This window comes from Malaclemys terrapin, chromosome 2, assembly GCF_027887155.1.
Source record: "Malaclemys terrapin pileata isolate rMalTer1 chromosome 2, rMalTer1.hap1, whole genome shotgun sequence".
Taxonomy (NCBI): domain Eukaryota; kingdom Metazoa; phylum Chordata; order Testudines; family Emydidae; genus Malaclemys; species Malaclemys terrapin.
Genome location: NC_071506.1, coordinates 245,947,436 through 246,475,077, shown reverse-complemented (window position 1 = coordinate 246,475,077; position 527,642 = coordinate 245,947,436). Strand labels below are relative to the sequence as shown.

General features: G+C 41.7%; 2 protein-coding genes across 4 annotated transcripts; both read left to right on the top strand.

Annotated features, from left to right (window-relative positions):
- The first annotated feature begins 245,256 nt into the window (after positions 1-245,256).
- MINDY3 (MINDY lysine 48 deubiquitinase 3) lies at positions 245,257-319,604 on the top strand. Of its 3 annotated transcripts, XM_054020584.1 has the most exons (15): positions 245,257-245,581; positions 250,944-251,023; positions 256,266-256,323; positions 256,753-256,926; positions 261,446-261,497; positions 263,481-263,595; positions 266,269-266,342; positions 266,860-266,939; positions 278,576-278,646; positions 281,489-281,569; positions 308,850-308,922; positions 310,059-310,131; positions 314,361-314,448; positions 316,820-316,891; positions 318,528-319,604. In XM_054020584.1, exons 1-15 carry the CDS (start codon positions 245,485-245,487, stop codon positions 318,675-318,677), a joined length of 1,338 nt encoding a protein of 445 aa, XP_053876559.1. In that variant the 5' UTR covers positions 245,257-245,484; the 3' UTR covers positions 318,678-319,604. The 3 variants fall into 3 exon arrangements, with proteins under 3 accessions (XP_053876559.1, XP_053876560.1, XP_053876561.1); XM_054020585.1 differs by lacking the exons at positions 245,257-245,581; positions 250,944-251,023 and having other exon boundaries at positions 256,287-256,323; positions 256,737-256,926; XM_054020586.1 differs by lacking the exons at positions 245,257-245,581; positions 250,944-251,023; positions 256,266-256,323; positions 261,446-261,497 and having other exon boundaries at positions 256,837-256,926.
- A 20,064-nt stretch (positions 319,605-339,668) lies between these two features.
- On the top strand, positions 339,669-515,664 carry ITGA8 (integrin subunit alpha 8). The gene is made up of 30 exons (XM_054020579.1): positions 339,669-340,016; positions 340,497-340,621; positions 356,797-356,897; positions 360,588-360,711; positions 365,952-366,013; positions 369,274-369,319; positions 370,723-370,848; positions 372,514-372,558; positions 374,286-374,329; positions 375,366-375,422; positions 375,626-375,678; positions 381,852-382,057; positions 391,008-391,199; positions 409,691-409,736; positions 418,357-418,464; positions 427,812-427,867; positions 428,322-428,476; positions 430,728-430,865; positions 431,277-431,344; positions 432,117-432,264; positions 440,307-440,399; positions 450,432-450,511; positions 455,505-455,585; positions 462,945-463,050; positions 464,938-465,096; positions 473,468-473,593; positions 480,349-480,462; positions 492,096-492,197; positions 511,038-511,160; positions 513,258-515,664. Exons 1-30 carry the CDS (start codon positions 339,670-339,672, stop codon positions 513,342-513,344), a joined length of 3,318 nt encoding a protein of 1,105 aa, XP_053876554.1. The 5' UTR covers position 339,669; the 3' UTR covers positions 513,345-515,664.
- Positions 515,665-527,642: the final 11,978 nt, after the last annotated feature.

Genomic DNA, 527,642 nt, shown 5'->3' with positions numbered 1-527,642 from the left:
AAAAAGAAAAGCTAGTCGTTGAATGGTTTTTGAGGAAAAAAAATACAGAGAATAGAGCTGGTGCATAGTAATATCTGTCAAGAATCAGGAGGTAGCCATGTTAATCTGTATCCACAAAAACAGCAAGGAGTCCAGTGGCATCTTAAAGACTAACAGATTTATTTGGGCATAAGTTTTTGTGAGTAAAAAAAAACCTCACTTTTTCAGATGCATGGAGTGAAAATTACAGATGCAGGCATTACATAATGACACATGAAGAGAAGGTCATTACCTCACAAGTGGAGAACCAGTGTTGACAGGGCCAGTTCAATCAGGGTGGATGTAGTCCACTCCCAATAATAGATGAGGAGGTGTCAATTCCAGGAGAGGCAAAGCTGCTTTTGTAATGAGCCAGCCACTCCCAGTCGCTATTCAAGCCCAAATTAATGGTGTTAAATTTGCAAATGAATTTTAGTTCTGCTGTTTCTCTTTGAAGTTAGTAATGTCTGTAGTGAATATAGACTGCTACAGATAAGGGAAAATCAGGAGGGCTTCCTTTTCATTGGCCACCAACCACACATAGATAACATGGAGTTATGGTAAAATGGTCAAAAATTCAAATACATTGGTAAAGGTGGGCTTCTTGAATGGTTTCTACTCTCAATATCACTTGTTTTTATTTGCTGCAAGTATGAAATCCAGAGAGTAAGAGTTTACAAAGATTAAGTGAAAACCTGAAAGCCTAGCATTTATAGTGCTTTGTATTTTAACATGTTCATATTGCTAGGCAATCAGTGTGGGAGAAATTATGTATGAGAACCATGTTAAAAATAGTCATCCACTGCTTTATGAGACTCTTTTCATTTATCACTGGCCATATTAAACCCGTTTTGAAGATTTGTGATGAATTTCACATAAGACCTGCACATCCACACACCTTTGGCATTTTAGAATTATAAAGGCAGTATTAACACTTTTGTAGATTCAAAGTAAAACTTTGTAAGAGCTGTATTTAAAAGCAGTCTTCACTATGTCCACATCAAACGATTATGCTGTAGTATTATTTTTATTTCCTTGTCTGCTGCAAAACAGGACTTGTAATCCTAATACCATAGGGCTAGTTCATCCAAACCAATGTTTAGTAAATAAATGGGGAAAACAATTCAGTATCCAGCACTGTCTATACATGTCATTCTGTATTCACAATTTAGGTGGTATACAGCTTTCTGTAATGCTGTTGACTTTTGTTTCCTCTCCCCAGTCTGACAATCAGGCTATTACAAATATTTGATTAGTTGCCAAATATTATGCAACTTAAAACCAAATTCCAAAGAATTTTGAAGCATCAAAAAATCGGGTATATGGTACACCAACAGCCTGTGATAGCATGAGTTAAAGTTGTAACATGCACAAAAGGTTTTGCATGAGCTCCCTGTTTTAAAAAAAGACAAACTTTTTTTTTTTTCGTTTTGGCATAACTTTCAGAAACTCTGAGCTGAAGAAAATCTGGTACAGCTAAAATCCTCAAAGGGCTAAATGAGGCTTCCCTCCCCCACTCCTTATCAATCCCCTATTGGAGCAGAAGGCATCCTCCTGTTGAAGTCAATGTGCAGGATGCGGTCCTCATTGTATTCAGGGCGCTGTTGTACCAGGTACATTATATAATTGGATGTGCAAATGACATCTAAGTTGTAGGTATATTAGGAATCTTAGATTCACCATGGTTCTGCAGCACAAGGGGGCAGGCCAGTAAAATGCTATGCACAGGGACTTCACATTTTTTCTTGAATATTACAGAACAGACACAGTTCTCTCCATCATGACCTGGAGAGTAATGGTGTGGTGGGGTCATGGACAGTTGGTTTTCATCTATGCAAATTTTATACAATGGTTGTGACTGCTACTACAATACATGTAGCTATGGTAACAGTTGAATGCCAGTGCTCCATGCCCAGAGAGCAAGTTCCATTCTCCTGCAGCCTGTGTGGAGAGCTTCTGCTCATGGTTCAATTACCCACCCCAGGCTATACAAATGGGTGCAAAATTCTCCCATGAAGGCTGATCTGGATTCCTGGACAGCAATGGTGTTAGCCAATAATCTACAGGAGAGTTGAAATCTAAAATTCACATGACTAAGGAGATTCTTCTATCCAGTCTATAGCCTGGATATATCACCCAGTTCCGGTCACTTCAAGGAAATCAGATTTTGATATTAGGATCTTTCTGGCAGTCAGAATTAGTAAAACAACTGAAGACTCAAATCTGCAACCAGGAGTGTTCATCACAATGGAGTTATAGATCACTTGGGTTTTTTGCTATTTAATCCTTGCTCTTTATCCCTCAGGGATAGGAACAGTAATAACCAAAGGTCTTCACTTATTATTCTATGTCAAAGCAAAATGTAATTACAAATGGTATGTGTGCAAGTGCAACCACGCACACACAAACATTTGCACACATTTTTGTGCACTGTCACCTCAGTACAAAGCTATTCATTAACTGCACAAACAGCACACAGCTATTCATTAACTGCAAGCATAAACAGATATCTCTGTGAAGAATGCTGAGCTACAATTTTCTGGGTGTAAAAAGTAGAACAATGTGGACTTGAGACAAACAAAAGTAAAGACTTACTTGAATTTATAATCTGAATAATTTGATTATTTTAGAGGTAATGGAGCAGAGAGAGTAACTATTCAAAGCAGCAGAAATTTTCTATTTTGCTCATCAAAGAAGCTTAAACAGTTCAACTCTAATACTGTCTTCTGATCTAAATGTCATTTCTCTTCTCTCATTTCATTTGCATTTGAAATATGTAAACTGCATAAACCACATGACAAATAATATAGAGAAAAATGAATTACCACTTTCATACTTTTGAATCAATAGACACTGTAGGATCAAGAGTCTATAGAATATATTTCCAGTTGTTGAACCTGATTCTCTGACAAGTCCCCATCTACTTTTTGTTCTGTCTGGCCGGGCAGGAAGCTATAAACCAGTAACTGCAGTGGTATCTCTCTTGCAGTTTTATTGATGATGATTAATATTTTTGGGAAAAGGGATTTGCAAACCTTTGTGTGTTATGAAGAATTTGTCTTTATCATTTTCTGCTTTTTTTAGAAGACTGTAAATGAGTAATCTCAGAGGTCCTTACATTTCTTGGATGCTAGCAGCAAATTAGTGTTAGTGCAAATTCTCTTAGCTGACTTGGGAGTTATTTTTTCAAGATGTGGATGTAAATCTGCTCTATCCTGGTGACAACTTACTATCACAGCCTCCCTTTAGGAACTGATGTAGGTTCACTAGTGCCATGTGATCTTCAAGTGAAAGTGCCTTAGCACTGCCTGTTTATACTCCTGCTAAGATGAAGGAGAGAAAGAGAGGCATAAAGAACTTGAGATAAGATTACAATATTTGAAAATGGGATGATCGTGCATGCAGCTTGCTTCAATTATAATGGGTCTCTACTACAGGACAACAACAGGTTTCTTAAATGAGAAATTCAGTATATTTTTTAGTAAACCAAGATACACTATCCTATACAGAACCAAAATTATTGTTGTACCCACTAAAACATATACAGTTGCACTCACTATTGTCTCTTACATTGTTTTATAGTACTAGGTGGAAGAATTTTGGAAAGTAAGCTTTTTTTGCTTTTGTTGGTTTCTCAGCCCTGGGGCAGCTTGACTCAATAGCATAAAACTAAAAGTTTATTTCTATTAGTGATCAGAGAACACACAGTGAGAGCAAATAAATAGCAGTCATTTCAGCCTGGTCTTTTGGACATAATTCTTTAGATATACTCCAAGAACTGCACATAAATGAAATAAATTTGCTACCGTCTGTGCTTACAATTAGCAACAAAGTTACAAATATCTTAACAGATTTTTGCATGTATGTAACTGGGAGCATCACTTGGACCCATTCTGTTTAAATTAACTGTAAAAGGAAATAAATCTTTTACAGTTACTTGCCACCTTTTAAACTTTGTCTCTTTAATGAGAGAAACTGAGAACAAGAAAGCTCCTTAATGAGAGAAACTGAAATTGAGAAAGCCACTCCAAGAGCAGAACTAAAGCATAAAGGGAAGCTAAACTGGCCTTTTGGTGACTAAATCACTGGGCCAAATCATCTCTCCTTTTAAGTCAATTGCTAAACTCCCGCTACTTCTGTAGGAACAAGATATGTCCCTTGGGGCCTCAAACTACAATCCTTATTAAGGCAAAAACCCTTTGAAGTCCATGGGATTGCATAGTTTAATAGAGGGCAGAATTTGGTTCAGTTTATTTTTATTTGTTTGTTTGCTTTAATTTAAAGCATGTTAAATCTCATTCATTTAAGATGGTGCTTTACTAAATCCTAACACCATTTTAGTCTAGAAAAGATACTGTAAGTAGTGTGCTTCTATATTTAAAGCAAAAAATTTCTTAGCAATATGGGGCTAGATCCTTCATGCATTATCCTGCAAACTAGGCCCGTTGAAGTCTATGACCAGGATGAAGACTTCACTATATTCAGGACAATGTTGTATCAGGAACATTATTTAGTAGAACACACAATCTAATGGCACCTGAATACCGTAGGTATTTTAGAGACAACTGACATTAATATTAAACATACACTATATTGCCCAAAATGGAACAGATGGCTCTGAATTTGGTTAATGCTAAATCAAATGAAGCTCAAATTTTAAACAGAAGGCATTTCTACTTACTAAGAGTACCCTCAATTGTATTTTCATTATCACAGATGCATTCATGTGGGTCTTTGCTATACTACACTTTGCACTAAGGGCTTGTGCACATGGCAAGTTAGCACAGCAAGCCAGGGTGTGAGTCTATAGCACACTAGCTTGCTGCATGCTAACTCAATAACTCACCGTGTGGAGCCTGCTACCATTCCCTAAAATTTTCATAATGCACTTTGATGTAGATAGTGTGTTTGAAACAGCAGTATGTCAAAGCGTATTATGGATCCTTTAGTGCCTGTAGCAAGGTCCACATGGTGAGCTAGTGCATGGCAGGCTAGTGCATTGTTTATTCACATGCCTGGCTTGCAATGCACTAACTTGTCACATAGATGATCCCTAAGATAACTCGATCCAGAGAGATACATAGAAAACAAATTTAGGAATTTATCATCACGTGATAACTTTAGTCAATTCCCCGTGGGATAAAGTCTTGAACATCAGGGCTCCAATCATCTCTGTCCTGAGCATTTTATATGTGGTGACCTTAGCTCCACCTACTGTGCATTGGTTCATTTTTCCCCCCACAAATGTAGTCCTGTTTTTTCTCTTAGGCTTCTTGATCTCTCTGACTTTCACTTACCCATTATTTTACCTGTTTCTCTAAGTAATACTAAGCATACATCTTTCCATGCTTCAGTGTCCAGCTTTTAGGTCATGCTCCATCTTCTTGGCTTTTGCTCTATGTCATGGCTCATGAGTAGGATGACCAGACAGCAAATGTAAAAAATTGGGACGGGGGTGGGGGGTAATAGGAGCCTATATAAGAAAAAGACCCCAAAATCGGGACTGTCCCTATAAAATCGGGACATCTGGTCCCCTACTCATGAGATACAGGGTTCAAAAACTTTCTTTTAAAGGAATTAGGGATCTTACCTTCTCCAGTCTCTCTCCAGCTCTCCATTGAACCTTGATCCTTTCCCTCCCCCACCCCATTTTTTTTTCCAGTTTGGAATACACAGTTACATATCAGCTGGTCTAGCAGACACTCTCAGATTGTTATTGCTCCTCATCCATAGCAATACACTTTTTTTCTTCCTCCTTTACTGAAACTATAAACTTGGATTATGCTCTTGGTAAACTGATTCAGCTTCAGGCTTATGTACATTAATAGAGAATAGCATAGGCGCCAACTTTTCCCGGTGCCGGTGGGTGCTCGCACCCCCGGCCCCGCCCCAACTCCACCCCTGCCCCAACCCCATTCCAACCCCTTCCCCAAAGTTCCTGCCCCAACTCCACCCCCTCCCTGCCCCTATTTGACCCCTTCCCCAAATCCCCGCTCCTGCACTGCCTTTTCCCTGAGCGTGCCGCTTTCCCCCTCCTTCCCCCTCCCTCCGAGCGCTTGCCATTGCAAAACAACTGTTTCACGGTGTGAAGTGCTGGGAACTAGGGGGGAAAAGTGGCGTGGTCAGCGAAGGAGGCAGAGCGGAGGTGAAGGAGAGCGGGGGCTGCCGGTGGATGCAGAGCACCCAGCAATTTTTCTCCCGGTGCTCCAGTCCCAGAGCACCCATGGAGTCGGCGCCTCTGGAGAGTAGGGGTGTCAAGCGAGTAAAAAAATTAATCGTGATTAATCGTGATTAATCACACTGTTAAACAATAATAGACTACCATTTATTTAAATATATTTGGATGTTTTCTACATTTTCAAATATATTTATTTCAATTACAAAACAGAATACAAAATGTACAGTGCTCACTTTATTTTAAACAAAAAAAAAATAGTATTTTTCAATTCACCTAATACAAGTACTGTAGTACAATGTCTTTAGCATGAAAGTTGAACTTACAAATGTTAAATTATGTAAAAAAAACTGCATTCAAAAATAAAACAATGTAAAATGTTATAGCTTGCAAGTCCACTCAGTCCTACTTCTTGTTTAGCCAGTCACTCAGACAAACAAGTTTGTTTACATTTGCAGGAGATAATGCTGCCCTCTTCTTGTTTACAACGTCACCTGAAAGTGAGAACAGGCGTTCGCATGGCCCTGTTGTAGCTGGCATCGCAAGATATTTATGTGCCAGATGTGCTAAAGATTCATATGTCCCTTCAACCATCATTCGAGGGGACATGCATCCATGCTGATAACGGGTTCTGCTCAATAATAATCCAAAGCTGTTCAGACCAACACGTTCATTTTAATTATCTGAGTCAGATGCCACCAGCAGAAGGTTGATTTTCTTTTTTGGTGGTTTGGGTTCTGTAGTTTCCGCATCAGAGTGTTGTTCTTTTAAGTCTTCTGAAAGCATGCTCCACACCTCTTCCCTCTCAGATTTTGGAAGACACTTCTGATCCTTAAACCTTGGGTCAAGTGCTGTAGCTATCTTTAGAAATCTCACATTGGTACCTTCTTTGCGTTTTATCAAATCTGCAGTGAAAGTGTTCTTAAAACGAACATCATGTGCTGGGTCATCATTCAAGACTATATGAAATATATGGCAGAATGCGGGTAAAACAGAGCAGGGTACACACAATTCTCCCCCAAGGAGTTCAGTCACAAATTTAATTAATGCATTATTTTTTTAACGAGCGTCATCAGCATGGAAGCATGTCCTCTGGAATGGTGGCCGAAGCAGGAAGGGGCATACGAATTGTTAGCGTATCTGGCACGTAAATAACTTGCAATGCCGGCTACAAAAGTGCCATGCAAATGCCTGGTCTCACTTTCTGGTGACATTGTAAATAAGAAAAGGGCAGCTTTATCTCCTGTAAATGTAAACAAACTTGTTTGTCTTAGCGATTGGCAGAACAAGAAGTAGGACTGAGTGGACTTTTGGGCTCTGAAGTTTTACATTGTTTTGTTTTTGAGTGAAGTTATGTAACCAAAAAAATCTACATTTGTAAGTTGTACTTTCATAACAAAGAGATTGTGCTACAGTACTCGTATGAGGTGAATTGAAAAATATTATTTCTTTTGTTTATCATTTTTACAGTGCAAATATTTGTAATAAAAATAATATACACTTTGATTTCAGTTACAACACAGAATACAATATATATGAAAATGTAAAAAAAAATCCAAAAATATTTAATGAATTTCTATTGGTCATCTATTGTTTAATAAGCAACAGAGGGTCCTGTGGCACCTTTGAGACTAACAGAAGTATAGGGTGCATAAGCTTTCGTGGGTAAGAACCTCACTTCTTCAGATGCAAGTTTAATAGTGTGATTAAAACAGCAATGAATCACAATTATTTTTTTAAATTGCAATTAATTTTTTGAGTTAATCGTGTGAGTTAACTTTGCTTAATCAACAGCCTTATTAGAGAGTGTTGCAAAAGTTGCACAACACATATCTAGATCTGTGAAACAAGCCTTCCATGAACAGTAATATGCAGCACATTTACCACAACATTTAAAAACCCTGTATTAAGCAGAAAGATCTTATATTTAAAAATGTACCATTGATTTGAGAAAATAGTGGCAGAAAGTTGTGATATGGCACCTAATTTCTTGAATTCCCTTCCCCCAAGCCCATGTCTTGATAATAAAGATTTTTCCAAGGGATCTCTCATTTGATACCTTCCCTTTCAGACAGCATCAGAATTCTTTTCTGGGGACCTTCTCTCCCCCCACCTTCCCACAAATCTTATTTTTGGTTAAGAAAGATGCCAGGCTGCTGGCTCTGGAACTGGAAATGAATCTAACTATGAATCAGATTTCTGTTTAAGAAATAAACCCTGCAAGTTTGCCTGTGTTGTGAGGAACCTGCCTTTATCTACAGTTATTGCTTTTCCTTAGCGGTGGCTAGGGAAGAGACTCTTCTCTGAGTTTCCCATGCCTCATCCCAGCTTGTGGCAGATTAGTTTTACAGCTGCCCCAACTCATTTAGGAGTCATTTTTCTTCCACCTAGAGGATATAATTCTGCTGTATTCTGCCTGCAATTGACTCTCGCTGCCTCACTTTTGCCACTGTCCATTCAGCACTACTTAATGATCCTGATCCTGAACTCCGTGGGCACTGACCATAAGTTGGGTGGAGAAGGGACAGAGTTTGAGATTGATTAATAGAAACAAAAGTGACTGCCCTTTCAAATCAGACAAGAGTGAGCAATTTCTGCTGGCTTGCTCAATCTGGGATACAGGTATAGTGTGTGCCATTTATAAACAAATGTTTACAACTGCTTATAGGAGAGAGAAACAGTTTTCAGAAGCCAAACAATACGTCTCTCACTGGCTATAACACATTTTCTGGCTATTAATCAGCACAACTTCTGTTCTGAAAGGGAAGGAGAGAACTAGTGGGGAGAACATATATACTGAAGGTGTTCATAGCAATGCTGCAGAGAATAGCTGTAGTAGTCATAGGAATCTCAAGGCTGTCTACAATGGCTCCAAAGGGGCTATGGCAGCAGCTGGAGATTGTTAAATGCAGTGTGCTCTGGACACGCCCCTTCCCTGCCACACCACAGCACAATCCCTAGCTGTAAAGTGTCGTATGAGGACCAAACGTCTAGCCTTGAAAGAAAAGATGTGCACTTACTGTATTGGGACTGTTATAGCTGTGAGAAAAAAGGGCTAACATTGATGGTTCATCAAAATAACCAGCTTGAGCTCATGCTAACAAACAAAAGGGTTTTCTTCTATTGAATGCTCAATTTAAAAGGGCATGATAAACATAAAGCCATGTCCAAAAACATTGTACGTTCTGCGGTTACAAGTAACTCCTGAAATTATTATGGAGAAAAAAGTATTTTTCTCTCTTTTCAGTTGACTTGATGCATTACACAGAACTTTGAATCATTAGTTAGCCCCTGATCCCACCAATGTCCCATGTGGGCAGCCCCCTGTTCCCATGCGGAGCCCCACTGATGCTAATCGTGCTTTGTAGGGCAGGGGTGGGCAAACTTTTTGGCCCGAGGGCCACATTCGGGTTGCAATACTGTATGGAGGGCCAGGTAGGAAAGGCTGTGCCTCCCTGAACCCTCCGCTCCGTTACCCAACCCGCCCCACTCGCCGCTCCCTTACCAGCAGCAGGAGCTCGCAGACGCAACACCCGGCCAGAGCCAGCTGCGCTCCCCATGCTGCCCAGCAGGAGCGGCGGGCCGACTGTGGGGGAGGGGCGACAGCTGGGGAGGGTCTGGGGACTAGGCTCCCCGGCCGGGAGCTCAGGGGCCAGACAGGATGGTCCCGCAGGCTGTAGTTTGCCCACGTCTGCTGTAGGGCAAAGGGGCCTCTCCATCTAGAGTAATTTGCAGTATTAGTGGTGTTAGCCAGTTTTCCCTAGTTCTCTGTTTGGATCTTTCACACAGCAAAGGGGAAATAAAAACCTAAAAATATTGTAAAAGGAGACTGTAAAACCACAGAAAAGCCAGGGGGCTTAAGTTGAAGGTGTAGTAACAAACTATCTTAACTGTTTTTATAAGTGAGTGGATTGAAAGATGAGATGGGTGAGGTAATATCTTTTTTTGGACCAACTTCTGTTAGTGAGAGAGACAAGCTTTCAAGCTACACAGAGCTCTTCTTCAGGTCCGGGGAAGGTGTGCTCGAGTGTCACAGCTAACAGTAGGGTGAAGCAAATAATTTAGGTTGTTACGCTTGGAGTACCTCCCCCGACCTGAGGAAGAGCTCCCTGTAAGCTTGTCTCTCTCACCAACAGAAGTTAGTGCAATAAAATATATTGCCTCACCCACCTCATCTTTCACTATTGCTTCTTAGTTGTACATCCAGATGAAGGAAGGCCAGGACAGCTCTCTTTTGGAAACAGTCTCCCTTTCAAGATTTGGTTGCTGTGTTATTTTGATTTATTGCCTTTGCTTACCTTGGGCAACATACCAACTCTGATGCTGCAATGTTTCTGTTATTAACGGGTGCTTTTACCTTAACTCTTGATAATAGATCAATCAAATAGGTTGCATTTTAAGAGTTATGTAATGTGCTGGTCTGTCTATTAGATAAACTAGTTCAGTCATCATTAAGGGAAGATAAGTATTCAATTGCCCAAAGAAATTCTGGCTCTCTCACCTGCCATGTGGCTTGTTTAGTCAATTACACCTGTGCAAATTGGGTTTAAAAAGTCTGCCTAATGAGAATTCTCCACTCACATGCACCAGTAGTGACAAAAGAAGTGAAGAATCTGGCCCTATATCTCTAAGTGACACTTTCCTGAGCAAGACACAGTAGGGGAAATTCATCAGAGATAATATATGGATTTTTTATGTTTGGTTTTATTTTTGTTTCCTGTGTGAAAAATTATATTATTAACTTAATATAAATAAGTCCATTACTTGGGTGTCAGCTTGCTAGAAATATAGGACTCCAGAGCCATATTCTGCTATCTTTACTCCTGCTGAGTAGTGCCTCCCCAATAAATCAATGGGACCACTTATGGAGTAAAGTCCAATGCAATAGACTAGATTCTTGGGTCTAGCCAGAATATGCTCTCTGCAGCACCCTTGGTGGTAGCTTGCAAGGCTGTTCTAACCCCTACCTAGCAACAGTGGCTCTTGGGGGAATCTCAAGGAGGGCTTTGGAAATGCCTCCCTTCCATCAGCCTCTCCACTAACCCCAGGGGCTGGGAAAGCACAGCATACATTAGAAGGAACAACTTTATATTAAATATTAAACTTTAAATATGGCAATAAGTAAATAAATATTTTTTTCAAATTGCACAATTTTGTCAGCAACTTTTAAAGCTGATTTGTACTTCATCTATGTTACCGGGGTTCTTTCAACCCAAAGCTCTTGGTAACTTCTACTCTGTGCGAGGTGGTGTCAGGAAATAAATCAGGGGAGACATGGCTGTCCGACCGATAGATGGCTGGCACAAACAGGACAACACAAGAGTGCTTTCACTTAAAGCTAAACTTTATTTAGTCTCAAGCACTTACACACGTCCACAACAGGTTAGTAAAACACCCCCAACCCTTGATAATTACCGAAGCTGAGTGTGGCTCTTGAGTGACACAGCGGCAGATTTCCGGTGACCAAATCTTCCGTCTGCTGGTGGGGACCGCAAGATGTATCCAGAGGGAGAGTCCAAACAAGTCCCAAAAGAGTCCAACTACCTCAAACTTTCCCCCCTTATTTATACATTAGTAATGGAATGACATGTTCCTTAAAGAAAACTTGTAAAGTAAGCAGTTTCAATGGTCAAGCAAGAGGTTCCTTCTGCTTATTGATTAACCAGGTGTGGGTTTTTCTAGAGTTTGCAGCCTTGAGGCCCCAATAGACATTCCTAGGGCACATCCTGCTCTCCTAAAATGCAACTTCAACACAATTCTTATCAGGAAGGACACGGGGTCAAGCTGCCCTTTCTGTGGCACCCAAAACCTCTCCCCCTCCCCTCCTGCCTTGGTCGAGCTGAGGCTGCTGACTAGGCTGCTTTTAGCAATAAGCCATAGTGGTTTCAGGCACTTTACTGGTTTGCCAAAATCTCCCCGTACAATCTAGACTGCCTGATGTGTGACTAACAAATAAAGTAATATTAACCTGGATGTCATGAGCCTAACAGAGATAATATACCTCATGACACCTACAAATAGATGTGAACACTAAAGGAATATATAAATATTAAGGAGCAAGAAGCCATAACACAACTTGAGAAACCCCATAATGAACTGGATCATAGTCAGAGGAACATTTAAAAAAGAAAATCTTCCAGCATATAAATAGGATGAGAACCAAGATAACAGAGCACAGGAGAGACTTACCAGATGTTCCAGGCAAGTTAAAAAGTCTCTATGATCAATATTATGAAAAGCATCTGAGACATCTAACTAAATGAAGATGTGAAAATATCTGTAGTACTGTTTATACTCCTATCCATTCTTCCACAGAAAGACCCTATTAAGTCAAGGTAAATTGTACCAAGTGCCTTAAAGTAGTGCCTGTCTGTTCTAATTTTATTGATATAGCAAGCTGAGACTTAGGGTAATAGTGATTGTAGCACCCTATTAGGGATGAAACTGATAGGAAAATGCAATTGTCGCACACAGCTTGGATTATTTTGATGCTAAATAAATATTTTTCTTACACTATTGTTACTAGAAAGGGAGTCAGTGGCCCACTACCATTGTTTTCCAAATAGACAACACTTGTGAGCCTTGGCTATAAATGTCGCAGTTTAAATGGAGTTCCTCTTTAAAATGCATTTGTCTGTCTGCAGACAGTAGGAGAATAAATTAGTTATGTTTAGTGCAGCGTTCTGACAATACCGTTTCAACAGCTCTGAAAATAGAGTCACTTCCACACTTTTATTAGTTTGTTACCATTCAGTACAACTTGTCATTTTGCTAAACTATGTTTGGTGGCTTTTTCCTTCATACAATTTTGTGGGAATTTAGTGTTCATGAAGGATGCCTGATTAACAGCCCTGGAGATTTTACTCTATTTATCCACAGAATAGCTACGCTATGAGCAGTGACAGTTCAGTCTCTGTAACCGCTGCCCCAGCAAGGAGACATAATGCTGACCTAAAGGGACCACCCTCATGGAGCATGAAGGTAGTCCAGAGTTAGACTCATGTCTATGCAGTCCTTGTCCTCTCTGCAGAGGCTGCCAAAAAGGCAACCAGTCAAATGCTAGTTGTACTGATTAGAGCTGTAAATCCTGGACTCTGCTTCCTGTCTGCCACTGTCTCACTTCATGACCTTGGGCAAGTCACTGAGTTTCTGTGCCTCAGTTTCTCCATCTATAAAAAAGTATGCTGCAATGCTTGGATGAAAGGAGCAATATAATGTAAGGTATTATTATTATAGGGTGGACATTTAGCCATCAATCCAGGAAAGCACAAACACATGAATTGTCCCACTGAAATTAATGGGCTATTTATGTGCTTAAAATTTAAGCACTAGCTTAAGTGCTCTGCTGGACTGGGGCATTATTCGCTGAGACCATTACATTTATTTTACATAGGTCACTGAAAGCTATCATAGCGTAACAGCTCTTGGTTGCACCTGGGTTGGGTATGCCAGACTGAATATCCCTTCAGTCATGCTCAGTCATTAAATCCCCATAATATAATTTAGTAAAAAAGGACACTATCAAATAATTTAGGCCTCAGATACAGCCTTATCATACAACTGTTTAGGCCAAAATTTGCAAAAATGGGAGCCTACAGTTAGACTTCTGAAGTGGGATTTTCAAAAATGCCTGGGCGATTTAGGAGCACAAGTCTTAGTGACGATAGAATGTTAGTCCTAGTGTAAAAAGTACTTCAGATTCTAAGGAACACATTTGCAAAATAATGAAATTGCAGTTGGCAAGTTTTGCTTTCTTTGTTTGCACCTAAAGTTCAAGATTTGCACCAGCAAATCTGAGCACTTGTACCTCTAGCAACTGGTTTCCAGGTGCAAATCAGTCAGAGGTACAAGCACTCACAACTGTACATGCAATTCATTTTGTAGTTGCAAAAAGACAGATTTTTCAAGCATAAACTAAACCTGGTAAAAGGGATACTGGTCTGTAGCCTTGCTGAAAACGTACTTATTTTGTTTCTTAATTAAAAAAAAAAATGTTTTTAACAACAAAAGCTACAGTTTTGGTGGGATACACAAAAAGGAAGAATGTAGATGTCATGATGCGTCTAAAAGGGTATTTCAAAGAATGAAATGGTACAAAACTAGCTAACATTAACACATACTACAATGCTGTGGGGCAACAACAATCATAATACTAAATATGTAAAGCAAAATATAAGTGCTAACTAATTCATCCTTTTAACACCCTGTCAAGTAGGCCCCATAAGTGTTGCTATCCCCATTTTGAAATGGGGAAACAAAGACAGAGAAGTAGTCACATCCCTAAAGCTACAGAGGGAGTAAGGGTCAGAAACAGGATTGGAGTGGAGGAGTTCATGGTTCCCGGGCCTATCTTTAGGCCACCTTTATTTTCCGCCAGATATTTAGGATTAAGTGGATTAGCTTGAATGAAAAGAAAGCAAGTAAAATATAAAGAAAATAGTCATTCTCCCATTAGGAATCTAGGTATTTTTGACACTTTGAAAAACACATTTTTAGTATATTTTTTCATAAATAAGATTATTTTATTTGGACTAATATAAATGTAATATTCCGACTTCTGCATTATGCTTCGGTCTTTTAAACCAGTAAACCAGCTGAGAAAACACATTTCCTTTCTGTGTGTATCAAACCTGATCATAATAGGGAAAGATGATGGGCCAAACTGACTTCCGTGGAGTAAGGGCTTGTCTACACTTGAAATATGACAGCAGCAGAGCTCCCCAAGAGGCAGTAGCTAGGTTTGTACGGGGAGATTTTGGCAAACCAGTAAAGTGCCTAAAACCACTATGGCTTATTGCTAAAAGCAGCCTAGTCAGCAATCTCAGCTTGACCAAGGTGGGGGGGGGGGGCAGGGAGGAGAGGGGTTGGGTGCCACAGAAAGGGCAGCTTGACCCCGTGTCCTTCCTGATAAGAATTGTGTTGAAGTTGCATTTTAGGAGAGCAGGATGTGCCCCAGGAATGTCTATTGGGGTCTCAAGACTGCAAACTCTGGAAAAACCCACACCTGGTTAATCAACAGAAGGAACCTCTTGCTTGACCATTGAAACTGCTTAGTTAACAAGTTTTCTTTAAGGGACATGTCATTCTATTACTAATGTATAAATAAGGGGAAAAAGTTTGAGATAATTGGACTTGTTTGGGACTTTTTTGGGCCTTGTTTGGACTCTCTCTCTGCATACATCTTGCGGTCCCCACCGGCAGACGGAAGATTTGGCCACCGGAAGCCTGACGCTGTGTCACTCGAGAGCCACACTCAGCTTTGGTAATTATCAAGGGTTGGGGGTGTTTTACTAACCTGTTGCGGACGTGTGTAAGTGCTTGAGACTAAATAAAGTTTAGCGTCAAGTGAAAGCACTCTTTTGTTGTCCTGTTTGTGCCAGCCATCTATTATCGGACGTCTGTCTCCCCTGTTTTATTTCCTGACACCACCTGGCACAGAGTAAAAGTTACCAAGAGCTTTGGGTTGAAAGAACCCCAGGTAACAAGTTGATGGAAGACTTGTTCCATCAACCTAGCACTGTCGACCCTGGGGGTTAGGTCAGTGTTAACTACGTCATTCAGGGGTGTGGATTTTTCACACCCCTGAGCAATGTAGCTATACCTGATGTAAGTTCCAAGTGTAGATAAACCCTTACACAAGGGATGATTTGGGCCCTTTCTATCTTGTAGCATTTTGATCTAAATGAGATTGAATTTATTTACTGGCATTTCTATTGTGCTCATCACTGGTACACCTCGGTCCCTCCTATTCTCTGTGTGGCATATCACACTCTAGTCTCCTAGTGCCTGTGATGCTTTAACCTGGTTTCGTTTTTTGGGTTTAGTCTATGGGTGCTAGGGTGACCAGAAAGCAAGTGTGAAAAATTGGGATGGGGGTGAGGTGTAATAGTGCCTATATAAGAAAAAGACCCAAAAATCGGGACGGTCCCTATAAAATTGGGACATCTGGTCACCCTTGTGGGTGCTGAGTGGTGTTGGTGGCCTGTGAGCTACAGAAGGTCAGAACTTTGAATGAGACATAGCCCTTGTCGACACTGAAGGCAGGATTCTCTGTTCTACTCAGGTGACTTTGCACTGTCTAAGTGACCTTAAAGGAACCAGACAGGGCCAGTGGAGAATTTCTTGCTGGTGTCAAACAGGCAGGGATGGTTCTGCTGCCTTTTACACAAGCTGTGCTCTGAACTCCAGTGTAAGTAGCATGAAGGGGCATGTTGGGTGTGGATGGGACAATGGAGGGGCCTGGCAGGGCAGAGCTAAGCCAAATCTGATATTCCACTGTTGAAAGGGCTGATTGACCCTGAATCGAGAATCATCACTGTCTGCCTTCAGCCACCACATGCTGGTATGTTAGAGCTGTGCGTGGATGCAGTGGAGGATCAGAGCCTGGGTGTTTAGCTACCAGTGAAGCTGCACTTGTGTAAATCCCTAGTGTAGGCACAACATACACCAGTGCGGTATGATTTATACAGTTTCTACTGGCATAAATTGTACTGCACCACTAGCTACGCTAGGAGCTTGCCCTGGTGCAGTTTCACTGCTGGCGTACAAACTCATTGTAAGGCCTAATGTCCTGACTGCTTGTAAAGATAAAGATCTCAAGGGATCAAGCAAGTGTGCTAAACTTGCTGGTCAAATTCTAGTTTATATAGATTTATAGATTCCAAGGCCAGAAGGGACCATTGTGATCAGCTGGTCTGATCTCCTGTGTAACACAGGCCAGAGAACTTCCCCCAAATAATCCCTAGAGCAGATCTTTAAGAAAAACGTCCAATCTTGATTTTAAAATTGTCAGTGATGGAGACGCCACGATGACCTTTGGTAAACTGTTTTAGTGATTAATTAGTAACTGGGGGGTAGCTACCTTATGCCTACCTAAAATTCCTTCTCATTTGGATAAGGTATTCTTAATTCCCAGTCTTAAAGTATTAATTAACATTCCTGTGCACTGTTAAACAGCTGCTGACTTCCAGTCCAGAGGTATCTACATTTCAGTAGTGGCCACATTATGTGGTAATTTGTAAATCAATTTGGCATCTTTCTGGATGAAAGAGGCTTCATAAAGGTAAGGCCATTTTTAGCATCTTAAAATGAAAATCTGGTGGGAAAATAGGAGTGTTTTCTCTTACACGAGAGAGCGAACAATCAGATTTTATTTTTTTGCCATGTAGAAATTCAGACTATTAGTGGCTCAAATGCTAATTATTATATCTTTTTTCTTAAACATCAGGTTTTCTCTATAGAATAAGAGGAGACATTTTTACTCTTATCCCTCCAGCTCATTCTCACGTGCTCTTTTCTTTGTATGTCAGTGGTTTTTGTTTTTTCTCACAATAATCCTTTTCTTCATTCTCTTTTTATAAAAGTCTGAATTTCAGAGGTCTGAGCATTGGTGAAAGCTAACTGAGAGGATTTCCTAGATATATTGCATACAGATCAGGGGTTTAGTTCCTGGCCTCGTAACAGATTGAACATGAATAGTGTTTGCCTTTGGTAACTCCCCTGGCCCTGGGTATTTTTATCACTTTTTCTTCATATAATCTCTCCTCTCAAAGGTTCTCAAGCAGAGGAAACAGAAATAAAATATCTTTCATAGTCTAAGAATGCTTGATGTGGCCCATTGATAGTATTGCCTTTGGGCATGCACTGTGAGAGATTAAGTGAATTCTTGGACCTTGCCTCTTATATGGCTAGCTCCCCAGCAGCACACAGTAATGAGGTAATATTAATAATCAGAGGTAGTTGCATATTGAAAGACATCTTCCACGAATTTTTGCTCAGATTTTAACAAGAGTCTGTTTTGACCAGGACCACATACGTTTTGTGCTCACTTTCGGAACATATGTATGTAATTGGATTGTTCTGCTATGAATGTTCAGGAAGCATGATCCGGAGTATCACCAGAAGGTGCTGAATGCCCTCAATTTGCATTGAAAAAATGGAAACTGAAGGTACTCAGCTCGTTGCAGGATCAGACCTAATAAGTGAATTTCAAAGCTGTGAGCATACGTATTAGAGCTGGACAGAAAATGTTCTTCTTTTCGACTGTGAATTCTGATTTTTGTCAAAAAAAAAAAAAAAAAAAGAAAAAAGGAAATCCAAAGAGTATCTTTTTGCAACACAAACTCAAACTTTTCCATGGAAAGCAAACACCTTTCATGGAGTCAATTTTTTTTCTTGAAAACAGCCTTGGCACAAATTAGGCACTCGTTATGGGCTTGATGTTGAAATTTTGGAGTAAGGTTCTATGGCCTGTATTATATGATCATATTGGTCACTTCTGGCCTTAAATTCCATGAATTATTTCAAATCACTCAGCTTCAATAATAATACTTTGCAGTTATATAACACACTTTGCCTCTGTGTGCCTGTGTTTTCCCTCCCACCTTTGTCTGTCTTGTCAATTAGAGTGTAAACTCCTTGAGGGAAGAACCGTCTCTAACTATGTGTTCATACGGTGCCCAGCATAATGGTCCTCTAGGTGCTACTGTAATACAAATAATAAGTGGCGTAAAGAAGAATGGGAAACAGAACCACATGACAGTTAAAACACAGATCTTTAAAAGTGTTGCCTAATGTTAAGTGTCTCTGTTCTTGGGTGTACAAATTTAGACTCCCAAGGCTGATCTGCAGACACTCAACATGGCTGAAAAATCAAGCGTGTTAAAATTGCGCATCCAAAATTCATGGCATCCAATAATACGGAGGGACTATTCTTGAAGATTTTGTTCTAAGTGACTTACCCAAGGTCAGATAGGAAGTCTGTGCCAGAGCCAAGAGTAAAACCTAGATCTTCTTACTCCTAATCCAATGCCTTATCTCCAAGATCATACATCTGAGAGCTATGGGAAAACAACTATAAATTCTTGACTCTGTTCAGTCAAAATTGTCCTCTGCTACAGCCTTCAGGCTCTGGTTCAGGAAGGCACTTAAGCATGTGCTTAAGTCTTTCCCTGTGCAGGATAGTACTTAAGCATATGCTTAACTTTAAGCACCTGCTAAAGTGCTGTCCTGAATAGCGATGCTTTCCTGAAATGGCGCCCCACCAGTGTTTCTCCTGAAATGTTGCTCGACTCTCAGAGAAGAGCTGCATATGCATCGCTCCTTTATCATTTTGCTCGCCTCCTTTTGAAGGGGTAGGCCAATTCTCTCTAGTTTCCTTCCTTATTTTCTTTCTTGGTGCATTAGCCCAATCCCTATGAGAGCTTCACAGTGGACGATTACAATTCAAGTTTAACATTGCAAGGTAGGGTACGCCTTCCTCACCTCTTCTAAAGGATCAATTAAGGAGTGGAGATAGGATCATCTAAAGGAGACCCATCCAGTCTCTATCTCAGTTCAGGGCCTCAAGAGGAGTGATTTAAAAACCAGGAAAATTGGTGGCGATCATCATGGAATATTTTTCTAGCCGTGGAGGACAACACCAAAATATATTTGATATGATGAGCTACTTAAGACTCTCACTCATAAGCGCTGACTTTTGTTTTGAAGAGGCATGTGTGTTTGCGGGGAGGGCTCTGTCAGTTTTGGGGGGAGGCTATTTTCAGCATATTTATACACTTCTTTCATATTTTAGTTATTGAATATGTGTCTACCATTGGTATCTTAACAATTTAATCATTTCCAAAATAGTAATGCACTACATAATTTACGTCATCATGAATTACAGCAGGGGTTGGCAACCTGTGGCACGCGTGCCAAAGACAGCACGCAAGCCGATTTTTAATGGCACGCTGCTGTCTGCCGGAGTCCCGGCAGGCAGCAGCGTGCCATTAAAAATCCTGCCCAGCCCGGCCTGGCCCGACCCGCTCTTCTCCGCCCTCCGCCCTCTGCCCCCCTACCCCCTTCCATGGGGGCAGGGGGCAAGGGGCAGGGGGCAGAAGCTTGGTCCTGCCAGCTCCCCTGCCTCTTCCCGCGGTGTGCTGGGTTCCTGCCCCTCCTCCTCTCCGTCCCTCTCCCTGCCGGCCCGATCAGCTGATGGCCCTTGTGAGGGAGGGGGTCGGGAAGGAGCAGAGCCAGCATGCTCGCTGCTCCAGGCGGAGGCAGAGAAGAAGCGGGGGCAGGGTCTTGGGGAAGAGGGGTGGTGGAATAGGGGCATATCCCCTCCACCCCCCTGCCTGGACCCCCCCCCCACACACAAACCCCGCAGCACTCTGCCCTGACCCCCCCCACATACACCCAGCCCTCTGCCCTGACCCCCCCCACACCCAGCCCTCTGCCCTGAGCCCTGCAGCCCCACACACACCCCAGGCCCCTGCCCTGAGCCCTGTACCCCCCTCATAGACACCCAGACCTCTGCTTGACTCCTTCACCCCCCCCCAATGACCCCAGCCCTGACTCTGGCACCCCCACACATCCCCATCCCCCCCAACCCATGCCCTGACACCTGCACCTCCCTCACATGCCCCCAGCCCTCTGCCCTGACTCTTGCACCCCCCCACATACCCAGGCCCCCCACGCCCCATGCACCCCTCACATCCCCACCCCCACCCTGAGCACCAAACGGGAGCTCCTGCATCCCCCCCCACACACATTCCCACCTGCACCCCTTGCACCAAATGGGAGCTGCCCAGGTAAGTGCCCCACACCCAAACCACCTGCCCCAACCCTGAGCCCCCTCCCTCATTCTAGCTCCTGGCCAGACCCTACACCCCAACCCCCAGCCTGCTCCTTCAGCCCCAGCCCTGTGCTCAGTGCACTCCCACCCTCAGCTCAGTGCAGAGAGAGGAAGAGAATGGGCCAGATCCAGGGAGAAGGTAGGTACCCACTGCATGTGGGCAGGGCCGGGACCCCAGACCAGCAGCGGGCTGAGCGGGTCCGGCAGCTAGGATCCCAGCTGGCAGGAGCCGGTGGATGAAACCCCTGAGCGGCAGTGGCTTGAGCCGCTCAGCCCACTGCCAGTCCGGGGTCCCAGCCATCAGCCCTGCACAGCCCACTGCCGGTCTGGGGTTCTGGCTGCCGGACCCTTGCCAGCCGGGGTCCCAGCCGCAGGCCCCGCTCAGCCTGCTGCCGGCCTAGGTGAACAGAACCCCAGACCAGCAGCGGGCTGAGCAGGCTGGCGGCGTAAGATCAACATTTTAATTTAATTTTAAATGAAGCTTCTTAAACATTTCGAAAACCTTGTTTATTTTACAATACAACAATAGTTTAGTTATATAATATATAGACTTATAGAGAGAGACCTTCTAAAAAACATTAAAATGTATTACCGGCACGTGAAACCTTAAATTAAAGTGAATAAATGAAGACTCAGCACACCGCTTCTGAAAGGTTGCCGACCCCTGAATTACAGTATATTAAAATCAATGCACTCAACTACAAACTGCCTTTACTAATGTCCCAGTTTAATGACATTATGTCTCACTGTAGCTGTCTGGATGAAACTGTCAGCAACACTGTGGCTCATGTGCTGGCAGCCCCTATGTTTTTTCGGTGGGTGCTTGAGCCCGGAGCACCACAGAGTCGGCACCTATGCTCTCATTTGCCTTTTTTTTCTGGAGAAACAAAAGGTGACTCTTAAAGAGAGTCTGTCGTAACAGCCCTAAACTTTACCAAGACTAAATTACACAGCAAGACTCTGCCATCTCTAATATCTAAAATCTGTGGCATCATTTTTCAGTATCAAGCCATCATTTCTTCAAAAAGCTTCCCACAGGTTTGTTAGGTTACAAATACGCTTTTATAATTTCTCCCAATAATAGTGTTCATGTTGACTAGGATCTGGTGAGGTCATGTGACTATCTTATTACTCATGTGAGATTCTGCTTTTCTGTACTGGAATCTCAGCTATGGCAAGTTCAATCTCCATAGTGCATTTTACTAGATTTAATTTTAAAAAATTGTACTAAAATGAATTTAAAAATTGCAAATTAGATTAAAAACTCACTATACTGTTTTTCTTTACCCTTAATTTATGTCTAAAGGCACTTTCTTTCACATGTGTTTTGCATTACCATACCACAAGGTATGCAGTTAAGCAATCTGTTAACTATGGAAGCTGGGTCTATGCCATTTGCAATTTAACAGCATTTGATATAACTGAATTTGACATTTATTGAGGTACAGTTCTACTAGTATCTTTAATTGGTAACATCTTTACCATGTTACTGGACCTTCTTTTACCTAACAAAGATATGAAGATCTAAAAAAGATATTTTTACATGGCTCTTCTATAGTGCTTTCTGTTCAAGTATTTCAAAGTGCTCTTCAAATATTGGTAATGTTAATGCTCCCTGTGAAGTGGGGTAGTCCTTCCACTTCACATATCGAGAATCTGAAACAGAGGGATTAAGGCCTACATTTTCAAATGTGGCCTCTAATGTGGAGAATCAATCCCTGGATCTCCAGCCTTCTTGTGCTGTGCTTTTACAACAAGCTATGCTTCCTCTTAATCAAGGAATAGCTTGCTTGTTCCATCTAAGAAACTGAGCTCTAATCGCCAAATCCTCAGCTAGTGTAAATGGGTGTAGCGCTGCACCCTAAACTCTCAAATCAAATTCTTCTGGTATTTTTTTTTTTTAGAAAAGAATACATATTTTGGACTCCTAAATATTTGTGGCTTTTTTAAAATAACCTTTATGTGATTAAAGATTTTTTTATAGTTGCATCAAAATAAATCCTCAACAATTATATGAGAATCAAAGAACAGAGCAACCAAGGATGATTTACATTTAAACTTCCAAAGCTGAAAATATTGTGATGCATGTTGTTGAACATACACTTTTAATACTGCAAAGAAATGCATTCAAACAGTATTGCAAACTGTATGTGGGGCTGGGATTAGATGGGTAACAGAGAAGCAGAGAATTATCCACAGACCAGGTGTAGTATAGGCATAGATATCCGGCATGTTCACTATTACATGTCTTCAGCTTGGAAGTACATAAACTTACATTCTGAAATGGGAATGCAAAGTGACATATAAATAGCTTTATTATCTCACAGAAACATTTATTTTTAACTCGTAATTTGTTACTGTTCATTGCTTCAGCTTCATGCAACCTCTGTAGTAAGGTTTGTAAAACCTATCTCTGCTCAGAAAGCAAAACTTTAAAAAGAAAATTAATTATCCTTTACCACCAACAAGATTGGTTTCCTTAGTAAAACAACTATTTTGTATCCCTTTGCCTAACCTCTATTCCTCCTTCCTCTGTGGTGTCTGTTACCAGAGCATCCCATTTGCAGCCGTGAAAGCTGATGAGCAGTCCATGCGCTGGCATAGCATTGCTCAATTGCAGAATCTCCTATCTAATGTTAAAAGTGGGTCCAGGCCTCCTTGGCTAGGGGCTGATAGCTGTAATATGCAGTCTTGTGTGCCGAGTGGATGGAGAGTGGGGATAATGGGAGAACAGATTAAGTGTGGGGGGAGAAAACTTCACCGAGGGAAAAGAAGTGATGTGATGCTAAACGCCTCTTCTTCTGAAAATGAAGCCTGTTACCTGCATGTGGGTATATACATGTGGTATATGTTACCTAGCGTGGATGCAGTGCTGCTAAAGGCTGGATGGAATTCAGTGCTGCTGCTATTTGTGATTATGTTGCTGGCTAGCCTGCAAAGAAGTTATAAGCCTTCTTACGACTGACAGGCCTGCTAATAGATACTTTTCTTTAGCTCAAATGATAGAGCCCGGTGTTGTTTTGGCACCAAAAGTCCTGGATTCTTTACCCCAGGACATGTGTAGTTTAGCTTGTGACATTATTTACACTACAGCTGGCTGAAATTTTTCACTGAAACATTTTTTTAAAAATTGATGAAAAAAAGCTTTTCAGTCAAAACATATTTTTGCAGAAACTTTTTATTTTGGTAGAAAATGTCTGTTTTTTAATCCCCCTGATGGCAAAATGAAAAATCTTCAATAACATTTTTAGTTTTCAAGAACTTTGTTTTGGTTCTTGAAAATCGTTCAGGCTTCAGGAGAAAGGACTATTTTTGTTACATTTACCTATGAAAAACAATTGGAATTTTTCAACAGCTCTAGTGTATGAAGCCAGAGACATGTTATCTTTTTGTTCTGTGTTTGTACAGCACCTAGCACAATGGGGTCCTGGTCCATGACTGGGACTCCTAGGCACTATAGTAATACAAACACAAATAAAATAATAATAATAATTCATAGTAAACACATTTACATGTACATGTACTCTTGGCCTGGAAGCTTCAGTGTGCTTCTTCATCCAAGTCTGCTTATACAGCCTATAGTACTGCTATGAAATTACACTGTAAATTCAAATGAACTGATTATGATAATTACAATGAATACCAAAGCAATTAATAATGATTAACCACTTACATTAAATGTCACCCTCTATATCTGAATTACAAAAGGATTTCTGGTGATTACTTTGCTTGAAGAGAATCACCATGACCACAGAAAATTTTCAGATGAATGCTCCAAAGCTTAGTAATTAATTAGCATAGGTCAAAAGGCCAGGAACAGAGGCAACCGCACTAGGACTTGGGGTTTTTCATTTATGGATGGCACTGGAGGCATGTGCTTCCTCAGTCTGTTTATTTTTTTGGAATCAAGATTAGAATCAACATGCAAAAGATCATCCCTAGCTCTCAGACTAAGAAAAGAGGGTGGAAAGACTTTTTGCCACATTAGGTTGCTGAAAGCTGAAACTAAAGCGAACATAATTTTGTTTCACTTTTCCCTATTCTTATTGCCAATAGGTAGTGTTAAAAAGCACTCTGCTTTGTATTAACAAGCTGCTGTCACAAACATCCTTTCACCCATTCCTTTTGCAACTGTCTGCAATGCTGATGGAGGCTCCAGTGTGTGTGTGTGTGTAGCTATCTATAGATAGAAACATACACATACACTAATAACAGGGAGGGAAAACTGAGACAACAAGAGCAGTTTCTTATATCTAAGATCATCTAAAACAGGATAAAGCTTTGGTAGTGGGGTCAGAAGGGAGGTGAGTATGTAAACATTCCCCAGTGAGAGAGAGTCTTTGATTTATTGTTGAGTCTCTAAGAATCAAATTGAAATGGGTCCCATTTTGCTTTTTGCAGGCCCTGGCATCACACCAGGTCCATCACCTTTCAAAGGACTGAAGGAAAAAGAATGGTAAGTTCATTGCTCTGCACAGCAGTTCAATACATCTAACCACAAGATTATTGAAATTCTGTTCTCTTTCTCTAGCATGATTGTGGAGTGAAGGAGGGACATGCAATCGCTAAATCTGGAATAAGATTGAGTAGTTCTGATAAATGTAAATTATTTATCACTCATTGTCCATTTTATAGGCTCGATGATATTTAGAATTATATTACCCAGCATCATCATACTGCTTTCACTACACTTGCTAGTACAGAATACCACTTGCTGAAGGGAAAGAGGAGGAAAATACAGCATCTGACTGACAGAGCATTGTGGAAGCAGAGAAAAGAACTGACAGAAGGGAACTGCAATGCATGATGGTTGTTAGCAAGAGTCAGGCTTCGTAGAAGGGAACTGCAATGCATGATGGTTGTTAGCAAGAGTCAGGCTTCGTTAGCAAGAGACAGTCTTTGTTAGCAAGAGTCAAGCTAGCTGTGACCCTGATAACCCTGATAACGCGAGATTTGTAGAAGCGAGGATTGTGTGAGGATTGTGTGAGACGGGTGAGAAAGAGCTGTGTAAGAAGTCATTGTGACCTCAGTATAGATAAGGTGTAGAAGACCTTGTGTAGATAAGGTATAGAAACTAATTGTATGTAGGCAAGAGTCAAAACAAGTAAGGAAATGAGATATCAAGATGGCCTATGTATAAACAAAATGCAGCTGTCCCTCATTATTTCTGTAATGAAAGGTATAAATGCTTGCTGTAATTAGTTACCAGAGAGAGACCTACTTGCTCTCTCCTCTGCACATGTGAGAGTTAATAAAGCGTCTGACTTGCTGCACCTAAACAAAAATAGTGAGAACTCAGTTTTTCTCCGACAATTTGGGGGCTCGTCCGGGATGGCAACGCCCACTGAGGCAACGGCAGCTGCTACGGATCGTTCCCCTTCGAACCCCATGGCGCCACAATAGAGGTAAGAGACCTTTTGAAATCTCTATTGGGGTGTCGGAGGAGGACTGTCCGTGGGGCCGTCTGCCCCTGTTGGGCTCACGCCATCCGAACTTATTGACTGTGCAGCAAGGTCAGATGCTGAGCGGCGTAATAGGGGAATTGTTTGCCGCCCCCTGTAAGCATATGCTAGGTGCATAGGGTTTGCACCTGTATTGAGGAGTTGTTACTGCCTCAAGAGGGGTTTTTACCGCCTCAAGTGATGCATCAAGGTACTTGGGAATAGTACCTGGAGGTACTCAGGAGTAGTACCTGGTATAAGGCCTTGGTATGTTGGAGTGTGTGTGTGTGTGGTGTGTGTGTGTGTGTGTGTGTACACAGTGTGAATTGAGTGTTACCGGAAGACGCCCAGAGTACTCTGCGAAGTCTTTTGGCTCGTGACCAGAACTACTCTAACGCAAGCCCGGTAACTAGAGGATCTTTTAGGAGATCCGACCCATGTAAGTTGACTCGGCCTGGCATCGTCCGGCGAGGAGGCTACCTGGGTCTAGGAGTGTGTGCACCCATCTTCCCTCCCCTTTTCCTCTCCGTGTGAGCCACTGACAGTCTGACCATCTCACTGGATGCAACAGAGTAAGCGGCGCTTTCTCTCTGAGATTAGCCGACGCTCTTTGCTGAAGGGAGGTGTAGGGGGTCATGGCTATCCTCGTTAGTCACTCCTGTGTGAATACCCTGTAGGGAGAGATCCTTAGTTTATGAGCCGCTAGCGCGGACAGGGCATCCTTCCCCCTTTGAGTGTGTGATTGGAAAATCGGTGGGGGACAGTCTAAGTCTTCCCTTTCACCCCCTAAGGGTACCCCAGCTTATTTCATGTACGTACATTATGGCCCGAAAACCTGCAGGTATTTAGATAATTGGAATCTTTACACGCGTGCAAATCCATCTAAACAATGTCCACTAGAAGGTACCTTTGATTTAGACAAACTTAAATACCTTAAAGAAACTCTGGCTTCACCAAAAGCCTCTGATACACAGTGGGAGCAATTTGTCTGTTGGTGGGAGGAAGCAACAAAGAGACTCCACGAGTCTCGAGTGCGGAGTCTAAAGGACTCCCAGGAAAAGTTAAAAGCCCAAGTGCAACATTTACAGCTTAAATGCAAGGCATCCAGCTGTTTAACCCCTAGAGCGATTCCTTCTGCTCCTGTGTATCCTAATCCTGTTCAAGCAATTCCTTCTGCTCCCCTTTATCCCCAATTAGTTAGGTCTGACAGTGAGGAGGAAACTGCTGAGGATATTTTAGATTTCTTCAGTAACATTCAGCAGCAGCAGCCCGTGCTGCCTCCTCCCCCTGCACAGCATGGGTCTGCTAACGAATCTCACCCGGAAGTGCCAGTTTCACCACTGCATGTATCAGCTGCACACATTGTTCTCTCTTCCCCTGGGAGAGAAGCCTCCTCTTCACCACAAAGAGGTGATTCTGAGCCTCCCAGTAGCTCCCCTGATTCTAATCCCTCTGAGGAAAGTACCCGTTATCTTACTAGAAGTGTGGCACATGCACTCCAGGTTCCTTTAAGAGGCCTGGAACTATTTCTCAAATGCGTACTTTTCTTGGCATGACTGGGTACTGTAGACAATGGATTTTAGGCTATGCAACAATGATTAAACCCTTACAGGATCTGACTAAGTCAGGTACCCCTGAGCCTCTTCCTTGGTCTCCAGAGGCTGAACAAGCTTTTGTTGCTATCAAGCAAAGTCTGTCCAGTGCACCAGCCCTGGGACTTCCTGATTATGCTAAACCATTCACTCTTTTCTGTCATGAGCGTAATGGGTTTGCTTTGGCTGTATTAACGCAAAGGCACGGAGACAAACACCGTCCCATTGCTTATTACAGTACTGCCCTAGATGCTGTGGCAGCTGGATTTCCCCCTTGCCTGTGTGCTGTAGCTGCAGCAGCTCTTGCTGTTCAGGTATCTGAATCTATTGTCTTAGGATCTCCTTTGATTGTTGCTGTTCCTCATGCTGTGGCTGCTCTCTTGTTAAAATCTAAGACACAGCATCTATCCACTTCTCGTCTTACAAAATATGAGCTTGTCTTGTTGTCTTCATCTCATATTACTTTGGCTCGTTGCCCTGTTCTAAATCCTGCCTCCTTGTTGCCTGGGCCCAAAGACGGAGACCCACATGACTGTGTGTCTGTGACATCGGTTCTCTCTTGTCCAAGAGATGATTTACTAGATGTGCCTTTGCAAAATCCTGATCTTATTTACTTTGTAGATGGTTCGTGCTTGCGAGATTCTAAGGGCAAATTGGTTGCTGGTTATGCTGTGTATTCTGCACATGCTGTTATTGAAAGTGCTTTCCTTCCTTCTGTGTTTTCTGCTCAAGTGGCCGAACTTGTGGCTTTAACTCGAGCCTGCATTCTCGCTCAGGATCAAGCAGTTACAATCTATACAGACTCTCGTTATGCTTTTGGAGTGGTACATGATTATGGGTTGCTCTGGAAGTATAGAGGTTTTCTTACATCCACTGGTTCTCCTATTAAGAACAGTCTGTATGTCTCTGCTCTTTTAGATGCCCTTTTATTGCCCAAAGCTATAGCTGTCGTGAAATGTACAGCTCACCAGACCCCTCATGATGAAGTTACCCGTGGAAATGCTTTGGCAGACTCTGCAGCCAAAGCAGCGGCCCTTTCTGCACCTCAGGCTGAATATACTTGTGCTTTGATTGAACAGCCTCCACTAGCCTCCCTTGAGGATCTGGCCAAGATCCAGGAAGCAGCACCGGCAGCTGAGAAACGTTTATGGAGTACTAATGGCTGTATTCTACACCCTGATCATCTTTGGCGTGCCCCAGCTGGTCGCCTGGTTGCACCGAAGATGCTAATGCCCTATCTTGCTCGTGTATACCACGGAATGGCTCACGTGAGCAAAGGGGGGATGGTTGCTGCAGTTAACCGAGATTGGTGTGCATTCAGGTTCCCAGTCATTGCACATCACTACTGTCAACAATGTGTGATTTGTCAGCAGCATAACATTGGTAAAGCTGTTAAAGTTAGGCAGGCAGCTCACCCTCCCCCTTGGGGACCTTTTGTAAATATTCAGATTGATTTTATTCAACTGTCTAAATGTTGTGGCTATGAATATGTATTGGTTTTGGTGGATGTATTTTCAAATTGGGTTGAAGCTTTTCCCTGCAGGAAAGCAGATGCCAGGACTGTTGTGAAACTTCTGCTTAAAGATTTTGTACCACGATTTGGCATCCCTGTGAGTATCAACAGTGACCGTGGAACTCATTTTACTGGACAGATTGTAAAGGAGTTATGTGCAGCTTTGCAGACTCAACACAACCTTCACTGTCCCCACCATCCGCAGTCTGCTGGGACAGTGGAACGCCAGAATGGAATTCTGAAAAATAAACTGGCCAAGATTTGTGCTGAAACAAACTTGAAGTGGCCAGATGCCCTTCCTCTGGCACTAATGAGTATGAGGGCCACTCCCAATCGAAAGACTGGACTCAGCCCTCATGAGATTCTGACAGGGCGCCCGATGAGACTACCAACTGCGCCCCCACTAACCCTAGCTCAGATGGACATTCATTTAATGGATGACACAATGCTTAAGTATTGTCAGGCACTAATGAAATGTGTTAAGTCTTTCTATACACAGGTGAAAGAAGCACTACCCAAGGATCCTGTGCAGCCCTGCCACTCGCTGGAACCAGGAGACTGGGTCTACATAAAGGTCCATCAGCGAAAGACTGCCTTGGCTCCACGCTGGAAAGGCCCTTTCCAAGTCCTGTTAACCACTAACACTGCTGTGAAGTGCCAAGGACTGCCCACCTGGACCCATGCTTCGCACTGCAAAAAGACCCCTCCGCCTGGAGAGGATTCTCCAGCTGCTGATCAGCCTATTTCTCCTGCTAACTCTGCTGTGCCTCCTGGACAGCAGGGAAAGAGGACAAGGTGAAGTGCTAGTAACCTCTCCCTTGTCCACTGACAGATCTACTGTGCCTTTGAATTCTTTTACAGGAATCACACCAGTACAGGGTGAAGTGCTAGTAACCTCTCCCCTGCACTGTGGTGAATCACAACTGTTTTTGAAGAAGAAAAGAAGAAACACTCGCTCTGCTGAAACCATCAAAGTCCAGAACTTTCTAACTACAAAAGACATTAAGAACTGGCCCTGGTGGAAGAAACGAAGTATTGTTTATTGGCAAGGAGGGAACTGTGGGGAACGTTCCTGGGAATGTGGGGTCCAGTGGTGGGGTGGATTCTTTCCAGGATCAGGGCTTTGTGCTTATGGACAGGTACCTTCAGGATGCACTGCCCTCCCTAATTGGCTTTCAGATGATGAATATAAAAAAAATGCCTTGCCACTACAAAGACTACACCCACCACCACTAGTCCCTTGACCCTTGCCACCACCACTGTAACTTATCCAGATACAAACAGTACTACACATTCCAATGATGAGAAATTGGGCCAACTAGAGAAGGCCATAGGCCTTGTTTCTGGAGCACAACTAACCCAGGTACAGGCTGGAGTTGGTGAGTTACATGTTATCTCCGCCCTTAGTTCTATGACCCAGAAGTTACTGACAGAGATGGTATTGAATATCACTGAGGCTGGGAAGGCATTGCAGTGGGATCTAGCATGCTCAGAGATTCAGGATTTCTTGAATGACCAGCTAATGGCCATTCGGAATGATCTAGAGCACCAGGCTTGGCCCACTGCCCTTACAGACACGTCAGGAGTGCCATCTGACCTGTGGCCATGGAGACATACTTGGAAACTTTCTGGGTGGAAGTGTGGACGTTCTCAGTGCTCCTTCCAAGCATATGGACCGGTACAGGGGGTGTGGGCTCCCACATACCGTATCCTGCCAGGTCCATGGGGAGGATGCATATGGGATTGGGTAATTCATCGAGACATCTGGGAAATCAGACCACCTGGTATGCCCAATCGATTTTTAGTTAGTGCTCCTAGGATTACACCTGACATTTGGATCGGGTTAGGTAACCTGTGGACATTCTGCCCATTAGAACCCCCACAGCTTCAGTGTACACGTAAACTGAAGCCAGGAGAAGTCGTCACTGTCTAGGACTACGTTTGCTGGGAGGGTAGGGGACAAGGAACTACCCTGACAGGACACTTACTCTTCCAAGCTAATGATAGCTGTGTGTATGTTAATGACACCATATCACAAGACATACATTTTAATCTCACTACCACTGCAGGCAATCATATCATTTACTGGCCTGCAGATAGAGTTTTTCAAGTAGCCCTTAGGTTCCAGATACCCTTTAATTGGACTAGCTTACTATCTGATAGATTTCAAAATTTGCTTTCATTGTTACCTGAGATTCAGAAAATCTCTGAGGTACAAGGGCAAATTCACATGCTTCAAAATGTATATCAAGTAGAAAAGTATGCCTTTCACACTGCTTATAGAGTATCTACCTTATGTACTAAATATGATGTATTGTGCTTTATGACAAAGGCTGTACAACAACCCCATTATAGTATTGCTATGGGAATGTTATTGCTTGTATTGTTATTAGTTAGTTTAGGATTATGTTATTGTTGTTGTAAAAGACGTAATAATAGTAATACCTTTCATGTTCATGCTAATCATGCATTATCATTGCATCCAATCAAAACCCCTAAGGTTGAAGCATCTGATTTAGAATCTGAAGTCCAGGACTTGATGCAAATAGAGATTTGAGAATGTTTGTTGTACTAGAAGTACAAAAGGGGGGGGTTGTGGAAGCAGAGAAAAGAACTGACAGAAGGGAACTGCAATGCATGATGGTTGTTAGCAAGAGTCAGGCTTCGTAGAAGGGAACTGCAATGCATGATGGTTGTTAGCAAGAGTCAGGCTTCGTTAGCAAGAGACAGTCTTTGTTAGCAAGAGTCAAGCTAGCTGTGACCCTGATAACCCTGATAACGCGAGATTTGTAGAAGCGAGGATTGTGTGAGGATTGTGTGAGACGGGTGAGAAAGAGCTGTGTAAGAAGTCATTGTGACCTCAGTATAGATAAGGTGTAGAAGACCTTGTGTAGATAAGGTATAGAAACTAATTGTATGTAGGCAAGAGTCAAAACAAGTAAGGAAATGAGATATCAAGATGGCCTATGTATAAACAAAATGCAGCTGTCCCTCATTATTTCTGTAATGAAAGGTATAAATGCTTGCTGTAATTAGTTACCAGAGAGAGACCTACTTGCTCTCTCCTCTGCACATGTGAGAGTTAATAAAGCGTCTGACTTGCTGCACCTAAACAAAAATAGTGAGAACTCAGTTTTTCTCCGACAGCATTGAGCAGATGGACAGATGAACTGATTGCATAATTTAATCTTGGTCACTTACTGCATAGTGGCCTTTATGAAGAAAGAAACACTTTTGTTTTGTTTTTCTCAGGGATGTAAACAAAGTGACACTAATCTGCCATGATTGAGATATCAGTTTGATTGGTTAGCAAGAATGAAGCAACCTTAACCAAAAGGGCAGTGCAGCTTGAGCTCTGGTGGTGTTTAGTCTTCAGTAACAACCCGATGTACAAGCCCTGAAGTGGTTAGTTCTGATTTGCGTTTGTGGTAAGTAAAGGTTAGCATTTGGAACCTGGAAGATTCATCCAAGTTTAGAGAGTGAACCCTGCAAGTGAGTGTGGTACAACAGGGCTCTTCAAATACTCTCCAGACTGCTGGGGACTGTACAGCAGTGACTGACATGCTATCAAGCATTTCCAAAAGTACTGTCTCCAAGACTCATCCTTTAGTGAAAACTCTTAGTCCAGGTTGGGATGGAGAGGAAAGTTCTGTGAAGTTCCCTTCCACCAAATCATTCGATCATCAAAGGGAGGTGGAGGATTTGCTCCCCGTTGCAGAAAAAGAGATCTGCACACAGACTGGGTGGATTTGCAGGGCCTTCCAGGGCAGCCTCTGGGGCTACTCCACTCCCTGGTGGTATAGTTCCAATGGAGCTGACTGCCAGAGCTTCTTCCTGCTCCTATCCCTGGAGTTCTCCCCTCCCCCCTCCGCTTAAGGGGGCCCACAGTGCAGGAGGGCACCAAGTAAAAGTTAATCCTGCCTCAGGCTGATTACATTGACTGCAGTTTGCCAAAGACATTGATATTTATCTCCATTGCCACTCCCAGCCATTGAAAAATCATGAGTCAGGCCCCCCCAAACATGAGAATTTGAAAAAATAATACATTTTGGGTTCTTTTCATTTACCTGTTTGTTTCTGAGCTTTTTGGGTGCCCTCAGATCCTGTCTCCAAGCTTTTCTCATCCATCACGAGGGCTGGAAACTGACTTTTGTAGTTTGTTTATTTATTTAGTAATGAAAGCTGAGGCTCTCACATAATCACATGACTCCAGGAGTTGGGCCTTTAAGCAAAAGGACCAAATATAGCGAGACTCGTGATACTTTGGTGGTAACACTGGGGATTAGGCGTTGACTGTTCATTTTAGAGGCTCCTTTATTACTACCATCCACGCACCCCCAAACACACACACACTCCTGCACCAGCTCGGAGCTGCAGGCCTGTTCTCAGCAAGGGTTCGCCTACCACACAAGCAGCTGTGGTCAGGCCAATAGAACCAGCTGCCCACCCTCCCTCTGCTCCCATATACACATAGTTTTAGGCCGCATTTTTGAAGAAACTTGCTTGTGCTCTCACACAGCCCCTTGCATGGCTTTGTTTGCATAATCAGACTCTACATTTGCACACCCTAGTAGGCCTCTGTGTTCCTGAATTTGGCAGTTAGATACTTGATTAATGCGTGCACACATCTGACTTTTATACAGCAAAAAACATTGCCATGGAAAATCGCAACTGTAATTTTAGAGGTTGCTTTTCTTATTATCTGAGAAGCGTTTGCAGACGATGCTACAGTGGTGGGTGCTACTACAAAACCCTAAAATAGAAATTATAGTTCTCCCAGGCTAGTGAACACGGTGTGCATTCTACAGATGAATAGACAATTTGATCTACCAACGTCCTTGTCATAAGCACTAAATTAACATTACCCAAAATCATTTCATAAACCATTTGGGCTATTTTTAATGACATGGTACTACTGCATGATGCTATAATGCGGGAACCCAATTTGGGAGCACTTTAGGAACTTCTGCTCTCATGGCTGCTGGAACTTGAAACTAGAGCTGGTTGTGAATTTTTTGACAAAACATTTTTTCCCCCACATCAGAAAATGCTGATTCATCAAAACTTCTTGCAGAAATGTCTCCATTTCAATGGTTTCCTACCTCCATGATGGAATTTAGAGAATGAGATTCAGAGCAGGCACTTGAACTTGGTCCTCACACATTCCAAGTAAGTGCTGTAGCCACTGGACTATTGGCAGGTGGGGGTTATCTTTTTTTCATTAAAAATTTCAAAAGGTCTCAGTGTCGTTCCAATGCAGAATGAAACCAAATGTCAAACCATCAAACTGGTTTCATAACAGATTTCTTGTCTTCTGGACAGCCCTACTTGGACCACATTTCCTTGATAAACTGGGGTTAAGGGAAGAAAGTGCAGTGTTCCTGTCCTGTTGTCTTCTGTTGAGAGTGCTGGTAGAATGACTCTTTGGTACCACTTCTGTAGCCAGAGATATATTGATTGTGGTAGGGGGTGGTAGAAGCAAATGTAGTTTCATATGATGACTTCCAAAATAAAGTGGTGTCAAACAAAAGTGGTCGATCTGAATTGGGCTTTGTCTGGCAGCCAGGCTTATCCCAAAAGAGCCTATGGTTAGATACTGGGGTTTTAGCCGCTGCTCTAATAAATGAACACACACACTTGTATGTTTGCAGTGTAGTGAAGGACTTGTGTTTGCATAATAATCTGTTTATTTAAGAGGCCATGTTAGTAAGTCATAAACCAGAAAGCCCTGATTTATCCTATTGATGATAAATCTTGAGGCTAGATCCCTGGCATAGTGAGTGAGCAAAGGGTTTTGGATAACTCTTCCTGATTGGATTAGGAAGCTGACTGGGGGCCTAGTCCTTCTCTCATCAAAGTCAATAGCAAAACTTTCATTGCCTTTAGTAGGAACAGAAATGGACCCGTTATGCTGAAACTGAAAGGCTATAATATTTTGAGCTTGAGAGCTTGTTTTTCTTTGTGGTTTGGGTGGGATTTTTCTGTGGATTTGAATGGAAAGTTTTACCCTAGCTCTTCATTTCAAATGAAATGCTGTACAGTAAATACAGCAAGAACACCAATTAATGCCAAGATATAGCAGATGGTTGTGGAATTACCAATTAAATCTATAATTACTGTAAATTCATGTATTATGATTTTTATAAGAAATTATGAAATGACAGTATTGCCCGTCAATGAATTATTCCACCTGGTCTGAAATTACTGTGAATACTCTAAAGCAAAACTATTTAAAGAGGATTAGAAGGACCTATTCGAATTCAAAGCAAAAGATGACAAAATATAAGAATTGACATTTCCAATGTCTAATTGTGAAATCGCTCTGTGTTTGGGTTCAGTGAGATTCTTGTTAAGCTCATTAAAGTCCTGTAAGGGACCATCTCTCCACGCAGAGCTGATTGCATGAAGTCCCCATGAGATGCAATCTGACTGCTAGCCCACGTCCTTACTGTTATGCAGGTCTATCAGTCAACCTCTGGATTTAGAGAGGGGTAAGACTTTCAGTGAGAATGAAGGAATGATTTCTTTCCCTTGATTGTCTGTAGAGATTTTTGCTAGACTATCCTCTGTGCTAAAGGAAAGTAATCTCTGTGGATACTCTGAGGGAATGCCTAGTGAGCAACACAACGTGCAGTAGGTACCTACTGTGGAGTGTGTAGCAATGAAAACAGAACATGGTGGGAATGTATAACACCCACACTGCAGGGCTTTAAGTTATACTCCATGCACCTGATACATGAAGTACAGAGATAGGGTTGAATTGCAAAGTTTGGATTTGGATACACACTTCTAAATTTGGGTGTGTTTGGCTCTGGGATTTTGTTTCAGTCTTCACAGAAGTGGGAGCTAGTAGCCAGGATGTTCAGATGTAGATCTGAACTTCCCCAAATGTTAGTGGGATTCAGATCCTGGGTGCAGGCATGTATATTAGAGCTAGAGCCTTTTCCATGCCTTCATCATCTCTCATCTTGACTATTGCAATCTCTTCTTCCTGTCCTTTCTCTCTAAATCATTTTCTTTGCTCACCAACCAAAGGTTTTGGTCTATTACTAGATGGAAATGGCAGAATTGTCAATAATAATGCAGAAAAGGCAGGCATGTTCAATAAATATTTCTGTTTTGTATTTGGGAAAAAGCCAGATGATGACTTTAGTCCAGCAACTCAGAACAGTGGGAGGGGGTAGGGTGAATAGTTAGGCAAATTTGCTCAGGTTGTAATACCTGCAGAGAGCTACCACCACTTGGAGAGAATCTTGAATATACTGGTTCAAACTGGATTCTCCAGGGACCAACAGACAAAGGAAGGATTTATAGATAAATTGAGTTAACTGGCACAGGACTTGTTTTCTGATCCACCGAATGGACAGGTCCTTTGGTCCAAGGGGGACCCCAATCCTTAGGGAAGGGTTGGAAAGACTTTGGCCTATTGAGACCCCATAAGGCTTGGGTTCTGATTCTGAGCTGAAGCTGTAGATGCATCAGGCCAGGTATTTCCAGCAGAGACAGGGAAGTGTTAGTACCATTATACAATGCATTGGTGAGACCTCACCTGGAGTACTGTGTGCAATTCCAGTCTCCCATGTTTAAGAAAGATGAATTCAAACAAGTGCAGAGAAGGGTTATTAGGATAACCCGAGGAATGGAAAACTTACCTTATGAGAGGAGACTCAAAGATCTTGGCTTGTTTAGCCTAACCAAGCAAAGGCTGAGGGGAGATATGATTTCTCTATGTAAATACATCAGAGGGATAGATACCAGGGAGGGAGAGGAGTTATATTAGCTAAGCGCCAATGTGGATACAAGAACAAATGGATATAAACTGGCCATCAAGATGTCTAGGCTCAAAATTAGGTGAAGGTTTCTAACCATCAGAGGAATGAAGTTCTGGAACAGCCTTCCAAGGGAAGCAGTGGGGGCAAAAAAAACCCTAATTGGCTTCAAGTCTGAGCTTGATAAGTTTATGGAGGAGATGGGGTGTGACAGGACTGCCTGCAATGGCAAGTGGCCCATCAACAACTTCTAGTAGCAAAAATCCCCAGTGTCTGGAAATGGGACACTAGATGGGGAGGGCTCTGAGTTACTACAGAAAATTCTTTCCCAGGTATCTGTCTGGTGGGTCTTGCCCACATACTCAGAGTTTAACTGATCATCGTATTTGGGGTCGGAAAGGAATTTTCCCCTGGATCAGATTGGTGTTTTTTCGCCTTCTTCTGCAGCATGGTGCATAGGTCACGTGCAGATTTAAACTAGTGTAAATGGGGAAGTCTCTGTAACTTGAAGTCTTTAACCCGTGATTTGAGGACTTCAATAACTCAGCCAGAGGTTAGGGGTTTATTACAGGAGTGGGTGGGTGAGGTTCTGTGGCCTGCAATGTGCAGGAGGTCATACTAGATGATCACGATGGTCCCTTCTGACCTTAAAGTCTATGAGTCTATGATGAACTTGTGATCACAGGAAAAACTTCTCCGTGGGGTTTGACGGACTAATCACCAGCCAGAGGTCTTGTTGGAGTTAGGGGTGATCTTATTGGCATGCGTGTAGGCTCTTTCTGTCAGTAAAGAAATGAGTGTATCTTTCTGGCTTACTAATGTAATTCAGAGGTATCTTAAAATGGTGCTTTGCAATTATAGCACTCTGCATGTCTCTTTTATCTAATACGTTTTCTCTGTAATGCTTTTACCTTAAGAATAAATGTGTTCACTTAGAAACAGCTGTGTGGTAACTTAACTGTGGCAATTGTAGTGTGTACCATCTCCGAGGAGGGAAGAGAAGCAGGCCTGCTTAGGCAGGCTGTCTGTTACTGTGGACATCACAGTGTTGTCAGGGGATTGTGCAGCCTGGAAATACTCTGGTCACAAGGGAGAGAGATGCCTATCTCCATCCAAGACAGGTGATGGCTGAGGAGCTTGGAGCCTAGAGTGGGTGCCCTTGCTGGAACAAGAAGGGCAATATAGGTGGAGTTGCCCTGAACTGTGACAGGGCTTATGATAGGGCTGTCAGCCTGACTTTGATCCTGGGCAAGGTAATGGAATGGCTGATACAGGACTTGATTAATACAGAAATAAAGGAGGATAACATAATTAATGCCAATCAACATGGGTTTATGAAAGATAGAGTTTGTCCAACTAACTTGATAGCTTCTTTTTGAAGAGATTACAAGTTTGTTTGATAAACGTAATAATGCTATAGTAGTATATTTAGACTTCTAGAAGGCGTTTGACTTTGTACTGCATGACATTTTGATTAAGAAACTACAACAATACAAAATCAACATGGCACACATTAAATGGGTTAAAAACTAGCTGACAGGGCTCAGAATGTAATTTTAAAGAGGGAATCATATTGAGTGGGCATGTTTCTAGTGGGGACCTTGGCCTTAAACTGTTTAACATTTTTATTAGTGACGTGGAAGAAAACATAAATTCATCACTGATAAAGTTTGCAGATGACACGCAACCCGTGGGAGTGGTAAATAATGAAGCAGGCAGGTCACTGATTCAGAGCTATCCGGATCACTTGATAAGTTGGGGGCAAGCAAACAATGTGTTTTAATGCAGCCATATGTAAAGTTATACATCTAGGAACGAAAAATGTAATGGAGAACACTATCCACCATCACACCCAAGTCTTTTTCAGATTTGCTGCTTCCCAGAATAATCAGATGAATATGAATTCCTAGTATGGCACTGTGGCCAAAAGAGCTAATGTGATCCTTGGATGTATAAATGGGACTGTCAAGTAGCCATAACTGGTGAGACTGCTAGTGGAATACTATGTCCAGTTCTGGTGTCAACATTTCAAGAAGGATGTTGATAAATTGGAAAAGGTTCAGAGAAGAGACATGCGAATGAATAAAGGATTGGAAAACATGCCTTTAGTTATACACTCAAGGAGCAGATTTGATTAGCTGGCACAGCTACATAGTACAATGAACCAAACCAGCCGCCACAGCTTCATTTGAAAAGAGTAAAGCTGAATGCAAGTTAAATTGAACAAGTGGATCTTTGTTAAACCCTGTGTGTTGCTCTGACCATGTGACTGAGTTGCATTCAGCTTAATTTAACTCCCCACATTCCCTATTCTACAGGTGTCCCCTCAATAGCAGTCCCTCCAGGGAACATGGGCACTCTTACTTCAGTTCCACTGATCTTGTTAATCAGCTGAATATGATTAACAGAAGTTGACTAAATTCTGGAATCAAGCAGTTTTCTTCCCCATTTTTTTTTTAAATTGACTTTGTGGTATGTTCTGCTCTCCATTGCACTTCTCCAACCACACTGCGAGTAGACATTGTTGCTTTGTTGTGCTTTGTTATGGCTATTTGTTTGCCACGTTCCTCTAAAAAGGGTTTTTCCTCAGCTCATGTACAATTGGCAGCCTTAAATACAAAGAATTTTGAAATCCTTGGGTCAGATCCTCACCTGAGGTTAATTCAGTTGAGCTCTGCTGATTTATACCTCTGAGCCTCTACCCCAAATAGAATAGCTTTAGCTTGAATCTCTGTTACTCAGAGACTGTTTCACAGCTCTGCTTGTATTAAGCGACCACATATATTCTCAGATATTTTCCTTTTTGGGGGGTTGATGTATTTTTTCAATCATTTTCCCCCTTGTTTGTTTTTCCCCCTTCCTTCCTAACATCAGTGTTTTTCTCCTTTGTGTGTGATCTGTTTTCTTATGCTTCCTTTTAATTCCCTTTTTGACTCATTTCTCTGTCCTTCCTGCAGAAAGCTTCTTTTTTTTAATTAGTAGGCAACATCCGACCATCTTTTTTGCACTCCTGGTTACCACAGCACTCCCTGCCAGAGTAGGCACAATAAGCTGCAGAGAAAAACAAATGTCTTTCTTGCCAATGAGTTCTCTGAATCTATTCCAATTGCACAGACTGCAGGGGTTAATTTTCTTTCAGTCTTCTCTCAGGCAGGTGGCAGGCAACCACAAATGGGAATTTTCACATCATGCAGGGCCACCTTCCTCTTTAAAAACTCTGTAGCCAAAAGAATATGCAGTGAGGGCCTGACAGCACTTACCCATACTAGCAGCCTCATGAACAGGTTTGCAGGATCACACCCCAATTTGCCTTTATCCCTCATGCATCCTTCTGAATAAAATGAACCTCTTTCATGCTGACCTTGAGCAGAGCTAGAACCAAATCACAGAAAACAATTAGCCGGTAAGAAGATTGATATTCTGTGACTTGGTTGCCACTTGACTGCAGGGTGTCTTTGGCGTTTAGCTTCTCTTACGTACTTTTCAGGCAGAGCTTCTCATAGTAATTGCCTCATCTATCAATTACAATGGCTGCCTTTTTGTCTAAGGGTGCAATCCTGCAGATATTTACTATGGTGAGTAGTTGTGTTGATTTCAAGGGCTTGGATTTCCTTCCTATTCTATGAAAGAAACAAGGGTGGAATTCTCATTTTGAAACTGTACTTGCTCAGGGACCATAGAGTGAAATACCGAGTCTAAGGGGCTTGATAATCTGGCTCAGTTGGTCCAAGAAGCAGCAGATGAGAGATCTTGTTTTCCTGGATGCCTTTTGAGGCTGAATCCAGCAATTCTCCAAATAGCCAGGGCCCTTTCAAAGGAAGAGCTACCATTTTACTTTTGAGGGTAAGTTACCCCCACACCAGACTGTAAGCAGGAAGCTAGATGGGCCTGGCTGAAGCACTTGTGGTTTTAACAGGCAATTTAAGTAAAGCAATCTATAGCAAAGAAGCATTCATTATTCTCATGTTTTTAGGGAATATGGCACATGTGCTGCTTGAATGTCTGCAGTCCATTCCTTAGCTGTCTTGGACATGTATGTAGAGTAAACGCATCCCCTGTCAAACAGGCCAGTGAGCTTGATACTGCTAAACACCACCTCACTTTTCCTGTCCAGCACGGCCTTAGGTGAAATGACAGAATCTAGGGGAAGAGCCAAAGTTTCAGCAGATGCAGCCACTGACTAATACTTATTCTGGATTCTGTCATGCACGATTCCTGGCTTTCTGCTAGAAGTAGTTTGTTTATATGTATATACAGTACATTTTTCACTGAATCCTTGGCATCTAATGACTGACTAGATTCTGTCATGCTCTGAAGGGCTGGCAGGAAAAGGAAGATGTAGCAGGTTTTTCCTCATGTAACAAATGATTCCTGTATCAATTAATTGTTTTTTTTTCTCTTGTGAGGGTTTATGGCATAAGGTTTTTTAAATGTAGGAAAATTCAGTCCTCCTGAGAAATCCAGTGGAGGAGAATTTCTAGATCTTTGGCTCTCATGCTGAATGAGAGGAAGAATACTTCCTCCCCACACACTTTCCAGGATCCCATTGGAAGAGCAGAGAGACAGAGAATTTCCTTTGGGGGACTTGTGCAAATACATCCTTTAAAATGGGGCAAAAGAATGGAGCTGACTCATTTGGTGAGAGAGGCTCCTTGGTAGGAACACAGTTGCTTTGTGGGTGGAGAACAGACTGGATGAGGGCCTGGTTGAGTGTAGGATCCTGCAACAGCACCACTAAGCAAACAGGTGATAAAAAGCCATCAGACAAGGACCCAGATTCACCTCTATGGATGCTGAGTTCCTCTTTGGTCTCTGCATTTGGCTGCTTGCCAGTGAATACCCAGCTCACAGAGCAGATCCTTCTCTCCACTTGAGAAAGGGACACGTACAGATGAGGGCAGAACAACCGTACTGTGCCAGTGCAAGTGGAATACTGTGTCCCTCTTTGATTTCAGTGTCTGTTGCCACTGGATCTCCTTATCCCCCAAGGAAAGCTCTACTTCTTGGTGAGGAAGAGCACTCAGGCCCCATTCCTGAAACCAAGAGTCTGTTCTCAGGGATCTGAGTTCAGGACTTGGGCTAAAGTTTTCACTCAGGGAGGAGGGCTGGGGAAAGAAGACTTAAAGGCACAAAAAAGAAAATAAATCCCTTCCAAACAAGATCTGGCATGGCTGGTTTGTGTCCTGAGGCAAGACAGGAGAACAGCCAGAAAGCCTGCAGAGAAAGGTAGATGAGAGGGAAGACTTATGAAGGCCACGAAAATGCTGTTCTGTGATGAGCGTCACCAGTCAACAAGACTTTAGCAAAAGGCTTAACTGCATTGGTAGTAACAATCCCAGAAGAGTAGCAGGTCTGGATGTGGGGTTTTATGAACAAACCTAATATTCCTTTGTTTCAACCTGAGTTCCTCCCCTTTGAAATGAGATACTGGTATATCTCCATGATAACTTTGGTGAGTTAGTTTTAAATCATATTATAAATTAGCGAGCCAATTCACCAGCCTGTGTGGCAAATAAAGCTCCCCAAAGTGGCAGAATTTCAATCCCTTCCTGCAGGGGTGGTATTTTTCTCAAAACCAAAGCAGCACAATACAAATCAAACAGATAAACCAGGTCCCACTGCCTGGGCCCTGTCTGGTCCTTTCCTCAATCCAGGGTCTCTTGCAGTTCTCTCTCCCAGCTGAGCTGCTCCTATTAGGCTTTGGTTTGAGGTCCAGATGACCTGAAGGCTGTTGCCTGATCCCTGCCCTTAGACCCATCACCTTGAAGGAATCAGTCACAGGTATGGCTAAGCCTGCACCCTCTGACATGGGTATAGTGGGAACCTCTTCAACTAAACAAAATCAGTGAGCTGGTAGGTAGAGACTGAGTCAAAACTCCTTCCCAGAGAGACACAAATATACAGGCATTGGTGCCATTGAGCTTGCACTCATGGTGGTCAACTGGAATTTTGCTACTGACTCTAATGAGAACAAGTTCAGACCCTAGATTTGGATTTTGATGGGGGAGAAAAGGGAATGAAAAATATTTGTAAAGGGAATGTGTCTGCTTGCTTTAGCATTCACAGAAAAGAGAGCGGATACATTAGCATTTGTCCCATTAGACAGTGCTCAGGGAAATAACGATTCATTACTTCAATCTTATATGCATTAATTGTACATTTTTTACATTAATTCATGATTAAAATGTGTAATCCCATTTAATCTGTCTAAGCTTTTGCCCAAACAAAAAGGGAAGGCTTGTAACTAAGGGAGTGGAAAATGTATGTTGTGTGAGGGCACCAATATGTCAGTGCTGGCAGTTTTTTCTTCTGAGCCTGACGTGCCAACATCTGCCAACAGTATTTAATAATAAAATGCTGGCATGAGTGACATAGTAGCAGGAAATGACATTATTGCCCACTGCCCATCTATGGATACTGGGGGTGGGGGAGAGAGACATGTTAAAACATGACCTCCAATACTGTGTGTGCATCCATTTGCCCTGTAAATCAAGTAATTGCCCACTTCAGTACCTCTTGTGTGTGCAGTTACCCAATTTCTGAGTGTGAAAGCCCTTTTGCAAACACTAACAACTGCACACATAAATGTTAGAGGCCATCTCTGGAAAACTGGCCCTTGCTAATACATATTCAGATTTAAAATACATTATAGCCTAAGTGTGGAAGATGTGTGATCTCAGGATTTGGCAAAGGAGCAGGGAGTATCCAGAGGCTTTACTCCTGTTGAGTTTCTGACTCCTTGTGCGACCTAAGACTAGTCGTTTGAAGGTGTTTTGCTCCTCGACTAATACAGCAAAAAAGATGTAATGGGAAACCAGATGCTGCATCAGAGCTGAGATTTGCTAGGTAAATATAGTCCTCTCAAATGGACAACAGTTTTCTTGTTTAAGTATGCACCGACACCATCATTTTAGTTTGGAAGTGTCAGGTCAGTTAAGATTCTTTGTGGGACAGGATTCTTTTCATGACCAGGGCTTTAAGCAAGTTCCTGAGAGGAAAATATCAGCTCGAAGGCTTTGCCAAGCTACCGAGTTTCATTTTCCAGTACTCACCTGTGAAAAATTCTGTGTTCACAAGTATTTGCAAATCTGATTCTGAGCAAAAGCTTGCTGTTTCTGTGAACAAACACAACTTTTTGCAATAAAATAGCGAAATCCTATAAACCTTAGCCAAATAGTTAATTTTCATGACACTTCTGCAGACAAATATTTACCCTTCATTACAAAAACAAATCATCCTTATAACAGCAAAATGACAGCTGTCTGTGCATGGAAACTATTTTATTAGTTGACATGAAAATCATAAGGCAAGAATAAAAGATGGTTGCTGAAAAGATGGGTTTACTAGTGGTTTGATTTACCCTACTTTCCTTGCAATGATACATTCATTTGTTATATTATGGATATCATTGACATGATAAAATTACAAGACAGTGGCTGCTTTCTCTGCCAACAGATATCCAGATACTAACCAATGGGCAGAGACCCCATTTTATATTTTGATTGGCTGTCTATCTAATCACCACCAAAACTGAGTATTTAACTGAGACCTTTGTCCCACTGGAGAATAATACCTGATTCACAGACAGTTTTGTTATGTTAGCCATAGGAGACCATGACAGTGTATCTGTGATCAGCCATAGCCAGTGACCAGAGTTTGGTGGTCACATCCTACTCAACATTTGTCCATGCTGCAGACACATGTCACAGTTGGAAATCTCTCCTTGGGAGACTCCTGAGACTGGAATGAGTGAGGTGATGTAAACAAGGGACAAAGTGGATTGGCAGAAGCTTGCACAGTACAGACACAGGCTCCTGCCCCTGCGACCAGCCCCCTTATGTTCACACTCACTACATGTTCATGCATACAAAATTCACTTGCTAATGTGACAAAAATGAAAACTCATGTTTGTCCTTACTTGATTCCAGCCGATTCTGATAAGTTTCTCATTAATGCAGCAAGTTTCCCTTACGCGACATAATCCACTTTAGAAAAGGTGCAGCTGCAGAAAGGTTAAATAATAAGGGATCCTATATGCAAGCAACATTCATAGAAAATTACTATTTTCTAGTAAAATATTCTTCTTAAAATGTTCACGCTGTCTCCCCTCCTCCCATTTCTTTGAGTAATGTGTCGCTGCCTCACAGTCAATAATGGTTCTCTTCGTCTGTCCCACACACGAGGTAATTTTTCTTCTCCTGCGTCACAGATTTTCAATTCAGATTAAGCCCTGACGGTTATTTTGTGTCAGGAATTTTATTTTCTCAGAACTAAGCAATTTTTTTTGGCCACACACTATAACTGTAACTAACTATTTTTTCCATGATTGACTAGTAATGCTGCAATTCAGTCTCAGCATCCAGCTCTACATAAAAAGTGGGGGGAGGGGTGTGTGTGGAAAATCTGAATTAAAATGACAAACTATCATTCTGTCTGTGACCTCCTGTTGTTATATACTGGGTATAAATAGTAAGCATGCTCTGGCATCTTATGTTTAGATTGAGCTATTTTATGTTGCTTTCCTCTTGCTCCAATTTAGTTAATAGCTGGATTCAGTTACAAATCCACTAGTAAATAAACAAACACCTTGTAACGGATTACAGCATTCTCAATCCACAGGTTTTTAGACTCAGTCTATCAACCAATAAAAACAGCCAATATTGCATATTAACTTCTGTTATGTTCAAATGTTTTTATTGGTTAATAGAACTGCTTGTAATGTCACCATATACACTACCTACTCCTGGGTATACAGCATATAGCAAATAAATAAACTGTCCAAAAAAAGACATTTGTATTGAATGGTCACTGTTGGTTTCTTCTCATACTGCCCTCAGATACAGAAGCTGCCCTGGGAGATGAATGTGCCAGGATAAGTTATCTGAGGCTCATAAAATCTTTTTTAGAAGATTGAAATAAAGTCAGTGCTTGCAGAAGACAAATCAATTGTGACATTTCTGAATAGAGTGCGATGCATTTAATTAGCACAAGACATACTGGCAAATGCTGAATTACCCAATAAATCACTGAACGCTGGAACCCATACAGAGCTGGGAATCGGCTGTCTTATGAGATGTGCAGCAAGTGATAATAGGGAGATCTGGCCATTTCTCCCCATTTTCTGCTAAATTTCTTCCATTTTGACATTTGCACACCAGGCCTTTTTAATTAGTTCAAAGCATCAAAAGAGCTTCCCCCACCTAATCTAAAAAGCTGTTCAAAAATTGAATTTGCAAAAGACTTTAGCTTTTGTTGTTTGGTATGCTCCAGTTTTTTTGAAGCCCTAAAAAGATGGTGGAAGTTTAGACTTGTGGGGATGGGGGAAATCTTAAACACAAGAAAAATATATGAGACTCCTTACCAGTTACAGAATTGGGCCCTCTTACAGAAACTGACATTGGCCTTCCTCCCTCAGGGCCGCTTTGTGTGATATGCAGCAGCGAGTTCAGGTTCGTTGCACTCAGATGGCAGCATGAGCAGAGGCTACATGTGAGAACACGGTTCAGCACTAGGCATATAAACGTGGAAATAAATCTCAAGCTCTTTGCCATCCACTCTCTTACAGTAAAGAGGTCAGGACTTAGAACAGCAGCGGGGTTACATGTCTGAGTATACATGGGCTCAAATGCAATCAGGACGCACTGTCAGCATGGCTATTACTCCTGCTGTGTGGCAGAAGTAATTTGGTAGCTGTTCAGCGACATGTTCATTAATGTAGGATCGAGCTGTCTAAGTATTTACATGGGCCCCATCAATTTAGTAGCTAAGCCCCTCCCTTTCATCTCACTTTGCTATGCACCACTCCATGCAAGTGCTGTGCAGGCTCAAGCCTATTGTCATCAAAACATAGTATACCTGGCAATACGGATATTGTTGCTTCAGAGCTTTTCCAGATTCACAGGGACAGAGCTAGGTCCCATTAACTTTCAATAAGACTTAAGGTAAAATTTTCAAAATGCCTACGTGGTTTTGAAGCCTAAATACCATTTTTCAAATGTGACTTATGCACCTGTCACTTTTGTAAATAGTACTTAGTCTCCTAGTCACTTAAGTGCTTTTGAAAATGTTTATCCTTAACATTTATATTTTCAAATGTTGTTTTACTACTAAATCAGCTTTTTAATTGCTACAACTTCAAAATGTATTTGTTTAAATTATACAATTTTGCCATTGCAGAAAATCTAAGCAATTTGCGGTTATCTTTAGGAGGCCTGTAAATCAAGTGAAAAAGACATAGATAGTTGTACACCCATATTTGCCTGCAATTGCACATGCAGTTTGCTTCAATGACAGAAAATTGCATGTGCAACTGTACGTGTGTATTTGTATGGATGCTTTTGCACCCACAAGTGTGCCTCTGTGTTTTTAGAATATATCATTTAAGTGCACAGTCAATGCACAGTCCTATAGTCTGCAGCCAGCATAGAGAGAATAAGCAGAATATATTAATTATATATTATAATTTTATAATATATAAAGCAGAATGTGGTCCTGTCTCAGGAAAAAATCCAGTATTTTTTTCTGAAGCTAATATTTTATGTTAATTTGAATCACTAATTTTTCACTAATATATGAAATGAATACTGTAACTAGTTTCAGTGATTAAGCCTAACCTCTCCATTCCTTTTGGGTAAATATGAATATACAGTACAAAACATAAGAATAAAGCATTTGCTAACTTATTTTATTCTTATAAGTAGTTTATTCTCTTTTCAGTGTAACACTGTGATGTGGATGTATTTTAAACCAGTAGTTGATGCATCCTGAGTTCAGGCTTTTTATATGATCCTCTTCATCACCCTCAGAAAATAGGGTAGCAGTGGGTTCTTCTTGGCTGATCCTTTGGTCCCTTCCTGCTGCTACCAATCCCCTTCCATCAAGGGATGTGCAGATCTTTTTCTGATGGTTACACGGCTTCCAAATTGGTGATCAGTTTTGGGAGATTGGTTACTTGGGCTGAGATGGAAAGACAAATCTGATAAAATTGATAAAAAGGGAGTTTGCATTTCTATTTTATTTTTTAACATTGCCAAGCTCCAATTTTGCAGATGGAATTTAATTGTGGATGCAAATGAGTAATTAAACACCTCAGTATATGATATGTGGACACAATCAGATACTCAGACAAATACCAGCATTTGTATTTTCAGTAAATTGCAGCAGAAAAATTAGAAGCCGTTTCTTACAATCAGATCCTAGTTTTTTAAAAAAACAAACACAAAACACGTACAGTTATCCTGGTGAGGTGTGCAAATGATATAAGACACAAATGTTTCTATAACCTTTGCACTCCTTTAGGCCTAATCCCCTAAAGTGTCTTCTACCAGTAGGTGCTCAGTAGTCTGCGGGAATGAGTCCTACATCAGTAATTCTTACAAGTGGGCTTCAGTCTGTTGAGGGACCGGTCCACGTTTAAAACTCAATTAGGTATGAGGCAATAGACTACACTCCCTTTTATGCCATGAGTGGGACTCATCTCCAATTTGCCTATTTATGAGGTGCAGTAAGGCCACAGAATTGAAAACAGAGGTAATTTGTATTCCACTTATTCTCTGTGTGGTTTTGCTAGTTCAGAATAAAAAGAGGAATAGTAAAATTAGTCCTTCCCTAAAGAAGATGTGAAAATTAACTCTATGGTAAAAGTACCATTTCCTGGCCAATGGGAGCTGCAGGGGCGGTGCGCGGGGCAGGGGCAGCATGTGGAGTCCCCTGACTTCCCCTACACATAGGCGCTGTTAAGCTTCTTATACCTTGCCTATCTCCATGGTATTTGAGCACCTATGAGCAAACCACAGACTCCTGGAACTGGAGACCCATTGCTATTCCCTGGCCCTTAATATGCTACAAGGAATTGTTTTCAGCAGCCAGATTATGTGGTTGGTTAGAGAATCAAAAAATTAGATAAGAAAAGGCTTTTTAGATAATATAAGAAAGTAAAATAAATGAATATTCTAAGCTCCTCTGGAACAATGGAACACTCAACAATAAGAGTAAAGCTCATTTGTTCAGGAGACAGAACTTTTGCTGGGAATGACCCCAGACCAGGGTTGGGCAAATTTTTTGGCATGAGGGCTACATCTGGGTATGTAAATTGTATGGCGGAGCCTGAATGCTCACAAATTTGGGGGTTGGGGTGCATGAGAGGGTGAGGACTCTAGCTGGGGGGTGCGGGCTCTGGGGTAAGGCTAGGGATGAGGGGTTGGGGTTGCAGGAGGGTGCTCCGGGCTGGGACCTTGGGGTTTGGAAGGTGGATCAGGGCTGGAGCAGGGGGTTGGGGCATGAGGGGGGAGGGCTCAGGGTTGCAGGCTCCAGGCATCGCTTATCTCAAGCAGCTTCCAGAAGCTGCGGCATGTCCCCCCCCCCCGGCTCCTATGTGGAGGCGTAGCCAAGCGGCTCTGCGCGGCCCTGTCTGCCGGTACTGCCCCTGGAGCTCCCATTGGCCACAGTTCCTGGCCAATGGGAGCTGCAGGGGTGGTGCGTGGGGCAGGGTCAGCGTGTGGAGCCCCCTGGCTGCCCCTACACATAGGAGCTGGAGAGGGGACATGCTGCTGCTTCCGGGAGCTGCGCAGAGTGGGGCAAGCCCCAGACCTCGCTCCCCGATAGGAGCTTGAGAGCCAGATTAAAATGTCTGAAGGGCTGGATGTGGCCCCTGGGCTGTAGTTTGCCCACCCCTGTCCCAGACTGTGAAATGAACTCTCCCAGGACCTAACAACCATTACTTTCCACTTCAAGTGCAAGACACATTTCTTTGACCTTGCCTTCTCTGATATAAACACACAACAGGTGTATATTATATAATAGTTTACTGTGATGGTCTAGACTATTCTGGTCATCACTTTTACAAGACTATGATAAATTTTGTACAAAGTATGCCTTTTGAGATATCACTTGAAAACTCATAATCTGCTGAATATTGTTGTCCTGTTAAAATGTGTGTATCAACTTTGTATGAGAAGTTATTAGATTCTACTATGTATCATTGTTATAACATGCTCCAAGGTTAAGAGAAGCAGGTTCAAACCAGTTTTTCAGAGATAAAGACACACTAGCACCCCAAAAAGGGGTTAACTAGCGATCATCAGCTTAATCAGTTATTCTTCAGCAATGGGAAAGGGTAAACAAGGAATTTAATTGCATCACAAGAATGTTTCAACCCTTACATCCACAAGGGACTATGTGTCACATACAACCCAATGGGGGGTAATCCTCAAAGAGGGGAGGGTGGTATAAGAGAGGGAGACAGAGAGACAGTGACCTCCAGCTCACCTCTCCTCCTCCAGTCTATCTGCTCATGACATCAACAAACACCTGAAGGACTTTGAACTAAGGAAAGGGTCCCTGGCTGAAAGGAAATCCAGTCTGTTACCTATTACAACTTGTGGTAAGAGAAAGATACTTGCTTTAAATCTTATTAGCTTGTTAAAGTTTAGGAATTAGTTTGTGTTTTTATCTTTTTATTTTCTTTTGTAACCAGTCATGACTTTTGTGAATTATCATTTGTAATCACTTAAGATGTATCTTTCTATAGTTAATAAACTTATCTTATTGTTTTATCTTAACTAGTGTGTGTCTGGATTAAAATGCATGGGAAACTCTATTTGGGATAACAGGGCTGGTGCATTATCATTTTCCTTTGATGTAATGATGGACTTTCTATGAGCTTGCATTGTCCAGTATTGTGCTGGACAGTACAAGATGCACATTTCTGGGGGAAAAGTCTGAGACTCGGAATTTGAGGGTGTTGCCTTGTATGTAATTCATGAGTGACTGGTCAGAGTTTTCATGCGTTTAGCTGGAAGTGAATTTAGATGCTGATGATGTGTGTGAGCAGAAACTGGAGAGGTGATTGTTCACCAGCAAAGCAGTGTGAGAGGCATCCCAGGTTGAATTCCTAAGGGGACACTGCTGTTCAACAGTCCAGAGTGTACCCTAGGGAATGTCACAACTACACCCTACCAAAAACTCCTCTGCACCTGCGTCTCCCTCTGGAGATAGAATGAGAGAGAACAAACCACATGTGACATACATGTAGTCATGTGGTTTAATGCACTCTTGGAAGGTGCTCAGGTACCACAGTGATAAAAGCGATATAAAACCTATGTAAACAGAATAGAATATAAATGGACAGCTAACAGAAAAGCTCCCAGCTTGGGGTTTAACGCAGCCTCATGGTGTGGAGTTCTACTTTCCAAAGCCATCCTCACCACCCTCTCTTTCCCACGCAGCCACTCTTTTAACCCTTTCCATCAACCTCCAGGCTACTGTAACAAAATATAGCCACATACACAGGAGTGGTGCCAGGGTTTTTGCCGCCCTAGGCAGCAGCGCTCCTCCTCTGAGCATTCTGCGGTGAGGGTCCTTCCGCTCTGTGTCTTCGGGGCATTTAGGCGGCGGGTCCCGGAGTGAGTGAAGGACCCGCCACCGAATTTCCACCGAAGACCTGGAGCGGAAGGACCCCTGCCGCCGAATTTCTGCCGAGGGCGGCAAAATGCCGCCCCCCAAATCCTGCCGCCCTAGGTGACTGCCCAGGGTCGCCTAGTGGAAGCGCTGGACCTGCACATACACAACAACAATACAGTCGTCAGCAAGGCCTGAGCCAGGACCCCTGGCACCAAAACCACAGCCTTCCACCACTGGATCTAAAACCAGCTGCATGAGCTCTTAGACAGCCATATTTTTTTATGTAGATTTCTAAAATAGCTAAAAGGCGCCCGGCCAGAAGTTCTAGGTGACCTGCCACTAAAACATCATGCAGAATTATACAGGCTTCAGTCAGTCTCATCCCTCAACAAAATCCAACTGTAATTAAGTCATGAATAGCAAGCCAAACACATTTCACTGCAGATATTATACCTTTGTATCTCCATCTCCAGTGCCCCTAGAAAACCAGATAAGCCTTGCAGCATGTCGTTTGTTAGCAGATTTGCGCTATTTTGCACCAGAAGGGGGAGGGAATTTTGAAGTTAAGAGGGCTCTGCTGCACAAGGCACTGATAGCAGCCCTCTCTCAATTATACCTAAAGAACTTCAGGTTGAGCACCTCTGCTGACCCCAGCTGTGGCAATGTAGCATGGGGAGAGAGACAGCCTGTCAAGCAGGAAGGTCACAGGCTACTTATGGCTTTGTAGGTTAGAATGAACACTGTAAACCCTACCCAAAAGTCAGCCAGTAATCAATGCAGATTATGGAGTACTGGTGTCATGTGCTCTTGATAAGTCCCTCTGTTCACCAGGTGGGCAGCTGTCTTCAGTTCCACTTCCAGATTTTAAATAGATTTAAGATGGCACCATGTAAAGTGCATTGCAGCAGTTTAATCTTGAAGTGACAAATGTATGGATGACAGTAGTATGATCAGCAGCCAAAAAAAAAAAAGAAAAAGGGGGGGGGGCTGCAATCTTCTAGCCAAGCATAAGTGGTATAAACCTTCCTGACCACAGCTGCTACTTGGTCTTGTAACATTAGCTGTTGTGAGCAGTATGTGCTATATAACTTGAGTTAGCTGAAAGGATTTGCCCCAAACCAAATGTAGATATCTAAGCCACTGATTTTCAGGATCAGCTGGGTAGTTTAGGTTTCTAAGTCTGAGGCTGGGTTCTGATCACCTTTATAGCAGTATAAATCAGGAGTAACTCCACTCACATCAATGGAGTTATTCAGCTTCACAGCAGTGTAAATGAGATCAGAATCTGGCCTTTTGTTTGTAGCAGTGAGTGATTGTGTGTCCAGATAACTAGGGGTGCAGAAAATTGCAAGTGGAATTTTAGAGGCTCTTTTTGATTGTTTGCAGAATATTAAGCAAGGAGGGAGATATTTGCACCACATTGATTTTGGGCCAACCTCTCTTGAAGGTCCTGATCCTACAAGGTGTTCCACAAGGAGCTGGAGTCTCCCCTGGGTTTGGTCCTTGGAAAATTCAGGCCCATACATGGATCCTGTAAAATCCTTGCCTTATTTTTCAATAGTAGACTGCAGTTTGCATGCTGTGTTTTGACTTTTACCTCCTTGTGTGAGTAGTTGTGAGTTTTAGTGAATGTTTTCTGGATTATACACATGCCTCCATAATCATCAGAATCCCTAATTAGTTTTTATATCTGCAGTGTTTTTATATTAACAAAGATAAGTGAAGCTTTAACTGATTCTATTAAGGCTTATTTATTTTATATCTCCTATTTATTGCAGCTATAACATAGTCAGTACCTTTTTTCCTTTCCATTTCCAAAGTGGGTTGGCATTTGATAATATATATATTTTGGCTGAGAGGAGAGCAAGTTAACAGGCTGATGGCATTTTAATTATTTTATTGAAATAGCTTTGGCCCAGAATGCTTGTTGGAATTTACAAATGTGCGTTGATTTATATTTTTCTTTGTAAACCAGGCCCAAGAGGCTGACTAATTAGAATCATGACTCAAAGCTACAAGGGGTTCTTATTGATTCAGAGCATGAAAAGACTAGAATGATCAAAAGCAAACATCCATCTCCCTCTTCATCTAAGGTTCAGGAGGTTAAGTGCTATTTGTCTCAAATCCCTGGCATTAGCTCCATCTTTGTAATGGAGAAGACAATTAACATCTATATCCATTCAGTTTTAGCATGTACTATATTATTTAGAAAAAATGTGCTTTTCATAACTTAATTAAGCCACCCATAGTAAACTATTGCCGTATCCTTCTTCATTGGGTAGTATTTTGCTATTTCCTCCTGTCTACTTATTTAAAATAAAAATTCATAGCATATTAGCAGAAAAATGCTGCAGAGTAAATACACAGTTTATGTGCTACAAGGCTAATTACAGTGCAACACAACAGAGTGCAAGTATACAGTGCAACACAAGTGATGATTTACTTGGGACCAAATCCTGAAGTGGCATCCATGCCCGGGTGATGCCCTGGTGAAGCAGAAATGCTGAAATGTTAATGCATTAATGCACTAGTCAGAGGAGAGTCCAGGCAGGGACATTCTATGTCCATGCTGGGGTGCAGAAAGGTTTCTACTTTGGATTAGCTTTCTAGTTGTTCAACTGTAAAAAGGAGGGAAATGGGTGTGTTGGGACATGGCTAGCAAGTTCATGCACATGGTGAATCCAGAAGAACCAAGTTTCATTCTGGAGAAGAGTTGCAGGTTGTACCCATTACTGCCCTCCAGGAGCCAGCCACAGGCAACCAGTTTTAAAATAATCCTTGAGCCTTTTGTGCTGTTAGGCAATACTGCATAATACAAACAAAACAAAGCCTTTAAATCTTCAACTGTGCCTCACGCACGTAACCAACCACACTGGCTCTTTGGGATTGATAAAGGAATACCTGGAAAGGCCTTCTTGTTAAAGTAAGCTAATTACCTTTCAAAAGGAAAGGAAGCACAGATACTTTCAGTGACTATTCATGACAGCCCTGCTATTCTTGTCCTGAGGTTGAACAATACCCAGTGTCACCACAGTCTCTCAGTGACACTCACCTGTAGGAAACAAAGGGAATCTCAGTAATATTGCTTTGAGGGTCCAGTAATAAACCAATTGTAGTCAGTTTTGCCGAGTATTGCCAACAACCCTGTGCCTGCTATGTCAGGCTGTGCCAAAATATTCATTACCAGGAGCTGGAAACATTCACACCCTCCCACACTTAGAGACTGAATTGAAGAAGTTTCATATTGCAGAGCTACTGAATGTACTGACTATAAAAACAAAAAAAGCCTCACACAGGAGACTGGCTAATTCAGGGTTTGTTGTTTTTTCAATGGGATACAGAACCTTTCCCCTCTAGATTGATGGTTCAAACGTGGCTCAAGTAAGCAATGATTCCAAGTCGTTACTATCTGATGGCTGGGAGAAGTAGGTTGGTGGTTTCACTCCAGTTCCTACTGGTGGAGGATTCCCATGTCAGCCATCACCCTTATTGGCAATCTCAGCAAAGAGACTAAGGATTAAGGCCTTGAATCTGCAGGGTACTAAGTGCCCTCAACTTCTGTTGACTTCAGTGGGAGTTGAAGATGCTCAGTACTTCGTAGGATCGAGCCTTAAGTGGGCATGGACACTGAATTGCTCTCTCATCCTCATAGATTACTCTTCAAGATCAGGACTGAGGCCAATCAGTGCAGCAATAAGCAAGATCCTGAACTGTCACTGCCCTTGTCATCCCTAGCGTATAGATCAGCAGATCAACCCCAATGGAAGCCAAGAACCATTAACACTTTTCACACCCACTGAATTCATTTTAAAATGTGGAAAGGAAGTGTCGTCATGTGCTTAGCACAATGATTTTGTCAGGATGTGGCCAACATTCTCTCCCCTTCAAAAACTCCTGCAATCCCACTTAGTCTTTGTACTACAATGACCGAAACCCCTGGGGTTGCCTTTATATCTGTCCGTATAGTTTTATACTGTACCCATATGTGCCTTTAGACTGTAAACACCCTGCACAAGGTCTCTGCTGGTGTCTGACAATACCTATTGTGAAGCACTGTGCACAATTACATTGCTACATAAATAACTTCTCAGAAAAATAAATAATTGAAAAGGCACAGAAATTTTTTTCAGCCAACTGACTGATATAATTTGCTAGAAACTATATGAGAACAGAGTATTTCTTGTCTAGGGGGACAAAATTGCTGAAATGTATTTGTTAAAAATTCAGGAGTCCTGTAAAGAGAGAGAACCTATTAATAAGAATATATATTAAAAAAAACAGCTGCAATACTACAGAAACAAACCAGTGAGCCTGTTTACTAGATGGAGTCAGACCTAATTGTATTTGTATCTTTAGAGCTGTATATGTCTGTAGTTCCCTCCCTACTAGTGGAACTGCTTCTTTAGTGCACTATGTAGAAGAAATCCTTGTTTTTGAACTAAAGAGTTTTTTGATGGACTGAGGTTTATTTTCCCTTTAGTTTGTGCGCTGCTGAAAGTGCTTGGCAGTTACTCTTCCACAATTGGGTTATTTTGTCATTTTCAGGTGCTGTCATGATAACTGGTGGGTGACATGTATAGGCACATTATCTGCTTTGACAGGGACACTGAGCCACAAGGGTTTCCCAAGGAGATAATGCAAGACAGTGTGAAAGATTTGTCACTCCCTAATTACACTGGCTCAGATGAAGAGCAATGGTTTTGGGGTTAAGACAATGACCTGGGAATCAGGATAGCTGGGTTCTGTCCCCAATTCTATCACAGATTTCCTATATTACAATGGGCAAGTCATTTAATTTCTCAGTGCCTCTGTTTTCCACTGGTAAAACTGGGGTAATATTAACATGTCCTTTCTCTTACCTTTTGTCTGTCTAGTCTATTTGGATTGTAAGATCTTTGTGACAGGGAGTGTCTCTTGCTATGTGTATGTACAGTGCCTAGCACAATGGGGCTCTGATCTCAACCGGGGCCTCCAAGTCCCATTGTAATTAGGGCTGTCAAGCAATTAAAAATGTATCATGATTAATCGCGCGATTAAAAAAATTAATCGTAGTTAATCGCATGATTAATTGCACTGTTAAACAATAATAGAATGCCATTTATTTAAATATTTTTGGATGTTTTCTACATTTTAAAGTATACTGATTTCAATTACAACGCAGAATACAAAGTGTACAGTGCTCGCTTTATATTTATTTTTGATTACAAGTATTTGCACGGTAAAAAAACAAAAGAAATAGTATATTTCAATTCACCTAATACAAGTACTAAAGTGCAATATCTTTATCATGAAAGTTGAACTTACAATGTACAATTATGTACAAAAAAAGTGCATTCAAAAATAAAACAATATACAATTTTAGAGCCTGCAAGTCCACTCAGTCCTACTTCTTGTTCGGCCAGTTGCTCAGACAAACAAGTTTGTTTACATTTGCAGTACATAATTGTTGTATCCACCAGGCAAATATTAACAACTTCAACAGAACTTTATTTACAGTGCAAGTCTCTTCTCCAAGCTGTAGCTGCACACACTCTGTAACTCTCCCAGCCTCCTCAACTCCTCCCCCCTCCTTCCTGTTTCCTGTCCTTTCAGACTCCCAACAGCCAGTGCTCCCAGTTCTAATAATTACAAGCAGCATCTAAACACCACATTCCCTCCTCTCTTAAGAAACTTTCCAAATTAAAATAAACACTGTTGTTCTAACCCCAGGAACAAATATGAAATAAGACACTATACTGTTGGCAGGAATATTACACTGAAAACACTGTAGATACTACATAACATAGTCTTTAGTCCAGGCAGGTGGTCGTCTGAGTCTGACAGGCCGTCTCTCAAGCCCCGGTTCCAGTACAATGTCTTGTTGTGTTGGTTCTACAGTGAAATCATCCAATGCAGACTGGGTATTGGCATAATCTCCTCTTGGTGCATAGGCAGGTGCAAGATAAGAAGTATTCCATACCCGCCCATCAGAAAGTCGATAGGTGTAAGGTCCCTTCTTCTCTATGATTTTAAGAGGAGCTGTGAATTTATGGTCCCCTTTGCGTAAGATTCCAGGTTTTCGTATTCTAACAAAGGAACCACACTCAAACTTTGGTTCCTTAGCACCCCGCCGTTTGTCTGTGAAAGCCTTAGACTTTGGTTGGTTCTGTTCAACTGTCTTTCTCACATCATCCTTGTTTGGGGCATCAGGTCATGCCTTTAACAATCCAGCAATGTTCAGTTTAGTAGTCATCTGTTTCCCATGAAGTAACTCTGTGGGTGATCTTTGCGTTGTGGCATGTCGTGTAGCCCGGTATGCTTGCAAGAAATCAGTAGTGAAGGGTATCCACAATCACCCTTCCAGTTTAGCTGTTTGCAAACTCTCTTTCAAACTTCTGTTAAACCGTTCGATTTCTCCATTGGCTTGAGGGTAATATAGGGATGACCTCCTGTGTAAAATGTTCCTCTCTGCTAGAAAAGTTTCAAACTCCAGGGAAGTAAATTGACTACCATTATCTGAAGCCAGTTCCTTGGGGTTACCTTCCCGGCTAAAAACTGAAGAGAGAAACTTAATTACTGTAGCAGAAGAAATTTGCGATGTTACCTCAGGCCATTTGCTGAAATAGTCTATTAAAGTGATGGCATAATGACAGTCAATTGGTGCAGTGTCAAAGGGTCCTACAATGTCAATTGCCACTTTTTCCCCTGCAGATTCAGGAAGAGGAACAGGCTGTAATGGAGGATTACATGTCACTGCTGTCTTATCATGCATTTGGCAAGTGACACAGGATTTTAGGAGTGCTTCAGTTTGAGAGTCCATCCCTGGCCACCAATACAGATCCCGTAGTCGTTGTTTGGTTCTGACAATTCCTTGATGAGTATCGTGTGCCAGGTGTATGAGTTTTTACTGTAATTCTTCTGACACAAGTAGCCGGTGTGTACCTCGTAGCACACAGCCATCGAGCAAAGAAAGTTCATCCCGAACTCTAAAATAAGGCAGCAAAACTGGGTCAAGGTTTTTAGGGTTACTAAAAAGGCCCAATCTTTTTGCAATGATTGCACTGAGCTACTTTTGCTGGACATCCTATGTAGCTTGCAAGATGTTGTGGGGATCCACAGCGAAAGCATGCTTTTACTGTATTTTGCATTCGCTGATTCAGTGGCTTTTCATTAGTTTTCCTTTTGCAATTGTTTGTCTGCAGTGATAGTGAACTTTTCTGCAAAGGAGTCACAGCCTGGACTGGGTCTCTTGTACCCTGGCTCATTATTTTGGCTTCAGCTGTAGCTGACTCAATCTGAGTAGCAATGGTTATTGCTTTTTTCAGTGTAAGTTGTGGTTCTAGAAGTAAGCGTTCTCTTACATGAAGAATTGTTGTTTTCTCAATGAGCTGGTCTCTAATCATCTCATCTGCCATATTCCCGAAGTCACAAGTTACAATCAGACTCCTCAGGGAAGCCATATACTGCATGATAGTCTCCCCTGGTTTCTGCTCACTCTGGTGAAATCTGTAGTGATTAGCGACTACATTCACTTTTGGCACAAAAAAGTTCTTTAATGCAGTGAGTGCAGTCTCATATTTATCATCTGCAAGGGGAAAAGTGTAAAATATACACTGCCCTTCTGCTCCTACGCAGTGGATTAGCAGAGCACGCTTTCTTACTTCAGAAATCTCTGTTGCACTGATTGCAAGCAGATAAGTCTCAAACATACGGATCCAGGCAGTAAAAGCAATTGGAGGCTCACCTGGGCTTTGCAGAAAGGGTGCAGGTGGGTTCAGAGACAGAAGATCCATCCTCATCGCCAAAATGTTGTATCCACCAAGCAAAGTATTAACAACTTCAACAGAACTTTATTTACAGTGCAAGTCTCTTCTCCAAGCTGTAGCTGCACACTCTGTAACTCTCCCAGCCTCCTCAACTCCTCCCCCCTCCTTCCTGTTTCCTGTCCTTTCAGACTCCCAAAGCCAGTGCTCCCAGTTCTAATAATTACAAGCAGCATCTAAACACCACAATAATGCTGCCTGCTTCTTGTTTACAATGTCACCTGAAAGTGTGAACAGGCATTTTCGTGGCACTGTTGTAGCTGGCGTCGCAAGATATTTACATGCCAGATGCGCTAAAGATTTATATGTCCCTTCATGCTTCAGCCACCATTCCATAGGACATGCGTCCATGCTGATGACGGGTTCTGCTCGATAACAATTCAAAGCAGTGCGGACCGACGCATGTTCATTTTCATTATCTGAGTCAGATGCCACCAGCAGAAGGTTGATATTCTTTCTTGGTGGTTTGGATTCTGTAGTTTCTGCATCAGAGTGTCACTCTTTTAAGACTTCTGAAAGCATGTTCCACACTTTTCCCTCTCAGATTTTGGAAGGCACTTCAGATTCTTAAACCTTGGGTTGAGTGCTGTAGCTATCTTTAGAAATCTCACATTGATATCTTCTTTGCATTTTGTCAAATCTGCAGTAAAAGTGTTCTTAAAATGAACAACATGTGCTGGGTCATCATTGGAGACTGCTGTAACATGAAATATATGGCAGAATGTGGGTAAAACAGAGCAGGAGACATACAATTCTCCCACAAGGAGTTCAGTCACAAATTTAATTAACACATTATTTTTTTTAATGAGTGTCTTTAGCATGGAAGCATGTCCTCTGGAATGGTGGCCGAACCATAAAGGGGCATATGAATGTTTAACATATCTGGCACGTAAATACCTTGCAATGCTGACTACAAAAGTGCCATGCAAACGCCTTTTCTCACTTTCTGGTAACATTATAAAGAAGAAGAGGGCAGCGTTATCTCCTGTAAATGTAAACAAACTTGTTTGTGTTAGCAATTGGCTGAACAAGAAGTAGGACTGTGTGGACTTGTAGGCTCTGAAGTTTTACTTTTTTTTTTTAGTGCAATTATGTAACAAAAAAAAATCTACATTTGTAAGTTGCACTTTCACAACAAAGAGATTGCACTACAGTATTTGTATGAGGTGAACTGAAAAATATTACTTCTTTTGTTTATCATTTTTACAGTGCAAATATTTATAATAAAAATAATATACACTTTGATTTCAATTACAACACAGAATACAATATATGAGAAAATGTAGAAAATCCAAAATATTTAATAAATTTCAATTGGTATTCTATTGTTTAATAGTATGATTAAAATGGCGATTAATCACGATTAATTTTTTTAATTGTGATTAATTTTTTTGAGTTAATCGCGTGAGTTAACTGTGATTAATCGACAGCCCTAATTGTAATACAAGAAAATAAGTTAATACTAAAAGGTAGTCAGACTTTCCCTATTGCATCCTCCTTTTTCATGGCTCAAATATTCATTTCCCCCTTGTGAGATCTTATATTTATTAGAGGAAATAATTTTCAAAACATTAAATGTTAATAAACTAATAGTGTGGGTTGGGTTAAACCTCATTTAAACTGTTATGACCCCTATCCTTCATGTAAGATAGCTGTCAGTGAAGCTAAGCCATCCCACCTACAATAAAGGGTGTATGCTTGCCTACCCAGTAATTTTGACCATGTGGGCAGAGGGTTCCACAGGGTTTTGTCTTTGGGTAGGGGTGTGTGTGGGTGAGTGGAGAAGCAAGACAGAGATAGACTAACACAGCCTGAATAAGTGGCTGGGAGCACAACCCTGGAAAAACCTAGAGAGAGAGATTTTGGGAGGTGCTGGCTGAAAGAGTTTTTGAGGCTGTAAGCGAGGATACTGTCTCCTGTTGTTTGGCGCCTCCTGTGTTTAGGGAAACAGGACATTATGAATTCTTTGTAAATAAACAAGACTGCATCAGACGTACCAAACTCCACCTTTCATTTTTTCTTCTAGCTCGAATAACTCTGAAATTCGACTAGTTCCTCAGCTCAGCTCAATAATAATTTCCATCAAAACACTTGTAACCTTGTTTCCATGGACTTCAGAAAAATTGTTTTCTTTAAATAATCCAAGGGAAAAAATCACCTGGAAGAATGCATAACATTATTCCTCATTGATGTCAGTGAGAGTTCTATGCCGGGAAAGGATACAAGAATCAAGTCCTATCAGAAAGTTTGTCCTATCTTATTGTTACGTAGAACAATCCCTAAAGGAAAACTACAGTGTAAGAGAAAATCTTTTCTAATCACTGTGCAATGACTATCAAACTTTTGAAAGCTGCCTGTGATGGGGCATACAGGCCCACACTGACAAGGAGGGGGTTAATGAGGGTCTGGGGACCCGACTGACCCCCACCATGCTACACCCGCAGCAGATGTCAGGAGTGGAGAGTGGAGTTAAAAGGAGCAGGCCCAGCTCAGTTAGGAGCTGACCAGGAAGGAGAGCAGAGCTCCTCTTCTCTGTTGGTGAGAGAAGCCTGGTTCCATCCAAGAGTCTGAGACAGCATGCTTCCTGGATGAGCCTCCTGGTAGATGGGATGATTGGGCTCAGGTAGACCAACTAAAGGACTGGCTGCTTGAAGTAGAAGGGTGGGGTCCTAGCGAAGACTCCTTGGATTACCCTGTTTTGAGTTCTTGGCATTTTTCTATTTTTGGACTTTAAATACTGCAGAAGAGTTAGAACCCAAATGTGCCTTAGCCAGAGCCCTAAAACACCCCTACATGAGAGGGGACTCTGTGACAGGGTGAGTAGTGCCCTGTTGGGTCACAGTGGGCACTCTGGAGACAGGCACTGTCACATTGCCTCTTTAGTAAAATGAACTCAGCTGCATCCCCCTCCTTCTACAAGCTGGTCATGTAGGGTTAAAGGCCTCCACATCTTAATGCACACATCCTGCACACTCCGGGCCCCTATGTCAGGTAATGCTGGGGTACGCTTTCCTTTCCTTTCTTACATGCTGTGATGAGAAGTGAAATGGTTCATTATGTTGACATTTAAAGTACTATCACTGGCATCAGAGTTAGCAGCCATTGAAATGGATGGCACCATCCTCACCTCAGAGCTCTTGGTAAACTCAGGCAGAGACCCCTGCATTGGCTATGCATAGGTCACATTTTGAAGGTTTTCTTTGGAGTCATAACATGTGGAGCCTTACTTTTTTTTAATTTTTAAATGAAAGCTGAGACCCTGGAGAGGAACTATGGGCTTGTCTGCATGCTCCTCTCCTCCGTCCCTGACTTGGGAGACACTGTAGTACTGAATGAAACTGGAACATGCAATTGTGGCACTCTGTACCTCAGAGTAGCACTCTGGCACCCCCATATTCACCATGGTGATATGATTATGATATGTTTTGTACAAAGTATGCCTTGTGAGGTATCATTTTAAAAGTATTGACCTGCTGAACATTAATATCCTGTTGGATTGTATGTGCTATATTGTATGTGAAGTTATGAAGTTTTGCTATGTGTGTGTTATTGAAATATGTTGTGAGGTTGGGTACACCCACAACCAGCCTTTCAGATACAACAATGGAGTAGCCAGACGGGCTGATGGCCCATTAAAGGGAATCCACTTTGCCAACAGCCATCCCAGAAGACTTCTCAGAGAGAGCACATGGACAATGGGGAGTGCTTGACCAATGGGGACGGGCCCCCACGTCACAAGCATAGATCTTTCCAGCAAGCTGGAAGAAACTTTATAAAAGAGGGGAAGTGACATCATCACCTTTCTCCTCCCCCACCTACGCTGGAAACAACAAGAATGCTGGAAAGACAAAGAATTGAACAGAGAAGACTGGTCCCAGGCTTAAATGGGAAGCCTGTGTATTAAGAACTGTAACCTACCTGCAACATCCAGTGGAGTGAGAGAAACTGCTTGATCCAAATACTGCCTAGTGTAATAAGGTTTAAGATTTAGACTGTGCACTTGGTAACTATCTCTGACCTTTTGTGCCTACCACTTGTAATCACTTAAAATCTATCTTTCTGTAGTTAATAAATCTATTTTATATTTTACCTAAAACAGTGTGTTTTGGTTGAAATGCTTGGGAAATCTCAGCTCAGTTTACAAAGGTTAGTGTGTGTCCTCTCTACATAGAGGGAGGGGTGGACTGGGTAATGAACTTATACTAGTCAGGCTTATGGGGTTGCAAAGCTGTGGAGCTGTGGGGAATTGGCTGGAGCTGCTCTGTTGTTGGTTCATGAGTGGCTGGGAGAAGCATTCATGTAACTCATTTGGGTGTGTCCCTGCCTGTGCAGTCCCTGTAACTTGTTAACAGCATCGCAGGGTGAGAGGGATACCCCAGCTTGGTGGGACAGAGGGCTCAGCAGTTCCACAGTCCAAGTTGCACCCTGGAAACCCCGTCACAGCAGTGGAAAGAGGATCTAATGTAGACAGGTTCAGAAATCATTTGGTAATAAGTGCTGTTCATGCCGAACACTGTGGAGTGCAATTGGCAGGGCTCCAGACATCTCAGAGAGCCTTGACATTGTGACCAAGAACTCTGGGATTCTGGTCTGCTGAGCCTGTGTCCATACTAACCTTTTTTCCTCTAAAATTTCCTATCCTTTGTAATAGAGGTAGCACTGCGGGTAGCAATGGTGTGAGCTCTATTGTAAACACAGCTTCCATGGCCACCAATGTTTTCAGCACTTTGCTATTTAACCTTGCTAGGAGCAGGCCTGTATGATAGGGCCCTTAAAACAAGGGTGCCACATTGTGTCTGTGCTAGAGCTCCCCCTGCTGGTGGAGCTGAACCACTGGCAGCAGTGGTGGGAAGTCAGAGGGAGAGATGCTGTGAGAACCTGAAAATGAAGACAGGATCTCTAAAGATGTGCCCATGTTCTGTGACTTATTTCTCCTGTAATTAAGGATTAGGCCAACCTAGGGGAGGTTGGATGGAGTTTTAAACCTAGATATGTTTTATTTTAGTTAAGATATTTTTGGTCTGAGGCCTTGGCCTCCTTGGGATATTTACTCTAGTTTGTTCTTGGAGACAAGAAAAATAAATCTCTTGACTGATACTGATTGGCAGAATGGGCAAAACCATTCTTGGAGCACTCGCTCAGAAGCATACAGAAAATGCATCACTAAGAGGGGTTTGCAAGATACTTACTGTGGTCAATAAGTTGCATGAGAGGAAAGTGTGATAACGAGTTGGGATGAGAGGAACAGGAGACCACAGGTATCATTTAGGGGCAGGAGGTGACACAGGCTGCAGTGAACCCCAAATTCAGACAACCAGAGAAAGAATCATGGGGTGGGGGGAGGGGTGGAAAGCATGGAGATCTGCTAATTGGTTTCCTTATTTTTCTTGTTGAGATGAAAAGAAGGAGACATGCTAGCAGACAAGATGAGAGATGAGACCTTAAAGAAGCAGCTGCTCCAGGAGCTATGCAAAGAAAGTATATTAATTATAAGAACCTCAAAGACCAACTGAGGGAAGTGTTAATGCAACACAGTCAGGCAGAGCAGTTAGCTAATGAGTCACAAGCTGTGTCTAGAAGCAGTGGGGTACATCACATACCTGAGACCCAGACAGACACACTGTGCCTAGAAGTAGAATACAGACAAGAACAGAGAGCTGATCCAGAGAGAGGAAGAAGCCAGGTAACATGCAGGCAGTGACTGGAAAGGGGAAACCAGACCCAGACCAGTTTAGAGAGAGAGCTCATAGCAATGTGGTGGGTAAACTGGCAAATACAGCCTTTCCCCCTCCCCCTCTTGTGAATGTGTTTAGCACTTCAGATAACCTAGACTTCTCTTCATATGTTAGTGTAATTTACATTTCACAGATAGACAAGGTGTTAGCAAGGGGAACACTTCACTGAGAAATATCTCTTCTCTGTGCCCATTCAATTATGGAGCTTGTTCTCCATAGCTGAGCATTTTATTTTACATTTTAAATGTTAACATCACTCATCACTTATTCAGGTGTTGAGACTGGAACTTTGGGGTGCTGAGTAATTCTGAAAATCCAGTCCTGATGTTCTCCATATATCTCATAGGGAGAGGCAGTATGATCTACAAGACTGTCCACAGGGCTGGGAGTCAGGCTTTCTTGAGTTCTAAGCCTAGCTCTGCCCTAGCTTGTCATGTGTCCTTGAAACAAATAACCTCACCACACATCAGTAATGTGGGCCTCATAATGCTTATGTTACGATCCCAGAGGGGTGCTGTGAGAGGTAATTAGGTAACATCTGTATGACACTTTGTACATGTAAACCACTAAGTAGTGGACTCAATGAATCACCACATTAGGATCATGCTGTAATTACCTCCAATAGGGTGACCGGACAGCAAGTGTGAAAAATCGGGACAGTGGGTGGGGGGTATAGGAGCCTATATAAGAAAAAGACCCAAACATTGGGACTGTTCCTATAAAATCAGGACATCTGGTCACCCTAACCTCCAATCAACGCATGCCATCTACTGATTTCAATGGGAGTTCTACCCCACATAAAGGGCTGCATGTGGCTCATATTTTGGCATGTTTGCCAACTAAAAGGCCCAAAACTGAATAGCTATGATGTTACAGATCAGGATTAAGATTCATGGAGAGAGCATCATGGTGAAATTTGCAAAGCACCTTCTTATTCTGTGAATGATTCTGGCCATTGCTGTCTTTAGAAGCACTACATTTTGCCATAAATTAAAAAAAAAGTTTTAAAAATGTACAAACAGATGAATTGTGAATGTTAACTGATGACAAATTAAAAGTTAGTGGGAATATAGGAGGATGTTACTAACTAGCTTAAATGGCAAAAGTTTCCACATATGAAATGATGCCAAAGTGAGTGGGTGACAACGGAGGTCCAAACGCCTGCAGAAAATAGTAATGTTAATATTACTTACCAAACATTTTAAATCATATTCCCCATTTAACCATAATCCTCCATTAATTGATTTCCACTGCAAATAAACTGACAGAAAGAAATGGATCATTTTCAGCAGCTGTTGGATATTAGTGTATATTATTCATGGACAGGTTTTCTTTTCAAGATATCTCTTGTTAGAGAGGTACTTATATGGCCCCCATTCCTATAGTATACTCACACACAATAAATCTATTTAAGTATTGTTGTCCCCATTTTACAGATGGGGCACTGAGCCACAGAGTGATTAAGGATCACAATGAATGCCTTAATCTCAGTGATGAAGTCCTGTTGACTTCAGTGAGAAAACCTGGGTGAGTAACTGCTCACTGTTGGTCATAGGCAGTGCACCAGCTGACACTAAGTGACTGTGCCCAAAGTCACACAAGAAGCCTGTGGTACCAGAGGGAATAGAACTTGGGGGTTCTGAACCCACCCCTAGGGGCTTAACCCCAAGGCCATCCTTTCTCTTGCCAGAGACATAAGAGAAATGAGTTGGTAAGGACTGCGTCTCTTCCTTTATATGTATTTAGTAAGAAAACATGATTAATAATCAAAGGGGCTTAGACCTTTGTGTTATTTGCAAAATTGAGTCCAGGATCATCCACTGGTGAAATGAACAAAAAGGATGCACCATGTGCAATGATTAAATAAATAAATGGAGATATCCCATCTCCTAGAATTGAAAGGGACCTTGGTCATCAAATCCAGCCCCCTGCCCTCACTAGCAGGACCAAGTACTGATTTTGCCCCAGATCCCTAAGTGGCCCCCTCAAGGATTGAGCTCACAACCCTGGGTTTAGGAGGCCAATGCTCAAACCGCTGAGCTAGCCTCCAATTATACCCAGCTGTGCAAAAAGGAAGTAGTTTCACCACTGCTGTATCATTCCCTCTGCTCCATGTGAAATTCCAGGAAGGAGGTAACGTTGCCTCTCTGGGTCGCCTCCAAGCAGCTACTGCCAGAGAAAGGCAGCCCAGCTCCTGCAGGAGTAGGGGTGAGTAGAACAGCAGTCATGCCTGTAGTCATCCATGGCTCCTGACCCTTCCTAGTGACTCTCCAAGATCTACAGAATTGGGAGGGAACAAAGTCTACAAAATCCCTGGCTCTCCAAATGCCTCCCACTAGAGTAAATAGTTTAAAGACAACTCTACATGGGATTTTACTGTAGGAAGGGGGAGAGCTGATCCCAAGAAATTAAAATATGGAGTAAATCCTTGATCGCTAAATCTCTGATCTTCTCTTCAGAGATTATGGATATAGGCTCAGATCTAGAACTGAGTGTACAGGCTCAGGGTTCCACATGTGAGGACTGAGTCATAGTTTGTAGATAAATGGACACTTCAAATGCAGTCAGCTGGAAGTCTAGTTAGTTTTTTAAAAAATAGTTTAAAGTGGCATCTGATATTAGACCCACCTCTGAATTTCTCTGACATTTTCTGTGGTTTTACAATCATATATTTCTGGTTTTCACATTGAAATGATTGGGAGTTATATGGTTAAAATCTCCTTGTCAGTTTTGACAATCTTAACCAATCTCAAACTGAAATGATAGAAAATTCTGTTTGTCTGTCATCTCTATTGTAGAACTATTAGGTGTTATTTTCACAGGAGTAAGCACACTGAGCCAGACCCTCAGTTGGTGCAAATTCAATGGAGCTATGGCAATTTTCACCAACTGAGGATCAAGCTCAATATTTGTAGCCAAAATGTGACTTTTTTAAGGTGACAGTTCCCCTTTTAATATATGTTCATTAAAAGAATATGATTGCACCTATTTATTGCACAAGAAATGCCATTATTAGAGAAAGTGGTTTGCTGTTGATTTCTACCTTGTACTTCAAAAGCATGCATGAACTGTCCATGGTGTTGAAAGAGATACTTGGCAAAGCTATGAAATATATTGTAATCTTTATTATCAGCTATATAGTAACACAAAAGCAAAGTTTAATGGAAGAAAATACAAAAACAAAAACAAACTCTGGCTATCGTGTGAATGGAAAAATGTTTTCAGATTCCCTGAACACATTCCACATTGGTTGGATGACATGACATTAAAACTGCTGGCACACTTGGAGTGAGGCTGCTTGTTTTTAGTGAATTGAAATTCAGAACCATATTGTGTGAGCTGTGATAGCTGCTGAGAATTTGCAGGGTTGGTTTTAAAAATTTTTTTTCCAGACCCATTTCTCTGTCCATTTATTTTCTTCTTCTAAAAAACAATAGTATCAACCTCCGCTAGCCACACAAAAGTGCAGCAGGGCCAGCAAATTTGGCAGCACAAGCAAATTCAGTGGCATAAAGTTGTGTTTAAAAACTACATGCCATTTTATTGTCCATTCACTGAAGATAGCCTTCCAAAAGACAGACCCTCCGATCAGGTTGGTGGGCTGTCTGTTGTGCTGGACCATACTAATGATTCGGGACTGCATTTCTTGGTCACTAGAGGCTGAGCAGAGGATGTCTCTTTGAAGTGACACTGTTGGACTCAAGTACAGGGCAAAGAAGGATTTTTGACTGAGTCACTAACTGCAGCTGATTATGAGAGAAACTACTGATCTACCCGACTCACTGTTTTGCATGACATTTCTTAAAGTATATTCCATTTTTTTGTTCATTGGCACTTTTTCTTGTGTTACTTGAATGAGAGAGTCTGGAAAAAAATAATTAAGTGTATCCTGAATGGCTAAAGATTGCTCAGCACAAATAGAAATCTGACAACTTTCCATTGCTTGTATAGTCCGAGAAGATGAAATGTTGTTAGCTAATCTTAAAACAAATTTGAATGCAAGATTTTTATGACTTAAGATGGTTTTTGGTTTTGGGTGTTTCTTTTTACATTGGAACTTTCCATCTCTAACAGCTACAACACTTGCTGTCCTGGGAAATATGTATATTTATTCTAATGTGCAAAGAGCTATAAAATACCTGTGTATGCACAGTCATAGTTGAGCCTGTGTATCAATATCCATGTGTGCAAGGCAATGCTATACAGTTCACTAATCATTTTTCTGAGCTTTCATGCAGAAATAGATTATATGAAGAAGCTGTATTATAGGTAGGCTCTTTGTGTGTAGTTTCAGAAGAGCCCAACTTGGAGCCTATATAAAACAATTCACAACTAGGTGCAGGGCTGTAACCAGGGTGGGGCAAGTGGGGCAGCCGCTCAGGGTGCAAAGCCAGGGTGAGGGGCAGAAAAATGGGGCAGATGAAAAAAAAGGTAGGCAATATAGCCCTGCAGTGGGACTGGGATCTGTGGGTCCCATTACCATACCATGCCACCCTTACTTCTGCACTGCTGCTGGTTGTGGCGCTGCCTTCACAGCTGAGCATCTGGCCAGCAGCTGCCCTCAGAGCTGGGTGACAGGAGAGCAGTGGTTGCTAGCCAGGGCATTCATGTTGTTTGCAACGCAGGAGGATTGTGTTTTTAATCCCACTCCTGTCCTGCCCTGCAGTACCCACTCCCACATGCTCCCACATTGTTTGTTGAAATTTTATCCCACTCCTGGTATTATGGCAATGGGTCCTGTGGGTTTATAATTGGAATTATCAGAAGACAAATTGCTTTCCTTCTTCCTTCTTTCTATTTAGAAGGAGAGTTGTGTTTATAGATAAGTGCACATTGTAGTATGTTACATGAACATTTGAACATCCTGAGGTAGAAGGCTAAAACTATAACAGTTTGCACCAGCTGAGGTTCTGCCGCTATATATTTGTATAAAATAAAAGCAACAACAACTCTGATGTAAGAAAACCCAGAGGAGCTCCTTGCATTGCCTGTAACTAAAGTCCCTTCACTCCTATCAAAGTAAGGAGGCTCAAAAATGGCTGCAAAAAAAAAATGATTATAACCCCTCCATGTTCTAACATTTTTTACTTGCCAATGGGAGAAAACATGTTATTACTATGTTTGGGAAACAGGTTTTAACAATAGTAGATACATGGGTTTTGAACATGTTATAACATATTTTTGTATCTCTGTCCCTACAGGGGGGAAAATCATTATAACATATAGTCAGTGAAGAGCTGCAGAAGGGCATCTGTCTGAAGAAATCTGTCTCCTTTCTCCAATCTGGTAGCTTTTGCCACCACATGTTCTGTGGCCTCTCAACGCTAGTGCTACTGGCCCCTGAAAGAAGTCACACTGTGAGGTACACAAACATTTTGTAATATAGTAGTTCAACATGAAGTGCTGACTGCAATCTCACAATAGAAGTTGTAGTGTTCCCACTGTATACTTAACTAAATTGTAATTTACAAGCCTCTTACTTTCATGCCACAGGCTCAGAGCACGGTGCATGATCGCCATTGTATTTCTGATTTATTTTTCATGCGTACGGGTATATATATAAAATCTCCCTCTATTTACACACAGGCTTCCTAGTTTTAGTCCTGGATTATATAGTGCAACTATCAGATTGGGAGTTAATATAAACATATATCACAAGTGTGATGTTTAATTCTCTGAGCACACCTCCTCCATCATCAGAGGTGGCTTTCGTAGTGCTTCCACTACAGCCATGTAGATTTCAAGTCTCCTGACAGAGCGCTGGAGACCTGGTGGCTTGGATCTGCACAAGGCCTAGCTGTACCCAATGCTACATTTTTTCACTCTCACAAATACCGACATTTTAAGTTTTCACACAGAAGCTTTACGTTTTCAAGCCCTTACACAGCAAGGTTGTCAGGGGGCTGGTTTAGTGCTCTGGGCTGACCATGATGCTCCAGGATATAATGCCTAATAGTGAGAATCCAAAGGCTGCTCTGCCCAGAAGCTACAGTTCAGGGGTAGAGTCACCTAGAGGTGCACCTAGTGGCTACACCTCCTAATAGCTACACTTTGTGGTTGCATCGGCTGCTGGTGACGGTGGGCCCACCCTACTCCACTGGGTTCTGTCCCAGGGTCCTTCAAAACAATGGACCCTGACACAGAGTTCAGGTCCGAATACCCCCCAAAGCATTCCTGGGGTCGTTTCCTACTCTCGTTCCAGTCCCTCTAGCGTTGTCTCTGGGGTTGGACATGGGGTCCCATTTGTGTTCCCTCTGGTTTGTCTCTGGAATCTCCTTTGCTGGCAACAGCAAGTTGTCCCCTTTGGTTCCCACAGTTGGCTGGCTTCCACGCTGTGCAGCTAGGAGGCTTAACCGCCGTAGCTGGGAGTCCTGGCAGCTTCCCAGCAGGAGGCTGCTGCATACAACTGCTCTGCTCTTCAGTTCACCCAGACTGAGCTGAGCTGCTCCCTTTTGAATGTTCTGTCCACTGGGAGCATGCCCAGCAGGAGCCAGGGGGCATAGCTTCATGGGCCCAGAGCCGTTCATTAACCCTCGCCTCTCCAGTGCGGGATTGATACACCCAGTCACAAGGATGCACCAGACTCTTGTACTCTATAACAGCTGTGGTTGGAGGCTACACATGAGTGTTAGTAAGTTTAAAGAGTTGGGGGGCCTTATCCAAAGCCCACCGAAATTAATAAAAAGCCTGCTACTGACTTCACTTCACTTCACACTCCTCTTCACTGAGGAATAATAAATCTCAGTTGCTCTACAGGCTGCATCCATACTCAGAAGGGCAAAGGGTAAAAAAAAGTAGTGGGACAGGATGTTTCTAAGGAGACATGGGCTTAAGCATGGTCCTCATCCTACTAATGGGTAACTTAGCTATGAGGAACTGTTCCCCTTTTAAGTCTTTCTCCTGATCTGAAACAAGAATAACTTGACAGCTGCTGTTCATTAATAAATATACTGAATAGCATTGGGTTAAAGAACAGATTCCACATTAACATTACTTTTTGAGATCCATCAGTTAGCTATTTTTAATCTATTTAATATGTCCTACATTGATTTTGTATAGTTCTAAATTTTTAAATCAGAACGTCATGTACTAAATCAAAGACCTCATAGAAATCTTAAGTATAATAGGTCAACAGTTATCTTTATCAACCAAGCTTGTAATCTCATCAAAAATAGCGTCGATTTTCTTTGTCAAGACCTAGTTTTCATAAAACTATCTTGATTGCCATTAATTTTGCTTTCATCCTTTATTTCTTTAATGACTACTGCAGCTTTTCCATGATTTTGCCAGTGTCATGCTAACCAGCCTAAAGTTACCCATGTCATCCTGTTTACCCTCTTTAACTATTGCCCCAATGTTAACATTTCACCTGTGCTTATGCATGCAATACTCCATACCTGCACTGTGCAGAATCAGGTACTGGTCAGAATTACCTGCTTCTGCATACAGATGCCTTTTGGGTATGCCAAAAGTGCACATGTACATTTTATAAATATAGCGGAGCCAGTCAATTTTGAAAATGTAGCCCTTTAGGTTTCATTGAACCCACTGGCTTGTCTCTCTTTCTTTGTCACTGGGACTGGGCAGCACATTTTGATGTATATGTGCATTAGTTAATATTGTACAGTGTTCTGGAGATGAAAAAATTATGTAAGTGCTAAGTATTATACAGCTTTACATAATGTTCATGGTTCAGTACAGTCAGTTAAACGTAGGTCATCTGGGGCAATGAAAAAACTCATTGACCAAGCATATAATCCTAGTTCAGAACTGATAGCCCTGGTATGACAAGGTGGGTCTTGGTTTATCGAAAACCTAGAGATAAATTGTAGTTAGTTTTTAGTCAATATAGATGCTTTATGAAACACATCAATTTCAATTTGGTAGCATGACAAGATAAAAAGTTGATATGCGATGGCACCCTAAGCAAATGAATCTAACGTTGCTACATAGCAACAAGCCTAGAATTGTAAATGTAATGAACTACTGAAATTGTCTATTTACTGAAGTTTGTACTCTAAAATTACAAGCCATCAAATCAGCCTATTCTCACTGAATCCAGCCACCCTGATAGTTGCATCATTCCCATTCAGTCCATCTGGGCTGCTAAAGTTATCTTCTTCACCTGTTGATCTTTCTCCCTCCACCCTTTTGTATCACTTCACTGACTCCATTTAGCCCATTTCTTCCAATTTAAACTTCTTGTCCTTGCCTGAAAGGTACTCCGCCATGCTGCTCTGTCTTGCATCTCTGATCACATGTCCTCTGCCACAGATGCCAGTTTTGAGGTCGCATTGTCTCCTCCCTGTCTGGTCTTTAGGCACATGGAATGCCCTTCCTGTCCCAGTTTGCCAAGCCACCTCCATCTTCTCATTCAAAGTCATTCCTGAAAACTCACTTTTTCTGCAGTTCTCTAGATGAAATAAGTTAATAATAATTTTTAAAATATAAAGTCTCCGTTAAGATAGATAGTGCATTTTGTCTCTTGTGTAATTGTTTTCAGATTGTAAACTCATTGGGAATTATAAGCTCTGTACTTTCTTCCATAATTTTAATCAAACAAAAGTTCATGGCTCAATACAGGGGTAACTGGGTGAAATTTATTGGACTGTGATGTACAGGAGGTCAGACTAGATCATTTAATGGTCCCTTCTGGTCTTAAACTCCGTGAATCTGTGTATCGTACAAAGTCCCAAAGATTTGCAAAATCTTTCCTCTGCATCATTCAAACCACTCCCAAGCACCCCTTTCTGCATCATTACTGACAAAAGACAAAGTACTTCAGAAACAAACTAACAAAATGCGTCAGTCATTGTCCCATTTTGTGTCACTGTAGCTAGTTTGTGTCTTTCCTGGGAAAAGGATCTTCATGGTTGTATAACAACTAGTACCTTATGGACATTGTTACAATATATATATAATACATATAATTAAGGCCCTACTTGAATTGTGGGATGATGGTCAAATAATTTCAGCTGAGTTGCAGACAAGACATGGAAAATCGCGGAAAAGTAATAATGGACCTTTAGTAATTGCTGTAATTTGGACAAGCCAGAAAAGACCTATTTGTTTAAGAAAAATTTGCTGGAACAATATAAACGCTCAAGTATTATGTTATGCATGTAAATTTTTCTGATAACCAGACAGTTTGCTGCAACTATATTACAGTAATTAACGTGCAGGGCTGACAGCCCCAGCCACCCAGGGCGGACAGTCCCAGCTCCAGCCACTATCAGCATGGATAAATGGGATTCTCCTGTTCTAATGTGGGGCAAAGGGTGTGTTGCAAACCTAAAAATGTATGCAAAATTGTGAACTGTGCAAAGTAAGCTAATTGAAACCAAAATTGGGGTGGAAGCCTAATATTGTGGCAACCACAATTTCCGCAATATTGCAAATTAAGTAGGGACTTATATATAGTAATAATGTGGGCGGGGTCTGTTCTTTTGTGACTTGTATGCATCAGATTCAAAACTACCCATATATAAAACCTTCTCATATGGGTGGGAAAGTAGGGATTGTCATTTTTTCAAATAACACTTATCTGTCGTTGTGACACATTTTTTTATTTTTAAAACTACCTACCTTATGAACCTCGTCATAGTCCTGGCAGTGACTGCAGTGATTTGACTCAAGTCTCATTAGCAACAATGTTTTGCCATTAAACCTCACTTGCCTTTTTCTCTCCCCAACTTCTTCAACGAGAATGAGCTATGGGATATTTTCAAAATGTCAATGCAGTGGGTTGTTGATTTTGAGAACGTCAGTAAAATCTATCTTTCTGAGATATGTATAGGGTCCCCATTACTGTAGTATCTGAGCGCCTAACAGTCTTTACTGTATTCATCCTCACATAAGGTGACCAGACAGCAAGTGTGAAAAATCAAGTCGGGGTGGGGGGTAATAGGAGCCTATATAAGAAAAAGACCCAAAATCGGGACTGTCCCTATAAAATCAGGACATCTGGTCACCCTATCCACACACCACCTCTGTAAGGTAGAGAAATGCTATTATCCACATTTTACAAATAGAGAACTGAGGCCCAGAGAGCAGAAGGCACAGATTTTTTTAAGGTGTTTAGGTGTTGCTCTACTCAGCATTGCAATGTCTCACTGACTTAGGATTCTAAGGGCCCTTTTGAAAATGAGACTTGAGGCTTGTTTGCACCAACATTTAGTTTGTGGCAAAATGGGACGTGAATCTATCCCCACTAGCTTGCCATGCCGTGTCCATGTGGATCTAGCTCAGTGGTGGGCAGCCTGTGGCCTGTGGGCTGGATGTGGCCTGTCAGGGTAATCCGCTGGCGGGCCACGAGACAGGTTGTTTACACTGACCATCTGCAGGCACGGATGTCCGCAGCTCCCAGTGGCCGCGGATTGCCATTCCTGGCCAATGGGAGCTGCGGAAAACCGTATGGGACACAGGGACGTGCTGGTCGTCGCTTCCCCGAGCTCACATTGCTCTTCTGCTGGGTGGGGTTTAAACTTAATCTTCAAAGACAAGTCCAGGTGAACAGGTAATCATTCTCATGTGGTTGCCAATCAGTGCTAATGGCCAGAGAGTGTAAGTACCAAGGCAGAGTACAATTTAATACTGCTGCCAACTCATTCAGATTTCCCTTATGGACTTGGCTACAGTATAAAATATTCTCTTGTGGTCGCCTCCCTGAAAGGATTTTGTCAAAATTATGTCAGAATGGAGTCTCTTTTCTGGTCCAGATAGCTGTACCAAAGCATTAAGTGTTATTTGGAAAAGCCTAGGTAAATTTCAAATTGTAATATTCTGCATGGAGGCCTTCCATAACAGCTACATAACTGACCATAATAGGAAGATAGTTTACAGATCCTCTGTGATATATTTAATTGACTTGGTGTCATGTTATTCTTGTAATATCTAGATGCTCTTTGTAGAATGCTTGCAAGACCTGCCATCCTAGATAAATGCTCATTGCAGAATAAACTTTGCTTGTTCTTTGACTGTGCACAAGATGTAAATTGAATGGCTGCTTGGAACACATACCCTCTGGCTCAATCAATTCTAGAGTAGAAACTTTGCTGTGCCGAGATAATCTAAACAAGGGGTAGGCAACCTATGGCATGTATGCCAAAGGCGGCACGCGAGCTGGTTTTCAGTGGCACTCACACTGCCCGGGGCCTGGCCACCAGTCGGGGGGGGCTCTGCATTTTAATTTAATTTTAAATGAAGCTTCTTAAATGTTTTAAAAACCTTATTTACTTTACATACAACAATAGTTTAGTTATGTTATAGAAAGAGACCTTCTAAAAACGTTAAAATGTATTACTGGCACGTGGAACCTTAAATTAGAGTGACTCAATGAAGACTCGGCACACCATTTCTGAAAGGTTGCCAACCCTTGATCTAAACTCTTTGCATAAAGTATACTTGATCATACAAAAGCAAAGATATAGATCCCAATTCTGCAAACACTTAACTACATGTGTAATTGGATTCATGTGTATTCCCATAGGCTTCCATCAGATTTGGAACAAGGCCCTGCCTTCTGGTCTTTCTGATTCTAAGTGATTTTTTTTTTTTTTACAGCCCCAGCCATTGCTCTCAGCTGTATCATAGAATCATTGAATATCAGAGTTGGAAGGGACCTCAAGAGGCCATCCAGTCCAACCCCCTGCCCAAAGCAGGACCAATTCCCAGCTAAATCATCCCAGCCAGGGCTTTGTCAAGCCGGGCCTTAAAAACCTCCAAGGAAGGAGACTCCACCACCTCCCTAGGTAACGCATTCCAGTGTTTCACCACCCTCCTAGTGAAATAGTTTTTCCTGATATCCAACCTGGACCTCCCCCACTGCAACTTGAGACCATTGCTCCTTGTTCTGTCGTCTGCCACCACTGAGAACAGCCGAGCTCCATCCTCTCTGGAACCCCCCTTCAGGTAGTTGAAGGCTGCTATCAAATCCCCCCTCATTCTTCTCTTCTGGAGACTAAACAATCCCAGTTCCCTCAGCCTCTCCTCATAAGTCATGTGCTCCAGACCCCTAATCATTTTTGTTGCCCTCCACTGGACTCTTTCCAATTTTTCCACATCCTTCTTGTAGTGTGGGGCCCAAAACTGGACACAGTATTCCAGATGAGGCCTCACCAATGTCGAATAAAGGGGAACGATCACGTCCCTCGATCTGCTGGCAATGCCCCTACTTATACAGCCCAAAATGCCGTTAGCCTTCTTGGCAACAAGAGCACACTGTTGACTCATATCCAGCTTCTCGTCCACTGTGACCCCTAGGTCCTTTTCTGCAGAACTGCTACCTAGCCATTCGGTCCCTAGTCTGTAACAGTGCATGGGATTCTTCCGTCCTAAGTGCAGGACTCTGCACTTGTCCTTGTTGAACCTCATCAGGTTTTTTTTGGCCCAATCTTCTAATTTGTCTAGGTCCCTCTGTATCCGATCCCTACCCTCTAGTGTATCTACCACGCCTCCTAGTTTAGTGTCATCTGCAAACTTGCTGAGAGTGCAGTCCACACCATCCTCCAGATCATTAATAAAGATATTAAACAAAACCGGCCCCAGGACCGACCCTTGGGGCACTCCGCTTGAAACCGGCTGCCAACTAGACATGGAGCCATTGATCACTACCCGTTGAGCCCGATGATCTAGCCAGCTTTCTATCCACCTTACAGTCCATTCATCCAGCCCATACTTCTTTAACTTGGCGGCAAGAATACTGTGGGAGACCGTATCAAAAGCTTTGCTAAAGTCAAGGAATAACACATCCACTGCTTTCCCCTCATCCACAGAGCCAGTTATCTCATCATAGAAGGCAATTAGGTTAGTCAGGCACGACTTCCCCTGCGTGAATCCATGCTGACTTTCCTCTCCTCTAAATGTTTCATAATTGATTCCTTGAGGACCTGCTCCATGATTTTTCCAGGGACTGAGGTGAGGCTGACTGGCCTGTAGTTCCCCGGATCCTCCTTCTTCCCTTTTTTAAAGATGGGCACTACATTAGCCTTTTTCCAGTCATCTGGGACCTCCCCCGATCGCCATGAGTTTTCAAAAATAATGGCTAATGGCTCTGCAATCTCACCCGCCAACTCCTTTAGCACCCTCGGATGCAGCGCATCCGGCCCCATGGACTTGTGCACGTCCAGTTTTTCTAAATAGTCCCGAACCACTTCTTTCTCCACAGAGGGTTGGTCACCTTCTCCCCATGCTGTACTGCCCAGTGCAGCAGTCTGGGAGCTGACCTTGTTCGTGAAGACAGAGGCAAAAAAATCATTGAGTACATTAGCTTTTTCCACATCCTCGGTCACTAGGTTGCCTCCCTCATTCAGTAAGGGGCCCACACTTTCCTTGATTTTCTTCTTGTTGCTAACATACCTGAAGAAACCCTTCTTGTTACTCTTAACATCTCTTGCTAACTGCAACTCCAAGTGTGATTTGGCCTTCCTGATTTCACTCCTGCACGCCTGAGCTGTAGTTGAATCCAAAAAAGTTCTCTTTATAGTAGTTGGAATTAAACACTCTAAAGACATTTTGTTAACATCTGTCTGCTTCAGTTTAAGGAGAGGAAACTGATTCATCAGAGGAAGTGCTGGCAACAGACATATAAGAGAGCTGAATTTCAGCCAGAATCAAAATCACAAAAATTCACTATTTTGCTCAGAGGAAAGAATTTTATCATTAGCCATGCCAAAAGCAGCATTCAGTGACAGAAATGGATAAAAGGAAGCATTATCTTAGCCCAACATCTAGTTAGTCATGCCACAGGTTTGCAAACTTTCCTATCCTCGGCCTGATCCTGGAAAGGCTAGAAGACAGAGCTGTATTCCAAATTCAAGGGAAGCATCTCCGATTGTGGTGTACTTTTGAGAACTTGATATCTGAATTCTCTAGATTCTGAAAGGAGAAATGTGAAGCTAGGTGTGCTAACAGGGACCAGTATTTTTAGCACATGCAGTCCAAAATTCAGGACAGTGTCAAATAGGTGGCTGAAACTTCAGCTCAAAGACATTTAGTAAGAATAAGATTGTTGATTAAAACATGCTTGAAGATGATAGACAGCCAGCTTCATTGTAGAACTGTGAGAACTATAGGAATTCTAACAGATAGAGAGAGCACTGGACATACTGATTTTTAGAGGAACTTACTATCTACGGTTTTAGAGCTAAATGATAATTATCCAGTTTACATCTGCCTTTATAATTGGTTACACACCAAGAGATCTTTCCAAATCCCAATGGGAGGATTTGGAGGTAAGAGAGACCTTGGGGTCCCATTATCATTAATTTTTTTTTATGATTTATCATTAAAACCCACTCAGATCACATGGTAAGAATTTATCTTGTTTAGTTATGTTGCAATGATTCATTATGTATTTGCTTTAGCAAGTATGTTATCCTTATATGTATCTTACAGTGGCTTAGCAAACTGTATTGTACATCATTGCTCATATATTTAACTGAGTTGTTGTGACAAAGCATGAACCAAAACTGTGGGTCTGAAAATGTTTGCATGTGCATTTTTGGGTGTGATAAGTGATGGAGTGAGGAGTTTGGGGATGGATACATTTATTTGTTAAAGGGTCTCAGATGGTTTGGTTTTTTTTATTTTAAATGTATTCTGCTGATGTAAAAGTATATTAGATCCTGTTAGTGAAGCTGGGAGAAGGACTCTCTCTCAATGAAATTTACCATGGTGCACAAGGTCAGGGCACTTCTGGAGCCACGCTGGAAGACTTTTATGGTGCATGTGTTTGCACTGGCTCACTGCAGAGGGATGAATTTCATCCTGTGTTCAGTGTTCTTCCTTTTTGTGTGTGCGAAATGGGAAAATACAGCTCTATATATTTTTAAGTAGACACAAAGTTGAAGCTCAAAATGGTAAATTTCATTTGTTGTGAAACATTCTCAAACAAAATAGCTTCCACTCCCAGCCTGTGTTAAGTGCTATGGTATTACAATGGAGTACAACAGAAAGTACTCTTCATAAAATCCAGTCACTTCCATGTTTTCACTGTAAAATTGTCACAATATAAAACCTTTAGCATCTAAACAGTTACAGCATTTTAACTCTTAGGGTACTTCTGCACTAGCAACTGTACACATGTCCATGCATCTGGCCATAACCTCCCTGTTGGCCACAACCCTAGAAGCATGTGTCTGAAGGCAAGTAGAGAGCGAGTAACCTGGCATGCCTAAGGGGTGTGGGTAAGTACCTGTACCCAGGCCAGTTTGCAGTGTGGACTGGGGTAAAGGGCGTGTACCAGGTCTTGAGTTTCAATGAACCCTTTTCTTCCTGACCCTGACCCAATCTACTAAGGTCCCTGTCCCCCTGTTTTCACTGGTAGTGGCATTATGCGCTGGCCACATCAGACCAGTTTTCCACTGAACTCTTTCCAGATCAATACAGGTGAACATGGAACCTTCCTGGGCCGCCAACCACAGCCAGCTGCAGATCAGTGTGTAGTCAGGGTACACCATCCTGGAGCGGCAGAAACATACACTGGTACTGGGAGCCGGGGGCAGGCAGCCATTCAGGGGGCTCTGGGTCAGTGCCAGGAACACATAACACACTTGTGGCTCCTGTACAGGAGGGCAAAAGACTCCAACAGTTGTTCTGGGAGGGCTTGTTGTACATGCACCTTCTATATAGGGCTTGACCAGGTGCTGTCAATGACAGAGCCTGAAGTGGCTCATGATCCCCTCCTCAACCCTGCCAGCCTCATTGTCCCATGGGATGCTGAGGAGGGCCGGGGTGAGGAGGCAGCAGGGATGGTGGAGGATGCTCCGGAAGGCCCAGAGAATGGAGCATGTGAATCTGAATGTCTACCCAGAGGAGCCAGTTGAGGAAGCCCCCGTTGAACAGGAGCCACAACAGGAAACAGACCCAGAGGCTGGTAAGTTACAATGGACACCCCCCACACACATTCCCCTCCAACAAATCCTCGTGCTCTGGTGCTACAGTCCTGATTTTAAATTCTGGGGCATTTGAAATACTGTGCATGCACTCTTCCTCTATAGATAGTAGGCCATGTATTGCTGTGTCTCTGCGAGTTTGAACTGCTGGTGCTGAAGCCCTGGGATTGTCACACCCCATCCCCTTACCAAACTCCTCCAACTTCCCCCACTTCTTCCAGCCCTCCCGCCCCTCTCAACTGGTCCCTAAGCAAGTCACTGTTATAAATCAATGATTTGATTGATTTCTGATGGACCTCTCTTGGGCATTTGGCTAAAGATAGGTCTTACAATAGATTATTAACAACAAATCTCTGTGCACGTTTCAGCCAGCAGTCAGGCAGCGATGGTCCTGGGGCCGTGCAAACCAGGGGAAGACAGGAGGGGGGCTAGAAAGGTCCTGTTGGGGATGGGACAGTTGTAGAAAACTTACAGTCGGTTGTCAAAAGTTAGTAACAGCTGCCTTTTGCCTCTTGGACGATTACACAGTTTCAGTGCTTCTCCCACCTCTCTGATCTTTACTGTCCCCTTACAAAGGAGAGCTAAGTGGGATGGAGGAGCAGGTCCAGAGGGGGAAGGGAACAGAACACAGTCACATGAGCGGGACATGGGTGGTTGTGCCCAATGATCAGGAAAGGAGTCGGTGGTTAGAACAGGAGTCGGAGCTCAAGGGCAGAGACCAAATGCCAAAGCCAAGGGTCAGAGTTGAAGTCAGGAATCGAAGAACCTGGTTACCTGGAATGAGGCAAGGTGGGAGCAAGAACGGGTTCAAAGCTGGGAACAAGCAGCCAGCCATGGGCAAATGCTTTGAGCAGCCAATGAACTGCTGCTGGGTTTAAGAGCCAATCTAACAGTAGAGCCTATTCGGCTGCCTACTACAGGCCAGCTGCGCTCGTTAGGTTGCCTGGAGATTGGCTCTGCTGCAGGCCCTGCTTCCTGCCAGAATTTAGGTGCCTGAGGAACAGTTAGACACAGCAGTTCATTCTCCCTTGGAAGACTACAACATTTTTACCATTCCCATCCCTGGTCTTTCCCTACACGAGCCACGGGGGGCATAAGGAGGGGAAGAGAAGGATCGGATCTGGTGGTTGGATAAACACAGTGGTTTCCCTTTGCTGTGGGGAGCAGGCTTTTCAGCAGGAAAAGACACTGATGACCTGGCTCAGGGAGCCAGAGGCACAGCATAGGAAATCAGAGCATTCCCTATGGAGAGGCACATTGAACCTGGTGGCTAAAGGAGTTCAGGGCCTGCCTGCTGCCAAGGCCATGGAACCTGTGCATGAAGTGCCATCTCCTCCTCTACCGCCCAGGGTGCTGCTGAGCTGGAGGATCCTCTTTCAAGGATTCCACACACATACCAGGAGGAGAACATGGAGTCTGAAGGACTCTCAGGACCTTACCCTCCCCCAGCACTTAAATCCCTCGGGGGATGACCCCTCCAGCATCCAGGAAGGGAACAATGAGGGAGTCCTGGAACCCCGTTGTGATGTTGCCCATAAGACTTTATGGAAATATGCTTATGAATGTATATATGACATAACTGGAATATCTTTTATGCTACATATGCCATATAACATCTCTCTGAAAAGGTTATGATCTACTAAATCTATTCATCCTATTTGTATGCATGCATCATTTTTGTATTCAAAGTTATGAATATTAGCTGTGTACTTGCCTGATTTTTAAGTAGCCTTAGTAAAGCATTTGGTCAGCTTCTTGAGAAAGGAATGTGCAAATTAAGTGCCCAATCAAGAAGCACTTAACAGACAATGGATCTTGGAAGGCTCCAATCCACATAAGAAGTCTACATGAGGACGTTCAAGGTAGCATGTAAATCATGGCTGCTACCTGTAAGTTCTCATAGACTCATAGACTTTAAGGTCAGAAGGGACCATTATGATCATCTAGTCTGACCTCCTGCATGATGCAGGCCACAAAGCCGTCCCAACTCCTTTCCCTTGACTCTGCTGTTGAATTCCCCAAATCCTGTGGTTTAGAGACTTCAAGTAGCAGAGAATCCTCCAGCTAGCGACCCCTGCCCCATGCTGCGGAGGAAGGCAAAAAACCTCCAGGGACTCTGCCAATCTACCCTGGAGGAAAATTCCTTCCTGACCCCAAATATGGCGATCAAATATGGATAAAAATCAGGCAAGTTCTGAGTCATGCATGGACATGTGACTTGCCCATGTGACTCTAAAACTCCATCTTGTAGCTGGAATTCTACACAGGGGGAGGAAGGGGTATCTACCCACAAGAGAAAGTCTATTTTAAACCATGGGGAGACCCCTCTATTTTGTCTTCAGCTGGCTCAAGAGATAGACTCTCCACCCCAAAGGATGCCTGAAAGAAACTGGAACAAAGGACAGTAAGTACAGGGGGTGTGAGTGATTGCTGGACCCAGACTAGAAGGAGACTAGTCTGTAAAAGGAAGCTTACTGGAACTCCTCTGAGAGTGAGGTTTTATCTGTATTCAGTTTTCTTACTGTATTAGGCATAGACTTGCAGGTTTTGCTTGGTAATTCACTTTGTTTTGTCAGTTACTACTTGGAACCACTTAAATCCTACTTTCTGTATTTAATAAAATAACTTTTTACTTATTAATTTACCCAGAGTATGTATTAATTCCTGGGGGGCGGGGGTGGGGGACAAACAGCTGTGCGTCTCTCTCTATCAACGTTATAGAGGGCAAACAATTTATGAGTTTACCCTGTATAAGCTTTATACAGGGTAAAATGGATTTACTTGGGGTTTGGACCCCACTGGATGTTGGGCATCTGAGTGTTAAAAACAGGAACACTTCTTAAGCGGCTTTCAATTAAGCCTACAGCTATTAGGGGACTTGGTTCAGACCTGGGTCTATGTTTGCAGCAGGCTAGTGGGTCTGGCTCAAACCAGGCAGGGCACAGAAGTCCCAAGCTGCCAGGGCAGGAAAGCAGGGGCAGAAGTAGTCTTGGCACATCAGTTGGCAGCCCTAAGGGGGTTTCTGTGATCCAACCCATCACACCCGCCAAGTGCCCAGCTACCCCAAACCCTTCACAGGAGATGTCCTTGGTTTTCCTAAGAGTGATTTTCCACTTACTCCCCCCCATCATTCCCTCTTTGTCAGGAGGAGGCAAGGAGACGGGTAATATTTGCCAGGTGTTCCTGGATGAATTCCCTCAATGTTGATTTTTGGTTGACTTTTCTTCAAAAAAAAATTTCAATTACATGTTCCACCTAGTACTTCTAATAAATGCTATAGTTGCTTTGACTTGTGTGTCAAGGCCCCTCCTTTCTAAATATACTGAAGTGAAGATGTTTTCAGGTTCAGTATATGAAACTGAATGGAATAACTGTCTGGTGCCTGGATACTGCAAAACACTCTTCTGTCTGTCCTTCACCCCTACACCAGCTGCAGAACAATCCCCGGTCCCAGGATATACAGGAGGGATGGGGAAAGTGCCCTTTGTGTTACATGCTAACAGAAAGCACTACTAATTTTCAGTGCAACAGAATTCTACCATACAGAAAAGAGGTAGATGAACATCTTTGTCATTTAGTTCACATGCAGAAAATTAAAACAATTCCAGCAACAATACAGGCAATGACAGCACCTGCCACTACCCTGTGCACAAACTGCCTCTCCTTCCCCCCAAAAACCTTAACCAGGTTCAATCATAGCATGGATCAGTGCTGCTAGCACTGCTAACCACGAATGGTTAAAAGTAAGAAGGGCTGCATGCCCCCCACACAAGCAAATCTTCATAAGGTCCTTAAGAGAGAGACTGAGTACACCCGATAACAGGTTTGTAGACAAGCGTGACTAGTGAACACAAAAATATAACCCAATGACCATGTTACAACTCAGCTGCCACTCTCCACAACACAAACCCCACCTTAAGGAGATAACCCAGTGGTGGGACCCTGTCATAGTTGTCTTTAATGTGTGCAATATCACAGGAACAAATGGCTAATGACCTTCAACTACAGGGAAACAAAACCCTCCCAAAGCTAAGTAGCATCACACGGATGTACCAATGTTCCCAGTGTGCATTTCCAGCAGCTGTACAAGGTGTGAAGGTGGCCTTTGGCCCAGTGCGGTGTCATCCTCTGTCTTCCTGATTTCCCTTGCTGGCTGGGAACCAGGACCAGTGCGCATGTGGGTGGGATCCAGCTGTCTGTGCAGAGTTTGCAAACCAGACCTATCCTGAGCCCACTCAGGACAGAAGCACTTCCCCTTCCCCTCACTAACATTATGGAGAGTGCATCAGGTGATGATTATACAAATTGCGTTTGCCACACTGGCATCCAGACAGGTGCATAGGCAGCGCCAATGAACTTTCAGCCTACCAGACATGCCCTCCACAGCCATTCTGCAGCTGCTGAGCTTGTAATTTAATTCCCGCTTTTCCAGGGTTATTGCTGTCAGGGTCTGGTCCAGCTAGTAGCTATTATTTCCCTCTCCAGGCATCAGCCACCAGGAGCAAGTCACCTTCTCAGCTGACTTCTTCCCAGCAGCAGTTCCCACAGCTACCAGTGCATGCTCCTGCTTTGCCAGCAAGTTCCCCGTGTGTCCATCTCATGTATGGGTTACTTGCAGTCACCAATCCATGGTCCTTTGTGGCTGCCAACAGAGCTGAAGCCCCTTTGGCTATTCCTAAGGTTCCTACGACAGCTGTTTCCACTTCTCACCCTCAGTCAGTACTATTCCTCCAGCAGTCAGTACTGGAGCTCCTCTTGGTTGTTCAGGACCCCCAACCTGCTTGGTGGTCCTGCCCCAAGGACATTCTATGGTGGCCAACTCTAGTTGGACATATTCTGGGAAGTCTCATCACATGATGGAATGGCTTTAAGGACTGAGCAATTCCAAAACACGTTTACTGTGTAGTGAGCGGTTTGCCTGCAGTTCATCCCCCAGTGGAAAATAAGGACCAGTGTGTGTGTGTGTGTGTATCAGATTTTTCATGGGCACAAAAATTTCAAGCACATTACATAAACGAACAATATCAAGAAATCACCAGTTGTAATCGTGTGAATCTAATTTTTAAAAGGACAATGGGGTTTAGGCTACTTTACTTTTAATGCATGTTTAAATGGTTGTGTCTGTGTGTGCATGAGAATTCCATTATTTAAAAATGACTAAAGAAAATAGCATACCATAACCAAATGATGGAGACAGCAAAAACTCATTCATTAGACTTAACAAAAATGAATAAATGTTATTGCATGGAGCTTATACAAGTTGGGTCTCTTGTAGCTGAAGATCTTTGTTCATTGTTTCTTTATTCTTAAACCTGGACTTAGTCTGGCTTCTTGCTGCTTTCAGCCAGTCTGGAGAGTTTTTGACCCATTCATAATAATCAGTGCAAGACATTCTGTAGTTTAACTGCACTTCTAACTCTGCTTGCTCAATACTTTCACTTAATCCTTTCTTTTTTCCAAAGCTGACTCATACGCTGAAAATCCTTTCACAGTATGTGTTTGAGACTAGAATTGAAAGCATGAAAGATACGAGTTTAAAAATTTGGTTGTTTTCCCTTTGCTTGAAAACTTCCCCCCATTTGTCCTTTTTTTTTTTTTGCTATCAAATGCTGCGATCATCATATAGCTCATCAAAAATCAATCTCAAGTCGAAGAACTTTAGCCAACTTCTCACTATCAAATCATTCCACTTCCTTCTCCAGTGAGAGGATTACATTTGTCTGAAAACTAGTACCTTGAAATCGTACCATTTCTCAAGGCATGTGATCCGTCTTGACAATGCCTATCTGCTTCCTCCTCACATTTTCTACTACTACACGGAGAGATTTAGTGCAAAATAGTCTGAGCTGATTGTCCATAGAACTTGTTTTTAGCTTCTCTTTAGTTTAGAATTAAAACCCTCCATGAAACAGTCTAGTTCTGTGCAGTTGGCATCATTGCATTCTAGGTTTTTGAGTGCCTAATAAAATATTGACATCAGGTTATGCAGGAAGTAAATATAACAAAGAGGAGGAGACTCCTGATCATCTTTACTGAATGCTTCCCATAGAATCTTGGCACATTCTTCCCCCCCTCCAATCAAAGTATACCTTTAATGCAGGCCAGGGTAAGACTTATTCTATTGCAGCAGATGGGACAGCCACTTTGTAGGTACATGACATAGATGTTCCTTATTCTCAATTTCTGCAAAGAGATTCAGCTTCTGATAAACTGACCTGTGTTTCCCAAAATTATCTAAGGCATTATCAGCTACAGAAGAAAACACACAGTTTATACTAAAGCCATTTTCTTCTATAACGTTTGACATATGTGCAGCAATGGCATCACTCATCTCATTGTTACCATGGTAAAAATCAAGCCATTTTTAATCCCTTCAGTCTTTGAAAAATAATGAACAGTTACTGGGAAAATCTTATTTTCCTTCTTTGAGGCATCCGTTCCAATTAAGGAAAAAAAAAAAACAAACACACCCAATTCAAGATCATTAACTAAGAGCACCTGTGATTTCAGCACCAGAGCATTTTCAATAATGCTAGTTGCTTTTGCACTTTTACAAGACAGTTTTGTTTGCAATTTCTGAATCCACTAGAAAATTTGGAAGCAATTTGTTATCACAGTCTTGACTAGAATAAGGGCTTGTCTTCATAGAAACATAAAATCATAGAATATCAGGGTTGGAAGGGACCTCAGGAGGTCATCTAGTCCAACCCCCTGCTCAAAGCAGGGCCAATCCCCAACTAAATCATTCCAGCCAGGAATCCTAGTGGGAAAGTTAAAAGTGGGAATATTTTCTGTGGTGATGTGCCCAGACAGAGAACTGTGTGCACTACAACCTCAAACAACTTTTCTTATAATCTCAAAAAAAGTTTCCCTCCCCTCCCTCTCATTACTAAGATTTCAAAACATACCACAGAATATCTGCTATACTATGAATACTCTCTTATACTATCCTAAATAATTGAAACTGAGCAGATTGCCATAATAAAGGCCCAATGTAGCTTTTTGTCAAGTGCTCCCTACAAGGTACCTCCTCCCTTCAACTCCCACTGAGGCCAAAGGAAATCCCAGGTGCTGAGCACATCAGAGAAGACTCCCAGCATTTAACAGGATCAGGTTCTAAATGAACCAATTACCTCTTGGTGGTGCAGTCTCATTGCATTATTATTCTAATTGTTTATTTAATCACTAACTTGCAAAATTCATTAATTCCTCCTGGATCTACCTGAGATGGGAATCAATGAGTTTCCTCTGTAATTAAGAAGAAATTGGATAAATAGAAGGAGCATAGTGTAAAGTGAGCGAATGATCAAATACCACCTGTTTAAATGCCTCATCTCAGAAAGTAGGGCCAGATCCACAGCTGTTACAGATCATGTTGCTCCAGTACTTCCATGTTGACCGTCTTAAGCAAGTTTTGTTGCAATGTGCCTGTGATACCCCTCTGAAAGATGCTATATGAGAGTATTCTTTCATTGTTCAGCAACTAACAGTTTTATTACAATAAGGAATAAATTCAAAAGATTTAGCGGGGGTGGTCTATGGAAAAATAATGTTTGAATAAATATTTGCTAAACAGACCATTCTGGATCTCAGGGGATGTGGAAAATCTAATACAGAGGTAATAGAACAGTATGGAACTGTGGTGACGACGCAGGAAACAGAATGCTAGGTTTGTTGGTAGCTAGAGAGCTTTACAAGCTTTTTGCAAAAAACCTCTTAGGAAAACTTTTTCTGGGGTTTTTATTTTTTTTTTGCTTTGTTTACAACACTTTTTAGTGGTTACATTTTATGCGCATAAAAAGGCCAGGCATTATACATGCACATAAGATAACGAACCCATCTCTTGAGCGCGTGAACACCAGCTGCGAGGAAACAATCAAATCAGCCAAATAAGTTTCCCAAACATAGGCGCTAGAACAAGGTCACTCCTGCCTCATTGCCAAGGGAACAGTTTGCCGTTCTTCAAGGCTTGTGATTAGGGAGCAACACATTCCTACATGGAACCAAATTCAATCCTGGCAAAATGGATGTAAGTCTATTGAAGATTCCACAGTGATGAGTGACCTTATAAAAATCTAGATAGATACATGTAAGTGGTGCTTCCAAAGCTGAATTTTACTCATTGTCTTTTAGCTTCAGGTTCATTTCAAATAACAGTAACCTTCCATTCAAGGTGTCAAAGTCAGACTCAGGACTCACAATTTTTCAGACCACTCTGTTTATTAGCAAAAGCGCTCTGCTAATACACCCAGAAAATGTGAGTCCCATACAAGGCTCAAACCACCTTATTTATACAGATAAAAGGGCGCGAAATTAACAAGATTACAAAGGGAGCAGAACTGGTAAGTTTACCTGGGGCTAGACACATATCTCATGTCCTTATTAACTCTCACCAATTTCCTGTTAATGTCCCACCATCTGCTTAAGTGGACCCACTGTTAAATACCTTAATGTTCCTTTTCCTGACAACTTTATCTCAACATTCCTCATTCCTGCTTAAAGGAACATACAGCATTCCTTTAATTCATTCTACTTCTACAATATAATATCTCCTTCAGATCCCTCCTCGAGACTCATTGCTGCAATGCCCACAAAAAGTGAGTTAATAGTAGTGTTAATATACAACCTCTAACTCGTTCCCTTCTCTATGCATTGCTCAATGCATCTTATTTTAATCTTAGAGCCAGATCATTTTCTCCTGTGGGAAAGCCTATTGGGTCAGAGGGGTTCTGAGGAAGGAAAGGTCCAAGGACATCCCTTTGCAGAGATTCTCCACATCCTCTTGTTGCAGAAGCAGGGTTTGTCTCCGCCATGAAAAATATTGCTGGGCTCACATCAAATCCAGATCTGTGGGAGGGCAGAGTCCTCTGCATGGCGACCCTGTATCTTTATACTACGATTGTTCCCTGACAAGCCCTCTCCTGATTCCACAGTAGCACAGCTCTATTGGAGCCATACTTACCAGGCAGCACCTCCTAATAAGCAGTCCCAGCAGCTGTCCTTTGGGGGAGGGGGAGCTGAGTAGGAGACTCAATGAAAAAGATCATTCAGCCCAAGCCCATTGGCCTTACCCTTGAAAATAATGAACACCCACAGCTTCCATGGACTTCATTTCTGAAAAACAGGCCACTTACTTAGATGACTAATTATGGATTTAGATATCCCACTTTAGGTCTCAAAGAGAGAAAAAGTTGGCCTGTATGTTGATACAGAACACAACTAAGGACAGACAGTTAATCAAGTCTTATTCTTTTGTAATGGTGAAGAAACAAAAGTATATTTGAGGTGTAGTAAATATACCCTCTGGGTAAGTTATAGCATCTAGAGTTTCTGAAAACTTAGTAAAGTCATAAAATTCATAAGTGGCCCAACCATTACCACTATACATGTGTGTAAAGTAAAAGTGATTTGCTGTCATTCACACCCCCGGTTACAGTGTAGATGTACCCAAAATGCTCTAAATCTGCCTGCAAACTCAGATTGTCTTGAAATAGGCTGTTCCTTATGGGGTGCTGGATAGTGATGGTGGTCCACATTTGAGCAAGGAATTTCAGAGATACAGACCCCTCTCTACCCTTTCCCAACATTTTACAAAATCAAGAGCTGCTTACAACTATTTTGTGCATGGCTGGGACTCAAACCATGTCTCCAATTATTTTCCCCCTTAGCTTGGTCAGCCAACATTTACCTCCACTAGTGCATGTCACCCACTACCTCTTTGGTGAAGCAATAGTGAAAATGTTATTAAAGGAAGAGTTTGACTGTCTAGACAGGTATGTACGAAAACTCTCAGGCCAGAGAGATTGACGTGCATGTGAAGCAAGATTAGATAAGAGGGTTTCCAGGCACTTTCAGATTACATGGGTGGCTCTAGGGGACATGCTGTGGTCATTGAAGTTGGGCTACATGCATGCAGTGTAAATTCAAACCTTATCCTTGGCAGGAAGTTGAGAATGACGTGTAGGCATTTTGCAACAATCTGTTTGAAATAATCGCTATGGAAGGTGTGAACTGCCTTGGTAGGCCTCAGTAGGGTGTTAATTCTAAAGCCTAACAACTATTTAAATGTCAATACTTTCAGCTATTTCACTGCTGGTGAGAGGAAGCATGAAATAAAGGAGGTCTTTAATATGCAAATCTTCTCATCTCCTGAGTGGAATATAATTATAGTGTCACCTCTGGGTGGAGTATGGGTTGTAGACAAAGCCTTTGAGAGTAGCACCACTTATTTCCAATCTGACCGCCTCCCCCCCAGCTAGTATAGGAGTGGTAGAATCAAAGTCTGCCTTGAAGACAGAATCAAAGTCTGCCTGTGACAACACAGAAGAAACACTGTATTAGCAGAAATAAGTTAAAGGACATCAGTTCTAATCATGTGAATCATGAAGTTCCAGTTTGTCCAATGCATCTATCAAATGCTGAGTGATACAAGAATAGTTATGTAGAATATGTTTACAATGGAGGGTGTAATTTCCAGCTCAAGGAGCCATACCAGTGCTAACTCTGATTGAGCTAGGATGCGAACAATAGAAGTGTAGCCACGTAAGCATGAGTGGTGGCAGTGCCTCACACCATTGCAGCTACACTTCTATTTTTAGCATGCTACCCAAACTAGCTCTGATTGAGCTATGTCTCCATGAGCTGTAAATTACACTTCCACCTCAATGTGTAAAATTATCCCTAATGGCTTCTAGAATGATGATGTCTTAATGAGACAGGAAGGGGAGAGTTAGCTGGAAATGGCTGTGGGGGAGAGAGGGTGGGTTGCAGGGTACAGTGTAGGAGAGATGCCATTTTTCTCTCACATGCTTAAAGTTGTTGTAACTAACATGGAATAAAAAACTGTCATGATTTTGGGCCATAGAGCATGTCTGTAATTTCTCTCTCTGGCCAGTCAGAACTCTACCCTCCAAATAGTTCAAAGCACAATCATTATCACTATTCTGCTATAAAAACATATAAGATGGAGGAGGAGCTCTTAGGAATCACATAGCTAGTGCCTCAGCCACAAATCTATGTGATAACTACAACTGTCTAAATGAACACTAACTCCTACAAAAACACTTAGGAAATTCCCTGACAAAAAACTTTGTTTCTTGTGCCTTTCCAGAATGTTGAGTTCATTAAAACTCAGACCTCTGAAAATCAGGAAATAACATTAAGGTAAATTCAGACTTACACTTCTAAACCAGGAAATATGGAGTAAAAGTACAGGCTAAAACAACCTTAACTCTGCCATCTTTGAGCAAAGTGCCAAGATACCCATGAAACACATAACTCACATTCATTCTTGACAGATAGTCCACATCGCTAAGGGAATAGGACACACAGCAGTTGTAGAACAGACTCTAATGCCCTCTTGGCTAAGGCAAAACTTGTGTTTTGGTACACTGGACAGGAGCTACCTACACTTGCTGTACACTCAAACACTGAGCCTACTCCACAAAAATTAGCCCACACCTGCTATATTTTACAACCCCTTCACTGTTACACATAGGTTCCATCAAACACCACACTTTCATTTATCCATTTCAACACCCACACACTGCTCTTATATCCCAACTTACTGCTGACAGTCTCCAGGGCAAGAAGACTCCTGGGCTGCTGGGCACCATCACTGACGCATGCTACACAACTCAACACTGAAATGAGGCAAACTGCATTCCCCAACATACACATGCACCTGTTTCTTTTCATCACACACACAGGGTGAGGGGCAGGCAGATGCACTCAGACCCCCACACCCTGGGGGGGCAGGATTCCCCCAGATCACCTCATATCACAGTCACAGCTCTGCCAAGCTTCCCTAGCTAATCCCTCTGGCATTCAATACAGCTACATCTAACTCAGAGAACACAGCTGGAGTGCACACAGTGGCTATTGCCAGCACTGGGGGTCAAAGTTAAGGTTGTGTTGGCATTTACCTTTACTCTGTATTTCTTGGTTTTCAGAGGTTTGAGTTTTGATGAACTCAGCATTCTGGAAAGGCATGAGACATCATCAGGCAACCTTAACTGTGTGTTAAAGTTTTTTGTCAGTGAACTTATAGTTTGGGGGATCTTTGCTGAGCAAGCTTAATTCACAAGGTCAAAACCTGTTTTGCCAAGTTATGGCATTCTCATTTGCATAAGCAACGTGCCTGCCCAGTACTTTGTGAATTTTGAGAGTATTGTGTAAGAGGTAATTAAAGCAGTCTGTTTCTACAGCACGTTCTGTCTGTTTCTTCTTTTCATTATTAGATGTGATGACACATTTGCCTGTGTGGTTTCCCACAGATGGCACCGAAGTTTTGCTATCAAATGGTAAGAGTAAACCAACTGTCATCTCTGATCACAGCTTTCCATATTGCTCCCCTGGTGTAAGAATCTTGTTTTAATAAAGGATTCTTTAAAGTGACACTGTTCACAGCAAGAATTGAATCTGAGAATAAAGTTTATAACTTTGAACTGGCAGACTTAAAGACACTATTAAGCAGTTTTATGCCCAAAGGACAGATTTTATTTTCTTAAAAGGGCTTTACAACAAACTAATACAATTGGAAATATTAACATGATTTTATCTTTTCCTGGAAGACAATGGGGCTTTTTAAAATATAAACATTTCTCTGTAATCCTGAAAAAACAAAGATAGAGAGGAGAGCTCATTGAAACACTTTTGATACAAACACAAAAAAGCTTTTTGATTAAATAGAATTTTTTGTGAGAATTTTCATTTTTGTCAAAATGTTTCAAAACAAACAAAACAAAATTCTGTGAAAAATGTTGACACAACCAAAAAGGTTTCATTTTCAACTATTGTTTTGTGGAAAATAAAATACAATTGTGAACCAGCTCTACTGAAGAGTATTATGCTAGTACATTACTATAAGAAAGTAGGAATGCCCATGAAGTATATATATATTTATTTATTTCAGAAATTCACCAGTTTAATTTTCATGGCCAAGCTAAATAAAATGCAAAATAAATAATGTAAATAGCAAAAATGTTTTAAAAAATTATTTCCTTTATAATGATCAGAAGTGGTGACATTAGTAACCCAGATAAGGAAATTTAAAAATGAAATTTGTGGCCTGATTCTAATCTCACATTGCTTAAATAAGAAAACTGAGATCAGATTGAATGATGCCAAATTCCATCCTGAGGTAAGTGGGCTTAACTCCACTGATTATATCAAACTAGTCTTGGAGACCAATGAGTTTTGATCTTGTATTTAGAGATCTACCTAGTGTTCCTGCTTGCTAATTCAGGTACAGAGCAGAACCGAGAAGTCTACTCAGAGCAAATGATTTATTTGCAGATTAGCCATTTTTTCTATTTGAATTGGACAGATTTGTCTGATATTCAAAATTGTTCAAACATATTTGTGCCTATGGTTTCTTTGAAAATTGTTTTAGCTGCGATTAGTCACCTTAATCATAGGGTATTGTTTCTACTACCTGATTGGACAAGTGAGAATCTCATAAGAAAAGGGAAATCCAAGAAATATCTGAAGCCCTCTGGCACCAACCTTTGTTTTATCATACATCTGCATGAATATCCATGAGACTTTTGCTTTCTGTTATGAATCTGATTTTTATTCCAGAAAATATTTGTCAATACTCCACTCACCCCAGTGTTCTCCAAGCTCTTGTATAGAGAGCGCAAATTTACTTCACTAGAAAAACTGTCAAAAAGCAACCAATGGAGGCTGTCTATGGCCTGTAACCCAGTTTTAAAATGGAGTGGAAAGCCTTCAATATGATAATTCTGGTACATAATAGTTCCATGCTGACACTCACTGTAGTGACCTGATATTCTTCTTTCTAGCTAGAGGTCTCAAGAGACTGATTAAAAGGGGAAATCAATCCAGGGCTTCACAGTAATTTCACACTTAAATAGGATTTCTTCCACTCCTTCTCATAATTAGAATAACTGGCATTTTTCTATGTTAATAAGCTACTTTTATATCTTGGTGCGGGTTTCTTGGAGCATAATGAACTCCAGCATGAACTGGTTTGTTAATGTATATTGCTCTTTCTAGTTGTATAGATGCAGATGGTCTCTCAATCACATTTGAAAGGCCAACCTGACTAAGGCAGTATTTGGCACTGAATTTTCTCATGTGCAAATGAAATATTTTTTAAAGGTCATGGTAATTTTAAATGTAAAGTCTGATGAACTCAGCAATTCAGTACAGTATGAGTTTGGGATGTATGTATTAACTCAAAGAAATTCAATTACAAAATTGTTCTCTAGTATGGTGGTCTTTAAAAACTTACCACTTTTATCTTAGATGACACAGAGGGCTTATTTCAGGTGTTTTTAAAGGCCACTACCACGGCAGCAGGAAAAAGCAGAGAGACCAGTTCACCTTCTGCTACAGCAATCCAGCAGGCAGTGCAAGAATTCACAGACAGGACCAGAGCATGTCTAGCAAAGCTGTACTTTGAGCTGGTGCATAGTATTAGGTACTGATTGCAGCTTACGTGCAAGGTAGCTGGGGGAAGGGAGGGACATACAAACACCCCCCCTAACCCAGATGGACTTCTGGTGCACGGACTTCCATGTGTGCCAGCAAGAGTAGTGTTCTCTTGAATATTATGAAGGAATTCTGCCCTGTTCCTTGCCCCAAGAAGAGGCTATTTATACATAGCATAATCCCGCACAGCCAGGCAGAGAGCAGGAATTAGCCCATCTAGTGCTTAAAAAATAACCCTGTCTCCAAAACATGACACAGTAATCTTGTTTCTACACCATAGAAATAAACATCTTGTTTTAAAAATCAAATACACATCCTGAGGGCCTTGTTAAATTGCTGGATGTAAATTGCAGTTGGAACTGACTATTAAAGATCTTAGTAGGGTAGGTTAAACATCTACTCAATTTATTACAATTTTATTTGTACTTCAGCTGTAACTGATACAATTAAGCCAATCAGAGCAAGCGAATCAAATCTAATTTACAATCTAATGGACTAAAAAGGAATGAACAAACACAGCAGTACTGGATTCAAATGATTAAACATGTCTCTGAAGAGACTTTTTTTATTTCAGCCTAGAAAAATCATGGTGCTTATTCTATAATTAAGCACTTAGGGATGACGTAAACCATTTGAACATTCATTCATTTTTCATATGTTTTCATAAAAATGCTAAGCAAAGCGTGTGAATTTAATGAATTAGATTCCGTCAGAACTGGATAAGTTTACTTATAAAACCATTTAGTTTATATCCAAGTTTGTGATCAGATTGATATGACAATAAGAGACATTAACAGAGACCCCATTTCTAAAACTAGAAGAAAGTTAATTATGTGAATTTTTTCATTCCCCCCCTCCCTTTTATAACTAAATAAATTAAGGTCAGCATTCCGTGGTGATGTAAATAGTTGTTTCAGACACACACATCATATTCAAATTGATTAGAAAATGAGTTTAAGTGTGTATAGAAGGTAAAGTAATATAACCAACAATAATTTGGCTTTCAATAAAAGTATGCAAAATGAAATTAGGGAACTGTCTCCACTACATTATAGCCATGAATCAAATCCTGTTCTCAGTTACATCTCTATAAATCCAGAGTAACTCCTCTATCGCATAGACTATGAAGAAATCCTTAGTGTATAAGCTATTTACTCAAGTGTTGGAATGGAAGGGGATTTAGCCTAATTAAAAACCAACCAAACAAAATCCCCTTTAAATCATTAATAAACTGAATATCTAGCATGAGATAGTGGTCTTATACAGAAGCCCCACCCTTACCCCAGAACCACCTTTTTTGTGACAGTGTTGTTCTTATTTACCTTTTTTACTGTAGGGACACACTTCTGTAAGGATTTTTTCCCATGATCCCCTTTTGGAGGTAGCAATGGAAGATTACAAGGAAGGGGGAGCAGCTTTAGCCCCACTATTTTGTAGCTGGCTATTCCTTGTTCTATCTCTCTCTCTTTTGTCTTGTAAGTATTCTTAGCTCAAGTTAAATTTTCCCTTTTTTGTTCCAAAGAAGATGACATACTCTCAAATATAGGTAGACTTAAAATGACATAACTTTCAATGTGAATGTTTTTATTACCTGTCAAGACCAGAGAGCAGCTTTCTGCGTTTATTCTGCCTTTATCGCAAACACGTAAAGCCTTATAAAAGATGCTGCTCCCTGCGCTGCTTTAGGGGCTTGGCAGGGAGCTAAGTCCTGCAGAAGAGAAAAGAACCAGTTTTCGGTCAAATCTGGGAAAATAGGAAATTATTTTAAAAAATCAGCTAAAAATTGCATTTCTTTGTAATCTTTACAGCTACCTGGAAAATAAGTTAGGATTTTTAAAATGTGACTTGTATTTTAAAAGCAATCTGCTTCACCTTTGAGCACTTCTCATTTTATTTGGCTTGTGTTTACTTAGATTATAAACTCATGGGGCAGGAGACTGTCTTTTGGCTCTGTGTTAGTATAGCACCTTGCACAATGGGGTCCTGGTCTATGATGGGGCTCCTAGGTGCTACCACAATACAAATAATAAATAAGGATTGTGTTGCCTCCAGCACCAACACAAATTGCCTGGAGTAAAGAATAAGTCATGTTTTTATTGGTCCTTTGCATTCACAAAGTATTTTGCACATATGGCTGCAGAGAAGAGGGAATAATTCCTAGGGCCCAGGCAGATTTTCTTTGAATTGATACCTTTAGTATCAGAGTGAGTACAATATTGGGACTTCTCCATGCTGCATAGATGCCAGCTTTGTGTCTGAAGAGCTTCCTGTGATCTATAGTCTGTTCCTTTCTGTAACTAGAGTATATATTGGCTTTAAAAAAAACAAATGTTCTCTTTTGCATTGAGATGTAAAATTTTAAACTGAGCAGATGATAATGGTTAGCGCAGTGGGGAAGGTGCGGAAAGAAAGGTCAGAGCAGTTGGGCAGAATAAAATGGAGCAGAGGCGGGAGCCCAAGACTTCTCTCAGCCACTCTGGTTGAACATACTTGGTTTATTAACCACAGAGAGTGGGAGAAGGTCCTTTATGTTTGCTTAGGACATTGTTATGTTTGAAAGTCTGAGAACAGATTTCTAATAGAGTATTCTTACTATGCACATTTTGTTTAAGAGATGAGGTTGGTGATGCAAGCTTGTCTTTGCTAGGTAGGGGACCCTTTCTATTACTTCTTTCATGGCACTGCTTTATTTAAGCAATAATGTTGATTAACCTATTCCTGATATTCTCACTTAGGCCTGGTCTACACTATGACTTTAATTCAGATTTAGCAGCGTTAAATCGAATTAACCCTGCACCCATCCACACAACGAAGCCATTTATTTTGAAATAAAGGGCTCTTAAAATCGATTTCTGTACTCCACCCCGACAAGTGGAGTAGCGCCAAAATCAATATTGGCATTTCGAATTAGGGTTAGTGTGGCCGCAATTCAATGTATTGGCCTCCGGGAGCTATCCCACAGTGCACCATTGTGACTGCTCTGGACAGCAATCTGAACTTGGATGCACTGGCCAGGTAGACAGGAAAAGCCCCGCGAACATTTGAATTTTATTTCCTGTTTGCCCAGAGTGGAGAGCACAGGTGACCACAGATAGCTCATCAGCACAGGTAACCATGCAGGCCGATAATCGAAAAAGAGCACCAGCATGGACCGTAGGGGAGGTACTGGATCTGATCGCTATATGGGGAGAGGATTCAGTGCTAGCAGAACTTCGTTCGAAAAGACGAAATGCCAAAACTTTTGAAAAAAATCTCCAAGAGCATGATGGAGAGAAGCTGCAATAGGGACTCAGATCAGTGCCGCGTGAGAGTCAAGGAGCTCAGACAAGCCTATCAAAAAACAAAGGAGGCAAACGGTCACTCCAGGTCAGAGCCGCAGACATGCCGCTTCTACGCTGAGCTGCATGCAGTTCTAGGGGGGGCCGCCACCACTACCCCACCTCTGACTGTGGATTCCGAGGCGGGGATAATCTCATCAGCTACACCTGAGGATTCTGCAGACGGGGAAGAGAAGGAGGAGGAGGAGGAGGACTAGCTTGCAGAGAGAATCCAGCACTCCATTCTCCCCAACAACCAGGATCTTTTTCTCAGCCTGACTGAAGTACCCCCCCAACCCTCCCAAGCCAGTATCCAAGACCATGACCCAATGGAAGGGACCTCAGGTGAGTTTACCTTTTAAAATATAAAACTTGTTTTAAAAGCAAGCATTTTTTAATGATTACTTTCCCCTGAGGACTTGGGATGCATTCGCGGCCAGTACAGCTACTGGAAAAGTCTGTTAACGTGTCTGGGGATGGAGCGGAAATCCTCCAGGGACATCTCCATGAAGCTCTCCTGGAGGTACTCCAAAAGCCTTGCCACAAGGTTTCTGGGCAGTGCAGCCTTATTCCGTCCTCCATGGTAGGACACTTGACCACGCCATGCTTGCAGCAAGTAATCTGGTATCATTGCATGACAAAGCCTGGCAGCGTATGGTCCCGGTGTTTACTGGCATTCAAGCAACATCCGTTCTTTAGCTCACTGTGTAATCCTCAGGAGAGTGATATTGCTCATGGTAACCTGGTTGAAATATGGGAATTTAATTAAGGGGACAGAGGTGGCCGTTCCTACTGGGCTGTTTGCCTGTGGCTGAAAAGAAATCCTTCCCTGCAGTTAGCCAAGCGCAGTTGGGGGGGGGGGGGGAGAATTGGCCCAGAGCTTTTTGCGTTTGGCTAGCAGGGATCTTCCCTGATACCAGCCACGCGGTGGGGGGAGGGATAAAGCGATCATCTAGAGAATTGGATGGGGGCGGGTGGTTAGTTTGTTTTTTGCTGCTGAAGGTTAACAGGAAAACTGCAGCACTCAACGGGCTTTGCTTGGTATGTGGGAAAGGAGGGTGCAGAAGCCGAAAGACAATGGCTTACCTTGGCCGCATGCAAGCCGAATTCTGTTGCCTGGACCTGCGTCTGTGATCTCTAGCAGCAAAGGCACAGGCACTCAATATTAAGAGGCAAAATGCGACCTTGCACAGAAATCACATGTGCTATGTAAAGTGAATAGTGTTGGTCACTGTGAAAGAGTATAAGCATTGTTCTGCAAAATGTACCTTTTTAAAAAATTCTCTCCTTTTTTCCCTCCCTCCAGCAGCTGCAAATTTTTCAAGCCTCCCTCCTCCGTCCTGAAGGCTATCTTAGATAAGGCGTCAGAAAAAGAAGACGCGAGATGAGATGTTCGCAGAAATCATGGAATCCACCCGCAGTGAAAGAGCTCATCTGAATGAGTGGAAGGACACGGTTTCAAAGTATAGGAAAGAAGCCAGTGAACGTGAGAACAGGAGGGACCAACGTGAGGACAGGAGGGACCAACGTGAGGAGAGGAGAGACGCTCGAGATGAGAGGTGTCAGCAGGAAGATCAGAGGAGGCAGGATGCAACGCTGGGGCTGCTGCGTGAGCAAACAAACATGCTCCGGCATCTGGTGGAGCTTCAGGAATGGCAGCAGCATAACAGAGTGCCGCTACAGCCCCTGTATAACCCTCCCTCCCCCCTCACCATGTTCCATAGCCTCCTCACCCAGACGTGTAAGAACGCGGGGGGGGAGGCTCTGTACATCCTCCCATTCCACCCCAGTGGACAGCCCAAGCAAAAGGCTGTCATTTTTTTAACCTTTTTTTAGTGGCCTTTTCCTTCCTGCTGAACAACCCCCCCCCCCAAAACCCACCCGGGTTCTCTCCCTCTTTTTATAATCAATTAATAAAGAATAAATGATTTTTAAATGATAGTGACTTTATTTCCTTTGAAAGCAAGCTGGGGGAAGGGGGAGGGTGGATTCCTTACAGAGAATGAGTCAATAAAGGGGGTGGGTTTTCATGAAGGAGAAACAAACAGAAATTTCACACTGTAGCCTGGCCAGTCATGAAACTGGTTTTCAAAGCTTCTCTGATACAGAGCGCTTCCTGGTGTGCTCTTCTAATTGCCCTGGTGTCTGGCTGCACGTAATCAGCAGCCAGGCGATTTGCCTCAGCCTCCCACCCCGCCATAAAGGTCTCCCCCTTACTTTCACAGAGATTGTGGAGCACACAGCAAGCAGAAATAACAATGGGGATATTGGTTTGGCTGAGGTCTGAGTGAGTCAGTAACGATCACCAGCGACCTTTTAAATGGCCAAATGCACATTCTACCACCATTCTGCACTTGCTCAGCCTGTAGTTGAACAGCTCCTGACTCCTGTCCAGGCTGCCTGAGCCATGGCATTAAGGGGTAGGCTGGGTCCCCAAGAATAATTATTGGCATTTCAACATCCCCAACGGTTATTTTCTGGTTCGGGAAGTAAGTCCCTTGCTGCAGCCGTTTAAACAGATTAGTGTTCCTGAAGACGTGAGCGTCATGAACCCTTCCCGGCCAGCCCACATTGATGTTGGTGAAACATCCCTTGTGATCCACAAGTGCTTGCAGCACCATTGAAAAGTACCCCTTGCGGTTTATGTACTGGGTACCCTGGTCCTCCGGTGCCAAGATAGGGATATGAGTTCCATCTATCGCCCCACCACAGTTAGGGAATCCCATTGCAGCAAAGCCATCCACTATGACCTGCACATTTCCCAGAGTCACTACCTTTCGTAGCAGCACCTCAGTGATTGCTTTGGCTACTTGCATCACAGCAGCCCCCACAGTAGATTTGCCCACTCCAAATTGATTCCCGACTGACTGGTAACTGTCTGGCGTTGCAAGCTTTCACAGGGCTATCGCCACTTGCTTCTCAACTGTGAGGGCTGCTCTCATCTTGGTATTCTGGCGCTTCAGGGCAGGGGACAGCAAGTCACAAAGTTCCATGAAAGTGCCCTTACACATGCAAAAGTTTCGCAGCCACTGCGAATCGTCCCACACCTGCAACACTATGCGGTCCCACCAGTCTGTGTTTGTTTCCCGGGCCCAGAATCGGCATTTCACGGATAGAACCTGCCCCATTAACAACATGATCTCCAAAGCACTGGGGCCCGCGGTTTGAGAGAATTCTGTGTCCATGTCCATGTCCATGTCCTCATCACGCTTGTCGCTGCACTGCCATCGCCGCCGCCTCCTCGCCTCGTTTTTCTGGTCCTGGCTCAGCATAAACTGCACGAGAACGCGCGAGGTGTTTACAATGTTCATGACTGCTGTCTTGAGCTGAGCGGGCTCCATGCTTGCCATGGTATGGAGTCTGCAGTGTTCACCCAGGAAAAAAGGCGCGAAATGGTTGTCTGCCGTTGCTTTCATGGAGGGAGGGGTGAGGCTGTACCCAGAACCACCTGCGACAATGTTTTTTGCCCCATCAGGCACTGGGATCTCAACCCAGAATTCCAATGGGCGGGGGAGACTGCAGGAACTATGGGATAGCTATGGGATAATTACCCACAGTACAACGCTCCAGAAATCGACACTAGCCCCGGTACATGGACGCACACCGCCGAATTAATGTGCTTAGTGTGGCCGCATACATTCGACTTTATACAATCTGTTTCCAAAATTCGAATTATATAAATTCAGATTAATCCCATAGTGTAGACATACCCTTAGTCAAAATACCTGTTACCTTCAGCAAGAGGCTTTCTTGAATAAGGATTTGTTGAGCCAGGTTTATACATTGTGACTTTGCTGCTGAACGATAAATGCCAATGAAACATTGAGAGACTGGTTGGAAACTGACTCACACCAAAAAAAGTGAATTCTGTAGACAAGTATTTCAGCTTTAAATGCTGGAGCAGACATTTAACTGCAACATTTGCCTACAGATTTTTGTTCCTTTGGTTTTATGCAGATGTACAGCTGGGTGTTAAGCAATGCACTTGTAGAAAACACATGTCAAGGCAAAACCAAAATGTTTATTTTCTAAGTAGCAGACCGATCTGAAGTCACGATGAATAATTCACTTAACATGATTACTAATTTATTTATCTTTAAAAAATGAGTGCAATTAACTCTGTGTTTTACCTAACAAACATGGGTTTTTAAAAACCTACTTTTAAAATAATTTTGATAATCAGTCAGGAAAATAACCATGTAACAACTACTGGGATTACAATGGACAACAGCCACCTGAGGGTCTGGCTTCCAACAGTCAAGAAGTTAGTTTTAATTTGCAACAAACGAGTGGGGAATAAAGTTCAAAGGTACATGTCACTATGGTATCTAAGTACTACACAGCAAAGCTGCAGTCAGGGCTCCATTTCAAGCCCCTTTTTTAGTTCCCCATAAGTTTGGTTAGGAAAAATGGGTATGAATGGAAACTGCCAGGTTTCTTCAGAAATAAAAATTACCATGGGAACATACATGACAGATACTTTGTGGATTGAGTGCTGTAAGGAGAGGAATGAAAGGCGAGATAGGGTGAGTAAGAGAAATACACTGATGAGGGAGTGACTTAGATGGTTTTCTGTTGGTAGTGGTGTGAACTATATTTGGATATTTTCTGGGTATTTATGAAATTATGATCTTTGTGAAGAATATAAGCGTTTGTTGAATCAATCTCTGCTAAGGCAAGGGTGGACAGATGTTACAGTGCTGATTTGGTATAATGCACATCACTCATCTTCATAAAAGCTGTGAATTTCTGAGATACAAGCTAAGGTCTATTGTCATTTACTAACTATTGGGTATTTATCTGCTGTATTGGCAAACTACAATGACTGAACATTTCACACAATTTCTGGATAGTACAATCAAAAGGAGAAGTGGTCATCACACAGGTGAAGGAAGCGCAAACATTAAGCAATCCCAAGATATAAAGAGGTAATAACGGAATGGTACCATTAACACAGTTGGGTGTCCATATTGGGATAAAGGGGTCCCTTTCACCTTTAAAGGGATGAAGGCCTGGTGACCTGCTGTTATAGAATCAAAGAGATCTTCAACACAGGACGGTGGATATTGTTCTCTACATTACACTGGATTTACAGTTACTTTGAAATATCCACAAACCCTGATAGTACTATCCTTTTCTAAACACTACAGCAATTAGTTGCCCATTCACAGTATACAACAGATGAAAGAATTCCTGACATGACTAGTTCCAAATCCACTTCAAGCTTTGGCATATGGTACTATCTTTGCCTTGCAATATTTGGGCTGGCTGCCCGACTTCATGGCTACTTGTACAGTGATGTCTTTCATGCTATTCAACTTCCCCTTGAAAACAGAAGCGTATTGCTGTAACTCTGCTGTTTAGACATGTTTCACCTTTCACTATCATGAATTTCTGGCCAGTTCCCCTCGAACTTTTCATGCCACACTCAGTGCAGCAGGGATAGCAGTCTCTCTTCACTACAGGCAAAGTGGCAATCTAGTTTCTTTTCCATGGAGCTTCAATCTGTAAATCCAAAAGCAGCAACATAACCTCTGCATCCCCCATGAATAATGCAGCACAGTTTTGGTAGCGACCAGGGGAAGGTGACGGTGTTAGCTATGTTTCAAGTGGTACTGCAGTGACTTCATCCAAAGTGACTGTCCTTCCCAGAATGGAATTATTCATTTTCCAAGGGAATGTACAATGTTTTGTCCTGAGTGATCATCTCTGTGTTCTCCATGGTCAGGAGCGCCGCCAGCTTTTCTGCCGCCCTAGGTGGCGGAAGGTCCTGCCCCGAAATGCCGCCCCCCACAGAGGCGGCGGAAGGTCCCGCCGCCGAAATACCGCCACGGTCACCGCCCCCCAAATTGTAGTGCCCTAGGCAACCGCCTAGGTCGCCTACTGGGTTGCGCCGGCCCTGTCCATGGTCCTGCTACAGGGGATGCAAGTTATTTTTCTAGCCACACCTCATTGGCCCCTTTTACCTCCTCATTTTCTACATCCATGTTCTTCTGTCTGCACATGTGTTTCATGTGTCATCTTTTACCATGGTACTGTCATACCAAGACTTTACACCAATATAGTCCATCTGAATGACCCTTTAAATCCCATTGGTAACATCCTAGACTACCTGACACTTTGCTTGAAAATTCCACTCTTGTTCACTTCTGTTGTGAAGATGCAGCTAAGACTTCAACTACTTTCTATAGACAAAAGCAAGGGATTTTTCAGTGAAATTAAAAGATAGTAATGAGACAGTAGAAAGTCTGGACACTCATTCTGAAAATTCTAGTGCTCCCAAAAAGTAAAGACTCCATAATGGATTAAAGGTCTGAGGGACTATTCAAAGGGAACTTGAGGGAGGCTGCAATAGGATAATGAGGAGGAAGAAGCATTTTCAGTGATTCAAGAGATCAGGATAAGCTTACAAATGACCAAGACAGCAAATCATTTCAGGTTAGCCATCACTTATCCTAGCACACTCCTGTTTAACTTCTAGCTTTTCTATGCATTTTTGATCTGGCTACCACTTAGTATATCTCTGAAAGGACTGAATGTACACACCTTAGTGAGTAATTATAGAGACTGCATATTAATGGTTTAAAATATCCATTTTGATGATACACAGTGGATAAATTTGGACTACATATGGCTCCTTATGTAAAAGAGACATTCTTTTTCTTTTAGTAACACATTGTCTGCTGCGTTTGCCTAGCACTCCCTACCATATGCTCCTTAAAACAAGCTGTTGCATTTCAAGAATTGTCCCTAGTAATTAGTATGAAATTTTTTTTTCTAACTAAGCTAAATGACTTGGCATCCATACAGACTTATTTACTTTTGGCTAATGATTTCCATTACTCCTGGTCTCCCCTCCTCCTTCAGTCAGCCCCGTCCCTTCACCTTTCAGCACAAAAGTGTCCCTTTTACTTTCAAAAATAGCCTTCCTTTCCAACCATCTTCTTGTCTGTCTTTTCCCATCATCTCTATGCTCTTTGAACATGCCATTTGTAACCAATGACTCAATAGATTCCTTCCGGGATCCCCTTCAGTTTAGATTTTGCTGCCTTCCCTCTCATCCATACTTGAACCCTATAAAGGTCTCTGATGACCTATTTGTAGCTAGGTCTCAGAGCTTCTTTTCCATTCTCCTTAATCCTTCTCCTGTGTCTGATCCATGGAGCTTCTGACTGATATTGGACAACTGAGGATGGATCACTGGATGATTGCCTGTTCTGTTCGTTCCCTCTGAAGCACCTGGCTTTGACCACTGTCGAAAGACAGGATACTGAGCTAGATGGACACATAAGTATGGCCATTCTTATGTTCTTAAATCACTCTTTCCCTCTCAACTATCATCTTGGCTTCCATGTGTTATGTTCACACCATACTCACACAGAAGTTAGATAAAAAATGTAAATACTCTTGCTGGAAGTTTGCTACCTAACACTGTATTTATTAGAATTCAGAACAATAACATACAAGAACCCCAAAACAGAAAGAGAAAACAAGCTGCTTCCTAAGGCAGCAAGGCACAACTCACTTCAGCTTGCTTTAAGCTGGCTGTTTCATAACTGACTCTGCTCGCATCCTTTGCTGGAGAGCTCCTAGCCTGCAACTATGACCAGAAAACACCCCCTGCCCTTCCCTACCTCACACTCAGTGATAGTGTCAGGAGCGGCGGCAGGGTTTTTGGCGCCCTAGGTGAGGGTCCTTCTGTGCTCCCGGTCGTCGTCGGCAATTCTGCGGGGGGGGGGGAGTGGTCCTTCCGTGCTCCTGGTCTTCGGGGCACTTCGGCGGCGGGTCCCAGAGCGAGTGAAGGACCTGCCGCAGAATTGCCGCCAAAGACCCGGAGCGTGGAAAGACCCCCCGCCGCCGAATTGCCGCCCCCCCAAATCCTGGTGCCCTAGGCAACCGCCTAGGTCACCTAAATGGAAGCGCCGGCCCTGGATAGTGTACAACTCCAATACAGTCCTCAATACACCACCTCATGGCCTTCTGTTCTGGTTTTCCTCCATCCAGTATGTCGTTGTCTCCTTTGATGGTTCCTTCTTTCCCATCTTGCCCTCTTTTAGGCTGCTCTGTAGGGCTATTATATATCCTCAATCTCTTCCTCTCTCCCTTCACCTTATCTTTGGGCCACCCCATCGGCTTGAAGGTTCAGCTATCATCTTTATACCTATGAGTCACAGGTTGCCTCTTCACCTCTGACCTTCTGACTTCTGTCCAGGCTCCCATCTCTGGTCTTTACAACATATCCTGGATGTCTAGCCACTATCTCAAATTCAACATGGTGAAAGCTGAGATCCTTTCTCTTTCTTTTGATGTTGACAACATAACCATCCTGCCAGTCACCCAGGCTTTCACTTCCTTGGTATGATTTTTTTACTCCTCCTCTTCATCCCACGTATTCAGAACCTCATGTATTCAGAACCTCACCAGCTCCAACAATTTTTTTCTCCATGTCTCAAAACTCCTTTCTGACCCTGTCAAGGCTGTATCCCCACTTTGAACTTTAGGGTACAAATGTAGGGGCCTGCATGAAAACTTCTAAGCTTAACTACCAGCTTAGCTCTGGTCCGCTGCCACCATCCCAAGAATTCCCATGCCTGGGAAGCCTTGAGAAACCTTCACCAATTCCCTGGTGAATACAGATCCAAACCCCTTGGATCTTAAAACAAGGAGAAATTAACCATCCCCCTCCTTCCTCCCACCAACTCCTGGTGAATCAAGATCCAAACCCCTTGGATCTTAAAACAAGGAAAAATCAATCAGGTTCTTAAAAAGAAGGCTTTTAATTAAAGAAAAAGGTAAAAATCATCTCTGTAAAATCAGTATGGAAATTAACCTTACAGGGTAATCAAACTTAAAGAGCTCAGAGGATTCCCCTCTAGTCTTAGGTTCAAAGTACAGCAAACAAAGATAAACACTCTAGTAAAAGGTACATTTACAAGTTGAGAAAACAAAGGAAAACTAACACGCCTTGCCTGGCTATTTACTTACAAGTTTGAAATAGGAGAGACTTGTTTAGAAAGATGTGGAGAACCTGGATTGATGTCTGGTCCCTCTCAGTCCCGAAAGCGAACACACTCCCAAAACAAAGAACACAAACAAAAGCCTTCCCTCCCCCCCCCCCCCCAAGATTTGAAAGTATCTTGTCCCCTTATTGGTCCTTTAGGTCAGATGCCAGCCAGGTTACCTGAGCTTCTTAACCCTTTACAGGGAAAAGGATTTTGGAGTCTCTGGCCAGGAGGGATTTTATAGTACTGTACACAGGACAGCTGTTACCCTTCCCTTTATAGTTATGACAGACCCATTGGCTAAAATGCTTGCATAGGCCTTCATTATCTCCCATCTTGACCACTGCAGGCTCCTTTGTTTCTCTGACTTCTCTGATTCCTAACTATCCAAAACACAAAAAATAAAATCATCTTCCTTACCTGCCACTTAGACCATGTTACTATCTTCTTTGAATCTTTCTCCACTAGATTAAATAAATCTATTGGTTTTATACTGCTGCCCATCACCACAGTATCTGAGTGTCTTGCATATAAAACCAATAGCAACAGTAAAGTCCCTAGGGGACTTCATGGAATTTCTGGCACCATCTCCCTTTTCAGAGTCAAAACTGTGTTTGGAGCATGTTTTGTTTAGGGAAGGAGCATTGAGAGAGGCTTAGTAATAAAAGGGGCATTTGAATAGTGAGTATTTCTTATGGTGGAAAGGCTTTCTTAAAGAGGAGATGGTCAGATTCTGGATTTGCCTAACCTCTCCTGGAAAATTCTTCCATAGCTGGATCCTCTCAACAGAGAATGCTGTGTCCTCAGCTCTCACATGATTCATCCTGGGCTTTAAGATTTGCATTGTCCCTGAGGAGCACAGCTGGCGTGGCAGTTTATAGATTGAAATTTATTGTTTATAGTTGGGGGCTTGATGCATTAATTGTTTTGAAAATTGGGACCAAGCCTTAAACTGGTCTTGGAAGCTGACTGGGAGCCAGTGGAGTGCATAGACCTGATATGCCTGTGGTGGTCTGAGCTATAGAGAAGATGAGCAGCCGCCCTGTGTACCAGCTAAAGCGTGAGCCTCATCTTCATGTTCAGCGTCAGCTATAGTAATACAGCCTGCAGTGCCGAATGACTGGATCTCTGTGGCCAGGTCCTCATCGAGGAAGAAGGGACAAAATTTCCTAGAAGCTGGAGGTGAAATAAGGTATTTTTGGAAACTGATGCTACCTGGTCACCCAGCTAGCCCGAGTCCAGAGACTCTGCCAAGCTTGCCACTCACCAGTTACCCCGAGGAGCTGCCAAGTCAACCATGCGCCAGTTACCCTGAGGAGCCCATGGTGTGTGACCCCCTTGGAGGACGCCGTCCGGACCCAGGTACCTCTAAAGGGGGAGGTAGGAAGTAGCCTGGGGGCTGCAACACCGCCAGAGCCAATGTCAGTGTGTTGCGGCCAGGATCCCCACTGACACAGCAGCGGGTCTTCTGCCATTGCTAAGGCCCCGGGTTGGGACGCAGTGGAGTGGGTGGTCCTGCGTCCCCTCTGCCACCCACCTTGCTGGTGGCAGTCTCCCCCTCTCCCAGGCCGCTCGGAGCTAGGAACCTGGGGTTTGCTGTTCAACTGTTTGCTCAGCCCCTGAGATACTGACTGTTTGCCGCACAGCCAGGCTAGTTCCCCAACACACTTGACCGAAGTAGCGAGGCGGTCTGGTTCCCCGCTGCCCCGGAGGAGGACGAGCCCCGGCCGAACCTCCGTACACATGGTGGAAAATGCAAGCAGTGACCTCCCGATCCTTGTGAGAAGGGATCTGTGCCCGAGCGACCATGGATATCGAAAAGCTTATTAAGTTCGTAGCTGAAAGCCAATAACAGCAGCAGGCCGCCCAGCTCCACCAGCAGCAGCTGGTCCAGCAGCTCGGGACGGAACAGCTGATTTTGGAGCTAGGACACCAGAACCGGGACCAACAGCAGCAACTGCAGCAGTTGGTGACTTTGCTGTCCCGTCCTGCGGAGCCCCAGCCTGCGGGTGCCACTGGACCACCCAGCCTAGTCCCTCCCATTCGGTTGACAAAGATGGGCCCCAACAACAACCCAGAAGCCTTTCTTATGACTTTTGAAAGGGTGGCATTAGTCGCAGGCTGGGCCCAAGACCAATGGGCTACCATTTTGGCCCCGTATCTGACCGGGACCGCCCAAACCATATATCGGGGCCTGTCCACGGACACGGCACGGGACTACACTTGGGTAAAGGCGTCAATCTTAGATGCCTTGGACATGAGTCCGAAGACCTTCCGTCAGCAGTTCCAGAGCTTGGCCTACCCTACAGGGGCCCGACCCCAGATGGTAGCCCAAGAGTTGAGGGAAGCATGCAAGCGGTGGCTACAGCCTGAAAGGCAAACCCCAGATGAGCTCATTCAACAAATTATTCTGGAGCAGTTCGTCCATATATTCCCATCGTGAGGGAGGGCTTGGGTCCTCCACCATCGGCCTATGACCTTAACTGCTGCCATCACACTGATGGAGGATTTCCTCACTGCTGAAGCACCAGTGGTATCAATCATTTGAGCTGCCCTGCCAGGATTGGAGCTCCCTAACCCAGAGAAAAGGGGGGCCACCCGGATCGAACCACGAAATCCATCATGGGGCCCGGAGCCCCGACCCCGACCCGCTGAGATCCTGGTTCGACAAGCCCCAGCCCCTCAACCAGATGCCCGAGGGATCAACCAAAGCCCTCCCAGGGGCCAGGTGGGAACACTGTCCCATCCTGGGTGCTCGGATCTCAGATCCTGTTTTTCCTGTGGGAAATATGGCCATTTACAGTGAGACTGCACCGAGATGGATTGCAGCTTCGGCCAGGTCTGCACAGGAGAAGCCCGTGCCCGACGCCCACAAGCCGCCAAGATTATGGTGCCCGTGGTTGTTGGGGATTGCCCAACCTTGGCCCTAATTGATTCGGGCTGCGGCCAGACGCTGGTTCGTCAAAGGCTAGGCCTCCAGGCTGACCCACACCTGGGGACGATCCATCTACAGTGCATTCACAGCAACGTACAACTCTACTCCAGTGCCCAAGTCACCATGGATGGGGTCACGCGATTGATGGTGGTCGGCCTGGCTCCTCGGCTCGCCTACCCGGTGATCCTGGGGCGGGACTGGCCAGACTTCCTGGAAGTCCTCCACTCAAATGCCGACGAGAGGCCCGCAGCTACCCCAGTATTGGAAGGGAGCTTCCCTGAGATCCAGTCAGAGGGGGAGGAGGCACCAGACCCCAATGGACCGGAAGAAGAGCCCAAGGACTCCCCTCCAGAAGCTGCTGCTGAACCCCTGCTTCACACTGACTTTTGTCGTGACCAAAAGGCAGATCCCACCCTCAGTCACGCTTATGAGCAACTAGCCACGGTCGATGGGGCCGTAATTGACCCGCACCGGGCGAAGCAGTGGCCACACTTCGAACTGCGGTAGGATTGGCTCTATTGGATAGAATGGGACCTGCGCACTGGAGAACCCCAGAGCCAACTACTCGTGCCTCAATGTCACCAGTGGGCAGTAATGAAACTTGCCCATGACATCCCGGCTGCCGGGCACTTGGGCCACGAGAAGACTCTAGCCCGGATACTGACATGCTTCTTCTGGCCCGGCGTGCATCAGGAAGTAAGGAACTATTGTAACTCCTAATCAGAGCGCCAGCTAGCCGCACCCCCTGCGGACACCTAAGGCCCTGTTGGTCCCCATGCCCACCATCAAAACACCCTTCGAGCACGTGGCCATGGACCTGGTGGGGCCTCTCTCAAAAAGCACCGCAGGATTTCAGTATGTGTTGGTCCTAGTAGATTATGCTACCCGTTTCCCAGAGGCAGTGCCACTGCGGAGCATCACCGCCTGAACCATTATGGGTGAGCTCGTGAAGGTCTTTGCTTGTGTAGGCCTGCCCCAGGAGATTCTCACAGACCAGGGCACCAACTTTACCTCCCAACTGCTGCAGCAAGTGTGTGGGCTCCTGGGGATCAAGCAGTTGCGTACCTCTATCTACCATCCACAAATCGACAGTTTGGTTGAACGGTTTAACCGTACTCTAAAAGACGTTGTGCAAATTCCCGCCAGAAGAACTACGCCAATGGGACCAGCTACTTCCGCCTTTGCTTCTGGCGATCCGGGAGGTGCCCCAGGCCTCTACGAAGTTTTCCCCCTTTGACTTGTTGTATGGCTGCCGCCCATGGGGGCTCCAGGACCTGATGCACGAAGCCTGGGAACAAGCTCCATCACCAACCCAGGGCCTCTTGAAGTACATCCTCCAGCTCCAGGAATGCCTCACTCAGGCCGGGGCACTCGCCCAGGAAAACTTAAGGGCCGCCCAGGAGGCTGAAGCACGAACTTATAACCGAGACATGCAGAGCCACGACTTTAAACCTGAGGACCGGCTCCTGCTTCTCCTGCCCTCGAGCGAGTCAAAGTTACTGGCCCACTGGCAGGGCCCCTACGAGGTGGTTTGGAAGGTGGGGCCCATCACCTATGAGGTCAACCAACCAGACCGACGTAAGAAAACTCAGCGGTACCATGTCAACCTCCTGAAGCCCTGGCGGGAGCAGGAGGGCTTATTAATTAATCCCTACCTGCCGGAGCCAGAACTGGGCCCCCATGCCACCCTGACCCAGGACACTGAGGGGCCCCAGGTCGTGAAGACCCTCATGGATGAACAACGCAAGCAAACCCAGTGCCTCCTGCAGGTGTTCCCGTGAACCTTCACTGGCCAGCCGGGTTACACAACCCTGGCCTATCATACCATTCAGACAGAACCTGGGGTAGTGGTCCGAGAAGCGACCAGGCCCTTGCCGCACCGAATGCGGCAGATTGTCGAGGAAGAGGTACAAACCATGCTAGAGCTGGGCATAATTGAACCCTCACAGAGTGAATGGCGTAGCCCAATAGTGCTAGTACCCAAGCCCAATGGGACGCGGCGCTTCTGCATCAACTTCCGACGCGTCAACGCTATTTCTAAATTTGACACGTATCCGATGCCTCACGTAGATGAGCTGCTTGGCCGGTTAGGGGAGGCTCGCTTCCTCACCACACTTGACCTCAGCAAGGGCTACTGGCAGATCCTCTTTGACCCCGCTTCGAGGGAGAAGACCGCGTTTGCCACCCCAACAGGTTTGTACCAATTCACCCAGATGCCCTTCAGCCTCCATGGGGCCCCAGCCATGTTTCAGCGGCTGATGGACTGTGTCCTCCAACCCCATTGAGACTATGCGGATGCCTACCTGGACGATGTGGTCATCTACAGGTGCCACTGGGAGGATTGCTGGTAGCTGCAGTCCTGAGATCCCTGCAGGCCGCCGGGTTGACAGCCCACCCAAAAAAATGCTGCATCGGATGGCAAGAGACTACTTACCTGGGCTACACCATAGGGGACGGACAAGTGAAGCCCCTCGTGGGAAAGGTCCAGGCCGTGGCGGCCTGCCTGCCTCCCACCACAAAGTGTCAGGTGCGACAGTTCTTGGGGCTTGCCAGCTATTATCAGCCTTTCACTCCTCATTTTGCATCTGTCGCCACCCCTTTGACCGGCCTTTTAACCAAGGACAGCCCTCGATGTGTGGTTTGGACCCAGGAATGTGAAGACACCTTTCAGGAACTCAAAAAGAGTCTATGCCGTGAACTGGTCCTCTACAGCCCAAATTTCAACAGAGACTTCATCCTCCAAATGGACAGGGCCAGTGCAACTCGTTAGGCAACCTAGAAGGTCGCCTAGGGTGCTAGCATTTGGGGGGCGGCATTTCGAGTCCTTCGGCGGCGACTGCAGTGTCCGGATCTTCGGCCACCCTAGTCGTCGTCGGCATTTAGGCGGAAGGAGCTGGGGCACGGGGGCGCGGGGAAGGCCGCCTGCAGCAAGTAAGGGGGGGGCAGCGGCACGCAGGGGAACTCCCTGCCCCAGCTCACCTCTGCTCCGTCTCCTCCCCTGAGCACGCCGCCCCACTCTGCTTCTCTCCCTCCCAGGTTTGCGGCGCCAAACAGCTGATTGGCGCCGCAAGCCTGGGAGGCGGGAGAAGTGGAGCGGTGATGGTATGCTCGAAGAGGAGGCGGAGTAGAGGTGAGCTGGGGTGGGGAGCTGCCGCACGGCTCCCTGGGCCAGGGGGAGCTGCCGCGGAGGGGGGGAGCTGCCGTGGGGGGGCGCCTTAGGGCGGGGTGGGGGGGGAGCGGAGATCTGCAACAGGGCTCGGGGGAGGGGGCGCAAGGTGGAAGTTTTGCTTAGGGTGCGAAACAGCCTTGCACCTGCCCTGCAAACGGATGCCTCGAAGGTAGGACTGGGCGCCGTCCTGTCCCAAGAAATAGATGGGGGAAGGCCATCCGGTTTATATATCAGCCAGAAATTGTTTCCGCGGGAGAAGAACTATGCGGTGGTGGAGAAGGAGGCCCTTGCAGTGAAATGGGCTTGTGATGCCCTATGTTACTACCTTCTTGGAGCCTCGTTCACCTTAGTCACCGACCATGCCCCGCTTTAGTGGCTGAACAAAATGAAAGACAATAATATGAGAATACAGCGTTGGTACCTGGCACTACAGCCCTATGACTGTACAGTTCGCCATAGGGCAAGCAAGGACCATGCTAATGCTGACTTCCTGTCCTGCCTGGGAGGTATGGAAGAGTCTGGCCTCGACGAGCGGGAGCCAGACTTAAGGGTGTGTGTGTGTAGTGAGGCGGTCTGGTTCCCTGCCACCCCGGAGAGGGACAAGCCTCTCTGGACACCAAAGTGGGCAGATCCAGCGAACCCTCCGCCCGCCCCTCAGGGGTCAAGGCGCAGGACAGGAAGTATAAAAGCCCAACCCCAGAGCTCACTAGGAACACAGCCACCGGAGAGGCCAGACGCCTGTGGCATAGCTCCCAGTTGGGAGGCCACGGCAATCAGCAGCCAACCCGAGGACTGGCCAGACCAGCCAATGCCTGCTGCTAACCCGAGCCCAGAGACGCTGCCAAGCTTGCTGCTCGCCAGTTACCCCGAGGAGCTGCCAAGCCAACCGTGCGCCAGTTACCCCGAGGAGCCTATGGTGTGTGACCCCTTGGAGGACACTATCCGGACCCAGGTACCTCTAGAGGGGGAGATAGGAAGTAGCCCGGGGGCAGCCGACCCTAGTCTGGCTGCAACACCGCCAGAGCCCATGTCGGTGTGTTGCGGCCAGGATCCCCATTGACACAGCAGCGGGTCTTCTGCCATTGCTAGGGACCCGGGCTGGGATGCAGTGGAGTGGATGGGCCTGCGTCCCCCCTGCCACCCACCTTGCTGGTGGCAGTCTCCCCCTCTCCCAGGCCGCTCGGAGCTAGGAACCTGGGGTTTGCTGTTCAACTGTTTGCTCAGCCCCTGCCTGAGGGCCTGAGCTACTGACTGTTTGTTGCCCGCCCTGACCCAGGGCCTCGGCTCACTCATGTTGAACTGTTTGCTCAGCCCCTGCCTGAGGGCCTGAGCTGCTGACTGTTTGCCGCACAGCCAGGCTAGTTCCCCGATACACTTGACCGAAGTAGCGAGGCGGTCTAGTTCCCCACCGCTCCGGAGGTGGACAAGCCCTTGCCAAACCTCCCTACAACCCCAAACCCCCAAAATGGTGGTACTTCAAGCATTACTGTAGAGTCTGCGGTGACTTTTCATTCAAGTGATGACCACTGTACTATACCAGATGGAAAGGGTGCTTCCTTCCCTGTGTACCTGTTAATGGAGAACTTGGTTGAATTGACTTTTATTCTAGATTATTTAAACTTTTCAAAATGTGTTTTACGTGGGGTATACTTCAAAAAAATGTTTTTAGTATGTACATATAAAATTGCATACTGTTGTGGTGTATAGTACATATGTTGATGGTATCCCTTTCCCCAGCATTCATATGTCACCCATCTTTGGGTTTAAAAAAAGATGGAACTAACAAAACACGCTTGTCAATGTTCCGGCCACTTTGGGTATATCTACACTGCAGCGGGGAGGTGCGATTCCCAGTGCAAGTAGACAGACTCCACTAATGCTGGACATTATGGCGTGGGCAGCGGCTTGGGCTGGCTGCCTGAGTTTGGACCCAAGGGATCATATGGGCATGGCTTTGAGTGGCTAGCCTGAACCGCTGCCCGTGCTGCAATGTCCACACTGCTATTTTCAGCACACAACTTCGAGCTGAGCTAGCATGAGTCCGTCTACCTGCGTAGGGAATCGCACCTCCCGGCTTCAGTGTAGACATACTCTTTGGGTGTATGTTGTATCTCTCTCCCCATCCCTTCCTTTCAGTATTCTTGGACTGTAAACTTCTAGGGCCAGCTACGTCTCTATGTTTCTAGAACATGTAACACAATGGGACCCTGGCCTGAGATAGGGCTCTTAGGCATTGCTGCACTACAAATAATTAATACAAGAGGAACAACCACTGACTTTGCACAAACCCATAGGGTTTAATTGCTTCAGTTTAAACAATGGGTTTAGCACAGGGAGAAGGCACAAGCTGTAAAAATGCACTAGAAGACTGGCAACTGTTTGCTATTAATACTAATGGATTAATTAGACGATAAATTTGAGACATTGTTGCCTGGAAAATTTTCTTTCCTGAACCTACGCAGTGAAACTCAACAGGATGAACGAAATGGTTGTCAATGGTTACCCTGTAGATTTTTGAAGAAAGAAGTTACCAAAAAAGTATTTAGATGAAAACATGTTAAATAGTAGTGAAATTTACATTTGCAAGTTTTAATGTAGTGAAGAGTTAACTCAATAGGTGTAATGTTTTAAAACAGACCAGATGGATAATGCTATATTTTATTGGAACAATAAGTTATAGCATGCAGGTCTGCTGGATTAAAAGGTCCCTTTGAGCCTTTATTGAGCCATATTACTTAAAAAAAAGGATCTGGGGAGTATTTAAGCCATATGGATTTTTTTTTCAGAGATGCACATTTTGTTTCTTGGGTAGAATAGTTAAATTCTGTGGACGTATGAAAAGTTTGAACAACAGTAACTGATCTACAGAGAACTGACTATTGGAAAATGGACACAAGGCAGGCAAAGGAAACAACATCAAAATGCTCTGTAAAGGAGTTTAAAGCTGTGTAGTATTGACTCAGTGCTTGTGGGAACTTTAGCTGCCTTTCAGGCTAATTGGCAACAGCGAATGATGGAGTGGAGTAGTTTGAAAATACTGTCAGTGTGACTTCAAAACAAAGCACCAGCAACGTCTACAAGAGCAGTCACATTCCGCTTATCAGATGCAGTGGACTGTCTGTCCAACCGACAGCAGAATGCGTCTGTCGCAAAGTGGGCTTGATTGCCAGGAATGGATTCATAAGCTGTAAACCTAACATTTTAGTTTCAGAGAGCCCAATCCTGCTGCCACTGAAGTCTCCAATGGGGCTGAAATTCAATGGGAGCAGGACCCCCTTACACCCACATGGTTCTTTGCAAGATCAGGACCTTGGATTGTAAGCTTATTGAAGCATGGACTATGCCTTCTTACCTTGTCTGTAAAGCTCCTAGCGCACTAGTGCTTATCAGTAATGAATATATCACCACATTTTACCCAGTGTAAAAAGTTATGGAATTGGTTTGAACTGGAGTGAGCTTGTATTGAAAATACTCCTGAAAAACTTTATACTGGGGTTATCCTTGAATAGTGAAACAGCCAAAAATTTCCCAGGTGGGATTGGGACACCTGATCAGCTGCTTTCCCCCAGTGCTAAGCTGCTGTTTTGCTAACAAAATGCTTGCTAGCCTACATCCTTTATTCACATTGCATTAAAAAGGGAACCAGATGAAGAGGAAGGAGAAATACCCATGCAGATGTTCGAGGTGGTGGTGAAAAGTTGAGTTTTGGCTCTGATTGCTAAATCGTTAGTTTTTATTAACTTAAGGGTATTGGTGGAACAGATGAGCCGGTAGGAAGAAACAAAATGATTGAAGCTGCTTGTGTTTTAAAAAAGAACCAATATATTCCCTTATGATTGCAGGAGTTACTTGCATACGTCTTTGCAAACTGTGATAAAGCTGGAGGCAAGCCATTTAAATCTGATGTTTGGCTGTCCAGATCAGCACGAAGGCAGTTTGTTGTGCATAGGAAGGATGGTCTCATGGCTAAGGATGGTCTCATGAGAGATGGGGTTTGAGTTCTGGCCAGCCACAGACTTCCTGTGTAACCTTGTGCAAGTCACTTAATCTATCCTGTATCTCAGCTCCCCATCTGCAACAGGGGGAAATAATATATCGCTCACTCACTCACAGGGGTGTTGTGAGGATAAAGTCAGAGGTGCAGTGCTCAGACATTATGTTGATGAGGGCCACCTAGGGTATCTAGAGAGAGAAGTGCTGAGGATCCAAATGGAGGATTTGGATGGCCTCTAAAATGCCCATCTATGAATATTGGGTGTGAGGGGAGTTCTAATCCATGCCTGTGCCTTCTCCAGCTCTTCCCCCCTCAGGTGCTGCTCATCACACAGGACCAGGATCCTCTGAGGCGCTGAACACCATCAAGTCCCTTGGAGGAGCAAAGGGCACTCAGAGCCTCACAAAAGGGGCCTACATTTACTGTGCTGTCTTGACAAAGCCCTTCTCTGACCTTTCCCACCAATGGGTATAGGTGCTCAACTGCTTCCTTATTTATAAATATTCATCATGACGTAATGATTGACTCCTTCATACGGTAGTGGCTTGTCACGTAAAAATGGATACGTCTTTAATCCCTGCTTCACTTCAGGTTACTGCATTGTTATGCAGAAGTGGTGCCAGCCCATTGGGGGCCCCAAACAGGAATATTTTGGGGCATCCCCCCACAACACATAATAAAAAGTGAATAGGAGGCCCCCTTTGAGCTGCTTGGGGCCCTAAGCAATTGCTCAGTCTATTTATGTCTATTACTGGCTCTGGTGGTCTGTTATATGCTCTCAAATGTACACTGTCTGGGGACCCAGAGCCATTGTGGCTCTTGGTGATGAGTGTGTGGCATAAATGTCTGGGTGGATAAACTGAAAAATAAACTACCAAGGTATGACCAGTCCTGGACAAACAGCACAGTAGCCGTGGCAATGTGCAATTCAGCTTTTAAACATAAATTAAGGTCATTCAGATTTGTTCCTGCTATTGTCTTTTGTTTTATACTTAGATTGTCAGCACGTTGGGGCAGGGACCATTGTTTTGTTTTGTGTTTGTACAGCGCCTTTCACAATGAGGCTAGGACCCCTTGCCCCCTACCTGGGGTTCCTAGACACTACAGCCATACAAACAATTAATGAGGATGAGATAGATTCAAGCTTTTATAATAGCAAAGATTACACTTGTTCAGGCTCTTCCTGTCAGTAAACAGGCTGGATTAAAGGCTGAGAAGAATTGTGCCTGCTAATCCTTCAGTCTGTCACAAAATGCCTTCTCACTTGCCCTTGTCAGCTTAGTTACATTGTACAAAAAGCAAATGTAAAAGTGTGTGTGTGTGAATACTTTTCCAAAGTCTCTGGCCCACTTCCTTAATTTGCCTGTAGGGAACAGAGATCACCACACTAAAGTCCTTTTTAATCAATCCAAATGAGTTAAGTAAGGGGGGGTGGGAAATCAGTGTCAAACATTATAGTGTCTAACATTGGCAATATAATTATGTACCTACGGCAAAACTGCAAATCACTTTGATGGGAGTAGGCTCAGGCTGTTAATGACTGTGCCTTTCAGGTTTGCCCATGAATTTCGGTATTTTCATTTAGGAGCACAAACATTTCTTTGCGTCTCGGTGACACTTGTGCTAGTGTAATTGTATGCCCAGGTGTGGGGGAAGAATGGGACTTTTCAGATACCTGACACAGGTGCATGGTTTTTCTGCAGATGGAGACTACTGAATTATCATAGTAATACTTTGCCCTCTGGCCATCCAAGTTCAGATTCTACAGTACTTAGCTCACACGTGGAAATCAATTTAATGCTCTTATCCTAGTCCCTCTTGGACAACGACCCGCATTTAAAAGCTCATGTTGAGTTTGGCACTGTGTTTCTTGTAGATTCAGTACTGGGAAAGGAGGTGAGCTGTAGATTGGGTAGGAATATCTGCATAGCACTTGTCCTTTCCATGCCTGACTCCAGTCCTTCGCTTTTATGAGCACCAAATTTATACGCTTTAAAAAAATAAGTTAACATAAGGTCCCTGTCAACCAATCGTAATGAGCGTTAGTATTTTGATACATGAAGCAGCTGGTATCTCTTACTAATATTTCATTAATATGAATACCAATTATAAATATTATTTCTGTGCACTTTGTGAATTCACAATTGGAAGAGTTGATCTAAGAAAGCATTTTAAATGCTAGCATTTCCTGATAAGTCATAATGTGCCTTTTGATATGACAGTCAGGTGGGATGCTACATACATACTAGCTGTAGATATTACAGGCTAGGCTAAGAGCACTGTCTATCACTGCTTGATACTTCCCATTATGAGACTCTATTTTCAGTTGCTTATAATTTTGTCAAACTTTAACTGTTTTGAGTGAAACTTTCCATACTGGCTGTTTGTCTCAGGCTAAATGTTTCTGGAAAATTTGAGCCAAAAGGGCATAGCTATTTCCAAGAATGAGGCTAAGGAAAAAATACATTGTATTATCTGTTAAATTGCAGTGAAGTTTTCTTTGAACACCTCTAGCAGCCCCAAGCTATGGAGAAGGCACTTGAAATTTGGCAATGGGTGGCTTTTATGTCAGGGATGTGCCTTTTGCTGACATTGTGAAAATCTGTCCAAATTTGGCCAAGTTATAAACCTTTGAGAAATTGCAGTTCACACATGCTCAGTAGAGAAGTCTTGGATTTTAGCAGTGTAATTCCCTCAAGAATTCCAGCCGCACTGTGTATGCTCCCACCTGGGGCTGAGCAGCATGTTCCTTGCAGGTGCAGCTCTGGGCTGCTGCGGGCTGTGCCGTGTCTGGGCACCTGAACTAAAATCAGGAAACTTGTCTCTCCTGTTCTCTCAGTGCCCCCTGCTGGGCCCAGGAAGTGTGGAGGAGGAAACTGTCTGATGCAGAGGGGATAAGAGCTCGACTTGAGGAGGGGTAGTGGGGATAGAAATAGTGGATTGGAACAAGGACCCTAAGGATGGCGAGGGGGCAGAAACTGGGACTGGAGGAAAGGAGCGGGAGGGGGAATGGGAGCTTGGGGGAAAATTGGGGCTGGCTGGGCAAGGAGACTGGGACCCAGGGAGGAAAGTGGGAGGGGTCAGGGAACCAATAGATGGGGGGAGACATCAGTCTAGCTGGGCAAGGAGACTAGACTGAGGACCCCTGGGGTTGGGGGGCAGATTTGATAAGAAGCCAGGGGGCAGGGAAGAACTGGGACTGATTGGGCAAAGAGACTGAGACAAGGAGCTGTGCGGGGAGGGAACAGAGATAGTTTGAGGAGTCCAGAAAAGAAGATTGGGACTGGAAGCAAGTGAAGAAGGGAAATATGGGGGGAAGGAGTGAGAGATGGAGCTGAGTGGTGGAGAACTAGGAGTGTGTTAGCAAGGACATTGAGACTGAGATGGGAATCCTAAGGAGTAGAGACTGGGGCTGGCTAGGTGAGGAGAATGGGACTGGGATGAGGAGCGAGGGGTGGACAAGAGGCAGGACTGGGATATGGACACATTGTGGCAGAAGGTATCATGCTTGGGGGCAATGGATAGATGAATCTGTGCCACTAGAGCACACTCCCCTCCACAGCCTGGCATGGAATCCAAGATTCCTGCATCTGTCCCGTTCTTCTGCTGTCAACATATATGTATTAACTCCACTGGCAAAGTGTATGTCTCATCCTGTCCTAATGCTGGTCTACACTGAGGATGACAACCTACTACAACTAGTTAATCCATTAGCTCAAGTGGCAGAGGTCTGTATGATGGATCTGAAGGTTCCAATCCTGCTGATGATCCATGTGGGTGTCAATTTGATGCTGCAGGATAGATTTTGTTGGTTTTTCCCCCCAGTTTGCTTTTTTAAAAACCTAGGTAATCAAATTATATATATATGTATTATACACATACACACACACACACACACACACACACAACATTAAAAGATCATTATAAAGATTGCAAAGTCAAGAATTCAAAAGTTAGGAAATGCCAGAATTAAGGTTGTCTGTGAAACCTTAATTTGCATCACTTGTGCATATGCATAATCACATACTATTTTTTTTCCAAATGACCCCTTACTCACTCAGTGCACCTTAATGTTTGTTTAATGTGTTTTGTGTGTAAAATATGTATATAATAATAAAACATTTCTGTTATCTTTGGTAGACCATGAAATTAGTGTTCTGATAGGACCTATGTTTCTCCTTTAAATTTTATTAACATGGTTGTGCAAATGTTTCATTTTATTTTAAGAGAAGAACCAAACAAAAAACAAAAAAAAGATAACGTTCTCTTCTTTGTTGCTCTTCTCAGCAGTAGACCTCTTAAATGGAAAAATGCAACCCTCTGTTCAAAGGATCTGCATGTTCCCATCCTAGATTTGCAATTTACCTACTTTAAAGGTGTATGCTGCTGTTTGTTGCCACTTGAAAAACAAATGCAGAGGTGTTAGAAATATTGTCACAGTTGTCTGAGGAAGGCCATGTCAGCATTTCCAGAAGGAGAGGGGAACAGCAGGAGTTCTTCAAATGTAACTTTAATTACAATACCCAAGTAACTCAGCATAAGCAGAGCATAAGTTACTGCTCCCTGTGTCTGATGCACCTGCCAAGAGGAATTTCAAATTCTTTTAGATATGTGTCTAATAACTGGTGTCATTCCCTTAAGGCACAGACCTTCTGCTCCATATCCTCTTCCTCTTATTCACTCCTGATTAGACTACTAAAAGACATAACAAATGCTCTACAATTAATAATGTACACAATGAAATAAGATTAATGAAATGCTTTATAAAATAGCTTCCTCAGTGACAAGGCTAAATACTGCAGTTCACAAGTTTTGAACTTGGAAATTCACAAAATAAATCATTTCTGTTTACTCATGCTGGGAGTATGTAACTCACATAGTAACAGTAATCTTCAGCAGATAGGCAGATTCAACGTAACTGGAACAAAGGAACCAGCTTTGCTTGCGATTCTTTATCAATGTTCAATAATTTTTCTATTTTGATTTGTATACGTTTTCAAGGCTATTCATGAGTGCATAAAAATGTGGAGTTGGAAAAATATTTCACTTGAAATCAAAGTTGCCTCATGCCCATGAGTAACATGTGTTACAATTTTCAAAGCTAGTTTTAGCGCAGCTATAATAGCCTGAATGGAGTCTCAAAATATTTTATATCTGGGAGCTTTTTCCCCTCTCCTCCATTTTCACTGATTGTTGAGACTATTCCAGGAACACCTCCCAGGCATGTTACTGTAGAATTTCCTGTGGGTGTGCGATAGTCTTCCACTGCGACTGTTATTTCTGTAGGAGTGTTGGGCAGCAGTTTCAGATCAGGTGGCAGATAATATGCCAGTCTTAAAATCCGCTTCTAATCCCACATACATGTTATCAGTGGCACTGCTCTCCTGAGTGAGGTTGACAGGATTAGGTCCTACGCAGTGGGGTATTAATATAATGGAATATATAGTGTAAAGGTGTTAACATAACCCTATTGCTGTCCAACATTAAACAGTGTTAAACAAGGACTGAGGTGTAGTATACAGAGACTTCAGCCTGGTTAACCATGGCAAAAACACCAGGAAAAAAAAGAGTATATTTTATACACACAGAAAAGAAGGAAAAACAGTGAAATCAGTTGGAATGTAAAGTTTTAAATAAGGATTTCATTTTAACGACATCCCTTGTTCCCTTTCCCTTTAGCTGGAGAGAGTTTTTAGAAGGAAACCCCTTGTTCTTTGACAGTCTCTTAGATGATATCAAAGATAGTAACAACTGTCATAGAGTTTAAGGCCCACAAAGGACCACCAGATCATCTAGTCTGACCTCCTGTGCGTTACAGGCCACCAACAACTTAACATCTGCACATTAAACCCAACAACCGAAATTAGGCCAAAGCATTACAGCTCAAAGATGCTAGACTATTAAGTGCAATGGGCAGAGAATAGGAGGGACCAAGGCACACCAATGCTCAAGGCCCCAGAAAAGGCAGGGGAATGATTAAGTAAGACATACCAGATAATCCTGGGAAGTGACCCACACTCTGCACAGAAAAGCAAAAACACCCTAAGATCCCTGCTAATCTGACCTGGGTAAAAATTCCCCACATATGGAGATCCTTCTGGGCAAAAGAGAAGAAGTTAGTTGAGATGGCTGGAGTTGCTGTTGTTACTTCTGTTGTTAAAGTCCAATCCTGTTTTATCTCAGGTGGAGCTGGCAGTGTGGTGGTGTCATCTGGATCCCTCTTTCTGGCCTGACAGGCAGGGCCGGCTCTATAGTTTTTGCCGCCCCAAGCAAAAAAAAAAAAAAAAGAAAGAAAAAGAAAAAAGAAAAAGCCGCGATCGTGATCGGGAACTCTGACACCGCCGCTTCATTTTTCGGAGGCAATTCGGTGGTAGGTCCTTCCCTCCGACACGGACTGAGGGACCCACCGCCGAAGAGCCGGAGGTGCTGCCCCCTTCCAGGGGCCGCCCCAAGCACCTGCTTGCTGGGCTGGTGCCTGGAGCTGGCCCTGCTGACAGGATTTGGACAAAGAAGATCTGGGGTCCCACGAGATGATGGGGGTGGTAGCCATGATAGTGAAGCTTGCTCCAGTAGCCTCTGTCTGTTCTTTTTATTTCCCCAACCCCAAAGTGTCTCTTTCTTTAAGAACCCAAAAAGAGAGTGATGGGTGGAATAGCCCATCCCCTATTTTGTTCACCAATTAGGCCTAATATCTGACACACCAATTCTGGTTCATTAATTTCTGGTTCCACATCTTCTGCTTTTACCAAGCAGCATGATTCCAACATAGTTCTCGAATCATATCAGCGTGGCCTTTTTCAAGTGGACAAATTTAGTCCTTCTGTCTCCTTTTTGTACCTTTTCCCATCAATATTTCTTGTTATAGGTTATTGTGACAACTGATGAATTTACACTCACTTACAGTTGAGCTCACAATTAGGTAAATGTGTAGGTCCAATTATCACAACAGTGTGCATTGCCATATATCTTGAGACATTTACAGCGGATGCTATTAAAAAGTTGACATTTGCTAACTGGTCCCACACTGGGTTATGAGATACCCCAGTTTTTCTTATTCTAAGTAATAGTGACCTGTTGTGCACAAGTCTGATCGAAGCTTTGCTATGAGACAAGATGGTACATGCTATAGCTTAGAATTCAGTGAGCATGGAAAAGGGGCAATGTATCAAATGGGTGATTTTACGGCGCCTTCATTTTAAAAGGGCAAAAATAAGATTTGGACTTGATGACTCTTTTTGGCCAAACTGATGCTCCCAGAGCAGACAGTATATGAGCAAGCGGTAGAGTAGCAGACTGTTGCTTTTTCTGATTTTACATCCATTGCTGCTTAGTTGTATAGTTCCATTTCCTGTCTCTTTTGCTTCTGCTTTCCTTTCCAAGAATGGAATTTTGTTTAAATTTTGTTGATTTGCCTTGAAATTTGGGTTGCAACAAAATTTTCTCGCTCAGTGGAAAAGCAATGGGAGGCTTTCCCCAGAGAAACTCTGGATAACATCCAATATCAATTAAGGGCCCCATTTGCTCATTGTACACTCAGTCCCTTAGGCGAAGCGATGATGAACCTCACCACTCCAGGAAGAGCTCTGTAATGAATTCTGCAAAGATCTCCTTTGCTACCTCATTGTCCCGCAAATCCAGTCATTTCTACTGACTAGGCTCCTTGCCTAACCACAGCAATGGTTGCTGAGACAAAAGGAGAATGCTCTCCTGTTGTACTCTATTTCATTTGATGCCCATGTACCCAGTCCAATTCCCAATGAAGGCAATAGAAAGACTTCAACTAACTATTTCTCTTTTCAGGTACAGATGTCTTCAACTAAGACTACAGTGGGATTTGACTGGACCCTTAATCCCCGGGGCTTCATTGACATCCCTCCACTTCTTGGATCCTGGCACCAAAATGTTGGTCAAAAATAAGTCACCATCTAAGATTTTAACCCCCAAGTACCTTAAGTAAAATGGGAACTAAAATCAGACAATATCCTACAGAAGCCACCCCACCAAAACTGCTTTTAAAATACTTTTGGGGGATATTTTTCTGCTGTGTGGGAGGAAGTGGTGCTGGGACGATGAATCTGCACAGAGACCTGTGTGCCACTGAGCCTGATTCCTTGTACATTGTTCTGCAGCAGAGAGTTAAGCAGGAGCGAGGGCATTACCAGAGAGTCTGCCAGACCCATTGGCTATTTGCCCCAACAGAGTGTGCGGGTGTGGGTGTGGGTGTGTACGTGTGCGGAAGGGACAGAATATCATAAGTGGTGTGGTAGTTTCTAGTACCCTGTGGCTAGAATAACAGCCATCGGGCAGCTCTGCTGTCACACCACACCAGTGTAACTCCTGAGGATTTGGGCCTATATCAACAGAGTACTTACAGCTAGAGCTCAGTGGGAAACAGCTAACCCATCCCACACAAATTTGAGATTTTGAAAGCTTTTCCTGTCCTGCACTGAAAATTAAAAAAAACAAAACTATTAATTAACTTAAATTTGAAACAAAACTAATCATTTTAACCTGAAAAAAGGTGGGGTTTTTTGTTTTTTGTTTTTTGGTTTTTTTGCTTAGAAAATGTCAAAACAGGACACTTTGACAATTTCAAAACTCTTTTCAATTTTTTTTTTAAATGGGAAAGTATCTCTCTGTTCCCCCACCCTCCTCAAATTCCATGTTGGACCTGAGAAATTCTCTTTTGCATTCTTTCTGTCTCTTGCTCTCCTTTTCTCTCCCTTCCATCCTCCCCATTCAAATGCCATCCGAGACTTGAGAAACCTCTGATGAAATGTTCATCTAAACCTATATAGTTCGACAAAGAATTTCTATTTTGAAGGAAAAAGTTTTGTCAATTTTTTTGACCAACTGTATTTTCACTATGAAAACAAGCAAAAATATGTGTAAACAACTCATGACCCTTTTAAATAAGAAGCAAACACTGGGCAACATGTAAACAGATCAGTTAGGAGCACCACAGTCTGTATTAGAAAAGCGTGCACATATTTGTAGTCATAATCCTCCATTTATTTCTCTTTTCAGGTACAGATGTCTCAGGCCTCAGTGCCTAGAATTAATTGTGAGAGACCAGTTACTACTTCGAGCTATTTGATCTGTTTCTAGCTAGTATATTATTTTTTCTATGTTGTTTACTTGGGATTTGCAGTATCTGAAGTTAGAGGAGATGTTAATTCTGATATTTTAACATTTGAATTGTGAATCTGAACAAAAAGTCACCATTTGAAAGTTGTTTGTAGTTCAGAGATAACAAAATGTTGATTTGGAAACAGCAAATTGTTTTGATAATGTTGAAACATTATATGCATATATGATATTAAATGTGTATATATACAATATTCAATATAATATGTACATATAATCATCTAAATGAAATTAATTGAAATGAAACACATCAGCATTATCAAAACAAAATGCTTAGACATTATTGAAATTAGTCAAAATGATTCATTTCAACTTTTCTCCTACAGAAAATGTAGTCAAAATCAACACATTCCTGCAAAACACTCATTTTTCACAAACCTGCCTTTTCTGGCCACAAACTGGACCTTTGAAACTTTTTCAACCAGCTCTACAGAGCAACCTAGCCGATGAGCGTGATGCTCTAACAGGCTGCTACTCACTTTCAAAACATTGCCTAGGCTCTGGCGCAAATGGGGAAATGGCTTGTCTCATCCTCCTATAGAAAGGAGCTTAGGGAAGGGGGAAGGAGCAAAGTAGAGCAGTATATATGTAAGCATGAAAACAATTCATTCCCTTGCATAGGTTAGAGAGAGCTGGGTTCCATCCCATGAGAGAGAGAGTCTTCTGTTAGAAATATATGAATGAGTTTGTTGGGATAACAGTACAGCTTAGTGAGCTCATGGGAGTATATTCTTCTCTTGATGCCTGCACATATTCCTATTAGCACTAATGGGTGTTACTCACAGACTTGAAGAGGGGAATCTATCCCTTGTCTGAGAAAGGCAAAGGCCTCAGTCAGTTTCATTATCATTCAAACTGATCCTGGCTTACCTCTTCATTTATCAATCAGCTGAGAGCCCTGATTTCCTTTCTCCTGGCTCACTTGAACAGGAAATAGTGTGCGGTTGGCAGTGCTGAGTTGCAACACTCCAGTGAGTTATTCTGTCTAAGGGGGTGCATTGTATTGCTCCTGTTGTGCCAGGCCCCTCTGCCAGGTGGTGCACCAGCCTGGTCCAGGTGCCTCTCCACCTCTTCTCTGCATCCTTGGGTAACGTGCATCCTTGTAGGCTCATGGTGCAAGCAGTTACTGCCCTTTCCTGAGTATGGGGATTGAAATTCTAATGTGAGGCATACAGGGGCTAAGGGAAGTCTCCCTGTGAGCCCCCCTATGCACCCCAAATGCATTTTTTTAAAATCCTTTTGGTGGTTCTTCAAAAACAAACAGGTATCTGTGACTGACCTGTATGGGTCACCATGGCATGAAAATAACTCGTTTTCTTGGCACAGTTCTAAACTGCAGTATTTATCTGTAAGCAATTGCCCTGTGTATGACCTTTTCAATGGCATTGTGGCAGCTTGAATGTATCTGAACTAGACTAGGCACAGTTGTGAATGTCCTGATCTGGCACTGATTTCAATCCACCTTTCTTGAAAAAAATGCACTCCAGATTAAAAAAATGGTACCAAATAAGGACAAAGAAGTGGCATTCCCGAGGAAGCATGGGTAATGGAGTTATGGCCTCTGTGATGCTTTCTTGGCATTCCCAGGACCATGAGTCACCTTATTACCCACACCTGCCTCCAGCAAGAGGACTAGGTGGTGCTTAGCTGGGTTTCAGCTCCCTGATGTTGCCAGTCTGTTAGCCTCCCTAAGCACTGTCCTTATGGCTCTGCCAGCCCTTACTTTGCCTTGCAGGTTAACAATAGGTGCACCAACCCCCCCTGGAAGCTTTCCACCATAGAGTCCAGCCACTAACCACTGGAAACTCTCAGAAATTACCAGGTACATGTTCCCAAAGAAACAGTGCACACACTAGCTTCTTTGGTTCAGCTCAGGATCAGCTCCAATATAACTCCACAGCACTTAGATATAGTTATAGTGAAAACAATGATAAATGTATTAGTAAAGGCTAAGGTCTAGCAGATAGTGAATAAGGACAATGAAGGAAACAGAAATGTTTTATATATAACAAAAAGTATAACCTGCTTTCTAGAGTCTAAACTTAACTTTAACAGGCTAAACCCTTGTCTAAAGTTGCTTTAGGTGAGATACACTATCTCCCAGAATCTCCAACCACATGGTTGGGATCTACCTTTCATGAATGCAAAAAGTGACTTCCATGACCTCCATGACAAACTCACAGCCTTAGCTATGGCTCTTGCCACAAGAAACTTGCGGTGTTAAATGAACGTACAACACAACACTCAGGGAGTGCCTCAGGGGATGGGTGCTACTTTCTAGGCAGCTCTACGCATCTTTCCTCTTCCTACATACCCCGATTCAGCACGTGAGTAGGATGTTGTGATTAATTTGAGCAAGATTGTTGTCAAGCTTAAGATGAATACCAGTATTGCCAGTGTTAGTCCTAAAACTTCCGGAAGCTTTATAAAATGAGCTTTGCAAAATTATCTTTAAAAAGCAAGCTTTGCAAAATGAAGCTACAACTTGTGGTCAAAAGACACCTACAACCAGACAACATTTTATGCTGACTCTTATATGGTATAATAGGTCATGCCCCTGGGTATGGCTTATTAAAACCACTTTTGGAACTTGTGGTTAAGAGACGCCGCAGCCAAAGAACTAATTTCTATGTGGGTTTGATGGGCTAGGCCTTTAGGCATAGATCAAGATAACTTTACCCACAATCAAGCCAATAGCCCATTTAGAGGTAAGTTACCTAAAAAACTAAGAAAAACCACAGTCAAGACAGTGGGCTATATAGAAATAAGCTATCTCCTTAAGCATAACTTATAAAATTAAAACAATAATTGGCTACAAAAAAATAAGTAAGCATAAATTATACAGCCAAAGCGATAACACTAAATTTGGCCTAACCTGATTGGTTGACCTGCTTCAAAGCACGGCGGGCAGATGAGAGTAAATGTGTAAAACCTCAGGAGGGTGTGTGTGTGTATCTTGGTCTAAGAAGTTATTCTTTTTGATCGGTCTGACCCGCACCCCCTGAACCGAGGAAACCTGAACTGCACCGACTATCTGCACCTGGCCAATGCAAAGAGCGCTCGACTAAAGGGTAACGTATTCTCAGCAGGGTAAGGTTTTAAAGAAAAAGTCTGGTAGCATGCAGAATAAGGTAACGGAGTAAAAAAATCTGGGTTGCTTGAGCTGTTTTAATCTCAAATTGTGCTGACAGTATAGTATTAAAAATGGTAGTGTTGGGATAATTTAATCTCAGGTTATATTAATGCTGCAGTATTAAAAATAGTAGTAAAAGTTGACTTGTACTCGTGCTTGTTTGCAATATAATTTGTCATTTATATTAATCCTTATTCAATGCTGGTCTTTAATTTTTCTTTTCCTATTCTGTCTGTGTTGCATTTATAGCCGTAAGTCATTAAAAGCCTATCTTAAGGAATAATCAGTAGTTTTAATTTCTTTATAAGGACACCACTTAACCTCATTACATCTGTGTTGGGTAGTGGGAAGTAGCGATCACCCAGAGCCCCATTTAGGCCCTGATGTGTGTCCCCTTCTTCCTATATCTCCGCAGATATTATTTGTGTGCCTTGGAGAGGAAGTACGTCTTTGGGAAGAATTTGAGTGAAGCAATTTGAATGCCAAGGATGTTTATCATTTATTATTACTTCTGATGCTACTGCCACTCATCTTGTACTGGTACTGCTACTACCTTTTTATCAGTGTAGCTGCTTCACATGCCAAAATCCCATGAACATTCGTAGGAATCCCACATGTGAAATGGCTACACAATTCAGCTCCAAGTTTCTACAGTGGGTGCCTTTACAAGAAAACTTCAACCATTTTGCACAAGCCCACCTATCTGGAAGTTTTGGGCATAAGGGACACTTTGTTCTCAGCCTGTATTAAACTGTATTTTAGAAAAATAACTTTTAAATGCCTGAGCCTACTGCTGGCAACAGCCATTTTGCAAAAGAAACAAATGGTTTCATTGGGGACAGGGTGGGGGCACATTATAAGTATGTAAGGCACTTTCCAATCTGCCTTAATAATCAAAATCTGAACTTTAAAATGTAATATTTAAATGTTATCAACATTCTGTTCTAGAATGCTTATCACAGTGGCACCATCTGGTGGATCACAAATGCTGTAAGGCTTAATCCTGCCCTAGAGTGTGTGATGTTGACAAGGGAGAGAGAGTGTAGACAACCCTCTTCATGCCCTTAAAAGGGTCCTGAACTACCAGAGGCAGTATTGGCTTGTATTGCCAGGCCTGGCCCTGCATTGACTTCTTGTGATCTTTCCATGTGTTCCCAGAGAAAGGAACTAGGATTAGGTGCTGTGCAGTAGAACCAGGTGTGGTGATGTCAGAGCAGCTGAAAGATCACAAAAATGCAGTGATCAGTGTCAGTATGGGGCTCACAGCTGGACATACCATATCCTTTAAAGCTGTCCCGCCGCACCAGCCACTCGTTCACCACCTGTCAGTCGCCTTCTGCTGCGACCTCTGCACATCAGTCTCTTAGTAATTTTTAGCTCTTTATAGGCTGGACAGAAACACTGCCCCATCTCAAGTGATTTCAGCTCTCAGTGGTTTTTAGCTCTTAGCAACTTTTAGCTGTTAGCAGGCAGGGCAGAAGCACAGTCCTATCACAATTGATTTCATCTCTGATTGGGTATTTAACATAACAAAGAAGCTCCCAATGAAGCCTGTTTAGCTCTATTCTTTGAACAGTGGGGAGGAACAGGTTAAACCAGTCTAGGGAGGATCCTTGAGGGTATACAGCCTCCTGGCTGGGGATACCTGTCCCCACCCCTCTTACTTTTATAGGGCTCATGACATTCGAGCCCCTGGCTTAATGAGGTTCTTTCAACTGATGGTGACACCCTCATTTGGGACAGTTTGGGACAGGTTAAGCACAGTCCTTAACCATATTGGTAACCATATTTCACTACTCCTACATTCAGTACTAAGGTGATTTGTACCCAACACCAGACAAAGTTGATCACTTTGGCACCACTGTATCTGCTGAATATGTAAGCAGAGATGAAGCAAACTGTATTTACACAAACACACCCAAGTCTCTCCCCCTCCCAGCTAGGTGTCAGGGGAGCATTCATTCAGACCCTGCTTACATCAGCAAAACAGAAGAGGGGAAATTCACTTGTGATGCAGTGGGCCAATATAAGGCCCATGGAGGGGCTAAATGTGGTTGTGCTGGAGAAGCTGCTGCAGAGGGGTGTCTGTGCACCCTGATGTTCTTTGGAAATGGTCTCTGCACCAGTCCTACATAAGCCATTGTGGCAGGCCAGGGGCAGGGCCATGAATCCAGTGGTTCCAGAACCCTATAGAACTAGTGCAGAGGCGCTGCACCAATAAGCCCATAAATTAGACTAGCAACTTCACAGCAGCTCTGTCTCCTCACCTTGGAACTGAGGGGTGGATTTTAAATCCCCAGCTTCTCCACCCTCCCGCACACCAAGGCAGTGTCCTGTTTCTTTCCCCTCCCTCCCAGCGCTTGCGCTGCGAAAGAGCTGTTTTGCGGGGCAGGGAGGGAGGGGGGAGGAGGGGGAATACGGTGTGCTGGGGGAAGAGGCGGGGCCGTGGCGGCAATTATTTCAGGGCCTAGGGGCGGCAAAATCATTAATCCGCCACTGGGTGGGGGCAGATGCCCATCAGGACCTTAAATATTACAAAAAGTGGGTAGGTGTTTGGAGATCCTATAAGTGTCCAATGCTTCCTTTTATATGCAGATGTATTTAAATAGTAGCTGTATCTGAAATACACAGACACGTTTTCCATAGTAAAACAGCAATTGCAGAGAAGCATAGAAAATTGTCTTGCTTTTTTTCCCTTTGACTTTTTTCACACACAACATTTTCAGTGACTGTTTATAAGTCTTTGAGAAGAACCAAACCCTGCTTATTAAAATGTGTATTTCTGGAGGGACACACATTCCCATATAACCTTCCTTATGAAGCTTCTAATTAACCAATATGCATCACAATAAAGAATCTAGCTGTCGCCAAAATCAACACTTTTCAGTTATTAATAGATTAAAGAAAGAATGTTAATTTCTTCAAGCTCCATTTGGTTTGGTCTCATTACTTCACAAGGCAGATGGTTACAGGGCTAGACCTGTCAACAGTTACTGAGAGGAAGACTACATTCAAGAAATGCCAAGCTGAAGCATGAACAACATCTGAAAAATGAATTTGGAGCTGGCTGTTTACAACTCCCAGGCAAGCACACAGACTTATTCTGCAGAGAACAGGAGAAATCATGAATTGGTTTAATTTTAATTGATTTTCTCACCTCCATCTCCTGCAGTTCCAGGCCTTTCCCCCAAAATAACAGCAGCATATGCCTCCAGCTGTGAGAGGGGTAGCTCTTTATTCTTTTTAGGTGGCCAGTTAATTGCCTTTCTCCTCATGCAGTTAGAGCTTGCTCTCTCTCTCTTGCATTTGCTGAGATCATGCCAACTTGGAAGAGATGGTACATGGACATACAATTTTCCAGAGACTTTCTTGTTGCAGTGTAAAGCAATTTTCAAGTTCTGAACAGTGAAACTGTTATATAGGTTGGGGCTCACATTTTGTCTATGCATGGCAAAACACACGCTTACTCCCTGATAGGACTTGCTTTTACATCCTGAGTCAAAATACAAGGCTCCTCTTGGGGTCTAAAGACACTTTTTCCTTCTTTGGGTGTTGGAAATAAGTGTAGGAACTAGGGAAGGGTGCAGAATGGTAAGTATTTTCCACTAATATTTTCAAAAGAAATGGAAAATGTATATTTTTTTTTCAAAAGTTTTCCCCAAAATTAACTTTTTGGCAAAACAAAATGAACAATTTCAATTTGATTCAAAACTAAAATTTTGGATTTTCATTTTCTCCCAATTTTCCTCTTTCCTGTTTTTCACATATTTAAGTATTCTTCCGGCCTTGTCCTTATTGTCAACAGTTTGGGTGTGGTGTAATGATCCTAGGCACCTATAGTGTCATCCATTGTTGCAAACCTACTTATAGAACTTCTGTTTAGTGGTTATCTTTACATGACTCTCCAACACTTTGATTATCTAACAGCACCAATAATAGTGCTGTAAGTGTCCAGAGGTACATTGGATGGTAATGACAGGACAGGTGGGAGCAGAAGGAATCCTATCCATTCAAGTGGCATAACGGGCAGCAGGTGTAATGCTATATTTATATTCAAAGGCTTTTTTCAAAATTTCTCTGACACCGTCCCTCCCAGTTCTCTTTCCCACCCTCTAACCTTATTATTAGAAATGTTTTTCATGGCACTTAAGACTCTACACAAGCCAAAACACAGGGTAAAAGGAAAGACAAGATTTTTCTCTCCTCTTTTCTCATTTTGCAGAGCCTGTGTGTATTTCAAAAGTTTTTCTATCCTGGCATCCCTTTGTCTCCTGTTCTCTCTACTATCCAGAATCCTTTAGATATAATGTCTGCCAAACACACCAGTCAGTTTACATGGGTGGGAAATTACATGGGTGAAAAACAGGAAAATGCCCAGGCCAATGATGTAAGTCACGTAGATAATAATCAGAGTGGTAGGATCCGTGACCAAGGGATGTTAAGAAAATGTCACCTAATCAGGAAAAGTGTTGTGTGTGATTAAAAAAGGTAGCATGTATATAGCATGAAATATGCCAGGTATGGATAAGGGTGATGAAAGATCAGTTAGATAACATATGCGACAGCAAAGATAGGGCATGTGGAATGTACAGGTCATGTAAGTGTATAATGGTCGACAAATAGTGCTAGTTACTGACCACAGTGGAGAAAGGACGGATCTATGCACCCAAACAAGTATGGACTTGATCATGATAGAAACAACCTTACCTGTGCCTTAGGACTTGGGTAACTGGTCACTATCCTATCCTGCTCTATTTGTTTTATTTGTGCTTTATGCTTGACTAAGGTGGTGATATATTGTCATAAAAATGACTCAATAAAACTTTAATATTCTCTAAGCTTAAAAATTGGGTGTGGACAGTGCTCTTTGTCCAACAGTACTGGGTGGAAGCCACTGCCAAGCTGCTGAATTGCCTCAATAAGAACTCTGGGGGGGTAAATGTGAGGGGCTGCTCAAATTATTAGAGGCCTAAGTTTTGGGAGCTTAAAATAAACAAACCTTTTACCCAGATTCATGGGGGCATGGGAGGGTATGGGTACTGATGGCAAATTTATCATATCCAAGAAAAAGTTGCATTCTTTTTTGGAATAGTAGGGAGAAAAAAAAAACAAAATAGTGATCTTTCTGACACGCTACAAGAATCCAGTGGCTTTAAGATTCATAGATTACAAGGTCAGAAGGGACCACTGTGATCATCTAATCTGACAAGCTGTATAATGCAGGCCATAAAACTCCCCCAAAATAATTCCTAGAGCAGATCTTTTAGCAAATCATCCAATCTTGACTTTAAAATGACCAGCAATGGAGAATGCATCATGACCCTCTGTTAAAAATTTTTTATTCACTATTAAAAAAGTATACCTTATTTCCAGTCTGAATTTGTCCCACTTTAACTTCCAGTCATTGTATCATGTTATACCTTTCTCTAATAGATTGAAGAACCCATTATTAAATATTTGTTCCCCACACAGATATCCACAGACTGTAATCAAGTCGCCCCTTAACCTTCTCTTTGTTAAACTAAATAGATTAAGCTCCTTGGGTCTATGACTAAAAGGCATACTTTCTAATCCTTTAGTCATTCTCATGGCTCCTCTTTGAAGCCTCTCCAATTTATCAATATCCTTCTTGAATTGTGGGCACCGAACTGGACACACTATTCCAGCAGCAGTTGCACCAGTGCCAAATATAGAGGTAAAATAACCTTTCTGGTCCTCCTCAAGATTCCTCTGTTTATGCATCCCAGGATCGCATTAGCTCTTTTGGCCACTGGGAGCTCATAGGCAGTTGATTACCCACTCCCCAAATCTTTTTCAGAGTCACTGCTTCCCAAGATAGAGTCCCCCCATCTTGTAATTATGGTCTATTTTCTTTGTTCCTGGATGTGTATATTTACATTTAGCTGTATCAAAATGCATATTGTTTGTTTGTACACAGTTTACCAAGTGATCCAGATTGCTCTGTATGAGAGACCTATCCTCTTCATTATTTCCCACTCCCCCAATTTTTTTTTATTTTCTTCCAGGTTGTGGATAAAAATATTAAATATTGTAGGGCCAAAAACCACTCCCTGCAGGATCCTATTGGAAACATATGTGCTTAATGAATATTCCCCATTTACAATTACATTTTGAGACCTATCAGTTATCCAGTTTTTAATCAATTTAATGTGTGCCATGATAATTTTATATTCTAGTTTTTTTAATCAGATGTCATGTGGCACCTTAAAGAAGTCTAAGTATATTACATCAACACTGTTACCTTGTAATCTTATTTTAAAAATATATCAAGTTACTTTGACAGGATTTATTTTCCATAAACCCATGTTGATTGGCATTAATTACATTACCCTCCTTTAATTCTTTATTAATTGAGTCCCGTATGAGCGACTCCATTATCTTGCCCGGGATCAATGTCAAGCTGACGGGCCTATAATTACCCAAGTCATTCTGTTTACCCTTTTTAAAAATTGACACATTAGCTTTCTTCCAGTCTTCTGGAACGTGCTCAGTGCTCCAAGACTTATTGAAAATCAATATTAACAGTCCAGCGATCTCCTTAGACAACTCTTTTAAAACTCTTGGATGCAAATTATCTGACCTGCTGATTTAAAAATGTCTGACTTTAGTAGCTGATGTTTGACATCCTCCAGAGATACCAGTGGAATGGAGTTTTGCAAATACAGAACAGAAATATTTATTGAACACTTCTGCCTTTTCTGAATTAATATTGATGATTCTACCATTTCCTAGCAATGGACCAATGCCATTGTCAGGACTTCTTTTGTCCCTGACAGTTGTAGATGGAAGTGGTAAAATGGTAGACCCAGCTGGTAACAATCACAGGGAGGAATTCCATTCAAAATGCCAGAGTCAAAAAAGAATTGCTCCTGTAAGTTTAAGTTTTGAATTTGTAACTTTCCCTCAAAAGGTAAATTTTCTCTGGATGTTCAGCAAAGCAAGCGGTGTAAGATTTGAGATCCAGCTTGCTACCAGAAAATGCAGAATGTCTAACATATGTTAAAATTAACCTTACTCTACTTTAGCGTACGCTGGAGACTTGGTAACAAGTGAACTGGTGGATGAGTAAAGGCACCATACTGTCTGCTGGATTGAACTGTTCTTGCCCTCAATCTTTGCCATGTGTGCTGTCAACCCTAACTTTTCCTTCCCCCAGCGCGGCTTGGTGGCTGTATTTCCTAACCTGGTGATTGGATGGATGGTTCAGATAAGGTACTAGACTGGGCCTCAGAAGGCCTGGGTTGTATTTCAAGCTCTGCCACAGACTGACTTCCTCCCTGGATCTCTCTCTGCCTTAGTTTCCCACCTTTATAACAGGCATTCTTCTGTATCCCTTCTCCACACAACCTGTAGTGAGGAGAAATCCATTACCATATGTGGACTGCTCAGATACCATAGTGATAAATGCTGTAGAAAAGGCAATGAATAATAGCTTGTTTTGATTTGTTCCCTGCGTAAATGTCCCATTGCATTTATCTGCTTGTGTGCTGGGGAACAGAGCAGTTCAACAACAAACACTAGCAAAGAACCTCCCCCCTCCTCCCCTTTGTGGTGCAGTGGTACAAGATGCTCTTAATTTCCTGCTCTACTAGGGTGTCTGCTGCCAATTAGCCTTACCCCCCAAAATAAGAGGTGCTAAAAGGGAAGTGGTATGGCCAGCCTGCCTGTGGAGTGTGCTGATTCATTATTCTTGTAGAGCCCTGGCCACAGTTTAAAGCTGCCCACCCTGAATGTCTCTCCCGTTTTTCATCAGCGAACAAGACATATAAATGAGTTAGCCCCTAAATAATAATGGATCAGTTAGGACTTTCTCTGGACAAATACCAGGGACCTTTAAAAATAGACTTGCATGGAAGCAGGGCCGGCTCCAGGCACCAGCTGAGCAAGCTGGTGCTTGGGGTGGCAGATTGTTGGAGGTGGCATTCTGCCCAATCCTAGGGTGGCACGGCCGCTTTTTTTGTTGTTGTTGTTCTTGTTCCGCTCCGGCCGCTCTGTAGGGGGCGGCGGCGTGGGGAACCAGAGCACCCCGCAGGGCAGTCCTCTTTCTTCCCTCCCCGCCGACCAGAGCAGAGCCCTCGCGGCAGGCGGCAGGAGGCGACGCAGCAGGAGGGGCCGCGTGGCAGCACCCCTGCTGTAGCCCTGGCCGCCCCCTTCTCTCTCTCTCCCGCCCGCTCCCTCCCTCCCCCCCGCCCGAGCCGGTCCCCCTGCACCCACGCTCCGGCCGCACCGCAGGTTTTTTTTTGCTTGGGGTGGCCAAAAAGCCAGAGCCGGCCCTGCATTGAAGAATTCTGGGTCAGAAAAAAATGCTTTAAATGTATAAGACAACTTCTTATAACAGCCAAGTCATGGCTGACAACAATAAAATACCCTGTTGCTAGATTATTCTTAATGTAGTGAGTGGCTTTGGAATACACATCCCTCATCACTTATTGTAGTGTATTTTATGTGCAGCCCCTGTATGGCACATTGATTTGTTAGATCCTTAAGGCACCTGGGTAGGTCTTAGTGATGCGGAGAAGAAGAATGGGCCAGTGATAGGGGCGCTAGCCTGGGATTTGGGAGATCTAGATTCAGTTCCCTGCTCCTCTACACCCACCAGGTGTGGCCTGGGGCAAGTCATCTAGTCTCTCTGTGTCTCACTTCCCTGTGTGTAAAATGGGGTGATAGCAGTTCCCTACCTCAAAGGGATGTTGGTAGGATAAATACAGCAATGACTGGGAGGTGCCACATAAGTACCTAAGATAGAAAGATAAATTGGGGTAGAAGTGCAAGAATCATACAAGCTCATCTTTCATGAGTTCTCTTGATTGTTTGCATGGCACTGGCTTATGATTACACAGAAAAAATGCTTTGCCATTGAATCTCTGTTAATAAATTTACAAAAAAACCACAGCCCCATTCTGCTCTGGATGAAGTCCTGGTCCCATCAAAGTTAATGGAAGTTTTGCCACTAGCTTCAGTGGGGTGGGGAGATTTCAGTGGGAGTTTACCGAAATGCAGTTTGCAAAGTTTAGATTACCCATGAAGAGTCCCTAAACCTTCAACTGCTCTGTAAAAGCACTTGGGCCATGTCTATACAGACAGCGCTGCAGTGGTGCAGCTGTACGGATACAGCTGCAGCGCGTCTGGTGAAGATGCTGTATGCCGACAGGAGAGAGCTTTCCAGTTGATGTAATAAAACCCCCTCTGTGAGTGGCAGAAGCTATGTTGGCAGGAGAAGCTCTCCCACCAACATAGTGCTGTGCACATAAGTGCTTATGTCAGGTGTAATTTATGTCGCTCAGTAGGGCTTTTTTTTCCACATCCCTAAGCGACATAAATTATGCTGACATAGGCTGTCATGTAGTCATAGCCTTGATCTGAAACTTGCTCAGAAAGGGACTCTCCTCATAACGTTTTTGTTTGTTTGTTTAAAATAGAGGTTGAATGGGCTCTCAACCGTGGAGTCTAAAGATGCCACTTGCGCTGCACTTTTGACTTTATATGGTTAACAGCAGCACTATGTGCAACTGACATGGTCTGCCACCCAGTGGATCTTGGGCTTTATAAGGGATGTGCCGTGCCTCTCTGCAGAGCATCACAGAAAGTAAGCTTAGACAGCACGGCAGTGATCTCTAGAGGGGCTGATCACTTTCCTAAATAAATAGTCTCTTTCATTCCAACTTCTGATCCTAACTGTGTTCCCTCAGAGTCCTTCAGAATGCTAACTAGTCACTGACAAACATTAGTTCATTGAACTTGCAGCCCCTTCATCATCCTGCAACAGCACGTACTCTTTCTGTAAACCTAGGTCTGCTCTTAGCTGTTTGTTTCCTTCCTAATGGAGCCTGACCACGAATCTTAATAACTTACTTCTGAGGGAGGGGACTCTCGGAAGAATACAGGTACTTCTCCTCCCAGCTAAAGGAACAGTGATATTAATGCCACTGTATACTTTCACTTGGGATGAGCTTAAAATATGAACCAGTCCAAACTTCAGCCCTGTCTCCAAAACACCCCTCCTCCCACCCAAATAAACACAAACTATGTTAAAGATTCTGATGGATTTGGATCAGGAGACACCTTCTCTTTTCACCCCTCAACAGCCCCATCACACTCTATGCTACCTATCCTATCCTGCACCCCACTCTCAACCTTCTGTGGGATAGCACCGCTCTGGCACCCACTTTTTGCTGGCTTCCAAATGTGGGTATTTTTTAAAAATAAAGACGCTCATTGAGAAAAACTGAGAGCAAGTCTGGTTGCGGAAGTTAATTTTGTCTCTTTTCTCACCTCCCTCTTCTCCAGCCCACAAAAATCAAAAGGAATTGTATATTTATTTAGTTTGTGGCTGTGCCCAAAATATACTCAGCATTTTCCATACAGAGGAAGATATTACCCCTGCTATGCATAGGTTAAGAGTAGGAAGAAAAGGGTAACAACATGCCAGCAGAGTGATCACACAAACAGTGGCACTTGGCTTATTGTTAACTTATAAGTTTGAAAAGTGTTGTCTTGAGGTTAATCACATTCAGCAACTACCAGACCTCTCTCTTCTTCCCTCATCTTCCTTCCCCCCAGCAATCTCCTGCTTCAGTTCTGGGGTGTTTACACCTCTCCTTCTACGTAAATGAGCAGTTAACTGATAATAAATTAGGAGAGAATATAATTCCCTGCTTTTATTGTAGGCGTAATGGAGGAAGTGAATGTAGAGGGGAGAAGTCTGAGAGGAAATGCCGAATAGAACATGGAAACCAACTATTCTGTTTATTGGAAAGACTGAGGGCAGGTCTTCACTACAGGGGGGGGGTCGATTTAATATACGCAAATTCAGCTACGTGAATAGCGTAGCTGAATTCGACCTATCGGAGCCGACTTACCCCGCTGTGAGGACGGCGGCAAAATCGACCTCCGCGGCTCCCCGTCGACGGCGCTTACTCCCACCTCCGCTGGTGGAGTAAGAGCATCGATTCGGGGATCGATTGTCGCGCCCCAACGAGACGCGATAATTCGATCCCCGAGAGATCGATTTCTACCCGCCCATTCAGGCGGGTAGTGTAGACCTAGCCTTAGATTCAAGAGCACCTATGTCTTGTGTGACGCAGGGAGCCCCCCAACGCCAGCTGGCAGAGGGCAGCCCATACCATAACTTTCATTGGTTCTGACACACTCATTGCCCCAACTCACTATTGTCATACTCTGTATCTAAAAGGGATTGTGTAAGGTGCCATATGCAAACTCGTAAACATGCTGGTTGATAATATTACTGGATGTATGTACGGGCGGTGTTTAAAGAATTACAGAGATGTGCTGGAAATATGTTCCTGGAGTGTGTTTAGCAGGCAGTGCCTAAGCCCACCCTGTCCTAGACAAAGGAGCATTTTTCTCAGGTTTGACTGTGTCTCCAATATAAATTAAGCAAGATGTGACCAAAGACAATGAGAAGCATATTTACATGCAAGGTAAACAAAGGCATCAGGAGAGCAAGTGCAGGAAGATGACCACTTAACAGTCTTGACAGGGGGTGGAAACTGCACCCCCAGGAAGCCTTTCTGCCTTTTGAAACAGGGCCAATGAACTTTGGGAAGATATAAGCAGAGGCAAAAAGCCGTTTTGTCATCCATCACTGAGGGGCAATAGGGCACAGCACCCTCTGGGCCTATGAAAGTTGGGTCCCCTAGTCTGGAGCCAGGGATGCTGATAGCTTCAAGTAAGGAAACTGCTTAGGCAAAGCTTGTAGCTTGCTAGAATTGTTTTAGTCACCAGAAAGCATGTTTTGTTTGTTTTATTTGTAACCTTTCCTATCCTTTTCCTCTTACTTAAAATCAGTTAAATTGTTGCTCTTTGTTGTAAAACTTGCTCTTGTTTTATCACAAAATTGTTTTGGTGCTGTGTATTAAACCGAAGTGCGAGTCCTGAGCCAAACTAGCAGGCTGGTGTGTTCTGTCTCTCTGGAGGCACCGAGCTTCGGTTAGGGTCCAGTAAGGGGGACTGGACATTGTAGGAGAGACAGTTTTGAGGTGGTTCTGGACAGGAAGGGCAGCTGGTATCACCCTGCAAGGAATAAGTAGGCTGTGTGAGACCATTGTGCTATGAGCAGGTTGCTGGTGTCAGGGCTTGGAGCCAAAGCAACCCAGCACAGAAGCACCCAGGGTTATAGGGCAGGTGGTGACACAGGGTTTGTCTACACTGCAATTAAAACCCCGCAGTTGGCCTGTGCCAGCTGACTTGGGCTCACAGGGCTTGGGTTAAGGGACTATTTAAATGTAATGTAGACATCCGGGCTTGGGTGGGAGCCTGGGCTTTAGGATCCTGTGAGGTGGGAGGAGAAGCTAAGAGTATTTTTCTAGTTGCATGCTGTAGTGGGGCGGCCTGGCTTCCAGGCGCCCCAGGAAGCGATGAGCCAGAAAAGCCGCCAGAGTGGGCGGAGCCACCACGGCCTGTCCCCGCCCCCCGGAAGTCAAGGGGCGGGACAGGAAGTATAAAGGCCAGGCCCCAGCGCTCAGTAGCTGGCCGGCAGCGGGAGAGGACAGACGCTGGTGCCTGAGCTCCCGCGGACCTGAGCCTGCCGAGAGCCCGGTATCCAGAGGAGGACTGGCCGAGCCTGCCGAGAGCCCGGTATCCTGAGGAGGACTGGCCGAGCCGGCCGAGAGCCCGGTACCCTGAGGAGGGCTGGCCGAGCCTGCCGAGAGCCCGGTACCCTGAGGAGGACTGGCCGAGCCTGCCGAGAGCCCGGTATCCTGAGGAGCAGTCTGAGCTTCCCCCCGCCGAGGGCCCAGAGGGAGCGACAGACCTACCTGGTGCTCGGGGCCCGGAGGAGCCCATGATCTGTGACCTAGCAGACGGAACTCAGGAGGAGCAGGTACCCATGGAGGAGGAGATGGGAAGTGGCCCGGGGATAGCAGACCCCGAACCCATGTCAGTGTGTTGCGGTCAGGATCCCCACTGACTGCGCGGCAGATGGACTGCTGCGGATAGGGCCCCGGGCTGGAACACAGTGGAGTGGGTGGGCCTGTGTTCCCCCCCTGCCACCCCGCGCCGGGTGGCAGTCTCTCCTCCTCCTTGTCCAAGGGGCCTGGGCCCCTGACAGACTATCCGTTGGCTGCCCTGCCCTGACCTAGGGCCTGGGTTAACCCAAACTGACCCAGCCCCTGCTACAAGGCCTGGGCCACTCACTGACTATTGGTGTGCTGCCCCGCCCTGACCCAGGGCCGGAGCTGCTGATTGTGTGCTCAGTCCCTGCACAAAGGGCCTGAGCCCAGAACTGTTAATTGGCCGCTCAGCCCCTGCACAAAGGGCCTGAGCCCAGAACTGTTAATTGGCCGCTCAGCCCCTGCACAAAGGGCCTGAGCCCAGAACTGTTAATTGGCCGCTCAGCCCCTGCACAAAGGGCCTGAGCCCAGAACTGTTAATTGGCCGCTCAGCCCCTGCACAAAGGGCCTGAGCCCAGAACTGTTAATTGTCTGCTCAGCCCCTGCACAAAGGGCCTGAGCTCAGAACTGTGAATTGTCTGCTCAGCCCCTGCATAAGGGCCTGAGCCCTGAACTATCAATTGGGTGCTTAGCCCCTACCCAAAGGTCGGGGCCCTGAACTGTTATTCGCTTTGTAGCGGGGCGGCCTGGCTTTCAGGCGCCCCAGGAAGGCACGAGCCCCACCCCGGAACTACTACACATGCATAATTGGTTTCTTTGTTTCATTTAACTCTCTTTTATATATTGTATTCAATTTACCAATGCCAGTGAATAACTCTGTAAATAGCTGTTCTATTTCCAGATCTGCAGAATCCTGAATAGTCTGAATTCTACCAATTAGATTTAGTGCTAATATTTCTAAACCTAAAAGAGAAATACCTTACCCTTTAACTACTACAAATGTTATGTCTTCTAAATTATCTTTAACTTCACAAATACCCATAACAGGAATTCTTTCACCACTATAAGACTGTAAATTAGTATGCATTTGTTCTCTTACTACAGGTTCTACTTTTCTTCTGAAATTACCGTAGCTTGTGCACCTGTATCTCTTGTATATGAAATAAATGCTCCATTACTAGATAGTGTAACTGTCCAATCCTTCTTGTAGCTCAGAATGACTGTTTCAAAATACCCAGAAACAAATTTTCTTCATCTGTAACATCAACTCTGTATTTCTTATACAGTATCTTTTCTAAGACTTCTTTGAATTATGAACTAAATGCATGTTTCTAAGTTTTTCCAGACTTCTCTGTTTATAAACTTTGTGAAATGATTCTGTTTCTTGCAGATATGACAGTTTTGTTCATATGTTGGACATTGTCTAGGTTGGTGCCTCTTCCACATGTAGAACATTCTTATGCTTATATGTTTTAACTTCAGTACTTTCATCCTATTTCCCTCCATAGACTTGTTTTTTACTCTCTTATGTCTTTCTTAGTCACATCAGTTTGTTTTCTTTCTAAAATGTGCAATCATTTTGAATAAACCCATCAGTTTGGCAAATCCTCACTGCTTCTTCTAGATTTAGATCTGACTCTTCCAGCAGTCTTTGGGAAGATATCTTCTATACCCATCACAATTAGATTTCTTATCATTGATTCAGATTCTGGAAATCACATGCCTGACTTCTTGTCTTTAGATCTGTTAAAAAATATTCAAAAGTCCCTTCCTCCATTTGATTTCTTGAATGAAATAGAAATCCTTTAAATCTTTCATTTCTTTCTGGTAAACAGTATTCCCCAAATTTTGTAAGACAAACTCCTAGTCAGCTCATTCTCTAACATAAAGCTCAAATAAATTATATAAAGAAATTGCTTCAGCGCCCGCAATATTCAAAAAGATGGCAATCTTTTGTTCATCTTCCTTATGGGTAGATCCCGATGCCCTCAAAAATAAATCAAATTCTTGTTTAAACCTTTTCTAATTTTCTGCAGCATTTCTTGACATTTTTAGAAATGTGGGAATTCTTAATTGAGCCATCTTATTTCATTCAAATGTGTTTTTTTAGTTCTGAGCAACCCTTACTTCAGGTGCATGGGTGTTTAACTTCTTCCAGTTCCTTTTATCACTTCCTTCACTCCTTATACGATGTGTTGTTTTACATTCAAGTAATCCACTAGTCTTAGTAATAATTCATTGCTAGTAATTTAACAACAGTCTTTATTAGATACATAGTTAACAGAGCATCTTAACTCAGATCAATCTATTAGCCTAACCTAAAATCAGCTGCCTCCTCCCACTGTCAGCTCCTGAACCCTGGAGTTTCTACTCATTCTCTTAAAGCCACAGTAACAACACTGTGCTAATCATAAAATGGCAAAAAGAAGCAGATTATGGGAAAAAACAGTCAGCAGGGGCATATCCTGTTTATGACTAAGATGCCAGACTAATTTCTTTTATATCAAGTAATTCAAGGAAACAGACAGCATCTTCCACCGGGAGGACAAGCTGACAGCATGGGGGGAGAAGTAGATACGCTGGAGGATAGGGATAGGGTCCAGAGTGATCTAAACAAATTGGAGGATTGGGCCAAAAGAAATCTGATGAGGTTCAACTAGGACAAGTGCAGAGTCCTGCACTTAGGACGGAAGAATCCCATGCATTGCTACAGGCTGGGGACTGACTGGCTAAGCAGCAGTTCTGCAGAAAAGAACCTGGAGATTACAGTGGACGAGAAGCTGGATTTGAGTCAGCAGTGGGCCCTTGTTGCCAAGAAGGCCAACGGCATATTGGGCTGTATTAGTAGGAGCATTGCCAGCAGATTGAAGGAAGTGATTATTCCTATTTATTCGACACTGGTGAGGCCACACCTGGAGTATTGTGTCCAGTTTTGGTCCCCTCACTACAGAAGGGATGTGGACAAACTGGAGAGAGTCCAGCAGAGGGCAACGAAAATGATTAGAGGGCTGGGGCACATGACTTCCGAGGAGAGGCTGAAGGAATTGGGGTTATTTAGTCTGCAAAAGAGAAGAGTGAGGGGGGATTTGATAGCAGTCTTCAACTACCTGAAAGGGGGTTCCAAAGAGGATGGAGCTAGGCTCTTCTCAGTGGTGGCAGATGACAGAACAAGAAGCAATGGTCTCAAGTTGCAGGGGGGGAGATCTAGGTTGGATATTAGGAAACACTATTTCACTCGGAGGGTGGTGAAGCATTGGAAGGGGGTACCTAGGGAGGTGGTGGAATCTCCATCCTTAGAGGTTTTTAAGTCCTGGCTTGACAAAGCCCTGGCTGGGATGATTTAGTTGGTGTTGGTCCTGCTTTGAGCAGGCTGTTGGACTAGATGAGCTCCTGAGGTCTCTTCCAACCCTAATCTTCTATGATTCTATGACTTGTCTTATGAATGGTAGCTCACAGCTAACCTGGCTGTAAATCGCTGTAAGGACTGTAAGAGAAAAACAGAGTTCTCACTCTCTTTGGTTGGGTGCAGCAAAGTCAGATGCTTTATTCTCAAACAATTGCATAGAGGAAGAGAGTGTACTAGGACACAGGGTTTCCCCCTCCTAGGCAGGTCTCTCTCTAGGTAAACAATTACAGCAAGCATTTATACCTTTTGTTACATAGAATAATGAGCAACAGCTGCATTTTGTTTATACATAGGTCAGCCTGATATCTTATTTTTCACATCTATTTAGACTTTAGTCTACATTCCATATTTATCTACACAAGGTCGCAACAACTTCTCTCACAGTTCTTTCCCACTCACCTCACACAATCCTCGCTTCTACAAATCTCGTGTTATTAGGGTTACAGCAAGCCTGACTCTTGCTCACAGAAGAGACTGTATGCATTGAAATCCCCTTCAAATCCCTGTCAGTTTGTGCTCTACTTCCACCGGCCTGTTGGTGAACATTGATCTACAAGTTATAAAAGTATCTAGTTAAATAAGTTTAGGTTCTAGAATGCATGTTATGATTTTATTTTATATGTAACCATTTGTTTTCAATACTTCTTCTTGTTATTATTAGAATCTTTATCTTTTGTTAAATAAACTACCACTTGATTTCACTACAAATTTATTTAGGTGCTCTGTGTTAAGCAGAGTGGTAATCTAAAGCAGTGGCTCTCAACCTTTCCAGACTGCTGTACCCCTTTCAGGAATCTGATTTGTCTTTCATACCCTCAAGTTTCATACCCTTAAAAACTACTTGCTTACAAAATCAGACATAAAAATACAAAAGTGTCAAAGCGCACTATTACTGAAAAATCCCTTATATTTTCACCACATCATTATAAAATAAATCAATTGGAATATAAATATTGTACTTACATTTCAGTGTATAGTATATGGAGCAGTATAAACATGAAATTTTAGTTTGTACTGACTTCTCTAGTGCTGCTTATGTAGCCTGTTGTAAAACTAAGCAAATATCTAGATGTTGATGTATCCCTTGGAAGACTTCTGTGTACCCCCAGGGGTACACAAACCTCTGGATGAAAACCACTGATCTAAGGTGTAACTGGTAAGTTGGGGTGTTCTGTTCCTTTGGAAGTAACAGATCTGTGGACAGGGACTGGATACTCCAGAGAGAGGCTCAGAGGGCTTGCGGGTTGGAGTGTGTCGATCGCTAATCTGTAAAGAGAGAGTGGGGCCTGTGGAGGCCTGAAGGGGAGTGCTTGTGTTGCCTGTGACCAGTGGAGTTGCGGAGCTAACCCCTGGCAGGCACAGACAAGGCTCCTCATGCTAAGGGTTGGTGATAATCAAGTGCCTCCCAGTCGTGGGTACCTGGGAGGCATCACAAATTTATTTGAATTTGAACAGGACACTGGCATTAACATCACTTCAAAAAGGGCCATGGCCGGCCTGGCCCCGCACACCCTCCCCAACCCATTTATTTATCTGCTCTGGCTGTCAGGCTCTGGGATCTGTGTGAAGTTGGGGTTGGAGGAGCCTTGTGCTGCCACAAATTCCTGCTTGATGCAACAGAGAGTCCTGTGGCACCTTTAAAACTAACAGATGTATTGGAGCATAAGCTTTCGTGGGTGAATACCCACTTCTTCGGATGCATGTCATGCATGCGACAAAGTGGGCATTCACCCACGAAAGCTTATGCTCCAATACATCTGTTAGTCTTAAAGGTGCCACAGGACTCTCTGTTGCTTTTTACAGATCCAGACTAACACGGCTACCCCTCTGATACTTGACTGCTTGATGCAGGCCCCATTCCCTGGGCTAGGCTGGCAGAGCCCATTATGCCCCTGGCCGCCCTCACAGGGGTATTTCATGTTTGTAAGCCTTGGAAGCAAAGCATTTTTATTACACGCCAACCTAAAGCTGCATGACTTCAGACTAGCCCCTCTCCTAATGTGAAATAACTCTACAGAAGCCCTTTGTCTTTTCTCCTGACACCAGCCTACTTTCTTTCCTATCCACAGTTTCTGCCAAAACCTGTTCAGGAAATATAAGCTTTTGGCACCTTGTGACCCCCTTTAGTTCACCACAAACTGAATCATGCTGTACAGTTCAGCTGAGTAATAAAATATAATCTGATTGGCGGGAGGTATTAGAGTGGGCCACATCATTACAGATCCTTTTTTAACCCAGTTTAACAAGTTGCTCCTGAGAAGTTATTTATTCTAGCTGTCAACATTCTGTTGTTGAGATGCCAGCGATCAAATCTCTTTTAGATCCCAATCCTATTCTTCTCACTCCTACCTCACGAATTTGCACCTCATAGAAGCAATCTCACTTTTCGTCAGCAAAGTGACTGGTTGGAGATTAATCATTTGTTGAAAGACACAACAATGCATTTTTGGTAATATCAACAGCAGCTATTAGCATGAAATAAATATAGAATGAAGAGCAGACATGTTTGAATCACGGGGCGATGAAACACATGAATTGTTGCTGTGTTGAGCACCTTGTAACCCCCATTTAAAATGAAAACATATTTCACAATTGTGAAAATCCACCAGCACATTTCAAGGAGTGATGTCACAGCAGCAAATTATAACACTGACACTCATGCTCTTATAGTGGCTCTGAACTGCTGGTTGAGAGCCAGAGTGAGCTCTGTTATCAAGTACGAAGAGTTATTTTATTGTGCCCTATTGGTGTTGGGAATGGTGAGGTTTAACAAGCACACAGAAAACTAAAGGGGGTGGAGGGGAAAACTGTACTGTCTGACGTACGTCAGATAGGTTCCATGTCAAAATGTACAGTCCTCTCACTTCAGTCCCAGAGGCTCTCGTCCCTAAAGGTTTGTCTGCTGCATTCCATTATGGTCTGGTGTTCTCTCCCTGGTGACTGACTGCCAGATCAGGGAAGGGCACCATCTGACTGGGCCTTCTCCAGGAGCTGGTGGCTATGCACCCCTTGTAGGGGGAAGATCTGATTTGGCTAGGCAAGATGCAGAAAATATGTGTTGTTTTTAGTTTAGCTGATGGAAAAAATAAAATAAAATAACTCCCCCTAGAAAAGCTAAGGAGTCCTGGACTAGGCTGCAATTCCCAGGAAGCTCTAATTTAATATGTTATTGTCTGAAGGTAGAAAGAGCTTAGGGAAGTTCTCCACAAATCATCAGTAAGTGCTCAACTCAGTATTTAAGAATCACCATTCTAGGGAAACCCCAACTGCTGCAGGAAATGGCATTAGTAATTTGGTTGGCAGGAGATTTCCTTCTGAGTCACCACTGAACCAATGCCCCAGCAAGACACTAGGGTAAGCCATGCTGCTGGGGGTGCTCTTGTATTCATTAAAGATCCCATGGTCAATATTTCCATTAACCCTTATGCCCAGTCAAATTTTCACCAAGGTAATTGTATTCTTCCTACATGAATTCCACTGCACTTTCAATTTCATATGTTAATTCTCATACCCTGTTGTAAACATTTGTGCAATGCTGCTATGTGCTGCAAAATTGCTGCCATGTTCTATATCTGCATTGGTTGCATTTCAATGGAGGGTGAAGTGATCAGTAAAGATCTCCTCGCTACTTTTACAGAAGTATTCTGGGGCTTAATTAATTCATGTTTGAAAGACACTTGGAGATCTTCAGATGACAGACACTATTGAAATTCAAAGTATTAATACAGATGTTGTTCATCCATTTTTTAAATTGTTGGACGTTTAATATTTTGGACTCAGAAACAGTAAGATTAAATAAATTGGGATAATATACATTACACAGAATGCAGAGTTATTTGGTTAAAAATGTTTGCATCTAACTGGCCATTTGTCAGTGCAATTACACAGTTAGCATGCACAATTTCTGTAATTGTGAGTGCAAATTGGGCATGAGGTTGCATGTTCAATTTTAAATGTGGGCAGCTAAAGTTTCTCTGCTTAATTCTGATCTTGTATAAATCAGAAGCATTCTCCTCTTAATAATAATTTGAATTCAGTTTAGTTACTACCGTGTAAGTTGGATCAGAATCAGGCCCTCAGTCTTTTCAAGGCTTTCACAAAAAATGTGAAAATGCTGCCTCTGATGGAGAGAAAAAGCTTACAGAAAGTTAGGCATCTAATTGACCATTTAACAATTAATCAGTTTGTTCATGGAGTCAGGGTAATTGCATATACCCCAGTGCACATGGGTTTTAGATTTCAGGCAGTAGATGATACCCTTTCTAAGGGCTCAATCCTGATCCCCTGAAGCCCAGGGGAGTAGAATCAGCACCAGTATTAGACACTTCTTATTTGCTGAAAGAAATGGCCTCCTTTCTTCTACTTGTAATGTCACCTTTTCTCCGGGCAAACATAAGATCCTATGTACCATAAGATGTATATTAAAATGGCTGCACCATCATGCTCTGTGGCACTGTCTCAAACATATCCAGAGCAATGCACTGAGCGGGCAAACCCAGCCCTTTCTCTTTACCCCTGCTTCCCATGCATGTGTTCCCTGCTTGTTAGCCAGAGTCTTCATCTCCGGCAACCACTTCATTGCAATTTTCATTTGAACGAAAGATAATGCTGTAAATAAAGAGTGAAAAATAAATTGCATTTTTTAAAAGAAAACTGACAACTTACACAAATGAGTGTCATTTTCAAAAGTTTCCTAAACAAACAAATAAAAAGAGTGTGACAGACACATCTCTGATGAGATACCCAATTTGTCAATGTAGCGCTTCTCCACAATTCTAGCACTTATATTGTCGAGGGGAGATTCGGCCTTCCCTCTTTGTTTCTTGTTATGCTGATTCATTGCCCTTATTTTGGAATCTCATAATTTAGAGGCTGACGCTTGTGCGCAAAAGTGAAATATGTTCCTTTCTGATTTCCTTTGCTTGGCCTGGCTTTCTGCAATGATGTGAATAAAGTGTGTATTGTGCATATATATAAAATCTATACTATCCCTCTTATCTGTTCCTCATTACAGAAGGAAAGTTCCGTACTTTGGATATTCATTTCTTTCCAGATCATAGTGAATCAATGCTGTCCCATTTCTTTTTATGGTTATTTATGACTGTGTGGAACAGACCCTTGAAACTTAAAGCCATTGAGTCCTCACTCCACTTAAAACATTGATTTCCACATTGTTTGGAGTTTCTTCCTTTATGGACATTTTTATTCGTAGCTTTTATTTCATTAATAGCTTCCATATGAATGTTATAAAAGAGTTGGTTTTTCCAGCCCAGTGAGAAGGAAGCATGACTTTTCTTCCCTCAGGAATGTTTCTGAAACAGTATTTAAAGATGTAACCAATTATTTAAACTAATGGTTTAAATTATGGTAGCTATTTTTTGATATTTGTGCACACTGAATTGCCTTTCTGGGCATCACTGCTGTGCTTTCCTCAATGAAAATTACATTAAAATTGCAACATTGTTGTGGAATTTCATGAAATTAAAAAAAAATCAATGCACAGTTTGATTAATGTGATACAACCCATTTCCAGGAGCACTTTCCTTTGTTCCTGCCTGCTCCCTACTAATCTCCTCCACTGCAGGGTTGCACTGTTTTGGGGAATCTTTTCCCTGCATGCCTTTCTGAGGGCTGGTCCTTTTTATCTGCCAGGAGAAGTCAGCGTTAGTCACAAAGTGGCCATTTCATAACTGTCTGCTGCCTTTTTTCCAGGCGGTAAGTACTCTGAATTCCTACTATGTTTTCCCTTTAGCTTTTCCTTTCTTAATCTTGAGGAGGTGGCCTGTTCTCACTACGAGGCTTCACAAAAGCACTATCATTTGAGGAACTCTTTGTCATTATCCTTAATTGAATTTTCTGTACTAGTCCCCATAAATCTTACACCTGAAAAGCTTGTCCGACTCTTAAAAAAAGGCAGCATTGTCACAAAACCCGAGGAATTGAGGAGAATTTTCCCTTATTAATTTCCTTCATTTTGTGCTATTGCTCTCATCCTGCTATTTTGAAATCAGAATACATCGAAGTGTCAGAGCCCTGAATCGGAATGTCAGGACCATACACATCCACATGGGACAATCCTTATGCTGGTCTATAGCCTTATGTTCTTACTCAGGCCAGGGGAGTTCTGTCTGAATATCGCCCAAGCAGGAATTCCAGGATTTGACCTGTGGGCCACAACCTTCATCATGATTTGTGCAGCAGTCTATCCCTGCAGGTCACAATGCAGAATCAGGGCTGTTGTTTCTAAAGTGCTTTGGGTCCTTTAGGATAAAAGACTGTGATCTGTAACTGTGAGGTATTATTTTATCCAGGCTGCCTTAAGCTTCCTCCATAGTGTGGCTCATCGTGTGGAGTCTGTACTCTTGACAGTTATCTGGGTGAGATTCAAGTCATGACTAACATATTGCAGAAAGTAGTTTTCCTTTTGGCCTCCAGCTCCACTTCATTAGGAGACAGTTTTTTGTTTTCAATAAGAAGAAGGAAAACTTCCATAGGTGAGAGCTGTTTTTTGCAGACGTGAAACCTGGGAACACCACTGAAAAAAAGTGATTTAAAAATTAGATTAAAATTAAATTTGCTAGAACAATTCAAGAAATGATCAAAACAGCAGAATGAATCACTTTTGCTTTCCTTTTTAACATCATGTTAAATGGAAGATGAGTTAGCAACATGCCTGGTGCTAGGAAGTTAGACTATGTTCTTTAAAATCCCCTTCTTTGAACCACACCAAAGTAATTGGATACATTTCCATTGGACTGGATAATGCATGAGTAACACTAGCAATGCTCCCTTAAAGTGCCTATGCAAAACGAACGAGGTTTACTTAACATATGGACAATTATTTCCCCTATTAGTTTTGATCAATTGCTTCATGGTCACATTCATTAGTCAGTCTAATGTGAACCACAATTAGATTTTATGCTTTTAAAAGATAAAGCAGAATGCCAGGCCATTAATTAAAGGGTCTGACTCAAGTTGGTTACAAGATGGATGTTACATCCCCTTTACTGGTGACCCAACTCAGCAAAACAGAGCACTTTAGTTCTGAGTAGCAAATACTCTGGCACTAATTGAATGCAAACTTCTGCTCTCCTTCAGAGCAGTTGGAAAAAAGAAAATCATTTCATGTGTGCTTTCTTAAATGAGACATGAAATCCTAAGGAGAGCCGTGTGAATAGAGCTAGATTTACATAGGGCAAATTGTAAGCATGATCAAAATGTTGGAGATAGAAAAGGCCAATTAATTTATGTGCTTCTATTTGTGGACAATGCTATTTCTCTCAGGATATGTCTTCACAGCAACATAGGCCCGTACTCCAGGGATGGAGCATCCACGGAAGAAAATTTGCAGGCGATTAGCACCCACTGGCAGCCAGTACCCCCCTCCTCCCAGTGCCTCCCATCTGCTGGCAGCCCAATCAACTCCTTCCCTTCCCTCCCTCCCTCCCTGTGTCTCCCACCCACCACGATCAGCTGTTTTGTGGTGTGCAGGAGGCGCTCGGGGGAAGGGGATGAGGTGTGCTCAGGGGAGGGAAGAGGCGGGGTGGAGTGTGGTGGGAAAAGGCAGGGTGGGGGCTTGGGAGAAGGGGTGGGGTGGGCACAGGGCCTGGGGCAGAGCAGAGGGGGGAAGAAGGGGTGGGTGGAGATGGAGGGGGGGGTTGAATACCCCTGGGTCCTGGAGGAAGCTGGTGCCTGTGCTTCACTTGAGGGTCAAGCCTTACCCCCTTTGTATCTACACTGCAATTACACTAACCCGGGGCTCAGACCCTGCAGAGCTGGAGGGTACAAGCTTGAGTTAAGCTGGGCCCCAAAGTCTGAGCACTATTGCTTGGTAGTGTAGATGCAGGCCCACTTGACTCGGGTCCTGGGAATCATCCAGAATTATCCCACAATTCTATGGGACAAGTTCCTTAGTCCTCTCTATGCCAACAATCTGCAATCTACTGTATTGAAAATGGAATTCACCACCCCCCATTGTGAAAATGGCAGCAGCTCAGGTCACCGTTAACCCATTCTCTTCCAATCACCAATCTACAAGCACACTATCTGGGAGCCTCCTAGGTTTGCAATGGAGAGCAAACCGATCAAGGTTTTTGCAAAAGCAAGCTGCTTCCTGGGAACATGCAGGGCGGGAAGTAAAGTTTTCCCACAAAATGTGCACCATGGTCCTAAGGCTAGAGTGGCCACATTTGGGGGGGGGGGGGGGGGGAGGGAGCTAGGCACTCTGGGATATGGTTATTTTGACTCGGGTCTGCGCACTGCAGTGTGGATGCCAAAGCCCTAGGTTTGAACATGGGTTAGAAACAGGGTGACCAGATAGCAATTATGAAAAATTGGGGCAGTTTGGGGTTTTTTGGGGGGGGAAGGGGTATAGTAGCCTATATAAGACAAATCCCCTAATATCGGGACAGTCCCAATATTATCAGGACGTCTGATCACCATAGTTTAAAAAGTCATAACATAAAGTTAAAATACAAGGTAGATGCTCAAGCCCAGAGTTCCCTAACACGGGTCAGCTGACTCAAGTCCCACTAACCCTGGACTTACATTGCAGTGTAGACCTACCCTCTGATACCATAAATAGGTTAGTGTCTTGTTTTCAGTCCCCGAATGCCCAGATCTCCATTTATTTCTAGCAACAACCCCCAAACCCTGTACCTGGGAAATCAAAAAGCTAATTACAGTCTCTGTAACTGAAAACTACCAGTCAGAGAGAACATTATCACATATTCCCAGAATAAAGCTGGGTCTGTGCAAATGTAAGAAAACTGGCTATATCCCATGTATTACTTATTGCATCATTGATTAACACCTTCACTCCACCAGGATCCCGAGCCTTAACTGCCAATTAGTCCACTTTCCTCACAAGCACCCCTGTGCTTTATGGCACAAAATCCTGCAACACATTCAGAATTCTCTTTCCAAGCCCTCCATAAGACTCACCACTTCTGGGACGCTGACCACTGATGCAGTTGAAAGCAGCTAAGCAGGTGGCAAACTACACTGTGCACACAACTACTCTATGCAAAAATGTGCTTCTATTGTTATCTCATTCTCTTGTCCTCCAGCCTTTATCCATTTGTTTCATCCCCCTGGTGAATCTTGTCTTTAACTAGATTAGAAACCCTTTGAGGCAGGTATGGTCTGTACACATCCTGCAAAATGAGGTCCCGATCAGGAACTCTTATACCAATAATAATAATGCTAAATTATTGCAGACCAAATCCCATAAACTTTCTTGATTTCTACTCAGTCAAAATTCCTGCTTTCTGCAGTGAGAGATTTTCCTAGGTAAGAACAGAGAAATGACTTTAGTCTTTCTATCCTGGGAAGCAATGACTCTGAAAAAGGTCTGGGGGTCACGGTGAATAACACTGCTTTACAGCCAAAATGTTTCTGAAATAAATGTAGTCAAACTTTACTAATTCTGGGTCACTGAGAACGAAAATGATGCTTAAAATTGTTATGCTTTTGGGTCAGTATATACGACCCTTGACTTGGGAATGGTGGAGGATAAGTGAATTATAAAGGGAAGGGATCTCAATTTAAACCAGAAATGACTAAAATACATCTTTGACTGGATCTATGAATAAATCTATGACTGGGTCTGGACAGTACTTGCTTTTTAGGCAAAACAATGAATGATGCAATCTGAAGCTGGTATTGCGTCATACATGATATGAATTGCATCATATTATTCCTGGAAGTCATGGATGATGCAATCATAACGAAGCTTACATCACTATGCTGAACAAATTGACCTATATCAGCTCTAGAAATCATACAGTGTCGTGCTCTCTTATTTGTCAGTGTTTGATTTTGCAAAGGGACACATTTCTGTTTAGCCAAAGTGAGCAGAGATGCCTCGTACTTGTGTGAACACTGCAGATAACTTCTGCTATGTTTGTGGTGAAGTGACTTTTGCATCACAAAAGCGCAGTATAACCACTATGGTTAAGAAGGCCTATCACCTTTATTTTGGCTGCAAAATTGGAGATCAGAACAAGAGGTGGGCCCCACACATATGCTGCAAGACTTGTGCAACAAATCTTCACCAGTGGTTGAACAGGAAAAGGAAATCTATGCCTTTTGCAGTGCCAATGATTTGGAGAGAGTCAACAGATCATACCAACAATTGTTACTTCTGCATGGTGCCTCCAGTTGGGAAAGGTGTGTCAAAGTTAGTGGCAGTTAGTGGCAATACATTTTCTCGGAAACAACAAGGCAGACAACTACAGGTTGTTGGTGGAAAACCTCCTCGAGGCATACAAAAGCCTTGGTTGCAACTTGTCACTAAAGATACATTTTTTGCACTCTCATTTAGATTTTTTTCCACCAAACTGCGGAGCAGTGAGCGACGAGCACGGTGAGCGATTTCACCGGGACATTGCAACAATGGAGAAATGCTATCGGGGCAAATGGAGCCCATCAATGCTTGCAGACTATTGCTGGACAGTGACAAGAGATGCTCCATTTAAGGAATACAAGAGACAAGCCAAGAAGCGCCGAGTAGACACTGAATAGGACTAAACTATGTACATAATAGTTTTTTGCCTTTTGTTTCATAATAAATTTTATTTATATAACCCTTTTGCTGATTTTTAAAGTGTTACATAAACAGGACAGGTGAAATATTATCATGTAAAGCAACCATAAACACATGAAAAGACCTAGGTTTACAATTTATGATTAAAACTCTACTATCTACACAATATACAGACATAAAATGTAAAAACTTAAATATCTTAGAAACAGCAGCCAATCAGTTGTTTTAATTGTCATATTTGAATTCAGCACATCAAAATACGTAATAAATAGCACATTTTATCTCTGAAGCAGATGACTTCTCAAAAATTGTAGACCAGTGTAATCAGCTGAACATGAGGTCCCAGTGCAATGCTGTGGCTAAAAAGGCTAATGTGATCCTTTGATGCATAAACAGGGGAATCTCAAATAGGAGTGGAAAGGTTATTTTATCTCTGAATTTTGCACTGGTGCAATCACTACTGGAGTACTGTGTCCAGTTCCGGTGTTCACACATTCAAGAAAAATTTTATAAACTGGAAAAGTTTCAGAGAAAAACCACAAAAATGATTAAAGGATTGAAAAACATGTGTTACAGTGATTGACTGAAGGAGCTCAATCTATTTAGCTTAACAAAAAGAAGGTTAAGGGGTAACTTGATCATATTCTGTAAGTACCTATATGGGGAACAAATATTTGATAATGGGTTTTTCTATGAAGCAAACAAAGATAAAACATGATCCAATGGCTGAAAGTTAAAGTTAGATGAATGCAGACTGGAAATAAGGTATAATTTTTTAACAGAGAGGGGGTAATTAACCATTGGAACAATTTACCAAGGGTTGTGTTGGATTCTCCATCACTGACCATTTTAAAATCATGATTAGATGTTTTTCCTAAAGATGTGCTCTAAGAATTATTTTGGGGAAGTTCTGTGGCCTGTATTATACAGAACATCAGACCAGATGATCACAATGGTTCCTTCCGGCCTTGGAATCTATGAATCTTTAGGACTTGATGAACATCTCTGAAATAACCAAATCTCCATGTCAAAGGTGTGGTTTATATACATTGTTGCATATCTTGTGTGTTAGCCCCATTCAATGCAAGCAGACTGTGTGGACCGTTGAAGTTCGGCTGGCAAGGATTTCACAAATATTTTAGTAAAACGTGGTTCAGGGGCCTTGATGAAGTTTGAAGAGTTCTCTGATTTGAATGACCTCTGTTTTCCAATCGTTGAATCTCAACCCCAAGGCCTTCTAAAACTGAGTTATAATTATTATCGGAACAAATAGCAATGGGACATTTCTAATAACTGAAGAATTTATGAAGAATCTCACTTCTGATGAAAAACCAGAACTTTGATCTCACTCTTTAGAAGCTTGTGCTACATTTGTATATCCACTAACTTAATCAGGCTACTTTCTTGGGGTTGATTTGAGGTTACTGGTCTATTCAGGCTAATTTCTCATTTTAATGCTCAGATGGGAATTTCAAAAACACCAAAGTGAGCTAGGAACACAAGTCCCATTGAAAGTCTAAGGGAGTTAGATGTCTAAGTACCCTCTGAAACCTGGTTTTAACATCCACCCTGATCTTTTCCTGTTAGCAATACAAATTTGATAAGCAACCACAGGGGCCTGCAGTTGAGACCACTAGAATGTAGTATGTTAAGAACAGCCCAGTGATTAGGGTGCTAGTCTGGGAACCTGAGTTCAATTCTCTCCTCTGCTACAGACTTTATGACCCTGGGCAAGTCACTTAATCCCTCAGATCCCGATCTGGAAAATGGTGGCAATAACACTTTCCTATCTCCCAGGGATGTTGTGAAGATAAATTCATTAAGATTGTGAGGGGCTCAGATGTTATGGAAATGGGGGCCATAGGTAGATAAGTTCTGCTGTGATAAATGGGGATTTGGGAAATGGTGAGGAGTGAACTATAAAGTGGATGGCTTTAACTGGTAAATCCTTGTGTTCAGGATTGTTTTTTTAATACAGGACTTGTAGCTGCTTTCATCTGGTGTCTTTTGGGGCTCCTTTCCTTTTCCATCAATTTGAAATAACGAGCGTGCTATCAAGTAACTTAAATGCAAGAAAAGGCTGCTTGTTGCCAGTGGGGGGAAAATATATTGCAGTGCTTGGCAATAAGGTCCTGCACTTATACCAATCTTCTCAGTATGTAGCCGCAGAAGCTTACTCAGCAGCAAGAGAGCCAAAGTGCACATAGAGAACATTTTAATTAGTTTATGGTTCATTATTAATAGGAAGCCCACAGTAAATAACGTGTAATTTGTAAATACACACAATAGCCTATTTTCAGTCATTAAGATAGATGACATAAAAGAAAAGAAAGAATAGCACCTGGAGTATGAACAAATGTAGAAGGCTAACTTACATCTGGCAAAGGTTTCACTCAAAGGTTTACCTAGCGATTCCTCTTGCAAGTGCTGAGCACCTTAAATACCTGCTGACATCCAGGGGGAGTTTTGGATGGTTGGTGCCTTTCAGGATTGTTCCCTTGCCTTGGTTTTATGATGGTGGTTTACTAAATCCTAGGGAAAAACTTAACAGGGTACATGTCCTTTAGGACAAGTAGTAAACGTAGAGAGTAGTAATGCAGCAAAACCTGACACCCAGAACTGGACACAATAGTCCATCTGAGGGCTCACCAGGGCTGAATAGAGTGGGACAATTATCTCCCATGTCTTACATACGACACCCCTGTTAATACAGCCCAGAACATTAGCCTTTTATGCAACTGCATCCCATTGTTGACTCATATTCAATTTATGATCCACTATCACCCCCAGATCCTTTTAATCAGTAGTACCCCTACCCGATTATCCCCCATTTTGTATTTGTGCATTTGATTTTGTTCCAAGTCATTAATTAGCAGAGCACCCGGCGAGTAACCTGGAGGATCAGGGCAAATGTTGCTCCAGCCATGATCATGCTACTTGTAGGGGCGACATGCAGAGTTTAGCAGTAGAGCTGGTTGGGGAATTTTTTGATGAAGCTTTTCTTCATCAAAAAATGCCAGTTGTGAAGGGGGTCAGTTTTGACAAATTCCTCAGGTCAACAAATTTTGAAAAGAAAAATTTTGACATTTTACAAATAAAAAATTGCGGGTTTTTTTAAAATAAAAAGGTGAAAATTGAAATGAAACTTTTAAAATCATCAAACTGAAATGTTTTGATTTACCTCAGTAGACTTTTTTTTAATTTTTGGTTTGCAAATCATTTCAAAATATTGCTTTTCATCCCAATTTGAAATGGATTTTTAACCAGAATCTCAAAAATGTTCATGAGATGGGAAAACCATTTTCCACTCAGCTCTAGTTAGCACTGAGATGCAGATTCTTCCCAAAAGGCGCCAAACAACCTCTTTCTATACCTGTATTGGTGAATTCACAGAGTTTTGTTTCTTTTGTTTTTTTAAAAGCCCAAAATGTATCTTTAAAATAAGAGGAATTAAGGGCCTGATCCAAAACTCATCAAAATCAATGGGAGTTTTTCCATTGGCTTCAGTTAGCTTTCCAAAATTTTCAGATCTGTAAACATATAACTGCACATGCAGTAATACTTACAATACTTAGTCCTGCCTTGAGTGCAGGGGACTGCACTAGATGATCTCTCGAGATCCCTTCCAGTTCTATGATTCTATCATACAGAGACAACTAGTCACTTACATGTGCAACTATTATAACCGTGCACACAATCATAGTAATTGTGCATACAGATTGTGCCCCTAATCTTCCAAACATTTACACATCTGAGTAACTTTACTTTTCTAAGCAGTCCTGTTGAGGTCAGTGACACTACTTGTGTAATGTCGCTTGCATAAGTGTTTCGAGGATCAGTGTCTACGCATGTGCATATCAGAAAATGGAGGTCTATTATATAAGACCTTTATAAAAAAGATATTTATATAGTTTGGATTGCAACTTCAGACCAAATATTTTTTTCTACCTTAACAGAGAACACCAAAAGGAAAAAAATTGGTAGCAGTTTAAATTCATTTGGGATTTTTGATGTATTGCTGCCCGCCTGCTGATTACACAATCTGCCGCTTCCTAATTTATCACTCTAATATTAGAGCTAGTACAAAGCACCAGTGTGCAAAAGGTAAAAAATAATTATAAATTATACTGACCAGCTCACATGAGTGTGAGTGTAAGCAACAGCAAGGTGTTTCTATTTATCACCATTTGCTCTGATAGGGCACCATTCATTTCATGTATCAGCTGTTTCCTTTCAATTACTTCTTCTTGAGAAGATAGACAATCAGCATTATTTAGTTAGAACTGTGTTTGCCTGAAAGATTTCGTAAAGCCCTTGAAAAGGAAGCAGTTGTTGGGTATATGTGGACTAGATCTAGAATTTCTCTCTCAGTTTTGTTTGTGGTTTTAAAAAATGTTTAAAATGTGTTTATTTTATTGTTACCAAGCAGATCACTTTATACTGTATGCTCAAAAGCAATATAGTAAAAGCACTTGAACATTTTTTTTTCCGTATCTCAGTGTATTGAAATTTTGACTGGAATAACTACCAGTTTGACAATCCTCTGCCAAAGCCCTGCTGCATAGAAAACTGATTACACTGGTCTACAATTTTTGAGAAGTTGTCTGCTTCAGAGATAAAATGTGCTATTTATTATGTATTTTGATGTGCTGAATTCAAATATGACAATTAAAACAACTGATTGGCTACTGTTTCTAAGATATTTAAGTTTGTACATTTTATGTCTATGTATATTCTGTAGATAGTAGAATTTTAATCATAAATTGCAAACCTAGGTTTTTTCATGTGTTTATGGTTGCTTTATATGATAATATTTCACCTGTCCTGTTTATATAACACTTTAAAAATCAGCAAAAGGGTTATATAAATTAAATGTATTATGAAACAAAAGGCAAAAAGCTATTATGTACATAGTTTAGTCCTATTCAGTGTCTACTCGGCGCTTCTTGGCTTGTCTCTTGTATTCCTTAAATGGAGCATCTCTTGTCACTGTCCAGCAATAGTCTGCAAGCATTGATGGGCTCCATTTGCCCCGATAGCATTTCTCCATTGTTGCAATGTCCTGGTGAAATCGCTCGCCGTGCTCGTCGCTCACTGCTCCACAGTTTGGTGGAAAAAAATCTAGATGAGAGTGCAAAAAATGTATCTTTAGTGACATGTTGCAACCAAGGCTTTTGTATGCCTCGAGGAGGTTTTCCACCAACAACCTGTAGTTGTCTGCCTTGTTGTTTCCGAGAAAATTTATTGCCACTAACTGGAAGGCTTTCCATGCCATCTTTTCCTTGCCACGCAGTGCATGGTCAAATGCATCATCTAGAAGAAGTTCACGAATCTGAGGACCAACAAAGACACCTTCCTTTATCTTAGCTTCACTTAACCTTGGAAATTTTCCACGGAGGTACTTGAAAGCTGCTTGTGTTTTGTCAATGGCCTTGACAAAGTTCTTCATCAGACCCAGCTTGATGTGTAAGGGTGGTAACAAAATCTTCCTTGATTCAACAAGTGGCGGATGCTGAACACTTTTCTTCCCAGGCTCCAATGACTGTCGGAGTGGCCAATCTTTCTTGATGTAGTGGGAATCTCTTGCACGACTATCCCATTCGCAGAGAAAACAGCAGTACTTTGTGTATCCAGTCTGCAGACCAAGCAAGAGAGCAACAACCTTCAAATCGCCACAAAGCTGCCACTGATGTTGGTCATAGTTTATGCACCTCAAAAGTTGTTTCATGTTGTCATAGGTTTCCTTCATATGGACTGCATGACCAACTGGAATTGATGGCAAAACATTGCCATTGTGCAGTAAAACAGCTTTAAGACTCGTCTTCGATGAATCGATGAACACTCTCCACTCATCTGGATCATGAACGATGTTGAGGGCTGCCATCACACCATCGATGTTGTTGCAGGCTACAAGATCACCTTCCATGAAGAAGAATGGGACAAGATCCTTTTGACGGTCACGGAACATGGAAACCCTAACATCACCTGCCAGGAGATTCCACTGCTGTAGTCTGGAGCCCAACAGCTCTGCCTTACTCTTGGGTAGTTCCAAATCCCTGACAAGGTCATTCAGTTCACCTTGTGTTATGAGGTGTGGTTCAGAGGAGGAGGATGGGAGAAAATGTGGGTCCTGTGACATTGATGGTTCAGGACCAGAAGTTTCATCCTCTTCCTCTTCCTCATCTGACTCAAGTGAGAATGATTTTGGTGCATCAGGAACCGGCAGTCCTTCTCCGTGGGGTACTGGGTGTATAGCTGATGGAATGTTTGGATAATGCACAGTTCACTTATTCTTCTTTGACACACCTTTCCCAACTGGAGGCACCATGCAGAAGTAACAATTGCTGGTATGATCTGTTGGCTCTCTCCAAATCATTGGCACTGCAAAAGGCATAGATTTCCTTTTCCTGTTCAACCACTGCTGAAGATTTGTTGCACAAGTGTTGCAGCATATGTGTGGGGCCCACCTCTTGTCCTGATCTCCAATTTTGCAGCCAAAATAAAGGTGATAGGCTTTCTTAACCACAGTGGTTATACTGTGCTTTTGTGATCAAAATTCACTTCACCACAAACATAGCAGAAGTTATCTGCACTGTTCACACAAGTACGAGGCATCTCTGCTCACTTTGGCTAAACAGAAATGTGTCCCTTTGCAAAATCAAACACTGACACTGTATGATTTCTAGAGCTGATATAGGGCAATTTGTTCAGCAGAGTGATGTAAGCTTCGTTATGATTGCATCATCCATGACTTCTAGGAATAACATGATGCAATTCATATCATGTCTGACGCAATACCAGCTTCAAATTGCATCATTCATTCTTTTGCCTAAAAAGCAAGTACTGTCCAAACCAGTCATAGATTTATTCATAGATCCAGTCAAAGATGTATTTCTGGTTTAAATTGAGATCCCTTCCCTTTATAACTCACTTATCCTCTGCCATTCCCAAGTCAAGGGTCGTATATACTGACCCAATAGCATATCTTGAAAACTAGAGCCAATCAACAATTTTAAGCATCATTTTCGTTCTCAGTGACCCAGAATTAGTAAAGTTTGACTACATTTATTTCAGAAGCATTTTGGCTGTAGAGCAGTGTTATTATTTCTATATTGATAGTACCTCAAAGTCCACAGCCCCTTGTCTTAGACACTGTACAGACAAATAACACAAAAGACATCCCTCTGCCAGAGACTGATCCAGCACCCACTGCAGTAAACAGAAAGGCTTCAAATGACATCAAGGGCCATTGGATCTGCCCCCAGAGAACTTACAATCTAGGTGTCAGACAGGATCCCACCTGTGGCATAGACAAACAGGGTGAGGGAGGATGAGACAGAAGTCTCAGCTCACCACTTGTCAAAACTAGCTCTAAGTGGTGGAAATGCTGATGCCACAAATGTACATTGGTGGATTGATATATATATATATATATATATATATATATATATATATATATATATATATATATCCATGGTATACTCACATCTTGAATACTGCATGCAGATCTGGTCACCCCATCTCAAAAAAGATATACTGGAATTGGAAAAAGTACAGAAGAGGGCAACAAAAATAATTAGGGGTTTGAAACAGCTTCCATATGAGGAAAGATTAATAAGACTGGGACTTTTCAGCTTGGAAAAGAGACAACTAATGGGGGATATGATAGAGGTCTATAAAATCATGACTGGTGTGGAGAAAGTGAATAGGAAAGTGTTATTTACCCCTTATCATAACACAAGAACAAGGGGTCACCAAATGAAATTAATAGGTAGCAGGTTTAAAACAAACAAAAGGAAGTATTTCTTCACATAACGCACAGTGACTCTGTGGAACTCTTTACCTGAGGATTTTGTGAAGGCCAAGACTATAACAGGGTTCAAAAAAGAACTAGATAAATTCATGGAAGATAGGTCCATCAATGGCTATTAGAGGTGTCCCTAGCCTCTGTTTGCCAGAAGCTGGGAATGAGCGATTGGAGATGGATCACTTGATGATTACCTGTTCTGTTCATTGCCTCTGAAGCACCTGGCATTGGCAATTGTCGGAAGACCGGATACTAGGCTAGATGGACCATTGGTCTAACCCAGTATGGCCATTCTTATGTTCTTATGATAGTAGGTTGTTCTTAATGGAAACAAGTTCCCTCCAGTACTTTGGGCTTCTCACTTTAGTGTATCCCACATTATACAGACAGTGGAGACACTGAGGCAGGACTAAAGATCAATAAATCCTAGTTTTCCTACATCATAAAAACTACACTACCCCCCACTGAACTTTTCTGTATTGCGAATCACTTCGTCAGCTGAGAATGCCTTATTTGACTCCAGAGGTCAGTAATCTCTCTCCGTGAGAAAAGATTAGTCTACTTCATGGAGAATACTGTCACCCACATAAAGCCAGTACCACTGAACATCAAGAGTCGCACACTGAACACAGGGTCAATAATATGGTACCTGTCTCCTCAGAAGTCTGCCCATTCACATAACAGGAACATTTCAGGACATTTGAACTTCCAATTCAGTTCCATGCTCTATTTTGCTGATGTACAAGAGATCATCAACACTTGATTTGAAGGGAATGATTTACCACTCACTTTGAAGTATGCATTAGTCTGGCTACTACTTAAGAAGCCGTTGCTTGATGCCGCTAGCATCACAAACTTATTAAACTTGAGAGGAAGCATGGATAGGGCTCTGGCTGAGGCCTTCAGAGACCTGAGTTCAAGTTCCTGCTCCACCACAGACTTCTGTGTGACTTTGGACTTGTCACTTAGCCTCTCCATGCCTCATTTCTCCATCTGTAAAATAGTACTTTCTTACCTCACTGGGAGGTTGTGTGGCACTCTGATACTATGGTAATGGAAGCCATATACGGGCCTAAGATAGCTAAAACTACCACCCAGCAACTGGCTCCCCATTGGATGCCAAGGTAAAGGTTTTTCGGGGACAGATTTTCAAAAGGTATTTAGGTACTTAAAGATGCAGATAGATGTCTAGTGGAATTTCCAAAAGATTCTAAGCAAGTTAGCTGCCTAACTCCAATCAAGGTCAATAGAAATTGGTCACCTAACTCACACAGGAGCATCTGTAAATCTCAGCAGGTATCTATTTGCATCGTTAGACACCTAAATATCTTTGGAAATCTGACCTTTGGTCCTTATCTACAAGTCCTACGAGGATTCTCAGCAGCTGGTCCATAACTGTGGAACTCACTTCCAGGAGAAATTACAATTCTATTCTACTTAAGTTCTTGTACAGTGAAGCAGGGCTGAAGATCTGACAAGTATTAAAACACAAAACACTGTATTTATTCAAATCTGGATTCTTTTTAACTTGAGGGTCCGTGAACAAATTCCAGTGAAATAACTTCTTCATTAGTACTCATCTTCCAACATTTTATTCATTGTCAGATGAGGAAGAAAATGACATCTGGCCTTCCTCAGACAGCAAGGAACTTTTCTGAGAGTCTGAAGATTCATTCTTTTAAAAAATCTTTCAATTTACTCCACTTTATAGGTGCCATTTTCAAGTAATAGAGCCTTTGCTCTTAGACACTGTACAGACAAAGCTGTTGCCAGTGGAGGATAATTTAGATAATCACTAAGAGCCCAATATGCACTTCAAAGTCAGAACAAAGCACTTTGGATGAGCAGAGAACACTTTTATAGCTCTTCCTATGTAGAGGGTCTACCTATTGTCTGAACATTAGCAATGTGCTTCTGAGATGGGGATCTGTGTATCCTTCCTGTGGCTGAATCCCATACAGCCTCAAATGACAGAGTGCTCCTTTAAAATAAATAAATCTGAAAGTGACATTCAATCTGCAAGTTCAGAGACTAGACTAACTCAAAGCATCTTGCTCCATGCAGTAAATGTTTTCCAAAGAAGCTAAAAGCAGCATTGTCCCCCATAATGATGAAATCCCCAAGATTTATCCTCTTGAAAGGTTTCAACCCTAACACTGATAATTACACTGACACAATGGCCCAAAATCTATCTACACTTTCCACTGTAGGAGTCTTGCAGGTAATCTCCAGTTCTACAGATACTCAACCAATCACATCATTGGATCTAATCTTCAAACTGGGCGTGGGTCTGAGGAATGTGAGAACTATCTTTTATGGGGCACAGAACATCACCTCCTTCAGGCTGAAATCGGAACTCCCACCACCTCCAGACAGAGAAGGTCCATTGCAGTTCTCTGACAACCTACAAGAGAAGAAGCTGGAAGAACAACCCCAGCATCAATGATGAGAAACATGAGCAGTCGCAGGTAGGTTTGGTGCAAGGAATTCTTACAAATCTACATATGATCCATGGAAGAGGCCAATAAATCCTACTTTTCTTCCATCATAACAACAGCTACACTACACTACACTGAACTTTTCTGTATTGCGAATCACTTTGTCAGTTAGAATGCCTTATTTAACTCCAGAGCTCAGTATCTATCTCTCTGAGAAATGATTAGTCTACTTCATGGAGAATTCTATCACCTACATAAAGCCGGTACCACTGAACATCAAGAGTCGCACACTGAACACAGGGTCAATAATATGGTACCTGTCTCCTCAGAAGTCTGCCTATTCGCATAACAGGAACATTGCAGGACATTCAGTTCCATGCTCTTCTTTGCTGATGTACAAGAGATCATCAACACTTCATTTGAAGGGAATGATTTACCACTCACTTTGAAGTATGCATTAGTCTGGCTACTACTTAAGAAGCCGTTGCTTGATGCCGCTAGCATGACAAATTTATTAAACTTGAGAGGAAGCATGGTTAGGGCTCTGGCTGAGGACTTCAGAGACCTGAGTTTAAGTTCTTGCTCCACCACAGACTTCTGTGTGACTTTGGACATGTCACTTAGCCTCTCTGTGCCTCATTTCTCCATCTGTAAAATAGTATTTTCTTACCTCACTGGGAGGTTGTGCGGCACTCTGATACTATGGTAATGGGAACCATATACGGGCCTAAGATAGCTAAACCTACCACCCAGCAACTGGCTCCCCACTGGATGCCAAGGTAAAGGTTTTTCGGGGACAGATTTTCAAAGGTATTTAGGTACCTAAAGATGCAGATAGATGTCTAGTGGAATTTCCAAAAGGTTTTAAGCAAGTTAGCTGCCTAACTCCTATCAAGGTCAATAGAAATTGGTCACCTAACTCACACAGGAGCATCTGTAAATCTCAGCAGGTATCTATTTGCATCTTTAGACACCTAAATATCTTTGGAAATTTGACCTTTGGTTCTTATCTACAAGTCCTACAAGGATTCTCAGCAGCTGGTCCATAACTGTGGAACTCATTTCCAGGAGAGATTACAATTCTATTCTACTTAAGTTCTTGTACAGTGTCTGTCACTATGGTATGTGATCCTGTGGTATCTAGAACTACCACAAAACCTACTGCATGAAGATCGACATGTCAAACCCTCACCTTTGACCTAATCTTTCCACAACAAAACAAACCACAATCTACAATTGACTAATCAATCAAAAAGTCACGAACTGGTGAGGTAGGAGAAAGATACCCAGGACCCTATTGTCTTTACTTGTAGAATGAGTAAGGTGCTTGGATACTATGGTGATGTAAGTCATGATTAGACAGAACCCATACTTTGAGATCTGGGTTTGTGAAAGGGCACAATCTGCTAGACATTTTCCTGCACTAGTTGTGCACACAGTTCTGCTAAAGTTTTCATCTTAAGTACTTTTTTCCTCTAAAGGGCAGCATCTGGTCTTTAGATTATTATCATAAATGCTTTCTTTTGGGGTACAGGATGTACAGTATAGGAATTGTTCAAAAAGTAAACCTGGAAAGTATTTGACATCAGGAAAAATATCAAAGGAAAGAACATATTAATAAAACATCTGCACCATAAAAACTAGAATATCATCGTTACTCTTCAAATTGGTTGAAGAGTAATTATCCCCAAGATGTTCTCGTACCTTCCCTATCTTGTTTGCAAAAGTATGACAAAATGAATAGGTAAATGCATTAGAGCTAAGATGCCAGTAAAAAAGGGGAGAGAGAATTAGAATTAACTGTTACCAAACAAATGCAATGTGTGTGCATATACATGTGAGCCTCTGAATGCACAGTGAAGGTGACCTCTGACAGCCCTGTTTGATAGAAAAGATTAAAATTCCAATCTCGGATATCATCATTACCTACTTTTAATAAACCATTCAAGCCTAGTGGAAAAGTCCAGGTGATTGTTTATGCACCTAAGTGCTTTACCAGCTGAAATCATGCTGGGGTTTTCACTTAGATGATTAGACAGAGTGCTTATTAACAAATTTTAGGGGCAGGGGAATACTTTGTGAACAGGCTGAAAAATGTTCTTATGAGAATCTTTATTTTAAAGACAGTCATTTGACGATCTCCTTAATAGATTTGTACTTTGTTCCATGTAGGATGTCCACATCCTAACTACAATCAGGAATTAAGAATACCTCTGCATCTAAGTGGTCTAAAGGTAGCGCAACAAGGGAAGCTAAGTTTTAGGACCAGACTTAGTCTTATCTTTATGTTCCCTAGGTTGGCTAGACTGGGAGCCACTACAGACAGCACATACACCATTTGGGGAGGGAATGGCACACGCTGCTCTTTGAAATGCCCCTGGCTTACTGAAGATGCTGCATTGGTGGGCTTACCAGGGAGACATATTCCCCTCCATTCACAGGAGGAGGGTCTCTTGTGGGAATGTTGGGGACAATATAAAGTGAGGATCCTGGAAGACCCTTCCAATCCCCTCATCTCCCAAAAAGATGAATATTCTGCTGTACATTGTGCTAAAACATGACATTTAGACTTAAGCAGTTTAAATAGTCCCCTGAGCTATGTTAAAAGTACTGAACAGCTGTATGGATAATTAAGTAAAGCTAATTAAAATAAATTAAATTAACTAGAAAATCAGTCCACGTGTTTATTCCTGAAAGTTTTGTTGTTGTGTAGGAGTTGGAAGTGCTAAAGTTTGAGATCCTGGAAATCAGCATGTCTCAGGCCCATGAACTTTGTCCAACACTGGTATTTTGAATAATGATGGGCTCATACCTCTCACCAGGGGTTCTGATCTGAGGTTGTAAAACCTGTCAGATCTTTTATCCTACTTCAGATTAAAGACAAGGGGTTTGATTTCCTTCTCTCACGCTCCAGCGAAAATCCAGAGTAATGCTGCAATGTCAACAGTTTCCCATTAATGTATTGTTATTGTATTAATGTATTATTAGTGAGTGTTGTAAAAGAGGAGACTCTGACACGCCATTGCCTAAGATTTCTCCCACATGCTGTACCAATAAACCCCTCAAATTTCAGTGTGGCAAAAAAGAAAGGGCCTGATTCTGATGTCACTTACACAAGGTTTAAAGCTGTGTAAGTCATTTGACTTCCTTAGAGTTACTTTTGACTTCCACCAGCATAACTTAGATCAGAATCAAATCCAAAAAGAGCAAATATAATTCACAAAAAGAAGAACAGGAGTACTTGTGGCACCTTAGAGACTAACAAATTTATTAGAGCATAAGCTTTCGTGGACTACAGCCCACTTCTTCGGATGCATATAGAATGGAACATATAATGAGGAGATATATATACACACATACAGAGAGCATAAACAGGTGGGAGTTGTCTTACCAACTCTGAGAGGCCAATTAATTAAGAGAAAAAAAAAAAAAAACTTCAGTGTAGCAGCTGCACAGTATATTCACTAAGGGCCAAATTGTGGCTCAGCTAGCACAACAGTGCGGAGGTGAAAAGGAGGGTACAAAAGGCCCTTTTTTTTTTTGCCCCTTTCATTACAGATAGGAGCATGGGAGGGGAAGCAGATGCTATAGAGCTGCTATGTCGCCCCCTTGTGCAGGTGGGTGGGAGGCGGCAGTATGAGTCAGGGTCAGGGTGGCCTTACCCTTCCTTCCTCCAATGCACCAGCCGGTGCACCTGCACTGGTATGCAGGGGAATGCATGCTGCCCTGTGTATAGACCTGGCACGGTTTATTCCCTCTGTGGAGCTGTGGGGGAACTTTCTGAGTTACAACTCCTGGGGCAGTGCAGCCATGGGCTTGTGGCAAGCCAGGAATGAACCTAAAAGCAGCAAAAGTACAATTAGAAGCTAAATTTAAGTCCCCTAAGTTACAAGGGGTTTGCTTTTGTTTGCTAAAAGGGATGTCAGCACAGTAAAAAAAAGACTTTTTTAGAATAAAAATGAGCAGGTAACTATATGTAAATGGTAGGGTGACCAGATGTCCCGATTTTATAGGGACAGTCCCGATTTTTGGGACTTTCTTATATAGGCTCCTATTATCCCCCATCCCGATTTTTCACATTTGCTGTCTGGTCACCTATATAACACAGTCCTCATAGACTATGAAATTATTTTCATCAGGCAGCTGTAAGGAATATTTCTGGGAACCAAGGTGAATTAAGGTTTGACCTTTTTAATACTGTCTTTCTTGACACTTTCTCTTATATATACTTGTTTTCAGCTTTCAGAAATGAACTGCATTGATCCTGTTTTTGGAGATCAGTCATTGTGGTAAACAGCAAGGCTCCATGATTTATGACTAGGCCTGCTGATAGCACCTTAGAGATGTCTAACCACCTGCAGATTGAGAACTGGCTTTAGGAACTAGGGATTCAAACATTTCAGGTAAAGCTCTCCCAGACACACTCATTTGTGAGATGAAAGCAATCATAATGAGAAAGTGATCACAGTCAGGGCCGGTGCTACCATTTAGGCAAACTAGGCGGTTGCCTAGGCGCCAAGATTTGGGGGCACCAAAAAGCGGTGCCCCCAAATTTTTTTTACATCGTTCCTATGCCCCCTCCCCGAGCACGCGGTCGCCGCTCCACTTCTCCCGCCTGTTTGGCGCCGCAAGCCTGGGAGGGGAGGAGAATTAGAGCGGGGGTGGCGTGCTCGGGGAGGAGACGGAGCAGAGGTGAGCTGGGGGGGGAGCTGCCGCACAGCTCCACGGGGGGGGGAGCCGCCACCGGGGGGAGGCGCCTCAGGGCAGGGTGGGGAAGCTGACGCGGGAGGGTACCTTAGGGCGGAGGGGAGGGGGGAGCTGCCGCAGGGATGGGGGGGGCCACAAGGTGGAAGTTTCACCTAGGGCGCGAAACTTCCTTGCATCAGCCCTGATCACAGTCAAATAAATAAGAAAGCTGATAACTGCCCAGTTCATGATAAACAGATTTTTCTGGTCTTAGAATTATTCTTTTCAGTGTATTCATTAACTCCTTGGACAAGAGGCACAAGTGCAAGATTTCTAACACCACAGACAATGATGTGAAACCACAATTCAAACAGTGCTCTGAATTTCTCAGAATTGACCAAAATTGATGGAAGAGCTTTCAGTAAGTTTTTTCAAAACAACCAAATGTGCCACTGCACTGCTTATTCTCAATATGATTTCATACCAGCCATGCTATGGGGTGAGATACAGTACTTATGCCTTTGTTGGTCATACTAACGGGCAAGGGTACAAAATAAAGCAAAAACTGTAATTATGTATAGTAAGTCTGATTAATATAGTTATTTACCAACATATTTTATTAGCATAAAGGTACACTCTTCCCCCCCCCCCATGCACACACTGCTTTATGTATGGCAATAAAAGATACTGGGCAAAGTCCTCCTGTCCAATGGGAAAAGCTGCCACACACATGGCTTTAGGAACTAGGGATTCAAACATTGGGATTCAAACTCCATGGGTGCTCCAGGGCTCAAGAACCCATGGAAAAAATAGGGGGTGTTCAGCACCCACTAGTCACAGCTGTTGGATGAGGCTCCCAATCAGTTGTTTGGCAGCTGGCAGGAGGTGCCAGGGGGAGGGCAGCGAGCAGTGAGCAGCAGGCCGGGGCCTTGCGGGAAGGGGCAGAGTGCGGGCAGGGCCTCAGGGCAGAGCGGAGGTGGAGCACCCACCAGGAAAAATAAAAGTCAGCGCCTGTGCAAGTGCCATAAAGGGAAAAGCCCCAGCCCCAACCCTTAAACTCTGAGTAGTTTTCACTGCAAAATCCCCTCAGACAGGAGCAGGATTGTTTTGTGGCCACACAGAGAAAACAAGGGATACAGCTATGAAATGTCACAGAACTAAGGGCTCCCCAGGCAGATCTGTGCAGTGTTCCGGCCTCTGCTTGCACTGTCCTCTCTCTCCCACAAGCAAGTGAAACTTAACTCTCGTCTTCTTTAAAATCCAGCCAGGCTACTGGAACAAAATTGCATCAAAACGCTCAGGTCAGCGGTTGGTTGGTGGCCAGTGCAGAGGAAGGAGGAGAGGTCTAAACAGCCATCTCCCACTAGGGCTTGCCCCTTCTTTGCCGCTTCCTCATCCTCTTCACCACAGCTAGCCAATGGTGGGAGGATACCAAAACCAGCGTTGTCAAGAGAGGCAGCCAGAAAATGGAAATCCCTTCCTGCTACACATTTAATGTATTTTTTTTAAAAAAAATTTGTCCTGAATCAGGACGAAAAGTCAAAAATGTGACATTTTTTGTTGGAAGGGATTTCTAGAAAAAAAAACGCTCTTTTGGGAAAACCATAATGGATTTTTTCAGCTTGCTGGTTGGCTGCCTGGAGGGCACTTATCAATTTCACTTTCTGCCCGCAGAACAAGGCATCAGCTGTCATGTCAGTGTTCCTGATGGAAAACCGAATTGTTTTCTGCAAAATTGCAATTTTCCATTGAAAATTTTGATTTGACACAAAGGGCGTTTTCTGCCGGAAAACCATTCAGATACAAAATTATCAGTGAGTTCGAGTTGTCAACCCCTCCTACACACAAGCCTGAAAGAGGGTCTGGTTAAAGGAGTGGATGAGGTTTCAAGATTCCTGTGGCTATACCTGGCTCTGCCATTAATTTCCAGGGTAACCTTGGACAAGTCATTTAACTGCTCTGCGTTTCAGCTACGAGTGTGTACAGTAAGAATAATAATACACGTTTACTTCACAGGGATATTGAGAAGTGAACACCTGCCCTGACAATTTTTCTCCCTTTTCCTATATGATATCCTATCTCTTGCATTTTTCCCTCTTTACCACCCCTTATTTTAATCTACAAATGCCCAGTCTCCTCCTGCTCCCCACATTTCCCTTCAACCCCCACCCAGCTCCTCACATTCCCCTATGCTCAGCTCAGTCTCCTTCACCACATTCCCATTCATTTCTCCCTTATGCCTCATATCCTGTGTCCCTCCCTCATTTTACCTCCTGCCTCCACCCCCCACAGCCTCCCGGGCTTAGTCATCTTCCTTCTTTCTTTACATGGTCCCCTGTTTCCTCATATCTTCCTATCCAGGCCGCCGATGAAAGAGGAGAATCATGGCTTCAATCTCATTTCAAACAATGGGAGTTGACCCCCTTTCCTAGAGGCAGCCTCACTTCCGCGTACAAAGACTGAAGGGCAATTGGTGGCCATCTTGATTAAAGATAGCTTGTGTTCAGCCCCATATAAAGCAATGGGTGATGACAAACATTTTGAATAATAAAAAATTTGTGAATTTGATGTCAGAAATCATGAGATTATGGGAAATATTAAAAAACCCTAATATTATGAGAGATGGCAATTCTGGTAGAAGTGAGCAATCTGTTGTGGTGCCTGATTTCCTTATCCCATACTCCCAGGCAGACTTATTTTCCCTGCATAGCTTCATAGAGGCAGTGACAATTTTGTTCAGTCAGTCTCAGTGTCCAGGATACAGTAAGCTTGATGTAATTTTTAAATCATTTTTAGCCGCTCTCAGGTAGGTAGAGGCCTGCAAAGATACTGTTGCTGGCTAATGGAAATAGTCCTTATTAGCTCAAGTGGCAGAGGCCTGTTTTTTGGCACTCAGGAATTGCATGCCGAGTGGCAGATGTGAGAGGTTAGATGGTGACGGCATGTACGCTGTGATCACAAAGTGGTTAATTTGTAAGCTGATTGCACAATGCATGCAACCACAACCCATGGCACTGCTTGGGAGTTAAAGTGTAAAGCAGATCCTACATTTACTAAGGTTTGTTCTTAGTGCAAAGATAATAGATAACTTTGGGTACTGTGACAGAGTAGGATCTGTCTGCATCAAATTGTGAACTCCATTATGTTCTGGGACTTGCATTTTTGTACCACATCTACCATTTTGGGTTCTGTGTTGAAAAAACAACCTGTCCCTGACAAGGTCAATCCATTGCGGGCATTACCTTGCATAGGAAGAGCATGGGACACCTTGGCGAGGACTGTCTGTGTAAGAGAGCCATCAAGATCATTAACTTTGAATGAGACTCTGTGATTGGCCCACCTGAGGGGACAATGGTTTTCTTCACATGGGACTTGCATGGCTGGAGTTGGAAGTGACTGTGGTGGTAACTTTGTCTTTGCAACTTTCTCTTTTTCAGTCTGTTTGAATCTGTCTTGTGTCACTGATCTTTGGTCTATTGCACTTATAATCAAAAGTTTTTCTCTTCTATTTTTCCCTTGGCTGGCTCAGTCAGATCATACAGAATGAATTTTTGAAGAAGAGAAAAAACTTCCAGTCTCTGGAATGTTAAAAAAAAAAAATGAAAGCACTTAGAACTATTATATGTTGTTTGCAGTTTTGTCCCCCTCCTCCTTTCTGAGGTGGAAATGCAACTGGCATCCTCCGTGGGGAAGAAGCATGCCAAACAGTGGAACATGTGAGACAGGATAGTTCTCTGCATCTTCCTTAGTGGGCTGACATGCTGGCGAGGAGCAACATAAAAATCACTCAGCTCCTCTTCCATCTCACTGGGTCTGCATGGGGGATGTTGAGCATAACTAGGGGGAAGTGCCAAGCAAGGCACTGTGCTCTCAATAGGATGCTGCTGTTACAGATAATACTTTAAGTAACTTATTGTTGTTTACCCCTTGGCAGAGGACCAGTGCAAGAATTATGCACCACTTAAACAGCTTGTAAGCCCTCAAAAAAAAAAAAACAACCCTTTGAGGGACTTAAGTGGTGCATAAGTCTTGAGCTGGCCCTCTGCACAGGATGAAGTTTACCTTCAATGTACAGAGTAGGAGGACAAGGCAAAGATAAGGTGCTATTACCTTTTTGGGGGTGGTATGAAGGAATTCTTGATCTTGACATTGCTACTCCCAGAGAGAAGATAGGAGGAGTCAGTCTTGCTACATCCCAATGCTCCTTACTGAGAGTTAAGATACATGGTTCTCCAGAGGGCCCGACGGCCCATCCATATGCACCAGTGCCCTTACAGTTGCTGGGGACAAGGAGGACCTCCAGTGATGGAGAAGTTATCAGACAGCTAAAGACCAGGACCTTCACACTGCTATGCAACCTGGCTTTCATTTTTAGACTAAGAATAAAAAGGACATCTCAAACTAACCAGACAAGTATAAATCTTGTATTATAACATGACCTTTAATACACTGATGGATGACTTTTAAAAATGCTTTAGAAAAATAAATGTGTACCTATGTTCTTTAAATATAACTATAAAGCAAATGACTACTTTACCATTAAGAACTGGTTTACACAGTCATGAAAATAGCCAAATAAAGTAAAAATCTGAGCCAAGTTATTTAAGGCTCAGGGAGAGATCTGGCATTCAAAATCTGTCACCAGGTTTGAGAAGTCTAGTTATACTAACATCACTGATTCCTGAAAATATTTTGCCATGTGTTTCAGTGTGATATTTTCATTGGCTTTTTGTTAACTACCAGCTCAAATACAGATTTAACCCCACTGACTGTGTCTGTCCAAGCATAAAGATGTGCAAGTCCATGATTTTCGTTAAAAGTAACAGTTTTTTTTCTCTTGGGACGACCACTGCATCAGGACAGTCATATCTCAAGCCCCATAAGAGAACTCCATGCAACTGGACAACTGTGATATGAAAACCACTGCTCTAGATAAAACGCCATCCATAGAACAATGTGGTCTGAAGCACCTCCAGAGAAAAGCCCCTGACCCTACCAGCAACATGAGTAGGTAGAGCCCAATTACTATTGAAATTCCATCAGACACCTAGTTTGGCTGATAATTATATTGCCATTGAGAAATGGTAAGGTTTGGGCTCTAACTATTCACAATGTATATATTTTATTGTGAAGTTTATTATCAATGGGATAGGTGTGTGCACTCCTTAAAATAAAGGAGAGTATAAATGTGCCTTCAGTTAAATGAGGTTATACAAACACTCGGTGTAACTGATAACACCTGACACTGCTAGTGCAAAGATTGTAATTGTATAAATATGAAAACTGACATTGATTTAAAATGAGCAAAGGTTAAATGGTTTGGTTTTTTATACCAACAGTACTAACAACATGCCTTTTCTCAATGACAATATAAAAACATCCTTGTGGGGTTTTTTTCATCATATCCACTCACTATACTATATGAATCAGAATAAATTGTCAAGTTCAACAAAGCACCACCCACTGATTTGACCAAAAGGCTGTCAATTCATGTGTGACAGCCAGATGCACCAATCTACACCTTCATTTACACTTTGAAACCCTGCCCCCTCTGCCATCTTGGATACTCTCGCTGGTGAATTAATTCCTTCCTTTAAAATCTTAAAAGATGACAAAGAAATACAAAAAAATTCCACATTTTTCAGATTTATGACTCTGCAAATGAAAGAAGGAACAGAAGTAATCTCTCCATTTGTCAGCCTGTCACCTACATGAAACTGACAGAGCTGCTATTGCAGGCAAATCCACAGGTGTAAAGCAGACACTTTTTTCACAAGAATTCTTGTCATTAATTTAAAAATCCCTTAAGAATAAACAATATATGAAATGGTGCGCAGTGGAAGGCTAGTTTCATCTGAGTGAGGAAGGGGCCTTAAATCATAATTCACTTGAAGTTCCACCTCTTACCAACCCTGATTCCTTTGTCACTCTGCAGTGATCCTAAAACTAGCATATTCTGTGTAATACTCAGATATAGATACATTTGTTTCTGAAAAATATGCTAGGCTCAAATTTTTTCTCGCTTACTCCAGTCTTCCACCAAGATAACTCCACTGACTGCAGTGATCCTGATTTACTGGGATGAATGAAAAGATAATCAGGCACGGATCTAGTTTCCAAAGAGCAGAGCTAGAAAATGAGATGTAACAGAATACATTGTGGCCTTAAGACAAATTGTTCTGTGTTCTTTAAACTTTTGGGGATTGAGGACACAGGTGCAGCTTTCTCAATACACCTCTACCTCGATATAACGCTGTCCTCGTGAGCCAAAAAATCTTACCGTGTTATAGGTGAAACCGTGTTATATTGAACTTGCTTTGATCCACCGGAGTTCGCAGCCCCGCCCCCCCACTGCTTTACCGTGTTATATCGGATGGCGTTATATTGAGGTAGCGGTGTATATAATGTTTAGACAGTTATGCTGTGTCTTTATCCACAGCTTTTACTCCGTATTAAAGATATACTGAGCCAAAGCTGCTTTCATGTATATCCATACAATCCAATAAAGTCAGAATTTGGCCAATTATCTTTAACACAGAGCAAGAGATGAAGATGAAAATACATGTATCGACTTTATGGGGTTGCATATTATAGATATACAAGTTACATATTCCATATATAGAATAGACAGACACACATAAGTAGAAATCAAGAATTGTGTACAGTACTGCTAGACATGGGTCGGGAGATGCCTGTACTCATTTGCACTGAATCAGTACACCATTGATTTACCTCAGTTTTCATGGCTCATTATCCAATTTAGGATTCCAGGCTATATTTCCATCTTCAGTCTTCTACTCTCTATCTGCTGCTGCTGCTTAGCCCAAGTCTAGTGACTTGCTGTGACAATGAACATTCATGATTAACAGCAGAGATGGATGAACTACAAAATTCTCAGAGGTTTAGTGTGAATAAACACCTACAGGACTGGGGACAGAATTGTGCCTGGGGGTAAGCAAGTGGATCCCCATTAACTTCCTTGGAGTTGTACCTGCCTATCCAGATCTGAATTTGGTTCTATATGCTTATCAAATCAATCTAAACCAATGTGGCCTGCAAAAAGGGTCTAGAAATCTCATAAGAACAGGCTCTCCTGTAGCACTTGAGCTGCTTCCTAATTTTAGACTGTTCTTGTATCATTACAGGACTTTCCCGTGGTATTTTCACTCTTTAGAATCTTCTCCCAGCAAAAAATAGCAAGTGCAGATGCATATAAAATACAAAACAGTAGGGGAAAACTTATTAGAAATGTACTTTTTCAAACCTCAAAATGGTTCTTTGTAGCAGAGTTCATTTAGGGGAATTCAGTAAGGCTTGTGTCTGTTTAATTTTTTTCTAAATATTCCACCATCTCTAGTAAAAAAAACAAAAACAAAGCAAAAAAACCTTCCCGCTCCCAAAAAATCAGTAATGTTCTTCATTCCCTTAATACTGGCAACTTATCTGCAGTATACTGTTCTTCTAGAAAAATATGGCACTATGTAAATGATCAGGAAGTCTTCACTTCTCTCAGTCGTTCTGCTAATCATTTTGTTTTAACTAGTGCTGAATAAAGAAATGCTGGAAAAGAGAACTATTACAGTGCAGGTCTGCTCTAAAGAGCAGCTGTTGTGAAAAGTGCATTGCAGGCTTCTACATTTGTTGTATCCACAATATTCATATCAAATGTGCTCAGTTTACAAGTGAAAAAATGTGGGGAGGGATTCTGTGAGGCCTGCAACCTCAACCTGATCTGAAAGTTAAGCTGTCTTCTCTTGTGCATCATCACTAGTAATAAAGACTCTGAAGGCCAAATGCTTCTCTCAGGCCTGGTCTATACTACAAACTTAGGTTGATGGCAGCCGCTTTATGTCAACCTAATAATGAGTGTGTCTACGTTACCAGGTCCCTAACTTGCCTGTTACTTAATTACTCTACCTCTGTGAGATGCAAGCGCTTAATATGATGTTGATAGACGCAGCGTTGTCTAAGTTTACTGAATTGGCCTCCATGAAGGTCCCACAATGCTCCACTGTGATGGCTCTGGTGATTGTTTTCAACTCTGCTGCACAGCAGCCACATACACAGGAAGCAGCCCCTCCTATCTTAAAGCCCCGGGGACTTTTGAATTCCCATTTCTTGTTTGATCAGTGTGGAGCGCTCGCCAGCCCAGCTGATCATGGTGACTCAATGCCCCAAATGCGCTCCAGTATGGAGTACACAAGAGGTGGTGGATCTTATTGGTCTGTGGGGAGAAGAGTTTGTGCATGGACAGTTCCGATCCAGCCATAGAAACCTGGACATCTACAAAAAGATCATGCAGGGCATGGGGGACAAGAGCTACACCAGGGACAAGCAGCAGTGCCATGTGAAAATCAAAGAACTTGGGCAGGTTTACCAGAAGACAAGGGAGGTGAACAGTTGTTCTGGTTCTGCACCACAGACACGCCACTTCTAGAGTGAGCTGCTTGTGATTCTTGGTGGCGACCCCACAACATGAATAACTCACAAGAGTCTGAGTCCTGGGCCACCTCAGGCAACAACAAGGAAGACATTGTGGACGAGGAAGAGGAGGAGAATTGGAGTCAGGCGAGTGGGGGATCCATTCTCCCCAAGAGCCAGGAGCTTTTTCCCCCACTACAATGGCCTGCAAACATCGCTGTATTCCCAATCCCCCTCCCACAAACATTCCAGGAGGTGCGGGGCCAGGGAGGGGAGGGAAGGGGAAAGGAAAGGGGAGGAAATGTGCAGTATCTTTTCCACTCAACACCAGGGGAGGGTACTAAGAACAAAAGGTGGCCATTCAAAGACCTCCGATGACAAGACTTTTGTGCTTATATGGACAAGCTGACTTGGTTTCTCCCTCCCCAATTTTATTACACCATTTGCCCAAGGTTAAATTATTTTCCTGGTCTTTCAGTTTCTTTATGTTTGTACAATAAAAGTCAAGGTTGCAAGAATTAAATACTCTTTATTTATTCCAAGCATGGGAGTTTGGGGAGGGGGGAAAGGAGAGGTACAGAGAAACTGATGCAATGGAGGGGATGGTATGGGAAAGCACAACACAGATAAGTGGCACACATTACTTGTGGCTCATTACGGAAACAAGTTTTTAAAGCCTCCCAGAGACAGAGAGGTCCTCGCTGGGCTCTTCTTATTGCCCTGGTATGTGGCGGCTCAAAATTAGCTGCCACCTATCCGCCTCCATGCCCCATCCCTGGGGAAACTTCTCTCCCTTTGCCTCACAGATATTATGGAGCACACAGCAGGCAGTGATAACAGTGGGGATATTGCTTTCACTGAGGTCTAACCTCGTAAGCAAACTGTGCCAGTGACCCTTTAAATGTCCAAAGGCACATTCCACCACCATTCTGCACTTGCTCAGTCTATTGTTGAACCACTCCTTACTGTTGTCCAGGTGACCGGTCATGAGCCACGGGAGCAAGGGATAGGCTGGATGTCCCAGGATCACTATTGGCATTTCTATTTCATGAATGGTTATTTTGCGATCCTGAAAGAAAGTCCCTGATTGCAGCTTTCTGAACAGGCCTGTGTTCCTAAAGATGCACATGCCATGCACCTTTTCTGACCATCCCACATTAATGTCAGTGAAATGCCCCCTATTATCCACCAGCGCTTGCAACACCATTGAAAAGTGTCCCTTTCGGTTTATGTACTCTTTGGCAAGGTGGTCTGGTGCCAAGATAGGGATATGTGTGCCATCTATCACCCCACCGCAGCTAGGGAACCCCATCCATTATATCCTGCACATTTCCCAGAGGCACTACCCTTCTTAGCAGAAGTCGATTAATGGCCCTGCAAATTTGAATCACAACAGCTCCCACGGTGGATTTACCAACTCTAAATTGATTCCCCACTGTCTGGTAACAGTCTGGTGTTGCAAACTTCCACACAGCGATCACCACTAGCTTCTCCACTGTCGGAGCAGGTCTCATTTTAGTGTCGCTGCGCTGCAGGGCTGGGGAAAGCTCTGTACAAAGTTCCTGGAATGTGGCCTTCTGCATCTGAAAGTTCTGCAGGCACTGTTCATCATCATCATCATCATCATCAACTGCTTAATGATGCAATCCCACCAGTCACTGCTTGTTTACCAGGACCAGAAACAGCCCTACACAGTCTTCAGCTGCTGTGCAACTGCCAGCAGCAACCGGGAATTGTTTTGTTATATGGCTTTTGTTATCCAATACATTATCTTAGAGTGCAGAAGGGGGCAGAATTAAGGTGGCACAGGCAACTTAATTCTGGCATTTCCTACTTTTGAGTACTTGCAATGTTACCATTCTTTTAAATGTAGGGGTTGGGTTTTTTAGGTGTGTTATATATCTTGTAATGCCCAAATGCCCCAATTAGCATCAGGGCTCCACTGTGCTAGGATCTGTACATGCATATAAAGACAGTCCCTTACCTGAAAGAGTCCTACCCTCTAATCAAAGACAGGTTACTAAAAGTAGAGTTCCTGAATAAAAAGGTGCCATTTTACATAGTCATTCTCCGGAGTTAGACCTTCCTTTTTAATAAAGCGGTTAATAGGTGTCAAATGGTCTTTTAGTACATTATGAAAAGCAGCAGTAAGTTCAGACAATTGCTTACAGCAAAGAAATATTTATTTAGTACTTTCTGTTATGATAGAATATTGAGATCTGCTCTGTTCAGAGATTAGAGATCTTCCACTGATTTTATCAAATGAGATGTTAGAGTCTTAATTGACAATTCATGGATGCAGTCAGTTTTTAAGGGATGTTGATAAATTAGAGAGGACTCAGAAGAGCCACGAGAACTATTACAGGATGCCTTAAAGAGATCTTATAGTAGTAGATTCAAAAAGGTCAATCTATTTAGTTTAACAAAGAGAAGATTAAGGGGTGACTTGATTACAGTCTATAAGTATATACATGGGGAATAAATATTTAATAACGGGCTCTTCAATCTAGCAGAGAAAGGCATAACATATCCAGTGACTGGACATTGAAGCTAGACAAATTCAGCCTGGAATTAAGATGTAAAATTTTGACAGTGAGGGTAACTAACCATTGGAATAATTTACCAAGAGTTGTGCCGGATTCTCCATCACTACCAACTTTTTAATCAAGATTGGCTGTTTTTCTAAAAGATCTACTCTAGGGATTATTTTGGGGAACTTCGATGCCGATATTATAGAGGAGGTCAGGCTATATGATCACAGTGGTCCCTTTTGGCCTTGGAATCTATGAAGTTATGACACAAAAGTACTTCTTAATATAACTTAATGACATACACCAGTACACAAGAAATTGAAAAGAGGAAAAACTGAATCTGTGCTTTTTTCCTGCTGAGAAGATAAAATGAGTAAAGCTTTAATTTTCTGAGTAAAGTTTTTTTCAAAGTTTTGAGAACAGGGCACTAGATAATTCGCTATTTTTACTCTGAGACTATTATTTTTATCCTTTGGTTTTAGTGGAGTTGGCATGCTCATAAATCCCACCTTCCTCTGGCTGTTATTTCTGTCTGGTAAATTATTTTTTTATTCACAAGGCAATAAAAGGTCACTGGGAAGAAGAATATAATATTCACTCCCATAAAATAAAGTTAAACAGTATTTAGCATTTATATCTTTCCAGGGTGGTAAACAAAATATGGTTTATTTGACTCAATGAAGACCTATGATACTGAAAGAGATAAATCTAATGACTTGTTTTCAGAGAGTATGATAAATCTTTCAAGGCAAATCTTCAGTAATGCCATGTTGTTACCGTGGAAGTCCATTGTAAATTTATACATAGGTGCCCATGGAAAGCACAGTACTTTTGGACCTCACCTGCCAAAAATATTCATGAGCCGTACAAGTGGATCTTTTAGCAAAAATCTCTAGCTGTACAGCTTATCTTGTAAGCTGTTTACTTGGTGTAAGCAAAACATTGTTTAATAAAGTTCAGCACTAGATTGTCAGCAAAATTGTAGGAATAAAGGACAATTTCCATCTTTCATTAAACTTCATTAGGATTGAGGGAGCACAGAAGGTTTCTGATTATTATTCTCAGGCCTTAGAGTTGAACTCAATGAATTATTTTTTTCTGGGAAATTTAATTCTGCTCGGAAGGAAAAAATCAGAATAATTGGTTTAAAAATACAGTAATTTTTTTTAAACTACCTGTTCAATGTGTAATTTAAATGTGAACAAATAGGGGACCTGTGGCAAAAATAATATGTGAACATGTAATTAAAGATCTGTATCATAATGCATACACAAAAGAGGGATGGATTCAGATTACACTGGCAACCTTAATGCTGACATTTCCTAACTTCTGAGTGCTTGACTTTGTAATGTAAACATTTTAATGTAGCTTTTTATGTAATTTCGTAAGGTGGTTTTTTCCATTTGTTTGTTCGTTTTTTGAAGCAACTCAAAGAACAGAAATGCTCTCATGTGGAACCATGCTGACCCCTACAAGGTTCATGAGTGGGGTTGGGACCCTTAGATCCACAACACAGTCTTCTAATGCTTACACTAATGGGTTAATTGGTGACAGTAGTAAACTGTTATCTTCTATGTGGACTAGCCACTAGAGGGGGACGAGAGACACACATTTTTCCAGTGGGATTCTCAGTCACTGGCTAGACAGTAATAGTAGAAGAATGCTGAGACTTGGGACTCTTGGGTTCAATTTCAGGTTTTGGAGTGCCATTAAAGGCTTCCTGCCCCCACTCCCTGGCTCCTACTCAAACTTCTGCTCATTCCCCCCCCCACTCCACCCTTCGCTCCTCTCACTCCCACTTTGCTTTTCTCTCCCTCTGCTCCTCACCTCTTTGCATTTTACTCAGTCAACTTCCTCCTCCATGCTGCCTGGGCACCAGCAGGGTGTCATTGAGAGCACAAGAGAGACAGTCTCCCTGCTTTCATATCTGGTGCCCAGCAGCACAATGACCTCCAGCTATCAGGAGTAGCAATTGCAGGGCAAGTTCTGCTCAGCCCTTGCACCCAGAAATGGCCTACTGTGGACGTGGTGCATACACTGTCTGATCAGCACATAGGAGCCGTGTTTAGATTGAGTATGCTCAGTTCAGGCAGAATCACAGAATAATACTTCCAGCCTCTAAGAAACCTCTACTGAGCATGTGCACACTGATTTTTCAGAGGTTTATAAACTGGCCAAGTCTGGGAGGACAAGACACATCCCTCACATCAGTGCAAACCCCAGTTAAGTTCTTGCTGGAGATTCTCAATGAAATAGTTGCAAGAAATTTTTAACATCAGCAAAATAGCATATTTTTCCTCCTAATCTTGTTCTTGGAAATAGCTGAACTGTTTTTGATTAAACTTAAAAACAAATCAATCAATAAAAAAATTAAGCCTAAGGCAGATACCTGGCATTGGAAATTAAGGTTTGAATAGTTTAAATTTGACAAAGTTATAAACTACTTAAAACAGGGTCTTAAAATGGAAAGTATTAGGCAAATTTATTCTAAGTGTCACTGCTAGCTCTGCATGTAATAATGACCAAATTTCCAAACTCAGGATCCTTAAATTAGGCACCTAAATTATAGTGGCCTGATTTCTGTTGGTGCTCAGCACTGATAACTCCCACTGAACTCAATGGGAACTGCCAGTGCTAAGCATCCCTGAAAATCAGGCCATTTTCCTTCAGGTGCCTAACTTTAGAGTAAATAATACTTAGCACTTTAATCAGATGTTAGTATATCACTTTGAATGAGAAATTCGGGTATTGGCGCAATGGGACTACTTCCATGAGGAGGATGAGCAGGATTCGCTCATTATCTAGCTAAGTCTAAAAGGAAGCTTTAACAATTACAAATCTATGTGTTTATAAATGTAAAATCAGTTCTTCCTTCACTTCGCTGGCAGATCTTGAATTCAGGGCTTTGTGTTTCCTCTGCAACAATAGGACATCTGGGCCAGAACCATGCAGTCAAAATTGAAAGCCATACTCAAGCAAAATTCCCACTAATTTAACCATGTAAAAGCCCCCAATCACACTAAGCAATTAATCTTTTGCCAACAGTTTTTCAGCATTAGAACCCCTGAAGTGGTATTGAAAACTGTTTAACTGCGAGTGTATACAGAAAAAAAACTGTTTTCAGCGCAGCATCTCAGAGTGATTGAGACTTGGTGGAACTTTTTCCTTCGTGCTGTCTCAGTCTCTAAAATCAAATATAGTCACTATTTATCCTTCTGCCTACACATCTCCCTGCCTTGGGCTTCTCAAGTGCCACCTTGTAACTTCAGAGCTCCCATAAATCAGGTAATCTTATGCATTCAGTCCTAGAAGTGCCAAGATCTCATTTTTTCCCCAGTAAGATTTATTGGATCATGATTTTTCATGGCTTCTGGCACCCCAAGACAGTGGATATTTATATTTTTCATCCCAACGTATTCACTAACACTTCAAATCAATGATCATATATTTGCATTTGTGTTCCAAAACTATCATTTCATGACAATTTCCCCATGCCTTTGTATGCACATGGTCTGAGAGTGCATCTACTTTATCAACATGGTTCACTGCATTGTAGCTTTTTGAAGAAAGGCTTTTCTTGCCTTATACCTTGAACATTGTCTGTTTTGCATTGTACTGATTCTTTGAAGGACTTGACAATCATAGAATTGTTGGATTGGAAAGGTTGGAATATGTTGGAATAATAGAGCTCCCCTACTGGTGTTTCTATACATATGGCAAGTTATAGGCTATGAAACACTTGCGGCTGTATGACATGCCCCCTGAGTGACTGTGAGCCTATCCTTGTTCTATATCTGTCTCTGTAATTACATGTTACAACACATGTGATCACTGAAGTGTTTATTGATTATAAACACTTGTATGTTCAAAGACCTTGACCAGAGTGCAGCACAAGTCATGGATCCCAGATCTTAATGAGTAAAAGCAAAGAGGTGAAAGGTTCCCACATCCTAGCTAATCTAGCTGTGTTTATCCAGCAGAATTCAGTCAACCTCTTCTGAGGATAGCGCTTGTCAGAGGTGCTGACTTTGAATGACAAAGTCTTCGCATAACCTTCAAACAAAGCCTCAGTTCAGGCCAATCACAGACATTCAAGTGAGTCCCAGAGCAGCAATAAATGTCTCATATTCATCTTTCACTGTACAACAGTTTGGAAGAAGGGCCTAAAAGCAAATCTCTCACATACCACTATATTATATTTTAATGCTTATGATTTCTCTCCAGCCTGCATCCTATCCACTTAAAAATAATTGTTTTTCTGTGTTCCTTATTTTATAAATTTATAATACAGGTATATAGAGATATACCTGTCTCTTAGAACTGGAAGGGACCCTGAAAGGTCATTGAGTCCATCCCCCTGCTGTCACTAGCAGGACCAAGTACTGATTTTGCCCCAGATCCCTAAGTGGCCCCTCAAGGATTGAGCTCACAACCCTAGGTTTAGCAGGCCAATGCTCAAACCACTGAGATATCCCTCCCCCCTAAAGTTCATCAAAGTCATGTGCTTGTGGGGTAATTATACCTGTCAGAGACATTTTCAGTCTAATACAAATCAAGAAAATTACTTCTCATGGCTTCAAATTTCATTGTTAATTTTTCCTGGCAAATGTTATAATTAAATTACACCTCAAAATTCACATACTGTATTTTTATTCTTGAATAATTTGGAGCAAATTAAAGAACAGGTATTTTTAACATTAAGGTTGATTTTCCCCCCTCAAAACCAGGAATATATATATATATATATATATATATATATATATATATATATATATGTGTGTGTGTGTGTGTGTGTGTGTGTGTGTGTGTGTACTCAAAAAACATGAAACAAAGTACATACAAAATTGAATTATTAATGGAGATTCACTATGTCCTAGTAAGGAGGAGAGGATGCAAGATAAAATATTGGTAGGATCTGATAAGGAACAGTCAAATGAAAAGGAGTCCCATTCATTTACATCACGTAATGGCAGACAGCTAAAAAGGGACAAGTTTTTAAAATGTTTATATACAAATACTAGAAATCTAAATAATAAGATGGGTGAACTAGAGTGCCTCATATTAAATGAGGATATTGATATAATCGGCATCACAGAAACTTGGTGGAATGAGGATAGTCAATGGAACACAGTAATACCAGGGTACAAAATATATTGGAAGGACAGAACAGGTCATGCAAATGGGGGAGTGGCAGTATATGTGAAAGAAAGCGTAGAATCAAATGAAGTAAACATCTTAAATGAACAAGTATCAGAGGGGTAGCCGTGTTAGTCTGGATCTGTAAAAAGCAACAAAGAGTCCTGTGGCACCTTATAGATTAACAGACGTATTGGAGCATAAGCTTTCAGGGGCCAATACCCACTTCATCAGACGCATGTGGTGGAAATTTCCACCACATGCATCTGACGAAGTGGGTATTCACCCCCGAAAGCTTATGCTCCAATACGTCTGCTAGTCTATAAGGTGCCACAGGACTCTTTGTTGCATCTTAAATGAACCAAACTGTACCATAGAATCTCTATGGATAGTAAAAGCATGCTGAAATAATAAGAATATACCATTAAGGATATACTACTGACCACCTAACCAGGACGGTGATAGTGACTGTGAAATGCTCAGGGAGATTAGAGAGGCTATAAAAATAAAAAACTCAATAATAATAACTTAATAATAATATGGGGATTTCAACTATCCCCATATAGATTGGGTACATGTTACCTGAGGACAGGATGCAGAAATAAAGTTTCTTGACACCTTAAATGACTGCTTCTTGGAGCATCTAGTCCTGGAACCCACAAGAGAGGCAATTCTTGATTTAGTTCTAAGTGGAGCACAGGATCTAGTCCAAGAGGTGGATATAGCTGGATCTCTTGGTAATAGTGAACACTATATAATTAAATTTAACATTCCTGAGGCGGGGAAAACACCACAGCAGCCCAACACTGTAGCATTTAATTTCAGAAAGGGGAACTACACAAAAATGAGGAAGTTAGTTAAACAGAAATTAAAAGGTACAGTGCCAAAAGTGAAATCCCTGCAAGCTGCATGGAAACTTTTTAAAGACAGCATAATAGAGGCTCAACTTAAATGTATATCCCAAATTAAAAAACACAGTAAGAGAACCAAAAAATTGCCACCGTGGCTAAATAACAAAGTAAAAGAAGCAATGAGCGGCAAAAAGGCATCCTTTAAAAAGTGGAAGTTAAATCCTGTTGAGAAAAATAGAAAGGAGCATAAACTCTGGAAAGTGAAATGTAAAAATATAATTAGGAAGGCCAAAAAAGAATTTGAAGAACAGCTAGCCAAAGACTCAAAAAGTAATAGCAAAATATTTTTTAAGTATATTAGAAGCAGGAAGCCTACTAAACAATCAGTGGGGCCACTGGACGATCGAGATGCTAAATGAACACTCAAGGACGATAAGGCCATTGCAGAGAAACTAAATGAATTCTTTGCATCAGTCTTCACTGCTGAGGTTGTGAGGGAGATTCCCAAACCTGATCCATTCTTTAGGAGACAGATCTGAAGAACTGTCCCAGATTGAGGTGTCATTAGAGGATGTTTTGGAACAAATTGATAAATTAAACAGTAATAAGTCACCAGGACTTGATCGTATTCACCCGAGAGTTCTGAAGGAACTCAAATGTGAAATTGCAGAACTTCTAACTGTGGTATGTAACGTGACGCCAATTTTTAAAAAGGACTCTAGAGGTGATCCCAGCAATTGCAGGCCAGTAAACCTGACTTCAATACCAGGCAATCTGGTTGAAACTGTAGTAAAGAACAGAATTGTCAGACACATAGATGAACATAATTTGTTGGGGAAGAGTCAACATAGTTTTTGTAAAGGGAAATCATACCTCACCAATCTACTAGAATGCTTTGAGGGGGATCAACAGGCATGCGGGCAGGGGGCATCCAGTGGATATAGTGTACTTAGATTTTCAGAAAGCCTTTGACAAGGTCCTTCACCAAAGGCTCTTAAGCAAAGTAAGCTGTCATGGGATAAGAAGGAAGGTCTTCTCATGGATTGGGTTAAAAGACAGGAAACAAAGGGTAGGAATAAATGGTCAGTTTTCAGAATAGAGAAAGCTAAATAGCAGTGTCCTGGGACTAGTCCTATTCAACATATTCATAAATGATCTGGAAAAAGAAGTAAACAGTCAGAAGACAAAATTTACAGATGATACAAAACTGCTCAAGATAGCTAACTCCAAAGCAGACTGCGAAGAGTTACAAAGGGATCTCATAAAACTGGGTGACTGGGCAACAAAATGACAGATGAAATTCAATGTTGATAAATGCAAAGTAATGCACATCGGAAAACATAATCCCAACTATACATATAAAATGATGTGGTCTAAATCAGCTGTTACCACTCAAGAAAGAGATCTTGGAGTCATTGTGGATAGTTCTCTGAAAACATTCACTCAATGTGCAGTGGCAGTCAAAAAAGCTAACAGAATGTTAGGAATCATTAAGAAAGGGATAGATAGTAAGACAGAAAATATCATATTGCCTCTATATAAATCCATGGTATGCCCACATCTTGAATATTGCATGCAGATGTGTTCGCCCCAAAGTTTCAGAAAAGGGCAATGAAAATTATTAGGGATATGGAACAGCTTTCTTATGAGGAGAGATTAATAAGATTGGGATTTTTCATCTTGGAAAAGAGACGACTAAGAGGGGATATGATAGAGGTCTATAAAATCATGACTGGTATGGAGAAAGTAAATAAGGAAGTGTTATTTACTCCTTCTTGTAACACAAGAACTAGAGGGTCACCAAATGAAATTAATAGGCACCAGGTTTAAAACAAACAAAAGGAAGTATTTCTTCACACAAAGCACGGTCAACCTGTGGAACTCTTTGCCAGAGGACGTTGTGAAAGCCAAGACTATAACAGGATTAAAAAAAAAACTAGATAAATTCATGCAGGATAGGTTCATCAATGGCTATTAGCCAGGATGAAAAGGGATGGTGTCCCTAGCCTCTGTTTGCCAGAAGCTGGGAATGGGCGGCAGGGGATGGATCACTTGATGATTACCTTTTCTGTTTATTCCCTCTGGGGCACCTGGCATTGGCCACTGTTGGAAGACAGGATACTTAGATGGACCTTTGGTCTGACCCAGTATGGCCATTCTTATGTACTTCTATCTTTGTTTATAGGCCATATTCTGGCCTCAGTTATACCAATGCAAGAATGGATTAGCACGGATATAATTAAGAGCAGAATAATGATCCTTGTATGTAAAGTAGGTTTATAGGCATAAGGCAGTAAAGGTCTGTAACTATCTGATGGTCACAGAACAGATGTTTGTATTCTGCCAAGGAATTTCAGTGATAAGCAATGCCTGCCAATTATTTCCAGTTGAAATTAGCCCAGTTTTAAAGTGAATTATCTGTTGTTGAAGCAGCATTATGTGAGCCCTGCTGCAGCCTGAAGCAAAGGATTACAGGGTACTACTTACCCCTCATCAGTAACCCAGTGTCTGTCAGGAAGTGCAGGATTGTTTACTGGTTCCCACTGCCCTGTTGGAGAAAGAAATCTTGGTGCCCTGCAGCCCCCTGTAGAATGTGGGAGCAGTGGTCATTCCTGATGCCTCGTGTATCAAATTTCTTGATCTTAAAGGTACATTGCAAGTCTCATCTGTCCTCAAAGGCTTTTCCTGAGACAGAGCAATTGGGGCCAGCATGTCAGGAGGGATTTGATATGGGTGTTGGTTCTGCCTTGATTAGAATTGTTTCTGTACAAGTACTTTACAAAAACTATTAGAGGCTCTTAGTAAGAACATTTTTAAAAATCAAAATAAATAAAATAAACAGAACCCAGACTTATGGCAGATTTGGAGTTTGGTGCAAACATTCTCTACAGCCATAGGATGAGTTCCCTGGCTCTCAGAATGCCCTGGAATGTAATTTTAAAATGAAATAGATTATAACTTGCCAGCAATATCTCTGTGCTCCAGCATACAAGGCATGCTCCCTCTAATGATCCCAATTTATATATCCATTTCAGTGCTGTGCAAAGTGCCAAAAAAAGTTACTTGGCCAGAATTCCACCCTGTAAAGAGCAATATAATACTCTAGCAGTTTGACTGGATATGCCAAATTCTTCCCTCAGTTACTCATGTAACCTTATTGATTTCAATGGGGTTGTACAGGTGTAACTTAAAGTAGCATGTGGCCTTATTAGTGTGGCCCTTCGACACTGCAGCATTCTAGCTCTATCAATCTGCCTCTAGCATTCAGTCAAGTAAATGTAGCTGTATACAGCATGTTGAGTTTTAGAAAGGGTTAAATATGTTAAGAGACTTGTCTTAGCTCTTATTAAAATTCCATGTGGGCCAGATTCTGCTCTCACTTCCACTGCTGTAAATCCAGTATAACTCCACTGAGGTGGGTGGGTTTATTTTAGATTCACACCAGTGTAACTGAGCAGAACCTGGCTCAGTGTTGGGGCCTTCTGCAGACAAATGAATTTAAGTTTGGAGTGGCCTGACATGGGAATTCCTCCACTACAAGTTTGTTCTCTTCTTCATTTCTGCTGTATTTCTTGTCAAACAACACTTTTTTTTCAGCCTCATTGACTCCTACACCTGCAAACCCAGCTGCTCATTGCTACCTTTGACACCCTTTCCCTACACTGAGACATGGAAACTGAGATATATTTCCAGAGCTTTAGGTACCATACACAGGGAGTGTGTGTATATATATACTGATATATATAAATATATATATACACACTCTGACAAAGTCAGTCCTGACAGATATAAGAGAGTGGGGGAGGGCAGATATATCAGCTCTAGAATGGTGAAGGCCCTGTTCTCTATGAGCTGAAAAAGGGCTACCTCAGGTTAACTGGAGACACCTGAGGCCAGTTAAGGGCTGTCAGTGACCTTTGAAACCCCCTCTTCTGGTGAGAAAGGAAAGGGGAGAGATGAGAGACAAGTGGTAGCAGCAGGAGCAGGAAAGGTTTTCCGTGGGGGGAAGGGTATCTCTCCTCCTTACAGGGAAAGAAACTAAGATAACAGCTGCTTGAGGAAACACTGGTAACTAGGAGCCAGCATAGTAGGGTAACACCCCAGAAGAGAGAGCAGGGAAAAGTATTTATTTGCCCTGTGAATTTGGGGATTTCTTTTGTTTTGCTTGAGAGAACTTTTTGGAATTACCTAGAGGCTCACCATATAAATAAGGGAAGATTAAAACCTGAGTGAAGAGAGAAACCCTCCAGAGTCTGATTGGTTTACTCAGGCCCCCTGCTACCCATGGGAGAAACACTGAGGCAAAGGAGTTGCCCTGCCCCTCCACACACACACACCCCCCAGTGTTTTTTTTACCCAGAATAGAAAATGTTTTTGTTGCCTCCTCCCCAAAAAAGGTACCAAAAAAAAAAATAAACCCCCCACAAAAAACTGTCAAGCAAAAAATCAAAAACAAAGCAACCCCCCAGGGGCTTGACACCCCCAAAATCCAATGATTTGGTGCTCCTGAATGTTGGTGCTTTGGGCAACCACCCTGTTTGCCCACCCATGATTATATAGTGGCTATCTCTAACTGCAGGGAATAACAATGTGCAGCAAACAGAGGTTCAGAGAGCCACTCACATGCATGCCCGTTGTAAACCTGATGGAAATGTGCTGGTGAAGGGAGAGATTGAACTAGTATGATCTAGTTGCTGGCATGAGGGCTGTGATTCTGTTACTAGCTCTGCCACTCACCCATTGTGTGACCTTAGGGGCAGATTCTGGATTGTATCTGAGCCCTGCTCAGGTGTAGCAAGGGCAGAGGGTAGAGGGGGGACCATGGAGGAGCCAGCTGTGGTTCCTTGATCCAGAGATGCCCTGCCCCAGCTCACATCTTCCGCTCTATTCCATGCTGATTAGGCCTTAACTGAAGTATTGTGTCCAGTTCTGAAAAGATGTGGACAAATTGGAGAAAGTCCAGAGAAGAGCAACAAAAATGATTAAAGGTCTAGAAAACATGACCTACGAAGGAAGATTGAAAAAATTGGGTTTGTTTAGATTGGAAAAGAGTAGACCGAGAGGCGACATGATAAGTTTTCAAGTACATCAAAGGTTGTTACAAGGAGGAGGGAGAAAAATTGTTTTTCTTAACCTCTGAAGATAGGACAAGAAGCAATGGGCTTAAATTGCAGCAAGAGAGATTTAGGTTGGACATTAGGAAAGACTTCCTGTCAGGGAGGTTAAGCACTGGAATAAATTGCCTAGGGAGGTTGTGGAATCTCCATCATTGGGGATTTTTAAGAGCAGGTTAAACAAACACCTGTCAGGGATGGTCTAGATAATACTTAGTCCTGCCATGAATGCAGGGGACTGGACTAGATGACTTCTCAAGGTCCCTTCCCGTCCTATGATTCTATGAAAATGGCAGAGTAGCAGCATTAACTAACACCACTGGTATAAGTACCTCAGAGACCTTAAGTCAGTAGAGGATTGGGTGTAGCGGAGCCCTTCTATGCCTTGCCCCTGAGACACCTTTTGTGTCCTATAAAGGGAGCTCAGGCATATGTGGCAATGGAACCAACTCTAGTAGCTCTCTGCCGCTGAGTTCCCCTGCATAGTGGGAATTCTCTGCTAGCCATCCCTAGCCATTTAAATCCACTTTGCAGTGCTTACATAGAGCAAAGTGGACTTGGAGTACCTGAGACTCTGGCCCCTTACCCTTTCAGTGGTTAACTTTACCCATAGGCAAAATGGTGACATAATAGTGTATTTGAGATCCGTGGATGAAAAATATCAATAATATTCAATCTTATGAGAACAATATGAGATTTTTTTTTTGCCACCCCATATCTGCCTAGGTGAGAAATTCTTTCCCATGGATAGCACTGTACAATTGGCTTGTTGCATTGTGGACGCCCCTTTGCCTCACTTCCGGCTTATTGAGTATTGGTCATTACCAGGGGCCCAATCCTGGAAGACATTTCTTGTGTTTGGGGAATTTCAAAAGCAACAGAGAATTATTTCACTAAAGAGCTGAGGTGGTGGGTGAGATTTTGGGGGAACATAAAAATATTGTGAAATGGTAAAAAAATAAATAGCTTTTTGCCATTTTCGAATCAAAAAGATTTTGCTTTTGTGAAACTTCTTTTTCTGCACACTTTGCCCCACTCCTCATGCGTGCATGCAAGCACACACAGGTAGAATATGGAAATAGGGCAAGTAGACACATAGTCTTTCAGTTACAGAAAGAGAACGCTTCATAGACTGTAAGCAAGATAAAATATCCAGGGACCCATAAAACAGCCTGCAGAGCAGAAAAAATTTTCAGTAGCTTTTGCAACCTTTTATCAGGATTTCTCTTAAGAAGCAATAGATCTCGAGGAAAGAGGTAACTATTCCAGCATTCAGAAAATGTTACCTTGCCCAACTTAGACCCTGACAAAGCAACACAATTAAAGTACCCTATAAGCCAAAAAGGAACTGGAAAATGGACTTAGATTCCTTAACAGTAGCTCGAACTAGATGAGCATAGTGAGAGTTTTAAAAATTCGCAGTAGCACAGCCTTGTGGTCTGTAGGGAATTTTAGCCAGTCAGACGCACCTTCCCCTCAGGTCTCAGCAATTGGCAACAATTTGTGTAATACCCTAAAAGAGAGAAAGCTTTCACTTTGTGACTGATATAGTCCAATATTTTCTTCCTGAATATCAATTTTAAAGTACTAAGCAAGATTCAGTGGTAATGGGATTGGATGGGTAGTAAGAGACCATAGGACCCTTGCTGAAAAGAGAACCAGGCAAGATTTGTATGCAACAGGTTTGTTTCACTTAACCATATGGGAAAACTCTATAGAACTGAATATAGGTGAAACCCAATAGGGTTCTATAGAAATTGAATAAGGTTATATTCAGTAATTACTGTAAAGACCTATAGAATTTAATAGAGAATTTCCGCTTTTCTGAATCTTCTTGTCTATAATAGGGATAAAGTTTTGTATTACATTCGATAGTCTGGTTCAAAAATATAGCTAGATTATCATATAACATAATTTCTATGGATCTTTCCCATACGGGTAAATGTAATGATAAAATCTCAAAAGAAAACAGACTAGCTTCTGTTAGTAACACCGATATCCTGTCATCTATTTCTAAGCAGAACTCTCCACAGTTAGATGGATAAACCAAGTGGTAGGTCCATAGTACTTCTCAAAATTTACACTATGGGCCCAATCCTGAAAATGAGCACTACCAATTGAAGCACTGTGCTCATGTGGAACTGTGCATTCAGGCACCCAACTTGCAGGATGCAATTCCCAGGCCCCACATGGAAGTACAATGTTTCCAGCTGCTGCTGGATATATATAGCTGCAGCTCCCTGCTCTCTTCTATGTTGATTTGGGAAAGGTGGATTTGTTCTGTGATCATATCCACACACCACACCCCTGGCATGCTCATATTTCTCCCTGTTTCATTGCCTTGTGAAGACTTAATTTCTTCCATGGTGGGCATGATGATGTGATGTCTGTCCCAGGTTGGGATCTCAGAGCCTCTTTGCCACTAGTGCTATGAAAAAAGCAGCATTTCTTCTGCAGTTGGCACTAATATGTCCACCTGCATGGGTTTAGAATTGTGCCACAAGTTACATCAGTGTTTGAGTAAATGATACATTTTTAGCCAGTTTGAATCAGAGCAGCTGCTCTGAGTTGTGGATAAAGCATAATCATGGCACCTTTTGCAGGTCTCTGTGAGACAGGCCAACCTGAACTAGTCAGGCTGTTCTGATACGTTTTGTGACGTGTGAAAACACATGCATGTGTGTATGAGTACAATAAACAGGCATGTCTCAACGTGCAAGCAATCGATTTTATGAGATAATACCCTGTAACAAATGCCCACCCTGTATCTGAGTTCAGAACTGAGCCCATAGTGTGAATAGAGCCTTAAATTATAGTTTTCAGCAGGGCTGGTGTTTCCATTTAGGCGACCGCCTAGGTCGCCTAGGGCGGCAGGATTTTGGGGGCGGCATTTTGCCGCCCTTGGCGGCAATTCTGCGGCGGAGGGTCCTTCCGCGCTCCGGGTCTTCGTCGGAAATTCTGCGGCGGGTCCTTCACTCACTCCGGGACCCGCCGCCAAAGTGCCCCAAAGACCGGGAGCGCGGAAGGACTCCCTTCTGCAGAATTGCCACCGAAGACCGGGAGCACGGAAGGACCCCCGCCTAGGGCGGCAAAAACCCTGGCTCCGCTCCTGGTTTTCAGCAAGAGTTATAGAATGGCTGCTGTGAAATGTACAAACCACTTTGATGGAATTTTCTCAACCTTTTAGGAGCCTTTCGATCAGAGTCTTAAACTGGTTTATGTTTTTCATTATCTTGGAAATCTTTTTTTCCATAATTTTGTGCCTCTGTTTTGTATTTTGCATCTGAAGAAGTCCTCTTGCTTTTACTCTTTGCGTTGAGGAACAACTATGTTTTTATACCTTATAAAATCTTATAACATAACCAGCATATGGCCAGGAAAAGTTGAATCATGTAATGCAACAGTTTGAAAGACAGAGAACTTGTTTTAAAAATAACATGCCATCATCCTTATTATATTTTTGAGATACATCGTGTAACTGAGAAAGTCTTGCGGCCAACAATATTTACTTCTCTTCTGAGGAGCTGCTTTTTTTTTTTCTTGTCCTGGATCAAAATGTTTTCAGGCTTAATAATTCCTATAAAATGTCACTTTCTCCACTACAAGCTACTCTACTGTATCATTTTCTTAGGACCTAAGATTTACATTGTACACTCCAGCAGTAGTACTTTGTAAATCACTTCAGTTCTTCTTCAGTTTGTCTCAAAAATGTGTTCTTCCTCTCCTAAATCACTTATTTTTAAACTACCAAGTCACAAAAGTAACTATCATGTAAATCTTGAACAAGGAGAGGATTTGGTTGTATTTGCTTTATAAACTTCTAGTATGAAAGGAAAATAAACAATGCAAATCTAAGCATGGGCTGGAAGGATCAGCAATTTTACAAAAGATAAATTAGCAATGGGCAAAACAAGGGCAATCCTTTCTTTGATCTTTGAACACCTTTGTGCTGAATAGGTTTAAATCACTTTTCTTATTACAAATTTTTTCAAGGAGTAAATTGTAATAACTTGATAAATGTGGTCCAACATCTTCAGCTTCAACCGTATTGGGAAAACCCTGCATGGGAGCTAAAATACTCACCATGCTTTACTCAGCTTTCACCTATACCTGTTCTACACTGCTTTGGTGTATTGGAGAAGCTAATACTGATTTAACCAGTGTGACTCACAAGAGACTCGGGTCCAATGAAGGTCTACTCACAGGGGCCTAGTCTAATTCCCTGTGAAGTCACTTTGAGTCTTTCTATTGACTTTAGTAGCACCTGGACTGAATCAAAGGTCTCTTCAAGTGGTTCAACGGGGGCAATGGGAGTGGCTCTCTAAGGCACTGATAGGGAGCTTGGACTTAATGGTGGTTTGGGTGCTGTAAGTATCCATTTCTGCACTTCCGATGCTTGGGTTTCTCTTAAGAGGAGCTTTGAATTTCCTGCGTTTCCAAAAGTTTGGGGTTGTTTTAATAACGAAAAAGTTCTTGTATTACTTTCCCCCTAAGTTAGTGTGTACTCCCAGCTTTCACTCCATCTTAATGACAGTTTCATTTTCATGGAGCCTGCTCTAACTTTCATCAGCTGGCAACAGTCTCCTAGATACAATACTCACCTGGAGTGAGCATGATCTCCATTTCTTCCTCTTCGCCACCCCCTGCCCCCTCCCCCACATCCACAATGTGCCCTGTGCAGATCCTGGTCAGGGCCAGTTCTAGGGTCCCATTACTGGGGGGGATGGACATGTTGGTATTTGGGGGCCCTAGATGTCACTATTTAAAAAAAAAAAAAACTTAAAGGAGTCCAGGGGCTAATTAAGCCCCTGGAAAGTCTTGGATTGTAAGAAGAAGAACAGGAGTACTTGTGGCACCTTAGAGACTAACAAATTTATTAGAGCATAAGCTTTCGTGGACTACAGCCCACTTCTTCGGATGCATATAGAATGGAACATATATTGAGGAGATATATATACACACATACAGAGAGCATAAACAGGTGGGAGTTGTCTTACCAACTCTGAGAGGCCAATTAATTAAGAGAAAAAAAACTTTTGAAGTGATAATCAAGCTAGCCCAGTACAGACAGTTAAGAAGTGTGAGAATACTTACAAGGGGAGATAGATTCAATGTTTGTAATGGCTCAGCCATTCCCAGTCCTTATTCAAACCGGAGTTGATTGTGTCTAGATTGCATACCAGCACTCCCAGCTATCTTCGAGACACCACTGACTTCCTGAGGAAACTACAGTCCATCGGTGATCTTCCAGAAAACACCATCCTGGCCACTATGGACGTAGAAGCCCTCTACACCAATATTCCACACAAAGATGGACTACAAGCTATCAGGAACAGTATCCCTGATAATGTCACAGCTAACCTGGTGGCTGAACTTTGTGATTTTGTCCTCACCCACAACTATTTCACATTTGGGGACAATATATACCTTCAAGTCAGCGGCACTGCTATGGGTACCCGCATGGCCCCACAATATGCCAACATTTTTATGGCTGACTTAGAACAACGCTTCCTTAGCTCTCGTCCCCTAACGCCCCTACTCTACTTGCGCTACATTGATGACATCTTCATCATCTGGACCCATGGAAAAGAAGCCCTTGAGGAATTTCACCATGATTTCAATAATTTCCATCCCACCATCAACCTCAGCCTAGATCAATCCACACAAGCGGTCCATTTCCTGGACACTACTGTGCTAATAAGCGATGGTCACATAAATACCACCCTATACCGGAAACCTACTGACCGCTACACTTACCTACATGCCTCCAGCTTCCATCCAGGACACACCACACGATCCATTGTCTACAGCCAAGCTCTAAGATATAACCGCATTTGCTCCAATCCCTCGGATAGAGACAAGCACCTACAAGATCTCTATCAAGCATTCTTAAAACTACAATACCCACCTGCTGAAGTGAAAAAACAGATTGACAGAGCCAGACGAGTACCCAGAAGTCACCTCCTACAAGACAGGCCCAACAAAGAAAATAACAGAACACCACTAGCTGTCACCTTCAGCCCCCAACTAAAACCTCTCCAGCGCATCATCAGAGATCTACAACCTATCCTGAAAGATGATCCTTTACTCTCACAGATCTTGGGAGACAGACCTGTCCTCGCTTACAGACAACCCCCCAACCTAAAGCAAATACTCACCAGCAACCACACATCACTGAACAAAACCGCTAACCCAGGAACCTATCCTTGTAACAAACCCCGATGCCAACTCTGTCCACATATCTATTCAAGTGACATCATCATAGGACCTAATCACATCAGCCATACCATCAGGGGCTCGTTCACCTGCACATCTACCAATGTGATATATGCCATCATGTGCCAGCAATGCCCCTCTGCCATGTTCATTGGCCAAACCGGACAGTCTCTACGCAAAAGAATTAATGGACACAAATCTGACATCAGGAATCAAAATACTCAAAAACCAGTGGGAGAACACTTTAACCTGTCTGGTCATTCAGTGACAGACCTGCGGGTGGCTATATTACAACAGAAGAACTTCAAAAACAGACTCCAAAGAGAGACTGCAGAGCTAGAATTGATATGCAAACTAGACACAATCAACTCCGGTTTGAATAAGGACTGGGAATGGCTGAGCCATTACAAACATTGACTCTATCTCCCCTTGTAAGTACTCTCACACTTATTATCAAACTGTCTGTACTGGGCTAGCTTGATTATCACTTCAAAAGTTTTTTTTCTCTTAATTAATTGGCCTCTCAGAGTTGGTAAGACAACTCCCACCTGTTTATGCTCTCTGTATGTGTGTATATATATCTCCTCAATATATGTTCCATTCTATATGCATCCGAAGAAGTGGGCTGTAGTCCACGAAAGCTTATGATCTAATAAATTTGTTAGTCTCTAAGGTGCCACAAGTACTCCTGTTCTTCTTTTTGCGGATACAGACTAACACGGCTGTTACTCTGAAACCTCGGATTGTAAGGTTGAAGAAAGTAGAATTTGGCTACAGTGTCAGTATTTTGTCATTGTCACTTCCGCTGATAACACCAGATAACTTTGTATGTGGCCATATTTTGGCCTTTCTAACAATAATTTCGAGCCCTTTGAAGATTGTTTGTGGGGACAAAATTCCTGGTAGTACTGGGCCTGTTCCAGGTGCAATGAAGGATGTGTAGGCGCTGACTTTGCTGGCTCTCTAGAGCCATTGGCAACTCTTCCACAGGAGAGGCGGGGAGCCCCAGCAGAGGCCTTCCTTGCGTCTGATTTCTGCTCCCTTTACACTGCCTGAGTGATGCAAAGGGAATGAAACAGAGCAGAAAATCTGTCCCAAAACAGTGATCACGGCCCCAGGATGGTTTTGAAATATGGTCAGGGCCGACTCCAGGCACCAGCTTGGCAAGCAGGTGGTTGGGGCGGCCACTTCGGAGAGGGGCGGCAGGTCCAGCTATTCGGCGGCAATTCGGCGGACGGTCCTTCACTCCTGCTCGGAGCGAAGGACCTGCCGCCGAATTGCCGCTGCAGATCACAATCGCGGCTCTTTTTTTTTTTTTTTTTTTTTTTTTTTGGCTGCTTGGGGCGGCCAAAACCCTGGAGCCGGCCCTGAATATGGTCAACCCTCAGGCTGAAATGGTTGGATACCACTGATATAGGGCATCTGCTCTCCAGCCTCTCTCCCTTCCTATCACCAATCGCCTTCTCTTGCCCAACTCACAGACCCTCAAATGCACAGAATGGCTGCAAGGTACTTCAAATGGCATCTGAGGAGGGGAGAGCATGCTGCAGTGGTAGCTCTACCTCCTTCTGCTCTTCCCAGCTCCTTTTTCGTCCCCTTCCGCACCTCAGAGTGGAGGGCAATGGATACCCCATAATACTGAGTTTGTGGCATCGCATTTCCATGGCAACAGACTTTTGTTATATCACAAACACAGGCTTATGATTTCAGAGGGGGACAAAGCTGAAGGAAAAGCTGGCCTGAAAGAAAAGCAGCTCTTCTCAAATGCAGAAAATAAGGGAAAGGAATATGGCCAAATAAATAGCTGCTTTTACAAATGCTCTTTTTCTTTCAAGTGTGCTTCAGTGTGAAAGTCCCCCTTTAAAAGACTCAGTATTCTGGGTAATGGAGAATTTATTCAGAAATCGACTCTTTCTATTTCATTCCTTCTGGCACCTCTGAAGTGCAAGGTTGGATAGCACAAAATAGAAATTCTTATGAGCATGTTCAGCAGTAACGGATGGTTATAATAATGGTCCCAAACTCAGTAGTACAGTTATTCTATGATATTGGGGTTTTCCTGGCATTAAAGGGATTAAGCTGCTCTCTTAACATTGAGAGCTTCATGTGAACCTATCAAAAGTGTACCTGTAATGCGGTTTCTTAACGATTATTTAAGATGCATCCAGAACTCTCAATTTAAAAGAAAAATGTAAACAAAAAAAATTGCTGTGTTAAACAACTTCAGGGCACGTTAATCAGAAGGCTCAGTTTTGGTTCACTGTTGCTTAAAAGAACTTTAGAGGCAACTAAAAGGAATTTTCCACCTTATCTACACTAAATGAGAGGACAAAAGGGAGGATTGTCCAGAGTACAAACGATGACCTATAAGATTAAAAAGAAGTCTCTTTGTTGCAATTTTATCATCACTTGTAAGTGACAAAGTACCAAAAGACAGGGTTGTGGCAGCAGCAATATATTTTCTTCAGGGCAGTAAAATCATCAGCGAGGTGGCTGTATATGTGTAGCACTGCTTGAATATGAAAGCAATTTTCTGTAGCCCTGTGGCTTAATTCTGTTGTTTTCGTCAGGAACGAATATTCTGGATCTCAATTTGCAATGACTGATAATAATGGTCATGACTTGACAAATGGATGAGCAAGCTCCCCAAATGATTGCTGGTCAAGGCTCCAGTACCATTGACAGCAATATTTGCATTTATCTAAAAAGAGATTAAATGCTAACGGGGCTTCAGTACATTTGTCTGCCTGGCATCTGTGCATGGCTTTCCCATTAAATTAAAAGTGGGGGTGGGGAAGATGGGGTAGGACAGTATGGGAAGGGAATAAAAAGAAGATGAAGAAAAAAAGGAAGGCATATTGCATACAGAATGCAACTTTAACCTCCCATTTTCTAAAGACATGCACTATAGGGTAATGTCAACTGGAGGTACAGGAGTACAAATAGCAATATATCTGCACTATCAATTTATTCCTGGGTAATGCAAATCACTGAATGTTCTGCTACTAATCTACTAACATATCTTTAAAAAAAATCGGATTTTGCACCCACCTAGTATCCATTCTTAATATCTCCTGAAAACCTCTTCCCATATGTGGCGTTAGGTTTTCTTGCAGCAAGATCAAACCTTCTAGCATTGGAGGGCTGCATAAATTGTAACATATATGTAATCTGATTAAGATCATTGCATTTTCTTTGGCTGGTTTTGGTAGAGACAGATGTCAAAGCAGTGAGAGACAACATGGTGCAAATTTATGGTGAAGTCAACTGGACGACTCACATGTTGGAAGTAGGCCCTGAGCAACTCGCTTAATCAGGCTTCTATGATATCTGATAATTATTTAAAATGAAATTGTAAGGGATTAATATGATGCAATATGATTAGCAAATATTATGATTATGTATCTGATTCTGTTGTGAACCTTGATTTCAACAGACATTATATTTGGAATAAAAAGCAATTGTGTGTGTGTGTGTGTGTGTGTGTGTGTTATTTATTTCCTGCTACTGCAAAAAAATGTAAACTGCTGAAAACAAATCAGGGAAATGTTCTTGGAAGTAAATGTCAATATTATTCAACAACATTTTTTAAAAAAATGTGAATCCTTCCAAGTCTAATAATATGTGCCTGGTTGATAGATCTGTTGTGTCGCAGGAACGCTGCTCTGCTGGAGTTGAAGATTGTCGCTTATTGGGAAACTGCAAAAAGATTGCATACTTGGGGCCAAATTCTACCCTTGGTTATGCACTTGCTACTCTCATCCATAGAGTTCAATAGAAGATGCCAATTCTTACCCAAGGAGGATTTGCCGATAGTTGTCTGTTAGTGTTTTCCTTGAGTAACAAACTGTCACCACTGTTAGTTATCAATGGGGATGATATACAGGATCTTTTGCAACAAATAGGCAAGCTGTTATTTTTTGAGCTGAAGGAGAACTCCACTGGCTATGAGCAGACAGCAGGCTGGAGAGTTATTGGAAGGAGACATGATCTAGGCCACCCAGTATATGAGACTTGTTGGCTAATATAAGAAATCCTCTTGCCTGACCTCCATGAGTGAGCATTATATTCTGTCCCCTATGCCCACACTAGAAATGTATAAATAACAAATAGCTGAAAACAGCTATCACAAACAAAGCTGTTAGGCCAAATATAACAAAGGAAACTGACTAAGACCCCAGTCCTGCACATTGGTCCATGTGGGAGGATACCCCTATTTAAAATCAAGGCATCATATAGGCAGAAAGTGCATTTTTGCTGATCAATATGCAGAATCAGTGCCTAACTGACCAACTGCCTATATGAGGTAAATAGTGAAACTTCTCGTGCACAAAGTAAATAAATGGAAAGAAATTACACATTTTTTCCTCTAATTCCTATCAGTTACAGTAATCTCTGATACTGCTTGTAATAGTAGTAGTCTTAAAAAATTACAGAACGGATTTTCATGTTGACATTGTCCCTGAAAGTATGAAAATGAATAATGAATCAGCCCAGTATTTCTGTTGTTTATTTTTATTCTGAATTCAATTTACAGTAGAATCTCAGAATTATGAACCCCAGAGCTATGAACTGACCAGTCAACCAAACACCTGATTTGGAACCGGAAGCACACAATCGGGCAGCAGCAGAGACAAATACAGAACAGTACTGTGTTAAGTGTAAACTATTAAAACTATAAGGGAAAGTTTAAAAAAAAAAAAGATTTGACAAGGTAAGGAAATTTTCTGTGCTTGTTTCATTTAAATTAAGTAGTTAAAAGCAGCATTTTTCTTCTGCGTAGTAAAGTTTCAAGGCTGTATTAAGTCAATGTTCAGTTGTAAACTTTTGAAAGAACAACCATAACGTTTTGCTCAGAGTTACGAACATTTCAGAGTTACAAACAACCTCCATTCCAGAGGCATTCGTAACTCTGAGGTTATGCTGGCTGTGAAGGGACACGTCCTCACTCAGGCAGATAGGAGACTAACAGGATCCTCTGGGCCTATTCAACGCCAACTAGGTGCACCTGCACAGCTTGTTCTGCCTGGAGAGGGGAAGCTTAAAAGGGAAAACGTGCCATAGGAGGGGGTGGTGAACAGGAAGAGGGCTGCCTCAGGCAGCTGAGACAGGCCCACTGAGAGGGAGATAGCAACAAGTCTCACTGCTTCCGAAGCTGCAAGACCCAGCCTCAGAGCAGTATGCCCCACGAGGAGGGGCTGGAGGTAGAACCCAATTTAGACTAAGCCCAAAGGACTGACCCAGCAAGCCTGCCTGGTATCCAGGTCACCCTTACCCCTCTTGATTTTCCTATGGACTCCCCCTCCCATAAAGGAAGTAAGAGGGGGAGAGGACTTTTCTTTTTTTGTTTTCCCTAAGAATCCTGTGGGCATCTGCTGAGGGGGGAGAGAAAGGCATTATAAAGGAACTGAAATGGGGGTCTGGAAGACACTTGCAAGTGGGGAGGGATAGCTCAGTGGTTTGAGCATTGGCCTGCTAAACCCAGGTTTGTGAGTTTAATCCTTGAAGGGGCCATTTCGGGAACTGGGGATTAGTCCACTTTGAGCAGGGGGTTGAACTAGATGACCTCCTGAGGTCCCTTCCAACCCTGAGAGTCTATGGCACCCCACTGATCCATGTATTTTATGATAACTCTAAGCTGTCTATGGGCCACAGATTATTGTAAAGGTAATGCATACCTATATTTAGAATTTAGCAGGGAAGTTGAAAGTCCAGATGGGAGGTTGGCACCAGTTAAGACATGGGAGACAGTTTGGGACTGAGGGATACACACACTAGATGGATGTTCTGCTATAATGCTGAGCAGTGCAATAGTTAACAGTTGACATTTATTTAAATTGACATCACTAGGCTTCAGGATTAGCTCATTGAGATGTACGGTGGCATTTCATATCTCTTTTAGTAGTCAAAAATGGGGATTTTTTTCAGGAACAAATTTCAAAAAAGTATCTGTTTTTTGTGGGGAAAAAAATCAAAAGCAGCTCTAGTTAGAGCTTTAGTTCAAGGCTGCGTGCAGACCCAGACTACATTGCATACATTCAGTTCTCAAATGGAAGTTTTCTTTACAACTATAAGGATTAAAACTATTTTTTGTTTTTAAAGGAAAACTTAAGGTTCTGTAGTACAACAATGCAGCAAAGGATTCATTTTGCAGCAAATTCTACTGCCATCCAATTGCAGAATATACTGGCCCCTATGTATACTCATGTCCTTATCTGACTACTTACATTTCTTAAATTTCCTCACAAGTGACTTCCTCCATGAGGAAATATAGCTAGTCATAACCCAAACCCATTACTGGATTATCCAGATAAGTCTCAGTAGGACCAGAGATTCTAGGAGGGAGTTCCAGAAAGATCAGACTATAAGCAAGAAAAATAAGTCCATTATTCACCAAGATATTGGCAGTCTGTCTCTTCATTCAACTAATTGAACACTGCACACGAAAACTACAGTACTGAAAATATACTGTATCAGGGATGGCATATAGATCTATGAACAATTTTTCCCTTCTGTCATTGCCAGAAGAAACCTCACCGCAGAACACAAAAACACCAACAAAAAAGCCTTGCCAAAATATCACCTCAAGCAGGAGCAGCTTTAACTTGCAATCCTCAATATTATGGGTGAAACTTTCAAAACTAAGCAAATTCAAAATGGTGTATACACAAGCTGCATATGAAAATATACTGTGCACATACAAATCAGGACTTTGTGCATGCACTTGGCCAGTTAGTCACTTAAGTAGCCATATGCACTTGCATTATGGTATTTAATAAATATTATTGAAATAATCATATTTATTACAGTAGTATCTGAGGTCAAACAAAAATGGGGCCCATGGGCAGTTACAGGCAGAATTGCTTTCTTTTAGGGAAAGGCATGTATATTCCCATTGATTTCAAGTTGGCCCTTGAATCTTTAAGATTGTGGCGCTTCTCATCTGTCTTCTGTGAGAAGAGCATAGGACAGGGGTTGGCAACCTTCGGCATGTGGCCTATCAGGATAATCCGCTGGCGGGCCGCAAGACATTTTGTTTACATTTTCCGTCCGCAGGTATGGCCCCACACAGCTCCTAGTGGCCACAGTTCACCATTCCCGGCCAATGGGAACTGCGGGAAGTGGCACGAGCCACAGGGACGTCCTGGCCCCACCCTCTTCTCAACAGAGCTGACACAGCAAGTGAGGCCCCATCCTGCAGAGACTGGCAAATGTATTTAACGTCATGCACTCTGAGCAGTTCCACTGACTCCAATGGCACTCCTCATGTGTAAAGTTTAGAATGTAAATCTGTGCAGGATCAGGGCCCTACAGACCCAAACTCATCTGTGATTCTGATGGGAAGCTATGCACTGCAGTAATTAGTACATAATCTCTTCAATGAATTGTGCATTCAGGAACGTTTTTCATACACTAAGGTATTTCTTTATTCCCCCAAATAATCAGCACACACTTTCCTTGAATTCTCAATGAAAACAGTGGTCCAAATCCTCAGTTGGTGTAAACTGGCATAGCTCCATTGACCTCAATTGAATTGTACCAATTTTCACCAGCTGAGAATCGTGTCCCGGTATGTATTATATTGTGTTTACTCACGCTTCAAATTAGGCCATCTGCTCTCCTAGACACTCATAACGCTCAGAAAATGCCCTGGCTGAGGTGGTGAGCACTGTCGTTGGTGGAGAGGGAAAGAGAGAATTTACCAAGACAGACAGAGAAATGGAAACAAGACTTTTTTTAAAAAGTATTTGGGTACAGATTTTAAATGCTTTCCTTGCAGTGGCTGGGGACTGCTTTCTGTCCATTGTAACCTCGTGTGGCTTGTGGGCTTACACAATCTATTTTACACTTTAGTTTTGCCAAATTATAAGGGGTTTTTATTTCAGATTCTTTTGTGATTTTATAGTTCCAAAGCTGAGTCTTAACCTTTCAATCTGCTTATTAATACCCATGTCATGGCTCTTGTTGAGAAAAAGGTTTAGTGTCACTGTCCTCAATCAGTGTCCTTTCATTAAGAACCATGTTTTCCTGACAAAGGATAACAAATGGACACTGTTGGTCCCTAATGTGCTTTTTGACTACAGAGCCTATACCATTTCTCTGAAGCAATGGCAATTATTTGTCATTTTAATATGACTTGGCAAGGAGATCCAAAACCATAGGACCATTATTCATCAATATGTATATTTTGTGCTTGCATTAATATTAGAATATCATTATTATTATCCTGACATTGTATGAGCTAGATACAATTACCTCTTGTAAAAAAATGTATTAAACTATGTTCAGCTATATTCATATAGCAAGGCAAAAGCAATTTAAAGACCTATAACATTTCTGTGTTGAATGCTGCAATTTATTATGATTAGTGGTAGAGCACCTTTATCTTTTGTACTAATACAATTTATATCAATATTTCTCCACCACTAATTGGAAGTAGTATAACTATATGTTACAACCACCATCAAAAGGTACACCAGAGTTTCATCCATTCTCTTAGTTCCTAAAATGTTGTGACATCTAATATTTCTATCATTCTACAGATTAAATTAACATGTGATAAAAAGGCAATTTTTATTAATATTGGAGCATTAACAAAATGCCACGTGTCTGCAGTCTCTCTCCTGTGCAAGAATCTCTGACCTGGGTTTCTGAGTAGTACTTGGGTTCAGGGGTGTGGAAGTTGCTCATTATTCTTCTAGCTGATGCATTGTGCTTATTTAGCAGGATTTAGTTTAGAAATTTATTACATATAGCCATGGAGGAACAGCTATTGTTCTACTTCTATGTAGAGAATTGTATGAAAAATAGTGGGGAAAACTTTCCAGTTCTATTTTATACCCTTTCTTATTTATCACTCCCTGAAAAACAACATTAGCCTTCCCTGCCCTAGAAAGGGTGGCAATGTAGTCTAGGGGCTAGAATTCTGGAAATGGAGTCAGGAGTAATGGGGAAGTCTTCTTTACAGAGTTAACTCGAGTTACTCCTCTTCAGTTAGTTGAGCTCAAGTGAGAGTAGCCAAATGGTGAAATAACACTTGAGCTGCTGTGTCCACATTGGTATTGCAATCATTTGTCTATAATGCTAAAAGTCCTGGGACACATCCCATGGTTCTTAGTACTGCAGAAAGTTGAGCTATTCTCTGAATTCTTCCCAGTGAATTGTTAGAGAACTTAACTGTCCTTTCTGGACACATGATGTGAGTTGTGAGAAGCACACTGGAGGACTAGCAGCATTTTAGTGGAGCTAGTTTGCACCCACACTATGGAGTGGGTTTCTTAGCAGCTGATGTGTTGTGTTCACTTGAGTTTTAGCCTATACCCACTCTTAGGCCAGCCAGCTCGAGGTAAAAGCACCCCCACACTTGAGTGGGGTAAAAGCACCCCCACACTCAAGTTAGAGGCAACACTTGAGTTATAACTCAAGTTAACTCTGCAGTGAAGCCAAACCCACAGATTTACTGTGTGAGCATGAGCCCCCTTAACTTCTCTGTGCCTCAGTTTCTGATTCAGTAAACTCAGGATAACACCCACTTTGTAATCCTTAGAAGAAAGGAGCTGTTCAAATGCAAAGTATTATTATTAAGGCTAAGATTTTGTCATGGATATTCTTAGTAACAGTCATGGACAGGTCATGGGCAATAAAGAAAAATTAATGGAAGCCTGTGACCTGTCTGTGACTGTTACTAAAAATATCCATGACAAAATGGGGAGCTCAGCTATGGGGTCCCACACCCACCCATGGTGTCCAGGAGCTGCAGAGTCCCCCCAAGGCCTACAGCAGCTTGGAGCTCAGGGGCCCCGCGCCACCCGTAGTAGCCGGGAGCTGCTCAGCTCAGAGACCCCGGCCACCTGTGGCAGCTGGGAGCTGCGGAGTCCCCCCGCCGCCTGCAGCGGCCAGGAACTGCAGGATCCCGCTGCTGCCTGCAGTGGCTCGGAGCTCCTGGGGGCCCCTGCCGCCTCAGGCAGTGGGGGTAACCCACAGCTCCTGGCTGCCACGAGCGGCAGGGCTCCCTGCAGATCTCAGCTACCACTGGCTGAAGTCATGGACATCTCTGGAAGTCACAGATTCCGTGACTTCTGCTATCTCTGTGACAAAATTGTAACCTTAATTATTATTAATTATTTGGGTGGGTTTTCCTCCCCTTTGCTCTTTTCTCCTTCAACGAAAAATTAATATTCCCTTTTTCCGCACACCCTGGAGCAGCATCGCCTCCCCATGTGTGTGTCTCTCCTGTTCGCTGTCCCACTTCCCCTCTCCTCCCTCATCTGATGTTGGGGAAACACTGTTCACGCTTCTCACATGACGCCAGTCTGCTCCTCAGCCTCTGGTTTGTTTGTTTGTTTATTCACACCTAACCCAAGCTCTAGTGACATTACCAAAGTTATAATGAGTAATTTGTGTAGATCCCCAGATCAGGCTTACACACAGAGCACATACTCCATGCCTTACTGTAAATAATCTTTACCCCATCCCTTACTCAGATTAACCTCTGCTCTCGCAAAACCCCTGAAGCTACTCTAAGTTGCACTGGGGATTTGAGGGGGCAAGGAAGAAGGAGGAGGCAGAAAGCTACCTTTGTTCCCACCCCTCAGGTGCACCAAGTGTGGCTCTGGTAAACATGAGGATCAGGCCCTTGGAATTTAGCAACCAAAATAATTAAGGCTCTGGAAGAACTGACTTATGAGGAAAAATTCAAAAGGACTACAGTCTGAGCAGTATGCATAAAGATTTGGAGGTGCTGATCATTGCTAGGTGCTCTGTATCTGCCTACAGTATACCCATTGAGATGCACTTGTAACACTCTGTTGAGCTTGGGTTGCCATTCTTTGGCAGGAAGAAGGGTGTGAAAGAGAACTTCACATATTGAGGTGTAAACAGACTTGCTGTTGCCTCAACCCCATCTGGAGATAATCTTCAAAGAGGGGAGAATGGTATAAGAATAGATAGATAACACACACAAGACAAATTACCCCTCTCTCCTGCTATCCTCTCTGCTCACTGCAGCAACAACACCTGAAGAAACACAGAACGTGGGAAGTGGTCCTGGCCTGAAGGCTTCCAGCCAGTAAACATAGTAAAGAGCATTTGGGGAGAAAAACCTTTGCTGGCTAATTGGGTATTAATTTCCGTTTTATCTTTTTATTTTTCTTTTAAACCAATTCTGACTTCTATGCCTCATTGCTTGTAATCACTTAAAATCTATCTTTATGTTTTATTGTTTTACCTAAACCATTGTGTTTGGATTGAAGTGTTTGGGAACCTCCACCTGAGATAACAGGATTTGTGCATATCATTTTCCACTGATGAAATGATTAACTTTCTATGAACTTGCATTGTCCAGAAGGGTGTTGGGCAGTACAAGACACATTTTCTGGCATAAATCTGGGACTGGGAGATTGCTGGTTTCACCCTGTATGTTAATTCATGAATGACTGACCAGAGCATTCATGTAATTCATCTGGGAATGATTTTATATGTTAGAGGCTGTGTGTGAGCAGGACCACGAGTGGTTGCTCTTACAGTGAAGCAGTGTAAAAGGCACACCAGGTTGGAGATTTGAGGGAACACAGCTGTCCATCTGTCCAGATTATATCTTGGGTAATGTTACAGATGTATAACACAATACATCTGTAAGCCAGCTGCTAAAGAACTGAATGTGAAGTGCTCATACAGATTTCAAATTGATGTGGTGAGATGAGACTTCTGCTTTTATGCTAAACTCTGCTCATTTTATTGTTAATTTACCCCATCGACAAATAATAACTCTGTTTGCCTGTTTTGTCTCTTACATCCAGCCTGACACCTAAATTTTGAGCTCTCTGGTACAAAGAGTGTCTTCTTTACTTGTTTATACAGTGCCTAGCATAGTGGGACTCTGATCTTTGATTAGGGTTTCTAGGCACTACCATAAAAGAAATAAAATGTACTATTATTATTTTGCAGTGGCATGAAAAGCTTTTTACAGCTGCAGAGGATTCCATTTAAGATCATTTCTCTGTTTGGGGTTTTTCTTTTTCAAGTTGCAGTGTAAATATTTATATCTTTGGAGGTCAATGACTGGCAAAATAGAAATGAAATCTGCCACACCTGTAAAACTCAAATACATACTGCGGCATTGAGAACATCTTCAAACTTGCTAGCCAAAGTACATTCACTGTCCTCAACCTCCACATTCCCTGGGGAAGAGAGAGAGAATTCTGTTTTTAGCTTTTCTAAACAGCAGCAAAGTCTAATCAAACTGAGTTACTTCATTTTATAGTATGTGTTGCCTTATGATGAGGTCTGCTGTCCACTGGGAGCTTAACCCAAATCGAGGATATTTCCCATAGAATTTCTGATGGTGCTGAAATCTCAGCTCCAGTGGAAGTCCATGTCAAATAATTTTTAGCTGAACTGTAGCCCTCCAGATCTTCAAAGAAATTCAGTCACATGTCAATCAGAACAGCCTGGCAGAATGGGAAATTTTCCAACCATAATCGGAAAGATTTTTTTTAAATGGTCCTAATATCTATTTTAAAAAAGATATTGTTTATTGCATAAGAATGATCTTTATGTGCTTTCCATTATGTAAAAAGGAAAAAAAACTCTACAGTTCTTTTGTCAACAAAACTCCTGGTGTTCGCTCCCATTTACTTGCATGAGGACAAGTTTGGGCCTGATTTTAACACACAATTTTCTGAGGACTCAAGTTATTTAGAGATGCTAGGGCGATTGCCAAAGATTGCTGTTTGTGATTATGACCAAGGACACCTTGTTTTCTCCCTGGTGGAAATCAAATAATTACAATCCACTCCACGGTTACTCTGCTACTATAATAGTTGCTTGTTGAGTTTCCCTCTTCAGTTCGAGATACTGTATTTTTAATTAATCTTACAGACTTCTAGACCATCATCAAGGATCTGAAACTGAGTTCTAACAGGTATGGAACCCTGTTGTCTAAGGAGGAAACATCCAAACCACATAGGCTTTCAATTTTATATATTTTATTACCTGAACAAAATTAAATAAAACTATACAATTAGCTGATTGATTAAATAATATCAAATAAACCAACAGTCCCTTAGAAGCTCTATGTAATAATCTGAGAAGGCAATAGTCTTGTTTAGCTATCAGCCCCAAGTCTCAATGCTAACCCATATATTTAGGTTCCAGCCAAACAGCTGATACAGAGAGGGTCAAATCACTTCCAGGTTGAAGCCAATGTTGAGACTACTGCTCTGATGCTAAGAAAGGTAACCTGTCCAAACTGCTGGTGATAGTGAATCTCTTCTCTCCCAACATAGGGTTACAATGAAACATTTCATTACAGCTCTAGATGATGAGACTTCTTTCACTTCATATTCAAATGATGAAGTTAGGTGAAAATAATAGGAACTCTCAGGATCAAACATACAACTCCTAACTCATCAGATATATGCATGTGATGTTTTAGACACCAAGTTTGTTTAACCTATGGCTGTCTTATGTATGTGGGAAACAATTCTATAGGTTTCAGAGGGGTAGCTGTGTTAGTCTGTATCAACAAAAATGAGGAGTCCTTGTGGCACCTTAGAGACTAACAAATTTATTTGGGCATAAGCTTTTGTGGGCTATAACCAACTTCATCAGATGCATGGAGTGAAAAATACAGTAGGCAGGTATAAATATACAGCACATGAAAAGATGGGAGTTGCCTTACCAAGTGGGGGGTCAGCGCTAACAAGGCCAATTCAATTAGGGTGGATGTGACCCATTCCCAACAGTTGACAAGAAGGGGTGAATATCAACAGAGGGAAAATTACTTTTTGTAGTGCTAATGAGGTCAATTCAATCAGAGTGGATGTGGCCCATTCCCAACCCATCTTTTCACGTGCTGTATATTTATACCTGCTTACTGTATTTTTCACTCCAAGCATCTGATGAAGTGGGTTATAGCCCACGAAAGCTTATGCCCAAATAAATTTGTTAATTCTATAGGTGCCATTCTAAATTCTGTGGATTTTAGCCAAACACAGACGTGCATGCTCTCGCTACCAGCCATCTGTTAAATGTTAAAAATAAGTGCAAGAATGCTGAGGTAGAGGTATCCCTGTACTAACAAAGATCCGAAAACAAAACCCTACAGGTTGACACTTATGCAGGATGGTTATTGTGATGCTTGTGGCTTCATTCAGCTTCAGGAAGCTGGTATGTGGTTGAAAAGATAAGCCAGTGATTGGCTCTGATGCTTAACATTGAAGATTTGCTGAGTGGCTAGAGGTTACTTCCTTGTAGATGTCAAAGTAGAGACACATGTTGTTGGAGTCCTTTACCTCGGTGGCCAGGCAGAAGGGTGCAGGAAACATAGGCTTCCTTGTCAGGCATGCTGGCATTGCATAGCCAGAGACCAGCAGCCAAGGGCCATAGGAGCAGCCACTGCAGGCAAACAAGCCAGAAGCAAGCTTCTTCCTTTCAGTTTTTGAAGATAAGAGGCTGGTTGGTTCCCCCCCTTTGGAACGCCTCTCATGATCTTCTTGTGAAATCAGAATGGGGCTGCTCTTTTCTGAGGTCACTGGCATCACCAATTGGGGTCCAATTAGGTCACCTTTATGCAAATGAAGAACTTCACCATCCCAGTAACTTTGGGCTCAGAAATTCCATGGATCCAACAATATACCCAATCAGCAGATCCATAGGTATTTGGAGACATTTGAAGTCATGGATCACTCTTCTGGCATTATTCCAACCCCCTAAAAAGTCCAAATTCAAAAATAATACTAAAAATGCACAGCTAGCAAAAAGCTGGAATTGAAATCTTAAGAAAATCCAATCTGGCATTCACTCAGCTATGCCCAGAAATGGACAGTGCCTGTTTTACAGACATAGACTTATAATTTCCCCTTTATATTTGGGTACTCAGTAGCTCAACTTTGAACAGTATTTTTTGACACACACAATCTGGGAGAAAGGTTAAGACTTAAATTCAGTAACAGTAAAAAATATTTTCCTCCTGAAATCACAATTGTGGTGTTCAGTTTTTATATGCAGTCCTATGTGCCTCACAGTGATAAAAGTGCCAGATCCTAAGCAGCTGCTAGGGGTCAAATCCTCCACTATTCAGTCTTAGGAAGACAACTTATGTACTTAAGAGTTTTGCTTAAATAAGGAATGAAAGCCTGATCCTGTTCCCATTAGAGTTGATGGGGATTTCACTATTAATTTTAGAGATCAACCACTGAGTAAGAGATGTAGTACTGGACCTGGAGGTGTGCAGCATATTTGTACTAAAATGCAAAATACAGGCAACTCAAGGGCTTCTACATTTTATTAATTGCAATACAGACTCTTTTCTAAGAAAACCCTTTCACTAAGGCATGCAAATGGTTTCAATCCGAAATAGGTCATTTTCCACTGAATTTTTCAAGCCAAAATTAGGTCATTTTAAAAGCAAGGAGGTCCATTCTTTAAGAAAAGATGCATCTTACTTTTGCAACATGCAAACATTCATATTTTTGGTGAAAAAAGATTAATCAAAATAACAAAGTGCAATCTGAAGGCATAAAAGCACAAAACACAAACTGTAAATTTAACGCTGCCTCAGTATTCACCTCTGTGTTTAGTAGTATTAAATCAGTTTCTTAGAACAGGAGAATTTCTTTCACTAGCTCTCCTGTTTAACTGGGCAGGTGGATTAGCTATGGTGGATTGATCTAGCGGACAGCACATAAGAACAACTTCTACTGAAGTAAGTGAAAGGGTTGCCTGTCTTACTGTAGTCAGTATTCCAAGTCATCTTTTTAATTCCCATTTTAAAACAATTGGTGAAATCTGGGCTCCACTGGAGTCAACAGGAGTTTGGCCATTGATTTCAATAGAGCCAGAACTTCTGATATATCTGAATTTGTTGAACTGTTTAAATTGTATGCTGGAAATAAAGAACTGGGAATGCAAGCATTAGTGAAATCTACCCCCAGTTTAGAGGGTGTAATTAGACAAGTGTGGGCTATTTGTCACTTTTCTGTAAATAAGATCAAGATATAAACTGTTTAACACAAATCACTGAAATACATTTCAGACTTTAAAGATGAAGGGGTGTAAACACTTCTAAGAAAAAAACCTCTAACTATGACAAATTAACACATACAAAGTCATAGTCGAAATTATTTTCAGGAATATTTTGTGCAGTTGAGGATAAAGTTTCTTTAAAAGGAATTGTCAATACTTTCTAAAATGGACCATAAAAATAACATAGACCTCCTTTTGATCCTCATGAGTATACTTTATTTGTCCTTGAAAAAATATATCCAATGTACCTTTCAAAATGATTTATTGTGTGTTATTGTTACAGTGTTCAATATTGTTCAATACTGAACTATTGTACTGATTACCACTCTCCCACTCTGCTTTAGTTCTATCATGTGCTTTTATTTACCTCCTGAGGCAAAAACATTTTAATTGGTTTAGTGAAGCTTGAACTCTCTTTTATCAATGACAGGTTTCATCAAAATGGAACTAACCCAGGAGCTGTATGTATTCTCCAAGTGTTGAAAAACAATGATTTGTTTGGGGGTTTTAAGGTTTAAAACTGAACTTTTGTAGTGTAGATTATTTAACAATCACTTAAATAACAAACAATCTCTTTTTTAATTCGGCGAATGCTTCTCCTAAATATCCTGGGCTAACTTCTCTGTGGTTTAACTTCATTGAAGACAAGTAAATTTGGCAAACTGAGAATACAAATTCATACTGTGATGTGTACCAAAATTCCAGAATGCAATGCAAAATGGTTTATAGTTTTGAAACTTATAAAAAGAATGAATAATTTATGCATTTTCTCCGAGTTTAATGGGCTTCTTTCCAAATTATCATTAAACAAAACGTACAGAGAGAGCACTGTGATCTGATATGCAATAATGTACTATTATTTACTATGGTAAAAACTCTTCTCACACAAAAATGTATCCTTTTAAAAGGCATCTGATTTTCATAAGGGCTTATTTCTCAGGACTCAAGTGACTTATGAACAATAGAAACTGTCTCCAGTCCTCCTATATGATTAAAATTGTTTGGGTAGGCCTGTACGACACCTGCAGGTCCTCTTTATGAATCTTAACTTTAGAAAAAGAAGTACAAAACAGCAAGACCTAATTCCAAAGTATGTGTATTATTGTAACATATATTTTAAATATAACATTAAAACAAGGCAACAATCTGGGTGTTGGGGAGAAGAGAATTTATACTCCCAACCTGAGGGCAGGTCACAGGGTGACATAACAGTACTACTGCACTCTCTGTTTGCTCCACAGAGTCTGTGGCTCTGTCCTCAGTCCAATCCAAGCTTCCTATCGCCTCCCCAGTTTAAAGTGATCCAGTGAGCAGCCCTTCTTCATCACACAAGGGAGAGACTGTCAATATCTGTCTGAGACACCATTTGCGGATGATATATAAAACCCCATGTGCACTATTTAAAAGTTCCCAGTCCTCAAATATGTTTTGCAATTGGTTCTTGAAAACCATTCCACATCACAGTGTTTTGTTGGCAGGTGCTGGGCTATGTAAATAAGAAAAAACATCTTTAAAATGGTTATAGTAAACCATTTAAACCTTAGGTTTTGGGCTTAACCTGACTCATTATTATTTGTATTTGGCACATGTCCTACCATCCATGTTAAATACAGGAGAGTGTACCAGGGTGGACACCTGCTCCTGCCTGGAAGGGCCTGAGATAGCCCAGGGAACAGGCAGCGTGAAGGCTGAGCTGATTGGGGGAAGTGGCTGCAGCTGGGGCCATGCTCCAAACAGACTCAGCTGGCCTGTATAAAGAGGCTGGGAGCCAGGAGCTTAGGAGTCTCTCTCTGCCTTCAGAGGGAGAAGGGCTTGGCTGCAGTGAGCTAGACACAGGGTACCTGAGTGGAGCAGGGCTGGGGAGCTCTAGCCTGGAAAGCCCAGGCTGTGGCCTAGTATTAGGCCAAGGATACTGGGGGTTGCATAGGGCAGCCCAGAGCTAGGCCAAGGCAGCAGGTCCAAACCCCCCTTGCCAGTGATGAGTGGCCTATACTGCAGTCTGCCCCAGGGAGCGGGGGCTAGTTGGTGACTGGCAGTGGCCTAGTACTGAGGCAAGGTGGGGATAGTGGGTTCCCCAGGGAGGGGAGACCCAGATCTGTGGGGTAGTGCCAGGGGGCAGTATCCCAGTAATAGGGGCACCAGGTCCTGGGAGAAACAGAAAAGGACAGGTGGATCACTGGCCTGCAGAGGGTGCTCCAAGGCTGGATTGAGCTGATTCCCTGAAGCAACCAGTAGGGGGTGCCGCAGGAGTGAGTCCACACCCTTACAGAGAGGAAGATATTTTACTTATTAATGAGAACCATACTGGCTAGGAAGAGCTAATGAAGTCTCTATTGGAAATGTTTATATATAAAAAAAACTGTAGCATTTTAGTTGAAAAATGCTCCAAAATACATGTGAACAAAGCACACATGCACATTGCTGGAAGGTATCCAGCTGCAGTGAAAAGGGCCAGGTTTGCTCACACCCATTTCTGAGCTATAACCTAGTGTGACGGAATACACCTTTGTGTTCACACTCTACATGCTAGTGTAATAATTTCTACAAGATATTCCTTCTAAGGCATCATTTGAAAACTCATAATTTGCTGGTCAGTATTGTCTGATTAAAATACGTGTGGTAACATTGTATGTAAAGTTATAAGAGTCCTCTGTATGATGTTATTAACATGTTCCAAACCCCACAGCCCTGCCCAAATAGAAGTCAGCAAACAGATCTGTCCCAAACAAAGGAATGTGTGCTTGCCTTAATTTGCATTTAAGCAGTAAACAGAGTCATCAAGCAGGAAGGAAAAACAAAAGAAGCTCAAACAGGTGGAAAAAAACAGTTGGGTATATCCTTCCACATACACTCTTTGTCTCATGATTTTCAGCAGGAAATGTTTTTCAAGAGGGAGACTAAAACTATACAAAGGAGGAGCGAGCACCCCAAAGCACCCCTGTTTTGCTCCCTGCCCACCTCATTCTCCACACCTGAGAAGACAAAAGGAAACAGCTGTTGGACTCTGGGGGAGGGGTCCTGACTTGAAAGTTTGGTCAGTAATCTGCTGGAGTATGTGGTGAAAAACTTTGCTTGAATCCAATATAGTTCAGTTAGGCACCAGAGAGCATTTTATCTTTATTTTTCTTGTAGCTATTTCTGACTTTTATGTCTCATTATTTGTATTCATTTAAAATGTATATCTTTGTAGTTAATAAACTTGTTTTATCTAATCCAGTGTGTTTAAATTGAAGTGTCTAGATAACTCCATTTTAGGTAATAAGATAAGTCCATTATTCCTTTAAGGGAATAATATACTAATATATTTGTATTTATATAGGTTCTATCCAGGAGAAGGCAGGGAGGTACAGGACATACATTTCTGGGGGGGGAATGTGTTGTGGTCACCCTTCAGGATAACTAACGCTTGTGAGAATCATAGTGTAACCCAGAGTGTGACTGGCAGGCTGCAGTTACACAAACATCTCTGGGAGTGACCTGCATGCTTGTGGCTGTCTGTGAGCAGTCCAGGTTGGAGGCTACAGCAGCAAGGCATTGCATGGCATCCTACATTAAAGGGCAGGGGTGACACAGCCCCCTTCCCTTCCCCCCCGCCTGGTCTGGATTGTACCCCAGTGTGTCACAGCTATGTACACCATTTCTAAATTAGATGATGATTCCAGTTTACTACTGGTCTGCTCCTGTTTCCATCAAAATCAAAAATTTACATCAGACCCTAATTCTGTTCGGAAGTCTAGAACATTAGTTTGTAACTGGGATGATATCAGAATTTAGCATGTGCTTAGGTCCATCTCTCTTCAGCAAAGCACTTAAGTATGTGTTTATGTCCCACCAAAGTCAATGGAACTTAAGCATATTAAACTTAATCATGTTCTTAAGTGTTTTATAATAGGGACAGACTCATGCATGTGCTTTGCTGAATTGGGGCCTTGGAACCTAAACCAAAAATGAAGCTCAAAATAGAAAACTGCAAAAAAAAAAAAAAATCCTTTTTATTTCATGAAATCTGATGCTACAGGCCAAAGTTCAGTACTTTATTGCCAACTAAGCTCCTTTCTTTAATGACAAACAGATTCTACCCTAACCCTAAGACTCGTATTCTAGATAGGCACCATGATTCCTTATAAAAAATAATAACTTGCTTTGATCTCATACCACCAAAAAAAGTGGAAACCAATTTAGACATTATGATTTACAGTGGGTTTTTTTTCAATTTTATTCAATGTTGAATTATTTATATATAAAATATTCATTTCTTGATTTATTTTTTTGAAATGGTATACTATTTCTGAAATTCTTTATTCCTTTCTTTCTATTTGTTTATTGGTTGCAATAAATTCTTATCCTTTCTCTTTTCTTAGTTTACAAGGTAAAAAATTTACTTAATGCCTTATCTTATGGGCAAAATAAATGGAAGTTGATGGAGTATATTACTGTAATTTATACGTCTTCACTCGGGACTATGCTTGTGAATGTAGTCCCCTTGCGAGACTATAATGTTTTTTATAACTATCATTTATTTCTGAATAAAATTATATGAAAAAAAGAAATATATAACCTTGAAAAAGAGAGCTCCCTAAACAGCAAAACAAGAAAGTTAAATGCTTCTCTCCTATCTATGGAGGCAGTAATTCTGTCTGGAATCAGACTTTAACATGGAGGATACATACTGGTACATACCGGGGAACTACAGGCCAGTCAGCCTCACCTCAGTCCCTGGAAAAATCATGGAGCAGGTCCTCAGGGAATCAATTCTGAAACACTTAGAGGAGAGGAAAGTGATCAGGAACAGTCAGCATGGATTCACCAATGGCAAGTCATGCATGACTAACCTAATTGCCTTCTATGAGGAGATAACTGGCTCTGTGAATGAGGGGAAAGCAGTGGATATGTTATTCCTTGACTTTAGCAAAGCTTTTGATACGGTGTCCCACAGTATTCTTGCCGGCAAGTTAAAGTAGTATGGGCTGGATGAATGGACTATAAGATGGATAGAAAGCTGGCTAGATCGTTGGGCTCAACGGGTAGTGATCAATGGCTCCGTGTGTAGTTGGCAGCCGGTATCAAGCAGAGTGCCCCAAGGGTCGGCGCTGGGGCCAGTTTTGTTCAATATCTTCATTAATGATCTGGAGGATGGCATGGACTGCACTCTCAGCAAGTTTGCAGATGACACTAAACCGGGAGGAGTGGTAGATACGCTGGAGGGTAGGGATAGGATATAGAGGGACCTAGACAAATTAGAGGATTGGGCCAAAAGAAATTGAGGTTGATGAGGTTCTACAAGGACAAGTGCAGAGTCCTGCACTTAGGATGGAAGAATCCCATGCACCGTTACAGACTAGGGGCCGAATGGCTAGGCAGCAGTTATGCAGAAAAGGACCTAGGGGTTACAGTAGATGAGAAGCTGGATATGAGTCAACAGTGTGCTCTTGCTGCCAAGAAGGCTAACTGCATTTTGGGTTGTATAAGTAGGGGCATTGCCAGCAGATTGAGGGACGTGATCACTCCCCTCTATTCGACATTGGTGAGGCCTCATCTGGAGTATTGTGTCCACTTTTGGGCCCCACACTACAAGAAGGATGTGGAAAAATTTGGAAAGAGTCCAGTGGAGGGCAACAAAAATGATTAGGGGGCTGGAACACATGACTTATGAGGAGAGGCTGAGGGAACTGGGATAGTTTAGTCTGCAGAAGACAAGAATGAGGGGGGATTTGATAGTTGCTTTCAACTACCTGAAAGGGGGTTCCAAAGAGGATGGATCTAGACTGTTCTCAGTGGTGCCAGATGACAGAACAAGGAGTAATGGTCTCAAGTTGCAGTGTGGGAGGTTTAGGTTGGATAGTAGGGAAAACTTTTTCACTAGGAGGGTGGTGAAGCACTGGAATGGGTTACCTAGGGAGGTGGTGGAATCTCCTTCCTTAGAGGTTTTTAAGGTCAGGCTTGACAAAGCCCTGGCTGGGATGATTATTTGGGAATTGGTCCTGCTTTGAGCAGGGGGTTGGACTAGATGACCTCCTGAGGTCCCTTCCCTGATAGTATATATTCTATGAAATTTCTGTCTCCGGGCTTGCCTTCACTGTAGTGTTAGCTCAACCTATAACTCGAGTGTTGCCTCTAAGCAGGCTCCTGTCCACACATACACATCTCTATTTCAAGTGAAGTGGTGCTTTAAACTTGAGCTAGCTAGCCTGTCAGGGGATATGGGTTGGATCTCAAATGCTGCAGACACTCTAGCTAGTAGTAATGCAGTGGGATGAAGCTACAGGCTTGAGTTAGCACAGTTCAGCAGCTGCTACACCACTTACTCTGTGCTGCTATTCAAATCTCACGGTGTAGCTCCAGTGTTGTTTCACAGGGTGGTCACTCTCATCTGAGCTAGGCTATTTCAAGTAGAGTAACTCAAACTAAATTCTGCAATGAAGACAAGCTCTCAAAAAACACTGACACCAAACTTTCTTCAGTAGCGGGAATAATTAGATACCAGAGACAGCTGAATGTAGGGTAATATGCTTATTAGTATAGGAAGACAATCCAGGCACCGACAACAGGATTGACATAATTTCTATATATTGCCCCTACAAGGCTAAACATTAACTGAGATAGATGGACATAATGCATAACTCTTTCACAGATTGGCCTACAGACTTATGCATCAATTGAATGATTCTGATTAGATTGTCCAAATGAGATAAAAGGCTTGAGATTAACATATGGTTGAAGTGACCCAAGAGCAGGTGAGACAACAGGAAGGATTCCACATTTATCTATATTGGAAGGTACAAAACAGAATAAGGGTCAAAAGAAATGTCCAGCAGATAAGGAGGAGGAAGAGAGATGAACATGAGGAAGGAGCTGAACAAAACATTTTCTTATTTTGAGAGACCATGTATTGTCCATATGCTGACAAGTCTGTGTTGACTTCCTTTACGAGAGACTATCTGGAGCTGGTCAGAGAAACTTCAATGGAACCATATTCCACTGGAATACATACTTCTCTAAAAATCAAAAAACCACAGAGAACTGAGTCAATTTTGCCAGAATTTCATTTAGAAAAGAAACAGTGGGGAGTGGGGTGAGGGAAGAATTCCAATGATGTCAAACATGCTATTTTGATATTTTTTTGAATGAAATATTTTGATTTTTCATTTTGAAATGACTTTTCATTTTGAATTTTATTTTATATTCTAAGTCAAAATCAAAACTAAACATTTCAAATTTGTGAAATGGTCTTGGATGGCCTGAAACAAACTTTTTTTTGTTTTAAATTTTCCTTCACAGAGAATTTCAAAATTTTCAGTTTTCACTCTGATATAGAACAAAGTCAAATTTCAAAATCTCAAAATTCTTCATGATCTGGAACTTCCATCCTCTGCACAGCTCTGATAATATCCATTTCTTCTCAGTCTCCTCCTTTTCTCTAGGTGCCATGACCTTTATATTGTAGGCTTTGAGGGCCATATTCTCTGACCTGCTCTTTTCCCTTTGTACAGCTTCGGAAATGCAAAGGGGGCAGTATCTAGACCTAAATGTCCTCTGCTGGGTACACTCACAGCACATGGCAGTCCCTAGCTGGGGTAGAGCTGGCTCCTACATTCCCCCTCCTCACAGTCTGCAATGCAGGGGATGTGTTGATGGCAAGGAGAGGGCATGTCAAGAGTGAGAAGGAGTTGCTGGAGCACATCGCACTCTGTCCGTACTCGGCTAGCAAATAGTCTCTTGGGGATTGTTGCCAGGTGGTGCAAATTTGAGCAGTCCCCAGGACAGAGATCTGGGAGGCCATAACCAGTTCCTTGATGGACCCTACTCCTGCTGAGCACAGCAGAGAATCTGGCCCTGAGTATTTATTCCCACACACGTGCTCTGTTTTTGGGGGGAGAGCGGGGAGAGTGCATGTTCCAAAAGATGCTACACAGTGCAGACATATTGCTGAACTGCAAAGAAGACTCAAAAGATTAATTTGTTTTGTCAGTATGTCATTTATGCAGCTATTACAAACACATCACCTTAAAGATGCAAAACTTAGGGTGAATATTATAACTAATTACAATATGAAGGATCAGGCTTATATGATGCAGTAAACCTGGTATGTCCAAAATTTATAAACAGATATTCTTTTTATAGCACTACCTGAGAAAGGAGCTATGGAGAGAGCATGCATGAGTGATATTGTAGCACAAAAGCATGTCCACAAGCAGCTATTGGCAGGCATTTGTTTTTCCTCTACAACTATCCATGTTTAGAGTGAAATTGTGTAGTGGGGAGAGAGGAAAGAAGGAGGACATCGCTGGAAACTTTATTTCTTATAGATTTTGCTGCCCAACACGTGGCTGGGGAATACAGTGAACCCACCCTAGGCACTTTGTAAAAAGCTGATGCCACTGAAAGTATGTTAATGTGAATCAAGGCAACACCCTTGTCTCTATGTTTTTGTTAGAGTTAATGGTTAAGAGGGAGAGATAGATGGAGTTTGAAATTCATCCCTAAACTCCCCATTCTGTACTAAGTGTTGTAGAATACTATTTTAGGATGCATAGGTCAAAATACAATACAATCTGTGATGCACTTCACTGCCACTCAGTCTCATACTATTCAATAGAAGGTATTTCAGCTCCAGCTATTTCCAGTCACCCAACGGAGTGTCTGAATGTCAGGCTCTTTCTCATCTGGTCTCCAAAGGACAGCTATCTCGGAGAAAGATTGCCATAATGTCTGAGTTTTGTCTTTTCACTCTTTTTCCTTTAGAATAGTGTTTGCAGTGGTAGCTCTGCAGTTACAGTTGAATAGACACTTTCCTTATAAGCCTCAGTTTCCAGGTGCTTCGACAGTTCTGAAAACAAAATTACCCTTTGGGCTGAAATTTCTCATGCTTGCTCTCAAACCAATGATGATTTCATTTGGAATGTCTGGTAAAACTCTGCTTGGTTGTGACACATGATGTTTCACACTATAAGATCACTTTGATTTTTTAAAATAGTTCAAGTGTTTCAATAAACCCTTTTCACCCTTTAATAATTAATAATAGAATAGTAGAAACTGTCTGGGGGGGCAGACTTTTATCCTGATTAAGAGTGAAGTTCTCTGGAATTTGCTTTTATACAGTGTCCTTTATTTGAAGATGTCAGAATGTTTTTCAAACATCAATTAAGCCACATAAAACACCAGAGTTCAGTAGAGAGCGGGATGTCTGTGGATCACTTCACCCACAAGTGAAACATACTTCCCACTAGGGTGGAACCTGATTGTTGTTGTGTTATTGTGTTGCTATTAAACAACTATGAGCAACAGTTTGGAACAGGAAGTGAAGAACAACATATTCAGTTGAAACTACAGGAGAAATGCAGGTAGACAGAATATTTATGAATACAATGGAATTTTACACAAGACCCCTAGTTGTATTAAAACTGTTGTGGAGAGGAAAGTGATATGATTTTTAGACATACATTTTCAGAGAAATGAACTTGCATTTGTGTGTCTAATTGGCAGAGCATTACTGTCCTTATTCACACAGAGTAATTGTGATGGCTGTGACTGCAAGTCTAAATTAAACATAAAATTGCATACACAGTTTTTGAAAGTTTCTGCCTGAGTGATCACAAGTGATTAGCTTTGTCTCATTTGAAAGATGGATTTGACAATAGAAAACACACTGGATACAAATGAGGAAACTAGGAGTCTGGGTATCCTTAGTGCTAAACTCTATTATATTGTCTTTAAAGCAAGGTATACTGGATATTGGACATTGAATAAGGTTGGTCACATTAGAGTTACAGAAGAAAAGGAAAGAAGTTAATCACATACAGAAAATATTGAAACTAGTATTCTAATTTCTTTATAAAATGCCAATACGTGTGTATTGCATGTTACAAAATACATAGCTTAGAGAGGTCCCTGCCCATAAGCAATTTACAATCTACATAGATTGTAGATAGATACAATACAGACAACAAAAAGAAGAGGCATAACAATAGAAGCTAACAGAATCGTAGTAAATAGGTATAGAAAATTGGGCAAAAACATGGGTTAATTGATTTGAAGGAGAAGAGGGATGATATTTGCTTCCCAAGACAGAGGCTGTTCCATGCATAGTGGGCATCATGAAAAAAAGTCTAGGAGTCTAGTGGGAAATGGTATAGGGTACTAAGCAGATAGGTCTGGGCAGAGCTTAGGGCCAGAGAATAGATAAAGGAGCAATATAAGTAGGATAGCAGGGTTCAGGTTGTAAATTGAAGTGTGTTCCCCTTTCATTGCAGTCCTAGGGCATCCTTCCCTGAAAAGCTTTTTTCCAAGAATACCTGATACTCTGTGAAGTCCAGTGTATTTCAAATGGCAGGAGAGCAGTGCAGAGAAAGAAAATCTCTTTCAGAAGCATTTTAATGAGGCCCAGGGCTATGCCGTCTCTGGCAGAGATGATTTTTCTGTATTCAAAGACGTGAACTCTATTGAAGGACATCATCACACTCCTTTTGGTCCAATGGCAGAATTTTAACAATGGTCCCCCACAAGAGACCCCTCTCCAGTACATCCTGTAAGGGGCCCCACTAAAAAGGCCTGATGCTAGTCTTAGACTTAGTCTATGCTGCTACCAAGTTTTGCCGGCATAGTTATGGTGGTTAGGAGTATGAAAAAAATCACACACACCCAGCCAACATAGCTATGCCAGCAAAGCCCCTGGTGTAGACGCATCGATACCAACAAAAGAGTGCAACAAAAAAGTACTCTTTTGTTGGCTTAGCTAATGTCATTTGGGGTGAACTCCTTATCTTATCTCCCGAACTCCTTATCTTAACTATCACAATGCAACCTAGAAATAAAGGTGAGTCCCTGTCTATTCAGGGCTTTATAGATCATAACCAGAACCTTGATGCCCAGAAGCACACAGGTAGCTAATGCAGAGCACAGGAGGGAAGGGGGTTGTTGTGGGGTTTTTTAAAGAAAGAAAACAAAAGACAAAAAAAACCATGTAAGCATAACATTATAGTTGGGGAATTTAAAAGTACCAAAGTGAGGACATTCGAAGCCACTGTAGCGCAGCCACATTGTCCATGCAGTGCTACGTATATTAAAGGATAAAACTTATCAGCATATATGCAAACAATATGTGCAAAGAAGCCACATCACAGCTGCTGTGGGAAGTCAGAACTTTGAAATTCTTTAATTTCTACATTTCAAATCAGATGCTATAAATTGACATAGCTTCCTGATCCTTAATTTCTTAACCACCAGATTGTTAAGAGAGACTTTTGCCCCAAACTAAATTAAATAGTATTGTTAAGGACACCTATACTAAGAACTACAACTCCCTCTACTGGACAGAAAATTCTGACACGAAGAGGGGAAAATTCAGCTAATTTGGATGATCTGAAGTTACTGCTAATTGCACTGTTTTCAAAATGTCAAGTTTTAAGGTGTGACAAGCAAAATTACTGTCATATAAACTATGATAATGCATGTTCATAAAATACTGTGAGTGAGTTTATTTTTCTTGTGGGGTAATGATATTCCCCTTGGTGATTCAGCTCAGGATGGATAAAGATCAAAATGTTCTAACTGAAAAATGTCCAAAAATGAACCTTCTTTGCATGGCAGTCCCTTAGCTATCACCTCCTTCTCCACAACAGGTTCTCACTTTATGACTCCTTCCTTCCTGTGAACCACTCTAACTGGCTCATCATAATTAGGGCCCTACCAAATTCATGGTCCATTTTGGTCAGTTTCACAGTCATAGGATTTTTTAAATCGTTAATTTAATGATTTCAGCTATTTAAATCTGAAATTTCACAGTGTTGTAATTGTAGGGGTCCTGATCCAAAACAGAGTTGTGGGGGGATCGCAATGTTATTGAAGCGGGGGGGGGGGGGTTTGCACTACTGCTACCCTTACTTCTGAGCTGCTGCTGATGGTGGCACTGTCTTCAGAGCTGGGCAGATGGAGAGCAGCGGCTGCTGGCTGGGATCCTAGCTCTGAAGGCAGAGCCACCACCAGCAGCAGCGCAGAAGTAAGGATGACATGGTATGGTATTGCCACCCTTCTTTCTGCACTGCTGCCTGCAGAGCTGGGCCCTCAGTCAGCAGCCACCACTCTCTGGCTGTCTAGCTCTGAAGGCAGAAGTACAGGTGGCATGGTACAGTATTGCCACCCTTACTTCTGCGCTGCTGCTGGCAGGGCACTGCCCTCAGAGCAGGGCACCCGGGCAACAGCCACCACTCTCTGGTTGCACAGCTATGAAGGCCGCGCAGAAGTAAGGGTGACAATACTGCAACCCCTCTAAAATAAACTTGCGACCCCCATGCTACTCCCTTTTGGGTCAGGACTCCCAATTTAAGAAACGCTGGTGTCCTCTGTGAAATTTGTGTAGTATAAGGTAAAAGCATGCAAAATTCCAGATGTCACAGGGAGAGATCAGATTTCACAGTCCGTGATGCGTTTTTCATGGCCGTGAATTTGGTAGGGCCCTAATCATAATCCACTCTGTGGACTTCTCCCCCATAAATTATTATTTATTTACATTTTGGGTGTCATTGGGAAGGTTAGATGAATGAAATGGGTTTTAGGATAGACTTGAAGGAGGAAAGGTAGGATGTCCATCATATAGGAAGAGAGAGGCTATTCCAAGGTTAGGGAACAGTATGACATAGGTACAGATGGACAGTAATGAAGGAGACAAAATATTGTTCCAAAGAGAGAATTGCACAGAATGTAAAGCACATGAGATGCAGGAAGGGTCGGAGAAAACAAGAGCTGATTTGTAATTAAAACAAATGCTGAAAGCACAGAGTTTCCTATGATACAGAAATTCTCACTCCTGCACAGCTGTAATCAAGAGGTTCCCTGCACCCAAAACACTAACCGAGGCCACTGTCTCTCCAGAGCCCCATTCTACATCTTTGATTCTCCTTGACAGAGTTCTAGTTTTTCATAGCTCACGTGCTCTGGCACTCCAATAACTTTGCTCTCACCCTCCTGGCAAGCTCCTTTCTCCACGTTATCCTCCCTCCTGATGAACTTGCCCGAAAGAGTCCCAGCTCCCCATGAAACAGTCACCTTATCACCTTCACAGACCGAATTCCAGCACTACATGAGCTACCTTAAAGTTATAGGCTCCTGAGTCCTGACTATTCAAGCCTGCTTCTCCCCCCCCCCCGCACCCCTTTGCAGACTTCCCACTGCTCTTGATCTTTCTCACAAACACCTCCAACAGGCTCCCCAAAAACCTCCAAGGTCCTGTAGCACTTCACATGGCCTCCCTGAAATGTTACCACAATTTGTCCTCCCTCCCTATAAGTGCCCCCAAATGACTCCAGGCCCCTGTAATACTCCATCTATGACTTTCACGCATTGCTATGACACATCTTCAATAAGCTCCCATGTTCTCCTACCTGTTCTCAGGCTTCCAGACCCCACAAAAAGAAGAGAAAGTAAAACTTTGATTATGAAAATATTCACTTCTCACTTAGCTTCATAAGTAAACAATACCAGAACCCCAAGTAGTTTTTAATGAGTTAAACTATATTTCAGGAAGTCTCTGGTTCTATTTGTATAGGGAAGCAACAGTAATCTTGGAAGAAACCTGGTGACTTCAGTTACCACTTAGATATTCAACTTCATGCTACATAGACATTCATTTTAAAATTAAAATAAAATAAAATACTCTATATAATACTAGACATTAAGATATATAGAACTGGAATGATTCATAATTCATTCTTATGAGACAATTTGGCATGATTGCTTGCTCTCTTTATTTTTTCTTCAATGCAGAGTTACTGCAGGTAACTGGTGCAATTTGCTGAAGAGTATTGCATGCACATGAAGTTATTAGTTGATTCAACATCTCCTAGACCTAAAACTTTGTCTAAGCCACCTGTAGTCAATGAAGCTGAACACACAATATTAATATTATTGGTTATACATACATTTAATTCTTGACATTCTTAACAATCAAAATTTTTACTTTTTTGGCAGTTATATTGTCAGTTTCTTTATCTTACCGTTCACAAGAATTGCAGTCCATAACCCAGGGCAATATGCCACAGGTCATATCTGGAGTAACCATGTGAATGTATGATAAAAACTGACTCTAGAATATAATTTCATTTTAATTTAGTGACAGGACATCTCAACCTATGACTTTAAAACAAGATGAAGCAGCGCTAAAAACAAAAAACAAAATCCAAACCATAAGAAATCAAGGAACTGAAAATTCCATGCTTGATAACTGAAAAAAAAATGTATAGCAAGTCTCTCATACATATGTCCACTTTCTTGTTTTCAGTGCCATACTTTTTTCCCTTTCTAGCGAGACATCTTGTATCATTCCCTCTGGTAATCCTCAGCATACCTGCTAGATTTTCATGTATCTGCTACTGTACAAATAGGGATATTAATTCTTGTCAATGTTTCTGCGAATGATGGAACTATAGTTGGTAGGAATCAATTTCAATCAGTGGTGCTGTAGTTTAAACTAAACCATTGTTGTTAAAATATGCACATACAAAAAAGCTGGCATTCCTACTTGGTTTGCAATTAAAATTATTAACTTTAATAGAAACTGAGCTATGAATCATATGTCAACATTTAGGAGTACTTCCCCCATCTGTGAGAAGGATGACTACCACTAATGATAATAGCCAATATGCACATGCATCAAGGGAAATCAATAGGTTGTTTTATCTCCTTGATAGGTAACACAATTATAATTAAAATACTGGTGTATGGGTTAATTTTATACTATTTCCTATATTAAAAACAATTATTTTCACACAAAAAAGATTGCCTGTGGTGCTCTTTTGGTTTCCGCTAGACTAGCAGTTATCAAATTGTGGTACACACATAATGGTGCAATCAAGTGGAAAATGAGTTGATTTTTCAAAGTAAGAATCCATTATAATTACACTGATTAAAATTATGAAGGTGATACTGCAGGTAAATTATGAAGGTGATACTGCAGGTATTTTTTAGGTTTTAGATATGATACACTAAGCTTTCAAGTGTGAGAATTGCTGATCTATGTGTAGCACAAAAAAGCTTTGCAATTATATTGAACACTCTTATCTTATTGTTCTCCCAGCTTCCAAAAGCACAGTCCATCTAGAAAGAGCTTGTCATTTACCTGAAATATTATTTTTTCTTAAATGTACATTACTTAAATTTAAGAGGATGGAGAGATATGGTCTATCTTGCAGCCAGGGAACCAAGAGAGGTGATCAGATAATTACTTGCAGTCCAAAAGAGAATTGGGATCTCTACAGGGTAAATGGTGGGAACAATACATGAGGAGATTGAAAAGGAAGTGTTGAATCTGTATGAGATCTTGCATTGGGGGAAACATGGTAGTATGTGTATGTTTGTAGCATTACTAAGGCAGAAACAAATGCTACTAAATAGTCTCTACAGAGGAATAGTTGGATGAGGGTACTGGAGGAATTTCTACAGGGTGATTGTGGGATGAGAACATGAGGTGAGTTCAGAAGAAAATCAGAGAATTGCCCCAGAGTTTGAAAGAGAAGGTCAAGCATATTCCAATGGCATCAGCTATCTCCTGTAGCAATGTTCTTCCTACTGTATTTGGCACAATAATGAATGTACCAAGTGTTATGTCCTGTTCTTAGCTTTGAGACATTTGTGTTTCTTTCATTTCCACATGCTTACCATCAGCAATTTTACAAAGAAGTCCTTAAATCACTATATGTTATTTTAATTTCATATTCTAGTGGTCCAGATAGCCAGTGGCCCTCATGCCACAGCACAGGTGAGTCAGAGGACATTAAGGCCCATCCTCTCCTTACACATCCCCATTCCCTGCATTGCCTGTCTGGATTTTAAGTCCAAGGGTGGGGGAGATAGGCTCCATAGGGCTACTATTCTCCTGTCTGTGAGCAAGTGGGTAGAGAGGGACAGGGTGTCCACAGAGTGTAGGCTCTGCCCCTCCCACCCATGGCAGCCACTAGAATTCGCCTGACGCAAGTGAGGAAGTAAACTGCACCTTGTGAAGAGGTGATGTAGATCATGCCCCACCACTCCCCTCAAAGCAAAGGTAAAGCAGGGGAGAATCTGCCACTAAATCACCATTCCTTCCCAAGAGTGGTGCAGCTACTCACTCAGCTACACCCTACACACTCAGCTAGGAACAAAGGCCCAATCTAGCCCAGTAGCATTACTGTGCCACATTGAACTTCTAAACAGTGTATTCTCAGTATAGACTTGGTCAACATTTTCTACTTCTTTTTCCTAGATAACCAAAGCTATGAAGAGAGTAAATAGGAATGGGGAACCATAGAAACCTTGCTTTGGAAAGTCAAACAATATAATACTTTATAGCTCCCCACCAATACTAGAGCAGCTGGCTACACAAGTGTGATTCCCTTCTCTGCTGTATGCACTGAGCAGCTTGGCATTTTCTTCATTATTATTATTATTATATTTATTTATGTATTACCAGAGCCAGGGAATGCATTTTAAAGACAAATAAGACAACACAATCTCTGCTCTCAGGGACCTGATCCTGTGAGGTGCGAAGTGCCCTTAGCTCCTATTGAATGCCGGGGCTGTAACTAGGGCGCGGCAAGTGTGGCGGGGTGGAAAAATGGGGCTGAAAAATGCCACTCCTCCCAGCAGGGGGCGCAAATATGCTTGCTCGCCCTAGGTGCTAAAATGTCTAGTTACAGCTCTGTTGAATGCCCCTGGGAGTTGACAGCCCTCAGCAGTTCACAGGATTGGGATATTAGATAATGCAAGCACTTTTCAGGATTAGGCCTTTAATTAGTCAGAAAAAGCAAAGGGAAGAGGACATACACGTACAGAAAGTATAAATTGTTTATGTTTTTCATCCATTTCTTATTTGCTGTGAGGTAATTTTTGGTTTTTAAATGATCAGAGGTGAATACAGAAATATAAAGTAGTACAGAGAGGTTAATGGGGGAAAAGCAGATTGAACAAAGTGAGTTTGGAGTAGAGATTTAAAGGGGGAGAGTGGCTGTTTCTGTGTCCTTCTAAAAAAACAAAAGAGAATTAAAAAGCAATTAACTGTATCTTACTGGCAAAGAAAAAATAAGTTGAATAGAATTTTGTGTATTATATAGAAAGAAAAATAGAAAATTTGTGTATATTGAAAAGCAGGTACATTATAAATTAACAAGGCAAACAGCCACATGATGGCAGCATAGAATAAAAAATGGGAAACAGCTCCTATGCATTTAATAAAGAAATAGGCAAAAACAACTCAGATTGTCACCATAAATATCCATCCTTTGTTAAGAAGACTAAATGTGCATGTTAATTTGGAGATATTCAAGCAATGCTCCAGAGTAACAAAATGGCATTTATTTCCACATTTAACTGTCCTGTTCTTAAATTATATTTCCCATGCTGAGTCACACCTTTTACACAGAGCAGAGGTCAGATTCATATTATATACAGAGATGTTCTATTTGTGTGAAGCAGTATACAGTTATCATTATAACATGCAGCGCAGTTGGCATACTAAAATTAAGTGACGTAGTAGATTCTGCACTGGACTTCAGAGGTGCCAATCAGTATTCAAACGGGAAAAATAAAAGTACTGGTACATTCTTAACTCCAAAACAGAGTAATAGATTCCTACTCACCACCTAATCCCCTTGTCCACCAAGTCCAACCTCACTCCCTCCAGTAAATTTGCACACCCTCACACACCTCCCACTCCTCCATCTAAGTTGTAAATGCCAGTGAACAACCAAGACATTGTTCACTTAGCATATATTTGGATTCTTTGAATTTGGTATCAACCTTATTGCCCCACTTTATTAAAGGCAACAATATATTTTCTGAGTATCTTGACCTGTATTGCATAAAGTGGCATAAATCTTCTAAAATGCATGTGTCATTTTAGCCCCGTGTGACTATGCAAACACAACCAAGTGTGCACACAGCCCCATCACATTTATGCAGGCACTGGAATTTGTGAGTGCACACTTTTTAAGATAGGAATCAGTAATCCTTAGGCAGGCTAACTCAAATGACTTAGACAGCCAAGGCCTCACCGCTTTTATTTTGTATTCTGTGCTGTTGTTAATACAACCTACTATACTGATTGCCTTTTTTCATTGTTGTTACTGATACTGTGCACTGGCCTGATGATGTTTCCACAATAATTCCCTGATGCTTTCCCTGGCCAGTGTACTGGTTGATTGTTCTATTTGGCACATATTCCCTAGATTGGTTTCTTGCTCCCAGACTAATTATTTTGTATTTGTCTACAATGAACTCCATTTGCCATATACCAGCCTCTTCCTCTGCATTCCATGCGCTAAATCAGACAAATTGGGGAGCACTCCTGTGATCATCCTCCTCTCACCCTTATGTCCAGCTTGAAACATTTCCCTCTATGCCTACTCTTTGCCCCCTCCTCTAAAAACTGTTTTTAATCCTACAGTCTATTATACTTGTTATTCCATGACCACAGGCACTTGAAAATTGTAAGGAAAGTGAATTACAATTGCAGGGAATTATCTATTTTGTGTAACATTGTAAAGCACCTCATACACTATGCATCATTGATTCAAAATGGAAAAAAAATGCAGAACAAGAAGGAAAAGACCAATTATTGTAAGAAATATGGGGTCTGATTCTGTTCTTATATTGCTCTTACAACAGTTTAATTCCATTAAGCTCCCTGAAGTTACTCCTGATTTACTGGTTTCAGAGTAGCAGCCGTGTTGGTCTGTATCCGCAAAAAGAAGAACAGGAGTACTTGTGGCACCTTAGAGACTAACAAATTTATTGGACTACATCCGAAGAAGTGGGCTGTAGTCCACGAAAGCTTATGCTCTAATAAATTTGTTAGTCTCTAAGGTGCCACAAGTACTCCTGTTCTTCTTTTTCCTGATTTACGTTAGTATAAGAGCAAAATTAGGCCAATACTGTCAAGGCACACAATGCCAATGCAGACAGGGAATTTGCTGCAGTTAAGCACCTTATGCAGTTACTCTGTATAGAAAGACACTGATAAAATATCTTATTAATGTACCCAAACCAGTATCAGAACTCAATGGAAATGTGGAAATGGCAGTGTGCTGGAAAACTCGGACACTTGTTACTATAGCAGAAAGAAGTACAGCAGTGCCACCTGCTGATCAATCCTCAGTACTTGCACCCAAAAGAGAAAAATTCCAGCAAGCGGCTGCTGTACTGGTAAAACCAGAATAGTGGCAGGCTCGCAAAAGACACATAGGCTAAGCACACTTAGACTATCAATAAAACATTCAGTAGTAGTACTGGGTGATGACAAATTAGACAAGCAAAATATTACAACCCCATCTTGTCTGTCATCTATAAGCAGAACTTACATTGAAGTTTCTGTGGTAGGTCCACTCACAGAATGGTTAGAAAACTGGGCCCTTTAGTTTTAGCTTTTACAGAAGGAAGACAGTGTTATCAGAACAGTTTTGTTACCCAGGAATATAAATGATTTAGATTAACTATAGACTATAAAGCCAGAAGATAGCATTATCTTCTTTATGACACAGGCCATTGGTTTTCCCTGAATTAATTCTTGTTTGACCTAGAACATTTATAGAAAAAAAAATCTGTCTTGATTAAAAAATTTCCAGTGATAGAGACTCCACCACAAAACTAGTTTAAAACTAGATTGATTTTATTAAAGAATAAAACTATCAGCATATTGGTAAATTTAGACAATTAAAAAGCGTGTCTCAGACAGAAGAGACACTGTTATTAATTTCAATAAAATCATGTAGGTCTTTTCATTTTCATGCACCCATAATAGTACAAAAAGGGTGCTTCCCAGCAAAAGAATAGTTCTGAAAATATTTTCACCAGTTTATAGGAATAACCTAAGGAAGACCAAAATATTTTGGTAACAGTCCCTAAAATATATGCTGCACAGAGAGGTTAACAAGCATTCCATTTTGAAATTCCAGTGCTTCAGCCCTGTAAGGTTCTAGTAGTTAGGAAGCCTTTTTGAAATTTTCCGATCAGCTGATACAGTATACACAGAGTGTTCTTAACGTTATTAGTGTGTTAACTTTTTCCTTATTTCGTAATTGGTGTTCTGGTATTTGCAGGTCTGAACTTCTTAACATTCTTCCTCTCCTACTTTGTATTAAGTGCTGCATAGGTGCACCTCGCGTACCTTCAGCCAAGCTTTGTGTGTTCTTTGTGGGCATACTTGAATCAATACCACTTTTTTATTCCATCACAGATCCTTGTAATAGTGGACTGAAGAATGTTAGAGAGAACCCTATCTTTAGAAGTATAGCTATCATTAAAGACTGCTTTTCTGAGTCACAACATTATCCCAAAATTAAAGCAATTGCTCCTCAATTTCTGTGGAATGGTAGCTTTCTGACGAAGGGTGTGTGACAGGGTTTAGGCCCTGCTGTTTTCCAGCCAGCAGAGAGTCCACTTCCTGCTTACCCCTCACAGAGATGTATAGCATGAACAAGGCACGGCTGGGGACCAAAGGTCTGATCCAAAGTCCACTGAAGTCAATAGGAGTTTTTCCATTGATTTCAGTGGGCTTTGGATCAGGCCTTAATGCCCTAAGGCAGAGGTCCCCAAACTTTTGAGGGTCGCATCCTCCTTACCCGTCTGCACCCCCCCCCACCCCCTCCAGAGCCAGGGATCAGGAATGGACAGGGATAAGGGGGCCAAGGCTGGGGCTACAGCTGGGGGTGGGAAGCTACAGCTGGGAATGGGCCTGGGTCTTGGAATGGGGCCAAGGCCAGGGGCTGAAGCAGGGGGCGGGAGCGGAGCCACAGCCGGGCTGTGGTGGGGGCCAGCAACTGGGGCCGTGACCAGGTACGGCTCTGCTCCCGACCCTGGCCCCAGGCTCGGGAACAGAGCTGCTGCCAGTGGCCGAGGCGGGGGCAGGCATGGGGCCAAGAACGTGGCTGGGGGTGGGATGGGAGCAGAGCTTGGAGCGGAGAGGGGCTGGATGGCGCTCCCTCTGCAGCCCCTATGGGGGCTAGCCCGGGCCTCGCCATGCCCCCCGGATGTTCATCCACACCTCCTTAGGGGGAAGCACCCCACAGTTTGGGGACCTCTGCCCAAAGGGAATATGGAAACACTGTAAGAACCATAGAAATGTAAGGCTGGAAGGGACCTTGAAAGGTTATCCAGTCCAGCTCCATGCACTGAGGCAGGACCAATTAAACCTAGGCCATCCCTAGGTGTTTGTCCAATCTGTTCTTAAAATCATCCAATGATGAGGATTCCAAAACTTCCCTTGGAAGCCTATTCCAGAGTTTAATTACCCTTATAGTTAGAAAGTTTTCCTAATATCTAACCTAAATCTCCCTTGCTGCCAATTAAGCCCATTACTTCTTGTCCTACCTCCAGTGAACATGGGGGAAAAATGATCATAATCCTCTTCATAACAGGCCTTAACATATTTGAAGACTGTTACCGGATCCTCTCCCTCCCCCGCCCCCACACCCTGTCTTTTTTTCTCAAAACTAAACATGCCCAGAGTTTTTAACTTTTCCTCACAGAGCAGGTTTTCTAAACTTTTATCATTTTTGTTGCTCTCCTCTGGACTCTTTTCAATTTGTCCACATCTTCCCTAAAGTGTGGTGCCCAGAATTAAGACACAGTACTCCATATGAAGACCTCACCAGTGTTGAGTAGAGCAGGGCAATTACCTCCCATGTGTTACGTACAACACTCCTGTTAATACACTCCAGAATATTAGCTTTTTTTGCAACTGCATCACATTAACTCATATTCAATTTGTGATCCACTTATAGCCCCCTGTTCCTTGTCAGCAGTACTGCCACATAGGTAGTTATTCCCTGATTTGTAGCTGTGCATTTGATTTTTCCTTCTTAAGTACTTTGCACTTGTCTTTATTAAATTTCACCTTGTTGATTCTAGACCAATTCTCTAATTTGTCAAGTTCATGTACAGCTACTTGGTAATCAGAAGTGGGAAAGGCCTTTAAGAAATTAGGTGGGACTGGATTATGCTCCAAATTGAAGATCTTTGTTTATTTTCTGTTTCCGTTAAATCAGTTTCTTTCTTTTTATGTGCATCATCCTTGCATCCTCAGAACAACACCTTCATTAAAAAACTTTTTTGTGTTTTGTTTTTTGCTGCTGAACTGTAGATTCTCTCTACCAATTAATGGCAATATGTATGGTTTGTTTTATTCATCTGCATACATCTCTACCCTGTTTCCCCGAAAATAAGACATCCTCCGAAAATAAGGCCTACTTACAGTTTTGCCTCTCGTAATATAAGGCATCCCCCCGATAATAAGACCTCCCCGATAATAAGGCATCCACCGATAATAAGGCATTTTTCATTTCTGAAAAATAAGACATCCCCTGAAAATAAGACCTAGCGCATCTTTGGGAGCAAAAATTAATATAAGACACTGTCTTATTTTCGGGGAAACAGGGTATAATAAACTAATGAGCTAAAACTTAAAATGTAAATCCTGAAGAGATCGCCAACTGTCCAAGGAAGACAGACTATCCTTGTTGAGGATTCAATACTCAGAAGAATTGAAAGAACATTCTACAAGGGACAGGTGGATAAAAGGATGGTGTGCTTCCTGGATCCAAGACAAGTACCATCACTCTAAGATTGGATAGGCTTCTGAAGTCAACGGGCAAGGATGCATTGGTGATGGTTCATATAAGTACTAATGATACTGTGTTGTGGGATAGCTCACAGATAATAGATTACTTCAGGGAACTAGGAAGCGTGCTGAACAAGAAGAATGTCCAAGCAAACTTCTCAGACATCCTTCCTGTCCCAACAGCAAAGGAAGACAGAAGGCAGAAGATTCTGGAAGTGAACTGATGGTTTGGTAAGTGGTGGAGGATTTTGGTTTTGTGGAACATTGGTCCACCCTCTATGTGGAGAGGGGACTGTGAAGTTGGATTGTCTCCACTTCAGCAGAATGGGAACCAATTTCCTCGGGGAGTCTGGCTAGAGTAGTCATGAGGGTGTTAAACTAATAACAAAATGGGAGGGTAAAAAGAGGAAAGATAGGAGCACTCATTTAGCACAATATCAAGATATTGAGAACAAAATTAATCATGGAACCAAAGGACATGTAAAGAAGAAATTCTTGAATTGCTGATAAACCAATGCTAGGAGCCTGGGTAAAAAAACAAGAGGAATTGGAATTGCTCATTTATGAGCATAAATTTGATCCAGTTGATATTTACTGAAACCCAGTGGAATGTTAAAATCAGTGGTTATAAACTATTTAGAAAGGATCGAGTGGGCAAAAAGGGAATGATAGTAGCACTCTATATCAAAAATGGCATTACTTATTTTTGAGTTACTGACAACTTTGAAGAAAATGATCTTGAATCATTACGGATGAAGGTCCTAACCTTGATAAACCACAAGATGGGGTATAAGTTGGTGACTACTACAGACCGTCAAATTGCACTAGCAAGCAGGGTGACTGGCTCCTTAAGCACCTATATATAGCATGTAGGAAAAAACCCTGCATGACTATGGGGCACTTCAGTTTGAGTGACACAAGCTGGAGGTCTCATGATGCCAGTACTAAAACATCTTCTGAATTTCCAGATATGATAGATGACAATTTCCTAACCCAAAACATGTTACGTCCAACATGCAGGAATTATATACACCTCTCCCCCTATATAACGCTGTCCTTGGGAGCCAAAAAATCTTACTGTGTTTATAGGTGAAACCGCATTACATCGAACTTGCTTTAATCTGCCAGAGTGCGCAGCCCCCCCCTCCCCGGAGCACTGCTTGACAGATAGAGGACTTGATCACAGAACTAAACATTAATGGTAATTTAGGTGCAAGTGATTATGACAATTACATTTTTAATGTGCAAACAGAATAAAGTCCAAACCAGTAACATAAAAGGCCATTTCCACAAAGCTGAACACAATTATGAGTCAATTCAGCCGGGCTGAATTTAATCAGAAAAATATGTATGATCATTGGGAATTATTTAAGAACATTTACTAGATGCCCAAAATGCCACAATCCCCCCAAAAAGAAAGAAAGCCATACTGGTTAAAAAACTAACCCGGTTTAGAGGAGAAGTGAAGGCAGCTATAAAAAAATAATGTATAACAAATGGAAGAAAGGGGAGTTGATAGTCATGAATATAAATCAAAAGTTATGAACTGTAGAAAATTGATAAGGGAAACAAGGGTCACAAAGAAATAAGGCCAAAAGAGGTAAAGATAATAAGAAGGTGTTTTAAAAGTTTATTAGGAACAAAAAGAATCCTAACAATGGTATTGGTATTCTACTAGATGGAAACGGAAGAATTATCTATAATAATGCAGAAAAGGCAGAAGTATTTAATAAATATTTCTGTTCTGTAGTCAGGAGAAACAGATGATGTAGTGCTATTATATAATGATGACACCCTTTCCATTCCACTAGTATCTCTGGACGATGTTAAGCAGCAGCTACTAAAGTTAAGTATCAGAGGAGTAGCCATGTTAGTCTGGATCTGTAAAAAGCAACAGAGTCCTGTGGCACCTTATAGACTAACAGACGTATTGGAGCATAAGCTTTCGTGGGTGAATATCCACTCTCTACTAAAGTTAGGTATTTTTAAATCAGCAGGTCCAGAAAACTTGCATTTAAAAGAGATGGCTGGACCATAAATGTTGATTTTCAGTAAGTCTTGAAGCACTGGGGAAGTTCCAGATTACCAGAAGAAAGCTAATGTTTAAATTTACTTTAAAAGCGTAAATGGGAATGACCCAGATAATTATAGACCTACTAGTCTGTCATTGATACCAGACAAAATAATGGAGTGGTTGATATGGGATTTGATTAATAAAGAATTCAAGGAGAGTAATATAATTAATGTCAATTTGCATGGGTTTATGGAAAACAGATCCTGTGAAAGTAACCTCTCTTTTCTTGGTAAGATTCCAAGTTTAGTTGATAAAAGTAATAGTGTTGATGTAATTTACTTGGACTTCTGTAAGGCATTTGACTTGGTACCACATAACATTTAGATTAAAAAACTAGAACGGTACAAGATTAATATGGCACACATTAAATGGATTAAAAACTGGCTAACTGGTCTCAAAATGTAATTGTAAATGGGGTATCAGCACCATAAAGCAAGTTTGTTTGTTTCTAGTGGGGGCCTGCACACATCAGGTCATGGTCCTATGCTATTTAACATTTTTATCAATAATAGGGAACAAAACATAAAACCATCCCGGATAAAGTTGCTAAATGACTCAAAGATTGGGTGAGTGGTAAATAACGAAGACCACATGTCTGTGATACAGAGCGATCTGAACCACTTATGCTGCATGCAAACAATATACATTTTAATAAGGCCAACCATAAAGTTATACATTTAGCAACAAAGAACGTAGGCCATAGTTACAGGATGTAGGACTCTATCCTAGGAAGCAATGACTCTTGAAGAAGAGTTAGGAGTCATAGTGGATAATCAGATGAATACAAGCTCCTGTTACAATATTGTGGCCAAAAGGGTTAATATAATTTTTGAATGTATAAACAGGGAAATCTTGAATAGGATCACGGAGGCTATATTACGCCTGTGTTTGGCACTGGTGTAACCACTGTTGAAATACTATGACTGGTTCTATGTCCACAATTCAAGAAGGATGTTAATAAACTGGAGAGGGTTCCAAGAAGAGCCACACGAATGATTAAAGGATTAGAAAGCATGTCTTATAGTGATAGACTCAAGGAGCTCAATTTATTTGTCTGTCTCATCTGTTTATCTGTCACTCAGGAGAAGGCTAGGTAGTGACTAGATCACAGTTTATAAATACACGTGGAACAAATATTTGATAATGCATTCTTCAGTTTAGCAGCGAAAGCTATAATATAATTCTATGGCTGGAAGAGAAAGCTAGACAAATTCAGACTTCAAATAAAACATAATTTTTAAAACAATTTAATTAACCATTGGATCAATTTACCAAGGGTCGTATTGGGTTCTCCACCACTGGCAATTTTAAAATTAAGATTGGATATTTTTCTAAAAGTTATGTTCTAGTAATTATTCTGCAGAAGTTCTAATGCCTGTGTTATACAGAAGGTCAGATTAGATGACCACAATGGTCCCTTCTGGCCTTTGAAGCTGAGTGATATCTTTACAGAACAGACTACAACCTTGTGACTAGATGTAAATTTAAAAAAAACATTCCTACCCACAGCTTTTATTTGATCCTTAAAAGCAGCTTGGGCTCTACCAGCAAGTTACACACTCAAATAACAAATGGTGGGCACATTCCTTCAAACAGTGATTGGTATACAATAATCTGTACCTTATCACTGGTTGCTTCTTACAACCAAGTATCATTATGTCAGTTTTGGGTGAATTGAGCCTCAATCAGTTTACTTGCAGTCTTGCCCCAATCTCATCCACACATTGGGAAAGAGAGTCGCCTTCACTCTTTGGATAACTATTCCAGAATAAATCCAGATATGGACTCTCTTAATCTGGAATTAGTTTACTCCACTTAGGGTACATCTACACTACAGGGGGGAGTCGATTTAAGATACGCAAATTCAGCTATGTGAATAGCGTAGCTGAATTCGACGTATCGCAGCCGACTTACCCCGCTGTGAGGACGGCGGCAAAATCGACTTCTGCGGCTTTCTGTCGGTGGCGCTTACTCCCACCTCCGCTGGTGGAGTAAGAGCGCCAATTAGGGGATCGATTGTCGCGTCCCGACGGGGAGAGGTCGATTTCTACCCGCCGATTCAGGCGGGTAGTGTAGACCTAGACTTTGAAAGTGCCTTAAGATAAACCAGAAAAAGGCACTCTTATTGTGGAATAATAGTGTTCACACAGGGAAGTATTCCAGAATAGATATTCTGCTTTAAATTCACACCCTATCTTATTCTGGAATAACTTTCGAATGTACACAAACCCTAACAGAAAGCAATGGGCAACCTTTTATCTTTCTCCATCCACAGCTGCCAAACTCCTCCCATGCTCTTTCCCATAATCCCTCCAAAACAGGTCTCCAAGTCTAGGCCATGTCTGCTTTTCACTTTTATCAGACCACAGTTAACACTGAAGCCCAATTATCACAATTTGAACTGCTGTATGATAGCCCTGCTGATTATTTTAGTAGAAATGTCCCGCTTTCGGGGGGGGTGAGCTATGGGACAAGCATGGGCAGATTACCATCTCTTCCCTCCTTTGGCCCCAGACAGCCAGAGTACATAGAATAGTAGGCCACAAGTCCCCACAGCAATACGACCTGCAGCAATAGCTCTGTGATGTGGTAGCTGCTCCTGCTTGTCTCTGGGGTGGTTAAATCAGCCCTTTTCAAGGCACCCTGTCACCCAATCATGGCTATTCTGGGCTGGCAGGAGACCTCTGCTCCAATGTCTGGGGAGTAAGTCCTTCCTCCTAAGGCCTGGGCAGGGAGCCTGGGTACAGGGAGGAACAAGGTCCCAGCCTGCCCATGGACTAGGACCCTATACAAACTCAGAAAAGACAGCACCTGCCTCAAACAGATAACAATCTAAGTATGAGACAACGGATGGACAGACAGACTGATAGGGTAGTACAAGGAAATAGGACAATATTGGTCAGCAAGGCTGTGGTCTCAGTATACCAGGAGCCATATCGTTATCAAGTTTTTCAGAAGCATCACAGCAAAATATAATTTTTAAGAAGGGGTTTAAAGGAGGATAATGAATTAGTTTTATGGACACTTATGGGGAACTCCTTCCAAGTGTGAGGGGCAATATGATAAGTGAGCAATGGAGATGGCAGGAATTGACCTTTTGACACTAAATAAAAGATGTCAGGGCTGTGAAGGGCCTTGAACATGAAGTTTGTTTGACATGATACAGAAGAGGGAGCCCATGGAAGGATGCAAAGAGTGGGGTGACGTGGCCAAAGTGACAAGCTAGGACAATGATCTTTGCAACGGCATTCAGAATGGATGGGGAGGGGGTAGGGGGAAGTGCAAGATTGTTTTTGTCAACGCCAAAGAGAAAGATGTTGCAATAACCATGGCAAGAGGTGATGAGAGCCTGGCCAAGTTTTAGCAGTGTGGATGCATAGGAAAGTCTGTCAAGTGTAGCCGTGTTAATCTGTATCCACAAAAACAACGAGGAGTCCGGTGGCACCTTAAAGACTAACAGATTTATTTGGGCATAAGCTTTCCTGGGTAAAAAACCCACTTCTTCAGATGCATCTTAAGATACAGTCTTTCAGCCTTAAGAGATGTTATGCAGAGAGCATCTGCAAGATTTTGACATAGCCTGGATATGAGGACATAGAGAGAGGGTCATGCCCAGGCTGTGGACTTGAGTGCCCAGCGGGATGGTGATGGCCTCGACAGTGATCAAAGGAGGAGGTAACTTTTTTGTTGTTGTTTTTTTGGGTGGTGGTGGGGTAGATTAAGAACGCTGTTCCAGCCACATTGATCTTGAGCTGGTAGCTAGACATCCACAAGGCACTGTCAAAGGGAGAGGCTGAGATTTGAGTTTGGGCAGGAGGCAGGTCTGGCACACTGGTAGATCTGTGAAGCACCTGCCCAGGAATGGCAGTGGAATCTGTGGTGAAGATTATCCAAGGAAGGGGTAGAGGCAGGGTGATGCCCCGTTGTACAAGTGGTCCCCTGGGCTGCCTCAGCCTGGCCAGGAAAGGGGCTCGGCCCCCAAGGGGGCTGTGTCTGGGACCTAGATCCGCTGCATCACAACCCCTTCCTGGGCCCACAGCCCGAGCCGCCAGGGCCCACAGGCGCGGTCTCAGACGTATCTTCGGCTTCCCCGGCGCCTGTGACTAGACTCCGCACCAGCAGCCTCGCCCAGCCGGCGGGGAACGAGACGCCGCGTGGGAGAACACAACACTTCAACGGCTGCTCCCAGCCTCGCGCTTTCGAGCCCTGCTGCACCCAGGGCACGAGCTGGGTCCCCCGCCCAGCGCGAGACAAAACCCGCGGAAGGACTGCAGAGAGAGGGCAATGGTAACGGGGAAGGTTACTGGGCATGCTCAGTGCACCCAAAGTCGGGAATTGGGAGCGGGAACTGTTTGTGTTGTTAAAGTGGCGTCACAGCAGCCTGGGAGGCGGGCACTGGGATTGGTGCTGAGCTGCGCTTCCCCTTCCGGTTCACCCGGGAGAGGAACCGGAAGTTTCTTGTGGAGGCGACTCCGCTGAGTGAAACCTAACAGAGCCGGCTGTGGCGGTTCCTCCTCCCTTCTCTGTGAGCGGCTGTTTGCTGGACCCTCCCCGCGGCCGCTCCTTCTGATCCGGCCCCTTCCCATGTTCAGGGAAAGCGGGTTGGTAGCAGCCCCGTCTCGTTCCAGCGCCAGGAGCCGCCGCCTCCGCCCGGCCCGAGAGCCGCCGCCGCGTCATGTCTGAGCTGAGCCAGGAGCTCGTCCACCTGGTGTGGGGCAAGAAAGCCGGGCCCGGCGGGCTCGCTGACACCATCTTCTGCCGCTGGGCGCAAGGTAGCCGCCCCTCTCCACGCACTCTGCCCTGATTCCTCCGCGCGCGTCGTTCTCCCCCCCCCCTTCCCCCTTCTCTCGCTCCTCCCCATCTCTCTGCCCCTTACTCTTCTCCCCCTTCCTCCTCGCCACCCTCGTGCCCTGCACTTTGCTCTTCCCCACTCCTTGCCTCTCTCAGCTGCCCCTTATTTCTCTGGGCCCTCCTCTTCTTCTCCACCCTCTCAGTCTTGCCCCACATTCTCCTTCTTCATTTGCTCCTCCCTGCCCTCCTCCCCATCCTCTGCCCTTTACTCCTCCTTATTCTCTTTTCCTGTGCCTCACTTACCTCTCTGCTCTGTACCCCCCTTCTGCCAAGTCCACCCCCTCACTTGCCTTCTCCTCCTCCGATCAGGAACTCAGACTTGTCTCTTTCTGAATGAGTTCTTTTCCCTTTAGTCTTCTGTCTCTGATTTAATTCTTCCCAATTCAGCCTCCCCGTTAGTTTTACTCAAAGCTAAATCTTCCCTTTATCAACCCTCTACTTTATCTTTTGTTGTCTTGTCAGTACCAGTCCATGGGGTTTTGTTGCCCCTAAAAAGGAGGGGGGCATAAATTGGGAAATAGCATGCTTGGGGGTACAGTATATACAGTAATGATGTTTTGCACATGTGAACTTGGTTTATTTTGCTACTAGATCGTTTGTGGCCTATGACTACATGATGAAGCAATTTCACAGCTAAAATATTTTTTGGGTTATCTGGCAATCTCTTTTTAAGATACTGAAAGGGAATTACAAGAGAAATGGAGGAAATTTACTTATCAAACTGAATCCATACAGCAGTATATACACGTTTTACATGGTCTAGGCTCTTGTTTCCACAATCAGTTTTCCAGTGTTTGCTGCTTATTCTTCTGTGACTACAGAGAAGCACTGGGATCATAAGTAGTTTTGCCAAAACTGGGTACAGACTTGGGCCCAATCTTGCATAGGTTTTTGCACTTGCTCAATTTCAAACTCTCATGTATACAGGTCTGGATTAACTTTCCTGTGGGCCTGGGGCTATTAGATTTTGTGAGGCCCTGTATACAAGTCTCTTTCCTAATTTATAACAAAACTATCACAATTATGGCATCAAGGCTAATAACACTAGTAAACTTGCCTTTTAATTAACATAAAGCTGTTCTGTGGTTACATTTCAGTCTTAAAACGTAGAATATAGTTAATTCAGAATAGCCTACTTCTTACCTTAGAACAGCTGTTATATTAGTTTCTTTAACAGAGACAGTTTGGGTGCAGGAGGGGATTCTGACCTGGGGCAGGAGGTTGGGGTGCAGGAAGGGGTATGAGGTGCAGGCTCCAGCCGTCAGTGCAGCAGGGCTCAGGTAGGCTGCCTGCCTGCGTGCTATAGCCCCATGCTGCTCGTGGAAGTGGACAGTTGCTGGCACATCTCTGGGTGCCCCTGGGGGGAGGGGGACAGTGTGTTTCTGTGTGCTGCCTGTTCACGCAAGAACCACCCCCGCAGCTCCCATTGACCAGTTCCTGACCAGTGGGAGCTGCAGGGATGGTGCTGGGGGTGGGGGCAGTGCGCGGAACCGCCTCCCCCATCCTTCCCACCAGGGGCCGCAGAGCCATGCCAGCAGCAAGCAACTTCCGGGACTGGCGTGGGGCCATGGCATGCAAGCAGCCTGTCTGAGCCCTGCAGCACCCCGTGGAGCCCCCTTTAGCCCGGGGCCCTGGGCAGCAGCCTCTAAAGTCCCTGCGTTAATCAGGTTGACTTAATCAGGTGCAAATATCTGTGCAGGACTGGTGCTTCTTCATAGGAAAACAAGTAATGGTAACCATGGAATCTGAGATCTATACTATATTATATCTATACTATATGCAGATTTTGTGCAAGTTATTGTTAATAATTTTGTATAGAGAATCTTATTTGGGAACTGAAATTGTAAAGTTGGACCCAGATATTTATTTGAAAATAATGAATAAGGAATGAGAAGAAGTTGAAATGTTTCATCTAGCTTGATGACTGATATGACAAAGAGAAATATGAATCTCTCAACTAGGCAATTTTAAAAGGAACATGCTCATAAATTGGGGGGTGCATGTGTAGGACTGAATTTTGAAAAGCATCAGACAGATAAATCAGCAGGGGCATCGAATACTTTGTTTTTACTAGTAAAAAGCGGGGTTTTGGTGGGGGTGATGGTATTAGACTGAAGTGAGCAGAATCCAGATATAAAAGATTCAAAGGAGAGAACTTGGAAGAATGGAATGTTGCTGCTCTAAAGGAATTGAATTGTAGTTAAATAGATCTGAGTGTTTTTTTCAGATAACTGGAAACAAAGGTGAATGCAGAAGGGAAATGATTAATGAAGAATGGGATTGGATTGGGAGGATGGTCATAGAACTAGGTGAGGAAAGATGGGAGAGTGTTGGTGATTATAAAATATTGTGTTGTTTAGAGGTAAGTAATCATCGTGTACATGGATGAAAGGAAGACAGGCAAGCCAGGTTTTCTGATATAGAAGAAGAAAGATGAGCTCCCATAGGATAGTATTAGTCTTGCCTTTGAAGAGCATAGCTATACCTTGGATAGAGGGAGACGGAAGGAAGCTGGGTGTTAGGTTTTGACTTCTTAAAGTTGACAGTACATAAAGACTATGTTGGCTGAGGAAGACTACTTCTGGGTTTCAACAAGTTAAGAAAGAAGTAGTGCATTAGATTTCTGTATTATTAAAATTATTATAGAAATTCCCCAAGAAGAGGTTACTTGTGGGGAGTAAAAGGAGGAAGGGAAGCCAAAGGGGTCAGTAGATAAGGTAGGTGGACTAGACTTCAAAAAACCCTTAAAGACTTGGTTTGGTCTAACTGAATTATCCTTTTGGAATTTAAAGAAGGGCCAAAAAGTAGATGAAATCCTAAAGGGCATCATACAATAAGCAGGTCTTAGCCAAAGTTCAAATGAACATTTGCTATAGGCATTATGTAAAAATAAAAAAAATCCAGATACACTTTTTGGAAAGGCTAAGGGGGGGGATCACAGATGGGCTCCTAAGGGCTAGTGGCAAAGGACAGACTAGGGCAGGGACTGAATGGGAGTGGAGGTGCAGGGAGGGGGGTGCAAGGCCCTATGGGGGAGGGGGTGGTTGAGTATGGGCACAGAGACATATGGGCACGGGAAGGGGGGTGCAGGGCCACATGAGGAACTACTCAGAGTTCTGTATTAATATGCCTAGTAAGGAATCTATTTGTGTCAAAACATTTCTTGAATCTTTTTTTGTTGTTTGTATTGTTGCATACATACTTGCTGACAGGTATTTTGAAATAAATTACCAAACATAATTGAAATTGGTGTGATTATATTGTGTTATTTTGACAAATAAAATGTGCAAAATTTTAAAATATTGTGTGCAAATTTGTGATTGTTGTTGTTGTTGCAGAATTCCCCCAGGAGTTAAATAACTTTCATATGTCATTACATGTACAGTATTGATTCAGTATCCATTCACCATAATGCTGTTAATACTCAAGATTGCCAGCAAAGCAATTCTAATAATAATATTAACAGAACTAAATGGCAGCAATGACTTTTTATTTAAACTAAAGAACAGGAGTACTTGTGGCACCTTAGAGACTAACAAATTTATTAGAGCATAAGCTTTCGTGGACTACAGCCCACTTCTTCGGGGCTTATGCTCTAATAAATTTGTTAGTCTCTAAGGTGCCACAAGTACTCCTGTTCTTTTTGCGGATACAGACTAACACGGCTGCTACTCTGAAACCTTTAGTTTAAATGATATAATTGTACTCTACCAACTTAAATAAACATTTGCCAAATATTCCTTTAGTATGGCATGTCTCCTTAGGGCAGACTAAACTAGTTTGGCAAATCTGACCTGACATTTTTAGGTCACACAGTTGAAAAATGATATAATATAGTAAACAAAAAAGATTCAAGCTCTCTAGCAAACCCCTGAAGAATGTGAAACAAATGTAAGATTTCTTGTGTGTGGTGGGATGGTACCCTATACTTTTTTTTTTCATTGCAATTATTGAATCATCAAAATAACTGAATACTACCCTGTACTTTTGAGAACACTGCAATGGTACTCTTTTTTTTAAAGTTAAAGGAAAATTGTAGTCTATATTGGCTCATTGAGGTCAGAAGCTATCTCAGATTGTACATATGAATGCCAGTAGGCTATGGGATGTTCCTAGCTCATAGCATTGGTGGCAATCTATATCATTAGGTCATTTAAACCAGGTGAATGAAATGACACCAATGAAACGTTTGGCAGCACTATGCATTAATAGAGATTTTGGTTCAAATTAAGGGAATCTATATAGGTATAACTTGTGTATACTGGCGCTTGGTATGTAAATTATATCAGTGTAGACTCAGATCATCTTGAACTAACAGCCAGTTAGTAACAGGTCAGTTACACACTATTATGCATCACCTCTGGGTTTGGCTGACAGACTAAGGAAGATGTAATTTTCATTTCTAGTGAAGGAATGGTCTAATTTACTTAGTGAAGGGTGCCATAAATTACATAATTTTAGACTGGCCTATAGATGTAGTTCATTGTGTAAAGACTACTAGCTGAATATTGTTTGGTGCTTGGAATACTTTAGTCCACCCTAACTTAAATTTTTGTGTGGCAAATTGGGCTTTGATGTTTCCGTTTTAAGATTTTTACCATGGATATGGAAGAGGAAATCTTTCAGATGTCCTGTCCAGGATCATCTTGAACGTGTCTAGCTCATGGACAATTAACATTCCAAAAGGGCTTTCTGTAGTTGAAAGCAGATAGTGCATGCCTTAAAAAAGATAAAAATCCTTAATTGTGGCCCAGTAGTGCCTCCTGTGATGTCAGTGGGAGATTTACCATGGACTTCAGTGGAAGCAGAAATGGATTATTTACAGAGATTGAATATTCAGTAAAAAGAATCTCAAAAATCAGCTTTTACAGTAAGATACGGTGTCTCAAGTTTCTAAACAGGATTTATATGGAGCTATATTCTTACCGAATCAGAATGAGTACGGTAGAGTGTTGGAAGTCACATTCTGATGAACATCTTAATTTTGTTCACTACTTTACATGTTACTAATTCAAAACTCTGGGGACTAGCCCTTTTTGGCCATGTGTCATTGCTGATACAAGTAATATTGTGGAATGTAATCTGCCCCCTGGTACTCCATACATTTTTGATTTTCATGTGTCATAAATTAGACTTGTTTGCTCTGTAAAAATGGTATTTTCTGGTCTACAAAACTAACTTGATCTTGGTAAATAAAGTGAGTGGCATTCCTGTCAAGGAGAATATATGTAATAAGTGTGTATGCTTAAGTACATCATTAACCATGCTCTTTTTCATTTTCAGGGTTTGTATATAGTGAATCTGAATCAACTGCATTAGAACAATTTGAAGGTGGCCCTTGTGCGGTGATTGCACCCGTTCAGGTAAAGTGCACTGGTTACAGAAATGGTTTAAACTTAACAGGCACAAAATTTCACCAGCTCTTACATAATTTATATGGTACCATAGCTGAATAAAAAAATCAAGCTAAAGATAGAGAGGGATCCCCAGCCAGTTGAATTTACAACATCTGATAAATACAACACATGAGACAACAGTCTAAGAACAAGAAGGGACAAAAATAGTCTATCAACATAGAGACTTCGCGAAAGTGGTATTTTCCTTCTGGGAAATAAGAGAGACGAATTCAAGCCTAGGTAGCTTAAAAGAAGGTATAGAGCAGAGGCTGAGCGGGATAAAAGAGCAATTAAAAATGTAGCAAGTGAAAAGAAAGCACAGATGAGATGTAAGCAAGATTGATACGAAATTAAAATTACATAATCCTTTTTACCTCAAATTCACCAATGCTTTTCTTAAAAGTATTGCCTTCACCACAGCAGTCCCAGGCACCACTGCAATAGGTAATTCTGTTCAAAAAATTTAGAGCATTTGAGTTTCAAGTGGTTACTGAATAAACAAGTGAAAATAATAAACTTTCATAGTCCCAAATCACTGGGATTGAAATCTGTGAAGTCAATATAATTAAGACATTAAATTTATCATTGCCGTTTTTGGGACTCCTATACTGGAAACTTTATATGGATTGCAGTACCCTTGATTGCCTGTGATGATGATTTTCAAACTTTCATAGTGTGGGTTACGTTAGTATCTTGTAGCCAATCCCAAAGTGAATTAACATACCTGTGATAATTTAAGCAATTGCTTAAATGGCAAAGTAATAATAGGAAAGTATTTAGTTTGTTTTTTTTTAGCTCTTTCTAATGTAGCTTCCATTGCAATCTGTGGTCCATAGTTTGGGAGCCACTGTTCCTTGACATAGGTATTATAATACAATTAAGTCCTCCTAATTTGGGAGAAAAGAACACAAGTCAGTCAGCTGCCTATAAATCTAAATAAATGGAAGGGGTATGCCAATGGTTCGAAATCTATGAGACTGTTCTCATTTCAGTGTATATAGATTCAATTCCCTTGTCCTTCAATTTGTCTTTTAAAAAATTATTTTAAAAATGCATGGGTGAGTTAAATGGGTTTTGATTGGGGGAGCAGGAAGGAAGGGCTCAAACGAGGAGTAAGGAGAGAACCTGGAGTAGCTGCTGATAGCATGGATGGCTAAAGGAAGAAAGCTAGCTAAAGAGCCCCGAAAGGAGAATCTGTTGGGTAAGTGAGCCTGGTGCAAGGAAAGGGAGACTATGGGAGTGCTGTAACACTCTGAAATACTATGTGGTATGAGTATTAGAGCAGGAGCATATAAATGTGTGTTTACTTTTGCATTGTAAGTGGCAAAAAGAACATCATTTTGCATATTTGGTTTTGAAGTTGGTAGTTTGAGACCTGATTTTTATTTTTATTATTTTTTTTTAATCACAGGGATTTATAGAAAACCTAGCAGATCTCTAGAACTGCGATATATTTTCAGACTGATACGGGGAAACATTACCCAGGCACCCTTTTAAAAGAAAAATGTATCTTGCCAGCTGCTGAGCTTGTTAACTGCTGAAAATGTTTAAAAAGAACAGGAGTACTTGTGGCACCTTAGAGACTAACAAATTTATTAGAGCATAAGCTTTCGTGGACTACAGCCCACTTCTTCGGATGCATATAGAGTGGAATAAATATTGAGATATATATACACACATACAGAGAGCATAAACAGGTGGGAGTTGTCTTACCAACTCTGAGAGGCCAATTAAGTAAGAGAAAAAAAACTTTTGAAGTGATAATCAAGATAGCCCAGTACAGACAGTTTAATAAGAAGTGTGAGAATACTTACAAGGGGAGATAGAAAATTGGAATATGACCAAGAGGCTGCTAGACAGCTCTCTAACACCACATTCTACAGGCCATTATCCTCTGATCCCACTGAGGATTAGCTAAAGAAACTACACCATCTGCTAAAAAAACTCCCTGACAAAGCACAGGAACAAATCTGTACAGACACATGCCTAGAACCCCGACCAGGGGTATTCTATTTGCTACCCAAGATCCATAAACCTGGAAATCCTGGATGCCCCATCATCTCAGGCATTGGCACCCTAACATCAGGTTTGTCTAGTTATGTGGACTCTCTCCTCAGACCCTACGCTACCAGCAGTCCCAGCTATCTTCGAGACACCACTGACTTCCTGAGGAAACTACAGTCCATCGGTGATCTTCCAGAAAACACCATCCTGGCCACTATAGACGTAGAAGCCCTCTACACCAATATTCCACACAAAGATGGACTACAAGCTATCAGGAACAGTATTCCCGATAATGTCACAGCTAACCTGGTGGCTGAACTTTGTGATTTTTGTCCTCACCCACAACTATTTCCCTTTTGGGGACAATATATACCTTCAAGTCAGCGGCACTGCTATGGGTACCCGCATGGCCCCACAATATGCCAACATTTTTATGGCTGACTTAGAACAACGCTTCCTTAGCTCTCGTCCTCTAATGCTCCTACTCTACTTGCGCTACATTGATGACATCTTCATCATCTGGACCCATGGAAAAGAAGCCCTTGAGGAATTTCACCATGATTTCAATAATTTCCATCCCACCATCAACCTCAGCCTAGATCAATCCACACAAGCGGTCCATTTCCTGGACACTACTGTGCTAATAAGCGATGGTCACATAAATACCACCCTATACCAGAAACCTACTGACCACACTTACCTACATGCCTCCAGCTTCCATCCAGGACACACCACACGATCCATTGTCTACAGCCAAGCTCTAAGATATAACCGCATTTGCTCCAATCCCTCAGATAGAGACAAGCACCTACAAGATCTCTATCAAGCATTCTTAAAACTACAATACCCACCTGCTGAAGTGAAAAAACAGATTGACAGAGCCATACGAGTACCCAGAAGTCACCTCCTACAAGACGGGCCCACCAAAGAAAATAACAGAACACCACTAGCTGTCACCTTCAGCCCCCAACTAAAACCTCTCCAGCGCATCATCAGAGATCTACAACCTATCCTGAAAGATGATCCTTTACTCTCACAGATCTTGGGAGACAGACCTGTCCTCGCTTACAGACAACCCCCCGACCTAAAGCAAATACTCACCAGCAACCACACATCACTGAACAAAACCACTGACCCAGGAACCTATCCTTGTAACAAACCCCAATGCCAACTCTGTCCACATATCTATTCAAGTGACATCATCATAGAACCCAATCACATCAGCCATACCATCAGGGGCTCGTTCACCTGCACATCTACCAATGTGATATATGCCATCATGTGCCAGCAATGCCTCTCTGCCATGTACATTGGCCAAACCGGACAGTCTCTACGCAAAAGAATTAATGGACACAAATCTGACATCAGGAGTCATAATACTCAAAAACCAGTGGGAGAACACTTTAACTTGTCTGGCCATTCAATGACAGACCTGCGGGTGGCTATATTACAACAGAAAAACTTCAAAAACAGACTCCAAAGAGAGACTGCTGAGCTGGAATTGATATGCAAACTAGACACAATCAACTTAGGATTGAATAAGGACTGGGAATGGCTGAGCCATTACAAACATTGAATCTATCTCCCCTTGTAAGTATTCTCACACTTCTTATCGAACTGTCTGTACTGGGCTATCTTGATTATCACTTCAAATATTTTTTTTCCTCTTACTTAATTGGCCTCTCAGAGTTGGTAAGACAACTCCCACCTGTTTATGCTCTCTGTATGTATGTATGTATATATATCTCCTCAATATTTATTCCACTCTATATGCATCCGAAGAAGTGGGTTGTAGCCCACGAAAGCTTATGCTCTAATAAATTTGTTAGTCTCTAAGGTGCCACAAGTACTCCTGTTCTTTTTGCGGATACAGACTAACACGGCTGCTACTCTGAAACCTGAAAATGTTTAGTTTGGTCTCTGCATGGAAGGAGGTTAGGGTAGTGTTCTATGTAACTTAGTATGTAGAATTATGACGTGGTGGTGTACCTTCACTTAAGCAAGAGTCCCATGGGGTAGTAGTTAGTTCGATATACAATTTGGCATACAGGTATGAACTCTGGTAGGCAGTATGGGTATACTTCACACTTGAGGTTTATACTTAAAACTAGAGAAACTTATTCTGAAGCCACTGATGTAATAGGATTGAGTAGGGAAACCAGAGAATAAATGAAGCTCTGGCATGCTTTCATAGTTTGAGCTCAAATATCTGACATTTTAACTGTATATTATTGCTGTCTTTTTAATATAAATATAATGTGAAATGTAGAATTGAATTGATGTAGAGTAAAAATTGATTACCGTATATACTTGTTCATAAGCCGAATTTTTTAGTAAAAAAGGAAAGCACCAGAGAAGGGGGTCGGCATATGAACGGGTATAGAGAGGGAGAGGTGGGACACAGTCCCTCTGCCCAACAGAGGGAGCAAGGAGAGGCAGCACTGCCAGCAGACCCAAAAGGAAAGAGGTGGGGCCAGAGTCTCTCCGCTTCTGGCCACGCTGCTCTCCCCCCAGCCTCCAAAGCAGCTGCAGCTCTGGGGCTGGCAAGGTGCAGCCGTGCCACTTGGCCCCGCCCCCCAGAGCAGGCTGTGGCTGCTGCGTCCGTGCCGCCCGGCCCAGCCCACTAGAACATGCTGCGGCCATGCCGCCCGGTCTGGCCCACCGGAGCAGGCTGCGGCCGCGCTGCCCAGCCTGCCAGAGCAGTTCCAGCCAGGCCAGAGAGATCCTCCCCTGGACCTCCCCAGATAAGGTGAGAGGGATGGGATGGGGAGATTGTGGGGGTCCCAGGCTAGGGGCGAGGTCAGGGGGAGGGTGGTCACAGGTTACTGCCCTGACTCCCAGCTTCTCTTCCCCCCCCCCCCCCCCCCCAAAAAAAAAAAAATTTCCCCACCAGTTGCTGTCCCAGTCCATCAGGGTAAGCAGCTGGCACGCCAGGACACTTTGTTTATTTACGTTTACCTCCGTGCCTGCAGACGCTCAAGGTAAACAAACCATCTTGTTCCGCCAGTGGCTTATCCTGATGGCCCAGGAGCCAAAGTTTGCTGACCCCTGAATTATAGGGTTGGTTTATGAATGGGTCATAAAAAATTTCCATTTTTACTTATTCATCTTGGGAGGGGTCGGCTTATAAACGAACTGGCTTATGATTGATTATATACAGTACTTCATCTTGTAGTCTAATGCTTGTTTCTTTCACTACATAAAGGCATTCCTTTTGAAGAAGCTTTTCACCTGTGAGAAGTCTGCTTGGAGAGAATGTCAAGGTAATTAGGACCTGTTTTCATATTTTTTTATTCTAGTAATTTGCAGTACAAAGAGGTTTATAAATATTTGTACATTTGCCTAACTGTGCTGCCATGCTGTCTTCATAGTGGGGAAAAATGATACTTATACTTCACATGGCACTAACTTGCTAATTTTCATACTTCAGTGCCAGTCTACAATGTTTTTGATCACATTGGTGGACATCACTGATTGAATCATTCATCTTGGATTAGTTTAAATTCTTATAAACTAAACTGAAAGTGAGGAACAGAAATCTTATTGAGATATACCTTTGGAGGGCTGGCTTTAAATTTCTGTACTCTGACAGCTGCCAACGTTAATAAGTGGGTGCATACATTCAATGCTATTAGCATACTTAAGATAGTGATAAACAGTAATTGAACTCATGCAGGATTCTGATCTTTCAGAGGAAGAACAGAAGAACCTTCTTTGTCATACGTTATGTGACATTTTAGAGATGGCTTGCTCTGATAATTCTGAATCGTACTCTTTGGCAACATGGATAAGAGGAAAAACAACTGAAGAGACTGCTAGTATTTCTGAGAGTCCTGTCGAGTCAAGTCATCAGGAGGAACAACCCTGTAAGATGTATTTCTCTCTAAATTAATTGTGTTGTCTCCTGAGCAATAGTTCATTCTTTTAGAGAACCCTCAATAGCTATGTCGGCGGACACAGTTCTCCTGCCAACCTAGCGTTATCTACACCAGCGCTTAGGTCGGTGTAACTTACATCGCTCGAAGGGGGTGGCTTTTTCACTCCCTTGAGCGACGTAAGTTATATTGCAATAAGTGCTAGTGTAGACAGATGGTGTGAGGAAGGGTGCACCATCAAGGTGATAGTCATACATTATTTATTTCAAATTTTGTTGTACATGAATGTACTTGTTTTCTGTAGGCAATATTGCAAGAGAAAGCTTTTAAGAATAGATAAATCGGGTGATAGTATTGGATAGAGTTTGGATCATAAGCTCTTTTTGGTAAGGATTGTCTTTATTAACCTCTGGTAAGTGCCGAGGATGCTTTGGAATGCTCAGATAATAATAGTTAAACATACTTGTTCCTAGAAGCTGCTTAATTAACAAAGTTCAACCTCACCATATAGTGGCTATTAGAAAGATTAGAAGTCTCTCAGAGAGGATCACTTATGGAATTTCTGCCCGTTTTTGTTCAACAAACATGTTTTTCCACTTAAGACATAATGTGCATAAAGTTGTATTGGCAACTTATTTCTAGGGATTGGTAAATTCCTTCTTTGAAAGATTATTGTAACCAGGGAATAGCAGTATCTGTGTAAAATATTTTCTGTATGGTTTCCTGTTTGTCATGAACATCATCTTTGTGCTATGAAATTTGTCTTGTAAGAGATTGGAGCAGGTTCTGGTTGCCGCAAGGCTTTTCCAAACCGACTCTCCTTGTTAAAATACTGACCTGTCCTGAGCCCTATGTGAACATGGAAAGTGGGCTTGCTTACCACAAAAAACCCTCTCCCTTTCCCCTGCAGCAACCTTGATATTGGCAGCCTGGCCACTTAGGGCTTCTCTTCACTGCATTGACAACTTGGGCTCAACCAGACTCCTGTCCCCCCACACACAAATCTCTAGCTCAAGTTCAGTAGTACTTTAAGCTCCACCTAGCTAGCCCATAAAGGAGGGTGGTTTGGAGCAGAGTGCTGCTAAAGCTGGAGCTAGTAATGTAGAGGGGATGTAGCAACTCCACTTTCAACTAATCCGCTGATAATTCAATCACTCTAGTTCAAAGTGTTCAGCAGTGTGGTCACTTCAGTAGTGTGGTCACTCTCACTACAGCTAGGCTAGTTGGAATGTATGAGCTAACTGTTGTAGTGAACTAATCTGTCCCAACGTATTCCTATATATTTTTTGATGTTGCTGTACCAGTTTGGGAGTCATGGTTGACTTTGCCCTTTATAAATGGGATGTGAGATCACATCCCAGCATTAGTCAAATTTTCCCTCTGTTCTGAAGAGCCTGTACTTTAAAGGAAGAGCAGGGAACTTTAATGGTGAACCTTGTCTGTCTCTCTCTGCTCTGGGGCATTGAACAACTCATCTCTTATTTGTACTCTGGAGTTCAAGAAGTATTTTAATTTTTTACTTCCCTCCTGGTCTCAAGATTTTTTTTTCTCCTGTCCTCATTTTCTCCCATTTTAGCTATAGGGGGGCTTCCAAGTCCTTAGCTGGCTAGGCTGTGGACAGAGAGATGGGTACCAAGGAACTGATGGCAGTGCAAAGTTTCAGCACTAGCAGGGTTAAGATATAGATTGAAATTTCCTGCCTTTGCTGCTGTGACCAATGAACATTCAAACTTCGCCTTTTCGTTTTTCAAGACTTTTGATGTTGCGGAGGACAGGATGGTTTCACAGATGGCAGTCAGCTTGACAGTCAGGCTGCTGCTTTTGGGAGTCTAATTACATACTTCCAATGGAATAAAAGCTGAAGTATATTTATAATGTTGTAAACATTTCTACCTCTGTCTTAATACATTAATACTATAAAATAATTCCAAATATTGTAAATATAGTATTTTTTTAAACTCAGCTTTTTTCTTATCCCCTTTTTTCTTATATGGATATTTTTTTATTTCATCTGTTCTTTCGTCTCCTCTTTTTCTCCCAACTAAATGTTGTTTGTGTGATCTCATCTGAATTATGCCTGTCTCCACTATTTTTTTTTTAGTGCTACCCCTTCTCTTCCAGGCCCCTCATCTGTTGTCTGCCTGTTTCCTGCTTTTGTTCCAAATGCTAAGTTTCTGCTATCCCACTCCAAGTAGTATCAGAGTGAAATGGTCTAAAATACTGTTCTTAGAACTGTCAACAAAGTGGACACACATACAGAATGGTCATGTTTGTTTCATCTGCTTTTGTGGTGTACACTAATGACTTGTTGGCCATGCACTTCATTATAATCATGCAAGCTCTCGGGTTCAAATGTTGATTTGTATGTATATTCTCTCTAACTTTTTTCCTTTCTTTTTGTTTTTGTTTTTGTTTTAAAAAACTTAGTCTCTTTAGCTACAATAGCAGTTATGACGACTTCTTTAAAGTTACAATAATTTTCATTATGAACTACTGTTCATGTGTTTTCCAAAATACATTTTTTTTGCGGGAATGTAACGTGCATGATTTCTGCCCCAAAATAATTTTTTTAGACTGTGTAAAGTTTTTTAGCCATTAAGTTGGAAGGATTAAATGATCATTCCCCTTTTTCAAAAAATATTCTGGTCCAGTCACTTTTTATGGGTTAACTTGGCAATTTCTATCTTGATATGTGAGTGGTCCACTGACTAGAGAAACAAGCTTGTAAGTCATAAAACAAATATACCTCTACCCTGATATAACGCGACCCGATATAACACAAATTCTGATATAATGCAGTAAAGCAGTGCTCCGGGGGGGGGCGGGGCTGCACACTCCGGCGGATCAAAGCAAGTTTGATATAATGCAGTTTCACCTATAACGCGGTAAGATTTTTTGGCTCCCGAGGACAGCGTTATATTGAGGTAGAGGTGTAGCTCTGAATTTTTTTTACTTATTTAAAAAAGGAAATCTATTAAGACAAGGATCCACAGGTAACTTAGCGATTTCAGGATTGATTTTAAGGTTCTAACTATTATCTGACCACATTGCACATTTGTCATATCTTCTGTTCTAGTTCAAGTATTTGTCTTCGTATTTCTCCAGAATGCATATGGTAGGACATGAGACTTACAAAAAGATCACGTTCTTCTTATAAATATACCTTTTGCAATTCCTGACTGCTTGTGATTTTTAAAACCATTAATATGTAGGTGACAGTGCTGAGGATACTGAAATCATGGTCCAAAAACCCCCCATTAGCCATTGCAAAAGTCACCTCTTCACCGAAGAGAGAAACATATTGTATATTGCAGGCAAACTAAAAAGGCTCTTCAAAATACAACTTTGATATTCAATTAAGCCATTCCTCTACAGATAAATGAGATACTTTGAGGAATGCTTAATGCTTTGTGAACCTTCATACAGGATCAGTAGTGTTGCTTATGACAGGTACACGTGTTTTGATACAGGGCACAATCATGCATTCATTGAAGCAAACAGAATCACTGCTACTGACTTCTGTGCCTTCAGGATCAAATAGCTATTCAGAAATTCATTGTTCAGTTTTAATCGAAAGTGGAAGCATCTGTTGTATCTATTATACACAAGGAATAAGATGAAAACATTCAGGAATATTGGTGGAGTCCAAGCCTATTAATGATGCTGCTTTTTGAGTGTCTCTTGTAATCTTAGATTTGTTTTACACATTTTACAAGTATCAAAAAGATTTTAGAGCCTAATTATTTAAAAGCCAGGGGAAGTCAAGAAAAGCTCATTTTCTCTCCATTTCAAAAGCTTTTATGAGGGACCAAAAGGTCTACAGTGAACCTGGGACAACACTACATGCTGTATTCTTTTTTTTTGTTTGTTTGTTTTTTCCCCTCTAGCTGTAGATATATTTGAGGAATGTCTGAGGAGAGAGTTATGAAAACTTGTTGCAGGAACAGTGTGCCTAAAACTATCTGGAACCATTCTAATTTGTTTACAAAAACAAATGTTTCTTAAACATTTGAAAAAAAGTACAGCTTTCTTACATTGACACTGCTCTAAAACTATTCAAATAATCATGCTTGCTTTCCTCTAGAAAATAATACTTGCAGTTGACTTGCAAAATTATTTGTAGCATGCTTCTGCTTGGTGACTAACAATCATCATCACTTTTGCAAAATCAACAGTTTATATTTTTACAAATTTTCAAGGTTACAAACTAGGGGCTGTGTAATCGTGATTTTTTTGCTTTTGTTTTTTGTTTTGTTTTTTTTCAAATTTTAAGATACAAATCCATGAATGCACCACTATTTAGATTACAGAGAAGTATGGTGAATAACCCATATTGTTACAGTGAAGAAGATTACGTCAGTTAGATACAAAAATTGAAACTAAAATTGAAAATTTCAAAAGGAGGGGAAATTAAAAATATAATTGATGCTTGAAAGTATACTAGCTTGCTGTGCGTATCTTGTGTCATTTTTTGCCATGTGTAGTGCTGAAAAGTGTCTCTTGTGTATAGCTGCCTTGGCTGCCGAAGAGCTTGGCTTTGAGCGATTTCATGCATTAATTCAGTAAGTAACATGTTGGAACATTTAAAATACATTATTTTACAATCTCACTAATATTCAAAATCAGATATATGGCAAAGTGTTGGTCAAACTTGGAGTTTAAAACTTTGTTTTTACGCTGTGTATTTATAATTCAAAAAGGAAGCAATAATTGGTTCAAGATTTTTAAAAATTATCTAAAATGTCAGATTAGCACACTTTACACATAATTATGTGCATCTCCTTGCAGTTAATTAAAAGGCATGTTTAATAAATTTGAGTAAAAAGGATATGAATAATTAAATTTGTGATATAGTCTTCACAGATTATGCTGATCTAAAAAAATAAATAAATAAATGCTTGCTTGACCTGTACTGCAAGAAACAGCTTGCCTCACCTGGTATCTTTCTATAACTTAGGCCAGGAAACTTTTTAAATAAATGTTTGTTTATATATATAAAATATAACGTGTAGTGACCTTTAGATTATTATAGTGGTAACTTTTATTTTATCCAAAATATGTCTCTGATGGTAATAAATTAAAAAAAAAAGTTATACCCTTACAGGAATAAAATGTAAGGAACAAAACGAGAATAATAATAAAAGTTTAAGAATATTTTGGATAAAATAAATGTTACCACTATAATAATCTAAAGGTCACTACAAGTTTTTATCACCTTCAAGAGTACTTACAATAGTCTCTACCAATCAGTTTTCAAAACATCCTTTTCTGTGATGGAGGAAAGAGGAGGAAAAAAAATAACATGTTGCCTGACCTTATAATCAACTCTTGTCTCTTCCTTGGTCCTGTCGTAGGTCCCCAGATGTTTCCCCATCACAGCTTCTCACAAAACACCTCACTGGGAGTGGATATCCTTTCCCATGCCCTGTTGACCAAATTCATTTGGCGGGTTAGGTTTCTGAATTTTCTGTGCCTCCCATACCTCTTTCAAGGTTGCAGGATGCCTTTTGTTACCAAGAATGGCTTGGGTGAACTTTCCCCCTCACAAGCAAATTTGCACCATTGCAATATAAATTTAACATTAAATAAGTTTTATTAAAAACAGAAAAAAGTGGAATAAAAACGATGGCTTGTTTAGTATATTTAGATTTACACTTAGCATAACATACATTGGGTAAGGCTTTCTCTGCTTAAGTTACAGAAAAGAAACAATGCGTACGTATTCTTAAAAGAAATTTATGGTTGTGATCCCATGTTGTCCCAAGAGAAAGCAATCACGTCACTTACCTGCATTCAGAGATTTCTTCTACTTCTGACTTTCATTTAAGACCTGTCTGCTTGTTCAGATATGCCTCCCATCATTTAGATTAGCCACCTTATTTTCCATACCAGTTTTTCCCATTACACCCATCCACACACAAGTTGAGGACTTTTTGCTTTCACTAAGGCTTTGTCTAAGAGGTGGCTCATTGAGGCTATGTCCTTTTAACAGCAGCCTTTCAAAGGCTTAATGATTCTTTGAGGGGCAAGATGGTCTTTAAAATGAAGTCTCAGAGAGGAAAGTGGTTTATAATAGGTCCTACACATTGTTCACTGAAGGAAAATAGTTTCACTTGATTGGGTAGAGTTTTTCTTAAGATATAACTCTCCCCTCTTCCTTCCTTTCATTATTAATTACTGTACCGATAGACCTATTCAATCTACTGCAACTTCAGATTTGAAAAACTTGTTAATTATTTATTCTAGCCACTTTGCGCTATTTCAAATGTACATAATTTATACTAAAATATTTGCATATCAGTAAAAATATAATACTGTAACCAGCTTCTCTAAAGAAACCATTTATTTGCTCCTCTGATAAGTAAATACTAATAGTTGTGGCAGGTATATTAATTGCAGAGATTGCTGTTTAACTGTCTCAGCATGCAGTAACACTGATGTTACTCTGTTTACTTGGACAGCTTAATGTTAGGACCTCAGATTCTCTTTACTTTTTACACTATTCTAATGCTACATCTAAATTATTTCTCTTTTTTTGTCTTCAGCAAGCAATCATTCCAAAGCTTTCCAGAACTAAAGGATGCCATGTGGGATCAGTATTCAGTGTGGACAAATAAATTTGGAGTTTTGCTCTTTCTGTATTCTGTGATATTGACAAAGGTTTGTTTTTAAAAGAAAAGATTTGATCATTATCCTTTTACTTAAAGGTGAGCAGCAAGCTCAGAAATTAAAATTGAGTTAATTCCAGGTTTATGGGTAGGATGGGCTCCTTATTCATGTTGTAGTGGGGCATCCAGCACAGAAATACATTTGTAAATAGTTTATTTTTAAGAAAATTCCTTTGTGAACTTCACATGGTATTTTACAGGGGAGTAGGTGGAAAAGAATCTTTTTATAGAGTTAAAATGTATTTCGGTGTTGACTGCCATCCCATCCCTGCCTGTTAAGTAGGAACATTAGGCCCATAAATCTACTGTAGCTCCATTTTCATTTTAGTCTTTAGTTCAGCTGGTAGCAGTGAAATCCTGAGGAAGGGGGAAAGTCAGAGGATCTCCTTGCAATGTTCCCCCATTGATTAACTGTGAGTGTTCCTTATCCCATAGACTTTAAGGTCAGAAGGGACCATCATGATCATCTAGTCTGACGTCCTGCACATTGCAGGCCACAATAGCTTACAATTTCATGTGCCAGTTCCTTTAATATTCCTGGATGGAGATTACCTGGGCTGCTTTTAGTCCCATTAAGCTATTTGTGTTTGATTTCACCTTGGATGTGGTAATTTCTACCTCCATATCCTCATTCCCGTTAGTCACCCTGTCACTACCTCAAGCTCTTCATTAGCCTCATTAAAAACTGAGGCAAAGTATTTGTTTAGGTGTTGGGCCATGCCTAGATAATCTTTAACCTCCACCCCATCCTCAGTGCTTAGCGGTCCCACTTCTTCTTTTGTTTTCTCATTTATATGGCTATAGAACCTTTTACTTTTCTAATTCCCTTTGCAAAATCCAACTCTGCTTGCCTTTTGGTATTTCTCAATTTATCCCTACACTTTCTGACCTCCAGGAGGTAGTTTCCCTTGCTGATCCCTCCCTCTTCCATTCCTTGTAGGCTGTCTGCTTTCTCTTAGTCACCTGCCTAAGATGCTTTCTCATCCAGCTTAGTCTGCAGCCCTTCCTTATGAATTTTTTCCCTTTGCTTGGGATGCAGGCTTCAAATAGTTTCTACAACTTTGACTTAAAGTAATTCCAAGTGTCTTCCACATTCAGATTTTTGAGTTCTTCAGTCTAGTTCACTTTCCTAACTAATTCCCTGAATTTTTTTTAAAAGTTAACCGTTTTGAAATCAAGGACCCTAGTTGCAGATATGTTTTTGTATATCCTTCCATTTAGTTAAACTGAATTAGCTCATGGTCACTTGAACTAAGGTTGTCCTCTATAACCAGCTCTTCTATTTGGTCCTCACTATGTATCAATATTAGGGTTGTTGATTAATTGCAGTCAACTCACGTGATTAACTCAAAAAAATTAATTGCGATTAATTGCATTATTAATTGCACTGTTAAACAATAGAATACCAATTGAAATTTATTTAATATTTTGGATGTTTTTCTACATTTTCATATACACTGTAGTCTGTGTTGTAATTGAAATCAGTGTATATTTTTGATTACAAATATTTTCACTGTAAAAATAAAAGAAATAGTAGTTTTCAATTCACCTCATACAAGTACTATAGTGCAATCTCTTTGTCATGAAAGTGCAACTTACAAATGTAGATTTTTTTTTTTGGTTACATATCTTCACTCAAAAACAAAACAATGTAAAACTTTAAAGCCTACAAGACCACTCAGTCCTACTTCTTATTCAGCCAATCGCTAAGACAAACAAGTTTGTTTACATTTATAGGAGGTAATGCTGCCCTCTTCTTAAGTGTCACCAGAAAGTGAGAACAGGTATTTGTAAGGCACTTTTGTAGCCGGCATTGCAATGTATTTATGTGCCAGATATGGTAAACATTCGTATGCCTCTTCATGCTTCAGCCACCATTCCAGAGGGCATACTTCCATGCTGATGACACTTATTTAAAACAAAACAAAAAACCACGTTAATTACATTTGTGACTGAACTCTTGGGGGAGAATTATATGTCCCTGTTCTGTTTTACCCACATTCTGCCATATATTTCATGTTACAGCAGTCTCGGATGATGACCCAGCACGTTACTCATTTTAAGAACACTTTCACTGTAGATTTGACAAAATGCAAAGAAGGTACCAATGTGAGATTTCTAAAGATAGCTACGGCACTCAACCCAAGGTTTAAGAATCTGAAGTGCTTTCCAAATCTAAGAGGGACGGGGTGTGGAGCATGCTTTCAGAAGTCTTAAAAGAACAACACTCAGATGCGGAAACTACAGAACCCAAACCACCAAAAAAGAAAATCAACCTTCTGCTGGTGGCATCTGACTCAGAGGATGAAAATGAACATGCATTGGTCTGCGCTGCTTTGGATTGTTATCCAGCAGAACCCATCATCAGCATGGATGCATGTCCCCGGAAATAGTGGTTGAAGCATGAAAGGACATATGAATCTTTAGCGCATCTGGCACGTAAATATCTTGCGACGCCGGCTACAACAGTGCCATGAGACTGCCTGTTCTCACTTTCAGGTGACACTGCACTTAGTGTCTCTTCTGTCTGTTGCTAGGGCAGCCAACCTTGATATGTTTTATTGTCTGTTTTATTTTGTATCTGCTAGCTTTAAGCTTGTCTTCATTCTTTAACAACATTAATTTTTTATAAATACTCCAATGAGTGCTTCTGCTTTTTCTCTAGGGTATCGAAAACATAAAAAATGAAATTGAAGATTCCACAGAGCCATTGATAGATCCTGTTTATGGCCATGGGAGGTAAGTTGTAAATAGTAATTTTAGTGAGATGTATTTGCAGCTTTTTTTATATTTTCACTAGAATAGCCAGATTATTCAATAGTCTCCGTAGAGTGGACTAACACACTTTCCCATGTTTCTACGAGAGATTATTCTTTTAGAAATAGTTGCTGAAAAGAATTCAGTTGCTATTCTACAATAGATAAAAGCAACAACTATTGCAGTAATTTTCTACTTGAATTCTTGGAACCCCTTTGTTCACACGGTTCGCTGCGATTTGGAACAAACTCTTCTTTAATACTGAATTTCCAGAGGAAGTATTCAATCTCTTAAAATGGCGATAAATTGGCAAACTTGTGTTAAAAATGTTAGTTTTAAACTATTTTGGGTGTCATTGAAATATATATTTAAACTGATTTCGAAGTGTTTAGATAGCAAATGCTTGCTAAGATATGAGTTTTCTCCTTTATTCAGGAATAATTAGATTTGCAGAAATTGCATATCACTTTTTAATAAGGCATATCTTTCCATTACATAGCCAAAGCTTAATTAACCTCTTGTTGACGGGGCATGCAGTTTCTAATGTGTGGGACGGAGATAGAGAATGCTCAGGAATGAGTAAGTTACTTCCAATTTATAATTTTTTGTTTTTACACAGCATAACTGTTTGGTGCTAGAAACTTGAGTTGAACAGTGTTCCTGGTTCAGTAGGTGAGGTGCTATTTCGCTGTCCTTAGCTTCAATGTAGGCATTAAGTGAAAGTAATATTTAATCCTCCCAAAATCTTTGAGGCTGGTATTGATTAATCCTCAAAATCCTTGTGAGGTTGGTGTTTAATCAGACAATATTTATACAGCACTCAGGGATGTAAGGCTATACCTTTATCCTTCAGTTATATTTTCTATGATACATCTCTGCACCCAACCATTCCTGGGGAAGAAAATATCTAAATTCCCAAGTGTACAGGGGGAAGTAAAGGGAGTGCTTGCATGTATCCCAAAACTCTTCAGATTACGTGGGATGGATAGTCACGTGTAATTGCATAGTAAACATATTTTGGTTGGTTACATTCCACAGTATTAGTAAGACAAGCTGAGTTATAGCATTGGGAACACAACTATGCTTTTCCCTTCTCCCTCGCTATCTTTGTCCTCTCTCCTTCTTGCACTACACCTTTTTTTCCTCCTTTGGTCTGTTCACTGTCTTCCTCTGCTATCTTATCACATTTCTTCTTTAGTCAGTCTCTTCAGGGTTGGCAACAGTCAATCTGTAGCTTCCTCATGTAGAAAGCCTGCAGAAGTAAAATGCAAGGACTTTGTCTGGTCCTACATGACTCTTTGAAGTTGACTCCATAGGTATTTTCCTACTATGATTACTAGCCAGTTGCCTAAGCTGCTTCTAGGCAGTAACTACCAGTCAGAGCTGGACAGGGTACTCCATGTATAGCTGATATCCAATGCCTTTTGGACATCCTATGCATTTGCACAGTGGTTGAGGGATACTGGTTATGTCAACAGTTCTATTTACTAGTTGCATGTGTTGCTTGACCCTTTTAATAGGTTAATAATCATTGTAATGACAATTGATATGACGGTGATAAGATTCTTGTCCCAAAATCAGGCTACACAGAACTAAAACCAATAAGTCCAGTATCTTGTTGGGAGCCTCAGGGTGGATGGCAAGGACACTCACACTGAGGGCAAATTAAAACCTTAGAGACCTTTATTAAAATAATGAATAAAGCCAGAAAAGATCCAAGCCATATAAAAAGATAGAGATAATACAGTATTGGGGATATCTGTGGTATCATTCTTTGCATAAGCTCTTAGATTTGCATACTCGCACCCTTCTTTGAGGACCTGGTGATAAGAGACAAAGGACCAGCCCTGTCTCTGGCATGGCAATGAGTCCAATGGTCCAGGTTCCTGAATGAGTTGAAGGGTCAAATGGGGAAAAGCAGAAAAGCCTAGAAGAAAGAACTAATGCCACATGGTGGGTTGCCCTATTATAGGTCCTAACCTAATATCGAACCCACTATGGCCAAATCTAACTTCCTTACCCACATAGTGTTAAAGTGTACTTATTCTATAGGTTAACATGTTGATACATGTTAATACCATTTTAGCTCATTATCATACCCATCACTTCTTGCTTAAGCAGAATTGCAGCTCTTACTTCCAAGTTCCTTGCAGTTACCATTTACTGTTAAGTTCCAACTTCTACCATTGAGCAAGCTCTCCTTAGTTCCCAAAATCTAAAGGTAACCATTAATCTATTTAACCACGCTTATGCTAACTTGTTTAAGCTAATGTCTTACAAGATACAGGCCTGTAGATTCCTTACAGCTGAATATAATAAAGGCAAGCCAGCCCTGTGGGCTACATGTGGTGAGATTAATCTGTGGAAGGACTACCTTAGATATGATAAATTAAATATTGAAAGCACAGTTTAAATTAGACACTTGCATAACTTCTGAATAAAAGTGCACATTTGCATTTTTCAGATATTTTAATGATCTCTGGTTCAGTTGTTTGATATAATTTTTAAAAGGAGCTGCCTGGCCACAAACTGATGACAAATTTTAAAATATAGTAAGAGTACATCTTTTTTTAATCTCTAGGTTTAGAAATAATGTCTCTTGTACCAGAGTTATCTAGTCACAGGTCTTAAGTTTATAAGATGAAGCAGATGCAAACAATGCACATGTTAAATTTATCCCAGTAGACTGATCATCTATCTCTTTTCAGCCTCTCAAATGACAGAGAAACTTAAACTTCATAGCATTTCTAATGCTCTACTCTTCTGAACCCTTCCATTGATTCTGCCTCCTGTATTTACGTTCTAATATATCACTGAGCCTGGCTAATAAAAGCTATCCACTGATCCTAGAATAATCTTTTTTGGATGCAATACTGTTAAGGTGTGCTTCTTTTAAAGATTCAAAAACCTAAGTTGGTGGTGGTCTGATGTTATTTAATATTTATTGTACACATTTACTGTGTATAAATTAAGACAAAATGAATATCTTAACAGTTGGTATAATTGTGATTTGGTTTCCGTTAACTTGTTTTTGACACCTAGTATCTAGATTAGTTTCAGTGGGAACAGGCCGAAGTCCTAAATCTTAACACTTTCATTTTTTAATTCAGATTTTTAATCAAATTCATGCTTTTGGTTAGTTATTGAAAAAGATCAAATTACAATATTCAAAACTGTTCTGCAGATGGTATACAGCACTGACTTGTGAAATTCCATAAGCATCCAAGTGCCATATGGGAATATTAAGTGACTGTTTTCCTACCCATCTCACACCAAGTCAGATTGCCCTTTATTTTAAAATTGTTTGAACCAGTTCCACTTTACTTCCTTGACTTACTATCCGCTTACTTCCCATGCTTGCTCTGTTCCTCTAATCTTCTCTCTTCCATCCTATATTCCTGCATAGTTGGAAGATGCCTTTCAGTTGTGAGTACTAACTTTGAGATTCACAGAGTAGTTACAAAATAAACTATCTTAACTTGCTTGATTTCTTTATGAAGCATTTTTGTGGTAGACTTTACCAAGTTTAATACCAGTTCCTTTTTGTTGGCTCAAATGCTGTGATCTAGAAAGTAGTAATTCTTCTTCGAGTGCTGTCCCTGTGGGTGCTCCACTTTAGGTGTCGGTGCATCCTGGTGCCGCTGATCGGAGATTTTTGGTAGCAGTGCCTGGTTGGGACGCGCATGCACAGTAGCTGCCTTGTGGTACTCTTGGCACTTGCGCATCCTGACCCCCTCAGTTCTTTCTCAGCTGTCTTGGGCTGCAGATGGAGCTCCAACAGCGGTCTCTTTAAAACAACCTAAAATAGAGAAATAGAACAATTTAGATAGCAATTAGAGTTTAGTTAGTTATAGTTAGTCAATAGTGTAGCAATAGTCTTAAACTTCAGTTTATAACTATTTAGACTTCCAAAAAAAAAACCTCGGAGATCCCTCTCCTTCTTTATTTCTGTTTAATTAGAAAATTAGATAAAGACCATGCCAGGCTCGCCTGTATTCAAAAGATGCACTTTTTGCAAGGACGCAATGCCTGTCTCAGACGGCCACTCACAGTGCGTCTGTTGCTTAGAGGAGGCACACGTTCCCCAGAAATGTGCCCACTGCAACAACCTCAAAGCCAGAGCAAGGAGTGATAGGGATCTTAAGATAATTTTTAGTCTAACGAAAAAATCCCTTACTCCTCCATCGGACGCTAGAAAGCCCCCAGGAAGGGACCTCCAGGCACCTCCTCCCTGGATAGAGCAAGTACCCTTTCCTCCAAAAAATCAAGGAAAAGGGAAACATCACCGACTCAGGGAGAACTGTTAAAGAGAAAACGGTCTCCAGCGAGATTACTACTCTTGGTGCCGATGGCCAGCAGGGTGAGCGCATTCGATGCTGCAGGCACCTCCGGCACTGTCCGCATGGGGAGTATCAACGGTAAAGGCAAGGAGTCAGGTGGTAGGCATAAGACAGCCTCCTCCTCCACGGCACCAACCACTCCCAGGAAAGACATGCTGCTGACAGCACCGAAATCGACAATGCCACCCTGGTACAGATTCCTAGGGAGCAAGTACCTGCAAGACCTAAACCGCCAACATCAGCACCAACCAAAGCCACTCACAAGAGGGTGGCACCAATGCAGGTGCCTGAACATATCTACTCGGCACTGACGACCTCGGCTCCAGACATGCTGATAACCTCCACACCAGGGTCTCCCATTCCTGGCACCGAAAAACTAGGACTCAATGTCTGTGTTGCACTTCTCAAGCAATGAGAGGGACGACATGGAGGAGGGAGTATTCTACTCTGTACACTCCTCCCTTTCCGGTACCAAACCCCAACCATCCCTCACAGGTACCAGCGACCATCCTCACAGAGACCTACCCCCATGACTGGCTAACCCATGGATGTGCCCACCCTTTCCATTCCCGATGCAATGGGCACACTGGGACCCATGGTCGGCATACAGATCACAACTGCAAAGGATTCACACATCTCAAAGAAAGCAGGTACGACCCCCTGTGGAGACGGCCAGAGAACCCTCAGAGGCACCTGAGGACACAATAATGGAGTTGGAAGACACCACACAGGATCTCTCACCAGAACATAACTCCCCTTCATCCCCAGATGAGTCTTCCCCACACCTGCCCACAGTAGCAGACGACTCAAAACAATTCCAAGAATTGTTTAGGAGGGTAGCACAAAGCCAAAACCTCACACTCAAAGATTCTATTAAAGATTCTACACCCAGCATTCACAACAAAAATAGCAGTACCAGTGAACAACGTATCGATGGAATCCATGGAAATGATATTGCAAACACCAGCCATACCACCTATGAGCAAAATAACCAACACAATATTATGTCCCCAACAAAGGCATAGACTTTTTATTCTTCCACCCACAACCAAATTCCTTGGTGGTGGACGCCATAAATTGGGGGTAAATTTAAGAACGCATCTCAAAACAAAGAAGCCAAGAGATTAATCTTTTTGGCCGAAAAGTATACTCGTCTGCGACACTCCGCACGGCGAACTGTACCCCCCCCTCTTGGTGAAGTACGACCACGACACCTACCAAAAACTCAACGAGTTCCTACTAAATATTCTGGAGGAAAAGAAAGAAGCTGTTCCAAGCCATTGTGATGGAGGGACAACTAGCAGCCTGAACAGCACTACAAGCTTCCCTTGATACAGCGGACACAGCAACCCATACAACAGCTACTGCCATAGTCATGAGGAGAGCCTCCTGGCTACAAGCCTCAGGAATCCCATGGGAACTGCAAACCACAGTAAAGATCTCCCATTTGACAGGGAGAAATTTATTTTAATCAAAAACTGATGATATCCTGCACTCAATGAGAGACTCCCGTGCCACACTCCGTACTTGGCCATATATACACACCCAAATAGACGCAGACAATTCCAACCGTATAACAGGAACCTTGACAACCTGAACCAACTACCACAATGTCCATTCGACAGCTCCAGGCCTTGCCACCAAGCACAGAGATGTCAGCTACCACAAAACCAGGCCTCATTGTCCCAAACGCTGTCTAATAAGCCACAATTTTGAGGATTTTGTTGAGGGTCTGACCAACCTCCCACAACTCCCAGAGCAAATTACATCAAATACCCAAACTTTTGGCCACCGACTTTGACCATTTTACCTAGCGAGGGCATCCATTCACCACAGACAGTTGGGTACTGGAAATATCAGGATATACCATCCCTTTTACACTTACACACACACACACACACACACACACACCCCTCTTCAGGGACCCTTCTCATGAGCATCTTCTGAGACAAGAAGTAAACCATCTTGTACAGCTAGGTGCTATAGAACAGGTTCCAGTAGAATACAGAGGGAAAGGGTTCTATTCCCACTACTTTATAACACAAATGGAGGATGGAGAACATCTTAGCTCTCAGGAAACTCAACAAATTAGTTCGTATCCACAAATTCAAAATAGTCACACTGACATCAAAAATCCCAGCACTGGAAGAAGGGGATTGATTTTCAGCTCTCTACTTACAAGACACGTACTTTCACATCACTATACACTCCGCACACAGACGATTTCTATGATTCACAGTTGGCAGAGACCACTTCCAATACAGTTCGGACTATCCACAGCTCCGAGAGTCTTCACCAAGACCCTGGCAGTAGTAGCAGTATACTTACGCAGACAGGGAATCATGATATTCCCATACTTGGACGACAGCCTGTTAAAGGGTCACACTTGAACAGAAGCAACAAACTTTACACAGAGAACTGTAACGCTCTTCCATACTCTGGGCCTACAGATAAACGAGACGAAATCGACACTAGTTCTGGTGCAACAACTAGAATTCATCGGCCCTTACGTAGACTCAGTACAAGCAAAAGCTTCACTACCAAGGTCCAGATTTTACACAATGACCTCTCTCATATCTGTGATCAGAAGCAGTCCGATAGTCTCTGCACAAACATGCCTGCAACTATTACGACACATGGTTGCCTCTACTTTTGTAGTCAAACAGCGCATGTGTAGTTGTGCATATCTCCAGGGGTAGCTAAGCACGGTTTACATACCAGACAGACACAACCTAAACAAAATCCTATCGCTACCACCGAAAGTCACACAGTCCCTAGAATGGTGGACAATCCCGAGCAATGTTGGAATTGAACCCCTGTGCACAAAAGTCCCTGCATTCATCCTAATCACCACAGATGTCTCACTGATAGGAAATGTTTGCATGCATTTTGAACTGCTCATAGTTCGAGCATACTGATGTGTAATAATGACTCCTCGGGAGACCATTTCCCTTGGATTTTGTGGGAGTTGAAGTGTGCATCCCATCCTATGATGATAAACAAATCGGTAAGAATAATAATAGACAACTGTGTGTTCTACATAAGTAGACAGGGAGAAGCGCGTTCTCATTACCTATGCACAGAAGCCATGAAATTATGGAACTAGTGCATTACCCACAATATTACTATTGCTGTGTCTTACCTCCCAGGACACAATGGCAGACACGTTGAGCAGACCATTTCCCTAGGAACACGAATGGGAGCTGAATGACAGAGTAGCACAATACATATTCCACATGTCCCACAGTGGGGACTACCAGACAGACCTGTTCGCTACAACAAAAAAACTCACATGCCGAAGCTTTTGCTTGTGAGCAGGACTAGGACCACACTCCCTAGGAGATGCCTTCCTCATCCAATGGAATGCTCCCCTTCTGTACACATTCCCACTATTATCCAAAGTAATACACAAGATACAGACAGAGCCAGGATCATACTGATTGCCCTGACATGGTCCAGACAGACATGGTTCCCATACCTGAACCACCTAATATGGTGCCCGCCATACAACCTTCCCATTCAACAGGATCTCCTGTCTCAGGACAAGGGTCGAATCTTTCATCCAAATCTACCAAAACTCCACCCGAAGGCCTGGCTCCTTGATGGCTCCAATGCAACAGACTAGCCTGTTCAGAAGAGGTTAAAGGTTAAAAATGTATTACTAAACAGCAGAAAAATCACCAAACGCACTACTTACCTGCATAAAGGGAAGAGGTTCACTTTGTAGTGTCACGACAAACACAGACCTGCACTTACAACACCAATCCATGAGATCCTTGAGTACTTGCTATACTTGAAACACTCAGGGCTGTCCATTAGTTCACTCAAGATTCACCTCACGGCCATATCCTCCTTCCATCATAAGATTGACAGTTTCACAGCCTTCATGCATCCAATTACAAAACGCTTTCTTGCAGGAATTCAGAACATGAAGTCCGCATGGGATCTAAACTTAGTCCTCAGAGGACTTACCAGAGCCACCTTCGAGCCTCTTACTACCTGTTCACTACTACACCTATCAATGAAGGTAGCATTCCTAGTTGCGATCACCTCAGCATGTACAGTGAGTGAGATTGGGGCCCTCATGGCTCAACTATGTGGCCACACCCTAAATTTGTACCAAAGGTACCCTTATCATTCCATGTCAGTCAACTTACACATCTCCTTGCGTTCTACCTAAAGTCATAGAATCTGTTCTCCACACTAGATGTTAGAAGAGCACTAGCATTCTTCCTATAGAGAACAAAACCTTTCCGTACGTCACCTAGACTCTGCATCTCCACCACCACTGGATGATCAAAAGGCATAGCCATTTTAAAATGGGCTATCAAAATCCATTTTGATTATTGCATCCACCTATGTTATCGGCAACAAAAGATAAAACCCCCGCCAGGGATCGGAGCCCATTCAACGAGAGCCGTTTCTACCTTGACTGCTTTTCTACATAATGTCCCAATCAAAGAAATATGCCAGGCTGCCACTTGGGCTTCAGTACACATGTTCACAGACAACTATGCAATAACGAAAAGCTCTGAGAATGATGCAATACTCGGCCTTATGATATCGTCATCAACTGTGCAACCTACTCCGGAACCCAACCTTCCATAACTGGGTACTGCTCTATAGTCACCTAAAGTGGAGCACCCACAGGGACAGCACTCTTAAGAAGAAAAGAAGGTTATTCACCTTGTGCAGTAACAGAGATTCTTCAAGATGTGTCTCCCTGTGGATGCTCCACTACCCACCCTCCTCCCCTCTACAGAGTTCTCTATATGAGCTTTACATAGGGAAGGAATTGAGTGGATCGGGATGCGTGAGCGCCAGCAGTACCACAAGGAGGCCACTGTGCACGCACATCCCAACCAGGCACTGCTACCAAAAGTCTCCGATCACCAACACCTAAAATGGAGCACCCACAGGGGGACACATCTTGAAGAACCTCAGTTACTGTACAAGGTGAGTAACCTCCTCTTTCATCTGAATGAAGCAGCTGCAAAGAGAGAATACATGTTATTAGTATATACAATGCTGTGCCTTTTCAAAAACAATCTGTGTATTGTCAGAACTTCTGCATTATTTCATATCAACACAAGGTGGCATTTAAGTTGCATTAAGCTTGAAGTAGCACCACTAGGTATAGCACAATAAAGGACAGAAAAAAGTGCTCTTATAAAAGGTGCAGTGCACTAAAAACTAACTACTCAATAAAGTAATTCCAAAAATTCTTTTAGCAAAGGACTAATTTTCTGACAAGAAGCCAGTCAGCATAGCAGGTTACGTGAAAGCCCTCAACTATCAGAGGATCTCTTCTGTTTCCTTTCTGACATAATGTCTCAAAATAGTAGGCAGTTCTCTGTCCTGCACTGGACCTTTCACTCAATGCTTGTTTCAGGCATTTATTTTATAAAATCAGCTTCTCTCTAGATTCGGGTGACCAGATGTCCCGATTTTATAGGGACAGTCCCAATATTTGGGGCTTTTTCTTATGTAGGTGCCTATTACCCCCCGACCCCCACCCCCCCGTCCCGATTTTTCACACTTTCTATCTGGTCACCCTACTCTAGATACTATATTGAAGCTGGAAGGGAAAAAATCTCTGCCTTATCCTTAATCACCCACTAGTAGAGAAGCAAGATCCACTGCATTTCAAAAAGCCCTTATCTGATGGACTGTTTTAAGACTGATTTCAGTGTAAATTAATTTTTTTTTTTTCACAAAGGGAATTTGATATATGGTATTAACTGGGATTATTGTAGTGATATGACCTTTTGATAGGCTAGATATTTACCTCTGTTTGCTTAGGGTCTAATTCAGCTAAAATTATCTGATGCATGGAAGCTTTTTAGCTCTAAAGAGAGGCTACGCACCTTCTATTAGATTTTGGACTTGCCACTTTTACTTCTTCTCAAGGAAAGTGTGATTCTGCTCAGTATATTGCCATATATAGCAATGGGGCTGTAAGTGAATAAGTGTGCTGCCTGAGCTCCAAAATGTACCAGTGCATGAGCAAGTTCTTTCCTGTCTGGCTGAATGTCAGCCTGGAAAGAATTTTAACAGCCTGTGGTCCAAAGGTACCTCCAAAATAGAGGTTAATCAGAAAGATCCTTTAGTGATAAACTTTTGATTCTACAAGGTGTAGTATCTTCAGAATACATTTCTTGTGCAACTCGGAGCAGAGAAGTCTGTTTGTAGACAACATTGGGAAAGGAAGATTGTGCATAATAACCAGTTTATGTGAATGAAACACACATCATGCCAAACTTACCCAATATCTTCTTTGGACTTATTGGAATGGATAGATAAAGGAAATGCATGGAAAAACTAACACTTCTTTCATGCAATTCCTGTAGTCAGTTTACTGCACAGGTGTTGAATTCAAGTTCTTGAAAATGCATTGCACATGGTGTCCCAAGTAAATAAGAGAGCATACAGTGCTGTCATAAAATGCGGGATTGAGTCTAATTGAAACATTATAAAAGTTCATTTTCTTTCTCTTCAGAATGTTTCCCAGAGTTACCCCAGAACTTGGCCTGTAGGTATATGCATCACAGTTTGTAATCATAACATGAGTTACTATTACTAACAAACATATATTTAAGAGTTACAGTTCCCCAAAATCAAAGTAGCTTCAGTGAAATTCTCTGAAAAGTGACTTTGGATATGTCTACACGGCAGTTAAACACTGGCCGCTGACTCCGGCTTGTGGGGCTGTAAAATTGTAGTGTAGATGTTCGGGCTCAGACGGGAGCCTGGGCTTTGAGAACCTCCCCCCTTGCAGGGTTCCAGAGCTTGGGCTCCAGCTTGAGCCCAAATGCATACACCACAATTTTACAGCCTTGCAGCCTGAGCTTCCCAAGCCAGCTGAATCAGGCCAGCTGCGGATGTTTGTTTGCTGTGTAAACGTTACCTTAAAGACTTTACCAAACAGATCTGCTCACTGTATGTTCAGACATATGCTTGCTTTAGTGTCACAAATGTTTATTGCTTTTATTCATGTTAGAGTGAAAGCTGGATTCTACTCCTTTTGATCGACAGATTTGTTTACTAAATTTTAATCAGACCTGTGTAAACCTAGGGATGCTGTATTTTTGTCTGCAGAATGTTTATTACTGGTGGTTATTCTTGAGTAGAAAAGAACTCAGCTTGACTTTCAGATCCAAGAGAATGTCCAGCTCAGGCAAATAGCTTCCTATTCAGAGTGGAACTACATTTCTAAAGATGCTGAAGTCTAAGTTTTAGTTCTGTATAGATTATACTTCTCAAAGATTCATCAGCTTTGGTATTTTTCATTCTTATTGTGAGGCTTTCTTTAAAAATAGTACGTCTTCAGATGATTAGTACTGATACTTGAGTGCTAGTACTGGTGATTGCACGCAATGTAATTTAAAAATGAAGTTCTCCACAGGAAAATGAAATGATGAGAGTCATTTATTAATAACTAATATTTTGAAACCAGTTGATTTTTGCATTGTCCACAGTGTCAATATGATTAGAGAAAAGTGGAAATTTTTGCTCCTTTCATTTTCCAAAATGGCAGTTTCAGGATGTTATTTTTTCTAGAGCATACTGGAATACTTCAGAAGAATTAGATTTACAATAAAGCAAAACTTTTTTAAAAGGACTGTCAACAGCAGACTTCTAGTAAAATTAACTATTCATTTCAGTTGTATTCATTTATGAAAAAAACAATTTGGGATTTGGCTAACGTCATCCTGGAATTTTTTTTAAAGCTTCCAGTTGACCTGACCTCATTGCTTTTTTAATGCTTGTTTAAGTTGTATGTTTTTGTAAAATAAGGTATCTTATACCATGTCATTTTTGAAAAAATAGAAAATAACTTGTCTAATAAAATGTTTGGGTTTTGTTTTTAAACAGAACTACTTGGTATACGTAAACAGGCAACTGTAGGTTTTTTGACATTAATGGAATCTCTAAGATACTGTAAGGTAAGCTGCCTTTTTCCCCATCATTTTTAAGATGAGCTTTCTCTTGTGAGTTGCTCCTTAGCAGTATTCCATTAACACATCATCCTCTTCTGAAAATATTGCAGATAGGCACTTCATCCTAAACTGTAGAAGAGTACAGTCTAAGAGTTATTGGTTTGTAGTATTTCTAGCCTCAAAAAGTGAAACCAAGGCTAAAAGTCTGTAATAAAATAACATTCTCTTTTTTGTTAGGCATGTAAATACATGTCTTGTGATGAGTAAACATTAAGAATGAACAGTTCGTGCTCTTCATTAATAGAATAATTAATTTATGTATTTTTGCCCTTTTCTTAGCCAAAAGAATGTTTAAATGTGAGATTCCAACCTTGCTCAAAAATACCATGCATTTTATAAAGTCCTGAACGCTTTAATTTGTACCAGAATTATAAGAAAAAGAAAAAAGTAGATACTAGCTACCCCATTTGTTAAATTAAAAAATCCCATAGTTCAGTCATATGGAAAATAAAGACAAAAACGGAATAGCCAAAATGTGTAATTTTGGCAGATGTAGCATTTTAGTAGTGATGTATTTTAAAGCTACGTTGGTGTGGTTCATTATTTGTGCATTGGTAGGAAGCTCTTAGATTTGCGTTTTACAAAGGAACTGCTTTGCAGCAAATTTAATGTAAGTAGAAGCTGGCACTGTTTTATATTTTAAATTTAAATCCAAGTTGAGTTATGATTTTATGAATTGTAACTTCCTTGTTCCAGTCTGTGCTGTGACTCCTAGATAAAAAAAGTGCTTGAATATTTACTTATTACTATTTCTCTGTGCCAAAAACATTGATATCCAAGGGCAGGATGCTAACTTCATGAGTGCATCACTGCATATATCAAAATCTACTTAAATACAAACTCTGGCTATTTTGATATGTGGTGATACAGAAAATAAGTCTTCAACACTTAAGTTTTTATTTAAGGGGCATTAGTATGCTTTTTACTACACTTGTAATATTTTGGATGCTTTGTTAATGTTTTCTGTTTATTTGGCATGCACTCTTGTTCTGGTAACATTTGTCAAAGGCTGGCTTCTTGGTGTTTATTTTCATACTACACTGAATCCTTTTGACTTAGCTATTCCTGTATAGAGAATTGTGTAGAATTTGCATATATTTAAAAGAATATTGACTACAAACCATGAACGTCTCTTCAAAGTTTAATCACTCAAATAAAAATAGATTAAAAAGATGCAGTGGTAGACTAAGGGAAGCATAAGTGCACCCCATGTAGTGCATATGGTGGTATAGGGAGAGCTTTCACTTCTGAAGTGAGGGACCATCATGTTAGGTTGGCTTAATAAGGATAAAGAAATTAGGGTTACCATATTTTGTGCCTCCAAATGGAGGACACTCCATGGCCCCCGGCCCCGCCCCCAGCCCCGCCCCCAGCCCCGCCCAACCCTGCCCCCTCCCCAAAGTCTCCGCCCGCTCCCCTGCTTCCCGCGAATATTTGATTCGCGGGAAGCCTGAAGCAGGTAAGGGGGGTGTGGGGGGAGGAGGCGCGGCCCAGGCTGGCCCCCCGGCGTTTCCAGCCTGGGTCAGCTCGGGCCCTGGGGTGCCGGCCCCGGCCCGCCCAGCACTGCCGGCCCCCGGTGGCCCGGCGCACCCCCCGGCCCGGTGGGCCCGGCTCCCCGGCGGACCCGGCTCCCCGCCGGCCCGGCTGACCTCCCGATTTTCCCGGACATGCCCGGCTTTTGGGGATTTCCCCCCGGACGGGGATTTGAGCCCCCAAAAGCCGGACATGTCCGGGAAAATCCGGACGTATGGTAACCCTAAAGAAATGCACCTGATTGGTCTGTTTTATTTTTGTCAGGTAACATAAATGAGTTTATAATCACAGGATCCACAGCCAAGTGCATAAAACAAATGGACTCCTACCTTAAGGGCCTGAATATACAAGCAAATACAAGAGTACAGTTACTTGCATGAACATTTGAAGGATTGGTCTCGAAGATTGTAAAATGGGATATTGCTGCTTTCTCCATCTGACACTTTCCCTTATTGAAATCTGCTCCCAATGTGCCAGGAGCAGCTATATTGTTTTCCAAAATACGCAGTGGAGTTTTGACATCCCGAGTATCCGATACTACTTTTTCCAGGACAGTTCGGAGTAGGGTGTTTGAGCAGTACAATCTCTGGAGATGAAACTGCCACATCTATTATTAAATTGGGTCAAATTGTGTGACACATTCTCTCGGGACAAGTTTAAAAACTCATTTAATATGCTACCTAAGATGTAGAATTATGTCTACAAACAAATTACTTTTGCATTAATCAACTTAAACACCTAACCCTTTCTTGTCACTTAATCCTCCTTTTTCAAAACAAGTTGGTAATTGTAGCTTTAAAAAAAAAAAAAGGTTCTTCTAAATAGGATCTTTTCAATGTAAATAAACTGCATTCATGTTGTAAGGCTCTCTATTCAGTTGCTTTCACCCTCTTCCCCCCCTCTCCCCCCCACTTTTTCCCCCCCCAAGCATAAACAGTGACTTAGGCCTCAGAGTTACAGCATACCACCAGCTCTTGACTTCGGTGGTGATTGAAGGCACTTGGCACTACACAGGATTGGGCCTAGTGCCATCTAATTTCCACTGGTTGGATTTACATGGCTAAATCACAGATCACCAATTATTAAATGGGGGATATGGTAATCAAAAACAAATTTAATAAAGTTTTTAAATACTACCTTCAAATTGTGACTGAATGTTAATTTTTTAATATTACAAATTGGGGGGGGTGGTAATTGGGGCTTCACTATAGCTGTAAGCTAGTTTGTTTATTTGTTTTTACTGCATCTTTTCTAGGTTGGCTCCTACTTGAAATCTCCAAAGTTTCCTATTTGGATACTTGGCAGTGAAACACATCTCACAGTCTTTTTTGCCAAGGTATGATAGCTTTGGTTTTTGTTATATGACCCCAGGCAGATAAATACCATATAAGTCCAAAGTTCAGATCTTGCTACAGTGTGAGTTTCAGCTGCCTTTAATACAAAAATCGAATCACTGAACGTTTAAAACAAGCCCTTCCCTTAAAAACAAGTTTCACAGTTTGTGCTATCTTTATAGTGTCTTTAAGCTTAAACTTGCATTTTAAAAAAGAGAGGTTGTTTAAGCTACTAATATATTTTAGGCTTTACAGTGCTATAGATGTTACGTCTGAGATGTTAAATTGCTATAGTTGTGGGGAGGTTTGTTTGAATAAAATGTATGGGGTTTCTTTGCAACTCCACCTGTTTGGAAATATTTTTATCAATTTTTAAAGCATATGAGGTACAGAAATCTGTACTGTAAGCTCAAGTATACATACACCTCTACCCCGATATAATGCGACCCGATATAACACGTATTCGGATATAACGCAGTAAAGCAGTGCTCCGGGGTGGCAGGGCTGCGCAGTCCAGAGGATCAAAGCAAGTTCGATAGAACGCGGTTTCACCTATAACGCGGTAAGATTTTTTGGCTCCTGAGGACAGCGTTGTATCGGGGTAGAGGTATACTAAATGTTTAGAATTAGTACACCATATCAGGAAAACTTTAACGTTTAGGATTTAAGCTTTAACTATAAACTATAAAGTATAAAACATTTGAGTTAACAGTTCCTAATGAACTCGTAAATCATATGTTGAATTTTCTCTAGACACGTATTTCCATAGTTGTGGTTGAGACATTGTCCCTTGTGAGTCAACCTTTTTACCTCCTTCTCTGAAAAGCTGCTTTCTGCATAAGTGAATCTTTGATTTTAGGAAATGGCTTTTAATTTGTGGAAAGCTTTTTTGCAGTTTTGCCCATTCCTAATTCAACACTTTACAATGAAGTCTTCTTTTAGATCGTAATTCTGAAACAAGGGACAAAGTTTAAGTACAGAATTCTTTAGCTATTAAAAAATGGTCTCTGTATTATAGTTTCCAGGAGAGTTCTTCCTGCTCTCTGCTCAATCTTTGTGTTCAAATCCTCCTAAAAACTCAATTGTGATGTGAAGCCTGCATGAGGTGAAGGGCAGAATAGCCAACTTGTCAATAAATAAGAAGCTGGTTTATCAAGATATGTAGAAGTGCCATTCTGACCAGCTAAATGATCTTTTTTTCATCTTGCCTTTGTCTCCCTCTTTATCTGCTGCCTATTTGACCTTCACTTGTCATTACACATGTGATTTTTGTGAACTTAGAAACAGGGACTCTTTGCTTGTTTGAGGAGTCTCATGTTGTTGGGCATTCATAAAAGTACTACTTCCGTTAAACTGTCATAAATTTTTCCTAAATTAGAATAATAAAAACATAGGACTGGAAGGGACCTCAATAGGTCATCTAATCCAGTCCCCTTCACTGAGGCAGAACTAAGTATTATCTAAACCAGAGGTTCTCAAACTTCATTTCACTGCAACCCCCTTCTGACAACAATAAATTATTACATGACTCCAGGAGGGGGGACTGAAGCCTGAGCCTGCCTGAGTCCCACTGCCCCGGGGAGGGGTGCGGGCGGGACAAAGCCAAAGCCTGAGCCCCATTGCCCCAGGTGGGGAAGGGGTTAAAGGCAAAGGATTCTGCCCCAGCTAGGGGGCCTGTAACCTGAGCCCTCTTTCAACACATCTGCCTCCTACTTCTGTCTCAACCTCAGTGCAAGTTTATAAATCTTTGCTATACAAGGCAACTCCTCCCTCTTTTCCCTGGTGACCTTCCATAGCAAATGTAGGTATTATACTTCTTCTGAAGATCTAATATGTGTAGCCCTTGTGATTTCATCATAAGTAATGTAATTTTGGCCCCCGCTGGAGCCATTCTTATGTTGAGACTAGACACTTCAACCTTCATGTGAATTTCAGCCCTGTGTGTGGTAAAACAGCTGATTGCCTTCTCCCACTTCCCTGTTTCCTGCGGAAAGCAGCCAATGAAGAAGCAAGCAGTCCCTCTCTTCCCCCACCCATGACTGAGATGAGTTTGTGGGGCTGGGGAGCAGGAACAGGTTGGCTCTGCACCTTCCTGCCCACACCACTCCTGTGAGAAATGAGTCTGCTCCTCTTGGCTCCTTCCCCTCCCATCCCTTCATCCCTGTAACACTTGGTGTGGGAAAAGGTGGTGAAGACCCCCTGGATTGGGGGAGGGGGGCACAGGGGTGGCGGTAATGAAGGAAAAGGGTGTTCACAGCTTCAAGAATTCACTCCTGTTGGCATACCCCTGGGAGAGGGGGAAGAGGACCCTGCTGTAGTTGCTCCCCAGGCCTAAGAGGGGTGAAGATGAAGGTCCCCTGGAGCTGCAGGAGGAGCAGAATTTCACTATGTGGCTTAGGGCAGACTTGATGTGAGAGTGGAGGGTGCATGATTAACTGCTGAGCTTTAAGACAGGCAGATCTGAGCACAGAAGGGGACATAACTATTTTGGAGTTTGGGGAGAAGCTGTAAGATTTACTTCATCAGGCAGCTAGTGAGAGTGTCTGTAGTGGGGACCAAAATCGCATTATTCTATGAATTTGGGAGAGTTGGCACCACTTACTGCTGCATGCGCACTGGGAGTTGACAGGGGGAGTTAAATCAAGATAGACCCAAAACCAAACATTTAAAAAAAAAAAAAGTTTTTTGGGAGGTCTGACTGACTTTTGAACTCTGGGGGTTGGCAGTACTGGGGTGTTGACTCCTTGGTATCAAATTGAGGAAACTTTAGTGGCTCATAAGGTTTTTTAACTCTTGAAACCACAAGCAGAAAAGTAGAGTATGATCCAAGTCCCTATGCACATTCATGAAGTGCCCTGAAATTAAGAAAAAGAATCTTGAACCTGAAGCAGTAGAAAAAGGAGTCATTGGAAGGATTTATAGACAGGAAGATGGGAACAGAGCCATAGGCAAAAACGACTATCACAACTTCATTTTGTATGGGCTGAAGTGGGTGATATGTGGATGTTTAGGAGGTTGGAGAGGAGGATCTACGGTCTGGATGAGAGGGACAGAAAGAAAAGATCTTGTGAAAGTGTCAGGATTAAGATGCTGAGTGGATGTGAGAGAAGAGGTAAAAATTGGCTGATACTTGAAATCAGAGGCATGAGTGACAGGTATGTTGAGCACTGGCAGAGAATCATGGGAGTTTCGTAGAAAGATCATGAGGAGTTTTAGCTGTTGGTAGTATTCAGAACTTCTGCTAACAAGTTTGAATTGGATCAGGCTACTGAGGCACTTGCTACCTCTTGCAAACTAAGTCCCCTGTTCGGATCAGAAGTAGGCAGGGCTTCATGAGGGATCACTGTCTAGGTATATGAAGAGGAAATACTGTCTCCAGCATTCTGAAGCATTCTTAATCAAGATTTACAAACTTCAACACAGAGGTCATTAAACTGAACAGGTACTGCATATTTTACTTATGAATCTTTGTGGCATTTGCACTTAAAGAGAATCAAGTCAACATGGTGAAAATATTTCTAACTGGTTTCAGAAATCAAAAACAAAGCTGTTGTGAATATTTGTAAGTTTTCTAAGGTTGCTAACTAACCTTATCACAAAGTGCACACTGTAAGTATAAACATCTAAGGTTATTGTTCATGGTTGGGTGATGTAGACCAGGGTTCTCAACCTTTTTCTTTGAGGCCCCCCGTAACATGCTATAGGAACTCCAGGGCCCAGCAGGGAGGTGGGTCTCAGCTCCACGGGATGCCGGGGCTTCATCCCCATAGTTCCACTCCTGGCTTCAGCCCTGCTGGGGCTTGGGGTGCCTGGCTTCAGCCCTGCTGGGGTTCGGGGTTTCAGCCTTGTGGGGGGCCACAGAGCCCTGGTTGAGAACGGCTGATGTAGACCATGAAAATGTATCTGTATATATGCCCTTAGGAGAATAAGCAAATTATTTCTTTTTACAAAAAGATTTCTTATCCGTTTTCTTTGGAAGATGGATGTTAGCTGTTACACTTAAAGTTCCAACTTCCTGGAAGTCCAAACCAGACCTTAGACCTTAGAGGTGTGTTACATATCGTCACATGGCACATGTTAACACTGGATACAGCACAGCACTTGTCAAAGAACTCACCCATTTCAAGATCAAAATCGCTGACATCACAGGACCATCTGTCGCAAAGTGATCAAGTTACTGTGGAAGGATCAACCTTTCTCCACTCCAGTGGTCCACACTGAATTCAGGGTGTGGTGTTTTGTTAGAGGTTGTCAGACCGCTTTAAGCACACGGAACCCCATCTCTCCACACTTACTTTACGCTTGGCTCCAACATTGTCGTGGACACCTATCCGTCATTATGGCCTTCCCACCATCAGAAGGAGCATTACCTGCGGAAAAGGATGCATTCTATCACCAGCTAGCAGCAAAGCCAGTCAACTCTGCTAGTGCTCGGAGACTTCAATGCTGTGACTGGCTGTAAATTAAATGGGTGTGAAACTGTGCCAGCGTCCTTCAGTTCAGGTTCCCCAAATGACAATACCATCCAGCTTTTTGACATTGTGTGCCCATGAGGGCTTGTCTGTCATGGGTTTCTGATTTAGGCACCTTAATCATCACTGGCCTTGATTTTCATACAATGGATGTGCCATGAAGGAAATTAATCACATCCTCATCAAAAACCACTCCATAGGGAAATCTCCTTAGGTTTAGAAGCACCAGCAAACTCAAACCATAGACTACTTGTGCAGCTCTCTGCATTTTCCAACTCCTCACAAGCCAGATGTCCACCAACAGTACAATATCCAGCATCTATCCGAGGATCCTGTTGAAGCAGCGAAATACACAAGGCCATCGAGGATCACATATGTAAGCTCAGTACCGTATCAGATGATGTGGAGATCATCTGGACTTGGTTTACCTAATGCTGTATTACGTGCCATGGCTAAATCAATGTCAGACACTTGTGCCAGAAACCTTGGCTTTCTGAAGAGGCCTCTGATATATTAGCAAAGAAGACGGGAGCATGCAAGCAAGAAGATGTCTAGGAAAGTAAAAGGCTGAAAGGCATTTTCTGGGCCATGGCCACATGTGACCGTGAGATCTACATCAACTACCTGGCTGATGAAGCAGAGGACAGCCTAAAGTACAACAATCTGCCTTCTGCTTTCAGAGCCATTGCATCTGTCTGGCAGCCATAAACAGCCTTCTGACATACCCATCCCAAAACCAAATGACTGTTCCTGCTCATTGATGGACAAGGTCCTGGACAGAGAGAAAACACATTATGAAAGTGTGCTGACCCACGCACCTGTTCATAACTGTCCAGAGCTATGTGATCTAGCAAACAGTGTGGCTGCAGACTTGGGACAAACACTGATACTCCATCACCTGAAGTAGGCTATCCAAAAGTTATGGAATAGACATGCTACTGGACTTGATATTCGATTCAAGCTGCTCAAAAATGCCTTGGAATCGGTGCACATGTGCCTGCATCAACTGCTTTTAAAACTGGGCATGAGGCAAAATGCCAGCAGAATGGAAAGATGGAAAAAATCTTGCAGCAAATGTTGCAGCTGCAGGCTGATCTCATTGTTATCAGTTCCTGGAAAGATTTTTTTGCTCGTGTTCTGCTTGGTAGGATGCAGCCACTCGTTAACAAACATTATTCACAGCAATCAGTTTTCATTGTTGAGCAGTCCACAATGGAAGCTGTCCTTACCCTTTGGCTTCTGGCTGAGCTGCACTGAGAATTTAACCACACACTTTCTGTGGTACACCTCTACCTTGATATAACGTGACCTGATATAACACGAATGTGGATATAACGCGGTAAAGCATGCTGGGGGGGCGGGGGGGGGCTGCATGCTCCAGTGGATCAAAGCAAGTTCAATATAACACGGTTTCACCTATAACGCAGTAAGATTTATTTTGGCTCCCGAGGACAACGTTCTATCAAGATAGAGGTGTATATAGCAACATCAAAGTGGTATTTGAATCAGTCTACAGGTTAGCACTTTGTCTCACGCAGAGCCGACTTGGCATTCCAGATGTGCATAATCTTCACACCAGTATTGACAAGTGTTTGCATTGGTACATGGCTTTGTCTGTATTTCTATCCAACCTCGGGTGCAGCAAGGATGCATTCTCGCCCCGGCATTATTTTGTCAAGCTATCAGCTAGATATTAGGATTTGCTGCTCCACATGTCCGAATCCAGGTTGCCCAAGAAGTGTTCATTGACCAAGATTATGCCGACAACGCAAACCTGCTTATGGAGAGATTTTTTTATATGCTTATTATAGAATTAATTTTTAATGCTTATTATAGAATTTCAGCCCTGCCCACCAGGGTCTCAAAGTCTGCCCACACTATCGGGTTGAACATCTCATGGCAGAAGGCCAACGTCCAGAACCTTGGAACTGGGCCACCAGAACCCCAGTGCAAATTTGGCTCAGGTATGGGTTCAAGTACCATGGAGTATTGACACATTCATCTACCTACTCTGCAAGCGGAGTTCAAACAGTCTCAGAAAACTGGACATTCTTTGACGAATAGGTCTCACCGCCTCCTGCACAAAGTTAATGTCTTTGCATGGAGACAAAGTTCAAGACCTATCAAACCTGTGTACTTCCCATATTGCTAATAGACATCAGAAACCTGGACACTCTCTTACAGGCAGACTTGGCAGCTAGAAACAGTCCATGTGTGCTGTCAGCACCAAATCCAGAGCATAAAATGGCTTGATTTTGTACAAAATCTCATAATCTCAGAGATCTGACTATCCTTCTATCACTCATTATGGTCAAAAGTGGTGTGGCATACTTTTCAGCCTTGTCGCCAGGATGGACACACACCACCCTAACACACTGCTCTCAAACTCTCCATTGATGCGTGAAGAGGTGCACGCACTGGCCCTACCTGGTGCCACCTGTGGGGCTGCCCCAGAGATTTGTTGATTTGATGGATTGAGCCAGATCTGGGAACTTCACTAACCTACTACGACACCATCAACAGTGGTCACTCTGGCTGGCACAGAAGTCCTCGATAGACTGTGTTGATTTGGTGACTTGAAGTGGTTAATTACAAATGAAATTAATTGCATTCATTGATTTTGGGGGATGGGAGAGTAGTGCTTTGATGAAATCACTTCTCATTCATGTGTGCAAGTTCAAGATGCCTTTAAAGAATAAGATTTTTGGTTCTTAACTTGGATTCCTTCTCCAAAGCTGTACATTTTAGTACAGTCACACTGAGCTAGAATAGAGATGGAATATCCCTTTTACTGTATCTTCCCACAGCCTTTCCAAGCCTAGATGAAAAGGCTTGTAAATCAAGAGTCAAAATATACCAGATTTTCTCTCTTCCCCCCCCCCCCCCCCCACTGTTCCTATTTGATCTTCACAGGAACAAAGTTCATTCTAAAAATTCTAATTAAAACTCTTGCTCCAGTTTGTATTGTACGAGGCCGTTTCCAAAATAAATAAACAAACAAAACATCCTTTATAGATGAAACAAGATAATTTCCCATGACAAGCTAAACATTCAAGTAAATATAATTGAGGCACTTCAGAAATTTTCCAAAGTTATGGGGAAAATGCAATTAAGTGTGTGCTGAAATGTAACCACCTATTTTAACATTTTAGTCTATTTAAAATCTGGCTAGAAAAGTGACTACAAAAATCTTTTTTTTTTTTTTCTTTTTCTTTAATTCAGTGTGGGTGCTCTGTCTTCAAATCATATTCTCTACTTAACTGTTGTCATTACATATGTTCTGCATTTTCCAAAGCAACAAAATAGTAATTTTCAATTCAAGTTTTTATTGGTGATACATGAAGGAGAGCATAGTTTAATTTCAGATCAGTTAGCAGTGTAGCCAGTTAAAAATACATCTTCTGACTTGTAAAATGGGCAAATTTGATATTGAAGTACATTGAGAATAAATATTGGAACTCCACAATGTAATTTGTGGTCTTCTCTAACTATAACTAGAAGATTAATTGGCACATTCTGTTATCATTTTATGGTTTGGTGTAATTTTTAACTTCAAAAGGTTGTAGTAATAAGAAATATATAAAATCACTTTGTCATGAAAAGTTTTGCCACCATATAAAATGGAATATTTGAATAAAAATCATTGATGCCAAATTTTTAATGGACATTTCTGCACATTTCTAAGCAAAGCATTATTGAATGTTTATTTTAATCTTTGGACTCATTCATAAGTCCAATGGCATTCTGTGCAAAAGACATCAGAGGTATTCAGTTGTCTTAGTAATTAATTTTAATGTAACTTTAATAGGACATCTGAAGGTTTTTTGCAGAGAATGAGGTAAGATGATTTATGAATGAGTCCACTGTAATTTGAAGTATTTGGCATGGCCCACTTCTAGTGGATGAACAGCATACAATACCTCTATATACCTGACATCTGAGATGTTGAGTTATAAAAACATTTCGGCTTTCTCACTTTTTTTTGTAGAGTACACAGAATGGCTTGCAAGTATTGAACACATAAAAAGCACTGCTAAATATACCTTTCTTACAAAGTAAGTCACTGTGTACAGTATATTAGCCTACAACATAGAAGAGAAGGCTGTGAACATCATTGTATCATTCTGTATCCTTTTTTAGGTGTCAAACCAATGTTGGTTCCAGCCATGTTTGGTACAATAGAAGACATTGGGCCTGACTCATCACATGACGGGTAGATATTTTGCTTTTCAAAGTTGGAAGAATAAACATCCCAATTGACTGAAAATTGATGGGTTAAATGATAGTTCTAGCTTTAAATTGATATTTATAGAAACTCAGCACATAAATGTAAACCAATTATTCTTTGTTTCTGCAAATTTGTGCCCCACAAAGTGGAAAAGCAAAGCCACTCTTCCGCAAGGTTCCTTTCCCCAATGGTATGTCTGAGTCTTGATTGTCAGTGTGGTACTTTCAGTTTAAGTGCTATGGACTTGTGGGTCTTTCTGAATATTTTACAAAACTCCATCTTGCTACTCTAGCCACTGTTTCAGTTTTTCTCTGAGCCATGACTAAGGCATGGTATTTTAAAGAAAAATCTGATTTTTTTTTTTAAATGACTTTGAGGGTTCATTTACCATTCTATTTTTAATACGTTTTTGGTGGTTCTCCTTAGCTCCATTAAAGGCTTTCTCCACTCCTAAAAGCTTTCTTGTGCATAGGAATAAAATGATTTTTTTAAAGGCAAAATGGAAACTCGGTCTGTGAAAGCTGCTTTGATGACTGTCCTTCAGAGATGCAAATCTAAAGTGGTAGCCAAGATCTCATGTGAGACTATAAAATCCTTTAGCTCAACTGTTGCCTGCTTCAGTTTCTTTGTAGCCTCTAGGTACAGGAATTTGCTAGGCAAGGCATATGTATAAATTAAAGTAGTAACACAATGAGCTTACAAGCCTCAAGCTAATCAAGGCATAAGGCCAAAGCAGCTAACCAAGAGTAACCAATAGATCATAAGAGATCCAAAGATAGAATGCTGTAATGATTAAACTGCTCACAGGTAAACACAAGATGCTAGTTTATACCAACTTGGGATATTTTAAGTTAGGAACATCAGCAGATGTCCAACCACAAGAATAACATAGTAACTAATTGACATACAAGTTAATAAACTTTAAGTAAACAGATTAGTAACCTACGGGAGAAGGGCACCTCAACATTCGTGGGTGAGGAAATACAAATAAGGAAAAGGAGATGAAACACCTACAGAATATTCATTAGACATAGTGGTATTAATGTAACACATTATAAAAGCTGTATACCAGTCTGCGTGCTTTGGGAGAAGCCAGGACGACAATCGCTGATGATGGTGACAAGGAACGTGATGATTGATGAGATAATCAATATAATTCATACAAAATCAATAGATTGGGCCAACATGATGTCACTGTAATCCACTTAATCTTCAGTATATTTTTTCTATATTTGAGATTAGTCTCCATCTGTTGCAGCAGCTAGCATCACTGCAAACCCCCCAAGCAGAGGTACAAAAGCCATGTCTTGCACCAGCTGAGTTTACCTAATTTCAGCGCACAAATGCAGCAACACTGATTGCAGATCACTGTATACCAAGCATAGATAAGGCCTTAGTTCGTGTAAATATTAATCTGGTTTTAAGTGAGTGGAAGGCAAGGAAGAGTTGTTTAAGACGACAATGTAACAATCACTTCTTTACCTACTAAATTTGAACAGTCCATCTTTCAGAGAGAGGTCTAAATGAATGTCCTTGTACTTGGGAAAAGATAAGAGGGAGAAGAGAGAAGCTGTGTTAGACTGTTTCAATGAAGAGGCTATCTCAGCACTCATAGCTAACCTTTTCTCTATTTATCATGCATGGTCTTTCAACAAGCTTTTGAACTATCGTGAGTTTGTAAACTTCATCTAGACCAGGGATTGGCAACCTTTGGCACGCGGCCCATCAGGGAAATCCACTGGCGGGCCGGGACGGTTTGCTTACCTGCAACATCTGCAGGTTTGGCCGATCACCGCTCCCACTGGCCACAGTTCGTCGTTCCAGTACTTATGCTGCTATATGTATAGTGATTGGTTCTGTTCATTAGATTTATTTCAAATTAGCAAAAATACATTTTAGAAGAGTAAGATTTATTCAAACATTCCCTCACGATATGTACTTTTCAAGAGATCTTAGAAGTATAACTCTAAGTATAACTTAGAAGTACTCCAAAATACTGTTTTTAATATTTGCTGCTGCTAACAGGAGAGACTGAGATGCCTAGGGTGTGATAGACTACAATGTCACTTCTTTCCATTTCCCATATTTAATATAAAGTAAAATGCATACACTGTAGGTTCTCAAACTGTCCTAGTGTGGGGAACACCCCTAACATTCCAAATCGCATACGTCACCTCCCCTCTTACTTTGCGATCCCTATGGCAGCTGTTTACATGATAGTGCTATTAGGAGGTTTTTTACCAGTCTCTTAAAGTGACAACAGTTGGAAATGAAGAGAACCAACACTGTGTGACCAGTTAACTCTCTGGATTAGTTTGAGAACTGATCGCTCAAACACCCTTTATTGCTTTTCATTTAGAAAATGAGTGCTAGCTAATGATTCTCAGTTGGGAAGTGCTGACTATTGGTAGAAGATTGTCCTAAATTATTATTTTTTTTTTAATTACAAAATGAAATGGGACACATCCATCAAAGGTGTCTTCCCTCCACTTAGCTGGAAGTCATAAATGTAGTGTACAGTTCCAAAAATAAAAGCCTTTGGAATATAATTACTGAATGTCCATGAGTAGTAATTTGAAGTGAGAATTTATTGGTTTTTAGAATATAAAGAGTTAATCTTTAGGGTCTGTCTACACTGCAATAAAAAACTCGTGTCACCAATTTTCAGAGCCTAGGTCAGCTGACTTGGGCCTATGGATTTCAGGCTGCGGGGCTAAAAATTGCAGTGTAAACATTTGGGCTTGGGCTGGAACCCAGGCTCAGTAACCCCTCCCCGCTTGCAGTGTCTGAGTCCAGGCTCCAGCCTGAGCCTGAATATCTACACTGCAATTTTTAGCCCCCCTGCTCAAGCCCAAGTAAGCTGAGCCAGGCCAGCTCTGGCCATGCTGCAGGTCTCTTTTTGCAGTTTAAACATGCCCTTTTGACCACTTACTGTGCCTGTGAACTTTTTCAAATGTCTGTGCACAGTTCTGATATATTTCATATCTAGCCTATTGCCTCATTTTGTCCTTTCTCTTCTTGATCTCCCCTTCTGGCAAAGGAAGGCAGTAGACATTTTCCTGAGCAGGTCAGTGTTTCTCCTTGGTTAGCTGGAGGAGGTAGTGTGAGGTGACATTCCTTGTTCCTGGCTGCCCTCTCTGAGGCTAAGCCTGCTATGTCTGCATTACTCAAACATTGCTGGACTAGAAGCAAGGGAATAAGCTCAGAAAACTAACTTTGACCACCAACATGGCAGTATACAATTCAGTGGCAAATCTTTTTTTTAAATCATAACAAAGGTAGTCTTGGACTGAAGCTTTATGCCAAGCTCTGTCCCAAATTCTCTCCTAGTTATAAACTCCTAAACATGTATCCAATGGAAATGCAGAAACACTATGGACACTGGTGTAATTGTATGCATGGCAAGAACCTGACATAAATCAATTTGTCTTTTGGCTGTTTGATCATGAAAACCGTAATGCATGTGACAGCTGTTAAATCCACAGAAACATTAGCAAAAACCCATATACAGCATCCAATTTCATCCTTTACAAGTGCAGTGACTAATACCCTTGGAAATCCATTTCAGACTCTTTTGAAGTGGTGGGAAACGAGTTTTACATACCCTTCGTTGTCCCCTTTCATGATGATAGGGACGTTCATGTGTATAGAATAACACCTTTGACCTCTTCTGATTAAGCAGTTTCACTTTCAGGTGAGGGCACATGAGGGAACACATTGAAAGCCTAAAGTTTTTTTTTAAAAATTGTAAAGAAAACAGTCTTTAGTGGTGCAGGAAGCTCTTAACCCTCCCTGGGTAAATTGGCAGTGTACATAGTGATATCTGTTACTGAGACCAGATTGGTATTGATGCCTTACATGGCAGATGTCTTTATTTCTTTCCTCCAAGTAACATTAGAAGTCACATTTAATCAAACATCTTTTTGTATGCCTGCATATCTAAGATTATATTCCTGAATTAAAATAGCTTTTTAAAATTTTTAAATGGTAAATATGGATTTATTTTGCATATTATACATGAAGTCTGCAAACTGTTCAGTTTAAAAGTTTTATCCATGACATTTTGATACCATGCATTCTACCAATACAGAAAAAATTGTTAGTGGAGATAGTCCTTAAACTCTGCAAGCATATGTACTGGCTAATTTAGAAAACACATACTCTGAATACTTTATATTGTTAAGATCATGAGTGTAAGACATGTATGACCTGAATACACTTCATGGTCCAGGATCACAAAAGCAATGGCTGGCATATTTAGAAAATTATAATTTCAAGGGCCTATACAACCAAGAAAACAACTGTGCCCAGAGCACAAATGTTAAAAAGTTCACTAATACAGCATTAAGGCTGGAAAACTGAACTTACAAGGAAGTTTTACATGTGATGCAGTATTAGCATACTTTTCTTTCTTTCAAATAAAGGAATTCAAAAGTAAACAGGGAGTGGGGGTGGGGAGAGAAGGGAAGTAGCTCAACAGAACAGGGAGTTTCAACCTACAGAGTTAAGCACCTGGTGTGCTGTAGGCAATTACAGAATTGAGAATCTAAAATTTTTGCTGTAATGTGAAAATGAATTCTTAATCACATAGCTGTTTTTTAAAATACTTGTTCACAGTTGCCTGATACTTTGTCTTTGAGGGCAAGCTGTACATAAGTTTTAAAATAAGCAGTAGCTGTAACCAGGCTCTACATTTGTGCTTAAGAAGCAACTTTTTCCTGCTTGAATAGTTTGAATACCTGACTTAGAATCACAGAATTATAGAAATGTAGAACTGGAAGGGACCTCAAGTCGTCTTCAAGTCCAGGATCCTGCATTGTGGCAGAACTAAGTAAACCTAGACCACCCCTGACAGGTGTTTGCTCAACATATTTTTAAAAATCTCCAAATGTGGGGATTCCCTTGGAAGCCTATTCCAGATCTTAACAACTCTTACCGTTAAAGTTTTTCCTACTGTCTAACCTAAATCTTCCTTGCTTCAGATTAAGCTCATTATGTCCTACTTTCAGTGGATGTGGAGAACAATTGATCGCTGTCCTGGATTCAAAATGGCTTTGATTTCTGCCATATATTTTCATTTACTTTGAACTCTGCTCACACACGATGTGTTCTTGTCACACTTGTTCCACCCCCTCCTGCTTAATGCAGGCTCACAAAATAGATGAACATATCAGACCCAGCATGTACTGTGTATCTGATCATGTATAATCAATTTTATAGGTTGAAATGATATTAATATCCTGTTACTCTTTACATCTTCAAACCCTGTGAAGGCGCTTCCGTGGCATCAAAGCCACCGTTTATTCTGAGTGAAGTATCCCTCAGAAGTATCTGCAACCTGGGGACCAAAGAATCTGCCCAACACTCTGTTTTGTTTGCAAAAATTTACTTTCAAAGTCAAAGGCTTGCCCCAGGTAGATAAAGATCATCTACTTAGTAGCTGGCAAACAAAATCTAAAACAATACAATACCCCCCCCCCCACACACACACACACACACCGACTTTCTAAAAGTCTCCGTAATCTGTCCTCCAAAGAAAGAAATATGGAAATGAAGAGCCATCCTTCTGACAGTCCAGCAAATGAATTGTTGCCTTTGGTATTGGTTGGATATAAAATATTAGATGACTTTAACATCTCCACAGATGTTAATGTGTTGATGTATTCATTGTAGTTTAGGTCTCTTCAAAAGTTGTGCAATCAAGTGGATGTTTTGTTGGCTCTTTAGTTAAACCATCCCTCCAGAATAGAAGATACATTGTGATTTCTGTAATAGTGTAGAGTGCCTGTTAAGAGCATTACTTCCCCGATGGATACTCAGTCATCATTATTCACTGCAGATTACTTTTCCTCCCAAAATTATGAAGTCTTGCTCTGTTTTGTTTTGATTTTTTTTCTCTTGGGCTGGGGATGTAGGTTGTAATGGATTGTGGCTACTTCTGTCATTTCTTTATTAGGACTAAAGAACTGTAGGAATGTCTTTTTGTACAGTAAATCCCAGTATGAAGGGGAGGAGGGTATAGCACCGTGGTGTGAGCAGTTTTAAACATGCTCACATTTTAAATTGTACTTTACTCTGAAAATTATGCATGTAAAACTGACAGTATTTTACTTAATGGATCTGTTTCATGTTTCCATTGAGTCCTGACTGCTTGCTTTAGTCACTAAAGACTCATGTTAGCCTCTCCTCTGAAGAACCCATAGGAGCAGACAGTAGTATTAATTTAGATGACCTATATGGGCCTGAAGTCAGTTATTAACATAACCTGGTCACTGTCCAACATTAAACAGTTTAAACAAGGTTTGTGGTTTGGTATACAGAGACTTCAGCTTAGTACCATAGCAAACACATCATGCAAAATCCTTTTAACCTTTTATTAAAGATACAAAAAAGAAGGAAAAACAATTAAAGCATTTGTAATGTAAAGTATTAAGTAAAGCTTTCATTTTAGCAACATAGCAACGTTGCTTTTTCCCTTTCTCTTTAGTTGAAGGGATTTTTTAGGAAGAAATGCCATTTGACAGTCTCTTAGATAGATGGTGTAATAACTATCTGGTTTGGGGGGAAGAGAAGAAGTTAGTTGAAAAGGGATGGTGCTGCTGTTAAAGTCCGATTCCATTTCCTAGAAGACAAAACAAGGCACACACAAGAAGGAAGAGAAAAGAACAGCAAAGATTAGAAAATGCAGCTTCTGCCTCTGATGTTGACTTTCATTTGCAGCTTTATGGCTGGCACAGCACACAGTCTTATCAGCCACTCGGAGACCTGGCAAACTTGTACTAGCATTGGGCTTTTTGGACATTGCTTTTAGCTGCCTCTTTTGGTCACAGCCATACAGCAGTGTTGCAAAATATAGATTCTTGATTGTCTATTCCAGACCCTTATTAGATGGAAGGTAATAGGGGAGAAAGATAGCAAAGAGAAGAAATAATGTGAGGAAGAAAAAGGAGTGGGAGTAACAGGCTCACATCTCAGTGTTTGGGATTCAGCCAGAGTTATTCGAGGTGGTGATGACTGGGTCTCTCTCTATGGCCTGGTCTGGTCAGTACATTTCTCAGGATCAAGATGATGAATGTCCAGTGTCTCAGGAGATGGTGACGGTGGCAACCATGATGGTGAAACTGACACCTTCCCCTTCTCTTGTCTTTCAGTCAGCCAGCTTCATGGTAGCTACCTTTTCCTCCCAAAATCTGTGAAGACCCCAAAAGGGAAGTGATATATGGAATAGCCTGTTCACTTAATTAGGCTTAGTTTCCAACACACCAGTTTTGGTCAATTGATTTCTAGTCTCCCACTGTTCTGTTTACCAGGCATGATCTTAATACAGTCCTTGAATTATATCAGTAGGCCTTTTTGTTTGTGCTAATTCAGTCTTCCTTTTTTTCCCACCACCTTTTTCCCATCAATATTTGTTGTAGGTTATTGTGAAATTTTGTTAACTTTCATTCACTCTTCACAGTTGAGCTCATAATTGGGGTACATTTTAGGCCCAATTATTACAACAGAACTTACCAGGAGAGCCTTCATGAGGCGTCAAAATTTTTGCCGCCCCACACCCATTTTATTAGGCAATGTACCCACCCCTCCAAATGTGGTGATCAATAGAGAGGCCCTATGCCTCTATAACTAACTCTGACATCTGATGTTGCACCCTGAGTCCCTCATACCCTGGTAGTCTGTTATGGGACGAGTCAAAACTAGTAGCCTAGGGCTTGTCTACATAGAGAAGTTACTATAGAGTAGCTAGTGTGCTAAATTCACATCCTTGCATGCTGTGCGCTAACTTCCTCTATAGATAAGCCCTAGGATTATGCACTGCTGGGTCCATTTCTGGGAGAGCACTTTGCAGTCAGGACAGCACTAATATTAATTAATGTAGTTTCTTTATGCTCTATAAGGAACAGAATGTTGTGGATCAGAAATTCATCTCCAGGCTGAATAAATGAGACTGCAATTTGACTCCTCAATCATAATTGTAGTGGAGAGTTTTGGCCTTTCTTAAGCACTAGTATAGTTAATTGCATTAAGATTTTTTTTATCCTATTAAGGTAACTAGTTCTTGTGACTTTATTAGGAGTAATAGTAATGAATGTATTTTGTAGATCTCTTTTACTTGGTGGTCCTTTTATTCAAAAGTGCTGAGATTGAATGTCATAATTATTATTAGTGTTAAGTTATAGGGAGGCACTGTTGAAGCATAGCTTTTCAGAAAGTTCTTTCAATAAGCAACAATGCTAATATATCAGATTCAGTGATACTGGATTGGTTTACTTGTTTGGTGTTTGCATTCTTTCACTTATTGGTTACAGAACAGATTATTTTATTGTTACAAATGTAACTTATGTTGATGCTCAGTGAAGGTAAGAAAGATGAAAACTAATGAATTGGCTAGGAAACTTTTGACTTGCAGGGAGGAAGTACTAAAACCAACCCTGTGTATGTTTCTGATCAGTTTGTACAAAGCATGAACACTTATATCTTGATATGACTATAGGATATGGATATTAACATGTTTTGCCCTATTGAAGCAGACTTGTGGAAGTCTGAACAGATGTAGAACCCCAGGATGCCACCTTCTAAGTAGAACTGCACGTAAAAGGGGATCCCACGCAAATTAAATGAATTACATGAATGCACTCAGTTACTCTTAACACTCTCTTGAGTTTCCCTGGTAGGTTCTTGTGTTTTCTTATTTCTTATGTTTTGCTTATAAATTGGTTCTCCTGTGTGTACTGTGCTTTACAGTAGAACCTCAACGTTACGAACAAGCTCCATGCCCGAGGTGTTTGTATCTCTGAAATGTTCGTAACTTTGAACAAAATTTTATGGTTATTCTTTCAAAAATTTACAACTAAACATTGACTTAATACAGCTTTGAAACTTTTCTATGAAGAAGAAAAATGCTGCTTTCCCTTTGTTTTTAGTAGTAGTTGACATTTAATGCAGTACTGTACTATATTTGCCTTTTTGGGGGTAGGGTCTCTGCTGCTGCCTGATTGTGTACTTCCGGTTCCAAATGAGGTGTGTTGACTGGTCAGTTCGTAGCTCTGGTGTTTATAACTCTGAGGTTCTACTGTATGTTTAATGTGTATTGATTCCTTTGTGGCAGATGGTCTCTCCATTCCTTTTCTTTTTCAAATAAGAACCCCCAAAATAGGCGAATATTTCACAGTATAGTATGGCTTTTTTCCAAAGACTAATCTCTCTAGATTACGTTTCTGAATCTCTCTTCTGTCATTTCCCTCCAGAGTGCAACTTTCTCACTGGAAAATGCATCATCCCTGTAATAGTGCCTCTGCTCCTACATGGTATGTTTTCCAGTGACATCAGCAACATTTTGAAACCGGTATCACAGGCCTGTGCTGTGGCATATCCAGGAAAGTGCAATTGTGTATTGCAGAACAAGAGATTTTGTTGCTTTACAACTGATTTACTTTTGCAGATTGTTAACCAAGTAGAAAGTAGTGAGTAAAATGCAGGCTCCTGGCTGTCTGTGATCCCCGCTAGAGCTCTTTCAGTAGCAGACCCTTGTGTCAGACCTTGATCTAGGTACTCAACTTCCACCTTTAAGCAAAACTCACGTACATGGGCAACAATATGGAGCAACTTTGAATTCAGTATTAAGATTAGTCAAATGTGATGATTCAACTTTATTGGACGTGGAGATATATTTGAAACTGGGATCAGCTGTGACATGGTTCAAGGCGGAGCTATTGAGTAAAATTACCAGACATTTCTGAAGAATAGAGAACACTGTTGTTTCAACTTACCTGTTTTTAAAATGTCTAGAATCTCTATTTTTTCTGCCTGCTTTTTTGTGTGACAGTAGTATTGTAAAATACTGGCTACTGTGCTGGTGTATAAAAGCTGCTTTGTTTTTTAATGTGTATTGATCAACATAAACAGCAGAATATCTGCAATAAGAGGTATATCAGAGCAGAAAGATCGTGGGTAGTGAAGTGCTTATCTATCTAGCCAGTGAATTGAAGGCTAGTATTTTCAGTAGTTATTTAAGAGCAGCTAATGTTGCTACTTTATAAAAAGGCGTAGTGTAGATAGCTTTTAAACATACTGATGACCGAGCTACAGCTCTTCGGCATTGAAGAGGTTTTTATTTCAGCAGTTTTATGATTACAGGAAATTAATTCTATCTGGTTTTAGTTTAAATGTGTGAATTAGTCTTTATTCGAATTTTACCAAAGCAAATGTGAAATGACATGGTTAGTCTAAAAAGTTCCCCAGTCAGTAAGAAACCTCTCTATTTAAATTGTTTTATCAAAAAGGTTTAAGACTTGGAGACAATCAATCCTGATGTCCTTACACTAAAGGACATCAACTTCCTGATGGCCTTACACTAAAGATTTTAAAAGGCAGGCTTTTAAATAAAAATCATATAATTAAGCATATTTAATCATTACAGTACTTTTTAAAATCTTGAGCAGTTAGTTGCGAAAGTATTCTGCCAACAAGGTAAAACACCATCTTATAGAACTGAGTGTTGCATTTGAGTTTCAAACTCTCATTACCAGAAATAAAACATAGATTTACCGTGTACACACTTTCACAAGCTAGTATCACCTTTTTTCACTAATTTAAGATTACTTTCTTTATTTTTAATGGGAGAATTTCATACCAAAGCAGAATTGAAAACAGGATTATTTAACCAACAATCCCCCTTGTTTGTGTTGCATTTTCTGCTACTGAACTTTTGTGTTTTAATAAACATTTTTTCTCTCATAGTCCAGCTTCTCCTGTCTTATCCTGATGTGAAATCACAATCCTGTTCTTACACACAGGTCTGTTGCTATGGAAACAATTGTGCTGACATTGATTCAGCATTGACTTCACTATAAGGTTAAATAGAAATGGGCTCAGAGCGTTAAACAGAAACAGTAATATTGGCTATAAACTTTTTTTTGAAAGTGAGAAACATATAAAGTATGTTTGAACTATATGCTTCTCTGTATCAAATAAGGTGCAGGTTTGAATGCTAGTGATTTGTTACTGGTGAACACATTTTTATATGTAATGCAAATCAACCACATAAAAATAATGTTAACTCTTATAGGTACAACAGTGAACTACAGCTAGTAGACAGGAATTGGCCTTAACTTTCTGTGTATTGGCAATTGATGCCATAACTGAACTGATTACATGTAAGCTTTTCTGGCTGACCCAGTCTTTTAATGGTAGGGTAACTTGTTACCAGGTAAGGGGATCAATTGGAGCTTCATACTTCACTCAGAAGACGGTGAAGCACTAGCAGGGATTAACAGCAATCCATCCAGCCCATTCGGTAGTGGCTTGATAGGCTTCACTAGATATTGTCTTATTTCCCAGCCAATCATTTTAATATAGGTCTATAGCAAGTCTCTGAAAGACCTTAAGGATTTGGGAGAAGGAAAGAAATTCTTGAAATGAGAGGAGCCTAGAAGAAACATATTCTATTTCCTTCTATAATATACTGAAAAACAAATCACTCCTTTCTTGTACATCTGCCTGGCTAAAGTCCTTTAAGGAGAATGCAAGCATGGTGGGAACGCCTCCCTCAAAGCCACCTTCTATCTTTAACTTGTATAGTTTCAACTGCCAATTTTTAATATGATCTTTAAGCTTAGACTTATCTCTGCACGCTTTGTGGGCTCGCAGATCAACCAAGTACTTCTGTTTTGTGTTAAAACACTGTTTCTACTAAAATATACTTTGTATATCATACCAATATTTCATGTTATTTACTTTGTATTCATATTTTGATATATAAAAGGACACTAAACAAAAACTTAGAAAATCTAGATCTTGCGTTTTTGTGATACGAGTTCTATCTTTGGAGGTGAAAGGTCTAATGCATCTAATTAAAATCATTCTTCGGTTACACGTGATGATCACTTTTAGTCTGCCTAGTTTGTCTGTCCGTATCGCAAAAGCACTGCATGCTTGATATTCTATACCATGGTGTTGCCCCGAACTGGAGTAGCATGGCGTCACTGGTCAGTATTGTGCTGAATTGACAGAATTTTGTGTGTAAGCTTGTACTGAGTGTGCTTTGAGGTATTGTTCTTGATGTCATCGTGATATGCTGGGTATTTAGCGCTCTTGAAAATTAGGCTGCTTAGGAGCTTAACTTTTTGGAATCCATTTTTTTAAAACAATCTTAGCATCTGTGTCCTTCGAGTGGGAAGACTTGCTGTATTGTATTTTAGAAGTAACAATTATCAATTTATTGAGTGTAGTGAGATGAAAGTTGGTGTGAACTACAAAAAAGATGGCCTTTGTAATGCTTTAGGAATGGTGTAAATCTACAGATTAGCTTGGAATAGTTCTAAAAAAAAATAATAATGTAACCTTTATCAAACTTAGGCACTTCTTACATATATTGATGTTTTAATTTGAAATTAGGCAAACAATGTAGAAAAATATTTTACAAGATATTTTAATAGTAATAAAATATTACTGTAAGTCATGTACTTACTGTAGTATGTATAGAACTTCTAAATATTTCGTATCCAAGTGGGTTTGAATTAAAAGGATAATAGGTCCTTCAATTAAGAGTGTTGTAAAAAACTCAAAACAGGTACGTCATCACAGCTTATTCATTATAGCAATTCTTATGAGTTGTTTTGGATTTGCAGGACAAACTTCTGGAATGTTTTCATTAGAACTTACTAAGAATATATTTTGCCTCTAAGAATAAACATGAGATCTTAAAATAACTGGTATTATTGAAGAGAACTTTTGAAAGTTGTAAAAATGGCTATTTGTATATCACCAGAGCCACAGGGTGAAATATGATTTTCTTGCCTCTTGGGACATGGGGTACTTTAAAAGTGTTGAATAAGTGTTATGATAATCTGTTGATGAGATTTCCTTGTATGGAAGTTTCAATGTGTGGAATGTATCAAATGCAGTTCACAAGGCTGGAGGTTTGTTTTTCATATTTTGGCAGAAATGATGGAATTTCAATTTGGGCAGTTGAAGTACATTTTTGTTAGATGTTTGCCACATTTCTAAGCTTTTCTGACTGAAGTTCATATTTTCCATTTATTTTCATTGTAGAAACATCGGAGAGGGGTAGTCAATTTATTTTTTTTGTCAAGGTCCAAATTTCTTGGTCAAAGGTATAGTCAAGGGCCAGCCTCCAGAGAAAATAATAATAATAAAAAACACAGTAATAAGTAAATAAAAAGATTTGGAGGTCCGTTCAAAAGTGTCTGGTGGTCCAGATTTGGGCCACATTCTCCCTATTGACTATCCCTGCCGTAGGGAATGCGGGTCATATACGTATGAAGGTGTTTTTATTTGTTATTACCTGCTATCATAGCACAATATTCCATCTGAAGTCTAAAGTTACTATGAACTTTAGGGTTTTTTCGCACTTTTAAAAAAAGTACAAGTTTATTTTCTTGGCACTTCTCTGTGGTAGCTAATGGTGCTTTTCTGATCTTGCTATTTTAAACAATGAAAACTGTAGTGTAGAGTTAAAGCTTCATGTAAAGCAAATTATGTAATCTCTTCTTGAATGACTTACATAGAACATCAAAATTCCATACTTTAAAAATTGAATGCGTAACAAATAGCTGGCTTTATTCCAATTTAGCATTTGGCTTAAAATTGTAGCCATTTACTGTACAAGCATACAATTTATTTCAGATGCCAATTAATTAATAGAAAGACTGATTCCTTGTGTTCCTCCGTGGTCACGCATATTGAAACAAGAAGATAGGCATGTGCATGGCCCAACACAAATTATGAATATTTACATTATTTTAGTTTTGTTACCAAATGATGACCATTAAACAAGTAATCAAGTCATATCTATGGGAATTTGTTGGAGATATTTTGAGAATGGGAACTCTTCTTCCGTATCCTGTGGAATTGTAAAAAGTTAAACAAGTACAAGATCATATTGTGATGGGTTAAAGGGACCTAAAAATAGCCTCTCCAATCCTGAGTCTATCATTCGCCAGGAAAGAAGCCAGCAGCTCCTCAGCCCACTTGCCTTGACAAAAGTTTCTGTTAGACCAAGTGAAGAGTCTTTCAGGCCCTGTATAAAATTAGAAAGGAGTTGTGTTTGAAAGGTTCCAGCCTGAGTGTCTTTGTCTTGTCCTACACCCCCAAATACAGTTCTATTAAACTTAATCAGAGCATTCTGGATATTCATTATTGCTGCAATGTTTCATTTTCTTCGTACTTAAAGTTCTTAAGATTGTTTGTTTTTTTTAACTTTTTCAAATATTATTTATTTGTATTACTGTAGTGCCTATGGGCCAGAGTCATAGACCAGGACCCCATTGTACTAGGTACTGTACAAATACAGAACAAAAAGACAGCCTCTGCCTCAAGGGATTTATAATCTGATAGACAACAGATGGATATAGACAGATGAGGGAGTACAAGTAAACAATGAAATAATATTGGTCATGATAGGCACGTGAGCAGCCTAACCGTTGTAAAGTTTTTTGTAGGCTTCATGGCAAAGGAGAGATTTGAAGGTGGGTAATCAAGTCAGTAGCTTTGTAGACGTTTATAGGGAGTGCCTTCCAAGCCTATGGGTCAGCATGGGAGAAAGCAATGAAGGTGTGTTACAAAATTGAACAAGTGGGCAGTGGAGGCTGGCATCACAGGTCAATAGGAGATGAGTGTCAACAGCAAAATAGTGAATGAGAGATGATTGATAGGGTGGGAATTGGCTGAATGGCCTTGGAAGTGAATATGAGCAGCTTGTTTGGTGTAGAAATGGGAGGCAAGTAGAGGGATTCAAAGAGGGATAATGTGATCAAAGCGATGCCCTAGGAAAACTATATTTGCAATAGTGTTCTGACTGGATATGAGTGGGGCAAGTTTGCATTTGTCAAGGCTAGAGAGAAGGTGTGGATAAAGTAAATAAGGAAGTGTTGTTATTTACTCCTCACAACACAAGAACTAGGGGTCACCAAATGAAATTAATAGGCAACAGGTTTAAAACAAACAGAAGGAAGTATTTCTTCATACATTGCAGTCAGTCAGTTTGTGGAACTCTTTGTCAAAGGATGTTATGAAGGTCAAGACTATAACGGTTCAAAAAAGAACTAGATAAATTCATGGAGGATAGGTGCATCAATGGCTATTAGCCAGGATGGGGAGAGATGGTGTCCCTAGCCTCTGCTTTCCAGAAATGGATGACGGGATGGATCACTTGATGATTATCTGTTCTGTTTATTCCCTCTGAAGCACATGGCATGGGCCACTGTTGGAAGATGGGATACTGGGTTAGAATGACCTTTGGTCTGACCCAATATGGTCATTCTTATGTTAAGGATGTTGCAGTAACGGAGATGCAAGATAAAGAGCTAATTTTGTTCCCTCCATCAAACTTCTGTTACAACCTTTGGTTGGAAGAATTATTATTTTTTAATCCTATCATTTGGTGGTGTAACAGTTTGGGGTTTTTTGCAAAACTTGCAGTTGGGAAAGGAGCTCAGATAAAGTATATAAACATGAGAATGTACTGCTAAAAGTATTGAGGTTCTATAACATTGTTCTCAAACTTATTACAGTGCCTTTTTATTAGTTTTTCTTAACTAGGAATGCCATTTATTTTAAGTTGTACAAATTGTTCATCACATATGGGGATTCCTAATATGTCATTGTATGCCAATTTAGCATCGTAAAGAAGTAAATCGTTACATATACTTTCAATGAATTATGAGAGCAAGGTTACAAGCTTACCTTTCCATGCAGGAAGGTATTTAAGCACATGCCAACGTTAAAGTTAAGCATATTTTTAAATATCTTGCTCATTTGGAGCATTTGCAATTGAGACCTAAAATAAGAATGAAATTCTGGTTGAATGCATTTCACTTCTATTTTTCCCTGAAGTAGCTTTTTCTTTCTTTAATCTAATATGTGGGTCACTGTACCAAAATAACATACTTTATGTAGATGCATGGCTTCCATTTATGTCTACTCAATTAAATTGAACAATAGTACAGGCCTGCACAGTCCAGACTAAAACTATTTGTCTCATACTGAAATCTGCTGACTGAAAGTATTGTCTTTGATTTTCTGCTTTAAGAAAATGAAAATAAATTAGAAAAAAATGTTTTGTACTCTGTAAGTCATAGGTAGGGTAACTTTTTTTTTTTTTTTTTAACTTGTAACAAATTATTCAGGTTTTGTGCAAAGTAAACATAAGACTGGAAAGGACCTCCTGGGTCATTGAGTCCAGTCTCTTGCTGTTGCCGTCAGCCCTGTCATATAATCCAATTGATAAATTTATCCAGATCAATCTTAAAATTATAGTTAGGTTGTTTGCCCCCACTACTCTCCTCTTATGATTAGAAACCTTCGAATTTCCAACCTAAATATATTCATGGACAGTTTATGCCCATTTGTTCTTGTGCCAACATTGTCCTTTACTTTAAATAGCTCTTCTCCCTCCCTGATGTTTTACCCCTTGCCCCCCAATGCATTTATAGAGAGCAAGCTTATCCCCTCCCCCCCCCCCCCCCATCCTTCATTTTGCAAGGCTAAATAAGCCAAGGTCTTTCCTCTAGTAGGATAGGCTCTGCAGTCGTCTGGTCATCCTAATATCCCTTCTCTGCATCTGTTTCAGTTTGAATTCATCTTTCTGGTTACATGGGTAACCAGAATTTTACACAGTATTCCAGATGAGGTCTTATCAGAGCCTTGTGCAGCGATATAAATACTTCTCTAGCTCTACTGGAAATACCTTACCAGATATATCCTAGGATTACATTTGCCTTTTTTTACAGCCACGTCACATTGGTAGCTCAGTCATCCTGTGATCAACAAATGCACCTAGGTCTGTCTTTCTCCTGTCATTTCCAAACATAAGCTCCATCTTATCGCAGAAATTCTTATATGTCTAGGAACAAAGAATGTAGGCCATACTTACAAGGTGGAGGACTCTATTCTGGTAATCAGTGATTCTGAAAAAGATTTGGGGGTGGATAATCTCCTGAACATGAACTCCCAGTGTGCTTTGGCCAAAAGGGCTGATATGATCCTGGGACGCATAAACAGGAATCTCGAGTAAGAGTAGAGATGTTATTTTTAATCTATGTGTTTGGCACTGATGTGACTGCTACTGGAATACTGTATCCAGTACTTGTTTCCACAGTTCAAGAAGCAAGTCAATAAACTGGAGACAGTTCAGAGGAGAGCCATGAAAACGATGGAAGGATTTATAAAACGTGATACTCAGTTTAGCTTAACAAAGACTTGATTAGTCTATAAGTACCTACATGGGGAACAAGTATTTGATAATGGGCTCTAGCAAAGAAAGGTATAACATGTTCTAATGGCTGGAAGATGAAGCTAGACCAATTCAGACAGGAAATAAGGTGTAAATTTTTAAATGAAGATAGATAATCATTGGAACAATTTACCAAGGGTCATGATGTATTCTCCATCACTGGCAACTTTTAAATCAAGATTGGATGTTTTTCTGAAAGATCTACTATAGGAATTATTTTGGGAACGCTCTATAGCGTGTTATACAGGAGATCAGACTAGATGATCACAATGGTCCCTTCTGGCCTTGGAATCTCTGAAAGTCATACAATTCTTCCTGTATAACATTCCGATGCTTTTCTGTATTGACAATGACTCCCAACTTTGTCCTCAGGAAATTTCCTTAGTACACTAAGGCAAATATTAATTTAGATTGTTTCCAAAAACAGTCCTTGAGGAGCTCCACTAGTAACCTCTCTCCAGCCTGATAGTTCTTTCAGCATAACCCAATAGTGGGCAACCTGTGGCCCGCCGCTTTCCGCAGCTCCCGTTGGCTGGTAACGGCGAACTGCAGCCACTGGTATCTGCAGGGGGCCATGCCTGTGCACAGTCAATGTCAGCAAAATGTCTCGTGGCCCGCAATCAGATTACCCTGATCGCAGGTTGCCCACCACTGGCATAACCTATTGTCTTCTTCCCTTTAGCCAGTTCCTTACCCACCTAACAATTATTTTATTAATTTCCTTTTTTTTTTCCCATTTTAACTAATCTCTATATCAAATTTCTTACTGAAGTCCAGATTAGATTCATTGCATTTACTTTGACTAAAGAACTCAGTTATTTTTTCAAAGAAAGTTATTGGGCTAGTTTGGCATGATCTATCTCTGGTATACCCATCTGCATTTTACTGACTTTTCTGGTTTTTTTCCATGTCTTTAATTATTCTTGTCTTTAAAATAAAATTTTTAAGAGTATTTCACTTTGATTTAAAGGTCTATACCTTTTTAGATTCAAAAGGATTTAGTTGCCAATATAAGCATCCCAATTATAACACTTTTTGCTCTTGGAATCAGCTATTTCTATGCCATGACATCTGCATGACAAGCTATATCCATACCAGGATAGTTGTCTGGAAAGCCATCTAAATAAACCGTAACGCATTCTTAACGCAACCTTTTTGAACACCACCAATGTGTGGAATTAACTTGAACCTAATGCTTACCTCTGCCATTATACTTTGTTTCTTCATTAATTTAAGGTTTGAAATTTTTCAGTATGGTCATGTATTTTCATAGTGAAACAATATGTATTGGTCTGAAATAATGAATCTTGTGGAACTTACTTGTTTAGGATTTGGCCCTTGTTGCCCCTGAAGCTCCTTCAGAACAAGCCAGAAGAGTTTTTCAAACGTATGACCCAGAAGGTAAGGCTGCCTTTTTTTTTTTTTTTTTTTTTTTTTTTAAGTTTTGGGTTGAAATCTTTATATTAACTTTCTGGAAAAATAGGGCAACAGTTTTACAATACATGCAAAACATTGCACCCCCAGTAGTACAGTCCCCGGCATTGTAAGGCACACTGCTCATGATGAGGCTTAATACTGATTCACAGGGTATGTGTACACTACTGCTGGAAGGTGTAAATTCCAGCTTGGGAGACATACCTGCACTATCTCTGATTTAGTGAGCTAGAGTGCTATAAACCATACATGGCTGCCCTTTGTATGATCTCATCCAAGACCATAGGTATGTACTTGGCACAGCTAGCCCCTCCCGTTGCTTGCACTGCCATGGCTACACTGCTATTTTTAATGAGCTAGCACAATCAGAGCTAGTTACAGATATGTCTCCTCAGGCTGGAATTCACATCTTCCGGCTCTTGTGTAGACGGACATACCCATAGGGAAGTGTGCTACCTCCTGATTAACCCACAAATCACAAAGTGTTGCTGTTTATCAACCTAGTAATAAAATGGACAAGCCTCTTGAAAACTACAGAGCATGAGGAAGTCAAATATAGCAATAGTAGGAAGTAGAGTTCTTACTGTAAACTTTTCAACACTGGGGACTTTGTATGTTTCTTTGCATGTGACCCACCACTTTCCCTAATCTTACATTTTTGAAAAATGTAAGACTTTCATACCTGATCCATCGTGTTCTGAGTGGTATGACAAGAACTGAAAGATTCCTTAGTTTCATTTTAGAAATGAGAAGTTGCCTGATATTCACATTTTATTTTAATTAGAAACAAGTTTAGAAACATTCTCTCACCATTTTAAGGTGGCATGATATGTCTATTAGTAAAAAATTGTTTTAAGTTTAATAAGGTTCACATTTTCAAATGTTTTAGAAAAATGGCATTTTTAAGACCTGTAGGCCTGCAGTTTTTTAATTGGTGAAATATGTATGGAAATCATGAGTTCTAAGACATCATCTTGTAACTTTACAGTGCACTCTCAAATTCTAAGATGTAGGTTTGATTACCAGTATTTTGGGTAAAATCCATAATCTTGAAGTGTTTTCAGTTTATTTTTCCCTAATGAGAAAATTTGTCCCATTTGTAGATAATGGATTTATACCTGATACCCTTCTAGAAGATGTAATGAAGGCTTTGGACCTTGTATCAGATCCTGAATAGTAAGTATAATTTGTGTAGCTAAATTTTCATTTAACAGATTAGTTATGTGTTGGTTTTATCTTGAATTGTTAGTAAAGGTCTGTCTCATCTTACGCGGGGGTTCCGTTCCGTGGTTAGCGCGTAAAGCGAAAACCGCGTATAGCCAAAATCCCATTGAGTTCAATGGCGGGCGAAATCGCTCACACTACAGGTATAGTGTTAAAACTGTTGCTTTTCTCTTTTTTTTTTGTTTTTTTTTTTTGTTTTTTGCCGACCGTAAAGTTGAAATCGCGCATGTTAAATGCACGTAAGCTGTGACAGACCTGTACATCTAATTCTGTGTAGTGTCCTACGGACAATGTCTCAAAATATTGAGTCAGTTGTAAATGAAAGAAAACGGGCCTAAAGATAAGATTCAAAATAATTTTTGATTTAGAAAGAAGAGTCTTTCGTAGCTCCTAGTTATTGGCTATTTGTGACCCACGTTTCTGTAAGTGCATGTATTTGCCTATGACAACCCAATACTGCAAGGTGAATCTGTGTGCTAGAAAAAACAAGGTCTCTCAACAGCAGACCACCATGTTACAGGAAGATTTAATACCATCCTAGAGCTCTAAGTTCAAACTGCTTTTCAGATTGATTGATTGTGTTTCTGTACGGTTGCGTTTTATGTAGTTGTACTTAGCTCTATGTGAAACATATTTTCCCTTCCAGAGGGGACAGAATTTTGCAAATTCTAGGGAAAGAGCCTGATTTGGGAGGCTTGGAAAGGCTGCTTTTGTTCTACTGCCTCTAAAAAAATCTGCTTTGGAAAAGGGAAAAATCCTCCTTCCAAATCCAGCTCTTTCAGAAATGGCTGCTTGGGTTTTAGATATTTGTGGCATAATCATGACCTCTTATTGCACATGGAACATCAGGTGTTGAATGGTCAAGAATCTTTCACAAGAAAGGCATACTTTATTAAAAAGATTCCTTGCTGCACATCGAGCTGTGGAATTTCTCCGTATCCATAGTCTGCAATATTTTCTCTGTTAAAGCAATAGTATTATAGAGTAGGTTCTGACCTATGTAGGTTCACCACATTTTTCAGCTGACATCTAAGACTTTGTGTTTAGGGTCTCCAGTCCATGAAATACGGAACTAACTTAAATAACGTAAAGAGTATTTGGATTCTTAATGCCTTGAATGTTGTCATGCTGTTTTCTTTAAGATAAAAATCAAATGTGGTGGTTGGAAATGTGGTGTTCTTCAAAGCAAATCACATCTAAATTATGTATAAAATAAAATGTAGAAGCTTATAGGAAACTAATATATAGTTTCCTATAAGCTTCTACATCAGGCTGTGATCTCTTCAGATCTCAAAACCTAACCTAACCATCCTCAGACCTGCTCAGTATTTGGGAGGTGTGCAAGGAAAAATTTTTGGTCGGATAGTTATGCTGGTGACTCAGATGGAATTATTCTATTTCAGGTCTGAATGAATTCCTGCAACATGGCATTGAGGGCACTATTGCTGAAGGTGTCATCTTTAATTAGAGATGAAATGAGATTCTGCTAATTTGTGATTACTAAAGATCCTATGATACTCTTTAGAAGATTAACCCTGTTTAGAATTTGATGATTACATTTTCCTTAACTTCCATCTATATTTTCAGTTGGTTAATGTTTACTTTCTACATAAGAACGGCCAGTCTGGAATCAGACCAATGGTCTATGTAGCCCAGTATCCTGTCTTCTGACAGTGGCTAATGCCAGATGCTTCAAAAGGAATGAACAGAACAGGGCAATTATCAAGTGATCCATTCCCTGTCATCCAGTCCCAGCATCTGGTAGTCAGAGACATAGGGACACCAAGAGCATGGGGTTGCATCCCTGACCATCTTAACTAATTATTATTTTAATCCAGTTACAGTTTTGTTCTTCACAACATCCCCTGGTAATAAGTTCCACAGGTTGACTGCATTATGTGAAGAAGTACTTTATTTTGTTTTAAACCTGCTGCCTATTAATTTTTTTGGGTGACTCCTAGATCTTGTGTTAGGTGAAGGGGTAAATAACACATTCACATTGTCCATATCATTCATGAATTTATAGACCGCTATAATATCCCCTTTCAGTAGTCTCTCTTCTGAATAGTCCCAGTCTTTATAATCTCTCCTCATATGGAAGCTGTTCCATACCCCTAAATATTTTTGTTGCCCTTCTCTGTACCTTTTTCCATATCTAAAATCTCATTTGAAATGGGGTGACCAGATCTGCCCACAGTATTCAAAGTGTGGGCACACCATGGATTTATATACTGGCATTACGATATTTATATTTTTTTATATATCCCATTCCTAACATTCTCAGAGCTTATTTGACTTCTTCCGCGCATTGAGCAGATGTTTTCAGAGAACTATCCACAATGACTCCAAGATCTTTCTTGAGTGATAACAGCTAATTTAGACCTCAACATTTTGTATATACAGTTGGGATTATGCTTTCCAATGTGCATTATTTTGCATTTATCAACACTGAATTTCATCTGCCATTTTGTTGCCCAGTCACCCAGTTTTGTGAGATCCCTCTGTAACTCTTCACAGTCAGCTTTGGACTTGATACAAAATTACTCAAGATAATTATTTGCAACCTTTGCCACCTCACTGTTTATCCCTTTTTGCAGATCATTTATGAATATGTTGAACAGCACAGATCCCAGTACTGATCCTTGGGAGATACTGCTATTTACCTTTCTCTGTTATGAAAACTGACCATTTATGCCTATGCTTTGTTTCCTATCTTTTAACCAGTTACTGATCCATGGGCGGACTATCTTTTATCCTATGACTGCTTAAAACTAGGCTTCAAACTTAGTGTGGCTGAGAGGTTTTTAAACAGTTGCTGTATTATTTTCTAGAGATGTATTTCAGTTAGTAAAGGGGTTTCTCTATATTCATTAGGTTAATTGCAGAGCATTTGAAACGTGGTATACGCTTGTGGGCTTAGCTACAAAGTGAAATAATGCACCTTACAGGTACTAATGTGTTGCGTGTTGATTGATCCGTGTACCCTGCTGCACTTTACCATAGCTCTGTCTGAAACAGTACTATGTTAAAGTGAGCTGTGGAAACAGTAGTGTGCACCAGCAGGCTCTACATGGACCAGTTTAATGCACAATATGTTACTGCGCGTTAGAAATCACACCCTCATACTGCATGTTGCTGCTCCATGTAAACAAGCCCTAAATATGCCTCATGTGCATTCTGTCCACTAATCCATCATGCCTAGAACCTGTTCTAACATTCCAAAACTGAGCAGTTTTCAGACTACTTTGAAAAAAAATAATTAATGTTAAACACACCAAAGGTGTGGTTTGCTAGCAGAATGGTAAATATTCTGTCATGGACCAGTGACCAGTTTAAAATTGATGTTAAAATTCTGCTTGATTACAGGAGAGCTAGTTTAGATACTGTGTGAATTCTAAAATTTCTCATTCAGAAGCCTATCCTGGTAAACTTTTAGAACTAGACTGAGAGCTATAAAAAATATGAATACTTTTTAAAGCTCTGCTAAATAGTGTCTGTAAAATATATTGCATAAATAGAAATGTAAATGTTTTATCAACACTCATTTAGAACGGCTTGCAAAAATCCCACATTACTGCCAATAAAGCTTTTATACTACTCCATGTATATTCTCATTTTCTCTGTTTTTGTATGTATAATATCAAAATAAATGTTAAGTGGTTTGGGCTACTTTAATATGAAAGGCACTATGTAAATATACTATGATAAACATGGGACCTTAGTTCAATTAAATTCATTCTTATCAACTTAATTTTAAAAATCTCTGAAATGTATTCATTGGTGGCTTTTCAAATCCCTATTTAAAAACAGGTTGTTTGGTCAGAGGTCTTCAAAGAATGACTGGTTTGTGTGTTTAAGATGAGGAATGCTTGCAGAATACAGTAAAATGTCTTCTGGGCTAAAGTGTAGGTTTTAGTCTGCCTGACTTTCAACTGACTTTACCTAATAAGGCAATCTTTCAAAATTATAACTACTTCAATTTTAAATAACAGATTACTTTAGTTTAAAAATAACTGCATTTTCTCAAATCTGGTGCCGTTCTGGTGCATTTGTCATTTAAGAGTCTAAATCAAAAAACCTCAATATATTTGGCAGTCAGAATGTTGTAGTACCACATAACATAGTCATGCAAGAATAAAAATGTGCAACTCATATTTTTGTATCCAATGTTCTTGTTTTAGTGTAAATCTCATGAAGACCAAATTAGACCCAGAAGGACTAGGAATCATATTACTGGGTCCCTTTCTGCAAGAATTTTTCCCTGAGCAGGTAACGTAGATGTTTTTTTCTACTACTTATGCCATAGAACATTTTGTATTTCACTAGATAGGATTCTTCAGTGATGCATTAAACATTCATACCTCTAATGTGCTTTTTTGCAAAAGTATTTAGGCTAATAAATGTTGCATTTTTTTGATACTTCGGGTCAGCAGGTAACTCTTTGCACTGTTCAGTTCAATATAACTGTCCCACATGATTAGCATTCCAAAATGTTTAAATGAAAAAGTATTCTAATTTATAGCTTTCACACCAAAAAGCACTCGCCACAGAAGCTGCCAGATGTCAGATAAGTAGAGCCCTGTGCAGATGCATCCAATCCGCTATCCACAAAAATTATCTGTGGATATCCGCCAGGCTGAGGCTCCAAGGCATCCCCCATGCCTGAGCCCAGTCGGGGAGAGCCGTGGGGAGCCCAGGCGAAGTCGCAGATCCTCCACCTGCCCTCAGCCGGGCGGGGAGTCTGGGGGGCGGGGACACAGCCAGGGGCTGTTCTCCGCCTCCCTTCCCTCCCGCACTGCAGGCAGGTGGTGGGTCCGCTGCAGCTCCCCGGCTTGGTTCCACACAGGCCTGGGAGGGGGGAGAGCTGTGGAGATGACCTGGAGCTGCTCGAGCCCTCTGCCCAGGGCAGGTGGAGGGTCCACCACAGCTCCCCATAGCTGCCTGCCCGACTGTTATCGTGGCTGGGCTGCGGCTCAGAGCTGCTCCTCTCCCCAGCCGGAACCAGGTCGGAGAGAGTCATGCTGGCAGCTGTGGGGAGCCGTGGCGGACCCTCCACCTGCCCTGGGTAGAGGTCCTGAGCAGCCCCCTGCAGGTGGAGAGACCCAGGCTCCCCACAGCTGCCAATGCAGCTCTCCTGGACCCAGCTCTGGCCGGGGGGTCAGCATGGAGCCGGCCACGGTAAGAGCCAAGCAGGCCCCACACCCAGTGTCCATGCTCCCCAGGACCCCTGCCCAAGGCAGATGGAGGATCCGTGCCGTGGTTCCTCACAGCTACCCGCCCGGCTCTTACCATCAGAGCCCTGCGCGGATACAAAATTTGTATCCCCGTCCACGCTGCTATCCGCAGAAATGGTCCACAGATATAAAGCAGATACCCACGGATTTGCAGGTCTCTACAGATAAGAGGACAAAGTCGGATAAGGAGAAATTGTCATCAAGTATTTTAGATCTAAAATGCCGTTTCTCTTGCCTGGGAATTGGAAATCAGTTTTATTTTCATCTTTTGTGAGAATGAAATGGCCACAATGTTATGTACCAGTCTTGCAGCCTTTGTTGCAGCAGTTAGCTAACAAATATTATTCCCAGATTTTGCTGACCTAATCGATGCTAGTGCCCAAACAAATCTTTACACATCTCACTATGGTGACTTGAAGCTATAGTTAGTAAACAAAATAGCCTTATTAATTTCAGCCATGTTTGAAATACAAGAAAATCAGCATTTGTTTAAAATAAATTTTCCATTTTTTTTAAAGATAAGTGTTACTAAGGAAAAGTGAAACACGCACTACTATTTTAAAAGTATACTTGGCAATGCACCTTTTAAAGATGTAATATAGATCAGAAAAATGTACCGTAACAAAACAATACTGCAATGTGAAACACTAACACAATAATGATTCAAAAGCACTTCTAGAGCTTTGCTGCCAAGATGGTAAGGACTGAATACATTAAGAGATGATTCAATGTCTGGAGGAAGAGTGAAGGCTGCAGCTTTCATTTTCTTAGGATAGAAAGATCCAGAGCTGTGGAACTACTAGAAAGTTTTTTTTAATTAAATTTTATTTCATACAAAAACTGATGTGTTGCAATTATTGACAAGTCTGGAAGCAATATACCACTGACAAAGTGGAATTAGTTGTTTTATTAAATTTAAATATCACTCTTTTTAACTCCAGACATGATTCTTCTGTACTTTTTGGTAAGTGAAGAAGGAATTCTTTCTTGGAAAGAACTTATTAAACCTTTCACTGAGTACTTAAGCATTCTAACTGGATCAGACTTAACAGTTTTAAGTGGCTAGTATTTTTGGGTGTTGAACATGAGTCACTTCGGAGGCCCAATTTTCAGAGTGTATATGCTCAACTTTTTTATCATTCCACTTCAAGATATCCAGTTGGGCACTGAATCATTAGTCTCTTTAGGCAACCCAAAATGTTCATCTATTAACAGGTAGTGGAACTGATTGACTGGGTGTTGTATTTTTCTCCTATGAGGGGCCTGGAAAATCTTCTGTATCTTGACTCACCTTTTTTTTCTGACCTACTTGCCCCTTTCCCATCAAGCAAAGTAATTGTAAAGAGAAAAAGGGTGCATGGTAAGCTGATTTTATGATATAAAATGAACTGTCTTGTTTATACCAGGACTCCAGGGTTCCAGAGTCATTCACTGTATATCACTACAATGGATTGAAGCAGTCTAATTATAATGAAAAGGTATGATGATCTGAGAGAAAATGAATTGGAACCTGCTTAGGAGAAACCAATAATCATGACCATGTGATAGCAGTTCACTGTCTTATGTGAAATGAGTTGATGTCAGTGCCGTTCCTTGTGTCCAAATTGCAGTGTCAAATGTGGTGACAGTTCTGAACAGTTGGCCAGGTCAAAATTTTTCAGTAGAAACTTGTTTTGCAAAAATTCTCTGCTTTCCACAGAAAATTGATTTTTTTTTTTTCCCGTTCCGAAAACCAGAAATATTTCAGTTTGGAAATGCTACCTCATACTCCACTTGTCTTCTATATACCATGCTCTCTGGTCAAACCATATTTACTGTGGTACACCAGTCACACTCTTCCAGAGAGGAGGCAATGCATCATGGGAGATGTAGTCAGACCCAGAGAGGAGAATGGGGTTATGAGACAGATTAACTTAAACTCCCATAAATCACCACAGCGGCATTTCAAAATCAAAATTTCTGGTTATGGCCAAAAAAAGATATTCAAATTTCTGTCAAATCAAAGATTATTCTTCAAAGGAAAAAACATTTTTCAATCAGTTCTAATTAGCACCTTTGCTATCAGTCTGAGTAGAGATTACAAGGAATGAATAGACAGAGACAACTACCAGTGAGGAGGCCCTTCCAGAAAATGCATTTTGATTCCATCACTATTTAATGCTCGTTGAAATCAGAATAATTGGGATTATAAAGTCACCTAAGGGCACCTAAAGCAGTGACCTGTCTTTCAGAAGTGCTGAGCACCTGCTGCTCCAATTCAGTGCAAGCTGTTGGTGCTCGTCACCTCTGAAAATCGGGCCACTTAATTGGGTGGTTAAATATATTCTGTATGTGCTTATTCATGAAAACATGAAATAAGGAATATAAGATTTTGTCCATCCTCATTATTAACACTTATTTTCTTGTGCACAATTGTATTTGTTGTCAATTTCTTTTCATTTGTTCTGTCTATTGACACCTGTGTATATATTCATTCACTCCTCCCTCTTTTCTGTTGCATTTGAATTAAAAATATTCAGATAGTTTATAGTAACATTTACCTATATGAGCAAATTTCAGTGCTATAACTTTAGTGTTTCCATATATAGAAACGCAGACTTTGGTGCACTGAAAGCATTCTGCTTCAAAACTATACTACTACTCATCTGAAAATTTGGTCAAAACATGATTTCTGACTTTCTTGTAAGACTCATGCTATACTATAAGGAAAGATTTGTACATGTTTTGCCTGTTGTGCTTTTTCATCTTTTTCTTATCTAAAGCAAATTGAGTTTATTCAGTGAATGGCCTATTGCCTCAGACTTTACATCATTTAAGTTCTCTATTTTATTTTTCTGCTTTGGCCTTTACTGTCAGTATGTAAACTGCATGAATAATCTATGCCCTGAATAGAAGTTTCAGGCATCAACACCTACCAGTTAGTTACTCTGGATCTCATATTTCAATAAATGTGAACTACTTGTATAAAACTTTTAATTTGATTTGAGTTTTTCTTTTATTATGAAAAGCATGCTTTGTGACAAGTGGCTTCCTACACTGTGAAAACAACATTCTATGTCTATCTTTAAAGGAATTTCAGGAAATATACTGAAGTAGATGGTTTTATTTTGACAGGTCATGTATGTAGAAGGCACAGCAGTTATTATGGGCTTTGAAGATCCAATGCTACAGACTGATGATACTCCAATAAAGCGCTGTTTGCAAACCAAATGGCCATATATAGAATTACTCTGGACCACAGATCGATCTCCTTCATTAAATTGATGTGTTTAGAAGAAATACTATACTACTATCTAATGCTTTACTGGGGGATTAAGAATTGGCATTTGCTGAAAGCAGTATACTTGACTGTATGAAGCTGTACACTGGTATCATTGATAAATTGTAAATAATGATTACAAACACTTTTCAGTGTTAATTGAAATATTTAATTTTTTAATCAGATTGATTTCTCTTTATAATAGTTTGTCATTTTTGGTCATTGTGGTAGTATTGTGAGTTCTGTTCTTAAAAAAGCCTACTTATACCATCTAAATTTGTCATCTCATAAAGATTTGAAAAATGTCTAATACTGCAGTATCTGCATGTTAGGTATCAAATTAATCTTTCAACTGTAAAAACATTCTCTGTTTGCTTCTTCTTGAATCTTTTGGGCACGTTTTGTTATTTAAATTATACTGGCTTACGTTACAGTATCATAATTTGCAGTCTGGACTGGCCTTGCACTGAATGTTTAAATAAGCTTAAACTCTCTGCAATTTTTTCTAAAATTTGGCTGTAACTAAACAAATTTTACAAAAATGGTAAAATTAGGAATAATTTCTAGGCTCTTACTACTTAATATAAACTATAAAAGCCGTTTCGAGGCGGTTGTATATTGCTATGGCTTAGCTATCTGGCATGTTAAAAGTGAAGACAGAGTATGAGGAAAAATAAATGTATTAATATTTATTCAAAGTTGTATAAAGGAAATGTAAAAAATCAACAGCAGGAAGAATTTGTTCTATAATCTTTAAATTGTTCAGATTTATAGTATTGCCAAATACCTCTTCTCAATTTGTCCAAACAACAATGTAAGCCAGCTTTATTGTATGTGTTAAGTGCATGAAAACATCTGTTATTACATGAGTATATGCCTTTATTTATTATCTAGTTGTTAGCCCTAAATAAAACCTTTTCCCTGAACTATGACCTAGTACTTGCAAGTTTGTTTTTTCAATCTGACCTGTTTACTTCCTCTTCAATTTCTTTGTATTGAAAAAAATAACTGGATAGTAGAGGAGCTAAAAATGGACAATTTTTGAAGTAGAGTGATCTCTTGAGGATATAAACACAAGTTAAAGATAACTAAAGGATCACTTTCGTGCAGTTGATCCACTTAAACTTGCTGTTCACAGACCATAAATGCATAGTGTTTATTAATATCAAGAAGGCTAAGAATTCATGTTTAGAAATGTATTTTATCTACAATGTTTAGGTGGGGATACTTTCTTTTTATGTATAAATAACAGCATGAGTTAGCTTGTTTCCCCATTAAGCAGACCTGTGTTTTTTGAATTGTCAAAACAAAATCTAACAAAACACCTGTATATTGCAGTATTTTCAGTGTAAGTTATGTAGTAATCGCAGACAGAAATAACAAGCTTGCCTGCATGGCATTTTCAGTTATAGCCTCTCTATAAGCATAGAACCATCTACAAATTTACATTTGGAAAATGTCAGCAGTGACGTGCTACTCTTGGCTACATCCACATATTCATTCTGAACACTTAACTCTGTAATTAACACTGCTCCTGAGTGCAAAATTGACAGCACCGAGAGTATCTCAGTTTCAAAAACCAAGGAAATAAGGCAGAATGATATTTTCCTGAAAAATTATCTTCTCATGGTCAGTAACAATTTGAGAACTTTTTAAAAAATAGCCTTTCATGTATCTAGACCCAAGGTTAAAATGTCCATTTATCTGATTCAAATTAGAACATGAATATTTTTCACATGTTAACCTGATCACATAAATGGGAATAGCTGTAATGCATGCCCTCTCTAGCCGTGAAGCCATCTTGCACCAAGCTTAAGTGGTCTGGCACACCCCGGCTTTCTGTGCCCCTACCCTGAACCAGGCGGAGTGCCACTACTTCATGCCATCTAAGGGTACGGACTTCTTGTTTACCCACCCGCCCCCCAACTTGCTCGTGTTTCACATGGTGACCGAGTGAGCCTGACAGCAACACCTCAAGGCCACCCCTCCTGATCAGGTGATGAAGAAATTTGACCTTCTGGGGTGCAAGATCTACTCCTCTTCAGACTTCCAGTTATTCATTGGCAGCTACCAGACCATCCTGGTGAAGTACGACTTCCTCATTAATCCAAGTTGGTGGAGTTCCAGGCCTTTCTCCCGCCAGTGCAACAGCAGGCTTTTCAGGCGCTACTGGATGAGGTCAAGCTAGTTGCCAAAGTGGCCCTCCAAGCCGCGGTTGACACTGTCACACGCTCTGGCATTCGGGATGGTGCTCCACCGGGATTCCTGGCTTTAATCCTCCAGCTTTCCCAAGGAGGTCCAGACCGCCCTAGACCTCCCCTTTGACAGCCACAAACTTCATTGATGAAATGGACAAGTTCCCTCCACTCTCTTAAGGACTCCTGTGCTGCCCTCCAGTCGCTCAGAATCTACACCCTGGCCCCAATTTGCCAGCAGCAGTGGTCGCCCTTCTGACCCCGCCCTCACACTGCGTACCAGCCCTACCCTCAACACCTGCAAGATCCGTATCGCCGGCGCCCGTGCACATAGTGACCTTGCTACTCTGCCGCTGCCACCACCTCCACCTTCCCGCAGTGTCCATCCCACCAATCCTTTTGATTCTTCCCCCAAGAGCCAAGCCACTCCACCCCTTCTGCAGCACCTCATATTGTTTTGGGGCGAAGTCTTGCCCTGTTTGCCCACATTTGGAGCAAGATCACCACTGGGTGCTGGATGTTGTTCACCAGTTGAGTTCCTCTACTTGTCGCCCACCCCATGGTGGCCCTGGGGATCCTTCCCAATGCGATCTCTGAGAGGAAGTGGACACCCTCCCCTAGAAGGGTGCCATAGAATGCGTCCTGCACTACCATGGCCATGGCTTCTACTAACCTTATTTCCTTGTGCAAAGAAGAGGGGTGGCCACTGTCCCATTCTGGATGTCTGGTCGCTGAACAAATTCATATGCAAGTTCCACTTTTGGATGATCATGCTCCCCCTCATAATCCTGTCCCACCCCCATCGAGGCTGGTTCTCCGCCCTTGATATGAAGGATGCATATTTTCATATAGATATCCACCCCACTCAACGCAACTTCCTCCACTTCATGGTGGGACACTCCCACTACCAGTTTTGCATCCTCCCCTTTGGGACCGCCACTGCTCCCTGCATCTTCGTGGTCGTAGTGGCCTACATGCGCTCTCTAGACCACTCACTATTCCCCTTCCTAGATGACTGGCTCCTCATTGCACCATCTCATGACCGCCTCCTCGCCACTATCCAGACCCTCTGTGACCTCCTTGCCAGCCTGGGGATCTGCATCAATAACGACAGGTAGGTTCTTGTCCTACCCGCATTCTCACCTTCATAGGGGCACACCTGGACTCCCTTGCATTCCGAGCCTTTCTCCTATCAGATCAATTCACCATGCTCACCGCGCAACTACACCGCCATCTGCATATTCACATCCTGCAGTGCCTCTCCCTCCTTGGCCACATAGCAGTCTGCACCTTGGGCACACCGTATGCCCGCCTACATATGCACTGCCTCCACCTGTCTCCAGTCGGTCTACAACCCAGTTGGAGCACCTGAACAAGCCAGCCCTCATCTCCATCTTCATCCTGGCTTCCCTCCCCTGCTGGTGGAACCCATCCACGATCCTGGCGGGCACTCCATTCACTCCCCCTATGTCCCACACCACTTTCACCAGGGACGCCTCACTCATAGGGTGGGGCACCCACCTGGAGGCCCACACAGCCCAGGGCCTCTGGTCGCCCAGGGAAGTATGGATGCATATCAACATCCTGGAACTGCAGGCCACCTGCCTTGTTTGCCAGACATTCCTGCCCCCATCAGATCCCGCCACATTCAACAGCTCTCTGACAACTTGAAAGCGGTTGTATATGTCAATAAGCAGGGTGGGGTCTGGTCCCCCTCCCTCTGCATGGAAGTCATCCTCTGGAAATGGTGCCTCAGGCATGGGTCACCCTCTACGCTGTGCACCTCCCAGGCACCAGCAACTCTGTCAGACACGTTCAGCAGGTCCTTTTATGCAAATCCTGAGTGGAAGTTCCAGGACCTCACACTTCACTCAGTCTTTCGCCAGGGGACACTCTGTACCTTGAAGCAGCACTCTGGAACCCCCATATTCACCCCTGTCATAATAGATATATTTCATACAAAGCATACCATGTAAGATATCACATGAAAGTTCATGATTTGCTGAAACCCGTTGTTCTGTCTAGATATGTATATCGTTCATGTGTATGAAGTTAAGATTTTGCTGTATGGTTGTTACAGCGTATTTCACTAAGTTTGAGAGTCTCTGCTGCTAGTTCCTCAGTGATGAGAAGGGTGGTGATTCACTCCCAGGAGAGTGTTCGGTGATTAATAATCAGCAGGGGAGTTGTAAACAAGGGATTTACAGTTCTGTAAGAGAAGTACCACACAATGGGGAATTCTCAACTCTGACTCAGCAGAGCACACCAGGACATGTCTGGGTAAGTTTCTTTCCAGGGACTGCAGATATCAAACAGCATCATGCTCTTACCTTTCTCCTCCCCCACCTACTCTGAAAGAAACAAGAATGCTGGGAAGACAACAACTTGAACTGAGGAGACTAGTCCCAGGCTTAAAGGAGAAGCCTGTGTATTAAGAACTGTAACCTACCTGCAACATCAAAACTGATCCAAATACTGCCTAGTCTAACAAGGTTTAAGATTTATACTGTGTGCTTACCTTTTATTTTCTTTGGTAACTATCTCTGACCTTTTGTGCCTACCCCTTATAATCACTTAAAGGCTATCTTTCTGTAGTTAATAAATCTGTTTTTATATTTTACTTAAAACAATGTGTTTCGATTGACTTGCTTGGGAAATCTCAGCTCAATTCACAAAGGCTAGTGTGTGTCCTCTCCACATCAAGGGGTGGGGGGGCGGACTAGGTAATAAACTTACACTGGTCACATTTCTGACCAGGCCAAGACAGTACTGTTTTGGGGTGCAGATTGTACCCCGGGGATCCCATCACAGGCACACCACACTGGGATCTCTTCACAAGGGCCAAGAACCACAAACTTCCCCTCTTCTGCTCCACAGGAGCCCTCGGGCCAGGCTCACAGGGCGATGTCCTTCTCCTTCCCTGGACCACCAAACATTGCTATGCCTTCCCACCCATTCCCTTGCTCCCGCAAGTCCTGTGCAAGATACAGAAGGATCATGCAACAGTCATTCTCATAGCTCCCTTCTGGCCTCGCCAGTAATGGTTCACTGATCTCCTTCACCTCTCCGCTTGCCCCCCAGTTGGTCTTCCCACCCTCCCAGATCTCCTCACACAGGCTCATGGCTGTCTGTGGCACCCAACCCAGGCCCACTCCACCTCACGGCCTAGGTATTTGAATGGGGCTCACTTACAGACCAGGCATGCTCTGCCCCCATGTATAACATCCTCACTCCCAGCAGATGGTCATCTACTAGAGCCTGCTACCAAGCTAAATGGCTATCCTTCATTACCTATGTACACCATCACTGCTACCCTCTGGACTCAGTCTCCATTCCCATACTCCTGGACTACGTCCTCTACTTTCGACAGTTGGGCCTCACCTGCTCCTCCATCCACGTCCACCCGGCAGCACTCAGTGACTTCCTCCCTGCTGTGGATGGGTTGTCTGTCTTCACTTACATGACTACCGCACACTTTCTTCATGGCCTCCTCAACGCCTTCCCATCCATGTGGAAGCCTATCCCCTCTTGGGACCGAATCTCCTCTTCTCCGCCCTCACTAAGCCATACTTCAAACCCTTTGCAGCCTGCTCTCTTACCCATTTCTCCATGAAGGTGGTAATCTTGGTGGCCATCACCTGGGCGAGATGGGTTAACGAGCTGGTGGCCATGATGGCCGTCCTGCCCTTTACTGTCTACCACAAAGACAAGGTCTCCCTGTGCCTGCCCCCCCAAATTTCTCCCCATGGTGGCCACCCCGTTCCACCTCAACCAGTGCATATACCTCCCAATCTTTTACCCTAAACCACATGCATCCCCCAGGGCATGCCTGTTGCACTCTTTCAATGTCCGTCTGGCGCTGGCCTTTTATCTCCAATGCACCTGCGCCTTCTCTGCCTCACCCCAGCTCTTCCTCGACAGAGCGCTGAAAGAGCCATGCAGTCTCTCTAAATGGATCTTCTGTTGTATTAAGGAAAGCTACGCTCTCTCATTTCCCGCCACCCTCTGGAGTCACGGCCCACTCCATGTGGTTGCATGCTGCCACATCGGCCTCCCTTGCAGACATACCATGGCAGGACATTTGTAGGGTGGCCACGTAGTCCTCTGTCCACACCTTTTCTGCTCACTATGCCATCATCTCTATGGCAGTGGCAAATGTAGCAGTAGGCTGAACTGTCCTACAGACTGTGGCTTCTTGCATGTCCTTGCAACCATATCCCCTGCTGAGCTCTGCTCGCTACTCTCCCATGTCTGGAATCTATATGGGGACCATCACTTGAAGAAGAGGAGGTTACTTACTGTAACTGGAGGTTCTTTGAGATTTGTGGTTCATATTTGGATTCCAATACCTGCCCTCCATTACTCTGCTACGGACTTTATCACTTGCTGGTAAGAGGGACCTGGAGCAGCGCCGACGCGCACAGCCTCTTAAAACCTCGGATGCATCACGTGGCCGATGCATGTGTGGGTCAACAGACACGATTACGATTAGTTTGGCGCATGGCACGCATGTGCACTCAGGTCTGGAATCCAGATAGGGGCCACACATCTCGAAGAACCTCCAGTTACAATAAGTAATCTACTCTTCTTGCTTAGCCATGCAGACCTTAACCACCTATTTTTGTTTTGTTCCATTTGTTCAGCTATCAAAGAGCATATTCCTGCTTCAGAATAAAATTGTGGTATGGTGGGAGAAGGGTTAGGATTGGGGAGCTCACACATGTCCAAACACAGCCCCACTGGGGTTCCCAATACCCAAGTCAATAGCAGGGTTAGGGGAGATGGTATAGCTGATGGATCTCTATGGAGCCCTGTAGATTCATCAGGCCATGTCTATACTTACTGGTAAATCAGCAGTGCTGCGATTGATGCAGCGGGTGTCAATTTAGCAGGTCTGGTGAAGACCCACTAAGTCGATATCAGAGCACTCTCCCGTCGATTCTGGTACTCCAGCTCCCTGAGAAGAGTAAGGTAAATTGGTGGTATAGCATCTCCCATTGACACAGCGTGGTGTAGACACCGCAGTAAGTTGACCTAAGCTACATCTACTTCAGTTAGCATTATTCACATAACTGCGGTAGTGTAACTTCAGGTTGACTTACCGCAGTAGTGTAGACTAGACCTCAGTTATCCCCACAAATGCTACCAGGTACAAAGGGGGAATGTAGCAGCAACAAGAGCTGCTGCTGACCACCTAGAGATTCCTTCCCTCCATATCACAACCCATCATTTGTCCTGGCTAATGGTGTAGTTTACCTTTGTAAACTTTGAGGTTAAACTATAGTCCAGCTCTATATTTTTGGAATAACGAAGCAAGCTAGCACAACTTCTAATAAAACATAGCCCTTCCTTCCAGCCTGTCTTGGATACTCAGCAATGTTTAGGGAAAAAGCAAAAGCAAGATTAATCTGTCTTTAATAATTTTCCCTAGGCATAAAGAAGGATCTGGGAGTATTATGGACGGAGGAAACGGGAAAGTTTTCATATAGTGGTTCTGCCCTAGAGTGTTAGGAACATTGTATAATATTTGGAGGATTACTGTATTTGTATTTTTGGCTCCTTATATTCCCTAGAACAATAAGGGTGCTTTTATAATTAAATAAAATTTGAATAGAATCCTGTTATAGGTGCTATTTATAAAAGTAGCATATGTAAATTGCAACACACAGGTCAGTGATTAGTCACTGTTTAATACCAATGACCGTATGAATTAAAATACATTCTGTAACAAATCAGAACAAACTAGTGGTGGTAAACTGTAAAAGGGCTTATATATTAAAAGAGCAGAAAGTTAACTAACAGTGGGTTTAGTTGGGTTTAATGCCAAAAAATATCACACAGTGAGTAGGTTTAATTTACAGGTAAAAGTTTCAGCATAATCCAGGGAGGAAATCCAAGTGCCCAAATGGCAGTCTGACCTAGTGCCAACTGCTGGACCATGCTGTGATCTTGGGGCAATTACTGCACCTCTGAGCCCTTTGTTCCCGCTCCCATTCCTTGTCTTACCTATGTACAGTGTAAGCTCTTCAAGGCAGAGGACTGTTAATGTATAGGTGTACTATGCCTAGCACAATGAGGCCCCTACATCAGATGAGGCTTCCAGGCACTGCTCTAATACAAATCATTTTAGCCTTGCTATGTGTTCAGAAAATAGTTGCAATTTAACTGCCATAATTAATGAGAGGAGAGAGGAATACTGCACTCAGTCTGATCTCTTATAATAAACCACTGGGATTAACATTGTTCCAAAAAATTCCTTTTGTTGTGTTTTGCTTTCTTGGGACCTGAAACATGGTAAGTATCCAGTGTAACTCACACCCAATGCCTGTAAATATGTATATTTTACTCTACTGGGACCACACTCTCCCATGTACAGTAAATCTTATGTTTAAATCTACCCGGCCAGCTTGAAGGATTCCTAAATTTCAACCAACCTTTTCACCCATTTAACATAGCCCTCTTTGGTTTTGACCCACTCGCCACTACTTCTCTTAATTGGGAAGGTGAATTTAGAGCTTGGAAAAATGAGTAGGGTCTGGGCATATAGCAATGTAAAAAATAAAATATCATTAGGGAAACCTCTGACTGCATTTCAATCCTGACCCATAATGCTATTGCAATCTTTGGGGTGTTTTAAGCAAAAACTGTTATTAGTCAATCCAAGTTTACGTGAGGGTATAGGATGGCTCTGGAGAACGGGGGGTTTTTTTGTTTTGTTTTTTGTTTTGCTTTGGCATTGCTTTTGTTTATAAATGCCAAATACAGCTTCATCAGACACAATAGCATTTGCATGCAACATTAATCTAAAAGAAACACAAGAGATTGCAAACTTAAGTTACTGGAGAACTTTATCTGCTCCTTCTCAAGAGTCTGTATTTTTCACGTGAATTATCTTCTATTAAGACTTTCAATTTAGACAACATTCTTATGCAGGGAGAAGTGTAAAGAGGAAAAGTGAATCGTGGACTCGTTTTGTTGGCATGGCATCCTGACCTCAGTTCCCAGGCAGGATCTTGCTGCAGCAGAATTGCAGCTAGGGTATAAAGTAAAGGGCTAAAGGATCTTGTTAAGAGGTTAGAGTCATGGGGTGTTGGTGAAAAAGCTCAGTACATAACCTAATGAGTTCTCACTTTTTTCTTAATTGAGATAGCATGAGCAACAAATTGCAGAATTTTTTTTTTTTTGCCTCAATCCAGGGGTGCCAGAGCAGCTGCCCCTCTAAAGAGGTAGGGAGATTGCTAATGTGACCCAAGATGCAGTAGACCAAGCTCTCTTAAGGAGGAAATGCAATTTAGGTAGAGCTCCTTGTACAAAATAAATGCTCTTCATACTTCTTCCCCATCTAAAAGCTGTCAACTTGAGGCTAGCTGTCTGTATGCTCTATTATGGGGGAGTCACAAAGATTCAGGATGCTTAGTATGAACATTAATGCGAACATGCAATTTTTAGCAGCTGTTGCATTGCTAGTAAAGTATGGTTTTCTCCTCTTCTCTCACTGCCTCATGATTGTCGTGTTTCCAGGACAAAATACTGCATGTTCAATTGCTCCAATTAGAGACTCCCAAAAGACTTCATTACTACAGAAATCCCTCTAACTATTAAATAAATAACTGAGGGAAATGGTAAACTTATCAAGGTGGATGGACATCTGGCGTGCACTTTCAAAGTGCGGTGAAAGGGTTTAGCAGCACAACTTCCATCAACATTAATAGGAATTATGCAGTTAAAACCCTGTGCAGTGCTTTGAAATATTTGTCATCCTGATGCTAATAGTTAGATTATGACACTAATTATACAAAATAGTAAGATTAAAGCATTGTGTAAAGACCTTTTATGAGAAATTTAGTCTTTAGTCCTTAGGCAAAAACTCCACTGGAAGTTTTAATAAACTTTAGGGCCAGAGGGACCATTACAAAATCATGTGATCTCCTGCGTAACATAAGACCCTGAATATCACCAGTGATTCCTGCATTTTGCCTGAGTGAGGACTGCAGGATTTGGCACATTCAATCGAACCTTCCAAATGGCTTTTTTGATCATGTAAGCAGACACTGTTTGACTTTTAAATGCAGTTTGGCTTTATGTTCTTCAGATTCAGCTTTCCCTCCTCTGGCTCTGTTTCTAATGTCAGTTTAAGACTTTTTTCCTAATCATCAAAGCAATTAATGGATCAAGCCTCAGCTACGCTAAAGACCAAATTTGAAACTATCAGCTACCAAGCCAGCTGTCCTACTCTGAGACCATGCAGATCACAAAACCCAGGATGAAGCAGGAAAGAAAGCATTCTTCATTGTTCCATAGCCAGATTTCTTCAGACTTCCAGAGGAGATGAGTTGAATCTGGAGTTTGACTGTCTTTGCAAAACCTTCTTCACAAAGGCCTTTCCCCATACAAAGGATGCTGACCACACGAATGCCCTTTTTTACCACAAAAAAAACAAACATGAATCAAAGAAACCTTAAAAAAAAAATTTTTTTTGTTTTAAACCAAACTACTGCAAGTCTACCAGCAACTCCACTGTGGCTAGTGATTTTATATGGAAGGCTACGAGGGTTACGGGCAGTAATATATAAAACCATAAAATAAGAGATTAACCCATCTTTGTGAGTTGTACCTACTTCATCCCTACATGTGCAGCTGCATCAGCAGTATAGCAGATGGATACATTCCAAGGCATAGATTTCCCATAAATTGAACATGCATTTTCATCACAAGCACATGTTTTTGCATGGCAAACACCTGTCTCCTATGTGATTATGTGTAGAAGATTAAGGACACAAATATCAGGTATTTCATGTCACACAAAATGACTCCACGACATGTACCACAACAAAGTGAAGTACACGTGACCAGTTAATGAATCATAAAGCAGTAGGAAAAGAAGAAATAGTAATACAAACACAATTTTTACTACCCTGCCCCTATACTCCCCAGGGTAATACATGTGATTTTAATAAGGTTTCATTTTTGTAAATGTGTAGGCCACTGCAAAGAAAATCACAATAGCAGATGAAGTGCAGTAAGTTAGTTGTTTTTTTTTAAGCTATCTCCAAAATGGAATCCAAAAAGTACTAAGTCAAAGTGAAACTCTTAGGGACAAATTTTCCCCTTAGGTCAAGGGATTTGGTGTAAGTAATTTTTCCCTCTCTCGAAATCAGTGCCATTCACTCAATCTCAGAGCACAGAGATAAGTGACATCATAGTGACACAATTATATTCATGGACTTAAAACATTCCTGGCTGTGATGAGTGTCATGGTTGATTGGTTGGTTTACCTCCATGGGATTGAACACAGCAATCATGTGTGATAATATTGTCTCTTCTTTCTCTCAGACCACATCTCCCCTCTTTCCTGTCTACTCAATCTCATCAGCAGCATTTTGTATATAATCTTCCCCTCTTTCCTTCCTGCACCTTCCTCCCCCGGAACTCCCACTTTTCTCGTGCATCAAGTTCATGGCTTGACTTCCATTCAAGGCTTTGCTCCACTCCAGCCCCACCTCTGGCTCATCCCTAACCTCCCACTAAATCCTGCCTGTTCAGCCACAGCTTCTCTCTTGACTATGTCTTTGCCCATTCACAGCATCTATCTTGCTTTTATGTCACACTTTATGCTTGCAACAGGCACCAGTTAATATTGACCACTTGTTCTCTATCCCCTCCTCCAGAACTCACCTATTATGTAAAGCATTCTAGCTTCAAAGAGCACACTTCACTCTGTGTGTGAGCTTACAGTTGAAGCGGCATGCGTGGGTGCAATACAGAATACATACACAGTGAGGGACCATTAGGTGTTGTGTACATTTCTCTCATTTGAACCCCTGCAGTAATGTAGACTCATTGCTATGACCTCAGATTTACACTGTATGTCTCTGAAATGTATGATGAGCTGAACTTTTGAGAAGCTAAAAGCAGCCTTCCTGTTCAGGCTACAATAAAATGATATTCCATCCTCACAAAACAGTCAGATCCAGATATCCTCTGCTGTGGTCTAGTTTGGCCCATTTTGGTCATTTATAACAAAAAGCTTGTTATGTGATTCCATCTGAAACAGTGATGCTCAGCCCTCAGTGGTTCAGGAGCCAAATTAGAGATCAACATTACCCAAAAGAGCCACAGTAGTGTGAATTCATAGTTTCATTCTCTCTCTCTCTCTCTAAAATATATATATATCTATATAATGCCACTGATGAGAACTGCACTGCTGGCCTTGGCATACAGTTGTTAATGGTAATAATATATATATATTAATTGAATAATGTATATAATATATATATAGAGAGAGAGAATACCCACAGCAAAATGACTGTGCAAGATATTACTATATCAACTACAAGTGGTTAATAACATAGTAAAAGCATCCTGATTGGTTAATAATTAATAATTAAATCACACCATGTTTTAATATCATGAGCTGTGAAGAGCCATAGGAGACGCATTAAGGAGCCACATGTGGCTCTGTAGCCTCAGTCTGAGTATCACTGATCCAAAACAAGCAGATCATAAGCCAATTTAGTGTAAGTAAGTTATAAAGCCACAAACGGAGAATATCATTGCTGAGGAACAGGCTGGCTTTCATGCTGGAAGAAGTACCACAGAACAGATTTTCAACCTTCGTGTTCTATGTGAGAAGTATTTACAACACCAGCAGGACATCTACCACGTCTTTGTTGACTTCAAGAAGGTGTTTGACAGAGTATGGCACAAAGCTCTCTGGGCAACCATGAAGAAGTACAATGTTGGTTGTAAGCTTTTTTTTACCATTAAACAACTGTATGCCAAGGCTAACAGTGCAATTCTCGTCAATGGTACAATAGGAGAGTGGTTTCGCACCACTGTTGGAGTCTGGCAAGGCTACCTTCTTTCGCCCACACTGTTCAACATCTGCTTGGAGCGCATAATGACTGGTGCCCTAGAAGATCACATATGCACAGTCAGTATTGGGGGGCAAGCAATCTCAAATCTTCGGTTAATTGATGACATTGATGGCCTGGCAGGCAGCGAAGATGAACTTGACAACCTTGTGAAACAATTGGATGAAACCTCTGCAAAATACGGCATGGAAATCAGTGCAGAGAAAACCAAGCTGATGACAAACAAACGTGATGGCATCAGCTCACATATCACTGTCAGTGGACAAGAGCTGGAGACAGTGAAACAGTTCAAATATTTGGGGGCAATCATCACTGATAAAGGATCAAAGGCAGAAATTTTGGCAAGAATTGCTCCAGCAGCAGCAGCAGTAGTGGCAAAGCTAAAACCAATTTGGAGGAATAAAAACATCTCCTTGGAATCCAAACGGAAACTGTTGCATGCACTGGTCATCTCCATTTTTCTGTATGTGTACGAGACCCTTACAGCAGAACTTGAATGGAAAATACAGGTAGTAGAGATGAGATACTTCCATAAAATCCTGGGCATCTCCTACTTCGACCATGTCACTAGTGAAGAGGTCCACAACATCATCACCCAACGTGCTGGGTCATATGAAGACCTCCTGATGACCGTGAAGAAGCGCAAGCTGAAGTGGTACGGCCATGTAACAAGATCATCTGGCTTATCCAAGATCAGTCTCCAAGGGACAGTACAGTGGAAGAGATGGATTGACAACAAAAGAGTGGACAGGAATGGACTTTGTGGAGACTCAAGCACTGACACACAATAGTCAGGGGTGGAGACAATTGGTTGATTGCTCATCAATGATGATGGTGCCCCAATGACCAATGCAGTTATGAGAGTTATGATGATGATGATGAAGTTATAAATGACCTAGAAATATTAGCTGACACTCTTGCACTCTGTCATATATATAGCTAGTAGTGAGTTTTCTGCCTACAGAATTTTTATCAGTCTTTGAGTAGACCAAAGCTCTAACTGAAACACTTATCACTCAGGAACATCCTGTGAATTTCTGACACTCCTTGAAGAGTTTGGGATCTAGAATCTAATGCATGGCTTACAATTAATTCTTAATATAGCTTTTTCATCTGCCATAGGTATATTATTAATACTAATTTTACTTAAATGTTTCAAAACACCAACTGAGACAACACAATTAGATGGAAATTTCTTTTACACAATGTGAATAGGACATGGTGGTAGTGTCTTGTAACAGATGGCATGTCTCCCAGTGAAGTGAATATCCTATCACATGGCTCTATTTCTTCTTGGTATGCCTCACTGAAAAGACAATATGTAACATGTTTTTCACTTCACTAAAAGATTCGATGCATGCTACAAAATGCTGCAACTCCACTGCAAAATATCACTAAGGTATAGTCTGTGACTACAATATCTGGACAATGTTTTTATGGCTTAGCTTGTAAGCTCTTTGGGGAAGGAACTGTTTTGCTGTACAGTGCCTAGCAGTGGGGCCAGGGCTTTTTGGCAATACTGCAATACAAATAATTATTTTATTATTCTAATGGTCATATGGGTTTGGGGAGAATATATTGTGTGTGTGTGTTCTGTTTCTGGTTTCTGGTTTCTGGTTATTAAGCAACCTGATCTAAATCTGCAGCGTCCAATAATGGTCTATTCTTTATAGTCCTTCTGGCCTCAACCACAGCACGCTTGAATCCAAAATCAAACATGAAAAGCAACATTGATACCCATCATTATTAGAGATGGGCCCGAACAAAGCCCATCTCTGTACACCTCCAATTTGGGGGTGGTTCAGAATCTGAATCTAGCTCTGGAACCAAATTTCACAACAAACCCCTTTCTCTCCTAGAGGCTGACACAAATCCCAGATTTGAATGTCTATTCTATGGTAAGATGCAAGCCCATTGTGGATATTTACTAGGTGACTCACTACTTCATTTAAATTTGTAAAAGAACTTGTGGGATTGGGTATACAGCTGTCATGGTGCTCCACAGATAGGACCCTACATCCTCGACGTATCCTGACCCAATACTCCTGGGGAAAGTACCCAATGAGCAGACATTACTGTGGAGCTTTTGGAGTTAAATCCCAGCAGAGCTCTGTAGATTCCCAGCAGGGAGTGCCTATGAGCTGAGATAATCAAGTGCAGCTGAGCTTAGTTCTGAAGAGGGGAGACTGGGATGGACGCAGGGAAATGGGTTGGAGGGGGAAGTACTGTAGGCAGAAAAACTGTTTTATTTGTGTTTATAGATGGGTCCTGCTTTTTGGAGGTTAAGGGCGTAAGATGTACGATAAGGATATGGCCAAACACTGTGCTGAGCATTTTGGTTTTGTTTATTTGTTCTTCTGCGTGGGCAAGAACCTTGTAAAGTAACTCTAGACCCCTGGAGAGTGTTCTATTTTGGTTGTTCTGTGTCTCCTGCAGAGTTTCTCTCTCTCCAGCTGTGGAGACTCTGGCCCTGCTGCCACTGGATTTATCAAAGGGAGAAAGGTTAAATGTTGTGTTGGTGGTCTAATTTTTAAACAATAAGGAGCTTATTTTTAAACAATAAGGAGCTTTAACTATTTATCTACTTTTTAAATGCAACAACTAGTGCTTGAATTTGAAGGGGGGAGGGTAGGTTATGACATCCAGTTCTATCTGCTGCTGGATTATTTGAAAGAAAAATAAAAAAAGGAAGGAGAGAATTTCAACATACTAGCACATTGGGGGCAAGGAGCGCATGACACAGCTTCCCGTCTTTCTGATCCTCATCCTTCCCAACCCTCCCCTCTGCCACCAGTTTGAGCAATTTTATAATTACTAGACTACTGTAAATTGTCCCAGGGTTACTAGTGAATAGAGCATTGGAATGGGTTTTGTGAGCCCTGGGTTTCAATCTGGGCTCTGCTGCTGCCTCTCTGGATGATCTGGGGCAAGTGATGTCACTCTGTGCCTCAGTTTCCTCATCTGTAAAATGATGCTAATGATACTGAGCTCTGTTGTAAATCACTTTAAGATCTACTGATGAAAAGCCCTACGAAAAAGTCGGGTACTTATAGAGTCCAAGGTCAGAAGAGACCAATGTATTACTGTTACGGTAGTACAACTCAACATTTCCAAAAAGTTGAATTCCTATTCATTTAGGAGTTTGGTGTAAAATTTTCTAAAGCCTCTAATGCACTTAGGAGCCTGTTACTTTTGAAAATAGGACTTTGGCTCTTATATCATTGAAGTACATTTTGGTCCTTATCACCAGAAATACTTGTTCATTCTAAAATAACTAAGTAATGGCTATTATTTGGTTTCATCCAAATTGGAACAATAGAAACTCATATGTTCTACAAACTGAGGTGTGGGAGTCAGTGATGACAGCTTAGGCCAATTATACCGAACTTTAAAAATAAACACACTATTCGGTTCTAGTGACTGGGAATATCAGAGTAACTCTAGCCACAAAGCACTTAATCTGCTGCTATAGTAGGTACACTCAAAATGTAGCAAGTGTGATCTTAAATGTGACTTTGTTTGGAATGTTTACAATTCTTCAAGGTTTCTTTCTCCAGTATTTCCTTGATACACACTTGCATTGTAAATGCTAGAAGGACTCATCTCTTTTTCAGAGAGAAGAATGGCTTTTTAGAGGATTAAGTAGTATTTTTAAAAGGTTTTTCTACTTTGTTTCTGCCTCTGACTTGGCAGGGGGAAGGGAGAGGTTGAGCGATTTAAAAATGAAACATGCTGCCCTCTTCTGCCAGGTTTTGGAGTGTCCCATTGATCCAGGCAGGGAAGGGTCGAATTTCAAGCAGATGCTGCCTATTTTAATATAGTCGTAAACAAAACATCTAAAACACAGTTATGGGAGTGGAGAATCCCACAAGAGGGTGTTATGGATTAAAATTGGAGGGGGAGGGAAGTAATTCTGAGAGGGACATTTCTGTTTTCTGCATTGAATGAGGTTGTCATGTAGCTTATGGGCCAGTCTGCATTCCTTTGTCAGGGGAGAGATTTGACACCTCCTCTTGTATAATAGTTATAGTAGTACTTGTGGCACCTTAGAGACTAACAAATTTATTAGAGCATAAGCTTTCGTGGACTACAGCCCACTTCTTCGGATGCATATAGAATGGAACATATAATGAGGAGATATATATACACACATACAGAGAGCATAAACAGGTGGGAGTTGTCTTACTAACTCTGAGAGGCCAATTAATTAAGAGAAAAAAAAAAAAAAAACTTTTGAAGTGATAATCAAGCTAGCCGAGTACAGACAGTGTGATAAGAAGTGTGAGAGTACTTACAAGGGGAGATAGTCAACGTTTGTAATGGCTCAGCCATTCCCAGTCCTTATTCAAACCGGAGTTGATTGTGTCTAGTTTGCATATCAATTCTAGCTCTGCAGTCTCTCTTTGGAGTCTGTTTTTGAAGTTTTTCTGTTGTAATATAGCCACCCGCAGGTCTGTCACTGAATGACCAGACAGGTTAAAGTGTTCTCCCACTGGTTTTTGAGTATTTTGATTCCTGATGTCAGATTTGTGTCCATTAATTCTTTTGCGTAGAGACTGTCCGGTTTGGCCAATGTACATGGCAGAGGGGCATTGCTGGCACCTGATGGCATAGATCACATTGGTAGATGTGCAGGTGAACGAGCCCCTGATGGTATGGCTGATGTGATTAGGTCCTATGATGATGTCACTTGAATAGATATGTGGACAGAGTTGGCATCGGGGTTTGTTACAAGGATAGGTTCCTGGGTTAGTGGTTTTGTTCAGTGATGTGTGGTTGCTGGTGAGTATTTGCTTTAGGTTGGGGGGTTGTCTGTAAGCGAGGACAGGTCTGTCTCCCAAGATCTGTGAGAGTAAAGGATCATCTTTCAGGATAGGTTGTAGATCTCTGATGATGCGCTGGAGAGGTTTTAGTTGGGGGCTGAAGGTGACAGCTAGTGGTGTTCTGTTATTTTCTTTGTTGGGCCTGTCTTGTAGGAGGTGACTTCTGGGTACTCGTCTGGCTCTGTCAATCTGTTTTTTCACTTCAGCAGGTGGGTATTGTAGTTTTAAGAATGCTTGATAGAGATCTTGTAGGTGCTTGTCTCTATCCGAGGGATTGGAGCAAATGCGGTTATATCTTAGAGCTTGGCTGTAGACAATGGATCGTGTGGTGTGTCCTGGATGGAAGCTGGAGGCATGTAGGTAAGTGTAGCGGTCAGTAGGTTTCCGGTATAGGGTGGTATTGATGTGACCATCGCTTATTAGCACAGTAGTGTCCAGGAAATGGACCGCTTGTGTGGATTGATCTAGGCTGAGGTTGATGGTGGGATGGAAATTATTGAAATCATGGTGAAATTCCTCAAGGGCTTCTTTTCCATGGGTCCAGATGATGAAGATGTCATCAATGTAGCGCAAGTAGAGTAGGGGCGTTAGGGGACGAGAGCTAAGGAAGCGTTGTTCTAAGTCAGCCATAAAAATGTTGGCATATTGTGGGGCCATGCGGGTACCCATAGCAGTGCCGCTGACTTGAAGGTATATATTGTCCCCAAATGTGAAATAGTTGTGGGTGAGGACAAAATCACAAAGTTCAGCCACCAGGTTAGCTGTGACATTATCAGGGATACTGTTCCTGATAGCTTGTAGTCCATCTTTGTGTGGAATATTGGTGTAGAGGGCTTCTACGTCCATAGTGGCCAGGATGGTGTTTTCTGGAAGTACTCTCACACTTCTTATCACACTGTCTGTACTCGGCTAGCTTGATTATCACTTCAAAAGTTTTTTTTTTTTTTCTCTCTTAATTAATTGGCCTCTCAGAGTTAGTAAGACAACTCCCACCTGTTTATGCTCTCTGTATGTGTGTATATATATCTCCTCATTATATGTTCCATTCTATATGCATCCGAAGAAGTGGGCTGTAGTCCACGAAAGCTTATGCTCTAATAAATTTGTTAGTCTCTAAGGTGCCACAAGTACTCCTGTTCTTCTTTTTGCGGATACAGACTAACACGGCTGTTACTCTGAAAATAGTTATAGTAACTACATATAGTGATTTTTCTCTTTATGTGAATTTAAGTTACTCCCTTAGGCATAGTTAAAGTTTATATAGTCAATGTAGCAGTAATAGTGAAATTTACAAAGAAATAGGCCTCCTGATGTGTTCCGAAGTGTGGTTGGTTTTTATATCTTTCCTGTGGTTAAAATGTCTTTTGAAAACAAGAAAAGGCCTCTTCTTTTAAACAATAGCCATTTTAGTGATCATTATAATGAGCTGTTGAGTGTCCAATTCCTTGGAGTAGCTTTTCCATGTCCTTTTATATCATAAAAGGCTCTTTCAAAATATAAGAATCTTCAGTGGATGAAATAATTTAAGATCTCATGGGGGGGCGGGGGAGGAAGAGAAGGAAGCTATTCAGCTAGAAGCTACTGAAACTTCATCCCTGCTATATACATGGGTAGAGCAGGATGAATGTGTCTGCAGGTCATGTCCCAGTGCTGATGCTTTCCTAAATTTTGCTTGGGATGGAGGACAAAATCGGGTTTATGATGGAAACTCCTTAGAGCTGGATTGTGCAAGTGGACCTATACGGGGGACTCCTGTAACCTGTAAGAGCCCCATTAAAATAAATGAGGCTACATACAGGCACAGGGGCCCTTCACACAGATGCAGTTGCAGGAACAGCAACCACTGCTCTGTAATTGTCATAGGCGCCTCTCAGGGTCAGAGTAGCAGCCCTGTTAGTCTGTATCCGCAAAAAGAACAGGAGTACTTGTGGCACCTTAGAGACTAACAAATTTATTAGAGCATAAGCTTTCGTGGGCTGTAGTCCACGAAAGCTTATGCTCTAATAAATTTGTTAGTCTCTAAGGTGCCACAAGTACTTCTGTTCTTTTCTCAGGGTCAAATTCTGATTTCAGGTTCCCTAGTGCAAATCCCAGTAATGCCACTGGCTTCGGTGAGATTACTCTGGATGATATGCTCAGAATTTGGCCCTAATTTTTTCTAGCTCGGGAGGGGGGGGGGGACAGGTGCGATCTTTTTTGCACCTTTGCAGCTGTTTTTTTGGAAACAGTTTTCTGTAAGGCTGGGGCAGCAATGCGTTGTTGGTGTTGCCATATCAATCGTTTTAAAGAAAAAAATGGAAGTAATGCCACAATTTTATTTTTTAAATTTAGCTCAGCCCTGTTTCTCATTGAGGATTAGTTGTGGGCTAAATTGGCAGACAGCAGCTGTTTTTATAGTTAGAGCCAAAATCGTAAATGTGTGGGTTAGCTCACACACACACACGGCTCACAAACCGCTTGGAACCACGGGTTCCACCTTTCCCCAAAATCCCACCTGTCCGTTTCGGCCCCGAACTCGGGACATTTGCAGTCCAAAAAAGAGTTAGAAGCGACTTGTCCTTCCCAGTGTCTCGGCGGAGGAGGGCGCTGCACACCTGTGTTTGCCCCAGCTCCAGGGTGCCACCCGTGGGTGCCACACTACACACTTCGGGGGAAACTTTGCCCTGGGGCTGCTGCTGCGCGCTATGTACTTTCCTGCTTTAATTGCCCTCCTCTAATTTAGCAAAGCAGCTGACCCTCCCCCTGACTTGTTGGCTACGCGGGGAAGGCTCAGATTCTACCTTTCAGACTATAGGGCAAAAATCTGCTTGTTTTTAAAGTGGGGGTGATAGATCCCCTCGGATCCTATTCCAGGGGGCATCAGGCAACCCCCAGCGAGTAGATCCCCTCGTGTATCGCTCACAACACAGCGTGGGGAAGAGAGAAAGTTCAGAGTCAGGGAGTTCAGGGCTTTGTCGCGGTCCCCGGCCACCCACCAGCGCGCCCGTTTTCCTGCGGAGCGCTCAGCCTGTGCCCCAGCGGCCGGCCACCAGGGGGAGCCCCGGAGTCAGCCGGCGGCCACTAGAGGCATGAGCGAGCGGCTGCCTCACTCGCCGCCGCGCGGAGATGCTTGTGGGCGCCGGGCAAGAGGCGGCGCGGAGCGGGGCTGCGGGTCCGAGCCGAGCCGCCGCGGGTCCCTACGCACTAGCCGCCTCTCCGCTGCGCCCCGCGCCCCGCCAGGCCGCCCCCGCCGCGCTGCCCCGGGAGCGGGAGGTTCCACGGGCGAGGAGCAGGATGCTGGCCCCGGGGCGCCGCTGGGAGCCCCTCGCCCCGCTGCTGCTGCTGCTGTCGGGGATGCTCCGGCCGCCGGGGCTGGCGGCGTTCAACGTGGACGAGGAGAAGCTGACCGTGTACAGCGGCCCCGAGAGCAGCTACTTCGGCTACGCGGTGGATTTCCACCACTACGCCGGCGCGTAAGTAGCCCCGGGCTCCGCGGGGTCACCGCGGGTCGCTTCCCTCTCAGCCCGTCGCCCTGCCCGGGAGCTCGGCGGCCCCTTCCTCGGCCCTTAGTCCCAGAGCCGGGGCGATCGGAGACCCCTGGGGGGTCGCCAGAGAAGTTCTCCATCAGCCCAAGTCTTCCTGGCTAAAGCCAGCCAGGGCACGCCTGGAAACCAGCTTCCGGGGGGATCTGCCCAAACACCTAGCGGCGGCAGCCCTTTGCGGGTCTCTCTGTCACCAGCCCCAGCTGCCCCCTCGCCCGCAGGGGTTATGTCCTGGACACAGATCGGAATGAGAGCTCGCTGGAGCATGTGGCAGCCGGGGAAGGGGTCTGGTGATTTCTGCCAGTCCCAGGGCTCTGGTGGGGGTGATAATGTGTTGGCACAAATGATCTGCCATCACTTCGCCTTTATCTTTTGCTCACCAGCTAGTGACGGTCACAAATGTTTTTGCAGAGTAAGTGTCCTAGTCGGTGCTCCCAAAGCCAATACTACACAGCCGGATATACAGGAAGGGGGAGCGGTGTATTACTGTCCTTGGCCAGCCGCTGAGTGCAAACAGATCCCCTTTGATACTACTAGTAAGTGAATCGTTATAAGCATATAACGCACAGCGTTGTATTGTATTGCTAAAGTCACCCCTTACTGCGAGTTAATTCGCCGCTCCGTTCACGTATGTCTGTCAGTCTGATCTGAGTGTGTGTAGTTCCCTAGAGAAATTTCACTCTTGGAAGTTTGTGTGCGTGTGGGGGAAGTGTTTAATGGTCCCTACAGAAATAACAATCGCGTGAATTTTGGGATTAGTGCGTAGACGACTGCCGTTTTCCATACGTTTAAATGAAAGGTGTTTGGATTGCACTTAACACTTTAAAAAGAAATACCCACTTGCAAATGTTAGGAAGACCAAACTCCGTGTTTCACGTAGCCCTCTGAACAGTGGAAATTGGTTGTTGGTCTTCTTCAGTGCTGTTTTCAACAAGGGATTTTCTGCCCATTCAGACGGAGGCGGTACCTTATGCTGCATGCTGATTTAATTCTTTACAGAAAGGAAGAATTTTCTTTCAAAATACTGGATGTTGGATGCAAACTGATGTAGGCATAATGTGGATAGATTATATCCGACCACTTTCAAAATCCCAAGACAGATGTTTCTTATTTAATTAAAGGGAACACACATTTTAAACAATTCAGGCTGTTTATGTTTTCTCTTTATAGCCCTTGAAAATAATTTAAACCTAGTGTTTCCAAAAACATTTAAACCGAATGGTTTAATGTAGGCATATTTATACAGTGTAATCTTTAGAAACAAAAGTTACAATTCACCAGATTGTATTTAATTTTAGTGCTTATTCGTCATACAAATATTAATATAATACAACAAAGTCTGTTTCTATGATCATAAATGAAATTTCAGTCAACTTCTCCATATCTAACAAATCAGCAACACAGTTCCCCAGCTGTGTGTGTGCGTCCATGAAAGAGTCCCAGCTTACTGTATTCTAAACACTGCAATACACCTGCAATACCTGGATATATACTGTAATAACACATATACTGTCTCTAATTCTATATGCATGTAGATGTATACACAGTACATGTCCCCTGTGCTGTGTATATATATTTTAATATATGCGTGTGTATATATGTACACAGCAAATAATATTGCCAACACGCCTACTATTTACATCTGGGTAAATAACGCCCTTATAATGCCACAGAAGCGTACAGTGCAGTACTACGTGTTTAAATATAAATTGTTTTCAAGGATTGAAGCTTCATCCAAAGTGAGGATCCAGTACATTTGAAAAAGCTTATGCCCAAATAAATTTGTTAGTCTCTAAGGTGCCACAAGGACTCCTTGTTGTTTTTGCAGATTCAGGAAGACTCCACAAGTTATATCAGTCATAGAATTTCTGAGAGATCTGGAGTAAAAGTTTATCCTTCTGGAGTAGGTAGGAGGTGTGGTGGCCGGAAGCGGTTGACTACCTGAACATAACAGGGGTTTTAGGCTTTGTCATGTAAATGCTAGTTTGTAACCAGATAAGAGAACTTCATTTTCCAGAGTAGTTAGTCCATATCTTTTTCAGAGAACTAAGCTGAAGCCTGGAGTGATCTTAGAGAGACTTCTCAGAGAGTCCACAGAGGCAAGTCAATACCCTATGTCTATAGGGGCTAGAGAGAAGAGAAAGGAGAGGATATGTCATATGTATGCATATCAATGAATGCAAATATAAGCTGGAGCTAGGACATGGGTGCACAGAATGCTTTGCATATGTCATCACTGATTCAGTCAACATTAATTTATTTACACATCTGGGGCCTAAAATCGATTACCTTACTTGGGAATGATGCCACTTACGTTCGGTTCAGCTCCCTTCTCTTCAGAATATTTTCAGCTATATGAGCAAGTCTTCTGTTCCTTTTTATCTCCTCTCTACTCCAAAGCAGAGCAGACAATACTGACTTTAGCCTGGATGATATTGTTTTAAATGTTTTTAATGTATTTCCCTTTTTTGTGTTTGTAGCTGTAACGGGACACAACCAATGGTTTGTTAAATATTACAGATGTTTTCAGAATATTATTATATGACCTTATATGACCTCTATCGCTGTTTGAATACCTCAGACTCACTAATGAATTTATCCTGCAATATCCCTTCGAAGTGATACTGTTCACATTTTACAGGGCAGAAGCTGAGACACAGAAACAAAGTATTTAGGTTTGCTCAAGGTTACACAGGGACTCTATAGTGGGGGTAGGAATTAAATATGGATCCCCTTCATCTCAGTCTAGTGTCTTAACCACAAGACCATCATTTCTCCAATATTAGGAAGTTTCACTTATTAAAAGTATAGTAGATGGGGAATTAAATATACTGGCTTTAATTTTAAAAAATAAATGTTTCACACACAGAAGTAGTTTTGTAAAAGGCATTGAATTTGTTGACATCAAAGGGCTGGAAATAATCTTCCAAAAACAGAGGAGAGAGAAAAAAATAAATAGATGATTTCAGAGCTGAAAGCTTTCATTTTGATGCCTTTTTATACAAAACTCACCTTTTTCTTGGACCTAGTCCAGTATTGGCTGCTCTTTCAGTCAAGTGTGCTAAGTACAATAAAAGGAAAACAAACTGCTGAATAATTAATAATCTGCTTCACTAAGATCAGAATAGAAACTAATGTGGTAGACAGACAGAGAGAGAGAGCACATTACATATCACTTAAATGGCAATGCAAACTGACAGCAAAATCCAGAATTTCCTTGAATTATAAGCATAACAAGTCTTTAATGTTCCCTTTATGGGGGTCTAGTCTCCCCTTGACACACGAATAACTCACTTGTAGTATTATAGTCAATGAGAGTTACCTTGTCCCAATGAGAGAAGCACACTTCGATGCTTTTCTCACTTGTATTGCCAACAATAACCATCAGACTTAAAAAAATAGAAACAAAGGAATGTTCATTGAATGAGAACGCTTTCCATAAGTGCCCTTTACAAAAGAGCTATAATAATACTTTTGATTTACATGAGTTTGGAATTACCTTGAGAACAGAAAGATAGATTTTAAGTGATTATAAGTAGCAAGAATAGAGATCAAAGTTGATTACTCAAGAAACAAAAATAAATTTTCAGTCTAAGTTCTATAAACTAAACAAAATTTGAATTAAACAGTGTCTCACCGTGATAAATGGTACAAACAGGTCACAGATCTTCAATACACAGGCTGGAACTGCCATTCAGCCTGGGACCACCGTCCCCAGTTTAAAGTCTTTGTCCTACAGACATGTTTCCAGGTGTTGAGTTGTGGTGGGAGTGAGGCCAAATCATGATGTCATTTCTCCTCTTTTATAGTTTCTTCCAGCTTGCTGCCCCCATTGGTCAAGCAGCATCCATTGTCTACATGCTCTCTCTCAGAAGTCTTCTGGGATGGCTGCTGGGAGAGTGGATTCCCTTTAGTAGGACACCAGCATGTTTGGCTACTCCACTGTTGTACCTGACGGACTGATTGTGTGTGTTCCCAGCCTCATAACATATCTCAGTAACACATACAGCAATATGGCTCAGAACCTCGCATATAATAATAGCATATACAATCCAACATAATATTAAAGGTCAACAGATTAAGGCTTTTAACATGATACCTCACAAGGCATACTTTGTTCAAAACATGTCATAATTATATGACACTGGTGAATATGGGGATTCCAGGGTGTTGCTTTGAGGTATAGAATGCCCCAGTGCAAGGTCATGCATTTAGGGACTAACAACAAGAATTTTTGCTATAAGCTGGGGACATATCAGTTGGAAGTGACAGAGGAGGAGAAAGATCTGGGTATATTAGCTGATCACAGGAGGTTTATGAGCCGCCAATATGATGCAGCTGTGAAAAAGACTAATGCAGTCCTAGGATGCATCAGGCGAGGTATTTCCAGTAGAGACAGGGAAGTGTTAGTACCATTGTACAAGGTACTGGTGAGATCTCAGGATCTGGAATACTGTGTGCAATTGTGGTCTCCCATGTTTAAGAAAGATTAATTCAAACTGGAACAGGTGCAGAGAAGGGCTACTAGGATGATCTGAAGAATGGAAAACTTACCTTTTGAGAGGAGACTCACAGAGCTTGGCTTGTTTACCCTAACCAAAAGAAGGCTGAGGGGAAATATGATTGCTCTTTATAAATACATCAGAGGGATAAATACCAGGAAGGGAGAGGAGTTATTTAAATTAATCACCAATGTGGACACCAGAATAAACGGATATAAACTGGCCATCACCAAGTTTAGGCTTGAAATTAGGTTAAGGTTTCTAATCATCACAGGAGTGAAGTTCTGGAACAGCCTTCCAAGTGGACCAGTGGGGGAAAAAACCTAACTGTCTTCAAGACTGAGCTTGATAAGTTTATGGAGGGGGTGGTATGACAGGACTGCCTACAGTGGCATGTAGCTGACTGCTAGCAGCAAATATCTCCAATGGATCATTATGGGGCTCTAAATGGGGAGGGCTCTGAGTTACTACCGATAATTCTTTCCTAGGTGTCTGGCTGGTAGGTCTTGCCCATATGCTTAGTGTCTAAACGATCTCCATATTTGTGATCAGGAAGGAATTTTCCCCTGGGTCAGATTGGCAAAGACTCTGGGGGGTTTTCTCCTTCCTCTGCAGCACGGGGAAGGGGTCACTTGCAGGTTTAAACTAGTATAAATGGTGAATTCTCTGTATCTTGAAGTCTTTAAATCATGATTTAAGGACTTCAGTAACTCAGCCAGAGGTTACGGGTCTATTACAGGAATGGGTGGATGAGGTTCTGTGGCCTGCAATGTGCAGAAGGTCAAACTATATGATAGTGATGGTCCCTTCTGACCTTAAAGTCTTTGACTTGAATTTCAAGCATCGTTCGTTCATCAACAACATTCCAAATGCATCACCAGTATTTGAATTCATGCTATTAATATCCTCCCTCTGCTCAAATGGGGAGAAAAAAAGAGAGAGAGATGATAATTACATCAGTCAAGAGTCAGGAAGTTGTATTATGCCATATGCTAACTTTATAGTGGGATAGTAATTACAGCTGCTCTGTAATAATTTATGATTACTGAATGTTGATCTGGTTGTTTTGGATGTTTACTGTCTGAATGTATTGGTTTAGTTTAATATGGGATTGTAAGTTAAAACAAGCAAGGGAAGAAGAATGGCTCAAGATAAGCCTCTTCTCCACAAACTCTTGAGGGTTGTTAGGAGACAATGCTGGACAGGAAGAGGTGTTGGAACTGAGACCAGTACACAGTGAGATATGAAACTAACTTTAAATGTCTGTCACTGCTTCAGAGTGCCTTGTTCTAGCTGCTAAACAAGAATATCTGCTAGGTGTTCATATTTGTGTAGAAAAATCACAAGGCATAATGTCAATTGTTCTACAGTGGATTATCCCAAACTGTCACATATCACATAAGAATATGTAAATCTGTCAAGTCATGATGATTTTCATCCACTGGTGATAAAACTAACCCAAAACTAACTTGCAGTGCTTTATGGCATGTGATGTGCATATTTGTGGGTGTTAATACCTAGCTTGTGGAAAAGTAAGGGGACTTCATTTTTTTCAGATCAGTCAATCCAGCACTTCTCCAGAGCACTAAACTGACTTAATTACTAAGCAACAACAGCAATTAACCCCCTTAATGATGTATGTGCTTTGCTCCAGTGGGGAGGTGAGAAGATGTCTTTAAGGATTCTCCACTTTGTTCCCTCTTTTCCCCTCCCTCCCCTTTAAAGGTGTCATATTGCACTGACCTACCCTTAAGCAGTGGAAAGCTGGATATGACTCTCTTTGGAATATAATGAGAGGGAGATGGGGTTGGAGGAGCATGTTTTAGTGTGATGTGAGCACTGGACAGGCAATCAGGAATTCCCGAGTTCCTATCCTGGTTCTGAAACAGATTCCCTCCTTTACCTTCAGCAAGTAACAACTTCTTTGCTTCAGTTTCTCCATCTCAGAAATGGGGCTAAGAATACCCACTTACATTGTAGCTGTGAGGCTTAATTACTTAATACATGAGAACCTCAGAGTTACGAACACTTCGGGAATGGAGGTCGTTCATAACTCTGAAATGTTTGCAACAAAGTGCTATGGTTGTTCTTTCAAAAGTTTGCAACTGACCATTGACTTAAAACAGTTTTGAAACTTTATTATGCAGAAGAAAAATGCTGGTTTTAACCATCTTCATTTAAATAAAACAAGCACAGAAATAGTTTCCTTACCTTGTTAAATCTTTTTTTAAACTCTCCCTTTATTATTTTAGTAGCTTATGTTTAACATTGTAAGGACATAAGACTGGCCATACTGGGTCAGACTAAAATCCATCTAGCCCAGTATCTTGTCTTCCGACAGTGGCTAATGCGGGAATGAACAGAACAGGTAATCATCAAATGATCCATCCCCTGTTACCCATTCCCAGCTTCTGCACTGTGTTTGCTTTTTATTTTTTTTTTCTGCTCTCTGCTGCTGCCTGATTGTGTACTTCAGGTTCCAAATGAGGTGTGTGTTGACCAGTCAGTTTGTAACTCTGAGGTTCTGCTGAACTTGTGTTTTGAAGGTGAGACTTGGTCTGCAAGTACTAATATGGGTGCTGTTCCTTATGGTGACCAGAAGGGGTAGCAGAAGAGCAACTTGCAGAAATCTTTCCCCCTATTTGACTAAGTGCTTTACTTCTAAAGCATCCAGAACATCTTGCAGCTCAGGACCAAACTTGAATCCCCATTTTAACTATTTATACATCCGATCTGTTGGAAAACTAAGAGTACACATTTCAAAAACTCATTTTAAAATGATTTAGGTACATGATGGTCAGTAACAACTTTTAAAAAGGCAGCACTGATGGGGCATGAATTTGCCAGTCTTCCAGGATTCAGCATGTTCTCTCTCTCCTCTGAGTGTGCTTCATCATATATTAGTCAGACAGGTTGTATTTTTCAAACTAACTGTAGAAAATATGAATAGCCTGTCAAGAAAAAAAATACGGGGGGAAAGTCTAGGTTAACTCTGGCCAAGTGTGCGGTTGAGAGAAAACATGAGCCAGTTTGGCCAGAAGCAGAGTTGATTGTAACAAAACCCAGGTACTGTAGAAGGAAAGGATGTATTGTGAGACTCAGGAGATTTAGTTATATAAAAAAAACTATTAACTGTAAAGATGATAAAATCCTGTGGGAAATTTAGAATCCTGTTATAAAATAGGATTTGCATCTCAAGAGAAAATATTAGAGGAGAAAAAGTTCACCCCACCTTCAAATTCTGACACTATTGATTCAACAACACCGGTTTTGCCTTACCATGGGCTTAATGATTCCCATGTAGAGTTCTGATTTATGGCAGGTATGTGGTTTCTTTTCCCAATCCCAATCACATTTTAAGGAGAAAAAGGAAAAAGTAATTTAACTCCCATTGACTTCAATGATAATTTCCCTGAGTCAGGAAAAAGTAAAAGTGGAATAAAAACTTCTGGGTATGGCCCAATTAAATTAAAACAACTTGCATGAATGAAATCTAATGCACAATAAAAAAATGTAAATCCACTTATGCAAAATCAAATTTCAAAATAGAGCCCCTCTCATGATAATCCCAAGAGATTTAACTGCTTTAAAACACTAATAAAAATAATATCTAAAGCTTTCCATCTGTAGACCTACAAGCACTATATAATGGAAGTCAGTATCATTACCTCCACTTTGCTAATGTGGAAACTGAGGCACAGAGAAGCAAACTGAGTTTCCTAAAGTCAGTCTCCTCCTCTCCCAATTTCCAACAGGACCAATTATCACCTCTTTGCTTGGCCCACCAGACCCTGGTTCCTAGATTCTAGTTCCTAGCCTTGTGGTGGTGCTCGGCACTTCTATGTGACAGACCTAAAATCAATGCTCATGTGAATGTTAAGAAGGAAAATGGGTGACTAAGGCCTGGTCTGCAGTACAAAGTTAGGTTAATTTAAGACACCTTGTGTCATCTTAGTTGTGCATGTGTCTATGTTTAAATTTGTCTCCCACTGATGTAAGCTCTCCATTACACTAACATAATAACACCACCAGCATTGAGCCATGGTCGATGTATTGATGTCGACGCAGTGAATGTAGACCTGTGTCAACCTTAACAGTCCTCCAGCAGCTGCTCCACAATGCCCAACAGTGAATTCCACTGCCCTGGGGTCATGGCGAATGGAAGCCTTCCCCCCATCCCTTTAAAACCCTGTGAATTTTTGAACGCCTTTTCCTGATTGTCCAGCTTGGACACAACATCTTGCAGCTTGCATTATGTGCCACTGCCCAGCTGACCATGCTGGCTACATGCTCCAGACGCACTTTGGCTTGGAGTAGACAAGAGATATTGGATCTCCTGGGCCTGTGGGAAGAAGAGATTGTGCAAGTACAGCTATGGACCAGTCATAGAAATATGGACATCTATGATCAGATTGCATGGCAGATGCAAGAAAAAGGATACAACAGGGATTAGTAGTAGTGCCGCATGAAAGCAAAGGAACTGTGGAAGCAGGGCCAGCGCTTCCACTTAGGCAACCTAGGCAGTCGCCTAGGACACCAGGATTTGGGGGATTTGGAGGGTGGCATTTTGCCGCCGTTGGCGGCAATTCAGCGGCGGGGGTCCTTCCGCGCTCCGGGTCTTCGGCAGCAATTCTGCAGTGGGTCCTTCACTCACTCTGGGACCCACCCCGAAGTGCCCCAAAGACCAGGAGCGCGGAAGGACCTCCCTCCCCCCCGCAGAATTGCTGCCACCGACCGGGAGCCTAGGGCGCCAAAACCCCCGGCGCCACTCCTGTGTGGAAGACATACCAGAAGCCCAGAGAATTCAACAGTCATTCCAGTGCCGAGCTGCAGACCTGCTTCTTTTTTAAAGATTGTCATGCCATATTTGCATGATACCCCATCATCACCATGGATACCCCGAGCCATAGGCCCCTGGCATGACAGTGAGGAGGAGGAGAATGAAGAGGGACATGTGGCCAAGGAGTCCAACTATGCCATGAGCCAGGACCTGTTTGAGACTCCACCGCAGTCCAGTCAGTCCCGGCAGTCGGGCCTGGGTGAGCCTGATGCAGGGGAAGGAACTTTGGGTAAGTGTGTACATTTATTTCCCAGTACAGTGATGCTTCCCCCAACTTCTCATTGGAATTTTCATGTGGATACTCTGCAGTTCTCTCCCAAAGGTTTCTAGGGATGGTAGCCACATTTCCTCCTCCATGGTGGGACACTTTCCCATGCCACTCACTGATAACTTCAGCAGGTACAATTGCAGTACACAGGCTAGTAGCATCTGGGCCTGGGTGGCTTTGGGACGCCATTAGTAGCTGTGGCCTTGAGGGGTTCTCCCTCCACCCCTGCAGAATGCCTGAGCCAGATAAGGAAGAGAAGAAAGAGGACTTAGGATGACATTTTCAGCGAGATCTTGCATCAGACCGTGAACAGAGGGCCTGGAGCATGAATATTGCAAACTGTATGGAGAAGGAAATAGTGGGCAGGAGAAAGGCCCAGGAGTCAGGCAGGGTGATGCACCAGTACATAATGGCACTTGTTCAGCTGCACTCACAGATGCTGCAGACTCTTGTGGACCTACAGGTTCAACAATCCTGGGCTCACCTCCTTTTGCAGTCCATGGAGAACTTCAGTATAGAACCTCCCTACAAACCCCCTCAACATTCCCTGTGGCATCAAGAGCTGCATCCTTATCCCTACTGCTACACCTCAGAGGATGGGGGGAAAAAAGGGGACGACACACATTAAGGACAACCACAGCTTCATGTACACTGACTTGTGAGAACCACTGTTGATGAATGTGTAGCTAAAAAGGAAATGAATGTTCCTTTCCCTTCTTTAAGCTCTGTTCTATAAATTTGTTAAGATTTTAATGAATTTGCTTTTAACTTGCACAGAAATTTTTTGAAGTGTTTTCATTACTCAATAGAACTCTATTGTTTGGGAAATAATTCATCTTTATTAGTTCCCAACATATGCTGCAATGTGCCTAGTAGTTCTGAAAGCACCCACCTACTTGTTACTGTACAGAGTGACCCAACTCATTGGCTCAGTGACAAAAACAATGTTATAATCATAAATGTACAGCAAACACCACCAGATTAATAAGTGCTTTGTCACTTTTATATTCAAAGATGTGCACCAAGCACCACACAGTTCCTAACAGGCCCCTAAACTGCAGGGCCAGGTAGAGCACAGTACACCTCAATGCATTACTGAGGCTTGGTGTTTTTTCAAAGCCTCCCTGGCTGTATAGCTCCACATTGAGCTATTTGGATAGCCCTTGTGTCTGGCTGTTCAAACTCAGCAGACACTCAAGTGGAGGGCTCCCCTTCCACCCTCCATCCCAGCAGCAACTTTTCTCCCTTTGCTTCACAAATATTATGCAAGCCAGAGCAGGCAGCTATAACCCTTGGGATGTTTTTCTCACTGAGATCCAATTTTGTGAATACACGATGCCAGCAACCCTTCAATCTACCAAAAGCATGTTCAACTGTCATTCTGCACCTACTGAGCCAGAAGTTCAATCTTTTCTTGGTGCTGTCGAGGTGCATCTGACAGTTCTGCAGCCACTTTTTGTCATCTCAATCCTGCCTTATGATATGATGCCACCAATCAGTGCTCATTTCTCGGGCCCTGAAGCAATGCTCCACTGCCTGAAACTGCTCTACCTTTAACTGGTTCTTGCTATATCCCACAGCAATCTGACTGCTTGGAAATCCTCATGTTCCCCATGGCTCTTCTTTGGGCTCTGCAAATACCAGAGGCTCATACGTCCTGTGCTTGCAATGCTCCCAGCAATGGTGCAGAGCTGTGGGGGCTCCAGGCTTCCATCAGAGATAGTGAACAGCAAAAAGTCCCATGCGGGTTATGGGATTTTCAAAATAGACACAGAAATTGTGGGATAGAGATGGCATTATGAGTTGAAGAAAGTTGTATGATGGGAACTTGACCCTGCAGTCCTAGTCACTTCTGCAAGATTCATTTCTGCCCCACCATGCATTGCCAGAACTTCCCAAAAGACAGTGGGTGCTGGATGGTGGATTGTGACCTACCCATAATGCACTGTATTGTACATCGAAACAAGCATTCCTGGTAAATACGCACAGTGCCAACGTAAGGATGCATGTGCACAAGCATTATATTAACTGCAGTGGTTTTATGCTGCCATAAAATGCATTGGCAAAAGTTTGTATTGTAGACATGCCCCAAATGCGAGGATAAGCACTGACGTGTCTCCTCCTCCTGCATCTGCAGAGAGCTGGAGTGGAGACTAGCATAATCTGTTAGGGGAGTGGAAAGGAAATCCATGGGCTGTATATAGCATCAGGTGGGAATGATCTGGTCTACAGATTGGAGGTTACTGGATCAGAATTAAAACTAAGAATGGGAAGTGGATTTGCAGTGTGGCCACTGGAGTATTAGCTATAGGTGCTGTTGTTTAGTCTACAAAGTCTCATCTAAGAGCAGACAGAACAGGTTTCCAGGTGTTTAGCAGTAACAGTTCACACTCATTCTTTGGGATCCCAGGAAACCTACCCCTGGAGGGTTTCCCCAACATTTTAGAGAAAAGAAAACAGCTTTTTAAAATGCCCTAGGCTGTGCCTCAAAAGTAAGAAAGTTCAAAACTTGATACCCATGTAAATACATTTTATGTAATTGGAAATGGGAATTCCTGGCTTTTTAATGATACAGAGCTTTCCTCTCTAGTTCCAAGGAGTTACAAGATATGGGTCTGAATATTGCCTATCCTGGACCTCAGTAACTCCTGGGGAGAAGCATCCCATTTGGAAGAATAAGAAGGAAGCATTTTTCTGACAGGTTGATTTTAAAAAAAAAAAAGCAGCATCAGTAGTTTGACAGCTGCACAGGGGTTTGGAATATTTGAAGTAGTGTAGGTGGCGATGGATTAGTGGGCAAAATAACTAAATATGCAAATCAGTACTGCACCAGCAAATATTTGCATATGCAGCCATTCAGTATGCAAATCCTGCATTTATCCATTCACAGAAGCTTTTGCAGATGCAAGTTAGGTAGCTGCATGCTTAACTGCTCGTGGGTGTAGTTACTCACTTGGTGAGCCAAATGGGAATTGCACTTACTTATGAAGGGCTAAATTTGATCTAACATACGCAAATACGGGATATACAGGTGTACCCATTACTGCTCAGTTTTCAAGCGTACAGTTGTGGCCTACAATGTTGTTTTAACATAGATTTATATTTAACTATGTGGATTAACATTTTTCTTAATTGTGTTACTGCTGTGTGGACTTAAAAACACAAAAACACTCCCACAAGAATTATGCTTAGCACATGCTTGATCATTCTGTGCATTGCTGCTGCCACATATATGCTGATGTGGGAGGCTGAATTATGGAGTCCTTGAAATGATCCTCTAGGACATGTGGCCATACAGGGCTAAATTCTCCTCTCAGTGACACCACTGCAACCCCCATTGAAATAACACCAATGACACGATTTCAGTGGAAGTTCCACTGAAGCTGCTGCCATGAGCATTTGGTCCACACCACGGATAAATGCTGTGCTAGGTCATACTACCAACAGGTGCCATGTGGCACGGTTTGCTAAACAGATTGAAAAAGCATGTGATATTTGCTTGACCTGATGGAAACACAAGGAACCTTTCTGCATAAACTCTTGATTTCTGCCATGTTAGGTAATCTTAGTCCCATTTTGGGAAATAATATTAGTGCTCATTTTCATTTTTTCATGAGCCTATTCCTGAGGTCATTGCTCAAACAAAACCCCCACTGAAGTCAATGGGAATTTCCCTGAGTAAGGTTTGAATAAGGATCTTAGATTTGGTTCATGAGAACTTTATTATCCAACTCACATCCTCAGTAACGAGGTTGGGAGTTGAGGGCATGGGCAAAGAGTCCTCTCTTCCCAACCCATGGAATAGCAGTAGAGCCACAATGGCTCCCTAGACTGTTGCTATTTCCATCCTCCATATGAAAAATGGCTGCTGGATTCATGTAATAGGCAGAGATCCACTGGCCTTAGTACCGCTCCTTCCAGGGCCACCTCCTGCCCTGCATCCAAGACTCTGTCAACAGCATTCCATAAAAAACCCTGTGTCCACACAGCGGTAGAGCCACATGGGTTTCATTGCAGGAATTGCCCTCTGGAGCCTGGTAAAAGGGGGCAGCATTTCTTTGAGAAACTACATGCTGCTTTGGCATTTTAAAGAGCTGCTCTTCTGAGTCAGGCAAAATTACCAGTTAAGTCAATCAAAATTCGGTATGGGGTAAGGACCAAAAGGAAGGAGGTTCAGCACAGCTGAGCATGGACTACAATTATTAGCAAAGCAGGATGGTTGAGTGGTTAGGGCACTAACCTAGGACTTGGGAGATGCTGGTACAATTCCACACTTCACCACACATATTGAATGATCAGAGGCACAGCCTCTCTGTGCCTTGGTTGCCCCTATGTAAAGTGGGGATAATAGCACTTCCTATCTTCTAGGGGTGTAGTGAGGATAAATACATTAAAGGTTGAGAGGCGCTTGGACACTACTGTAATGGGGGCCATATAAGTATCTATGATACAGTGAAATAGCAGCTGTTTTGTGTTGTACTCCCACAGAAACCTGTTCTCTAATGAAACATGCAGTGTACGATGCAAATAGAATAACACAGTCTGGGTAAATTCACAGATGTGTCCATTTTTATGTGAGACAAGGTGGATGAGGTAATGTCTTTTATTAGACCAACTTCTGTTAGTGGGAGAGACAAGCTTTCAAGCTTACACAGAGTTCTCTTCAAGTCTTAATATCCTGGGACCAGCACGGCTACAAGAACACTGCAAACATTTTTATGTTGTCTTTTATTTCAGTAGAGTTATATGGGGAAAGCTGCGAGAAATAGTTGTTGTTTTATCATGATCTCAATACTGGTTTGGCTTCAGGAAGTGTTATATGTGAAGAGCTACGTGGTACATAAAAGGCACACCCAGGGGTGGTGGTGAGGTGTGCTCCCCTAGCAGGAGCTCCTGAAGGCATTGTGCTTCAAACAGGTGCAATGTCTGAGAAAGCACAGCCATATTGTGCTTCAGGCAGGCCCTGTGACAAGTACAAGCTTTGCTGGCCTGTATGGAGAAAAGAGAAACAAGGTCATAGCTTGACTGATGCTCGACTCACATACTCTAGTTAGTTACCCCTGAAATAATCTTGTGCGGTTTGAGAAAATGTAGTGAGACATCAGGTTATCTCACTGTAGTTTAGGCCCTTTATCCTACACAGCATCATGGTTTTAATGTGTCAAGGGCTCATGGGACAAAGTGTAGAGTTGTATAGGGTTCTGCAGGAGCTCTGAAATCTCAGCCTCCATCTTGGATTCATTCTCAGAGGGGTGATTCTTGAACAAGAGGTGTTGTTTGTAAAGCATAACTTCTATTCACATTTGACTACAATCTGCCTGTACACAAATATGTTTGTTTCAAATAAAAATACTCTTTTCAAGCTAGAAAAGTGGTTGTGAGGATTCACTCTTCAGAGTCAGTCTAAGGTTGGCAGCTGTAAGTCAAAACCCATGGCAGATTTTCAAGCTTTAAAAGCTTTGTTTTAAATCAAGACCACATACTTGAACATAGCCTGTGTTCAAATATGTTGGTTTAATCAAAAAAGAAGCTTTGAGAGCTTGAAAGTGTCTGCATGTCTGCCCCCTTTGGGAGAGCGAATCAAAAGAGTGGCACCAAAAGGTGGGTGGAATTTGGCAACTCCTCCAATGCAATGCCTCGCGAAGGTCATCTTCTGTCACACCCCTAAAGTTTTGGCCCTTTAATAATTTCCTGCTTAAAAAAAAAAATTAAGTATATTTTTATATATATTCTTGCTGATTTCTGAAAATCACAAGTATGCATGTAATAAAGTTTCTGGCTCTTTTGCCAGTTCTGTAAGTGCTAATTGCAGTACTAGAAAACCTGTATTGGTGAGGCACAGAAATATACAAATTTCACATGGTTCATATAAATGAAAGGAACTTTCTCAAAACTTTCATACATTCATTCTGAGTCAGTTTTTCTGATCCTGTGACTTCATACATTGTCCTAAATTAACAAAAGTACAGATGCTGAGTCCTCGTATCCCCTAATATAATGGTTCTTTCACCCCAATTCAGGTTGTATCAATAACATTTATCAGCGGTTATCGCACAGCAGAGTCTCCAATGCCACAATATACCCTGTACTTAGAATAGGAAAGAACATAGGTATTTCATCTACCACTGTCTCTAACTGCAGGAAAATGTTGACTCTTTAATTTTTACTGGTGTGTTTTTGTTTTTCCTTTACTTAAATTAAAATAATGTAATATGATGCTAAAAAAAATCTCTACATTCCAGGTTTGACAGTGTGTGTGTTTTTATTTTCACTGAAAATGCGTAAAAAAGAGTTGATTCTTGTGAAATACTCCTTGATAAGAACCAGAGACAAAAGTAAGAGAAGACAGATATGAGGGGATATGGGTAATAAGCTGCTTATATATAAATTGAGAAGTTCATTAGGAGTGACTGGTGAGGGAGGAGCATACTTTAAGACCATGTGGGAAATCAGTTTACTTCAGAGTACTGAGGGTGAAAGGAAGGGATGTCTGCTTTTTATTAAACCTGAAATGCATTATAATTGGGCTGAGTCTTTACCCAGATGGCTCCTCTTATGCGGACATCTGCAAAGTGTATATAAAGCCATGTTAAAGAACTGTCTCTTGTGGCAGTATGTACTCATGTAATTCAGTTAAGAACTAAGTCCTTTACTATACTTAATACTGGTCCTTGAATAACGCATGCTGAGAAATTGCATTTGCCTGGCCAACAATGATTATAATACATATTTTGTCACAGTATAAAGCTATGTGACTTTTGAGAACAGTTTCATGAAATTTTGGCTCATTTTGTAGGGATTCTTGTTCATTCTTTATAAGAAATCCACAGCTAAACAAATTTTTCAGTATGGATAGAGGGCTAGACTTTTCCTTAGTTTCCTAAGTTTTTCATTGCCATTACAGTGATAGAGGCATTTTTCAGTGACCAATGACATGTGCTTGAACAATATTAAAATGCCTTTACCACATTAATGAAACTTGTCTGAGGATAATAGATGTGATATAATTCATATGTCCATTGCTCTATTATCATCTAGCTGAAGCCAATGAAGTAACATTTTTTAAATTAGATATCAGCAGCCTGTTTCTTTCTTTGTCAGACAACAGAAAAATCAAAGTCAACAGCACCAGGGAACCTATTGAGTTTAAGTCAAATCAGTGGTTTGGGGCAACAGTCAAGGCTCATAAAGGAAAAGTTGTGGTAAGTTTAACGAATTGATATTCATTTTCAGATGTTTATGTTTTCTGAACTGTATATCTTAAATGTGTGTGTGTACACAACTAATAAGTTTTAGAATATACATATGTACAAAAACAGATTTTATATATAGAGAGAGATCAGACAATAAAAGCAATATATAAAAATCAGACTGAACTGAATACTTGAAGACCATCTTAATGCAGTTAGAAATGAAGAAAGGCATTTTACTCATCGTGCAAGCAAATGAGTAATTTAATTTATTATTCAAAGCATAAAATAGTGGAACTATTTTTAAGATATATATGAACTGATTGCCATATATTTAAAAAACTGTAATGTATTGTAAAGCTTTATGAGGAAAGTTAGCTACAGAATTACCTAAAGGAAGCCAAAAATTCCAGTGAAGATCAATTGATATCCTGATGAAAATGTTACTATTTGTATCAATATTTAATTTTGTTTTATAGGATAATCATATTATATTGTAGTCATGGTAATGACTAAATAAGAGTTTTGCTTTTAAAAACATTAAGTGTATGTGTTCTGATTTTATAGAACATTTTGCAGGCACTGATAGAAAGCCCCTACTGCATATTTATACTGATATATTTGATTTCTTTCTTATACTGAGTAGTTTTGTTGCATAGTATGGAGCTGATGTATGCTATACACAGGCATTTTACATTCATAGTTTTTGCACAAGGATTCACAGTGAAAAGGATACTAAACACTTTGTGATGTGAAACTTTAGTTTGGCCATACTTTATTTTCCTTACAATTATGAAACAACAACTTTTGCTTTGGGATTTGTTTAAAGCTGTTTCAGTTATTAATTAATGGGAATAAGTATCTAAAGAAAATGCCTTACTTTAAATAGTTGATCTTGTGGTTAACCCCAGAAAAGGATTTTGACATAAAACAGGTGATGAATAAAACATCGCTCTCTTATGTTACAGAACTAACATGTACAGTTAATTCCCTGCAGTTTTGCATCTGAGTTATCGTAGCTGTCAAGTTGCAGATTTGGTACCTGCATCTGGTAGACGTACTTTTATTTACAAGTTGATAACATATATACAATTATTGTTAAACAGGAAATCCTAACATATTATTTGGCTTTAACTAAAGTTTGTCATAAAGTGTTATATTGATTTAAATAGCTGAATACTTATCATGTGCTCTAATAATAACAATTAGCAAGCTGAAATATAATCTCTTCTGATACAACTATTCACTGACACTTAGAATGCCTTAGTTTTAGTCAGATGTGAGGAAATCCCACCCTTGATTGCTGTGCCATAAAAAATATACAGTGTCCAGTAGAGGCCTGTTTCGTTTTGGTTCTAGTACGTTTTCTCATCAGCAGTTTTGCCAAACTTTCTGCAATGGAGCTGTAGCAGCTCATGGCAGGCCCCTCTTGGCTCCTGCTCCTGCCCCTGCTGCGCTGCTAAAGTCACTTGGAGACCCTGGGGTTCGGTAACCGCTGGTGCTTTTTATTCACAAGTTGTGCTCCCACCACCTTTTCCCAGGGGTGAAAGTAACTTAAAGGACTTACCGGTACGCCAGAGTCCTGAGCAGGGGGCGTGGCCTCAACCGGAAGAGGCGGGGCTTTAAATCCCCAGGCCCTTTAAATCAAGATTTAAAGGGCCCGGGGCTCCAGCTGTGGTAGCGGCGGCTGGGAGCCCCAGGCCCTTTAAATCACCCCCAGAGCTACCAGCCGCAGAGGTGGCTGGGAGCCCCGGGGCTAAGGGGCCATTTAAAGGTCCTGGGGCTCCAGCTGCCGCTACCGCAGCGGAGCCCCAGGCCCTTCAAATCACAGACGGAGCCCCAGGGGCTCCTGGCTGCCATCGCTACTCAGGGCTCTGGCGGTGATTTAAAAGGCCTGGGGCTCCGCTGCAGTAGTGGCGGCTGGAAGCCCCTGACCCTTTAAATCACTGCCAGAGACCCGCCACCGCTGTTACCCCGGGGGTTCCGGCAGTGGGGCTCAGGCAGCAATTTAAAGGGCCAGGGGCTCCCAGCCACAGAGGAGCCCCGGGTCCTTTAAATTGCCGATGGAGCCCCAGGGGCTACATCACAGCTCCTGCAGCAGGGTTTGGGAGCGCCTGGGCCTTTAAATCACCGCGGAGCCCTGTGCTGCTGCCGCTACCCCAGGGCTCCTGCAGCAGGGCTCGGGCGGTGATTTAAAGGGCCTGGGGCTCTGCTGCGGTAGCAGTGGCTGGGAGCGCCCAGGCCATTAAATCACTACCGGAGCCCTGTGCCACCGCCGCTACCTCGGGGCTCTGGCAACGGGGCTCCAGTGGCGATTTAAAGGGCCCAGGGCTCCCGCAACAGCCGGAACCCTAGGCCCTTTAAATCACCACCCGAGCCCTGCTGCCGGAGCCGCCAGGGTAATGGCAGCAGCCAGGGGCTCTGGCGGTGATTTAAAGGGCCTTTTAAATCACCACCTGAGCCACCTCTGCCAACCAAGGGCTCTGGCAGTGGGGCTCTGGTGGCAATTTAAAGGGCCCGGGGCTCCCCCCAGGCTCTTTAAATCGTCGGCCTGGGGAAGCCAGTCTGGTCCGGTATGGCATACCGGCTCTTGCCAGTATGCTGTACCAGACCATACCGGCTTACTTTCACCTCTGCCTTTTCCCCATACACAGCTTGCTTCTAGTGTCTGCTCCCAGGAGGGAAGGGTTATCACTCTGCTTCCTCCCCTTTCCCTGGCTTCCTTCCCTGCAGCCTTTATCTAGCCCCAGACTAATTGGGTGGGCAGCTGTCTCCCATTCACCAAATAGGCGCAGGTTTTCTCTAGCCAGCTCCAATTTCCTTCCCATAATGAGGGTTGGCATGACAGAGGGCTGAGTCAGCAGTTCTTGCCCAGCACCCTGTCACAGTAGCTAAAGTCAACAATTTTAAGGCAAAACCTTGAATTGCTGACTTTTGAAAGTGAGAAAACTAAAGGTTTAAACTTTGATAGGGTTCCATGGGGAAAAAGGGAGAATCCATTATCACATTGCTTGAAGTTTTTTTCTACTGCAGCAGCAGCAACAACAATAAAATAGAATTAGGCCAAATTTTACTGTTATAAGTTTTCTTTTGCAAATGATTTTGTCAAACTTTCTGAAATGCATCTACAATTATAATTACAAGAAATAAATTCACTTTGATTGTCCTCTATCAGACCACCGGCCACACCCTCTGTGCTGCAACAAAAAGAGCTCAGCTCTGCAGAACCTCCTCTTATTCCCCCGCACAGCAGAACCATGCTGTAACAATGAACATCGTGAGAATCCCGAGGGATTGATTGAACCAGGGACCTTTCAAACTAAAACCATAGGGCAAAGGACTAAGTCCCTTAACTGGGACAGTAGCAAACTCATCTTCTGTGGATCAGGCACAGAGGGGGTTTAATAACACATGCTTAAAAGTGGGTAACACTATCTGAGACAATTTACCTGTCCAGGGAGAGGAGGGAGAGGGCAAGTTTGGTCCTTAGATGTAAGTGGATTGTTAATGATGCAGAGGGAAGAAGAGAACATTGCAAGTTATGAAGGTTCCCATGGTTCTTTCATCCACCCTAGTATGACAGTTTCTACCCAAATGATAGAAACTTAACAGGAACAAAAATAGCTAATTTGTTTAATGAAGAACTGACTTAGCCCATGCATGGCACATAAAAGATCTGTTACATAATTACTGTTTTAATAGGCTTGTGCTCCCTTATATCATTGGAGGACCCTTAAAGCCACCCCTGAAAAGGATCCAGTTGGCACCTGCTATGTCGCAATTCAGAACTTCAGTGCATATGCCGAGTATTCTCCTTGTCGCAACAGTAAGTTTTAATATAAATGCTCTTGCCTCAATAGAACTGAAATTGGGATCAGTGGTTTCAGACTTTCAATCTTAGTGCTGTCTTGGCTAGATGAAAATTACTGAGGGATGTCACCCAGGGAAAGAATATAAAGAAAGGCAGACATTAAACTATATGTCTCCACTTGGATGCTTTATCATATAATTAAAAGAGCAGAGATTAAGTAAATAAGGCTTGTGCAATTATGGTGATAAAATATAATTTGCTTAATTTAATAGGGTTTAAAATACAGCAAACAGATCTCGAAAAGCATAAGTAAGCATTTTTAAACGGTTGCTCATTCTGAATGTGAATCTGTCATTATAGAATTGCGGTCCTAAGAGCAGCTCCTGCACTGAGATAGAAACGGCTGCATTGTCCGAATCACCAGCAATAAGTTGATTGTGTATTACTTCCTGTGCACAAGAAAGCAGCCCACAGTAGCAGTGCTACTGCACATGCTGATCTGTGTTGTGTGGGAATTGAGGAACTCCTCCACAACTCTAATGCCTTCCTGCTTGTGGAATAGGTCAGAGAGGGCGTGTATCAAGGCCCAAGCCCAATTATTTATAGGAATACAAAAAATACCATACTAGGTCAGATGAGTGATACATCTAGTCCAGTGTCCTGCCTCTGACAGTTGTCATTACCAGATATTTTGGAGGGAGGTGTAAGAATTCCTGCAGTAAGCAATGATGGGATAACATGCCCCAAGGAAGTTTCTTCCTACCTCAAAAGCTAAAGACTGTCTTAAGCCTCGAAGCATGAAGGTTTATAGCCGTTCCAACACGTGTGTGTGTATGTGTGTGTGTTGTTTTAAATATTTACTACAATATCTCTATATATTCTTGTTATCCATATGAATGACTTCATCGCTTTCTGAATCCTGCTAAGCTCCTAGCCTCAGTGATTTTTTTATTATTATTATTTTATTTTGGCAAAGAATCACTTCATGTGCTATTTCCCTAAACTCTAAAGGTGTGTCTGCACAGCTGCTGGGAGCGAGTCTCGCAGCCCAAGTCAACAGACTTGCATTAACAGGGCTCGGGCTAGCACGCCCAAAATAACTGTGTAGATGTTGCTGTGATATTCGAGCTTGGGCCCTGAAGCCCAACCCCCTACCTAAGCTTCAGAGCCCAAGCTCCCACACTGCTATTTTTAGCATGTTTGCTAAAATCTAGCACAGATCTGTGGACCCAGACTGCACGAGTCACTCCCAGCAGCTGTAGAGAGACATCGTAAAGGCTCATCCAACTGTCGTTAAAATCAATGAGAAGAACCCGTTGACTTCATGGGACTTGGATTGGGCCCATACAGAATCATTTCAGTGTCTAGCAGTTACTTCTCCCACAGACCAGAAATAGCTGCTGTTTCACAGTTACTTGCCATGTGCTGTTTTCCAAAGTTAATAGCTAATATTATGAGCTAGCCTATGCCTCTGTGTGGAAATGCCCACAGGAGGGCTAAGTTGTTGATGTTCAGTTTATTTGTATAGTAGCAACAAAGTGCTGGGCAGACAAGTAAACAGACCTGCTCCCTCCTTTGAAGAGGCTACGATAGTGAAATTTGCCAAGTTCCTTCTTGTGGAGTTCTAGAGATAACATCATGCCATGCTGTGAGGTTTGCCTGCAGGGCCACACGAGGCAGGGGGACCAAAAGGGCAGTTTTCCCCAAGCCCCCCATTCTGAGTGTTGTGACCTGGTGCATGGGGTGGCAGCACCATTCAAGTTTGGCCTGGCCATCCCATTGTCATGACTAGGTCACAGTGCACAGAGTGGGGTGCTGAGCCCTGTCCCGTTGGACTGAAGTTACCACAGCTGGGTGAGTGTTGGGCAGATTCACTCTTCAGCCCCATCCATCACCCTCTGGGGCCTCTTTTGAATCCATGGTAATTTTGTTGGAAAGGTGGGGGGGGGGGGCTCAGTTTTAGATTTTGCCCCAAACCCTCTGTGTAGCCCTGTTTGCCTGCCCTGAGAATGCACACCTGAGATGTGTGCAATCAAGCAGCCCTGTGATTCTTCCTAATATCTGCAAGAAAATCCCGTGGAACTCAACACATACAAAGGCAACTGGGACATCTGCATGTAGGGCCAACCCCTCAGCATTACCCACTAGGTTCTCCACTGCAGAGTTGCTCCAGACAGAGCTGCATTACCAAGCCTCCCTCTCATGGCCTAGCCCTTACACCCAGACCCCTAATGAGGGGAGAGATGACACCACAGAGTGAGAAGCTGAATCTGTGGGAAAATAATGGTCACAAGCTCTGCGCTAGTTCCTGCTGGTGTGTCACTTTGGCTTTGCTCAGGGATGATGCCATGTGGAGGGACTGTTCCAATGGCCATCCTCACTTGATGTCCAGTTGTAGCCCCCTGAACCTGCACATCGCCAGGTGCCTGGTGTTCATAGGGAAGGTCCTCTTTAAGGGTTTGAGGAAGGAGAAAAGATCGCCACATTCTTCTTCCCTCCCTCCAACAGATATTGGGCAACTGTAGCAGGTTACTCTATTCCAAGTCTATTGCTTCATGGTGATAGAACTAAGAAAGAAGAGTCAGCAAATATACATGAAAATGCAGAATTATATTACAGTTCAATACTTGTTTAACCCAAAATCCAGTCTCTCAAAAAGCTTGGCTTTATGAATTACCTGAATGTCCCTCAGGGTTGTATAGATAGCCAAGATCTCCTGCAGGGTGGATCCTTTGAATACACCCAGATTGACCCACCCTCCAAGTCACTATTTATCCAAAAGTTTCAAACTTCCTAAGAGACCCTTATTTTTGTATTTATGGCAAATCAAGCTGTTGCAGCAATTCTATGACTCCTTGCTAAGCCACTAATTTTTGGTTACCCACACTGGTTCGGACAGGATGCCTATTGATTGTGGCTGGAGACCCTGGCTAGGCAGTGAGAGAAGAATGTCCCAAATAGTAAATATCATTTTTCAAGATATCATCATTTGGCACCAATCTCATGGCTCTGCAGAGGGCCCTTATTTCTTCATTACATAGAGTCCCATATAATCTTTTTACCTCCTTAGGTGGTTTTGTACCTTTTGCCTCAAGGCTGTGGGGTTTATTTAATTGCACAAAAATTCAAGAAAGTTGCTAAATGTAAATAAGCAAAACAAGACCACATCCTTAAGACAATAACTGCATAAGCTCACAGCCTTACTACCAGCACCAGATCCTGTCAGACTGGATCCCTAGAACGTTTTGTATGCTGTTGTGATTCTGCTATCCGTAAATGCATTAAAACAGGGGTTCTCAACCTTTTCCTTTCTGAGGCCCCCCACAACATGCTATTAAAAACTCCAGGGCCCAGGCCAGCAGGAGAGGGGGAGACTCAGGGCTCTGGGCCGGGTGGGGGGAAGGGCCCTCATGCATAGATGTACTTTGACTTCTATTTTGGGTAAGCAGGGGCCAGCGGGGGTTGAGCCAGCTCCGCATGGCAGGGTCCAGGCAGGGAGCACCATCTCCACCCCCTGACTCACCTCAGCAGGCCACCTGCCTGTCTGAGATGTGGGGGGTGGGGCACAACCAAAAATTATAACTCAAAGGTGAGTGCAGGAAGTGGGTAGCTAGGGGCTGTGTGCGGGCAGGGAGTAGCTCGATGCAGAGAGAGGAGTAGCTAGAGGCTGTGTGCGGGCAGGGGAGTAGCTAGGGGCTGTGTGCGGCCAGGGGAGTAGCTCAGGATGCAGAGAGAGGAGTAGCTAGGGGCTGTGTGTGGACAGGAGGGTAGCTCAGGGTGCAGAAAAGGGCTAGCTCGATGCAGAGAGAGGGGTAGCTAGTGTCTGTGTGCCGGGAGGGCTCCCCTGTGTTCCCCGGTCCCTGAGGGTTCTTCCAGCCACAGAGCCGGATCCTCCCGCCCAGGCAGCTCTTACCAGCTGTGTGAGCAAAGGGGGCTGGGAACTGAGAAGCAGCTTCAACCCCCTGCAGCAGCAGCAGCAGGAGACAAGGGAATGCCATAGCTGCCTACTCCATGACACCAGCCAGAGCAGCAACTGTCCTGCCCTGCCTGGCTCCTGCTTCTTGCCTCCTACCTGGCCAGGGGACGGGGAGAGAAGGAGGTGGTGGGGTGTGTGTGTGTGGAGCGCCCCCGGGATTGCCTTGTTCCTGTACTGCAGTTTTTTTTTTTGCAAGGGTAACACCCACATGTCCCCCCAACTCTGCCCAAAGGCTCAGGGCTTCTACCCTCTTGGGAGCACCGGAACTTGGGGCTCCGGAATTCAGCGTTGCTGCTCCTGGCGTCTGCCCCGCATGGGGCGCCAGAGATTGGGGCTTCAGCCCCACAGGAGGTGCTGGGGCTCAGGCTCTAGGTTTTAACTGTGGGTTCACAGACCCCCAGGGGGCAACAGACCCCCTGTTGAGAACCACTGCATTAAAACATATTTCTCCAAAATAAAAATTAAAATTAAATCATATAAATGCTTTTATATTTTCTTCAATCCTCTTTCACCGAAATTTTCTTCCTACTATAGCAAACTATAGTACTGATACAGGAATTGGATGTGCACTATCACTTTGAATTATGGAGATAAGGCAATACTACAATATTTAATAAAATATGTACCCACAACGGAAACCTGTAATACAATAATTCAACACAGTATATATTTTTTCTTTTTGTTGTTGCAAGTAAATCTGGGTACTAATTATTTCTCCTTGGGAAATCTTGTAGTGATGTAGTGTATGGCAATTCATAGATTATAAAGCCAGAAGGGGCCAATGTGATAATTTGATCTGGCCTCCTGTATTACAGGCCATAAGACTTCCCCAAATTAATTCCTGTTTAGACCATGTCTTCTAGAAAAATATCCAAACTTGATTTAAAAATTGCCAATTATGGAGACTCCCCCATGACCTTTGCTCAGTGGTTCCAGTGGTTCTCTGTTAAAAAAATTACACCTTATTTCTAGTCTAAATTTGACTAGTTTCAACTTGCAGCCATTGGATCTTGTTATAACTTTGTCAGCTAAGTGATGAGCCCCCTATTATCAAACTTCTGTTCCATATATAGGCATGCACAGATTGTGACCAAGACACCCCTTCACCTTCTCTTTGTTAAACTAAATAGATAGAGCTGCTTGTATCTTTCACTATAAGGCATGTTTTCCAATCCTTTAATCATTCTTGTGGCTCTTCTCTGAACCCTCTCCTATGGCAATAAGTAAGTTCTACTCAGGCATTATGAGATCAGTAAATATTCATATTTTGATAATGCAGGCAATGCAGATCCTGAAGGACAAGGTTTCTGTCAAGCAGGCTTCAGCTTAGATTTTTACAAGGTAAGAGTCTACTTTTTAACTCCTTGGATGAAATTTTATGCTGATTTATCCCCATTGACCTCTTCCTTCATCTATTCCAGTCCCTCGACTGGAAATTCATCCCCTTCTTGTTTTGAGTAACATTTTTCATGAAGTTGCTGCTGTGACATTACACTCCATATTCTTTATGGAAATATGCTTATGATATGGATATGGCATAACTGAGATGTACTTTCTGCAAGATGGCTCATGTAAGGTATCATTGGAAAGGTTATGATTTACTAAATATGTTTATCTAATTTGTATGCATGAATCATTTTTGTATCTGAAGCTGGGAACATTGACCATGTCTCTATATTTCAAATGTGCTACATTGGATGAGGCCAAACAATGCTAGGGACTTATTGAAGAAATGCACACAAGCATAAGGATTACCCCAGGAACTGTGTGCAATAAAAACCTCTCAGAGATAGCTCTACACAATGGGAACTGTTTGACCCAGATCAGATAGCTCTACACAATGGAAACTGTTTGACCCCGGTCAGATAGCTCTATACAATGGGAACTGTTTGACCCCGGTCAGATAGCTCTATACAATGGGAACTGTTTGACCCAGGTCACAGCAAAAAACTTTCCAGCAAGTGGGGGAAGATATAAAAGAGGGACAATGACGACATGAGGGGTCCTCACTCTCCATAGAACAACACACCTGAAAACACCTGAGGAACAAAGACTGAACTGTAAGAAGTGATGGTCATAGAATCATAGGAGATTAGGGTTGGAAGAGACCTCAGGAGGTCATCTAGTCCCACCCCCTGCTCAAAGCAGGACCAACACCAACTAAATTAGGCTAAAACTAGGTTTTAGCCTAGTCCCAGGCTACAACCTTTAGCCTGTGTATGAAAACCTGGGAAAGCCAAGACAACTGGTGCCTTAAGAATCTACCAGCCTGTTTATCACTCAGGGTGAGAATTTGCTCATTTGTATCCTACCTATCTAGTGTGTCAAGCTTAATTTGCACGTTTTCTTTCATTTGCTTAGTAATCTGCTTTGTTCTTTTTGCTATCCCTTTAACCACTTAAAATCTACCTTTTGTAGTTAATAAAATTTGTTTATTATTAAACCCAGTTTATGCAGTTTCTAACTGGTGGGGGCAAGATGTCATGCATATCTCTCTTCTCATTGAGGAAGAGGGCGAATTTTATGAGCTTGAGCTGTACACATATTTCTATACAGTGCAAAACAGAAGTATTTTGGGTTTGTCTCCCAAAAGGGGTGGGCACGTGAGTGCTGGGGGAGCCCTTTCACACAGAGCTGACTTCAGTCTGTCTGCAGCGGGGTGTGACCCTACTTGTGTGTGTATGCTGCAAGAGGCCGGAGAGCCTAATTCAGCAAAGCAGGAAGAGGGAACCCAGGCTGGTTGAGCAGGAGAGGCTCAGTTAAACCCCAGTACATCAGATGGCATCCTGGGGGAGGGGGAGCAACCCGTCACAGCTGCAATTTCTCAAAAGTTTTACAGACTTGAAACTTCCCAGCTTAATTTCAAAAATAGATAAAAGCTGCTACAGATAACTTTTTACTTGTTAGATGCACTCCCATTGACTTCTCCTGAATCCATCCCAGCCTGTGCTATAGCTAGGGTGACCAGACAGCAAATGTGAAAAATTGGGACGGGGGTGGGGGAGTAATAGCAGTCTATATAAGATAAAGACCCAAAAATCGGGACTGTCCCTATAAAATCGGGATATCTGGTCACCCTAGCTATAGCTCTGGCCATCCCAACCTTCAGAAGTGACTAGTGATTTTGGTTGTGTCATGGGGTGCATAGACCTTAGGCAGACCTGGCAACCAAGGGGTTAATGAAGGAACTGCCCATCAGTGCTGATTGGCAGCCTCAGAGCAGCTGGTTGAATAAAAGAGCTGAAAAGCAGAGGGGTGAGGTGGCTGCCAGAGGATCCAGCAGACCCGGGAAAGAAGGAGCTGCCTGCAAACTGGTGAGAAGCTGGCTCAGAGTGACAATGACCCAGAGAAGGGACAACCAGAGCCACAGGCTGCAGAAGTCTACAGAACCAAGGGAGGCAGGAAGGAGCTCAGGGTATAGCAGGATTCTGCCTGTCTGGGTTGAGGGATCTGACCCGGAACCCAGTGGAGTGGTTGGGCCTGGATTCCCCTACTGACCCCTTAACAGGGACTTAAGAACCAAAGGGGGTTCCAGGTCTATTGATGGCAAGGGTCTGATTACCCCTGTCAAACATAAGGGCTGCCCTGTACAACCCCATGGGACACAAATTAACGTCCTTTTCTCCAGAATAGGACTACAGAGATTCAGAGAAGCAGGGTGGCCTGCTGATCTGGGCAGATGCTGTGCAACATCCTGTTTAACCAAAGGGGGGCACTGGTGCCCCGCCCATGGGGTGCCTCCATTTTTGTGTGCCCAACTTGAGTCACTCACCAGGGCCTGATTTTTAGAAAGTGCTGAGCATCAGCCCTTGAGTGTTTTTTTGTTTTGTTTTTTATTAAATCCAAGCAATTTATAGGAGGATTCTTTCAACAACAGGCTAATAATTCAATAAAATTGGTTTCTTCTCGGGGGGGAAAAGTGCTTTGAAAGTGTGTCCAGTGCATTCCCCTATGCCACCTAGTAACAATACTATGGACCCTAGGAATACACTTTGTACCTAGTGGGTCTATACCGCTACTAGACCACCAGGGCCTCACATGTGTGTCTAATCACAGTAACGGTACATTGTGATCCTGAGACACATTGTTATCCATTTTACATTCATGTTATTCTTTTCACCCAATTAGCCTGTTGTGAAGGGATGGCTATAAGGTGGCTATAGCCATATTGGTCTGTAAAGCATTGCTTTGGATACGTTGGGCATCACTGATCTCTTTTGTGTTATCTTCATCTTCTGTTTACAAAGAAACAAAGCAGTCTTTGAGAAATGTTATTCTGTAGATGCCAAACAGATTATGGCCCTGATGATTCAGGAAAGCATCCCTATCCAGGAAAGACACGTAAGCATGTGTCTTGACTTTAAAGTTAATCTCATACTCAACCGCTTTCCTGAAAAAGGGTGGATTAAAGCATGTACTTAAAGAAGTACTTAAAGAAGTGCTTTCCTGCAACGGGGCCTATATCCTGTATCATGACCCTGATTTTCCTTTTGCGGTTTAAATAAAACAGTACAGTTGTTTAGATATAATTGTACTAATTGCTTTTCCTCTGCATGTTATCGATCATAATTTAATATTGTTCATTTCTGTTGTTTTTGTAGAATGGGGACCTTATAGTAGGAGGACCTGGGAGTTTTTACTGGCAAGGTATGTTCACTCACTTGGTTAACTTAAACCAAAAAGTAAAGGCCAGGTGTCAGGAGAAAGTTCATCCTGAATTCCTGTTATTTTCTAGATGTAAGGTCATCGGTTTGAGTCTGATGTCTCATATATGTGCAAATCAGAATAACTGCTCTGAAGTCAATGTAGTGACTCTTGTGTGTTTTTTTTTAAAAAGAATGAGATCAGAATTAGGCCATGGATTCTATAGTAGGTGAAATGAGGTAAATGTTTTACTGTTGATATTTTGGAACATTTTGCCTTTTAATGGAAAAACTTAACTTTATTTTCATCTGGAATTGAAGTGTCAATTGTACAATAGAGAGATTACATTGTGTGTGACATTTTCATAGCATAAATTACAGTTTGGGATTTTTAGATTGATTTCTGTCCAGACATTTCTAATACCCCATCTCATCATTGTGGTATCATGGTGCCACATATATAGATGAGACCTGCATTGGTATAGGTAAGGGGAGAACATTTTTGCCCCTCCCTTGATTTAACCATTGTTACGATAAGGCTCATTCTTGGTGTCTGCCTACCAGGAAGACATTGTCAAGCCATTCGGCAGCTCCATTGTTGTGGTGGACCTGTGTAATGGGTTTTGTATTGTGTCACTGAAGGAGAAAGATTCTGACTCATTTTGACTTCTGATGAGATAGAATTCCATATAGCTGAACTCTCCACTGAGAATACACTGCCCTAGGGCTGTAGGATCCCATTGAATTATAGCTGTTATGGAAAGGCTGTCACTGCAAGAGCATGATCTAGGCCTATGTAGGCAGGGCTGGCTCCAGCATTTCTGCCGCCTCAAGCAAAAAAAAAAAAAAAAAAAAAAAAGCCGCGATTGGCGGCGGTAATTGGAAAAAAAAAAAAAGCTGTGATCGGCGGCGGCAGTTCAGCGACAGGTCCTAGAGGGAGTGAGGGACCTGCCGCCCCGAATTGCCGCAGGTGCCACCCCTCTCCCTTGGCCGCCCCAAGCACCTGCTTGTTAAGCTGGTGCCTGGAGCCGGCCCTGTATGTAGGACTTGGAAGGTCTGGGCCAGCACTTTGAAATGGAATGGAATTGTGTTAGTTATGGTTAATACCGTATTGTGTTCTATATTGTCTTCTCGTTTCTGAATGATGTGGAATGCATTGGTTTAAATATTCTCAGAGTGGCAGTGGGGAAGGATTGTCCTAATAGCAGTGGTTATGCACTGCTCTTCTCTACGGCAGCAGTCTGACAATACATTGTTTTGGCAATGGGATAGTTCGTGATGAATCGAGTAGACAGTGTCTTGAAACTTACATTTAATCTTAAATCTTAAAAACTGTAGATAACTCTACATTTTAGGGAGTTGGTTCTTCTCTGAATTCATTTACTCTATGAAATTGTTTGAATACAGGGCAAGTAATCACCACCAGTATTGCAGATATCATTACGGACTATTCATTCAAGGATATTCTAAGGAAACTGACAAGAGAAAAGCAAACTGGAGTGGCACCACCTATATATGATGACAATTATCTAGGTAAGATGTACAATCTAGAGGCACTGGAGTAATCTGAATGAGAAAGCAAATCCTAAATTATGAAGGCCCCAACCCTGTAAACACTTACACACGTGCTTGACTTTAAGCACAGGAGTAAGGAATCCCATTCAGTAATTTGCTAATTACTTTAACGGGACAACTGACATGCTTAAAGTTAAACACAGGAGTAAGTGTTCACAGAGTCAGATCCTAAATGGCTAGCTAACTAGGATGCTATATTTACGCATGGGTTTTAATGTACTTAAGCAAGCATACTAATTTTTCATGTTCACACCTTTTTTCAGTTGAGGGGAAATGATTTAGTTTACTGTAATTAGGGACTATTTCAACTGTTAAGAGAGGGGAAAGAAACTTCTTTTTTGTAATGCTTTAGTACAGTAATTTCTAAGGGTGCAATTCTGCTCTCATTAAAGTTAAGGACAAACTATAATTGACTTCAATGCGAGCAGTAGTGGGCCCTAAGGTGATACAGTACATTCTTGATTTTCCAGATAGCACGGGGGACATGGATTTTATTTGGATCATTGAGAGGGCAGGAGCCATTCAGCAGCAGGATGGCTTCTGCCGCGGTCAGAAGCTTGTTGTTATCCTCCTCCTTGCAATCCTGGCTGAGGATCTCTGCTCTGCCCCACTCCCTCCCTCCCATGAGAGTGGGGCTGCAGAGGGCTCCCTGCACTGCCACAGGAGTCATTCATCAGCAGGGGGGCCTTCTCTGCGGCCAGGGGCTCATTCTCTTCCGTACAGCCCTGGCCAGGGCTCTCTGCTCTATTATCCGAATCGCTGCATTATCCAAATCCCTTCCTTGTCCCTCAGCATGAGATACAGGCTGCAGAGGGCATGTATCTCACGCTGGGGGTTGAGTAAGGGGTTCGGATAATCAGGTTTCAGATAAACAGGAGTAATCTGTACATAGAGAAACCTAGACCTCTTTGAGTACATGTTTTAAAAGATAGCTAGTGGCTCCTTCTCTCCAGGAATTGTGTCTAATATGCGCATAACTCTGCATGTAACAAATGTTGCTGTCTTTTCAGTGATTGTAGAAATGATGCAGTGAAGTTTGAAGGCAGTGATATATATCCTCTCACATATGCTTCGTATTTGGCTTTGCAGTCATGGGCCCAATCCATTAGCCCTTACTCAGTCAATGGGCATTAGGCACTTAACCTTATGTCCTTTTAAGGGCACTTATTGGCACCTTTAGATGCCTAAATAGCTTTGGAAATCTGATTCTACATATAACAGATACAACTGTGTGATTATGCATCATAGTGGCAAAAAAGGAATATAATAAAAAAGCTATTATCACAAAAGATGTAGCATTTGCAACTTATATTTTCATGTGAATTATAAAGTATTAATGCTTAACAGCTGATTTTGGGATGCAATTAAATAGCAACGTGTTTCCTAGTGATTTAGGCCTGTAGAATTATCGTACTTTTGAGACTTATGAGGAAGGTAGTCATAATAACTTGACAAATGATTTTCCTTCCCCTCCCCTCCCCCCAGTCTTAGATATACTAGTTTATAAAGGTTTTACAGAGATTATTGAAACAGAGGACAAATCTGGTTGTCCTTCCAGAAGCATGTTTCTTTGGAAGTAAATGATTTGTTAGGTTTCACGCTTGTAATTTATTCTTAAAACAGGATACTCAGTGGCTGCTGGGGAATTTACTGGCGACCTTGAACAAGGTAAGAAGCAAGTCAAAATGTAAAGCAGATGACTGTGCACATGTCTATTTATCTATTTCTGTTCTCTAAATGGGAAAATGGGTCTTAAACATTTAAAATATTAAAGAGCGGGATAATGTATCTCTACCCAATGTACTTGGGGGCAAGTCTTTCCCTGGGATGGTACAGCAAGGGAAAGCAGAGCTGCAGTAACCAAAACCTATGCATTCCCAGCCTTAGGTAACGTTCTGCCTAGGATGAGATTACACAGGTAGGACTGGGGGATAGCGCTCTAAGGCCACATCTGCCAGCTAACTCTAGGTGCTTCTGAGAGAAGTACTATTCACTTGGGATCCTGGAGGTTTCCTAAATGCTACAGACCATGTCCCTTGAGGACATGGTGCATGGGACCAGGGCCGGCTCTTCCTTTTTTGCCGCCCCAAGCGGAGAAGCACAGAAAAAGAAAAAAGCAGCCGCAGCAGTGCCGCCGAAGAAGAAAAAAAGAAAAAGCTACTGCCAAAGTACCGCCGAAGAAGGGGGAAAAAAAAAGTCGGAGTGCCGCCCCAAGAACAGACGGAGTGCTGCCCCTTCAGATTTGCCGCCCCAGGCACCTGCTTCCTTAGCTGGTGCCTAGAGCCGGCCCTGCATGGGACAGTTTAACTGTCCCTCCTCCTAATGCAATGTGTTCTATTCTGTTCTTGAGTTACTGCTTGTGTAGTGGGAAGAGGATCCATATACTCTCTCCTCTCCCTCAATCTTGCATTTCAGAGCAGAGCTGGTCAGGGTTGAACTTTTAATATTAAAAATCTATATTTAGAAAGAGAGAAAACATTATACAGGCAAATGAAATAAGGAACTGATCCCTTGAATAAGGAAAGGCTTAAAGGCACATGAACAAAAATGCCTGAAAGAGAATAATGCATGAGCTTCTCTAGAAGTGAAGGCTCTTTCTTGGATCAAATACATTCTACAGTGGGGTGTCTTTATAACAATTTGCATGTAGGTGGCAATTTCATCCAGAAGATTACACACACATTACAAGTTTAATACAGTTATTTACCAGCTACATTTCTATAATAGATTCTTCACCAACATAAAACTCTGCTGCCTCTAGGATAAAATGGATCAGCAATGTAACAGAGGACAGTAACAAGACCTACAAGTTTAGGAGAATTAGTGAGGAAGAATTTTCAACTGCAATTACAGAGAAAATATTTTGTAGCGAGGCACAATCTCATTACCCAAATTAGAATTTGGCTTCAACTCTGAGGTTCATGTTGCTCCCCTTGTGACTTCGGATCTTAATTGGTCTCAAATGGTGAAGACCTTGGTTTTATGGTATATCTGACCTATGCCTTCCCTAATAAAAAGAACAGGAGTACTTGTGGCACCTTAGAGACTAACAGTTCCCTAATAGTATGGTTAAGGACTGACTCAGAGCAGCAGACAGCACCACCTACTGAATTAGCAACACCACTTCCTCCAGTGTTCAGTAGAGGTCTTAGCCAAATATTGACCAGGCCTGTCCCTGTCTAGCTGATATTCGCTGAGCTCTGAGCATATATCTAGAGAAGCTGATAGGCACATTATATAAATTTAAAAATCTAACATCAGTTACAGAGGTCTTTGATACAGTTAATAGGCAGCATACTCTCAAATAATAGGGGCTGTATGGTAGCAGAATTTAAGTGACGGTGCTCCAATCAGCTAAAATAATGTATTCACTAATTAATTATTTATCTTTTCAGAGTTGGTTGCTGGAGTGCCAAGGGGAGCACAGAACTTTGGCTATGTATGTATTGTACCCACATTTGATCTGATTAGTAGTAAAAATGCATGAGCTATGCTATTTTGAGGAGGAAAGGCTATATCATGTTTTTATGCCACATTGTACCTGCATTCCTTATCCAGGCAAAACTCCTATGGACTTAGACCCTGATTCAGCAAAGCACTTAAGCATGTGCTTAACTGCTTTCCTGAATTGAACTTTAAAGCTCAGGCTTTTATTTATTTTTGAAGTCTGTATGTTCTGTAGACGATTACAAGATTGCTTTGAACTCTTGTGCCAGTATTTCCGTAGCTGCAGACTCAAATCCAAATTCACCCCAAGTCCATGGGTGTTTGATGTGCTGTTCTGATTGTTCCCATGATGAAGAAAGATCCAAGTCTGTGTAGCTCAGGGATGTTCAGATCTGGTTTTCAGTTCAATGCTTTATGCATGTGTTATGAAACTGTCAGATATGAAAAATCATGGTATAAATTCTGAAGAGAAGAGAGAGCGGTGCAGATTGTGAAACAATGCTTATCTCCTTATAGAGTAAATACAACAAAAGCCAGGTTGCAGGAACAATCTGCTTGGGAAATTGACAGTTTCCAGCTTCAGACCTGACTGTAGTCCTTGCATACCCTAAACTGATTCCAGATTCTAACATCATATTGCCAGATTCCAACCTCATATTGGAACTCACTGCTCAAAAAAATAGCACCCTATCTATAGTACATATATGCTTCCCCCGGATATTGTAATATTTGAGCACCTCGCTGTTTTTAACATATGGTTCCTTACAGCACCGCTGCCAGGCAGGGAAGTACTATGCTCTCCATTGTACAAATGGGGAACTGAGGCATAGAAAATCTAAATGACTTGCTCAAGGTCCCACAGAAAAATCTGTGGTGAAGCAGAGAACGGAACTAAGGACTTATAGGTCCTATGTTAGTGCTGTAACCACTGGAACATCCTTCAACTTTTCTAAATATACCTGTAGTTACATTACAGTATAACTTGTTATGGTGTGACTGGAATCTTTTATATTTTTTTCTATTGCCAGGTTTCAATTATTAATTCTACAGACTTGACCTTTATTCAGAATTTCACTGGTGAACAGGTAATGTCAAAGATCTAAGTAATAATATACTATCCCTCAGAGGAATATAATTGCATCTAAAATATTATAGTTCTAACAATTTGTTAAGTAATATTTTCTACCCTTTGAAATAAATTTTCATAAAGGTGCAGAGGTTTGTCAGGAAAAATAATCTTTTAATGAATATGAGATATGAAAATGAGCGTGTTGTTTTTTATTTACAGATGGCGTCTTATTTTGGGTACACTGTCGCTGTGTCGGATGTTAACAGTGACGGGTAGGTTATACAATGCACCCCAATCTCATTGAAATCCAATAGGAATTGATTGCCTAACTCCTTCTTTAGTCCCTTTTGAAAATCCTGGCCTTAGTAAATAATGTTCACACTACATCTCCAAAAGCCATCATGATCCCTTTATATGGAAAAGCCAAAATAAATATATCTGTTAATAAACTCTGTTTTTCTAATGCTCTCAGTTGGAAAATGTTTCTTAGACTTCTGTACAGCTTTTCTGTGCTTTTCTAGCTCTAATTATCCAGTTTGTGTCTCAACTTTATGAATTCACTTTTCCTTTTTTAAAACTTGGTCTAATGGCCTTTGCAGAAGAAGTTTTAGTGGAGTTTTTCTTATTGACAACTGAGAAGATTGTTTGGAACAATAAGGGCAGAGTTAGAACATCCAATTCTGTTCAATTTCCTAATATTGAAAGAGGCAAGGAGTAGTGGTGTTGGCTGCCTTTGGAAAGAGATGGGTAAGAGCCAAAAGTAGAATGGTTCAATCTGCCTCTATGGAAAAGCAGAGCCTTTCTTTTTCAATTTCTCTTATACCCCTGTCCATCTCCCATTGCAGCAAGGGCTTCTTAAGGTCACTAGCCTGTCCAAAAGGAGCTCAGCTGGTTGGTCATGGAGGTCCATGCATACTGCATCATCTTTTGAGGTTTGAAAGTGGCCATGCTCTACAATAGTTCCAAGAGGTATTGTGCCTGCGTAAGGATCAATGCCTTTTAGAGTTCCCATTAGTCAGGGTTATGCCTTAATGACACTATCTGGCTTTTAAGCCCTGATTCATAGAGCACTTAAGCACCATTAACTTTCATGTATGTCTGCACTACAAGTGCAACAGCAGCATAGCTTTGGTGCTGCAGCTACGCCACCATAGTGTAGACATTTGCAACAATGGAAGGGTTTTTTCCGTTGCTGTAGTAAATCCACCCCATCAAGAGGCAGTTGATGGAAGAATTCTTCTGTCAATCTAGAAATGTCTAAACGGGCTTAACTACCTATTTTTGGAGTGATGTAGCTGGGTTGTTCTAAGTTTTAGGTGTCAACAAGACCTAAAATTGTGAATAGTCTTAGGGTACGCCTACACAGGGATAAAAGCCCCATGGCACGGCTGGCCCAGGTCAGCTAACTTGGGCTTGCAGGGCTAAAAATTGCTGTGTAGATGTTCAAGCTCAGGTTGGACCCTGAGCTCTGGGACCCTGCAAGAGTGGAGGGTCCCAGACCTCGGGCTCCAGCTGAAGCCAAAATGTCTACACAGAAATTTTTAGCCCCACAGCCTGAGCCCCACAAGCCTGAGTCTGCTGACCCCGGCCAGCCACGGTTTTTTATCTCCACGTAGACATATTCAAAGTAGTTGGCAGGATCAGGGCTTTAGTGAATGAATGTTAACATTAGCTCTTTATCACTGAGATAAGATCATTAATACTTTGAGCCTTGGAGTTTCCTCCCAATGTTATTTCAGGCTTATAATTATAACTGTGTGGCTATTCACCTACTGCAAAATATCCCAAAGAGTTGTACACTTCATATGGGACACTTTCTCTTCTTGTATTTATTTGTAGCTTAAAACCATAATGTATGAAGTATTCTCTGTATGCTAAATTGGTGTTTCCCAACTGGTTAATTGAGATCCCCCCCAGCCCCCCAGGGGGTTACACAAGGCAATGGGGAGGGCTGTGAAGCATTGAACATTTTATTATAATTCTAAAGAAAATAAAATGTCCAGAATAACTTCAGGGTAGCCAAAACCTTCAAATTTTGTGAGGTCACCTGTAGAATTTGCAGTAGTAATTGGAGTATACATTTTTTAACTTTTACTTTTATAGTAAATGTAAGGGGGTCAGGACAATTTTTTATTTTGAATAAGGGGTCACCAACCTGAAAATGTTAAGAAACACTGTGCTGGTATCATAAGAGCTTTATAGAAGTTGATTGTGGCTAGCTTCATCTCTCACTGAGCCAACGAATTCATGAACTGGTTATTTCTTGGGAATCTGCTAGTCACTTGCAAGATCTCTTAAGATCTTTTTAAAATGTTCTGTGTTCCTTTAACTCCATAGCTGTATGACAATAATATCAGCAAACAACTTTGGAGGCTTGTGTGGTCTCCCATCCTGTATCTGAAAGGAAATCTAATGACTCTCTCTGAGATCTAAACATCCCACTGAAAACAAAACACAAAGAAGCTTCACTTGACAAATGTGCCTGACTGCAGTCCAGTAATTGACAGCATGTACATTAACTAGAAATATAACTCAGAAGATGAGACTAAGTCTGACAAAAATTGGTTGAGGGAAAAGATATGCATGGAAAAGTTGTTATAAGCTAGGGATGGTGGAGAAATTAGAAGCAGGGTGTCTGACCAGTATCGGAAACCTGATTCTTTATCAGGCTGAAAAGATAAATAGGGACAATGCTTTTACTTGAGTAAGTTCTGAGATTAGATCTTTTTATTTTTCATAATAATTTAGAAGGCAGCTCTGATCAACTTTAGCCTGAGCAGTTCAGCTAAATGTTCCAGGGCTATTCTTGATGTAAAGTCTGCAAGTGTTTTAGGGACACAAACAGGATCAAGAAAATCTTGGTTATTGCCTTCGTACAGTTGTGTCCACTGGAGTCTGGTGGCACCTTAAAGACTAACAGATTTATTTGGGCATAAACTTTCATGGGTAAAAAATCCATGAAAGCTTATGCCCAAATAAATCTGTTAGTCTTTAAGGTGCCACTGGACTCCTTGTTGTTTTTGTGGATACACAGACTAACACGGCTACCCCCGATACTTGATAAAGAAATCAGTTATTGAAACTAGAAACTTCCATTTTGTAATAAATTTATAGACAAATTCTTAGCAAGGAGATGAAGGAAAATTTTCTTTTTAGGTTGAAACCATATATCCAATAAAAACAGTGGAATAAAATGTTTACCAGTCTTTTATTTATACTATATCAAAGCTCCACATAGTTACACTTTAACCTATTGACACTTCCCATACTCCTGCTGTTTATTACTCAGCAGGATACAAAAGAATTGCATAAAATTCCAGCAGGTGGTCAGCTTGTGCTTTTTAATGTTGTTTTATTAGAAAGGAAGCAATACTGGCTAGTCACATTTATGTGCTGGAACAAACATAAATATATTGATTTATGTTAACTACAACATCATGGTGCAGTAGTGAAATGAATCTAATGAAACTTATTAAAATACCCCCATAGGCTGAACTACAGCTATGGTTATACATTACCATTTGGGGGCTTTCAGTCTTATTTTTACTCCTGCTGCCTTTTAAAAGGGATGGTGTCAACTTTAGTTTGGCTCAGATTCACATTTTGTAAATATAAACCTTTACAAAACCTTAGAGCAACTGAAATAAGTCCGCAATTAAAAAAGCCAAGCACACAGGTGTTGATAACCAACCAAACAATTCCTCTGCAGTGCTTGAAACTGAAACATTGAGGTACTAGAACCTGGAAAGTAAAATTAGCTATAAACCAAAAGTCAAACTGATTTATTGCTTTTTATTATCCACATTGAGAGAAATGCAAACAAGTAAATGAGGATTATGGAGAGTGACAAGTAAGTTGGAGGGGTGGGGAGGGAGAATTCTCCCTTCTGCTGAAGCCCTTGTACATTGCTGTGGTAATGCATAAAGAGACATTAGAGCCTTGGGTTTGGCCAGGGAAGAATTCCCACTGGAACAGGCTTTGCAAAAGGGAGCTTACCTTGCACTAAAAGGGCCCCACTGCAAGCCCTAATATAGGAGGTATCTTGGGTGCATGAAGGTGGGGAAGCTGAGCACTATGGGGAGGTCAGGCAGTGCTCTTACCCATAGGCATTTAGGGGCTGGGTGTTGTAGCTTAGGTGGATGCCCACAGGCAGCCCAGAATTAGGAGAGTATAAAGATGGTTTAAAGTTTAAAGCCACGTTAGCACCCTGTCCCTGTCCGTCCTCCCCTTCCCCCTCTCCCCCCGGGCTGCAAGCTTGTGCCAAAAGCTTGCTCTGAATATTTAAATTCAAGTAAGTAATCTAAGTTGTTAATAGTAACCTAGGTGACTATATTTGTTTACAACACATAGTTCTTGGCTCTCCCTTTGAAGGGTTCGCCATTCCCCTCCAACCAGATTTCTAAGGATCAGATTGTATTTGGCCCTAGCACTGGAGGGTGTGTATGGGGAAGGCTCAGTTTGCATGCTTTTCACTTGTGATCCCTATGCAATGCCAGATACAACAGCAGTTCTTTTGCTCAGGGGAGTAAGCACATGAGAACGACCATACTGGGTCAGACCAAAGGTCCGACCAAAGGTCCATCTTGCCCAGTATCCTGTCTTCCAACAGTGGCCAATGCCAGGTGCCCCAGAGGGAATGAACGGAACAGGTAATCATCAAGTGATCCATCCCCTGTCATCCATTCTCAGCTTCTGGCAAACAGAGGCTAGGGACACTGTCCCTGCCCATCCTGGCTAATAGCTATTGATGGATCTATCCTTCAAGTACAAGGACTGCTCCTTTTATTGGCCCTAGGGCACGAGTCACCCCAGGGGCAGGGCAAGAGGCAGAGCCACAAGACATCATGTAATGAAAATTCACCTTGTCACTTACAACACTAATTTACAAAGGATTGGTCCTGCAGTGAAGGCACTAGACTGAGACTCAGAAGATATGGCTTCAATTTCTGACGCTGCCATGGTCTTTCAGTATGCCCTTACGCAAGTCATTGAGGCTCACCTTTTTAAAGATGTTTATGCGTCTACAGATACTCATATGCACCTAGTGAGATTTTCAGAAGTGCCGAGGTGCTCAACTCCCATTGAGAGTTAGACACATAAGTGCTTTTGAAAATCCCACTAGGTGCCTATCTGACCCTTTAAAAATCTGTCTCTTATTCTCTCTGTGCCTCAGTTCCTCTGTGTAAAATGGGGATAATAATGCCTCCTTTCTCTTCCCCTTTCCCTTTTCTCTCTTCTCTGGTTAGATTGTAAGATTTTGGAGCACAGACCATCTTACTAACTGATTCATACTGCACTTAACACAGCTGAGTCCCGATCTCAATGGGGGTCTCTATACTGTACTGTAATAAAATAATAACAATAATGAATCTAGGAGGATGATAGAGCTACTGTGTAATATATAGTGTATGCTAAATAATTGTAAAACAGTTGGTAAAATATAGCGTTCACGGGACACAAACAGCATGTTCTCTTTTTGTGGCAATCAGCAATTTCAACTAACATGCTGTCCAAACCACTAGCGTCGTTCATAAAAAGAAAGATTTGGGGGGGGTTTAGTGTGGGGAAAAAACCCAACAGCTTTAATATTTGTTTGTTCATTCAGCATCTGCTTCCTTCCTTTTCAGGATATGTGTAGAATAGGATGGTATCTAATATTTAAAACAATGGAAGAACTAAATACATGTAACTTTACATTTTAAATTACAGTTTTCCTCATGGAGAAGTTCTATTGAATTTATAGAAAATAATATTTCTATAGGTGTTTTGAAGCAACTTATAAAATTTCACTTCTATATGATGGTTAAAAGCATAGAAAAGATCTCATTCTCTGTTATATTCTATATGATTTAGAATATTAACTATAAAGCCATATTATATTTCTATAGAGCCCTGTTGGTTTAACTCCTCCTAAATTTTATATGCTTTTTACATAAGAGTTAAGACATATTAGAATTTGTTGTGTCTCTCTCATTGTGTTGGTTCCTTGCTGGGAAGGATTTTCAGAGATCATTTCAGGCTCAAGGTAGAAAAAGCTCTGCTCTCAATTAAGTAAAGTTTATTGGCATGACAAAGAAATACCATTGCCAAAATTAAATATATTACAGTCAAGTTATAATAGTGTTTCACAGTAACAGGGATTTCCATGCCGTTGAGCCTGCCACTGAATTCAATGTTGCTTGAAAGCTTGTCTCTCTCACACCAAAAGAAGTTTGTTCAATAGATATTCTCCTCTCACCCATTTTGTCTCACTGAAGTCAATGTGAGTTTTCCTATTAACTTCAGCAGGCTTTGAATCAGGCCCCACGTACCCATTTGATATTATTGGTTTATATCTCTGAATCATATATTGTGAGGCTATTTCTGCTGCTTTCTCACTTCTTCCAGAATCATGTCATTTGGCTGAATTTCCCATTGACATTTGGTTTTGTTTTTATTCCTCTAGTTTAGATGACATCCTAGTTGGTGCGCCCCTCTTCATGGAGCGTGAATTTGAGAGTAAACCTAAGGAAGTAGGGCAAGTTTACCTGTACTTGCAGGAAAGTGCTTTCTACTTCCGAGACGCACAGATACTGTCGGGCACTGAAGTATTTGGTAGATTCGGCAGTGCCATCGCGCATCTTGGAGATCTCAACCAGGATGGATATAATGGTACTTAATTTATATATTATATGTTATATATTATATGTTGCAAGCAAATTGCCTGCATACTGAATATGATGGTACTTCAGGTCTGAAAATGGCTTTCTTCCAACTTCTTAAAGAGAACTACAGGAGTTAGAAAATGCTTGGGGAAAAAAAACAAATAAAACAATATACATGTTTGTTTTTCTGCAACCCTTCCACTTTTAACATGTAAATGTGCTATTGAAAGTGATGAGAATCTCTCTGTGACCTAGTGATTGGAGTAGGAGTCTGGCCTAGTGGTCAGAGCAGAATCAAAGGGCAGAGCCAGAGTCGTGGTCAAGAGACAAGCCTGTGATGAGAATCAGGGGTTATAAATCAGGGGGTTCAGAGGCAGGCAGTGAGTAGGCCTGGAGCAGAGCAGGCCTGAAGCAGATCCTAGAGCAGAGCAGGTTCAGAGGCCGGAAGCAGAGTAGGCCTGGAGCAGAGCAGGCATGGGGTGGAGCAAGGGGGTCAGGCACCGCTTTGGGCATAGAATGCATTGAGCTGCCACTGCGCTGCTGTTGGTACTTAAATGGTGACCTGTTGACCCTTCTGCCCCATCAGGGAGCACAGTCACTTAATGAGGGTTTATTGGGCCCAGACAAGCTCATTGGGTTGCTAGGCAACCATGCCCAGAGCCAGCTGAATTCCTGACACATTGACTAATCCTAACAAAGAGGAAATTAAGGGCCATATCCTGTTAGATTTAAATGAATAGTTCCATTGACATCAGTGCTAACGCTGAATGTACATTAACACTTTAATATTGTTTCCCCTTTTTAACCCAGTCGATTTTGTTCCTCTTCAGGAACTCTCTACAAGAGGTTTGTTGGGACACTCAGCTCATGCCCAGACATGGGGTAGACTTTGCATTCTCACTGACTACTGTTCTATAAGCCATCAAAAGGAATGGGATATGCTACTCCCAGCCCCTTTGGTGCTGTTCAACAAAGGTAGCCAAATGACCGCCCAAAGTCCTATTGAACTTTTCCACCATCCCTTCAGATTGTGGGTGTGCTGTGGTGGGTGAGAGTTTTGTGTATGCCTAGAATCTCACAAATCTGTTGAAACACTTTGGATTCAGAAATTCTCCCTTGATCTGTGCATAACTCATATGGGACTCCAAATCTGGTGAAGAAATCATTCACTAGAATCCTATTACTGCCACAACCTATTGATTTCTGCTCGGAAAGCCATAGGCTATTTTGTGAAGTAGTCCATAGCTACCGGCAACTATTACTTGCCAGCCTCTGTCTCATTTTACAAAGTTCAACTGTTTGATTCCCTCTATCAACTACAGAGTGCACCTGGTACAGTCGGCTGGTACCTGTACCCACCCACCCCCCGGTTTCTCCCATTTCCTATACAATATTTCAACTTTAAATTCCAAGCTTTCCCATTGTGACCAGGAAGCTATTACTGTGGTGTTGTGAGGTGACATTACATTCCAGGGTGGCTGTGTTTGCCATTTGATTTTCCAGTCACACACTATCCTGAAATCAGGATCCTCTCGTTGGGAAGATTCTAGTTGCTCTAGGGTCCATTCTTGCAGCCCCACCCCCCTTGTTCAAGGATGAACCAAGAACATGAGCACTAATGCGAATTAGAGGAAGGAAGGCACACTCCCCTGGAGCAACTAATTCCTTGCTGTCCTGCTTAAGGCATTGTTTGCGGACAAGGCATCGACACCGCCATGCTTATGGCCAGGCCTGTGTGTAATTGTGAAATCATAGCTCTGCTATGGCAAGCTGGTAGCTGTCCCTCGGGACTTCTGAATCTAAAGAGCCATTGCAGGGAAGCATGGTCTGCCCTGACCATATACTTCCTCCCATACAAATAGTAATGAAAATATTGTATAGATTTAACCACTCCTAGGAGTTCCTTTCAGATGGTGCAATAATTTGTCTCAGGAAAACTTAGACTTTTGCTATAATAAGCTACAACCCTCTCAATTCCCTTGTGTTCTTTTGTCGATACTTCCCTCAGAGCATGAGCAATAGCATCTGTGTCCAGTATGAAAGGGGTTTTGAAACACGGATAGGCCAAGAAAGGAGCAGTTATTAGAGCCTTATGCCACATTATACTCTGCGAACCATTGAAATGGTTTCCCTTTCTCACCCAACCTATGCCGTGGTTTTGCAATAATGGCAAACCCACAAATGAACCTTCTGTAATAGGAACAGAACCTTATAAAACTCTGCACATCTGTGAGTGTTTGGGAAGTTGGCCAGCTCTGTACAGCCTCAATTTTCTTTTTGTCAGTGGAAATTTCCTCCTCGCTAATTGTATACCCAAGGTGGATTACCTCTTTTTGAAACAACTCACGTTTCTTTGGGTTCGGTTTCAAATTGGCTCACAGACCATTTTAAAATGTTTTAGTTCCTGTTCAAATGTTTTAGCATGCACCAGATTAAAATAGACAGGCCGAGAGGGGCATGTCATGTAATACCCTCCCGTTATCCTCTCTAAGGTGGCAAACACAATTCAAAATCAACACTTTAAATGGCCACAAGCATTGTCCTGCTGTGAAAGCAGTTTTCCCTTGTCTCTTGCATCCACTTCCACTTGCCAATAACAACTATTAAGATCCAGTGTAGAAAACCAGACAATGTGCTACAGCATCTAGGGTATCATCTGTTCATGGTAATAGATAAGAATCCTTTTCAAGTGACTTCATTTAGTTTTCTATACTCCAGACAGAATCTTGTGTTGCCATCTTTTTTCTTAACCAGAGCTATGGGGGAGGCCTAAGGATTGGTTGAAGGCTCAATAATATCTTCCTGATACATTTCCTTGATGGTCTGTAGTGCCTCTTCCCTTTCTGCTCCTGGTAACAGTGAGGGTCAGATTCCTCCCCTGCCCACCATCAATTCTGTGCTGCACCAGTGCAGTACAACCTATGACTCTGTTGGACTAGGAGAACAGCTCCTGATTCCTAACCAGAAAGTCTCTTGGATTGTTCTGCTGTTTCCCCAGTGTACAACACAGTGCTGCAAGAGGTCCAATAGAAATTCTGGAAGCTCACCTTCTCCCTCTTCTGCCTTGTAGTTTTCTTCAATACCAGCATTAACCAGATCCACCAATTCACATTTTGCAACTGCAGTGTCCCTTCCCCCTCCCCTCGCCTTTTTTAACTATTTGCCACTTGTCGGAAACATTCAGCAAATGAACAGGGATCAGTTCTTATTTCAGAGCCACGATAGCTTTGACAGCTAAGATTGCCCCAAGACCCTGATTTCATAACAGGGTTCAACCACTCTCCAGCTTCCCTTTGCTGGAAAGCTGCCACAGCGTGTAGCTGTTATGGTGGTTTCTGCGCCTGGGAGCAGGCCTATAAGCCATTTATCTCACCTGGGCCATATTTTTAAAGGTCATTTCCACAGATTGAATTTGTAAGACACCTTTCCTGTTATTGAGTACACAGTTGTTAGCCATAATGAAATGCACTTCAATTACTAGCTCATTCACTAGTTCAGCCACCCAGCTCAAATTTCAGAGGTCTCATCTTCAAACCCAACTTCCCAGGTTTTGGACAGGTGCCATTTCCATTTGAGACCGATTTAGGTTGTTCAGTTTTGGATTCCCTATTCCATGGCCTTTTTAGTGTGTCTGGTCTCATAACTGTAATGTTTGAGCATGTGTCAATGATTCCTGTACACATCACCGATGCTATTACACACTCAATAGCCAATCTCCAGTTACTATTGTTTAACTGCCCAGATCTAAACAAAAACTGTGGAGATGATCATTGTTCCTCCAAGCTTTGCCCCTTCAGCTTGGTGACCCACCATTTCCCAGATTGAGAGAGAGGTTTTCACTAGATACTTGTGACAGTCTGTGTTGGCCTGCCTTAAATGTATAACAATCCTTTTTATGACCAGTTTTGTCACAGTACGAGCATTTATCTGAACTGTTCTCTTTAATTTTTGCATTATTGCCAATTTCCCTTGTTTTACAAACCACATGTGTCATTTGTTCCAGTCATTCAATGTGGTCATGAACCAGATTAGATTCCCTCCTAGCATACATATTGGACACAAAGCTGTATTTACAGGGATTATGGTGATCAGCTTCCATCATCCTGAATCGCAGTTGCTTCCTGAAATGCTGCAAGAAAAGATTTAAGTTCTGTAGCAAATCCCACAGCCTCTCAGAGCATCTTTGGCCTCCTTTCACTGATCTTGATCTGCAAGTATATGTCCAGCTGTTTGGCAATGGACCAATTTATAGACTATCTATTCTGGAAGGTCTCGGTTGTATCTGGATATCCCAGGAACATGTGTCTCTACAGGTCCCCTGCCAGTTCAGGTGGTGGTTCTTCTTTCCTGCTCCTTCTAGCCCTTAAATTAAAATTATTTTTTTTAATTAAATTAATGGAGATATCCTATCTCCTAGAACTGGAAGGAACCTTGAAAGGTCATTGAGTCCAGCCCCCTGCCTTCACTAGCAGGACCAAGTACTGATTTTGCCCCAGATCCCTAAGTGGCCCCCTCAAGGATTGAACTCACAACACTGGGGTTAGCAGGCCAATGCTCAAACCACTGAGCTATCCCTCCCCCCATTAGCTGTGCCCTGGTCAGCTCACATTGGTGTCTAGCTCCAAACCACATCTCAAGGTCTTGAATCAGGTTTGGATACCTCAGTCTCTTCTGGGGATAAGTTCTGCAGCACCATCAGAGCTGGGCCACCCAAGCTGGCTGCTAATAAACCTCCTTTCTGTCCCTCTTCCTAGCCATTCATCTGAGCTAGAATATTGAATTGACACAAATAAGCTTCCCAGGGAGTTTTGCCCACAAAGATAGTGGGGTTTTGCATCACTGGTCCCGACCTCTCTCTAGTTATGAACAGGATAGAAAACTGCTGTAAATATCTGGTCTTACCCAAGTCCTTTGGCTGGCTCAATGTCTCAACAGCCTTCCACTGTGGTCAGTGACCCTTCGATTTCCTTCTGGAGCTGAATTTTTAGTTCAATAAATCCTTGCTGCAGCTCATCTTGGTTGGCAAATTCCAGATTAGCTAAAGCTTGCTTGCTCTCTGCTATATTGTGGAAAAAACCATGGCTAATGGTGTGACAATCAGGGTCCAGACAACCCAAGGAGAGAACAGGGGGATCTGATCCCCAAAGAATAATCAATTGAATCAACTGATTGTATCCAATGTTACTGTGTACAGAAATATGTTCAGTAAAGTCTTTAATGAAAGCTTGTAACTTGATAGTCATTATGAGATATGTTTGCAGACTGTGGTTATAAAGATAGAGAGAGAGAACTCTACTCATAACCTGTACTACAATGTCAAATACACCTTGCAGGAGCGAGGGGCACAAAACGAGGAACAAGTAATAATCCATTGTAAACCCAGGAAAAGGCAACAATGGGCCATTAAAGTTAATGGGAAGACATTAAGACAACAGGCTATCCCCACTTTGAATCTTTGTAGTGACAGAAGGAAAAAAACCCTGAAAAAAATGGAAGTGGTTTGAAGTGAAAGGTTCTCAGCAACTGAAACTGAGGGACAGTCACTTAGCAGGAGCTGTCTGTGAAACGCTGAATCCCCTGACAGGGGGCATGATGAGAAATCGTTCTAAGGCAATAGGTGACTTGTATTAGAAAAGGGACTGTGATCTAATTTGAAAGTTGCATCTTTGTTTATTTTCTGTGTAACTTGTATGTGTTTGTTTCCCCTTACAATTTCATATTTCAAGCTGCGATTTTTCTATTAAATAAACTTTTTGTTTATTTTTACCCTAAACCTATCTCTGTTGTGCAATCTATGTGGAGTGTGTCCCCCAAAGGAAGCTAGTGCCTGGGGGGCTCATTTCACACCTTCGGGGATGGCAAGCCAGAGAGAAAAAGGCCGAGAGTCTGGTAATTAAGAACTCGGGTGGATGGACTTGGGGAGACTTGAGACTGGAAGGGCTGTTGGGGTCACCTTGCAAGGAGTAACTCGGCTGGTGGAAGCCAGGGTGAGACCTTGTGCTTGTGGGTATGCTACTGTGTTGGGTCTGAACCAAAGCTGCATAGCATATGAGCACCTCTGGTTACAGGGCAGGTGGTGACAGAACCTTATTGGTCTGGGTTATCCCAAAACACATCACAAATGGCAGTCAGGTTGCTGATCACCTGATCAATCTCCTTTACCTTTCAAGCCTGTATGGGTTTCCCCATTCTGTCCAGGCACTTGGTAGTTGCTGCTGCTCCAATAGAGATCTCATCTCAGTCTGCAATCATCTCTGAGCTCTTCCTGCAAAACCTCCAGCTTTTGTTTTAGTTCTTGTTTTAAATCCTACTGGCCACTTTTGATTTCTGCAAGCACTTCCATTCTTTGTTCCGACTTGATTCAATAGGAATACCAGCTCACAATCTCTCTCCTTGGAAACTAGATCCCACTGTTCAGAGCAGAATTGCCCCTTTTTGACCCGAACGGCTAGTCAAAGTTTGGATGCCTGTGGGTGTTCCAGTTGGGAGCAGAAAATGGTGATAGGTATTTCTTTGAAGCAGTTTTGTTTATTTACAAAGAATGTACAAAGTCCTGTGTATCTGAATACAGAGGGAATCAAATAACAAGAAATAGCTTCTTTTGCTCACAGCTTGAAGAGCAGTCTTTTCCGCCAGCACCCCTGACCCAAAAACCTCTCCCCAGGTTTCTTCCAGGGTCAGCCACATGCTTTCAGCTGCTCCTTCAGGCTGTCTCTCTGACTCAGTCTGTTTTTAGGCCTGGTCTCCCTAGGTAATTAGGACGATTTCACTTTGTCAGTAAGGGCCATGAAAAATCCACATCCCTGAGTGGCGCTGTTAAGCTGACCTAAGTCCCCATATAGACAGTGCCAGGTCGACAGAAGAATTCTTTCATCGATCTAGCAACTGCCTCTTGGAGAGGTGGATTACCCACATGGATGGAAGAACCCCTCTCGTCGGCCTAGGTAGTGTCTACACCAGGGATCGGCAACCTTTGGCACGTGGCCCGCCAGGGTAAGCACCCTGGGAGGCCAGGCCAGTTTGTTTACCTGCCGCGTCCACAGGTTCGGCCGATTGCGGCTCCCACTGGCCGTGGTTCGCCGCTCCAGGCCAATGGGGGCGGTGGGAAGCGGCGCGGGTCGAGGGATGTGCTGGCCACCACTTCCCGCCGCCGCCATGGGCCTGGAGTGGCAAACAGCGGCCAGTGGGAGCTGCGATCGGCCGAAGTTGTGGATGCAGCAGGTAAACAAACCGGCCCAGCCCGCCAGACTTAATGTTTTAAGTGTAGGCAAACCCTTCTTTTCTGTCAATTCCCTCCACCCCACACATCCATCCAGTCAAGCCCTCTGCCCACCTAGTGCTAGTTTCTGGATAGACACTATTAGGCTTTGTTTTAGATATTTCTTCTTAACTGTCACTTACAACTGGCTTAAATGGAGAACTCATTCACACATCAGGCTTAAAGAGGTTTTAACTCAGCTCATAATAATATGGATTAAAATGTAATATGATGTTTTTATAAATGTATTTGATTCAATACAGCATCAGTTTAAAAGGAGCTGTTCTGCTTCTTCCCCAGTTGTGTACATGAGCCGATTGAGGTTCAAAGAGGTAGAGTATCTTGCTCACAGTCACAGCTGAAGCAGTTGTGAGGCTCTCTTGTCAAAAGTGCCTAGGTGCCTAACTCCCATTAATTTGTGGAAACTGGGCACCTTAGGGCATTTGCAAATTCCACTAAGTGCCTAGCTGCATTTTTAGGTGCCTAAATACCTTTAAAAATCTGTCCTCAAGTCTTTCATCCTGTCCATCGGACATTATTTTCTCCATCCACTGGCCAAGGCTTTTAAAGTGGTTAGTGATTTGGGGTTCTAGCTCGAGACACTTTAAAGGGCCTGATTGTCAGTGGACAGGTGCTCAGCCCTCTCAAAGAAACTTAAGCTAAGCACCCAAAATCTCTTGTCATTTTGAAAATCTTGGTCATTGTCTTTTAGCAGATAAACTCACACAGTCTACTTAGTCATCATGGCTGTTTCTTTGATTTTTGTACCTGAAAAGTAGCAAGGGAGGGTTTGTTATCCATAACCAGTATAAATTTTAAATAGCATCTGGCCCTACACCAGTTAATACAATAATTTCTCTTTCAGGGATCTGCTGCTTTCATGAACTGCTCCAGCTTATTCTCCTGGTTTATGACATCCAGAGAGTGCCTTGAGTGAATTACAGCTTTGCATTCCCTGTGGGGCTGTCTATTATTCTGTATTTATCTTGTCTCCAAAATACTCCTCAAAAGCTTTTTTTAAACTATTTATATATATTTTTATATATTTATTTTTATTTGTCATGAAAACAAAGGGGATGTTTCCCATTTCATGGTAAGGTGTTTTACATACAAACCAAACTGATCTTATGCCGTTACTCCACTTCATTCCTGTTTTCCCTTCTGCATCCTGTAAAGTTGGCTGTTCAACAATGTATTTTTTTGTCGTCAATGAATTTTTTTTTTTAAGCTGGAAAAAGGACAAACCACAAAACAGAGCTTCTTAAAGAGCTGCTGCTAATTAATTAGGTGATGGAGAAAACAGGGAACATCACACAGTGTATGTTTAGTTTAAACAGATGAATGTAACATTAGCCATTATTTCAGTCTCAGTTTGTTAAATCTTGTTGATTACTGTAAAAACATGACAAAGGAAAATGTGCAATTAATAATAGACGTGTGTTGCCTATCTATTGCAATGTGAAGGCCCTTTCATATGAAAATAAATTCATTACAGCTATAGGCATGAAAGTTTGAAACACTAAAGCACTATTAAACATTTTTATGTATTTGTCTTGAAATAGAATCTATGCAATAAAGAAAAACTGATTAAGCCCCAGCTCTTGTTAACACACAACACAGGCCCCTCTGGTCTACTTTCCCTGTTGGAGTTAATTCTGTCTTTGTTTTAACGTTGTCAACTCTTTTTACTTTATTGCAGACATTGCAATCGGTGCACCATTCGCAGGAGAAGACAGAAGAGGCAAAGTGCTCATTTACAATGGACACAGGAATGGGTTAAATGCTAACCCTTCGCAGGTTCTTAATGGAGCCTGGGCCTCACAGTCCATGCCTGCGGGATTTGGCTTTACTCTAAGAGGAGACTCAGACATAGACAAGAATGATTACCCAGGTAAGATTTTTCCATAAGAGAGGGAATTTCATACCTTCATTCTCTGGAAAATGCATCTAAACTGTTCCTTGTGGAAGGCAGAGGTCACAATAAAGAATAGACAGTTTTTTGTGTAGTTCTAGCAATGCTTTCCTGAGAACATAAAGTCAGACAAAACAAATACTCCTTTTCCTGTCAAGAGACATCATCAGAAATGCAAGGGCTTAAACAGTTACATTAACATAAAACATGTGAAGTTTACAGCAAAAAGCTTAACCCTTATTCCCCACTCAACATTTGAATGCACTCATTCCTACTGAGCTTATAGGTCTGCTCCATGCTGACATTCTTCCTTAATTAAAACCATGTCATGTTATAAGGGAAGAGACTGACTTGGTTGTGTTTGCTGCTAGTTGTTTATAGCTGCTGAACTACATATATAAGTTCCTAATTGCTTTTGACCTCATTACAAAAAGCAGAGAGAATACAAAAAGATTCCATTCTTTGAGTCACAGATTTGATTTAGGTCTTTCCATGACCTTATTCGCACTTTGTTATACAGATTCTTCCTTTTTAATTTTGTTTTGAATTTTTATTAACAATGAATAGTTTTCAGACATCCAATGGTATTTATCAAGATTACGCCACTACTGCATGCTTTTTTTCAGTGGAGTCCTTCCAGCTTGGAGCAGCATTCCAGGACCATATGCTGCCTAAATGTACAATATCCTTTTAATCTGATGCCTTCCTCTAGGATCAGTACATACAAGACCATACTATTTCTCTGAGTCAAGATTGAGAAATCTCTGAACGTTTGCAATGTACCCAGTGTCGTGGAATGGATAGCCTTGGTGTTGTATACTGTTGAGCTACCGCACTAATACTTGCTAATGCTTTAGGTTTCACTGACTCTTTATAAAGTTATTTTTCTTAGCTTGTCTTCCTTAACTTATATTATTACAGCTAGCAAAGTTAGTGACCTGAAAGTTTGTGTTATTAGCTGCACGATTTTGATAATTAAAGGTGACTTGCAAAGAAAAAAAAAGAGGGTTTGTGAGACCTTTTTGGCTTATTTGTTCTAGGTAAAGAAGGCCTGAAAGCTATGGGATTTTTGTTTGTTTTTAAAAGGGGGACTTTTTTTATGCTAGAAATTCAGGTCTTGTGTGCTCTAGAAAATGCTGCTTGAAAAGCTGGATAATGATAACATTAAAAGACTCAAGGGAGAGAAAGCTGAGCAATTGAAGGGAAGGGCTTTGTAGTCCTGTGTCAATTTTTGTTTTGAATTTTTGTGTTTTGGGGTTCTTAACTCTCATTCCGTTTCAATAACTAATGGGCTTTTGGGGCATTATTAAAATTTCAGCACCATGAACATGCTCTGAAACAGCTAAGATGCCCTCCAGTAAAACCAGGGAAAACAAGATTTTACATTCCTGGCATTTCTAAGTGGGGGAGGAGGGACACTTTCAAATCTTCTCCTTTAAATAATATAAGGAAGGAGGGTATAGACCCAATTAAAAATAAATATCCTTCACAGGGCATCTTTAAAGCTGAATGGGGGAAGTTTGGGTACCACACTTGGATCTTCAGTTCATTTGAGACATTTCTTTAGCTTTTCCCTGACTTTCACTTTTGGGTTTTGTGTTCCTACCTGAAGAATTCTATTGTAGAATGTGTTTAGCATGTGACAATTTGGTTTTTGTTTTGTTACAAGGATGAGTTGTTTGAGAAAAAGACTTACTAGTAACTGTTTACCATAGGCAACCTCTCCTTCAATCCTACAGTTACCTAGACTGACAATGTTGCAAAATCCACCTCCCAGAAAATTATAGGGCAAAAAGAACTGTCAATCAAAGAAGCAGTTCATCCACTCCTAAATCCAGAAAGACCTAAACTGTTAAATAATAATACAACATTACCTTGAAAATGTCAAGTTGGACAGGGGAAGTATTTGTTCCCATAAGTTGCAAGAGACTAGTCAATCTAATTTATAGAGACTAATATGTGGAACAACCATGCGTGTGCCTATATAATTGTCACTGGCCAATAGCTCAGCCTTCTTAGCTCATGAGGCAGGTACAGCCCTGGTAGAATAGATCTTTATTCATGTGTACAGAATGTCAGAGGTAACCTTGTATTTTATAATTAAAGCACTCAATAGGGAGGCATGAGGCTTTCAGATCTTTCTATCCTGGAACTAGACACATAGGTGAAATTTGGAAGCATCATTCTATTTACCTCTGTATTGAGCCTAATAACTTCTTTGACTAGAGCATAATTTGTGTTTGGCTAAAGCACATGTTCCAGAAAGGCTTCTGCCAATTAGTGGTGAATAATTGTGGATAAATCTCCTGCACTGCTTTGAAAATCTCAACCGTAATGCTTGAAAGTTCCCTATTTAATATCAAAAGGGTTGAATCTTATTTGCAGAGAGTAAAGATTAGAAGTACTCTTAAAAACACCTTTATTGGTATAAATACAATGTGTAGATATTAAAGATGCACTTTTCCTAACAAAACAGAAGACTACTGAACAGCAACTAATCCAATTTGTCTATTTTCCTCCAACGCTGTCAGCACAACAGATAGGATGGCTTTCCCAGCTCGTTAGCAATCTGCTCAACATAATGGCCATCTGTCTTCAGCCAGCCTGATATAGGCGCTGTCACTGTTAAAGCTAACAGAGCACCATTTTCAACTTTGTTAAAATACCGGAACGTGTCTAACCTATCAACAAGGTTTTTATTATTAAACATGGCCCTTGGACCCCACGTCCAAGGAAGTGATGCTATCAAAATAATGCTGCTTGTGCAGAGAAATATGGAATAACCTCATAACTACTATCATTTCACAGCAGTTTGGCTTTTTATCTTAGAATAACTTCAGATGACATGAGCCTAGAATTATTCCTTTATCAAAAGGGACACTTGCTCATGCAAGGCTAGATTGTGCCTTCTAGGCACAGCCTTGGTGAGGAACTGTACTTCAAGGGAAGCACTGTTGATATCCCATGTCAGAACACCTCGTAGAGCTCTCTGGTGCAGAGGGGAGCGTTCAAACTGTTACATCTCTTTACAGGTGCAGCATCTCACCCAAGTGACACAGGGCAGAGCCACCTACTGCCCATTGCTCCCAGCCCCAACAGAACAACTAGGAAGCAGTCCCTGTGCTCCACTGATGCGAGGACAGCAATTTTAGCCAGCCCTTGCATGGTCAGTGCAGAATTGGGGAGGGCTCTTTGCTGCACATCCACACAAGAATTAGGCAGAACCTAAATCTTAGTTTGTAAGGCTGACAAGAGAAAGCATTCTTTCCCTCTATTTTGCTTCAAGTAGATTGAAATAGATCCACGTCCTTCAGACAGATTCTATTTGTTCTTAGTACACCTCTACCCTGATATAACGTGACCCGATATACTCGAATTCGGATATAATGCGGTAAAGTAGCGCTTGGCGGGTAGGGAGGCGGAGCCGCGCGCTCCGGCGGATCAAAGCAAGTTCAATATAACACGGTTTCACCTATAATGTGGTAAGATTTTTTGGCTCCCAAGGACAGCGTTATATCAGGGTAGAGGTACAAAGGAGGTCAGTTTCATTAGCTTCATTTTATAGATGGGGAAACTGAGGCAGAGGGGAAAGTGACTTGCCCAAGGTCACCCAGCAGGCCAGTGACAGAGCCAGGAATAGAATCCAGGTCTCCTGAATCCCAGTCTTGTGGTGTATCTACTAAGTAACACCGCCTCTCCTCTGTGGCTGGATTCAGAAATGAAACCAGAACACTTCAGAGGAAGCAAATAAGCATGAATTCTATTGCATGCTCCCATGAATTTGGCAGTTTATCATTTGTAGAACTGAATTCCCCTTTCTTTCATGCCTGAGCACACCAGACTCTATTCACACCTATGCCAGGACTTTCAGCTGAAATGTTGTGAAAGAGGGAGATTGTTTAACTGTCAAAAGAGACGGGTCATGATGCGAGCTATTTCTGCTTCTTCATATGATTATTCAGGGAGAGACTCTCCCATTCTGCCAGATGAGAAATCAAAGAGTCTTGGGCCTTGTTTGACTGAGAGATTTGATGTACGAGACAGGATCCAGTATTGGACGAAAACAGACTGGTGAAGACCTTTTAGTGCCCTCCAGTAGACCAACTATTCTTTTCTTCTTCCATTCTCCAAGTCTTCATGCTGTGTCTTGATGGAACTGGGGTCCAGATCCTGATAAGCAAGTGGAAGGAAGGTGCCCTTTATGAGTAATTCATTCCATAGCTGCCAGTAACCAGTGCTGATAATTAATAACTTTATATTGTCTCTGTCTCTCAAACTTATTTATCATCTTTACATCTTGTGTTCTTATATCTTCTGGATGGCCAAGCTGGAAAGCAAAAAAGAGAAAGAATAGACTTGGCACTAGAGGCCTGACCTCCATGTTTCTAGATGAAAAAAGCAGAATGGGGAGAAATTAGATAGGCTGCTGCTTGTCTAGTCGTCTCTCTTGCCCATTCTTTTCAACTACTTGTTTTCTGGTAGGTGAAGTTATAGAGACAGATTCTAACCTCATTTACACTGGTATATATCAGGAGTAGTAGCTCCATTGACTTCCATTCAATACAGTTATATTGGACTTAACCAAGTCTAGCTCAGGAGAGAGGGTAGGGGATGTGTGGTGGACAAGACTAGAAGATGTGAAAAAGTCTATTTAACACAAAAAAAAAAAAAAAAAAAAAAAGGTTATGTGCAAATATGACTAAAGGAATTGTGGGTGAGATTTTTGTGCTGTGCTCCTAAGAGGTGCAGCACACAACTCACTGATAGGGGAGGGGGAGCTACATAGCTTTAAGCCATATTTGCACGTGGTCAGTCCTGGGGCTGGAGCAACCCCCTAGGGTAATTTAAGTAGTCCTGGGGGTCCAGCACTGCCAACAATCTCTGCTGTGTTCTGTGCAATGGCCCTGCCCCAACATACTCTTCCTGGTCCCCGCCCCACACGTGGTACACCCCCTACACAGAGGCGATTCTTGGGAGGCAGCTCTACATATGTTTTCCACAGTACCTGCATCAAGGGAATCATCCCTTGACTAGGGATGGGCCTTCAGGGCCTGTGAATGTGAGTGGCCTCCTCCCAGGCTCCCCCTCGTGGCCTCAAAGCAGCCCTGCAAGTGACTCCTCTCTCTAGTTTCCCTTTTGGGGCTCCTCAAATAAATTCCACCCAGGCTTTTTGTCCAATAATGCTCCTTCTTCGAGGGCCTAAAATATTGGCATAATATAAACTCCAAATAAAACTCCAAGTCCCAAATTAAAGTCCACACAAACAAAAGTTTCTCTTCCTATTCCCAGACCTTCCTGCCTGGGGTCTTTGCTGCTTTGGTAGACCACTCCTAGGCCCACCTGGCTGCAGTATTTTCATTCTTAACCCATGGAGTCTGCTCTTCCTGGCCCTCAGCCTTCTAGGCTCAAACTCGTAACCTATAGTCAAGGGTCTCCTGCTCACTGGTGCTCTTCTGCAGTCTCTGCCACAGTTTCCTCTGGTTGCTCTCTCTAAGGATCCTCCCTTCTTGTAGCTTCCTACTTCTCTTATAGGGGAATCACCTGATCTCTGCTCAGGTGTGCCTGTTTCCTAACTAGGTTTTTAGTCCTTAATGGGGCAAGCCATCCTGTTACCCTTTACTCCACTCCAACCCTTTTATGTGCTGTAAAGGGGCTGGAGCAATGGAGCAGGGGTGGGAATCCCACCTTAGATCTGCTTTCTGAACTCTGGTTTATTTCATTTCTTTTTCTTAAACAGAGTAATTCAGTTTTGAGGATGCAAGAGAAATCCATAAATGTGTTTAATGGAAAATAAATTTGTTTTCTTTTGCTTCTGGTCAACTGTTCAAAGTTGATCCCTGTTGAGTGCTCAGGATCAGTGATTATCTAGGTAGTGGTGTTGTACAGCCAGCTGGTTCATCTACAAGGCTAGCTCTGCACTACAGACTGCTTTTGGTGGTGTGTAGTGTACATGTAGCTATATGTTGCAGTGAAAAGCAGGCTGTGTCCATGCTGTAGCATAGCTACAGGTGGCAGTGAACGGTTCTGGTGGGAGGAGATAGTGGGGGAAAGCGTCAGCAGCTCCCTGCTGCCAGAGCCTTTCACTGGGTGAGAAAGACTCTGGCAGGGGGGAGGCAGCTGGAAATGGGTCAGCCTTTCCCAGCTGCCTCCTCCCTGCCAGAAGTTTTTCTCCTGCAGAAGAGAAAGGCTCCAGCAACTGGGAGCTACCAGAATCTTTCCTCACTCTCTGCCCACCCCCTACCAGCCCTCCAGTCCCCACTCCCAGACTCTTTCCCTAAAGCAGGGAAGGGCTCGGGCAGCAGAGGGCTGGCAGCTTTACCTCCCTGCCTCCCTGCTGCTGGAGTCTTTCCTTGCAGTGGGAGATGCCTGCAGCAGCTGGTAGCACGTTTCCTCACTGCCCCTCTTGTGCCGGAGCCTTTCCCTGCGGTGGGGAAGGTCTCCAGCAGAAGGGAGCTGGCGAAACCTTTCCCCGCAACATCCCGGCTGCTGGAGCCTTCCCCTGCTGAGAGAGTTTTTCCCTGCAGTGGGGAAAGGGTCCAGCAGCAGGGAGGCAATGGGACACTACACTGCTAAAAATTGTTGTGTTGACCGGGAGGCACAGCTTCAGTGAGTAGAGAGCAGGTAGGGTATGTACTTACATAAATACCCGAACCTTTTGGATATGTCTGAACTCTGATTTCTTAAGCTGTGCCTCTCTGCCTACACTGCTATTTATACCCCCGCTAGAGGGACCATGTAGGTACATATACTACATGCCGCTGAAAGTGGTGTGTAGTGTAGACGAAACCTTGTAGAACTCATGCATTTTCAAACTGTATGGTTTCTGTCTTCACACCATGGCATATGTTGAGTCACTTGCTGGCTATTATAGCTGAGCAAATAGTTTATCATGAATAACTTATTCAGCCTGTTTTCTGCCAGTGGCATTTCCTCAAGCAGATTGTGGCGTCTTCAAATTTATTTGTCATCCAGAACTATTTAAACAATTTTTTAACAAAGTAGATTGATGCAGAGCATCTGTGTGTGTTTATTGCTTGGATAAATTACACTATTTGAACATGTGTATAAGTAGTCCTCATTCATCTAGGTTGTCCTTTTGAAGTCAGGGGCCTTTTCTACTCAAATTTACCCCAGTTTTATACTGGTATAGTTCTACTGGGCCTGATTATTCCTTCTAGCTAAGCTCTGGTTGGGTCAGCTTTCCTTATTCTGGGTGCAGTTATTACGTTAAAGATTGATTTATATATAGTATAAACGATGTCTCTAGAAACATTTAACGAAATGTTATCACAAGGCTGTGATAATCAGGCAAAATTCTCTCTAAAATTCAATAATCCAGTCTAATCTTATTAAAGATTGAGTCTTTAACAGTGCCATCTGCTAAATGCATTAACTTGAACAGCAGGAAGAAAAGCCTCAAGTTTCTTTCTTAAAAGCTGGGATTTTTCATGATATTCCATTTGTTGAACATAACAGGCAGTGTGCCAATAACATCACAGCATTGTAGTCTAGTGATGATTATATTCTGAAGTTAAGTCAGGAGAGTTACAGAAGACAAAAAATGAAACTCTGCATCAACTTTGATGATAGCTGTACAGTGTGTGAGTGAGAACGGGGGAAAAGGGATTCTGCAACCAAATGGAGCAAACTAAAGTGCCTATAGCAGATATTTGGCTTGTATTATATTGTTGATTGATTTAATCACTTGAAAATGCAACAATTTCCTGAACATCTCATTTTACAGCAAATCAAATGGTGGTATACATTTATATTTACAGATACACTGTTTTCCAAAATGATCTGGGAGATTTAAGGAACATCACAATATCATGCGTTCATTGGTGCTCAGGGGAAATATATTTATCCCAGCCAATAACAGGACTCATTGAAGTGGTAAACATTAAAAATACTCAAGAAGTGGATAGTTATAGGGTGGAATGAACAGAAACAGTGCCTCAGGAAGTCAGAGAAGGGGGTTAATTCAGACCTCAGGGGAGAGTGGAAGTAGACCAGCCAGATGCAGTTGCTGATATTATTAAGGGGGTTGCTGTCAGAAAAGCTGAGGGGAGAAAGGAAGTTCCCCCTGAAAGAACCATTCAGGACTTTGTAAGTGACTGGGTCAGAAGAAAGTGCTATTTTTGCAGACAAAGGTTATTTCTGGCTATAGGCTGAGTTTTTCATGGGTGTTGCCTGGAACAGATCATCTTCTGACCTTTCTTGTGGTCATTGCTGTAGTAGTAAGCCTTTTAAGGGACCTTTTACTTTGGACTTTTGAGACTGAAGAGAACTGGCTGATAGAAATTTAGGTCAAGGAACCCTAAAAGAGGGAAATAAATCTACCTTACAAACCTCAGGCTCCATGGGGTTTCTTAAAGGGATGGGATCAATTGAGTGAAACAATAAAGACAAATATACACAAGGAGGCATAATGATATACAATTTTATATACTATATATTTCAGATATACAATTTTTTCTCCATTTTAATAACATTTTTCATTTATATCGAACCTTTACTCTCACGGGATCCCAAAGACTTCCCAATTGCTATGCATATTGTGTCATTAAAAGGAAGCTTCTTTTACTAATAGAATACACAGATTTATTTCTTAAACTGTTGAAAAAATACACCTCTACCCCGATATAACGCGACCCGATATAACACGAATTCGGATATAACGTGGTAAAGCAGCACTCCGGGGGGTGAGGGGGGACTGTGCACTCCAGCGGATCAAAGCAAGTTTGATATAACGCAGTTTCACCTATAACGCAGTAAGATTTTTTGGCTCCCGAGGACAGCATTATATTGAGGTACAGGTGTACTCATAAAGGGTTAGGAACTGGTAGAGCCTAAAAGTAAACATTCTTATTCTCTGTATCCTGATATGTAGTACCATGATGAGAGATGGCTTAACCTTTGATTAGCTCACTCCTGGGTGTCTCGTGAGCAGAATGTAGGCCATTTCTGTACAATTTTTCAGAACTGCAGATTGTATTGCTAATATTTGGCTACTAATCCGGGCCCCAAGGCAAAAGATGAGACTCCAGGCCATAACTTAGCTTTTCTGGAAAGACTCAAGGAAAAGGGGATTCTCTAAGCATATCACTTGCTGCTTGGTGGTGTGTGGAAAAGTCCCTTTTCAAAGTTGCTTTGGGCTGGATCTTGCACTGGGTGGAAGGAGATATTACTAGAGGGTGGCTGCCTGCTTAGCTTGATCCAATCTAAACATCACTCAGTGAGGCTGGAGATGGAGATGAGCAGCCCTGGTTGTCTGCTTTTTCCAGAACTTTACTGTTATGCTTATTTCCATAGCAAGGATGAAGGCTCACTCTGCTGATATTTCTATACTGGAGCTGGAGGTGTAATTTCCAGCTTCAGGAGACATACCTAGCTCTGATGGTCAGAGGGTATTCCTGCCCTGTAGTACCCCCTGCTGATCCAGTGTGGAGCTGCAGACACTCCTTGCCTCATTTCCCCCTCTTTCTGGGCCCCTTAAGGACTCCTCCAGTCCAAAGGGTGTAAGACAACATTCCCCTGCTGGGTTCTACTTTATTAAGTTAAAATAAACTTGAAATAAAGTCTCTCAGGCTCACAGAATTGCACAGCCCTTCTCCTTTGGGGGTGTGATTCTCAGTTCTGGTTTGTAGTCTCTCCCTTTGGCTCAGGATTGCACAGCCTTCCTCCTTGGGCCTGTAGTCTTGGGGAGCTTCCTTGTCTGTGAGCACCTCCCTGGACCTGAGTCCTGATGGCCTTTTATCAGGCTGAGGTGCTCATTATTCAATTAACTACCTGCTTAGATAGGCTCATTCCCCTTAAATTAGCTTGTCACTTGTAAGGGGGCCCACACTCTCCTTAAAGGGGCCAGCAACCCTGTGATACCACTAAAACTAGAAGTGTAGCCATGATGGCACCAGCAGTGGGACAGGTTAGCTGTCCCAAGTACAATCCCATCTGAGATCCTAGGTGAGCCCTTGGGATAGCTTGCCTCTCCCGTTGCAGCTCCATGTCTATTTTTAGCATGCTAGCTCAGTTGGAAATTATACCTTCCAGCTCCAGGGTAGACATAGCCAGCACCACTGCACAAGCCATGCCAAATTTACATCCCTCAGCATACATCCTATCAGATCTGGCACATCGATGGGGAAAGGGATGCTGGTGGAGGTGTCAGCTCACCTTCCCGAGCCTAATGTGCCTTTCTCTGCCACGTGTGGTTGCTACTTGTGTATCTGTCGATCATCATGTCCTGTAGCTCAGCAGATGGACTTTCCCTTCTCTTTACCATGTAAGGTCTTGCAGAATTAAGCCCTTTATTTGGAGCAAAATGAAAATCAGTCAAGGAAATAACTAGGGTAGTTTAATTTCTGCAGTACCCTTTGAATTATTCATCTGCACCTTTACCTAATTTCATGTACGGAGAGCTTGTCTCAGGACTAAGCTCTGTGAATCCCTCCAGTTTGTTTCATTCATCTAAACTGAAGAGTTCTGTTGTATTAATTTAGATGCAATATATAGACCCCAGGAGTCAAAGGTCACTGGGTCATAACCCAGTCACAGTTTTAAACATTAAACAGTTTTAAACAAGGTTTGGGATTTTGCTATACAGAGACCTCAGAGTGCTTAGTACCATGGCAAACACATCATTAAAAGTCCTTTTAACTTTTTATTGAAGATACAGAAAAGAAGGAAAAACAATTAAAGCATTTGAAATGTAAAGTATTAAATAGGGCTTTCATTTTAACAACATCCCTTGTTCCCTTTCCCTTTAGCTGGAGAGAGTTTATGAAAGGTTGTTTGACAACCTTTTAGATGGCATCAAAGATGGTAATAGTTATCCTTTTGGGGACAAGAGCAGAAGTTAGTTGAGATGGCCTGGAACTGTCATTGTAGCTGTTGTTAAAGTCTGATCCTGTTACTTAGAAGACAAAACACACACAAAAAGGGAAAGAAAGGTAGAAAATGGAGCTTCTGTCTCTGGTGTTGACTTTCACTTGCAACCTCACTGCTGGCGAAACACATGGTCTTACCAGCCACTCTGAGACCTGGCAAACTTGTACCGGCATTGGGCTGGTTAGGGCATTGCTTTTAGTTGCCTCTTTCTGGTCAAAGGCTCACAACAGGGTTGCAAAATATGACCAGCTAAGCCAGTCTCTTATTAAACAGAAGGCAAAAGGAGAGAGACAGGAAAGAAAATTAAAAAGCTGGGAAAAGAAAAGGACACACATGGCAGAGGACGGGGGTGATAAAGTCCCACATTCCAGGTGGTGGCTGTGATTTATCTTAAGCCATTGGAGGTGTCAGTGCCATTTGGGTCCCTCTCTCTGGCCCGGTCAGGTCAGGACATGTCTCAGGATTAGGACAAAGGTGGTCTGGGATCCCAAGAGATGATGGGGGTTGCAGATATGATGATAAAGTTCACTGCAGACAGCTGCTGCTTCTGCTAATTTTTCCCAAAAGTCTTTTCTTTCTAAGAACTTAGAAAGGGCGTGTTGGGTGGAATAGGCCATCCTCTCATTATTTTGTCCACCAATAGGCCTAACTTCCGACACACCTAACTTCTATCCTCTGCTTCTCTTGTTTACCAGTCATAAACTTAACATAGTCCTTGAGTGATATCAGTAAAACCTTTTCTGTTTAAATTAGTTCAGTCTTTCTGTCTCCTCCTTACATCCTAAACTATTTTATACAACAGGTCATTGTGACAATTCATGAATTTACACTCACTTTCTACAGCTGAGCTTACAATTAGGGTAAATTTTTAGGCCCAATTATCACAACAGTTCTCAGTGGAAACGCCCCTTGAAATTCCTTTAGGGTCACTTGGAGCTTGTTTCCTGAGTTATGGCACAATGAGGTTCTAGGGCATTTCAGTCCTATGGATCACTCAGCCTGGCAGGGCCATTTTCTGCCAAGGGAGACGGCAGCCGGGACATTTTGGGTCCAAAAGGAGGGGGAAATGGTAAGTTTTGAACTGACAATTTGCTGAATTCCCTTCTTAATCTGACTATTCTGGGTATTCAGCAAATCTTGATAAAGCTGGGGAGGATTTTAATGTAACCTTGCGGGTTACAGTTAGATATCTTGGGAGAATACTCCCCTCCTCATAAACCATCTGCTCTGTATCTATGGGAGGGAGACCCCATGTTGCATTTGTAAATAGATGTACGTTTCTCAGGTGGGGCCCAATATTGAGCATGCTTCTGCTCCAACTTATTTAAATGGGAGCAGTCCATGGGGAACTGAGGCCATTCAGTACTTTGTCAGAGGAATGCAGCACCTTACAGGATGGGAACAGATAGATAATTTGTCATTGATCATTTCTTCTCTTCATACATATGTATAACTCCCATTCTCATCCATGGGCATTACTGAGGGGTTTGCAGTGGATTTCAGTTTTGGAATTTGGAATTAAAGTGGAAACACTCTAATAGGTATTTCTTATTAGTGATTCATAGATGATTGTTCTTTTTAAATTAGGGCCATAGCGACTTGCCTTTGTGAAAAAAGAAAACAAACCCTAACTAATGAAATAGGTGCAGTCTTATGTTCCAGCTTGCAAATGTTTTTCTTCAGGCTTCATTTGGAAGAGATCCTGACAGTTAGTTAAGATTACTTTTTTGCTGTGGAAATTCCAATTGCCTTGTCAAACATTTGTTTTTCAGCTAATAACCTTTGCATCAGTGACATTTCATATGTAGCAATAAAAAAAACAAGTAATGAAGACAACTTCCATCTATTTTTAGGAGAAGAAAGTTGCCAAACTTCAGATAATTTGGACGTCTTGCATGTATGTTTCACAGAAATGATTAATTGCTTTTCCTTTACACAACACACAATAAACTTGTACACTACTGCTCATAAATGACTCTGACATTATGCATGTTCAAAACGATTACTTAGCTAATGAAGGGTTTGGCCTAACTCCCGTCAGTCTCAAAAAGGCTCTTTCAATTTAGTGCTGTAGAAGTTGGATTGGGCCCTAAATGACAGTGAAACAGAGTACAATGGAACTAATGCATTATAATAAACTGACCACAGTTGTAGTTGAATTCTGGATGGACCTTTCAATAAATTATTTTGTGTGAATGTACAGTGACATCACCTTATTATCCTTATTTAGAGTGTATACATCACCATTAACACAATCAGATCTTTTAATGTTTGTTTATTCACTCTAATTCCTCTGTTCCCAATTAATAGTCATGCTCTTTCAAGTGCTTTGGGGCAGGTCATGTTGGGGTAGATTTTCCCCTGGAGCTGAGCTCAGCTTGATGTAGGGGGTGAGGGGCTGCTCCCAAATCAGCACAATCCAGAACCATAGATACAGCCCCAAATGGGGGCCCTCTTTGGCTTGTCCCCATGGCATGGCCCCACTCCTTTGCTACACCTCTTGCCCTGGTTGAGTTGGTAGATGCTGGAGCCCTCACACTAGCAGTCTTCTGGGCTTCTGGGGGGTCTACCATCACTCATTTTTGGCAAGACTGGGCGTCATCCTTCTCTAGATCACCATTCCCTGTCTTCCAGTGGGCTGTGGGGCAGTGTGGGGTGGTAGGGTAGCCCCTACTCACCTGTGCAGAGGATTTGGCATGTGTGATCCCCTTTCAACTTCACCCTAGCAAAGCCATGAAGAGATTGAGGTACCTAGGCCCTCTACACATAGATTCCTATGTTGAGGTTCAGGTGGTGTTGGTGTGGCTCTCCAGAACAGTGGGTCTTAGAGTTAACACTCCATTGTGATGAGTGGAGCAATTCACTCCTCTCAGAGGCATTGTTTCAGAGTATGCCTACACTTAAACTGCTACATTGAAGCACTTCAGTGTATACAGTAACTACACCGAGAGAAGGGGTTCTTCCATTGGCATATGTAATCCACCTCTTTGAGAAGCGGTAGCTAGGTTGACAAAATAATTCTTCCTTTGACCTAGCACTGTCTAAAACAGAGTTAGGTCAGCATAGCTATGTCTCTCAGGTGTGTGGATTTTTCATACCCCTAGAAGACAGCCATGTCGATGTAAGTTTTTGCTGTAGACCTAGGGTGCCAAGATGCCCTGATTTTATAGGAACAGTCCCGATATTTGGGGCTTTGTCTTATACAGGCGCCTATTACCTCCCACCCCATGTCCTGATTTTTCTTCTCACCCTTGCTGACTGGTCACCCTATGTAAACCAGTCCTCAGACTCAGCAGATTCAGGCAGACATCTGTCACCACTTCAAGCTTTTCTTTGCAGCCATGAAGGCTTGAGGCAACTTTCTTATATGGAAGCTCAGATTCTGAAATCAGCTGCTCTAACTTAAACCACAGCTTTAAAGCCTGAAAGGATAGATGATAGGTTTAAGGAAGCCCTATTTTACTTGTCTTTTTTCTATCTGTTTGTGACATAGCATGATGTCTTCTTGAGAAATATCTTATTAAATCCATTTGGATTATTGTGAGAGTCAGGGAACCCAGCTGGGTGGAAAATCTTAGGAGAGTTTTTGCCACGTGGGCTGTTGTCTTGTGATGCCTCACCTCACAACATCTTAAACAAGAAGGTAAACTTCTCTTCAGGTTCTACTTGCCCAGGTTTCGAGTCCATTGAGAGTTGTCGAGAGAGCCATTATCACAAAGGGGGCTCCTAAGTGCCCCAAGGGGAGAAACCGCTCACACATTCTCACTGGAATGCCCCATCCATTGAAGTGTGCTCTCCAGTGAAGCCCCTGGAGTTCCAGCAATGTAAATCCAGTTTAAGGAGAATCAGCCCAAGAGTGTGTCTGGCAGGGATATGTTACTCAACAGAGAATCTGTAGATTGGTTTACACACTATGTGTGCACTGGTTTAACTAAATTAATTTAACGAATTTAAATTACAGTAAAATAACTTCCTAGAGTGTAAAAACAACGAGGAGTCCTTGTGGCACCTTAGAAACTAACAAATTTATTTGGGCATAAGCTTTCATGGGCTAGGACCCACTTCATCAGATGCATGGAGTGGAAAATACAGTAGCAGGTATATTTATACATAGTACATGAAAAGATGGGAGTTGCCTTACCAGGTGGGGGGTCAGTCTAACGAGACAATTCAATTAACAGTAGAATACCAAGGGAGGAAAAAATCACTTTTCTAGTGGTAATGAGGGTGGCCCATTTCAAACAGCTGACAAGAAGGTATGAGTAATAGTAGGTAGAAATTAGTATGGTAAAATTAGGTTTGTAATGACTCATCCACTCCCAGTCTTTATTCAGGCCTATTTTGGTGGTGTCCAGTTTGCAAATTAATTCCAGTTCTGCAGTTTCACGTTGGAGTCTGTTTTTGAAATTTTTTGGTTGAAGAATTGCCACTTTTAAGTCTGTTATTGAGTGACTAGGGAGGTTCAAGTGTTCTCCTACTGGTTTTTGAATGTTGTAATTGCTTATGTCAGATTTGTGTCCATTTATTCTTTTGCGTAGAGACTGTCCGGTTTGGCTAATGTACATGGCCGAGGGGCATTGCTGTCACAGGATGGCATATATCACATTGGTAGATGTGCAGGTGAACGAGCCCCTGATGGTGTGGCTGATGTGGTTAGGTTCTATAATGGTGTCCCTTGAATAGATATGCAGACAGAGTTGGCACCTGGGTTTGTTGCAGGGTTTGGTTCCTGGGTTAGTGTTTTTGTTGTGCGTTGTGTAGTTGCTGGTGAGTATTTTCTTCAGGTTGGGGGGCTGTTTGTAAGAGAGGACTGGCCTGTCTCTCACAGTCTGTGAGAGTAAGGGATCGTCCTTCAGGATAGGTTGTAGATCCTTGATGATGCGCTGGAGAGGTTTTAGTTGGGGGCTGTAGGTGACAGCTAGTGGCGTTCTGTTACTTTCTTTGTTGGACCTATCTTGTAGTAGGTGACTTCTGGGTACCCTTCTGGCTCTGTCAATCTGTTTCTTAACTTCACCAGGTGGGTATTGTAGTTTTAAGAACACTTGATATAGATCCTGTAGGTGTTTGTCTCTGTCTGAGGGATTGGAGCAAATGTGGTTGTATCTTAGAGCTTGGCTGTAGACAATGGATTGTGTGATGTGGTCTGGGTGAAAGCTGGAGGCATGTAGGTAAGTATAGCGGTCAGTAGATTTCCGGTATAGGGTGGTGTTTATGTGACCATCGCTTATTAGCACTGTAGTGTCTAGGAAGTGGATCTCTTGCGTGGACTGATCCAGGCTCAGGTTGATGGTGGGGTGGAAATTGTTGAAATCCTCGTGGAATTCCTCAAGGGCATCTTTCCCATCGGTCCAGATCAGAGGTCAGCAACCTACGGCATGCGTGCCAAACACGGCACGCGAGCCGATTTTGAGTGGCACGCTGCCTGCCCGGTGAGAGGAGGAGGAGGGGCGGAGAGGCTGGAAAGCACCACGCTGGGGGAAGAAGCGGGGGATGAGGGAAGCTTGACTGCGGCAGGACCAAGCTTCTGCCTCCTGCCTCCATAGGGGAGAGCGGTGAGGGGGGGGGTCCTGGCCCCCTGCCCCACTCAGCCCCTCCCCCCCTGCCCACCGCTCTCCCCTGCGGGGGCAGGAGGCAAAAGCTTGGTCCTGCAGCAGCCAAGCTTCCCTCCTCCCCCACTTCTTCCCACAGCATGGTGCATTCCTGCCCCTCCTCCTCCTCCCTCTCCCTCTCCCTGCCAGCAATGGCCCTTGCGAGGGGGAGGGGAAGTGGAGCAGAGCCAAGCGGCAGCGTGCTCGCTGCTCCATAGAGCAGGCAGAGAGAGGTAGGGACGGAGCCGGGGGAAGTAGGTGGAACAGGGCATATCCCTCCCAGCCCCCTGCCATGAGCCGCTCAGGGCAGGGGGCTGGGAGCACCCCACAAGCCGAGCACCCCAGCCCTCTGCCCTGACCTCCCCACAACACCCAGCCCTCTGCCCTGCACCCCCACACCCAGCCTTCTGCCCTGCACCTCCACACACACCCCAGCCCTCTGCCCTGACCTTGAGTCGCCCCCAACATCCAGCCTTCTGCCTTGTACTCCCCCACACCCTTAGCCCTCTGCCCTGCACCTCCACACACTCCCCAGCCCTCTGCCCTGAACCCCCCCCACACCCAGCCTTCTGCCCTGCACCTCCACACACCCCCAGCCCTCTGCCCTGACCTCGAGTCCCCCCAACACCCAGCCTTCTGCCCTGTACCCCCACACACCCCTAGCCCTCTGCCCTTACCCCTGAACTCCCCCACACCCCCAGCCTTCTGCCCTGCATCCCTGAATCCCCCCACACCCCTGACCTTCTGCCCTGAACCCCCGACTGCCCTCTATCCTGACCACTGAACCCCCCCCCCACACACACACCCAGCCTTCTGCCCTGCACCCTCTGCCCTGACCCTGAACCGCCCCCAGGTCTGGGGTCCTGGGTGCCAGCCCCTTGCCAGCCAGCATCCCAGCCACAGGCCCCGCTCAGCCCGCTGCAGGCCTAGGTGAACAGAACCCCAGGCTGGAAGCTGGCTGAGCAGGCTGGCGGCGTAAGATCAGCATTTTAATTTAATTTTAAATGAAGCTTCTTAAACATTTTGAAAACCTTGTTTACTTTACATACAACAATAGTTTAGTTATATAATATAGACTTATAGAGAGAGACCTTCTAAAAAATGTTAACGTATTATCGGCACGTAAAACCTTAAATTAAAGTGAATAAATGAAGACTCGGCACACCACTTCTGAAAGGTTGCCTACCCCTGGTCCAGATGATGAAGATGTCATCAATGTAGTGCAAGTAGAGTAGGGGCATTAAGGGACGAGAGCTGAGGAAGCGTTGTTCTAAGTCGGCCATAAAAATGTTGGCATACTGTGAGGCCATGCGGGTACCCATAGCAGTCCCACTGACTTGAAGGTATAAATTGTCCCCAAATCTGAAATAGTTGTGGGTGAGGACAAAGTCACAAAGTTCAGCCACCAGGTTCCTAGAGTGTGCCACTACTGGGTTTCTTAAAGGCACAGACCTCCTTTGCAAATTAAACAAATATATGGTTATAATTTAAACTATAAAATTTACTCTCTCTATAGATAGATATAAAAGTATGGTAATTCCTAAATTAACAAACATACAATTCAACTAATAAATCAGGATGGGATCAGAGGTCACCAGGAAAAAATGATTTAAACTACATTAATTTAAACTGATATGAGATTGTCCACACAAAAAGTTGCATCTGTTTGCCATTCATTCATGTGACAGACAGGTAATGGTTTGGAGTAAAATATGTGGATTTTTAAAGAAACAGTTGTTTCCCTTTCAAGACAAGATGGAGAGAGGTTGTGGCATGGATGACTCTGTGTTATATAGGCTGACAGTGAACTAATATGCTACCATGGCAAAAATGTGAAATGTTTTTCCTCACTATGTTCTTGTAGAATGACCTGGAAAGTATGAGTTAGCTCATTTGTTTTATGTTACTGTATTTTGAATATAAGTAAATTAGGCTGCAAAATTGTGCTGGAGGTTAGCTAGTAGTTCTTACAAAATTATTTTGTTTTTTTTCCAGATTTAATAGTAGGTGCATTTGGAGCTGGGAAAGTAGCTGTTTACAGGTATGTGGTAAATTTTATGGAAGTTTTGTTTTACAGCTCAAGCAGGAGATCCACAAGCACTGTACTGTATGTAAATAAATGATAGATTATAGTGTATTCTTAGCAGCAAATGCCATAGTGTTATAAGTCCCTCTTCTCACATTCTTACCATTCTCAGAAAAATTCTCCATTTTGGTTGAAAGTGCCTATCTCAGTCTCAGTCCACAAACAAGTGTTTTGATCAAATCCTTCTACCAACTTTAAGTTAGGCAAGGCAAGAAAAATGACACTGTTCCCATTTTAAAATTGTAACAATGCTTTTTTGAATGGAGCTGAGTCCCAAATAATTGAAAATGAAAGCTTTAAATGTTGTAGGTAAATAGTCCTTAATGAGGGAGAATTAAAAAAGCCATGTGACTGAAGAGTTACTTCCTACCATGGCCTAATGGCACCTACTAATAATTTTAGATTTTCATGTAGCCTTGTCCACTTAGTGACACTAGGGTGTGAACTACTTGACAAGCACAAGGACTGCTACTTTCAGACTGCTGGCAAGACCATTTCTATGAGGGAGAATGTATTGTTTTAATGAAACATATAACAAAATAGCTCCCTCTTTATAAACTTGCCTAAAATTCAAAGTCAGGAGTAAAATCACAGTGGCTAATGAATTACAGATCCCATAATTTTAGTCTCCAATGTTTTTGCTGCCTACTATAGTTTTCTGCAAATCCAAGTTTTTATTTAAAATAAATTACAGCTCTCAGAAACTTAAGACAAAATCTGCTGCTGTTCTGTTAATTGAGCTGTACAGAAAACTGTGCCCATCCAAACACTGAGCCGTCCTGAGCATAAATAGTGCAAACTGCCTGGCTCCTTGTAGCCTTCTGTTTTTCCCAACCCTACGCACCTGCAATGACAGGGCATGATCTTACCCTAAGGTTACAAATGTATGGACATGCAAAAGTTAAGAAATGAAAGGGTAACAAAAACTCATGTTGGTAGCATTAGCTCAGTTTGCACATTACAGCAATATATACAGTGGACTGATGGTCCATTTCCCTGAACCTCTTGGAGTCAGTGTATAAAGTATTACCATGCTGATCTGGTATTGTTTTGCAACCACTTTGTAGAGGAATAAATGACCGCACAAGATGCAGGGTAATGGAGAATCAGAATTAGTATTGTGACAAAGTTCCTCCTCTATCTTGGTGGGTACTGCGCCTATTGGTGGATTTTCTTGCCTCAGAGATTCACCATGTGGGTTGGGGAACAGCCCAGAGACCTTCCCCTCTGGAAGAACCCACAGTCCAGGTCAATTGGGAGGTTTGGGGGGAACCCGGGCCCGCCCTCTACTCCGGGTTCCAGCCCAGGGCCCTGTGGACTGCAGCTGTCTATAGTGCCTCCTGTAACAGCTGCATGACAGCTACAACTCCCTGGGCTACTTCCCCATGGCCTCCTCCAAACACCTTCCTTATTCTCACCACAGGACCTTCCTCCTGGTGTCTGATAATGCTTGTGCTCCTCAGTCCTCCTCAGCACACCCTCTCACTCTCAGCTCCTTGCGCCTCTTGCTCCCAGCTCCTCACACTCACACCACAAACTGAAGTGAGCTCCTTTTAAAACCCAGGTGCCCTGATTAGCCTGCCTTAATTGATTCTACCAGCTTCTTCTTAATTGGCTCCAGGTGTCCTAATTAGCCTGCCTGCCTTAACTGGTTCTAGCAGGTTCCTGATTACTCTAGTGCAGTCCCTGCTCTGGTCACTCAAGGAACAGAAAACTACTCATCCAGTGACCAGTATATTTGCCCTCTACCAGACTCCTGTACCCCACTGGGCTGGGTCTGTCACATATCTCTCCCCCCTGCTCAACACCAAGGGATTGGGCAGGTTGGGATGCCAGACAGTGCACACGTGACAAGCCATCGGCGTTGCCATGACGACTCCCTGCTCTGTGTTGCACATGGAACTGGAAAGGTTGGAGGGATAAGAACCATCTGGTCACCCTTGTGTTCTTCTCCTTGTTCTGCTGCATCCATTGAAGAGGGGCATGGTCGGTCACGAGGACAAATCTGCGCCCGAGCAGGTGGTAGCTCAATGTTTCCATGGCCCATTTTACAGCGAGGCATTCTCTCTCCACCACTGCATATTTTTGTTCCCTGGGAAGGAGTTTCCGACTGAGGTATAGAATTGGGTGTTCCTCCTCCCCGACCATCTGTGATAGAATGGCCCCCAACCCTACTTCCGATGCATCCGTCTGCAGGATAAACTCTTGGGTGAAATCAGTGGCTATCAGTATGGGCAAAAAGAAGAACAGGAGTACTTGTGGCACCTTAGAGACTAACAAATTTATTAGAGCATAAGCTTTCGTGGACTACAGCCCACTTCAGACTAACACGGCTGCTACTCTGAAACCTATCAGTACGGGGTTACTGCAGAGGGCAGTCCGTAGGTCTGTGAATGCTTCCTCTGCTGCATCAGACCATCTCACCAGATCAGGTCCATGGGCTTTCACTAGGTCTGTCAGGGGGCTTGCCCTTGTGGCAAAGTGGGGGATAAATCATCAGTAATACCCCACCACACCTAGGAATGCCCACACTTGTTTCTTGCGACTTGGTCAGGGCCAATTTTGGATGGCCTCTAAGTTGTTCACTTGGGGTTTTACCAGACCTTTTCCCACAATGTAGCCAAGATATTTGGCCTCTGTAAACCCTACAGCGCACTTGGCAGGGTTTGCTGTAAGGCCAGCTCGCCTGAAGGTATCGAGGACTGCCTCCACCTTCTCCAGGTGGGTTTCCCAGTCTGGGGTATGAATGACCACATTGTCCAAGTAAGCAGCAGCATAACTGTTATGCAGGCATAATAGCTTGTCCATGAAGCGCTGGAAGGTAGCTGGGGCCCCATGTAGTCCAAAAGGAAGGACAGTATATGGAAAAAAAAACCACTAGTATAGAGAACGCAGTCTCTTCCTTTGCATCTTCTGCAAGGGGAATCTGCCAGTACCCCTTTGTCAAGTCTAGGGTAGTCAAGTATCGGTCATTACCCAGACAGTGCACTAGCTCATCTATGCGAGGTATGGGGTACGTGTCGAACTGGGATACTTTGTTTAGTCGCCGGAAGTCATTGCAAAATCTTGTGGTGCCATCAGGTTTGGGCACCAGCACGATTGGGCTGGACCACTGACTGTGGGATTCTTCGATGATCCCCAACTCCAGCATTTTTTTTACTTCTGCTTTTATTTCCTCCCTTTTTGCCGCTGGCACCTGATAGGGGCTCATTGTTACTCTGGCCCCAGGGTTCGTGACGATGTGGTGATATGTCTCGGTTGTTCGACCCGGTTTTGTCGAGAACACATCTTGGTTCCAGAAGATCATCTCAGACACCTCATTCTTCTGGTCTGGTGTTAAATCGGGAGACACTCTCACCTGTTTGGAAGGCTTGTTTTCCTGGGTTAGGTCTTTTTGGACCATTGTGCATGCCTCTTGTGCATGCCAGGGTTTCAGAAGGTTAACGTGATAAATCTGTTCTTGTTTTCTGCGACCTGGCTGCCGCACCTTGTAGGTTACTTCCCTTACGGGTTCAGCCACCTCATAGGGCCCCTGCCATTGGGCCAGAAGCTTGCTTTCTGCCATGGGTACCAACACCATAACCCGATCCCCTGGTTGGAACTGTCGCACTTTTGCCTGGTGATTGTAATGGGTTCTCTGGGCCTCCTGGGCCTTCTCCAAATGTTCCCGTACAATAGGGGTAACCCGGGCTATCCGGTCTCACATCTGCATTACGTGCTCTATTATATTTCTTCCCTCATTGGGTTCCTCTTCCCAGATCTCTTTCGTGAGATCTAGTATGCCACGGGGGTGACGCCCGTATAATAATTCGAAGAGGGAAAACCCAGTTGAGGCCTGAGGTACCTCCCGGATAGCGAACATAAGGTAGGGTAGTAGGGTGTCCCAATCCTTCCCGTCCTGACTTACCACCTTCCTTATCATAGCCTTGAGGGTTCGGTTAAACCTTTCTACCAACCCATCAGTCTGCGGATGGTAGACCGAAGTTCTCAGGGTATGTATATGGAGCAGCGTACAGAGGTCCTTCATTAACTTTGACATAAATGGGGTTCCTTGGTTGGTTAATATCTCCTTCGGTAGCTCCATTCGGGCAAAGATCCCCACCAGCTCTTTGGCTGTAGTTTTAGAGACCGTGTTCCGCAGGGGGACAGCTTCTGGGTAGCGAGTAGCATAGTCCAAAACAACAAGTATATATTGGTGGCCCTGAGCCATCTTCTCCAGGGGTCCCACTAGGTCCATGGCTATTCACTCGAAGGGGACCTCTATGATGAGAAGGGGTACTAAAGGTGCCCTCAAGTGAGGATGAGGACTGTGCAGCTGACACTCCGGGCAGGAGGCACAGTACCTCCGCACTTCTTCATGTACTCCAGGCCAGAAGAACCGTCGTAGGACTTGTGCCAGGGTCTTCTCTACGCCCAAATTCCCCCCAAAAAGATGACTATAAGCAAGACTTAATACAACGTTCTGGTGTTTTTGAGGTACTAGGATCTGCTGTACCTTCAGCCCCTGTACTGGTGCAACCCGGTATAAGAGATCCTTCTTCATTATGAAGTAGGGTCCTGGTCCCTGGGTTTTCCCTTCCATGGGGACCCCATCTATTTCAGTCACCTCCTTCCTAATGTTGTCATACCTTGAGTCTTCTGCCTGGTCCCGTCCAAAATTTCCTCTCCCGGGGCTAATGTGCCCAAGATCTAGGGGCCCAATCTCTGTTGCCTCTACTGGTTCAGAAGCCTTAGGGTGGGGGTCAAACTCAGGTGCTTCTCCCTCCTGCGTGGCCTCCTTTTCAGCTGCACGGTCCGCCTACCTACAAGAGCGACCCTCTGGCTTTGGGTCAGTATTTGGGTTCCCAAGGCCTTAGCTGCCTTTCTTTCCCTTTTTATCTTTCTACCCTGTCTGGGAGTGGAGAACAAATCTGAGGATATTTCAGAGAAGATTGGGGGTTGACAGTCTGCTGTGGATGCCTCACCAATTTTAGGGTCCCCATCTTTCTCCAGTCCCCCTACTGGGAGTAAGTTTCCAAACCCTGGGAAGTCCCTCCCTATGAGCACCGGGTACGGGAGTTTAGGGACTACACCTGCTGCTACCTCAGTAGTGTTCCCTTGGATCTCGATTTTTACTGGGATAGTGGGGTAGTAACTAACTGTCCCATGGACACATGTTATCTCCATACATTTAGCCTGCAGCAGCTGACTACGCTTCACGAGCTTCCCTGAAATAAGCATGATAGCACTCCCCGAATCAACCAGTGCCGTGGTCCCTATCCCATTTAGTTTCACTGGTCTGGTATAAATATGTGGGGTTAGTGAGACCCCCGCAAGGTAGATTAGGGAGCATGGATCTGCCCAGTTCCCCAGGTTACACTGCATAGGCTCCTCAGCATTGGGACACTGTGCAGCTATGTGTCCCCACTCCCCGCAGGCATAACATCTGTATGGAGCCCTAGGCATTCCCCGGTCTCGTGGTTTGGGCAGTCTAACATCACGATCCTCTTCTCCCTCAGTGGTCCGACTCTTTGTGGCCTCTGATGGGCCTTCAGCCTCTCTCTTTTTCCACCTGTGACCTCCTGATGGCCCAATCACCCGAACTTTAGGGCTTGGTGCTGCTAGTTTAACCCGGGGTGCCTCTTCCTTAACCGGTCGGGTCAGCTACCTCGCTATCATTCGCCTCTCTACTAGGGCAACAACCTCGTCATAGGTGGAGGGTTCATTCTGGCTTACCCAGGCACGAAGGTCTGGTGGTAGTCCCCTCATGTATCAGTCGATGACCAGAACCGCTAGTATCTCTTCCGGACTCCGGGACTCTGTTTACAACCACTTTCGTGCGAGATGGATGAGGTCATACAATTGGGACCGCGGGGTTTTGTCTTCCTGGTACCTCCAACCGTGATACTGCTGGGCCCGCACTGCTGTTGTTACCCCAGATCTGGCCAGGATCTCTGCTTTCAGCTGGGGGTAGACTGCCGCAGCCTCTTCAGGCAGATCATGGTAGGCCTTCTGGGCCTCTCCACATAGGAATCGGGCAAGGATGCCAGACCACTGATCTCGAGGCCAGGCCTCCCGTAGGGCTGTCCTCTCAAAGGCCAGAAGGTATGCCTCTACATCATCCTCCTGTGTCATTTTCTGCAGCCAATGGCTGGCCCGTATGAGCCGCGTCCCATCATGGCCACAATTCAGCTCTGTAAGAGACTTTACCTGGTTTACCAGTTCCTGCAACATAGCTTGGTCTTGAGCAGCCTGGTCCATCAGCAGGTGATTAGTCTCTTGCTGCAACCGCCCTGCCTCCTGTTGGGCGGCTGCCTGGACACGGGTAGCCTTCTGCTGGGCCGCCGTAGCTTGTATCAGTGCCCGCACTACGTCATCCATTGTGGTGAAAAAAAATAAACCCTCTCCCTTTTGTTTGTTTGTTTTTTTGTTGTTTTCTTTTTTTCTTTAAATCACCCTCCTTCTTCCGCCGCTCTGTGCACCCCAAGATCCCACTACTGACACCAGTGTGACAAAGTTCCTCCTCTATCTTGGTGGGTACTGCGCTTATTGGCGGATTTTCTTGCCTCAGAGATTCACCATGTGGGTTGGGGAACAGCCCAGAGACCTTCCCCTCTGGAAGAACCCACAGTCCAGGTCAATTGGGAGGTTTGGGGGGAACCCGGGCCCGCCCTCTACTCCGGGTTCCAGCCCAGGGCCCTGTGGACTGCAGCTGTCTATGGTGCCTCCTGTAACAGCTGCATGACAGCTACAACTCCCTGGGCTACTTCCCCATGGCCTCCTCCAAACACCTTCCTTATTCTCACTACAGGACCTTCCTCCTGGTGTCTGATAACGCTTCTGCTCCTCAGTCCTCCTACAGCACTCACTCTCAGCTCCTTGCACCTCTTGCTCCCAGCTCCTCACACTCGCACCACAAACTGAAGTGAGCTCCTTTTAAAACCTAGGTGCCCTGCTTAGTCTGCCTTAATTGATTCTAGCAGTTTCTTCTTACTTGGCTCCAGGTGTCCTAATTAGCCTGTCTGCCTTAACTGGTTCTAGCAGGTTCCTGATTACTCTAGTGCAGCCCCTGCTCTGGTCACTCAGGGAACAGAAAACTACTCATCCATTGACCAGTATATTTGCCCTCTACCAGACTCCTGTATCCCACTGGTCTGGGTCTGTCACAGTATGTATAGATCTACATTTCATTTTGCAATCCAAAAGGGGATTTGTGCCATTTGGCAAGTTAATATTATGAGCACCTCATCTTTTTTTCATTTCCTGACTTTTGTGTTTTAATGTGAAATTGGTGTTGTTGGGCAAACATAGCTATTTGCATTTCATAATACAAACTGAAGTTTGAGAAATTGTTTTCACTGCTGTACAAAAATGCAAGAAATCCTTTCATTTTTGAGGCCCCAACTGATGTTACAATGAAAAATTAACACTACAACACCAATTGTAGATTAAAACTTCAAGGGTTCTGATTTATTTTTATCAGACTCCTGTAAGTTAATGTCTAATAAAATCATACTCTGTGCACATGTAATTTAGAACTTTCTCTGTTTCCAACCCTGTTATAAACTATTCTAAATTACCAGGTAGCTAATTAATCACCAGCCATTACTCACAGATACACCCTGTACATTTGTCGTCACAGCAGCCATATATATCCATCTTCAGCTGCTTCTTCTGTTAACGTTATTCCTGGCTTCCAAAGTCAAATGGCTCAAGATCTGTCAGTTAGGTTGCAGCCTATGGCTGATTTAAGATATTTCCTAAGAACTTCTGTTTTAGCCAAATCACATCCCCTTTTCAGAGAGAATCACACACAATTACAGAGACAGCAAATCTGAAGATGTCCTTTTTTTGAATCATGGCAGAAAGATGATAGGGTTGTAAAACAACTACTAAAAGGCTGCTGTCAGCTGTACAAATGTGTAGCCTAGTCCAGGTTTCAGAGCCTTCAGGGTAGAATTTGACCCTGTGTGACCATTTTGACATAGCTGGAGGGGGGACAGTGCTTGCTTAATGGATCTCGTTGTACATATCTGTCCTTTGCACAATTATGCATCTGTGTCTATGTCTACTGTAAATTCAAGTTCCTGTTTGTTGTATCCACCAGGCAAAGTATTAACAAACTTCAACAGAACTTTATTTACAGTGGAAGTCTCTTTTACAAGCTGTAGCTGCACACTCTGTAACTCTCCCAGCCTTCTCAACTCCTCCCCCTCCTTCCTGTTTCCTGTCCTTTCAGACTCCCATCAGCCAGTGCTCCCAGTTCTAATAATCACATGCAGCATCTAAACACCACACTGTTTTAGTGATTTGTCCTGGTAGCTTGTAATTTTTGTTAAGAATTATCAAAATGACCAAATCTGTGGAAAAAGAGAGGTTATGCTTTCTGCCAAACAGAATCTTCATTTCTTCAGGAAAGTGAACAGCAACAACGAAACTCCCATCCACCTGAGGGGCCATATTTACAGCTGCCTTTAAGATAATTGTATTATTAAAAGGTTAAATGTTCCCTCTGCAGTCATGGACCTCCCTTAATTTGCATAGCGACTTATTCCTGCTGCATGTATTGACCTTTGTTTCTCTCCCCGACATGTAGAGCAAGGCCTGTTGTGACAGTGGATGCTCAGCTCATGCTGCACCCAATGACTGTAAATCCAGACAATAAAACTTGTCAGCTTCCTGGCTCTATGATTATGGTGGCCTGGTAAGTCAGCGATAAGACAAGAAATCTTTCTCTTCTTGCTCCAGACATCTTTCTAGTGTTTGTGCAGGTGCTCAGATGCTGCAGTAATGAGTGCGGTTTTAGAACCCAGCCAACATAGAGTAGAATCAAATTATTTTCCTTGCTTCATAAACATTTGAAATGTAGTAGCCAAGAGCCCAATCCTGTGAGGTGCTGAGCACCATCATATCCCATGGCAGTTGAGGATGCTCAGCATCTCACAGGATCATGCTCTAAATTCAAATGCAGTGTCTGAGAGGGTGGAACATAGACCAGGTTGGATGCAAAAGATCCTATTACAAAAGTGAATCCATTTCCCTGTTTGGTAAGGACGCAGTTGTCTATTGAGGATGTATAAGATATTACATTGATGCTACATCCCTGGTACTCTATTGACTTAATGTGCTGCCATTTTGGTTCACCTCATATTTTGTATGAGGAAGGAGAATGCTCATCCACCTGAGGAAGGGACGGAATGCCTTGTTTTGCACTCCTATAACGAGTGCCATAGGAAGTTGTATCCAGCTCTTCTTGGCCAGTTGAAGTCTTGCTTTCACGCAGTCTTTCAAGGTAGCATAGTGTAGTAAAAGGAAATGAAACAGAAGAAAGAGAGGAAGCTCGCAAAAAAGGCTTATTTATTCAACCCAAACAGTGAATATTTAAAGACTGGCATTATTCCATGTTAGCATTTTAGAAACATTCGCCATCAATGTGGGAGATGTATTCTTCCTTCATTGTTCACATGTGTCATGTTCTTCATTTATTCATTATAAGGTGAATAATACCCCAAACACAAAGAAACACAGCACACTTTTGTTATAAACATTGAGCTATAGAATATATATTCTTTTAAAAAAATAGATTTTTTGAAAAGGTTCACCATTTATTAATATATGTTTCTTCATTGTCTTAAGAGCAGTAAGATAAAGTAACCTCCTACCAGCAGATGGAGACAGACAACTAGAGCTGGTTGGAAATTTTCTGCCAGAACATTCTTCTGTCAGAAATTCCTGATTTGTTTAAAGTAAAAAATTTTGAAGAAATGCTGCCTTTCATAAAAATTCATTTAGAAAGAAAATTGGCTAAAAGACATTTCAAAAAGTGTTGACCTTTTCGGAATGTAACATTTCAATTTGCCATTTTGAAATTATATATAATAACAAAATTGGAATAATACATTTCAACTAGCCAAAATTAGTTATTTATGTATTTATTCATTTTTGAATTTCTGTCTGTGAGAAATTTCTAAGTTTTTTGTTTTCATTCTGGAACAGAAGAAATTTTGAAACTGTGAAACTCCCCCAAAATAAAAATCTGGTTCCTGCACAGCTCTTCAGGAAACATTAAAATATTTCTGTCATGGGTCACATTCCAAATGCAATATATTATTGGGAGAAGAGAATGTACTATGTGGATAAAGTTATTCCTTTAATACTTATTCTTTGTACTGGAATAATCTGAAAGGTGTTTTTGGTTTATATCTACAAGAGTTTTACACATAATTCAAGTGTCTTAGTAGAAGGATGATTACATTTCTGGCTATTATATTATAATCTACAGTTCCCTAAAGGTTCAGCTCCTACTATACAAAGTAAATTAATTCAGTCTCCCAAAATGATTGAAGAGCAGATGTTGATTTTCCATGCTGTAATTTTTCTCTCTCGTTGATATAACCTTGTATTGTACATATGAAAACAATTAGTAGAGAAACTCCAACAGGCAAATAATTCCTCCATCCCATGGGATAGATTTCTGTATCTCTTAGCCAGCTGTGCAACTTGTGTGAAATGCCTGTTGACTGACATTTCAAAATTAGAAGAATGAAAGGAAACCATCCTACCAGAAAAGTTTCAGGAAGTCTAAGAAGATTTGGATTACTGTATGCTTTCCAGTATTAGGAAAATATTGTTTTAGCCATCATCTAAGATTATAAAACTAAAGCATAGGGCAAAATGCCATAAACACATACAATTTATATTTTTTACTCTCTGCAAAATTCTGTGGGCTTTATCCTGATCTTTTAGACTTATGCATGTACAATTTTACTAGCATGGTATCTGTGTTCCTTAGTTAGAACAGCATCTACTAAAGCTGAGAAAAACATTCCTAACAAAATTCTCTTCATTCAAAAATTGAGTTAAGAAAATCATCACAAATTTGCCACAACTTTCTGAAATTCAAAACTGTTCAGCCAATGTCCCATGAAAGCATTTCACTATCTAGATGTTTGTAAAAAAAATCAAAAAGCCAGTTCCTATAATTAAAAAAAAACAAACACTTTTGAATTTTTGAAAGGCTGTTGGAATAGTAGTCCCCAAACTATATAGTACATTGAACACAAGACTGGGAGCCAGGGAGACTTGTGTTCTGTTCTTACCTCTGCCTCTTCTATTGCACTTATCACCATAGGCGCAGGAACTAGGAGTGCGGGGGGTGCTGCAGCATTCCTGGGCTCTGCTACCACCCCACATGTGTGGGGTCCCGGCTGCCGTCCCGTGCCTGGGGCTTTGCTCCCGGCCTCAGCTCTGGGAGGGTAGGGTGGACAGGGGAAAGGAGGCTGGCTTTTAGCACCCCCACTATTAAAAATGTTCCAGTGCCACTGCTTATCACAATGATATCTGAGCACCTATTGGCCTGACTGCTGTTTTACACTTTAATCACACTTTACAAATGGTGTTTAGTTTGGCCTCACAACGTTTGTATGAAGTAGGCAAATAGTACTATTCCCATTTTAGCGATGAGGGAACTGAAGTTCAGAGAAGTTAACTGACTTGCCTAAGGCTTTACAGCAAAAAGGTATCAAAATCAGGGTTAGAACTCATGGCCTAAATTTGTAACTTTTTATTTGAATATCTCCATTTCTGGGGGACTAATCTGAGGCATTTTGGAGAATCTAATTTTCAGAAGTGTTGACTATCCACTCTCTGTAAATCTATCAAACTATGGTAATCCCTCACACAAGCATTTTACCGTTTCTAAGCCTCCACTTCCCACTCTGTAAAATGGGGTGATGTTCTTTGCCAAAGAAAAAATTGCAACATTGTAATTCAAATTTATCATCTAATCCACTGTTGAAATGGTTTGTTGAAAATTTTCAGTAAACCAGGTTTTCAGTAAATGAAAAATGTCTATAAAACTTTTAATAAAAAATAAATAAATAATAGTGACAATTTTTGGAGGAAAAAAACAAAGAGTGGGTCAGTTTTGAACCTTGCAAAATGGAAACAACTCTGACATTTTTCAGGGGAGTTGTTTTGGGGGAGAGGGAGTTAATAATCTTTGATCATTTCTAGTGCTAAGTACTTGCTACTCTCAACAGTTCAAATGATATGATCAGTATCCCAGAAAATATGGATTTAGGCATTTGAAAACTTTGGTTGGAGTGACTTGAATACAGATTTCTGTGGATTAGGCATGGGGTAATGATTTTTACCATGGCAACCTGAAAGTATAAACACTGGAGCTTCTAAAGGCAACTTAAAATGACGAATTTGAGGAGTTACATTTTTCACACAGAAATAGCTGACTCTCATGTGTTTGAGTGAATGGTTCACCAAAATAGAGGGGTATCTGCCTCTGCTGCTCAGCTGTAGATGTTTGTGGAGTAGCTGGCAAGGATTCATATGTGAACAGAATAGGAGTCGATAGTATCAGATCTTTAACCACCTTTCCCTTTGTGTTGAATGAATTATCAATAATAGTAAATAAGTAGTATTAAGAACTGACAATCATTTCTGTTTATCATATTGATATGTCCCCAATCAAATTCTTTATGCATTACATATCTCCACATCGACAAACCAAAATCAATTTTTTCTATTCAAACTTCAGTTCAGGAGAGATGGATGAAAATTGGAATTTCCCTTCCAGGGAAAAGTCTGATATCTTGAGACAAAAAAAATGTTCCAGATTGGGGGGAAAAAAACACAATTTCAAAAATGTCCATAAAACAAAAATTCTAAAAAAGTTCAAGTCAGGACCACTGAGTCATTTTGTTCTGACTTTTATATGATCTATACCCTCATAATCATGATCTAGTCCATGCATTTTACTTCGGCTAAGATACTAAGATACTAAGAATACAACAGTTTAGAATGATACTGAAATGCTAATTAAAGGTTAGGAACATTTTGTAGATTAATCAAAGACCCTATTCTGTTGTCAAGAATCAGAGGGGTAGCCATGTTAGTCTGAATCTGTAAAAAGCAACAGAGGGTCCTGTGGCACCTTTAAGACTAACAGAAGTATTGGGAGCATAAGCTTTCATGGGTAAGAACCTCACTTCTTCAGATGCAACCCTCTGTTGCTATTCTGTTGTCGTAAACACAGCAAATTATAATGCATTTCATATGATAGATCAGTTGCTCAGCTCTTAAGTAAAAGCAAGGCTCATTCTTCCCTTCCATAGAAAACAGAGCTAAGAGGGAAACATTTATATGAAAGACTTGAACTTTTGCTGTTCTGCCAATACACTGCATCCTCCCCTCTGAGAGGCAAGGCTGGCAAGACAATGGTGTAGGCACAGGTTGAGTCCTCCAACACCCATATTGAGCAGAAGAAATGTAGTTTAATCAAAATCAACATGTTTGGTGGGAACTTTATTGTTTTATTTAAATAATTTTGATTCATTTTGTTTTGCCTTTAGAGTCTTACAATATTAAATGTAATATATTACAACAAATGTATTTACAATATATGTAATATATACATATATTTAAGTGAATATTTAATAGACTATAAGTCCACATGAATCTAAATGAAAGTTAAAACATTTTAATACTATCACAATAGAACAAGAAAGTCAAACTATTTCTTTTGATCTTTTCCCAAGGAAAATTTTGTCAAAATTGACACATTCCTACAAAACATGTCTATTTCAATGAAATTCCATCTCTCAGCAGAAAACTATTCCGTCAAAAAAATTTCTACAGTCCAGCCTTTCCACACTGTGGAATGTGTAACCTACATCACACCTTGCTTTTGACAGACCAAGCTTTGAGTCTCCAGGCTCCATAAGGTGGTGATTTGTGACTTTATACATCACTCCTCTGGGATGGATAACAGCGAGGCATTAATTGAGTCACAAGGCAAAACCAATGTATTTTAAATAGTATTTACAGATATTCACAAAGTCAAATATTCAGCTGCCACAAAAGACATACAAAGATTCACTAGCTTCACTAGCTATATATACAAAGATTCACTAGTTTTTGTTTGCGCCTAAATTCAAGGCAGAAAACTTATAATAAGATAATTAGAGAGATGCAACTGCATATATCATATCTTGTGATCACTTTTTAAATTTCTGTAATATTTAGTTGTGTTAGAATTAAAATACACTGGTGTGGGTTTTTTACATCAGATTGAAGGGTATAGATTTATTTCAAGCAAACTGTTCTGTTGTCTTAAGGTTTGGAGGAAAAACCTTGTTGTCTGTTCAATCATGGGCTTCATTTTATAGCCGCCAGTATAGCTCTCCTGGTGGTAGCAATGATAGACACTATAGGGCAGACAAGACTCTGGTGTTCTTACCTCCAGGTCATCCAAGACTGATTATACAGACAAGGCCATACAGCCAAAGGACAAAGATGCCATTTCCCAGTTGTTTCCTATCTACAGCAGTTCTCTTCCTTTAATTGTTCAAAATTGTCCTGCTTGTTGAGTAATCACCATACCAACTTGCCTTTGTAAGAAGTTTGAAAGTTGAACTTGTTCTATTTTTCCACAGAGCTATAAATCAACTTTCCAGATTTCAGAAACCCTTCTGACTCCAGTCTTGCTTAATTGCTCTAACTCTCTTGGCCTTACTTATTATAAAATCTATTATTTTTAGCTTTTCCCACTTCTTACAAGCATAGAGTGCCTCATAGTACAAACAAGCCCATTTAAACATCACAAGATCTCCCTTAAACTTGACGCTACTTTCAAAATAGTTAACTTAACGCCAATCTCATGATGTTTATGACTAAACTGTGTGGTCTCTTTAGATATTCCCAGTGTCGAATTTTGTGCAATTTATGATTTCACAGTTGTGTCTGTGCTGTGCACCAGGATGGCACAAGGGACACAAGTTGGATCATCCTGTTTCTAAAGCACAGCTCACTAGCACTTGAGCTAAAGGAGCTCACATTAGCTGTGCTATCATTTCAAGGGCCTATGATGTGCAGTTCCAATTCCATCCAGAAGTGGGCAGCAGTACATATGCAGAGTACCCAGTCTTCACACTAGCATGCAAAGTAAATACTAATGTAGTTTAAATTAATGATCCAAAATATCACTTGGATTTGACAAGATACTAAAAGACAAATCCCCCACTGGTGTAAAACCTCATAGCGCCATTGAAATCAATGGAACTGTGAGGATTCCCAACAGCAGAGGATCTGATCCTAAGAGATGAGTTTTTCATTCTCTTGATTTTTACACTGTATAATTAAATATAGTAAATTCCACTTAGAGTTTGTATTCTCAAGCTCTGCTGTGTCACCCATACCCTGTATACATACTGCTAAGTGCCCCTTTCAGAAGGGTAGAGCGCCATTTTCATGTATAGCCATAGTCATGTCTCTGCTCACAGAGTGTGAAGGTGAGCACATGGACCCCAACTGCAGTTGTAGGGGAGGGACGGATGGGGTGTGCATAAGGCAAAGGCAGTTATGCTGCTATATCCCTGGCTGTGTAGCCACTAGATCTGGTCAAACATTTTCCTCCAAGTTTCATTGATTATAAATGACTTTTGGGAGCAAAATGATAATTTTCTTGAAAAATGATCATCATTTGAAATTTTCTGTTTTTTTTCAACAAAATTATTCTAAATGAAAATTTTCACTTGGGAGGAATAGAGAGACCAGGGGGGAAAAGAAAACAAAACTGACAAAATTCTCATTTAGAATAGTTTGAATTTGGTTTGTTTCATCAGAAACAGCTGCAAAAAATTTCAAACGAAACAGAAATTTTTCATTTTGTTTCAAAATTTTAATGGATAATAACTCGTGTTTTCAACCAACCCTAGTAGCCACATCTTTTGCCTACTGCATCAGTGTGTGGGGGGTACAATCCATCTGACCCAGGGAGCAGGACCAAGGCGGAAGAGTTTGGGGGACAGACTCTAAACAGGGCATATTCTCTTCTCAGAGAGGCAGTACTTTACCCTATAAAACGTATAAAGACTATTGCTGCTTAGGGTTGCCAGGCATCCGGTTTTCAACCAGAATGTCCGGTCGAAAAGGGACCATGGCAGCTCCAATCAGCACCGCTGACCGGGCTGTTAAAAAGTCCAGTTGGTGTCACAGTGGGGCTAAGGCAGGCTCTTTGACTGCCCTGGATCCACGCAGCTCCCGGAAACAGCCAGCATGTCCATGGGGTCCCTGGGTGCAGGGGAGATTAGGGAAGCTCCACGGGCTGTCCCCGCCCCAAGCACTGGCTCCGCCGCTCCCATTGGCCAGGAACAGCAGCCAATGGGAGCTGCGGGGGTGGTGTCTGCGGGCGCGGGTAGTGCACAGAGCCATCTGGCTGCCCCGGTGCCTAGGAAATGGACGTGCCTAGGAGCTGGACATGCCGGCAGCGCTTCCGGGAGCCGCAGAGAACCAGGGCAGTCAGAGAGCCTGCCTTAGCCCCGCTATGCTGCCAACCGGAAGCTGCCTGAGATAAGTGCCACCTGGCTGGAGCCAGAACCTGCACCCCATCCCCCTGCCCCAGGTCAAACCCCGTACTGCATCCTAATTTCCTCCCAGAGCCTGCACCCCCTACTGCACCCCAACCCCCAACCCAGCCCTGAGTCCCATCCTGCACCCTAATTCTCTCCCAGAGCCCACACCCCAACTCCTTAGCCCTGAGCCCCCTCCTGGAACCCGCACCCTCTCCTGCACCCCAACCCCCTGCCCCAGCCCTGAGTCCACTCCCACATTCCAAACCCCTTGACCCCAGCCTGGAGCCCCCTCCTGCACCCAAACCTCTCATCCAGAGCCCACACCCCCAGCCAGAGCCCTCACCCCTCCTGTACCCCAACCCCCTGCCCCAGCCCAGTGAAAGTGAGTGAGGGTAGGGGACAGCGAGTAACAGAGGGAGGGGGGATGGAGTGGGTAGGAGCCGGGCCTCAGAGAAATTCTAGGGCATGTATTTTCCTTAATAAATCCATTATTTTTATCTAATCAACATATGTAAAGGTGAAACCATAAAATTTATTACTGGTTGTGGAAAGGTTTCATTTTACAAAGAGATGTTTTATTACACAATACAAAATATAAATGTTTAATGAAATTACATTCAAAAGCTTTCACAAATAACCACTGATGATCTTTTAAACCATTATAACAAGGTTAATGCTATTAGAAAGGCTTGACTTCCTGCTAATAGACACCACTGGAAACCCATCTTTAGTAACATGCTCTTGATGTCTAGTACTTGACACTACATACTAAAGTCCCAATTCTGCAAAACCATACTCCCACACGTAGTCCCATAGTTAGTCATGGGAATACTCATTTGAATAAGGGTTGCAGGGTGGGATATTAAAACTTGAAAATCTCCCTAGTTACTATGATTCTATTAGTGATTTGCTAAAATAAAGTGCTGTCAGTCTCTATAGTTAGAGAAGGTCTTCTCTCTTAATTTTTCAGTATTAGTCAGGATCAGTGACATGACATGTAGAGAAAAGAAAGTGGTCAATTTTAAATATATAATTTAGGTGGCTATGTGCTGAAGTTTGTGCAGTATAATTATCTTTAATGACATGGATGTTGCTGGCCATTATGTTGAGAACAGCGTTTGCCATGGTATTTGAAAAACACACACCAGAAATAAAGCTATTAGCATACAGCTTCAATGCATTTATGTAATAAATAACAAACACTGAAAAATTAATTTCTCTGACCTTTTACTTTTAGGGCTTGATCTTATAGGCAACTCCAGCAAAGTTTTAAATTGAAATGGAAAACTCTCTGGCCTGATCTCTAATTCCTTGTGCACTAAAAAAGTTCTGTTTAAGTATTTCCATGAATTCCTGGCCCACTGAAGTACATTGGAGTTTTAGTCATTGATTTTGGTGGAATCAGGATTTCATCCTTTGGGGTTTGGGGTGTGCAAGGAATACAGGATTGTGAGCTGGGTACATGCACAGATAGTTTTTTTAATTCCATCATAAGAAACTAAAAAAGGACTGTGTGTAGCTGCTTGATACAGAGCTAGTGAGACAGATTGCTGAATTGGTTCAGGACAGTGAACTCTCTGTAACAACTTTTGAGAAGGGGGAAAGGCGGACTGAGAAATAGTGGAATCAGTGACTCAGTACAAAGCTCTATCTGTTAATTATTTTTCTTTGTTGCTTTTTACAGTTTTACTGTAAGAGTCTGTGTGGCTTTTGAAGGTCAAAGTATTTCAGATAAGATAGGTAAGAAAGTTTTATATATCTATGAATTTATTTATGGCTCATTGATTTGAGTTGGATATTTTGACTGCATTCAAAGAATACAGCATTGGGTCCTTTATAAGTTAAGAAAATACTGCCTGTTTTTGTTTTGTTTATTTAAACTGAGCAAGGTTTACCAATTGCCAAAATAAAAGCAAGAACTTGACTATTTTGTAATGCTTTTAAAAGAAAGAATCTTAGGAAATAGAAATTGTGTACAGTGCATGTTGACTGTGAAAATAAATTTACAAAGATTAATTCAAATTATACATATTCTGTACTTTGGATCAATGTCTAGTGTGCTGTAATCTAGCAACCCATTTTGAAATGTAGACTTTGATTTTTACTGGAAAGAGTTTGTTATTGACATTAGCTATAATTTTGTTCACCATTTTTTCTTTCCATGTTAAATGTTTAATTTACTTACATTCTCTAGCACTACAAGCTGAATTGCAATTAGATTCATTGAAACAGAAAGGAGCTGTTAAAAGGACCCTCTTCTTTGATTACCATCAATCGCATCATTTCTTCCCCATTGTGATAGAAAGACAGAAACAGCTCCATTGCCGGGACTTTGTTGTTTATCTCCGAGTAAGTTGTTAAACATATTCTTGGCTGTCATCTCACAGTTTTAGTATTATGGGAGGAATAAAATATAAGAACGTAAGAACATAAGAATGGCCATACCAGGTCAGACCAAAGGTCCATCTAGTCCAATATCCTGTCTACCAACAGTGGCCAATGCCAGGTGCCCCAGAGGGAGTGGACCTAACACGCAATGATCAAGTGATCTCTATCCTGCCATCCATCTCCATCCTCTGACAAACAGAGGCTAGGGACACCATTCCTTACCCATCCTGGCTAATAGCCATTAATGGACTTAACCACCATGAATTTATCCAGTTCTCTTTTAAACGCTGTTATAGTCCTCTCTCTCGCTCTCTCTCTCTCTCTATAGGAAAATGCCAGTCATGTTATTAATCTCAGAAATACAAATGATCAAAAAGTAAAGAGCACTTATCATGAACATTCTATAATCACAAAATTAAATGTGAGAAAGACCTATTAGGTCACCTTGTCCATTCCTTAGTCAATGAGATACACCTCTACCCCAATAGAACGCTGTCCTCAGGAGCCAAAAAATCTTACCGCATTATGGGTGAAACCGCGTTATATCAAACTTGCTTTGATCCGCCGGAGCGTGCAGTCCGCCTCCCCCCCCCCCCCCCGGAGAGCTGCTTTACCGCGTTATATCTGAATTTGTGTTATATCGGGTCGCGTTATATTGGGGTAGAGGTGTAGTTTCATACAAATCTTTTGTCCAGTTGAGTTCAAGGAATGGGGCTTCCTGTGGGAGAGTAGTCCTCAGCCACATATGTTTTAATGTCAGGAAGTTTTCCCTGCAATTCTGCCTAAGTTTTCCCCTATCCTAAAGCATGCATATACTGTGTAAATCACTTATTCTATCTAGGGTAAGATAACTGCATTAAAATATTAAATTTAATGATCATTCACTTTTCAATATCTATTTCAAAGGGACTCCATCAAGCAGTTTAGGGCTAATATTTAGGTTTTGTCAAATAAATATAATTAGATCTTGTAATTTTAATAGAAATATTTTCAGGAAGCAACAAACAAAGTTATTTGGATGTAAACAGTGGCACAGCACACACTGATGATGTTCTAGTGCATGAGAACAAAACACTGAAACTCATTAGAAAATAACTATAAAGTAGAAAGACTTGGGTAAATCAGTTAAGCTCTTGGTGTCCCAGTTTCTTCAGCTATGAAACTAGGATAATAATGGTTACCCACCTTTATAAACCACTTTGAGATCTATGAAGGAAAAGTGGGACATAAGTGAAAAGTAATAATGATAATAGTGACTTATCCTCTCTTCATTCAGTGAACCCCTCTTTTTCTTATTTGACAGATCTGGAGTCCTAAATAGCTAATATTAAGCATCTATCTACTTAATCCACTTCCTCTGTGAAGGAAAAAGAGGTGAGGGTTATCAGTTGAGAGAGTCACCACATCCATTTTATTCAGAATCCTTGGAAGACCCATAGCAGCCTCATGGGCATATTTCCACCAAATCCCAGTAGCTAAGAAATATATGGAGCCCTCTGGAGTATTGCTTTAAACCTTTGTTCAACATAGCTGTCTAGTCTGAAGAGATAGTTTAGTAGAGCTGTCATTTAGTCTTTGTCTTCTCCTCAGACAACCTCCAGGATGACTACTGCTCCCCAGTCTCCAAGAGTGGGGCTTTGTGGAGGTATATTTATGAAGGAGAAAAGATTAGTGTTGCTCACCTGTAGTTGGAACTGCTTAATACACTGTCTGGGTAGGCATTAAGGCCACCCTGGAAGGGCAGAGGAAGGTGAGGTGGGGACAAGAAGGGCTTTAGCAGTATATAGGGGACTGCATAGGCAATAAAGATGGTGGACTTTTACCAAGGCTGATGTGTATAAATCCTTGGTTATGGAACAAACCAACAATATTGCCTCCACAGATCCACACGTGCCCTCCCTCCATTCCTGCCAGGTGGTCAAGAACTGATGGGAGTTTTAGATACGGCCTCATTCTAGGCTACTGCTTTGAAAAAGTTCTGAGTCTACGCAGCTCAGCAAGCTACTTCCAGAGTGTGGGTCTGTGGAGGCAATGTGTTCTGAGAACACCAGTTACAGGTGAGTAACCTCACTTTCCTAACTATACCACATAATCAAAAAATGTCTTCAAAGACGCTCTTCAAAGAATCATTGTTTTATTCTTTCAATAGAGACAAAACCCTGAATTCATGTGAATTAAAGTGTTGTTTTTATTATGTGATTACCTTTCACAGGATGAAACAGAATTTCGAGATAAATTATCTCCAATCAGTGTTAGTTTGAATTACAGCTTGGATGAATCCATTTTTGTAGATGACCTAGCTGTGAAACCAATACTGAACTATTATCAAGAAAGCACTGTTAGGGAGCAGGTATGGACCTTGCATGCAATATGTTCTATACATAAACATATTATCTGTCGCATCTTTCTTAATATAGTGTATCATTGTGTTCACAGAAGTTATGCAACAAGGGTTTAATTAATTCAGAATATGTATTTCATGGGAATAGATTACTATGCATCTTAACTCTTCCAGAACTACTGTTTTGATTGCATTGTAGAACATGTAAGCCCCAAGTTATAGTGGGGAAAAATTTTAAAGATTCATATATTCATATCTTAAAAACCATTACATACATAGTCACTGAGATTACTCATGAGGGTAAAGACTTGCAGAAATAACCCCTTCATTTGTGGCATTGCTGGTAATAATCAAAACAAGGAAGTGAATTGATTTTTTTCAAGGAAAAACTCTAATACCACCGGTACATGTTTTGAATAGGCTTACATTCTGGTGGATTGTGGAGAGGACAACATGTGCATTCCTGATTTGAAACTTTCAGCTACACCGTAAGTTTAAACAAAAAAATATGTGTGCTATACCTAATAGAATACAGGTGGTCATTAAAACAGCTCAGAAGAAAATATAGACACTTCTAACTGCCTTAACTACTAGATGAAATGTGAAACTCATGTCAGTTGCTGGCTATAACACTGCCTTCTTACTGATGCCAAGTACCAGGTTTGTTGGTGAATAAAATATTAGTCTGAAAAATTTTGCCCCGCTCTAGTCTCAGTGGACCTCAGGAGATGTGCTGGTTTTGGGGGCTGAAATCCTTTCTCATTCCATGGGGAAAAAGAGGCAGAGAGGGGAGCTGAAATCCCACTATACTTTTCTCCACTCCAAGGGAGCAGTGCAACGGGGACCCTCATGAAGTTTAGTCTCCTACATCAGCTATTCCTGTGTAGGTAGGGTGCAATCAGGGCTTTGGAATTTAATACAACTTGCTTTCCATATTCTGTTGTAACTCACTTTGACTGTCCACAGTGGCACATGTATTTGCCCTGACCCCTTCCTCACTGTTCTAGAGTACACTCCCTTTTTCACAATTTGCAAACCTGCTGTGGAGTTTCTCCGTGGGATTATTTTTGTGTTGGAAATTCTATGTCAAGTAGCTGGTTGTGCATAGAACTTGAAGGCAGATATTTTAGAAAATTGCTACATTTTTGAGTATAGATGCTAGGAGAGCAAATGGATCATACAGGTTGATTAATTGTGCATGTTTATAATCCAATTAATTATGTATTTTCAAAGTTCATGATCAGATGTATGTTTTTATAGAGATAAATATCAACTAATCATTGGAGAAGAAAATTGTGTCATGCTCATAATAAACCCACGGAATGATGGGGAAGGAGCCTATGAAGCTGAGCTTCATATAAAGATCCCACCTGAAGCAGATTACACAGGTGTTGAACGAAACCACAAGGTAATCATATTGGGGTGTTCTGTGTTTAAAGAAAAAAGACTGGCACAGAGTTAAAGCACCCTGTATATTCTAGCTAGGGTTAGATAACAGATTGGTGGCTTTAATCAAAAAAGTAGTACAAATCTTTTAAAATGTGTATTTACATTCAGATCAGTTGTTTTATTTTAGGCTATGTCTACACTTACAGTGGTGTGTATGGTCCATACACTGCACCCCTCCCAACAAGGGTATAAATAGATGGTGAGGCACTGCTAAGCACAGTTGCCAACTTTCACACAGTAAATAAGCACCCTGACTTTCACAATAAGCCCCAAATCAAGCTAATTCCATTTCAAAACAAGGCCAAAACAAGCCAGTCCCTCAAAACCCCAACGCTCTATGTGATTAGACCCCCCGGCGTGCAGTCTGGGACTGTGGTGGGGCTGCTGTGCACCCCTGACTCTCTCCCTCCCTTGCCCCTGCTTGCCCCCTTGCCCCTGCTTGCCAGGAGCTGATCAAAAAAAAGAAGCAACAAGCTACAAATCAAAAACTAGCCAACAAGCAACTCACAAGCAAAAAACAAGCCCAATTTCTGCGTTTTTTTTCCGCGGGTTTGGCATGTCTGTTGCTAAGCTGAGTGGAGTAAAGACATGCCAGAACCTTAGGGTATGTACCTGTCATGGCTCTCCAAGTGCCCAAGCAGTGCCTTCCATGGCTACACTGCTAAAAACAGTGTAGTGTCCCACGGCCTCCGAGCACAAGGAAAGGCTCCAGAAGTGGGGAGGCAGTGGGGAAAAGCTCCAGCAGCTCCCCACTGCTGGAGCCATTCCCTGCAGCAGGGAGCTGCTGGAGCCTTGCCCCATCACAGGGAAAGTCTCCAGTAGCAGGGAGAGCTCTGGCAGGGGGAAGGCAGAGGGGAAAGGATCTGGGCACAACATGCTTTTCACTGTGGCATGTAGTTACATGTATCCTACACGTGGCTGCCAGTATAGACAAGGCTTATACATAGGCCAAGAAACATGAAATCATAGGATATGATAATATTTAGACAGAGGCTATTTAAAGAAGCTTGTCCTTAAGCCCCACCCCAACCATTTGTTTTTTTAAACAGATCTCACTTATTCACTGCTGGACAGTAAGATTATATCCCCTCATCTGCACAGAAATCTCTTAAACTATTGCACCATCAACTTTTTTTTTCTGAATGTTTGGAATGTGACACACAGAAAGGCCCTGGGAATCAGAGGGGGAGTTAATTTCCTTGCAAGAGACAAATGTTGTTAATTGAGTTGAAAGTAATCTGCAATGTATTTCTTGATTCTTCTTCTGTCAATCTACTTTACTGATGGACTGAAAGTTGCAATAGGATAAACCCAGTTAAAAGAACTGATGATAAGGAAAGTGAAGATGTTATTGAGGATTATATTGTTAGAAATTAAAGAGAACTCCACCCCTCAAGTGCACTTAAAAATAATTTCCCTGACTCCTTGCTTCTCGGTGTATTTTTTCTTCTCTTGCTCTCTCACAGTAACTCTAGCTTTGTTGTTTGATGTACAGGAAAGAAGCTGTATTTATCATAATCTCGCTGGGTTATTTTACTCTGTTGGTCTCAAGAAGCAATAGACCATTCTTCCTGACATATGTGGCGGGGGGAGGGGATGTTGTTCCTAAACACTCTGAAGTTAATCAGAATCTTTCCATTTACTTCAATGGACTTTGGATTGGGTCCTGGAGAGGCGAGAGTCTTCTAATTAGAAATGTCAGGGAAAAAATTCCCCCAAAAAACTTTAGATGAAAAATGCCCTTTTTATCAAAATCTTTCAGGTTTTCGTTACAAAAAAAATTAACCCCTAACCCCCCAAAATGGTTTGTTTTCAACTACTGTAAAATGAATTATTTAGATCAAAAGTTTTCATTTTCTTTGATTTTTTTTTTTTTTTTTTTTTTTTTTTGTGGGAAGTAAAATACATTTCACGACCAGCTCTGCTTCTGAATGCTGATACAGACTTAATGAGGCTATTTTAAATTTTCCATACATTTGCACTCCCATGTTCTGTGCACTAGAGCAGACTGATTAACCTTTCATTCACATCTCTTAATGTCAGCCCTTATTCAGACAGAGAGATTGCTATTTATGTTCTTTTAAAAAAATATCAGAACATTAGTCCTAGTGTGCTCATAATTCTTAGGCAGCATTACATTGTGTATAGCAGATTTAGTTTTTGTAAACTTTGCATATAGTACTGAAAGCTAACCAATGACTTCTATTGATTTTAGAACTGTAAAAAAGTATACTATTCAAAACTTTATTGTTGAGTTTAATACAAATAAAAACCTAGAAAACACAACTCAAAATGTCTGTGCAACAGAGAAATTCATATTGTACTATTTGCCCATGTTATAAAATATGCATGTAGTATTTAATAAAAAATGGACTGTTCTCTATCTTCAGCTGCTTTTCTGTGCTACCACAGTTGTTCAAAGCTGTTGAAGTCCTGACAAAGATGAATACACAATCTCTGTCATTTAAAAAAACAAATTGAAATGAATGGATTAAAACATGCATCCTGTAAATCCTAATGTTCCTTTACACCCTTTCCTCTGCATTCTCATTGCACTCTACCTCTCTGTCATTATAGAAAGAGGAAGTTTGCCAAGAAGAGAAGTATTTACAACCATTTTTATCATCTCATTCCCAAAATGGCCTTACTTTCAGGTACATTAGGTTCATATGTTTAAAGGCTGATCCAATACAAATGCTGAAAGTATAAAAGAGTGCTTACAGTTGATCCTATTCATGAATAGAGTTTAAGTATCTTAACATGATGGATAGGCCTCTGGCTTGCCTTGCACAGGGCTAACTTTCAGCGTATTTGACTTTATCAAAACAACTTGCAGTGTGACACCCAAGATACACTCAGGTATGGAAACATAAGTCTCTTGGTTTGTAACCATGGGTGAAATCCTGGACCCGTTGAAGTTAATGGGGGTTTTGCTATTGGCTTCAGCAGGGTCAGGATTTCACCCTATGTCTCCATAAGTGTTTGTACCACACCTAGCACAATGAAGCCTTGATTCTGATTGGAACTCTGGGCACTGCTGTATATAAATAATCAGAAGTTCCACAGTAATTTCAGCAAAGTTCTTTAGATTTGTGATGGCACCAGTTGCCATCATGCCATTAGCCCTCTGCACCCAAGATTCCTCAGTGGCACTTCACTATATCAAAGGCAGTGGCCCTCTCCATGTCTATAATCAGTATTGTCCCTATATAACTGGCCTTCCTGTAACAGGGTAGAGACAATATGCTCCTCAAAACCAGTCCCAATGTAACAGCGGGATATAGTTCAGTTTAGATAAAACAAGTGGACCAAATTTATCCCTTTTACTTATTTATACACACTTTGGATACAGCAAAAGAGAAAAGAAGAAAAAGGAAAACACAGAAGAGTTTTAGGTTCAAATTCTTCTCTCAGTTACTCCAGCATAAACCCAGAGCAATGGATGTGTGATATTACTCCAATTTGCTCTATAGTTACTCTGGCTTAACTGAAAGATGTCCCTTGAATGTTACCTGTCTGATATGTCTATGGAAAGATTATTTTGGCTGTTCTATAAACTTTAGCTACTCAAGGAAAATGATAAAGCAATAATATTACTTTACAGGGCCCACAATGGATAAACTGTTCCGACTCCGCTGCATAGGAGGCACCATTGAGTGTGCTATGTTTGTATTGTTACTGTGTTTTACCTCAGGCTCTGATTCTCCATCACCTTGTACTTTGTGTAGCCAAATCAGAATGGTAGTTCTTTGCACTGGTATACATGACTATGAAAGTGCAACCCAGCGGAGAATCAGCTCCTCATCCCCTAGCTGTAGATTGATGCTCTTCTTAATCTTTAGGAGTAAAAGTCAAAAGATACCATTTGTTTTCTTTGTTTTCACTGCATATATTGATTCTTCCTTAAGTTGCCAATTGGTTAATGAAATACAGTATGATCAACCCTATTATTAGTAGCAGTAATTTAGATTGTGGTAGCATCTGGGAGCCCCAATCACCAACCGTAACCCCATTGTGCTAGGCATTGCAAACAGAACCAGTCCCTGCCCTGAAAAACTTATCACACTGATCTTGGATGGCACAATAAGCACAGGCTCTTGCCTTTCCACTCTGCAGGAGACTGGAGTCCAAATCCTCATAAAGTGATAAGTGAATGCAAATGAAGTGTTTTCCTAGCCCCTGCTAGGTGTTTGTCCACATGACAAAGACATTACACAGTTTGGCACGGCTCACTGTCTCTGCTCTGACTGGGAACAGCAGAGGCATTGCAGTCAAAATGAGAGCCTTGGCTGCAATGTATGGAGATGTTCTCCCATGGCTTCTCACACAAATAGCCAGTGCTATTAGCACTATGCTTTTGTGGGCGGGAGAGTGACACACTTAACAAAAAAATAAAAAAGCTTTCTTGGCTCACTTGTAAAATCTTGTTAGTGAAATGGATAAAAGGTTGCTAGCTAGATGAGATATGATTTAATTGGAACTAGATTATAAACCTCTTGGCACAGAGATCAGGTCTTCTAATGTTTGAATAGCAACAATCCATCTGCTGGCACTCAGTCAATTGAAAAGCATGTCCTGTCTGGGAAAATATAACATTATTTGTGAAAGACGGTTAAATAACTTTTTAAAGGGGGCAGGAGGGCATTTTTATTCAGTAGTCTGGATCCATTAACTACCCTATTACCAATTAGTAGTTCATTGCTGAGACAGCCAAGACAGTCCGTTTGTTCTTAGTGCTTAGTGTAGGCAGCTGGATTAGTTAAAGTATCCAGTCATTTTCCCGTTAAAATGTGCCCTGGGAGTACAAGTGTTAATTGGTGGGGTTTAGCTGCTGTTCAAGACTGCCAAAAAGGCCATGTGCTACTATAAAAATATAAATTGCTGCATACGGCTAGTAAAAGGGTTCTGTGGCTGAATCTACAATGTTGCTCAGTTACATGTGAAACCAATAGAACTGGCAATGCTGGATGTGGAAATCTCTCTCCTTTTTCTTGTTATCCTCCTTCTGCCACTTCTAATTTTGGTGTTCTACCTCTAACTTTGCTGTAACTACCTCTAAGAGGTGATCTCTGGGGGAAAAAAATGTATTACCAAAGATAATTTCACATTTTGGGCATCCTATCACAGACTGATCCTTTGCCCCATCCTTATACTGCACAAATTAGCTTTGACATTGTCTGTTACATAAATACTGTAACATCAGCCACCTACAGTCTAATTAAGGATCAGGCCACTGATTTTGCATGAATCTCTGATATTTAGTTCCAAAAGCCACTTATTTGCTTAGACTTTTTTGGCAGGAGGAAGTCACAAAGGGGTTGGTATACTTTGTGGTAGTGGATGGTACAACTTTTATATAACAACCTTAAACTATTACTAGTACTACTAGTACTGATGATTGGACATTTATGTAACATCTTAAACTAAATTTGCACAAGAGAAGGATTGAGTTGAATATGCATTTATGCACATAGATTCCCACACACATTTAACTGCAATTGTTAGCTTATCCACAGTGTGAGTGCCTATTCTTAGCTCCAAGCACCCTTGGCAAATCCTTTAAAAGCATGAAAAGATTTAACAGGTTAAATTACCTCACAGCAGAAATTAACCAACTGATAAGTTAGTAAAGGCAAATCAAAGAATACCAGCCCTTATCCCACTTCCTTTCCCCCAAAGTACTGAGCAAATAGATGGGATTTGCAACCAGATGTCTTAGTTACAGAGGTAGCTATACCTTTAACTCCTCCCTGGTCTCTGAGTGCACATCCTTAAGGTACCAGAATTCATGCCTTCACCTGTCCTGGATTGGAATCCCATAAGTCTCCCACTCTTAGACTAGAGCTCAGGCTACAACCTTCTGTGTACTGTCCATGATTTCTCAGCAGGTACAACTGGGCTCAGAACCTGCAAGTCTTCCCTTTGGGAGCTCTAACCAGTAGTTAATACAGTGACCAGGCAGCTTTATAAAAACAAAGTGTTATTTAATAGCATAGCAAAGCATGAGAGAAAAAGGAATTTAACACCTTAGCGGTCTCTATGCATGTCTATGCTCTCTAAGGCTTACCATCCCCAGGAAGGCCCAGCTGCATCAGACCCTCTCCATAGAGCCTGTCCCTGTGTCTCTCTGTCAGCCTGTTCTTCTGTGAACATCTAATTGACAACTGCCTCCCCCATGCTCTTGATACTGACTTTAACTGTTTTAAGTCCTTTTGATCTGTCTATTCCCAGCCTTGGAAATACAGCTGTGTAACTTTTGGGCTAAAGTGAAGAAGTATCTTCATGGCTAATAGCCCAGCTATTGTTTTGTAACATCCTAACAAGTTTATCATTAGGTGTTTTAACTGGACCCTTTGTGTTGTCTTCTAACAGCCCTGTCATGTGTACAAGGTCATTATTTCCTGAGGCAGTCACATTCAGTATTCATAAATCCATTCATATCTGCCCCTCATCCTTCACACCAGGTTTGAGTGATTCATGCAAAACTCAGGGACTTGTCCTTTATTAGATTGTGGATGGTTGAAAATGTATTAACCGGTGACCTTCATTAATCAGTATGAAGCAAAGCCAGATTGTCTGATACTGTATCCTCCTGAGAGAGAACTCTGGGCAAAGCCAATGAAGATGAGATGAAACATCCTGATACAAATTTAGCTTGACTCATTCTTTTTCTCTTCCGCTGCCAAAGGGATCAATGGATCCATTCCTCCCCACCCCTCCATTCTCCACACAATGTTGTTCCTAAGGTGGCCATCAAAGAGTCAGAGCTGCCATTCCTAATACAGGTACAAAGGTGCACAATATAGCAGCCCTTGGTTTGAGAGAGAAGGGGCTGTTGGCAGGGCGTTCTCCCTCGGGGGCCTGTGCCTCTAAAACCCATTCCTTGCCATTACAAGAGGCTGGAATGGTTATTAACCTCCTGGACATGCAGTAAAACTCACTTTTTTTCCCCTTCCTACAAAGGGAAGTTGGACATTCCCCAACAGTAATATTGACAGTATCAAGAGATGGTGTCACGGGCAGGGGCTTCACAGTTGCTTCATTTAGGAAATGTACAACCCTTGCCAATCTCAACTAACAATGGACTCAGCAGGTCCACACTGTCCTTCACCAGCCAGGAAGGGCATGGGTTGAACTTGCAGGCTGTGTCCTGAAGTTCTCCCAGCTCTTTCTTATATAAAGAATGACCTGTCGTGTATTACCTAATCTGTGGGAACTTTAAAATTAAACAAAATTAGGTGGGTGGGGACCTACAGCAACAATTCCAGATGCATCCTAATTTTTAGAAGATCAGTGACTTCGGTTGTTACTTCTGAGTTTGTTTCTCTTATTAAAGATGCCAAAAAGGAAAACAGAAAAGACTGATCTTACTTTGGTTTGTTTCTAGTCTGTCTTTTAACTTCCACCATCTTACAACTGCTGCTTCCTCTGCACTTAGCACTTTGTATATAGGATTTTATACTTTGTACATAGATGATATGAGAGGCATGAGCTGCAGGGGAAGTAGAGGGGGAAACATCAGAACAAACTTTACATTGACTTCTCTATAGAAAACGTGAACATATCTTTGCTAGAGGAAGATGAGAACATGTCTTCAAAGTTATTCTTAATGCAGAACAGCACAGGCTAGACAATAGGGTGACCAGATGTCCCGATTTTATAGGGACAGTCCTGATATTTGGGTCTTTTTCTTATATAGGCTCCTATTACCCTCTGCCCCCTGTCCCAATTTTTCACACTTGCTGTCTGGTCACCCTACTAGATGATAGGGTACAGGACTGAGAGTTGGGAAGAAATTAAATGGTCTCTCTCTCTCTCAAAATACTGGCTAGTTTCTCATTTGTTTCTTTTTGGTGTCAGACTCCCTCCACTGGCCAACAGTAACCAATTAAGAGTCCATGTAGAGATGCACACGGGTTTGAAATCAAAAGAAATTTCATAAACAAAAGGATACACTTTGCTCTGACCTTTGACCTCCATATTGGTGTTCTTTTGTTACAGGCACTACGTGTATTGAGTTGTGATTACAAGATGGAAAATGAAACTAGAATGGTGGTTTGTGACCTTGGAAATCCCATGGTGGCTGGAACAAATGTAAGAGAAAACCAGATACATTTGCTGATTTTATCTAATTGAATTTTAAGGGAAGCTAATGGAAATCTACTCAATTAGCAGAATGCATCCCAATAAGCAGCAGCTAAAACAAATTTTTTTATCTGGACAGGAAATTGTTGGTGTAATAACATATAATACTATACTGCCTTAGAACTAATAATCTGATGCTTGAAAACATTCATGATTTTCGGCCTGTTTCTGCTCTCACTTACACCAGTGTAAATTGGGACTCATTCCATTAGTATCACTGGCATTTCACCAGGGTAATGAGATTGGAATCCTGATTCATAGTGGTAGATGTGTTCATTTTCTCCTTTTAATGTGACTTCATGTAGTGGGGCACCTCCCCCACTCCAGCAGAAAAAGGGTTAAAGTTAGCCCTGGGAGAAGGTTGTGCCTGAGAGTTGCTAAACTGGGTTGATTGGGGATGCGGCCACAGCTGGGCCACGCCCCAATCAGCTGCCTATATAAAAAGGCTGTGAGCCAGAGGCCCAGGACAGTCTCTTTCCAGGCTGGAAGAGAGCAGGGCCTAGCTGCCTGCAGAAAGGGTCCTGGGAATGAAGCAGGGCTGGGGAGAAGCAGGGGTGCTCCAGGCTGGCAACTCCCCAGGCTGCAGGGCCTGGTCCAAGGCCCATAGAGGTACTAGGAGGCAGAGGAAGGCAGCAGGTCCAAAACCCCCTTGCCTATGATGAGTGGCTTTTACACTGCAGTCTGCCCCAGTGAGTGGGGGCTAGATGGTGACTGGCAGTAGCCCATGACTGAGGCAAGGTGGGGATAGAGGGTTGGGGGTTCCCCTGGGTGTGGAGACCCTGAGACTATGGGGGTATTGCCAGGGGAAGCACCCCAAAGACAAGGGGCACTGGATTCGGGGGGGCGGGCAGCAGCAGGACACCAGCTTGCAGAGGGCGCTCTGTGCTGGAAAGAGCTAATTCCCAACAACCAGCAAGAGGCGCCATGGCAGCGAGTCCCGCACCTTTACACTTCAGTAAAGAATATTTTATTGTTCTATTCTGTAAGTGAAATCTTATTGGGGCCCAATTCTGATCTCACTCACACCAGTGTAATTCTTTTGGTTGAATCCCATTTACCCCAGCGCAAATGAGGTTTGACTCATAATTAGTATCATCACAAAGATCTTCTAAGGTAAAGAAATTCTACTTTTTAAAGATAAATGATGAATATCATAAATGCTATATCAACAGCGCTGGCTAACATAATGCAATGCTCTATTTTAACCATTCTACTGCTGAACAATGTGTTTGCTGTAGTCTAAGCTGTTATTTATACTGCCCTACAAGAAATGCATTCTTTCTGGCATCACAGAAAATTATAATCCACATTTGTCCCCGAATCTCCCTATTTTGGGTTTCTCCTGAGCCAAAACAGAGAATTTGTCAATTGGCAGGTTGTGCTGTGTTTTTATGAACCAGTATTTGTGAGAGAAGGTTGAGACAATCAAGTTAATTGCAGCATAAACCACCATGGCACTTTTTGGCAAGTATTCTGGCTACAGTGATTGAAGATGGGCTGAGGGAGGTGGTGTTTGGCCCTGGATTAGGTTTGGGTATCTTTGTGGCTTGGGAGCAGAAATGCTGCTCATTCCATGGGGGCATCCTCTCCTTCTGTCTCTTGACAAAACAGCTCAGGAAAAACTCCAGCAGCAGAACCTGACAGAGTTTCCTCCCACAAGAATCCTCTCCCATTTTTTACATACTATAAAAAGCTTGGGTTTAATTACGTTTTTGATATTTAGTTAAATGGTCATAGCATTACCCCTTTGAATTATGGTTATGTGAGTATCCACATACAATCATAATTCAAAGGGGTAATGCCATGACCATTTAACTAAATATCAAAAATGTAATTAAATCCAAGCTTTTTTTAGTTACATAATAAGCCATGCTAATAAAACTGAGCAAGACAACTCCTATGTGAATGAATTGTAAACCTATAAAATAATAGCTTTTAATTGGAAATTAGCATTGCTCACATTTTAAATTGGTAGGAGCTTAGCTGGATACCCCAATATTAGTGCAGTAGCTTTACAAGGTACTTCATAATCTAAGATACCCAATATAGCGGTTAGCAACAACTAGCAAAAACTGGTATTTCTCTCCTTAAACTTTCTCTAGATGGGAATTTTCTAGGTTGCTGTCTTGACACAGTTATTCCTGCATGATATCAAGCCAATGTTTCTTCATGCATTATTTTTATAGTAGATCCCGCTCTGTTAGATGATTTTCAAATATTCAAGATGGGCCTGTCTCTGTTCTGAGAAATTCACAGTCTAAATGCTGACAAATAAAGAGGTTAGAGGAAGAACTGTCATAGGCTGAGCTGACCTTTTAATGGGTTTGGGACTCAGCTACACTTTTGCCAGTCTTAGGCCACCATTCCAAGTGAAGCAAATGAGTCCATGGGTTTTGTGAGGGAAACATCTGGTTAGAAGCTAGGGCTGCTGGGGAAGATAGCAGCCTGAAGTTAATCAGAGAGAGGTTGGGGAGAAATATCTTAGAAGAAGGCAGCTGACAACTCACTAGAGCACCCAGGCAGAAGGTCTGGGAGAGAAATATGCAAGGACCCTGTTGAGGGATGAGCCTTGGCTGAGGGACATGCAGGGAGCAGGAGCTTGCAGGGCGAGAAGCTCTGGCTATGTAAGGGTTGACAGGACTTGAACCCAGACCTGCAGGGCTCCCAGGCACTTACCATCCCCACACTGCCACCCAGTGGCAGCTGTAACCTGCACTCTCTCAGTGACCCACAATCCATAGAAGTTCAGTGCCACAGGACGTTCTGCCTTGAGTGACCTGACTGACCGTGGCCTTAGTGATCCCTGATTGGCTCCTTGTCCCTCTATAAACCCACAAGATGTACCAGGAAGTGTTCAGGCAACACTTGGATCCCCAACTAGCTGCTGTAGTAGTAGCAACTGCCTAGCTTCCCTGTTCCTGAATTCCCCTTATTGACCTTGACTGTGACATGGATTCTGACTCCTGATTGACCCCTGGAATCCCAACACAAACCCCAATACCTGGTATTGACCCTTGACCTGATTCCTGACTCTGCCTCCAGCTCTCACTCTCAGCTTGACTCTTGACTCTGATACTGGCTCTGATGTCTGGCTTCCTGGAACCCCAAGCTCCTGCCACTAATTCTGCCTACCATCACCCAGTATCCTGACAGGCAATGAGGACTGTGAGCCTGGAAGGAAGAGCTATATGGATCCTGAAGCCCATTTAACTGAATGGATTAACTGAGCCGGGAAAAGAGGGCTAGAAAGTTTTTGAGTTTTATGTTAATAAGCCTGACACCTAAAAGGGGAGAGTTACTGAGAAAACTTAGTATGAAGTTTTCTTAATGAGGTGAGTGGAAGGTAAACAAAAGCAGTAGATGAGCCTGAAAGCAGGCTTTGTAACCAGTCCTGCAAGAATAAGCAACTTACATATGCATCAACTGTGAGCAGTATGGCAGAAAGGGGAGGGAATTAAATGAGAACAGGGTAGGCATTGCAGATGTGCTCAGGGAGGTTGTACCATATGTAGGGTGCTGTGTAGGAGATGCAGGATGAACATAAAGGGGCACCAACAATATATCAAATAAAGGACAAATCCTGTCTGTAATGTGCATGTTCCCTGCCAATGGGCTGGGACGTTCCCTGAAATAACTTGAGAAGATCTGGGTATGAGAGTGGACAATTCCATACCTACCTCCAATCAGGCTGTGGAATATCAGTAGAGCCACTCTGTTGCTATTGTTGCCCTCCACCCCACTCTGCTTTGTCTCCAAAGGCCTCATCCCTGCCTGGCCCCTGCATGAGCCTTACCCCAAAGTCTACCAGCACTAGGATTCAGGGAGACTCTGAACTCTCTGCAGTCTTCCCACTTGTCCCCATGCAGCATAACCAAACCAGTTCCACTGCATGCAGGGCCTTCTACAGCCCTTTCTTGGTCCCACATGATCTGACCCTAAAGCAGGAGTGTTCTCATCTGTCATCTCATAATTTGTCATTCTTACATCATAGTTGATCACTTCCCTGTTTTCCTGCAGGATGAGGTCTAAAGCTGAAATTAATGTAACATTACCAAATATTCCTAAACCAAATATTTCATTAGACTAGATAAACCTTGTGGTCCTGTCTAACCCTATGATTCCATGATTAAGGTGGAGAGGAAATTGTAAACAGAAAACTTCATTTAAAACATAAGAACATTACAGTTTATACATAGGGCTTCTGTTGGGGGAGGGGGGGAGTATTTCATTTTTTAGTGTTTATTTATAGCAATTTTTGAGTTTCATGTTTGTTCAAAAACCAGGGGGCTTCGAGACTCTCCTTGTATATACTGTAGTGAGTAATGCACATATATACATTTATATTATATACATTACCCATTATAATATGTACAACTGTAATCTCTTTGAAATGTTCCCTACTGTGCACCAGAAGGGTCTGCACAGGCCAACTGATGTGCAACATATTTAGGCATGTTAGAAATCATACTCCATAGTCTGCATTAGTGTTCTTTGTAGACAAACCCTTAGGTACATGTAAGCATTTATGGTGTTTTTCTGGTGTTTATTTCATCACTATTTATTGATTTTAAAAAAAACCCTAAAATCAGAAGCCCTATTTATAAGAAAAGAACCAAGCTTTTGAAAGTCAAGGTAAATGAAGACTGTAATTTTAAAAAATCCAAACATCAACAAGTTTGGATATACCACATAAGCTTTGAATACTAACTTTAACTCTGGAACTAGTTCTCATGGGGGCCTAGTAAAGGCCAAAGGACTGGAGTTCCTGTACCAGACAGTTTCTAAGCTGTGTGATGGCAAACCAAGTTAGCACATTTCCAACAGTGAAATACCAGTCATTTCTTCAAATCACATAACTCATAAACAGCTGCTCTGATCCACCTCCAACTTTGTAAAACACTTATGCTCTGGCAAGAGATCAGTGGTTTTTAAAATATTCAGTCAGAAAGGGATTTTTTGTAGCTGTTGTGGGGGTGAGATCATAATCAAACATTCTTAAACCCTTAACTACAGAGACACAACAGTGCCTCTTCAATACCTGGAGCCCCTACAATTCTGCAGCAATTTAAGACCAACTTGTTTGGAAAGCACATTTGTGTGGCAGGGTTTAGTGACGTACCCTGTGGAATACTACTACTGCAGTAAAACTTAGAACTGTCTGCAGTGTCACATCTTCAGAATATGTTCTTAGGAGCAGGATGACAGGGTCTCTGGCTTTTGCCAAATCAATGATTTTGAAATCATTTACTATTCATAAAATGTACTTAACCTTTTCAAAACATTAAAAAACAGGAAAAACCACACAGTGTGGCCCAGAATGTTGACTATAACTTCATGCTGCCACTCCAAAGTAAATATACTTGCACTAAAGCACAGGACAAGAGGCAGAAATTGAATCTAAATATTTTTAACGGAAATGATTGTCTAGTACACTGAAAGGTATCAGATGGAGAGTCTTAAAGACTGAAGTCCTTCCCAAGTCATTACCATTTCTGATGGCTGTTCCATGGCCTCAATGAAATTTATTCTACATACTAATGGGAGGTGTCTGCCAATAATGTTGGAGTTTTTAATGAGGTAATCTCAGCAAGAGAGGTCAAAGATTGAATGGAGATTGGAAATGAATAGGGATAAGGCACACTTAACGTGGGAAAGCGCTTTATCGTTCCCTATCTGACTGCCCAGCAACAATGAATCTATCAAAGCCATTCGCTAGAGAAGAAGTGAACAAGGCCATAACACTCACCGAACCTGGCAAGGCTGCAGGCCCAGACAGCATCTTCCCAGAATTTCTGAAAAATGTATGGCAACATGGCCATGACTGGGTGACGCAGTTCTTTCCCATCATGCATGCCGTTGGCCAAACACCCAAGGTATGGAAACAGGGAAAGGTCATCGTCATCCCGAGACCAGAGAACGCAGCCCCACACTGAAAAAACACCAGCTGATATCATTACTATGTGTAGCGTACAAGCTCTTGGAAAGGATGTTACTCCAGACAGTTATACTACATCCCTAAAGAGTATTTAGGCCAGGACAAAGCAGCTGTGATCAGATAATAAGACAGAAAATATCATATTGCCTCTATATAAATCCATGGTATGCCCACATCTTGAATACTGCATGCAGATCTGACTGTCCCATCTCAAAAATATATATTGGAATTGGAAAAGGTACAGAAAAGGGCAACAAAAATGTTTAGGGGTATGGAACAGCTTCCATGTGAGGAGAGATTAATAAGACTGGGAACTTTCAGCTTGGAAAAAAGACAACTAAGGGGGAGGATGTGATAGAGGTCTATAAAATCATGACTAGAGTAGAGAAAGTAAATAAGGAAGTGTTATTTACTCCTTCTCATAACACAAGAAATAGGGGGCACCAAATGAAATTAACTGACAGCAGATTTAAAGGAAGTATTTCTTCACACAACGCACAGTCAACCTGTAGAACTCTGTCAGAGGATGTTGTGAAGGCCAAGACTATAACAGTTCATGGAGGATGGGTCCATCAATGGCTATTAGCCAGGATGGGCAGGGATGCAAAACCATACTCTGAAGTGTCCTTAGGCTTTGTTTGCCAGAAGCTGGGAATGGGCAATAGGGGATGGATCACTTGATGATTTCCTGTTCTGTCCATTCGCTCTGAACAACTTGGCATTGGCCACTGTTGGAAGACAGGATACTGGGCTAGATGGACCATTGTTCTGACCCAGTATGTTTGTTCTTATGTTTTTATGTTCCACCTGAGCAGCCACCATGGAAAGAAGTGTTTGAATGTCACCTTCTGTGGCACCAAATTCAATTACGAGTATTTTCCAAAATATTTCGGGGTGGTTCTGGATAGAAGCTCCATATACCACCAACATCTGATGAAGACAGCTGCCAAGATAAATGCTAGGAACAATATAGTCCACAAACTAGTTGGGGCACAGATCCTCACACCTTGCAGACAGCCACCTTGGCCCTTGTTTTCTCAGCAGCTGAATACTGCATGCCCATATGTACAGGGGTGCGGAATTCAACTCCGACAGTCTAACTTCCTGTTCTCATGCATATCTTATCACCATCCCTCCAAAAGAGAAGCATCAACAATATGAGCATGTGATAGTGAACCCAGACTTTGCCATCTGTAAAGACCTCCAACCCCTCTGCCCCATTCGACATCCCACCATAAGTCCAGGAACACCTTGGCAGACAAAGCTCTCAAAACCTCAAGACTGTCACCAAAAGATAATGAGATTTGAGAAAATAGCAGGGTCAAGAATCAAGACCTGCTCATGGATCCTACAGACCAACCACCTGGCTTCACCATACTACATAAGATATGGATGACAGTGAACCACACCAGAACCACACACCTGCATTGCCTACTACACAAATGGAAAATGAAGGATGATTCAATATATGAACGTGGAAAAGCCATCCAAACCATGGAACACCTAGTGAACAACTGCCCTCTAAAATACTTCTCTGGAAGGACAGCCTTGATTCGTTCCATGTTACCAGAAGCCATATCGTGGATGTCAACCTTTAATGTTGCTTTTGAAGTTGCCACACAAAAGAAGATGATGTGCTAGTGTAGGGAAGTTTGCCTGTTTTGTTGGTATACAGAGATCTCAGTCTCCACGGTTGCCAATGTTGTACCTTTTGTATGCACTAAAATACATTTTTCAAAAATAAGATTAATGTGGGTTGTATGTAGGCAGTAAGTGAGAAGCAGTCATCTGTCTCCTAGCATAATCCTAGGTGCCATAATAATAGAATGGAGCCTTAAGAAACACCATAGGGAATCTGATCTGGTTCATGATAATATAATCCTGACAAAACTAATAAACCTCATTTGGAAAATGAAAATGAAAATCGTGTTAATATTGTGCCAATAAAGATAAACTTGCTGCTAGAGATCCAGCAACATACTGGCCACTCCAGTGGCCTCTGGAGATTTACCAGTGGCATCTCTGAGACCTTTGCTCCATTATTGTTAGTAGAGTCAACTACTCTCAGCCATAGAAAAGACATATGACCACACAGAGGCAACATCTGCAGTTCATTAGTATTTTACGGTAGGAGTGCTATTTCAGTATTAAATAAGGGATTAAGCCCAGGCTGATAGAGGTCTAATAGATCATCAAAACTGCAGTGCATGTCTGCTCCATTAGATGAGAGGGAAACTGTATCTCTGCTTCACTGGATCTCTCTTACATTAACACTAATAAAAATTCACCATACACTGGCCATTAGATACAGTGGAAAAAATCCTGAATTTCTTACCTTGCTTTCTTACTTCACTCAGTGAAACATAGGTGCGGGAACTAGGGTGTGGGGGGTGCTGCAGCACCCCCAGGTTTTGTGCAGGGTCCCGGCTGCTGGCCCTGCACCCAGGGTCCTGGCACTGCTGGTTCCATGCCTGGGGCTCTCCTCCTGGCCCTGTGCCCAGGGTCCCAGCTGCAGGACCTTTGCCTGCGGTTCTGTTCTCAGCCCTGTGCCCAAGGTCCTGGCTGCAGGACCCGTGCCTGGGGCTCTGCTCCTGCCCCCAGCTGTGCTTCCAGACTCTGCCCCTTTACTCCTGTCCGTGTCCTCCCCCCTCCCTGAGCCACAGTTTGGTCCTGGCCACAGCTCTGGGGAGAGGGGGCTCAGATAGGGTTAAGGAGCAGGTGCGAGGTAAAAGGTTTGGGGACCACTGGCTTTCAGCACGCCCAGTGTAAAGAGTGTTCCAGCACCACTGCAGTGAAAGGTTTTGCTTCATTAAATTTAAATAATACTTTAAATGTATGTGTGTTGCAGATACATTTTTGATACTGCCACCATCATAATCATCAGAATGTAGCCATAATGACAAATTAAGTCCCTTCCATGCCTTCAGGCATCTATTCAGCATCAGCTTACTTCAGGAGTAGTTTCTGTTCATCTTAAACACTACAGACAATGACAAGAATCATCAGTGATTATGCTGTTTAAATGATTGAAAGACAAAGACCTGAACTTGCAGCAGGCTTTTATGCTAACAATATTGCCTTCCACATAGCACAAAATGAATAACTGAAGGAAAAAATTGAAACATTTCACCCTAAAAATAGTCCTCTAGATGGATTTAAACTCACCAATCCACCATTATGTGCTGCAAGTGAAGAAAGAGAGGAAAAATTAACGGCAGACTTAAAGTATCAAGACTGGCATTACTCCAAGATGGCTGGTAAAACATGAGAAATGACCAAATAGTTACTAGAAGCATAAATGCAGGATGAAATGCATTCCTCTTGAATGCTGTTGATTCTAGGTCTGAAAAGAGAACTGTAGATTATTGTGTTTGTGTTGGTGAAGATGCCACATGAGCAAGCAGAGAAAAGTAGGACAAAGAGGTCTCCTCCACTTGTTCAAACAAGAAAATAAAATGAAAAAAAAAATGAGAACTGAGAAGTTCAAACTTTGGTTGAAAATGGAGGATTGATGGCCCAGTTTCCCAACGATACCTGATGGAATTCTCAAGAAGAATTTGTTTCTAAATATGCATTTATTGCCATGCAACCAACATTTTCAGGGAGCACAAGAAGGGTTCTGATCAAAACAGTGTGTGTATGATGATGCAAGGCAATAAATGTAATTTGAGGAGGATTCAGCGAGCCTTTACAGGCTGAACACTGCTGGCACAGTTTCAGTTCCAAATGAAAAACATTTCAAGTAGTCCTGCTTCTATATATTTTTAATTGACTAGATTTTAGATTAATGGTGTCCCCTTAATAGTTATTAATGCACAATTGCACACTGCTTGTACAAATCTAAAAATCATAACTTTAAAGAGTGCTGGTTTTCCCATGATGAGTCATGTCTTTAAAACTGCCACTTTTAATAACTGACTCTTTCAGTTGTTTTGGTGGTGGGAGTGCACACTTTAATGAGTGTCTTGATTAGGTTCACTACAAAAAATAAGACATTTAAACCATCCTTTCAAAATGTTACTCACAAAATGTTTGTTTTTTCCTAGTTCTCCACTGGCATCCGATTTTCTGTTCAGCATTTTGAAAATGCCGATTTCAGCATCAAGTTTGAACTGCAAGTAAAAAGGTTAGATATTTTTACCAAGTTCACGATGATTTAAACTCTAAATATATATCCATATTTCAAAACTAGTGCTAAGAAGATTCATTGTAACTCTACAGTGGAAGTAATTATTCTATGGCCTTTCCTTTTGCAGATGTTTTCTAGAGGAATCTAAAATTGGTACAGACCACTCTGTTGGCTTTTAGCTAAATCAGCTACAGGAACATGTTGAGGGTTTTTCATTTGTCAAAATTCATTTCTTCTGGTTGTGGTCAGTGGTTCCATGGGGGGGTGCCAGGTTTATGGAATTTAAACTTGATATTCCCTTTCAGAATTGTTTGAAACACATAATTAGGCATGGCAGAATTCAATTATATATATTATCCAATCAAAGTGTGTAGATATATAACATTTTGATTGGATAATATTGAAGTTTGTTTGTAAGCATTTCTTCCAATTTATATTTTAAAATTTTCACAGTTGTGGGAAATTATGGGGATGTCAGACTGTAGGAGTGGTCGACAATAATTATTTAATGACAGTAGATTATGAAATTCAAAAAGTTAAAGCTTTATAACCATTAAAACACAATTGCATATTTTGACGTGATCTTGACAAAGTAAATGTTTTAAAATCAGACTCTACTAAGTTCTCAAGCAGCATTTTTATTGCCAAACTAAATTTTGATTACTATTGATGGAAATATTTCTTCATTGGTTTGTGTTTGTGCTGAATGATAAAATCTGATCCTTCCAAGCCTAAATATAATCCAAGCTTTAGAAACACATCCTGATGGAGAATAAAAGAGACTGGCTTCTCCCTTATGCCTGTCTAAGAAAATAGAAGGTCCACAATTGGAGGTGGTCTGATTTTTTTTCCAATAAAATGTTTTAATTAAAAAAAGGCCTTTTTCCAATAAAATTATTATTGAAAAACTTTACTTTTCTAAGTTTTTCATTTTTCATTAAATTTGTTATTGATATTTTTGTTTTTTGTAATTGAAATTTCAGCTTTCTCACTTCATTTAGATAATGTCAAAACATTCTGATAAAGTAAAACATCTAGCTTAGACTACCATTTTGATTTATTTAGGTTAGACTTACATTCATTTTTTAAATATTATATGTGTTATTTTTAATATAAAATTCTAAACAAAATGATTCAGTGCTCCCAAATAAAACAAGTCATAATTTTTGATTTGCAGAAGATTTTGAGATTTCAGATTTTTGTTCCAATTTGGAATGAGAATTTTTCAGAACTTTAGAATTTCCCATGTAACAGAAATTCCAGTCTCCGACCAGCTCTCTCAATAACCATTTTGATAAGAGTTATGAGAAAAGTTACAATTTTAAAAAATTGGCAAAAAAAGAAAACAAGGTCTAACCTGAACCATATGAAATTGGGGGGGGGGAGGGAGGGGGGAGGGAAGTCAGAGTTTTTCTACTAGCTGTAGCCACAATGTGGCTGAACTGCTAATAATAGATGTCCCTCTGCTGGGCAGTGCTTCAGGCCACAACATGCCATCCCATCCTTCCCTGCCCCCCAATATGGAAATAGAGTTGATTAGGAGCAGTGGCAGAAGCACAGTTTTTCAAAGGCTGGCAGATCTCCTACTGCATCTGTGCTTATCAAATCACCAGTCAGAGTTCTCCCTGAGATGTCTCCTTGTCCTACCCTTATTGACTTAATTGCCACACTCTGGCTTTTAATGAGTGTCTTGATCACGTGCACTACAATAAATAACACAGATATTTAAAATGTTTAAATCATCATTTCAAAATGTTCCTCACAGCAGGAAGGACACACAGACAAACACCTAAACAGGGAGAAGGCAGAAAGGCACATGCAGAGCTTGCTTTTCTCCAGAGAACACAGAAGGGTGTTTCATGCTCCAGCCCTCCCTCAATGGTACTTCTTGGGGACAGGGGCAGTTTTAACATCAGGGTGATGCTTCCTGGTTGCCCCACTGATAGAGAATGCCCAAGAAATGTGCTAGATCAGTGCATCACCTGACCACCTTGGTCATAGTCCTATTCATTCAGCACCTCATACAATTAGTTGCACTAGTTGGCTGTAAGCTGCATAGGAAAGGAGGCATCATGGGCATATTATAACGTTCATCCCTTCCACCCATCAGACTTGGCTTCGCTAGGGCACTGAACTCTGCATTATACTGGCCGAGAGCAGGGTAGAACCCAGAGGTGAATCACACTCAGGGAAGGAGAATGAAGGAAAAAGAAAGGTGCATGCCATGTACATACAGTGAAAGATACTCAGGAATTTGTAGAATCATTTGGTATATGAGCCAAATGGAAACTTAGTTTCAGTATATGTATCAGGTGAGAGGTGGTGGCTATATTTAAATTTAAAAATAAGATGCCTACCCATGGCTCACGGAACCCTAACATCAGTGAAAAACATGAGTTCTCATATGGGATGGGGGGTTCTGACCACCCTCCCTCTTCATATGGCTAGATTAGATAGAGGTTCTGATGCTTAAAACCTGAAAACCTCTACTCCAAACCAATCTGAATGCTTAGGGAATCCAGACAACTTATATTCCATTAACGAGTGTGATGCATTCAGCTACAGGAGAAGAAACTGTTTAGAAATATTAGGTCGGAAAGTTCTGTTTCCAAACATTTAGATTAAAATGCTGCACAGCTCCCCGCACTTTGTCTAAAAAAAATCATTATTTTATCCTCTTGCTGTAGTGTAAATGCACCTTGCCATACTTAGAGACTGCTTTGTGTGTTTCTTCCAGAGGAGCAGTCAAGCTTATGTTCATTCTAAATTTTAAGTAGTATTTCTACTTCCTTAATGAAAGGATAACACAATCATAAAAAAACAAGGAAACAGGAAACCATAGTGAAGCAAAAGTAAATGACCTAACAGGAAAAGAAGAGTAAGCATAGAACTTGTTTGGCTTGGATATGTGTCTCAGCATGAGTAGTTTTTCCATAGGAAACCAATAATTAATTTGCTCCAAAATAATATGCAAAAAATAAATATTTCTGCATACCAAACGTGTAATGGTAGTTCACTGAGAGCAGCAAGGGAAGCTTTGTTTATGGATGGGGTCAGGGAATTATTATTGTCTGTCAAATTTAGTTCCTCTTTTAATATGAATTTTGTTAGCGACAAATAGTTTCCTTAGATATCTGTACAGAGAGGTGTGCAGTGCATATCAGTACATAAAAATCTTTATTTAAAATACTAGCATAATGAGAAAATATCATGAACCTCAAAGAAAACCTATCAGTGCCCCAAATATTTGACCATAATATGATTCTGCGTAGTCTGAGCATGTGAATTCTATGGAAATTACTGCTGTTGTAGGAATTGGAGTGCATTCTATCCTAACAATTCAATGTTATAATCGCCTTTGTATTGACAAAGAAATTAAAATTTAACTTTAACTGCAGTCCCCAAGCTGCTTTCCATAGCTGCAAGGAAGTGACAGTGCAGGACTAAATCAAAAACTAAACTGATATTTTGAAAAGGGAATGCACCAGTTTACAAACAAATTAAAGTTGCCTCTAATTTAGCAATTTGGACCCAGAAGCCCTGGATCAAAACAGAATTACCCTATTACTTCTCAGTAGTTAGTCAATGAGAATTCTGGCCTGTTCAAAATATTTCCATTTAACTGATGCTACCCAGATGCGATAACAGTAAACTATGACAGCAATAGAGGCTCAAACTCTGTTGGAAAGGGGCCCTCTAGGCTTACTTGGAAATGCTCAAAACCTCACTAACATTAGTCTCATGATGAAAATGAGTTTGAAATCTCTAAATATTTATATTGCATATGTATATGGTCTTGATCCCACAAATCCTTCCTCGCATGGATAGTCCCCTAATCTTATGATCAGTCATATTGAAGTGAAAAGGACTACATGCACTAGGGAGGGTTTGTCGGATGATAAGGCCTACATGTTTGTTTATAGAAAAGTGAGAGAATCAGGCCTTAAATCTGGGGATTCATTTTTATTGCTGGGTGAGATCTGGAATAGAAAGACTGAGGAAAAATGTAGTTCATTTCAATGATAGTTTTTCCCTGAGGGATTTTTCATTTAATGTTATTGTTCTTCACACTCACAAGTTTGGAGAGCCTTAAAAGCCAAACAGTAACAGAGGACAGCTTGTTAGTTAGCCTTGCCATGTTTTCATGCACAAAATTGTTCTTGGTTTTACTGGGATTCCGCTACACAGACAGATGCAAAATCAGACCAGACAGTTTACGTGGTCTTATAACCAAGCTAAACAAATGCTCTAACTAATTGTTCTTTTGTGTCATAACCAGATCACAAGATTTTCTAAAAGAAGCCTGATTTCATTGCATTATTAAAACATGTGATATCAATTATTACAGTAGAACTCCTATTTTATTAACTAATTGGGGACTGAGGAGTTCATATGATCAAATTTTTCATAAAATTGAACATCTCATAATTACAATAGGTGTGGTGCATAAGATAATTTATTAATCGTTCAGTGACAGTGTACATAACAAATGGTAATACAAGAATAAAGCATTCCTGATTTTTCTCTCTCTCAGTATGTTCAAACCTGTACATCTGCTTGAATGTTGACCAAACGTTTGAAGTCACATTCGGCTGCAGAAAGATGACTTGGGTGGCAGAAAAATGGTTCATATAAGTGGTCGTTTATAAGACAGTTCATAAAATTGAGGTTCTGCTGTATATAGTAGGAAATGAAATAAGAATGGCGTATAAGACTCAACAGAAACAAATTAATTTTTGTTCTTTGAAATACACCCCATATATATATATTCACATTAATATTTATATCCATGTGTATGCATGCTTGTATATAATTAATGTTTGTAGGTTCTAAAATCAGTGATATAACATTTCCAATACTACTTTTTCTAATTGGTTGATGGTGGACACTGGGATTAAACTGAATTCTAAAGTACCAAAGTTAGTATTAAATGATTGTTTTTCTAATTTTATACTTGAAACTAACTAACCTGTATGCAAATCTATTCTAGTTCTAATAAGGTTAAACCCACCAGCAATTTGGTTAACCTTGAAATCAACATCAGTGCTGTGGCTCAAGTGCAGATCATAGGGTAAGCACTTCAGTATTTCAGTTCATACTTGCAACCAATGCACATTTTTTCAATGAATCTTTATATGACTGTATATTATTTATGGCCCAATCCGGCAAGGTCTTTCAAGTGCAGAACTCTCACTGATTTCAGGGGATTACCACACACAGAAGCTTTGCAGGATGGGGGCTTTAAGTCTTGTCATATGGAGTAAATGGGCTCTGTGCCCACACAGAGCCCTATTGTCTTCATATATTCAATTGTGTACGCACATAAAAACTGCAGGTTCAATTCTGGAGTCTGGAATTATCATAATAAATGACAACAAGAAATTTGGAAGGGGTATTAAACCTTTTGTTACAGGACATAGGTTTCATCCTGATAGTTTGTGAGGGGGCAGGGGGAGATTATCACACATCTGCCTACTGCAGGGTTCTTACATTTTCCTCTGAACCAGCTGTGGGATAATGGGCTAGATGGGGCCTTTGGTGTGATCCAGACTGGCAATTACTACATTTTTATATCCTCACATATATTTGGAAACTGAAAAAGGCAAGAAGCAAAAGGCACGTGTGATAAATATTCAAAACACATAGTTAATCTAGAGAGCTTTCCACTTTGGTTCTGAACAGTGTTAATGATTTTGCATGGACTACGTTAATTATTGCTTGGACAGTTGTATGCTGTTGCTGATATCTAAACTAGACCCAATACATAAAATGCAAGTACTCTATTACTGTTTATGTGTCTAGCACACAAAAGCATCCCAGACAACTCACAAATCATAGAGAAGACATGGTCCCTGCTCCAAAGAACAAACAATTTAAGATGATCTATCTCAGAGTTTTCTGTAGCCCTTTACCATAGTATCTCTCAGACCAATATATGCTGAGATTAAAATTATATAAATCACATTTTCAATATGTATTATTGATACCACATATATTAATATGCATTAGGCACACAATATCAGTATGATATATATAATTTCTAGTACTTATATTGCCTGAATTAGCCTTTGTCTTGTATAATTCTGAGAGAGAAAAGACAAGTGAGGTAATATCTTTTTTCGGACCAACTTGTGTTGGTGGAAGGCACTGCAAACAACCATGGTTTTATAATCCTGTTCACTTACGCTAAGTATCCCATAAGACTTTGCTAAACTGAAGTAATCTTTGGCATTAGAAAATAAGAAACTTGTCTAAAGCAAAACACGTTAACGTTTTACCCTGGAACAAGCTGGGGAGGTACCTTCACCCACATGCTAGTATCCAAAACAAAGATAAAGAAAGGTACAGAACAACAATTTATGGAACAAAGATGAACTGATGGGTTGGATTTTAGTAACATGTAAAAAGTCTTATAACTTGTAAAACATCCCATAAATACTCCTAGCTGAAATGTGTATTTTTGGGAGCAAATGTTCTGTGTAAGGTGAATTTAACAACACTGCATGAGACTGCTTCCCAGAAACTGGTATCATATTGAACTTTTCTTCCTGTACTACTATTGAATTTTAGCAATAAACCTGACTGACATTGGTTATTTGGTCTCCTGAATGTATTTCATACCTAACCAAAGTGTGGTTAAGCAATTGACTATTCAGTTTATCAACAATCTAAGTGCTTCCCAGCTAACAGCATAAAGAAGCCTAAAAGAAAGGGATAATTGAAAGGAACATGAGGGGCAAACCAAAGGACATGTGGTCTTCTGTTAAAGGTTACTTTTTTTGTAAAGCAGTGTTTGTTTTTAAAATGTTCAGGATTAAAGTGAGTTTGCATCATTTTCTGTGATAGTCAGAGGTAGTAGAGAGGAAAGGAGTTGGAGAGAAAGAGGTGATATTTTTGGCAAGGTGGTGTTATGGGAGAGGGTTTATAGAGACTGAAACAAAAGATGATTGGGAAGCCTACATAGCGGGAGGAGAAAGTGGAGATTGAGGATGCAGTAAGGAGAAGAAAGCAAGGTGCACTGTGTGTGTGTGTGTGTGTGTGTGTGTGTGTGTGTGAGAGAGAGAGAGAGAGAGAGAGAGAGGTGGGGGTTGTCAAGAGTAGGTGATGACGTTAAGGAACAGTAAGAGGTTAGAGAGAATGATGAACCAATTAGAGTGAAATGTTCAGTAATCATAGCCCTAAAATCCTGGGGCTGCAGATTCTGGAGACATTCTTCCCACCCCTGCTGCAGCTGGTGATGGTGAGTGCCTGTGCTCATAGAGGAATCTGTGCCTCCAGGAATATGCTGGACTTGGTGAAGAAGGGCCATGTGGGTGCAACCTGGCCTTTGGGGCCTGATGCCCTGGATGTGCTGGTGCTGGTTCAGTGGTAGCCAAGGAAGCAAGTGGGACTGAGCATGTGCTGAAGTGCTTATCTGAACCAGGGACAAAATAAAGATATAAACTGGCAACAGAGCTGGTTGAAAACATTGCTATTTTGAGGGCAGGGATCTTCCCTATTAAAGTGCCCCTGTTTTTCAGTGACCACTCTAACATGCTGGGTGGTTGCATAGTGCATCCACAGATTACTCTTCTGTGGGCTCTTACTTGTCTCTCTACTGTAATGCTTTTTCTACACTACAGTACGCATGTCTTTTGATGAAAATCTATGTAAACAGATAAACAGCTGGGCCTGGGCATTTGGAAAACCAACATCAAATATTAGAGAACTTACCCAGAAATAGGCCTTAGGGACAGGTGACCTGGGTTGCTGCCCAGGGTGCTGAAAACATGAGAATTGTTTCATTAAATGACTTGTTGTCAGCACACTCTCCACTTTGTGCTTGTTAATACCTTTGCTTTTGGTATTTGCCATAAAATGGTGGATGTGTGAAGAAACATCACAAGGTCTTTGCCTGAAAGATTTTGCTAATTAAGGAACTGAACCTCAGAGAAGCTAACCGCCCCAACTCTCAGGGAATTGGGTTGTGGGGAGAGAAATAATTGAATATTGTATTAAGGAAGTTTGACAAAATTCATCATATTACTTGCTGAATATATTTGTGATTTATTCTGCCACATCTGAGATAGGGGAAAATATCTTCATCAAATAATTTATTAAAGCAAATGAAAAATTATTGAACTATCCCTTGTCATGCTTCCTGTTGGAGTTTCGTAATGCTGTTTGTCATTTTTTCTTTGAGGTCTCTATATTTCAGTGACTATTTGTGTGATTTCCACTTGTTTGTAGCCAAGCCTCTGGCAGAGAACACCGTAGGAAGGAAGTCAGTTAGTATGGGAAGACTTGCTGCAGGCAGAAGTTTCTTAATAAGGATTAGATTACTGCATACCCTGGGTTCTGCAGTCATTGCAAAGATTACCCGCTGAGCTATGAATGTTATTTCACCGGTGATAGATATGATATCCTTTAACTGTTTTGGAATAGCATGTGGAAAGGAACAGAACAAAAAGGAATTTAATTATACAAAATGTAAGAGGTGTTTGTAGCATTTCATGGCATGTGGAATACTTGGTGGTGAAGTGGTAGGCATTTCATACAATGGTACCTCTGTTGTAGCATGTCATTAGTAACTTGTGGCAAATCACAACCTAGGTGGCATATCACCAAAAATAAAAGCCAGCGCTTTACATGCCTTTCCTTTCACTTGAAAGCATATCACATTCTCATCAATCAGTTATTTATGGTCCTATGAGACCTTGCCTATTCATAGTGCTTTGAATAAATGCAATGGTTAAATAATCCTGTGAAATTCCATTAGTTTACAAAACAAGAAACAACCAAACTTACTTTGAACCACAGCTCTGAGTAGCAACCAGTGTATATCTTAACAGTTGGATTTTTTTTCTTTTTGGAGGGGGAGTATCACCCCAACAAACAAAAAATGCTTTATAAACTCCTGGCAGAAACTCATTAAGCAAAACTGCACTTTTTTCCCCCAAGATGAGTACTCAGATTATCATTTTTATTCAGACCTCTGTTTGTATTTATAAAATGGTACCTTTACTAACAGGCTATGACTGTGAAAAGGTGAATTGGTTCTTTTTAAGAAAGAAAAATGCATTTTGAAAGCATAAGGAAAATTGAAATATTACTATATCTGGTTTGATTTTTAAATATACCCTTCCTTTACTGGTTTTTTATGCAGGCAATAAGTGTACGTATAGCACAGCTTGCCTGGTATAGCTTCAGGCCCTGTTGCTGTCCCAGTTTGCCTTTGCTAATAGCCCGCCTTCGAGGTTTAAAGCCCTTTATCAGCCCCTAGCGGGAGTTCCTCATCCAGGTCTCCATGCAGGTCTCCCTCCCAGGCCGCCTTCTTGGAAGCTCTGGAGAGTTCTCACCTGCCCTCTTCCCAGCAGGCTCCCTCCCCAAACCTTCTTAGCTGGCTTCTGCTCCCTGAAGCTTGGCTCTCTGCCTGGGAACTAAGGAGAACTCTGAATTCTCCCTTGTTGAACTCAGGTTGCCTTTACATTCCCCAGAAGGCGTGGTCCAGTTCCATACTGTTCCCTGTCATGTGGGCCCTGGTGTCATTCATTTCACCTGGAGGAGGTGGGTTAAGCCTACCACAAGTGAGGCTGAACCTAACCCCCTTCGGAGCCAGCTTACCCGGTGATGGCATGGTACACTATTGTGTGTGACTTCTATAGCTTTAATAAGTAAAAGATGTGATTTCTTTGTCATAAGAAAGTGTTACAGAAATAAAGTGTTAGCAGTAGAGAGTAAATTTGGTGACTTTCATTTAAATATGCTGTCTCATATCATTTTTTTTTTAAATTCAGTATTTTATAGTAGACAGGACTGTGTAAATTAACATTTTAAATTAAATATGGTGATATTAAAAGCAGTTTTCCATCAAATATGAAATATTACCTAAGAGAAACGTCCAAAGAATGGAGAAATAAGAGTAAACAAATTATCATGATGATTGAGGTCATAGATCAAATACAAATTCTTATAGTACATTTTAGGCAAATTTCCTTTCAAAGACTTTACCTATTTTATCTTATTAGTGTTTCTGTGGTGCTGATTCCCCACCTTCTACTCCTAACAGTTTAATAAGAGTCCTTAGACAATAAGTTATTCAAACATTCCGATTTTTAAATTAATACAAAATAAAATTAATCAAAATGTAGAGAGAAATACCCTTCAAATGAACCTGATTTACTTCATTTATTATAACAATGGCAGCCATTCCAAGCATCCATTGTAAAATCTATTAAAATAAACTTTACACACCCCTGTATTCTTTTATTTTAAAATAATTTTAACGGAATGTCAAAATTTATATTTTTTATATTGTTTCTGTTAATGAGAAGAACACTGCATGAGGAATCAAATAGGAAACACAGGCTTTTAAAGCCTTCCTTTTTTTATTTATAGCACAGCCAGTGTTTTGCAGTATTTTAGTGGTTCCTTAAAGTGACGTGTCCAGGCTTTGTTTCCTAATCTCCAAAGAAGCATTAAAATGGAGACTACTACTGGAATGAAAGCAATTTGTGACATTTAACAGATTAGAGCCAAGCACCTAATCTAAAATGCTCTTACTTTTAAATATATATATATATATATTAATTTTATGTGTCTTATTTGGCTTTAGTTTATGAATGGTTTCTGGTATCCTTGCTGTTGCAAGTTGATGGCCTTTTTATAGCCCAAGGGAATATTCAGAATTACCAATATAGTTCAGGCTTGCCTTAACATTCTGAAGTCACAATTTTAGCTGTTCTTTCACTGTGTTTCCAAACTACTCCAGATGCTCTCCACTTGTTCTTATCCAATATTCCTTTATTTTCTGCTATACTCGCCAGCAACGTTTCTGTCAGACATTTCAGTAGCTGTTCATGACATTAGAACTGGAAACTGAAACCTTTTTTTCTTCCAAAGACATTTTAAAATGTCAGCATTTGCGACAAAAATATTGGGTCTTCTGTTCTTCAAGGAGCAACCTGCTCCTATGGTTCGGCATTCGCTGTTAAGATTCAGGAGAAAGCTCTTTTTAACATCAGTGGTTAGAAGGCCATGATTATGTTATATATTTAATCAAACATTAACCTAGATGAAAAATTCATTTGTGATTTACATTTTTTACAACATGCTATTGGCCCAAACATGAATTTCCAGCTGTGAGAGAGAACACATTTAACCCTCACACCCCTCCTTAAAGCTGCATAATCTTAAAATTAGTACCAAGTGGGTTTTGCAGCAAAACTGCAATCAATGTTAACTGCTGCAATGAAAGGGTAATATTGAATTTGATTATTTATTATTTTAACACAAACCTACTTCTATTGTCGGATGTACATTGCAGGATGTACTGACCAGAACTCACGTAATGGGCTAGAAAAGTATCGTGCGCTGTGATAGTTTAAGATCTCATAGGCTAAACTGGGTTAAAGTTAGTGATTGGGTGGGAGGCCTCCATGGAACTTGCAGGTGCTGCAGGAAATAGTATTTGTGATTTAGATAGGAATTTTAAAAGAATTAACGCTACTCAGCCCATTCTGAGACGGTAAAGAGGAAAATAAAATAGGAGGCTAGAAAAAAGTTGTGAAGTTCTAATTTACTTTGGGATGGAGATGCAAAGAAGGTAAAAAAGCATCTGATCCAGGTGCTTAGTTTCATTCTGTACTATGTCTTTTTCTCTTAACCCTTGTTTACTGATTGTATGATGCTCTCACATTTTGGATAATTGCTATGAATGTTATTGTCTTTGAACCAAAAAAAGGAAGGTGATCCAGTGTTTAGGACACTAGCCAGGGCTGAGGAGCACTGGGTACAATTCCTTGCTGCACAACAGACTTTCTGTGACCCTAGGCAAGTTGCACATCTTAAAATGGGAATAATAGAACTTCCTTACCTCAAAAGGGTGTTGCAAGGATAAATACATGAAAGATTGTGAGGCACTCAGATACTACAAAAAGGGAGGCCAAATAAGTACCTAAGATAGATAACATTGGCTTTAAAAAGGAAGTAGAATGTAAAGTTCTAGACTCTGGATACTCTAGATGAGGATGAGAAGAAAAACCTGAAGTTTTTGTGTAGAGCACTAACCTGGGTTTATCGCATTGTGTGATGCGTTCAGATACCAGAATGAGGAGTATGCTATAAATACCTAGACAGATAACATTCTTCCCTCCAAGTCAACAGAGAATCAGTCCTCTAATGGTAGGGGGCAACATGTTGCTGGAGGATGCCATCCTTCAGATGAGATGTAAGTCTGAGATACTGACCATTAGGGGTTAAAGAGTCCACTGCACTTTTTGGAAGAGTTGTCCCATTCACCTAGCATAATTCTAGTGACCATTCGGCCTATCTAAAATTTATTTGTAGTTTCAACTGGATAGAGTAGTCTTACCTTTGTTAAAGATGGTATATCTGATGATAACATAGCAGATGATTAGTGACATATTAAGCCTTTTTATATATATTGCAGTGTGTCTCGTCCTCCACAAATTGTTTTGCCACTTCACAACTGGGAGCCTAAAGATGAGCCCACCAAAGAAGAGGATGTCGGCCCTTTAGTAGAACACATATATGAGGTATAATTTGAAAGCATTTTGCTTCTTATAGGTCTGTTTCTGCTCTGAGATCATTTGGAGTTTGGTCATTGTCATCATTTGGAGCTGATACAAGTCTTAATGCAAATATTGTTACCAAATATTGTTGGTCCAAATTCAGTCCTGGAGTAACCAGGCACAACTCCTGTGGTTTAGTGAGAGAGGCACCAGTTTATGCCAGGACAGGATTTACTCCCTGGTCATTAAGGAATCCTAAACACTTTTGGTGTTTACTAAATACTAACCAAGAAGCTGTGGACCAGATCCAAAGGAAGTTAAAGTGAACGCTGAGTTTTTCCATTGACTTCAATGGGTTTTTGAGGTGGTCCTATGAGAACTATGAAAATGATAAAATATGTTGCCTTTAAAATGTAAGTAACTCCAAAAATCACAGCAACTTAAATGCAACAACATGTTCTCTGCTCTCCGAGTGAAAGATGTGTAGCTTGCAAAACAACAACAAAAAAATTCACAAGTATACATAAGGAGGCTTTGTGTATTAATATTTTGACGCATACGTCTTTCCATCATGTGTTTTTTCTTCTGGAGATACACTGATTAAAAAGAAAGGGGGGGTTCATGTTCAAAACAAGTACTTGGAATGAACTAGACTGAATACAGACTATGTTTTGAATTTGATAAATGACCTTCTGCAATGGGGTGAAACAAAGTGCTTCACATATGGTTACAATTCACAAGCCAGTAGTCAGGAAAGGATAGGCAACTTGAAACAGAGAAGGAACCACTAAACTTAAACAAAATTATATGGTTAAAATTTGCAAGCCGAATACTGAAGTTAAATTAATCAGAGATATCAACCTATGAACAAAATCAAGTATTATGTTCTAATTTTACAGCTTAACATGTTTCTACAACTTGTAATAAGGATCTTCATGTTACCCCACTTGGGCTCTGATGCAGCAGTGCACTTAAACATGTATGTAACTTTCAGCATATGTGTAGTCCTATTAAGTAAGGAATCCCCTATGGTTTAGTCACATACAAAAACTTCACTGAAAAAGAAGTAAGGTTGAAAATGTGTGTCACTGGGTTCCAGTTAAAGCCCAGAAATCAACAGTGCATTTTCTTCACAAAAAAAGTCTAAAATGTCTCAGAATGAACAGCAAAGCATCCAGCCTATTCCACTCTTACACCCATACCCAATTTACGCCACCTACCCAAAATTGCCCTCACACATCTGCGAAAGTATATGCTCATGTGAAAATAATAATTTAGAAGGTTCTAGAAGCATCATTTATTTTCTGTGTGGTGTTTTTTTTTACCAAACTTCCCAGAAAATCTCTTCTCTGAGATGTGCTGTGACCTCTGAGATTTCAGGAAAACTTTGTGGAAAGCTGGCTTGAAGAGGTTTGAAAACTGGGTTTTCAATAATGAGGAAGTAGCTTGAGCCTTCACTAATAAACAGCTACTGCTGCTCCCTCAAAGGGGGTTAAGTTCTAACACTGATGTAACAGCTATAAATTTCCAGTAACTTCGTTGTTGTAAATGAGGACAGAATCTAGCACTTCATTTTTTCATCCCCACTTTGTAGGCAATTGCCGACCTTAGCATCAGAGGTAAAAATATAAGTGAGAAAGCTACTAAGCATTTGAATATTGACTGGGATCTAGGAAACCTGTGTGTTGTTCCCACATCTGCCAATGCCCTACTGGCTGACCCTGAGCAAGTCACTTCACCTCTCTGTGCTTCAGATTCACCACCTATAAAATGAGAATAATGATGTTTACCTCTTTTGTAAGGCTCGTTGAGATTTGTGGCTGAAAAGTGTTGTAAGGTCTAAATGGATGTTGTTGTTGTTCCTGGCCTTGGAAAGTTGTACATTGATGGGTTTTGTTATTTATTTGATAGCTGTACAATATTGGACCGAGTGCCATCAATGAAACATTACTCCATGTTGGATGGCCTGCATCCAGTCAAGAGGAGTCTCTTCTTTACATTCTTCATATTCAGACACATGGACCGTTGCAATGTCAAACAAGCTCTGCTATCAATATATTCCAAATAAAGGTAGGATACTTGCTACTGTTTTTTAGCCTTGTCTACATTTTGTTTGCTTTTTTTTTTGGATGGTCACGCCGCACTGAGCAGAAGGTTTCATTCACCTGTTCACAATGGCACCCAGATAATGCTCCTATCTTGGAAAATGTTGCTATTTAGAATGTATAGAACCTGACAAGCTTTGTACTGTGATGTGTGTTAAATCTCTATCCTAATTTTTTTATCAAGGAACAAGGTTGGAGCCCCAAGAATTAGACACAAGATGATTTTACAAAGGGGAACTTTGCTCTCTCTATTTTTAAGGGGCAATTTTATTACAGCTGTAAATAGACAATGCAGGATTTTGGAGCTCTCATGAGACCCTGTAAATTCTTATGCCATTAGTTTGCAAATGCCAGCTCCCAAGAGCTCAATATTTGGGAGATACTTGCAGATGCTCACATATATCAAGGCGCCTCAGTTTGACCTATCTCTACACACAACTGGTTAATACAACATGAAACTGGTTTGTTTATCTAATGTACATTGAACTTTCTGACAAACTCTGGGTGAATCTCATAACATGCAAGTAGTCTGACTTTTGTGGTTCAAGTTCATAGTTTCACAAGTTTATGAAAATGTTAACTATGGGGAAAGATTAGCACCCTACCACATTTTAGTTTTTGGACTGAAGATACTATCACCATGCAATTTTTCATTGGTTTGAGAAGACTTTGGCACTTTTGCTGCATCCTAATCTAATGCTAAAAAGTGTATGCATGATTAACTCAGCATAATTGCATCAAATTAAATGATCAGCTGGAAAATATCTGAGTAACTAGTCAAGATTACTAGTTGCACACTTTCCTTCTCTAAATTAATTCAGATTATTATTGATTGCAGACATAGAAATAAGACTACTTTGTAGAGACAAGAGTCTGACTCTGATTATACTTAGATTGGCTTTAGACAAGTGTGACTTCATTGGTTAAGTATTACCATGATTTATATTACAATAATTCTGTTAGTCTTAAAGGTGCCACAGGACCCTCTGTTACTATATTACAATAGCAACTCAAATTGGCTAGTCATACAGAAATATACAGTAGCAAGATCTAGTGCCTGCCCCCAAAAAGCTTACAATCGAAAAAGAGAAAAAGTGGATAAACGGTAAATCAGAAAGTCAGAAAACATTCAGGCAAAATGTTCAGAGAAAGGTGCCTGGTACACACATTGCTACTGCGAGCTTTTAAAAAAAAATACATAAACTATCCTACCTGCAATTTACACCTAGCCTTTTTGTTCTGCTATATAACAAATGAGTAGGATTTCATTCCATCTGTATATGAAACATGCTACCAGAGAGTTTTCTTGTAATGCTGGTAAACTTACCTGGGTATCCGGGTACTTTCTCAGCTATGGTGTGCACTCATAGTTCAAGACATTTTTGTCAGATTGATAAGAGTATATCATGGACACTTTTAGTTTTCTGCAATTGTTGAACATCAAAGTTCATATTTGTTTGTGATCAAAAACTACACTATGATTTTGGGAATATGGTGCCCTGGATGCTGGTCAGCAGTTGGCTGAGAATTCTTGTCTATATTCTTCCTGTTGACAGTGAAAAGACAAGTGTGTGCTTCAGTCACATTATCTGAAAAATAGGGATAATACCCACTTAGGAGTGCTGAGGATTAACAAATATCTCTTTATGCTTAATAAAGTGTTTTGGTATCCTCCAATGGAAGGTGCTATAGCAGGGCTAAGGTATTGTACAAGATGATCAAATGTTTCTTCTCTAGAAATGAAAATTCTCCCATCTTTTATTCTTCCCCTTCTACTTCCAAATGCTGGAATCATTTGGCAGAACACTCAAAGTTGCACATAACTAATGCATAAAGCTTGAAAAAACCAATTGAGTTCCTGAAATAAAAATCTACAGAATAAGTATTTGGTATTGTACTATACTTGTTATAACGTTTATTTCCTTAGTAAGGTTGCTCAACATCTTCAAGTAATTTGAAGAAGCTTTCTGTCCATTTCTTAGACTTAATATTTAATTTGTGTATGAACTTGTTTACGTACATGCTTTCCTTAGAAATCTTGTTTAATACACATCGTATCGGGGATGACTTTACCGCAGTTTGCAATTATTGGGACAGTATAAGTAAATAACATGCTATACAGCTCATAATACTTGCCAATTTCATTCAGAATTATTGGTGTATTATACAGGGAGCAACTCTGAGATAAAACCTGAGATCCTCACTGAAAGATGCCTTTAAGGTACAAGGCACCAACATCCCAGAGCTGCCTGATGGACAGGCAAAGAGTGACAATTGTGGCAGCTATGGCCACACCCTTTTAAAGGGCTCTAGAACACTTTCCCTGTATGGCTGGTGGAGACAGAGGGAATCTGTTACTCCACCTCCTTCCCAGCCTCTTTTGGCGTGGCTAACACTGCTAGTCCCATGAAGTTCTTGTGCTCAGGTGAGCAAAAGAACTGGAAGTTTAGATTGTAAGCATTTTGGGGCAGGCATCATCCTTTCTATTCAGTCTTTGTACAGCACCTAGCACAATGGGGGTCTTAGGGCTGGTATTCCTAAACACTCGTGAAATACTAATACTAACTAGCCCCAGTACTGGGGCACAAATGGCCCCTGGGGAAGGCTTCTTGCACACACAGACACATCTTGCACTCATACCCAGCACTCAACCATAATAATCTGGCATTAAGTTTTTACCAAGTCTTCACCCACACTCCCATGGAAGCCAACTCAAATTTCCCTAAGTTAAAAACCTTAGAATTTGGTCCATTCACTTTTAAATACACTATTTTCTTATCAGACCCTAGTGATTTTTTTTCACTACTATTAACTACACCACCGTTGCTTGGAATTTTTTAATAAATTGCCTACTCTGTTGTTTATATTTCAACTCTAATGGTTTGTTTTTAGCTGGCATGTATGGAGATTTTTTTTTTTACATTGTATATTCACGTACTTCAAATTGTATAGTATGTGAATTCCCACATTACCTAAAATGATCAACTCTATCTCCATGTAGTCACATTAGGAGTCTGTTTTTATAGCTGCTTTTAAGTGCTCATGATTTTTAATATTTCAACAAATATCCATTGTTGCTATAAAATTTAATTGCTGAGTGCAATGCTGAATGGAATGTAACACACTAATGGGAGGTACTAGGTATGAATGCCTGATGAAAGGGTTCAAACAGTATATTATTATTTTATAACTTTGTGGAAGCTTTTGCTTTGTCAGCAGTATGATGCACTTATCACTATAACCTTTCACTTGTCTCTTGTTAGTCATTTTTACAATGAAATGCTTCTCAAATTATTTCAGTGACCCAGGCACAAAAAAGGACCAACTGGTTTTCTATTCTGCATTATTGTTAATTAATGTCATGCATCCAAATTATTTTCCTTTCTATGGATCTGATTCTTTGTTCATAGAAGCTATGCAGATCTTGGAGTTTGGGATAAACCTATGTATGTAAAGGCCTAGTAGCAACCTTTCCACAAAAGCATTGATCTGTCATTCTCTAGAAGTGTGTATTTTAAGATCCACATTTGTTATGGCACACCCCCCAAAAGGAGCTGGGTTTGGTTCAAAGTCGGAAGATTTAGCAGAACACTCCAGTTCTATATATTATGCCATGAGAAACAAGATAGCTAATTTATTAAACATTACTGATTCCAGACACTTCTTGGGGTAAACACTTCTCGTGTGTAGCCAGTAGCGAGTAAGTTGTTAAAGATCTTGTGGGAGAAACAGAGGTCCACATGCAAAACCTATTATAGATCTGTATAAGTAGGGATTTCAGAGTCTAATCTATGCCCTACACAAGGACAGCTATGTTAACAGCAGGCCACTGGGGGCTGAAATCCTCAGTGTAGACAAGGACTACTTTTTCACTGGTACATTTCAGCTTCAGTCTGGCTAATGCTGCTGTGTATTCCAGAAGCAGCTTAAACAGGCTACTCTTGAAAGTGATGAGTAAAGTTGTACTAACAACAAATGTTTAGGTTTGCTAAGAATTCCAAAAAATCAAAAGATTTGTTCAACCCAAACATTTCAGTTTTGGTTTGAACTAAATATTTTGGTTCAATTTAGAGCATTTTAAACTGTTTTTATTTGAAGGAAGTTATTTCGAACAGAAAAATCGAAACAGCTTGTTTTGAAAATGTTGAAACGAAGGGTTTCTTTTTCTGAATATTTTCTTGTTGGCTGGTTGGCTTTTTGTCAACATGAACTATTCAGTGAAACCAACATGAATTTGCAGAATGTTTTGGTGTTCCTGAATCTGCACTTTTCACCCTCCCCCTTTCACCACCACCCCTCCCAAAAAAAGTTTCAGACAAAATTTTTCCCAGTTCTAGAGATCAGGATAAGGGAGAAATGCTACATTTTCCTTTGAAGTTCAGCAGCTCAAAAACCACTGGTGAGAGTAGGCAGCTGACATACAAAGAGAAATGCCATATCTTTCTTCCCACACAGCCGCTGTGTTCAACAAGACTTCTCAATTATAAATTTGATTTAAGAAGCTGAACTGGGAGCATTGTAGTCAGGAGAGAGAGGAGCTCATAGGCAAAAGCATGCTTCAGGCAGTAGTGACATTTTTTTATTTTTATTTTTTAACAAACAGAAAATTACTATTTTTTCACCTTCCTGTTTTCTTTTCCTCATTCCTGTCTTATTTTGATAATGGCTACATCTGTCACATAAATGAGACTGAGGGTTGTGATGTCATATCTCTGTTTTGTGTGGAATTTGATCATGGCAGTGGAAGCATCAAAATGAGGAACCAGACTAAATAAGGGTTTAGATGCTCAGCATATTATAGCATACATTTAAAATAGCCCTTCTATATTTTAACTTTACAAAAGCATCATAAACAGAATGATAATTGCTGGTACATGAATTTATTTCAAATAAATAGTGCTAAATAAATACTATCATCATATGTTACTGCTTACAACAAACAGGAACAGATGCTGGTGGGGGAAAAACTTCAATTTCCAGGACAGACTGTATGTTTGCTAAGGCTGGGACTTCACCGAAGGGCATTTTATGCCTAACTCAGATGTCTAACTTCCACTGGAGTTAATGGGATTTGGACACCTAATTCCTGTAGGCGCCTTTGAAATTTCCAGCCTAAAATGCTTTGGACTTTTCCGTTTCATGCATACCTACCAGCAAACCTCTCCACTGTGCTGAATTGATCTTGTCTTGTCTTGTGCAAATGTTTTTCTTATGCTTTTTTCTCCAAAAGGGCAGATTTAATCCATCAGTGTTTTTATATGCTCTTGGGGGGGCAAAGTGGGGATGGGGGATTTTCTATTTCTGAGGCTTTTTTGTGGAGGGAAAACCCTTAGAATGGTATTAAATGTATGATCTGCTTACTTTCCCTCCTCTCCTTTATCTGACAGTTATTTCAGCCCAAGTATGTATTCCCCTCCCATGCTGCAAATCACCTTCCAAATGTGACCTTGATGGCACTGGTCTCATGCGGAATGTGACATTAAATTCCAGCCATTCCATGGATCCCATTCTCAGAAACCTTTAATTTTTCCAGCAGTTTAGATGGATAGCTGTTAATGGGTTTTATCAAGTTCCCTCTTTATAGTGAGGCTTCTACATGAACAGTGACTCTGGCAGGCAAATGACATTTATTTTTGAGGGCTCTAGGCATGCAAACACATCAGTGGGGGATGCAGACGTCTGCAACTATAAATGATTTTCTTTTGTGCAGCATCTTTTATACAGGTCACATTTCAAAACACTCCATAGAGTTAAATAACAAATCACAACAGAGGGTGTTGCATGGAAAGAAAAGGAGGAAAGCTATGTTTTCAAGCTGAGGTTTCTCATGAGAGATGAAGAGCTGAGGAGGTAAAGAGATATAGAAAGTTTTCTGTAGATGCCAGGAACTGCAGAGGAGGAGGTGTGTGGAGGGGCCACGAAGGCCAAAACTAGACAAATGTAGGGAGCATCAAATGGCTTAGAGAAAGGTCTGGTCCATGAAATAGACAGGAGCAAGTGCATGGAAAGCTTTAGTAACAAAGGGCCAAACTCACCCCCCTCTTGACTCCGGGGAAAACAATTTTATCTCCTTGTACTAACCTGGCCCCTTGGGCCACTGGAGCGATTCAGCCCCCAAGGTAGAACAGGAGCTGCTTCCACATCTATCCTTCCCAGGTGGTTCTGTCTGTCTAGCACAGCTTTAATCTCCAGTGAAAGCCATACAAACTGAGGCTGCAGTAGGGATGCACTGAATCAGGGTTTAGCCTAGCCATGTCTGTCCCATGCCAGCACTGCCAGCTTTTGGAGCTGGAGTTGCTGCCCGGGTATCTCCCCACAGTGCATAGATTGTGGTCAACTGGTGCTGCAAAAAATCCAGAAGACTTTTCACTCTGGAGAGAATCTTGCTATCTGAGAATTGCTTCCTGATGTGAAGAGGGAACTGCTGGAGGTGTTTGAGAAATGTAGCGTTGTGGATACGTTTCTTAAACACGTGAGAGGGTGGGTTGTAGTACTCTGGAATAAGGAGAGCTGGAACCTCCACAAACTTTAAACCCTGTATAGAACATACACTACATTACTTATTTTTATATATTAGCCTTGTAATCTGTTCAGTATATTTTGTCTTTGAGCATGGGTGCTGGGGGTAAAAAAACATCCTGACTAAAATGTCATTGAAACTGGCACATTCCAGAAAATGGTTTGGTTTTGAAAAATTGGTATTTTTAGACAAAAAAACACTTCATCAAAAATTTCCCAACCAGCTCTATTCATGACCTATCCAACCTTGTAATCCTTTGATTGGGATTCCAGCTACCAAACTGGTCACTCAACTATTCTAGTGGATAGAATAAATGTATTTAATGTAAAATATTTGTACTCTAGATTAAAAACAAGTTTTCAGCTGAATCATGGAGACTAGCTTTAGATGTTTGCAATAACTGAAGGTCCCTGTTGCCAAAACCCTATACTTTGTGAAATATTCACAATTTTTTAATCTGGTATTTGACCAACTCTACATTTATACATAATCTGTGATCATATATTGATGTCTTCTTCCAAAGATAAGTTTTAAAGTTCATTACAGTGTATTCCTTTTAATTTGTCGTCATTAAGGGGTCCTACATGTACTGATGAGAGAATCTTGGAAATAAATAACACCCATGTGTTTCCTCACTGAGAGAGAGATTTATTATCTGCTTAAATATTTCCTTATTGCAGAGAAAAAAATTAATTTAAGTAAAAGAATTTCACTTCTGATTAACGACTTTTTCAACAGTTAATTATACTATTCTTCCACTGTGTGGGATGTTAAGAAGTAAACTGTCCTGACCCTCAGACATTAAATCAGACAAATGGTAGAAATATAGTACTATACAGGAATAGCTTATGGAAGGGGTTGTGTGTGTATTTATGTCTGTGTTTACCTTTTATACTAAAAAAAATTTCTGATAATTGCAAATACATCTTTTAGGAATTTGTTTAAAATAAATGCAGGTTTTGTGCTTCAGAGTTTAAATGCATACCAGCCTATAAATTCCTTTAATCTGAGACCTTTAAGGAATTGTTTTGGATGTATTTACATGAATTCCTTTGAGGTCAGATCACAAACTTCATCATATATTTCACTGCAGTTTGACTTGATAAAACTGTGCTAAATTAGAGAATTTATCTCTCCTTCCTGAAAAATTAGGATCCCTTATGTTTCTCTGGAGGCTTCAAGAAAGACAAAGGAAGACGCTAAATGCCTTCTATATCATCTAAAGACAAAACTACCAACAATAAAAATAGACTTTGTCTCTGAGATTTGTCTCTTAAATTTTCTGTTTGCGAATATTCACTCAAAGTTTAAAGACAAATCAGTTGGAGTTTTTACTAAATTGGAGACTTTTTGTTATAATAATTAATCCTCCAGAAACAACCACCAAAGATGAGAATAGTAGAATGCAGTTCTTTTTGGATGCTGGTAAAACCTTAAATTCCTAGAGCCAGATTCTGATCTCTGTTAATGACTAGACTTCAGTGGGAGTGACTTTGAATTTACACTGTAACAGAGATCAGAATCTGGGCCCAAGAGTCTAACAAAAACAAGGACAGCAATGAAATTGGCTCCAGTAAAGAATGAGGATTGGAAAAAGAAATTATCTAGTGCAATGCATATTGCTGGACACCATCCTGCTGTGCTATTACAAATCAAGCTGCTAGTTGAAGGAAGTGGTATCGAGTCTCATGGTAGTGCTATTAAATTTAAAAAAAAAAACAAGTCAGTATAAAGTTCAAGTTCCCTGAGAAGGCAACATACCTGTTAGAGTAATTGTATGGTATATCATTACAGTTCACTGTCTTTATTTTTCCAGTTTGCTATTCCACAGGACACCCCGGAACTCACTGCTTTTTTGCATAACTCCACTATTCCTCACTATGTGGGGCGGAGGGATGTCACTATAGTAGAACCACAAAGGAAGAGCTACGCAAAAATACTGGTGAGCTTATTGAAATATATAGTGCTGGGACTATATGCGCAAGCTATACAATGTGACTGTTGGTTTTGTCGTATTCTCTTTACAGACTTTCAATTTCCTACTGTTCTAAGTGACAAGTAAATGATGGAGCAACTGATTTTTAAATCTCTTGTCTTAACTATGTATTGTATACCGCACCATTTATTTTCATGATGCTTTACAGAAAAATTATGACAGATCCTTTACGCAAGGATCTTACAGTCTAAGGACCCAGTACTGCGGTTGGGTCCACGCATGCAGACCTCTCTACCGATGCATTGCCTCAAGTGGCCTCTGTGCAGGCTCAAGGATTGCACACACGCCTCCATCCACTCACTCAGGTCTTTCACCAGATCATGGCCTAAAATAATGAAACATAGTAACACTTTTAAAATCTATGCATATATTTTGTTAACAGGGCTTTAACATTTTCATAACATTCTTAAACTCAACTACTGAAATACACCAAAAATAACAGCTCTGTCCCCTAACTATTGTCAAGTGCAAATATTCATTCAAGACATTCTCTGGCTTCAAGAAATGTCAAGTATTTTGTTCTTTAAAGTATCACAAGCCATCAAAATAGTTCCGGTATAACTTACCAGTTTTTTAGTTTTCATGGGTAAATATCTAACCAATCAAAAATGCAGGGTCTGTAAAATGTTGGCAACAGCAAAGACCTCTCAGCCAGTGTGGCAAAATAGCTCTGAGTACCAGTCTCAAAGCCTTCTGGGACATGAACATCTGGATGATAACATGCTGTCAGTCTGGTTTTTGTTGTTCATACATTGAGTACTCCATGTTTTAGAGCATTTAAGCATCACAATTACCAGTTCCTTTTGCCTGGAGGCTATATTTCTAAATCGGTGACCCTGAGGCCAAAAGCTAGAATTCTTGTGGCCATCATTTCCATTTATTTTTATTAACTCCAGCCCGAGTTTCTTTCCTGCTGTCCAGTCTCCTGTTAAATGGTTCACTGTCAGCATATGTTTGAGCTCCTCGCTATCACCAGAATTTGTCACAGTCAGGAAAAAAAGAACTCCATAGGCCTAAGCTCTGCTTGTAAAGTAACAAAAAAAAAAAGTCTTTACATTATGTATGGAAATGGAATTTGACTATTTTTTAAATGGGGGGAGCCCAAATCTGAAATTAATTAATGATTTATTTTAATTAAAAATAGAATCACGGAAGTACTGATTTCATATACCTATGGTTGTTGTTTCCTGCATAATTCTTCCATCACCAGAAAGACCAACGTCACACTTTGGAAATAATTCTGAGTCTAGCAAGACTGCAAAAAAACCTAGCCTTTGGAAGACATACCATTCAGTACCACAAAACTTTTAATCCACTTCTCAGTAATGACTTATCTATCAGTTATATTCCTCTATAACTAGTCTCATAGACTTTAAGTTCAGAAGGGACCATCATGATCTTCTAGTCTGACCTCCTGCACAACGCAGGCCACAGAATCTCACCCGTCCACAAATCCCTGACTTATGTCTGAGCTATTGAAGTCCTCAACTTGTGGTTTAAAGACTTCAAGGTGCAGAGAATCCTCCAGCAAATGACCCGTGCGCCATGCTGCAGGGGAAGGCGAAAAACCCCCAGGGCCTCTGCCAATCTGCCCTGGAGGAAAATTCCTTCCCGACCCCAAATATGGCGATCAGCTAAACCCTGAGCATGTGAGCAAGACTCACCAGCCAGACACCCAGGAAAGATTTCTCTGTAGTAACTCAGATCCCACCCTCTCTAGTGTCCCATCACAGACCATTGGGCATATTTACTGCTAATAGTCAAAGATCAATTAATTGTCATCATACCATCCCTTCCATAAACTTATCAAGCTTAGTCTTGAAGCCAGATATGTCTTTTGCCTCCACTGCTCCCCTTGGAAGGCTATTCCAGAACTTCACTCCTCGGATAGTTAGAAACCTTCGTCTAATTTCAAGTTTAAACTTCCTGATGGCCAGTTTATATCCATTTGTTCTTGTGTCCACATTGGTACTGAGCTTAAATAATTCCTCTCCCTCCCTGATATTTATCCCTCTGATATATTTATAGAGTTTAGTTCTTTTAGTTAGACTAAACAAGCCAAGCTCTTTGAGTCTCCTTTCATAAGACAGGTTTTCCATTCCTCGGGTCATCCTCGTAGCCCTTCTTTGTATCTGTTCCAGTTTGAATTCATCCTTCTTAAACATGGGAGACCAGAACTGCACACAGTATTCCAGATGACGTATCACCAGTGCCTTGTATAACGGTACTAACACCTCCATATCTCTACTGGAAATACCTCGCCTGATGCATCCCAAAACCTCATTAGCTTTTTTCACAGCCATATCACATTGGCGGCTCATAGTCATCCTGTGATCAACCAATATTCCGAGGTCCTTCTCCTCCTCTGTTACTTCCAAGTGATGCATCCCAGTTTATAACAAAAATTCTTGTTATTAATCCCTAAATACATGACCTTGCACTTTTCACTATTCAATTTCATCCTATTACTATTGCTCTAGTTTACAAGGTCATCCAGATCTTCCTGTAGGATATCCCGGTCCCTCTCTGTATTGGCAATGCCTCCCAGCTTTGTGTCATCTGCAAACTTTATTAGCACATTCCCACTTTTTGTGCCACGGTAAATAATAAAAAGATTGGTCCCAAAACCGATCCCTGAGGAACTCCACTAGTAACCTCATTCCAGCCTGACAGTTCACCTTTCAGTATGACCCGCTGTAGTCTCCTCTTTAACCAGTTCCTTATCCACCTTTCAATTTTCATATTGATCCCCATCTTTTCCAATTTAGCTAATAATTCCCCATGTGGAACCATATCAAATGCCTTACTGAAATCAAGGTAAATTAGATCCACTGCATTTCCTTTGTCTAAAAAATCTGTTACCTTCTCAAAGAAGGAGATCAAGTTGGTTTGGCACAATGTACCTTTTGTAAAACCATGTTGTATTTTGTCCCAATTACCATTGACCTCAATGTCCTTAACTACTTTCTCCTTCAAATTTTTTCCAAGACCTTGCATACTACAGATGTCAAACTAACAGGCCTGTAGTTACCCGGGTCACTTTTTTCCCCTTTCTTTAAAAATAGGAACTATGTTAGCAATTCTCCAGTCATACGGTACAACCCCTGAGTTTACAGATTCATTAAAAATTCTTGCTAATGGACTTGCAATTTCATGTGCCAGTTCCTTTAATATTCTTGGATGAAGATTATCTCGGCCCCCTGATTTTAGTGCCATTAAGCTGTTCGAGTTTGTTTTCTACCTCAGATGTGGTAATATCTACCTCCATATCCTCATTCCCATTTGTCATCCTACCATTATCCCTAAGCTCCTCATTAGCCTCATTAAAGACTGAGGCAAAGTATTTGTTTAGATATTGGGCCATGCCTAAATTATCCTTAACCTCCACTCCACTCTCAGTATTTAGCAGTCCCACTTCTTCTTTCTTTGTTTTCTTCTTATTTATATGGCTATAGAACCTTTTACTATTGGTTTTAATTCCCTTTGCAAGATCCAACTGTACATGGCTTTTGGCCTTTCTCACTTTATCCCTACATGTTCTGACCTCAATAAGGTAGCTTTCCTTGCTGATCCCTCCCATCTTCCACTCCTTGTAGGCTTTCTGCTTTTTCTTAATCGCCTCTCTGAAATGCTTGCTCATCCAGCTTGATCTACAACTCCTGTTTATGAGGTTTTTTCCGTTTTTGGGATGCAGGCTCTGATAGTTTCTGCAACCTTGACTTGAAGTAAATCCAGGCTTCCTCCACCTTTAGATCCTCAAGTTCTTCAGTCCAATCCACTTCCCTAACTAATTTCCTTAATTTTTTAAAGTTAGCCCTTTTGAAATCAAAAACCTTAGTCACAGATCTATTTTTGTTTATCCTTCCATTTAGTTTGAACTGAATTAGCTCATGATCACTCGAACCAAGGTTGTCCCCTACAACCATTTCTTCTGAGGTCCTCACTACCCACCAAAACCAAATCTAAAATGGCATAGTCTCTTATGTTGCCAGCATAGAAATAACTTAAGCAAACTGTGAATGGTTAACAAAATTTATAAGTATGTACAGTATTTGCATCTTATTATGTACTTTAAAATAATAAGAACCAGAGGTTTTTCAGCAGCTTAATCCAGACAGACAATATTAGATTGATTTCACAGAAACATAGGACTTCCCAGTCTGGATCAGACTAGCAGTCCAACTAGTCCAGAATTCTGTCTCTCACAATGGCATTAGCCAGATGCTTAGGAAGGTGGCATATGTGGCAGGCATATGTAAATTATGGAGATGTTTGGTAGTCTCTCACTAGTCATGTGGTGTGTTTTTAGGCTAGAAAAGCAAGCCAATGTATTGTTTTGTTAGTTGATGCTGGTTTTTGCCATTAGCCCATTTGACTGAGTACTATGTTTAGGACCGGTTAAACACTTTCCATGAATATTGTTTTTGCTGACAAATGGGATTTTTAATTAAATTTAAAATATTCATGGAAAGTATCTGTTTTCCACGGAAAATTTTGACTATTCATCTGAATATCAAACACTTTTTGGATGAAGACTGAAAATTTTTAATTTTCAGCCCAAAAATGTTTGGTTTTCAGTTTTTGATGAAAAGTCAATTTTTTACGGGGGGGGGGGGGAGAAGCATTTTCCAACTAGCTCAGGGGTCGGCAACGTTTGGCACGCGGCTCGCCAGGGTAAGCACCCTGCGCGGGCCGGGCCAGTTTATTTACCTGCTGACGCGGCAGGTTCGGCCGATCGCGGCCCCCACTGGCCATGGTTTGCCGTCCCGGGACAATGGGGGCAGCAGGAAGCCGTGGCCAGCACATCCCTCGCCCGCGCTGCTTCCCGCCGCCCCCATTGGCCCGGGTGCTTACCCTGTCGAGCCGCGTGCCAAACGTTGCCGACCCCTCAACTAGCTCTAATCCTGTCCTGTCTGTTCTGTTTGCTAAACATTTGGTTTCTTTCCTTTTTACCTCTCATGGTTTCAGTGTACTGAAGACTATAAAGGACTAACTACATTACTAAGAAAAATAGGAATGTGTGCTCAGGTCTTCAACTTTCAGCCAAAATCACGCTTTTTGCATAGTAATGATTTATTTTTGTTAATATGTGTTTTTGTCCTCTGTAATTAGAAATGAAAAAGAAAATAGATGAAAGGTTAAATAAAGCTGTTTAGAGAATAGGAAGAATTAAATATGTATATCCTCTACAAAAGGTACTGTAAACAAGCCTTATAGCATAAGTCTCTTCTGAGGATGTGGAAAGTAAAGAGGAAGCACATAACCTCTACTTAAGATGTAATGAGATAGAGAATTATGGAGAATATTGTTATACTGCTTATACTGGTGTAGCACTATAGCTAGGCATGACTCTTTCTAGAATATGTTCAGACATAATAAAATATATTAGCACCCTATTCATGAATGTAGTTATCCAGTTATATCAGAGTATGGTCTCTGAAAGAGGATGTTCTTATAGAAAGTACATTATAGCACTAGTGAAGTGCTGTGTCTTTGCTTCAAGACAATCAAAACCACTTGGCATCACCATTGTGAGTAAAGTATGTAGCAGCGAGGGGCAAATTGGATTATAAAGAAAATGGACTAGTCAAAATATCAGCCTTTCCCCTGAACTGAGTCCAGACCTTTTAGGGTACATCTGCAAAGCATTTTGGACCCATCCTCCTCCCTAGGCTTCAGAGCCTGAGCTCTAGCCTAAGCCACAACTTCACAGTGCTGTCTATACAGCTATTTTTAGAGTGCTAGTGCAAGCCCTGCTAGCACAAGTCTGTCAACCCAGACTGAAAAGCTTGCTCCAAAATGCTGTGTAGACCTATCCTTAGGTTTAGATCTATTTGGATAAATGCCCCAAACACTCTCTCTGACCTCCAACAGACCCTTGGCTTTTAGTTACCTCTCCCTGTGAGCTGCCTTCCATTCCATTTGCCCAATACATCTCTATCCTGTTCTGTGATTTCCCCAATAGATCCCCTTCTCCAACTCTTCGTCCTTGTCTGTGAGTTCCAACCAGCTCCTTACCTTGGCTGGTAACATTTCCATTCCAGACTGCAGCAGGTCTATAGTCTTGACTAGGGTCAGCTGGCTGTTGTATTCAATTGTGTGTTTTCTGGTCTTTCCCCATCCAGGATCACTGCTCACCAGGAAAGCTTCATAGAACATAAGGTTCAAATAGAGTAGCTAATGAAGCTCAGCAAACAAGCTGGCTTTACAATATAAATTTCATCAGGAAAATTAGGAGTGTCAGAGAAGGAGGGGAAGTTTTGAGAGTGTAAATATGGAGTTTGGGAGTCAGAGAAGAGACAAGGAACTGGCTGGAGGGATGGAAAGGGGAAAGAGGAATAAACAAGATTTTTGTTATACAGTTGGACTTTTTAAGAATTCTTCAAACCAGACTGGTGAATGCTATTAGCTTTGTCATCACTAACATATGTAAAGGATTGTATTCATAGGTAACTTAGAAGAAGCCCCATTGTGGTTATTCATTTCTCACAAAGGCACTTCAGATATTTTCTGTTGTACATTGTATTAGATTAAATTCTTGAAGATGCATGATATTTAATACATTAAAAAACAGTTTATTGGGTTTTTTTTCAATTTAAAGCAGTTGAGTGTAATTAATTCTGTGTATAACTAAATGTGTGTATTCTCACATTAGCCTTGTTACAAAAGCATTGTTATAATTTCATTTTTCTTTTATACAGAACTGTACAAACGTGAAGTGTTTAATAATCTCGTGTACAGTGGGACAACTAGAAAGAGGAAAGAGCGCAACACTAAAAATCAGATCTCGGTTATGGGTCCAAACTTTCCTACAGGTAATGTAAATTTGTGAAACTATTTTTACACAGAAAAAAGCCAGTTTTATTTGTCTGTTTATTTAAAGATATAATTATGATCTTAACTTGTGAATCTTATTGTCATCACTTTGTTTTGGGGTAAATCTCTCTGCTTCATGCTCATGTCACACACATACTGCTAATTTCTCCCTCCTCTGAGTCCATTTCAATTTTACTTTGCCAGTTTTTACTGCATATTCCATGTTGATCTTGATCCCCATCTTACCTTGACTTCCCATAGTATATCTGCTCATAGGTTTATGTTGATCTTCCCAGATGAATAATCTATCAGTTTGTTGACATACCTGAGGCTTTATTTTATAACTGGTATTAATTCTCTGTGATGATATGTTTCTCCATTTTCTTGGTGCTCATATGTCTCAGAGCCATATAGCTGATGATGAATGCTCTGTATGCAGTTTAAAAATTAGAAGTTATCCATTCTCCTGTCAGTATTGTCATGGTTTAGGTGTTAGACCCACATGTTACATTTACATGCAGAGCTGAATTGTAGCGTTTAGCCATAACTGTGAGTATAGGGGACAGTGCAGAACTCTGAGAGAGATTGATCCTTAGGATGCAAATCCCCTCTGTCAACACGTCACCCTACCTCAGAGGGAGTGTGCACACACTGCATTAGTTTTTGACATGGTGCAATGTATTCTCTTCTCTGCAACAGGCCAGGCGAATGAACTAGTGCACAGAGTCAGAAGTTGAGAGAAGCTATGGCCCTGCCTTCTCCCTGCTTCTCCCATCCCCTTTGGGGTGACTGATACTCGGAGGGAGCAGTCCCCCAAAGGAGCATCCCTACCCTGTGCATGCGATGTGGACCTGAGGGAAAAGCTAGAGTCAGGCACAATCCACGATAATTGATGCTATGTCTCAATTGTGGAAGCAGAACAGAGTCTTCTCCACAATGGCAGAAATAACAAGTCTTATCCACAATTAACTTCTACAGTAGTGTTATGGACCTGTGCTGGCATTTTCTAAGATGTCTTTTACAGGTTCTCCTCTTGAAGGTGTGTTTCAGTATTCTAGAATTATGCACAAACTATTCAACTTTGACCATTATAATCTAAAGCAGAAGAAAATATTGGCTTCTCTTTGAACATCCAACTAAACCCCTGTAAGTCCTATATGCAAATCTGAAATGCAATAGAAACCTGTGACTTTCCAAACATGTGTTCATACAGTACTAGTATCAGTTATTTGTTTTTCTTGGAGACTACATAAAAGGGTTGGTGCATGAGGGATCAACTGAAAAATCTGAGTAACCTATCAGCACTGCAGACTTGGATAAATATCTGCCACAGTTGGATGTACTGGGAAAATTTATAATTCATGTTTTGCTGCTGTTAAGGGACAACTCCAGACCTTATCATGAGGCCAGTTGATGCATTATCCCCTCCTTCTGCATGGACATTTAACCTGGATCCCTGCCCCCCTTCAACTTGGAATGCAGAAATAGAAAGATCATTCCTCAGCATCCCTCCTTTGTTCACAGTGGGTATGGAAACAGGAATGCCTAGTGGACCTAAGATCAGCAGAAAGAGAGGAGGAAAATATCCCAATGAGGACAGGAGTTTGAAAAGCCTCAGAGTTAACCTCCCCTTTCTTCCATCACCAGAAGTGAATAAGAGAAGATCCTGTCAACATGTTCTTTCCTCTGGCCTCCATGGAGGAACTAGAGAGCAGATAGGAGGGTATTCAGCCAAATTTAAACAAGTCCAATACCTAATAGTCCTGGGTTCAAAATCAATAATGAGCCAAATGCACATAACTCTGCACATCCTTACCCCTCGACATTTTAGTGGTCAGCAGTGGGCATTTAAAGATCTAAACATAAGGAAATTTTGCCTGTCAACACCTAAGTTCAGGTTCTGTGTTTCTTCTGCCACAGTTAATGGCACCACTGACGCCTAAAACAGAGCCGTGAGCTGCATGTCTTACTTTCCTCTGGGGATAGTGATGTCAGCCCAATTCAGTAACGAAGGACCTAGTTTGAAATGATTTTTTTTTTTATTTGTAAGTACACTTGCCTTCTCCTAACGATTTGGGATCCTAACCATTTTTTATCTCTGTTTTTCAGTTTCCATAATTCAAATAAGGTGCTTGTAAAAAGGTTCATATTTTGCAAACACAAACAAATCAGTTCATAAGGAGGGATTAAGGGCCCTCATTTTGGATTTGTTTAGTGAATCATTTATTAGTGATGAGCAAACATTGAAAGCTTTGGTTCAGATAAAACCCCAAAAGTTTGGTAGCTTCTCTCAACTATCTTAACCTCCTGAATCTGGAAGACTGGGCTGGAGATCTTGTGAGAACAGACTCCCTCACCAGATTTACAGTGCTTCCTGCTCATGTTGCCCAGAAAATACCATTAAAACCATTTTTCTTGATGTATATGGACATTTCTGTTTCCAGAACATGGAAGTGCAGAGCCAGAAGAAGATGGATATAATGCGAAAGTTACACAGGTTTTTTTTTTGTTTTTTTTTTTTACCTCAGAAAATATCCCATTTGATTTTTGGGCACTAGATTGGTTTTACTCCTTATTATGTTCAACTCAATCAGTTCACCCATCCATAATATTTACTAGGAACCTACCTGTCTAGCTAATGTTCTTAACGTGAGCCTATCACCACAGCACCTGAGCACTGCAGAGCCCAAGTATTCAACCACATAGTTTTTCCTCCCTCTTTATCCAGAAGCAATCTAGAAGTTAGTTACCTCACTACAAACAGCACATCTGGCATTCTGGACTCAACTGAAAACTAACAAAGAAACACACCTACCAAAACAAACATCCCACTGCACACACTTCTCCCCCAGGGAGAGAATCAGAGAAGAAACAACTTGTGATGGATGTTAGTCATGTTACTTAATGCACTACTGGAAAGTACTCAGGTACTACAGTAATGAACGTGATATAAGAACTTGAATAGAACAAAGCCTCTGGATTTGTTATTCTGCAGCTGAAATTCAACCATTTCCTCAAGGGCCAAATCTTGATTTCGTGAACACAGCAAAGGGCTTTGACTGCAACAAGAGTCAATGGTTGCAAGTTAAAGCCTAAGACATACGGCACACATTTTAAAATGAGAGTGATTAGCAATTGGAACAATCTACTAAGGAATTGGTGGATTTTCCATCTCTTGAATTCTTCAGATCCAGACTGAATGTCTTTCTAGAGGATAAGCTTTAGTCAAACCCAAGTTATTGGGCTCATACAGAGGTAAGTGGATGAAATTCTATGGCCTGTTTTATACAGGAAGTGAGACTTGATGATCTGATGATAACTTCTAGTCTTAAAATCTATGAAAGCCAAAATAAAGGTGCACATTTTACAAATTGCCCTGGAAAAGGGAAAGCCAACGTGTTGATAAAGTACCATAGAGTATTAAAGGTAAAGAAAATGTGCATTACCTCCTCCATAAGATGCAGTGTGAAACCATGCTGGGCCACCTATATAGGAATGCTGAATAGACTCCCAATGGAGATCCTTGCCCGTCGGAGTTGAGCAATCTCTTATATCCATTAGGATGGAGCAGACTGTGCTTTCCCCCTACGCTGGCCAGCTCCACAAACAGTTGCAAAGGAACAGTTGGAGCCATGACTCTGCATCCTTTCTGCCTGCTTTTTGGACAGGAAGCAGGAATGAGACATCCCTGTGTTTTCCAGAGTGCAGCGATTGCTGTTGTATGCAAGAGCCACTTACAGGCCTTTTGCTCACTCCTCTGTCCATACATAGCCATGCTTCCAACCTAGACTTTGTATGGCCTGTGAGAGCTTTAGCTGTTTTACCTGTGTCCTTATGAACCATTTCTGCTTCTTCTACCTCTCCCCCAAGTAACTTACAAGCCTTAGAAAGGCTCACAAAGATTCTCTTAAAGGAGCAGGAGCCTCTTCTGATTAAAAACAAACATTGTCCTGAGAGAATTGTTGCATCTAGTACTTCACCTCATGTCTAAGAAGCTGCCAGAAAAAGATACTCCCCCCCCCCCCTTTGCATCCACCCTTACCTACAGGGGAAATAAAAAGGAACTAGCATGAGAGAATGCAGGCTGCCACTCTCCCTCTCCCCTTAAAACCGTTCCCTTTTCCAGAGCCCCTTTTACAATTAACAGCGATACAGGCACAGCCATAAAAGACTACAGCCCATAATTAATTTCCTAAAAAGGGCATCATGTGCTGTGGAAAAGCCTGTAAATGTCCAATTCCCAAGACGATCCCACAAGTAAATAAAAATATACCCAAAACATTGCAGCTTGGAACATATTATCTAGGCTAAAATCTAAGAACTAGCCTCCAATGAATCTTTAGGATTAAACTATAGACCGAGGGAATCGGTATGGTCTCTGGAGCTATTTCTAAACAAGAAACAGCGTACCAGGGTAAAGCTGAACTCCACAGTCATTGTTCTATATTAGTAGGTACAGTATATTCTTTGTACAGATCATGACCTCCTCATTTATAATACAGCACAATGTGTAACTTGTGTGTTAAAATGTTATTTCTGCTTTTTTGTACATGTAACTCTATAAATTTAATTGTACAATTAGTACAAAGGTGCAGAGGTAATATTAACACACAGCAGTCCTATGCTGTATTGTAATATACATGAAGAGGAGATGATCTGCAGAAAGAATTGTTTGTACTTACTAATACAGAAAAGTTTATATTTATAGCACAGTCAGCTATGTCACTGTATACATTATTTTCCCCTCCGTTATACTAGTACAATCCTGATGAGAATTTGATCCAATGTGATTCATGCTAGGCTTAACAATTCACATTTCCTTTCAAAGAATGTACAAATCTGATTGTATATTTTGTCATCCTTGGCATTCAGTCATATATAATCTCTCTTTTTTCCCATGTGGTTTAATTGACAATTGCTGACCTTTTTGCCTCATGGCAGTTGTCATCTGTCGCCTTAAAATCAAAACGTTTATCACAAATTGCAGTTTTAAGAAGTGCAATAATTAGACATGTTTGAGTAAACAAAGCAGCTCTGAGTGTCCTAACTAGCCAACAAAGATAGCGAAAGATGTTGTACAGAGGCCAAGTAGAAGCAGAGCTATTTCTGGCTTTATTTCAAAGCTTGGATGTAAATAAGAACCACCACATAAGCTAACTAATGGGTTCAGACTTGCTGAGCCAGCAAATCATTAAATGCCTGATTAATGAAAAAAATAACCTTACATGGTCATGTTACACTGTGTTCCATTAGGGCTCTATCATTTCTTTAATTTATAGTAAAGATGTTTATCTAATAGTTTTCATTATTCAACCCATGGTGGCTGAAATGCCGGTCATGGCAAGTTGCGGTACTAAGCCAAACCCTTAGAGGGAATCCATGGAGATCTTGCCTAATGTTCTTTGACCTTTGTTTAATGGGTAAATTTTAATGTAGTGTGTGTGAACTGGGCAATGAAACAGCTGCTCTGAAAATGTCTCCCTAAGTGGTGAATTTGTACCATTTTTCTGATTTGTAACACCCTTCCAGACTGCAGGCTCTTCTGCCAGTTATTCACCAGCACGGCAGGGAGCAGAGCACAGCTCTTTCTTTACTGTTGTTTAAATCTGTGTTAAAAGTGCCTGAAAATTATTAATAAATTTCCTCCCAAGCACTCACAGGGCCTGAAGAGTTTCATGTAGGAATGGAACTGGCTATGTAGTAGGTAGTGGAACAATGCCTAGAGAATATGCATGATTCCACAGAAAGGTTTTTGTTTTCCCTTCCTTGGTCCTTACATAAATCCACACGTTTGGATTTGGCTATGCCTGTCTGCATGGACTGCAGTAACTAGAAAAGAAAAGAAAAAATCACATCTTGGTGTGAGCACCCACATGTGTGCAGAATGGCTTTGTCACTTGGGAGAAGGATTCTGTCCCTGCTTGACCCCCTTCAACTCCACTCAGAAAGCCTAGTTCTCTATGCAGAGGAGGGGATTTGGGCCTAAGAGAGGCCTGCATGTAATTATCCAACACATTATTCTGCAACCAAGCCAAGTTCCCTAAGAATAGACTGGCAGAGTCTGGCAGCCTGCACAGTAACTTTATGTGCAAGGAAAGCCATGAAAAATCAGATGGGAGAGGTCTTATTGACCTTGCAGGTCATATAGGGAGTTTATGTAGCTGATTTTGATTCAAGAACTAACAGACATAAGTTTATTGTGTTCCTCTAGCAGCACCAACATAATGACATAGAAGTCAGGGGTCAAGGGATTTTGCTTTCCTATCTTGAGTTTTAAGGAATCTTTATTAATTTGAAAACAAAATAAGTAAAAGAAAAAAAATGAGTGGCTGAAAATATTGGGATGGGGAGTGATTCATGGAGGGGAACGAAGGTTTGATGAGGAAAATCCCACCACTGGGTTATGTTGGGGATGGAGTTTTGTTGGGGCATTGCTACTGATTTTGATTTTATTGTATTATTTAAAATAATGTCAAAGGTGCCCAGAGCAGCAGATGGGAGTCTTATTATATGTTATAAATCTTAAGAAACAAATGCATAATATAAATCAATTATCCTTAAAACCTATATTTTAAAAATTCTATGAAACCCTGGCAAAATTGCTGTCTTTTATTTCAATTCAAAATATTCCCTTTAAATGAATGAAAAATGCACAAAACGTCCAATACAAGGGGTCAAATGGGTCAAGGTAAGTGGGTGTGTTGATTTCTGCAGGAATATGCGTGCCTGTCATAAACAACAGGTACTTCATGATAATCATAAATTCACTACTTTTAAAATGTAATATCACAGTAATTTGTTGCATAATTCTTATTACCTGCATTTATTTAGAGTCACTATTTCTTGGCAGTTGTTCTGTTCCTAGGTGGTGTGAGTAATGAAGAGAAAGTTAACGAATTCCCAAAACACATATTTAAATGGTAACAGTAAATTGCTCGCTCTCTTCAAAGTATGCCAGACGCCAGTGGAAATGAAGGGGAACATGTTGGAATGAGGCAGGACGAGCATTGTTAAACCAGCACTGTCAGAAAACATGATTTCATTATACAGCAAGCTTCAGTTCTGTGGGGAGAGCTCCATTTCAGCACAAGGCCTACAATAAGGAAAATACATAACCATCCAGTCCTCCACTGAGAGAGGTTTCAGTGTACTGTATCTGAAAGGAGAAGACATCTCAGAAATAATAAGCATTCCTCAAGGCCGCAGTGGCGGTCAGTGGCACTCTGGAACTCATTGACCTGTAGTGGTGCTCCACCCCGCAAAAAGAGACCACTTACCAGATTCACCTTTCTTGTCCAATTGGCTAAACTTGCTTCTTGCCTTCTCACTCTCCCCCCAATATCACGACCTGCAGGCCTGATCTAATGTTTGTCCTGTACTTTACTCTGCACTCAGACTAAAGTGCACTCGGACTGTAGAGCACCCATTTCAAAGGCTTCCAAAGCCTCATGCTCTTTACAGATTACTCCTGTGTTTGTCTGGACAGTAAGTAGGGAAGTACTGCACTGCACGCTTATTGGACGCACTTTCCATTGATTCCAGATACTCTTATGTTTCGCAGTTGTTAAAGCAAAGGATCTAGTTTACCAAAGAGTGTGTGAGGCGGATGTAGCAGCAACAAACACTCCCAAGGGGGTGTGCCTGAGCAAGCCGAAGCATGGCCATGATCTGCTCTAGATCTCCCTTGCCCCCAGAGCACTGGCAAGCAGTTGCAGTGCTGAGCTGGGGGAGTACATGCTGTACTTATTCCACAGCTGTTGGAACCTCCACTGGCAAGTGTGTGTGAAGGCATTCTGCCTGGCGTGTCTTTAGACACTGCCACTTATGCAGTGCATGACTTCTTTCCCCAGGCTCTTAGAGCCACAACTGAACCCTTCACTTGTATTTCCAACCACAGGTCTCACTGCTTCCAGTAAACTCTGAATATTTAAGCATGAGAGACTTGACATGATTCTGTTGTGGGGAAAATTTTGTTCCTCAAGAATTAGTTGTGAATTATAAATAGGACTGAATAAGAGGGAAACATAGACAGCTTCCAGTATCTACTAGGTGTTTGGACAACTAAAAGGCTTCAGTCTGCAGTTGTTCCTAACCAGCTATGTTTTATTAGTACCCTTTAGCACAAACAAATTGTCCTGTGGATATATAGATTACACATAGAGGCTTTTACGTTCTTAGTTGCTATTAAGTGATAAAGATTAAGGTGCAAAGCATTTCCTGGAGCTTATTGACTGGCCGAGAGGATTTGATGGCCCAAGGAACAGCCTATGTTTATTAATCCCCAGGAAGTGCCCTACACTGAATATAAGCTGAAAATGAAATAAACCATACACAGTAGGTGAAAGGATTTATTTTTTATGGGTGATGCGTTTCTGTACAGGGCATTTGAAGAGAGTTAATGCCCTGTACTGTACACTAGCCAATCAGATTGTGTGAATTATCTCTCTACAGCCTGTTCATTTCATAATGTAACATATCCTGTCATCTTCACTGCAGAGTTCATTTATAAATCCCATGTAGAATCCTACTCCAACATGAACAGTTGAATTCATAAACCATTTTTTCAGGCAGCAGGAGTTATAAATTTCCTAACAAGAACAGGAGTTTTGCGGATACAGACTAACACGGCTGCTACTCTGAAACCTGTCAAAAATTTCCTAACATGTATCATAGTAAACCACAGTAAAATATATCAGCAGAAATGAGAAATGCCCAAGTATTTATGTGACTTTGTCTAAGAATTAGAATGTTGTCAACTTAGTTTTGAGGAATGGAACAAACTTTAAAAGAAGAAAATAATCTGCGACCGAGATAAAGAACAAGATGCCTGCTCTGAAGACTGTCTTACACAATTTAAATGCCATGAAATCTATATAAAACATCATTCTTATTAGGCAACTTCCTGTCTTAAGTGACTGCCCCAAACTAGTTATCTCTAGTAAGTGCCAATCTAGTCCTTCTTTACAGTATTAGAAGACCACCTATGCTGAGGAGCTGATTTGTCTGTCCCTTCGTGGTCACTTAAGACAGACTTCTCTCTACTGCTCATTCCGAACATTGGCCTAAAGGAGCAATTTAATATGTTGTGATATTAAACATTCCACTGCTATCAATATGTTAAAACAGCTAAGTAATGGCACAGCCAAATGAATTCCATAAGGCAATAAGTATGTTGGTTTCATGTCACCAGTAAATATTCTGACATATTTGACAAGCAAACTGTGTTAAAAAGGGAGAGGGAGACATTTTCAGAAGTATGTGTGCTAACAAAGCTGCCCAACTTTGTGTGTGCTCCACGCTCAAGCAAAAGATCCAGGTTCCATGCCTGCAGAGGTATGTGTGCACAAAAATCCTTCCCACATAACGAGCAAGAAAATAGCTAACAGAAGATAATTGGAGTCTTCTGTTCCTTTTGCTCTGGAAAGCAGCTGAAAACGGAGTAAACATCCTTGAACTGAAAAGGGTAAGAAAGTTAATGCCACAGGAAATCCCATAGAAAACCAACACCTTGCACATGAGAGAGAACAAAAACTAGCTAATTGAAAACTGAGTCTTGTGAAAGAAACAAAGCTCCAAAATGTGCCCTGGATGGACAGAAAGAAAAAGGACTTTCTATATCCTCTCCTGGGAAAGGACAGTGAGGGTTCAGAATAAAAATTAAACACAAATACAATTAATGGAAGAAAATGAAATATAATAACTGTATTATGGGATAGAAAGGATTTCAAGATAATCCAGGACTATGATGTATAAGATACAGAATGAGATCACAAAGAGTGTCAGAAAATGGGGAGTATTGTGTTTCTTTTTAAAGTGGGTTATTAAATAAAACTATGAATTGAAAAGAACAGAACTGGCTTTCTTTACTTCTCAGCTAACTCTAGAGAGTGCGGAAAGTTCATAAGTGTTTGAGGGAATGAGGGGCTAAAAGAAAGTGAGCTTTGGATTGTATCAGGTAACAATTATACTTGGCTCATGTTACTACGGTAATTCAGACTCCATGCCAGTTCATTCCTTGGCCACTCAACATAGTCTGCAAGCAGCTGGTGCCAAATTTTAGGGTAGCTTTGGTTACGAGGTCCCCATTTTTATATAAATCAACAGTACACACTCATCTGGAATACTGTGTTAAGTTCGCTCACTCCTCCATCTCAGAAAGATTATAACAGAATTTGCAGCATAGGCTGCACGAATGATGAGGGGGCATGGAAAACCTCTCTTACGAAGAAAGAATAAAAAGATTAGGATTGTTTATCTGAGAGAAGAGACAAATGAGAGGGGACACAGTAAAAGGAAACAAAAAATAAACGATAAAGAGAAGGTTGATCTGGAACCTCTGCTCTCATGAACAAGAACATTCACTGAAACTGAAAGGTGGCAGATTCAGACTGATGATAACTGAAATGCTTTCTCACACAAAGCATGATTAGCCTGTGGATCTCATTGTCATAATATATCTTTAAAGCCAAAAGCTCTTAACAGGATTCAGAAAGGGATTGAACTATAGTTATGGAAAACAAGAATACCCAGAGCTATAATAGTAGATGCTTTTAAAAAAAAGTCAAGAGTTTTCTAAGGGATATAAACTTTCCTACTTCAGGGCTTAAGCCAATCTCTGACTAATGGGGCTTAGCAGGAAACTTTTGCATGGGACAGGTTATCCCCTAACTGCCTACAGCAAGTCTTGCACTTTCCCCTGAGAGATCTAGTGGGAGACTCACTGACAGGATATTGGATGAGACAGACCCTTGTTTGAGCCCATGTAGGCAATTCCTATATTCCTTTGACCTTTAGGAAATGGGCTGAAACCATTTCATCTAAAAGTTCCAGAATGAACTTCAGCTGGTAACAGTTTTTTGTTGCTTCTGACCTGAACCAGATTAAAAACCATGGTATCCAATAAAGACAGACCATCTCTAAATTAAAGAATCTTAATTAAAGGAGGGATGCATTTTGAATAGTAAAGGTCAAGCAGCATGTCTGGGGTTTTCTGTAGTGAGCAAAGGAAAGACCAAGTAAAACTGCTATTGATGGGACTTATATAGTGCTACATGACCATTCTGCATTCCTATTGCAATTGCTGATGGACTTTAAAAATACAAATAGTTTTGTTTATATTTTTTTGAATCAGTTTTATGTTAAAAGTACCAAAATGGGTAAATTAAGCTAAGCATGCTTATTTCTATAGTCTTGGACTGTCATTCTTCATTGAGATGGTATGGCCAATTCATATTAGATCAGCAAGGAATCCTAACTCCTTCCTGACAGTCTGGAAATCTGAAGATGCACAGAGCTTTTTCTGAGATTGGAGATTAAAGGCTACATTTCAGAACTAAACATAACATGTGCACTCACAAAACCCCATCTTTGCCCTCACAAATCTTCTATTGCACTGGTAAATATGTGCACTTTTTGCAGGTGCATCCCTCATCACCTCCTTTGAAATGCATGCAGTATTTAGGTTTTCAGCTTCACACTTCAATTGTTGTTGTCTTTGTATTGTGGTATCACCTGTAGGCCCCAGTACCATTGGGTACAACAAAGAGCTTGCAGTCAAAATATGTGATGTCTGTCTTTGTATAAATTTTAAAATTTAAATGTATTCCTTGTAAATCTTTTTTTGTATTTCCAGAGAAATAATTACCAGTATACCCTTTCTTCCAATGTGTCCTTTGAAGTTAAGAAGATGCCATATAAAGTGCAGCCAGCAAAACACCCTGAGGGAAGCATAGCAGTAAGTATCACAGAAAATATGTTAAGATTTAAGCACATGAATTACTTTGGTCATCCTGATCACAGTGAAGGTTTTCTATATGTATGGAAAAGCAAAACCAGTATTTCCTATGTTTCCGGTGTGAGTTCCTTGAATACTTTTACAATGAAACTTCCTTATTGCTCATCTGTACATAAAGCTGATATGACAATGAACTCCATTTTAAATGAATTACTGTTTTTTAACAAATTGTAGCTTTGTGCATTGCTTTAACTTCAATGCTGTTAGACTTTTCATGCAGAAAAATCTTTGTACCATCAAACCCAACTCTAATTACCTCTGTAACGTCTTATTGTGGGCAAACAATCTGAAGGGAAAACCTTGTATAACTTTCACCATCTTGTCTCTGTTATGTTCATTGTTTTTAAACATGTTACTGGTCTCCTCCCAATCAGCAGCATGCCTCAAGGGTAGAAAGTATGTTCCACCCATAGAACCCTCTGTCCTTGTTTGTCATGGAGTCACTCTTATGTCCTGATTTTCAAAAAGGCCTCCACTCATCCTCTGGATTTCCACCCTCAAATAATTGCAGGCTTGTGATATCTAATTCATCATTTCCCCTTAAAATAAGGTAGTTAGATTTCTAGGAGCACTCCTTCCCCCCCCCCCCTTACTTTTAGAGAGGGGGAGGTTTAAGTGAGCCTGGGTTATTGGGGAAAGTGGTTCTGGGACTAAATTTTTTTGTCATGACCAGAGCAAGGGCGGTCAGAACAGTAGTTGGGAATCAGGCCAAGGTGGGTACCAGAAGGTCAGAGTCTGAGACGGGCCAGAGGGCAAACCCAGAGTCTGGCGTCAGGAGGCAGGCAGGGTCAGAAGCAGGAGTCTGGTGGCACTCACATGCAGGGTCTGAAGCAGAGCCAGGCAGGCAGTCTGTGTTGTTGCTCAGACAGCTCCCTGTCATGGTGCCAACCAGTCAGTGGGCTACAAGGAGCTATCACTCAGGTCCTGCTGGGTATTTCCTACCGAGCCCAGTCTCACAGGATCCTCCAAGGGGAGCCCAGCCTAAGTGTCCTGTGATGATGGGGAGGCATCAACAGCCCAGAAATCCTATGGTCCTAGGTTCTAGACCTGCAGGTTCTTCCATCATTTTGAGAGACGGGAAGCTGGAGTTTGAAGGTAACCAAGTTAATCTGCTGGAACTAGTGGTCCAGGTTGTGGGATGGTCTCCTGGTCTGGAGGTGTTTGTCAGCGAGCCATACCTTTTGGCCTACCATAAATACTTCTAAGTGGTTTTTGAGTTCTTCCTGAATCAGATGCATCTATTGGAGCCATTCAATGGCAGCAGGGTTTGGTGAGGCTGCTGGTAACGTTGGGGGGAACTGTAATTAGCAAAGAAGGGGCTCTGACCCATAGAGGCATGGTCAGTGTTATTGTAGGAAAACTCTGCATATGACTAGACCAATTGTCTTGATGGTAATTTATGAAGCACCTCAAGTACTGCTCCAGTACTTGGTTCACCTGTTGTTCATCTGTTTGCGGGTAGTATGTGATGGAAGTGGATATCCAGACATCCAGTAGCCTGAATGCTTCACCCCAGACGCAAGAGCTGAATGGTGGGCCTCAGTCAGAAACTGTGTGGTCTGGGAGTCCATGCAGTCGGCCCATATTGTGCAGTAGAAGCTGGGCGATTGTCTTGGCAGAAGGCAGCTGGTTGCAGGAGATGAAGTGGGTCATTTTGGTCAGGTGGTCCACAACCATAAGACTACATTGTGACCATCAGATGGTGGGAGTTCCATGATAAAGTGTAGGTTGATGGCAGACCATGGCCTAGCTGGAGGTACCAAGGTGCCAAGGGGTCTCTTTTGGGATATCTCGGTACAAGCACAGCACTCGCAAGAGTCCACGTATGTTTGGACCTCAGCTCACATGTGAGGCCACCAGAAAAAAATGGGTAATCATGCAAAAGGTCTTCCAGCAGCCAAAGTGACCCACCAGTGGAGCACCATGGCACAGTCATAGCACTTCCATTTGGGGGCACCCTCAGGACACATGCACACTCATCAACGTACATTACCCCATCCCACAAGGAATAGCACATCTTGGCCCCTGATGGCAGGGCATGCGTCCCTTGAGCAAGCAGGTCTTCCTTTGAGGTGGACTGGATGAGGGAGAGCAGGTCTTGCTGAATTGTGTTGCTGGCAAGGTTACCAGGCTTGAGGAGGTAAGGGCCTCAAAAGTCAGTTCTTTGCTTCCCCCATAGTATTCCCCTTCTGTGATAGAGGTACCTGCATAGATACCTACCTTGAAGTAGGTAGTCGTGAACTTGAACTGAGAAAAGAACAAGGCCCATTTTAGCTGCCTCTGTTTCAATGTTCAGGCCTTGCAGAGGTATTCGAAGTTCTTGTGGTCAGAGAAGACCTGTACTGAGTGCCAAGCCCCCTTGAGGTGGTGCCACCATTCTTAAAACACTATTTTTATGGTGAGCAGCTTCTTGTCCAGTATTTAATAGTTCATCTAAGTGGGGATACATTTCTGGGAATACAATGCACAAGGGTGCAGAACTGACTGGGGCCCGAGTTGTTGCGAGAGTACCACCTTTAGGGGCCACATTGGACACACTATAAATGGATGAGTCAGATCAGGGTGTGCCAGGATCAGGCTGCGGTCAAGGCAGCTGGTCAAATACAAGCTGGTCTTTGGGCAACCAAGCGAATTGCAGAGATTTGCAGAGGAGGGAAGTCAGGGGAGTTATTAATTGAGTAAAGTCAGCGATGAATATTCTATAAAAATTTGCAAAGTCCAGGAAGCACTGAAGTTCCCAGAGGGCCCAGCATGCTGTCTAGTTGTGGATGGCTTCCACCTTCTGTGGATCCAGGGCTGGTGCTTCCATTTAGGCGACCTAGGCGGTCGCCTAGGGCACCAGGATTTGGGGGGGTGGCATTTTGCCGTCCTCGGCAGCAATTCGACAGCGGGGGGTCCTTCCGCGCTCCAGGTCTTCGGCGGCAATTCTGTGGCGGGTCCTTCACTCGCTCTGGGACCCGCCGCCGAAGTGCCCCGAAGACCAGGAACACGGAAGGATCCCCCCTCCCCCGCCGCAGAATTGCCGACGACAACCGGGAGCGCGGAAGGACCCCTGCCTAGGGCTCCAAAAACCCTGGCGCTGCTCCTGTGTGCATCTATATGGATTCCTTCTGGGAAGATGATGCATCCCAAAAATTCAACGTTGGCCTGGTTGAAGGTGCGTTTTCCAGTTTGGCATATGACCTATGTTTCTGTAGTGTCCCCAGCACAGACCAGACATGGTGGTAGTGCTGCTCTAGGTTCTCAGAAAATACCAGGTAGATAATTACATATCAGTCCAGGATATCCCTGAACGTGATATTTATGAAATACTGAAATGTTACAGGGGCATTGATCAAGCCAAACAGCGTCATCAAGTATTCAAAGTGCCCATATCAGGTACGAAAAGTAGTCTTCTGTTCATCCCCAGGCTTTCTGTGCACTAGATCGTATGCCACCCAAAGATCTAGTTTTGTGAAGATCCTGGCAGTCGCAGGCAGTCCAGCAATTCCAGAATGAGGGGCAAGGGGTACCAATTACGTGGTCACTTGGTTCAATGTGCGATAGTTTAGACAGAGCCATAGTGACCTATCTTTCGTCTTCACAAAAAGGACTGGTATCCCCGCTGGAGAGAGATCTCTGAATGAAGCCCTAGGTGAGGTTTTCTTGTATATACCCACATGGTGCCTCCAGCTCTTGTTCAGATATGGAGTATATCGATCCATAGGGCATCTTTGCCCCGGGCTATAGGGGCAGTCATAGTCTCTATGTGGGGGTAGTGAGTCTGCATTCTTCTTCCCAAACACATCCAGGTAGTTGTGGTACTTGTCAGGGAGGCTGAGGTTCTGGCCTGGAGTCGCTCCCCTGCTTTCCGGGGTTCTGCTTCTGAGGGTCTCCTCCCATCCTGGGGCCTTGGGTGTGGGTCACTTGCGGGTTGATTGCTTCATTGGAGACACACTTTCTGACAGTATTGAGAGGAGAAGCTAATACTCCTCTGCCACCAGGAGATACATGGATCATGCCATTCCAACCAACAAATGCTGAGGATTATCAGGAAGAACAGGGAGCAGATCACATCAAAGCATATTGTTTTTCAGTGCCCTTCCGCTATGGCCTCTGAGGGGATGGTCTCCCCAGTCACACGTCCAGATGATGGGGTGACCCATCAATAATTTCCACCAGGTCTGGTGTGGATTTTGACTAGAAGGGGATCTGCAAGGTATTGGCTGCTTCATCATCTATAAAGTTGGCAGCAGCCCTGGTGTACTCATTGCTAGTTCTGGGGGGGATCTGCTGCACCTGTCCCAAGACCTAGGTGGGTGGGATTTTCCACACAGACTAGTTCATCTTTTACTTTATCATTGAGCCCCCAGCAGAACTGGTAAAGGTGGGCCACCTCATTCCATTCAACATCAGCCACAAACCATCGGAAGTAGGCAGCATAGGTGATGGCCGGCCTTTGCCTCTTGCAAAGCTTCCGGAGGGCAACCTCTGCAGAGCGGCCACAATGTGAGTCATCAGAGATGCTTGCAAAGGCTTGCAAGAGGGTGTCCCAGTCAGAGAGCACTGGGCTGTTCTGCTCCAACAGGGGGGAGGCCAAATCAAGCATGTCTCCTGAGAGCAGGCTGACTATTAGCCCTGCCTCAGTCTGGTCTGTGGGGTACATTTGGGGGCAGAGCAGGAAGAGAAGCCTGCATTAGTTCAGGAAACCTTGGAACTTCCAATAATCCCTGTCAAATCACCCAGGCAGTGGCATCGCAGTGGCATCACAGTGCCACAGATGGGCACACAGCATCACCACTTCTCCCTGCGAGTGTGCGAGTTGCTTGTGGAGTGAGCTGCGCCACCTGAGCCTGCCAGTGGGCTACCTGCTCACACAGGCTCTGTGCTTCCAATGCACAATGCGTAGCATGGGTCTTTAGTGTGAAGTTCTCGCCTGCAGACAGGTGACGTGGTCCTGCAGCTCATGGGCCCTCAGGGGGCTGCTGGTTGGAAGGCAGCCCATTCTCTCCATCATCTGTGAGGGGGTTGGATGGCTTTGGGGGCAAGGGTGAAGGTTGGTCTGAGCAAACTGTCATGAGTGGGGCATGAGCAGTCAGACCTAGTGGGAGTCGTGAGTCAGGCCGAGTCGGGTACCCGAAGGTTAGAATCTGAGACAGGCCAGAGATCAAACCAAGAGTGAAGCATCAGGAGGCAGGCAGCATCCAGCCTAAGCCTCCTGTGGTGATGTGGAGACATCAATGACCCGGAATCCTCTGGGGTCCCAGTTTCTGGCCCTGTGGGGTTTTACATTTTTGTTGTTGCCGAAGTACTAAATTTGGCGAATAAAGTAGAAGAGTCTGTTCATACAGATGTCCAATTTTATTTTTTAAATGAGCGCAAGGGAGAACTCATTGGCCAGTACTAACTGAAATAAATAAATAACATGTCAGTGCAACATAGGAACCAAAACCTGAATCCTTTTTGTTCCACATATTTAAGGAGGTTTATCATTCTCAGTCTTCCTCCTTTACAAAAGATATAAAATCAATCAATTCAAACCTAAAATTAAATCCTGAGCCAACAAAATATAATCTGTCTACCAATGAGTCCTATTAAGGAACAGAATATTTTCTGGCCCATAAAACCAGTATAGTGATATAGTTTTAGATTTACACAAGCAAAATGTAGTGTATGGGAGTCGAGCTATGGAATTTTTCTTCCTTTGGGTTATTTTTTTTTTTAACAGGTGCTTGTTGTATAGTTGATTTATGTTTAGGCTTGGAAACAGAGGGTGAAATCCTGGCCCAATTGAAGTCAGTGGCAAAACTCCCATTGACATCAATAGGGCCAGTATTGCACCCTGCAAGTTTTGATGCTCAATATACTGTGTTCATCCAGCGAGGTTCAAAGGCCCCAAGCTGAATGATAAATTTGGGTTATTTGTGTTTTCTGCAACGTGTGTTCCATTATAGAAACACATGTTGCACAGAACATTGTTGATCATACTGCATCCATCTGGTCTGAAGTGCTTTGCCACAGGTGATAGCCTGCTGTTCTCAACAAGTCTCAGATGATCTACTAAATGATCAGATAAGCCTTTTTTATTCTTTTACTCCAGTAGAATGCTTGTTATTTCGTGTAGATGATTTATGCACAATTCCTGTTATGGCAACTGTAAAATGTTGAAAAATGATAGTGCTTTTATGTCTTCTCCTATCTGACTATCACAGTGGATGTTTGCCAACTCTACAGCTTGATGTGATATGTGCACAAGATCTTTTGAAGTTTCACTTGTGAGAAGAATTTTTCTTGAAGTTCAGCAATACTTCATATTTTTTGCTCTTTCTGTAAAAGATCAGTGCTTGTGGTTTGAAAGTATCTATCCAAGGATTTATTTGGAAGTTTGTCTTTCTGTGAGATAGGGAAAGGGGCAGAAGGCTAATGATTGTAACATTTTTTAAAATCAATTTGCAACATGCTTATACTTCATAAATAACTTGCACCCTCCGTAGGCTTGGAGTTTAGGTAAGATATACTGTAATAAATACGGCATACCCCCAATATGCTACTACTGCTTATGTGGAATCTCTTTATTGGAGGTTTGTGTGATGGGTTCCCCCCAGGGTGCCACCTGGAACTGGGGTACCACTGAGCCCTCTGACCCACCAGCCTGGGCTCCCTCTCTCACTGTGCTGCTGTGACAAATTGCAGACCCAGGCCCGGGCCTACACTTTCACCAGCATACACACGGGTAGGGACACACCCAGCTGCAGTTACATGCAGACTCTTTGACCAGCCACTGCATGTGAACCAACAGTAGACAGACTACAGCCAAAATAACCACCAGCTTCCCAGCCTAGACCCGAGAGCTGTACCATCCTGCCCCGGTCAAAGCCCTAACCAATATGAATTTATTAACCAGTTTGCCGCCTCCTCAGTGTGGAGAGGAAATGCAACAGCCTTTGCCCCTTGAGCTACGATTTCCCACACACTTCACTCCAACTCATCAGTTTAGACAAAGCAAAAACAAGTTTATTAACAAAAGATAGATTTTAAGTGATAAGTGATAGCGAAACTGATCAAAGCAAATAAACAAAATAAACAAAAACGCAAACTAAGCCTACAATACTAGGATATGAATTAGCAAATTCTCACCCTGAGAGATGGTACAAGCAGGCTGCACTTGCTTTACAGCTTGGAATCACCAGGTCTTTCATACAGAGGCTAGGAATCCCTTTAGCGTGGGTCCAGCACTTTCCCCAGTTCAGTCTTTATTTCTCAGGTGTTTCCGGCGTCTTCTTGTGTGGGGAGTGAAGAATCACGGATGATGTCAATTCAGGCCTTATGTAGCTTTAGCATATGGCTGGAACCCTTTGTTCCAAAATTCAGTTTGTGGAAAAACACTGACATCCCAAGGTGGAATCCAGAGACATATGGCCTGTCTCATGACCTTGTGGAGTCATAGCAGCCATTACTTACAGGCTGTCTGGAGAGTTCTCAGGAAGGCTCACCAGGTGGGGGATAAGCTTCTCCTAAGGCCTATGGTTTTTCCTAAGGGCCCATTACTTTGAATGGGCCATTTCCCCACCCACTATCTAGACTGAAAGCATCTTGCCTAGTGGGTGTCACCCAGGTGTAACTACATGTGAAATACAGATACATAGTCAGTATTCATAACTTCAGATACAAAAATAATACATGCATACAAACAGGATATTGTATTCAGCAAATCATAACTTTTCCATTGACACTTCACATGACCCATCTTGTACAAAATGCATCATCATGCCATAATTATATAATAATAAAATCGCTGTGACGAATATGGGGTGCAGTGTCACAGTTTGCAAACATGATACCCCATTCTGTATGAGCCTCTGCTAATAGTGGATGAATAGTCCTTTTGAGTCACCAAGGGTATCACATCATCCATCCAGGATCTTCTTTTTCTGCCTCATGTTCTTCTGCCGCCAATTTTCCATTCCAGTGCCCATCGCCTGTGTTGGTTTCACAGTCTATTGTTTTTTTTAGAATTCTTCTGCAACACACCATAATTTGAAGGATCGTAGTTTCTTTATTATCAGTTGTTTGAATGTTCATGTTTCAGAGCTGCAATTTAACACAGACCAAAGGTGAGTTTTTAAGACTTGGAATTTAGTCTTCAGATTTACATCCTTTCTCATCAGATATTTACTCTTCCAGAATGTCCCTTTTGCTCTTGCTATTCTGGTGCTGATTTCAGTATCCAATCTTCCATTTTCTACAATGATTCTTCCTAAGTAGCAATAATTTCTAGTTTGCCATACAGCTCAGTCATTCATTGGGATCTTGCATGTTTTCCCAGTATCCTTGCATATGACCATAGTTTGCTCAATACATTACAATCTGTCAGAATTGATGGATACAAAAGTATTAAAATAATTATACAAACTAATTATACTGGAATCAGAAGGCGATTATAAAGGGAGATGAAAATGAAAATGGAGATCAAGAGAGGAGTCAGACAAGGTTGTTTAATGTCACCTTCTTGACTCAACATTTATAGAGTGTTTGATTAAATTAATTGAAGAAACAGAAGAAGGTATAAAGATGAATGCAAAATCGGTGAATAATTTCTCTGTGCAGATGACACAGTGCTGTTGGCTGATTCAGAAGAAGGTCTGATGAAATGAGTGGAGATTATAGTTTATACAGCAGATTTTTGCATATATTTAATTTTAAGTATGTAAATAATCAGCTAACTTCAATGGGAATATTGGTAAAGTTAAAATTAAGCATTTATATGTGTTTGTAGGATTTAGGGCATGGTATTTTTGTCATTGGATATGGTGCTTATCTTCTACATGGTTGGGAAAGAGGAAGGATGCTGGAAACGTAATTGATTCACCATTCAGTTACAATAAAACTAAATAGATCAGATGACCCTTAGGAACTGTTTACTCCTGCTCTTCAGTAGCACTCTATAATGGGGCCTGATCCTAAATCTATAAATGTAAAGTGGAATCTTTCCATTGACTTCAATGGGCTTTGAATCAGACCTGTATATTGTACAACTGGAAGTTCTTTCTTGCTGAAGGCTGTAACATTCAAGAGGAAATTGCCATTTTGGTATAGATATAATTATTGTAAATAAGATTTTATGCATTCCTTCAGTAATGTTTGCACAGGAAATTCTTTGTAGTAAAGACTGAGGTATGGGATTAGTATAGCTGGTAACTTCCTTGACTTTGGTTATGTGACTCTTGAGCCAGTTTTGTATTTGATAAAATAAAATTACTTTTCTTATCTTAAATGTATAATAGGATCTACCCAGAATGACTTTGGCATAGTTTGTTTGATCAATTTTTCTACAGTGAACAAAGTTGGTTTTAATACACTTTTTTTTACTCTTTTGTTTTAAACGGTGTTATACAGAATGAACTATTGGGTATGTTTATTTTAAATAGCCTTGTAATCCCTAAGAAGTCTGTTTACACAAGGCATTGTAATATGTAAACACAAATGTCAATATTAATTATGACACCAAGCTCAAGGGAGCTTTTACATATTGCTTTGGGCATTTTTTCAAAACATACAAGAACATTATACTGTAAATGTTTGATGGTTACATGTAGGAGTATTAAAGAGGTTATTTATGATCTATCAACCCCTATAAGAAAAATGATTAAAGATTAGATGAAAAGCAGATTAATTGGCTGTAATGTTATTGCAGTAGCAATAGCATTACAAGAATAACTAACTTAAAGCTACTGTTTCTTAAAATAGCAGATAAATCAGATAGCTATGAATAAGCTGGCATTTTAATAATAAAACTGTTTCCAAAAGGAATAAAGATAGAAGGTTAACATTGCAATGAGCATCCTATTTGGCACTATGATTTGCTTAGTTACTGGTACTTATTTAATGCTGGGAGTGCTCAACACTTTACATGACACAAAGATAAACACAGTTTCTGCATTTCCAACAGGACCATGACCTGTGAATTAATTAGCCTAACACAGGCAATTTCTAGGCTATAGTTTGGACCTGTCTGGAGGAAAACAGAAAGGTGCATAAACTCTGGCAAGTCATGTGTAAAAGTATAATTAGGCAGGCCAAAAAAGAATTTGAAGAGTGACTAGCAAAAGACAAAAACTAACAGCAAAAAAAGTCTAAGTACATCTAAAGCAGGAAGCCTGCCAATCAGTGGGACTCCTGGATGATCGGGATGCTAAAGGAGCACTCAAGGAAGACAAGGCCATTGCAAAGAAGCTAAATTTAATTCTTTGCATCGGTCTTCACTGCAGAGGAAGACAGGGAGATTCCAACACGACAGCCATTCTTTTTAGGTGACAAAATCTAAAGAACTGTCCTAGCTTGAAGTGTCAGTAGATGAGGCTTTGGAACAAATTGATAAATTAAACAGTAATAAACCAGATGGTATTCACCTAAGAGTTCTGAAGGATCCAAATATGAAATTGCACAATTACTAACTATATCGGGGTAGGCAACCTATGGCACATATGCCGAAGGCGGCATGTGACCTGATTTTCAGTGGCACCCACACTGCCCGGGTCCTGGCCACTGGTCCAGGGGGCTCTGCATTTTAATTTAATTTTAAATGAAGCTTCTTAAGCATTTTTAAAACCTTATTTACTTTACATACAACAATAGTTTAGTAATATATTATAGACTTATAGAAAGACCTTCTAAAAACGTTAAAATGTATTACTGGCACGTGAAACCTTAAATTAGAGTGAATAAATGAAGACTCGGCATACCACTTCTGAAAGGTTGCCGACCCCTGATATATTATGCAATCTGTTGCTTAAATCAGCCTCTGTATCAGATGACATGAGGATAGCTAATATTATTTTGATTTTTTTTAAAGTCTCCAGAGGCAATCTTGGCAATTACAGGCCATAAGCCTAAATTCAGTATCAGGCAAATTGGTTGAAACTTTAGTAAAAAAATGGAATTATTGGACACATAAATGAACATATGTGAGGGAAGAGTCAACACGACTTTTGTAAAGGGAAATTATACCTCACCAATTTATTAGAATTCTTTGAGGTTGCCAGCAAGTATACGGACAAGGGTGATCCAATTGATATAGAATCATAGAACCATAGGGTTAGACGGGACTGCAAGGGTCATCTAGTCTAATCCCCGGCTAAGATACAGGTTTTGTTGTGTTTCAACCATCCAAGACAGATGACTATCCAGCCTCTTTTTGAAAACCTCCAGTGAAGGCGATGCCACAACTTCTCTAGGCGGTTTATATAGTATAGTATACAGCTACATGTGAAAGGATTGGAATTCTTCATTTTACTTTAAATGTTGTTTTCTAGATTATTCCTAAACAGCATGCTTTATCAGAAACAACAGGAGCTTACTTGAAAATGGTTTGCTTAATTTCTATATGGCTATTTTAATGCACACTGGGAGAAATATCTCCTTAAATTTGTGATATCACTCTACCCTTTAAACTTTGCAACCCTAAAAATTAGTATACTTGACAGGAGGGTACCACTATACTTCAACTTTCAGAAAGCCTTTGACAAGGTCTTAGATCAAAAGCTCTTAAGCAAAGTAAGCAGTCATGGGGTAAAAGGGAAGGTTCTCTCATGGATCAATAACAGGATAAAAGATAGAAAACAAAGGGTAGGAATAAAGAGTCCGTTTTCACAATGAAGAGAGGTAAATAGTGGCATCCCCAAAGGATCTGTACTGGGACTGGTGCTGTTCAACATTATCATAAATGATCTGGAAAAGGGGGTGAACAGTGAGGTGACAAAGTTTGCAGATGGTACTAACTTACTGAAAATAATTAAGTCCAAAGCTGTCTGTGAGGAGTTACAAAGGAATCGCACCAAACTGGGTGTTTGGGCATGTCATAACTATAAAGAGAAGGGTAACAGCCCTCCTGTGTACAATACTATAAAATCCCTCCTGGCCAGAGACTCCAAAATCCTTTTACCTGTAAAGGGTTAAGAAGCTCAGGTAACCTGGCTGACACCTGACCCAAAGGACCAATAAGGGGACAAGATACTTTTAAATCTTGGTGGGCGGGGGGGAAGGCTTTTGTTTGTGCTCTTTGTTTTGGTGGTGGTTCGCTCTTGGAACTGAGAGGGACCAGACATCAATCAGTGCTCTCCAAGTCTTTCTGAACAAGTCTCTCATATTTCAAACTTGTAAGTAAACAGCCAGGCAAGGCATGTTAGTTTTATCTTTGTTTTCTCACCTTGTAAATGTACCTTTTACTAGGGTGTTTACCTCTGTTTGCTGTAACTTTGAACCGAAGGCTAGAGGGGGGTCCTCTGGGCTCTTTAAGTTTGGTTACCCTGTAAAGTTATTTTCCATCCTGATTTTACAGAGATGATTTTTACCTTTTTCTTTAATTAAAAGCCTTCTTTTTAAGAACCTGATTGATTTTCCCTGTTTTTTAGATCCAAGGGGGTTGGATCTTGATCCACCAGGAGTTGGTGGGAGAAAGGAGGGGGGATGGTTAATTTCTCCTTGTTTTAAGATCCAAGGGGTTTGGATCTGTATTTACCAGGGAATTGGTGAAGAGTCTCTCAAGGCTACCCAGGGAAGGGAATTAGTACATTGGGAGTGATGGCAGCAGACCAGATCTAAGCTGGTAGTTAATCTTAGAAGTTTTCATACAGGCCCCCACATCTATACCCTAAAGTTCAGAGTGGGGAAGGAGCCTTGACAGGGCAACAAAATGGCAGATGAAATTCAATGTTGATAATGGAAAGTAATGCACATTGGAAAAAAATAATCCCAACTATGCATACAAAATTATGGGATCTAAATTAGTTATGACTCAAGAAAGAGCCCTTGGAGTCATCGTGGATAGTTCTCTGAAAACATCCACTCAATGTGCAGCAGCAGTCATAAAAGCAAACAGAATGCTTCCATTAGGAAGGGGATAGATAATAAGACAGAAAATATCATAATGCCGCTATATAAATCCCTGGTACTCCCACACCTTGAACATGCATACAGTTTTGGTCGCCCCATCTCAAAAAAAGATACATTTGAATTGAAAAAGCTACAGAGAAGGGCAACAAAAATGATGAGGGGTATGGAACAACTTCTATACGAGGAGAGATTACAAAGACTGGGACTATTCAGTTTAGAAGAGTGATGACTAAGAGGGGATATGATAGAGGTCTACAAAATTATCAACGGTGTAGAGAAAATAAATAGGGAAGTGTTCACATAACACAAGAACCAGATATCACCCAATGAAATTAATAGTCTCCCACCCGCTCTGCGATTCAGCAGCTCCCCCAGCAATGTAACAGACAGAAAATCACAATGGCCTACTGCTGCATCCCTGATGTGAATCCCTTCATCATGACAGAGAAAAGCACCAGGCATTTGTTCAACATAGGGGAAAAAATTAGTATTGGCTATATTTAATGTGTCAAGTGGAATAAAATGTAAAGTTTATCAAAATGTAATGCTGAACAATTGGTGTCTAACACTGTTGGCATTTCTTATGTGGGGGGAGGGATAGCTCAGTGGTTTGAGCATTGGCCTATTAAACCCAGCGTTGTGAGTTCAGTTCTTGAGGGGGCCACTTAAGCTTCTGGGGCAAAATCAGTACTTGGTCCTGCTAGCAAAGGCAGGGGACTGGACTCAATGACCTTTTAGGGTCCCTTCCAGCTCTATGAGATAGGTATATTTAAATCTGTCCTAAATCAAAACCGTAAGTAAAAACTGTTTGTGGAGAGTGTGCATGACATATGGCCACTGTGTAGATATTAGAATAAGGAAGGCAAAAACTGGAAGGATATTTTGTTCTTTCTCCAGCATCAGCCTCTTCCGTGGGTGTTCAGAGCCTGCAATCTCAAATTGTCTATCAGTGACTGCATTATTAGGCTTTGTGAAGTGTGCAGCAGGAACACAGGGTTGTTATGTTTTAATGCTAGTGTGAGTGCAGGCTTTGTATAGGCACAACTAGGATTAAGCATTTGGCATAGTCCTTCCCATTGAGAGGAAGTAAATTTCAAACAGTTTGCACAACCACTTCTTTGCTTTCAAGAATACAAGGCAAAGAGGTGCATGGGGTTGGTGGAGAATGGGCATGGGTGAGGAGACGTGGGTTTAAGTGTGATGTATAGCATGCAAATAAAGCCTTTAGCTGTGCATTCCCTTCTCTGGCCTTACTCCTGCTACAAGATTGGCATAATTTGGTGACCATGCAGCAGCACTCTCCTTAATAAAAGACCATCTTCCCCTACACTGCCTGACTTATGCAACACTCTGCACCTGCACAGGATTAAGGCTTTTTATTGATGTTACATAATTTGTAAGCTCTACAGAGACTGATAGGAGGATGGCACAGCCTTGCGGCAAAGGGAAAGGGTTGCAGCTCCCACTCAGACTGGCAAGGTGATAATTGGTTCACAATTCATCATTATTTATTATTTGTATTAGTGGAGCACTCAGAAGACCCAATTAGGAATGGTACCCCATTGTGTAAGATGCTCTGCCAAAACCATAACACACCTTACCTAACCTAACGTGTTTATGAGCTAAATTGGGACAAGGTACAACAAATGAGTGCAACAAACAAATGAAAGGGATGGGTGAGAGGGGATAGGGTGATAGGAGCCAGTAGTTACATAAGCGAGCTATGGGCCTGATCCAAAGCCTGTGGGGGTCAATGGGATTCTTTCCATTGATTTCTGTAGGACTTAAATCAGGCCCTATGTGCACAATTAGATGGTCATGACTTATTTAAAGGTATTCTTAAACAAAAAATAAAGCAGCTAGCTGTAATGTCTACTGGCCACTTGCCTAGCCCTCTAGTAATTTTCTTGTTAAAAATGTGCAGTGTCAATAAACTGTCACCAACTGGCTCTCTACCTATCCATACATAACTGGCTAATTTCTTGTAGGTGTACTGTCTTTTTTTTTCATATTGCCCTGTTACAATTGTTAATATTATCCCTCGTGCAATTTCTTAGACTCCTGGGCCTACTGCATTTAAGTACCCTGCATTACTGCTTACACTAGGAGTGAATTTAGCTCAAGATATCAAGATCAGCGATGGCTTTATCACAACAATTTTGCAGGCAAATAAGTTTTCTCTGAGTCCATCATATTCAGGCTGATCAAAGGTGCTACTTAGATCAGCTTCTGGTTGTGAATTTCAAAGGTTTCTTGACATGCCTGTAGGTCTTGCTTTACTGCTTCTTTCTTGGCACCGATAGCCTCAGACAAGTAACACCAGTACTAGGGCCCAGTGCTGCACCCCTTTATAAAAGCAATTCTATTGAAGTCAAATGAATTACACCAGTGTGGAACTGATGTATGTGAGGTTGGCCACAGGGCTATAGTCTTTGATCATATTCAGACAGAAATATTGCTCCTTGCTCGTGAAGTATTGGGAATCAAGAACTTTTCCAATAGAGACAGCACTTTCTTTCAGATATATCTTATCAGTCTAGCTCTCTCTTCTTGGGCTGTCTGTGAGGTTTTCTTTTTCTTTTTTTTTACCCATTCTTATCCCTTGCTCAATACTTAATCTGAGCCTACAAGATTTACCTCAGGGTTCCCACCATAATTTTTAAGCAGCAGAGAGAAATTCTTCTCCTCATTAGGCAGTTCCTTGCTGTTTTACAGATTTTGTGCAGCCACTCATCTCTGCAACTCATGACTATTTTGGCCAGATAGGCCTTTTTTACCAATTCATTGTTATCATGACAGAGTTTTCTGTGTGCAGAGTCACTGCAGACAGAGCAGCTGACCTTGCTCTCATTCTTGCGGCCCTTGCATTTTAATGCCGGATACAGTATTGCTGTGCGACACAAGGAAAGCCATTCAAAAATATTTATTAACATATTAAACTAGGAGGCCTCCCCGGTTACTGCTGAACCAAGTGGTGTAGAAAGCCTACAACATTCTGCAATGCCCAATAGGATGTGAAAAATACTACAATGGTGGAATTGTTTCCTTTTACCCCGCTATGGGGGGATGGGGGTGTTTGGAGGGTAGTGGGAGTTTTGTGGTGTTTATTTGAGAAAGGAAACAAATTTCACTTAATTTAATTGGATAAAGAATATATGATTTTTTGCATATTTGCATCCAAATTCCCATGGAGCATGTTTACAAATGAATGCAGTATCAGGGTTCAATAAGTGTGCCCAGCTGCAGTGGAGAAGCATGGTAGCTGAATGTGTCCATTGCAAGATCAATGACAATATGTCTAACAATGTTGGCATTTAACCAATGGGACTCTGGCCAATCTTAGTGTTAAATACCATAAGGACTGGATAGTTTCTGAGGATCTTCTGGGGAACCCACATGGTACATTGTAGCTGGAAGATAAGTGTTCTAGCCTTGCTAGATCAGTACTGTTATCCAGAACATAGAATCAGGTAACAGAGTCCAGATACTACAGTGACTGCACTCTAGAAGTGTAGATAGATGTGTCTCATTAGGCCATTCTGATCCTCCCACCACCCTCCACCTGCTAACTCTGCAAGTGCTGCCTCAGATCAGGAACCAGAGGCACCGAGATGGAAAAGGTGGAAAGGACTGGCTTATGCAGTTAGGTATGATGGTAGTTGAAAACATGAATAGGGTCTGCTGGTGCTCACAAAAAGAGAGGGAGGCCATGATCAAGGGAGGGAGGGAGAAAGAAAGAAAGAGAAAGATCAGGTTCAGAAAGGAAGCTGGAGATACTGTTTAAAAAAAAAGAGCAAGAAACATAGATGGAAGGAGTGGAGTTATCTTGGCACTTGTCCATCACAGAGACGATGTCTACACTACTGTGGTAAGTTGACCTATGCTATGCAACTCCAGCTAAGTGAATAACGTAGCTGGAGTCCATGTACCTTAGGTCGAGTTACTGCGGGGTCTACACCGCGGGGGGTTGACAGGAGAAACTCTCCTGTTGACTTACCTTACTCTTCTCATCGGGGTAGAATACAGGGGTCGACTGGAGACCGATCTGCAGTCGATCTGGCGGGTCTTTACTAGACCCGCTAAATCGACTGCCAGTGGATTGATCTCAGATCATCGATCCAGGCTGTAGTGTAGACCTGCCCTTAGAATCTTAATCACTAAAATGACTCATTCTAAGGACCAAGGGGTTATCATCAGTCTTCAAATTGAACACTCCATTAAAGTGAATGAGTAAGTTCAGAACTATTTGGTTATAATTGGCCAGTTAGCTAATAGCCAAAGCTTAGCAAACAGAGAATTGGTGGCAGGGCTGAAAAAGTTGGGCCCGATTCTCCTCTTTCACTAGTTTACACTAGTGTAGCTCTGTTGATTTCAGTGGAGACGGTTCTGTTTTACACTGGTGTAAGGGAGAGGAGCATCAGAACAGCTAAATCTAGATCCTGATGAGTTAATTATAAGGGAACGGGAATCTGCATGGGAGAATTTGATGAAAAAGAGACTTAGCTGGCAAGACGAGGGCCAAGAGAGAGAGTGAGGAAGATCTTGGCCGACACCAGAAGGATAATACAATATTGGACTAAAGTATTTAAGCCTAGAATGGAGCAGAGGGACGAGCTGTAAGCAACAGACTCAGTAAGTAGGGATTCTGATTTCCTAGCGGTACCTCAAGCAGTAAAAGTAGAAGACAGCTTCAGAAGGCATATAATCAGTTTGCTTTGGAGATGGCCTGGTAGTTGCATTCCATCATGAAGAGCAGGATGAGTTCCATCTGCCACAAACTTACTCTGCTTAGGCTGAAGAGGAGTATGTGAGATGGGTCCAGCAGAAAACCCAAGACAGAAATAACTTCCTAGTGCAATGGAAAAGGAGAAAGATGGCAGAGGATGTAGCCTATGAGTAAGAAGATAAAGGAAAGCTCAAGCTAACTCTTTTGACCTAGAAACATCAGAGAGAAACAAAGTAACACGAGATTGATGAGGAGAGCTTTGAGCAGTATCTGAAGGAGTAGAATTAACTGGGTATGAGGTATGGAGGAGAGAGCCAGGAGATAATTTATTGGGAAGACCGGAGGGGAAAAAGCTAGAAGGGCAGTTAGTGTCATTTGTTACAATGAAGGCTTGGAATCTAGATGATTTTGTAAAATTAGTGGGAAGACCTTAACACCTCATAATTCACATATTATCCACACCTGCTGCTTTCTAGAGCCACAGACAATGAAAGAGATGTTGCTATACTTTCCAATTACTTCACAATACATTAAAATGGTCATTCTACATGTACACTAAGCGTCCTTTAAGTATGACAGAATAATGTTAGAGAGAGTTCAAAAACAACGGTATTTTTGTGCATTATGCTTATATTACATGGATGAAATTCTATATGAGGAGTTTAGCTCTTGGGCTGCTTAGCTGAAACATAAGGTAATAAAAAAAATTGGTTTGTCAGCAAAAGTTTTTAAATTACATCATATAACGTAGATGATACATATTTTAGTTCCAGTAGAGAACTTAGGCTGAAATTGGTTCTTGTTTACACCATTGTTCAGAGTAATTCTATTTAAGTCAATGGTATTACTCTGGATTTTACACTGGTGTAACTGAGAGCAGAGTTTGGTTCCTTGTATGGTTTTGAAGTGTTTACTGTTAGTTTGGTGAGCTTCAGAGTGATTCTATATTCAGTGGGTGAAAATGTTTTATATTATGTCTAATATAAGAGGTATTTATGTCTGTGCAAACCCCATTTTTAAGGATTATTGTAAATAAGGTTGCAGAAGTTGCAGCAAATAAAGTTAATGTACAAGAACTGTGGACAGTATATGTTTCTAATCTGGCAATTTCATTGTGTTTCATTTTCTGGTTTCATTTCTTACAGAATCTTTGTTCATTTACACCTCATATCTTTTCGTTTCAGATAAGAACGTCTATCATTTGGGCTACTCCAAATGTCTCCTTTGTAATCCCTTTATGGGTTATAATACTAGCAATACTCCTTGGATTGTTGGTTCTGGCTATTTTGACCTTAGCTTTGTGGAAGGTATGTTGTATTATTATTTACTTAATGAAACTTGGAAGGATGCTTAGAAGATTTAGGATGACCAACAAAAAAAAAAAAAAAGAGAGAAGGAGAGAGAGAGAGAATGAGAAATTGGAATCTGTGACCTTTAAGAGTTTGGAGCAAAAGCAACAATAGACTTATGTCTTCTTTGATGTGGCATATGACGACATGCTTATGTAGCTGACTTTTGTGAAGGGACATTGTTTTCAAAGTCTTCGTTGTTATGAAAGTCTGGTTATAAATGGTTTTACAGAGTTTGGCTCTGATTCCCATGACTTATGATCTTTTTTCTGGAGTGTTTAGGTTCATAAAGCACTTTTGTTTTGTTTTCCTTGAATCCTTAAGGAACTGCCATTTTTGTTAGCACGTAATTATACAATCCCTCACCCAATTTGGGAGGAGATTACTTTTAAGGAGATTTCTTTTAATATTACCAGGTTGTCTCTGATTTTTTTTAAATTACAAGTCATAAGATTTGTAGTCAGTGAGTTGGTTGATTTTTATTTCACAGGTTTTAAAACAATCTGCTTCTTCAGGGTTCCTGGAAACATCCATTTATAACACTAGAAGTTGATGTAGTTTCATACCCATCACTTAGTCCTTGGAAAACGTGTCATCTCTCAATGATCTTTACTCTGGCCCTGTAAAATGGCCCCCCCAACTCAAGGCCAGCTGCTCATCCCTTTGTCACTTTATTTCACTGATTTGAAATTCTTTCAGTAATTGTGCCTTACTTAACCACTTCTGAATTGGGATAAACACAAACTGTCTCATTAGAGTCACTGTTGATGTCAAAATTCAAATCAGGCTTTTAATATTAGCTGTGAAAGCAGCTTTTATAAATTTAGATTTTTGTTTACACTTTGAGGTCCAATCCAGCTTTCCTCTTCCACCTAAAGCTCCCACTGTCTTCACAACGAATGTTATGAATAGAAAATAATTAATAATCAAGCCGGTCTGACAGACTGTACCTGCCTTTCAGAAGAATATCCAGAGTATGCGAAGTGCTATTGTCCATTGAGAATGCTGTATTATCTCGCTGGCACCAAAGGGTGAAATTCTGGCTCCATTGAAGTCAATGAGAATTTTGCTACTGACATCAGTGAAGCCAGGACTGCATTCAAAGAATGGAAGGTGCTTTTCAAAACAATAGGGAGTAAAGCACTTTTCCTGCTTTGAACATTGTATACATGTACTAAATAATAATAGTACAGCATCCTACATGGACAGAAGTGCCATTTCTTCTGAAAGGACAGGTACCATATGATGGACTGGGTGGCTTTTCTCTATTCACAGCGTTTCTAATATTTTCCTCTGGAGCGCACGTTTCCCTTGTTCTTAATTTTTCTCTACAAAAATACATTTAATTGGACAGAAAAAAGTAACAAACTGTGTATGAGTGATGGAAGCAAGACAGACATTTCTACTGTTGTTCATTTCTTTGAATTTATTACAATGATTTATACTTCTCAGTCAGATGTCTTATGCCACTCCTTTTGTGTTCATTTTTATTGTGTATTTATTTATATGATGGGACATTTATGATGTAACTACTTTGGTGCTGTTTATGCCTTTCCTGCAGAAGTGAACCTTAAATTCACTAGAATATATTTAATATTTTATTTATATATAGTAGCTACAGAGCAAAAAAATGGTGGCATTTAAGGTGATCTCATAAGATGCTAATCTCCTTCAACTCCCATTGACTTTGATAAGAGCTGAGGGTGGTCAGTACTTTGCAGAATAGTTCTATTACAACTCAGTGCATTCTTAAAATCTCCTGGAATTCCCAATATATAGTGGGTTTATGTCTGTAATTACCAATATAAAGGGCAATGTCCCTGCTCCAAAGAGCTTATAAACAGTGAACCCAACTCCACAACTCCTATTCGAGTGAGTAGTTCATACTTATGCAACTAGTTCTGTTGACTCCACGTGAGAGCTAAGAGTGAAGAAGAGCCCGTAAGTTAAGGTTCAACATGGTGAGGGATGGAGGTTAGAGGAAAGGAGCATGAGCTGCATGAACAGTCATGCGGCTGCCTTATTGTGATTTCTCTGTTGGCTTGTTTTCTGTAGTGCGGCTTCTTTGACAGAGCTAGACCTCCTCAAGATGACATGGCTGACAGGGAGCAACTGACAAATGACAAGACTACTGATGCATAAAAGAGGAGAGTGAAAGTTCAATTCAGAGTCCCGCTCAAGCCTAGAAGTGTGCTAAAGATTAAATGAAGGTTTTCTTCTACCAACATCTTCCTTTGAAATTGCAAGTGCCATGATGTTGTAATCTGATCTATGCAACGTTTCTGAAAATTCACCACATGATGATGATCCTGGGCAGAAATCAGCCTTATCACTGCCTTAAAGACATAATCCGTCACTGTGCAAAGAGTTTTTGTACTATACTTCAGTCGCTCTAGATTTTGACAGATGTTTTTGAGCACATGTGGTGTGTTAAATCACTTTCAGAATAACCCAAACCTTGCAAAGATGAAATGCCTGCATTGCTGTATCATCTAGAAGATGGATCAGGACAAAGCTTTCAAACACTACTGTATCATGCAGAATATTTTTGACACCTCCCTAAGGATAAGAACTTTTATGAAATTGTGGCTCAGGGAGACAAGCAATATATTGGTACTGTGAAAGTACTTCTGAAGCAGAAAGGTAGTCTCTAAAGGACTTTATACATGGGGCACAAGTTATTTATTTTTCCACCTTTCTGGGAAGAGTATCAAATCTAATTGTAGATTCGGAGTTTTAGAGAAGTAAATCATATCATGGAAATCATTTGCTTATCTCATATGTAAGTAGACAAGTGGCCTGCACATTCAGAACAATTTTCTTGGCTACAAGGGTGATTTGGGGAGCAGGGGAATTTAAATATAATTGTATTGGAAGGGGCATACAATAACATATTTTAAAGATATGTTATACCCTTTTCAACCCGTAGATGGCAGCACTAAATTCAGTGGATCAAATCCATTTTTGGTGAAAACTAGTGCAACATCAATTGAAATCTGTGGGAATTTTTGCCCACCGTTTTGCTAGGGCTGAATTTCTCACCACTATTTCTGTGTACTTATTTCATTAAAATATCCTCTTAAAAATGCTACTGCATATTTTGTTGAATTCATGACTATTGTGTCATAGGTGACAACACTTGATTGATTTAAAGGAATTATAAAATACAGACCTAACAATGTGTTTAAGGTATTTCAGCAAGTTAAGTTTTTGGGTAGAGTATCCTATAGTTATCTCTTATTACAAAGAGTCTTGCAGAGAAGGTGCATTGAATTTGCATTTATATAAAAAGTAGGATGCAAATCATCCAAGGCTGAGATGACCCACAGAAGGAAAGACATTTTGTTGTAAAGGCAATAAAATGTTCATTTGTTTCTTTGCTGCTTCTAAGATCCAAAAGACTAGATCCATAATTCACCAGTAACTCTTTCTATAACATCAGTAAATGGCCTTTATTTAAGCTGGATTCATCCAGCTATAGAGCTGTGCAAACCATCTGCATAAAACCTTGAACCATCCTGTGCTTGTCCTGAGTTTGAAATTTGCTATGTTTTGTGAATCTAGGAGGAGGGCGTTCATTTTCTGACACACACACACGTTCCTCATTCTCCTTCCTTCTTCCTAGCTGGTCTCCCTTCCCACCAAGCACCTGGGATTCCTATCTTCAGGAGGGGCCAGTGGCCTTTTCTGATCCATCCTGCTACCTGCTGGGCTTTTATGGATTGCTGGCAGCTGTCTTCAGGGCAGGGGAAACTAGCAGGCAAGGTCACTACTGTCAATCCCAAGAACCTTTCAAATGATCTGGAAATAGCTCAGTTGGACATCCCACTATCTTTCGGCAGCCAGCTCATGGACAGACCCATAAACTTTGTGTCAATAGCTAGAAAACCTGAGCACTAAAGGTCCATCTTAATGCTTCACATCAGTCTGCAAGGAAATCCTTGAGGATTAAGGAAAGGAGAGTTTCCCCCAACCTCTTGTTTTCTGAGGAGGTAAGGAAGGTGCCTTACCACTTCCTGAGCCCCAAAAAGCCCTTGAGACTGGGGACAGCAGCCCTCCCTATGCTGATTTGTTCTGACCCCTTGCAAAACAAACTGCTGCATTCATTTCACAATTACCCTTGCAAACCACACCCTGCAGGGTTCATACCTTTCTGCATCCTCCACATTTCAGATCGAATTACACACACAGGAAAAGGCAGTGAGTTCATCTTTTGTAAATATTGAATTGTGTGTAGTAGTTTCTGAAACAAGGCCAGCCAGCCAAATAAATTCACATCATCTGCACGACTCTTTTACTCTGATGAAATATTATCATTAAGAAATACTGAACATATGACTTTTATATGTGCAATATTTTATATTACCTATGTACCTGAAGCATGTTTACACTGGCATTTGTGGTTGTTTTTTAAACTTTTGAATATACTGATTGAGTACAATAAAAAAAGGACTAGAACAAACCCAGAAGGCTCCAATGTGTTTTCAATCCTACTTTGGCCAGACGAAGGGACTAGGTGACCTAATAAGTCCTTTTGAGTTTGAACATCTATGGTTCAATTTTGAGCAATTCCACTTAATTTTAATGATGGGCAAAACATGTTCAGATACTAAATTTAAACAAAACTCCACTCCATTCATTGCTGGGCCTGGCTGGAATCCATTGGCTGCAGCCATATAATGTCACTGAAAACCAAATTAGAGGGACATCATATGACAAACGGTTACTTTTGATCAAAAGCTGTGTTTTATATTTCTGCTTCCTTGTAGATTAAACTTCCTACACAGTAATGTCTGAAGTGAAGAGTCAGAGGTTTGTCGCTAATATGATTTTCTTGTAATTGCCTACATGTTAATGAGAAAAAAACTCTTGTCACATTTATGTGGATCATTTTTACAAACTTTCCTGACCTCTCCAAATGATGCATTAAGAGACTTTGCAAGTTTCCAATTTTAAATATCTCCTGAAAATTGCACACCTTTTTCTGAATCTCAAGTTGGTTTGCTGAATTGCTAGCATGGCAGATCTGAAAGCAGCGTGGCACATCTTTATCTGAAAAGCCACTTGGGAACTGAGAGACAAGGTGGGTGAGGTGATATCTTTTATTGGACCAACTTCTGTTGGTGAGAGAGACAAGCTGTTGAGCTTACACAGAGCTCTTCCTCAGGTCTCACATTTATCAACATTCAGCAATGCACAAAAGAGAGATCGGCCAACTGGCGATCAAGCAACATACTCCTATACTTCTAACAAATGTTTTTTTTAATGAAATACCATCTCCCCAAGGCACTGCCTTTAGGAATTGTTTACGAGGGAGCTTTTTATTTCGAATTGTTGGCAAACATCCACATTGAAATGTAGTCTAATATTAGTGCCTCTTGACAATAAAAAGTCTTGAATTTAGTTTATGCCGGCGCCATGATGTGACACAGCAGGAATGTATTTAATATCTAAGGACTGTTGCTTGTTTTGACTGTGCATTGTATTTGAGGGACATTTAGCTTTTCAGCATGCTGCCTTACCCTGCGTTTATAGAATCTGATTTAAAAAAAAAAAAAATAGGAATAATTTCTCAACTTAATTTTTAGACGTTTTCATTTGCATTCAACATATTGCATTCTCCTAACTGATGTAGCATGTTTTGTTTTGTAGTAGCAGTTCATAAAGTATATTCCAATTATTCCTTGCTAAACTGGAATGTATCAGGTAGTATTTTTTTTCCAGAAGCAATAGATGACAACAGCAGAGGAGAATTCAGGATGCTATGGGGAATGGCTGCAGCAATTCATGGTTGGCTTCTTTCTTGATATTTTTTAAACAAATTCAGTCAGAGTGAAATTACTAAATCACCTCTGCATCCCAAATCTCTTCTTTTCCGGTGGGCATGTGGTCTTTTTTACCCATCTTCTATTCAAGGGTCTAAAAATGAATTAAGCCTCACCTCACCACTGTGTGGTAGGTAGGTAATATGTATCTACATTCTATAGATGTGAAAAAGGAGCAAAATTACTTGCCTCAAGCTATCATAGTAAGCATATGACAGAGCAGCAAACAGCATTCCTATCTCCTGTCTCTGTCTTGTGTATTCATAGAATCATAGAATATCAGGGTTGGAAGGGACCTCAGGAGGTCATCTAGTCCAACCCCCTTCTCAAAGCAGGACCAATTCCCAACTAAATCATCCCAGCCAGGGCTTTGTCAAGGCGGGCCTTAAAAACCTCCAAGGAAGGAGACTACACCACCTCCCTAGGTAACCCATTCCAGTGCTTCACCACCCTCCTACTGAAATAGTGTTTCCTAATATCCAACCTAGACCTCCCCCACTGCAACTTGAGACCATTGCTCCTTGTTCTGTCCTCTGCCACCACTGAGAACAGCCAAGCTCCATCCTCTTTGGAATCCCCCTTCAGATAGTTGAAGGCTGCTATCAAATCCCCTCTCATTCTTCTCTTCTGGAGACTAAACAATCCCAGTTCCCTCAGCCTCTCCTCATAAGTCATGTGCTCCAGACCCCTAATCATTTTTGTTGCCCTCCGCTGGACTCTTTTCAATTTTTCCACATCCTTCTTGTAGTGTGGGGCCCAAAACTGGACACAGTACTCCAGATGAGGCCTCACCAATGTCAAATAAAGGGGAACAATCACGTTCCTCGATCTACTGGCAATGCCCCTACTTATACAGCCCAAAATGCCATTGGCCTTCTTGGCAACAAGAGCACACTGTTGACTCATATCCAGCTTCTCGTCCACTGTGACCCTTAGGTCCTTTTCTACAGAACTGCTGTCTAGCCATTCGGTCCCTAGTCTGTAGCAGTGCATGGGTTCTTCCGTCCTAAGTGCAGGACTCTGCACTTGTCCTTGTTGAACCTCATCAGGTTTTTTTTGGCCCAATCCTCTAATTTGTCTAGGTCCCTCTGTATCCGATCCCTACCCTCTAGTGTATCTACCATGCCTCCTAGTTTAGAGTTATCTGCAAACTTGCTGAGAGTGCAGTCCACACCATCTTCCAGATCATTAATAAAAATATTAAACAAAACCGGCCCCAAGACCAACCCTTGGGGCACTCCGCTTGAAACCGGCTGCCAACTAGACATGGAGCCATTGATCACTACCCGTTGAGCCCGACGATCTAGCCAGCTTTCTATCCACCTTACAGTCCATTCATCCAGCCCATACTTCTTTAACTTGCTGGCAAGAATACTGTGGGAGACCGTATCAAAAGCTTTGCTAAAGTCAAGGAATAACACATCCACTGCTTTCCCCTCATCCACAGAGCCAGTTATCTCATCATAGAAGGCAATTAGGTTAGTCAGCACGACTTCCCCTTGGTGAATCCATGCCGACTGTTCCTGATCGCTTTCCTCTCCTCTAAGTGTTTCATAATTGATTCCTTGAGGACCTGCTCCATGATTTTTCCAGGGACTGAGAATTAAGCATGAGCTCAATCTTCCCCAAGAAACCCGATGTTTCCATCTGTAATAACAGATGAACAGGGCCAGAGGAAATTCACAGAGAGTCCATGAATTTTGTAGAAATTCATTTTGACACTTTTGAAGCACATTACAATAGCCAGTGATAATTATGTGCACAGATCAAATGCCCCTGATGTTACTGTTTCTTTAAAATTACATTTGGGCAAAAATTAGCTCAGCAAATCAATAGCGTGGGACCATTGTATATCAGAACTGCGCAGCAGGGTCTTATGGGAGAGCCAGACTTAAATCTGGACTCAGCTGTTCATGCCTTAGGCCTGTAAGAGGCTAGGCATCTGTTGCATCTCCGTAGATGGTTTGGCTTTTTCATAATCCCACAACACCTCCATGCTGACTATCATGCACAGTGGTAGATTTGTAAAAGGAATCTTAAGCCATATTTTACTGCCATCTACTCTTAAATATTAGAAGAGGCTGGAACATGGGGCAGAGAGCACCTCCCTCCATGCTAGATAGTGTGCCAGGAAAGTCACACCTTGATTGACTACACTAAGGAAAGAATCCATTTTACCGGGGAGGGTTAGGATTGAAAATTCAGATTGCCTAAAAGCTAGGACACTCCCCTGTCAAGATCTGTTCTTCCAGACAGGAAAGATGGCAGCCAAAGCCACTACCAGGCCACACCATGTGGCACAAGTCTGGAGCCAGGATTGTAGACCACTAAGAGCTCCATTTCAATGAGCTCGTATCTAGTTCTTAACCATTCAGACTGGTTGCAGGGTGTTATGGTAACTATAAAAATGACAGCTGAGGCTTTTACAAAGAGAATAAAGAGGATAGAGCTGGGAGCCTCTGGGGTGGAAGCCAGAGACTCAGAGCATGCAGATGTTATCACAGGGTTGATCAGGGACAACAAAAGACTGACTAGGAAGAAGGATGAATTGGAAATAAGGCCCGGATACAGCGTTTGAGAATAAGCAGGGGTCCCAGAAAAAAAATGAGACTAATGATCTACTACAGTGTTTTTGACAGTGCCTGATTGATTTATTGCACTTACAAAGTTTGATGGAGGGCTCTTCTCTAGTAACAAGATACCCAAAAGGAAAAATCTCTGCAGCTGCAATAGCACCATGGAGTGTTTTTCTGTGGATCCCTATCATTCTGAAGCAAAGAGCCATATTCACTTCTGGCTAACCTCAGTGGGTGAAGCTATTAGGATGGAATTTGTGCCAATTTGTGTTAAAAGCTGCTAGAGCAATGGGCCAATTTCTATTTCAGAATGACCGTATGAGCATTTACCCAGACTGTTTACCAGCTCTTATTGAAGTAGCAGAGACATTGTGTGTGCCACGAAGCAGTTCAGAGATAATAGAAAGAAGGCCAGAGTGTTGGACCTGGCACCATTAATGAGGGAGATGAGAAATTTTCATTTCATTTTTATTCTGTCCGTAAGATTTGTATATGCTACAGACAGGAGATAGGAGTGGATGCTGTTTGACACACTAGTAATTGCTCCCTGATCTACAGGCAGTTATTTTTCCAAATCAATAGATAGTGCAGCAGCAGAAAAGTGGTCCACTGTGGAGACTGGATTTTCAGAAGTGCCTGAGAGTTTGTCTACACTGCACTTAGACACCTGGGGAGCTACCTTGGGCTTGCAGGGCTTGAGCTAAGGGGCTGTTTAATTGTGGTGTAGATGTTCAGGCTTGAGGTATGGGACCCTCCTATCTTGCAGGGTCCTAGAGCCCGGGCTCCAGTCCAAGCCTGAATGTCTACAATTAAACAGCCCCTTGTCCTGATCCCTGCAAGCTTGAGGCAGCTGGCATGGGTTTTTAACTGTAGTGTAGACATAGGAGCACAAGCTCCACTGAAAGTCATATGGACCAGAAAATAGCCATATAAATCAGGCAGCAAATCAAAACCAGTTAACATACTAGGCCTGATTCTCATTTACATGAGGATGGAGGCCCTTTATGCCACTCAGATGGTGTAAAAGAGACCTTCAAGCAGACATCGCTGTAATACACCTCTTCACACATGTACACCTACTTTTAGGCATCTTTACACTGCCAAAGTGGGCAGTGTGGCAAAGGGGTCTTTGTGTAACTGAGAATAGGCTCACTAATTCTAATAGATTGTTTTCAAACAAGCAAAAGACCAGTTTCATGGTAATCATTATGCCCTTTCCTAACCCCTTCTGGGAGTCCCAATGAGCATCTTCTCTTATCTTCCGGTTTTTGTACTTATAATGTGTACTCACCATAGGTTCTTTACTAAGATTTTCTGTATGTAGAAAGACAGCAACACTTTCAGTTTTGAGATACAGCAAACACAATTTTTAAATAGATTGGAAGATTTCACTACTCATGAATTAGGTTGGTTTGTTATTTTAAATAAACAATTAAATTTAAAAGCCCCATAGATGTAGCAAAAATAACAAAAACAATAATGTCATTTTTTTAAATCACCTTTTCCTCCTTCCCACTGGTGGCACAGCTGCAGGGAACTGCAGAACTTCAGATGCTTTTCTAAACCTACAGCGGCTTCTCCATACCCCACCCCATTCTCTTCTGAGTCAGTGGCGCCGGAACGGGGAGGAAGGGGATCATCCCACTTTTTGAAAGAAATATTTATAATGTTTTGACATTCCTGAAACAAAACACTTCAATGTTTCTCAATCTAATTTTTTCAGAATTTTCATTCTGTGAGAAATTTCAATTTGTCATTCTAGTTTGGAACAAAAACAAATTCAGAAATGTCAAAATTTCCCACAGGATGGAAATTCTGTTTTCCACCAGCTCTGTGCTTTAGCTGCATCCTGACAATGCCTCTGAACCTGTGCCATGAAACATACAGCAGCTTCTGAAATCCCAGAGTGAACAGGATTTAATTTTCCCTTCTTTCTTACGAAGTGTGAGACTATGGATGTTACAAGAGTCTTCTTTCTCTTCCTCTGAGGTTACAGGCGTCTATAGGAAGGGAAAGGTGTATGTAATGAGCTCCAGAATTTAGAAGTGCCCTGAGCATGAATCACAGAGATCACATTATAACTGTGAAGAGCATGAAAATACTTTCTCTGCTGTATACCATGCCCCTCCTCCTTTTCTATAGTGTATGTAATTCTGCCTATCATGGAAATGTACTTATTTAGTGATTTAGGAACATCTCCTGTAGCATCTATGGGGAAATGAGCCGATTATCTTTTTATGGCCTATGCAATGGACAAACGTATAGCTATGGACCCAATTCAGCTCTGATGTATATAGTGGTATTGACGGCTACTTATGGCAGGCCTGAATTTGACCATGTGACTCATCTTTGACCTAGTAACTCACTGAACCTTGTCAAGTCATTTGATGAAATACTAGAAAGAACTCTCAAGGATACAGTGCTGAATGGGATCATAATGGCAAAGCAGTGGTAACTGAGAGATGGCATGTTGTGCCCTGCAGTGCTCTTGCTTTTACAGTTTACTCTGATGTAGTACACGTAGTTTTTAACTCAGAAGCTGTAATATCTAGACATGCACCTCCCTGAATGTCTCTCCTGCTGCTATGTCTCCCCATCTGACATGCCTCTCCCTCTTGCTAAAACCAACCCTACGCTCTGCCCCTTCTTCTCACCTTGTTGCTCTCTTTGCATTTCGCTTCTTACTACTCACATCCTGTATCCTGTACTCACGCTTGCATCCTGCCCCTATGTCCAGAAGTAGCACCCTGACTCTGTGAGCAGCTTGCAAATCCCATCCCTCCTCAAAACCCATTTCTTTCTGATATCTTTCCACTGCTGACCTCTTCTGCTCTGTCTTCCTCTCAGGCCCTCCCTCATCCCTACCCTCAGGAATTACAAACTTACTATGTTAATTAATATGTTAGGATTTGTTATAATCTTTGTCCTCTCCAGTCCCTACATCCTCCTTTACTAGCTGTCGTTATTTTCTGGGTTAATCTAACACACCAGAAGAGAGGAAGGAAACCCTTGGGGTTATGGCCCCAAGACTAAGACTCAGGAAAAACATGGTTCAATTGGTGGCTCAGCCACAGACTTCCTGGGTGACCTTGGGCAAAACACTTAATCTCTCAATTCCTCACCTAAAATGGGTGCCATATGAGAGAGAGAGAGAGAGAGAGAGAGATTACAAGTTCTTCAGAGCAGAATCTATTTCTCTCTCATTTCTATGAAGTGCCAGGCAAGCTTATGGTGACGTATCAATACTAAATAATAACAATCTCTGGATGGGCCATTCTTGTATAATTTTTGTACCTGTAATACCAAGTAATCAAACTGCACCACTTTTCCCCCCTCAGTGCAGTGTGCAATGAGGGTGCTTTTCAGCATCTTATTTTTGCTTCACTAATGGGTAACAGTTATGAGTGGAATAAAGTAAAACTGCGCTAATGAAGAATTTGGGTATTGTGGTTTAAGCTATTTCTTTTTCTTAGGCCTGCTGGAAAGGTCTGCTTATTCCATTATCTGCAATCTGCATCCAGCTGAAGTCATATATAATTCAAACTCTAAGAAATTGAAATGCCATAAAAATAATAGTTTCCCAAGCTGTTGTGTATAGCAGTCCAAGTGGGATGGAGATATTGATATTTAATAACCCTCCTTTCAACTTCAGATCCATGGATCCCAAAGGGATCTGTCCCATTTTTCTATAAAACAGAGTTTATTGTGGAATTATATGTAATTTATGGTGTTTTTCAACAACATAATTTTTGGGGTGAGGGGAAGAATGTATCGAATTAGAAGTTGTATGATCTTGCTTTTGCTGTCTACCAAGCCCTTCTCTTATGCTGGGGTGACTCTTTCCTCCCTGCAGCCCAAGGGAGAATCTAGAAAAGGAATGGAGACAAGCAAATATATATTTGAATCGGGGAACCAAAGAGAATTTTGATCAAGACACAAAGTAACTGTTTAAGTAATATCAAGGCTATGGTATAAGCTGAAATAACCAAGTCAATTCAATAGTTAAGGGCCAAGATTTTCAATGTGACTCTGGATTTTGGGTGCCTCAGTGTTTTTAAAAGGGTAAGTGCTCTGAACCCCCTGAAAATCAGAACCATTTAAGATGTCTCAAGTTGGGTGCCCCCAAATCACCAATCCCCTCATGAAAATCTTGGACAAGGCACATTCAGGCCTCATGTTATTGAGTTAAGCCTATGCATCACTGCTGCAATATTTCATAACATTATCTAAAATCTCTTCAGTCCCCACACTTAGTAGGATGAGTTGAAATGGACAGGGGGTGTTAACCGTAATGTCCTTGTTTTGGTTGACATATGTCCCAGCCTTAAAGTTAAACTGCAAAGCTTTTGTGAAAACTGTTTTCTCTCTCAGAACATTTACAATGGTGTTTACATACCTGAAACATCCTGAATTCATGCTTCTATGTTTCCCCTGCATGCACAAACAATCAAAGTACTCCAAAATATTAACATTTTCCTCAACTCTTTGCTCTAAGTGTTAATGTCATCAGTCCTGGCTGGGGAAACATGGAATCCTGAACTCAAGTCTTGGCAGTGAAGTGTATTATTATTTTAGTTGTATTGTGATAATGTTGAGAGCCCTGGTCAGAGCCCCCTTGTGCTAAGTGCTGTACAAACACATAGCAGAACTATCTATCTAAGACCTGGTCTACACTGGGGGGGGAAGGGGAATCGATCTAAGTTACACAACTTCAGCTATGTGAATAACGTAGCTGAAGTCGACGTACTTAGATCTACTCACTGCGGTGTCTTCACTGTGGTGAGTCGACTGCTGACACTCCCCTGTCAACTCCGCCTGTGCCTCTCGGTCTGGTGGAGTACAGGAGTCGACGGGAGAGCGCTCGGGGGTCGATTTATCGCGTCTAGTCTAGACGCGATAAATCGACCCCTGCTGGATCGATCGCTGTCCTCCGATCCAGTGAATAGGATAGACATACCCTAAGTATAAGATGAGAGACAACAGCTGAGTACAACAAACAGGCAGGGGAAGCACACGGAAATAATGCAATTATTCTGAACAGCATGATAAGCAGTGGTCATAGCTAAGGCTGTGATTTAGTCACGGAGGTCACGGAATCCATGACTTCCAAAGACCTCTGTGACTTCAGCCAGCTAGGAGCTGCAGGGTCCTCTGTCACGTGCGGAGGCAGGGAGCCATGGGGTACTTCTTCAGCTCTGGGCCACCGTGGGTGGCAGGGGGAGCCCTGCAGCTCCCCACCACCGCTCCTGGCCACCATGGGCTGCAGGGGAGATCCGCTGCTCCCAGCTGCTGTGGGAGGCAAGGGGTCCCTGCAGCTTCCCGCCCGCATGGGTGCCAGAGGGGGACCCAGCCTCCGGGGGAATCCCCGCCACTCCCAGCCACCATGGGCAGCAGGGGGAACTGCCTCTCCCAGCCACCATGGGCGCCAGCAGGACTCCGTGCCAGGAGGGATCCCCCCTGCTCTCATTCACCGCCAAAAGGGACCCCTGCAGCTTGGAGCGGCCAGTGGAGGGAGACCCTGTTGCTCCCAGCCCGTCCCCCAGTTAGCTACTCAGGCTACCCATTTTGTCATGGATATTTTTAGTAAAAGTCAAGGACAGGTCATGAGCTTCTGTGAATTTTTCATTATTGCCGGTGACCTGTCCATGACTTTCTCTAAAAATATCCATGACAAAAACTTCACATTAGTCATAACCTACCAGATAGCTTGCCATTAATAAAGGTAGAACTGAGTTTCAACTATTTTATCTAAAGATTACTCTAACAGAGTGGCTTTCCCCTGAAGGGCTGGAGGTACCCAACCCTGATTTCAAACTGAGACTCACCTGAGAGTGCTCAGAGTGACTGTCCTATAAAGAGCAACAGGAGGCTGCAAAGGAGCAGGGCAGACTGGGAGTGAACTGGACTGTACTGGCTGTGACGGGTTCCTTCAGTGAAGACCCTGAGATCAAGGGAACTGTGCCACTGGCGCCCAGGGAGTAGGAGACAGTGCATAGAGTGGGGGAATAGAGGCTAGTGCTAGAAGGCTAAGCTCCAGCTAGGAAGAACTGGAAGAACAGACTGGATAGAGAAAGAGCTCTGGCTGTGACAGAAGACACCACAGCTAAGTATGGACTGTTGGGTGGTGATTGACTTTATTTTGGGACCTTGAAGATTGTTAAGAACTGTTTCTGTTATTAAACCAGCCCTGGTCAGGGGTGGTGTTATCCTTGTGAAAGCCTGTGGGCATCATTAGGAGCCTGTAAGAGGAAGTTAAAAGGGGACTGGGAGGCTGCAGAGTAACCCCTGGCCACCCTGCTACAATTACCAATTAATATATTGTAAAGTCAACATGTAATCGTATTCTGTTATTCAGTTAGGATCTTAACTTTTAAAAGCTGTTTTCCTTTAGTATTTCGTTTCTGTTGTACATAGGCTACAGTTTTCAAACTTCACTGCCTAAAGGTACAGTATGCACCTCACTCCACAGCACACTTCGGTCAGTACCCTGTTTCACAGAGGTGCTGAGCATTGCACTTCTGAAAATCAGCCACTTATTTAGGCACTTAAAATGGATGTAGGGGGCCTGACTTTAGGCAGTAAAACATAAAAATGTGTGTGATGCTTTCAGATGGTTTTAATAATAGGCTCCACATAAAACAGACAAAAGCAAAATAGAAAACAAGTCTGGCTGTGGAGACTGCATGCTGACATAAGAAATGGAACTCTTGCTGCTTACAGCATATGTACGTGCAGATTGTTCTTTTAAATGTGAATTACTGACTCAATAGTTCAAAATGTCCTTTGAAAGTGAACTACTCTACCCAGCAGCTACGTGCACTGAGTTTCACTTGCTATGGTAATCTGGGTACACATCAACACTTCTTAAAATTTCAATCCCAGACATTGTTGGTCAAGTCAGGTAACTACCCTCATTCCTCTATCTCATCGGTTCTCAAACTTCATTGCACCTCAATCCCCTTCTGACAACAAAAATTGTTACATAACCCCTCAAAGAGCTGATGCCAAAGCCCAAACCCAAACCCAAGCCCTGATGCCCCAGGAGGGGGGAGGTTTGAAGCCGAAACCTGATGTGGGGAGGATGACAGAAATCCAAAGGCTCCAGAAAGTCTAACACCAGCCCTGGCAACCCTATTAAAATGGGATCATGACCCACTTTGGGGTCACAACCCAGAGTTTGAGAATCACTGTTTCAGCAATGGTCTTCTAGTTAGCTGATGAGTCAAGATCCTCAGATCTCTTATTCTACTTATTATCTTCTTATCAGTCACTACCTGTGTGTGTGAGAAATGAATCCTAATGCGAGCACCTCTTCTGAAGCCTCCTCACAGGGCCTATTCTACTCAGGGGTGAAACTTACCCCAGTTAGAGAAGGAGTAATAAAGCAGTAAAACCAGAGGAGATGTGGTGCACCAGTAGTGGCTGGTGTCTGCAGAGCAGACATACAGAAGGGACTCTGGGCATGACACAGCTGGGCTCCATGCTAGCCCCATATACTGGAAGAGGTTTATGGGTATCTAAGGAAGACCCAGAGGCACGATCGCTTAGTCCATGATAATGTGCATAACAAAATATGCATATTGAGTGGCTGAAAACTCCCTCAAAAAGTGTGTGCAGGACTTTCAGCCTTTATTCCGGCCCATAGAATGAAGCTGTGGCCATGGAGAGACTATTGAGCTATGCTGTGCCTAGCCCAGAAGCTGGGAATAGATTTCCTTTCCCTTTCATCCCCACTTGCTCCCCACTTTAAACCCATTTTGTTGCAGGGAGAGAGGGAGACAAATTTTACCCAGCAAAAAAGACTCCATAGGTGTTTTGCACCTCAAAGATTTTGAGCCTGTGAAGTGGATCATGGCCGGCAGATATCGTATGATGCCTTTTTCATTCTTTACTTTCAGTACTTCTCACTTTGGTCTAAAGACCCACCAAAAATCTATTCTATGTTCTTATTCCTTGCAAGGAAAATAAACTTGTAAAAAGAAAAAGGTGAAGGATTACATCTGGAGTTAAGACTATGGCCCAAATAATAAATGGAATAT

Coding starts and splice junctions, on each gene's coding strand:
- ITGA8 (XM_054020579.1), top strand. CDS start 339,670: ATGCTTGTGGGCGCCGGGCAAGAGGCGGCGCGGAGCGGGGCTGCGGGT. Junction 409,737..418,356: donor GGGAAAGTAGCTGTTTACAG/GTATGTGGTAAA, acceptor CCCGACATGTAG/AGCAAGGCCTGTTGTGACAG. Junction 463,051..464,937: donor TAGTAGAACACATATATGAG/GTATAATTTGAA, acceptor TTTATTTGATAG/CTGTACAATATTGGACCGAG.
- MINDY3 (XM_054020584.1), top strand. CDS start 245,485: ATGTCTGAGCTGAGCCAGGAGCTCGTCCACCTGGTGTGGGGCAAGAAA. Junction 256,324..256,752: donor TGCTTGGAGAGAATGTCAAG/GTAATTAGGACC, acceptor CTGATCTTTCAG/AGGAAGAACAGAAGAACCTT. Junction 281,570..308,849: donor TCACAGTCTTTTTTGCCAAG/GTATGATAGCTT, acceptor TTACTTGTTTAG/GATTTGGCCCTTGTTGCCCC.